Below are 540,337 nucleotides of genomic sequence, written 5' to 3'. Positions count from 1 at the left end.
GATCTCTAGTTCCTCTGCTTCTTCGAAACCCAGCTTGTACTTCCGGTAGTTCTCGGTTTGCATACTGCTGAAGCCTAGCTTGTAGGATTTTGAGGATAACCTTGCTGGCATGTGAAATGAGCACAATTGTGCGGTAGTTTGAACACTCTTTGGCGTTGCCCTTCTTTGGAATTGGAATGTAAACTGACCTTTTCCAGTCTTGCGGCCATTGTGGAGTGTTCCAAATTTGTTGGCATATTGAATGCAGCACTTTAACAGCATCATCTTTTAGGATTTTAAATAGCTCAGCTGGAATACTGTCATCTCCGCTAGCTTTGTTGTTAGTAATGCTTCCTAAGGCTCACTTGACTTCACTCTCTAGGATGTCCGGCTCAAGTTCAGTGACCGCACTATCATGGCTATCAGGGACATTCAGATCTTTCCTGTATAGTTCTTCTGTGTATTCTTGCCACCTCTTCTGAATCTCATCTGCATCTGTTAGGTCCCTGCCTTCTTTGTCCTTTATCATGCCTGTCTTTGCACAAAACGTTCCCTTGAGATCTCCGATTTTCTTGAAGAGATCTCTAGTCTTTCCCATTCTGTTGTTTTCCTCGATTTCTTTGCATTGTTCATTTAAGAAGGCCTTCTTGTCTCTCCTTGCTATTCTCTGGAACTCTGCATTCAGTTGGATATATCTTCCCCTTTCTCCCTTGCTTTTCGCTTCCCTTCTTTCCTCAGCTACTTGTAAAGCCTCATCAGACAGCCATTTGGCTTTCTTGCATTTCTTTTTCTTTGGGATGGATTTCGTTGCTGCCTCCTGAACAATGTTACGGACCTCCGTCCATAGTTCCTCAGGCACTCTGTCTATCAGGTCTAATCCCTGAAATCTATTCCTCACCTCCACTGTATATTCATAAGGGATATGATTTAGGTCATACCTGAATGGTTTAGTGGTTTTCCCTACGTTCTTCAATTTAAGCCGAAATTTTGCAACAAGAAGCTCATGATCTGAGCCACAGTCAGCTCCAGGTCTTGTTTTGACTGACTGTATAGAGTTTCTCCATCTTTGGCTGCAAAGGACATAATCAATCTGATTTCGATATTGACCATCTGGTGATGTCCATGTGTAGAGTTGTCTCTTGTGCTGTTGGAAAAGAGTGTTTGCTATGATCAGCGTGTTCTCTTGGCAAAACTCTATTAGCTTTTGTCCTGCTTCATTTTGTACACCAAGGCCATGCCTGCCTGTTATCCCGGTGATTTCTTGACTTCCTACTTTAGCATTCCAATCCCCTATGATGAAGAGGACATCTTTTTTTGGTGTTAGTTCTAGAAGGTGTTGTAGGTCTTCATAGAACCGATCAACCTCAGCTTCTTCAGCATCAGTGGTTGGGGCATAGACTTGAATTACTGTGATGTTGAATGGTTTGCCTCGGATTCGTACGGAGATCATTCTATCATTTTTAAGATTGTACCCCAGTACTGCTTTTCTCACCCTTTTGTTGACTATGAGTGCTACTCCATTTCTTCTAAGGGATTCTTGCCCACAATAGTAGATAAGATGGTCACCTGAATTAAATTCGCCCATGCCTGTCCATTTTAGTTCCCTGATTCCCAAGATGTCGATGTTCAATCTTGCCATCTCATGTTTGACCACCTCCAGCTTACCTTGATTCCTGCTAAAGAATTATTAGTAGTTACTAGCAGCACTTATAACTACCGAAGAAAGGGAGAGCATACGGTTTGATAAACCCTTTACTGCTGTAAACCATTACCTCTGTAAAGCTGCTATCCCATGCATACTTACTTGGGAGTAAACCTCAGTATATGCAGTGGGCTTTCTTCTGATTAAGCATGCACAGGATTGCAAGGTAAGAGATTAGACTGTGTGAGTAATATATATTAAAGACCACCAAATATTCCCAAATAAAAGGAAATTTCCAACTTAAAATATTAAAACACTGAAATGCAGACCTACGGGCATCTGTGAAATGGCTAACAGAGTGAACTGCGAAACGTTGTGCTGTAATGACTGATACTGAGGAGTTGATTGGTCCACAGCATGCTAATCTTTGAGACTCATAGGCAAGGGACTGCCCATGTGACATGGTTTCCAACTCTTGTACAGGGACCATTCAGAGCATTGTTTTGTGAATGATCACTGTAATGACCTTACATAATTTAAACTTTAATACAATTGTCACAGTGTCTTTTTTGCATTTCATTTTTCTCAGATCTTATTGCTTATAATTCCATCCCCACAATCATGTGTACATATTGCTGCCAATTTAGGATAACAGTTCATGCATCTGATGAAATAGACCCTAGTGCACAAAAGCTTATGCCATGCTAAATTTGCTGGTATGTATGTATGTATGTATGTATGTATTACATTTCTATATCGCCTAATAGCCAAAGCTCTCTGGGCGGTTTACAAGTATTAAAACACTTAAAAATACAATATACAGATTTTAAAAGCCAATTCCATAAAAACACACGAACAGAACAGTATACAAGAACATATATCTAAAACAACTTCAACAAGCAATATCAAAGCAGACAACCATAACCATACGCCGTTCCAGGATCAATTAAAACTTATCATATGCTGCCAAATGCTTGGGAGAAGAGAAAGGTCTTAACCTGGCTCTGAAAAGATAACAATATTGGCACTAGGCGGGCCTCATCGGGGAGATCATTCCATAATTTGGGGGCCACCACCGAGAAGGCCCTCTCCCTTGTTGCTGTCTTCTGAGCTTCCCTCGGAGTAGGCAGCCGGAGGAGGGCTGTAGACATTAAAGTGCCATTACACACAACTGCAGCAGCAAATAAAACACTATCAACAGCCAGTGTAATATTGGGGCTGGCCTGTTGGACTAGGACTGCTTCAAATCCCCACTAAGCCATGAAGCTCACTGAGTGACCTTGGGCCAGTAATCTCTCAGCCTAACCTACCTCACAAGGTTGTTGTATGCCATCTTTAATTCCTTGAGAGAAAGGGAGGGTATAAATGAATGAATACTGAATAAGAGAGAGTTGAAGGACTTACAAGGGCTTAAAAAGATGAAACAAAAGTGTGTGTGTGTGTGTGTGTGTATTCTGGGTGAGCTGGCATGCCACACAGCTCTTGCCTCCTCCTGTGCAATCTTGCTCTGCCTCCTCCTGAACTTCCAGACCAGCGCGGGAGGTGGAGCACAGCAGGATTACACACGCAGTTTCAAATAGAGGAATCAGTGGAGGAGGAAGAGACAGCGGACAGCAGCAGCTGTGGCTGTGGATGGGTGGTGGCAATGGGTGAGTAAGCAGACTGGCTTGTCCAAAGGTTTGGATTGCTATGCTGCCTTGAGGCCCAAAGATGTGGGCCCAGCCTGAAGTCTTTCGGCAAACACCAAAGAACTGGCAATGCTGTTGACAATTCCCTCCCGCTAGGCTGATTTGACAGCCTTTGACACATGACAGGGGAGTGGGGGTGGAGAAAGGGGACCACTTCAGTCCCCTAGCCAAGTTATCCTCACATTTTGTAGCTTTGAACTGACCCTTGGGGCTCCCGCCCTTCTAGTCCGCTCCTCCCCAAGCTGTCAGTTTTTAAGAGTGATCTTGAGCCCATCCCTTTTTTCACTCCCTTTCACAGTAATTGCAGCTATGTTTGACAGCTGTTAAAGCAGTTACTGCGAATGGGAGCGAAAAAGGGAATGGCCTCTAGATCACTCTTAAAAACACTTGCTGCTGACTCAGGGAGGGGTGGGTGGACTGGAAGGAGAACACTCCCAAGTGTAAGGCCAACACTTTAAACCCTGAGTATCTTGGCCCCTTTCCCCCACCTGTTAACTGCCAAAGAGAAACTCTTTTTTATAGCGATCTACACACCATCCCCTTTTCAGTCCCATTCGCAATAACCGTGGCAACCTTTGACAGCTCCTTTGGCAGCTGTCAAATGTAGCTGTGGTTAGTGTGAAAAGAAGTGAAAAAGGGGGTGGTGGCTTGTACATCTCTATGAAGCACACATGCTAGGGACCCAGGCAAGGTGGGATTTGAAGCAGGGCAGCCCAAGGGTTGGGCCAATACTTAAAACCTGCTAATGGGATGATCTGCACCCCTTTTTCCCACCTGTCAATTGTCAAATGTTGTCAAATCAGTCAATATGCAGTCTTGTCTTGTCAGTTACCTTGTATGTTTGACAGCTGAAATATAGAAGGTACTAGACAAGACAAGCCTATATATTTTGGATAGTTGGAGTTGCACACTTGCACAACTCTAAAAATCTGACCAAAGTTTAAAAAAAAAAACGGGGACATTTGCACACATTACTAGGAGCTAAAAATATTTCTTTAAGAATTGGACCCATTTTGCATAAATATCAGCCTGAAAAAAGACAAAAACAAACCAGGAGCCGCAACCTCGGAGAGGGGGACTTGGAGGCAGACAAGATAGGTTCAGCTGCCAAGTCCCCTGGGATACCTGGGAATGGCAGGAGGACCAAGGGAGGAGGAGGTTAAGAATAATCCACTGTGAGCCTGATCGTCTACAGGGCTCATCATGGGTTGTTCCAACGACAACCCAACAAATTATTTTGCAGGGTGGGTTGTTGTGTTGTGCGAACTCAACCACCATTTGTCAGCTGCTCTGAGCTCCTTGGAAGAAGAGCAAGTAATAGATCATTATAACAACAACCAGATAAATAATTATGCATTGGATTGCAGCATAATTATAGATGACAGTATCTGTTGTTTCCAGCCAGCATTAGAGACTTTACCACCATGACCTCCTGGGAAGTGCTCAGAAGCCTAGTTTCCACGTTCTGTAAAGATGGCACAGAAATGGCACTGCCTGTCTCTAAACATGGAGATCCTATTTAACTATCATGGCTAATAGCTGTTGGTAGAACTATCCTCCAGGAATTTGTCTAATGCCCCTTTAAAGCCACCTAGGCCACATCTTGCTTCTTTCTGGCCGCAAAATACTTGCCTGGGTAAGAAGGCCCTACTTGACTTCTAGCAGATGATCCAGGGTTGTTGTTTTTAATTGCATTGTAACCACAAAGAATGCCTTTTCCTGTACACACTGTTGTAACTTGTCACGCCATTAAAAAAAGGCTGTTCTTGGTTGATCAGAAGATTGCAACAGGGAAGAGGCAATCCTACTCCAAATACACTAGTGGTACTCCTTCTGACAATAGGGTGGCAAAGTAAGTTTTAGTAGTGTGGTCCCAGATAGCACTAGTCCAACAGCTCTGAGTAATCAGTAGAGACTGGGGTCCACCAGTCCTCTGAGGACTTGGAGTCCATGGTTATTATACCAGTTGTTATGAAGCACCCCCAAATTAAGAACATAAGAGGAGCCATGCAGGATCACAGCAAGGATCTGTCTAGTCCAGTATTCTGTTCACACAGTGGCCAACCAGCAGTCAACCGGGGACTCACAAGCAGGCCGCAAGTGCAACAGCACCCTCCCACCCATGTTCCCCAGCAGCTAGTGTACATAAGCTTACTGCCTCTGATACTGGAGGTAACAGAGCCATTAGGCCTAGTAGCCATTGATAGCCTTCTCCTCCAGGAATTTATCTAACCCCCTTTTAAAGCCATCCAAATTGGTGGCCATCTCTACATGTTGAGGTAGCAAATTCCATAGTTTATGCGCTGGGTGAAGAAGTACTTCCTTTTATCTGTCTTGAATCTCCCAATAATCAGCTTCATGGGATGACCCCAGGTTCTAGTATTTTGAAAGAGGGAGAAAAATGTCTCCATATCCACATTCTCCACACCATGCATAATTTTGTACACCTCTATCATGTCTCCCCTTACCCTTCTTTTTTCCAAGCTAAATAACAATTCTGCTGTTTTGGGAAGATAGGGCCTGTATCTGGAAGGGGACTAGGGTTTTTTTTTTTTTATCTTGGTGAAGAACAGAAAAGCAGGTTCCATAGGATACTGAGGCCTTGCACAACCCAAGTGGAGCTGCAGACTTCTTGCATACAACTTGCTGGCCAGCCATTGTGCTCTGATTTCCTTAAGTCCTTGGTATTAATACTTGCAAATTTCAGGTCTTGCCTCAGGACAACCGCAGAAGCTCCATGACATATTGTTTGCTGATTTCTAACTTTGTTTAAATAGAAAGAAAAATAAAGAATGCAATGTATTTTAAAGCTGTGAGATGCTGAAAACCCAATACTGTGTAAACAAGCGAGCCTACATGACTCTTCTGTCACCTGGGTTTAAGACAATCCTCCAAATCCCCCTATGTTGCTCACTTGGTACAGCCAGAGATATACACCCATCAACTCCCATCCTTTCCCCATTGTTTTCTTTCTTCCCTGAATGTCTGCAGCCTAAAAATCAATTTTCCAACATTCATGTGCAATCTTAGGAGAAAGACTTGTTTTGTTTTACTTTGATTACTAAATCCTGAGAGAAGAGGGATAAAAACAGCAACCCAAATTCATAGATCATACAGAGTGGGAGAGAAGGAAAGAGGACTCCTTCCATCCTTTCTGCTCAGAAGAGCACCCACCCCCCTTTTCCTCCTGTCTCCCCTTCTTTCCCAGAGAAGGAGTTCAACTGAGCTTCCCATCACTTCACAGGTCAAGAGATACATAGCATCTGTCTTCTATTTTCTTTCTCTCTTTTCCTCCCTGTTCCTAATATTCCATCCCATTCCAAACTACAAAACACCCTGGCTTTAGCTCTTTCTCCATCCTCTTTCTTCCCTAACCTCTGCATTTGCTCTAAACCCCTCCTCCAAATTCTCTCACAATCCCCCCCCAAATTCTGTTACTCCCTCATTCAAATTATCCCAAGCTGAAACTTCTTTCTCTCCCCCTGCTGCACTTTCTCCCCTTCCTCCATGATCAGCTACACACACACACACCTTACTAGAAATTAAAACTGTTCTATTTTGAACATACACACAATTTTCTGTGTATCCTAGTGCACCTAGCTTAACTATTGACTTTACATGCTTGGTTATCTTTAACCTTCTCAGTGTTATTGTATGATTCTAATTCCCCTGAGGTGTAATTTTAATTCCCTTTACATTCTTCTTTAATAAAACAAAGAACTGCTTTCAGAGACACTGTTGTGTGGTCTCTGAATCTCTCAGCTTTGTGGGGTATCAGGTTTTCCTAAGCTCCCAGAGTTCAACGCTAAAAGATCCCTCATGTATGTGTTTAGTTTACACGTATGTGTTTAGTTTACATGTATGTGATATGCATGTCCATCTGAATTAAAGCATACTTCGCAACACCTTCAAACAAAAGTTTCAAAAGAACAAGAGTCTCAAGTTTGACATTACAAAGCCAGAAAGAAGCAAGACTTTGACATGGCAACAATAGCCATTCCTGGCTGAAAAAATGGAGCAACTCCTTGCCAGAGTCATCTTGTGTATGAAGACAGGGCAACGGGCACTCAGCAAAGAGGTGCTGTGCTATTCAGGGGCTATTCAGGGGCTGAGTTCCTTTAAAGCACTGAAAACAATATCCGATGTTGTGGATATTAATTTGATTATGCATCGGGAAATCACTTAGGTCTGGCAAATATTTACATAATTATATTAACATACTGCTTAACTTATAACTACTGAATATTTACAAACCACTTAAGCTGGTATTGCTAGATTCAACCTTATCTATGTGACCAGCAAACCCATTAAGCAAGATTACCGCACTGCCACCTTTCCTGCCTTGGTTTCAGCAAGAATTTCTCACGAGGCCTACAGAGCTTGCCCAATGCCAAGCAACCTGCTAACTACTAAAGTCCACCTGATCTTATGTTGTTGCTCTCAAGTTATGTGGTTGTGCATATGGGACTCCAGTAACCTAATGCAGACAAGGCCTTCATTCCCACGGTGCAGGGACTGCACTGAGTTCTGCTGACAACCTGCATGGCTGGGGTCACAGCTCCCATAGAAACGGAAATTCTTTATCGTTATTGAATTTCTGTTCTCCTCAAGTGAAGGAGGCCATCTAGCTTGGGAAAGGCCCTGCCTTTGGGGCCGGGAAGGCAGTCTCCTTTTTAAACTCCCTGGAGGAGGCAGGGCCTCCCCCAGGATCCCCAGTTGATTCTTACAATGAATCCGCACCTCATCAGAAGCCCCCGAATTACCCTTTTTTGCCGACGACCCATTGAACTCTGTGTGTGACGCTCAGGCTGTGAAGCAAACTGGTGAACCCTGCCTAGCCTGACTATTGCCTAGAAGAAGGCTGGGCCAGGGGTGAGCCTGGGTGGCCTCCTTCACTCAAGAACAGAAGTCTACCAGTGAGTAAAGAACTGTCATTTCTTCTCAGGTGCAGGAGGCCAGCTAGCTTGGGGATGTGAAAAAGCAGTGCATCCCCAGGTAGGCCAACAGCCCCCGCAAGCTAGCCTCCTGCTGGGGCGGGAGGAATGTGCCTACCAAAAGCGCCTTCCGCAGAGCAGAGCAACAACCAGAATGCTGCCCCACAGATGTCCTCTAGTGGGGCCCTCCCATGGAAAGCTGCTGAAGTAGCCAGTCCCCTTATCGAGTGGGTTAGTAAGCCCTTCGGTACTGCCAAATTGCTTCTGGAATATGCCAGCGCAATATACTCATGGGACCAGCAGGCTAGGGAAGCTATGGACATCTTACTGCAGATAGAGGATGGCAATAGGAGACAAATAGGTTGCTATGCTGTCTGTGGGGCCTGGTTCTGTCTAGACAGAACTTGACCAGCCACCTGATGTCTAAGGTGTGCCATTCTCTTTCTTGAGGAGTAGATGGATGTGGACAGAAGGAAGGGGTTGTTAGTTCCTGTGTAAGGCTGTGTTAACCTTGGGAATGAAGGAGGGGTCTGGTAGAGGACCACTTTGTTCCTGTGGAAGATTCAAAAAGTCTTTTTCAGAGGATAGGACCACTAATTTGGGCATGCTCCTTGCGGAGGTGATGGCTACTAGGAAGCTGGTCTTCAGGGTCAGAACTTTAAGGGTGGCTGCCCCCAGCAACTCAAAAGGGACCTTAGTTAATGCCCTCAGAACCATGTTCAAGCTCCAGGTGGTAGTTTGATCAGGGAAGCTGCCCTGAAGAATCTCCTGATGTAGGGGTGAGTCCCTATGGGGTCCCTATCCGAGTCCCCTAGGATGGATCCCAGGGCCGAGACCTGCCTTCTCAGGGTGTTAGTCTTAAGGCCCGCTGATAGGCCATCGTGGAAGAATTCCAGTACATCTGTGAGGTTTATGGCCAGTGGGTCCCTCCCTGTGATAAACACCCACCAGGTACGTTCGTAGGTCCTGTTAGTAGAGGCCCGCCTAGAGATGAGGATTGTGGAGACCATCCTGGCTGAGTATCCTCACTTGTCTAGCAGGCCCCACTCAACCTCAGGCAGTACGCTTCAGGAAGCCTGGGTCTTGGTGTGTTACTGACTTAGGAAGTCCTGCTGCACCAGGAGGACCACCAGTCTGGCAGGTGAAAGGTTCACAAGGTTGGCATACCAGTGGTATGCCAACTCAGCACCTTTTGCTTCGTAGGAGGTGACAAATCTGGGAAGGTTGGTGTTCTAGAGTGAAATGAAGAGGCTGAGGCAGGGTAGGCCCAGTTGGGCCGTCAGCGCCCTGAAGGACTCTGGGTGGCATGACCATTCCCCTGGGTCCAGGAAGGTCCTGCTGAGCCAGTCGGCTTGGACGTTTAAAACGCCTTTTAGGTATTCTGCCCTGAAAGAGCAGATTTGTGCCTGTGCCCACCTGATGAACAACCTCAAGGGATCCTTCTGCAGAGCCCTGGATCTCATGCTGCCCTGCTTGCTGATGTACGCTTTAGCCATGATGCTGTCTGTTCTGACTGAGATGTCAGGATGTTCTGCCTCCAGGAGCAGAACAAAGTGGAGCAGGGCTAGTTGGATAGCCCTCAGTTCCAGTAGGTTGGTGCTGAACTGAGTCTCCTCCTTGGACCCGAGGTCTTGTGTGTGCTGGTCCCCACAGATGACCCCTACCCTGTAAGACAGGCATCGGTGGTTAGGGAGATGTGTGCTGGTGTCTGGATGGGGATGCCCCTTGCGAGATTGTCCGGGAGAGCCCACCATTTCAGGGACTGAATGACCTCTGCTGGGGGTTCCACTGGGTTGTGTTTGTTTGATATTGTGGTTTGAAAAGCCAACAGGTAAGTTTGCAGCAGCCTTGAGTGGAATCTTGCCCATTGCACAGAGTCTTGGTATGAGACCATCATTTCCATCAGTTTTGGTATCTCCTGGAGGCATATTTTCTTCCTGGAACAGACATGTGCCACCAGTCGACTGATTGGGGCTTGAGTGGATTCCTGCATTGAGCAGGGGGTTGGACTCGATGGCCTTGTAGGCCCCTTCCAACCCTACTATTCTATGATTCTATGTCCAGAGATAGTGTCATTGTGTCCCTATGTTCAAGGTCACTCCCAGGTGGAGGATGGACTGAGATGGTGAGAGGAGCTCTTCCTCTCATTGATCGGCAATCCCAAGAATCGCAAGACTGCCAAAGTCTCATCAATGACCTGGATGTTCTGCTCCTGAAAGGGGGAGCAGATTAGGATGTCACCCAAGTAAGGGTGGATTAGGAGTCCCTTCATTCATAAGTATGCCACTGGGGCCAATAGGATTTTTGTGAAGCCCCGGGAAGCTGTAGCCAGTCCAAAGGAAGGGCTCTGAACTTAGAACTCCTTCAACCCATAGCTGAAGCTCAGGAACTTGCAATGGGAGGGGTGGATGGGGATATGCAGGTATGCCACTGTAAAGTCCACAGAAGCTAGGAAGTCTCGTTTCCTGAGGCTCTCCCATATGGAACTGAGGGTTTCCATCCTGCTTCTTTAGGAAGCAGTTTAGTCTCCTGAGGTCTAGAATGGGCCGGGCCGTCACGTTCTTCTTCGGGACCATGAAGAATACGGAGAAGACACCCTGCCCCCTTTCCTTCTCTGGTACTTTCCCTATAGCCCATATCTGTAGCAGGTGTTGTATCGCTGCTAGAGTCCTCAGATGCTTGGAGGGATCCCTTAACTGCTGCATCCTGAAGAATCTGTCCCTTGGTGTCTTTTGGAATGCCAGGGAATAGCCCTCCCACACCATCTCCAAGATCCAGTGGTCAGAAAAGAGCTGCCTCCAAACATCTGAGAAGCTGCGCAGCTGCCCTCCCACTAGGAGTGACGGGTAGTCCTGCTGAGCCAGGCTTTTTCCCTTGCTGGGGCTGGCCTCTCTATGGGCCTGGGGCCCTGCTGCCATCTTGGTTTGTTCTCTCTGGGCATGTAGTTCGATGGAAAGAAAGGTCTGAAGAATGAAAAGGCTTGTTCTTTGCTGGGAAGTGTTTCGTCTCGTTCTTCTGCATATTTGGCATTCACTGCCTTTTTCTTGTCCTTGGTTTTGATCAGGACCTTGTCTAGGGGTTCGCCAAATAGATGTGTTCCCGTGGATGGGATATTTGCCAGGTTGGACTTGTGTCCACACCCCAGTCTTGCAGCCATATGTTCCTTCTTACTACTACGCTTGATGCTGTGGCTCTTGCTCCCAGCTGAAAGGAGTCCAGGTATGAGGACCCCAGTCTCTTGGGTTTCTGGTTCTTCCTCAATGCTCCTGTTCCTTGGTGGTGGTCCCCAGACACTTCCCTGCTGTGTCTATGTGGTGCCAGGAAGGAAGCCTGCAGGCAAGTCACCTCACCGCTGCGTGTGCTCGTGCAATGGTGGGTGGGAGGTCTGCGGCCTGGCCGCTCCCCGGTGTGCCTGTGTGGCGGCAACAGGCAGGAAGCTTCAGGTGGGGGGAATGCTCCTGGGCCCTGCGCCCCCTTACGTGAGCTGTCTGTCTGTATGCCCGGTGGACACTGGCCACCTCCTCCCTTCTATGCCCGGTGGAAACTGGCCACCTCCACCTCCTCCCTTCTACTCGTTCTCCCTTCTCCCTCTTCCTTTTTGATCTTTCTGCTCTCGCTGTGTGAGGCAGGAAGGCACACTGGGAGACCCCACCTCCTCTGGGAAGGTCAAAGTGGAGATTGCCTTCCTGGCCCCGGCGGCGGGGCCTTCCCCAAGGTAGCTGGCCTCCTGCACTTAAGGTGAGAAGTCTCTAGGCACCAGCTTCCCTCCGCATATGTCCATGCTCAGTGTGTGGATGTTGGACGAGGATGTGTGGATGTGGCCCCACTGCCATGCTAATTGTGTGTGGTGGTCGTGGGGCGGCTCCAAGGCACTCCTTGCCCAAGATACTATTTTTCCTAGGGCTAGACCTGTTTAGAACTGAGCTCTGGCACTGAAAATGGGTCCCGGGAATAACCTCTGGTGAGTGTTGGCTCAAATTAAGGCTTATATCTGTATTTAAAACAACAACTCCAGGAACACTGGAATTATCAATGGGATAGGCCAGATGCTGTTGTCTAGGAATTGCCTATTACAGGATGTCTAGAAAGTGAAATGGAGCCCAAGAATAGGCCATAAGCCAGTGTAGGCAATCTGTGTGCAGTAGTAGGTGTACCCACGTGGATGTGCTATATGAAGGGATAAAAAAATGCATAATGAATGCCTTACAATGCTCCATAGGCTGGGACACCTGTATGCTTGCTTCTGTACTCATTCTACTCGCAATAAAAATCACATTTAGCTTCAAATTAAGTTAAAAATAATTTTTGTCTTACTTATACAATGGCTGAGATGGGCAATATAATGCAATATTCTCAATTCATGGGCCAGAGGAAGAGAAATGGGGCAAATCCCCAGTGCCACACTCATGAAAATCAATGCATAAGTTGTTTAATCAATGTATTAACGTTAACAGGAATTTAAAATATAAAATTGACAGCATATGCTAGGAAATGTACCGAACAACATCAAAAGTGTGAACAAAAGTAAAATATTTTTTAAAATATTTAATATAATTGTAAACCATTCTTCTGGCAGTGCCAAAAGCGGCATCTATCAAATTTGGTCCATGCATTAAAAAACCTTCTCACAAAAATGTTGCTACAGTGTTTTTCAACATATAATTCATGGTATATTATTATTTAACTTTTGCACTGGCTAGAATTCTATGTACCCTTATTTGTGAGTAAGTTCCACTGAACTCAGCCTGGCTTACTTCTAAGTAAATGTGCACAAAATTAGTATTCACAAATCTAAAAGCTGCTTAGACGTTTAAATCTTCACACCCTTCATTTCCAGCGGGGGGGAGGGGGCGGGGGCTGGGTGCAGGACAGGAAGAAAATAAGAAATATACAGTATTCTGGATTAACAACTGAGGGTCCAAATGGAAGGATATCCTAGCACAAAGTGTGAAAATTAGTTTTTGGTTTGTGCAAGCCTGTGCACGTTTAGACAGGGAAAAGTCCTACAACTTTCAGCATTCCGCAGCAGCCGCCATTCTAAAAATAATCTGTTTCGTCGCCATATCCCCAGTGTATAAAGAGGGAGGTTGCGAAATGGTTCCGATTCCTCTCTATTTGCAAAACAGAGCAGACAATAAGCAACCTGGGCCCAGTCGTGGTCGCCCATTTTTACCGGGCGGGGCGGGGCAAGAGACGTCGCCGATGTCTCCCCCTCCCCCCTAATTGCGTTTCGGCACGTCCGTAAAAGTCGTTTTTGCGTATTGGAAACGGCGTTAATTTGACGGGCAACTCCAAAAGCAGATGATTGGCTGTGACCGGAGATGACGCCCTTAACAACAAAGGTGGAGCTGGAAAAAAATTGGATTAAAAAAAGGGAGCGCGCGGGGGGGGGGAGCAGGGAGCGCGCGCGCGCTCGGTTTGCGGCTGCGGAGTCTACCGGACTGTCATTTGCGCGCAGCGGGCTAGACTCCCACCCCGAGATGAGTGGCAGGGACGCCCTACGGGCGCGGGCCCCCTCCCCCCCGCTGTTTACAAGGCAAGCTGGGACCTTGCCGGCGCGCGCGCGCGCGCCCCGCTTGTTGCCAAAATATGTCTGCCCTCAGAAACAATCCGTCGGCTTTGCGGCAGCGCGCTCGGCTCTCGCCAACCCGAACTCCCCCGGCTTGGGAAGCCTCCTCTCCCCTCCCTGCCCCTCGATGAGATCGTTGCGAGGGGCGGGGGGAGGTCGGAAGAGGGCTGAAGACCGAGCGCGCGCGGCTGGTGATCGTTCCACAGGCGCCAGCGGAGAGGATCTGCGGCTCACGCGAGGCCCCCCTCGCCCCCTCCCCCCTCCCCCTCGTTCGGCTACAGTGTTGCAAAAGCAAAGAGCAATAAAAACACGCGCACATACACGCGCGCTCCACGCCCGAGCCAGGGAGGCCCACGGCCCGGGGGACCGAGGAGCGCCGGCGCCCGCCAACGCGCTCCCCTCCTCGCGAGCCGCCGAGGGCGCAGATGGATAAGCGGGGACTCGCGAAGAAGGGCTGCGGGGCTGCCTGAGGATCCGGGAGCCGAGGAGACCGGCTGATTGGAAGAAAAGAGCAGAGCGATGGAGGCGGGGGAAGTGCGAGCTCTCTGCGGGGACTGGAGCGAGTCCACGCCCGGGGCCAGCGCTGCAGAGCTGGCGTGCATTCAACCAGCGCTTCCCAGCTAAAGCAGCCCAGGAAAGGCGAGGGGGGAAAAGGGGGGAGCCTCTCTCCGAAGCCTCCCGAGCGGCAGGTAGGTTGCAGACGCAGAAGGGGGCTAAAAATCTCCCCTCGAATCAGCTCCAGCATGGAGCCCCCCGTTGCAAGGCAGGGTGGGTGGGTACGGACAGATCGGGGGAGGGGGGAGAAGGCACGATCCGAGGCGACGCTGCCTCCAGCCGGGGCTGGCTTTGCGGCAGCGCGAGCGCGTGTGGAGCTCGCCATTAACCCGACGCTGCGCTCCGCCATCTGGGGCTGGAGGGAGGCGCTTTTGTTACCTCCTCGGGCTCCGGCGGCGGAGGCAGGCAGGCAGGCAGGCGGGCGGGCGGGCGGCTGCAGCAGCGAGCGGCGCTGCTTTCTCTTTCTAACGTCTCCTGCTTCCTCGGTAAGGCTGAAATGTGTGGGCTGGATCTCGTTTTTCGGGACGCGTGCATTTAAAAAAACCGAAATAGCGTTTTAATTCTTTGGGGTCGAAATTCGTGTAATTTTAATATAATCGTATTTGGGAATGGTTGGCGGGGGGTTTTTGCAAACACCTTTCGGGGTTGCAACCCCCCCAACACATCCTAGCGGCGCATTTGTAGAGGAAATCGAATCGGGGCCCCTTCCCTGCCTTCCACGCGCTCACTAGTCGGCGAGGCCGCGGCGTTCGGCCATGGAAGGGCGAGAGAGAAGGAAGGCGGCGGCTTCTCCCCGCGCTGTTTGGCCGCGGCGGAGGAGATGGGAAGAATCGGGCGCTCCAGACCGTGGGTTGAGAGAGCCCGATCCTCTCCCCCCGGTCTGGGCGCCTTTTAGAACCGAGGGGAGCCCGCCGAGGCTAAAAAGAAAGGGGAGGCGGTGGAGACAGCCAAGCCGCCGCCTTAGCCGCCTTTCGCTAGGCGCCTGCGGAGGGAGAGAGGCCAACCTGCGGCGGGCAAATGCTGCGTTTCCCCTCCGTTTGCCTTCCACGGTAGTTCCGCCCTGGGCGGTATTCCGTATGCTACTCCTCCAAATTTTACGAAATCGGGGGAGAAAAGCCGCGGCTAGCTCGGCGTTAATTGTTCCCCGCTTTCCTCCCGCGCCGCGAAGCGCTGGCGAGGTCGGTCAACATGGCTCTTCCGACCGGTTGCGGCCAGCGCGCTCCGCCATCCGGGGGTGGATCCATTCAGGCGAGCTCTTCGGCGGCCCCCCTCTCCCCTACCCCCCGACGAAGAGCTCTTCCTGGGCTCCCCGCTGCGGCTGGGTGTGGAGAATCGGGCTAACGGGCTTTTCCTCGCCCGGCCCCGTGCGCCTCAGGCGCGCAGGGGGAGGCGCTCCCCGGGGGTCTGGGCGCTGGTGGAGCGAGAGGCGGCGGCGGCCGCCGCAGCCAGGACGTGCCGCCCTCCCTCGGCTCTGCCTGGACGCCCCCAGCCGGGCACTCATTCCTCCCGCCCGCCAGCCTGCCTTCCCCGCCCCCCTTCCCCCAGCGGCTCCGGCGGGGCTGCTGCTGCAGCGGCGGCGGCTCTCCGGCTCCTGCTCCTCCCCACTCGCCCTGCCGCCGCCACAGCGAGGCGGGCTCGTCTCAGCCTCGCCAAGCGCCTCGGCGAGGCGGCGCCGACGGAGAGGAGAGCGACGCGGGACTCGCCGGCGCATCCTCTTCCCCGCGCACGGCGGGCGTTGGCTCGCCCCCGTCCCGCAGCTGGCGGAGCGAGAGAGACCCGCTGCTCCGCGCTCCGGCGCGGGAGACCGCAGCTCCCCCCTGGCGCGCGGGGAGGCTGCTTCCGCCCTCCGCGCGATCGGCGGCTCGCGGGGCGCGCGCGAGCCGGGCGCCCGACCTCCTCTGCAGGTGGCCGGCTCCTGTGGGGACGGGGCAGGGCGCGGGGCCCGCGTGCCTGAGTGCGGGGAAGGGGCTTGGCCGCGGGAGGGAAGCGCCGGCTCGCCTCCGGGGAGGCTTGGGGGCCGAGGCGGCCTCCTCCCTGCAGGAGGCCGGCGAGGGATCCCGCGGCGAAGGCAGGAGGAGGAGGGCGCGAGCGCGCGGCGCGCCGGGTCTCGCAGAGCTGCCGCGGGAGTCGCGCGGAGCGGGCGGGGGCGGGGAGGAGGGGGAGAGGTCCTGGGATCCGGCGATCCGAAGAGCCCCTCCCGCCAGGTCGGCCTGAGCTGGCGAGCGCGAGGAAGGCTGGATCTGGCGGCAGCCGGCGAGGCTGTGGCGGGCGCCCCTCCGTGGCCCCCGGGGGCGCGGGCGGGCGCGGCCAGGCGGCTGGAGCCCGGCCGGGGCGCGGAGGGGGCTGGGCGCGGGCAGGCGCGGCGGCTGGCGGCTGGCTGTCCGCTTCGGTGGCGCCCGCAGGGCGTGTGGAGAGGGAGGAGGCGGGGGGAGGCGAAGCAGCTGCAGCAGGAGCCCGGCGGCTCGGCTCTGCTCGGCTCGGCTCTCCCGCCCGCCTGCAGACAGGCAGCGGGAGGGCGGCGGCGGCGGCGGCAGCTGCGCCTCTTCTGCTGCAGGGCGGCGGCGGCGGCGGAGATTGGCTGCTGGTGGCGCGGCCGCAAGAGCGGAGGGGAGGGAGAGGAGAGCGCAGGGATCCGCAGATCCCTCCCACTCGCCTGACCGGCCTCCCCCGCCCCGATCCCCCGCCCCCCTTCGCCTGCCGGGGATCTTCTTCTCTTTCCGAGATTCCTCTCTCTCCCCTCTTCTCATCCAAGAAAAGCGTTTTCCTTTAGCAGAGATCCCTCGGCTCTTCCAGCCAGGCCCCTCCCAGCCTTCTTCCCTTTCTCCTCCCCGGTTCGCTACCCTTGCAGAAGAGCCAGCAACTTCCCCCGCCCTCCCTCCCTCCCGACCAGCCTTCCACCTTGCTCAAACTGCCGGCTGATTCCCCACCCCCTTCTCACCTGGCAGATGCCTGGCCACGCCTCCCCCCTTCTTGGTTCTCTTCTCTCCCATCTAGTAAGTGGTATTACTCTCACTTCCCCCGGGAGCTCAAGGGGGCAGGCGTAGCTTACTCCATTTTATCCTCACAACAACCCAGTGAGGTAGGCTAGGGCAAGAGGTGGTGGCTGGCACAGGATCAGCCATTGAGCTTTGTGGCCGAGCAGATATTCCAAGCCAGGCCTCCCGCTTCCAAGGCCGGCACAGGACTGTGCTGTTCCTTTCTCCGGCCGCCTCCTCCCTTTTCTCTTGGTTGCTCTCCAGTGATCTGTCAGCCCCCCCCCCGAATATCTTGCTCTCCCCTCTGTCTGTCAAATGAATCTCACTCTAGGGAGTTTCCTGTTACACAGATCCCACTGGGCACAGCTTCAGAAGAGCAGCCCCCCACCCCCAATTCGTGGTACACACAGTACCATTCATGAGAGGGATCTATTCCTGAATCTGACCCTAGACGCTGATGATCTTGGCAGCCATCCTCTAGGCAAAGAGGAGATTCCAGGGGGTTGCTGTGACCTCCTTGGCCCGGTTGGAGCTCCCTTCACTCACTGTCCGCCAGAGAGATGATCCAGTCACAGTTCACATGATCAGTGATACCAGGGTGAAAGAGAAATGCGTTGAGACTTCCTGCCCTGTCTGTCAGGTCACTGCAGCCCTTGAATGTGTGAGCGAGTCACAGGTTCCAGCTTCAGGTATTCATTTGGAGAGTGTGTGATCCCAGGCTAGCGAGCTCTGCAGAGTGCATGAGCCAGTGTCACTTCATCGCGAGGAGGGGGATAGTGGTAAGCAGACGCCCTAATTCCAGTCTGTTCATTCTTTCAGAGTGAAAATTGATTGACGCCATCGTGAAGGGGGAAGAGAGGGAGCTGGAAGGGGGAGACCCAGGAGGTGTCACCCCAGGGTCTGAGAGGTGGAGGATGAACGGAGAAGCAGATAGTCCAACTGACTTAGAAATGACGGCCCCCAAAAACCAAGGTGAGAAGGGACATTCCTTGAAGGGTCAACTTGATTGTGCTAGAACATTCTGTACCACTGGATCCCCTGCAGCTCCCCCCACCAGTCTGTTTTTGTAAAGCTCCCCCAATCCGTCCCGTCCCCCCCCCCCGTTAGGCAACACTTACTACCATTTTAGCAGGTCAGAAATGTGGAGAAAATGTTCACACATCCGTATGATAAGCTTTGCTTTGTTAAATTTTCCAACTTATTATTTTCAAGGCATTTGCTATGATTTGCACAAGTGATGCAAATCACTTGTGCAAATTTTCACAAGTGAAAAATTTTAAACGCATTATTTTCAAGGCGTTTGCTATGATTTGCACATTGAGACACAACAGATTTCCGGTGTGATGCCAGTGCCCAGCTGCTCTCATGGCAAGATCCATGTTCTCCCCCATCCACTGCACACGCAGTTTCTTGAAGCAGACATGGCTAAGTACCCACAGCCAGTTTGTGAGAGAGTTTCCCAGGGCAGGGTTGAGCCACAGTGCACCCTCTTGTTGTTCGTGTTTATTTAAAGAAATTAGGCTGCAATCCCAGTTGGAGTACGGCCCATTAAATGCAGTGGGACTTTACGTCTGAATGGACACATAAAGGATTGCACTGTTAACCACTGAACAAAGTAATTCTTACGACTTCTTTTCCCGATGTAGGTCAAGTCCCTTCTGAAGAAATGCCGTATTTGCCATCTATGCAGCTGTTTCCTTAATTATATATATTTTTAGAATATCTTTGGGATTTTTCCTAGTTGCCAAACAGGATTTTTGTTAAGCGTGGAATTTCCTGAACCTTGGGAGTTCACACTGTACCCTTTGCTGCCTGCTATTCAGCTTTTCATGAGCAAAACAAAGACTTGCATCCTGGGACCTTTCGTCCTCAGGTGCTACTTTGCTCTAATAACTTGCTGTTCATAACCTTGTTGGCTAAGGCTTTGCTGTTTTATTTATGCTCCTAAAACCCAAATTAGGTATGTTAATGCATATGCCCCTTTTTGAAAATGTCCCTTTCAGAATTTTATGCCACCTTCCTGGATCCTACATTCCTGGAGCCTTCAGCTCATGCTTGGTTGATTGTGCTTAGATTTTGATTTTTACATTGCAATGAGGCCTGTGTATATCTCAGGGTTTCAAGCTTCTATCAGTTAATAGGTGCAGCTGGCTGGTTAAAGCTTTACACTGCAGTCCTATGCCTGTCTACTCAGAAGTAAGTCCCACTGAGCTCAACAGGGCTTACTCCAAGGTAAGTGGGTATAGGATTGCATCCTAAGAGACTCTAGGATTTGGGGTTCTTAAAAAGATCTTCACTCTAGGCAGCCCAGTTGCACTGATCCCCTGCTGTCTATACCAGATTGGTTGTTGTTTTCCCAATTTAAAAGGTTGGTGAAGGCACTATTGATACTGCCTTCAGTAGGAACCACGTGCTGTTGGGGCTCAGCTGAAATTGGGTACTGCTATGTCCTTTAAACCCAGATCTTCAACAGGTCTTGAAAGCTTATTTTTGAAGTTACTGTAATACGGTATATTCTATGTTCCAAAACAAGGAGAACAAAAATTAGATGTCCTTTTTCTGAACAGTAGTTCTGATGTATTAAACTCCTAAGTTATTTTGTATTTGAGAGAAATGATCTCTTCAGAATCATCCAAATGTGATGTCCTTTAGGCTGTTGTGATATGTACAATTTTATATTTCAGTAATTGATTTCATTAGCTGAAAGCAATCTACTTAGCCAGTTATGAACACTTAGGGCGCAATCAGATGCATGTTTAGACAGAAAAAAAGGCTGGCTGGGGCATGCTGGGAGTTGTAGGCCTTTTCTTCTGTCTAAACATGCATAGGAATGTGCCCTTAATTAGTCTTTAGCCCTAGTGCAGCCTTCCCCAACCCGGTGCCCTGTAGATGTGTTGATCCACAACTCCCATCATTGGATGGGAGTTGTAGTCCCAATACATTTGGAGGGCACCAGGAGGGAGAAGGCTGAGAAGAGTGTGCAAGTGCAAAATGCAATATATGGCACATGCATGCGCGCACACACACCTTTTCCCCTGTTTCCCCCAGACCGCTGGACCCAGGAAGACATGCTGACCCTCTTGGAGTGCATGAAAAACAATCTGCCCTCCAATGATGGCGGCAAGTTCAAAACCACTGAATCCCACCTGGACTGGGACAAGGTTTCCTTCAAGGACTTCTCTGGTGAGATGTGCAAGATGAAATGGATTGAGATCTCCAACGAGGTAACTGCTTGTTCGGCATGATGAGGTCTTGTGTCATGAAATGTCACTTGCGTATGCTGAGAAATGATGCTCTGGTGCACCGCTAACTTGATCTGTGTGCTGGATCCAGTCACTCTTCCAGTGTGATCGCAAGGCAGTAACACTGCTTCCTTCCCTGGTTCTTGCCTTATGTCTTGCCTGCAATGGCCTCCCCTCTCTACCAAATGGTCCTAATCTCTGCTCTCAAATTCCTCTACATCTGCAAGCCAAATTAACTGCATGCCTCATGCTGCCTGTTCGTATCCACCTCTTCCGTATCACTCCTTTTATCACATCCTCTCCACGTCATTCATCTTTGGGCTGGTTGGCTCCTTGTTACTCTCCACATCCACTTCCCATTTAGGCTGCAATCCAGTATTTGCTTACCTGGGAGGAAGCCTCACTGAACTCAGTGGGACTTGCTTTTGAGTAGACACACATAGGATTGTGTTGTTAAGCTCCTGACTGTACAAATGAGAACTACCACTACAAAGGCAGTCCTCTGGGGCACTGGCCTGGTTCACTAAAGCGTGATTTATCACTACACGGAGGAGCCTCGGCAAGCCTGAGTCCAGCTCCGGGCTTGTGCGCTCCCCCCTCCTTCGAGGCCAGAAGGGGGACTCCTGCCGGGCGTTGTTTTAAAGACTCTCCGTTAGCCTTGCATTCGAATCGGGAATTCTGGTTGAAAATGAGCCTTAGTCTGTTTCTAAACAAGCCGGTGTTAAACTGTGGGTTCAGAAGCAGGCTTTTTAAACCACCGTTTCTTTTCAAGCAGGATTCCTGGTGCAAACATAACACGAGGCTCAGATTCTTTGAAAATGAAACGAAACTCGACGGAAGCCCCCCTGTCCGTGTGGGAGGAGCAGGGAAGGGAGTGCCCGGGCTCAGGGCTTCGCTCAGGCTTGTGGAGAGTTGTTTGTGTAGCAGTAGCTGCACTTTAGCATCGCATGCAAACACAGCCATTCTATTTCTGGCGTTAACAGTCATGTCTTGGAAAAGAAAACGAGTCGGAGGGGGACACCAACATGCAGCTGCTGAATTTAACTTCTCACCGGTGGCCACTAGTTGGGAATGGTTGCACCCAGTCTGACTGGACCTTGCATGCATTTGTGTCCTGCACACTGCTTTTCCTGAGCTTTTGGCTGCACTGCGTAAAACTCTCTTTCGCACACCTTTCCCTCCTCCCTTCGATACTTCTTTTTTCTCTCCTTTTCTCCTCTCTTTGCTAAAGTATATTTACAATAAGAGATGACATGTTTTAGCTCTTGAAAGCTTATGCCATGATAAGTGTGGTAAGGTGCTCCCAGCACTCTTTCCTCTTTTTGCTGTAACAAACTGTCATGGCTGGCTCTCTAGAATATGCTGTTGTTTAATGTATGTTTAGTGGCAGCTGTGTGCTAGGTGCTGCACAGAACGTAGAAACAACATGGCATTTCCGTAGAGGAAGTGTCTATTCCACAATCGATGCCCCAGGCACATAGGCAATTATTAGGGCTATCCGCTGTTTAATCACCTGCATGAGAATTGTTCGGAGTACATTTACCTATTGCCACAGTCTCAATTTACATGCCTTTTCCTTGAGAATGAAAGGAAGTGGAAAGTCTTTTAATTTAATTAAGGCTGTCACACATGGTTAGAAGAAAGATCATCTTTGATATTCTTTATTCCTATTTAACCAGAATCAAAATAGATTTAGAAAATGAACAAATGTGCCCTTAACGCTCAGCCACACTCACCAATGGAATCATACAGTTTGAGTTGATTTAGGGCACAATCCGATGGGGATAGTTGGCCACCTCTGAACTCGGAGGTGACTGACTATCCAATGCAGGGCGGGCGGAGTGCAGAGGGGATCTTCATTAGCAGCTAGATGCCCGATTTTGGCTGCCTGGCCGGAGTGGGGAGAGGCTGGATGGCATATAGGAAGCGTCGTAACAATCCTTCTGCCATCCCCGCCCCGCCCCCAGGAATGCCCCCTTCCCCCCACTCCGCGCTGTTCTTACGAGCATGTGGGGACAAACTGCGCCTCTGACGCGGCGGGGGTGGGGAGGGGGTTTTCTGGGAACTGACCTCGGAGCGCTGGCTCCAAGGTCAGTTCCCATAAACCAAATAATCTTGTAGCCATCTAGCCGCTGTCTAGCGGCCATGGGATTGCACCCTTAATGTATCAGTTAAATTTAGTGGCCCTAGAAATTGTTGACAGTGCTGCTCTTGCATTTCCCATACAATCAGTGATTGTCCCTGCAGGTAAGGAAGTTCCGAACCCTGACAGAATTGATTATGGATGCTGAGGAGCATGTGAAAAACCCATACAAGGGCAAAAAGCTGAAGGTGAGTGTGGACTCAGTGGAGGGATGGGTCCAGGATGGAACTTGCCCTTCCGACTCAAGCTGGCTGTGCTGTTACGTGTTCCGCTCATGTGGTGTGGTGGTTTGACCAATGTTTCTTTCCGTTCTCAGAGCTGAGGCATGCTTTTCTCTTCCCTTTTGGTGTGTGAACCATTTTACAGTTTGGGGGTCATGATTGACCCTGGAAGGGCATTAATAAGTCCGGTAAAACATTCCCCCTAACCTGTGACATTTTGCACTCCGTGTATTCACCCACAACAAAGGAGACGATCGTTCTGTGGTGTTTAAGCCGCCCCTGCCCCGTCGTGTGTGCGTGTGTTTGTAATTTGTAAAGGTTTCACTAAAAGGGTGGCGGTGCACCTCGCTCCCTACCTGTGATAGGGTTACTTTTAGGGTGAGGAAGACAGGATGAGTTGTTCCCAAACGGTTTGCCTGGAAAGAAGTGTGAGGGTGCCAGCAAGAAGTGTATTAATGACTAAAACCTGCTGAGAGCCCAAAGCCCCCCCCCGGGGGGGGGCAGTGAGTTGTCCCCCTGTAGCCAACATTCGCTGCATCATGGAGAAAGCAAGAGAATTCCAGAAAAACGTCTATTTCTGCTTCATTGACTACGCTAAAGCCTTTGATTGTGTGGATCACGACAAACTGTGGCAAATTCTTAAAGTGATGGGAGTACCAGACCACCTTAGCTGTCTCCTGAGAAACCTGTACGAGGGTCAAGAAGCAACAGTAAGAACCAGACATGGAACAACCGAGTGGTTCAAAATTGGGAAAGGAGTACGACAAGGCTGCATATTGTCACCCTGCTTATTTAACTTATATGCAGAGTACATCATGAGAAATGCCGGGTTGGATGAATCAGAGGTCGGAATTAAGATTGCTGGGAGAATTATCAACAACCTCCGATATGCAGACGATACCACCCTCATGGCAGAAAGCGAAGAGGATCTCAAGAGCCTCTTGTTGAGGGTGAAAGAGGAGAGTGCAAAAGCTGGTTTGAAACTCAACATTAAAAAAAAACTAAGATTATGGCATCTGGCCCTATCACTTCCTGGCATATAGAAGGGGAAGAAATGGAAGCAGTGACAGATTTTACTTTCTTGGGCTCCAAGATCACGGCAGACGGTGACTGTAGCCATGAAATTAAAAGACGCTTGCTCCTTGGGAGGAAAGCTATGGCAAACCTAGACAGCATAGTAAGAAGCAGAGACATCACCTTGCCGACAAAGTTCCGTCTAATTAAAGCTATGGTTTTCCCAGTAGTAATGTATGGCTGTGAAAGCTGGATTATAAGGAAGGCTGAGCGCCGAAGAATTGATGCTTTCGAACTGTGGTGCTGGAGAAGACTCTTACGAGTCCCCTGGACTGCAAGGAGGTCAAATCAGTCAATCCTAAAGGAAATCAACCCTGAGTGCTCATTGGAAGGACAGATACTGAAGCTGAAGCTCAAATATTTTGGCCACCTAATGCGAAGAGAAAACTCTCTGGAAAAGACCCTGATGCTGGGAAAGACTGACGGCAAAAGGAGAAGGGGATGGCAGAGGATGAGATGGCTAGATAGCATCACCGATGCAATGAATATGAACTTGAGCACGCTCCGGGAGAGAGCGCAGGACAGGAAGGCCTGGCGTGCTATGGTCCATGGGGTCACGAAGAGTCGGACACGACTGAACAACAACAAGCCCTATTCAAGTATACAAATCGCACAAACAGCCATCCCATGGAACCGGGGAGCAGGGTTGGCCTGGATGTGCCCTTCCCCATGATCACCTCCCAGCTGGCGCTGCCCCCACTGCCCACAGGCTTCTGCGGGGAGCTCTGCTGCAAGGAAGCCCGCCCACCTGGGGTGGAGGGCTTGGACCAACAGGGATGTGAGGACGGAACCGGGAGCATGGCTCACGCTCCACATGCCTGAACAGGGCTTGTATCTCTGCATGCTGCATTGCTTCATCTTTCCCTCCTTCTGATCGGCATCTGATGAGGGGCAGGCATTTCTGCCATACCTCTGGCCTGGATGCAACTGAATCGTTGAACGCTCTCCCGGTGAATACATTCAGCGGAATTGGCTCTCCCCGTGCCCCGTGTTTCTGCTCATTCAGAAGGCACGCTCAGAAAATCGGCTCATGCAGAAAAGGGTGGGGTGGGTGGGCAGGTTAGTCTGAGCACTGGATTTGGTAAACCCCCTACCTTTGTTCAACTGTGCTGTTTCTCTGAGTTTCTGTTGCAAGTCAAGCCTTCCTAAAGTAATTTTTGAGAAAATGAAATCAGATAAATGTATATGAGAATCGGCTTTCATTCACTGAGAGAAGGCAGAAAACTTAGATAGAGAACAAGAGAATTAGAACATTGATCAGGCTGTTTTGAGTGAAGGTTGGTTGTTCATAGGGCTGCCAGTTGACAATGGGGGAAAAACAGGACAGGCCAGCTCTACGGCAGCTTGATTTTGGGTGGGAATTGGCAAGTGATGCTTTTCGCAGCATGAAGATTGAGCTTGACCCACCAGGTCTGCCACTCAGGCTGCTGTTAAAGGCATTGGAGCAGCAAGCTGTAGAAAAGCTAGCAGTCTTACACATTACTACACAGTTACTGCTCTGTGGGAATAAAATAAATGTTCGCTTACCTATAACGATTGTTCTTCAAGAGGGGTTACATACTCTGGAGACTGTCCCATGCCATTTGGAAGATGTCCTCCTCTTTGTGCCCTTTTCCTGAGTCATTCTCAGCTACAGCAGTCACAGTTGCTCTTGAACGGAGCAGGCAGACGGGTTTCCGAGCGGCTATGCTCTCCTTTTATGAGTCTTGGCTGCCTCCTTTCGGGCAGAAATCGGGAGCCTGTGGCCAGCCAGCATGACCACTGGTAAGGGGATTTGGAGTCCAGCAGCACCTGAAAGGCCACAGGTTCCCCACCCTGCTTTAGTGTGTTGCAAGAGTCCATGCAAATCTAATGGATCAGATCTCCTTTTTAAAGGTCTGCTTCTCAAGCAGAGACAATGATGGCACGAATCTGAGTTTGCATTTGAACCTTAGGCACACTTTGCAAGCCCAACTACTAGTTGTGGAAACCTAGTCCCAGCAGATCCCATATGTTTTGACATTCATGGACCTGTGACCAAACATAAAAGGAAGTATATAAAGCTAATGAAACAATATTAATTGAGAGAAATTATATCATGTAAGAGGGGTGGGACATCTTTTTTCTGCTGGTGATTGCATTCCCTTGGGGGTCATTTGTTGGCGGCTGCATGCCAGTGTTGGGTGTGGCCTACCCTTCTTTCCCCTCTGTTTCAGCCATCTTCTCTCTCTCTCTCTCTCTCTCTCTCTCTTTTTTTTTTCTCTGACCCTCTTCCCTCCTTCTAGCCCACATAGCAGGCTGCTATGGGAGGGACAGGTTGCTCTTGCCAGAGGGCTGAACGGATTGCCTGCAGAGGGCTTCTGAAATTCAGCCATGTACAGCCCTTGGGATGCAAGTTGCCCAGCCCTGTTCTATAATGTCTATTTAGCTTAAAATATTTATACTCCTCCCTTCCTTATAAATGTTTGAGGTGGCTCACAAATAAGAACCATAAAAATCCAGACCACAATAAATAGGAGCCATGTCTCCTTAGTAGAAGAGCCTCACGTGGCGCAGAGCGGTAGGCGGCAGTATTGCAACCAAAACGCTCCACACAACCCAAGTTCGATCCCAGTAAAGCCGGGTCTCAGGTAGCCGGCTCAGGTCGACTCAGCCCTCCATCCTTCCGAGGTCAGTAAAATGAGTACCCAGCTTGCTGGGGGAAAGGTAGTCACGACTGGGGAAGGCCATGGCAAATCACCCCGCTATAGTCTGCCATGAAAACGCCAGCGCAAGCAGCGTCCCTCTAGGGGTCAGCAATGACCCAGTGCTTGCACAGGAGGGACCTTTCCTCCTTAGTAGAAGAAGAAGAACGGGGGAGTTCCTGACCAGTTGTGCCGCTCCCTCCCTTGCATGCAGAGAGGTGGCCGCTCTGAGGGAGACTCGAGTAGGAGGTAAGCTTGCCATCTCAGGCAAGCTTTCCAGAAGGTTCCGCCAAACGTTGTGCTAGGCATTGATCTGCTGAATATGTTCATATGTGGGAATGTATGTGACTGTTTGGAAAAGAACAACAAATACATTTTCATTTCATGCAATTACCCTTTAGGAAGTTTATAGTAAATAGTATAAAGTATATAATATAAAGTAATGCTATTAGTTGTGGCATGTTAGTGGGGGACTGGCTCTCTCAGCTCCCTTTTCAGAGCCAAGCTAATTGATGACCAAGGGAGATGTTCAGGTGAAGAGGATGGTGTTAAAACGAGTTGTCCTCTAAATGGTGGCTGGCTTGCTCAAGCCTGAGTCTGTGTTGGAAATCTTTTGTATGATTTTAACAAACAATCAAACAAACATAGTTTGAGTTGAGTTTTTCCATCTTCTGGTTAAGCTGAGGATGATGAGGGCTGAAGCGGGGATTCCAATCTTACTTGGAGTTTGTAGGCTTGTATTTTAAACACTGGAAGCTGTCTGATACCAGGTCAGGCTCTTTGTCCATCTAGCCCAGTATTACATACTCTGACTGGCAGTAGCTCTCCAGGGCCTTGGGCAGAGAGGGGTCTTTCTGAACTAGATCATCGTTGGAGTGTTAGGGTTTTCAGGCTTTTTTTCTTCATTAGCTACTTAAAATATGTATTCCAACTCGTTACAAATGTTCAGCTCCACTAACTTTTATTTAAAGCAAGTTTTGCAAACAAAACTCACTAACATTCTGTTTTCTAAACAACACATTTTACAGTCTAGGCAGGCTCAAAATAATACTTCATCTTCTGTCCCCATTCAGAAGCACCCTGACTTCCCCAAGAAACCATTGACCCCATACTTCCGTTTCTTCATGGAAAAGCGAGCAAAGTATGCTAAGCTGCATCCGGAAATGAGCAACCTGGATCTTACCAAGATACTTTCCAAAAAGTATAAGGAGCTCCCTGAAAAGAAAAAGGTGAGCAGCACGTGTTCATTGCAGTGGAAAGTGCTATATGCACATCTACAGGGTTTCATAAACAGCTTGCCTTCCCCTAAATAGGAAGAACCCCTGTTTCAGCAAAAGCTGAGGGCGAGAGCAAGAGAGAGATCACCCCTCCATTTCTCCTTGGTGTAGTTCCCCTCCCTTTCCTCTGGCTCTTTGCAGACAGGATCTTTAAGGTCCTCCTTGTTCCTTCTGCAAAAACTCCAAAACTTCCCTTCCCTGAGTTTTCTGCACATGTCACAGTGCTAGTAAACCAAGCCAAAAGTTATGAACCCCTGATCATCTGGGATTTTAGGACACTTCCCTTCTGCTGCAGTTTGGTAGTGGCTTGAAATAATTAGGATCTTGAGCCTAAAATTTGCTTGCTTTCATTGAGAGAGCCTGCCTACATGCTCTGTTCTTCTGGGCTAACTACCTGCTGAACTCACGGGAGCCTCTGTGTTTCTACATACTTGAGGGGAGATTTCAGTTTGGCGTCTTGCCTGTCTTCTCTGAATCAGCAGTTGTGTAAACAGGAGCAGCAGGCTGGTTGTGTCTGGAGTTCAGGGATCACAAAGGCAATGTCAGGGTGGACACTGAGCCCATAGAATCCCAGAGTAGTTCTTATTCTGAGGAAGAGGAGTCGCTCCTGGGAGAGGAGCGCACTCCTCTTTCCCAGGGCCAACAGCTGATGGAGATTCCTCCCACCAGCATTCCTAGCTTAGATAGCAGTCCTGGGAGTGACAGAGTGCGGGAAGCAGACTTGATGGACGCGCGACGCAGAAAGCGGCGCCAAATGGAGGGTGCAGAAAGGAGGCGTAGTGCCCGGTTGGCGCGCAAACAACAGCTGCGCCCAGAGGATCCAAGGGAAAAGGGGAGGGACTCTCCCTAGTCCTTAAGTTCAGGGGTCTGCCAGTAATTCCCTTTCAAACGGGGACCAACTGTTCCAACTTAGGGCATAGGTACTCTGCTGCTCATATCTAGTTGCTAACGGTAGAGTTGTTAAGTTGTAAAAGAGGAATAAAGCTTCGAAAAGAATCCATTTGTCTGTGTCTGGACTTGGCTACTGGATTAGACTGAGAGAGGCCTCCAAGGAGCCCTTGACAGCTACACAGACAAATGGATTCTTTTCAAAGCTTTATTCCTCTTTTACAACTTAACAACTCTACTGTTAGCAACTAGATATGAGCAGCAGAGTACCTATGCCCTAAGTTGGAACAGTTGGTCCCCGTTTGAAAGGGAATTACTGGCAGACCCCTGAACTTGAGAACTAGGGAGAGTCCCTCCCCTTTTCCCTTGGATCCTCTGGGCGCAACCGTTGTTTGCGCACCAACCGGGCACTACGCCTCCTTTCTGCGCCCTCCATTTGGCACCGCTCTCTGCATTGACGTTGCACGTCCATCAAGTCTGCTTCCCGTGCTCTGTCACTCCCAGGACTGCTATTTAAGCTAGGAATGCTGGTGGGAGGAATCTCCATCAGCTCTTGGCCCTGGGCAAGAGGAGCGCGCTCCTCTCCCAGGAGCGACTCCTCTTCCTCAGAATCAGAACTACTCTGGGATTCTATGGGCTCAGTGTCCACCCTGACAGGCAGAAAGATCCAAAATGGCATTGCAGCGGAGGTGACCGGGAAACCCTTGTAAGAAAGGGTTGGTATTATCTTGGGTAACAACCCTGAGGTTTGAAAAACCCGTGTACTTGTGGAAATGAGCCCCAGTTACCTGGAGTTTATACTCCTAAAGTATGGGGGAAGTCACAGGAGTGGTGTGTGTGTGAGCTCACACGCATGTACGTTTGTACAGTCAGTTCTGAAAGGAGGCAAAAATTCCTGACCGATGGAGAATTTTAAGTTCGTATGCCTAAGACTCTGAGCCAAGGGAATGCCCAGGATGTTACGCCTGGAGGAGTGTTCAGCATGTTTTGTGGCCGTCCCGGGACAGAATTGGGAAAAGCCTGGATTCTATGTGCCAGCCTCTTTGCTGGCACTTGCCAATTTTCCAGCCTTGAATGATGTAGGGTGCCTTGTCCACTTTGGAGGCCAGGGAGGGAGTGTAGGGGGCGAGGGTAGGGGAATGGTCTGTGGAAGAACCCAGTTGGCTTGCCCCATCCCATCGGTAGGACAGCCACGAATGCAACTAGTTACTTGGGGCAAGGAGCAATTCCCCCCAGGCACGGAGCTGGAAGTTCATCCACCTGCGTTTCCCTAGTAGCCCTCTCAGGGCTCTGCTCTGCTTCCTCAGCTGCTGTGTGTGCACAATTCTCGTAGTGGGAGGAAGCTCTGGCCAAATGAAGAAGGGGTGGGTGCTTCCCCCCCCCCCCACCTGCCCCGGGCATATGGCATTTAAGTTGGTCTTGGGATTTGTCACAGTACTGCAGACCTCACCTAGCTTTCTCCACCAGTTGTTAGTATCTGTTTTCCCCTTTTGACTGTCTTCTAGATGAAGTATATCCAAGACTTTCAGAGAGAGAAGCAAGACTTTGAGAGAAATTTGGCAAGATTTAGGTAAGAGTCCATTAAGCAGCTGCTGTGTGTGTGTGTGTGTGTGTGTGTGTCGGGGGGGGGGCAGCTCTGGAGCTAGTCAGTCGCGGCTGCAGACTTCAGTTTCACACAGATCCCAAGCGTTATATGACCTTTACTGCAAAAAGCTGCTTGGTTTTGGTGATTGCTAGGAAGATTGCTATTTTATCCCCCATACTGTTTAACATCTACATGAAACCGCTGGGGGAGGTTATCCGGAGGTGTGGGCTGAGGTGCCATCAATATGCAGATGACACCCAGCTCTACCTCTCTTTCTCATCAAAACCAGCTGAGGCAGTGGCTGTTCTGAATCAGTGCCTGGGCACGGTAATGGACTGGATGAGGGCCAATAAACTGAAACTCAATCCAGACAAGACGGAGGTACTGTTAGTGGGTGGTTCGTCTGCCCGGCTAGGTGATATTCAACCTGTTCTGGAGGGGGTTGCACTCCCCCTAAAGGATCAGGTTCGTAGTTTGGGGGTGCTCTTGGATCCAGAACTGTCACTTGAGGCACAGGTGAACTCAGTGGCACGGAGCACTTTTTATCAGCTTAGGCTGGTATACCAACTACACCCGTATCTGGACAGAGATAGCCTAGCTACGGTTATCCATGCTCTGATAACTTCTCGTCTGGATTACTGCAATGCGTTATACGTGGGGCTGCCTTTGAAAACGGTCCGGAAACTTCAGCTGGTCCAAAATAGGGCAGCAAGATTGTTAACAGGGACTGGCCTGCGAGCTCATATTACGCCAGTACTTTTCCAGCTGCACTGGCTGCCAGTCCATTTCCGGGCCCGATTCAAAGTGCTGGTGTTAACATTCAAAGCCCTTAACGGCTTGGGGCCAGGTTACCTGAAGGATCGCCTCCTCCCATATGTGCCTGCCCAGACCTTAAGATCATCATCAGTGGCCCTTCTCCGTGAGCCCCTGCCAAAGGAAGTGAGGCGGGTGGCTACTAGGAGGAGGGCTTTTTCTGTTGTGGCACCCCGGCTCTGGAATGAGCTCCCTAGTGAGGTTCGCCTGGCGCCTACATTGTATTCCTTTCGGCGCCAGGTGAAGACCTTTTTATTTTCCCAGGCATTTTAGCATTTTAGCTTTCTAAATTTTTGTCTTTGTTGTTTTAAATCTGTATTTTAAACTCCTGCACTGCTGCTAGGTTTTATTGTGGTTGTATTGTTATATTGTGGTTTTAATGTTCTATATATTTTAAATTGTTTTATTGTGTTTTGTTTGGTTTTAATTTTTGTGAACCGCCCAGAGAGCTTCGGCTATTGGGTGGTATAGAAATGAAATGAAATGAAATGAAATGAATGAATAAATAAATAAATAAATAAGAAAGAGTGAGGAAGCCTGAGTGCAGCCAGCAGGCGCCTTGGCTAAAAAGTTGCATGTCCTACCACAGATTTCTCTCTTCACACCTGGAATGGGTCATGGAATGGCAATAAATATCTATTCAGTCAAGTAAATAATTTGCCTGTGGATGTTTGAAAGACCACCCTCATGTCAGGAGAGCCTGGACCAGGCCGGGGATCCATCCAGACCAGCCTTTCCCAGCCTTGGGTCCCATATGTTACGCTGCAATTCCCATCACCCCAGCCAGATTGCCCAGAAGTCTGGGATGGCGCGAATTGTAGGCTGACAGCATCTGGGGCCTAAGGTTGGGAAAGTCTGTTCTTGACCAGCATCCTGTTTCCAGAAGTGAGAGCCAGATGCTTCCGGGATGCACAGAAAGCAGGGCATGTGAGTGGTCGTTCAGTGCTTGCTGTTAGATTTTTGATGAACTGTTCAGCCCAAAGAATTGTACATCTCTAGCTCTTCCCATCTGGTCCGTTTCAGAAGGTGGCAGGCCGGGGTGTTCCCACTTGCCATTCTCCCCTCTCTTTCCCACCTCTCTTCTCCTGCCTCTGCCGTGTCAAGGGCTCCTGACCTTTTTTAAAGTGAGAGAGCACACACGTGCAGCCTCCAGAGCACATGTGTGCACAAACCCTTCTCTCTTTTCTAACATGTATATATTTTAATTCTTTTTTACATTTATATCCCATCTTTTCCTCCAAGGAGCCCAAGGCAGCGTATATGATCCTCCTCTCTATTTTATTCTCATAACAACCCTGTGAGGTAGATTAGGATGAGAGTCAGTGGCTGGCCAAAGTTACTCGGTAAGCTTCATGGCTGAGTGAGGACTTGAGCCTGGGTCTCCGCAGCTCCAGTCCAGCACTCTAACCACTACACCACGCTTGCTCTCGATTTACCATCCAGCAACTTTTTGATACCAGAAGGAGGTAGCGCGAGAGAGGGAGTTGCAGACGACCTCACAGGTTGCATGTTGGCAGTTATTTCTAGCATCAAATGTTCGTTGGTTCTTTAATGTGTGTACTTGAGAAAGAAAGCAGGGGAAAACGAAAAAACTTCAGCCTAGGACTTGGGTGGAAAGGAGGCAGAACTATAATAGATGGAGTCCGCTTCAGTTGTTTGAGTTCAAGAGGGGGAGGTGGTGTGTGGGAATTTAGAGGGGTCAATGTGAGAGTGTGTTTCTTTCCATTCGTACACCTCCAGTATCGCTGATGCCTTATGTCCCCCCCCCTTCTGTTGCCCCTGTTGTATAAAGGGAAGACCACCCTGACCTCATTCAGAATGCCAAGAAATCTGACATCCCAGAGAAACCCAAGACCCCCCAACAGCTCTGGTACACCCACGAGAAGAAGATCTACCTGAAAGTGCGCCCTGATGTAAGTAGATCCACCTGGGTTTCTACGTTAGAGGCCAGAGTGAGTGAAGGGGATACGGGAGCACAGCAAAAGAAGCAACAGTGGTGGAAACCTTGTGGGTAGAGGTAGGGATTGTGTTCTGAAAACAAGATCAGGGAAGGAATACCAGGAGGGCTGCGCCTTCTCTTTGGAATAAGTTGTTTTAAATTATTTTAATTTAAATAGAACTTATTTCCATTTTTGGTTTCCCTGCCATCTAAGGGGCAGTTTACAGTTTGAGCAGAACCAAATGGTAAAGACGTGTCATGGTGTCTACTGTTTGGGCTGTTGGTGGGAGGATCACACATTTGAATGTTTTTCCCCATCCAAAAAAACCCTTTTGCTACCTGCACAATTAGCATGTCATAAGGACATGTTCGCCTAACTTACTCTTTGCCATGTCATTTTCCTATGTGCAGGGGTTATTTATCATGGAGGAAGCATTCACATGTATCCAATCCCCCATCTGAAGTCTGAAGGTGGTACAACCCAGAAAAATCTTTGCTGGGAGAGCTATAGAAGGGATGACAAGAATTAAACTTAGCAGGAGAGTAGAGGAACACGTTCCTAATGAAAGGGCTTAAGAAACTGGGGCTTTATTGTCTTAAAGAGAACTGAGGGGAAATGATGAGAAGTTCAGGAACCTGAGAGTGTGAATCGAAGGAAGTGATTTACTTTTTCTCTCAAGCCAGTAAAGTTTAGGGTCACCCAGTGGAAATGATGAAGAGACGGTACAGGGCAGAGAATGGGGAAGTACGTTTTCATGCAGGGAAGATTTAACCCATGGAACTCACTGCCACAAGATGTTGCTAATGGACACGTACATATAAATGGCTTTATATAGAATTGAGGAGATTTGTAGAGAATGCTCTTAGCCCATGGCCGTGGAGTGGGACCAAAGACAAAACACCAATGTACAATGAGTTGGGACAAGTAACAGAAGGCACCGAACTGCATCTTGTGTTGCATATGAGCTTTGCTGGAGGCATCTCTGTGGACGGCCGAGAGCTAAGCGAGGTGGGCAGCTCGTCTGAATCCGAGGAAGGCTGATGGCTCTCAGTATTCATATGTGATGCTTGCACGCACCTTGTTTTAGTTTGGTATTCCCTGCTTCCATAACTTGGATTATCCAGATAGGCTGGTCTTTTTGGTCAGAAAGAGGTGAATAAAATGAGGGCAAAGATATGAGACCCTTACAAGCGTGACCATGAGGGTCAGGAATGTTCTTTCTATTTAAAAATAAGCAAAAGCTGATTTACTCAGGATGCCAGGTTCAGTGCAAGGTGATTCTCCACTTAACACAGCAAATCAGTGAACGTGTAGGCCAAGGGTGTCGCTTGCATGGGCATATAGGTTTCCTTTGTATTGAGGTACATTGTTCCCCCTAAAGGAACTAGAGAGAAACTTTTTTTTTTTTTGGAAGTAACCGTCCCCAAAGTTTAGCTCAGCTCACTGCCGTACCACCAGGGTGGGCAGTGTTCCCCCCCTTCCCCATATTTTTCCTTTTTACCTAATTTTTTATTTCCCCCTCCCCACCTGGGTTTTTCAGGCCACCACGAAGGAGGTGAAGGATGCGTTGGGCAAGCAATGGTCTCAGCTCTCGGACAAAAAAAGGCTGAAATGGATTCATAAGGCTCTGGAGCAGCGGAAGGAGTATGAGGTAGGGAACACTCAACAGTTCCCCTCCATCTTCTCCCCCCTGTGCTCAGCCCGGCCTTGTCGCGGCTGTTGAAACCCAGCCGCGCTCCGAGAGCCGACTTGCGGGTGCCGCTCCCTCCTCTTGAGCCTGACAGGAGTTGCAAAGCAACTCCTTCACTGCGTCTTCTGCCAAGTGTTAAAAACGATCAGGGCCATGCAAGCGTGTTCTCCCCTGCCTGCCCCACAACCCGAGAGCCTAGGGAGGGTGTCTCCCCACAGCTCCTCTCTGGCTGCCATGTTAACCACCCCGTGTGTTTGCTGTCTGCAGGAAATGATGCGGGATTATATGCAGAAGCACCCGGAGATGAACATTGAGGAAGGGGCTCCCCCCCGTTCCACCCTGACTAAAGCAGAGAGGCAGTTGAAAGACAAGTTTGATGGGCGACCCACCAAGCCCCCTCCGTAAGTTGCTGGGGCCCTTGTGATGATATGGGGGAGGGGATGTTTATTTTCCTTTGGGGCAGCTCATATTGGTTCGAAGTGCCTGCCTCTGTAAATATGTCCAGCTGGAAGGGTGGCGTCTGCTGCTGCCATCTGTCCAGTGTCTGCTTGCTGTGGCAAGATCGCTGGGCTGTTGAACTTAGATCAGGAGAGACCTGGGTTCAACACCCTGTTCAGGCATGATGCTCGCTGCGTGACTTTGTGGCCAGACACTACCAGTCCAACCTACCTCACAGGGTTGTTGTGAGGATAAAAAGGGAGGATGCGCTATATTTGCTGCCCTGAGTGCCTTTGCCGGTACAAATTATTTTAATTTATTTTAATTTATTCATTACATTTCTATACCACCCAGTAGCCCTGGGTGGTTGTCAGTCTGTCTCTGTGTCTCTGTCTGTCTGTCCTTCTCTCTCTCTCTCTCTCTCTCTCTCTCACACACACACACACACACACACTCACACACACACATTAAAAACAAGTCTTACTGGGGTAGGATGGCAGTTTCTCCTTGTGTCCATGATTGCCTCATGAGACGAAATGGGTCCTGCTTATTGGCACGTGCTGAAGGTTTGAGATGGATGTGGGGTGGGGGTGATGCACCTTGCCCCACCCCTTGATAGGACCTTTCTTTCATCCTGCCCAAATTAGTTGCCCAAGGCATCGGAAGGAGGTTGACAAGTACCCACACTCCTCCTCATCTGCAGGTCTGCGGTGAGAGCAGCTCAGGAGAGCATTTTGCTTTGGGGAAACGCGCATGCACACACACAAGCTTCCCAGGGATCTGTCCCCAACAGTAACTTGCGGTGCACATCCTTTTGTGGATGGGACAGAGCAGTGGTTCCCCTCTCCACTTACAACCACTTTTCACTCCCTTTGATTTAATTTTTACCTGGCTCTTCAGTAAAAAAAAAAAATCTCTTGGGGCAGCATGCAATCAAATAAGAAAACAAAAACAACGCCATGAAACCTCAGTTACAAAGTGAAAACGGCAGAAGAACAAAACGTTAGGAGCAAGATAAAAACTGGCCAAAGGCTTGGAAAGAATAAAAAGTGTCTCCAGTTGGCCCTGAAACGACTTCATAGCGGGCGCTGGGGAGCATTCCAAAGCCAGGGCATTATGGGAACGCGCAGCCTGATGCACGTCCACCTGCGTGCATCTAGCGCTGCCCTCCCTTTTTCTGTTTCCCCCAGCTGCTCCCAGCCCTAGTGGCCTCCTGCTGTGCAGCCCCATTCGCTGTCCCCCACCCCTCATCCATGACACCCAGGACCTCGCAAGTACTCGCTTGGCTATTACCTGTCCTTACTGGAGTACAATCCAAGGAAACGGGAGGTGTTCCTCCTACTTTTTCTTCATTTCTCCAGACTTTCCCACCTCCCTCCCATGCCCTCCTACGCACTCAGAGGTGGCTCTCTGTGCTTGCTAGAGAACCTGAGAGGAGGACAGCTTTTTCTTGCTCTTGCGCGGCTGCGTCAGGGAACTCCTGGTGTTGGTTCCTGTGACGTTCCTGCCTCGTCCCAGCGAGGAGTCCCCTTTTCTGAGGCCTTCCTCACCCCAGCAGGAAGCTCATTCTCTCACGCACTGGGTTTCACTGCCACCAGGACCTTAAGGCACAGGTCCAACCCACACTCAGTCCCCTGTCTGTGAGGACACACTTGTGTGCGTTATCACCTGTACTGCTTCCTTTATTACTTTCCCCTTATGTAGCCAAGAGCAGAAGGTTTAGGATTTGGTTAAACAAACAAAGTTTATTAATTACAGTAAATACTTTGCTGAACCATAAATACGCAACTCTTAATAGTACTGTTAATGTATGTTCTCTCATACACCAGATTACACTCTCCGACACTTCACAGATTACCACAGATCTCTCTCTCTCTCTCTCTCTCTCTCTCTCTCTCTCACACAGAGTTCTCAATCCTAAAATCGTATATCCCCATCAACTCATATCCCTTCCCCTATTCTAAACCCTGTCTCTGATCTTATCTCATTCTAGTCTCATCACAGATCTCTCTCTCTCTCGTCCCTATATGACTCGCACAGCACAGTGCAGAGCTTTTGTAGCACACATTCTCCCCCCCACTTGCTCAGCCAATCATTTCACATACGCCAATTTACCATAACCATAGACTCATAACAGGTACACATACATTACTATACTTAGAGAGAGAGAGAGAGAGAGAGTGAGTGTGTGTGTGTGTGTGTGTGTGTGTATATATATATACACACGCGCGCGCGTAATGTCACAGTTCCCTTCTGCAAAGTGCAATAAATACAAAGAAAGTCCATTGCAGGCTTCTGGGGGTGCTCCCTCCAACAAGCAGAATTGTGGGTGCCTGGTCATGCCTGAAAGTCCCCCTGCAAGACCCATTTCTTCTGTAGAAGTTTTAGCTGAACTCCCTGCTTTTACTTTGCCTGCAGCAGTCGATATTGTTGACGTTGCTGATGCACCAACTAGGATACATTTCTGCAAATTTGGCAGGTCTGGAACGTTCGTATTCATTTTAGTTTTAGCTGCCTCTTCATGGAATAGAAGGAGCAGCCCAAGTTCATATCATCCAACTCTTCACCCCTTTCTCCCTGTCTTACTGAGGGCAGGATTTGGTGTGCGTAAACCCACATCCCCACAACCATCCTGCAGGCTAATTCCATGCTCCTTGTTTGTTTTTCTCTCTAGCTTCCATTCATCCCTAGGAGTGAGTTTGCGTTTAACGTCCATTTAAACTCAGTAAAATCTGAGTGACAGCAATATGCCTCAGAAGAACTGCACCCTTGCAACCGAAAGTTAGGTGGAGAGAAGTCCTTAAAATAGGGTTGAAAATAGCCACTTGCCTGGCCAAGTTAGGAACACCCCCCCACACACTTTTCTTGCAGGATATCCATGTTTAAGAGGGCTGGTAATAATTTCTCTGGCTAGTGACATCTGTGGACTTATTTGTAAGACACTGTTTTTTGTGGATGGTCAGGATTGGCAAATAATCCAGCGGAGAGAGGGAGGACAAATCTCGGTGTGCTCCGGATGTCTGGACTTGGTGTGCCGGAGTTAAACTTAAGGGGGTGCTCTTCATTGGATCAATTGCCTTCCTTCTGCATTTTTGGCTCAAGTCAGTACAGGCTTCAAAGCTCAAAACTAGGGAGCATCTAAACAGGTTGGGAATGTGATGCACGTACCTATTACACACTTAAGCCCTACTCTTGCTTGTTACTGTGAATCCCCAGCCAAATGAGTATTTGTGGCTGGAGTTGGTGATCATGGGTAAGGGACCAGAGAGTGAGAAGTGCTTCAAGCACCAGCTCTGCCTGCTTTGGTTGCATATAGCATCCCAGGTACTAACTGAATGGGGTGGTGCCATATAAAGAAAATTATTATTTTAGGAATAGTTACTCGCTTTACTGTGCTGAGCTGATGGCAAACATGAAAGATGTCCCAAGCACAGAACGGATGGTACTCTGCAGTCAGCAGTGGAAGCTTCTTTCCCAGAAGGAAAAGGATGCCTACCACAAGAAGTGTGATCAGGTGAGCGCAGCCTTTGTGTGTGTGTGAGAGAGAGTGAGGGCTAAAAATGCTGTCAGGGGCATAGAGCGGGTATATTTCCCAATTCTAGAGACACAAAAAAGCAGGGTTCAACCTGCTGCTCATAAGGAATGCAGTTTGATGGTGCCGTCCACTGATCTGGTGGTCTCCTCCAGTTTGAAAATTAGCTCCAGTAGCCCCATGTGCTGCTGCACACAATCACAAAAGGGTCAAGAAAATAAGTCCACGTGCCGTTCTTAAATTAATCAGCAACTCTTTGGTCTGATAGCCCTGCTGAAATTGCTATGCTCTATTTTGACCGCTACTTACAAAACAAATAAATGGTTATGGTTTCTAGGACTTCGGAGGGGCAGGACGGAGAAGGATCCGACAACCTACCTCAAACCAGACCAGAGTGATGTCTGCGTTAGGGGCAGAAAAGGGACATTGACATGAATTCTGATAGCACAAGTGGGGAAAAGGCAAACAATTGAAAGTCCGAGAATAACATACCTCCGCTCCGGCTCTCCTGAGATGAGCCATTCCTCCGCCTTGGCCCACAAGCGGGTGCCTGTCTGTCATTGCAGTTTGGGCCCTTCCTGTGGGAGGTGGCCTCGCTCAGTTGCAGTCCTGCCTGCTCCATGGCAACAGGGTTTTTTCTAGAGCTCTGTGGCTCCCCACATTTCCTCCATACTCAGTTCTCTAGATTTTAGGTAGTTAGGGTGGGAATTAATTTGCCTTCAGCCTCACTTGGTTGCCTTTGAATTAATTGATAGCTATGCCTTGTTAAAGATTTCTGCAGCCAAAGCTGCATTGGTGACAGACAAAAAAGGTCTACCCAGCTGCAAAAAAAAAGAATTAAAATTAAAATCCCCCTCTAGGTTTGGAGCGAGGAAAAGGCCAAGGAATATAGTGGATCGGAGGGTGTTGGTGCAAGGAAAAGGGCAAGAGAAGTATGGGAAATTTTGTAGGGCTTTGGGCAGCGAAATGTTGGGGAGGCCTCCCTGCGCTTTGTCCGGCTTTACCAGGGGGTCCTCCAGGCCTGGAGACCCCCCCCCCTCCCTGAATCAACGTCGTACCGACAGTGGCAATGCTGATAGCCAGACTTCAGGGCTTGTGGCACCCATTCATTACTGCCTGAAGATCCAGCAGCCATTTTAGGCATCTCACAGCACTCCTTGGCAGAGACGACGGGAGTCGTACAATGGTGGCAGAGAACTACACTTTCTTCACCACCACCACTACAATACAACATCGTCGGATGCATGCTCTGGCCTGGGTTCAGTTGGACTCCTCATAAGTCTTCTGCTGCTTGCACTCTCACTGTCAATCCCACTGTCTCACTGAACGTAGCTCTTCAGCATACCAAGAAGCTTGAACAGTCTGGGCAGGGGTGTCTAGAAGGGGGTTGTAGCATCCAGTCACCTCCATTCTAGAGAAAGGCCAGAGCCTTAGCAGGACCTGTAGCCATATCAGTGGGAAAGTTTCCAAATAACCTTGGGAAACGATCACAACCCATAAACCTCTGAGGGCAGACCTTCTCACTAGGTCTTCCACTCCTGCAGAAGTCAGGAGCAGCCCGTAGCCCTAATCTTAACAAAGGCTCAAACTTGGCTGACTCTTGGATGGGGTGCCTAGGAAAAGATGAAATCCCAAAGGCCTGCAGCATCTCAGCCCAACTCGATTTCTGTAATGCATGTCAGGTTGTCATGCTCATCCAGGATCACATCCTGTACTGTTCGTGTTTTACCAGTAACCAACCTGACGTTTAGCAGCAGCCCCCTTGGGCCTGACGTGTTGCTGAGATGCCTACAAGTGTCATTAAGGCAAGGGTGGTGCAACAGGCAGTACTTGTCTGGCGTCCCTTGCCCTCACCTACCCTTTCCAGTCTCCCATCACTGTGCTGCCTCCTGCCCCAAATACCTTCGGGGGTGTCCCCAGGGTGCCCTTCTCTGAGTTGTCCATAAACACGTCCTTGAGGCACGCCTGCGAACCAGAAAAAAAGACAAGAGCAGATTAAAAAAGCACATATAAGGACAATATTTACAAACAGCAAGCTGCTCACAAAGGCTGGTATGTCCCTTCCCCAAAAAGCAAGGCCACTGCTTGGAAATGCGCACCAGCTCCCTGGTGACGTTCCCGATCAGCACCCTCTCACCAGGGCATCCATTTGTCCTCCCGTTTCAGGGGAGAGAAACCCTCTGTAGCGTCACCAGAGCGGGCCTGACAGAACGGGCCCCTGAAGGGGTGCTGGGCCAGGGGATCTGGAGGTGGCGGCAAGTGGCAGAGCCCTTGGAGCAGTGAGTTTGTGGCGGGGGGCCTCCTCCCCTGGCCCAGAGGTTTCTCTAGAGGCTCCCCTTGGGCAGTTGAGCAGTGAGTCTCTCTCAAGGCAGCAGCAATAGAGGAATACTAGGGTCTGGGTGTTAAAAGCCCTGCATGCTTATCCCTGCTCCCAGTTGTTCCAGGCACGGCGCAAACTCCCTCTGCTGTTCCACCTGTTTCCCCTTGGCCCTTTAATCCTAGTTAAAGAGTTTCAAATTGCAACACTGCCACTTCTCTCTCTCTCCCCCCCCCCCCGTCCCAACCCAACACACACACCTACTACCACAAACTTTCTGGAAGATGAGAGAGGTGGCAACAGTAGAGCCCCTGGTTAGCAACTTGCTTTTGTTGCTAACCAGACCAAGGGGTGTGCCTCCCCCCACCCTTCCCCCAGTGTCCCGTTGCTCCGGATACTACAGTTACCTTTGGTGTTGGGAGATTGGGTACCTCTTAGTAGGCTGTGCTTTACTTGGGGCTGCAAGTTGTGGACTCTTCTCAGAGTCATTCATTCAGGCATCTGAAAAGATGTTCCAATCCTGAATCCAAACACCTATTGGGAGGTCTAGAAACTTGCCCTTGGCAATCCGCCAGCAGTTGAATGGTTTTGGGAGACAAATCAGGAGTGGAGACGGAGCAGGAGAAGGCAAAAAGCTTGGCACACCCTAGTAACTGACTCCCTTTTGCTGCTTTGCCCCTACAGAAAAAGAAAGATTATGAAATTGAGCTCTTGCGTTTCCTGGAGGTGAGTGTGACCCAAAATGTTCTGCCAGCTGATGTGCGTGCTTAACTATCTCCTATTAAAATGAATTGATCTTAAAAGTACTTGACTTAGACTGGCCATGCCCACTGCATTGCACTGATTTTTAGGATCTTCTGGGTAGAATGTGATCTACAAATACTTGTTTTTTAAAGCTCTCAAAACTGCAAGAACAGACTTTTCAGTGATCCTTAGTGATGAGGCCCCAACCCCAACAGCCCTGCTCCATCCCACAACAGAACGTGCCTCTTGTACTGAGGGGGCTGTGAACTGGGCCTCCTTATCAGAAGCCCTTTGCTGGGGGAGAGACTGGCTCACGTGTGAAGAAGCAGGCTCAATTCAGACATCTCACCAGCCATAGTTTGTGCTAACCACACTTCAGAATCTAAAGCATGGCTTGAGCTTCCAAATCTATAGACAAGCCATAGCTGAGAGCTACTTGTTTGCCTGTATGTCAGTGCAGACGTCAGCCAAAAGCATAATTAAGCTCCCATTACCATAGTTATGGATGATAACTGAATTGACCCGCGACCTCAACTGTGCGTGACCCAGGTCATTGAGGGCTGATAGCTATTGGCAGCCTGCACAATTGCTTTAGAATAGTCGGCATGTCTCTCTTTTCCTCTCCCTTGCCACCACAACACCACATCCTGTGAGAACTGAAGTTTCCAGATGGTCTTCAGAAGCAGCTTACTTATTCCGGAGTGGGGGTGGGGTGGAAGGGAGAAGAAGCCCGTGTAGATGCTGGCCTGCTGATGTAATACTCCCCTGGGAGACTCCTCAAGAGGAAGTGGGCAGCCATGTTCCTCACCACCTGAAGCTTCCCACTGAAGGTGCTGCCAAATTACATATAGAATTTTCTAGATAGGTGCAAGAGAGAAAATAAAATACAGCGCAGTGTCCAGGAAACCATCACCCATTTCTGAGTTTTGTTTCGGCTTTTTGTTGTTTAGAGCCTACCTGAAGAAGAACAACAGAGGGTTCTGGGAGAGGAGAAGATGCTGGGAGTAAACAAGAAAGGTGCCACCAGCCCGGCCTCTAAGAAGTCCTCACCAGATGCCAGCAAGGTGAGTGACACATACCCCTCCAGGGGTGAGGGCAACAAGCAGGATGCATTGTGGGTATGTGTGCATTTTCGCATTTAAGCAGTGGGATGAATCTGACTTTTAAACCAGCCTCAAGACTTCACTTAAAATGGCTGCCGGCTTTGTTTTGGAAATGTGACCAAAAAATCCATCCACATTTAAGGTTTCTCATAGAGAGATAGATGGGTTGTCAGCAGGTTTGAAGAATGTTTGCTTGATTTGCCTTATAACTTAGTAACTGAATAATCAGTTAAAATACATTTGCATATGCCCCCAAATCCAATACAGTGCCTTGCTGAGATATTGTAGGAAGTGTGAGGTAATTGACTGTTAATAATAAGTTACCACTTCCATTGTTATATATAAATACCCATCTTTAGTTTTTTCTTTTTCATTTCCTTTTCATTACAATAATGCACCTGAACCAAAATAGCCTTAAAAGATAAATTTGTGTTTAATTTGCAGCCCCACCAATTAAAATTTGAACTTGCTGGTAAAAATGGCTTCCCTCACTGATTAATCAGCTAAAGTGTTAGTTAGTTGATCAACCTACTGGGCAAGTTTTTGCAGTCCTAAAAATAAGCCTCCCCATTTTTTCCTCCTCTTCTTACTTGCTTTTTTCCAACGCTTAAAAACAGAAAACAAAGATACAAACTCAAAAGTTCCACAACCACGAGTCCCTTTGTGCTCTTTAACAGGGAGGTTCTGAGAAACCCAAACGGCCCGTTTCTGCTATGTTTATCTTCTCGGAGGAGAAACGCAAGCAGCTGCAGGAGGAGCGACCCGAACTGTCGGAGAGCGAACTGACCCGGCTGCTGGCACGGATGTGGAATGATCTTTCAGAGAAAAAAAAGGTTGTTTAATCAATAATGCACATTCTCCTTTCCATATTTTTGGGGGGGAGGAGTGGGGGAACATGTATTCCTGGGTATCTCAAAGTCAGCTGGATTTTTTTTTCGGTTGACTTAGATGAAACCAGGATCTTGACCCTCTCCCTCACCCTTAAAAAAAGAAAAGATAAAACCTGCTAGAACCCTACAGAAGGTTCTGGAACATCCCAGAGCCATTGGTTCTCTGTAGAAGGCACCAAGCAGCTCCGTCACATTCTGGGCGCTCCTACCATTCCATCTTGCGTTACCTCTGCTCATTTTTCTCCAATTTGGGGGGTGGGGGGAGCCAGACCTCAACAATCCCTTCGCCTGTGCGAACGTGGGCAAAATGTGAGCCCCGTGCGCATTCTATACTAGCCACCTCCCAGCGCATCTGTGAATATTGCATGGAGCCAAAAGGGAGAGGTCTTGAGGCTTGGTTTAGAAGCCTGAGAAAGGAGGGTGTGTGGGGCCTTTTGGAAGTTGGCTAGACGCCGTGACCTGGTTGATCAGCAGGTAGGGGAAAGAGTCCATTTGAGTGGAGCTGGAGTTGGTGTGGGTTGGCTGTGCGTGTTGGAGGCTGACTTGGGGTGAAGACCGATAGCTATGTATCAAGCAGTACGTTACTGCGGTGGGCATGGCATCATGTGGGACAGCAGTGGCTTGCAGCATCCACCCAAGAGCCGAAGAGAATTTTACCACACGTTTGCAACCAGTCAGAAATCCAAGAAAGCAGTGGGAGCTTCTTCCTTCATGGGAGCATGTATTCCTTCTAGAGCATGTATTGGGTTTCTGTTTTTAACCTTTGTTAGCTCCCTTGAGTTTCACGTATTGACTGAAAATGCAGGATATAAATAAGCACAGCCAACTGGTCGGTCACATCCTGGGGTAAGTTACCACGTGGTAAATGGCTGCCCACCCTCTTCTATTGGCGGCGTTCGGGATATTTTAGGAGTGGAGACAAATGGGACCTGGGGCTGGATTGGGGTAATAAGGAGCCATGCTGAGGAAACCTCCCTGCATATGTGTGTGTGCATATGCGCCACCCATATACCTCATAGGTGTGACTTGTCTCTGTAACCATTGGGGCCTAGAAATGTGCTTTTATAAAGAGAGAGAGAGGGAGAGGAAGGCCCAGGGGGAGAGGGGGAGAAACCTGGAGAGAGAGGAAGGCACAGGGAGAGAGAGGCAGAAGGGTGCAGAGAGAGAGACATGCGCGCGCACACAGAGAGGGGCGGAGAGAGCGAGGGTGGCAGAGGGGCAGGTAGAGTGGCAGAGGGAGAGAGGCACAGAGCAGGTGGCAGAGGCACAGAGAGGGAGGCATGGAAGGAGGGGGTCAGAGGAGTAGGGAGAGGGTGGGGCAGGGAGAGTCAAGGAGGGAGGCATGGGGGGAGAGGGAGAGGTGGGGAGGGAGATGCAGGGGGAGAGGGAGAGGTGGGGAGAGGGAGGCACAGAGAGGGAGCGGCAAGGAGAGAGGGAGGCGCAGAGGGAGCTAGAGAGAGAGAGGCAGGGTGAGAGGGAGGCGCAGAGAAAGAGGCGCAGAGAGGAGTAGAGAGGGAGGCGCAGAGAGGAGTGGAGAGGGAGGCGCAGAGGGGATGGGGTGGAGAGAGAGAAGCAGAGAGAGACAGGTGGACAGAAAGAGAGGGAGGCCAAAAGAAAAGGAATTAAATGAAAACTGGGATGCCTAGCAAACAGGATTCAGATTAGTCTAGCCATATTTCAACTATTTGTACAACTGACAACAATCTTGCATTGAAGCTGCCAAGGATGCCTTGTTTTTGAACTGTTAATCTGTCAGCCTGCTCTGTCCTTTGTATGAGAGGTTTCAGTTTCAAACCATCAGAAGAGGTTGGTTGCCTTTATGAGAGATGCAGAAAAGTGTGTGCGCGTGTGTGTTTGCTTGGGGTCTTTTTTACTGTCCTGGGGTCATATTTGATGGGGTCAGACTTCACTTAAGCAGTTTTCTAATGCAAGAGAGGCAGTATCTAGAAGGGATAGAGCAGGGGTGCACAGTCTCTCGGCCACGTGTGGCCCTCCTGTGACCCTCCCCCCAAGCCAGCTGAAGGATGTCTCCACCCCACCACTGCTCCAGCTCCAGTTCCCTCAGCTTTGGACTCCCTCTCACAGCAGATAACACCCTTCCCCCCTTCCTCTGTGGCTGATCAGCTGTACCTGCTCCTTCCTCGGCCGCTTCCTCAAACAGTCTTTCCCGTTTCCAGGAGGACGTTCTGGGAGCCCTGTTTGGAAGGCAGGAGAGCAGCAAGAGCTCTGCGACTCCCACGCTGTGACTCTGGCACTGAGCGCTGTGGCTGCAGCCACTGCTGTTGGCCATGGGAGAGGAGCGCACTTTTCCAAGGAATCGCGATTAAGCAAGCGAAACGAAATGCATGTATACATGGAAATAGAGGAAACAAATTTAAGCACACCATTCAGGGAGTGGAGAGTTGGGAGTGAAAGGGAAACCAGAACTTGGAATAAACGCAACACATGAAAATTTATTTATTTATTTGTAGCTGAAGCTCTCTGGGCGGTTCACAAAAGCATTAAATGAATGAAATAAATTGCTTGGGAAAATAAAGGAAGGGCGCAATCCTATGGGATGCATACTCATAAGCCTCCGAACTTGGAGGCTTACAAGTATCCTATGCAGAGCGCTTTTTAGCTAGATGGGTGACTTCGCCCATCCAGCAGAGGCTTCGGGGAAGGCGTCTTGGGACAGCTGAGGTTGCCTCATATTCCCACGTCCCCAGTCTCCTCCCTCCCTGGCCCTGGGAATGCCCCCTTTCCCCTCCTACGAACTCGCTTTTTCGAGCTTGTAACAGCAGCTGGCGCAGTTCTCTCCTCACTGGCTGCGAGGGGGCAGGGGAGGGGCAGGGAGGGCGGTTTCCTGGCTCCTAGCTCAGAGTGCTGTCTCTGAGCTCAGAGCCACGAAACCGAAGAATTCTATGTTCTCCAGATGCTGTCGAGGGGGCGTAGGATTGCTCTGTAAATAAATTAAGCCAGGCATTCAGTGTGGGAAAATAAAGGAATTATATGGAGAGAAATGGGAACGTAAGGTAATGGAAAACAAATGGATGGGAGATTTTTCACTGCCTGATTGGCGTGCATGTGCATGCATGTAAACATGTGTATGTGCATGCACACATGTGCAGTCCTCAGCTGAAAACAGATGTGGCCCATATGGTTGAAAAGGGTGTGTACTGTTTCTGTAGAGAGAACAGAGTTTCAAACCTGAAGCTTTGATGATGTCTGTGGTTTAAGACAGTGTCTGTTCACAGGAGGAGGAGAAAGGTGCATGCCCACAAGATCACTTAAATGTAGCACTCATAAAAAGTTAGTTCCTGTGCTGCCTTACCATATTCCCAAGTTTTTTTTTTAAATAGAGAGAGAATTTAAAGGCAGAAAAATGTTCTTTCGACTGGAAGCAGTGAAGAGTGTTTGATTAAATTTTTCAAACCATTAAAAAGGAAGAAAAAGTTAAATATATTGCACAACAAAATCTTTATTAACCCTACAAACAAATACAATAATAGAAAATAAATCTGGATTTGTATTTTATCGAAACCTCAGATTCCCTCTGGCTCCTGTTTAAATTCAGGCCTTTTTTTTTTTAAGCAAATTAACTAAAGCAGCCAGAGTTTTTTATTGACATATTTTGAGATTTCTGTCCCTCCTTTCTGTGCCCGATCAGCTAACAACAACTTGAAACTAATTCACAAAGCAGTTAACGCATAAAAACACGAATAATAACTTCCTTAAGAGATATCCTTCAATGCATACTTAAAATATTTTACATATGTCCTCTTGAAAACGTGCATGATCCTGCTGGCGAAGGACTCCATACATTGTGGGCCTGCTCTCTGCAGCTAATCTCACTTCTTGCACAGCGAAGATTTTAAGCATGGCCTCTTTGGACTGTCTTAGCAGGCAGGCTCCTATGGGAAGAGGTGCTCCCTATGCTATGCAGGGTCAGGTTGCTTTTTTAAGCCAGCTTGATTTGCGTTCAGAAGCTAATAGGTTGTCAGAAGAAGAGCTCTTCTTCCTGTCTCCATAAGGAAGCGGGCTGGGACAGTTTTATACCAGATGACGTTTCCTTCCGGGGCATTCTTTTGCTCGAGTAGTGAGGATAAGGTGGAAGATCTGAAAAGAACTAGGAACCAGATCTTCATTTCACCGTAGGTTTTTTACAGTTGGGTTTAGAAATTTTGGTAAACATAAAAAGGTAATGTGGGCTTTTGTTTACAAATGGTACTGTTTTGGTATTTTAGTTCCATTGCTAGAAAAATGTGGAGGTGTGGAATTCTTAGGAAAAAAAGTGTAGTCTGGGCTGCACGTATATTGCAAAAAGGACAGGTTGCTTACCTGTAACTGGTTCTTTGAGTGGTCATCTGTACATTCACACATATGGGCTCTGCACCTGTGTGGAGCCTCAATTCAGGAAACTTGTAAAGCTGAGAAAGTTTTGGCGAGGGTCCTCCCCCACTGTCCCATTGCACATGTCCGGAGGGGTTCCTGCCTATTTCCTCAGTTCAATGAGGCCTCGCAACCAAAGGGAGTAGAATGAACAATCACCTTGGTACCAGACATCACATCATGAACACCGAAGTGGGGATGACAGATGACCATTCGAACAACCATAGTTACAGGTAAGCAACCTGTCCTCCTCCTTTGTGGTCTCTGTGCAGCACACATACGGGCGAGTAGCAAGCTCACTTACCAGAAGGGGAACAGTTCTAATGTAGTACAGACGAAAGAACAGCATGGCCAAAGGAACAGTCTGCTCAAGACCTGACATCTAGGTGATAATGCCGCACAAAGATTGATGGTGTTGACCACATTGCCGCACGGCATAACTCTGGAATAGAAACACCCCTGTTGAACGCTATGGACGTCGCCATGGCTTGTATAGAATCCGCTGTCACTTTACCCAGATCCAGGTTTGACAGCCGGTAAGCGAGGGTAATTGTCTGGACTATCAAAGAGGCCAGTCTCTGGTATGATATTGGTAGACCTTTCTTGTTGCCCCCACAACACACAAAAAAGTTTTGGGGACTTTCGAAAAACCTCAGTTTTGGATTTATAGAAAGCTAATGCTCTCCGAGCATCCAAAGCATGCAACTGAGATTCTAACTCCGACTTAGGGGATTGAAAACATGCAGGTAAGATAACATCCTGATTAACATGAAAGCTAGAAACGACTTTCGGTAAAAACTGTAGATCTGGATGAAGCACAACTTTATCTTTGTGGAAAACCATGTCCACTCTGAAGGCTGCTAACTCACTAGCCTGAAGGGCAGACATGACTGCCACTAAAACCACCTTCTAAGACAATAAATAAAAGTTGATTGTAGCGAGGGGTTAGAAAGGCTTAACGGCTCAAGCCTGGAGGACAACTGACAAGCCACCAGCTTGGTATTGGTGGTTTAACTGGAGGCCGGAGATTCTTGACTCAGCAAAGAAATTGTCTGGTAGGAGGGTGTGAAAAAACAGAAAAACCATCTACTGGAGCATGCGAAGCTGAAATCGCCACCAGATAAACTTTAATAGATGAGAATTTAAGTCCTTTTTCGAATAGGGACAACAAAAACTGCAGAACCTGTTGAAGTGAGCAGTTAACCAGGTCTACCTTATTCGTAAAGTGAGAGAACTTTGCCCATTTAAGGGCATAAGAACGTCCAGTGGCTGGCTTCCTAGCTGCCTCAAAGATTACATGAAGCAGTTCTGTGAACTGCAGCACACTTGTCGACTTCGAAGTCTCCATGCCGTTAAGCTCAGTGTTTGGCGATCAGATGTCAAATCAGTCTCACTGAGTCAGGAGGTCCGGCTTCAGTGGGAGCCAGCGATGCTGGTGTCGAGCCCTGCTGAGTAGTGGGGCAAACCACCCCTGCCACAGCCACCATGGGGTGATGAGTATGCAGTCTGTGTTGTCCTTGAGTATCTTCGGCAGCACCTGAGTCAACAGTGGAAATGGCGGGAAAAGGAAGTAGAAGCCCTCAGTCCATCGCAGGAGGAAGGCATCCCCCAAGGAGGCTAGATCTACACCCACTCTGCTGCAATAATTCCTGTACACCGTGTTTTCCTCAGTTGCGAACAGGTCAACCAGAGGCACTCCCCATTGTCTGAACAGGTTGTGGACAACTTCGGGATGGAGTTGCCATTCGTGTGACGCCCGAAAAGATCGAGTTAGCTGGTGTGCTACAACAGTATTGGCTCCAGCAACGTGAACTGCTATTAGGGAAATTTCCCTTGCAATGCACCATTGGAAAATGTCCAGAGTCAATCTCACCAACAGGGCCGATCTTGTTCCCCCTTTTTTGTTTAAATAATAAACAACAGTTGTGTTGTCTGACACCACTTGTACAATCCGGCCCTAGAGCTCCAATTCGAAAGCCCTCAGTGCTTTCTGTACTGCAAGCAACTCGAAGTTTTTATGTCTGCCCTTTTCCGATCCTGTCCAGAGGTTCTATACTCTAGAGAGATCCACAGTGAGCTCCCCATCCCCATAGAGATGCGTCCGCCATTATCACTTTCAAGGGGGATGGGTGGCGGAATGGCGCTCCTAGAAGTTGAGGTAGGGACATCCACCAACAGAGAGACCGTCTTATCCCTCCAGGGAGTGTCAGATGAGTGTGTTGCGTATCCCCTGCGAGGTCGAAGACTGTGATGAACCATAGTTGGAGGGTCCTCATTCGAAGGTGGGCAAATGGAACCACCGCAGTCGTAGCCTCCATCAACCCTAGAAGTCTCTGTACCGTAAAAGCAGTGATGGTATTGGAGAAAGGAACTTGGTTCACTGAGGCAACTAGCACGCCTGCGCAATCCCATGGGAGGAAAGCATGACCTTGATGAGAATCCAGAAGTGCGCCTATAAACTGCATGACTTGGGTCGGTTCCATGAAAGATTTTTGGATATTACGTAGAGCCCGGGGGCCTCCGGAAGATCGCAGGTAAGTGATACCGAGCAAAGGAGGTTCGTGATGGTGCCACTAGCAACCAGTCATCTATGTAAGGAAAGAGATTGACTCCCTGCAGTTGTAGATAAGCACACATCCCTGCCATGCATTTCATAAAAACTCCCTGGGCTGTCGAGAGGCCGAATGGAAGAACACGGAACTGGTACGCCTGCGCTCCAATGGCGAAACGAAGATAACGTTTACTTGACCATTTGATCACTGTATGAAAATATGCGTCTTCAAGATCAGTGGAGGTGAACCAGTTTCCCCTCTGCAGCAGTGGCAGGATGGTAGGCAACGTGGTCATATGGAGTTTCCTGGGTGCGATAAAGAAATTTACGTCGCGTAGATCCAAGATTGGGCGGAGCCCTCCATCCCTCTTTGGGTGACGAGGATTCTTTCGAAGGCTTTATTCCTTTATGACTCTTACAGATACTAATCCCTAGCAACTAAGCAAGGAACTGCACTGGGGATAGATAGCAGAGTAGCCTAAGCTCCAGGAAAAGGCAGTTGGTCCCCGTTTGAAGGAGAACCACGGGAAGACACTGAACTTACGGGCTATGGAGAGATCCTCCCTCTTTCTCTTGGGTCCTCGGGATGCGACCGTTGTTTGAGCGCCAAACGAGCGGAGCACCTCCTTTTGGCGCCCTCCATCTGTCGTCGCTCTCTGCGCCGAGTATCCAGCAAGCCCCTCTCCAGCACTCTCTCACTGCCAGGGTCTCTATCTATTCCAGGAATGCTGCCAGGAGGAATCTTTGCCAGCTGCTGTGCTTGTGAGAGATGAGAGAGCTCCTCCCACGGATTGCTGTTCTTAGAATCAGAACTGTTCTGGGGCTCTATGGGCCCAGTTTCCACCCTGACATCCTCAACACAGATTAATGCTGCTACTGTTGTTGCCTTTGGTGGTGTTCACCCTGCTGTCTTTGTTGGTGAAAGCCTGGATGTCTAAACTAACGGCAAGGTTGAACTGGGCCGGAGGTTGGGGAAGTCCCATTTTCTTAGCCATAGTTTTTGCCTTCTGGATAGAGTCCATGGTGTAATCTGTAGTCGCATTGAACAAACCCACATCATCAAAAGGGAGGTCCTAAATTCTGGACCTAGCTTCCTAAGACAATCCAGCCTACCTCAACCAGGCATGCCTCCTCAGCACGACTGCCCCAGTCATTGCTTTTGCCCCACAATTTGTATGATGATGGGCAGTGTTTATCTGTTGTCTTGCCACTCAGGTCGCTTCTGCCTGGAACACCCTGGCCAGTTCCCTCTGGTCTTCAGGTAGGTAGTCACAAAGCGACCCCACTTTTTCCCAGAGGAACATTTGATACCATGCCATTGTCGCTTGATAGTTAGCAACCCTAAGACTCAGTGTTGCAGATGAATAAACCCTGTGGCCCATGAGATGCAATCTCTGCCCTTCCTTATCTACTGGGGTGGAGTGAGTCTTGTGAGAACGGCTCTGCGTCGATTTGACAATTATAGAGTTTGGGCATGGGTGAGTAAACAGGAAGTCATCGTGTTTTTCCAACACTGTACAAGCTTTCCAGTCTCTTTGAAGTAGGAGTCATGGACACTGGTGCCTTCCACGACTGTTTGACAGTTTGTAGAAGCGTTGGCAAGAAAAGAATGGCCCCTGGCATCGATGTCTCTACAATGACCACGTCAAACACAGGGTCTTTCAGCCTTTCATCAGGCTGTTGGGTGTCCATGTCCAGAGACTGTGCCATTCTCAGGATATGCTCAGAGAACTGGTTCAAGTCCTCTGAGGATGACATTGGGTCCTGAGATCCTACTGCTCCATCAGCGACGAGATTGTCGGGGCCACTGAAGAGTAGGAGGCTGAATTGGATTGGTAGTTATTCCTAACGGAGTGCAGGGATGCCTATGGATGAGACGGGAGATCTTCCTCGCGCTCTCTAGGATGTTGAAGCCGCAACCTGAGGATCGGTGGCAAAGGTAGCAGCATCGAGGGAGCCCAATCCAGTTTGGGTTCTCCCCATCAATGAGATACACCCTCCACTGGGGGATGCAACAACATAGCCGTTGGAATGGGTCTCGAGCGACGCGAGTCCAAATCCATATAGTCATAAAAATGATCGCGCTGCCTGCAGTCATCCCAATAGTAGGTAGGACGAGGAGGCCACTCCAATCTCCCTTCCCAATCTGATACCAGTGAATGTGAACGATGTTGCGGACGAGGTACATAACGAGGATCCATCCTACAGTCTCAAGCATAGTAACTCGTGGGGGACTCTTGATGTTGAGGTAAGTATGCTGGTGGTTGATGAGGCTTCACCTGTTCCCTGTCAAGAGGGGGAGGAGTTGAATCCCTGATCTCTCCCTCAGATGTCGAAACAATCTGTACTGTGCCGATCCTCTGTATCAACAGCTGCAGCATCCTGGGTCTCAGTACCGAAGTCTCAGACCTCTTCGGTATTGGTGAATCTAGCAGAGGTGGCAGCAGTGGAAATTCTGCCTCCAATTTTTTTCTCAGTTTTCCTCTTTTTTTCTGGGTCAGAGGTCTTAGGCATCTGAGCCTTTTTGAAGAACTTTTGAGCTGTAGACAGAGTCAACAACCTCCCCAGAGTAAAAGGCTTCTCTGTCCTGCCTGTGGCACGGGAGGAGAGGAGGGGGTTTGGACTCTACCACATGGGCACGCCTCTACCACATGCACCTCTCCTAAGCAGAAGAGGCACAGGGAGTGCTTGTCTGAGGGTGGCAGTTTACTCCCACACTGGGAACACTTCCGAAAGGGCACCTTCAAGGCCATATGCCCTGAGGCGATCCACAGGAGATCAAAGATAGCTCTCTCTCAAAAAGAAAAAACAGTGTCTAAGAACAATAAAACAAGAAAAATAAGCTCAAAGAATGAAAGAACGATAGGGAGAAGAGACACAAATAGAATAAAAAGCTCAGCGGAATATTTTCCAAATGCAGTCCTAACAGATGACATTCCCAACGAGGCACCACAGCTGGCGGTCAAAGAAGAACTGAGGGAATAGGCGGGAACTCCTCCGGGCATGCACAATGGGGTGGTGGGGGAGGGTTCCCGCCAAAGCTTCCTCAGCTTTACCAGTTTCCCGAATTGAGGCTCCTCACAGGCACGGAGCCCATATGTGATGCATAGAGACCACGAAGAAGAACCTGCTGTTCCTTTACTTTGCATCTCCCTCCCTCAAAATCTGTGGCACTGGATCACTGGTTGGGAAGACATGTTTGTTGCCAGCACCACTGTCCACTCTGAAGAAGGAAATAGTTTTCTGCATCTAATAAAGCAAAAGTCTGAAACAGACTTCTCAGACTTTTCTAAACACTGAAAGTATTAAGTGAATCTTGCCCACATTTATTTGTCTGCTATGGAATCCTCTGTGTTGCAGACGATTCTGGGGCGTGTTGTAGGAACACACACACAGTTCACATGGGAAAACTAGCCAGGTCTGTTAGGCCCCATGGTCACCCTGTGTGAACGGAGTGCGTGCCCTAGAGCATGACCAATATTTGCCTGTGGCTGTGCATTGCAAGAAGGATCCATAGTGGTGTGTATGTGGTCATCAGTTGCCATTGCCAATTTTCGCTTTGAGGAACTCTGGTAAGCTTCTGTCAGAACCCCTGGGTTCTCTGAAACACAGTTTTAGGGCATAACTACATTGACTTTCAGTAAGCCAGTTTTTTCTTTCATTCTTACTGCTTAGTCCTGCTTACCTCAAAGGTTTTGACCACCTATGGTGTTTTCTTACCCAGGCCAAGTACAAAGCTCGTGAGGCTGCCATGAAAGCTCAGACAGAGAAAAAGCATGGTTCTGACAAGGAGGATCGTGGCAAACTTCCTGAGTCACCCAAGACTGCTGAGGAGATCTGGCAGCAAAGTGTCATTGGAGATTATCTTGCCCGCTTTAAGGTAAAGTGAGAGAGTGGAGAGGGCAGGAATGACCGAGGGAGTGAATATTGGTGTCCCTGTCAAAAATTGAACCTCTGTCTTTTCCTGAATCGAACAGTTTTTTTTTTCACATTATTTGAGAGAGCCCATGGATAAGTGATTACTGCCCTGGGGATGAGAGTTCACTCCAAGTTAGCTTGAATCTCAAGCATGTAAAACTAATACAGGGGAGTGTTTTTACACTCACTGGATTGGTCTTGGCTTTGGTCCTGTTTAAGAGCAGGAGGCAACAGGAAGAACTAAAGGCCTACTACTTTAGGGACACAATCGATGGTAACTAAATGGTCCAAATTGAAACTCATCTTACAACTTTCATATTGGATGTTCTAATTTGTTTAACTAGTTAAAATACACACGTGCACACACACATATTTTTTAGGCTCAAAGTGGCTTTCATTAAAATACAAATTCATTTAAACAATAGAATTTGAACAAAGCCATAAACAATAAAAACACTACAACACATTCAACACATTCAACAAACCAACACTACTGATTTAGAGTAGCCGCCAATCCAGTCAGCCTCCAGAAGTCACTCAAAAGTCACTGAACCAGCAGTCTTTTCAGAATGCCACAGGGAAGAGCTGGTCCTTGACCTCCACAAGGAAGTAACTCCAGGGTTTTCTCACAACTATTTTTATTTCATTCATGCTTCATACTACTAAAGGGATTGTGGCTTAGCTGTTTCAAGGTAGACCTACTAACTTGCCACATGCAACCAAACACACACACCCTTTGAAAATCAAAACTATACTGTGGATCCTGTTGTAAGTTTTCCCATGTTGAATCAGTTGCTGAGCTGACTTGACCTCGACCCAAAGTGGAACAGTTGTACCATTTGATGGTTTGACTCCCTGGATGCAGCAAGCTGTAACCAAAATGGCCATTTGTCTTAGGCATGGAATTCAGATGTGAGACTGCTTTGAAATGTGGTGGGGCTTGTGTATTGGCCACACACCCTATGTATGTACAGGACTACATTCCCTCCTGCTTTAAGAAAAACCCTTGAAGAGTATTATCATCTGCTGTGAAAATATTCCCCCAAAGTTAGGAAATCCAATAGCAACATTAAAATAAGTCATCCCTTGATTGTTGTTTTTTTAAACCTGGCCTTTGAGTGCCAGCCCAGCTTATAAGACTTTTGTGCATGGCTTCCATAAGATTGTGAGGCTGTGGTGATCCTCCATGGAAGAGAGTTCCAGAGAAACTTCTGCATATGCCTGTAATCATTATGTAAACCTGGAGCGTGGAAGATTATATTAAGAGGGCTGCTGTGGTCTGTTTTTCTTTGGGGAAGGGAATATAGGGCAGGGCAGAATGCAGTAGATTGCTGTTCTTCCTGCTTCCAGGGCAGGGTCGGGCAAACTTCCCACAGGACTTGAGCGTTGCTTTTGTAGCCATCCTCACGTGCCTTGAGGAGTGGGATGAGGACGTTCTCTCAGAAGCCACTGCACGAGGCATCCTTTATCAGGGAAGCCAGGCAGGTTGTGTGACTGCACAGATGACTACTCGAAGAACCTTGGGTCTGGAGGCAGGAGCTGGCAGCCTTCAGAAGAAGGCCCATGAGAATAAGGAGTGTAAGACAGTCCTACCAAAAGCCACATCAGCCTCTGCGGAGACATCCAGGGTATAGTGCTTCAGAAAAATGGATGACATGGACTGCATAGCTGCCTTGTGCAAATCAGGTGTGGGGATTCCCCAGTGGAAGGCAGAGGAAGTAACGATAGGTCTAGTGGAGTGAGCGGCCTCTTTGATAGCTACTGGGATACACTAGCAAGTGATTTCATAGCAAAAGCTAATAGGTCCTGTAGAGAGAACTAGCGGCCCTTCCTTAGCCCCATGTAGCAATGGGAAAGGTTGTTGCCTTTGAAAAAAGGTCCCATTCTCTGCTGATAAAGGGCAACACTCTCTGGACATCCAGTGTATGAAGGAACAGTCTTTACTATCCAAAGATTTGCGGGAGGGGAGCGTTGGTCTTCTGCAATGCAGAAGCCCATTACAGTCTTCAGGCGGAAGCTACATCTAGATAAAGGATCACCTTATCGTGATTGCAATCACAGAAAAAGATGGGTCATGTTGAAACACGTTCAGTGTTTGGAAGACAAAAGGCATAGATCTCATGTTCTTTGTAATGGTATACTAATGGGATACTTACAGGATGCTGTGCCGGTGCAGAGCATCGTTGAAACCTTCTAGAGCTTATGCGTCGACAATTTCGGTGGCATATTACGCCCTCTTAGCCCAGCATGTCTGGCAACGACTCTCCAGGGTTTCAGGTAGGAGTCTTGGTCCTGCCTGGTGATGCCAGTGATTGAACCCAGGACCTTCTCCATGCAAAGCACATGCTCTACCACTGAGCTACAGCCCAGTAGCCATACCATGAGGGCACATTGGGCTCAGGAATTTCACATCAGCTTTCTCAAACTTGATGCTGCTTTCTTCACACAGATTATTCCAGCCCATGCTGCATGGCACTGTTGTCATGTGGCCATAAAATATTAGATATTCAAACAAGGGAGCCTAGGCCTTTGGGATTGGTGCATCCTGCAAGGAATTGCTCACGCTGCTGTTCATTTTGCTGGAATCAACAATGTCTGGCTGACAAGTTAAGTAGGACCACCACCCCTTCTCACAAATGGTCATCTGGATGATGCTATCTGGCTCTGGTTCTCCACCAGTGGGACACTGTCATGGAACATGGGAGGCAGAAATAGATGCTAAGTGAACTCTCAGAGAAGAAATAGACAATCCTGGACATTAAAACTGCAAAAGGCAGAAGTGGCCTGGAACAGGGATTAAATTCCTAGTGCTGAGCAAAATTCGAAAAGTGAGTCTCGTTGCTGGGCATATGGTTTGCTGACGGAAGGTGTGGAGTTGAGTAAGACCGCCTGTAGCAGTTGGGAGGTCCCTAAGAACGCTAAATCCTCCAAGCAGTTCATTTCAATATGTAGACATCGTGGTGAAGGATTCACCCACTGTACTGGGAAGAGAGACCATGTGCTCTGAACAGCTTTGTGCAGGACTCTGGGAACAAGGGGAATGGGGTGGAAAGCATACATGGGCGGTCCCTTCCATCATCTCATAAAGGCCCACAGTGGCCACGGGTCCATGCCTCGTCTGCTGCAGAAACTAGGATTTGCATTTACTGGGGTTGTGAAGAGGTCAGTTGGAAGACATATCCAGAGTCAGAAGCTGGGAATCAAGGACTACATGTACATGGATTTCCTGGCCTTGCTTAACATCTCTGTTGTTGAAGCCCAGTAGATGAATTGATGTAAGGAGAATATTGTTGATGGGACCCAATCCCAGAAGCTCATAGCCAGGAGGCTGAGACCCCCCTCCCTTGCTTGCTGATGTAGAGTTGGGTGACCATGTTGTTGGTGGCTGTCCATACTTCCACTTTGTCCTAGAGGAAGGGAGGAAATTAAACCAAAGCTCTGGGAACAGCTAGCACCCCGAGGCAGTAGATGTATATTGGTCACTGCTTGAGTCCATGGTCTGTTGACTGTCTGCATACTGCAGCCTTCCCCAGCCTGGTGCGCTCCAGATGTTTGGACTTCCAACTGCCAGCAACCCCAACCAGCATGATCAACGGTCAGGAATGCTGGGAGTTACAGTCCAAAACATCTGAAGGGGACCAGATCAGGGAAGGCTGGTGTACAGCAATGGGCAGTGCATCCCCAGCAAGAAGCAAAGGTTATGATAGGGATGGAGTGAGGAGTCTCATGGATTGATGGTTCTGAAGGGAATTGAACATGCACAGAGGAGCCTCAGCTGCGACAGGCACACGTAAACATGGGCAAAGTGAATGACCAACGCAGGTGGTATCATAAGCCCAATTAGGCTTTGGATTTCAGCCATTTGGAGGGTTGCCAAAGGAAGCTGTGGACTAGAGGACATAAGGTTCAGTCCTATGGCAGGGAGGCACTGCCGGTATCTGAACTGAGAATTTTGCCAACTGAAATGGGTGTGGTGTGTTAGTATAAGATAGGGTCTTTCTCATTTGATATATTGACTAAGCAAAATGATCCAACTGATCTTGGAATCATAGAACAGTAGGGTTGGAAGGGGCCTACAAGACCATCGAGTCCAACCCTGCTCAGTGCAGGAATCCAACTCAAAGTGGCTGTCCAGCCTCGTCTTGAACGCCTCCAGTGTGGGAGAGCCCACCACCTCCCTAGGGAATTGGGTCCATTGTCGTATTGCTCTAACAGTCAGGAAGTTTTTCCTGATGTTCAGCCGGAATCTGGCTTCCTGTCACTTGAGCACTCTGGCATGATCGAGGAGAGATCCTGGGCTTCCTCTCTGTGACAACCTTTCAAGTCCTTGAACAGTGTCATCCTATCTCCCCTCAGACTTCTCAAGGCTAAACCTGCCCAGTTCTTTCAGTCTCTCCTCATAGGGCTTTGTTTCCAGTCCCCTGATCATCTTCGTTGCCCTCCCCTGAACCCTCCCCCAGTTTGTCTGCATCCTTCTTAAAGGGTGGTTCCCAGAACTGGACACAGTACTCCAGATGAGGCCTAACCAGTGCTGAGTAGAGGGGAACTAGTACTTCCCGGGATTTGGAAGCTATGTTTCTATTAAGGCAGCCCAAAATAGCATTTGCCTTTTTTGTAGCCACATCACATTGTTGGCTCATATTCAGCTTGTAATCGACAACAGTTCCAAGATCCTTCTCACTTGTAGTGTTGTTCAGCCACGTATCCCCCATCTTGTAACTCTGCATTTGGTTTCTTTTTTCTAGGTGCAGAACTTGGCATTTATCCCTATTAAAGTTCATTCTGTTTTCTGCCCAGCACTATAGCCTATCAAGGTCACTTTGAATTCTGTTTCTGTCTTCCAGGGTATTCGTTATCCCGCCCAATTTTGTGTCATCTGCAAATCTGATCAGCATTCCCTGCACTACCTCCTCCAAGTCATTAATAAAGATGTTGAAGAGCACTGGGCCCAGGACTGAGCCCTGCGGTACCCCGCTCATAACCTCTCCCCAGTTTGAGAAGATCCCACTGATAAGCACTCTCTGAGTCCGATTCTGTAGCCAACTGTGGATCCACCAGATAGTTGAGCTAGTTTGCTCATCGGGGCACTCTGTCGAAAGCTTTGCTGAAGTCGAGGTGTATTATGTCCACAGCATTCCCACAGTCCACAAGGGAGGTGACCTGATCAAAAAATGAGATCAGATTCGTCTGGCAGGATTTGTTCTTGACAAATCCATGTTGGCTTCGAGTAATCACTGCATTGTTTTCAAGGTGCTTACAGATGGAGTGCTATATGATCTGCTCCAGAATTTCCCCAGGGATTGATGTCAGACTGACTGGTCTGTAGTTCCCAGGTTCCTCCTTTTTACCCTTTTTGAAGATAGGGACAACATTAGCCCTATTCCAGTCATCTGGCACTTCACTTTAATGGGACTGGGGAAGTACATGGCATTGGTACTGGCCAATTTTGACACTAAGCTTAAGGAACCTCCTGTGTTGTGGACAGATGGAACTGTGAAAGTGTGTGGCCTGTCTGACTGCGGGGAAATATGCTTCAAAGTCTATGAAAGCAAATCGGCCACCAGCATGACACAAGATATTAGGGTTATCATACAGAATTCCCTGGGAGTGAAGAAAGCATTTTCTACCCCTTGTAAGTTCAGCATGATTCACGGGCCTCCATCTTTTGTGCGGTGCGTGTGTATTAGCTTTACCAGGTGTATTTCTATGGCTTTTTTGTGCAGGAGAGCACTGGCCTCTTGAAGCAGGAGAGGTGTTGGATTAGTGAAGCAAAAGATGTCTGAGGTGGCAAAAGCATCAGAGGAGGTGAAAGACAGAGAGGATCCATCCCATGGTTTGAACATTTCTCAAGGGTCTGAAGAACTTGCACCCACCAGTCTTTAGGCCAATTCCTACCTGGAGTCTGTCCATAGTATGGACGGCTTTGATGTCCAACCCATTTGAACCCCCTGCCCTCTCTGACCTTAGATTGCTCACCTTCAGGGCGTTCTTCTTTGTCGCCATCACATCCAGACATCAAGCAAGTGAACTAGCAGCTCTTAGGTCTGATCCCCTTCTGCTGTTCTCCATAAGGACAAAGTGGTGCTCAGACCAGAGCTGACCTTTCTACCCAAGGTTGTTTCATCTTTTCATTTGAATCAGGATATTATCCTTCCTGTCTTTTTTTCCTGAACTCCGCCTCATCTTTGTAGTCCTCTCTCCACACTTTCGATGTATGGGGGGGGTTCAGGCCTTCTGCCTTCATCAAACATCCTCATTTTGGAAGATTCAGAAACTCTTTGTCTGCTATAGGAGCAAAAATAAACGACTTGCCATCTCAATTTGGGCCACTTCAGTTTGGGTTTCGGAAACGGTTAATCTTTGCTATGCTCTGGCTCAACTCCCAGTACCACACTATTCCACCATGGGCGTCATTTCCTCAATTGCCTTTTCAAGGTCCATTGCTTTTCAGGAATTATGTAGGGTCACAGCCCACAATGTTCATCAAACTTTTCTCCCTCAGTGTTCATGCACAAAAAGACGAGCACTGCTGGCTTCTATATTGAACTGACCACCTGTTTCCACCCAAGTCAGCTGGCTAATCACCCTTGTGTGTGATGCACAGAGACCACAAATAGGTAGTTGCACAACTCACCTTCCTACCCTGCTTCAGGTGTTCCCATGTGGTTTCACCATTCCTCTCAATCTGGGACCATCACTGCGGCATCTTCAGAGAAACCGAGGGGAAAGGCGAGAGCTCTGCGCTAGGCATGCACAGGGGAGGGGGGTCTTCCTGCCTAAAAGTCTCAGCTCTAGAACGTTCTGATGCAGGCACAGAACCTATATGTGTGAATGTATGGATGACCAGTCGAAGAACGACCTGTCCTGTGGGAATCAGCTACTGTATCTCTATACGAAGAGTGTGACTTTCTCCACAAAGAGGCAGAGGGCCTCAGATTCCTGATTGCTCATGGCATGGTCTGCTGAGAAATGCTGTCTGAGGTCACAGATTCCAGCTTGGGATCTTCTTTGAGAGGTCCAAGGAGGAGATGAATGAGGGGCAGCTACCATCTGACAGGGAGGGGAAGAATGCCAAACAAATGGAGCGGTGGAAGGCACAGTAGCAGAAAGGGTGATAACTGGAACTGCAGCTCCCATAGTCCTCAGGACTGATACCGGTACTGTGGGTTGGCTCGGTAGCGGTAATTTGGATATTGACAGTGAGGGCCAAAGGCTGCAGAGATGGCTGCAAGTCTTTGAGTGGAAAGGGACTTAAATCCCAGTGCCTGGTTAGCACTGTAAGGCTGTTTTGCACAGCTGCAGAACCCATAGGCATAACTGCATAGGAGATCACCCCCCCACACACACACACAGTTTAGAGGTAAGCAGCCTGCCTTTTTGAAATAATGGTAGGCCTGAAAACATGATATACTTACAGTATGGCCAAAGTGGGGAAGTTGTGAGCTCTGCACTTTATGGAGTCTGCCAACTATGTAGTAACACCCTTTCTTCTGCTTTAGAATGACCGTGGGAAAGCCCTAAAAGCCATGGAAGCCACCTGGAATAACATGGAGAAAAAGGAGAAGTTGATGTGGATCAAGAAAGCAGCAGAAGATCAGAAACGATATGAGGTTGGTGGTGGTGTTCGTTCATTTCCTAAAAAGAGCCGTCTGTTTCGGAATGATGGCAGTGCAGCAAGGGTGGGCGTGTCGCGCAGTTCCCCAGGAATGCAGAGAAGTGGCTGCAGAATGCGGCATCTCGGCCTCATGGGGTCTCCGCTTGCATTTTAAAAGGGGAGTAAGGAACAGCAGCAAGTGTCTAGCTGCAGGGAAAGATGCTTCAGAGTATGCAGGCAGTCCCAACTGACATCTCGCATGCCAGTGAGGTGGCAGGATAAAATGCGGTGCCACTTGAACAGATTGCAGGATTCAGCTTTTTTCTTGGCACAGAATTTGGATTGCCTGAGCACTAAATTGTGATCTTTGTTTTTCGTACTGTGTTCACACAGCTCCTCTGCTGTATAGCTTAGGAATGGAATCTCTAGTACGTGCCGCAAATTTCTGTGTACAGAAAGTTTCCGTTTTAAATTCTAAAGCAGGGAACTAGTTTTCATGGTTGTTGAGGGAAGCTAATGGAGGCCAGCGTTTGCTGCTGAAGCCTCTGGCATCTGAGTGAGGTAGCAGAGGCAGGAGAGAGCCTTTTATAATTTCCTGATCTTCTCCCCTTGAGTTGGGCATGGCTTCTCCATTTCTTCATTCTGTTTCTTCCTCCTTTTCTTTTTTGCAGCGAGAGCTGAGTGAGATGAGGGCACCACCGTGCTCAACAAATGCCTCCAAGAAAATGAAATTCCAGGGTGAGCCGAAGAAACCCCCTATGTGAGTACTGGTGTCTGGGAGTGGGATGGTGGTGGGTGGTTGTATGTTTGTATTCAGGGGTTCATTTTTTGGCTTTAGTACATGCAGGTAAGTCAACTTGTGGGTGGGGAGTTGGCCAGTTATGTATGAGAGAGGCTTATTTTACTTCACTTTATTTCTGTAGCATGCCTTATAACCAATGTTCTCAAAGTGTTTTTGCAAAATAAACTTTTAAAAGAGCCTCAGAAGCCTAAACCACTTTAGAATGAACACACGCACCAGAGAGTGCAGAAAAGCTTCCAAAAAGGACTTACTGTAATTCTCCAAAAGCTTTGTGAAGCTAAGAGATTTCACCGGTTTCCTGCCTGGAAGAAAGAAGAGAAGGCCAGTAGGCCTTGCTGGGGAGGCCATTCAAGGTCTGGGCTCGTTGCACACACACGCCCCTTGCAGGATTCCTGCTGCTGAAGGCTAGGCTACTCCATGTCAGGGACAGGGGCAGGGCAGGGAGTGGGGCTGCTCGAGTGGGGACTAGCCCTGCTGCTGATGCCTTCCGGAGCCCAGCCGCTGATCGCCAGGTCAGCTGCTGTGTCTGTAGCCCCGCCTTTTCTTAACCGTGCCAAGGTGGGTGGAATGTGTGGTGCCTGCGGAGGCAGCCCTAGGCCCCACCATCATTCTCTCTCCCTGCAACTCACTCAGATGTCCTCCCTCCGTGCCTTGTGTGTTCCCACCAGGAACGGGTATCAGAAGTTTTCTCAGGAGCTGCTGTCGAACGGCGAACTCAACCACCTCCCTCTGAAGGAGCGGATGGTGGAGATCGGGAGCCGCTGGCAGCGCATATCCCAGAGCCAAAAGGAGCAGTACAAGAAGCTGGCCGAAGAGCAGCAGAAGCAGTACAAAGTGCACCTGGACGTGTGGCTCAAGGTGAGCTGTGGGCTGGCGGGAGGGAGCAGGGGTGGGACATCCCGCGGATGACGGGGAAAACTGCCTACGCTGAGCCATACGGCCCTTCGCCTGCTGCCCTGCAAGCAGAGGCCTCCCTTTCTGTTTGCGTCTGCGCTCAGCCCTGCACTCCCCCAGCTTTTCTCAGCAGTGCGCAGGCCTGAGCCCCATGTGAGCTTTTGAGCCCGATCTCCTGCCTATCTCCGACGTTCTCTGCTGCCCTGCCTCACGGATCACCTCGCGTCACAAAGCTCCTGCCTTGTTTGTATACCTTGTCTGAGGTCTTTGTTTTGTTATTTTTCCTCCGTCCAAAACAAACTTCCACTACCCTCGCAGCATTCGCACAGCTTTTCAGCATTCTCAGACCTCCATTCCCTATCTGTAAGATAGGAGGAATGGTTCATAAGGCAAAATTCAGTGAAGGACAGTAAACTCCTTGCGAGAAATGCAGGTTTGAAGTGCTGATGGGGAACGATTAGTAAGTGGAAATGCATTCTGGTTGCTCAGGATGGCTATTTTTGGAGCAGTCGTTGCCCACTCCCCATGTTTCAAACCATTCTGTCAGGCTTTAATCTTGTCCCCCCCCCCCTTTGTCTTCTCTGCAGAGTTTGTCACCGCAAGAGAGAGCTGCATACAAAGAACACACCTCCAGTGTTAGTGTCTTGCAAGTATTTGGGGATGAGGGTGTGCAGGGGTGGGACTAGCAGGGGTCTTTCTTGAGCCTTGCCCCTAACACGCAGCGCAGCTTGGAAGGGGCTGCAGCTCGGTGAAAGGAAGGCAGCATTTGCACCTCTGAGACCTTGAGCACTATGTTCCGCCCTTGTAGTTAGGATCTTGGTTTAAGGGGACGATTCATGTTTTCAGAGACGCTGGAGGCTATCAATGGGTACTAGTCATGATGGCTATATATTACCTCTAATATTGGAGGCAGTATGCCTCTGAATGCCAGTTGCTGGGGAACCTGAACGGGAGGGTGCTCTTATACTCTGTGGGCATCTCACAGGCATCTGGGTGGCCACTGTGTGAATAGAATGCTGGACTAGAGAGGCCTTTTGGTCCGATTCAGCAGGTCTGTTTTTGTGATCTTTGAGTTGGCCTAATAAGGGTATACACTAATACGAATTTTTGGCATTTTTCTTACAGCCAACATGGCTGCTTTTTCTTTTTCTAAAGTAGGGACCAGCTGTGCAGTCCTAATCTTGTTTACTCAGAGATAGTCCCTGGCAGCTCAGTGGGACTTGGTAGAGAGTAAGTGTGTTAGGATTGCAGCTCAGTGGCCTGTTTAGAGTATTTTTACTCTATTTTGTTTAACAGTCTTAAGAGCTACAAAGAAGGTGAAAATGGTCTGGGACTCTAGACCAAGAGTCTCTAACACGGCACCTGCCAACCTGTTTTCTCCCTCTGCAGATGACTGGAGCAATTCCTCCATTCACTTGTACAGGGTGGGGAGGAAAGACCTTGCGGAAAAATGGCTATGGGGGAGAGGTCCACGCCCCACCAAGGAATCTTGGGACAACAGAGTCCTTGACAGGGACCTCCCCCACACCCCCGGCCAGTTTTCAGCCCGGGAGCTTTTTCTCACCCCATGCAAATGAATGGAGAATTTGCTGCATTCACTTGCATGGAGATGGGGAGAGAGGGAGAGAGAAAGAAAGAGGGGAAGAGAGCTGGAGAGGTAGGAGGAAGGGAAGGGAAGCGAGAGGAAGAGAAAGAGAGAATCAGAAGCCAGGGTGAGCAGCACACACCTGCAGTATACATCCCTGCACACCCACGAACACCATTAAGGGGGATGCTCCCGATGTTTGTGATTGGCCCTCCACCCCCCTACAGGAACCAATTTCCGCTGGTGCCCAGGGCCCCTTTTCAAAATGCCAGACACGGGCCCGGAAGGTTGGAGAAGCCCTGCCTGAGAGGCTTTGGGTCTTTGGCTGCCTAATGCAAAACACCTGATCTCCCTCATCAGCTTTTCCCTACCACGGAGGGATTCTGAGAGGCAGAGCAAGAGCTGGAACTGGGTTGTCAGTCCCGACATCACGCTAAGCCATAGCTAAGGTTTCCTTGTTACATAATAGCAACACATTTGTGGAAGGCCTAGAGGGGAAATCCCTGGAGGGCGGACTGAATACGTTCAGCCTAGAGCCGTGAGTCTTTGAACTGTGGTCCATAGTGTGATTTCAGGAGATCTGGATGAAAATAGTAGGGGCAAGTCCTGAAGGCCTTTTCCAAGGCCAGCCGTAGTCGTATGCAGCCATTCAGCCAGCGGTCTGGGGGGCCTCTACTTATGCTCCAGGGAATGCCAGTAGAAGCCCCTTTCAGACCTTCCCCTCTACAGAGGAAAGCAGGGGACTGAGCCAGGGAGGATGGGAATGTTGGGGCAGGACTGGCACCCATGTCCCCTCCCTCCTGTGAGCAGGCCAGAGACTGGCATAGGGTTCGCGATGGAGATAGCAATAAAACACATCTCCCTTCTGGATTTCACTGCAACTGCACTGAACATGCAAGATGAAGGTGAAGACTGAAGTGTCGCTGGCAGGCAGGCAGGCATTGGTCAGCATCTTTATGCACGTTAAGCAGGTGTACTGGTTGTCTAGCAGCGATTCCCCTTTCCTTTCGCCCTGCGTCGTCAGTGCAGCTGCGTCCAAGTATAGGAAGAGCTGAAGGAGTTACAGGGAGGCCGTAACATGAGTCAACATGGCTCGCAGAGAAGACGCAAACCACGATGGGAGTTGAGTCTGCAGTACAACTGCTCTGAAATTTCTGGCTTAGCAAAGGGGATGTGTAGGCACTCTGAAGATGTGTAAAAGGATGTTGGGCGGAAGGGGCGAAGGAAACAATCACGCTAGGCTACTGGAGATACACCTGTTGGCCAAATGTTAGGGGGGAAATCCTGGCTGTTACTCTTGAGCAGTAAACGTGAATTGCTTTTTATATTCTGCTCCTGCTCAATTTTCAGAATCTGCAACCACAAGAACGTGATTGTTTGTGTAGGAATGTATTTGGGTGCACATGTTCTGCTCCACCAAGGTGAAAGATTTAGGGGGGAGTTGTGCCTCCTGCAGCTACTGGCTTGCAGAAACAATGTGCGTGTTTCCCACGTTGACTTTCCCTCTCTCGCCACCCCCCCCCCACTTGTATCTCAACAGAAGCGCAAGAACATGGGGAAGATGCGGGGCCCAAATCCCAAGATGAAACCCTCAATACAGTCCAAGTCGGTAAGCACCTTTGCACTGCTGCTTCCTCATGCAGCTGATGCCCAGAATGGAACATTCCAGACAGAGATGTTTCTTCCAATGTGATGCAGCCATTTTGAAGGTGTAACTGAACTTGGGTACTGGCTTTTCTTTCTGGAATGGTCTGGTGAAGAAGGCCAACTCTGTACACAATAATTTGTTTATTTCTAGAAAGGGAGGGAAGGGGAACCAGACTTTCTGCAGCAGATGGGTCTTTTAGTCAGTGGGTGAGGTCAAGTTGATCTTCCTTTGCAGGTCTTCCCCTGGGTAGGAGGGGATGCTGTCTCCCTCCCCACAACCCTCCTTTCTCTGGCCACTGATAGGGGAAACATCCCTTTTTACCTTTGCAAGCATAGGGCAAGTAATCCTACCCTCTGAACATTGATTTACGTGAGCCTTTGTAGGATGGATTTTAAAATGGTGAAGTTGGCGTATGAAAGTGTCTGCATGTGGTAAGGTCACATGCTGACACGTTCTGAAATACGTTGTTGTCTATTGTGTTTCAGTTGTTGATAACTGGAGTGCTTCTTCAGACCCCTTGCTTTTTTCTTTTTTTCTGTTTTGGAACACTCCAGTTTTCTTCAGTGGGCCCTAAATGTAAAAATCCTGGAGCACTTTCATGTTCATTTCAATAAAATTAAGCCAGAATTGCAATTAGTTTTTTATATTGCAAATGTAAACAACGTTTTTTCTACAGGCTTTGCAGCAGGGGTAGGTAACTCATGATCCTCCAAATGTTTTTTTTTTTATTCCATAAGCCCCATCCAGGATGGCCAATCATCAGGAATGACGGGAGTTGTGGTCCAACAACATCTGGAGGGTCACAGGTCCCCCACCCCTGCTTCACAGGCCTTGGGGGAATATATTTTGCCCAACTCAAAAGTTTTCTGCACGTTGATAAGTGTGTTCCATTTCTTTAATGCCCCAAACCATGTCTGTGCCTCCCTTGGTGGACACCTTAACATTTCGTCCACATGCAGTAAGGCACAGTTTAGAAATGGATATGACTGGCTACTTGGTTCTTCTTACTGTGATCTTGGATGTGCAAAGGTGAATTCCAACTGTTCTGTTGTAAGCCTGTTTGTGGTATTTTCATTAACTCCACATCTCCATTAAATCTTCTGTTTGGTCCATAGGAATCAGAGGATGAGGACGATGACGATGATGACGAGGAGGAGGAGGAAGAGGAAGATGAGGATGAGGAAGACAATGGTGATTCCTCTGAGGAGGGAGGAGATTCCTCAGATTCAAGCAGCGAAGAGGAAAGTGAAGATGGGGATGAGGTGAGGCTGTGGTGGGTGGGCGCCCTTTTCCGTGTACAGTACTGCTTGCATTACAACTTGGGGTCTGCCAAAGTACTACCTGGTGATCCTCCCACCCCCAAATGGGCTACTTATCCCTGCTCACCCATGCGACCATTTCCAGCAAAACATTTCAGAAATAGGCCGCTGTTCCATGCTCCCCAGTAATAGAGTTGCCATTTTCTGCTGGAACATTCTGGAAAGCCAGAGGTCCACCTGGTTGTATATGGTCCTGGCTAATCTTCTTGAGAGAACCTTTCCAAATAAATGTGCAGTAACAAGCACATGTCTCTTGTCTTAAGCCATTTCACAGCTATCCTGCAAAACCAGTTGTAAATTCTGTATGTTTTAATGACAGTGACCACTTACTCAGCTTAAAAAGTAGTCACAGAATGGTGTCAACGCGAATCTAATTTTGGTATTAAGGTTCTACTTCAGAACATGAGAGGTAGTAATAAAGAAGAGTGCCTCTGAGCGTGGATGAGCAGCCATAGCGCCTCCCCCCATCTGAAACAAGGTGGATAGCCAGGCTGTTATGCGCCTCAGCACCTCGCATATGAGTGGATAGATACCCTGGTCCAGGGAACCGCTGTAATTAGTGTTGTGCATACTCAGCAGTAAAAAAAAATACTGTGCCATTGCAGTCTGAATTCTGGACCAAGAACAGCGGGATTCAATAATCTGTAGGAACTATGCAAATTGAATACATTTTCTTTTCCCCCCATAATTTCATTCTCTGATGTTTTGCTTTTTTGCTAGTCCTATAAGGGGCCAGGTATGCAGGCACTAGAGCCCTGACCACTGGAAATCTTAGTCTTCGGCTTCTGAGTTTCATTAGGTGCTGTCAACACATTTTGGAGCATATTTTTAGAAACCGTAAGAGCTGGAAAGGGGGGGGGGGGAGGTATTGTAAACAAATGCTGAGATTCTTGGGAAGCAGAATTCTAAGTCCGCCAGCGCACTACCATGTTCTGCACTCCCTCAAAACAATACCCATCGCTCTTAGTATCATTATCCATCCACCACACACGCTACACTTGACTCGATACCTTGCTCTTTCTTTCTCAGAATGAAGAAGAGGATGACGAAGAAGAGGATGATGACGACGATGACGACAATGAATCAGAAGGCAGCAGCAGTTCCTCCTCCTCCTCAGGAGACTCTTCAGATTCGGACTCCAATTGAACCGTCCTCTTCCTCTTGCCGCCTTTCTTGCTGTACTCTTATTCGGTTTTGTTTTTCCGGATAATAGTAACATCTACAGCTGGAGAGCTAGGATGGGGAGGAAAGGGGAGGGGGAAAATCACTGTGGTGTAATTATCTTCCTCTCCTCATGGGCTGCACATTGTGTTTAACTGTGTGTGGTTGCGTGTGAGGGGAGCAGGGTAGAAAATAGCTGACGACCAGCAGAGGCTTTTTTTGTGGTGGTGGTGTGGGGAGAGAATTTTACTCTGTGCTCCTCTCTCTCTTCCCCTCCCCTTCCAAATCTCTTTGGAGTTTCTCCCCCTTTTTTGAGAGGTGGGCAAGGGTCATTCAAAATCCAGACCCCTTTAATTTTTCCCTTCACATCTCGTCCCCTCCCCTCCTCCCTAATTCTAGCCACCAGCTCGGGACTTTGTACAAATTCTTTTTTTAAAAAACAACATGGCAATGAGATATTTTTCCCCTCACATCTCATCCTCCCCCCCACCGGGGCAAACAGCCAAGGAGAGATGGGTTCCAGAAAGCATGAACCATGGAAGGTTCTGGACTTTGCCAGTGAGACCCACCTCTCCTCAAAGCGGACAATCTTGTACAGTCTTGAAATTACACACTTTGACAAAAGAGACAAAGAACAAAATGGCCACAGCTGCACTTAGCTATTTCCTGTGACGAACTGGATATCCAGCATTTCCTGCTGAGGGAAATGGGGGGTGGGTGGGTCTATTTCATGTGAGTGTGTGGCAAGGGTCAGGGGATAGAAGAGGAACTGAAGAACAGGATTTTTTTTTTGCAAAGGGAGAGTGACTGGCATGCTGTTGGGAGGAGAGGATTTCAAGAGCTCCAAGGTGACTGACTTTATTTTGCAGGAGGTGGACTTTCTCTGTCTTTTTTCTGACCAGCATTTGGGCAAAGACAGTAGTGGCCAGACCCCTTTGGGTTATTGTTGTTGTTAATATATATATTTTTTTTTACAATGAAGTGACCAATAATTGTACCAAAACGGGGCATTTTGTTGACTGTCTTTGGAAGGGGAGGTTGGTTGTGGGGGATCATCTGTGTCATTAGCGTTTTTTTTTTTTTAAACAATTTTATAAACCAAGTAAGACAACCATCTTTTTTTAAAAACTAAACTATCTTTCACATCAAGTACCTCATATGTCTTTTAACCCTCATGTAGAGTCTAGCAGTATAGAATCTCAGGGGTGGGCAGGTGGGATGTGCATATACGAGGCACACAGATAGTTTTTCCCCAGCATGCCTTCGTTTCACTTGGACTGTACTTGTTCATTCAGCTTTGGGCAGAAGTGTGTTGTCAAGAAGAGACAGACTCCAGAGAGCATGAGGTATAATTCTTAGCTGCTTCTGTAAAAAAGCAAACACAATAATAACTTTGGTGTTTGCCCTGTAAATGAGGCCAGAGTTCGATACTATGGCTGCCATCAAATGCAGCAGTCTCCGTATCTCCTCCTTTCTCCACTTGTAAAGTGCAGTCGTACAAAATGTCACCTTGCTGCAAATCTCCCCCCACCCTGTCCCAGAGGAGCAACTAGTGAAGCGGAGCAGGGAAGGGAAATTTGTGGTGTGGTGATGTCACGTCAAAGCATTTTTTATGACGACATTACCAAAAGAGGGGATGACCAGATATGGAGCTGCTGTTTCCAGTTGCAGAGATGGGTCTTCTGGCCTGAAAAATGAGCCTGAAACAATGGTCTTGTTCATATGTAATGCTAAATTATGTTTTGGAACAACCTTTCCCAACCTGTGTTGAACTATAACTCCCATCGTCCCTGGCATGGCTGGAGTTGATGGGCATTGTAGTACAACACATCTGGAGGGCACCAGGTTGGCAAAGGCAGGTTTAGCATCACATGAACAAGCCTCAGGCCGTGAGGAAGAGATTGGAAGCTTTTGTTTCTGTTTATAACCAACCACAGGTACTTGTTATGTCCAAACACAGGTGATTTTACTTAAATCATAGTTAAGATAAAACAGTTTGAGGTTCAGACATAATTATAAACTACTCTTAAGTGAAAATGGAAGTAAAAACTTCCAATTTCTTAACTGCACCAGTGGAAGGGAGGGGAGCACACAAGCCCAAGGTTCGTTAACAGAATGCTAAATCAGGTAATTATAGATGAAATTGGCTTTGGTGATTATCTCCAAAGATAGGGACAGGTATGCTGCATCCTACTATCTTTTTGAGCAGATAAACATATTGGTGGTATTTTTCTTCTGTTCACAGCTGCTTTTGCTGCTGTTCCCCATCCTTTTTTCCTTTTCCTCTTTCTCATTTAATAATTTACATGCAAAATGGTTAGTTAATTGTGTGTATGAGAGTGTATCCTTGGCTAGCTTTTAATTTTGCATTCTTTAGAAGATAAGCTGTTATGATTAGTGTTCGTACATTTGTAAGGCCATGGTTGGCAACCGGTGACTTGTCCAGATCTGGCCTCTGAAGAACCACAACCTGGCCTGCCCCACCTCTTTTGACTCTCTTCATCCCCTTGATGATTCCTCCCTCCTTTAGGAGAGAGGAAGGTGGGAATGGAGCACAGCTTGCACGGCACCTGTGGGTTAATCTGGAAACCTCATGAGGAAAGCGCGGCGTGGTTGCGTGGAAAACATGTTTTCTCTGCTTCTTCCTTCTCTGGATGCTGTTGCAGACTCAGGGGAAATGGTTTCATTTTTTATAAGACATGCCAGTGCATAAGCTTCCTTGAGAGCCATGCCCTTGTATTTGGCAGCCTTCATGCCGAATATCAGATGCGTGTAGTCTAGCTGTGGTTGCTGAATGACAAGAGCAAGGGGTTTTGCAGGTGGTAAAGGCCCCATGAATAGGCCTTAAGGCCTATGAGAAAGGTGGTGAGATGAGGAACTTTGGGATGTGTGGAAACGTACAAGCGGGGGGGGGGGGCGGCGGGAGATTACACCGGAAGACGTGTGCACATACACAAAACCAAGCGGTGCTTAACCCACACGGTTCTGGGGTGGCCCCTCCGATACCCCCTGAACTCTGGAAAGTTGCAAGCTGTGCGTTAAAAGCACCTTGTGTTTGCAACACAAAATGTAATACTGGTACTGGGGCACAGTGTGGCACCCTGAACATTGTTTAAAAATAAAATCTTGTGTTTCTGGCCCTCGAGGTTGTGAAGACAGACTTGAACACGAAATCCCCAAAGTTAGAGGAGTGGGAAATGGGAGCTGAGCAGGATCTCCAGTGGTTGGAGGCAGGGCTTCAACACCCTTGTGTGGCTGTTTGCCCTCCCCTCATGCCTAGCTGAAGCAGAATAAATTATGCAGACTTGGAGAGCTCTCTTTTTCTTAGGGCGGAATGTCATTCATTTAGCACAGGACGCAGCCCTGTCTTAGCACCTTCAGCTGGAGACATGGGCTGGAACTGTGAAGGAACAGCAAGTGACAGAGATGGAGAAATGCAACTTCAATAAAGCAAAAAAGCAACTTGGTTTTAAAAAGATTTCCTTCTGTAATCCAGTGCTTTTCCAGTTGTACAAGGCCTCAGTTTTTTGGAGGAAAGGTGGCTATACTTAAGGAATTGTTCCCTAACATAATAAAAAGTTGGGAACTTTTAAAAGGAAAATAATGCAAAGATACAGACCAGTAGTTGCAGACATCAACATAGTTCAGTCAGCAGCTGCATCTTCCAGTTTTATCCTGAAAATTCAGGCTACGGTCAGTAGATTAAAATTTTCATTTTTTTTAACTTCAGGCAAAAGAACCATTAATGCCATTTTGCCATACCCCTCCAAGAAAAATGTTCTTTTCTTGCAATAATTTGTCTAGGTGCAAAAATAATTAACTTTAATTTAACTTTGACTTCTTTAAAACAACACACCGATTTCTAGAGTTTGTAAGAACTTGATCACCACTCTTTCACTTGTCCTGTTCTAAATGGCAAGGAGAGAAGAAACGGCTATCAAGGTCAGGATACGAGCATAGGGCAGGTTCTGGGTGCAGGATGGAGAAGCAATGCGTTCAGGAAAGGACTTGGGGCCTCTGTATAAGCAAGGGCTTTGTGTGTTCTGTACTTACAAAAATTAAAAACCAAAGGGTGTATTAAAAGAATTGTGCAATCTACATAAATTATGCAAATATATATTTGCATAGTTTTGGAAATTCTAATTTTGCTTGTAATGGAGAGAGGCAGAGAGTTAAGGATGTTAAAGAACTAGAAATCCCTATTTCACCTATTATTGCCTGCTCACTGTTAAACCACTTTTCTATCTAAAGGATAAAAATATGCCTTCAAAAACATATTCACCATTTAGTCTGCTCTTCACTGCCAGTCCTGTTTGTCTCTTCCAGCTTCATGCTGTGCCAACATTTCTTCATTCCCTGTGAACGTCTTGGCCCCACAATTGCCCTTTAGAAGTGTGCTATACCTTCTGGAAAGAGGTAATGTACGTAAAGCTGCTAGAACTTCAAACCAGCAGCTTGAATAAATATGAAAGTTTCCTGTACTCACGAAATGCCTCAGAAGGAGCTCTTCTGCCCCTGCCCCGCCCCGGACTCGCGTTAAAAATAACTGCAGCGTTAAAGCTTTGGGGCTTTTTCCTAGCTTCAGCTGCATCTCAAGAAAAAAGATCATTGTACCAAACCAACTGGGTCTATATAAGGTTGATATAATCCTGATTTCAGGGAAACGTACAAAAATCCTGTAAGGATTCTGGAACCCATGAAATCCTGACTCTGTTGAAACCTGTGTAGCTTTTGGTGGCTTGGTAGAGTCGGGAATCGAAAGTATAAGATTCACCTTCATGCCAAACCACCTATCCCTGCCTGATGGCAACTTTGGCCTTTCTCAGCCCAGCCAAAAGTCTCCTGGTGATGCTAGAGCCCAAGCAGGCAAGTCCAGTTACTCAAGTGTAAGCCATAGATGTAAAGAAGCGCAAGCCTGTGGCATGGTTGACCCTCTTGTGCAAGGTTAAGTATACAGACAACATGAGAATCATGTCTGCTCTTCACTATTGGGCCCGTCCCTAAATGTTTTAACTAATGAACTAGAAATACTGTGTTCGCAGCAATGGGTGAACAGGTGGCCGTGGCAGTGGCTCTCTTGGGACCGATTCCATGTATTAATAGTGGGAGACATCTCTTGCTCTGTGGGAAAGGCTGCCTTGATTAATTTTGGTCTGATAACATGCATTGAGAAGGGCAGGTGAGGATTAATTTCCCACTGCATATTCATTAGGATGAACAACAGTTGTCATAGGCATTAGCACACTGAAAAATACATTGGTCTTGTACGAAGAGGACCCCACTGTCACGTGTGGGAGTATGTATTTGGATGCATAAGGATGTAATGGGAACAGTTCTGGACAATTCGGGAGTTATCTGTGTGTTCACATTTTGGTCTGGATTGCTTTGGGTTGCTCTGGAGGGTGTGTGGGTGTGTGTGTATGTACATACGTACCACCTTTGGGCAAGGCATCAAGCTCAATACCCTGGCTTTTTCAGCTCAATAATTTATAAAATGCCAATAATACATGTAAGCAGGAATTTATTAAATAACCTAGGACTTACTTTGAGCTTTGGAAAGCTTTTCATGGGAAAAGACATTTGGTTTAAGAACAAATGGAATTAATGTACAGTACATACACAAATAGATATTTATGTGCACTTGAATAATACTTCAAAGGTGGTTGGTTCTTGTGGACTTCATTAATACACAAGTGAAACTTCCAAATGAGAAAACTTGGGAAAACATTAAAATATATGTATAAAACTAAACCAGTAAATTAATAGGCATACCATTAAACAAGAATAATTAAATGTTTACAAGTAAACACGGGTGCTTTATACTTGATGAAAAATAATTTATGAATGAGCAAAATAATGCTGTTACTAGCAAACTCTGAAAATGTGTAAAATAGAGAGTAATTACTTAAATGAGAAGCTTTTTAAGTAGATATGATCACCATAGCTTCCTAAAGCCTAGAAGTTAGTGGGTTATTCCATAAACTCTTGCTTGCAACTATTTATTGAGTTTGGACTGATATTTACAAGATAAAACAAAAAGCACTTGCCTGTGTAGGAGTCTGCGTGGCCCAACTTCTCATTTAAAGAACGCTTCACCAATCTCCTGGCTACTTGCTGGACAGCATTGATACATCCATGAGTTACGTGCTGTTTAAACAAGACATTGGACTGAAGGGAGCCCTACACTCCTTTTTGATCTGTAGAGGTTGGGTATTCCCCTCTGGAGACAGCTCCTTTGGAAACAGTGGGTGTTTCCCCAAAGCTAGAAGTTCTTGCCATCCAGTTCAGAGGATCCTTTGGTAAGTATCTTTTAAAAGTTAATTCCTCCTCCATAGAGTTGTTCCCTAGCAGAATCCATGTGCCTGGTACAACGTGTCATCTGGCAGGGGCACATGCACGCGCGTGCACACCCCTCTTCAGATGAGGTGGATGTGAAATTTTACGCTGTTGGGATTCCTTTTTATATAATTTTGTAGTCGCTTCCAATAGTCTTCTCTGTGTTGGAGGAAAAAAAACTGTTATCTGTAAGATAACTGTCAGAACTTTGCCCATATGTGGGATGACACCATGACATGTGGGTTACTTCAAAATATTTCATGTACTCTCTTCACATCAAATAGTAGCCACGTTTCTAGATGCTGATTGTCAAACGTGGAATGATGGAGACTATCACTCTGGTCCAGTAAACGTGGCCTCATGCAGAAACAGATTGTGAAAAACAGTACAGGTACAAGGAGAGGAGAATGAACAGCAACCTGGTGTGTAAGCTCATGCCCTGAGCACTGTTTAGCCATAGGGCAAGGGGTACACTGCCTCCAGACAGGACTGGGCAACTTGTCCAGATGTTTTGGCCTACAATTCCCATTGGCTATGCCTGCTAGCGCTGATGGGAGTTGCAGGGCAAAACTTCCGGAGGGCCACAACTTACCCCTGCTCTAATGGATGCTACCTGTTTGAAATCTGATAAACATCTTCGCCATAACCACATCTAGCTGGATTTCCCCCCATTTCATTGCCATGTGTGAATTTTGATATCATGTGCCCATGTATACATCTAATTAACCCAACCTGTTTCTGGTCCCTCAATCAATCTTAGCCCTTCTCACCCCAAAATGAGACACCTGGTTTGATTTTGCTGAATGTACCAGCTGTTGTATTTTAGTAGGTGTGTTTTTTAAGTAAAAAGAAAAGAAAAAGAAAAATCTTGTTCTTTAAAATTCTTACAGTACTGATGTCTTTTTTAAAAGAAAGAGAAGTGTTAAGGGGGCAGGGGGAACAGTTTGTACTGTAAGAAGATGGAACTGAGTGCATTTTTGCACTGTTGACAAAATGTGATATTCCAGATAGAAGTTCTTGTGAAAAAGGAATCATTTTTTCTAATATTTAAAGTGTTTTTGTAGATTAAAAAAACTTTAAAATACCAAAAAAATTTTTAAACATGTACCCGATTTTCAGTTTCTATTGCTAAATGGGACTTGGAAAGCGAAGGATCCCTTCATTTCCTCAGAAGTCTGTTGCTATTTGCATCAACTCAGCTAGGGCTTCTGTCTCCAGTCTGAATAGACTTAAAACTGTGGATCTTCCCTTCACCTCCTTTTTTCTTTTGTATAATAAAGTGCAAAAACAAAGCTGTTCTCATGTCGTTACTTGAAATAATTAAAAGTTGCAGGAAAAATAGGATGTTTGGGCTGTTTTCTTATGTTGCTCTGAGTTTGTCCAAGTTAATTGTGTCTTCCATTTTGTGTGAATATAGTTACTAAAAATTGCCGCTTCTGACAGATGAGGTTTTGGACTCCATGTGGTCCAACAGAGCTGTGGAACTAGATCTCTCCTTCACCAAAAGTGACCTGCTGCACCTCTGGATAACCTCAAATTTTAACTCTGGCCCTATCCATCAAGGCTATTAAACACTTGTATTTGTGTTCTAAGGAGCCCAAGATGGCCTACATGCCTCCCTACACCCTTCTCAACAGCTCTGAAGTAGATTTTTTCCCCCATTTTTAATATATACATACATGGAATTGTATGAAATGCCTACCATGGGCTGCAACAAAAGTGGACCAAATACCCAAATAAGTATCCATTTGAAGGTGATGTCTATATGCCACTGTAGCAAAACCCTTTCTCCCAGCCTACGTACGGCCCCTCAAGAGGGGGTTCGCTGTTACTTCAGCCTGGGCAGGTTGTCCCCACCCACTGCAGGCCTCCGCCTCTAACAACCTTTAAGATAACTCTTACATTTCTTTAAGAGTAGTGGAGTGTGTGAGAGGTGCCCTTTTAGTTTTTACCTGGGTTATGTATGATTAGCGTGATTATGAATCAAGTACAGACTCTGTGTAAAATAGCCAAAACAATTTAATTAGTTTAAAATACAAAAGGTTTCTTTAATGTGAAGTTCTTGTTCTTGGTTACATTATGGTTCATCCTCCTAACCTGATCTAAGTCCACTACTGACCCCCTCCCCCAATTCCAAGGAGAATATGATGCTAATCAAGCCAAGCGCTATCAGAACCACCCGTATATTCAACTGTCTCCTTTAACCAACATGCCTTTGCTCCTGCACCCCCTCCAGTCCAACGTTCACCGACCAAGCACCCCACACCAGGCACTCAACCAGTCGTACGGTCCTATACATTCCCACTCGTGCTCCAAGCAACCTCAATTATATGGAGAAGCTGTTAAGCTATAAACGCAGAAATTACGTGTGTTGTCCCCCCGCCCGCCCTTATTTTCAACACAGAGCATGATACTTGGCTCAATGGTGCTGTGCAGAGTGTGTGTGCTGGTAGGAAAAGTTACAACTTTACAGAACAGTTCCTTAAAGCCCTTCCCTTTTATTCTTGCAAGCAACCTGGAAAAAACCACCACCAAAAACCTGTGGAGAAAAAACCCTCCACTGGCAACCAAAACTTGCAGGCCTGTTACCAGAAAAAAAATTCGCAACAAGAAAATACCTTCTGTTAGTCCACATGTCTTTTATGTGACTCCTGCCTCAAGGCTTTGCCTTTGATCAAGGTGGTGTTCTGTCTTCCTGCTCTCCTTGGTCCTCTCTGGCCTGTGCTTGGTTTGCAACCACTTTCCCACCTGAAGTTCTTTGCCTTCATGGCCCATCAGCAGTCAGGTTGTTTCGACCAGCCACATGTAGAAATTTGATCTGAAATTCTTGTAAGGCCCATGACCAATGCTGGAACAGTTGGTTTTGGTTTTCAATGGACTAGAGCCAAAGTAAAGCTTGGTGGTCAGTTTGAATTATACATTTCTATCCCCGTACACAAGTGTGTACGTTCCTAAGTGACCAGATTATCACATGACATGCTTTCTGAACAGAGGAATAGTTCTTGTTCATTTAATTTTAGGCTAAAATAGGCAACTGGGTGTTCTATGTTGTTGTGTTCCTGCAATAGGACTGGCCCTATTCCTAAACCAGTTGCATCTGTGGCTACTATAAACATTTTCAAAAAGTCAGGAGACACTAATATGGGTACGCTGCAGAGTTTTCAGCTCATCAAAGGCTCTCTGGTATGCCTCTGACCACACAACTTTGTCAGGTCTACGTTTGGGGGTGAGGTCATGTAACGGAGTGGCTACCTCCCCAAATTTGGCACTAACCTTCTGTAGTACCCATCTTAAGCCCTAATTTAAACTCTAATTTGCTTCTTGCTGCTAGGAATGGGTCATTCTTTTATAGTAGTCAATTTTTTTCTAAAGGTGTCTGCCGCTACTCACTCTATGTCCTGAGTATAATACTTCAGATGTACCAATCTGACATTTGGCAGCTTTGATTGTGAGACCTGCAGATTCCAGAGCTTTGAACACCTGCTCTAAATGATCTAGATGGTCATCTAGATTTGGGCTGAAAATCGTGGCATCATCTATATATGAGATGGAAAACTGGCATCTCCCTTAATACTTCGTTTATGAGTCTTTGGAATGAAGCTGGCCTATTGATGAGCCCGAAAGGGGGGATTGTAAACTCATATAATCTGTCTGGGGTAATGAATGCAGATTTGGCCTGTAATACTTCAAGATTCATCTGCCAAAAACCTTTGCAAAGATCAATATAACTTTGGTAGAGCTAAGTTGGTCTAATATGGCATCAACCCTCGGCACAGGATATGCATCAGGAACTTGAATCTTGCTAATTTTCCTGTAATCCACACAGAACCTTCAGGCTTGGGAACAAGAAAAATGATGAAGCCCATGGACTATTAAACTCTCTGATGACCCCAAGGTCCAACATCTCTTTTACTTCCTTTCTGATGTCACCTAAGCCCTTTCCATTGACTCTCTAAGCTGTGGGTCTAATGGGTTAATAGTGTGACTTATCATATTAGTCTAACCTGGCTTAGAACTAAACAAGTGAGCATATTTTTGAAGAAGTGGTATGATGGCAGAGCAAACTTCAGGTGTTTCAGCAGCCCATATGATTTATTCTATTCCCCCTGCTTCTTTGCTGGCATGCAAGAAATCTATGGCAGGATGGGTTTCATCCTCTAGGGCTACTGATAAATGATAAATCGAAGGCTCTCTAGGAACATACGGACTGAGCATGTTCACATGCACTACCTTAAATTTTCCTCCTCCAGTTTTGCTCACTATATATAGGTCAGTTGGTCTCTTTTGTCTTTTAGTACCCAAGAACCTTACCAAGCAGCTTCCAGTTTGTTGGTAGGTCTGGGTAGAAAAAAACATTACTTTGCCACCTATTTCAAAGTTTTGAGCCCTAGCTTTCTGATCATACCAGAGTTTGTTTGCACTGAGCTCTAGCTAGATTTTCTTGAGCCATATTCATGGTCTCTTTCAACTTTCCCTGTAAATCTAGCATATACTGGACTATGGAAGCTTGCTGTTCTTTAACAACCCTTCCCAGTTTTCTCACATAATGGCTAAAGGGCCCCTCACCTTTCTTCCAGAAGGAGAGAATCTGATGGATTCCTGTGGCACTTCTCTGTATGTGAATAATAAGGCAATCACTTGTCCCAGTCTAGTGGGTGTTTGCAAACATATGATTTTATCATTTTATCATTAAAATGTTCAACAAGACTTTTACTCTGTGGATGATAAGCTGTTGATGTGATATGTTTCACGCCACAGCACTTCCATAAACTTGTCATGACTTCAGAGAGGAAAACAGTTCTTCTGTCTGAAATTCACGTGGGAAACCTAGGCTCACGAAAATGTTTAATAAGGCTTCAGCCACTGATAATTAGGGCTGTGCACGGACCCCCCGCTTCGCTTCGGTTGCCACTTCAGACCCTCCTAATCAGCCCTGCTTTGACTCGGGCCGATTCGGACCCCCTCTGTTTTGACTCGGTTCTGGATCTGAAGTGAGATTCAGATATCCAGACTACTGGGTTTGGGTGTTTCCCCATTGACTTGCATGGGAAAACACAAATCACCATAACTTTTTCAGTTTTCATGAAAAATACATGAAACCTGGGGGCCTCTCAGGTAACATGGAGGGAATCCCACCTACCAAATTTCAGACAGTTTGGCCTAGCACATTTTGGGCTAGATGCAGCTGAAATTTGAGCTTTTCCACAAAAACTCTCAAAAGGAAAGAGCTTTACCTCGCTCATTGCCGCCTCCTTCCGCCTCCTATGGCTGTGTTTCCACGACAATGGAAGGAGAAGCTAATGGAGGAGAACTGGATTTTAATTTAAAAGGAATCAGCTTTGCTGCAATGTGGCCCATGCAGGGCTCCACAAGCAGGATCTCCACACAGTAAAAATAGCTTCACAGAACATACTTTCTGGTGGAGGTGGAATGTCATCTGACTGGCAGGGGCTGCTCAACCAATAACAGAGGCTTCCCCCTCCCCCCCTTTCTCCTTTCCCCTGGAAGTCCAGATGCACCTGAATTTCAGGAGCAAGCCTCATTGACCACAATGGGAGTTACTTCTGAGTAGACAGGGATATGCTTGTGCTGGGAAAGAGAGCAGTAAACACAAAGGTGACTGGGTAAAATGAGGATCCATAAAATCAAAAAGGGATCCTCATGATTTCATATGATTTTTAAAGGGGAGACCCACAAAACCACCATCCAGTCACAAAGCACATCTGCCTCTGTAGACTGAACCAGAAAAATCGCAGATCTGCCACTCATGGGTGCAGCCACAGCTCAAACACATGGATCCCTGGCAGGGATCCTCCTGATTTCATATGATTTTTGCAGAGCAAATGCCCCAAACCACCATCCAGTCACAGAGTACATCTGCCTCCACGGACTGAACCAGAAAAGTCATGGATCCGCCACTCAAGGGTGCAGCCATGGTAAAAAAAATTAGAATCGAGGCAGGGATCCTCATGATTTTTACAAGAAAGATCCCCCCCCCCCAACACCATCATATCACAGAGCACAGCTATGCCCACGGACTGAGTGACAAAAAACAGATTTTGGGCTTCATAGCTTGGGCATGTTATAAAGCCATGGACAAGATGCCCAATTCAATATGGATCCTCTGAATTTTTACATTGGGTCCCCCCTGCCCCCCCAATCAAAGCACAGAACTCATCTTTGTCCAAGTATGCACACTAAGAATCTCAGAACTGCTGCTTCCCAGCAGGTAGGTCTCAGATCTTCTACTTCACCTCAAATGGCGTGAAAAATCATATGAAATCAAGACGATCCCTGCCTCGGATCCGTCTTTGCACTGTGACTGCACCCTGAGTGGTGGATCCGTGCACTGAGTGGTGGATCCGTGATTTTTCTGGTTCAGTCCATGGAGGCAGATGTGTTCTGTGATTGGATGGTGGTTTTCGGAGTCTCCCCTTTAAAAATCATATGAAATCATGAGGATCCTTTTTTTATTTCATGGATCCTTGTTTTACTTGCTTCCAATACAAAGATGGAAACCAGCCCCCATTTTAACCCTCAGGATCTCTGTAACAAAGGGGTGCTGTGCCTTGTCAATTGAGGGGGTGAATCACTGGTGGAAACACCCCCAAGGACTGCTAGCCATCTCCTGCTCATGAGGAGGGGACAGCTAGCGAGCGGTGGGGACGTGTGCCATGCTGCTGGTCAGCAGACTAGGGAGGAGAGGAGGAGGTGCTCCCCACTGCTATCTCCTGCTCATGAAGAGGAGACAGCAAGCAGCAGGGACATGCACCTTACCTCCTTCTCCTGTCTGGGCGATTCACAGCACTTTTTGCATATAAGTCTATGTGCACACATAGACTCATACACAAAAAGTGCTGTGAATGCCCATATACTCAAGATTCATGGTAGGGATGTACGAAAGTCACTTACCTTTTCGCAGCTTGGCTTCGCGGTGGGGGGGAGGCACTTCGCTTCTCCCCCCGAAGTTCAGGCGAGGGGGGGGAGGCTTCCCGCCTCACCCGGCCGAAATTCAGGCTGGGGGGGAGGCGCCCCGCCTCGCCCGGCCGAAATTCAGGCTGGGGAGAAGCACCCCGTCTCCCCGGCCGCGAAACAAAAAGTAAAAAAAAAAAAGACCCCGTGATAGGCTACGTGACGATTTACGTAGCCTGTCACGACTAGATTTCCAAAATCAGCCGTGATAGGCTACGTAAATCGTCACGTAGCCTATCACGGGTGACTTTGGGAAAAAAAAAAAAGCGCGTACGTAAATGGCGGCGCCCATGGGGCGCCGCCATTTGCGTTCCTTGTTTTGGCATGTCTAGTCTACGTAAAGATTTACGTAGACTACGGAGAAAATAAGGCCAATGCAAATAGCATGCCCTTATTTTCGCCGTAGTCTACGTAAATCTTGACGTAGACTAGACGTGCCAAAATAAGGAACGCAAATGGCGGCGCCCCATGGGCGCTGCCATTTACATACACGCTTTTTTTTTTTCAAAGTCACCCGTGATAGGCTACGTGACGATTTACGTAGCCTGTCATGGCTGACTTTGGAAATCTAGCCGTGATAGGCTACATAAATCGTTATGTAGCCTATCACGGGTGTTTTGTTTTGTTTTTTACTTTAGGTTTTTTTTTTTTGCAATGGTGGTGGCGGCAGCCGGTCGGGAGACCGGCCGCTGCCCCCGCCCCTGCCCGCGCCGAACTGCCGCCGGGACCCGCCGCCGAGAGGGACATTCGCCGAAGGTAAGTCCTGTCCCAGAGGAGGGGCGGGGGGCCGGCAGAGAATTTCCCCACCAATTTCAGGGGGCCGAATGCGTCGGCGCTCAGCCTCCCGAAGATTCGGGGAGAAATTCTCCGCCATCCCTAATTCATGGTGTTTTTTGCATATAAGTCTACGTGCACATAGACTTCCAATCGCCATGTGTTAAAAACATGGCTATTGCAGTGAAGGTAGAGGGACCGGCGAGTGGAGCAGAGGCTGGGGAGTCACTTCTCACATCCCTAAGTAACACCACCAGAATGATCTCTGTCTCTGAAATGCAGCCGTTTTTCTCCAGTTATTCAATCTTCCCCCCTCCTCCACCACTGTCTCTGATAGGAGATTTCTGGATTCCGTTCAGCCCTGATTTGGCAACTAGAGTTTCCATTTGCCAAAGCTCCCTCCCTCCCCCATAGGAGATTTCTGGATTCCGTTCAGCCCTGATTTCGCAACTAGAGTTTCCATTTGCCAAAGCTCCCTCCCTCCCCCTCAACCTCTTGCTGAACTTTCTGAAGTTGATACTTTTGGCACCAGGCTGTCTGGGTTGCTCAGAATGAATCACCGAGTCAGACAAGGGGCTTTATATACAAGCTGCTTCGCTCTGGGGTGCTTTGTTGCTATTCTGCTCCACCTCATACCACATGGAGGCACCTCTGAAACAGCCTGCTTCGACTCATTATTTGGGCTTCGGACTGAAGCAGCGCACAGCCCTACTGATAATGCATCTACTTTCCTTAATGACTCTGCATCAAGAAAACGTGTAGCGAAATCAACAACTTTTAGGATATATATATTTTCCTGTCTGTGTTAGTCTTGCAAACGGTCCTACAATATCCATGGATAAGCAATAAAAGGGCTATCCTATCAGCGGTAAAGGTGGAAGAGCGCACGTGTGCTCCTCTCTCCTTTTCCAATCCTCCGACAAACTTCATATGACTTGCAGAAATCTGTGACTTGCCTTGAAATTTTAGGCCAAATTAAATTAGTAATGGCTTTCACATGTTGCCAATTCCCATATGACCTGCTAAAGCTGGTTCATGTGCCATATGTATTAATTCTTCTCTTAATTCCTGAGGCACAATCAACTGATTTTCTACCTCAATATGTTCTCCCTTCTTCAAAGGTTTCCACGATCTATATAGAAGGCCATTTTCCCAATCTTTTCATTTTGGGAATCACTATATGCCTCTTCAGTTTCATCTTTAAATAATTGTAAACTGGGGTCAGTCAGTATAGCCTGTCTAAACTTTTCTCTGAGAACTGGCAACTGGCTCCCAGTGTCCACTCAGTTGCCTTGCTGGGCTTGCTAGGCAACAGCTGAGCTGCCTCCCTGCTCTGCATTGTGTTTTCAGCCAGTTCTGAGTCTTTTTTCTTCCCCAGAAATATTTAATTCTGAAAATTCCTTCTTTTGGGCCTAGTAGTTACAAATACTTTCTTCTTCGGACATCCATCCCCATTAAGAAAGATTCTTCTTGATGTGGATTAACTCCCACCTTACAAAGCTTTTCAGAGTCACATCATGTTATATGAACGTGTGCCAGTCTTAAGTATACTTCCTCACCTATGCCTTTAATATGTACTTATGAGGTAAATAATTCTCCTCTGATACGAAATCAGGACGAATCAAAGAATTTCTGCTCCTGTAGCCAGAATGGCCAAGTATTCCTTTGCATTTATTGAGACACTTTGTTTTACCAACAACTCAAACTCAGGTAAATGTTCAAATTTAATCATGCTACATTGAGCAGGCTTAATGTTTTTTCCTTCTCTCGTACCTTCTAGCTGTATTGTCTTCACAGAAGAGGCTTTATCCTTTTTTGTGTCCAGTTCAAGACAAGCTGGTTTTATGTGTCCAGTTTTACCACAATTATAACATCTTTTCTCCAAAGCCCCAAACACTGAACTAAATTTGTGCTTCTTTTATCTTTTGAGTGAGCCTGTTATATTCTTATTTTTTTCATAGTCCCTTTTAAATCCTCTGTTATCGTGTACATTTTTATGTGAGATTTCTTTGCTGTGTCTCCCATATATGCCTATGCTCCTGTTGAGAGCTACATGATCAGCAATTTCTGATGCCTCTTTTACTGACTTTGGTGCCTTATCCCTAACCAATCATCTAATTTCACCTGGCAGTTGAAATAAATACTGATCGAGTATCATTAGATTTCTTAACTCTTCCTTTGAGTTCCACTGGCACTTTGTTCCACTGACTTCCACTGGCACTTTGAATCTATGAATGTATATCCAAATTCCAAATAAGATTTGGAAGATATAACTGACAGGGATCTAAATCTCTTTCAGAAAAATTCTCAGCCAAATTTAAATCATTGGTATACTGCAGCCTTATATTCATCAAAGCTGACAGTTCTTCTTCGTGGTCTCTGTTTATCACACATATGGGCTCTGTGCCTGCGTGCAGCCTTGTTCAGGAACATTCTCTAGCTGAGGAAAAACATTTTTGGCGGGAACCCTCCCCCACCATCCACTGTGCATATCCCAGTGGGTTCCCACCCATTCCCTCAGTTCTCTTTCAACCGCCTTGCTGAAAGGATGCCTTATTGGGACTTTCCAGTTTTTTCCGCTTTCACAGAGGATAGTTAGGAGTTTCCTTCTCCCCTTTCTCTTCTCTTTTTTTCTGCTTTTATCTTCATCTTCTTCTTCTAAAAAAAGAAGCAGTAGTTAGTAATTTTTGCTGTCTGTTTTTCGCGAATGCTGATCACTATTTGGTGACGCATGGCCTTTAGGGCCCCTTTTCGAAAGTGCACTCAGTGCAGCAGTGAACTACCCCCACTGACGGACACTCTCTTTGCCTGTTTTGCCTGGGGGAATCTCATGTGGTGGAGACCTGCCAACATTGTATGAATTTCACCAAACTAAACATCACCAGGTAGACTGCTTAAAGGCGATCCTTTGGAAGAAGGCTTTGGAGGCCATTGACTCAAAGTGCCAAATGACTTCTACTTCTCAGCCTCACGCAATGGCAGAGACAAGTCACTCTTCTTCTGTGCAACGGGCCAAGTCTTCAACCCTAACCACAGGTCGAACCGATCTGCTCACTCCAGGCAGATCCTTAACAATTTCTACAGCTAAGAAGCTTTCTAAAAAAGCTAAGGGGCCTAAAGCACCTAAATCAGTGAGTGAGGTTCCTAAAAAGAAGAAAAAGAAAGACCATCATACAGACCTTTCTCCTTCTCAGACTATGGCGCAATGCCAGATTACGATCCTGCCACCACTGCCACTTTTGGACTCTCCAATACTGAGAGGTCCGTCGGTTTCATTGTTGGTACTGAGGGCTCTTTCAGCATTGTTGACTGAGCAACCAAATACGGCATTGACCTTGGAAGGCAAAATCAGAGACGTGTCATCACCGATAGCATCCTGCATCTCGCCACCTCAAATTCAGCTGTCTCCTCCCCCAATACCGAGGAAGCGTTTATATACCCTGGCTTCATTTCATTCTGACATGTTACGTATGCCCTACCATGGCTGCTATGAAAGAGATGTGGGATACAGATCCCATTTGCTGATACATGACTGGGTCCGCTCCACCCAGGATGCATTACCAATATGAGGACTGGTGTTGTCATCCTGATGTTTGTCATGATTGTACTAGGCATTTAGGCGCAACTTCTCAGTACTGTTCAGCACCTTCAGCAACTTTTCAAGACAACCACAAGAGGATCCCTTCGTACTGCCTCCGCCGGTCCCACCATGATCGTCTTCATTAAAGGCATAATCTGCATCAAGAATGCTGGCGCCACAAGCTGCTCATGCTGTGGGATTGATTCAGTCTCGCCCACTCCCATCCCTCCCTAGCCTGACATCTAGGGAGAAGGAGAAAGATCGGGATCAATGTGCAGCTTCATCCTCACAATCCACTGAGGACTATCTTTTGGACTCAACGCTGGTATCATCGGCACAACCTTCTGTCTCCTCACCAGATGAGAATGTAGGAATGTATGAAGGAGTCTCGCCTTCCAAGGATCTTTACCACTTCACAGAACAAATACTGCGAATGGCACAATCACTAGGAACTGAGACCCAACAACTGGCACAGAAATTACAAGATCTAGTCTTTGACGTGATTTACACAAAGGCTTCAGCTCCAGTGTCAATTCCGTTCCTTTCTACGCTGCTACAGACCATGAAGGAGTCCTGGAATGCCCCTTCTTCAGTGGCCCCCACATCGAAACGTTCAGAATCCCTCCATAAGGTTGGAGAGAAGGACACTGGTTTTCTGTTTACACACCCGCAACCAAATTCGATTATACTGGAATCATCCCAGGGCAAATCGCAAAAGATTCATGCCTCACCAGCAGACAAGGAAAGTCACAGGCTAGACTTACTGGGCAGGAGGATTTATTCCTCATCTGCACTTGGCCTCCGTGTGGCTAATTATCAGGCAATAATGTCAAGATACCAGCTTTTCTTGTGGGAAAAGATGGGATCATTGTGTGATTATCTTCCGGAGGACCAGAGAGAACTTGCACATCTTTTTCAGACTGAGGAGTGAAGTTGTCATGACAACAAATTAACACCACTCATCAGCAAGCTGACCGTGATGCAAAGGCAATGGTAGGAGCAGTAGCCCTTTGCAGGCAGGCTTGGCCCCAGTCCGCCGGCTTGACACCAGAGGTGTGATCTTGGATAGAAGATCTTCCCTTTGATGGTGAAGGCCTCTTTAGGACTGACAAGGCAATGGATGCCATTCAAAAGGCAAGAAAGATGGGTATTTTGCAGCAATACCAACAGCACCCTTATAGTCAGAGGAGACGGGTTAGACAGTTAACAGTTCCATCAACCTCACCATTACCAGGACAGAACTGCCAAGTTTTATCAACAGCAGGCTCAAGGAAAGCAACTTCCTTCCAACCACTTTCAACAGCAATGCTCCAAGGGGGACAACTCCTCTAAATGACGGCTTTGACTTAGCCCTACATCCCATGCCTCTAGTCTCTCTTCATCCCATGTTTGGATCGCGCCTGTGTCGTTTTCTACTGAATTGGATGATTAAAACCTCAGACGAATGGATCCTCGACATCATCCAATTTGGATACCGAATAGAGTTCGACGTCCTCCCTCCTCCTGGTACTGTTCAAGTTACGTCACCCTCGGAGCCTCTCAGAATGGAGACATCCACACTGCTTGAGAAGGGAGCTATCAGAAGAATTATACCTTACCAAATGAGTGAAGGGTTTTTGCCTCGGAAGGGGCACAAAGTGACCCGAAGTGGCCCGCCTTGACTTGGGGTTCGGGCCTTGGGCCGAAGCGGTACACAGCCCTAATTAATATAATGCCTGTATAGCATTCATGTAGTTGTTAAAACAACATACGGCCAAAATAAAGCCTGGAGGAACACTATAGGCTGGGCACTGGGAGATCAATAATCCCCCTTGAGATACTCTCTTTGGAATGCTCAGCCAGAGAAGAACCAACAGGAACACACTCCCCCCATCTAGTTCCCAGGAGAGGACATCAACCGAGGCAGTTTCAATTTCAAAAGCCAGCCTGACTGCAGATTGGGAATCATCCCAATAATCAGCTTCACCCAAGAAAGCCCAGAGTTGAGGGGGCAACTCTGACCTGGCATGCATAATATCTCCCAGGTCTGAGCACTCAGGCAGTTGACAGATAGATCCCAGAGCCCTGTGGTTCAATAGTTATGTATGCATCCCAATGGGCTCCTGCCCTTCATCACTTGCCACACACGTGCTGGCCCCTTTGCCCAAGGTGCGTTGTGGTTTGAAAGGGGGCTGGCATTATGGTTGGGAAAATGATCTCCCAGCTTGTGTGTGTTCAGTTCAACCATAACTCATGAACCACTGTAAGTTTTGTCACTGATATCACAGGTTTTGTTAGGAAAGTTTTTAAGACATGTTCTTGGTGTCCCCCTCCTGCTTCACTCCTGCCTCCCCACAAGTATTGCAGCACAGATGTAAGAGCACAAAGGGGTGTGGAGACTCTGGTGTTTGTCAACACTGGAGTTGTAAGAGAAGATTTCCCCACATTTAGAGCATTTCTACATTTTACGTGTCATCTGGAGTGTACAGTGGCTATGAAAACCGGCAGGCTAAGAGTCTGGGGACAGGGAAGTTGGGCACAAGTGGTGATCAGAAGAAGTATGTGGTGGGCCAGAGGGGACCATGGCAGCTAGGTGTGAGGAGTTCACAGCTTACTCCCTTTCCAGTATCTGGCTACCAGTACGCCAGAAGTGGCAGGAGGACACATTTGCTGTGGCTCACCCTGGAATACCAGGCACCAGCCACAGTTCAGAAGGCCAGAGAAGCGATGAAGTCTGAGAGCTGGGAAGCTGGGCACAAGTGGTGGTCACTGGCAAACGAACACCTTTCAGAAGCCTTGTCTATGACTAGTATGTCCCCCAGTATCATCAAATGATCATACTCATTAAAACCTGCCTGGTTACTCTTCCTATCACCTCTTCATGCCAAGCACCATGCAACAGCAGTCCGTTCTTTCTCAGCCACAGACTGTGTGCATCTTTTAAATGTATTGGTAGTTGCTTGAGTACAGATAGGTGGTTGTCATTACACACTAGCAGCACCCCTCTGTTTGCTTGCACCAGGTGACATAGTGACCAGATGCGGCTGTTTGCCCAAGATGAAATTCTACTGCCAGTGTGGTAAACAGTGTGCCTGGGGTGGGAGTCTGGAGGTAGGGGCTCCAGGCTGGGGGCTCTGGTTTGGGGAGAAGCGCATGCCTGGGTCTGCTGGGTGGGGGGTTGTGCTAGGGGTGGGTGTCTGGGGTCAGGGCTCATGCAGGGGGTGGCTGTCAAGGGGTGGGGGCTTGTGCCATGGGTGGGGGGCCTGGGGGGAGCTGGGTTGGGGGGCAGCTGAAGGGGCGGTTTGGAGGGTTTCTACCTAGGTCACTGCAGTGGAGGTTTGTGGCCAATCTAACTGGTGGGGTGGAAAGGGGGGTCACTGGACGTGGACCCAAGGGCACCTCTTTTGCTACACACAACCCTTTTCCTACACCGTTCCGGAAATTTCTCCAGAAGAACAACACAGAAAGCAGTTAGTGGCAGAGCCCACTTATTGAAAGCAAAGGTAGGGGAGGGAAAAACCCATCTCTCACACACATACACATGCCTACATGGGAGTAAGTCCCATTGAATTCAGTAAGTGGTACTTCTGAGTAGACCTACATAGGATTGCTATATATATCCCATCACTTAAAAGCACTTGGCACACACATGCAAATAATGCCAAGGTGTATTCTACCATAATATTTATTATTATGATGATTAAGTGCCATCTTACGTTGCAGTGCCATAAATTAAAATGGATTTATATTAAGGACAGAGTCCACCTACACCAAGCACTATATACAAATACACACATACATACACACACACACACGTAAGAATTTATCAGACTGCAAATCCCCCCCCCACACACACACACACCAAGCCCAAATACATTGTTACACAACGGGCCAGCACAGATCTAAATGCACTTGACTTACTGAACAACAACATCAACAAAACCTCTGTTTATTCAGTCACAACCCCATGGAAACAAGAAATGTGAATCAGCCACCCCTCTGCAGGAGCAGGGCACAGCCCTGTCATTCCCTCCCTCCCTGATGGTCCTGGAGCAAACTGCTCTGCCATGGGGCTCCGGGGGGGGGGGGGGCTTTAAATCCCCCCCTGGCTGCATGCCAGAGCTTGGTGCAAGCGTTCTGAAGGCTCCAACTGACTTCCCTCAACACAAACACATGTTTTTGGGGGCGGACGGAAGCGCACACCTCCCCCGATCCTTGATCGATCTTGCAAGATTTCGACCTTGCTGCTGGTGGACCCACTCTCTCCCAGCCTGGCAAAGCTGGCAGCTTTCCATCCATATTTCGCAAGACAGGCAGTTGGCCATGCCTTTTCACTCTTTTTTCTCAAATTTTCACCTCAAAAAAAATTTCTGCCAAAGCCTGTGCACTAGAAGAACTCCCCACAGACCTATATCTCAAAGGGCAACACTAACTTCCATCCATTAGGCCCTACATAGGCGGCTAATCCCTTTTCCCTATAATATCCCATGATAAGTTTTGTTATGCACCAAACCTAGCTACCCACAAGTAAATTACCATAGCTATCTGTGTGCAAAATTTGGGGCAGATTGGACAAGGGGGAGCTGCCTCCCAAATGGACTTGTTGCTCCTATGGGCAAAATGGTGTTCCCAAGCGTAACTATGGGTGGCCCAACTGGCAACAGTAGTAATATTCTCACACCAAGAATGATTGTCTGGGCACATAGTCCCTTCTGCCATTCTGAAGGCTCTTACCCACCTCCTGTATGCATTTACTCTACAGTAACCTGTCCTGCACTGACTGCAGGTGTTTGGGGTTTTTTAAGCTAAAGATAAACAAGTAAGAAAACTAAAAAGGTAGCGTAGGAAAATTATGTTGTGAGAAAAAGCCACTTGGGTGGTGGGAATTGGCACCTGAGAAGCAGTCAGAGGATGAGCTCTCAATCTTTTCCCTGTCTGCAGTTTCCCCATACCAAAATCCCCCCTCCAACAGCTCTGCCCCCTGCATGGTTTTAATGCATTTGAAAAGCTGATAAGGGATGGAATCAGTGCCGTGCATGGAAACAGTGGAGACGCATCCTCCCCACTACCCACTCGCTACTTCACCATTCACTGATTGTCTCCATCAGAAGCAGCTTTCCTCATCTAAACAGGCTTTCAGGCTATCTATAAAAGAATTAGCTTGAAATATCTACTTTGGACAACAGTGTTCATCTGCATGCATGTACAGGCATGTTCTGTGCGCTAGAATCAAGCTATGTGTATAAACACACACATATACACACACGCACACAGGATCTGAAGAATGGCAGTTCTAACAACTCATACTATCAACATTTTAAAAAGGCATCCCCAAAAGTGTTTTTCCAGGGGCATGTACCAGAAAATTGGTTAATAGGGGCTTCTGAATAAATATATTGGACCACAAGGAGTAATTGCAATTAGAAAAGATGTTTCATATGTGTCAGAGTTGCAAATGTTGGAAGGGGAAGCACTGAGAGTCAGACTTACTCTCCGTGATTCTCCATTTCAAATGATGCTCTTAGAATAGAACTAAACTTAGGCTGCCTAGCAACTGTTGCCAGGCGGAACAACATTCTCCTTTTCAGAGCATCAGTGCCACCATATATCTATGAAAAGGGAGGCCCAAACTGGAAACAAACAGGTGTCTGCAGGGCAGAAGAAGTTGGAAAAGGTGGGTATTGAGGGAACTGTCAAGGAAAAATGGTGGTTGGCACTGGGTGCTGGATGAGTGGAGTGTTGGATGACACTGGGCAAATCACTGTGTATTAGCCCCTGTTCCTTCATCCATAAAACTGATACACTCAACATGTATTTCCTAGGGTTTCTGCAAGAATAACCAAACTCAGTCCTATACCTACCAACCTGAGAGTAAACCCAACTGAATTTGATGGGACTTAGTTCTGGGTAGACATACTGTATCTATAGGATTGTGATGTAAGTGGTCTTTCTTTCTTTCTTTCTTTCTTTCTTTCTTTCTTTCTTTCTTTCTTTCTGCGCTTGAATAATCTGAACAATTAACTGGCAACCAATGGTAATGTTTAAAATGAGTTGTAGGCTCCACTTCTGAAGGAGAGATTAGGGATATATTCCCACTCCATCCTCATGAACAACTTCAGAACCGCTCCCCATCTCCATCCCCAAGACGCCGTTTCTCTAGGGGTTGCTCGCCTTTCCACCAGTCCTATCGGATGTCTCCCGAATCTCATTATTCTCACTCACCCTTATACCACCACCACTCCTTATGAGACAGACATGGACACAGTTCATCGCACTCTCCCTCTTATTCCTGGGTACAAGATGATACCGACCCTTACACCAATTACCTCAACTATGCAAGCTGTCCCGAACATCTTGCCTCCTTTATCCTCAGTGCATCCGCTATCCCAACCCAAATTGCCACCAAAATGACATCTCACTCCCAGGATGTGTCACCACCATTATCTTTGGGTGGAGGCTCTCAAGACTCCGATTTCACCTCATCCTTGTGAGCCTTGGCCTCTTTGGCTTCCCCTGACCCACTCAGGGGAAGCCAAAGGGACCAAGGTCTGGCCTTACCACCCAAGGATGACTCCTCCTCCACTGACCAGGTCACTAGAATGGCAGCATGCCTCAGCCTGGAAATCAGGCAACATCAACCTCAGATTAACGACCCAGTCTACCAGCTCATTCAATCTGATACTTTGGCACCATTGGCTATTCCCATGCTGCCTGCCCTTCTACAAGCCGCTCAGGACTCATGGCAAAAGCCCTCTTCCATTTCATCCACGTCACAGTACCTGGAAAACCTATACTGGGAATAGGAGGAGGGATTCTCCCTTTTGTTTTGTCACCCAGAGGCCAATTCAGTCATCGCAGAAGCTGCCCAAGCAAAAGCTACCCCCAAACTACACAACGCTCGAATGAACCAGGATTGCTACAAGTTGTATTTTATGAACCATAAATTCTACTCAAATGCAGGCCTAGCAATGTGCATTACTAATGACTAGGCATGCATGTCCTGCTACCAACACTTCCTATGGGAGAAAACTGCCTCTTTCTTCAAGTGCCTTTTGAAGGACAAGAAGAACATCGCCTGCATTTCCCAAAATGAGGTGTGTAAATGTGTCCACCAACAAATTAGCATGGTGTGCCATGCCATCAACTGCAGCTCCAAAGCCATAGCAGGTGCAGTAGCTCTGAGATGCTATGCCTGGCTATGATCTTCTAGCCTAAGCAGGCCTGCCTGAGGATCAAGGACCAACCTTTTGATGGTGAAGGAATCATCAATGATGATTTTCTGGATAGAGTCCAGCACCTCTGTACCTCTGGGCATCAGTATGCCACTACCCCAAAAACCTGCCATGTCCACAGCAATGGTACTGTTCTTCCTTCAATAACCAGCCATCAAAGTCCTCCACTTTTCAGTGTCAGTCTTATTCCCAGCCTAAACACTCCTCTTTTTACCTAAGTGTCAGTCTAACACCTGCAAAAAAGCCCCTAACTCTTCTAAAAATCATCTTTGACTACCCTCCCTTCAGTAATCACCTCAGTCATTTCCTCCCAGTGTGGCAACCAGTCACGTCCAGCTCCTGGGTCCTTCAAATTGTGACCATGGGATATTCCAAAGAATTTGACACCTTGCCCCCTTTGGGAGCAATCTGCACTTTTATTTATTTATTTATTACATTTCTATACTGCCTAATAGCCTAAGCCCTCTGGGCAGTTCACTACTCCCCCATCCCAAACCCTCCTCTCATAAACTGATTCCCTCCTACCTAAGGGTGCCATTGAACCCATACTGGCTGGTACCAAGTCCCTTGGCGTCCACTCCTGACATTTCACCATTCCCAAATGTGATAGCAGAATCCATCCCACCCTAGACCTCTGGGATGTGAACTCCATTGTCTGTCCCAGGAACTTTCAGATGGTCACCTTCTTCCAAATACTTCCTCTGCTCTGCAAGGGTGATTGGTTTGCGGTCATTGACCTAAAAGATGCTTATTTCCGCATCGTCGTTCGTCCCTCACATCATCAATGCCTCCACTTTTGGGTCCTTGGCCAATCATACCAGTTCACAGTCCTTACCTTCAGCCACTTGATGGCACCGCATGTCAGGATTCCTTTAGCCCTCACTTTACTTATAAGCCCAAACATACACAGACAAGAGGCTTCAGTCTACAGCTTTTAATCCATTACTTCACAGGGTCATACAGATGCAACTTCTCAGTGACTCTCAGTCTACAAAGGAATGCCTTCAGGGGAATCAAAAGGAAGTTATGAGAGTTGCCCGCTGTTTGAAGAGGGAGGGGGGCTGACTAGCCTAACTTAAGGGGGGGAGGTCCCTCTCTTCTCGTGAGGCCTATAAGAGGAGCTTTTCACTCAAGGCCAATCGGGTAGATCATCTAAGTTCCGCCCCGGCCTTCTCTCTCTTTGCTCTGCGCCTGCATCTGGCATCTATTAGGTCATACTTCCCAGACCCCACCTCCTCCTGTTCACTGCCTCTCATGGGGGATGGGGGGTGAATCATCCTCAGCCAGCTGGATGTTTGTAACCTGGGAAGCCGGCCTACTCGTATCTGGACTAGCCTGGGAAAACACCTCCTCCAAGTCTGGCAGTTCTCCTTCAGAATCTGAACTGCTATCCCACTCCCTGCGCTCACCCCTGACACCTCAGGTATTCACAAAGTGCATAGCAGCCACAGCTGCTCCATAACCACTAGGGTTTTTTGTCTTTGGGGTTGTTTGCCAACTGACTTCTTCACCATGGCTGAGGATGCCCAGTGCACCCAGTATTGCAGCAGGGTGGGTGCTGGGATGAGTTCACTTGGAGATGTGATCCTCCTTTCATGGTGCACAACCTCCTCTATGCCTTCCCACTGATCCCTCTCATCAGAAAATTGCTGGTGAAAGCATGGCAAGACCATGACAATCTTATCCTCATACCCTTTGGTGGCCCAAGCAACCATGGTTCACAGCACTGCTTCACAGCTCTTATGGGGAATATCTTCACCTCCCACCCCTCCCAGACCGCATCACTCTCCATCATGGCACTGTCCGTCACCCAAACTTGCACACCCTCAAGACTGACAGACTAGAGAGGGTTCCACCCTTAAAGACAGTCTGGAAATAATTGTAAATAGATAGAAAGCCTGGAGAATCCAGCCAGTTCAGTCTTCTCTTCAGGGTGTTCACCACGTGTTGGATTTAGTGTGAAAGCAATCCTCTCAGCACTCCCACAGAGCCAAATGGACTCAGTTTATGGCTTTCTTGAGCTATCATAATGTTGATCCTATTCACTGCCTATTGCAACATGTTTTTGACTTCCTTCTTTCCCTCCAACCAAAGGGACTAGCATTTTCTTCCCTCCGGGTCTACCTTGCAGTGGTTTCTGCCTTTCATGGCTCAGTAGACGGTTTTATAGTGTTTTCATTCCCTTTGGCAGAAATGTTTATCAAAGGTCTGCAGAATCTCTTCCCTTCACACAAACCTCATATTTCTCCCAGGAGTCTCTCCATTGCCCTTGTCGGCCTCGTACAAAATCCCTTTGAGCTTCTAATGACTACAGATCTCCATCTACTCACCTTCTAAACACTTTTCCTCACTGCTATAACTTCGACTTGCAGAGCAGGCAAATTCTGTGCCCTTAGGTCAGATGCACCCTACCTCAGCTTCTTCAGGCTGTCCTCTGTCCAGAAATATACTTCCTTTCCAAGGCGGTCTCTGATTTCCACCTGCAATGAGACATCTCCTTGACCATGCTTTTATCAAGCTTTTATTTAGGATTAGACAATTGGAAGTCAGAACCCCCTGCTATCTACTGAAAATCATGTAGAGATCAAGCAGCAGATCCTGATTTACCTTCTGCCCACCCGTTGCCTAAGGAATATGCTGATAAATTAATGTGATACTACTGTATATATAGCTGAACAATTGCAACTGAGTGAAAAGTATGCAACTGCACAAAAACATTGTCAGTGACGGAAACTTTGAAAACTGTACTATTGTAACACCTTTCAGGCCTGTGTTAATATACAGGAAACAGAATGCTTCAGAAATAGTTCCACATAAAACTAGACATTTCCTTTCTGCTGTGCATTGCTGTATCACCATTTACATTACACATGGTTATGGAAGCTCAACTAGTGTGCAATCTTCAGAGATTAAGGGCTCAGTCTTATGCATATTTAGACAGAAAAAGACCTACAATTCCCAGTATTTCCCAGGCAGCCATGTTGGCTGGGGAATGCTGGGGGTTGTAGGACTTTTTTTTGGTCTAAATATGCATAGGATTGCACCCTAAGTGTGTGCAAGTTGCACATTGATGCTGCAACTTCCAGAGGGGTGGTGTTGGTCTGTTTTGCAGCAAAAACCAGAAGGAGTCTTCGAGCACCTAAATGACCAACACATGTATTATGGCATAGTCCTTTGTGTGCTAAAGTCCATAATAAATTTGTTAGTCTTTAGGATGCTACAAGAGACCTTGTTGTTCTTGCTGCTGCAGCATCAGTAGTACTGATCCTAGTACAATGCTAGGGGCATATCAACAATCTAACAGTGGATTTATCATTTTGAGTGGCCCAAAGCTTATTTGAGGGTGCACACCCCCGGCTCCTTATTTTGTATTACTTAGACTGGCAAAGATTGGCATGGGGCAGCATACTTGGTAGCGGGTTGGTTCCAGGTTGAGCAGAGTAGACCCACCTAAACCAATGGGATTTCAATGGGTCTATTCTCAGTATGATTGAACCAAAAAGCAACCCAGTGTCTTCTGCCAAAATGAAGTCTTGGGACAAACACAATAATATGTTGTTTCATCAGGGACAACCTACTGCTGGCATGGATGTGTCATTTGGGCCAAGCCAAAGCTTATTTTGGGAAGTATACTCAAAATGCAGGGGGGTAGAAAGGGGTGGACGGGTGGGAGAGGCATATAGTACCTTGACTTTGGTTTTTCTGTAAATTGACCCACCACCCTACCTGCCAACCAAACAATTGTATGGCTCTGCCCAGTACACAGTGTAAAATAAGTCCTGGCTTATTACATGCTGGCCCTAAGGATACTGTGGATTCATCACAGGCCTACTGTGATATGCTTGCATGGCATTTCCAAGATAAAATCTCTACCAGGACTTAGACTCCAGTGTTACAGCAGGTGAATCAGGTGAGGTATCTAGACTACAGCCTTGTCTAGTTTTCTTGGATGGATTTTAGTTAGTACAGCCCAAAGACATTGATAAGACGCTTGAACAGGTTCATGCAACCATTTCTGTACTGGACGTTGGCTCCTCTTGGCTTATAAAAACTGGCAACTGGGCCATGGAGGTGATCAAGGCCTCCTTGCAGGAGGGAGTGGTCCTGGCCCACTGAAAGAGGTGGAAGTGAGACCACTCCTGAATAAATCCTCCCTGGACCCAGAAGATCTCAGTAACTTTAGGCTAGTGGCAAATGTTCCTTTCCTGGGAAAGTACTTGAGTGGGTAGTTGCCAACCAGCTCCAGGCCCTCTTGGATGAGACAGATTATGGTGATCCAACTTGGTTTCCTCTATGACCTATGTCAGGAGGAAGATGGGGGAGTGTGACCCTGTTTGATTATCCTTGATCTCTTGGAGGCTTTCAGTATCACCAACCATAATATCCTTCTGGGGAGATTGTCTGAGTTGGGGGGGGGGGTGTTGTGTTACTGCATTGCAGTGGTTTCACTTCTACTTGGATGGTTGGCTTCATGAGGTGGTGCTTGGGGGATATTGCTCAGCCCCATGGATTCTCCAATATGGGGTTCTGCAGAGGTCAGTTTTGTCTCCTGTGCTGTTTAACATCTACATGAAACCATTCAGTAGAGTCATCGGGAGTTTTGGAGTGCATTACCATCAGTACGCTGATGACCTGCAGCTCTATTTCTCCTTGTCATCCTCATCAATTGAGGCTGTGGATGTGCTAAATCAGTGCCTGGCTATGACAATGGGCTGGATGAGAGCTAATAAACTGAAGCTCAATCCAGGTAAGACTGAGATGCTGTTGGCTGGTGGTTCTTCTGACCAGATGGAGGGAGTTCAGCCTGTTCTGGATGCGGTTGCACTCCCCCTGAAGGAGCAGGCTGTAGCTTGAGATTACCCTGGAGCATCATTGGCACTTGAGGCTCAGGTGGCCTCAGTGGCACAGAGCTTCAGCTGTGGGCCCCGCCATGGCCTTATCTGGACAGGGATAACTTGGCTTCTGTAGTCTATGCTCTGGTAACCTCCAAGTTAGAATGCTGCAATATGCTCTACGTGGGGCTCTCTTTGAAGATGGTTCAGGAGACTGATAATGGGGACCAGAAGTTCTGAACACATAACGCCAATTCTGGCCCACTTGCACAGGCTGCTTGCGCATTTCCGAACCCGATTCAAGATGCTGGTTTTGACCTATAAAGCCTTACATGGCTCAGGACCAAGGTACCTGATGGAGTGCCTCTCCCGGTATGAAGCTACCTGTACACTACAGTCAACATCTGAGGCTCAGAGGGTGGCAACAAAGGAGAGGTAGCCCTCTGACTGTAGAATTATCTCCCCACTGATGGTAGTCAGTGGACAAAAAGACATTGTCGTCTTTTTGGCTCCAGGTTAAGACTGTCCTCTACTTCCAGGCATATGATGGGATTTGAATGTCAGTTGTTTTATCAGGTCCTGATATCTGGTTATAACTCTTTTTAGCTGTTAAACATTTTTATACTATGTTTTGAAATTTTTGCAAACCACCCGGGGAGCTTTTGCTTTTGGGTGGTATAGAAATTAATAATAATAATAATTAAAGGAAAAACTTTCCTACTGCAAGACTGATGTTTCAAAATACGTTTAAGTTGTACATCGTTTCGGTAATGTTTCCAAGAAGCAACTCATTACAATTTTACTTTACGAATGAAATAATATTTTTAAAATGTCCTTTTGGATTTATTTATTTCATTTCTATACTGCCCAAAAGCCGAAGCTTTTGAACTCCATATAATTAAAACAAATTAACTGCTGCTGTGGTGACAAACCATGTGTGTGCATTTGAAGGAAAGTGGGCTGCTTGTCAGAACTAGCACACTGAACTCTTGACTTCTTTGTTTCCATAGTCACAAATTTTTCAAGATGGAAAAACCCATGTTCCATAGTACCTGATTTCTGACAAGTTACTATTACAGTGAATATTGCCCACCACCACACAGAAGTGAAACTTTTAAGAAAATTTGGACCTGCATTTTTCACACTTGAATCTGAATGTCAATAGCTGCATCCCTGAATTGGCCCACTCCGAATGCCTGTTGTTGGAGATGGAACTTGGGGAGGGCACAGGGCTGTGAAGGGGGGCAGGCAGGGCAGCACTGCTCAAAACGGGGAACACCACCCTTTAGTTTGAAAACCCTCACCTTCACCAACCTGGCGTCCTCCAGATGTGCTGGACTACCAATCCCATCATCCACAGCCTATTACCCTGTGGTTAGTTACCCAGGGGACCTATTTCCCATCTATTCTTACTTCATGGGTTCCAGAGTTGAACACTCAGGTACTGAAAACGGTGGCTGGGGCTGCGCCCTGCCGTTAGTTATTCCGTGGTGAGGGGAAAGCTCTCTGCACGTGCTCAGGGGCATTTCTACCCCGCGTTTCCCGGAGCTGGAAGTTCTTAGCCGGGGCTGAGTTCCTGGAGCGAGGCCAGGCCACAAAGGTTAGGAGGAGTGCGCGCGCTCCCCTCAGGGACACCGGCACGCGCGCGCGCTTCCTCCCCTTGCCCGGCGCCGAAGCCTCCTGGCGCGCTGCGCCAAGACCAACAATGTGACCCGCGGCGGCTCCTCGCGCACCCCCTTGAATGACAGCGAAAGTAGGCGGGGAGAGACGTCGCGGCGATTGGCCGCTTCCTTTCCCCCGAGCTCGCCCATTGGGCGCTCGACTCACCACCGCCCGCCTCTCCCTGTCGCCCCCCCCCCCGCGCCAGTGCCCGCCCCTTCGCCGGTGCCAGCACTTTCGGTTGAGCCCGGATTGCAAAGGGAGCCTCTCTCGCCCCTCCCCCCCTTTCCCGGTCGCCGCCGCCGATGCTGGTGCCGCCGCCGCCGCCGACGAGGACGCGCTAGGCCGGACGCCCCGCCCACCCACGCCCGGACCCCTCCCGCCTGCCGGGGCCTTGCGCGGAGCGGGGCCCGGCGGGGAGGGGGCATGGCTGCTTCGCCCGGCGCCCGGCAGGCCGCCCGGGGCCCGGCAGGCCCGGGCCGTCGAGGCGGGGGGCCCCGGCCGTGAGCGGCCTCCTCGCCGTCCTGCCTGCGCGTGCGGGTAGGTCGCGGGGGCCGGGGGCGTCGCGGGGGAGGCCGGAGCGGGCGAAGGAGCGCCCCGAGGAGGCTGCGGGGACGGGCGGCGCGCGTTCAGAGGGGCGCTTGGCGGAGCAGGCCTCGGCCGCGACTCTCCGCCGAGCCTCCACGCTCAGGGGCACTGCACCTCTCACGCAGGGATGCTGGGGCCGAGCAGCAGAGAGGGCTGTTGGAGCCGTGCCCCGCTCGCGGGCTTCCCGGGAGGGGCTGGTTGGCGGCTGCCGGATGCAGAAGGCCGGGCCAGTTAGACCTTTGGCCGGATCCAGCCGAGGCTGCCTTCCGCGTTCCCATAAAGGAGTGAGGGCGCGATCCTAGGCGTGTTTAGACAGAAGGGAGTCCTACAGCTCCCAGCATTCCCCAGCCAGCAGCAGCTGGCTGGGGAATGCTGGGAGCTGTAGGACTCCCTTCTGTCTAAACACGCCTAGGATCGCGCCCTGAGCGAGTTCGTGGTGTACAGGTCCTTTCAGAACAAGCACGGGGCTAGAATGTCAGGCTGGGGCCGGGGAGACCTGGTTTCACATCCCCCTGTGAGCGATGAAGCTGACTGGGTGACTTGGGGCCTGCAGCGCCCACTCAGCCTGACCTACCTCAGCGGGCTGTTGTGAAGGTTCCCTGGAGGAAGGCCGGGTATGAACGATGTTACTGAATTATCCACAATCCGTTGGTTGAACCTTCCAAGTTCAGAGGCGGCTGGGGGCACTCAGGAAGAGAGGGCCTCCGGCGCTGCTGCCAGGCTACTGCTGCAAACCAGGTGCTGGATTTGAGGGTACCCTGGATGGGATAAGGCTTTAAGCAGATGGGGCAGGGAAACAGAGTGGGGCTGGCCTTCCCTGGTGAAGTGGGGCAGGATGTGACTGGCAAGTAGATCTGTGGGGTGGAATGTATTTCGAAGCATGTGTGAGCGATAGCAAGGAAATTGGGGTGGTGCCAAGGGGAAGGCAGAAGCAGCCGAAGAGAAGAATTGGGAAGCAGATACAAGCCTGAAGGAAGGTGGAAAGTAATTAAGCGGGGGACGTCTGGGAGAGGAAAGGGGTGAGTAAGCAGCACTTAATGAAGGCATGGCGGACTGAACTTGAAGCTGCGAGACTGGCATCATGGCTGAAGCAAGGGGATGGGCAAAAGAGTCAGGTGCTTTGGCAGGGATTGGGTTTCAACCAGGGAGCCGAAGATAACAAAGTTAAGGGGGGCTGGCAGTGATGGGGGAGGGGAATCTGGAAAAAGGTATGGTGGGAGCAGGGTTGAGGGTGGGGATGGCAGGAGGAGTAGAGGAGAAGAAGAGGCATGGAGGGTGAGGTCGGTTTGGGTACATTGTATTATGCAGCCTTCCCCAGCCTAGTGTCCTCCGAGGGCACAACTCCCTTCATCCCCAGACAGCACGGCCTAGTGCTGCAACATGTCCGGGGGACACGAGTACAGTTCTTCCAGGTACTTGCTGTTGCCTGGCTGTGTCTTCAAAAGCACTAAGACGGGTTGAATGTCCACCCTGTACTTTTTAAAAGTGGGTGTTTCCTTTGGAAAGTGTCCTCCCATTCTCTCCGCTGCCACCTCAGCCCTTTTTGCTGGGTGTAGTTTGAACCAGGGCTCAACCCCAGAACCTGCTTCCTATGCTAGTGCCTCACTCTGGAATGTAGGAAGTACTCCTTAACACAAGGGTACCTTGGAGCAGGCCCAGAGTGCATTTCCCTTGCTGTTGAGTAATTGCAGTCCGCCCACCCCACATCATATGCCTGGAAGGAGAGGACAGTCTTAACCTGGTGCTTCAAATGCTCAAAAAGTTACTTGTTCAGACCTTCTGGTCTGTGAATGGCATGGTGAAAGTGACTTTTGTTTGGGGGAAGTGACTTTTGTTTGGGGGGGGGGTGCTCCAGGCCCTCTCTACTACTGTAAGGTTCTGGGGATGAGCCCTGGATCAAATTCTGTCCTGTGGAAGGGGTAGAGGGAGAAGGAAAGAAGGGCACTCTCCTGGTGAAACCTCCACTTAGTTTAAGCCCTGGTGGAAGACTGAGCTTCTGAGGATCAAGATTGATTCTGTGGCTTGAAACAAGGTGTTTAAAGCAGGTTAAGGGAGGCGTTAATCCTGTTTTCAGTGGTAGTGCATTCTAAATGGTGTGTGTGTATTTTGGTTGCTCTGGAGGTTGGTGGGGCAGGATCCATGAAGGAAAGAAGCACTTGGTTGAAGGAGCAGAGAAGCAAGATGGTGGGTGTTGGGAGAACAGCAACGTTTGGGGATGGGTTGGGGTTTGTGAGCCAGGGAAAGGCTTAAGGAGTGGCTTGAGGCTAGAGAGGTGGTTGAGAGGCATGGTGGAGAAGAGAGTACTGTGGTGTAATAGGAGATGGGGGGATATGAGGGGAAGCCATAGAAAAATAAACTAGTCAGCCTTGGAGCTAAGATTTGGAATGCGCTACAGTATGTTAAGATGTGTGCAAAATAGCCAGTTAAATGGAATACATCCTATTAATTTCTCCATTTGCAATCCCTGCGATGAGGGTTCTGAGTGGCCAAAATAGGCGATGGACCCTAAAAACCTTAGGGGTGAGCCAGTCATCTTGTTTCATGGGTTCCTAGGGGCAGATGGGAGGAGGATTCCTAATAAGGAGGCTGTTATGTTCCACTTCCAGTTGGGGCCAACTCCCCTTTTGGCACCCGGTCTAGACATGAGGATATCATTCTGATTCCAGATGGCTGGCTGCAGGGAGGCATTGAATGTTTGGGGGTCCCGTAGTGTCTGGGCTTTGTTTGCTCTTTGTTATGTTAATGAAGGCTCTGCCTGGCCTTAAAGGAGCCCTTCTCCCAACAATAGGGAGCCAGGCAGATCCCCAAATTATTAGCAGGCCTTACACGCTGGCCCATTCTTTGTAAGCCAGCTTTTCTCCCTGTGTTAAAAAGAAATGGACTGCCTTCCATAAGTGGATTTCCCTTCAGTGGTGGCTGCAGTATCTGTTCCCTGCTTCAAAAGGAAATCCATCCTTGAACATGGCATGTGTGGGGAAGACAATGGATATACTAATTTATTTTTTAAAACCCAGTCTGCTTGTCCCTTTTGATCCCTCAGTTGCAAATGGCAAATCCCTTAGCGTAGGGAAGGAGTTAGACTTGGTCCTAGAAAGGGAGTTCTGCATGTATGGGTTCTGCATGTGAACGCAGCAATGGCAACTTCTTTTTCCTGTTTCCCTTTTCACAGCACTTCAAAAAGTAGATTTTTAGAAGCCAGCACCCTTTAAATAATGGCAGCCTTACAAAAGTAAAATCTAGGGCTGTGGTGCAATTAGGGGGTATTACAACATTTGGTTTTCAAATTAAATAACTATAAATAGTACATATAAGAAAACATTAGTCTGAGTACAAGAAAAGGTACCTTTATTTGGACCAGATTGTCTTGAAAATACAGGAAGTGATCTTTTGAGCTGTACTAATTTTGTTCTTCAGGGCTATATATTTCATAGCACTTTCTTTTGTGTATATTCTGTATTGTGTGTGAGTCTCTCTCTCTCTCTCTCTCACACACACACACACACACACACACACATGCACACACACACATATATGCACATACCTACCTTAGCTAATTGGGGGTTGGGCAGCTGAGTCTCTGGCTGTTTAACTGGACTAATATGTCAGCACAGTTTTCTTCATGCCCTTCTACCTTTAAAAAGTGGACCAGGATTCATGTATATATAGATTCTTCTCTCTCCCTCCCCCGCCCCCAACATTGAAATGTAAATATGCCTGAAATGTAGATAGGCCTGGGATCTGCCTGGGAGCTTCCTTTTAGCCAAAGGCAGTACTGTGACAGGTGGGTCTTGCAAAGCATCCTTCTTTTCTCTGTTGCTGCTTCCTTGTATCCATTTGCTTGGGCACTGGGCTGCATCTTTCCTTGAAGGCCTGGACATTCTCAGCAAGACAGAGTGAGTCAGCAGAAACCTCTGGATCCAGGAAGTAACCAGGCTACAGTCTTCTTGGGTCCATTGCAAATTAAAAAGAGTTGCTGTGACTTCTGGATGGGTCGTCGCTCTCTGTGATGGGGACCACTCCCTATCTCCTCTGTAATGAACCCATTTGAGAGCTGATGCTTCTCCTTCGTGGCTCTGGTTTCTGTGAAAGGCCAGGCGGAGAAACTCTGGAATGGTGCTGTTGAAGACAGTGGCCCCCAAATGGGTTTTTGTTCTATGTTTAATGGTTTGGTTTTCTTCCTGCTTGGTTTTTTCTGTACTTGGCAGATTGCCTTGCCTTGATCTGTCAGTTCTTCTCTTAAGGGTGTTTGTATACATGCAAGATGAATGCAGGCAGTTCACTAACCCAGTGCCAGAATTTCTAGATAGAGAGGTGCCAGCACTGTTGCATGGTGTCAGCTGGTTTGTATTCTGCTGTGCAGGTTCTTGTAGGATCCAGTCCATTGGAGGGATTGGGAAATGTGCTTTCTTTTCCTCCTCATGTGTTATTCCTGTGTCCCCCTCCCCCCAATCTTTCATTGGGAGATCGGTAAATGGTGCAGCTGGGGATGGTTGGACACTGGAAGGCTGCTCCCCAATAAAGCTTCTGTAGATGAGATTTGATGGGTGGGTTTTCCTCCCACTTAAGCCAAATGTTTTTGCAGGAAGGAATTAGACTATCTAATGCCTTGGTCTCAAATTTGGCTGTCATAGAATCATAGGATAGTAGGGTTGGAAGGGGCCTACAAGACCATCGAGTCCAACCCCCTGCTCAATGCAGGAGTCCCAAGTCAGAGCATCCTTGACAGATGGCTGTCCAGCCTCATCTTGAACACCTCCAGTGTGGGAGAGCCCACTACCTCCTTAGGTCATTGGTTCCATTGTCTTATTGCTCTAACAGTCAGGAAGTTTTTCCTGATGTTCAGCCGGAATCTGGCTTCCTGTAGCTTGAGCCCATGATTCCATGTCCTGCATTTTGGGATGATCGAGAAGAATTCCTGGCCTTCCTCTCTATGACAACCTTTCAAGTACTTGAAGAGCTCCATCCTGTCTCCCCTCAGTCTTCTCTTCTCAAGGCTGAACATGCCCAGTTCTTTCAGTCTCTCTTCATAGGGCTTTGTTTCCAGTCCCCTGATCATCTTCGTTGCCCCCCTCTGAACCCTCTCCAGCTTGTCTGCATCCTTCTTAAAGTGCGGTGCCCAGAACCGGACACAGTAGTCCAGATGAGGCCTAACCAGTGCTGAGTAGAGGGGAACTAGTACTTCCCGGGATTTGGAAGCTATGCTTATATTAATGTAGCCCAAAATGGCATTGGCCTTTTTTGTAGCCACATCACATTGTTGGTTCATATTCAGCTTGTGATCGACAACAATTCCAAGATCCTTCTCACTTGTAGTGTTGTTCAGCCACGTATCCCCCATCTTGTAACTGCGCATTTGGTTTCTATTTCCTAGATGCAGAACTTGGCATTTTTCCCTGTTAAATGTCATTCTGTTGTTTTCTGCCCAGCGCTCCAGTCTGTCGAGATCACTATGAATTTTGTTTTTGTCTTCCAAAGTATTAGCTATCCCTAGGGATGGCGGAGAATTTCTCCACGAATCTCCGGGAGGCCGAATGCCAACGCAGTCGGTCCCCCGAAATTGGTGGTGAAATTCTCTGCGCCCCCCCCCCCGGGATGGGACTTACCTCTGTCGAATGTCCCTCTCGGTGGCGGGTTTCGGTGGTGGTGGGGGCGGCGGCCGGTCTTCCAACGGCTGCCGCCGCCACCATTTCCCCGTAAAGTAAAGTAAAAAAAAAAAAAAGTGATAGGCTACGTAACTATTTACGTAGCCTATCACGGCTATATTTTCAAAGTCAGCCGTGATAGGCTACATAAATCTTTATCACGGCTGACTTTGGGGGAAAAAAAAAAGTGTGTATGCAAATGGCGGCGCCCATGGGCGCCGCCATTTGCGTTCCTTATTTGGGCAGGGGTAGTCTACGTAAAGATTTACACTGCGTTGCCCTTATTTTCGCCGTAGTCTACATAAATCTTTACATAGACTACCCCTGCCCAAATAAGGAACGCAAATGGCGGCGCCCATGGGCGCCGCCATTTGCATACGCACTTTTTTTCCCCCCCCTCAAAGTCAGCCGTGATAGGCTACGTAAATCGTTACTTAGACTATCACTCCCCCCCCCCCAATTTACTTTTTTATTTTGCGGCCGGGGAGACGGGGCGCCCCCCCCGGCCTGAATTTCGGCCAGGAGGGGCGGGGCACCTTCCCCCCCGGCCTGAATTTCGGGGGGAGAAACGGAGCGCCTCCCCCCCCACCGAACACAGCTGTGGGACCAGGTAAGGGACTTTCGTCCATCCTTAGCTATCCCGCCCAATTTTGTGTCATCTGCAGATTTGATCAGCATTCCATGCACTTCCTCCTCCAAGTCATTAATAAAACATTTGAAGAGCACTGGGCCCAGGACTGAGCCCTGCGGTACCCTGCTCGTTACCTCTCCCCAGTTTGAGAAGATCCCATTGATAAGCACTCTTTGAGTCCGATTCTGTAGCCAACTTTGGATCCACCAGATCATTGTTTCATCTAGCTGACTTTGAGCTAGTTTGCTCATCAGGATATCATGGGGCATTTTGTCGAAAGCTTTGCTGAAGTCGAGGTATATTATGTCTACAGCATTCCCACAGTCCACAAGGGAGGTGACTTGATCAAAAAATGAGATGAGATTCGTCTGGCAGGATTTGTTCTTGACAAATCCATGTTGGCTTCAAGTAATCACTGCATTGTTTTCAAGGTGCTTACAGATGGATTGCTTTATCATCTGCTCCAGAATTTTCCCTGGGATTGATGTCAGACTGACTGGTCCCAGGTTCCCCCTTTTTACCCTTTTTGAAGATAGGGACAACATTAGCCCTCTTCCAGTCATCTGGCACTTCCCCCATCCTCCATGATTGCTCAAAGAGAATAGACAGTGGTTCTGAGAGTTCTTCTGCCAGTTCCTTTATTACTCTAGGATGCAGTTCATCTGGCCCTGGAGATTTGAACTCATTCCAAGTAATGAGGTTCCTATCATTTTGCCATCCTTATTTAACAGCTGAACCACCATTTCTTTCCTCTGTCTTTTACTATGCACGTAGCTGAAGAAAGCTTTTTTGTTGTCGCTAACCTCAGCTCGTTCTCAGCTTTAGCCTTCCTGACGCCATCCCTGCAATTCTGTGCTATCTGCCTGTACTCTTCCTTTGTTACTTGGCCTTCCTTCCACTTCCTATGTGTGTGTGCTTTTTTGTTTTCAGGTCATCTCTATGCTTTTTGTGAAGCCACATTGGCTTCTTCTGTTGTCTTCCACCTTTTTTTCTTGTTGGAATTGTTTGTACTTGTGCCTTGAGAATTTCCTTTTTTAAAAGCTCCCACCCATCTTGGACTCCTTTTCTCATTAGAGTCGCTTGCCATGGGACCTTACTTATCATTGTCCTGAGTTTATTAAAATCGGCTTTCCTAAAATCCAGGGTACGGGTGTGGCTGCACTCGGCTTTTGCTTTCTTTAGAACCAAGAACTCAAGTACAACATGGTCCCTTTCCCCCAGAGTTCCTGTAACTGCTACTTTATCCACTAAGTCATCTCTGTTGGTTAGGATCAAGTCAAGGATAGCCGATCCTCTAGTTCCTTCCTCTACTTTCTGTAGGAGGAAGTGATCCGCCACACAAGTCAGGAATTTCCTGGAGGGACCATGTTTTGCAGAATTTGTCTCCCAACAAATGTCAGGGAAATTGAAGTCCCCCATTACTACTACATCATGCTTCCTTGAAACATTGACTATATGCTTTTCAAAAGTTTCATCCTCGTCTTCTCCTTGATTGGGTGGCCGGTAGTAGACTCCGACCACCATGTTCCTTTTATTCTTTGCTGCATTTATTTTAATCCAGATGCTCTCGATGGGGCTACCAAGCTCCACCTCCTGTATTTCTGTGCAGAGATAATTATTTTTAACATATAGTGCAACCCCACCTCCCTTTCTGTTCCTCCTGTTCCTTTTGAACAAGTTATATCCTTTAGTTGCTGTATTCCGGTCATGGGAGTCATCCCACCAAGTCTCAGTTATACCTATCAAGTCATAATTTCCCTCCTGTATTAGGAGTTCAAGTTCGTTCTGTTTGTTTCCCATACTCTGGGCATTAGTATATAGACATCGAAGACCATGTGCTTCATGGTCTGGCTTTCTTCCTACGTGTTTCTGAAGACTATTATTGGACGCTATTAGAGCTGTTCTCTCTGTTGCGGTTAATGAGCTTTTGTCCATTGTTACCCCCAACTGTATGTCTCCCTTCCCTGTAGGATTCAGTTTAAAGCCCTCCTGATGAAGTTCTTCATGCTGTGGCCAAACACATTCTTCCCATCCTTTGTGAGGTGCAACCTGTCCCTTGCCAACAGTCCATCTTCCAGGAAGTATAGCCCGTGTCCCAGAATCCAAATCTCTCTCGTTGGCACCACCTTTGTAGCCAGTCATTCACCCGGAGTATTTTTCTTTTCCTTTCTATCCCTTTTCAAACTACTGGAAGGATGGATGAGAAAACTATCTGGGCCCCAAAGTTCTTGAGTTTCCTTCCCAAAGCTTCAAAGTCTGACACGATTTCTTCGTAGCTCCACTTGGCGGTATCATTTGTTCCCACATGGATGAGAAGAAATGAATACCTGTCAGTGGGCTTTATGAGTGCAGGCAACCCTTCAGTCACGTCTCTAATCTGTCCGCTTGGGAGACAGCATACCTGGTGAGTCCACGGGTCTTTGCGACATACTTGGGTTTTGATCCCACACAGCAAGGAGTCTCCCACTACTACTACTCTTCCCTTCTTGTAGCTGTAGGCCTTGGTTTCATCGCCTCTGCTTGACTGACCTTCAGCCTCTTGCTTGCTCTCATGCAGGTTCCCCTGTAATTCTTCCTCTGCAGGCTGTCCTCTAGTCTCATTCTCAAGTACCTGGAAACGGTTCCCTAGTTCCACTGCCTCCACTGGTGCCGAGTGTCTTCTAGTTCTTCTGCTCCTAACTGTCACCCTTTTCCAAGGAGTATCCTCTACTTCATTTTTCCTCACCTCAACAGTTTCCTCTTCTGCCTCAGCTTGCTCTTGCTCTTCTAGTTTCTGTTCTTTGCTTTGCTGCTGTAGTTCCACCATTCTGTCCAAGAACTCTTTGTGTTCTCTTATTCCCCGGAGGGTCGACAGTCGCCGCTCCAGTCCTCTTACCTTTTCTTCCAGCAGTGTGATGAACTTGCACTTGCTGCACGTGTAGGCCATGTTGTTCTCAGGCAAGAAAACAAACATGGCACACACCTTGCAGGTCACCACCACTGGAGAGTCTTATCCTTCCATAGTCTCTTTTCCCTTTTTGTGTCTAGCCTCCTGGTTGTTCTAGAGTAACCTGTCCCTGATCCTCTACTCACTGCAGGTTAAAAACAGAGTCCCACTGGTGTGGAAGTGTGTGTAACAAGACAAATAAATTTTAAAAAAATGTTAGGGGTCTCCCCCTTGACCTCCCCTGCTGAACTCCCCTGGCCAACTCCTTGTTTGCTCCCCCTGTTTGCTCGCTCTGATCGCTCGCTCTCTGGGAGCTTGCTTGCTTCTGTAGTCCCTAGACCAGCTGGAGCAGCTTCCTCTGCTCTGCTCAGCTTGGAGTTGGGGAACAGACTGTCATTTAGTAGTAACGCTGCTGTCTGCTTGTGACCTATTATGACAGGCTTATCTATCATGATTCATAAAAAGAGCCATGCTGGATCAGACCAAAGGCCTGCCTAGCCCAGCATTGCCACCGCAGCCAGTCAGATGCCCCAGGGGTGCCCACAGCAGGACATGAGTGCAACAGCAGCCTCCCACTGGTGTTCCCCAGCAACTGGTATTTGGAGGCATACTGCCTCCAATACTAGAGGTAATATGTAGCCAGCATGACTACTAGCCATTGATAGCCTTTGTCACAAGCTGGTATGAGTACTCTGTGCTAAAATATATTCTGCATCAAGAAAAGATGGATTCTGTAGCCTGTAGAAATTACGTACATTTCCATAGCTTACTGTTCTCTAATTCTTGCTGTTTTGCACAGTTTATTCTGGTTTTGCTATTCATGGATGCTGGAGCCCCGTCCCCAAGTGCTGGACCTTGTTCATAAAGCTCTCTGTCTTCTGAGATTTCAGTGGCCATTGCTACTTTCAGACACGTTTTCACAGCCACCAGGGCTATGAACTTGGGTTGATGGTTTTTTAAAAATGTGAAATTGAGATTCCCCAGAGGCTGAATCAAGCAACACCACAATCTGCCCCTTGTTGGTGCTGCCTCTGATTCATGGCATATATACAGCCTTATTCTGAACCTGTTTCAGCTCATTATTTGAATTGTTGCTTAGCTTCTGTGCATTTCCCGATTCTGTGATGGGACAAGCAAATGTGGAATTTGATGCTACCTGCAGAATTCAGCATCCTGAAAATCTCTGCTTGCCATATAATCTCAAAAGTTTCCAGCACTTTCGGCTGTAAAAATAGATTCGAAAATGTGTAGTCAGTGTCTGGTGAAATCTCAAGATGCCAGAGAGGAGACTGAACAGGACTTTCAGTTCCAGATGTGTGTGGTGTAGCAGCCATCTCGAGGTAGTTCATATGTTATGCCATAAACTGTTGGGGGGCAGAGCCCACCTTGTCAGATGCGTGCAGTGGTGGTATATATACACATGGGTTGGGGAACTGGGTTGTAAAAATGCCAGGGGATGGAACCTGGTTATTGAGAGCTGCTGTAGCAGAACAGCTAAGGCTGAACTGCAAATGAGGAGTTCCCTGGTTCAAATGTCACATCTTCTGTGACTAACCTACTAGGTGGCTTTAGGCAAGCCATTCCCCCCTCCCCTGCCCTGCGCTCTCTCAGCCCCAACTCCCATCTGCAGTGTGGGGATGCTAACGGTGATTTAACTTACAGGATGTTGTAAGGATTACAAGGTAATATCTGTGAAGAGAGCATTTGAAAGCACTATATAAATGCTTGTTGTTGTTGTTGTTGGCAAGGAGTAGGGCATGAAGCAAAGTGCCAGGGATTGGAAGCAGTCCAGCCATAACCGAGAAGGTGAGGTGAATGTGTCTGGCTATCCAGAAGAGAGGGAGAGAGATGCATGTGCGCGCTCCCTCCAAGCTGATCATGAGTTCCGTCCTACACCACGGTAGGAACATCTGCCTTATACCCAGTCAGATCATTGGTCTGTCTAGCCCAGTATTGTTGACACTGACTGGCAGCAGCAGCTCTCCAGGGTTTCAGGCAGGAATTTTTCCAGACCTACCGGTAGATGCTGGGGACCAGACCTGGGACCTTCTGCATACAAAGCAGGGGCTCTGCCACTGAGCCACAGCAGCACCCACCCTGTGTGCCTGGGCATTGGGTAGAGGAATGTGGGTGTGATAAACCCAGTGTTGTACCTGAAGCCATAGGAGTGGCTGGAATGGCCCTGCAAGAAAGGGAGGTTTGGAGGCTTTGGGGCCACCAGCCATCAGGCAGGCTCTGCAAAGAGGAAAATAAACTTTACAAAGTGGGGCCAAAAAAGTGGGGCCAAAAAGTTTATTACTTTTTAATATGTTTCGATTTGTAGCCCGCCTTTCCACACAAATGGTGCCCCAAGTGAGAGAGAGAAGTAGGGATGTTACACTGGTGTGCAGGCAACAAGTGAGCCAGGTAGAGTAGGTGTAAAGGCAATCCAGCAGTGAAGAGATAGCGCTGCATAGCTCGAGGCTGCTGTACTTCCAGGGAGCTAATCAGGGGGTTGGTGGCAGGGACCCACGATGCACCAGGGTTCCAAGCTCTCAGCATCATGCATCTCATTGGGCTGCCTACTGATATGGTGTGACTGTTGACTTCTGTGGCTGAGCTCTCAGCAGGGGGGAACAATTGCTTCACCAATGACACATTACTGGGAGCTACAGGATGGCCTTGATACTGCTGGCAGTGGCAGATAGACACAAGGGTATGACTGACAAGCCAGCAGTTCCTCCTTTTGTTCAACTCTAAGGGGTCTGGCTGCTGTTACAGTGCTTCATGCCCTGACTACATACAGGCGAGGTTTGATGCTTGCGAGTGGTAGCCAGAAAATGGTAAAGTCAGGCCCGTTTACAATCTGTTTTGTTAAGGAATTATTTACGCTTCATACCAGGGTTGTAACATTTCATTGCATGATCTAATGAATCAGTCAATTAAAAATCTTTCAGTCAGTTTCAAGGTGTCCTCAGTCCAGCAGTGGAACTTCAATATTTTGTAATTAATAGTGCTTGTAGAAACTGCAGGAAGCAGGTATTATCTTTTAAGAGGCATTTTCAATTCTCTTTTGCAGAGAGAATGGAATAAATACTTCTAGAATAGTGCCTGGTTTTAGCACCAGCTAAATAGCATTTTCTTCAGAGCTATTGTTAATGTGCAGACTTTATCAGTTTCATTCTATTATTAACACTTAAACCACTGTCTGGTTTCCTACCAATAGGCTCACCCTTCAGTTTGGAAGCAAGTTTCCTAGATGATTACTAAATCCTTCTGTCTGTCCTCATGCAGGGGGATACCTTCCCATTTCAGCCTGGCCTCTGCTATGTTATGTTCTCAGCATCTTCTCCGGTAGCTTTTGCAAATGAAAATGGAGGACATGACTTTGTCGGGCCTGGATAACAGCAAGCTGGAGGTAAGTCGCCTCTCTTGAGGTAAAGGCTCCTGGCAAAGATTTTGAGGCAGCAATTTCAATGAAACCAGGCTGAAACAGATGGGTTCTTGAAAAAACCTTGCTGGAGGACCTGTTTTCCTGGGGACAGAGCTTAGTGTTTGCCAGGGCTTAGCCCTAGGCTTGAGCCTTTCCATAGTGCTGTGGATCACCTGTGTGACATTGAAAATAAGAGCTTTTAAAAATGTATTGAGTGTAGCTTAAAAGTGTAACACATTCTGCCCTTTATATTTAAAAAAAACCTACAGTAGAATATTAGTTCATTTTACATGGCTGCAGTTTTGAAGACTAAGTTATGATCCAGAGGCTACTGGTGACCTCAACCATTTGCCTGTGCAATTGCCATCTGTTTTCCCCCCACTTTCCACTGTCCTCACCACGTCTTCTAAAATTGATCTTGTGCGTCTTTCCTGATGGGACATTGCACGATATTGGTTTAGAAGAAGGTGGAAAAGGGGAGGGGCAGGGAAGCGCAAACCTGCTGTGGTTCCTGTGCTGTTTCGCAGCACCCCCTCTGTACTGTCATGTCCAAAACAGCCCTTGGTCTGTATTGAAACATTCGGAATCGCTCTGGAGTGACAACAGAAAGGGATTGAAGACTTCCAAGCTGCCTCTGGATGCAGATGTTTTCTATATGCCTGAAAACCAGAGTTGTTGGGGGGGACATGGCTTGCGGAAATCTTTCTCTTAGGAGGATGCAGCCACCTAAATGAAGTAATATTCTACTCTGTATGTTCTGAGGCTAGGCCCTGAACAGAACTTGATTCTGAGGCTTGAACTATGGGACCGGTGTCCAGCTTATATGTTGTTGTTAAATGCTTGGTCTTCTTGCTTTTTAGGCTGTGGCTCATGATATTTATACAGACTTGATTGAGGATGCTTGCCTGGGCTTGTGCTTTGAGGTGCACCGTGCTGTCAAATGTGGCTACTTCTTTCTGGATGACACAGACCCTGATAGTATGAAGGACTTTGGTAAGTGTGTGTTTGCAGCCAGTGACGTCTCTGTGCTGGCTCCCCTTTACATTCAGCCTTTTACAAAGTGAGCACTTTAAAAAAGTCAGTCATACTGGTTGGCTGCGGAATTATTTATTTGGAAGGAACCGCTGGTTACATTTAGAGCAGATTAAGCATATGTGGTACATGTAAGGAGCAAATGCACTGCAGAACAAATGAGTCTGGACAATTCAGTTTGGATGAGTTATGTACTCTACTAAGTTATGTACTCTAAGGGGAGGCAGAAACTCCCCAGGATCTCTCAACTCAGTAAGGTGTGGAGAGGAAGGGAAATTCTCTTCCCAACCTTGGGTCTAGTGACTACTAGGAACTTGAGTGGCCCAGGTATGTCACGTCTTTGTTCCTTTCCCCACATGTTCGCTTTCATGTCTGACACCAGCTGTGCAGGAAGGAGAAGAGCAACTTGCATTTCCTCTGCATCCGAGTAACATACCTTGGTGATTGCTATGAAGAGAAAGCTGGAGAAGAGCAAGCCTAATAATGGGGCCTTAAGGGAGGAGGGGTGGCATACACCGCTGGGGAGACGAGGGCACTGGCCCTTGCTCATTTTGAGCATGGAAGGAACTGAGAGTGGGGAGGCCATGGGGGTGCAGAGAAACGGGCCAGTGTCACGCTTGTTGCTACAGAGATGGAATGAGAGGAGTTGAAAGCCAAAGCCTGAGGTGGCTGCATTCAGTGGGGAGGGGTGGGAGAGAATCCTGTAGAATCTGAATGTTTGCATCCTCGGAGGGTGCGACTAGGTGGCTTATGCTACTCTGTAATCTTTACTTTAATGGGAATTTGCAAGTCACACAAGTGGCATTTTCCCATTTACATTCCAGCCTTGTAAAACCACAAAAGTCAATTGTCCACAAACTTACAACTACATCTGTCCACTTGTTTCTTTGTTTGTTTGTTTATTTATTAATTAAATTTCTTAATCGCCCATCTGGCCAGTCACCCAGCCACTATAGGCGATGTACAATAATACAAACAGTTTAAAAACAATAAAATTACACATTAAAACATCATTTTCTAAAATTCCCTAGCCCACCCCAAACGCCTGCCTGAACAACCAAATTTTCAATGCATGGCGGAAGCTCATTAAAGAGCTTCTGCCACGCATGTAACTCACGATTATCGTGATATTCTGGGAGTGAGTATTTGGGTCACTAAGAAGGAAAGATCTGGGTGGAGATCAGTGATCATGTGCGGGATGGATAGAGCAGGAAGGAGAAGTGTGGCGTAATGAGCAACACACGTTTTTCCTTTTGTGTTCTACACCTTGTGGGCCAGAGCCATTCCATGTTCTGGTGGTGTCTGCTCCTCCCTTTGTAGTTAAGAGTTCTGTATGTAGGAGCTGGAGCTGGTCTGCTGGCATCAATGGTGATTGCACTGTAGATCTCTGGTTACCTATTGATCATCTTAAAAGAATGGTGAGCTGGAGTCTGTGCGCATCCAGCCAGTCCAAACTGTTATTCAGTACTGAGTCCCTTGAGCTGCTTGTGTTTGCAGATCTTTTTGTGCCTTCCTGCCTCCCACTCCTTCTCTTTTCCTGCCTATCACTCCTGCTGAAAGACCGCCTTTCTCTTCCCTCCCTGCTTACAGAAATTGTAGATCAACCAGGGCTGGATATCTTTGGCCAGGTCTATAACCAATGGAAGAACAAGGAATGCGTTTGCCCAAATTGCAGCCGAAGTATTGCCGCCTCCCGCTTCGCCCCACATTTGGAGAAGTGCCTCGGTATGGGCCGGAACAGTAGCCGCATTGCCAATCGGAGGTGAGGTCTTGAGAATGAGGGGGTGGGGGTGGAATCACACTGTAAAAATTAACGCTTTCAAAGTGAGTGAGGGTGAGGGGGTGGGGACTGGGATGAGATTTCAGTAAGACAGAATAAGTGCAAAAATAGATAGCATTTTGGTTCCCAAGATCCCAGTCCAAAGAAGTTTTTATATATTCTGTGCTTAAAGAATGTTTACATTTGTGCCACGCTAACCTAAATTCTGCACCACTAAAAAACTGAATTGAAAATAATTTATTTTTGCATCATGCATTTGCCTTCTGCTAGTCCTGGGGAAGGCTGGCCGCTAGGAAGGGCAATAGAGTCCTGCCCTCTGATCAAGAGAAGTCCCTGCTTACATGTGGTGCATCTTCTTCTACTCCGCCTTCACCCCGCAGCTGCTGAGAGCTGACCAGGGGTAGCCGACATGTTTTCAAGATCAGTCTTGCAGCTTTAAGATCTAAGGCCTTCTCAGTTATTAAAACAATAAAATTGAGATCAGCCAGATGCAAAATGTTGAACCTGAAATCAAATTCCATGGTTATCTGGCGTGACTGAGAGACACAGCCCAGATCAACGCATGCGGTCTTTTGAACTGATCTGGTGCACTCTGATGTCCTGACTAAGAGGCCAGTTTTCAAACCAGGAAGTCCCTAGTTCAAATCTTGCCTCTGCCATGACTTTGCCAAATCCAAATGGCCTCAGGCGAGCTACTGTTTGTCTTGGCCCCTGTTTTCCTCCACTCCCCCCCTCCCCCATGTGCACTATGGGGAATATTGTTCTGACCTACTTTATAGGGTTGTTGAAAGGATTGCTGAGAGGTTTCATGTCAGCTGCTTTGAATGCTCAAAAAGTGCTATAAATGCTAAGAAATATTAAGAGAATGCACCTGGCAATGCAAGAACATGCTTGATTCATATTTGACTCTACTTGTCCCATCACACTTAATCCTTATACAGGTGTTTCCCAGTTTACTACCTTCTAGGAGCCCTTTCTGTCTTTTCTGGGAAGGAACATCTTAGCATATTCAAGAGGATTCAGGGGCATGTTCTAGGGCAGGGTGGACAGAAGGTAGAACTCTGAGTGATTTGCAGTAGATCAGCAAGACTTACTGACTCCCAGTTGTTTAACAATAGTAGCAATAAAATTATTCCCCACCATAAATTATACTGCTGAAATGAAGGAAGCTCAGGGTGATCTGGATTATATTTTTGTGTGGAAGGACTGTGAGCTCTGTTCGCTTTTGGTACTGAAAATGGCTTCCTGGGCTCAGAACTGTTTTGAGTCTAAGTGTATGTCTTTTGCACCAGGCTCCATTTGGTGCATCTCAGGGTTCTAGTAAAAAACAGTACATCCTGCAAGGCTGAAGCCCAGCCACCCTTATTCTCGGCCACATACTCAGTTCACATAAGGTGTCTGGAAATCTTGTTTGAGCCTCATCACCACCTTGTGGGAACTCAGAATGTACCACAGAACACCTCCAACGCTTCCTTGCAGCTGCGCTTTGCACAGGAAGATGCCTTGGGGCAGAAAGCAGTCTTTCAGAGAAGATTGTCCACCTTTATGGGCCTGCAGTTTGAACATCACTGCTCTAATTACACTCCCCCACACCATGAAAAAAGCTATCCAACTTACTTTTCCTCTCTTCCTGTTCCCTTTGCTATAGGATAGCAAGTAGTAACAACATGAACAAATCCGAGAGCGACCAAGAGGACAATGATGACATAAATGATAATGACTGGTCCTATGGTTCTGAGAAGAAAGGTAAGCCACGGCCAGCTAAGGTTTCTGGACTGTGGAGCTGCAAGAATTGAGGTCTACGTGTGCATGCAGTCATTTGGAGGGTAGTAAGAATTATTTATATTTATTTATTATTTAATTTATTAATCGCCCATCTGGCTAGTCACCCAGCCACTCTGGGCGATGTACAACATACAATAAAACAATAAAATTCTACAATAAAAACATTTTCTAAAATACCCTAGCCCACCCCAAATGCCTGCCTGAACAGCCACGTTTTTAATGCACGACGGAAGCTCATTAAAGAGGGGGCATGACGGAGTTCCCTAGGGAGGGAGTTCCACAGAGTGGGGGCCACTACAGAAAAGGCCCTCTCCCTCGTCCCCACCAGTCTAGCTGTCCTGGCTGATGGGACAGAGAGAAGGCCATCCGAGGCTGATCTTGTTAAGCGGCCTGTCTGGTGCTACTGGAGGCGTTCCTTAAGATAGGCTGGGCCGGAACCATATAGGGTTTTAAAGGTCAAAACCGACACCTTGAATTTGGCCCGGAAAACAACTGGTAACCAGTGCAACTCCCTCAGCACTGGAGTGATGTGATCTCACTGGCGGCTGCCTTTAATCAGGCGAGCTGCCACGTTCTGTACCAGCTGCAGTTTCCGAACCGTCTTCAAGGGTAACCCCACGTAGAGCGCATTACAGTAGTCTAAACGAGAGGAGACCAGGGCATGTACTACCGATGGGAGCAGATGGTCGGGAAGGAAGGGGCGCAGCTGCCGTATCAGATGGAGTTGATACAGCGCTGACCGGCTCACAGCTGACACCTGAGCCTCCATGGACAGCTGGGAGTCCAAAATGACCCCCAGGCTGCGGACCTGGTCTTTCAAGGGTAGCCGTACCCCCATTCAACACCAGGTCAACATCCCCCAGCCTCCTCTTGTCTCCCACCAAAAGTACCTCGGTCTTGTCAGGGTTCAGCTTCAGCTTATTCCTCCCCATCCAGCCACTCACTGTCTCCAGACATTTGGACAGGGATTCTACGGCCAACCTTGGTGAAGATTTGAATGAGAGGTAGAGCTGCGTGTCATCCGCATATTGATGACACCGCACCCCAAACCTCCTGATGATAGCCCCCAGCGGCTTCACATAGATGTTAAATAGCATCGGGGAGAGGATGGAACCCTGTGGCACCCCACAAGTGAGTGGCCACGGGTCCGAAACCTCCTCTCCCAGTGCTACCCTCTGGTACCTGCCGGAGAGGAAGGACCGGAACCACCGCAATACGGTGTCTCCAGTGCCCAACCCCTCCAGGCGGTCCAGGAGGATACCGTGGTCAACGGTATCAAAAGCCGCTGAGAGGTCGAGGAGAACAAGGAAGGAGCATTCACCCCTATCCAGAGCCCTCCTCATATCATCCACCAAGGTGACCAAGGCCGTTTCTGTCCCATGCCCAAGCCTGAAGCCTGACTGAAATGGGTCTAGATAATCAGTTTCTTCCAAGTGTGCCTTCAACTGCACCGCCACCACCCGCTCAATCACCTTGCCCCAAAATGGCAGATTTGAGACTGGGCGAAAGTTGTTCAGAACTTGAGGATCCAAAGAGGGCTTCTTTAAGAGCGGTCTTATCACTGCCTCCTTGAGGGCTGATGGCATCACTCCCTCCTCAAGGGAGGCGTTCACCACCGCCCTGATCCCCTCACCCAGTCTCTCTCTGCAGCCCATAATGAGCCACGATGGGCAAGCATCAAGTAAGCAGGTGGTCAGCCTTACAGATGAAAGCACCTTGTCCACTTCATCAGAAGGAAAAAGCTGGAACCGATCCCACAAAACCGGTTTGCCACAGGCCGCCTCTTGCTCACTAACTGTATCCACAGCGTGCAGAGTAACACACCTAATCCGATCAATTTTATCTGCAAAGTGGCTTGCCAAGGCCTCACAGGAGGCCTTAGAATGCTCCAGTGGTTCTGGAGCTACAGGACCGACCAGGCTCCGGACCACTTGGAACAGCCTCCTGGGACAGCACTCTGCAGACGCAATGGAGGCAGCATAATGGCTGCCTCCATTGTAAGAATGGCTGTTAATAATAGGATTCTCTTACTATAATGAGAACCTGTGCTGAATTTGGGTTACCTAGTTTTAAAAAAACCTGGTACCTAGTTGGAACTTGGGCCAGAGGTCAGAGCAGGTCTTGTGGTGCAGCCTGGTGGGTTGGGGGGTACAATCGAGGTACGAACCCCAGTGCAAACAATGCTGATTCACTTAAGGGGTTCAGGTTAAAAAAAAAAGCATGCAGGAGTGGTAGAGAACCAGCCTTGACCTTTTTGCTGTCTGGCAGCTGGTCAGGCCATTTAAAAATAAATAAATTCTCATAAGTTGGCAGCGCCATGTTGCTGGTTTAGTATAATGTTGTGCTACATTCCACACAGAAGGACTTATAGAAAACATTTGTCAGAATAAGTCCTCGAGGTGGCAGAGGCTTTGGTTTGTTCTGGTGATGGTATGTTAAAATAGCCCCCTTTTCCTTCTCCTTAGCAAAGAAGAGAAAATCGGATAAGGTAAGATCATTATTATTAGTATGGGCAGGATTGGTCAAGGTGCGCATTTCTAACTTTTTTTTTTTGCAAAGAGCAATCAGCATCCCTGTACGTGTGAGCGAACCTGCTGGTTTCTCCCAGCTTCCATGATATTATCCTTCTTGTTGAACTTGGCTTCCAAAGTCCTTGGAGGTTTATGGGAGGCTGTTAATGGAAAGGGTGGGGCACTTTGGGATGGCCTGATGGGTGATGCTACTTACCCCTGGGGTCTGATCGATGGCCACCCCTGTCTATTTGCTTAGTGTTTCTGGAGCGTTGTGTGGCTTGCTCACTTGAGTGATCAGGGGCTGTTTGCTCTGCAGGCACTGCTAGGCAAAGGAGTACAGAAAAAGAAAAAGGGGAAGTAACCAAATGCAGGAAAAGAGGAAGCCTCCACAAGTGCACAGAAGTTTGTTTAAAGAGCCCAACATATTTTGGATATAAATTCTCCTGCAGGAGCATCCTGACATGAATCTTTTGTCTCCTGCTCTGTTGCAGAACGATTCTATAAAGATATTTCTGTGTACCTGGGGCTTCATCCTCCTTTGACTGTTAGGAAGTACACTTGGCTCTGGCATGTTGTGGTGAGGAGAAGAGATGTGAAGACCCAAGAAAAACCCAAACTCCAGGGCGTATTTTTTCCCAAAAAAACTGAACAATTTCAAAATATTAATTATTTTCTTTTAGAATGATGAGTACAATGTTTAAGACAAGGCTACCTGGCTTTACTCCCCAAAATGATTTCTATGTAATAGGAAGGCTTTAATGTAAAACTAGAGATGTAACATTTCTGGAAATTTTGAAGCTATGGGGGAAATGGCTTTTTAATCAATCCTCTCTGTAAGGTTTGCAGCATAGTTATTTCTTCCATTCCTTATTCAAATTAAAGTGCAATTCTATGCATATTTAGACAGGAAAAAGTCCTAAGACCTTTTCCTAGGATTGTGAACCTATTGCTGTATTGTATCTTTTTAGGAATGGTCCAAGACATGCTCAGTTTCCCAGTATGTGACTAGAGTCACCATATCATAATATGTGAGGGAAATGTGCATTCTTGGCAGTTTGTGTTTTGTTCTATAGAGTCCTGTGTTTCTGGGCTTGTTCTGGTTAGATGCTGTAGCCGTCAATGACTGTAGCTCTAAAGTGCCCACGTGAGAGAAACACTGTAGGTTATCCCACCTCTACCACCACATGCGATGGAACAGTGTGAAGGTCATCCCATCTATGTTCCTTTTAAAAAACAAACGTTGAGGCTTGTGTCTGTGGAACTCACTGCCACATTTCTTAGTAAAGTTCCCAATTAGACCTCACCATTCTGCCTCAGCTATAAAATCTTTGACCACTGCCACCAAAATAAACACTCTCTACCTAAAAGAAACTCAGTAGCCTGGTTCCTATGGTGTAGGCATGGGATTGCCACCTCTGCTAGAGACAGCCTTTCAAAATCAACAAAAACTAAGATGTTTATTAAGAGGAATTATTTCCAAAAGGGAATAAAATGTCATTCTTCAAATAATAGATTGAGATTGCGTAAAGGTTCTTAAATTAAATATGCTTGGCTTCCATTCCTGATAGGTAAGAGAGTCTTCCCCAGCTAAATAAGCTCTCAGTAGTTTTTCCTTCAGACCAGATCTCCCTAAACTCGACCCCAACCAATTCATCACACACAGGAACAGCTACTGTTGACCAGACTTCTTCTGCCTCCAGTTCTTCCTGCTTCTTCTGGCTTCTGTGGTGATGCTGATATTTCAAGGACTGCTTGCTGAAGTTCCCTCTTGTCAGACAGGAACTTAAAATGTATTATGTATAATTTGTTTTGCTAATAGAATTATCGTGTTTGGTATATTAAAAGTATAGTTTATTCAGACAATAACAACACATTTACTGAGTTTACTTGTAAACATTTTTAATTTTAATGATAAATTTATGAGCAAACCTAAGTTATACATAATGCATTTTATGTTCCTAAAGTAACAAAGTGACTTTAGATCTCTAAAGAGCGCTAAAAATACAAATACATTGAAATTTTTTCAGTTTTCTCCCAAAATGTATTTTTTTTCAACCCCCCCTGGAAAAAACTCCCAGTGTTTTCCCCCATGACTTCAAGGTTTTCAGAAATTGACATGTCTGTGAGGAGTGCTAGATAATAACCCTTTTTAAAGTTATCGGCAAGAGATGAGCATCTGGGAGTTACTTTTGGAAACTGACTTTTTGCTATTTCCTTCTTTGTTTCAGAATCCCAATTCACCCCGAAGATCCAAGTCCCTGAAACATAAAAATGGTGAGTGTGTTGTGGGGAATATTCCCTACCCTCCCTGAAGCCTCCAGATTGCACACTGTAGCAGTAGTTCCCAAGGAATGTCCCAAGCTCCCGTGGCACACGTACTTGTCTTAATCAAACTTCAGAAGCACTTGTCACTCTTGGGATGAGAAGATTTGCCTTTTTATGCTGTGTAAGAGTAAGAATTATCTGCCCTCAGAGGGAAGCTCCCCTCGCCATGTCTCTACAAAAGGTCACGTATGTAGACATGCCTGGTTATTGGACGAGACCAAGGCTGGAGCAGTGACCTGCACAGAGAAGCAGCACATTTGCAGGGGCTCTGCATTGGGAGTGATGGATGTGCTTGCACCTGTTGCAGAAATACCTGCCCTTTAAAGGAGGCAAAGCCAGGGCAACAAATCATGCAGGGAAGCAGCAGGGAACCTCTTCTGTGGTTAGTCTTCTGTGGTTCTGTGGTTCTTGGGTTAATTTTAATTTTTTAAAATTTTGTTTAATGCACTGTCAGTTTTCCCACTGCTCAGTGCCACGTGCCAGCGTTGTTTAAGAATTACTACCTTAAGAATGTGCAGAGCAGAACACAAAGATATAAACTCTGGGTTGTGAACGTAATTTATGCAGTGCATGGAATCGTGATATTTTTGTCAGTCAGCTAAGAATCTCAACTTGTTTACGGCGGATGTGGACAAACTGCCACCTGCGTGCTGCATGTGATCCGGGGCAGGGGGCGGAGGGGCGCCTGTCTGCAGCTGACTGGGGCCCTAGCCGCCCTTGCCCAGTTCCTCTCCTTGCCCCCCTCTTGCTGTACATCTGTAAACAGACTCCTTTGCTACTCTAGCCTGCTGTAATCTGTGGTTCTATCATGAATAACATTTCTGAGAGTAACTGTGGAATACAGAAAGCTAGAGTGGCAAACGGCCCTCTGGCCCTCTGCGTTCACTCCTGTAAGAATCCTATTCTTGAGAGAGGAACCATGGACTAAGGTGGGCTAGAGAACCTCTCCTCTGCAGGGAAGGGAGTCGTGGGGGAGGAGAGGTTTAATTCTTACCACCCCCAAGATCCTGATGAAGATCACCCCAGGGGGGTGGGGGAACTTAAGAGGGCAGGTCTGTGTGTGTGGGGGTCTGTGTTTAGGAGATGTGTGTATAAAGAAGGAAAGAGAAAGAGAGAGATGGGGGGGAGCGAGAGAGAGACAGTGGGGGGAAGGCTGTGTGTGTGTGTGTGTGTGTGTGTGTGTGCGTGCGCGTGCGTAGGAGGGGGAGTGGAGCCCAGCATCCACCCATCTCTGGCTTTGGCCATGCCCACTGCTGGCCTGAAGTCCCCTGACCACTGCCACATGTAGCCTTTGGAGAAAAATGTTGCCCATCTCTGGTTTAAGGCGGTCAAAGCATATCAAGTCTGTAGTCCTTAAGTGAAAAGTGTACACAGTGCATGCTATGTTCAGAAAATACAGTATTTTGTTAAGGCTTCCAAGTAGATTGGGGTTTTTATTTTTTTATTTATTACATTTCTATACCACCCAATAGCCAAAGCTCTCTGGGTGGTTCACAACAATTAAAGCCATAAAATACAAGATAATAAAATACAATCTAAACGTTTAAAACTACAGTATAAGAATAATAACCAGATAGAACCTAGCTGCAGTGCAGCGATTTAAAATACAATACCAAATTTAAAACAGAAACTGAAAAACTAAAATGCCTGCGGAAATAACAAGGTCTTCCCCTGGCTCTGAAAAGAGCACATTGTAGGCACCAGGTGAGCCTCTCTGGGAAGCTCATTCCACAACTGGGGTGCCACAACAGAGAAGCCCCTCTTCTTACTAGCAACTCACCTCACTTCCTTTGGTGGGGGCTCCTGGAGAAGGGCTGCTGAAGCTTATCTTAGGGTCCGGGCAGATGTATATGGGAGGAAACTATCTTTCAGGTAACCTGGCCCCATGCCACTTAGGGCTTTGAATGTTAATACCAGCATTTGGAATTGGGCTCAGAAATGGACTGACAGCCAGTGCCGATGCAAAAGTACTGGCATAATATGGTCACGTTGGCCAGTCCCTGTTAACAGTCTCGCTGCCCTATTTTGGACCAGCTCAAGTTTCCAGACCACTTTCATTCATTCAAGCATTTGATAAAGAGAATTTTGAATAGCAGCTGAACATTGTGTAATGTCATGGGCAAACAGTTGGCTTTCGGACACGTCAAGTGACCAATGTGCATCCTGCCCAAGCCCCCCTTACTGGTGCTGGTGGGCCATTTTCGTTGGGAACTGGTGTTACCGGTATCCTTTCCTACCCACCTTACTGGAGGGTTGAGGTCTCGTCATTACATTGAGTTGAGGAGCAATTCTTCTTCGTGTGTTGATCCCCATTTAGGTTAGTCCTCAAAGCTCACCTAACGGTTCAGAAGACTAGATACCTTTCATTATTGTGCTGTGGCACCAGCTGACGGGGAAGACATCTCCGGTCTCTGCACTCTGAGCGTTGGGCAAGTGTCTGCAACCACCCTTTAAAGGGGTCTCGTTGCCAGATGTGTATGAAAGTGGCATGGTCTCTGTGTATCATGTCTTTACCATTTAATGGCCTATATACAAGGGCAAGAAATGACAGGTTTCATGGATATGCTTACCATCATGGTACCTTTGTGTGACCTGCCTGCACCCACCTCTGAGTAGGTCAGTTGCTAATCTTTCATATGTGTGACTTCACAAAGAAGAAAGACAGGTTTCTTGCCTGCAACTAACATTCTTCTTTTGGTCATCTGTGCCATCACACAACCCACCCTCCTTCTCCATGATAGGCCTTTTATTTTAGGTTTGCTGTGGTTTACAAGGAACTGAGATTAGCATGGGAAGCATAGCATGTGCCTTCCCTGCCTTAGGGACCATGGGTTGGTCTGTCAGGGAGAAAGAGTGGTTGAAGTGCTGAATATTTGGATGGTTCAAATGGGGCCTAGTAGGCCACATATATGGCTTTTGGGGATGGTGGCTGTGTGAGCTTGTTTCCTAGAGTGGATGCAAGTGGGGTTGCTTAAGGCAGAGCAGTTCACCCATGGGACTGTTCCAACATGTCATTAGCTCAACCCATTCTACAGGATACGCTCTGGACCTCATATTTGGAACTGGATGTGAGATTGGTGGTCTGGAATTGGGAGATTCTCTGTAACCCCTTTGTCATGGTTGGACCGTTTCCTGGAGAAGATCGGCAGTGGTTCTTCCCCTCTGCGGGTGTGACAGATCTATTAAGATAGTCCGCCCCCTGAGATTTATGGAGTCCAAAGGATTCCTGAATGTTCTGAGGAAATTTTCTACTTGACATGGCTGGTGCCCCTGTTGGAGCCCTGGTCTCACTATGGAATGGTAAGATTGAAGGGGATGTTGACAGAATCACTCCCAAGCATCCTCTCCTGCAGTGTATGGCCTAGCCAGCTCTTTGGGTTCCAGAGAACTGGGGACAATGAGACAAACAGGGTGACAGCCATCTCATAGCAAGTGTGACCAGACACAAGTAAGAGCACACTACCATGCCTACATCTTTGGGTAGCCGGCCAACAGCTTTTTTGAGTGGTGAACGGTGCATTATATCTCCAGACTGGGGGAACGGGCATCCAAATGGCAAATGCAGTTCACTGTAAGCCAGTGTGAAGTGATGCACATTGGGGCAAAGAATCCCAACTTCAAGAATAGCCTGATGGGATCTGAGCTAGCGGGGACCAACCAGGAAAAAGATCTTGGGGTTGTGGTGGACAGCTCCATGAAGATGACGACCCAGTGTGCAGCCACTGTGAAAAAGGCAAACTCCATGTTAAGCATAATTAGAAAAGGGATTGAGAATAAAACTGCCAACATCATACTGCCCATATACAAATCTATGGCACAACCACACTTGGAATACTGTGTACAGTTCTGGTCACCACACCTAAAAAAAGATATTGTAGAGCTGGAAAAGGTGCAGAAAAGGGCAACTAAAATTATCAAGGGGCTGGAGCATCTCCCCTATGAGGGAAGCTTGCAACAGCTGGGATTGTTTAGCTTGGAAAAAAGGAGGGTAAGGGGAGATATGATAGAGGTCTACAAAATTATGCATGGTGTGGAGAATGTGGATAGGGAGATGTTTTTCTCCCTCTCTCAAAATATGGGTCATCCCATGAAGCTGATTAGTGGGAGATTCAGGACAGATAAAGGGAAGGACTTCTTCACACAGCACAGAGTTAAACTGTGGAATTCTTGCTACAAGATGTAGTGATGGCCACCAGTTTGGATGGCTTTAAAAGGGGGTTAGACAAATTCCTGGAGGAAAAGGCTATCAGTGGCTACTAGTCTTGATGGCTATGTGCTACCTCCAGTACCAGAGGCAGTGAGCCTATGTACACCAGTTACTGGGGAACATGGGTGGGAGGGTGCTGTTGCACTCATGCCCTGCTTGTGGGTTCCTGGTCGACAGCTGGTTGGCCACTGTGTGAACAGAATGCTGGACTAGATGGACCCTTGGTCTGATCCAGCGTGGCTCTTCTTATGTTCTTATATTCGCTCTGACCTAGATGCCTTCATTGCTACAGTTTCACAGGATGTGTCTAGAACACAGTCTGGTCTGGTTTTGTGGGATCAGTTTCAGTTGTTGTGGTCTGTGGATGTGGACAGAGTGCTTCAAGAGATCCGTCCAACCACTTGTACTCTTGCCCCTTGCCCATCTTGGGTTCTTACATCAAGCTGAAGAGAACTGACCAGGTGGGTCCAGGAGGTGGTTAATGGCTCATAGAGAGAGGGAGAGGTCCCGGCTGCCTTGAAGCATTAGGACTCTTCTTAGGAAAGCCTTGCTAGGCACAGAAGATTGTAAGAATGATCACCCAGTCGCAAATATCCCCTTCTGGGGCAAGGTGCTGGAGAGATTGGTGGTGGCCCTGCTCCATGCTCTTTTGGATGAAACAGATAACCTAGACCCATGTCAGTCCAGGTTTAGGGGTTTGGTACTGAAATAGCTTTGGTAACCCTGATGGATGCATTCAGCCGAGAGAAACAGGGGATGCGTTTCGTGTTGATTCTCCTTGCTCTCTTGGCAGCTTTTGATACTATCAGCTGTCGGGTCTTGCTGAACTGGTTCTGCAGGTTGGGGCTGCCACAGTGATGCAGTGGCTCTCCTCTTACCAGCAGGGGTGGTTTTTGGAGGTAGTACGGGGGACACCTGCTTGTCCCCATGGCATTTGAGCTGTGGGGTCCCTGGAGGTTCCGTCTTGCCCCCCATGCTCTTTAACATCTGTATGATGCTGTGGGGTGAGGTCAGCCAGGGATTTGGAGTGTGGCGAGGACACCCAGATCTATTTCCTGGTGTCATCTGAATCGGGGGAGGCTGTGGAGGGGCTGTACTGCTCTCTGGACTCTGTAATGGGATGAATAAGGGCCAAGAAACGGAATCCTGACAGGTCAAGAGGCACTGTTGGTTGGTGGCTCCTGGGTCCAGGAAGTGGAGTTCGATCTGTTCTGGATGGGGTTGGACTCCCCCTGAAGGAGCAGTTGCAAAACTTGGGGGTGCTTCTTGATCCAGCAATGTCACTAGAGACCCAGGTGGCCTCAGTGACTGACGGTACCCTTTACCAGCTGCAGTTGGATTGCCAACTTCCCTGGGTAGGAGTAACTTCACCCTGCTGATTCATGCTCTGGTAACATCCAGGTTGGATTACTGTAATATAGTATACCTGGGACTGCCCTTGAAAATGGTTCAGAAGGTTCAGTTTGTACAAAATTCAGCAGCCGGAATTCTGACTGGTTCATCTCGATGGAGCCTTATTACGCCAATTCTGAAGGGCTCACATAGGCTCCCTATTCACTTCCAAGCTCAATTCAAGGCGCTTGTTATCATGTTTCAAGCCCTCAGTGGCCTGGTCCCCAAATACCTGAAGGGCCATTTCCTCCCATACTGTTCTGCCCATCTGTTGAGATCTTCAGAGGAGGCTCCTGTCTGGATACCATCAGTGGGAGAAACATCCTATGTATTTATAAAGGGGGAGAGCCTTCTTTCTGGTGGTGCCCCAACTTTGGGATGCCCTCCCAACGCAGACACAGCTGGCGCCAACTTTCGTTTTTTTCAGTGCCAAATTAAAACATTCCTTTTGCCCGGGCATTTTAACATTTTTGAATTTTAACAGTTAAAAATAGTAAATTTAATTAAGTTTTAAAAACTTAATTGATGTGTATTTGTTTGGTTTGCTGGTTTAAAAGATGTTGTTTCCTCAGCCCGTTATGTGTCCCCACTTTCTTTCCTAATAAACCCTCAGTTGGAGTAAAGCATGCTTTTAGGCTGCATTGGTTGCAAATGCCTATGCTTTTTTGCTGCCAAATGCAAAATTTGGATTTCTCTAGTGCAGTCTTTTGGGATGGTCCTGTTTGCAGCTTAATATGGCTGTATGGAATATGGGTTTGCATTTAAGAACAACTGCAAGTTCTCTAGCATGTGCATTCGTGAGTTCGGTGTCAGACTGGAGGCCACATAGATCACTACTTACACACATCCTCTTTTTTCCCTTCCACAGGGGAGCTGAGTGGTAACCCAGACCCATTCAAGGTGAGTTTAGCTCTGCAGTCTGGCTCTCAACCTGTTGCGTCCCTCTTCAGAGGACTCCAGAAACCACAAGATCTTCTACAGCTGTTCTTTGTAGTTGCCCACTGGGGTCTGAGTAGACTTCCAAGGGGCAATGTATGTGAGCCACTGTGAATAGACTATCATGCTTGAAGATGTGGGCCCAAAAAGCGATTGCTCTCATTTATGTAACCTCTAAAATAAACCTCAGTGTATGTGTGTTCTATTCTGTAGTATAACAACTCTGCTGGAATCAGCTATGAAACGCTGGGCCCCGAGGAGCTCCGTACTTTGCTCACTACGGTGAGTACCTAACTGAGTTTCCCTCTGTCTACTGCTGTTGTGTACTATCACATACCAGAAGCAGCAAGGGTTGTCTGTTTATAGCCAATGGCCTTCCATCACAAACAATCTGCAACTGCTCACCAACTTGCACCAGTGAGAGTTTGACGACCACCTGACCATAAAAGTTGCTCATCAAACTTAGTATTCTAATTCTAAGGTTCCCCAAGTTTGCCTTGATATTCAGGCTTCAAAACCCATTTGTGACATCATAGCAGTTAAGCCAATAACTGCATGGCCCCTGAGGGGCCATGAGATCTCTTTGCCAAGCCCCACTGTGATTTTGGGGCGGATCAGCCACTGGTAGCCAGACGATATTTGGAGCCAACAGGCTGTGATCATTATTGGCTTAATATTTATTTTTATTTTTATTATTTATTTATTATTTTTATTAATATTTATTTAGCCTTAGCAGTACATAGAGCAAGTTTCCTGAGCCTAGGGCCCTCCTGATGTTTTCCGCTACAACTCCCAGCATTCCTGACCATTGGTCATACTGGCCGGGGCTGATGGAAGTTGGAGTCCACAACATCTGGAGGGCACCAGGTTGGGTAGATTGCTCTATAGTACAGGAAAGCAGAGGAGGCAGCATAGGCAAGGCTTTGTTGAATTAAGTTTCAAAGCAAACGGAAGAGTGAGGCAAATGCTTTGGCTGGCATAATGGAGATAGCAGTGGCTAATGATGCTGGAGGTGTGGAAGAAGAGTATATGCAGACAGGTGGATACATGCATAGACGTACATGGTGATGCACACTGCTGTGGTGGACTGACCTGCCGGCCTAATTAAAATGGCTGGCTGCCTAGACCTTACTGTGGGTCCTCTGGGGTTTTCTTGCAGTTCCTTGTTGCCCGGGAAAGGCAACAAACTGGCCAAGGATCAGTGCTCCTCTATTGTTCTGTCCCTTTCGCCCACCTCATCTCCCATTCTGAGCTCCATACCTTGTTCCTTTGAGAGCATTCCTCCCACTTTCCAAGTAGAGCCATGCATAGCTTTCTTGAGACCATAGGATCATAGAATAGCAGGGTTGGAAGGGGCCTGCAAGGCCATTGAGTCGAACCCCTGCTCAGTGCAGGAATCCAAGTCAGAGCATCCCTGACAGGTGGATGTCCAGCCTCGTCTTGAAGGCCTCCAGTGTGGGAGAGCCCCCCGCCTCCCGAGGGAATGGGTGCCATTACCAGGCACTGCCCCTTCTGGATCTCGCAAGAGCACCCACAAGGCTTCCATTCTCCCTGTTTCCAGGTAGGGATGGGAGAATGGGCGATGCTCAAGCGTTTCCACCTCGATGCTTGTCTCACCTGGCTCTTGCTCTCAGATGCAAACGTCTTTTTTTTTCTTTAACTGGAAAAGTGTGCATTTTGGAACAACCCCCCCCCCCCCAATTTTTGAACTTTTCCTCCATAGGCTAAAGTGTGAACATGCGGTTTTGTGGGGGAAATGCACATTTTTGGAAGGGTGTACTTGCAGAAGTTCACACCGTCAAGCAGGAACACAAGCTCGGAAAATTGTGAAAAATTCCCAAGAATTAAGCTACTGCTCTTGTTCGCATTCAGGGTTACGAATGCGACATATTCACATGCTTTGCAAACAGGAACGAAATCCCCATACATCCCTATTTCCAGCTAGACCTTATTAGGTCACTTGCCTCTATCTCCCTGATAACTTTTCTCCCTCCCTCCCTCCCACCCTCCCTCCACGTCCCCACCTGGCCATGGTTGGAGTCCCTGTGAGTTTGCCTCTTCCCCAGCGAGCCTCATTGCACCTCTGAGAATTTTACCACCTGTATTAAGAGCAGTGTTTCCCAATTTCTGATAGCTGAAGCACACTTTACACTTACACGCCAAAAGGTTTACTTTTAGAATGTGTAAGAATAAGCCCTCTCCTGAGGAGCTCCACCCGGCCGCCCTGTGCTTCTGCATGTGCCACTGTTTGGAGTGCAGCTCTTGATTGGGAGAAGGCAGGCCCAGAGTAATGACTTGTGCAGAGGGTGGGCACCTCATGCTCACAGGAAGTTCTGATGGCACTTTTGCCATTCTCTCGTGCCCTACAGTTTGAGCATGCGTGGTATAACGCTTGGCTGAAAGGGGTTAGCCCACTGCTGCCACACTTGAACCATTCATGGACTTCCCTTTTTAATTTGTTGATGCTGTATGTTCCTCTTTCTGTAGCAATGCGGGGTGATCTCTGAACACACCAAGAAGATGTGTACACGGTGAGAGCAGCCCTCCTTTCCACCTTCTTGAGCCCTGTAACCTCTTTCAGTTCCTCTGCCAGTGCAACAACTTCCAGGTCACAAGGAGGGTGGGAGGTATTCACAAGATCACCCTGCTTTGGGGTGACTGCGTGGGAATCCAGGTTGATTGTGATTGATCAGAAAGAACATTTCACTGCCATTGACTCAAAATAGAATTTACATTCAGTAAGTGCAGGTTGTAGGGGAGAAAAGTGTATTTCCGATAGGATGAACTCACAAAACGCCTGTCACCTGAGTGAGCCCCCGTCATTGTTAACAGGAGTAAAGTTGCAGAGGATGTTGAAGATGGAAGTGGCGGGAGGTGGGATTCTTCCCCCAATGCTTTAATCTAGCCTTGCAACTTTGCCTGTGACAATGTACCTTCTGTTAGTCAGTTATGACACATCAACATCTTGAAAGAGAATCAGCTGTCTATGAATTTTCAAAGTTTTCTCACCCATTCACTTGGAAGAGATTCTTAACTTTCCACAGGAGACCAAGCAAATGGCTGTTTATAAACCTGCTTTAACCACTCTTTTGTGGCAGATTCAGACAGTTTGGAGCTGTGTACAAGCAGTCTAAACACTTTCTGCATGATTCCTATAACCAGTGAACTGAGCCCTGTGTTACCACCGCTCTGTTCCCCCAGATTTCTGCATGACTGTGGAAAAGCTCTAGCACTGGGCTTCACTGCTGTGGTCAAAAACTGTGGAAAACCTCCTGTCTAGGCTGTGGGTGTCATGTGCATAGTGCTTAAGCACCTACCGGTTGGCTCTACCCTATCTGCTGTTTTGCTTTCATTTCATTATATTGCGTTCAGGGGTGGCCATTTAAGTGATGCTGAGGCTGTAGCCAAGTACATGTGCAATGCTTCTGGTGCCTTAGCCATGGCTAAGAGACCGGGAGTTGACCACAGGCTTGTTCGTCTGCCTCTCCTCGCCCTCCCTTCCTTGTCAGCCTTAGCCACAGTTACAGCATTACATCAGCACTAGTGCTAACCACAGTCAACACTAATTGGTGGGGAAGCCCTGTTTGATGTGGGCGTTGATGTAATGCTACACCATGGCTAAGGCTTTAAAGGGGAATCTGGGTGATGGGCGGAACACGTAAATCCACTGGTCCATGCATTGGACAGAGAGCAGTGGGGCTTTGTAGTCCACATGTGTGGCTTACTGCATTGGGGACAGACTCCCGAGGACTGTATATACCCTGTATTTAAAAAAACAAAAGTCCAATCAAATTCGTCACCGAGAAAAAGATAATTCCGCCGTTTGTATACATTATGCAAATTCCACTCAGTGCTCTATGTTTTGGATAACTTACTGTACTTCACGTAGTCGTGAGATGTCACTGAAGCCCTGTGCCCTGATGAGTGGGAAACCCCCTTAGCATCCTCACTCTGGCTTCCAAGACGTCACCTGAAATTGCTCCTCACATTTGCAAGCCTCCAGTTTGCAGCCATGAGAGCTAGCAATGTGCTTTTAATGAAAGAAAGCTAAGGCTCTGGAGAGGCTGAATTTTGTACCTGCTTCCAAGTTTTGCACTGTTGCAAAATCTACACAGCTCTGGATTTATTACAGGGGCAAGAGGCCTGTCTTTCCCTGGGATGCTCCTGGATATTTGTTCCAGCACTCAGCATCTGGATGTGTCCTTAGCTTTATTGGCATTTTTGAGTCTCCCTTTCTGGAATATTGATTGGTTTAGCATGGTGGGAGATGGGGGGGAGGGGCAGGAAACATGTATTTCACAGCCTTTGCCCAATCTCTGACCGTGTCCTTTGCCTGCAGGTCTCTGCGTTGCCCCCAGCACACGGATGAACAGCGGAGGTCAGTCAGGGTCTACCTCCTGGGACCCTCTGCGTAAGTGTGATGGGCTGGAGGCGGGACAGATGTGATGTGAAACGAACACACACACACACACACACACACACAGTCTTATGTAATTAACACTTAAGTTCAACTGGAAAGATTCTGGAGAAGGGCTGTATGTACTGTGTACTGAATTTTGCAACCTCATAAATTATGCAAATTGCGCAGCTTTCTATATATTGGTATTCTGCAAAATTCTGTATAATGCAGTTGTGGGGAGAAGCAAGGAACCATCACACATCCTCAACCCTGGGAAATCTTATTCCGCTACTCTTCTGGCTTCTGAGTCTTACGGAAACATTGGGTTAGATCCAGGATCTGCCTTCTGTGGACACAGAAGGTGCCCCAACCCTCTCTAGCATTTTCAGGGGACTGGAGGGGGTGCTGCAGAGTATTGGGGGCAGGAGGATGAGGGAAAGTCTCTTTTCCACCAGCCCAGTGCCTCAGTCTGTATCCACCCCATTGCCTACACGCTTTCAAGTTTCTCTCTCTCTCTCTTGTTAAACAAAAGCAGAATGTCTCAGGGAAACCAGGACTCAGTACCACATCCTGTGTTCCAGTGGAATTGCAGCATACCTTCAGGGAGTTGTTTTATGGATGGAGACCATTCTGAGATTGGATCCAGGATCTGCATTCTGCAAGAGGAAGGGACCCTTTGCAACACGGCGGGCCCCACTTACGGAAGATCCCTCTGTCAATTTTTTGGGGTGGCCCTCCCCCCGCAACACAACTCACCCTATTCAGAAGGGTCTCCTGACTGTGCAGCATTTTCAGGGGGCTGGAGGGGCTGCCACGGGAAGTCCTCTTCAGCCAGCGCAGTTGATACAGTTGTAAATCTGGATCCAGCCCCTGGTCTAGCAGCAGCTGTCACAAACATATTCTGTCTCCTTATCCATCATGTCCTCTGCCTCAAAACACATTCTGCGTTGAGAGAATTCAAATTCTGCATATATTATTCATATGACAAGCACTTACATACAGTTTTCGGGCATAATTTCACTTCTGCTTGCCATGGATGGAAGAACTAAGAGCAATGTAATGAAGCCTTACAATCCTGGCCTCAAGAAGTTATCCTCTTTAGCACCTGAGACTTCATTTGGCATTGCCTGCTCATCTTAAAACTTACCTTTCAGCCACAAAGGGTTACAAAACTATTGTTTAATCTTTAAAGAAAACAATACTGGCACCACTTACACAAGTGTACAAGGCCCTTGTACTTGGTGTCAATTAATTTGGAGTAAATAGAAACTGGAGTTCCTCCCATCATGAATGCAACTTAAAATCTCCATTTCCCATTCAAGCAAGGAGGCATCCACCTTGGGCTTTGCCTGTCCCACTGCCCAGGGCAAAGCGGGGACCACGTGACCAGGCTGGTGCCTGGTTCCTCTGTCCTGGCTCCTCGTCTCCTCAGTTCCCTGCCTTCGCCCAGGCCAGGCCTCATTTGTTCTCTCAACCTCTTAGACTTACCTCACATTTTTCATCTTCTCACCTCAGCTTTTCTTCCTTTTTGGACAGCCTTCCTCTGTAGTGTTTAAAAACAACAGTTTTTTCCTCTCAGCTTTCCCGTTTTCTTTTTCCCTCTGCTTCTGGGATTATGTGAACACGTAACTAAGGATATTAAGAAGACGACAGCCAGATGCATTTGGCCGAGGTAGAATATGGGGGCGGGCGGAACCAGGCCACAAGCCGGTCCAGATCTCTGGCAATGCAGCCAGGGCAATCTCTGGCTGTTCCACCGCCCTTCAAGACTCCCAGGATGAGCTTCTTGCTGCTGGCAACAGCCGCTGTGTTAGCTCTTCCACGTAGGCAGGTGTGGGTACCCCACATTCTACCCAAGAGCACTTGCCACTTACCCACCATTTGGGGGGCTGTCCTGTAGTGTTCTTCGAAGAAGACAGAGCCGACAATCTCCAGAGAGAGCGTGTGCATCATTCCTGGCAGGTCATGTAAGGAAAAACGGACCCCTGATATGCTCAATGTTGGGGAGACTGGGTGTAGTAATGGTGGCAGGCAGAATCTCGCCTTCCTGCTCTTCTCAGTAGAAGAGGGAGAATGCCCCTCTCCAGTGCAGCCACCACCTGTGCAGGCCTCCAGGGAGCCTCTACTGATAATACTTGGGAATCTGAGGCATCTCCGCCCAATCTTGGCCCGTTCTCCTCACAATTCTCTCAGGAGTCAGAAATATTTTTTACCAAAATATAAGAAGCTGTTTTGTCAGTGCTGTCCAGCCAGCCTGCTCAAATCATGCAGCAGTCACCAGCTGCTCACTCTCGTCCCCAAGTTCAGGTGAGACATCACTCATTGGATTCCTTCCCAACTCCCCCTCCTAAGAGAAATAAAAGCACACTACTAAGTCTTCAGAGCCCATTCCACAGTCTTCCTGAGAAGCTGGTGATGACTCCCCAAGCCTCAGGGCCACGTGTAGGGGGAAAGTGGGCAATCTGGAGAGCAAGGGCACCTCAGGCTAATTCGGACTCCCCCAGTTCTTCACAGCTATCCATATGGTCAGACAGGGAAGAGGAAGAGTGGTCGGATTCTGGGCCAGCAGAAGAGGTTTCTACTATGTGTCTCTTTAATTCTGATGACTTTTTCCCTCTGTTATTGAAAGCTATGACCCCCCCCGGACTTGCAGCCAACATCACGAGATCCTAGCAAGCCAGCTTCTAGAGGAGTATCTTTTTTTTCCAGAACAAAAAACTACCAACAAGGAGGTGCCATTGCCATCTTCCTTCCAAAAGTTACTTCAGGCAGAGTGGGTGGCCCCCCTACAAGGTAGGAAGTCCACAAGTGTGGCACATTTTATACTCTTCTACAGTGAATGATGGACACCTTAAAAGTACCTCTTATAGATGCACCAGGACCATTGTCAGGGACTGTGGCACCCAAAGACGGGGATTCCCCCTCTAGGGATTTGGGGGAAAGGCCTTCAGAAGCTGCTTTAAACAGGGCTCTTGAGGCAGCCGCTCTTGCGCTCAGGGCCTCGCCCACATCCTCCTCTTTGCAGGGGCCTCACTCACATGGCTGGGGGATCCCATGGATAACAAGGATTTGGAGAGGTCAGCTCGGCTTAGTCAAGTTGTACAAGACATGGACGTTTATAGCAGATGCAACCCAGGATGCTGTAATTTACACAGCTCAGTCCACTGCTCACTGTGGCTGTGTCATTGGAATATAGACACATACTCTAGAGGGAATTTGGCCATGGCTGCCTTTAAAGGGATGCACCTCTTTGGAAAGGAGGCCTTGTAGGACATACTGGTTGAAACACAAGAAAAGAAAAAGGTAACGGCCACTTCATCAAAGGAAGAAGACAGCCTTTTTCTTTCTTTTGCTCTGACAGGTTTCCCTCTCAGCCCTCTTCATGCTCTTGCAGTTTTAAACTTTCAGACCAGTTTGGTCTAGATCTTGATTCCAGCCTGGGGCCAGAATCCCTCTGGCAACAGCAATCACTTAGAGACACAAGCAACACTAGAAAAATTCTCCAGAGCATACTCAATGTTTTTTGTTTTCCCCCAAGAAGAGGGAGACTGGAAGTCATACTGGACCTGAAGTACATGAACAGGTTTGGCAAGTCTTTCAGAGAAGGCCTGCAGCAGGGGGACGTCCTGGCTTCAGTAGACCTCACTGAAGCTTACCTTCATGCCCCCATTGCCAGGGCTCCCTGAAAATGCCTGTGGTTTGCATATCTGGGACGTTTTCAATTGAAGGCCATGCATGCCCTTTGGGTTAGCCTTGGCTCCCAGAATTACTCCATAATAATGCTTTCAATGGTGACCCATTTAAGACCACATGCCATGCCAATGATCACTCAGATCAGGACAGGGCATGCCACATAAATTGGCTACAGCTGAGGGCAGTACACCTAGCAGTCAAACACTTTGCCCCACAACTCAAATCCAGCCACACTGCTCCACTAGGTGGCGAAACACCTGCTCTCCATTGTGACACAACCTATCCAGGGGTCATTAAACATATAGGTGGATTTCTTCAGCCAGATGAGGACTGATCCAGGAGAATGGAGCCTGTCACAGGAAGCCTTCCTCTTACTCCAGCAACACGTGGGGCATATGCAGGTGGACTTGTTTGCCTCCTGTCACCATCACAAGCTTCCCAGGAATTTCACAAGGTTTCTAATGCCAGGAGTGGAAGGCCAGGATGCTCTAACCTCCCCTGATCAAAGGAAAGACTATATGCTTTTCTTTCATCCTTCTCAAAGCAACAGTGTGACAAAGGGCTAGTCAGGAAAGAGCAGAGATTGTGCTAGCAGCACCATATTTTTCAGCAGTATTACAACTGGCATGCAGTGACTCATCGTTCCTTCCAGTCACTCCACGCCACCTGCACCAGGGACCAGTTTTGCACCCAGATCCAGCTAGGCTGCATCCAGCCACGTGGAGTCTGAAAGGCTCCAAACAAGGCTATTCTGCAGAAGTGATTGGTGCTGTGCTTTCTTCCAGGCATGTGTCCACAAACCACATTTATGAATTCACATGAAGGCTTTTCTTGCATTTGTACAGATGGAAAGGGGTGAACTGCAAGCAGATAGGACTTAAGGAACTCCTTTGTTTCTTGCAAGCAAGTTTGGAAATTGGCGAAGGGCTAACACCCTGCACAGGCAGACATCAGCCTTAAGTTCTGGCCTCTCACACCATGGTCAATCACCTCTGGAATCGCATGCATACTTTAAGCATTTCTTACATGGGACATCACTTCTGAGCCAGCCAGAAGCGATAACTTCCTTATATGGCACTTGCTCTCACCAGGCCTCCTTTTGAGCCCCTCAAGTTTATTTCACTTTGCCTACTTCGGGGGAAGTGCCAGATGACTGGAGGAGGGCTGATGTTGTCCCTATCTTCAAAAAGGGTAAAAAGGAACCTGGGAACTACAGACCAGTCTGACATCAATCCCTGGGGAAATTCTGGAGCAGATCATATAGCACTCCCATCTGTAAGCACCTTGAAAAAATGCAGTGATGACTCGAAGCCAACATGGATTTGTCAAGAACAAATCCTGCCAGACGAATCTGATCTCATTTTTTGATCAGGTCACTTCCCTTGTGGACTGTGGGAATGCTGTGGACATCATATACCTCAACTTCAGCAAAGCTTTTGACAGAGTGCCCCTGATGAGCAAACTAGCTCAAAGTGGGCTAGATGAAACAACGATCCGGTGGATCCACAGTTGGCTACAGAATCAGACTCAAAGGGTGCTTATCAATGGGACCTTCTCAAACTGGGGAGAGGTAACAAGTGGGGTACCGCAGGGCTCAGTCCTGGGCCCAGTGCTCTTCCACATCTTTATTAATGACTTGGAGGAGGAGGTGCAGGGAATGCTGATCAAATGTGCAGATGACGCCAAATTGGGCAGGATAGCTAATACTTTGGAAGACAGAAACAAAATTCAAAGTGATCTGGATAGACTGGAGCGCTGGGCAGAACACAACAGAATGACATTTAATAGGGATAAATGCCAAGTTCTGCACCTAGGAAAAAGAAACCAAATGCACAGTTACAAGATGGGGGATATGTGGCTCAACAACACTACCAGCGAGAAGGATCTTGGAATTGTTGTCGATCACAAGCTGAATATGAGCCAACAATGTGATGTGGCTGCAAAAAAGGCAAATGCTCTTTTGGGCTGCATTAATAGAAGCATAGCTTCCAAATCCCGGGAAGTACTAGTTCCCCTCTACTCAGCACTGGTTAGGCCTCATCTGGACTACTGTGTCCAGTTCTGGGCACCACACTTTAAGAAGGATGCAGACAAGCTGGAGAGGGTTCAGAGGAGGGCAACAAAGATGATCAGAGGACTGGAAACAAAGCCCTATGAGGAGAGACTGAAAGAACTGGGCATGTTTAGCCTTGAGAAGAGAAGACTGAGGGGAGATATGATATCACTCTTCAAGGACTTGAAAGGTTGTCACAGAGAAGAAGGCCAGGATCTCTTGATCATCCCAGAGTGCAGGACACGGAATAATGGGCTCAAGTGACAGGAAGCCAGTTTCTGGCTGAACATCAGGAAAAACAGTCCTGACTGTTAGAGCAGTAAGACAATGGAACCCATTCCCTGGGGAGGTGGTGGGCTCTCCCACACTGGAGGCGTTCAAGACGAGGCTGGACAGCCATCTGTCAGGGATGCTCTGACTTGGATTCCTGCATTGAGCAGGGGGTTGGACTCAATGGCCTTGTAGGCCCCTTCCAACCATACTATTCTATGATTCTATGATTCTATACTATCCCAAAATGTTGCCATCCTGGTAGCAATAACATCAGCCATAAGAATTTCAGAGTTATCAGCCCTTTCCCTAAGAGAGCACCTTTGTGTTTTTCACAAAGACGATATCTTACTCCAACCTAATACTTCCTTTGTTCTCAAAGTTAATAATACCACCTTTCACCATTCTCAAGAATTGTTTCTGCCTTCTGCCCTAAGCTTTCCCATCCTTCTGAGAAGGCTAGATGTGCATAGAGCTGTGAAAATGTATCTCCAGCAGTCAGCAAAATTCCAGAAAAAGTATTCCCCATTTATCTCCTTTCATCCAGCAACCATGGGTAAAGGTGTCTTACTCTTAACGCAATTCTGGCACGTTGTATAAAGATTTGCGTTTTTACTTCTTATGACTTGCAGCATGTTCCAGAGCCCAGTCATGTCACTGCACATTCCACCATGGCAGCGGCCACCTCTGTGGCTTTCAGCACAAATGCTACCTGGGCAGAAACTTGTAGAGTGGCTCCTTGGGCATTAGTAAAGCACTAGAAATTGTCTAGCCACGACTCAGCAGAGGCCGCCTTCAGGCGGAGAGTACTGCAGCAGGTGGTATCTGCATCGGAAGACTCGGCATTTTAGCCCTCTCATATACTGCTGATTGGCTTATGCACATCCCAAGGTGGGCGCCTCCTTGCCAAACCAGAACATTGGATACTCACCATGAAGGATCCTTCCTGTTCGAAGCAAAGGAGGCATCCACATTCCACTGTTACATTCCAGGCTGAATCACTTATACATTACAGCACATCTGGCCTGGCCTTCCACTCTCAGGCCACCCCCCCACCTGTCTAATTACTGGTTTTTATTTCTTCCAGATTTTACTCTTTTTATCACTGTATACACTATTTTTTCATGGCTCCTTCGGTTAGTTTGCCTGTAGCTTGGTCACGCATGGACTGGAGAAGAGGAGCCAGGATAGAGGGACTAGGCACAAGCCTGGTCACACATTCCCTGCCTTGCCCTGGGCGGTGGGAGGGGCATAACCCAAAGTGGATGCCTCCTTTGCTTCGAACAGGAAGGAACCTTCACGGTGAATATCCAGTGTTCTGTTTTATTTATGAAGGCTGGAAGGCGGGGATGGAAATCAATTGGGTAGGACATCAGGGTTAAAGAGTATTAAGGGACAGGAACATAAGAATAGCCAGTGTTTGTCTAGTTTATTTTGTTTCCAGAAGTGACCAGCCAGGTGCCAGGTATTTTGTCCCCAGAATATCTGGTATTCAGAAGCAATACTGCTCTTATACTTTGAAGTTCCATTTGGCTGCAATAGTTGATAGCCATTTATAAGACCATCAATTTGTCTAATACATTTTTAAAGCCATCTAAGGCAGTGTCCATTGCCGTATCTTTTTCTAGTCCTTTCCATAATTATCCATTATGTGGGGAAGTACTTTCTCCTGTCTGTAGCAAATAATTGGGTAATATTGGGAGTAACTAAACTGAGAAGTGAGCTTGAGTATGTGGCTTGAAATCCTGAATGTTGTGCTAAACTCCCTCTTTGGATAAAACAATCAGATTGGGTGGGGTGGAAAGGTGGAGAAGGGAAGCAATTTGCTTTGTGTCAATATCTTGTTTGCTTTTGCTTTAGACACAGTTTAAAACCTCAATCAGGAAGCTGCTGCACCAGTTAGGGTGGGTGATCTTGCTCCTTCTACTCTTCTCATACATCTGCCCCTTTTCCTAGCTCACTTCCTGAGACTGAAGGAAACATGGAGAATGATAGCTTTGATGTGGCAGAAAGTCAAGCCCTCATGAGTAGACTGCAATGGGATGGATCTTCAGATATCTCTCCCTCTGATTCAGCTTCATCGAAAGCAAGTAAGAATATGGGTGGGTGGGTCTGTCTTAATGACTGGGACAGTTGGTACTTTGTGTTTAGAGAAATCTGCCCCAAGAAAATCTTTAATTTTGTAACCTGTGTATGCTAAACAGCACACTTGCATATTTTCTTAGTTTGCATAATATATTATGCTAGCCAAAATCCAGGACACTGAAGTACTGAGCGCTGGAAATTCTGGCTTACCCTGTCAGCCATATCTACCCACAACCAGCTCTTCAGATTTTGCCAGAGCAAAATTTGGATTTTGTCCACCTCATACTCCAGCCTGTGTTTCTCATTCAGTCATTAATTTATTACATTTCTGTACTGCTCAATAGTCAGCTCTTAAAGGCTCAAAACAGAGTGGAATGGTCAGTTTTATTTGATTAAATTTGTGGGCTTCCACAAAATCAATTTTTGTGCTTTCACGGTGTGGCCATTGAATGCACATAGCCCTGCCCCTTCAAGGGGGACTAGGGGAAACTTCCAGGCTTCCCTGGATGTCTAAGAATGGTGGACAAGATGCCCGAGAGATTGTCCTTTGCTACTGACAATGTATAGCGTTGTTTGTGCAGAGTGATGGCTGGGTCCACCAGACTTGGCTGGCACCCCTTCTGTACAGAGACTTCAGCCCAGAATCCTCTGACATGTTCATGGATTCCATAGCAGACACACAGGGACTTCTTGGCAGATTAAATCAAGGTGGGAAGAGTCCCCTGTGTATAGGAAGCTAGAAATCAACTGTTCTAGGTATAGGCCACAGCATGGCAGAAAACAGAGATAAGCGTACACAAGAAGCAATAATGATATATGGAGCTTGATGTGGAGTGAGTACTTGGAAGATTGAGAAGTTGAAGGAGATCCAGACTGAATGGTCACATGATGTGCACATCATGTGAAATGGCCATCATCTATCAAACTCCCCAGACACAATAGTTCTACGTGGATATACAATTCATATGTTTGTCTGAGTCAGTTGAGTCATTGGGATGATTCTCACATGCATATTCATTTCTTGATGACTTCCGTATGTGAATAGGCTATCACAGATTTAACAGCAAAAGTTGAGCTCATTCCTTCAAACCTGGTGCTTGTCAGTTGAGGTGGTTCATGTGTTTGGCCTGAAAATAATCAGGCAATGAGATACTAAGTCGGGTACATTGCTGCTTGTGTATTGGCACACAGTTAATGGAGGACTGGAGAAAGGGAAGCAAGAGTGAGACTTTGATGTGGAATGAAGCTGGAGCCTGTACAGAGGCTTACGTGCATCTCTCTCCTCCCCACCCCAGGTACAAACAACTCAGAGTCCCGAAAAACCAAAAAGAAGAAACCACACATGAGCCTGGTAGGAGGTGCTCCAGGAATGAGCTCCAGTAAGAAGAAACTGAAGCCTAAACCGCTTGCACCGCCCACCCCCAGCCTCTATGATGACATCAACTGAATATTGGGATGAGAAAAGCAGGGAGGGGGGATGTGCCCCAGTACCCTTCAGACCCAGTTCATAGGAAAGCAACTGGACTGTGTCTTTTTGTGCTCTCTTACCTTTTTTATAAACTGGAGATGGCTGCATGTCTCCCCTTCTCTCTCCTCCCAAGCCTCCAACACACATTGCACAGCCCGTTGTGTCCACTGGATGTGGAACGGAAGAACTGGTTTTCGTGCAGTGGGCACCCACCTCTTCTGGGCAAAAGGGGTGATGGTGGTTTTGAGGCAGGGCCTTGAAGATGGACAGCGCCTCCATCAGTCCATTCTCCTTCCTCCCCCCGTTTCAACGTGTCTATTTATTGTGATGTTTGTGGATGTTCAATCATGACTATATATACGGTGGCATTGTATTGCTTAGCAACACTAGAGACTGACTGGACAGGGTTGGGAGGTGTATGTGTGTATCTGCCTGTGGCTTTTTGTCCTGGTTTGGAAGGGCCTGAGGGGGAGTGGAGAACAACGGTTGCCCTTCCCGTGCCTGCCCTCCCGTCTCAGAGCGTCTGCTCCAGTAGCCTCCTTTTTGTTGAGAAGCGGCTCAGTGCTGTGAATCAGCCTCTTTCTCTCTGAGCTCTTGCAGTGCTCAGTTGTTTAAAAGGCTGGTTGTGTAGCTGCTGGTCCACTAGCAGGAGTAATGCTCTTATTGTTATGGCAATCCTCAGGCCTCTGCACAACCTGAGTAAATTGGGATGGGGGCAGAGAGGTTTGACCTGATTTTGCTACTGTCACTATTGCTCCCTTTCCAGACTGTGTCTGCTCCCTCATCAGTAGCATTTCTAAGATTTTGTATAAAGAAACATTAAGAATGGTTGTGATAAAATGGGCTGTTTCTCCCAGTATATGCATGTCAGGAAGCTGGTGCAGTGATTGGCTTCCTAACTCGTGCATTGGGCACAAATCTACATTTGCCCAACCTTGATGAGCCAATACCCTAAGACTTGCATTGCTTTATACGCATCTTGTATGTCACTATGAATCTTCATACATCCCTGAAAACTGGCTGTAAATTGGAATATTTGTTGAACTTTAAATAGCTCTATTTAACATTCCATGGGAGAAGTTCATGGGGGCCAGGCAGAACAGCTGTGTTGTGGTCTGCTGCTCTGCTGCTGTCAGTCTTTAAGACTTCCCTACCATGTTATATGTGAGGGATAGATTTATCCAGTCTGAGTCAGTCATGAATCTAAACAAACCTTGCTGGAGTATTGGAGCCAAGCTGGCGGGCATAGGTGGTGGTAGGTTGGGAGGGAGGGAGGACATGTGCATTAGGTCTTTACAGTCTTACTGCTGTCTCCCTCTCTTTCTACATCTCCCTTCCACCTCATTCCTGGCCCCCGTTTTATTCCTTATAGAAACATCTGTAGTTTTAAATCTAGTTCCATAAATCATGGTCCTATATTGTGTGAATGGAGGCTTGAAATTGCAAAGCTACTTCTGGAGCTGGAACATACGAGGCATGTGCTGCGCAACAAGCTGTGCAGAAGCCACACAACCGGAGATTTCTTGCATATTCTTCTCTCCGCCTTGTTTATTCCAGATAATGCAATTTGCGTGTGAAAAAAGGTTTTCTTCCTACAGACCTGCTGTAGTGGCTGTACACAAGCCTACTTCAGGAGAGGCAACAGGCCACTTTCAATAATGTGGTAACGGATGTAACTGTCTTATGCACTAGGCACTGAGAGTCCAAGGGGAAAAATGATGTCTGCTGCTTGTGCTGGATCTCTGGACTGAGATAGGTGACTCTTAGCTGAGGTTCAATTCTTTTTTCCCCTCCTGTTCCTTTTTTCTTAAAGCTGAAAAAGCCCACTATTTGGTACTGGTGAAGGTCCACCTTTGCCACTTCTAAAATCCATGGGCTTAATTCCATAATAGGGAGCTCTCTAGGCAACTATCACCTACAGTGCTGAAATGGAACCATTCCACCACATGTCAAATTGTTTGTATATAGGGCCTTTAAGGTTTGGCTAAGTTCCAGTCTCCTCCCCTAGTGCCCCACACCTCTCTCTGGTGCTCTTAGAGACTGTGGGAGCCCAAATTTTGTCTGCTGTGTTTCCTTATTGCTACACCTGTAGCCACTGGACAGAACAGGCATGTGACTGATGATGGCCCAAGGTGTACCAGATCTGAAGGCTGGAACACCCTATCCAGCCAATTAACACTATTAAGATTTGGCTGCTTTTGCTCCTTTTCCTCCCCCTACACTTTGCTTGCCTGAGTAAAAGATATGTAGTATGCAGAGGGTGTATTCAGGGACCGAGGCAGGTTTTTGCCAGGTGGAGACAGAAAGCCTAGTCCTGAGGAGGGATGTCCTGCATTACTCATGCAAAGCAAACTAGTTTCCAAAAATTTGGTCCCGTTGCAAAATTTGCAATCAGCAAAACATTAGTCCTGCATTGTTTAGAAACCAAGATTTCATGTTGTGCTTTTAGCAGATATTTTTGACAATGTAGCTAGAAAGCCACGTAAACATGGGTCAGAAAGAAATCTACCCAGCATCTGCTTTTAACTGAACTATTTGATCTGAATCAAATGTTTTCAAGGGGAGAGGGGAAGAAGAGGTACACTTTGACTCTTAGCAAGGTAAGTTACCTTTCTCTGACAACCAGTAGCTACAGACTATAAATTATGTACCTATAAAACTGTTGGCCACCTTGACATAAGTGCTGCAGTAATGCAAAGGTGGAAAGAGTGAGGGAAAGAGTGAGAGACGAGATCCTTGCTCAGCCTCCATGGTTGCAACAGAATCTTTTGGGCCATGTTGCAGACAACTTTGGAAGTGTAGCATCTGGGGAATGCTGAACATTAATTTAGTAGGGGGGAGGATGACACAGGTCTTTTTATATATGGCTCTGTATCTGCACTTGCACCCTTTATTTTTTTTAAGGTAGGCCTGTTTCACTTGAAGAAAAAAACTCTGTATTCTATCATGAGTGGATTGATGAGAGGTTTTTAATTTGTTGATAATGTACAAACTGCACCTGTGATATTTTTGAACATGTGCAGAAATCATTGGAGTAAGTACTGTACTGTGATCTGATTTTTTAAATTTTTTGTTTGTTTTGTGTATGTAATCTCAGCCTGTACAGGTAGGTAGATTTAAAAAAAAACCCTGTCAGATCTGTAATTTTTTCTGCCCGTCCATGGATTGTGGAATGCCTCTGTAAATAAACTGCAACTCTGCTTGGTATCTCTTCATGTTTTTCTTGGCTCTGCTGGGTTGGGGTGGAAGGTAACTTAATGTTTCGTAAAGGGTTGCTTGGAATGCCTGCTTTATGCTCCTCTTAGAATACAGTGGGGAATTTGCTCTTCCAAAGAAACCGGAGGGTCCTGGACTTTTGCTTTAAGAAAAACAAAACCCTAATAGTTCTGATCTCACCTGAAATATTAAATAATGGTGGCATTGTCCTAAAGATATTCAGAAATTGTCAGGGTACTTTTTCTTTCCAAAAGTTTGTTAGTCAAGTCTCCTTCTTTAGATTCTATTTTCAATGCAAAGGCTTTACTTATAACTCTAAAGTACAATATGAATGTATCCACATGGATACCCTGAAGATTCTGTATCTTTTTGTACTGTGTACATGCAAAAATATATGCTGTGATTTTAAAAAGGAAAAAAACAGGCTTGAAGAGAGACAGTGCTTGCTGATATCTCAGAAGCCAGACAGCAGCAGCCTCATGTGGTTGGAGAACAAGGGACTGCAGTGGTCTGCAAAGCTCCTGAGCTAAGCCCAAAATTACAATTGCTCAGGTAAATTATGCAGCTTGCAGAACTTTAGCTTTTCTTGGTACAGAACTTGGATTTGAGTGGAACAAAGAGTGTTTCTGCAAGGAATTACTAAATGTTAGCAGTCCTCTAGAACATGTGCTTAAGGCTGTGTGTATTTGCCAGATTCAGTGGTATGAAAAGACCATGTGTATTCTATAATACTCTTAAAAGTAAATTTGACTGCTAAATACTGAAGCTCCCAGCCTGTACAACAGTCTTACAAAGAAGTCCACAATGTTACTATAACCAGAAACATTTTACTTGCCTACCTGGTAATAAGTTGAGGCACACAGTCGATAGAAAGGGACCCCCCCCCCCCCCGCTCTCTTCCAATTTACAAACACCTCTCTGTCAAGTCCCTTAGATGATTCAGATTTGCCACAGGTGACTAGGATAGTAGTTATTTACAGTCCTGCCTTTATTTCCCTTGTCCAAAAGCAAATTTGAGCTGACTCCATAAATGGAAAGACAACCACCTAAAATCTGCATGAATTTTTACAAGAATACATTTCAGATAACAGATGTCAAGCACAGGTTTACTTCAAGCCACCTTTCTAGCAACCTTTTTACAAATGTCTTGATTTTAAAGCTAAAGCAGTGGTAACAGCATTAGAGACTGGTTTTGAGCAGGACCAGGAAATTTACTTGGCAATGATAAACTTCAGACATTTCTGATGTAGTTGCTATTCAATTCAAGCATATCTCTGCAATCATGAGGTCTAGAAATGTAATAATACCTCTCCCCACTCCTTCAAAAATAGCCTGTGGGATTTTACATACTTTTAACAAGCTCAAACGGAGATTGCTCACAAACTTGTGGAGAGCAAGGATTTCGTTTACCTGGTTCTAGTCTTTGTGTCTTCAATGTCTAAAGTAGCATTTCTCTCAGGGAGGACAAGATGGAAAATCCAGCTCTCAAAAATGTTTGTCTTCTAGTAGAGTTTCTCTAAGACAGTTGCAGTGAATTCTAAGAAGATTCCTTTGGCTATAATACTTCCAGTAAGTCCTAAGTATGCTTAATACGAAGAGGAAATTAAGGTTGTAACTTCTTACCGTGAACAGTGTTCATCAGTGTAAATGACATCAGCCAGTGGGTGATATGCCAGTGTGCACCCATACAAAGTATGTACAACCTGGCTGAAAAAATGGACAGGAGGCCCCAAGCACAGCTGATAGTAAACCAAGACAGCCTGCATTGTTAGCAAAGGAAGACTAATTGCATCCCTGCATCACCAGCACCATCCCTGCAAGTATGCATATGCAAATGATTCTCTTTTGACAGGGCCTTTCTTTCCAATAAAAAAGGGGTGAGGCGGGTGGAGTCCACCCAGTGAAGGTGTGGGCAGGTGTCTTCAGAACATAGCTTACTAATACCTGGTTCCAAGATGCACTTGTATCTTGCATGGATGGCAGGCATTCCATTTCTTCAACTCCACCAGACAGTGAAAGGAGTTATAGATAGATGCAATGACATTTATGGACAGCACACTGGGTCATCACATAACTACGATGTAATTGATCACAGCTGAGTGGACAGAAGTATGTGCCAAGGTCATCCATGCTTCCTAAAGCAGCAGCAAACTAAACAAGCAAATAATTAAGCTAGAAGCCCTTTTCTTCTATTGTGGAGCTCAGAAGAAGTCTAAGAGCATAAAGGGCAGGAACTTGACTTTAGTCAGGTTCTCCAAGATCATCATTGCAAGTTCCAAATCCTCATAGTGGTGGCTGCACAGTCACTGTTTTTCTTCATGTTTTCCCTAAAGGCATAGAAGCCAGGGGGCACAAGGGCAATGCTTCTAATGGCTGACATCACTCAACCGCTTGGGTAGGTAGGAAAGCAGAGCAATCTGTGTTGCTTTGCTCTTCTATACTTATCCCATTTTCATCTACCGTTGGTTGTCAAAAATATCTAAATTTTGTGGCTAAAGGAAATGTAGAAAGAAGGGAAAAAGGGGGTTTGTGGGGCTTTTTGCCCCATCAGTGTAGAATTCTGGATAACAGCCTTCCTTGCTACTCAACAGTTATTGACAAGTGGAATTACAAAACAAAGAGCATTCCGTTTAAGGGACAACCAAGGCTGCTCCATCCTCCCCCACTGCTGCTCATCGTCCATACATTCCAAAAACAAGGAAACTAAAACATACTGTCACCCCAACCAAGGAAATGGTGGCAGGGGCGGTGAATAACTGCCGGTTGTTGATGCGGAAAAACCAGGTGACTGCCAGCATGAACATAAAAATGGGAAGCATCAAGTCGGCCACACTCAAAGCAATACCCCCATCTTCTGGTGGCGCAGCCACGGTGTCAGGCACGGCAGAGACAGTGCTCTGAGAGAGATGGCAGTGGATTACACAATTATCCAGGATGTTGAGGGAGCGGAGAGTCCGTGCTTGGTCCTGCAGAACCTGGCCCTGGTAGATAAACTTCATCTGACATTCCTGGCCTGGAAAGTATTTGCTTTAGAAAGAAAGAACACGAGGTAAGCAACACGTAAATCTGACAAAGAAAAGATGCTGATGTAATACTTTAAAATAAGCAATGAAACACTTCCCTACCCATAAGTAAAAAGGCTCTTTGGGACATCTGCAAGTAGCAATTGCCATATGGGATGTGGAAGTCAGTGTGCGGTACATAAAACACCAAAAAAATCCTGGAAAAACCAAGGCTGCAGCATGCAGCCCTGCCTCCTATCATCAGAGATGCTTATGTGTAACAAGTCTCATGCCACTCAAAGTGGTCAAGTATCAGCAACCTCTGCAAAGGTTCCCTCTAATCAGCAGTGATGTGTGGCAGATGCTTTTGTGGGGCAGACGCATTCGCAGGGCTAATGCTTTCTATTTCCTGCAGAAATGTTTCCAGTTCAGAAGTTCATTATTAACAATGAATGGATGCCAACTGCAAATACAAATCTAGGCAAGCTTCGCAGCTTCAAAGTTGTAGATGAGTGGTTGTCAGAGTATCATACAGAGTTCTTTGGGTTGCTCAAATGTATTAGTGTGTCAAGTTTTCAGTACATTTGTCTTTTTCTTAAATTTAAACAATGTAAAGACAATAGCATGTACTTCCACTGCATTTTTACAAGTATTCTCATAAATCTACATAATTTAACATTGAAGACACATTAAGTGTGCTTTAATTTTTTCTTCAAATTTTTCAGATCCAACAGTTATGGATTATTGGGACAAAAAATTGAACTTGGGGCATTTATTTAGCTGGTGCCCTCCACCTGTGCCGAACTTCAAATCCCATCAGCCCCAGCCAGCAGGGCCAATAGTCAGGAATGCTGGCAGTTGTAATCCAAGACATCTGGAGGGCACCAGGTTGGAGAAGACTGCTTGAAGGCACCAGAAAAATTTCTGATTCAAACTGAACTTTTTCCAATGCAGATTACCCTAATTTGTTTAGGAAAACCTTCTGGAAAATTTTCCAGAACATTTCCCAATTCAAAAATCTTCAGGACAACCCACATCTCTACCCACCATCCTGCTTGAACTCCCCTGGCCAATTACAGCTGCTCCCCTCCCACATTCCATCAGCAGCCAGCCATTCTCCAGCCAACAAAAGGAAAGAGAGTGAAGACCCTCTACTAGCCTGTGTTTGACTTACCCTTTTTTATATATAAAGAGGAAAGAGAAAGCAAACACTGGAACTGTGCTCTGCCAGTCAATTTTCAGTATTGAAGAAAACTTATGAAAATCAATGAAACAAAGACAGGTATATCATTTACCTAAGAATGAGCATTTATCTGCATATTCTTATTCTTCACCCTTTCCCATTTTGTCCCGGCTTTCAGACTACAAACACACTGGGAGGGATACAACCTTTACATTGGTAATATACTGAGACCCTCCCTCCTTTTCAGGTGAAATTGGTGAGAGACCCACCTGTTAAACATTAGCAGATGCAAGGATAACTTGCGCCTCTAATTACCTGTTGATTATGCAATGTCTGTGAAATCATCTGCCCTTTTCCCACGGCTACATCTGTGAATGCTCCAAGAGTTCGTTTCAAGGCACAAATGCAACTATGGGTGAGATTCATGACATTATTAGCCAGGATGTAGAGGAGTGACAGCTTACAGCTGTCATTCCTGTTAAAAATGATGTGTTCAAATCAGCCTGAGCAGGGCTAGACAAATATTTCAAACCTGATGCTGGTGCCTAGCATTTTTCAGCAGTCAAGACCATTTCTTTAATATGGAAACCCTACACCAGGCTGACCAGATATTTTGGACATCGGCACTACAGTTTTTTAGGCAATCAGTCACTGGGGACTTTTCAGCCTCAGTCCTAAGCCAGTTGCTTCAATAGAATGGACAAGATGAACCCTATATGGTTCCGGCCCAGCCTATCTTAAGGAGCGCCTCCAGCAACACCAGACAGGCCGCTTAACAAGATCAGCCTCGGATGGCCTTCTCTCTGTCCCATCAGCCAGGACAGCTAGACTGGTGGGGACCAGGGAGAGGGCCTTTTCTGTGGTGGCCCCCACTCTGTGGAACTCCCTCCCTATGGAACTCTGCCATGCCCCCTCTTTAATGAGCTTCCGTCGCGCATTAAAAACATAGTTGTTCAGGCAGGCATTTGGGGTGGGTTAGGGTATTTTAGAAAATGTTTTTATTGTAGAATTTTGTTTAAAAATGTTTTATGATATGCTGTACATCACCCAGAGTGGCTGGGTGACCAGCCAGATGGGTGATTAATAAATTAAATAAATAAATAAAGATGTACACGTGTGAGAAACAACAGCTGGTGAATCAGTGCAGTGGTTAAGAGGATGAACAGTGAGCCTGCAGATCTCTCCTTAGCTATGAACCTTCCTGGTGGCCAAGCTACTACTCTCCACTCTACATCGATGATATGGCCCGTCTTTCAGGGCCATTATAAAGACTGAGATTATGTACATCAAGTGCTTTGCACATTCTAAAGTGCTCTATAAATGTGAAATATCATTATTAAGACTGTATCCAACAATGCGAGAGCACTTGTTTTAACATTAGCAAGAAATACGCAACTGAAAAAGTGGCTTTATATGCTCTCACAGACGACGGTTTTTGCCCAAGGGTTTTTTTCTGCACATGTAGTGGATTGTTTTAATGATTAATGACTGCATACATTTTGACATCTTGTATCCCATTTATCAAATCATGTTTTTCTCATGGTTTGAACAAATCTATGTATGAGATACCTGTGCAAGTACTGCTCTTGGCTTTTATGTTTGTATTGATAGTTTAGAATTGTTGTTAAGGCTTATGGTCAAAACAAGTAAGTTACTTAGAGAACAATCCTATGCCCCTGAGGCAGCATCTGGGGGACATAGGATGCTTTGGTTTCCTGGATATGAGGTCAGAGAGAGGGCTCCGACCTTGACCTCGTAGTCAAAAAACTGCACTCCCCGCCCCTCCCCCTCCGGCATGGAGAGAGCCGCCCGGGGGGAGGGAGAAGAAGAGACCAAGACACCTTTTCCTATCACTGCCCCTGCCTTCTTCCCTCCCTCTCCCCAAAGCCTCCACTACACACAGTGCAGGAGGTGCAAGGCATAGGACACTTGTAAGCCTCCGAGTTCAGGGACTTAGGAGTACCAAGGGCGCAACCCATATGACTGCATCCTTACTTGCCTTAAATTCAAAAACAAGTGTGTGCAGTAGACATTGTTAATCTGAGGGTGCGGCACTTCACACTCAGATTTTTGCTGCTCCCATAATTTTCTATACTGGATTTGATGGCCGTTTACAAACCCAGCCACGCAGAACTGTTCTTCAGAAAAAGAAACACTAGGTGTGTGTGTTCATACACATCCAATGACACTTACCTCTTGAGGATGCCAATGGTGTCTTCCGGCTTCACAGTGGCCACCTCTTCTGTGTCATTGAGGAATTTGAGGCGCACTTTGATAAACCCCGAGTTTGGCTCACCCTCCTTCACGACAGGTGCCGTTTGTGAAATTCTATGGTTCTCCTGACAAACACCCTCAATGGAAAAGGTCGTTTGGGGCAGACCCTGAATGTCCAACAGATGATCTACGGTAGCATCCGAACCACTGCTGCTATCTCCTTGCTCAACGGTAGAGCCCGAGTCAGAAGCAGGACCTTCTTCTGCCTTTTCTTCGGCACTTTCTGCAGCACCCAGGGGCTCAGACTGTTCTGACACTGAATTCCCCACGTAGTGTTCAGTGGGACTCAGGTGGATCACTGATGAATCTACAGTGGCCACAACAGTTCCCAGAAGATGGTTACTGCCATCCGCAACATATGTGGAAAGCCAGGCCAGGATGAGGGCCATGATAAGGACCATAATGCCAGCCACTACAGTCACCTCATCCCCTACGCCTTCAATGATGGTCACTTCAGGGGGCTCCATCTCTTGGCTTCAGCTAGAAAGGAAAAGAAGGATGGAAACTCAGTTCTCTACCAGGTGGAGGGAAATACAAATGGCATCAGATTAGGATTTCAGTCCCATGCCTCACTACATTTAAATCATGAGGAAAGACGTGTGAGCCAGCTTTTTTGCCTATGACAGGGAGGACACCTGCCATATTCATGTTGCCCTTTCCCCCTTAAAGTTAAATAATAGGCATCAGAGTCAGAGGAGTCCAACAGGTAGTTCTTGACTTAGACCTGGGCGATTCAGCACTGAACTCAATGAGTGTTGGGCAAGTTGCAATCACAGCCTCAGTTATCTCCAGCCGTTAAACAGGAATGGCAGTGACCTTTCTCAAAGGGGTATTGCAGGTAGAAACAGGGTAATGTATGAAGTGCTTTAAAATCAGTCCACAGAATGATTAATCTATAATAAAAGGTGTGCCTGTCTTCCTGTGCCATAGCTCCAAGACAGTGAACAAGCTAGACATCTGAAACTTGGCATGCATGTTAAGGGGGCCTTGGATTATTTGGTTTTTAATACACATTAATTTAAATGTGACTATGTGTTTGAAGCCTGCAGTACCACCTTCAGTCACTAGGTGGAAGACTTCCCCAAGCACCGCCTAGCTTGCAGCCAGTACAGCTTGAAGCCAAGGGCAGCAGTCGGAGGAATAGTTATATAGCTGTACTGCCCCACAGCCCACCCTCAGGGGGCTATAGCAGTGCACCATAGCAGGGGTGATGCCTAGGGGCGCCAGCGGGCATGGCTTTACTCAAATGGGGTGGGCGCATCTGTCCAACTTGACAGCTGCATGGTTTTCAAGACTTCGCTGTATCAAACTAAGAGCTAAATAAATGGGTTCAAATGAACCCATGCAAAGCCATGCATTCACTAGTAACAAATAGTGAGAAATAGTGCTTTTGGTTTCCTTACCAACGGAGATTTAGATATAATATTTGGAGGAGATCTGGAGTCAAAGTTTTTGCAATGAAGCTCTTGTTTCACCACTGGACTTTTAATGGTTAAAGTTTAACCTAAGGCATATCACATCATCTTGCCATCTTGGCCTTCCTGTCCAAAAGAATTAAAAATAAATTCATCATCAAAGTGGATAATACAAGTGCCTGCAGAATAAAATAAGTTTCTTTGTGTAGAACCAGTTTGTGACAAACAGAATTCCTTCAGTTACATGTTACACTGCTGCTTTGGAATTTGCATGGCTTTTCTACAACCTTTCAGCCCAATTCAAGGTGCTATTTTTGATCTATAATATCCTAACTTGCTTGAGCTCAGTATTGTAGTGGGTAGAATGCTGCAGCTGGAAGACAGAGAGCGATGACTGAAATAGCCTTTCCTTCCAACGTGCCACCTTTGTTACTGATCTGCGCCTTTCATAGGAATCCAACATGCAGAAACTGAGCAGGTGTAGTTGCTCCCATCACTTATTTCTAGGCCAGGGAAAAAAACACAAAAATAATTTGTGTTTGTCAGGCTGATTTTAAAGGTGCAGGGGCTAGAAAAATAAGTAGCCCTACATACCTATATCCCATTGGGATTTCTAAGATTGACCCAGAGCAATCTCTTATGCATGGTTGGGAAAATCTGCAGGTACTTAAAGCAGGGGTGGGGAACCTGTAACCCTCCAAATGTTGTTGGACTCCCATCAGCTCCAGCCAGCATAGCCAGTGGTCAGGGATAATGGGAGCTGGAGTCCAACATCATTGGCGGGGGGGCACAGGTTCCCCACCCCTGGCTTAAACATTCCTGCGGCAGGCAAGGACCAGCATGCTGAGAGGTGGCCACAGTGAACAGAAAATCGGGGCACGTAGCTTCCCCACACCTGATAAGGGTAGGGAGGGGGCCACACCTTCGAATGATGGCAGCAGTGAGCCCGAGCACGTGGGCCTCACGTGCTCTGCCGGTTATCTGCCCTCCCTTGTTATCTTCCCAGCAGCTGTCAGAAGGAAGCAGGCATTGGAAGGCCAGCGAAGAGCTTGTAGCCAAGCCCCGTTTCCTGAGCCCGCCTCTTGGTCGGCGCTCGTTCCTCGTCGTCCGGGCCGTCCTGCGAACGCTTCGACAGCGCTGCCCACGAATCCTGCCCCGCAGGTTCGCTCACGTGCCCCGGCGCTCCCGCTCCCCCCGCCCAGCCCCAGCTCCTGTGAGGGTCCTCCGCGGCACTGCCCTCCACAGGCACGGCCCCCGCCCTTGTCGGCGCGCAGATGTCCCGCCACCCCTTGCTTAGGCCGGGCCGCCTAGGGCCACCGCCAGCTGCGTGCCGCGGCCTCTCGAGCGCCGCAGAGCGCGAGTGCGAGGCAGAGGCGGCGGCCGGAGGGCCGGGCCGGGCCGGGCCGGGCCGGGCCAGCAGAGGGCTGACGGGAAGCGGGCAGGAGCAATGGCCTGTGGCTGAAACCTGCGCGGGGAGGGTTGTCCGAATGCAGCCCGAGCGGGGTTCAGAGCTCTATATGGGGGGGACCGAATGAGGGAGGGCGATGGAGCAGGAGGGGGCGCTGAGGGAGCGCTATGAAGCGGGGAGTCCTGGGCCCTTACGACGGAGGAGAAGGGAGGGGCCGTTTTCGGGGCGCAACTGAGGGGCGCGCGAGCCCGCCGCTCACCTTCCTCTCCTCGAAGTCTCTCCCCCCACCGACGGGGAACGTCGCCAACGACCGCGGCCTTCGTCACTTCGAAGCGCGCGGGGCGGCCATGTTCGGAAGGCCGGTTGCCATGGTAGTGGCCACGGAACAGGTCGATGACGTGCCAGCTGCGCGCCGCAGTCCCCCGCTGGCGCGGCTGAGTGTCTTACGGGCCTTACGGTGGAGGCGCACTTTCCGCCGGGGGCGGGGGGGGGGCGCGTTTCGCTTCCCGCGGAAAGGGGCCGGCCGCCTCCTCCCCGCCCTGGGCCATGTCCGGCTCGCGCAGGCCGGCGGCCGGGCCCTCTGAGGCGGCCTTTTCCCTCGGCCGGAACAGCGCCGCGGGAGCGCGCGGAGGACGCCGGGCTTTCGCGCAAGGGGGCTGGGCAGCGCCGAAGGCAGACGCGCGCGCTTTCTCGAGGCCGCTCTTCTTTCGGCGCCATCTAATCTGTTCTGAGTTTTCTCAAAGCTTCATGCGTCTATATACAAGCCGGGATTGGGGGGGAGGGGGGTCCCTGTAGAACAGTTCTGACTGGAATTACGTGCGCTGCAAGCTGCGGCGTGTTCTGTATGTGGGTGTCTTTTCCTAGAAATCCATCTCGCCAGGTGAAATATTACGAATACAAATGGACTACGTGGCAGAGCTGCCTCAAGCCACTCTTTCCCAGGCACAGAGGGATAATGCAGTGCCTGTAATTTATTTATTGCATTTATATCCTGCCTTTTTTCCTCTTGCAAGGAACCCAAGGCAGCTTACATTATCCTCCTCCTCTCCATTTTATCCTCACAAGAACCACCCTGTGAGGTAGGTTGGGCTGAGGATCTGTGACTGGCCCAAAGTCACCCAGTGAGCTTCCATGGCCGAGTGGGGACCTCCTGGCTCCCAGTCTAACCCTCTTGGCACTACACCATGCTGGCTCTCTAATAGTATCCGCAGGTCAAATTTTAAAATGTTTTAAGAACTAATAACCATACTTTCCATACAAAATAATACCCGAGTTTGCTCTGCTGGCCATCAACTTATATCACAGAATCATAGAATAGTGGGGTTGGAAGGGGCCTACAAGACCGTCTAGTCCAACCCCCTGCTCAATGCAGGAATCCAAGCCAAAGCATCCCAGTCAGCCAGCCCACCACCTCCCTAGGTAATTGGTTCCATTGTTGTACTGCTCTAACAGTATGGAAGCCTCGCACCTTCCCAACGCCACAGGGCAGGTGAGCTCTCTGGAGAACCATGTTGGGAGGAAGCAGCAGACATGGCTGTTGAGAGAGCCAGTTGAAGTGCCTGCCTCTGAGGAAGACGTTTCAGCGTGGCTGGCTCTCTGAAGAGTCCGCCTGCTCTCTGGGTCGCGCTGAAATTCTCAGCCCAAGCCAGAGGGCAGGTGACTGAGAGCAGCCGCCCATCCTATTTCATTCTGACAGTCCTTTCTCTAGGCAGAAAATTGTGCCACCAAGGGCAGCCCAGAGCCAAGGCTTTCTTCAAAAGAACCTGCCTCCCAGCAGATGCAGGCAGGAGCATCCCAGTGTTCTGGACCACTCTCTGGAACACAAGTAGGAGAATTCACATAAGCAAAGTCTCCATTTTCTGTGACAGCACTGAACCAATATAATATTTTGCCTAAGAATGTGCAACTAGACCCATTCCTGCTTGCTTTCCAAGTGGGCAGCTAAAACGTACCTTTTCCAGCAGACAGTTTTGGGTGCTGTCTTTTGAAATAAGTTTTTGCTGCTGCTATTTTTATTCTATTTTTGAACTGTGTTCTGATTTGATACTTTTTGAAATATATCTGAGTTTTCAGTGATAGCTGCCTTTTGTACATTTTTATAAAGGCAGGTTAAAACACTGTACATTATTATTAATAATGTCTACTTGATACAGTATTGTGGGCAGAGGATGGGGTGGAACTGCAGTAAGGGAGTTTGATTAGCAGTACAATAAAACAAAAAAAGTCACCAACTAAAGAAATTCTAGTTTAATAGTAATTTAGTTCAGCTGGCAGCATATGTCATCATAAGAAGGGTCCATAATCAAACTGTATGGTGAGGACGCTTACGGGTACACTGTGGGGCCATCAAAAGTTAAAACCTAAATATAAATCTGATGTTTAAAGCCAATTTCAATTTTAATTCAAAGTGCCAGATGCTGGGGCTCATAGATTCTAGGGTAAACCCTGACCAAGGTAAGAGAAGTTATGGCAGATCAGTACAGTATTCCCCAACTAAATGTTCTTGTACTTTAAAGGTAAAGGTGTCCCCAACCAGTCGTGTCCAACTCTAGGGTGCGGTGCTCATCCCCGTTTCTAAGCTGAAGAGCCAGCACTGTCTGAAGACGCTTCCGTGGTCATGTGGCCGGCATGACTGAACACCGAGGTGCACGGAACGCAGTTACCTTTCCCGCTGAGGCGGTACCTATTTATCTCCTTGCAATTTCTTGCTTTCGAACTGCTAAGTTGGCAGAAGCTGGGACTGAAGACGGGAGCTCACTCCGTCACGCAGCACTCGGGTTTCGAACTGCTGTCCTGCCGACCTTCCAGTCTGCAGTTCAGCAGACTTCACCACAATCTTAATTGCAATAATGTTTCATGAGAGGCCTCTAATGGAGGAATGACAATAGAAATGGAGATATATTCTGAATTTTTGACTACTCTTTTCTTTAGACCTACACACACACACACACACACCACCCCACTCATCTCATTTCAGATAGCCTTCTAATGGGAGATACAGGTAGTCTTGTAGAGAAGATGGCAGTTTCAATTGGGCAATGCCCTGATGGCATCGCATCCCTAACTGCTTCCGGACAGCACAGCGGGCCAGATGTTGCAGCGGGCGCGGCTGATTCACCAGGCAAAGCGCTGAATCATAGAACACCTGGTGCTCCTGTCAAGATGGAAAGAAAAACCAAGTAAGCTTTGCATATGCTTGCACGCACGCATGCACACACCACCTGATGTGAGGAATCTATCAGCAGAAGTAATCAGACAGACTTACGGTCATTTTAGACCAGGGGTGGGGAACCTCCAGCCCTCCAAATATTGTTGGACTCCAAATCCAGTCAGCCCCAATCAGCATGGTCAAAGGTCAGAGATAATGGGAGTTGTAGTCCAACAACATCTGAAGGCCCAGAGGTTCCCCATCTGTGATGTAGATCTTCCTCTCTAAATTCCAAGGTCCGTAAGCATCCTTTGTAAAAGTAAACCCCCTCATTTATGGCCTAGTCCTCACAGAAGTTGTACCACTTCAGATTGCTAGTGATGGCTCTCATCATGGAATGTTCCTTCATCAAACATATGAAGGTTCTGTGTCTGCAATGCATAATTCAGAACATTCTAGAGCTGAGCGATTATGGCAGGAGTCCTCCCGCTCCCCCCTGTGCACGTATAAGGGTGTGGCCCCGCTGTACTCATTCAGCTTCTAGTCCGCCACAGCAGTAGGACCAAAGATCAGTGGGTCATCTAGAAGCAAGGAGGAGGGCAGGTTGTGTGAGTATGAAGATGACCACTTGAAGAACCACAGATACAGGTAAGCAACCTGTTCTTGGTGGTCTGTGATTCACACATATGGTTGATTACCAAAGCTAACTTCCCAGAGGTGAATGGATGTCATGCCAAGAGAGAGGAGAGACAGCCCTACCAAAAGCTTTGTCTACCCTTGTTCTTGTGTCAAGTCAGTAGTGCCAAATAAACCTAGAGTGTTGGGTCTACAGCACTGCCCAGCAGAGATTAGGGATAGAAATCCCCTGAAGGAAGGCAAGAGAGGACACCACTGCTCAGGTGAAATGGCTACACACTCTTGTGGAGAGTGGGAGACAGGGAAGCTGCTAACAGAGGAGTATGGTAGCCAACACTCACTTCATAAATCTCTCTGGTGAGGTTGGTTGCCCATGTAGTAGATGAAAGTTTTGTCGAACTGTGAAAGCCAGCAGTCCTACTAACATAAAATGCCAAAGTGCATTAAACATCTAATGAGTATAACTTACCTTCTAGCAACAAAGGATTCTGAAAATGTCCAATTGGAGAAAGAGACATGAATTCTATGGCATAACCCTGACATGCTATATTGAATACCCAGGTATCCATTGTGATGTTCTCACATGGTGATGAAAGAGAGGAGTCTGTTACCAAGTAATACAGTCCCTGGCAGGGAGTATATGCAGACAGATGACTGCAGAGTCAAAGGCACTGCTTTGAGGCATTAGACTGTTTGCACATCAAAGAGGACTAGTACTTTTGCTGTTTAGAAATGCTGCTTTGGCAATAGCTAAGCCTGAGAAGTCTCTCAGGAATTAGGGAATCCCACACTCTCCAGTAATAGGAGTTTGGATCAATACTTTAACCAATCTGCTAACAGCTGGTTTACAAAGAAAAACAGATAAAGGATTTTTACAAAATCTTAGTTGTGTTTAAAAACATGTTTACCTTGAGGGGCTGGTGTAACCCTCGCAACATTTATTTTCTGATTTGTACAAAATGCTTAATTTTGTCTTCCTTGCAGAGTTGTTGTAAAAGGATCCTTTTGCTTCAGATCTGAAATGTTGCAACTTTTGTTTTTCTGCTTTTTATACAATGCTTACTTTTTCCCAACGGGAAAATAAAAGTCTGCTACGCTTTAAATAATATAACCCTGATGATCTGCGGGGTGGCTTCTACATCTCAAAATGGGAATTAATGATACAAAGTCATTTTACAGGGGTGAGCATACTTTTTGGGGGGAGTCCTAGCTGCATTTTAAATGTGTCTAGAGTGCATGGCTAACATAAAATTCTCTAACAACAAAGGGGAACGTAGTGGTTGGATCCTGATATTCTGTGGACTCCTGATATCTGTGTCTGTCTTCTACATCTCAGTGTGGGGATTAACAATACAGGGGTGAGCATAGTTTTTGGGAAACCCTAGCAGCATTTTAAATGTGTCTAGGGTGAAGGACCAGATTGCAGGTAAGCTTATAATAGGTTTTAAATATAAAAAGTGCTCTGCAGAAAGAGAAAGGAAGAAAGGGTGGGGTGCTGCTAAGCAAGACTAACGCAAAACTCTCTAACGAAGGGGGGGGGGGTAGTAGTTGGATCCTGACAGTTCTGTGTGGTCCCTTGCTTGATCTGTGTCTTCTACATCTCAAAGTTACCTTACAGGGATGAGCGTACTTTTTTGGAAAAGCCTACCAAGGTTTTAAGTGTGGCTAGGGGTGAAGCTTATAGTAGGTTTTAAATATGAAAAACAAGTGCTCTGCAGAAAACAAACAAAAACAAGGTTTGCTGTTAGACAGCTTAATATAAAATGCTTTTTTGACTGGGAAACCTCTTTTTCTGTCTCCATAAGGCTTGACCCCTAGTAGCTCTGTGAAAACTGCAATTATAACTTTTGTGGCAGTACATCTATATAGATGTAAAGTTCCTTTCTTTCTTAAAGTTTTAGTGAACTGCTTATTGCGGATGGACTACATTGTTTTAACAGACTGCTTACAACCTCCTCAAATTTTCCAGGAATTCTGTAAAATTGTCTACAGGTATGTTCTCTGCCACAGCTGCATCTTTTCTTCCTACATTTGCAGGAGCTATAGCAGGCTCTCCCTTTCTAGTTCTTTTTAAAAGTATGTAGGCATTACTCGGCTTACAGCCTTTCTGGGGTTCAATATTCAAGGGTGCTTGGTGTCTCCATGTTCTCTATGCAGGAAACATGTCTGGACAAGCTAAATGGCTACATTGATCGAATCTGGCTGCACCTCTTCTGACTGGATAATGGGGTAGGATGTTTCTGGGCCTAAAATTGTTCCTATTGGCCTGTTGGGGGGTGGGGATGTGACTGCATACCGTTCCAGGGTCCCTGCACATGTCAGGGGGCTAAAACCTCTTCCAATTGGTTTGTTGTGATGGGGCGAGTTCTTAGAGGGGTCACATAACCCCTCTGGGTCAATCCAGGGAGGGTTTGGGGGCTCTAAAACCTCATCCTATCAGTCGAGGTTTGTAGAGGGGTCACATCACCCCATCAGGTGACCCTTATGGTCATATGACCAGCAGGGCTTCCGAAAGTGGGACTTTCGGCTAGGGCGGGACATCTGGTCTCCCTAAGGGGGCAGGGCAGCTGTAACTTTTGAAAAGGGGCGTGGTTTAGAGTTTGATGCGGGGTACCCACTTTCACTACTGATGAGATCTAGATAATGACTTGCAGAGGTGGATCTCAGCTGGAAGGATGAAGAAGACTGTGTGCCAATGGCCATCTTACAGGCTGCAGATTTCATTTCTGAACATGGTCCACAGCATCATCAATTGTAGATCTGAAGAGTCTGTCTCAATTAGAGGGCAGATCTTCAATCTGGGAGTTTGCCTCTTCAGTCAAGTCCACTGAATTTGAGTGGAGTCTACGCATGACGATGCAGGGCCACAGAATCCACCAAAGTTTTGGTTCCACAGTCTGCCATACAGCATACTGTATTAATCTGTTGGCCACTGAAACAGCGCACTTCCGATTGGAAAATCAGGGCCATATTCCACTTGTCCTCTGGTCAAAGGCTTTTCTGGTCAAATAAAAGGGCAGCTTTCTCCCAGAGGAACTATTAATCAGTAGCCATGCAGGCCTGATAATTGAAGACACACAAGGCCAGGGCAGCACCGGAATAGATCTTGCACACTATGGCATTGAGGTTTCCATCTTCACAATCTACCTAGTGTTACCTTGAGAGACCTCCAAGATAATCAAATCTGGAAGTGGGTGGTGAAACAAAAAGCCACCCCATCTACGCCCTGTACAGGTTCTCTATTTTGTGGGACTTAGGGGGCATAGTTGAGGATTTATTCCACTATCGTTTAACAATGTGGAGAAGTGCTGGTCACATCAGGATTGTTACAGGAGTGACTAGACTTGATTGAACTTGCTGGAAGCTCAGGTCAGTGACTGGGGCTAGCAGGGGCTTAGTGTCCAAATCCAAGGATGTGGCCATCCTAAGCAGTTGTTTGGCATAGAGATGGAATTGATTGGTGAAAACAAAGTTGGTTACAACATCTGAGGAAGAAGTAGATATGCCACTTTCCTAGGCTTATCCAAAGCCAAAGACCATCCTGGAGCTGAGAGTTCATCAGGCCAGGCCACCCCATGTTTTGGTACCCTGAATAGAGATGTGAAGGCCTGGAAAAAAAAACTGGAAAAGATTGTGAAAAAAAGTTTTTTTCTATTCCCCCCCGCCCCAGACCATTTTTGTTTTTTTCCTGAAATATTGAACAGCTTTGGATTATGAAATATTTTCTTTTAGAATTTAAGAAAGGTATTTTTATATTGTTACCCAGCCTTTACTCCCCCACAATTATTTCTAAAAACTATATAATAACACTTTTCTAGAAAGACTAGGGATGCAAAATCTCTGGAAATAATGAAGCTGTGGGGAAAATGTTTTTTTTAATGCTCTCTGTAAGACTCCCAGCATAGTTATTTCTTCCATTTCTTATTAAAATTATTGATCAGAAGTATATTTTACTGATAGACATTTATGCTCAGTTTCCCAGCATGTGAGTAGAGTCACCATTGTGCGTTCTTGACAGTATATGTGCATTTTTGACAGTTTGGGTTTTGTTCTACAGAGTCCAGTGTTTCTGGGGCTGTAGCAGTAGAGTGTAGTTCTAATCTATTCAGACATTACAAATTTACTGAGTTTATTTTTAAAAGTTTTAAAATACAATGATAATTTTATGAGTTAACTAAGTTATACATAAAATAAGCTTGGGGACAGAAAGGCTGTTCTGTGTTTCTAAAGCGGCCCTCCACAACCTGATGCCTTCAGGATGTTTTGGACTACAGTGCCCAGCATTCCAGATGATTGGCCATGTTGCCTGAGGCTGATGGGAGCTGAAGTCCAAAATATCTGGAGGGCACCAGGTTGGGGAAGGCTGTCATAAAGCAACAAAGTGACTTTAGTTCTATAAAAAGTGCTTAAAAAATAAGTATTGCTTATTTTTCAATTTCCCCTGAAATTTCCATTCTTTTCCAAAAACCCACAAAAAAGCCTTTTTCCCCCCATGGCCTCAACATTTCTGGAAATTTTATGTCTCTAACTCTGACACTAAAGTCCCAGATTTGAGCAAATGGACCACCTGAAAGGCAGACTTCCAAGTCAGATTCAGCCATTAACATGATGTTAATAAAGCCATTGAAGCCATTGGCTTCAAAAAGATCAAGGGAGAAGCAGTGTGAAAATATCCAGTCTGGGTTGCAGAAGCAGCAGCCATTGTGGCTTACTCCTACAGGGGGGCCCTTAGAGGAGACAATCTGTTTTTAAAGACTGCTTTGTAAAGGTTTGATAATGAAAGCAAAAGTCGACCAAATGGCCTTCCCTAGACAAAGCAAACACTGCGAGTGATAGCCTGTGGGGGAAATCCTCCCTCCACAACAGTACACTTCTTGAAAGGTGCCGTGGAGGCTATAAACTCCCCACTCACACCACAATGAAAACCTGTTGAGAAAAACAGAAAGTAAGATGTAACACAAAGGGCTTCTCCAAGCAGGGTTTTTATCCTGCTATTGAGATCGGTTACTTGTGGAAGTTTGCAGGTCCTTTAGATGACGTCGTCAACCTGCAGGGCATGTTGTTGTTGTTGTTGTTGTTCAGTCGTTCAGTCGTGTCTGACTCTTCGTGACCCCATGGACCATAGCACGCCAGGCCTTCCTGTCCTGCGCTCTCTCCCGGAGTGTGCTCAAGTCCATATTCATTGCATCCGTGATGCTCTCTAGCCATCTCATCCTCTGCCTTCTCCTTTTGCTTTCAATCTTTCCCAGCATCAGGGTCTTTTCCAGGGAGTTTTCTCTTCGCATTAGGTGGCCAAAATATTTGAGCTTCAGCTTCAGTATCTGTCCTTCCAATGAGCGCTCAGGGTTGATTTCCTTTAGGATTGACTGATTTGACCTTCTTGCAGTCCAGGGGACTCATAAGAGTCTTCTCCAGCACCACAGTTCGAAAGCATCGATTCTTCGGCACTCAGCCTTCCTTAGAGTCCCAGCTCTCACAGCCATATGTTGCTACTGGGAAAATCATAGCTTTGATTGTACGAACCTTTGTCGGCAAGGTGATGTCCCTGCTTCTTACTATGCTGTCTGGGTTTGCCATAGCTTTCCTCCCAAGGAGCAAGCGTCTTTTAATTTCATGGCTACAGTCACCGTCTGCGGTGATCTTGGAGCCCAAGAAAATAAAATCTGTCACTGCTTCCATTTCTTCCCCTTCCATATGCCAGGAAGTGATGGGGCCAGATGCTATGATCTTTTTTTTTTTTAATGTTGAGTTTCAAACCAGCTTTTGCACTCTCCTCTTTCACCCTCAACAAGAGGCTCTTTAGATCCTCTTCGCTTTCTGCCATTAGGGTGGTATCGTCTGCATCTCTGAGGTTGTTGATAATTCTCCCGGCAATCTTAATTCAGACCTGTGATTCATCCAACCTGGCGTTTCTCATGATGTATTCTGCATATAAATTAAATATGCAGGGTGACAATATACAGCCTTGTCGTACTCCTTTCCCAATTTTGAACCAATCGGTTGTTCCATGTCCGGTTCTTACTGTTGCTTCTTTAAGAATTTGCCAGTTTGTTGTGATCCACACAATCAAAGGCTTTAGCGTAGTCAATGAAGCAGAAATAGACTTTTTCTGGAATTCTCTTGCTTTCTCCATGATCCAGCGAATGTTGGTGATTTGATCACTAGTTCCTCTGCCTCTTCGAAACCCAGCTTGTACTTCCGGTAGTTCTCGGTTCGCATACTGCTGAAGCCTAGTTTGTAGGATTTTGAGCATAACCTTGCTGGCATGTGAAATGAGCGCAATTGTACGGTAGTCTGGACACTCTTTGGTGTTGCCCTTCTTTGGAATTGGAATGTAAACTGACCTTTTCCAGTCTTGTGGCCATTGCGGAGTGTTCCAAATTTGTTGGCATATTGAGTGCAGCACTTTAACAGCATCATCTTTTAGGATCTTAAATAGCTCAGCTGGAATACTGTCATCTCCACTAGCTTTGTTGTTACTAATGCTTCCTAAGGCCCACTTGATTTCACTCTCTAGGATGTCCAGCTCAAGGTCAGTGACCGCACTGTCATGGCTATCAGGGACATTAAGATCTTTCCTGTATAGTTCTTCTGTGTATTCTTGCCACCTCTTCTTAATCTCATCTGCTTCTGTTAGGTCCCTGCCTTCTTTGTCTTTTATCATGCCCGCCTTTGCACAAAATGTTCCCTTGAGATCTCCGATTTTCTTGAAGAGATCTCTAGTCTTTCCCATTCTATTGTTTTCCTCGATTTCTTTGCATTGTTCATTTAAGAAGGCCTTCGTGTCTCTCCTTGCTATTCTCTGGAGCTCTGCATTCAGTTGGATATATCTTCCCCTTTCTCCCTTGCTTTTTGCTTCCCTTCTTTCCTCAGCTACTTGTAAAGCCTCATCAGACAGCCACTTGGCTTTCTTGAATTTCTTTTTCATTGGGATGGATTTCGTTGCTGCCTCCTGAACAGTGTTACGGACCTCCGTCCATAGTTCCTCAGGCACTCTGTCTATCAGGTCTAATCCCTGAAATCTATTCCTCACCTCCACTGTATATTCATAAGGGATATGATTGAGGTCATACCTGAATGGTTTAGTGGTTTTCCCTACGTTCTTCAATTTAAGCCGAAATTTTGCAAGAAGAAGCTCATGATCTGAGCCACAGTCAGCTCCAGGTCTTGTTTTTACTGACTGTATAGAGCTTCTCCATCTTTGGCTGCAAAGTACATAGATTGGTTACTTGTGGAAGTTTGCGGGTCCTTTAGATGACGTCGTCAACCTGCAGGGCATCTTCTCTGCTAAATGACCTTTATCCCATTTTTTAAAAGATGAGATAATGAGCTGTCAAATGACAGCGCGTTGAGTTCCCTCATGAAAAGAGAAAATCTAGCAATAACAGGGGCTAGACCACACCGCCATCTAGTGGATGTATAATGAAACATATACAACATGCAGATAAGGTGGGGAGGGAAGCATGTGTAAAGGGAGCCTGTTGTGATCTTGCATCCAAAACAAGCAGAAAGTCCCAGTAAAGTTGCAGGATTTTAGGCTGGTGTAGAAATGCTCAAAGAGAGAAACAATGTTCAGCAAACCCCAAAGACCTGAGGTCATCCAAATAATGTTCCTAATGCTGCTGTGATGGATGAAAAGGAACCAAACAGGTACGTGAGGGCCACACCCTTGAGTGTACACAGTGGAAAGGGAAGGATTCTGGCTTCTGCCAAAATCACTCGGCTCTAGAGTGTTCTGAATGAAACTCTACTCAGGTGCAGAAACCCTATATGTGTCAGTCACAGAGATCCTAAAGAAGCATTTTCAAAATCTGCCCACACTAGGGAGAAGGATTCTAGTCTAGTCTTCTCCCCAACATGCCAGTTTTCAGTGTGTAAGAAACATCCCCACTGCCCCATGAACACACCATCATGAGCACCATCATGAGAACTAGGCCTATTAGGGCATGTCACATGCTTTCAAATGATACGATGGTCTTGGAGCTTTTCACCCTTCTGCTTAGAAGCAGCACTTGACTCAGGCCACCCCAATGAATTATTTTGCTATCTAAGATTTGAACTGTAGACTGCTAACCTCATAGCTCTAACCACCATGCCATACCAGCTTGATTCATATTGCACATTTTATGTTATTAGTTCATTTTATGTTATTAGTTCATTTTATTGATACAGAAAAGCGAAGTTCTGCAGTCTAGCCAAGATATCTATGTATGTTTAGTGGTCAAGCCAAAGATTACAGGAAGAGATCAGGGATCAATAGGTGAGCAGTCAGAGATAGTCAGGTGGAAATGCAGACATGATGAGGTTAGGTAAGGGGATTCAAAGGAAAACAGAAGAGCATTGGTTAATTGAGAGAAGGCAGCCACAACATAGCCAGCGCTGTAGCAGAAGGTAAAGAGAGAGGTGAAAGAACAAGGTCTAGTTCTTGCAAACAACTGATGAGCTGTATCACTTCAGACTGCAGGTGTGTGCATTACATGATAGTTTACCCCTCAAAAAAAAAGTCTCTGCATACAGAAAACTAGCTCTCTGGGAGAAGGATTCTAGCATAGCCTTCTCCCCAGCTTGCTCCCTACATTGTTGTACAAGTCCAGCTCCCACCTAGCAGGAGCAAATAGCAAGCCCATGATGGTAGGGGAGTGTGTGTGGTGGGTGGGAGGAATTGAATTGGAGGAACTTACTTGCCACACTTCAGGGGACACAGATCCCACCCAGGAATCACAGGACAGGATTCGGTCATAGGAATTCAGAATAACTTCCATAGCCCGAGGGGACAAGGCACAAAACTTTAGCATCTAAGGGCAAAAGGAAGGGGGAGCAAGAGAGAGCACATAGAGATAAACTGCAGGTGTGAACATTTTGGAAGGAACAAGGAGTTACATAATCCCATGCTGCCTCCCTTGAATGTCTTCTGTAAGAAACCCCATATTTTCACAGCGCCTAGAAATAAGTATAATCTGATAGAAAAAAAAGAAAACAATGGTTTTGGAAATGAGAGTTTTCAAGGAAGGAGACCAACAATGCTGGGATGCTGCTTTCATCTAAGGAGAAATGTTTCTAGCCCTTAAGGCAGCAACTATAGGCTTGAAAGTGTTAAATCCTATGCATGCACATAGGTGTGAGAGAGGATTTCCAGGCATGTCAAGGCAGTGTTACCATGGTCCAGGATTAGAACTAAGCATGAAGCAGAACAACCCTGGGTATCTGGTACACATTTTTAAAAGAAATATTTAGCCCTTGTGACTGTGAGAAACAGCTTAGAAACGTGCGGGCAGTGCCTGGTGGATTCTTGGAAGCACTAGTTGTCAAGTGCAACTTTAAAATAGCCAGGAGGCGAGTCTTTAGGGTCCTGCACAGCTCTTTCTCCCTCTCCTGCTCCCTGGGGCGCCTATTCCATCCCAACTTTTGGGATGATTTTGCTGGTTTTGCTGTTCATTTAAACATACTAAGCATGCATGTATCTATCCTTCCCAACACCAAATTCTCACCTCTAACACTGCACATGCTCAGCAACGTTCGCTGCAAAATTCTCTCCCCCTCTTCCTATCGGGGTATATATAGACATGATCATCCAACCAAGGCCAGCTGGCGGCTTTAAGAGAAGCCGGCCTGTGTGGGCAGGGGAGCACGAAAAAGGCTCCACCCTTCCTTACCTTGGGGTTGAGAGAAGCAGCGCCATGGTTGAGCAGAGTGGCGATGACCTTCTCAGGCTCCCCCTCCAGGTAGTCTTCCACGGCTTGCAGGGCACAGTCCACAGGGGTGTAGCCAGCGCAGTTACTCACATTGACCTTGGCCCCATGTTGCAGCAGTAGCTCCACAATGCGGAGGTGGCAGTTGCTGCAGGCATTGTGCAGGGGCGTGTGGTTCTTTCGGCCGGCTACCTGGACTTCGGCCCCGCCCTCCAGTAGCCGCTTCACTACCCGGTAGTAGCGACCAGCCTCCTCAGGCCTGTCTGTGCTGGCACAGGCCGTGTTGAGAGCTGTCTCCCCCTCACGGTTTCTGTGGGCAATGTTGGCTCCATAGCAAAGGTAGAGCTTCACATGGTCATCTAGGCCATGCTTAGCGGCCACGTGCAGCGGGGAAGCACGACGGTCTCTTGTGTTCTGGTTGATGAGAGCCCCATACTCCAGTAGCAGCTGGGCACATCTGGAAGGCACAGTGAGTTGTGCTGAGGAATTTGGCACCTGTCATACAATCCAACCACTGATACCTAATCGTAGCCTCCATTTAATTGTAACCAAGTTTCTAGCCCTCATGGTTGCAGAAATAGATCTGGGAACATGCGGCCATTGTTGGCAAAAAGTTCCAGTGTTACTCAAATGGCACACCTGTGCTCCTTAACTACGTATCCCCTCTCCCTGCTGTCTCCAGTAACTTTCCCCTACAAGGTCGCCTATTGACCATGGTTTCCCAGTACCTCCTGCTGTCATAGCAATCCATGCAAACAAGTCTACGCCCTGTGGTAGTTCTGTTCAGAATCAAGCAAGTAAACTAAAGACATTTATGCTAACAAAACAGTGAATTGCATGCTTCGTTCAGGATTGGTCTTTTGCGAGGCACTTCATTTCAAATTAAAGCAGAAGACTGCATCCGGAAATGAAGGAATAAGGGGGACCAGCCATGTCTTGCTCCAAAAGTTTTTAACACTGGAGAGAGGAACACTTACAACTGAATTAGAGAGGCCCTGAATCCACTGATAATGAGCCTTTATTGCTATTTCTCTGTACAGTTGTCATGTTACAGATTTAACCTTCCCTTCAAGCCCCAACACATTCCTCCTTCCCTTCCAGCTTCCCAGACGTACGGCAAAGTCTCCTGGGTAGTGCATAAGTGCAGTGGGGCCAGCCCCTCGTCTGAAAGAATGTTAGGGTTTGCACTGTAACTGAGGAGCAGACGGGTGCACTCTGCACGGTGGTTGGCGCAGCTATCATGAAGGGCAGCTTTCCCACCAACAACAGCGTCAACCTCTGCCCCTTGCAGGAGTAGATGCTTCACACAGTCCCGGTAGCCCCTGGCAACCGTGATGCGCAACGGAGAGGTATGCTTCTTCTGGGGGGTCAACACCCACAGCCCTGAGAACCAATAAGGAGGGAGAAGAGTTGACTGGGCAAGAGAATTATACATCTGGGCACTGCAATTTGTACTCTCATATAATACGGGAGCACCTGGTCACCAGTGAAGTTGGTTTCTTTCCACAATGCATGATAAACTCATGGAATTCAGTACCGCTGTCTGGTGATAGGCAATCAGCTTAGATTACGTTACAGAAAGTAGTTATTTATACACAACGCTAATATACATAGTGCTTCAGTGAGTAACATGGGCAAAGAGATAGGTCCCTGCCCAAAGGAGCTTACAATCAGTGGAAGACAAATTTAGGGAGAACAGAACTATCAGCCATGATAGCAAAATGGGACTTCCACATTCAGCAGTATTTATTTTTACCCCACAACACCCAGCCCTCACAGTGGGTTCAGCAGCTTACAGAAATTAATGCAAATAAAACCAATTAGCAGCCAGTTAAAATATCTTAAAAGAAGATACGTGTATAGATACTTAGAAACACACATTTGTTGGGGACAAACAGCAAAGCTTTCTCAGTCATGCTCCACTTGTGAGCTTCCCAGAAACTTTTACCCATCAAGGTGCTCAGCCCAGCTGGACTGGATGGGCCTGTGGTATGATCCAGACTGATCTTATGAGGAGTTTGTGAGAGAGCATTTTTCTTATAACTGGATTGCTTAAAATGTTACATCCTTTCAGACTTAAGCTTGATCACCAGGGTGGGATGGAGATAAATACAGAGCACAACCTGATATGGCTTGCCATATAGAACCCAATATAGAGTAAATGAAAAATAAAAACAGAACCAAAAACAGTAAGTGAAAATGAGTGCTTATTAGAACATGCTAATGCAAAAACTTGCATGCTGCACTAAGCACACTTCATAAGGCTGGATGTTTTAAGAAAATTTAAACAGGAAAAGTAATGGATGCGAGCATGGCTGGGACATCACACCCAACTTGTGGTATAGTTGTTAAGAGTGTTGGACTATGACAGGACAAGCAGGTTCAAATCCCCACTCAGCCATGAACCACAGTAGGTGACCATGGGCCAGTCACTATCTTTCAGCCTCGCATAACTCACAGGGTTGTTGCGAAGATCAAATTGGAGAGGGAGAACCATATATGACATCTTGAGCTTCATGGAGAAAAGGCAGGCTATAAATGCAAATAAATAAATAAACCTACCTCCCTTTATGGGAAGTTTTTCTCCAATATTCAAACAGAAGAGGAAAAAGCACTAGCAGGCCCCGTTAGATCAAGGCAGCCAGTGGCAGTGCTGGCTGGCAACGAAGGGAGTGGCAGGCCAGCCTGTCTGGAGGGCAACAGGGCAGGGAGGCTGCATTGAGGCCAGGCTATGTGCTAAGGCAGTGGTTTTAAAACCGTGCTGGGGTCCCCTGGTGTTCTCTATGAGAAGACTGCTAATGGCAGACTTCCCTGAAAGATAATATGTTTCCCTTCACTGATCTTTCTCTGCAATGTGCAACTGCAAGAAAGCACTGGGTCTGCCTGTTCCAGACAGGTGAGCCCCCATAGGACTAACCAGTGTCCCTCATGAACTGAATGTGCATCCTTAGAACATGTCCCAGCATCATCTACAACATGCTGAAGTTCGTTGACTTGTCAGTCAATGTGGAAAGGGTTCCTTGAAGGTACAAGTTTGAAAGCCACTGTGCAAGGGCAGAAAGTTCCCTTTGAAAGCAAATACCAGTCCCTTGCAAGGCAGAAAACAAAACAATAGAAGTAACAGTCCTTATATTATCAAAGCTAAAGATTTATTTGCGAAAGCATCATGTCTGCAGTAAGCTAAGATGTATCAAGCAGGTGACCTGTCAATTTGACGTAAGAAAAAAAATCCCCCTTTTCCCCCTAAGCTTGGCAAACTAGTCAGACCTTGAGCAGGTAAACCAATCCACTGAAGCTTCTAAAGCAATGTGGGGAGTGGGATGTTTATAACGGCACATTTTCAAAGGCAGATGGTCCATGTTTTCAGCATATTTGCTGGATGAGACAAAAGGCCCTTCTCATCTTACACGGTTTTGTGGGATCAGGTTCTGTTTTTGCAGCCTGAGGAGGTGGACAAGACGCTTGCCTCTGTAGAACCCACCACATGCTCTCTTGACTCTTGCCTGTCATGGCTCCCTTGAGCTAGCCACGGGGGTCTGACGGGATGGTGCAGGGGAGTGGTGCCTTGAAGGAGACGGTGGTGCTACCACTCCTTAAAAAACCCTCCCTGGACCCAGAGATCCATGTCCAATTATCATCTGGTCACAAATAACCCCTCCTAGGTAAGGTGCTCAACAGAGTGGTGGTGTCTCAGCTGCAAGTGCTCTGGAATGAAACTGATTATCTGGATCCATTGCAGTCTGGTTCAGGCCTAGTTTTTGGATGGAATCAGCCTTGGCCACTCTGATGGATGACCTTCTTTGGGAAAGGGGGACTGTGACCCTGGTACTTGTTTTCAGTCTCTTGGCAGCTTTTGATACCGTTGACCATGGCATCTTCCTGGACTTCCTCCATAAGTTGGGAGCTGGAGGCACTATTTTACAGTGTTCAGCTCTTACTTGCAGGGCTGGTCCAGAGAACAACATTGGGTGACTGTGCTTCAGCCCCCTGGCAGTTGAACTGGGCATGATTTTGTCCCCAAGTTATCGAGTATCTATATGAAGCTATTGGGAGTGGTCATTCTGAGATAGGGGGCAAGGTGTCACCAGTATGCTGATGACACCCAGCTCTACCCTGTGACATCTGAATTGGGAGAATTGCACATTCTGAACTGGATGCAGCTATGATTTAGATAAGGTCTAATAAAGTGCTGCTGCTCCTGGATCCATCCTTGTCACTGGAGGTCCAAATGACCTCAGTGGCCCAGAGCACCAATTACCAACTTCATTTGGTGTGCCCATTCCTAATTAGGGATAGCCTAATCATGGTGATCCATGCACTGGTCATCGTCGTGTCGTGTCCAGACCAAACTCCGCTCCGCCAAAATGTAGGCACCGCCGAGCTGCGGTTCGATCAGGTGGTAGAAGGATTAGCCAGCGCAATGCACCGCAACCAGGGTACGCCCGATTGTACAACAATCTTCAAGGAGGCTCCTTCCATGTACCCCCATGCACTGGTAACCTCACAATTAGCCTATTGAAATGATATAGTCTATGTAGGGCTGCCCTTGCACCTGTTTTGGAAGCTGCAGCTAGTGCAGAATGCAGCAGCTAGGACACTCAACAGAACACCTAGCTACACATGCTTTACACCTGTATTAAAAGATCTACACTGGCTGCCTATTAGCTACCAAGCCACGTTGCTGAGATTGAAAGTCCTAAACAATTCAGGGCCAGGATACCTAGCCAATCATCTTCCTCTATATATACCAGATTGACCCTTGAGATCCTCCAAGGAGGTCTATTGGTCTTCCCACACCAACAGCATGTCATCATTTAACAGCACGTAAGCAGGCCTTCTCAGTAGTGGTCCCCACCCTCTGGAACACTCTCCCACATGTGGTCTGAGAGTCAGAAACTTTGGCAAGCTCTTGAAGATGCACCTGTTTACTCAGGCTTTCCCTGACTTACAATCTCATTGCTCTGTTTTACTGTTTCTGTAAGGTTCTTAATGTATTTATTATTGTTTTTACATGGGTTTTTATATTGTATTTTATGTAAACTTGAGATCTTACGATATCAAGTGGCATATAAGCAGCTTAAAAAAAATAAATGAATAAATAAAATTATAGCACAAATCTCCCAAAATGGCCAGCCAGATGTTGTGGGAAGCTCACAAGTAGGGCATGGCAGAAGCTAAGACTCTCCTATACAGCCCACCCCCCATCAATCCAGTAATAAGAGGTATCTTACCTTTGAACATGGAAGTTCCATTTTTAGTTTTCATGGCTTATAGGCACTGAAAGCTCTCTTCCTGGTGCCTTCCAGATGTTTGGGGCTACAGATCCCATCATCTCCAGCTAACATAGCCAATGGCCAGGGATGAAGGGGGTTGTAGTCTGAAACATCTGGAGGGCGCCAGGTTGGGGAAGGCTATCCCCATTCATATGCTGATGTTCAGCACCTCTAATTGACAACAGATTGTTGCATGAAACAATATTTCAGTTTGCCTTGGATCTATGTACAATTAAATTGATAACTCCCAAGTTTGAGGGTTTTTGAATTATATTTTACTGAACAGTTCTAAAATTGAATTGTGACATTAAAGCAGAAAAAGTGAGAGAAAGGGGGAGAAGTAGGAGGAGGAGAGAAGAGAAGGTCGCAGAGTGCAGCACAACTGGTCTCAGGCCCTGGTCTTCAACTAGTGGGAGGGACCAAGGGCGCCACAACACTTGCTTATACAGAGAAAGCAAGGGGGGGTGCGCGGGGGGAGAGGTGCGCACAGGGGTTCAACTGTTGTTGCTCCTCTCAACCCAAGTCCTGGGTAGTGTAGTTTGGTGGCAGGCAACAGTGCTAAGGATGGCTAGAGATCCCTGGGGCCATTCCAGCACCCCACTCCAGAACCATTACTAGGATCTGCTAAGAAGAAACTACTGTTGGGACATATCTGCACTGCAGATATACTGGTTAGAGAATGACAAAGAGAGGGATATATATGTTGCAGTTGGATCAGGTGTTGCAGGTTGGAGATAAACATGGGCCTCAGGTCTGAAGCGGTTGAAGACTACTGCTATAAAGGCACATAGCTTTCAGCAGCGGCACACAGCAAACATATTCAGACTAAGTTGTTCCCAATTCAGTCTCAAAAGATCTAAGTTGCAATGAGAGCAAAGTGACTGAAGGCGCCCTGTTTATGAAGGATTTCACTTTACATAGGAAGATTCTGATTTCAGAAGTTTTACATGGTGTTCATATTTTTGTGTTTTGAGAGAAATAATTTCTACCTATCTAACTATATTTCTTGCTTATATTAAATACATTTCTAAGTAATGTACAGAGGACAAGATTACCTTCCTGTTAGAAAAGATATGTTTTTAGTAGGTGCTGAAAACCAAGAACTGTTGGTGCCTATAGAATTTGTAGTGGAAAGGAGTTCCAGGGAGTGGGTACTATGATACTATTTAACGCCCTATTCCAAGCTGTGATGGACTGCCACATTTATTCTTTGCCCTATTCTTAACTTTTAAAAATTAACTTTTTAATTTTATTGGTAGTTTTTAAAAGTTTGCAATACAGCGAGTCTAAACTGATCCTTAATTTTATAAGCCTCTATCATATTCCTTTCTTAGTTGTCGTTTCCTTCTCAGCTAAAAAAAATCCAAGCACAGCAGATTCTTTCCATGTAGGACTAAAGTTCCTATGCCCAAAGCCTTCCTTCCATAAACCAAACCCTTGAAAAATCTCTCTCACATATACACACACACCACAAGCCAAAATCTAAAGGCAGTAAATCTAAAAGCACAGTGGAAAGAAGACATACTGTCTTCTTTCCACTACAGACTTACCCAGCTCAGCCGACCACACCAGCTCCTCACTAAGGGTCTCCACAATCAAGTTGGCCATCGTTTCGTCGTTAAAGATGCTTTGGACTCTTGGCATGTCTCCTGTGTACAGGGCATTGTGAACAGCAGGATCCCGGCAGTACTGAGGGCGCCGGGTGGGCTTGGAAAGAGAAAGGCGGCTCCTGGGAGTTGGCTGGTACCTCCGACTGGCATACTGGCGAGAGGCAGCCCTTCTCCGGTCTTCCCAGTCCAGCATTTCTTGTTGCAGACGCAAGGACCGTAGAGTGGAAGAGGTGAATACAAAAGTTTCTTTCGACATTCTTCTAAGTGAGAAGGGAGCCCAGGTTTTCCCCACAGCGGCCTAATTCATCCACCCCAAATCGTTAACTGTTCCCAATTGCAATTTTTAAAAGGTACTGTTATGACAAGGTCTCACCAACAAGCACATCTGTTTATTGGGAGAACAACCCAGCCTTGCCTGGACTATAAATAGAAAGGAATAGTCATCACAGCAAAAACAGTCTCCCTCTCTGTGCAGTGTCATCTTCCTTTCTGGATCTCAGAGTAATTAACGTTGGCAGATCTGTCAAAGGAAGTTGAACAAAGTACAATAAAGCAACAAAATAAGGATGTTCAAACAGCTTTTCTCCCCCCAACTGCCCTCCATGGCAGCCCACAGTGTCTTGTAAGCAAAGTCTGCTGTTTGACAAACTGAGAAGCGGGCAACTGAAATTATATTTTTTGAAAAATTTGTAACACAGGTATCTGAAAGGGTTGCAACCTTTAGTTTTATGCCATTCTTCTCTAGAGGATCTTCCTGTGAAACTTAGCTTAACAGCAACCAATGATTAATTTCTAAAGAAAAAGGTCAATGCCCAAGTTTAGCTTCATTCTAGGAGTTCCACCATGAGGATTCTTATGCTGGATCCCAGACAAAAGTAAACAGGTTGGCCTGAGATACTTGGTGGCAAGGAAAAGGAATTCTGCATAGGCACAACAAAACTGCTTATTACTGCTACTTCAAGAAGTAGCAAGGAAGAGACTTGGCTTAAATGAAGCCTTGTGGATGGCTCACAAGGCAAGGCTTCCCCAGGTTTCTGAAGCCACAGTAGGAAGAGGGAAGAGATGGAGAAAGGAAGCTACATCTGCAGATTTAAGCTGGCCCTGGAGAAATTTAAAAGAATCTTATGTCAGATTTTTGGGGAGTTTGTCTAGCACCTTAAGACACAAAGAGACACAGAGGTCTTATGCTGGATCGTCGCATGAAGAACGAGGCAGTAAAATGGCAAGGGAGCAGAAAAGACTAAATCACTTTGGACTGGAGGTACAGGTAACATTTTTGAAAGGGAACTCTGAGCAAGTAAAAAGTTAGCAGAGTAGAGAGAGAACTTAAAATTTCATCCTGCTCTTTTCTTCCCCATGCAGGGAGCTTTTTATGTTCAAGCATTGAAAATCGTATCCCCACATGCAGTCTGAAGTGGTACTGTCTCCTCTACCACCTCCTTCTGCTGCAAGTGAATACCAGGCTTGAGAATGGTACTTCTAGTTCTCCAAACACACTGAGCCAAGAGCTTTTCAGGGTGGCACCACTGATACCCTGTTCCATTTGCTTGTGCTGCTCCTCACTTTCTCCAGTCCTCTGCTGCCATCGGAAAGATCAATTTCTGTCCAGGACTGGCAGCAGGGACAGAAATGTGCATACAGTTGGAGTGAGCTGCAGGGCAGCATTATAGGAGCTTTACATAAGAACCAATGAAGTTACCTTTTGCAGAGTCAGACCATTGGTCCATTGAGCTCAGTACCATTTAACTAACAATAGCTCTCCAGGGTCTCCAGACGGGATTTGCTCAATTGTCAATTGTTACCAGCAGTCCTTGTAACTGGAGATTTGAACCCAAGACCTTCTGCACACAAAGCAGGTGCTCTACCATTGACCAACACCCCCTTCCCCATCTGGCTCTCTTTCATTAACCCTCTCATCTTTAGCAACGGGCATTTTAAGACTTATTGAAAAGGCTGGAAGAGAGAGGACAAGAGCCACATATGGCCTCTATATTTCAAACAGTGTCTCTGCCCACCCCCCACCCCAAAGGCACAGGTGAGCCAACTCTCTAAGGATCAGATTTGTTTCCCATGTTTGCCTCCTGCTATATCACAGGAAAGGGCTGTTGCTAACTCCCTGGATTTCATCCTCCACTTGTGACGCTTGCTTCTTCCTTGTTAGTCACTGGATGCTGTATTCTCCCCTGCATCTCCTCTCCTGCAAGTGTTCTTGTTTCCACCTCACAGGATTATATAGTTCCATAAGCACATACAAGCATCTAACCCTGCAGGGAACGATAGCAACAATGGCAGACATCCTGTATTATCTGTGACTGTCTCAGAGAAGTACATGTGGACAATCAATTCCAGCACACACATAATATATGCAACCCTACAGAATTATTTCAACAGTTTAGCACTGCCAAAGGTTGCACAGGAGATGAATTTGAACTGTTTTTGAATGAGTGCTTGTAATTGGATCATATATGTTGACATGAATGGCTAAATTACTTCTCCCCATCTATACCACCACATTCACTGCAGAACTTTATAGGAAAAAAGAATTTTTCCTGTTCCTGCTCCTTTTGCTTCTTTAAAAAAAGGTAAAGGTAAAGGTGTCCCCAACCAGTCGTGTCCGACTCTAGGGTGTGGTGCTCATCTCCATTTCTAAGCCAAAGAGCCAGCGCTGTCCGAAGACGCTTCCGTGGTCATGTGGCCGGCGTGACTGAACACCGAGGTGCACGGAACGCTGTTACCTTTCCCGCCGAAGCGGTACCTATTTATCTACTTGCAATTTCTTGCTTTCGAACTGCTAGGTTGGCAGAAGCTGGGACTGAAGACGGGAGCTCACTCCGTCACGCAGCACTCAGGTCTCGAACTGCTGTCCTGCCAACCTTCCAGTCTGCTGTTCAGCGTCTTAACCACTAAGCCACCGCGGCCCCCTTGCTTTGCTTCTTTACCATCATACTATTATCTTTTTCCAAAAAGGCAAAATGAGAGAATTGGCTGTATCCAGTTTAATTGTTACAATCAATAAATCCAAGTTACCTATTCATGTCAAGGTTCCCATATGTACACGAGAATCTCCATACAGACAGGGCTCCTCCTCTCTCTTCAATATTTAGAAAAGTTCGAACATCCAATGGACATACAAAGCTAACACTGAAATGGAGAGGTATAGACCCAACTTAAAGGGAGCAGCAATACACACACACACACACGGAGAGTTCTCAAAGGAAAATAGTGTCGCCATCAAAAGAACGTCAACAGCAAAAGAAATAAAGATTAAATAAAAGATGAAACAGAATTAAGATCTTTCACAAAGATCATATTGATCATCAAAAGTCAGCTACACATAATTTATGGTTTGTTAAACCGTCTTGTGTCTCTGTAAGACTGTTTACAAGTCAGGCGATGTTGCATCCCAGGTGTTTTGTAATAGGGCAGGCATCAGGAAGAATTGTGTTTCAAATCAGAGAGGAATGACAGCAGTTCAACACATGAAATGGTCATTGTGGCTGGGCTCCAGCAATGATGCAAAGTGCAGTACAGGCAGAAGAAGGTCTGGAATATGGCCTGGCGCAAACCATCAATGTTGGGTGTGCGCTAGCACAGCATTCCTGGCATATATCTGGTTAGTTAAGGCTGTGTTTCTGAACAAAGGACAGGCTGCAGGAAGACTGTGCCAGAAGCAGGGGGAAACCAGTGCTGCTAATGCAGGGGTCCAGTTTCCTCACAATCACATGAAAGACATCAGATGTGTATCTGTTCTATGAAGGCACACTCCTTTTACTCTGCCGCAGCCAACATTCAAAAAGATGCTGAAAGCAACCCCCCTCCCCCACCAAGATGTATACATAAGGGGGGCACCCGCACCATGCAAAAGTCCTCACAGGACACAGGACTATGTCCTTGGTTCTACCCCAACAGGTCCTCTCATTGTAGCACCATGGCAGTGTCACAGACTGCTCTGTTCATCCATGTTTGAGAAAAAATAATCAGGTAGTTCTCCAAGAAGCTGGTCTAGATCATCTGCACAGACAATGAGAAGACAGTCAAGTCACTAAGAGGAAATAGGTCAACCCACTGCAATATACTGCCCCTGCCCCCACTCTGCTCCCAACACACCATCCAAAAGGTTAAAAAAAAAAGCCATAGCCAATCTGTTGCAAAGTGTTACTTATCAAATCTCTCTCTCTCTCTCTCTCGCACGCATGCACCCCTAACTAAGAGGGTTAGTAACTATCTTTCCAAGGAATGGCCAAGTTTTCCTAGTTCTATCCTTGCAAAAATGAATCCACTGTTGACATTCAGAGGCCATACAGAGGCATGTCATCTGCCAATGAGACACTTTAGTGTAAGATGGGGGTTGGAACATGTAGTCCTGCAGGCTGCATCTGGCTCAGCAGGACTTCTCTGTAGCCTGTGCTCCCCATTTTCCATGCTCTGGAGGCATGAAGGGTTGAGTGGTGACAGTGGGAGAGGAAAGACAGGGAAAGAAACATTCCTCCATCATTGCATGGTATCATATTTACCTAAGTCACCTCTTTCAGCCTTTGGGGATGGTACATTCACTCCACTGATCCCTGGGACTGGTGTCAATGGTGACCCTTTATCTGATGCCGACAAACGCTGGCAGCAGTTCTCATCCACGTGTCCTTCCCCACACCTGTAGTCTGTGGTAGCCATGGCAATGAGGGCATTTGTGGGAGGCTCCTGCTGGAATTCTGACACAGCCTGCACAAACAAGAGCCCAAGAGGGAGCTGAAAACAATGAAAATTCATTGTTCAAGTATCCTTCACAGTTTTGTCACTGGGCTGTGGCCCCAGACCATAACTAGCTCCCAATAGCAGTGGTAGGAAAGGATAAATGGTGCTGCCTCGTATCATGTCAGATCATTCACTCATCATGTACGGTTCTGTCTACACTGGTTGGCTGAAGCTCTCCAAGGTCCAAAGTAGAGACGACCTCACCTGAGCCCTGCTACCTGAGATGCTACAGACTGAGCCCAAGACGCTCTCAATATAGGAACATGTGCTCTACGACTGAGCTGTTACGACCCTTCCATCTGGTTGCTGCTCAGCCTAAACCTCTCCAAAATGTGGTGGCGAGGACCTTAGTGGGACCATATTACACCAATTCTGAAATGCCTGTCCATCTCTTTCAAGGTGTTGAGGATTACCCTTATAGTCCTAAATGGTCTGGGTTTAACTAAGATTACATGGAGAGGCTCTTCTCTGTGGCCAGTCTATTCTGAAAGCACAGCTGGTTGGGACAAGAGATGAGAGTTTCTCCGTTGTCACAGCACTATTACAGAATACTCTACCCCATGAAACTCAGGTGATCCGCTTCTCTGGTTGTCTTCCACCGGTTAGTGAGGATACTTTTATTCTGGCAGGCTTTTCCCCTAAAGATTGTGTTCTATCTGCTATGGCGGCCTTGCTGTGTTATGCTTGATATTACTTTTTTCTTGCAGTGCTGTGATTTTAATCATCATAAGCTGCCAAGTAAATGCATATGCATTAGAAAGGCAGGACAAAAAGCAAACAAATAAAATGCCATAAGACTCAATGCGATCCTATCTAGAACATCATTGGAGCTATGAAGCTCACAAGAGGGTGCTGGGAAAGTCATGCACCCTCTCAGCATACTTGGTGAAGTAGGTAAAATATATGTAGTAATAGTAACAACCGATATGAACAGAGACTCTTATCAGATTAAATGGGAGAAATTTTGAATATTTTAAATGGAGTCTGGTTTGGGCTGTAGATTAATGCTCCACAAACATAATGTGTTTCAAAGAAAGCTACTCTAAATTACAACAGCCTGGGTCGCACATAATGGCAAATAATGGGTTAATTAACCCACGAGTTGCCATGCATGAACAACAGCAAGCAAGTGGGCTGCCTCCCACACACTCATTTCTGCTTTTCATCAGCAACCTATGATCGGCTGGGTCGTAGATTGTGAGCATGATGTGTGAACCTGAAGTGCTGGGTTGTTTAGGGGCGAAACAACCCAGCAGTTAAGCCATGGTTTGTTGTTGGGTTAATCACCCTGCTACCTTCTGCCAAGATTTCACTAGGCATTCCCCACATTCTTTTTCCCCATAATAACATAACCTCCTTTTAGTAATTAAAACGTTGCATATGGTTGCCCATTATCATGAGCTGCATCATTCAAGCGACTCTTAACGAGAAAAGGAGTCCAAGATGGGGGGGAGCTTTTAAAAAAGGAAATTCTAAAGGCATAATCACAAACAATTCCAACAAGAAGAAAAGGTGGAAGACAACAGAAGAAGCCAATGTGGCTTCACAAAAAGCTTAGAGATGACCTGAAAACAAAAAAGGACACATATAGGAAGTGGAAAGAAGGCCAAGTAACAAAGGAAGAGTACAGGCAGGTAGCACAGAATTGCAGGGATCGCGTCAGGAAGGCTAAAGATGAGAACAAGCTGAGGTTAGCGAGGGAGGCTAAAAACAACAGAAAGGCTTTATTCAGCTACGTGCATAGTAAAAGGCAGAGGAAAGAAATGGTTGTTCAGCTATTAAATAAGGATGGCAAAATGATAAAAGATGACAAAGAAAAGGCAGAGGTGCTCAATTCCTACTTTGGCTCAGTCTTCTCCCAAAAGAGGGTCTATGACCCCCCTGGCAAAGGCGAAGTACAGGCTGAAGGGGCAGGATTGCAGCTTGAGATCGATAGGCATATGGTCAAGGAACACCTCAATACTTTGAATGAGTTCAAATCTCCAGGGCCAGATGAACTGCACCCTAGAGTCATAAAGGAACTAGCAGGAGAACTCTCAGAACCGCTGTCTATTCTCTTTGAGCAATCATGGAGGATGGGTGAAATGCCAGATGACTGGAGTCCCTATCTAATGTATTCCCTATCTTCAAAAAGGGTAAAAAGGAGGAACCTAGGAACTACAGACCAGTCAGTCTGACATAAATCCCAGGGAAAATTCTGGAGCAGATGATAAAGCAATCCATCTATAAGCACCTTAAAAACAATGCAGTGACTACTCGAAGCCAACATGGATTTGTCAAGAACAAGTCCTGCCAGACAAATCTGATCTCATTTTTTGATCAAGTCACCTCCCTTGTGGACTGTGGGAATGCTGTAGACATCATATACCTCGACTTCAGCAAAGCTTTCGACAAAGTACCCCATGATATCCTGATGAGCAAACTAGCTCAGAGTGGGCTAGATGAAATAACGATCTGGTGGATCCACAGTTGGCTACAGAATCGGACTCAAAAAGTGCTTATCAATGGGACCTTCTCAAACTGGGGAGAGGTAACGAGTGGGGTACTGCAGGGCTCAGTCCTGGGCCCAGCGCTCTTCAACATTTTTATTAATGACTTGGAGGAGGAGGTGCAGGGAATGCTGATCAAATCTGCAGATGACACAAAATTGGGCGGGATAGCTAATACTTTGGAAGACAAACAAAATTCAAAGTGATCTTGATAGACTGCAGCGCTGGGCAGAAAACAACAGAATTACATTTAATAGGGATAAATGCCAAGTTCTGCACTTAGGAAAAAGAAACCAAATGCACAGTTACAAGATGGGGGATACGTGGCTCAACAACACTACAAGCAAGAAGGATCTTGGAATTGTTGTCTATCACAAGCTGAAGATGAGCCAACAATGTGATGTGGCTGCAAAAAAGGCAAATGCTCTTTTGGGCTGCATTCACAGAAGCATAGCTTCCAAATCCCGGGAAGTACTAGTTCCTCTCTACTCAGCACTGGTTAGGCCTCATCTGGAGTACTGTGTTCAGTTCTGGGCACCACACTTTAAGAAGGATGCAGACAAACTGGAGAGGGTTCAGAGGAGGGCAACAAAGATGATCAGGGGACTGGAAACAAAGCCCTATGAGGAGAGACTGAAAGAACTGGGCATGTTTAGCCTTGAGAAGACTGAGGGGAGATATGATAGCACTCTTCAAGTATTTGAAAGGTTGTCACAGAGGGGAAGGCCAGGATCTCTTCTCGATCATCCCAGAGTGCAGGAGACGGAATAATGGGCTCAAGTGACAGGAAGCCCGATTCTGGCTGAACATCAGGAAAAACTTCCTGACTGTTAGAGCAATATGACAATGGAACCAATTCCCTAGGGAGGTGGTGGGCTCTCCCACACTGGAGGCGTTCAAGACGAGGCTGGACAGCCATCTGTCAGGGATGCTCTGACTTGGATTCCTGCATAGAGCAGGGGGTTGGACTCGATGGCCTTGTAGGCCCCTTCCAACGCTACTATTCTATGATTCTAAATATCACAAACAAGCCCCCCTTGTTTATTAAGGCACAGAGTCCACACAGCCTTCCTTCTATCCTTCCATCCATGCTGGAGTAGAGAATTGTGTCAAGGAAGCTCCTTACCTGTGGTGGCACCGTCTCCATTCTTTCCCTATTCTCTTGGTACATCTGAGGGGGCTGGCCACTACTGTGTCCTGGTGGATATATCTTCACTAAGTTACTGGGTGTCACATTGAGGTAGTGGTTGCGATGGGATGGGGAGAACACACCGACCTGTGAAACCAAGGTAGACATCAACTCTTTTCACCATGGTACCACTGGAAGTATCTTAAGCCACTGTGTACTCATCACCTAACCAGCAGGTAAAATTTGCTAAAACCTATTCTCTATTCAAAGTTTTGAGCTCCAAGAGACAGATGAGAATCCGTCCAGATGAATCCAGTTTCCTCAGTGTGTTATAGTCACCATAGCACCATATCTTGTCCCCACATTATAGGAGGAAGAAACTGACCCGGTTTGCATATAATGGTGGTAAATTGTGGATGAACCCACGATTTCCCTGGGTCACATGCCACAGCCATTTTTAATATGCAACCTCCAATCAGCCTGATGTATTCTTAGGTTAACCTTGGGTTGTTTAACCCATAGTGTCTGGGTTCACACATCACAGAGCAACCTCCAATTGGAGGCTGCATATTCAAAATAGCGGCAGCATACACCAAGCAGACGCTGTGGCAAACATTAACCCATAATTTGCCGCCATTACATGTGAATGAAATCATAGCCTTGCTATAAGGACAACAGCAGAAGACATCCTGATTCCAGTTCATTGCTCTGAAAAAACAAAAAAAAACCAGGAGAGACATATGCTCCAGCACTGGAGAGTGGGAGCTTACAACCACTGAAGAATAAACCACCCAGCTTGTAATACAGACAGGGCAGGGGGAGGAGGAAATAATATTAACTAGAGATCTGGCCCAGCCCATTCAACGGGCTGGGGGAAGGTAACAATGTGCTATTCTATCCCTTGTCATGAAAGACCAGATTAAATAAAATTGCCCTACCCTGTTTCCAGAAGATGTACAGGTCTGAGTGAATCTCCAAGGGTAGAGAATTCCATTCAAAAGCCGTTTTGAGGCAGGAGATAGGATAGTTCAGAAAGTATTCCAGGTTTATCTTAAAAGGTGTGGTGGAACACAGAGGTAGAAGAGGCAGTCTCTAGAGAACGCTGGGCCCAGGACATTTAAGGCTTTATGGATCATCCAGTTAACAAGTTCACAAAAAGTAGCACGGGTGTAAGTGGGGGAAGAGCTGAAATGTGCTATGCAGGTAACATTTAATAGTTGCCTGTGTCACTTCATATAATCAAGAATATGCTCCCTTCCCACCTCTCCTTGCTGAAATAGATTGTAAGGGACCGGTCTTTCATTTAGTTTTTTTGCTTATGCTACTCTAAAGTGATTCAAAATTTTCATCGTGCATGATAGCTGGATTGGCATGGGCACACACCAGGGGAAGTATCACTCAAAACTACACACCCCAGATTATTATTATTATTAAATTTATTAATCGCCCATCTGGCTGGTCACCCAGCCACTCTGGGTGATGTACAACATACAATAAAACAGTTTAAAACAATAAAATTTTACAGTAAAAACATTTTCTAAAATACCCTAACCCACCCCAAATGCCTGCCTGAACAACCACGTTTTTAATGCGCGACGGAAGCTCATTAAAGAGGGGGCATGGCGGAGTTCCCTAGGGAGGGAGTTCCACAGAGTGGGGGCCACCACAGAAAAGGCCCTCTCCCTCGTCCCCACCAGTCTAGCTGTCCTGGCTGATGGGACAGAGAGAAGGCCATCCGAGGCTGATCTTGTTAAGCGGCCTGTCTGGTGCTGCTGGAGGCGCTCCTTAAGATAGGCTGGGCTGGAACCATATAGGGTTTTAAATGTCAAAACCAACACCTTGAATTTGGCCCGGAAAACAACTGGTAACCAGTGCAACTCCTTCAGCACTGGAGTGATGTGATCTCGCCGGCGGCTGTCTTTAATCAGGCGAGCTGCCGCGTTCTGTACCAGCTGCAGCTTCCGAACCGTCTTCAAGGGTAACCCCACGTAGAGCGCATTACAGTAGTCTAAACGAGAGGAGACCAGGGCATGTACTACTGATGGGAGCAGATGGTCGGGAAGGAAGGGGCGCAGCCGCCGTATCAGATGGAGTTGATACAGCGCTGTCCGGCTCACAGCTGACACCTGAGCCTCCATGGACAGCTGGGAGTCCAAAATGACCCCCAGGCTGCAGACCTGGTCTTTCAAGGGTAGCCGTACCCCATTCAACACCAGGTCAATATCCCCCAGCCTCCTCTTGTCTCCCACCAAAAGTACCTCGGTCTTGTCAGGGTTCAGCTTCAGCTTATTCCTCCCCATCCAGCCACTCACTGTCTCCAGACATTTGGACAGGGATTCTACGGCCAACCTTGGTGAAGATTTGAATGAGAGGTAGAGCTGCGTGTCATCCGCATATTGATGACACCACACCCCAAACCTCCTGATGATAGCCCCCAGCGGCTTCACACAGATATTAAATAGCATGGGGGACAGGATGGAACCCTGTGGCACCCCACAAGTGAGTGGCCACGGGTCCGAAACCTCCTCTCCCAGTGCTACCCTCTGGTACCTGCTGGAGAGGAAGGACCGGAACCACCGCAATACAGTGTCTCCAATACCCAACCCCTCCAGGCGGTCCAGGAGGATACCGTGGTCAACGGTATCAAAAGCTACTGAGACGTCGAGGAGAACAAGGAAGGAGCATTCACCCCTATCCAGAGCCCTCCTCATATCATCTACCAAGGTGACCAAGGCCGTTTCCGTCCCATGCCCAAGCCTGAAGCCGGACTGAAATGGGTCTAGATAATCAGTTTCTTCCAAGTGTGCCTTCAACTGCATCACCACCACCCGCTCAATCACCTTGCCCAAAAATGGCAGATTTGAGACTGGGCGAAAGTTGTTCAAAACTTGAGGATCCAAGGAGGGCTTCTTTAAGAGCAGTCTTATCACTGCCTCCTTGAGGGCTCATGGCATCACTCCCTCCTCAAGGGAGGAGTTCACCACCGCCCTGATCCCCTCACCCAGTCTCTCTCTGCAGCCCATAATGAGCCACGATGGACAAAGATCAATTAGGTATCTTGCGGTAATATATCTAGATTCACTGTAACAGAAGGTCTGACAAACCAATTATTACTTTTTGGCATTTAAATGATCAGCGCTCACCCAGCCCTGGATTTCTTGCTTTCCAGTACCTGCTTTAGCAGAAGCACTGAACCAGACTTAAATTCACTCTCTTTCTCCTCCAGCAACAGACGGTGTATTGTGCCCTGCATTTCCCCTGCAGGAGAGAAGACCAGACAAGTGAGGGAAAGGAACACAGTGAAGCCAAAGCAGAAACATATTCACGTTAACCACTAGTAGCTCTCATTGCCCTTACGTAGAACATAGAAATGAAGGGAGAGAAGGGCTAGAAAGGAAACATCTCAAGCATTCATACATGTAATTTGCCATTTACTTGGGCAATCAATTGTTCCTCTGCGAGTACCCAACTTCGTAATGCATGAAACAGCCCACCTAGGCTACAGACATCAACTGACAACCTAAATGCTCCCAATTTATTGCCTATTATGGTCAAATGACTGAAGTTAAGAATTTGGTTGTGTAGATGGCGACTATGACAAACTTTTCTGGACTCTTGGACTGTGAACTCACCCACAACAGTAATTCTGGTCCAGTTAAAATGCAGCAAACCCCTCACCCATATATCTTTATTGCCTATCAGTGTTAGTAGAGTGTATTAAGATTTTAAACTATGCCCATACAAAAGAATTAAAGGCTGCTACTAAAAAGTAAGTGCAGACCTTGCATGTGCATTTGTGAAACTTGTTCACTTGAGAACGTGCCTTGTTCTATGCTGGGCTGCTTGCTCCATGCAGATTTGATATTATTATTAATAATTTCATTTCTATACCACCCAATAGCTGAAGCTCTTTGGGCGGTTTACAACAATTCATAAGACAATAAAATGCAGCATAAAGTACAGCATAAAATTTTAAATAAACAAAATTTAAAACAATTTAGACAGCTAAAAAGTTTCAATACAATACTAGACCTGATTAGACGACTGACATAAAAGCCCCATCATATTCCATTAAATGCCTGGGAGTAGGCACAGCCCCAGAACCTGTTATTTATTTATTTATTTAAAACACTTCTATACCACCCTTCATCTTCCTATTTGCCTAACTGTACTCTGCTGAGAGCCAAAGCTGAAAAATACAACAAAAAGGCCTGTGTCCTGACTACTGCAAATATCAATACTTAAGGGCGCAATCCTATGCATGTTTAGACAGAAAAAGGCCTACAGCAATGTTGGCTGGGGCATGCTGGGAGTTGTAGGCCTTTTTCTGTCTAAACATGCATAGGATTGCACCCTAAATAACTGAAGATGCCAGGGAGAAGTTTCATTTCTATTTTTATAGTGGTTTTGGACTCCACTTCTTTTGCATGGCCAGTGAAAATAAGTTTTACATATCTATGTCTAGTAACAAAGTGAAGACACTTAACCAATAAGTTGACAATGTCTAACTTGGTTTGCCCCCAAAATTATAATGTCTGGTATATTAAATGTAAAAATATAGTTTATTCAGACAATAATTAAAATTTACTAACTGAGTTTACTTTTAAAATGTTTTAATAGCAAACCAAATTATACATAATACTATTTTAGGAACATACATTGCAGTCCATTGTAGGAGGACTGCATTGCATTGTAGTTTTGGACTACAATGCCCAGCTTTCCTGACCACTGGCCATGTTGCCTGAGGCTGATGGGAGCTGAAGTCCAAAATATCTGGAGGATGCCAGGTTGGGGAAGGCTGTTCTAAAGCAACAAAGTAACTTTAGATCTGTAAAGAGCGCTAAAAAAATATTGCTTGTTTTTCATTTGTTCCCCAAAATTCTTTTTTTTTTTTTCATTTTTCCATGGCGTCAACATTTCTGGAAATTTCACATCTCTAGTGCAGACAGAGGAAGTCATTTCAAGTGACTCAGGCCAGACAGCCAAGCTGCACCTTACAGGAGGAGGCAATATGCAGTCCCAACCACTAGACTGAGCCTTTTCCACCTTTACCAGTGGGGTCTTTGAAGACGGCACCCACATCAACGTTGGTCCTCATCAGTGACTTAATCATCACTGCCATGTTGGGAACCTTGTTCTTTGGGATCTGCTTCAGAGCTGCCTGCAGGGAAGAGAACACAGTGTGGGGAGTCAGGCAGAAAAGCTGATGTAGGATTTGGCTGTGTTTTTTAGGTTTGAGAAAAGATGCCTGCTGACAGAGGCAGAAGGCGGGGGGAAGATATGGTGGAGACCTTTTAGGATATGGTCCTGTGATTTGTAGTACACAGACACATGGCAGAGTAACAGCTGGCTAAAAGAAACTCATCCTTGGCTTCCTAAAGCCTTGAAATCTGTTCCAAGAAAGACGGTGGAGGGGATATCGGGTGAGCAACAAGGGTGGTGGCCCAGCAGCCATCCACGTCATCTTTATTACTTTTGATGTGCAGCAGGCAGGGATGGTATATGAAAGTTATCTAGCAACCAGCCACACAGACTTCATACAAACACAGAGAAAGTGGTCCTGCCATAGAGGAGTAGACAGTAGTATGCTGCTGTTTGGGACATACAATGGCTTTCCATGGGCTGTACTTGGAGGGGAAAAGCAGCATCAACTCTTCCAAGATATTTTGGACTTGCTTGAAATAATACAACTGCACCTCCTGCTCCAGACCATTCACTGCTCCACCTCACTCTGTACTAATCTTTTTTAAAAGCCAGCTGTTTCTACAGCAGCTGAAGCAGAACTTTCCCACCTCAAAACCAAGCCCAGCCTTTACCTTACGAAGCACCATAACAACACTATACATCCTGAGGAAGCAGGATGGATCTCTGTCATCCAATCCCAGCTCAGTTTTCATAGCAACCCAAGGGCCTCTTTCAAACTCCTCTTCCATTGGCTGCTGGGAAGCACGCATTTCCTGGAGACACAGAACACAATCCCAGGTTAAGACGTACCTTATGTCTACCACTGGGCAACACAGCATCTCGGAAACACATTCACGGGAGTTGCTTTGCCCAGTTAGGTGCATGCAATATTTTTTATACTTCTCCTTCTGCTCACCCAAAACCACCCTTCTTCACACTTCACCCCCAACCCCACAATTAAATATATAAAATAGTTAGAAGAAAAATTTATATTGAGATACAACAATGAAGTGTTTCCCAATTTTAATTCAGGGAAAAAATATAGTTCAGCTATCAGAACTCTGAGAAACTGTTTTGGTCCCAGATGTGCATGAACTCAGTGGTGTGGAAGGGTACTAAATATGTGCCCAGAGTCACTCTCCTATGAAGGAGCCTTGGCATTAAAAACAAGGATTGCACCCTGGATTGGATTGCGCCCTGTCTCACTAGGCATGTTTATACACTATTCTTGAAAGTTCACTATCCTTGAAAGTTTAGCTTTTCTTGGTACAATAAGAATAACCAAATGACCTTGCAAAGTACTGGAGATAGCTCTCAAGACACTCTCCCTTCTAGAAAAAACAAGAACACACACAGAAGGACAAAAACTGCTCAAGATTTGCTCTGGAAGATACCTTCTTCACAGCTGCTTCAGGTGTGAAGACGGGATGTTAAACCATGTCAGGGTTTTATTTTGTTTGAATTACTTAATTGGGGGGAGGGGAGGATTTCACCAGGACTGTAATATGCAAGAAGGAGAGCGTTAACTCTTCCTTCCTCAATCACAAGATCTTGTCAAAAATCTTAGGGGGAGTTCCCCTAAGGCTACTAAACCCACACATGAGTGTGCGATTTTCATTGAGAATGGGGATGAAGGGTTCAGTCTCCACTCTTCACACACTGCAGTCCCAAGGACACCCCCCCACACACACACCCCTACTATTAAGGAGAAGAAACCCTGACGTAGTTCTAATGACATGTTTAGTGTCAAGTCTAGCTTGTCTCTCAAAGGCAAAGCAGAATTTTCAGGCCCCAGCTTTGGTATGAGTGTTTCTCCTGCTAGGAAGAGGAAAAGGGAAAATGGATAGAGGAATTACCTCAGTTCGTAGCTTTGCTAGAGCTCCATGAGTTGGTGTCTGTGGAGTTGCAATGAAAATCTCTTCCAAATTTTTCCCATCAGGCTTTTTGAGGAAAAGAAAGGGAGAAACGTTTATGAACACAGATTCTTGCCCAGTGTATCCTATATGGAAGTAAACAATAAAAGGATAAGGGGAGGGGGGTGTTAGATGAAAGTGGAGATTCTCAGGATGCTAGCTTTGGTATGCTGGCCCAAATTCTGTACTCCCAAGGCATCTAGATAACCCTGCCTAAATGCTTATAGAAGTCAATGGTATGGAGTTGTGCTAAAATAACGAGTTCCACTTCCTGGCTAACAGACAGTCTACTCCGCTCAAGTATCTAACTCCCGGAGAAAACACTGGAGCCCAAATCAGGAGAGGACATGCAGGGTTTTCCTTCTACACTTGACTGTTCCCCATCCCCAGTTTAGGTCAGTTTTTGGTAATTTTAGGTTGCTGATTTAAGAAAAAACATGTAACTGAATTCTGAATTCTTTTATTTATGTTTGAATGTTTTTGGAGGCCACTTGAAACATTTGATCAGCTAGGCAAGGCAAAAAAAAGTTACATCACCTGCAAACATTCCAAGAAGCATTAAGCAAATCCAGTCTGGGACACTGAACCTTTTTCAGCTAGAGAGCCAAATTCCAGTTCAACTTTTTAGAATGGGGGGAAAAACTGCACAAAAGCTGGGAAACCACCAAATGAAGGAAAGGGGCAGGGCCAGGTAAAGGGGCAGGGCTATCTGGAGAACCCTGAAGTGCCAGATCGAGACCCCAAGAGGGTCAAATTTGGCCCCCTGGACCTGAGAATCTGCACCTCTGGTATAGGCAGACATGAGCATCCCCATCACCAGGACAAGCACCAGCAGCCATTCCAAAGCAGAGGAAATGGCAGGCAGAGGACAGCTTTTATCCCCTTTTTGTGGATCTGAAGTGACTGTGGGCTCCTATCAGAAATGGGATGGAAGGATGGAAGGTAATTATATTCTGCCTCACCTACAGTTCAAAAGCTGTGAGAAATGTATTCCCATCCCCACATCACTGTACATAAGAACTATATATTATCTTACAGCTCAATGATCCTCTTACTTGGTGTGGCAGAACACCTGCCGGTCCTGGAAAGCGCCGAGTCTTGGCTGGCAAAGAAACACGGGCAACTGGCTGAGGTGTCTTGTTAGCTGCTGTGACCAAGCGGACAAGGTGGTTGGTGACCACAGGCATCTGGAGGTTTCCAGCAGCTGCAGTTGAACATGGGGCTTTAGGGGTGGCAGGTGAGTTCTCCACAGGCATCACTGAGGGACCATATGCAGTAAGAAGCTGAGAACCACTGGTGACCATTCTAGACCCAGAACAGCTCCGGTTAGATATGCATGGCTTTGTTAGTCTTGGAGGGGTACTTGTGGACAGGTAGGAGGAGCAAGGTCTAACCAGAGGCAAACATGGGCTGTTACTCTCAGCAGTGGGTTTACCTAGAGATGTTTGAAGAGACTTAAGGATCTGACAACTGGAGTTTGAAAGGGCACCTATATTGCTGCTCACTCCTACATTAGACTGGGAGAAGTAAAACCCCACAGCAGTGGGCCTCAAAGTCAACTTTGAAGGTGTCTCTACTGGCTGAAGATGGTTGATGACCTCTATGATGTTTGCTTCCTGAGTCCTTTTCAACTGCAAGGTCTCTGAACCAACAGGTTTGGTCAATTTCACTGAATTTGCCACTCGTGGTTTCTTGGCTGTTGCCACACTGTTGTCCCTTATCTGCTCCTGGGACCCACAGTCAGATCTGAAAGACCCTGGATATGAGCATGTATCTGATTCTTCATGATCTATGCATGCAGCCAATACAAGTTCATTGTCAATCTCCTCTTCACAGGGGGCAGCCCCAGTGGGGAGCACAGCTGGATGTCTGGTGACAACCTTGAATCTTGTGCCTGAAGTGCAGCTTGATTCACATTCAACTGGCAAGGTTGCCTGGTCCTTCTGAACCTTGTGGCTGTTCACCAGAAGAGACATCTGGTTGCTTTTGACTTCGCTGGGGCAATTGCCCTCCCCAAATCTTAGTCTGGAGTAGTTTTGTACCTGCGAGACAGGGGACATAGCCTCTGAAGGGCCAAGGGTGCCCGAGTCCTTAGTTGGTGTGAGGGTGCTGCTGGGGGCTCTCAGTCCAGCCGAGAGGGGTCTCAGACATCTTAAGTTGGCAGGGGTTGGATCCAAGACCTGCTTCTCCACATTCTTCACAGCCAACAGGAAATCCTGCCAAAAAGAAAGGGTCAAAATCCTTGACATGAGGTGCCATTCCTCAAATTTGTACGTGTTCTTTCCCTAAGTAAGTTCTTTCCCTAAGATCTCAAACTGTCACAAGGCTCAGATTTGGCCAACCAGGACCTACCTCGCTTGGACCTTCCAAACAGGTCCTCCTTCAGCAAGCAAATGGAAACCTTTGCCCCCCCCCCCCCCACTCGGATGCCTGCATCTCCCACTATACGGCTGTAATTCAAATATTTTCTTACCTCGTCTTCAAATTCTGCCTCTACAGAAAATAGCTGTTGTAGGCCGCAGGCCTGTGGGGAGAAATGTAATCATTGGCAAAGTACCACCACCACCCAGTACTTTTTAACACTCTTACCACATTTATTAGCAGTTATGAACAATATGGAGTTTTTCCTCCTTGTCTCATTATTCAACAAGTTGAAGCCAGCCAATGATGATTGGTAGTAATTTCAGGGTTTCCCAAAATAAGCCCTTCTTTACACAATATGTTGTTATCTCATGGATAAACTCAGTACCATGAGATGTGGCTATGGACAATTAACTTAGATGGCTTTGAAAATAAATATTATTCATCATATTTGCAGTGAACATATCTGTCAACAACTGCAATAGCTAATTGCTCCATGTTCAGAGGCACCATTTCTCCAAATAGTCAGGACCTGGGGACAAGCAAAGGAGGCCTTTTGCCATCAGCACCCTGCTTGTGTGCTTCTTGGAGGCTTCTGACTGGCTACTGTTCGAAACAGAATGCTGGACCTTTAGTTTAATCCAGCAGGGCAGTTATGTTATTTTTTTTAATTACATTGAAAACCAAAGAGCACAAAAAGGAGATTTTGGAACAGAGAGAGGCAAGATTCTTTGCCAAACATCATACTGTTTCCCCCCAGAGGAGCTCATACAAAGAGTCACTGAACGTAATTGTCCCCCACCCTCCCACTCCGCCTTTAGATGAATCCTAAACCTAATGGGCTTCTGTTCTAAGATACCAGCCATAAGGGCAGCCCCACATAAAGTGCACTGCAATAATCCAGTTTCAAGGCTACCAGTAGCTCAACCACTGTGGCCAAACTACCTGGGCCCCATCTAAACGAGCCTTTCATTCTGGGGCAGCTGTGAGTCAAGGTCCCTAGGGACATATGGCACAGTCGCCACTTCACAGCCATCTCTGGTTTTCTCCCAGAAACTGTGGATTTCCAAGGTGGCATTTCGCTGCGATTTTTTGGGTTTGCTGCGGGTTTCCCTGCGTTTGCAGGCCGTCTGTCTCTTCCCTGAACTGACTCCGCATTTTGCGGTGGGCGTGTTGTAGATGTGTGTAGTGCCTGCGTTGCTCTGTGACGCTCCTTTATTCTCCCTGTCCCTTCGCAGCGGCACAGAGAAGCGTTTTCAGTTATTTAATGACACTTTTGCAGATTCCGACTGAACATCAGGAAAAACTTCCTGAGTGTCAGAGCAATACGGCAATGGAACCAATTACCTGGGGAGGTGGTGGGCTCTCCCACACTGGAGGCCTTCAAGACGAGGCTGGACAGCCATTTGTCAGGGATACTCTGACTTGGATTCCTGCATTGAGCAGGGGGTTGGACTCGATGGCCTTGTAGGCCCCTTCCAACCCTACTATTCTATGATTCTATGATTCGTATCTTTGCAACGGTTGCTTTTGGACTCAGTGCCCAAGGGCTGGGGGGGGGGTTTGGGGGAGGCCTATCTTCGCTCCAGCCACCATTTCGGAGCGATGGGTAGGTATGTGCCGCTCATGCGTATGAGTGCGAACCATTGCTAGAGTCTCGTGCTGGGGAACTGACAAGCAGATGGCGTGGAAATGAAGGAGGACAGAACAACCAATTTTTAACTAACAAGAGAGGGAAAGACACAACAGAACCCCTAAGATGCAAAACAGCCACTGAAATGTTGCACCCCCGCGCTCATGGGGCGGCACAGCTGCGCATTTAACGGCCCCCAAAAGGGGCACTTTTGGCAAGCGGCAATAGAACACTACCTATTCAACCCGTACACAGAACACATCATGCGACGTGCTGGGTTTGATGAAGCCAAGGCTGGAGTTAAAATTGCTGGAAGAAACATTAACAATCTCCGATATGCAGATGATACCACTTTGATGGCTGGAAGTGAGGAGGTGCTGAGGAACCTTATGACAAAGGTGAAAGAAGAAAGTGCAAAAGCTGGGTTGCAGTTAAACCTCAAAAAACCCAAGATTATGGCAACCAGCTTGATTGATCACTGGCAAATAGAGGGAGAAAACATGGAGGCAGTGACAGACTTTGTCTTTCTAGGTGCAAAGATTACTGCAGTCGCTGACTGCAGCCAGGAAATCAGAAGACGGTTACTTCTTGGGAGGACAGCAATGACAAATCTTGATAAAATAGTGAAGAGCAGAGACATCACACTGACAACAAAGGTCCGCATAGTTAAAGCAATGGTATTCCCCGTAGTAACCTATGGCTGTGAGAGCTGGACCATAAGGGAGGCTGAGCGAAGGAAGAGAGATGCTTTTGAACTGTGGTGCTGGAGGAAAATTCTGAGAGTGCCTTGGACTGCAAGAAGATCAAACCAGTCCATACTCTAGGAAATAAAGCCAGACTGCTCACTTGAGGGAAGGATCTTAAAGGCAAAACTGAAGTACTTTGGCCACATCATGAGAAGACAGGACACCCTGGAGAAGATGCTGATGCTAGGGGAAGTGGAAGGCCAAAGGAAGAGGGGCCGACCAAGGGCAAGGTGGGTGGATGATATTCTGGAGGTGACGGACTCGACCTTGGGGGAGCTGGGGGTGGTGACGGCCGACAGGAAAGCTCTGGCGTGGGCTGGTCCATGAAGTCACGAAGAGTCGGAAGCGGCTGACCGAATAAACAACAACAACAAAAGGGACACAGCGAGTCTGTTCGGGAAACGCGCAGTAAATCGCGGGTGTACCGCGGAGGGTGCTAGGCCCAAGCTGCATTGCTGCGCAGATGCGCCGGGGTGGGGGCGAAAGCGGTGCCGTGCCGGCCCTGGCCGAAGCGTGGCTGCAGCTGGCCGCCAGGGGAAGCGCTCCGAGTCCCTGGGGCCGCTCCGCTGACAGAGCCAGGCCCGGAAGCCCGCGGCCTGCTCCGCCGGCCCTTCGGAGGAAGCGCAGCCCGGAGATCGCCGCCGCACTTCGCGCCGCGTGCGGGCCATCCCGAGGCTGGGCTGGGCGCCCCCGGCGGCATCCCCTGCCAGCCAAGGGCCTGGGCGCCTTTGGCCCTGAACGGCGGGGAAGCAAGATAGAAACATCCGGCGTGGCTACACAACTGGCTGGATTCTTCCTAGCGCGCCAGCGGGGCTGCCCAGTTCCCTTGCCCGAGCAGGACGGCCGTGCGTACGCACCGGGAACGTGGGAACACGAGGACACGTGTGGGAACACGAGGACACGTGTGGGAGCCCCCCCGCGCCAGTCCCGGCCCTCGGTTACCATGGCAGAGGCAGGGCCCAGCCCCCAGGGCGGAGGACGGGAGAGGCGGGCAAGGGGAGCCCGGCGACCCGGGCCGCCGCCAGACGTCTCCCTCCGAGCTCTGCGGCTGCCCGCGTCCGAAGCCGCCGCCTCAGCGACGGCGGGCGGACGGGAGCTCGACGGCGGCGGCGCCTCCTCGCTGCGCGTGCTCAGTGCCCTCCCTCCGCCCACAAAGCACGAGCGCCTCGTGGCTATACCGCGCAGGCGCGCCCCCCGCACGTCGCCTGCCCCGCCACGGCCCTCGTCCGCGCTCGGGACGTGCGGAGAGGCCCGCGGAGCCTTCGCCGGCCCGCGGGCGCCGCGGCTCGTGAGGCGCCGGGCTCCTGCCCTTGCCCCGGCCCCCGAGAGCCGCGGGGCGACGCCGCGGGGCAGACGCGCCTTTTGAAGCGCTGCTCCGCCTCCGCCCGTGCAGCGCGCCTTAGCGCGGGCCCGGGCGCCGAGGCTCGGTTCCGGAGCGGCCTTCGCGGGTGGCTCGCTCGCTCGCTCATTGCATCTATATCCCGCCCTTTTTCCCGCAGGTAACCTAAAGCGGCACCCGTAGGCCTCCTCCTCTCCATTTTGTCCTGACAGCAACAGCCCTGTGAGGTAGGTTGGGCCGAGAGCCTGAGGCTGGCCCAACGGCACCCGGTGAGCTTCACGGCCGAGCGAGCGGGGACGAGAACCGGCGTCTCCAGTGCTCGAACCGCGGCGCCACGCTGGCTCTCGGAGGAGTTGTACCTCTGGTCGCGTACGAAGTGCTTTCCTCCCTCCATCGAGTAATGCACTGGCCTTGTAAGAAGGTTCAGTGAAAGGCCCTCTGCTTGAGACTCGGGGTAGGCCCTGTTGGGGGAGGGCGTGTCTTGGGACTGGGCTGTACCGCTGGCAGATGGGAGCCCGCGTCCCTGGGCGAAAGTATTCCGTGGGTGTAAAACTAGCCCGGTTTGCATCCTCCTTCCTGACGCCTATCTTTATGTGCACCAGCTTATTTTTTGTACGGAGGACCCTTCAGACATGCGAGCCCCCACACACCGTTTGAGCGCTGCAATCCAACCACAGGGTTTATTTTTTACTACATCAGGGAGGACTGGTGCTTCGTCTCCCCAACTAACATTTATTCACTTGTTACATTTATATCTCGCCTTTTTTCCTCCTCAAGGAACCCACGGCAGCGTACATAATCCTCCTCCATTTTATCCTCACAACAACCCTGTGAGGTGGGTTGGGCTGAGAGTCTGTGACTGGCCCAAAGTCACCCCGTGAGCTTCCATGGCTGAGTGTGGACTAGAACCGAGATCTCCTGACTCCCAGGCCAACACTCTAGCCACGACACCACACTGGCTCTCATAGGCTGCTTTCAACTATAGGCTGCTTTCAGTGGATTCAGGCCTTGACCATTTTTCGTCCTCCCTCCCAGGGCGGGAAGTAAGAACAGCTCACTTGTTAAGTGAGGGGGGTTAATCTCTTTCAGCTCTGCCCTCCAGGGTTCTCTGTCCAACAGCAGGCCAGACGTGGGGGCTGGGGAGGTGGAGTGGCAGTGGTCTATCAGGATTTGATTCCCCTGACCAGGTTCCCTATCCCACAGTCTGCTGGGATCGTGTGTGTATTTGAAGGTGGGTACCTGGGACGGAATAGGGATTCTGTTGGTGTACCATCCACCCCATTGCTCAACAGTCCCCCTTCCTGAGCTAGTTGGAGTAGTCTCAGGGTTGGTGTTGGAGACCCCTCGGCTTGTTGAGTTGGGGGATTTCAACATCCATGCTGAGGCTGCCCTGCCGGGAGTGGCTCAGGACTTCATGCCCGCCATGACAACCATGGGTCTGTCCTAAAAGGTATCTCGCCCCACCCATGCTGCTGGGCACACACTGGACCTTGTTTTCTGTGCTGGATGGGGTGATAGTGGTCTGAGAGTGGAGGAACTCTCTATAGTTCTGTTGTCATGGACAGACCACTACCTGGTGGGGTTTAGTCTTGCTGGTACTTGGAACCTTTGGAGGGGTGGAGGGCCGATTAAGATGGTCTGCCCCAGGAGGCTGAGGTATCTGAATGGTTTCCTGACAGCTCTTGGAGATTTTCCTGTTGCCTTGGCAGGCAGTTCTGTTGAAGCCCTGGCCGATCTCTGGAATGAAGAAGTGACCAGGGCCATGGACACAATCACTCCTGAGCGTCCTCTCTCTCACAGTGGAGCCACACCAGCACCCTGGTTTTCTAGGGAGCTGGCAGCAATGAAACGAATGAGAAGATGACTAGAGTGACGTTGGGAGAAAACTTGGAGTGAATCTGATTGAACATGGGCTAGAGCCTATTTGAAGGCCTACTCTGTGGCAATATGGGCAGCATTTTTTTTCCTGCCACTATTGCGTCTGCAAAGCGCTGTCCAGAGGAACTGTTTTGAGTGGTCAGGGGTCTCTTATACACTTGCCGGCAATAGGATAATTTAAACCCCTCAACAGCCGGCTGTGAACAATTTGCTCAGCACTTTGCAGACAAAATCACTCGAATCCGCTCTGACTTGGACAGTATAGTTGATACAGAGCCAATGGATGTAACTTTGGCCCCTGCTTATCCAGTGTTTATTGGATAATTTTCAATTTGTACAGCCTGAGGATGTGGACAGGATCCTGGGAGAGGTGAGAGCCATCGCATGTGTTCTAGATCCTTGCCCTTCCTGGCTCATAAAAGCAGCCAGAGGTGGACTGGCCGAGTGGGTAAGTGGAGTGGTTAATGCCTCCCTTAGTGAAGGCAGAGTTCTGGCCTGCTGAAGGAGGTGGTGGTGAGGCCTTTGTTTAAAAAAACAAAAAAAACAAAAAGCCCTTCCTGAACCCCACCATATTGGATAATTAGCCAGTCTCCAGTATTCCAGTTCTGGGCAAGATATTGGAGCACGTGATGGCCTCCAAACTCCAGGGATTCCTGGATGAGACAGATTATCTAGATGCATTTCAGTCTGGCTTCAGACCCAGTTATGGGACAGAAACAGCTTTGGTCGCCTTGGTGGATGACCTATGCTGGGAACTAGACAGGGGGAGTATGTCCTTGTTGGTTCTGCTGGACCTCTCAGCAGCTTTCGATACCATCAGCCATGGTATCCTTCTGGGCTTCCTCGTTGGGTTGGGACTTGGAGGTGCTATTTTACAGTGGCTCCATTCCTTCTTGGAGGAGCGGACCCAGGTGGTGGTGCTGGGAGACTTCTGTTCAACCCCCTGGCCATTGGCCTGTGGAGTCCCTCAGGGTTCTGTTTTGTCCCCATGTTATTTAACATATGCATGAAACCATGGGGAGAGGTTGTCTGGAGTTTTGGGGTTCGGTGTCGCCAGTATGCTGATGACACCCAACTCTACTTTTCCTTTTCATCTAATTCCAAGGAAGCTGTTGTGGTGCTAAACTGGTGTCTGTCGGCAGTAATGGACTGGATGAGGGCAAACAAATTGAGGCTTAATCCAGACAAGACAGAGGTTCTCCTGGTCATTCGAAAGGTAGATCAGGGAATAGGGATTCAGCTTGTGTTGGATGGGGTTACACTCCCCCTGGAGACACAGGTTCGCAGCTTGGGTGTACTTCTGGATTCAGCCCTGAGCCTGGATGCCCAGGTTTCAGCGGTGGCCAGGAGTGCATTTGCACAGTTAAAGCTAGTGCACCAGCTGTGCCCATCACTTGAGATGTCTGACTTGGCCACAGTGACACATGCCTTAGTTATATCCCATTTAGATTACTGTAATGCGCTGTGCCATTACAGTTGTGCCATTTTGGCAATGCCAAAGAGTGTTCAAACTACCGCACAATTGCGCTCATTTCACATCCAAGCAAGATGATGCTTAAAATCCTACAAGCTAGGCTTCAGCAGTATGCGAACCGAGAACTACCGGAAGTATAAGCTGGGTTTCGAAGAGGCAGAGGAACTAGAGATCAAATCGCCAACATTCGCTGCATCATGGAGAAAGCAAGAGAATTCCAGAAAAACGTCTATTTCTGCTTCATTGATTACGCTAAAGCCTTTGATTGTGTGGATCACAACAAACTCTGGCAAATTCTTAAAGTGATGGGAGTACCAGACCACCTTACCTGTCTCCTGAGAAACCTGTACGAGGGTCAAGAAGCAACAGTAAGAACCAGACGTGGAACAACTGAGTGGTTCAAAATTGGGAAAGGAGTACGACAAGGCTGCATATTGTCACCCTGCTTATTTAACTTCTATGCAGAGTACATCATGAGAAATGCCGGGTTGGATGAATCAGAGGTCGGAATTAAGATTGCTGGGAGAATTATCAACAACCTCCGATATGCAGACGATACCACCCTAATGGCAGAAAGCGAAGAGGATCTCAAGAGCCTCTTGTTGAGGGTGAAAGAGGAGAGTGCAAAAGCTGGTTTGAAACTCAACATTAAGAAAACTAAGATCATGGCATCTGGCCCTATCACTTCCTGGCATATAGAAGGGGAAGAAATGGAAGCAGTGACAGATTTTACTTTCTTGGGCTCCAAGATCACCACAGACGGTGACTGTAGCCATGAAATTAAAAGACGCTTGCTCCTTGGGAGGAAAGCTATGGCAAACCTAGACAGCATAGTAAGAAGCAGAGACATCACCTTGCCGACAAAGGTCCGTCTAATCAAAGCTATGGTTTTCCCAGTAGTAATGTATGGCTGTGAGAGCTGGACTATAAGGAAGGCTGAGCCCCGAAGAATTGATGCTTTCGAACTGTGGTGCTGGAGAAGACCCTGGACTGCAAGGAGGTCAAATCAGTCCATCCTAAAGGAAATCAACCCTGACTGCTCATTGGAAGGACAGATGCTGAAGCTCAACTATTTTGGCCACCTAATGCGAAGAGAAAACTCTCTGGAAAAGACCCTGATGCTGGGAAAGACTGAAGGCAAAAGGAGAAGGGGATGGCAGAGGATGAGATGGCTAGATAGCATCACCGATGCAATGAGTATGAACTTGAGCACGCTCCGGGAGAGAGCGCAGGACAGGAAGGCCTGGCATGCTATGGTCCATGGGGTCATGGAGAGTCGGACACGACTGAATGACTGAACAACAATGCGCTGTATGTGGGGCTGCCTCTGACGAGTGCTCAGAACCTTCAGCTGCTTCAAAGAGCTGCTGCCAGACTGTTAACCGGGGCTGGCTACAGGGAGCATACAAGTCCCCTGCTAGAACAGCTTCACTGGCTCCCAGTCTGTTTTCGGGCACAATTCAAAGTGCTGGTCATGTCCTATAAAGCCCTATATGGCTTGGGTTCAGGTTATCTGAAAGATCGTGTTCTCCCCTATGAGCCTACTTGTGCCCTGAGATCTTCAGGGGAGACCCTTCTCCCAGTCCCACCACCATCACAGGCTCGTCTGGTGGGAATGCGGGAGAGGGCCTTCTCAGTGGCTGCCCCAAGGCTCTGGAACTCCCTTCCCAGGGAGGCGACAGTGGCACCCTCCTTGGTATGCTTTCGCAGGCAGGTAGAAACATTTTTGTTCCGGCAGGCCTTTGGGGATAGCTAGTCAGGACCTGTGAGAATATGATGGATGGATACTATGGTTTATATTTTTTTTTATATATTTTGATATTTTATACAATTTTAATATTATTGGAGATTTAATTATATTATTAACTTGTATATTTCTATTTATATGTTTTAACTGTACAAGTTTTTAATGTTGTAAAACATGAGTTGAGTAGTGTAGTCCTTGAGTTCCAGTAGTGGGGAAAAGGTGGGATATAAATAATAGAAATAATAATAACAACAACCCATAGGAAACAATGAGGAAATCTGTGGCTTCAGAGTAGCTGTGATTGAGCAACAACATATTCACCCACGGATCCACCCACAGATATAAAAGGTGGCAGCAAGTTCATGTTCTTTCTAATTCAGATCATCTTGTATGGGGAAAATATTTTTTAATTAAAACATTTTGAAGTGCAACATAGAATTATAGAATAGTAGGGCTGGAAGGCCATCGAGTCCAACCCCCTGCTCAATGCAGGAATCCAAGTCAGAGCATCCCTGACAGGTGGCTGCCCAGCCTCATCTTGAACGCCTCCAGTGTGGGGGAGCCCACCACCTCCCTAGGCAATTGGGTCCATTGTCGTATTGCTCTAACAGGAAGTTTTTCGTGATGTTCAGCCGGAACCTGGCTTCCTGTCACTTGAGCCCATTATTCCGTGTCCTGCACTCTGGGATGATCAAGAAGAGATCCTGGCCTTCTTCTCTGTGACAACCTTTCAAGTCCTTGAAGAGTGCTATCATATCTCCCCTCATTCTTTTCTCAAGGCTAAACATGCCCAGTTCTCTCAGTCTCTCCTCATAGGGTTTGGTTTCCAGTCCTCTGATCCTCTTCGTTGCCCTCCTCTGAACCCTCTCCAGTTTGTCTGCATCCTTCTTAAAGTGTGGTGCCCAGAACTGGACACAATACTCCAGATGAGGCCTAACCAGTGCTGAGTAGAGGGGAACTAGTACTTCCCGGGATTTGGAAGTTATGCTTCTATTAATGCAGCCCAAAAGAGCATTGGCCTTTTTTGCAGCCACATCATATTGTTGGCTCATCTTCAGCTTGTGATCGACAACAATTCCAGTATCCTTCTCGCTTGTAGCGTTGTTGAACCATGTATCCCCCATCTTGTAACTGTGCATTTGGTTTCTTTTTCCTAGAAGCAGAACTTTGCATTTATCCCTATTAAATGTCATTCTGTTGTTTTCTGCCCAGCGCTCCAGTCTATCCAGATCACTTTGAAGTTTGTTTCTGTCTTCCAAAGTATTAGCTATCCCGCCCAATTTTGTGTCATCTGCAAATCAGCATTCCCTGCACCACCTCCTCCAAGTAATTAATAAAAATGTTGAAGAGCACTGGGCCCAGGACTGAGCCCTGCGGTACCCCACTCGTTACCTCTCCCCAGTTTGAGAAGATCCCATTGATAAGCACTGTTTGAGTCCGATTCTGTAGCCAACTGGATCCACCGGATCGTTGTTTCATCTAGCCCACTTTGAGCTAGTTTGCTCATCAGAATATCATGGGGCACTTTGTCGAACACTTTGCTGAAGTCGAGGTATATTATGTCCACAGCATTTCATGATTTCTACATGCAATTTAGCTCTTGAGTTTGTGTCTGGAGTGGGTCAGGGGGCAATTTAAATAGCACATTGCAATTTAAATATTGCAGTTTAAATAGCATATTCCTGCAATCTCACAAATGTTTTGTATGGGAGATTTTTGTCTGATTTCCACTCTGTTCCATATGTAACCTGCAATATTAACAGTGACTTATATTGCAGAGATCTGTTGTAACCCCTCCCAAACAGTTACAGCGCGCATCCCCCCCAAATTTGCAATATGAGAATAGACTGCACTAAAAGAGCATTTTAAAATGTTCTTTTAATTAACACGTAATAAGACCTGAATGAGAGTGAATATAAACTCCAGCCTTTGCTGCTATCTTTTCTTTATAGGTGGCCCTGCTTCTGCCCAATCACAGCTACACACTCTCTCAGTGCAATTATATATATATATATATCTACCTACTCCGAGGTGAGGCCCATTGAGTTCAGTGGCTAAGTGTGTAGAGGACTGCAGCCTAAATTTCATAATCTCTCAGTTGTTTTTTGAGGGGAGGTGTTACCCCCACCTGGGAAGGAAAAAAATAGCGTCTCTAAAATTCCACTTACCATTTTTCTTTTTATATATTTATTTACAGTATTTGTATACCACTCTACCTTGAAAGACCTCTGAGTGGTGAACAGCAGACAGGATAAAGAATAAACACCATCTTCAAATAATGTAAAATTGTTTAAAAAGAGACAGAATTATGATAAAACCAAGTTTGATCAACCGTGGCCAGTCATATCTCTATGGTTTGTGTGTGTGACTGAAGGCTGTGCTATGATTTGGCTTGGACAGAAGGAGCTTCCAGACGGCTGGCTTTTAGCATACCCAGTTATTAAAAGAGTGGCAAGAGACATGTTTTATCGGGGCGGGGAGAGAAGTCTAGATTTAATACCAAGGTCAGCCCTCGACTACAGTTTCATGGGGTGGGATGCGGACATTCCCTTTCGCAAACACAAGAGCTCCTTTCATTTGTAGATTCTATGATTCCAGCAAAGGCTTCTGCTGGAGGAAGGTGGGGAGGTGGTTTTTGCCAGTTCAATTGTCTCTTCCCCGAGCAGCCGCCAATGTTGTTCCCAAGTGTCCCCAAATCTTCAGAACAACTTAAGGTAGGGGAGTTACAGGAGGAAAGAGGAATCGGCAAAAGTCGCTGCCTCCCCCTAGCAGAAATGTCCTGCTAGCAGAGTAACGGAAATTCTAGATGCAACCCATGGTGTTCTCGGTGCAGCATAGTTACAGCATTATTACTATACTAATAGATTTAAAAACATTAATAAATGCAAAAAAGTAGGAAAATTAATGAAGACCAAAGAAAAAGGAAATATGAGATACAACAGCTCTGGTTAAATTAATAGCATATTTAAGAAGTACACAGCTTTGAAAGTATGGTCTCTAATGATTAGCTATATAACCAACTCATCTTTAGTTAATACAAATTAGTATCTTTTGGTTTAATTTAATTTAATCTGTAACAATGCTTCTAACATTGTTTGAATGCTATATTTGCGTTGCATTTTGAATTGCTTTGTAGCTCTCTGTCTTAGCAATGCAGATGTGTAAATACAATTTTAATAAAGATTTTTAAAATATATAACTGAAGCTTGCAATGCTACATTTGAAATAGTGGTTGGTCCTAATATTTCAATGGCATTATCATAATCTCTTGTTATGCACTGCCACTTCCCCAAGCAGGGAGATATTCCAGGGGCTGTGCTCCCTAGGTTTGGCTTCCTTTTGGAGGAGATTACTGAAGACTTAGGTAGCATTTGTAGCATTTGATTGATTTACAGATTCATAAGTAGAGCGGAGGTGGAGGCAAACAGCATATGCACTCCTTGCAGACGGCAACAGCTCCCCAGAGAGAGGCACGTGCACTCACCTCTTCTCTCGCTCTCCTACCCTGTTCTCATTCTGTGATCTCCCTGTTCTTGTTCCCTAAAATGCAATTTCCCCGCACATAGACCTTTAAGATCCACCATTAGTAGTGGGGGGATGAGTCCCTTTCCTTAAGTGGCTCTCACATTCCATAGATTATCAAGAAACCATCCTCTGACACCGTGGTTGGCAGTCTTTTCTCTGTCGAGGGCTGCATCCCCTCATGGATAAACTGTTGGGGGGGCACATGTCATCCGTGGTTAGGGCTGAAGCCAGTGGTGGGGCCACTATTTCCCTACGAAGGACCTGGCTGGCCAGCATTTATAGCCATATATCTATCTGAAGTCAGAGCCAAGTTTGGATAATTGGTGGGGCAAAGTTTATGGTTCCTCCCAGTCAAAGTAAGTATCAAACGAATGCACAGGACACATAGATTTGCTCCTCCAAAGTAGTATCCCAATCCCATCAGGTAAACCCAACAAAAATAGGGAGAACCTGAAGTAAATGCAAGATTTACAGAGCCGGCCCAAGAAATGTTGCTGCTTCAGGTGAAGGACAAGAAGGGGATCCTGCCCCCACCTACTCCACATCCACAAGCCAACTGGACTGACAGCTGAGACTTACTTCAGCACGTGAGGGGCAGCTTAGGGGCCTGGAGGCCAGCCACGCAGCACACAAAACTTGGTCTTGCAACAGAGTGGAACATCTCGATGGGCTACTACCGTTGCCTCCATCCCATAACATCTGCTGCCTGAAGTGGCCATTTCATGCTGCTTAATGGTAGGCCTGGCACTGAGCAGTTTGAAACCTCTACAGCTGTGTGAACTTAAATAATAATTTAGCACTTTTTGAGTGTTCAAAGCACTTTATATATATGATCTCAGTGCTTACAAAAGACCTGTATGTTAGGTCATATTATTTAAAATATTAGATACAAGGCTCTGCATCTAACATGAGCTTTCATTATTTTATTTTTCATAAGTAACCCAGAACTGGGGAGGGGGAATGAGTACTCATGCACTGCGAGTTGGACATACTCTTATCTGATCAGATAGCTTTAACACGTAACACTGAAAAGGAGCATCTCTCAGCCTGTGCACATCTATAAATATTGTTCATGTGAGACAGAAATGTGTGTTCTAGTCCACATGGGATTATATTTTTTCTTATAGGGCAATTTAGGGGAAAACCAGCAATTCACAGCACACTTTCAAATTACAGATTTGAGAAATAAAATAACATCTATGCATCGCCATCTACAGAAATAAAAGCCCTGCTGGATCAGGCCAAAGATCGAACTAGTCCAGCATCCTATTTCCACCAACCACAGCCTCCCTTGCTTTTCAAACGAGGCCCTCCAATCAGATTCACTGCAGCAGCAGTTGGGCCTATCTATATAAGGAGGCACGCTTGCGAGGGAGCCAGCTCTCCGAGCACGAGGAGCCCCAGTGGCAACGCGTCAGCAAACGAGTTAAGCAACCGTGCGAGTTGAGGAACAGGGCGAGGAGGCCAGGGCAATCTACTCTTTCCTCCCTATTCTGTTTTCACAGTAAGTAACTGTAAATAAATAACTAAATAATTTCCCCACCTTCTCATAGTAAATTAAGTTTTCCAGGGGAAACACACCCAAATAAAAAAATAGTAATGAAGGTAGAAAGCCGGCAGTGTAGAGGGGGCTTTCCAGTGTACTGCACCGAGTGCCACATATATGACTATCTGCCTGCTGGACGGAAGTCGTGGGTGTGTGCTTGGTGTAATGAGCTCCTGGCTCTCGGGGAACAAGTGTATTCCCTTGAGGCCAAGGTTGCTGACCTGGAGAAGCTAAGAGAAGTTGGTGGATGAGACCTTCAGGGACCCATTAGCTGTGCCCCACTCCCAGGGTGACAGCTCCTCTGCTGTCATGGAGAATGTGGGTCTTGGGGAAGGAGGGCGCCATTCTGAGGAAGAGAGAAATGATCCCTTAGAAGGGACCCATTCCTCAGAAGACGAACAAATATCCTCTCGCACTGAAGATGTGTCTCTGGACGGAGGGGGCTTGTGGTAGTGAGAGATTCGATCATTAGACCGACAGCTGGGTTTGTGATGGATGTGTAGACCGCATGGTGAATTACCTGCCTTGTGTGAAGGTTGCAGATATCACGCGCCATCTAGATAGCTAGTAAATAGTGCTGGGGTGGAGTTAGCAGTTGTGGTCCATGTTGGTACCAGCGATATGGGAAAATGTCGTTGTGAGGTCCTGGAAGCCAAATTTAGGTTGCTAGGTAGGAGGTTGAAATCCAGGACCACCAAGGTGGCTTTCTCTGAAATGCTACCTATTCCACGCGCAGGGCTAGCTAGACAGGCGAAGCTGAGGACTCTCAATGCATGGATGAGACGGTGGTGCTGAGAGGAGTTCAGGTTTGTTAGGCGCCGAGGAACATTTTGGGACAAGCTGGGCCTGTACAAGAGGGATGGGCTACACTTGAACCAAAATGGAACCAGACTGCTGGCGCTAAGCATAAAAAGGGTGGCAGAGCAGCTTTTAAATTAAACCCTGGGAGAAAGCCAACAGGAGCTTGGAAGCCTCCGGTTAGGGTTAAATCAACCCCAAGGGATGAAGATGAAAATGTTTTTAATTGCCCAAATGTAGAAGGGGAGGAAATAGGCCAGGAGCACATGGTAGAACATAACAGCCAGTCAGAGGGGCCAACATCCCACAGCAAAAGATGCACACGCCAGAGGCATCTGGGGAGGGACACCATGTATAGGTGTTTCTATGCAAATGCTAGAAGCCTCCGAGCCAAAATGGGAGATTTGGAGTGCTTGGTTTTAAAGGAAAACCTGGATATAGTGGGCATTACAGAAACCTGGTGGAACGGAGAGAACCAGCGGGACATAAACTCTACAGGAAGGACAGGGTAGGATGTACTGGGGAGGTGTTGCCCTGTATGTCAAAGAGGGCATAGCGTTGAGCAGACTAGAACACGTAAAAGGGGTAGGCTCTTCCACAGAAGCGCTGTGGGTGACAATACCAGGCTCCAAAGCTAATGTAGTGCTAGGAACATGCTATCGTCCCCCAGACTAGAATGCTCAGAGTGACCTTGAGATGGAAAATAAAAGCAGGGAGGCCTCCAAACAAGGAAGTGTTGTGATAATTGGCAACTTGAAATACCCCCACACTGACTGGATAAATGCATGTTCCAGTCACGACAAAGAGGTTAAATTTCTCGATGCTCTAAGCGATCATGCCCTAGAACAGTTGGTCATGGAACCAACCAGAGGGGAGGCGACCTTGGATTTAATCCTAAGTGGTGTCGCCCAGAACTTAGTATGAGATGTAAATGTTGTTGAACCAATTTTAAACATTGATCACAGTGCTATCAGATTTAATATATAAGTGTAAAATTGCCCAGGAAGTCCAACACAGTCATATTTGACTTCAAAAGAGGAAACTTCTCTAAAATGAGGGAACTGGTGAAACGGAAGCTAAAAGGGGGAGTCAAGAGGATTCAGTCTCTTGAAAATGCTTGGAGATTACTCAAAACCACAATAATAGAATCCCAGCTCAAATGTATACCACAGGTTAGGAAAGGTAGCACCGAGTCCAAGAGGTTGCCGGCATGGTTAACGAGCAGCGAGAAAAGAGGGCTTCCTTCAGAAAATGGGAGTCTTGCCCAAGTGAGGAAAACAAAAGGGAGTGCAAGCTTGCACAACGGTGATACAAGCAGACAGTAAGAGATGCAAAAAAGCATTTTGAGGAGCATATTACTAACAACATCAAGGGAACAATAAATAATTCTTTAAAGGCGTAATCCTATGCAGGTTTAGACAGACAAAAGTCCTACAACTCCCAGCATTCCCCAACCAGCATAGTCTGTCTAAACCTGCATAGGATTGCACCTTAAATATATCAGAAGCAGAAAACCAGCTAGGGAGGCAGTTGGACCATTGGATGACAATGGAGTTAAAGGAGTACTGAAGGAGGGCAATAAGATTGCAGAGAAGCTGAATGAATTCTTTTCATCCGTCTTTACTGCAGAAGATATAGGCCAGATACCTGTGCCTGAGCTGATGTTTTCAGGAACGGAGTGTGAAGAACTGAGGCAAATAGTGGTGACAAAAGATGAAGTTCTCAACCTTATTGATAAATTGAAAACAAATCACTGGGCCCAAATGGTATCCATCCCAGAGTTCTCAAAGAACTAAAATATGAAATTGCTGATCTTCTAACCACAATATGCAACATGTCCCTAAGATCAGCCTCTATACTAGAGGACTGGAAGATGGCCAATGTAACACACATGTTCAAAAAGGGATCCAGGGGGATCCGGGAAGTTACAAGCCCGTCAGCTTAACATCTGTTCTGGGTAAATTGGTTGAAGGCATTATTAAAGATAAAATTAGTAAGCATATAGATGGACAAGCCCTGCTGAAAAAGAATTAGCATGGCTTCTGCAAAGGTAAGTTCTGTCTCACTAACCTTTTAGAATTATTTGAGAGTATCAATAAACATGTAGACAGGGTGATCTGGTAGACATTGTTTACTTGGACTTCCAAAAGGCTTTTGACAAAGGCCCTCACCAAAGACTGCTGAGCAAATCTAGCAGTCATGGAATAAGTGGACAGGTCCTTTATGGATCAGTAAATGGTTAAAGAACAGAAAGTAGAGAGTAGGAATAAATAGTAAATTCTCCCACTGGAGGAAAGTAAATAGTGGGGTCCCACAGGGATCTGTATTAGGACCAATGCTTTTTAACCTGATCATAAATGATAGGAGTGGCCAAGTTTGCAGATGACACCAAATTATTTGGGGTGGTTAAAACAAAAAGGGATTGTGAAGAGTTCCTAAAGGGTATCTGGGAGAATGAGCATCTAAATGGTGAGTGTGGTTCAATGTAAGCAAGTGTGAAGCGATGCATGTTGGGGCAAAAAATCCCAACTTCAAGTATAGCCTGATGGGATCTGAGCTAGGAGGGACCGATCAGGAAAGAGATCTTGGGGTTGTGGTGGACAGCTTGATGAAGATGTCAACCCAGTGTGTTGCCGCTGTAAACAAAGGCAGACTCCATGTTAGGTGTAATTAGAAAAGATTTGAGAATAAAACTGCCAATATCATACTGCCCCTACACAAATACAGTCAGAGCCAGAAATATTGGAACAAGGATAACTGTTTTGGCAGTTGGCCTCTGTACACCACCACAGTGAAGTTGAAAGGAAACACATCCAGATGGGAGCGAAGTCAGGACTTTCAGCTGTAATTCAAGGGGTGTGACAAAAGTGGGGCACAAACCATTCAGGAAGTACAGCCAGTGGCATACACCACCCCCATCGTTGGTGGCTCATAAGTAATGGAATGAATGGCTGACAAGCAGCTGCATGGCCAGGTGTGGCCTGTTTCCTGGGTGCCCCATGACCAATCAAGCAGAGAAAAGGCCTGGAGCTGGTTCTGAGTGTTACATTTGCATTTGGTAGCTGTTCACTGGAACTCCCAACATGAGGTCCACAGAGGTGTCAAGTGAAGGAGGCCATCATTAGGCTGAGGAAACAACATAAACCCATCAGAGAGATAGTAAAAACAGTGGGAGTGGCCAACACAACAGTTTGGAACATCCTGAAAAAGAAGGAATTAACTGGCAAGCTCAGCAACAGCAAAAGGCCTGGAAGACCACGGAAGACATCTAAAGGGGATGACCGCAGAATTCTGCTCAGGGTGAAGAGGAACCCTTTCACAACATCTAGCCAGGTCAAGAACACTCTTGAGGAGGCAGGCATGTTATTGTCAACATCTACAGTTAAGAGACAGCTTTATGAATGTAAATACAGAGGCTTCACAACAAGTGCAAACCACTGGTAATGCTCAAGAACAGACAGGCCAGATTAGCCTTTGCCAGCAAACACCTAAAAAAGCCTGCCCAGTTCTGGAATAAGATTCTTTGGACTGATGAAACCAAGATTAACTTGTACCAGAATGATGGGAAGAGAGAAGTATGGAGAAGGAAAGGAGCAGCTCATGATCCAAAGCATGCCACATCATCTGTCAAACATGGTAGAGGCAGTGTTATGGCTTGGGCATGTATGGCTGCCAATGGAACCGGGTCACTGGTGTTTATTGAAGACCTGACTGCTGATAAACGCAGCAGGATGGATTCTGAAGTGTATAGGGCTATACTTTCTGCTCAGATTCAGCCGAATGCTGCCAAACTGATAGGATGCCACTTCATGTTGCAGATGGATCATGACCCAAAACATACATCAAAAGCTACCCAAGAGTCTCTCAAGGCAAAGAAGTGGGATGTTCTTCAATGGCCAAGTCAGTCACCTGATCTCAACCCAATAGAGCATGCTTTTCACTTACTGAAGACAAGACTGAAGGCAGAAAGACCCACAAACAAGCAGCAGCTGAAGGCAGCTGCAGTAAAGGCCTGGCAAAGCATCTTGAGGGAGGACACTCAGCATTTGGTCATGTCCATGGGTTCCAGACTTCAGTCAATCATTGAGTGCAAAGGATTTTCATCCAGGTATTAAGGGCGATCCTTAAGTTTGAAAAGATGTTGGTTTGTTCCATTACTTATGAGCCACCAAGGACGGGTGTGTATGCCACTGGCTGTACTTCCTGAATGGTTTGTGCCCCACTTTTGTCACACCACTTGCATTACAGCTGAAAGTCCTGACTTCGCTCCCATCTGGGTGTGTTTCCTTTCAACTTCAATGTGGTGGTGTACAGAGGCCAACCGCCAAAACAGTTATCCATGTTCCAGTATTTCTGGCCCTGACTGTATATGGTGTGACCACTCTTGTAATACTGTGTACAGTTCTGTTCACACCATATATATATATATATATATATATTGTAGAGCTGGAAAAGGTGCAGAAAAGGGCAAGGGGCTGGAGCATCTCCCTTATGAGGGAAAGTTACAACAGCTGGGATTGTTTAGTTTGGAAAAAAAGGAGGGAAAGGGGAGACATGATAGAGGTGTACAAAATTATGCATTGGGGGGGAGACTGGACAGGGAGAGATTTTTCTCCCTCTCTCAAAATACTAGAACCCAAGCTCATCCCATGAAGCTGATGGGTGGGAGCTTCAGGACAGATTAAAGAAAGGACTTCTTCACACAGCACATAGTTAAACTATGGACTTTCCTACCACAAGATGTAGTGATGGTCCCCGATTTGGGTGGCTTTTAAAGGTTGGACAAGTTCTTGGAGAAGGCTATCGATGGCTACTAGTCCTGATAGCCATGTGCTCCCTCCAGGACCAGAGGCAGGGAGCCTACATACACCAGTTGCTGGGGCACGTGGGTGGGAGAGTGCTGCTGCGCTCATGCCCTGCTTGTGGGTTCCTGGTCCACAGCTGGCCAGCTGCTGTGAACAGAATGCTGGACTAGATGGACCCTGGGTCTGATCCAGCACGGCTCTTCTCCCATTCCTATGCCTTTGGGAGCCCCACACGTGGTTTGTACCAGCATGGGCTACTCAGAGCCTCCGAAGCATGTTCCACGTGGCTAATACCTACGGGCAGGCCTCTCCCCAAAGGCGCCCATCGCCCTTCCGTGCCATCAGCGTATTTCGAGGCGGCAGCCCCGCCAGTCGCGCGCACAGCGGCCCAGAGGCAGGGCCCTCCACGGGGCCGTGAAGCTCCGCTGGCGCCCGCCACGCCCTTGGGGGCCGACCACGTATGCCGGGCCCTGCCCGCCTCTCTGCGGGGAGCGCCAGCAGCGGCACCAGGGCCTCGAGCACGTCGTCTCGGGAACGGCTTTCCTCGCCGCCCCCACCCCCCCCCCCGGCCAGGGCTTCTGGCCGCCCGGCCACGCGCCAGAATAGTTCGCGGCGCCCTGGGTGCCAAGCGCGGCGGCGGCGGCGGCGGGGACGCGGGCCTCGAACCCGTGGCGAGCATCGCCAGCGCTTCCGCGCGGAGCTGAGCCCAGGCGCACGGCTGGGCCCCGTTCGCGGCCCCACCGCAGGCCGCCCCCTTACACGTCCGCAGAAGGGGCTGGGAGCCTGCGGGCCGCCCCCGCCCCGGCAGGCGCCGCCCCCGCCTTCGGCTGCCTCCGGCGCGCCGCGGCCGCGGCGGCTCCTGCTTCCCGGGCGAAGGGCACCATGCGCGCGCGCTGCTGCCTCCTCCTCGCCCTGAGCCTGTGCGGGGCGCGCGGCCTGGGGGACCCCGGCCCGCTGGAGGACGTCGTCATCGACCGCTACCACATCCCCAAGGTGTGCTTGCGCGAGGTGCAGATGGGCGACTTCGTGCGCTACCACTACAACGGGACCTTCCAGGACGGCACCAAGTTCGACTCCAGGTACCGTCCCGCGGAAGCCAGAAGGGCCGAGGGGAGGCGCCGGCTGCGCCTGGCGCCCGCCCGCGAGCCAGCCCGCCGCGTTTGGCTCGGGAGGACCCGGCGCGCCGCTGCGCTCCCGCGGAGGGCGGCCTCTCCCTCGGCGCAGGCGGAGGGGGGCCCGCGCGCCGGCGCCCCTCTTCGCCGGGCGCCTCCGGGGTCGCCCGGCGGAAAAGCCGCCCCGTTGGGGGAAACCCGGCGCCCACGGGCCGAGAACGCGGCGCCGCCAGGCGCTCCCGTAACGCGGGATGCGGGTGCGCGGCGATGGCGTTGCAAAGGCCGCCCTCGGGGGCGATGCGGCGCCGCCTCGCGAGGACCCGGGCCCGAAGGCGGCGGCGGCGGCGGCGAGCTGCCCTGGAGGGAGCGCGGGCGGGCTCGCCAGCCAGAAATGTGCGGCGGGGGGATGCCCGCCGTACACGGGGGCCGGGGGCCGAATGCCGAACGGGAACGAATGAAACGCGGCTGATGTAACACGCTTCGGCCGAAATTATCTAATCTGAACGACAACAAGCTACCGAGTGGCAAGCAGCTGTCAATCACACCTCGGTAATCTTCGGCCAGGTTTGTTTCTTATTAAGCAACCGAGCAGATTTCTCCTTTTGTCCCTGTAAATTAAACCGTTAGAGACTTCCATTGGGAGAAGAGGGGGAAAGGGGAGCCTTCAGGAAAGGGGCCTTTGATAGTCCGCTCCCTCCTGGCTACAGTGCTGACAGCGGGTAACTAATCCACCCCTCCTGCCCTAGCAGAGGTAAGTCAGGGTTACGCTGTTGCGTAGTGGGGATCCTAGCCATGATCCTAGCCAGGAATCCCACTGAGTTCAGTAGGATTTAGTCCCAGGAAAATATGCATAGGACTGCAGCCTTTTAAAAAGTGTTTTCATTTGACACCGTGGCAAGGGTAACAAAGTGCAGTAAATGCTTTGGGGAATGTGAAGAGTTTTTTGTTTGTTTTTTATAGAAATGGGATGTAATTCTATTTGCCATTATTTCTGGGCTGCAGTTGCTGTGGTTTGCAACTGTGGAAACCTAAACTAACACATTCTGCAATTATAATGATGTTAATAATTGGCCTTCATGAAAGATGACATACCTTTTGATCGTACCATTCATTATGCATCACCATCCCACAACAGCTCTTTAATAGTGCAATCCTACACACTCCTACTCAGAAGTAAGTCCTGTTGTGTTCAATGGGACTTACTCCCAGGTAAGACTATATAGCGGCCTTCCAGATGTTTTAGACCACAACTCCCATCATTTTTGATCATTGGTTATGCTGGCCAGGGCTGTTGGGAGTTAAAGTCCAAAACATCTGGGGGGCACCAAGTTGCGGAAGGCTGGGATATAGGGTTGCAGCCCAAGGCATCCACAATAAAGACTAACACATTTATTGAGACACGACTTTCGTGAACACTGCCCATTTCATCAGATGCATGAAGCCTTTTTTAAAGCCATCCTCGTAGGTAATGCTTTGCTGGATCAATCATCCAACATTCTACATAATCTAATGCAATCAGTTTAATAAGGACAAAATAGTTAAAATTAATTTTGAAAAGTTCAGAGAAAAGGGGAGCTGTACTTGGGGGAGGGGAGCCACATATACAACATAACATCTTCAGGTGAAAGTATTTGGATCTGATCTTCTGAAGAGGTGGGAAAGCTTTGTTTTTTAAAAAGAGGAAACCCTTATCAAATGCTGCATACGTGGTGCTCCGTTATGCACCCACATTCCAGGTAATCCCGCTGTCAAAATACAGTGTTGTTCACTGTGTTGAAAACTGGTGAGGTATGCGCTTCTCCAGTACTTGGGTACTATATTCAGTTTCAGTGAATCTGTGTGAAATTTAATGATTAGGTATCTTAAAATAATCCTTAACAAAATGGTGGGGTCATTCTGAAATTTGCATCAAGTGTCAGACTTTATTACCCTCTGAGCCAGGTTCAGCTTTCAGCCCAGATGGTGGTCCCAGGGAGTGCAGAAGGTAGGAGGCAGTGAGTTGCAAATTGGCCGTGGAAGGACTAGGAGATGGCGTCCATGACGGGATCTGCAGTTTGGGCTGTACACGTGTCATCCGCATGAGGCTGCAGCTGCTGATACATTAGAAAGGCCGAATGAAGATGATTTTGAAATGCTGGATTTTGCAAGTTGGAATGATAGCTTCTATCCCCATTCAAAATGTGCATTGTCGGCAGCAGTGCTATAAAATGCATACAAATTCAGTTTTGAAGAGATTTGGAAGAAAATTCAGTCCTGGTTTAAACCACAGTTAGCTTAAGGCAAGCCATACATCCCTTTCCTCTGGGTGTTTTCAGAATGCAAGATCCAACTATTCCTCTTCTCCATTTCCAACTAAAAGGAAGTTGGAGATCATGTTTCATCTGCTCTTTTCCATGCTAGCAGGAGGGGGGGGGGGGCAGGCAGAGTTTTTTTCAAGCAACAGTTTACAGAATTGCTCCCTTATTAAATCAAACTTACACCCACGGTCCTTGTTTCAGGATACAATTTTGTTAAACAGGGGGATTTTGCCTTTGTGGTACAATTGGGGCTAATAATTGCATCTTTCCTAAGCTATTCTTTGTAAATGTATCCAACTGCATCTTGCACTTAGCAAAGGGGTTTTTTGCTCTTACAATTGTTCCAGGAAGAGTTTAAAACATTTAACAGCACCATTCTGGTTTTCATTCAAAAGCCCTGGTTGTCAACTGGTTTTACGAGAGGGCCACTTTTAGGAGGGAACAGTTGTGCAAGCCCTCACCACACCAGTCCCCAAAGTGGAGACCCATCAAGACCCATTTCCCCCACTCCCCCATCTCACCACTTTTGCTTCTTCCTTGGCAAATTTGGGGCTGTCTGGTAGTACACAAAGGGCCAGATTTGACAGCTGGGCTTGCAGTTGCTGATCCCTAATCTAATGGTTTATTTAGTCACTTTTGTGTTTTTGTCTTGTGTTTTTAAGCAATGTGAATAACTTCCATCTCCCTTTGGCATTACATTAACTGTACAGACATCATGAGTGGAGGAGATTTTCGCTGCAGTTGGGAGCATGTATGTTTCAAAGGAAACAAACAAGAAAATAAGTATTTAAATGCTGAGGGGTTGCTGCAGATATCGCCTTGCAAATGGGAAAGCTCTCTCATTAAAAAAAATAATGGTCACAATCCAGCCAAAGTTAAATGCATTTAAGGTGCATTGATTGCAGTGGGAGAATTACAGCACAATTCTATGCATGTATAGTCAGAAACCTGTTGAGTTCAGTGGGACTTATTCCCTGAGAAATGAGTGTAGAATTGCAGCCTTAGGCATGTACCAATATACCTTGCGCCACTAGTCCACAGGTGTTTAAAGGTGCAATCCTGTGCATGTTTAGACAGAAAAAATCCTACAGCTCCCAGCATGCCCCAGCCAGCCATATAGGATTTGTAGGATTTTTTCTGTATAAACATGCACAGGATTGCTCCCTAAAGAGCTTAACTTTGGGTGAATTGTGCTATCTAATTTATATGCATAGAGCGAGGGGTGGGGGGGTGGGGCAGATATCTTTAAAACAATTCCAAAATGGCACAAGCCATTGGAGGTAGGAAAGAAGAATGGTGGCTCATCAGTGATGTTGCAGGCACTAGATGTCCATGATAATCACACAACATTTACACACCTCTGCCATAGGAGCCTTGCCTCACTGGTGATGGGGGCTTTAGATATTTAGCAAGTACCACCCGAAGCATCACCAAACCTTTCCAAACCAGTGCAACAGGATAGATACAACGTGTGCTGCATGCACACTCTGCCACCTGTTCAAGCTTTGAAAGGAAATCTCTGCTAGATCTGGTCGACCACCCTGCTTCCCCCAGTTCCCAAACAGTCCACAAGCAGGATATGAGGGCAATGGTCCTCTGCCAGCGTCGTTCCCCAGCAACTGGTCTACCCAGTCATGATGCCTTTGATACTGGAGGTGGCATATAGCCATCATGATTAACAGCCTCTGACAGCCTGATCCTCCAAGGATTTGTCTCCTCCTGCTTTAAAGCCATCTGAGCTAGTGGCCATCACAGCACCTTGGTTGTTAGTGCCCATTCATGCTTGTTCTTACTCCTCTTTGCTTTTTAATCTTCTTTAACCTAAATAGTTCTGACAGCCGTTTCTCCCCTCTCCAGCTATGATCGAGGGGCCACCGTGGCAGGTGTGGCAGGGGTGGGACGGCTCATCACCGGCATGGACAGAGGCCTGCAGGGCATGTGTGTGAATGAGAGAAGGCATCTTATTGTCCCACCCCATCTAGGCTACGGCAGCATTGGTGTTGGTGAGTGGCAAGCGTCCGGTGTTGACCCAGTAGGTGAGAAAAGAGAGCAGGACAGTGCCTACATTTCTAAACTGAGAAGTTGTTTCCCGCCCCTGAATGTACACACACTTGAGTGTCTCCCTAAACTTCCCAGCTCTCATAATTTGCAGAGGATTTTATATGGCTTTTCCCATTCATAATGCCTTTCTCCTCCCTTTTCTGCACCTCTCATACTTCGTAATGCATCATGTAGACAGATGGTGCTGCGATGATGACCATCAGTGGCAGTGATCGTGGTGCCTGTCACAGAATCGCTGAATTGCCCTCCTGGTCTCCATTATGGTTTCTCTCGTTTTCAACCCCATAGCTGGTCTGATTCCCCCAGACACCACCCTCTATTTTGATGTCATCATGCTGGATATTTGGAACAAGGAAGACAAGCTGCAGATCACCACCTTGAACAAACCTCAGCACTGTAACCGCACGGTGGAGATTTCAGACTTTGTGCGTTATCACTACAATGGTACGCTTCTGGATGGCACCCCCTTCGACTCCAGGTGAGAAGTGCTAAAGGATGTGCGTGGGGTTTGGCTGAGTTGTTTGGAACAGAGGGAAAATGGAGCTAAAGAAATAATTCCCAATAAGGCCATGTGTCTCCAGTCCTGAAATTCAGTATGTTCATGCTGCATGCTCCCATTCTGTATTTTCCTCCCATTTTCTCTGTTGTCCTTAAGTCCTCCCCATCAGTACCCTAGAGCTATTCTAAGCCTAGCCTGACGTGGTCATGTCTGCTCATCTGTTACAGGGTTCTACCACCTAATTCTGCCGCATGTGCAGACTGGGCACACATCACACAGAGCAAGGCTGAATTCTCACTGAAGTAGTAGAATTCTGGACTGTCCCACTTCAGACAGCAGGTGGGGGAGATGCTAACATTTTTGAGTAAAAAGCTCCCTGCATGTAGTAAACAAGCACATCAGAGGTAAAGATTTAAGTATAGCCCTCTCCCTGATACGCTACTCTACTATATGCAGAAGGCTTTTTATGAGGGGGGAGTATTTAAAAATATACCCCCCCCAACACACACACACACACACACACACACTGCAATCTGAAGCAGTCACAGTCCAAAATTCTACCACCTCAGCTACCACCTCAAGGTCAAACTATATGTTACAATAAAAGCATCTTTGAATCCCATCTTTGGGATTCTGCTTCTTGGTTTAAAAAGCCAGAAGCAGTCATAGGAGGGCCTGATCAGGACTGTGATGCTCTCCCCACTATCACCTAGTGAAAATCCTCCCCCCACCCCCAGCAATCTGCTATTTGCTGCTATTAGCAGCTTCTAGTAGAAAGTTTTCAGTGGGAAAATGGTGGTAATGGTGTTTTTTTAAAAAACCTCCCCTTCATCGCCGTCCCATTCTAGATTGCCTCCCCCCACACACACAGTTTTTGATCATTAAAAAAAGCAAGTAAAATCCCACGCATGGGATTCAAACATGCATTTCGTGTTATGTGGAACTTGACCCTCATCCTGTATAATGTGTAGAGCAGCTCTAGGGTCAAATTTCAGGGGACTGGAAAGAAAGCCCTATGAAGAGAGACTGAAAGAACTGGGCCTGTTTAGCCTTGAGAAGAGAAGAGTGAGGGGAGATAGGATAGCGCTCCTCAAGTACTTGAAAGGTGGTCACAGAGGGGAAGGCCAGGATCTCTTCTCGATCATCCCAGAATGCGGGACACGGAATCATGGGCTCAAGTGACAGGAAGCCAGATTCTGGCTGAACCTCGGGAAAAAACTCCTGACTGTTAGAGCAATATGACAATGGAACTAATTCCCTAGGGAGGTGGTGGGCTCCCGCACACTGGAGGCATTCAAGACGAGGCTGGGCAGCCACCTGTCAGGGATGCTCTGACTTGGATTCCTGCATTGAGCAGGGGTTGGACTCGATGGCCTTGTAGGCCCCTCCCAAGCTCCAACCCTACTATTCTATGATTCTATGGCCTCCTTTTAAAAGCCAAAAGCAGCAGTTTACCACTGAAATTTGGCAACATGGTGGCACTGGGGAAAGGGGGCTCTTAGTTTAAAATAGCCCCTTTTTGCTGCTGCTGCTGCCACCAAATTTCAGTGGCAAACCGCTGCTGTGGCTTTTAAAAGGAGTCCAATGTGCAACATGGACTCGATGGTCTTATAGGCCCCTTCCAGCCCTAATGTGCTGGGAGTCTGTGATTTTAGAACAGGCGCTAGATCTCCTGTGCTGGGTTGCCGTGGCTGTTGCTGAGCTCAAAGCTGCCACAAGGGGGCGCCTGAGTTGGGTTGGGGAGTTGCGGCGGCAGAGGGGGCGCATCAGCCTCCCCCCCCATGCCTTTCCTGGAGGGCCCCCTTGCTGCTGTCGGCCCCACAGGGGAAAATATTCAGGCATCTGCATGTTTTCCCCTATGGGGAAAATAGAAACTTTGGGGTATGGGTATGAATTGGGGAAATGGTGGGGAAGGGTTAAGCATTCCTTTCTGCAGCGTTGTTCCCCTAGTCCAGCTTGTGGGCCCCACTGCACTTACTTTGAAGTAAGAGAGAGAGAGGGAGGGAGGGAGGAGAAAAAAGCAAGAGTTCTGATCATGGGACTTGTAGCATCTCACCTGGTTTGTCTGTTAGTCCCAGGCTACTCACTGCCCCTTTTTTTGGTCCTGATTTGTATCAGCAACCCGTGTGTGGGTGAGGGGCAGCAAGGGGCACTCCCCCCCCCCCCCCGCACTCCCTGAGGTAATTTTTTCAAGGCTAGAAGTGACAAACTACAGTCCAGGTGCAGAGCCGTTTGGGGATGAGGGGCCAGATGGTGCCCCACCTCGGCCTGCACAGGCCCGATGGTGTCAGGGGCATGGCCCCACCCTCTGACGTCACCCTGTCCTTGTTTTTGTTCTGGAAGGAGGCACTCCACTGTGCCTCTTCCCACCGTGGAGAAGGAGGCCCAGGCCACGCAGGATCCCCACTGGTATCCCTGAGGTGGGAGGTAATGGCGGGGGTTCCGCTGGGGGCACACAGCAGCAGTGGGATCCCTGCTGATTTCTCCGATCCCAGGATCGCCTAAGCCCTGCCCCCAGAGGAGCCCAAGAGAGCGTGCAGGCCAGTTTGGGGCCCCCACAGGCTGGAGGATCTGCACCCCTGATCTGCAGGCATCCCCCCAAAGTATGGCGAAGTGGGGACCGAGCAGCTCTATAATGTCAACTGCAAAAGAAACGAAACGCCCCCGCTGTTATCAGTCAAGGAAAAAATGTAGATATTCAAAATGTTGTAATGCTTTTATTCCCAATGTGTTCAGTGAGGGTCATTCATTCATAACTGACATAAAAGTATAACGAGCCATAATCATATGAGAATATAAGCACGCTAGCATGAGGATATGTCCATCACCCAGGGCAGGGGTGGGCAGCCTTTTTTCTGCCGAGAGCCATGTTCCCTCGCAGGGGATCTGTTGGAGGCCACTTGGCAGCAGTGAGGGGGGCCAGAGCCAAGAGTGGCGGGGTCGGCCCTTTTCTCTTTCTGCCTCCCCTTTCCGTCCTTCCTTCCTTCCTTCCTTCCCTCCCAGCGGGCTGCCCAAGTGGGGACAGATTGCTCTTGCCAGAGGCCTGAAGTGATCGCGTGCAGAGGGCTTTTGAGATGAGGCCAAGGCTGCCCACCCCTTACCTAGGCTGTTGCCTCAGGCAACCAGAGGAGTGCGTGTTGACCACCGGCTGTGTTAGACCAGTGCTGTGCCACCAAGATCTCATTCTTTCCCTGAACATCTTCCCTGCCTGGTGTCTCCTTCCCTTTCTCCACCCTCGCCTGCTTCCCAGCTATGGGAAAGGCAGCACATACGACACCTACGTGGGTTCAGGCTGGCTGATCAAAGGCATGGATGAGGGCCTGCTGGGCATGTGTGCCAGAGAGAAGCGGAGAATAGTCATCCCCCCATTCCTGGCCTATGGCGAGAAAGGCTACGGTAAGTTGCCCCGGACACTCGTGGATCTGCACCGTGAAAAACACACACACCCCAGCCCTAGGTTTTTTGCCACAGAAATTCTGCATTTAAGAAAGAGAATTCACAACGGCTACTTTGGATTTCACAAGGAAATTATTTCATGGAAAAAGAAGGCAATCATGTGCAGGCTATTAATTTAGAAATAAATGCGTGGAGGAAGCCAAAGATACTTTGGCAGTATCTGCTCCCCAGCCCCTGACCTCCCCAGTGCTGCCTACATAGGAGCCCAGGCACACTCGGGCAGACACATGTGGCCTCCTGGGCGAGTGCTTGGAGGCGGCGAGCAAGGGTTGCAGACAGGCAGGCCCATTACATTTTACAGAAGAAGATCACATCTGCACAGGCCTGTGCACTCGTGATTAAGAGCTCAAAAATGACAACCTTCATGGGCTGAAATGTTCACATCTAGCAATTGTGCATTTATCATAAATGGCAGAATATAGTAAATCAACAAAGTGAATATAGTAAATATTTACTATAGTGAATATAGTAAATCAACAAACATAGCACATCTTGTTATATTTTGCCAGAGTATAATGCTCTCTCAGTATTTGCTCATAACACTCTCAAATAAAGAAATGATACTTGATACTTTGAAAGCAGATCAACTAACGCCTCCACCTAAAATCTGCCAATTTAAAGTGTTGTTCCCCGTCATCTGGCTCCATGCGGCTATAGCAGGGGTGGGCAACTTGTGGCCCTTCAGATGTTTTGGCCTACAACTCCCATCAGCCCTAGGCAGCTGATGGGATTGTGGGAGATGCAAGCCAAAACTTCTGGAGGGCCACTGGTTGCCCACCCCTAAGCTATAGGAACACAGGAAGCCCTGGGTCCATCTAGACCAGTACTGCCGACACTGACTGCAGCAGCAGCTCTCCAGGGTTTCAGGCAGAAATCTTTCCTAGCCCTACCTGGAGATGCTGGGGATTGGACTGGGAACCTTCTGCATGCCAAGCAGGGACTCTGCCATCGAGCTGTGGTGCTGCATGAGCTGAGTTAGTTCTTTTTCCTTCTCTCAGGTACTGTCATTCCCCCTCAAGCCTCCCTGGTTTTTGATGTTCGTCTGGTGGATCTGCACAATCCCAAAGATGGCATTTTCCTGGAGCACTTGGAAGTACCAGCATCATGCAAACGCAAGGCTGTGACCGGAGATTTCGTGCGCTACCATTATAATGGCACCTTAATGGATGGGACCCTCTTTGATTCCAGGTAACAAGGAGAGAAATGCAGATGAGCCCTGCGTCCAAATTTTGGGAAATGGACCTTCCCACAAGAAAGCAGCAAGAGCCATAAGCCATCCAGAGAGGTAGTGGGTCTTACTCAGGGAGGTTTCCACAAAGCAGTAGAGATTGCATCAGAATATTCAAAGTAGGCTCTACCATCAGCAGGAGTGGAGTATTTATCATGATAGAAATAGTGAAGGAAGCCAAGCTTGCTTGGGCAGGGCTGTAGCAAAATATAATAATTTTATGCAAATAAACCACTCCTAGCAGCCACTGACAAGAAGCTGCTATCCTCTTTCCTTCCCGTACCCACCAGGCTATTGCTCCTCATTTTTCTTCATGTATCCAGAAGTCAGTATTTATCCGGAAGGAGCCTATCCAGGGCAGGTGGATGGTAAAGAAAACCAAAAGACAGAGAAAGCAAGCGAGCAAAGCAACCTAGAAGCACAGGCTGAACAGTGAGGAGCAAACGACTTCTGGTTGCTTAGGCCATAAATGGCTGGACCTTACCCGGAAAGGTTTTGTAAGGGTTGGAAGCTGCTACGATCCCACCTCCCAGCCAGTCAGGAGAGACAGAAGCCAGATGCACGAGCCAAATGCCGTACTCCTCCTTTCCTTTCCTCAGCCAGTGCAGGTGCATCTGGAAGGGCTGAACTGCAGCTTGGGGGGAAAACACATCCGGTCCCTCCTTCCTGAGAGCAGCCCCCACATCCTGCCCATCCTTTCTCTTTCTCCCATTGCAGCTACTCACGGAATCACACTTATGACACTTATATCGGAAAAGGCTACATCATCCCAGGAATGGACCAAGGACTGCAAGGCATCTGCATTGGTGAAAGGAGAAGGATCATTATCCCTCCCCACTTGGCCTATGGAGAAAACGGGGCAGGTAGGAAAGAGCCGGCAGATTGTGGGGAGCCCTTCAGTGTTGCTCCCGTGGAACCCTTTGAAGCCTGCTCAGTCTGCTCGCATTGGCAAGGTGCAATTCTTGGCATAAGGATGAATCAGGCACTCTTGAGTTGAGCCCAAAGTTGGCCGTGAATCTCAGAATGTTGACTCTCCCTTGTGTCGAAGTGTGCAGCCCAAGGTTGGCAGGGTTCTCTGTAACATCAGAGCAGTTGTCCCACTTGTGACCGGAGGGCCTGCTTGGAGCCACTTGCAAGAAGAACAGGCATCAGCAGTGTACTATACTCGCTGCTTCCCTATGGCTGCTTCCCATGCCACTCTGGTAACCTTGGACAGAGGGAATCCAGTGGGGGAGGTGGATCACATGGGTCTTGCCCCTGCCAGCGGGACATTCCTCTCTTACCCACCAAAGGCCGGGCTGCACGGACACTGGCAGGGGTAATGCCCATGTTATCTTGGTGGCCCTGTGCAGTTTTCAGATTAATGTATCGCCAGAGCATTGTGAGATCCAGCCACGAGGAAACAGCGACCACACGCTACTGCCGACTGACGATCCATGTGATATCGCGAGGGCTCCTGCTTTGAGGCCTTCTGCATTTCCCGCTGCGGAGGCGGAGGCCCTTGAGTGGGCGGCTCCTCCCGCGCACTCCAGCGGGCAGATGTCTGCAAACCAGCCTTGCACGTGCCCTCCTGTGGGAAGAGAGCCGCCTCCCAGCTCAAGTCCCGTCCCGCTCCAAGGGGCAGGGCATCAGCAGAGCTCCACCGCACTGGTTTGTGCTTCAGTTTCAGTTCTCTTTTTCCTTGAACTACCCCGCAGGGTATAGTCAGGGTGGAAAGAGAGCCATTTAAAAAAAACAAAGCGAGTCTGACATTCTTATTTATTTATGAGCAAATGGCTTCACATGGGCGGGAGGAGCCCTGACATTCATACAGCGAAGGCCGCAGGCAAACTTGTGCAGCTGTTGGAGCTGGTCACGTTACACCCATCCTGAGTGAAGCCATGGCTGTTGGCAGCCCTCGGCACGACCCCTGCCAGGCGCACCCTGACAGCCCCCTGAGGGAGTGGTCTTCCCACTCCATTGCCTGGGGGGGGGTGCCCCACAGCAGGGCAGAGGGAGCAGGCGTGTAATTCTGTCCCTCAGCCTAATAAATAGCCCTTCATTTGATACAGCAATGCCTTCAAGTGAACCTACACAGCTACCAGAAGCACATTGTTCCTGCCCTGCCTCAGGGAAGCCAGGCCTGCTGGCACGCTAGGCACAGCCCCTGCCGGGTGCACCCCGTAGCCCCACAGCAGGGGGAGGGGGCACGTGCATAGTTGTGTCCCTTGGCTCCTGGCCTCAAACTGGACTGCAAAGCTATGATGTGCTGTTTAAGGACATCTGTCCCCAGTGGCTAAGATTTTACTGCAGGCTTCAACCACGTAGACACATATTAAATTAATTAAAATGAATTAATCCGCTTCAAAAACAAAATAACCTAGAGGTGCATACCCCTTGGGCCCACTTAGAATGCATGCCAGTTTCAGGTACTTAAGTTTCACTGTCTTGGAACTATGGTGGGGACAGGCAGATCGACAGATACACATCTGGTTTTATTAGTTTTTTTTATTTTTAAAGAAATATCTCACTTCTCTTTATAAATTCAATTCAGCTTACAAACAAACCAAGTATCTATTACATACAATAAAAAAGAATAAAAACACTGCAAACCCCCAAAACCCTTATGCCCCAGTGCAATAGCAGAAACAAGCAGGAGGAAAGTCGTGCTACCCAGGGACTCGGAAGGAAAGAAACGCGCAGAAATGCCTTCAGCTGATCCCCAGAGCCTCCTGAAGAGCCAGGTTTTCCACCAGGGCCGGAAGGCACACAGCACTGGGGCTGGGCAGCCCCTCCACAGCCGTGAGGCTACGAACCAGGGCCCTTTCCAAAGGTCGCTTGCGAGGGCGCCTGGAGCAAGAGCACGGATGTTGTCCAGAGTGTACGAGGGGGCATGGATGGGGGAGATCCTTCAAGCCCCTGGGTCCCAAGCTGTTTCCATCTTACCATAATGTTTCATTGTACAGCTGTATTGAAAAGTCTAACATATTACTTAAAAATAAGGGCTTTTGCAAGCCCTACGTGAGTTAAAAGTATGTCAGGGACAATGAAGGCAGAAGAAGCAGGTACTGCAGGAGGCTCATGGCAAGCCATGCTTGCAGGCCCTCATTTACTTTCATTTATCTTCACAACAACCTTGTAAGGTAGATTAGACTTGTGGTTTTCAAACTGTGCTCTGGGGGCTCCTTGGAAGCTTATCAAGGCTTTCCCAGTGAGAAGATCAGTAATGGCAGACAAGCTTCCCTGAGAGGCAGCTCGCCTGCAAGACGGTTGCTCTTCCCCTGCACCACACAGCCCCGAGGGATCGCTGGGCAGCTTTCCCTGCTGTGTGGTGCTGCCACGAGGGGGCAGCAAAATGTCTTTGTTCATCCAGGGCCCTCAGAGGACTTTTGTAATACGTGTCACCCTCTACACGCAACCCTTGCTCTTCTTGTTCTCCAGGAAACAAGATACCTGGCTCAGCCGTTCTCATCTTCGATGTCCATGTTATCGATTTCCACAATCCCACCGACTCTGTAGAGATTGAGACTGTCTACCGGCCTGTGGGCTGTAACGTCACCACCCAGGACAGGGATTTTGTCCGCTACCATTACAACTGCTCCCTCCTGGATGGCACCAAGCTGTTTTCCTCGTGAGTCCCTTGCTCGGAGTTCTGCTTGTCTGAAGTTCTACAGCACCTTATTTATTTATTTATTTATTTACAAACAAACAAACATTTTTACAGTCGGGGGGGCTGCATTCCGCCTGGAGTTGCTCTGAGGGTCTGCATGTCAGTGGTGGGCGGGCCCAAAGGCAAGAGTGGCAGGGCCCAGACACCCCAGAAGGCTGCCTTCTTTTAACTTCCAGCTCCTCCTGCTGGCCTTAGGAGAGGCATGTTGACCTTTTGGAATGGGGAAAAAGTGCCAGGGCTGTGCAGGACCCCCCGACCCACCTCAGAGGCTGCTTCGGGGCTTCCAAGGCAGCCCAATCAGCTTTGGGCCACTTCAGGTCCCACACAACCCACCTCGAGGTCAAAGCGGCATTCAGATGGCCAAAGCGGACTCACCCCCCCCTGCCCCACGCCATGTAAGCCCCCTGCTCCTTGCCTGGGCCCTTGGGACACGCGTCATCAGCCTCTTCAAGGGAATCACCATTTTGGCAACTTCCTCTATTTCCAGAAGTGGAATTCTGTGGAAATGGCGGCTGTAAGGCATGCAACATTACTGGCATTTACGCCTGTAATATTGCATATATGGCAGCCTTATGGCCAGCATTTGCACAGGATTCCATTTCCGGAAATAGAGGCAGCTGCAAGGGCAACTCCCTTGAAGAGGCTGATGGCTGTCAGCACATGTCCCAAGGGTCCGGGTGCAGAGCAGGGGGCTCACACGGCTTGGCGGCCGGGGGAGGGGTGGGTGCCTGGGCTTCCGGATTGCTCCGGAGCCTGCCAAAGTGCCTTGGAGTGCCCTGACCCTCTTCAGGTCGCTTTGGGCTGATCCTGGCCTGCTTTGGCAGCTCGCTTTGGCTCGGAATTCAGCTCCGGAGTGGAAGCAGCGCACACCCCTAAAAAATGCACAAAAGCCAGGAAACCATGAGAAGATTGGCGGGCAGAGGGAAGGGGTCAAGCCAGGGGAAGGGGTGTGGCTCTCTGGGGGACCCCAGAGGGCTGGAATGGGACCCCAGGGCTGAAATTCTGCACCCCTGGTTTAAACCCCTGCCCTTTAGCCAAAAGGACTGCCAGAGCAGCTTACCAAGACCAATCTCATGCCGGTCCCTGCCCCCAGGGTTCCAATCTGAACTGAAGATGTGGCACACCAGGGATAAGAGGCAAGGGAGGAGGAGGGGGAAAGCAAGTCAGAGTTAACAGTTCTTACAACGACCAGCTGGGATGGAAGCAGTTCCCGGAGGCTGCTGGCATGGCTGTCGAGGCAGGAGCCAAGGCAGCTGGTGCCTCAGCAGAGGCCGTGGAATAGTCCAGCTTCTCTCCTCTCCCTCTGCAGCCTGCTGGAGTGGCTGCTGCTAGGTGACGTAAAGTGCCCCAAATGGAAACTTCCACCAAACACATAATCAAATAAGTATAGTTAAAAGATATTCTTTATATAGCAAATATACAAGACTACTCTTAATATCACATTTCAGTATCAGAGGTTAACCCTAAAAAAAGGAAAGTATAAAAACTCATTTGAAAGCAAGCCTCTAGTCTCATAAAATGTCCATAAATGCCTTGTTTAAGAAAATCTGCTTCCTAAAACTAAGGTGGCCTGATTTCTTGTGGAATTCTATGCCTGCTTTGCCCCTCCCTTGTTCAAAGGTTTTGTTTGTCTGAATTTCAAAGCAAAGCAAATTACGCGAAGTGAACAGATGTACGGTAATTTGCATAATTTATACAGGCTGCAAAATTAGCCTTTCTTGGTGCAGCATTTTGGGGAAGAAGTCCAGCTTGGGCCAGAGGTTCTTGCCAAACATTCTGAGGTTCTTGCCAAACATTCTCAAGAGCACTACGCTGGTTTCCATTCCCCATTAACAGCCATGACTACGAACATCCTCAAGAAGCCACTCTGGGCGCCAACAAGATAATTGAAGGCCTCGACAACGGCCTGCTCAACATGTGCGTGGGAGAGAAACGGACCGTCATCGTTCCTCCACATTTGGGACATGGTGAAAGTGGTGGTAAGACTGGGAGGGGGTTTCCTGGGCACCTGTTTCCAGCTGACCAAGTCTAGATCACGTAGGGCCAGCAGAAGAAATGGATAATGGATGCAGGATTCCATATCCCGAGGGTGTCTTTTCCATTCTTTTTTTCTTTCTTAGCAACTTTCTAGCTCCTAAGGCCACACAAATATGGTGGAAAGTCCATTTGCAACGGCTGGTAAAATCTCAGAAACCAAGGTAGAGTGAGAGGCTGAGCGGGATTCCCACGGGGCAGGAAATGGAGGTTCAGTGCCTCTTTGCTCCTCCCCATGATAAGCAGAAGCAGAATAAATGCAACAGGCACAACTCAGCTTAATTTGCATAGCCTTTTGCGGAATTTAGATTTTTAAATTAATTATATTACTATTATTTCAGCACAGAACAGATACAGTCTTTTTATTCATTCGTCACCTTTCTCAGAAAGGAGGAGGAGCCTATATTTAGAGAGTCCAAATTCCTAGAAACAGTATACCCGGCGATGGGACATCTTGCTGAGGAGAGCGCCGCTCGGACGTCTCTTCCCATTGGGCTCAGGGCTCCCCCTGGCTTTGACACGGAGTCACTGCTCCCTAGCCAGTGTCTCCATGGTTGCCTGGTGGCTGCATCCTCCTGTGTTGCTGATACGTACACCTTGCATTTTCAGCCCGGGGTGTACCTGGCAGTGCTGTTCTCTACTTTGAGCTAGAGCTTTTACACCTAGAGGTGGGTGTCCCAGAAGGGTACCTGTTCATCTGGCACAGCGAGCCACCAGAAAACCTGTTTGAAGCCATGGATCTCAACAAGGACAATGAAGTCCCACCTGAGGAGGTATGATGACTGTGTTCTGCATTAGATAGTAGAGGAGGATTTGAACTTGGGGGGAATTGGATCCATCACTGGATCCATTTGTATGGCTTATTCCACTGGAGTAAGAACATCGAGTTCTATTGTTATTTGCTTCACTAATTTAATAGATCAATACATTGATACAATGGGCATATGGGCAAAAACTATAGCTGTGATAGTTTGCTAGCAAGAAGCGACTTCCTTTCTTTTTAGATGATGCACGTGTTGTAGCAGACATTCTCTCCTGTGAGAGAATAGCCATCAGTCAGAGGCCAAGAATCAGACCTTCCACCCTGGGACTGTGAAGCGGTATTTCAGATTGCTGTCCTTCCTTCCTCTAGCAATGTGTAGCTTACACTAAATGTCTTGGTCATAATTTGCGTTAAGATACAATTAAGATTGAGGGGCATCTCTACACCAGCCTAAAATTTAAAATGGGGCTTCCTGCTTCACAATGACTCCCTTTTTCACCCCCTTCCTTTCCCCCCACCTCCTTCCCCCTCCTCCCCGTATCTGAGTCTTCCATTACCTTTCATTGATCTCGCTCCTCTTCTTGCCACTTTTACTCTTTTCACAGAGGAAACTGAAGCGGAACACAAGGGGGTAATTTGATAGATCATTACCTGCAATCTATTTAAACACGGAACAAAGGGCATTTAGTTCAGGAGAAGCCCTAGAGGGTCATGGCATCATGTAAAGAGCTCGCAGACATCCATGAGGGAGCCATCTCAATCACGGGGTAAAAGTTCCACATGAAGAAAGCCTGAGTTCCACCCAAATTAATGCAACTTTAGTAATGGCTTTTAAAAAAATGTTAACCTCCAGATAATGTTTCCTATCATGCATCTTATTCAATGTGGAATAGGCAACAAAAAGTGAGACAGTGAGGCATGGGAAGCCAGAAATTGGGGCAGTATTTTGATATGCCATGTATGTCAGCAGTTGTGCCCCACCCCCACCGCCCTTTATGGAAACAACTTATCCTCTCCCCACCTCTCTTTTCTTTTTGCCCCTCTGCAGTTCTCAACATTCATCAAATCCCAGATTGTAGAAGGCAAAGGTCGGATGATGCCAGGCTCTGACCCGGAAAAGGTAGTTTCTGACATGTTCCAAAACCAGGACAGGAATAAGGATGGGAAGATCACAGCAGAGGAACTGAAGCTGAAATCAGATGAGGATCAAGTTAAACATGAGGAACTTTAAAAGGGAGAGAACGCTGGGACTGGGCTTATTTTTAAGCACTTCTGTTTGGTGCCTCTTTCCCTGCCTTTGGCAGCTGGCTGCTCCCTACCCCTTTCCTGAATTAGAGAGACTAAACCTAGGAGCCAGCACATTTTGTTCCCCATTCGGTGCCACTTCAACTTTGCTTTTTTTGAGAACTATTTAACTGAGATCCTGTTTGAACAAACCAAAACCAGGGAGTTCAACACCAGCGTGATTCCCCAAACCATTGGTTGTGAGTTTCCAGACACCATCCTCATCCCCCCCTCCCGCCAGCTGAATCCCCTGTATTTCCTCAAGCACACCCATCTACTGTACAGTAGATCTACAGTCTTGGGCAGAAGCCATGAAATTAACTTACATCTCTTGATTCACCAGATTCAGGCACTCTGTATACTTTTGTCCAAATCAAGAAATTGTGTATCAGGGAAACCCAAACTGAGCGCTGGGAACCAGATGAGCAAAATCAGAAAGCTTTGCATTGCTTAGTCTATTTCTAGGGTTGACTATATATGTATTTTAATTCATGTATTTCCAAATTGGGAATTTTATTATTTTTTTTGGCAAAACGAGGAGCAAAAATGTAGAGATAGAGTTATCAATCCATTCCGTTATTTCCCTGGCAGGGTTCCTGCACCTTAAAGACCTCTGTGACGAGGATTTAATGGGAGCAGCTTCTCCTCACTGCTGCATCCCGTGCCAGAAAAGTCAGCACCTGTTAAATTTCTGCAGCAGCTGTTAAAAAAAAGGGACAAGGCTCTTTAAGTATCTGCCTTAGGAATTGGTAAACCTTAAGGGAAAGTCTTGGCAATTTGAAGGGGGGTAATCAGGGCTCCCTGCAGTTAAGAGGCAGGGCAGAGCATCCTTTCCCTTTACCAGCCCTGCTTACATCCTCCTCATTTATTGGCCATCTAGTTTTAGTCAGCAAAATCCAAATTCTTAAATCTTGGAAGCAGCATAAAATATGCAAAGCAATTATTCTGAGCCCCAAATATACGGTGCTTTTTTCCTGGAGTACACATAACCCCAGTGTGCGGTTTTGTTCACACACAGAGATCTATGCAGTGTTTCTGTTCAGTGCTCCCTAGATTTCTCTCTCAGGGCTCAAGCCGTTACCTCAAGCTCCTGAAGGGTTTTTCCCCTGCCACTGTGGCTCCCCAAGCTTACAAATAATGCCCACCCTTGTATGTGGTTTACCTTATTGTGGCACAGCGGAGGATGTTCCAGTCCCCGCCTCAGAAGATTCGGCGTATCGAGAGAGAGACTTGGGACTAAGTGGAGTAGGGCTGGGGAGAGCAATGTGCAGTCACAGGGGTTCATGTCCATCTTGCAAGTCGAGGCATACAAGGGGTTGCCAAAACTTTACAGCCTGCTGCTGTAGCTGAACCTATAAACATCAGCTTGATCTGCAGACCTTAGCAGGTGTTAATGTTTCTTCCCAGGCTGTGAAAAACTTCATCTGCTGATTTCTAAAAACCAAGCCGCTGTTTAAAAAAAACAACCACCTCAAGAGTAGAAAAGGCAATTTATTTTCTGGTCTGTTGGTAGCCCTTGGCTCCAAAAGTGCTCCCCAAATCACACATACCTTTCTACAAACTCTCCCTCTCATTCTTCTTCCCCCACCCCACCCCACCCCAAATAATGCAAATGTGCCATCCACTTCAACCTGAACATTACATGCATGCCTATCCTTCTTGCCCACACCCCTTCTAAGCAATTCCCTTCCTCATTTTTGCCTGGCTGCCCTAGACATTGTAGAAAAAGAGGTGATAACATTCTAGCCTGTACTACTTCTTACTGCAAGTGAAGAACTGCATTTTCAATGCTCTCCCTCATTAAGACAAAAGAAAAACCTTGGTGCATGTAATTAGTAGCACATCACAAAGAGCTCCTTTAAAACTCCCCAATGTGCTTGTTTTCTACTTGCAGTGAATTTGTGGCGAAGCATTAAAAATGTGATCCTCCATCTGCAGGCTGAAGTGGTACAGTCTGGAATACCCCCACCTTGTTGAGAGTCATGTGTGAAATGGCTGCGCTTGGTGGAAATTGTGGAGTTCCAGAAAGATGAAAGGGAAGAGGTGTGCTCACTTGTGGGATCTGGGTTAGGGTCAATCCTGCCCATACTTAACACATTTCCTCTTTTTCTGTTGCCTCCCTTTTGGGTTTCCCAAAGTCTTTAGTCCCAAATCTTCTGGAAGGAATGGGATTACTCAGGTTTTGTAGAACCCTGTAGGTCGGAAATGTGGGACAAGGCCCTGCCAAGTCTGTGTTTCTCCAGAGAGTGGTGGTCACACTGCTAGGTGCAATGAGGTACATCCGTCATCATTACTTCTCACCAGAGCGATTAAGGACTTTGCCCATCCCACAGCCCAGTTGCCTTTCTGGATATGCTCCGTCCTAAAAAGCAGGAGCCATCACGGACATGTGATGGTGATCAATGCCTGGATCCATGGAGGCTGCAAGACCTCCATCTGTAAAACCAGAGTAGTGCCAATTTAATTTAAGAGGCAGCTTGTGAGATAAACACACACATACTCTGCCCCCGCAGTGAGAGGCGGCTGCTTCTGGCTTCTTCTGGTGATAAATTCACTGTAAGGTTTGGGTGTTAGTAGAAATAGGCAGGTGAGATCACTGGGTTCCTTTCAAGTTTTTATTCTTCACTCTTCCCCCACCCCTTCATTTTATAACAGAGGGCCAGCAGGACAAGGGGCACATGGGAGACCATGGCAACCATTTTTCCTGTGCTATAGTGTCGCTGCACAGTTGGCAGCTGGAGTAAAGATGGCAACAGGTGCCCTGCTGCTGTTCCGTAACATGTCTTTGCAAAGAAACATGAGAGCAGGTGTGTCAGGGTGAAGCAAGCAAGATCTAGATACTGCCAGAATTTCAGTTGCATTTTGCAACTTTGATAGAGCCTCACTTCGTCCCCAAGTACCCCAGATTATCACAAATGTAGGATGTTTTGCTACTACTATGATGAAGGTTTAAAGTCGGCAACCAGACCCTCTTTTAATCTGGAATATGATTACTCCTCTTGAAAAGCAGCAGCGGCAAGTAGTGGAGGTCAACTTTTTTCTTGAACAAGCTATAGGACAGTAAAAAACTTAGCGGGTAATCTTTTTGTCATCAGTGCCTCTCTGGCAAAGCTTGGCTTGCTGCAATTCTACTTTTCATGCATGTATGGAAGGCACAGAGGCCTTTCCAGGAAAAAGTGGGCAACCTTATGATAGGACAATTCACAGCTGCATACTTTTCCCATGTATATTCTGTGGCATGCTTAGTTAACAGCAGCTTAACAGTGATGGCTTTTGCAGGCCATTTTTAGAAAAGTCAATACACTTAGGGCACAACTCTAGGCATGCTGGCTGGGGAATGCTGGGAGTTGTGAGACTTTTTTCTGTCTAATATGCATAGGATTATGCCCTTAATTCACCAGCAGGACATATATTTATCATACTTGGGCTACAAACTTAAATGCTTTGTCATATTTTCTACACACCTTAAAGAAATCAAGTTGGATCCAGATTTAATCATCCTTAGAGGAGAGCCATTGAAATCACTAACTTAAGTTCCATTTATTTCAACGGGTCTGCTCCAAGTATGACTAAATCTGAATTCAACCCACTGTTCTATGAGAATGTAGGAACACTTAACACAATTGCCAGCACTCTCACAATCCTACAGTACTCAGAATTCTTGAGGGAAGGAGACATAACAAGTTTAAAATCTGCTTTAAGTTTGTTGTTTGATTTCTGAAGATGGAGATTATATGCCTTTGGATAGTTATTTTAATTCAGCATTCAGATGGCCTTGTTAAACATCCTAGCTTACAAAAGGTTCTGGAGTTGTTCAAACATATTTTCCTTGTATACTGTGGCAGTGTTTTTCTAAAAAGAAAACTAGATAAAAGCAGACAGACAATCAAGCAAAGAAAAATATGCATACCAAAATTTTCAAAATATGAAATTGTTTTATCATCTTTACACATGCCTTTTGAATAAAAAAAAACCAGAGTTTTAATTCTATTGGATTTTGTGGGGGAAGCTATGTCTATGGATCATTTATAGTTTAAATGTTTTGGAAAACTCTTTGTGTGTTTTATGAAACCAAAATATAGTACAGAGAAAATTCAATAAATGTTTTGGGGGGGGGGGACCTGTCAGACTCAAAAAAGTGTGCGTGCGCATGCGCACGTGTCCCACTCTGTCTTTTATACTTTGCACTGATAGAACATGCATTAAATTTTCCCTCTGTCCATTCAGTGATTATTTTCAAGCTAATTTTCAGACTCCCAAGAATCAAAAAGCCAAGAGGAGCTGCAGTTTCTAACAATCAAGGTTAAGATTATTTGCTGCACATTTGAATTGACATTTGAAGGGTAAACTTACCCAAGCAAAACATTTATTTCAGCCAAAGTGCACCGATTTTACTCATAAAGGAAACTTACTTTGTACCACCGCACAGCAGCTCCATCCAAACAATTAAAAAATTTCCCCAAACATGTAGGGATTCCAGCTGACAAAGAATAGCAACGCCCTTTTACCCAAAATTCCATGCCTCAATTTCTGTCACATAAGCAATACCTCCATATTTATCAGGTTGGTTTCACATTGTAGACTAACAGTCATATCCATTTAAATCATTGGGCTGCACCAATACCATTTTCTTTCTTTTAGAACTTTTAAGCATTGGCTTGACTTAGGAGTTGATTGCATTTTGGCCAGCAGAGATGTTGACTGCAGGATGAGTTCATACTCTTGCCTTGTACCGCTGGGATTTGGTTTTAAATCAGGGACACAGTGATTGAGAAACAGTGAGGGCTGGAATGTGTCTGCAACAGCAAGTAGGAAACTGAGGGACAACCCACCCACAGACCCAAAGAACACCTTCCCTTTTCAAAAGGCAGCTTGTTGTCAAGGATGATGGGGTTGGGTGGCTTAGGGTTGGGTCAGGATAAAGTGAAGGATGCCATTTGCCACATCCAGTGTTTCATCTTTCTCCAGTACGATATCATACGACTCTGTGTACTTCCCCCGCTGTTCCTCCACCTGCATGGAGGAAGAACAAGCAGTGCTTACAGGGCTGCCCCTAGAGAGCACATGAAACTGCGTTGGATAGCAACGGGTTCTTACAGTGGTTTGCAAGTGGTGTTCCAGAGAACTCTGGGGTTCCTTCGATGTTTCTCAGGGGTTCCTCAATTAGAAGATCAGTGACTGCAGACAAACATCCTTGAAAGGCAGTTTGCTTTCCATTCCGATCTTCCTCTATAACGTGCAGATGCATGGGAGTGCTGGGTATGTTTTAGTTCTCACCCTCTGTTCATATGCATTCACATCTACTTGAACATATTATTTTAACATGTATTTTGACTTTATTTTCAAGTTGCTGAGAGAGGCCTTTGGATCACTCAGCAGAGTATCAAATGTTAGTAATAAATACTAAATGAAATACATGTCAATGGGGCTCGAAAGCTCTGGGCAGTGTCATATGTGAACTTAGTGTGCACCCTAGAACGTGCCCCAGCATTCTCTGCAAAACTCAGGACTTCATGGCCAATGAGAGCTTCGGCTATTGGGCGGTATAGAAATGAAATGAATAAATAAATAAATGTTCATGCGTCCACCTAGCAAAGACCACAACTATGGTAGTTGCTGCCATGAAGCCCAGGAATCTCTGGACACAGACAGCCAACTGGTCAGGTTTGGCAATGAATTCCACAGCAAATTCCTGTCCCAAGGAAAGTGCGCCCAGCCAGGAACAGAATCTAGAACAGCACCAAGGAAATGAAGACAGCAGGTGGGGGGTCAGGAGTAACTTTTCTATGTTGAAATGTAGAAAAGCATTACATCAACAAACCTCAGGCTTCTGCACTCCTCCCTCACCCTTTTCCTCCAGGGCGGCTGCAAGACGAAGCCTTTGCTTCTATTTTAACTACCCACAGTTTAGTGTTAGGTCCAAATGCAGACAGATTTGGTTAGTCTTAACTACAGTCTTTACTGGAGCAACCTAACTTCAAAGGTGACTTGTTTCAATAAATCATAGTTGAGACTGACTACAGTTCAGGTTTCAGATGTAACAGAAAACTTAACATTTGTTGGGCTTAGGAAAACTCAACTAATGTTGACAAGAAGTTTTTTTTCCTTTTGATTAAAGACGCTATAACAACACATTAAAAGGGACAATTTGCAAGAAATGTTATCTGCAGGAACGTACATTTGTTTAGCTTAAGAAAGTTTTTACACCACAGGTTTGACAATGCTGTCAGGCTTTTTAGAAATAAATAATCTAATTCTAGTTGACCAAATACTTCTGAATCTGATGCCAAGGATCTGGTTCACTGTATTTTATATGGTACTTTTATCTAATGTCCCTAGAATTAGACTTCTAAGGATGCAATCCTGTGGTCTCTGTGAGGGTGTCCCAAGGGCCATAGGATCCATTGGATCTCCCCCTCTGAGGGCAGTCCTCAGAGGGGGGAATCCAACTCCAGTTTCTCCTGTGACTCTGTAGAAACATCCATTGTGGTTCTTCTCTAATGTGAGAATGCTGACATCACAATGGGGGCAAAGGAGGTGTGTTAGGGGCAGGCAAGGGGGAGTTTCAGGAGAGGCCCTTAGATATGCCCCACTCCTGACCCAGCTACTTATCTATGCCAGCCTTGGAGCTGGTGTTAATCAATTCCCTCCTACTGGTTTCAATGGGAGGGAATTTGCAAAGTAAAAAAAGGCCCGAGGGAGGGGGACACTGCTCTTCCCTCTCTTCCATCCTGCCAGCATGAGCCCGGCAGGGCTTTGGATAACTCAGAGGTTCTGGTGTCAGAGCTCTCCGAGATACAGTTTAGGGTTGCTCTGCAAAGAGATTTTAGATGGCTGGTTTGGAATGTGTGAAGATGCTCTTATTGCTGCAGGACTCTGATAAATATATTACTTGCAGAGTTTCTTTGTTTAGGCAGCTTCTAACTTTTGAAACAACTATGTACAGGCCATGACACTCTGTTGTTCTGGGGATCATTTAATCTAACTACTGTTTCCGTCTTCTACGAGAAAATTATTTTAAAACAAAACTAATCAGCATGCAAAGTTCTCTGCAGCATAGAAGTAAGTAGTACTGTCACCTGCTAATGTCCTCAGATCAAGCTGCTGTTAAAGACACAAGAGCAGGGACCAGTAAACATTTGGCAACCCCAGCAACACTCCAGAACTGGTTAAGAGCAGTTCCTTGGTATGAATCCCCCAGGGCAAATGCAACATGCAAAGTTAACTTTCTCTGACTGCCTATAGCCAAGCCAAGACATTTTGGCCCCCAGGGCAGAAAAACCAAATGCCTCCCCTCCTCCAATCATGCTAATTAACATGGGACACAACTTCGGTGGGAACCTGACTGAAATGAACAGCTTTGAGGTTATGTGTGAGAATTCCCCAGTGAAGTGTGGTTCAAGTGTGGCTTTTCATCCAGCCACTGTAGCTGCGCCTTACACATCAATTTGATCTGCAGGAATCAGCAAGTTAATAATATTGACCTCCATGCTTCACCTGCTAATTTCTGCAGACTAAGCTGTTATTAACAGCACAAGAGTGGCCCAGGCCTGATTTTTTAATGGCTAGCTGGCAACTTTTATGGCACCAGGGCCATGCAGAAGGTTTATGCAACCTGGGGGAGATGAGATGTTGGGGACCCTGCTGCTGCCCTCTGCAAGGACCAATGGGTGTGTGGTGCTCTGGTAAGCAACGTGGCAGGGGAGAGGCCAACAGGGCACATGGAAGCTGAGGCAGGGGAACCTTGCTTTGCACAGCTGAAGTAGAAGAACCTTGCATTGCCACAGTTCTCCCCTCCCCACCCCAGGCAGCCCTGCATGGCACCAAAACACCTGCCACCTGAAATGGTGAAAGCCCTGCCAGGAGGCAAGGTGAGGTAACCATCAGCTGAGCCCACCCAGATAACCTCAACTCACCCTGTCGTTCAGAAAGCCAACCCGGAGGATATTCTCCATGTCCGCAACCCCATCTGCCATACTGAGGTCGCCCATGGAGTCCCCAAGAAGTAAGATGTTTGTCCTTGTGCAGAGCTGCTGGAAATATTCTGTATTCTTCAGAACTGTGTTGTTCTTGTTGTAGGTATGGATGAGGGGCACTTTAAACCCTTGCAGGACTCCCTACACGGAAGACACAGAGGCAAACCTGGTGAATCTGGATCAGAGAGATAGCAGAACTTCTGCATTTTGATGTTATGTGTCCCTGCAACTTAGGCCACATTTATTTCCATTTTTTAGATGGAGAGCCTGAGGCGAAGAACATTTAGGACCATCCATGGCTAAGTGGGATTTGCATTTCATCCTTGGTCCTCGTTTTTTAACATTTACAAAATTGTTCATAATACAAACTTCAGTTGTACTACTGATATTATACACAGTACCCCATTCCACAATAGAAATGCCACTGTTCAAAACAAGAGTTCAGCATACTGAAGTCCACTGATATCAAAGAGGTTATGCACACTTAACTCGTCATAGATTGTGGATGAAAGTTTGTTAAGCTTTCTGTAGATACATGAGAAGTTACGGTGCTCTGGTTCTAATTCTATGCGGGCCCAGTTCACACTACCTATGTGTGCAACCCTTGGCACCTGGGTACTTTCAATCTACAGAATTTATACTTGACTTTGGCCTAGTTCCTCATGAAGTGGTAAAAACCTGTGTCTTGGCTGTCCCACTTCAGACCCTTGGTGAGACCTCATATGCCGGAATGCTCTTCCACACACAAAACATTTCCACGATATAGAAAACGATGTGTAAAGAAGAAGGAGTGTAGCCCAGTCTTTTCCATGACATTTAGTTTTCTGCATAGTTATTTTTATTTTTAATATGGAGGAAGCATTCAATCCTCAGCCCTTACCTGAAATCTACAGTGATACAACCGCAGCAGTATAGCCTAGCCCAGGTTTTTGCCACCTCAGTGAGACTGGCCTGAGAATACATACATTCAAAATTCCACCCATCCTAGGACGGCCCAGAGGTTTCTGGGTAACCCCAGGAGGCACACCGTTACATTCCATTTACCCTTCTTAACGCCACCCCTGATCCAAGAGAAGCTAGGAAATCATTTTTAATCACTCCATGCTAAACGGTGAAACTTGCGGTGTTTTTGTGCCTGAGAAGATGGGAGCAGGGCAAGAGAAGTGGACTCAACTCACGCTGTCATCAAAGTCCATATAGTTGGAGACCACATGGACATTAGGATGGAACACACCAGCCTGGTGGATTATCTCCTCCAGCACATCACCCACACCCGCTGAAAAGATGAACAGGGGAACACCCTTCTGGTGAAGCTGGTCAAAGAAAACGTTGAAGCCATCTCTGAGCACAAGAAGAAGAAACATCATGTTTGGCTGAAATGAGGAAACAAAAAATACAATCCTGGCTCCAAAGGCTGGTGAAATCCCAAGCGCAAAAGTGGACAAAGGGTCAGCCAGCCCAGTAAGGCCACCATTCCGACTTTTCATGAAGTGCCCGAGAAGGTCAAGAGCAGTGTGTGAGAATTCCCTCTTTGCATGTCCTTCCTCTTCCAGGTTAAGGAGGGCTACTGAAAGCAGCTTGCCAGGGGGCCCTCAAAATGCTGGAGCCAGAAAGCATAACAAGGGTGTGACTACTCAACTCCTTGCTAATATTTGTGGAAATGGAACACAAGGAGACTTTGTAGGCATTCTGCAAGTTGCAAATACTTGCAGCATCAGGTCTGGAGTCTGTAACAACAGGGGTGGATTTCAGGATGGGTCTGGACTACCTAGTTATTTTAAGGGGTGGCCCAGGCTGGCTCATCATCATCTCAGCCTTTAACCTTTTAATTGTCGACAGGTTAATTTGTTAATATGCTAATGGAAAACAACCAAAATAGTTAGGAAGTTCAACCTCACTATATATATACTGAAATATCTCTCACTGTGTGTGTGTGTGTGTGTGTGTGTGTGTGTGAGTTTGTGTGCGCGCACGCATAGATGACAAGCAGATTACAGCAGGCTCCAGAACACCTCCGATTTTTTGTTTGGCTCACTTCTTGGCCTGGCTGCTTAGTGCTGAACTGACTGCAAGGAGCCACCATCTGATGTCATGTGCTGGTTGAAATTTCTGAATTGGCCATCCATTCACGTTGATGAAGAGCAGGCAACTGAGTTGTTTAGCAGTGAGGAAAGAATACTGTATCGTATCATCTGTGGGGGACTACCTTCTTCTTGAGTTAGAATTGCACCCCTGTATAACAATGAGACCAGTGCCAATTAGTTCCATAATTGTAAAAACATGTTGAATTTGAGGCCTCTTTTATATGTACAAAGGTAAAAAGAATCCAAGGATATCACAAGAGGCTGCCTACTCTTCACCCAAGAGGAATCCAGTGATGCAGGCATCCAATGTTTCTTCCTACCTGCTGTTTGTTTTCAAGGCTGCGTATTCTTCTGGAGATGTGCATGCCTATGTATGTATGATGCCTCACTGTGAGCTATCAAGCATGATCTGTTCCTCTGCTCTCACCCAGAGCCTGGGACCTGGTACATAGTGGCTAACTCAATACTTTGGGAGCCAGGAAATCCTGGTTCAAATTACATCTCAGCTGTGAGTTCACTAAGTGGATAAAAATGTAAGATTACAATTTAAAATCCAATTTTAAAAACCAGATTGTTCTATTCTTTTTGAATTTTTAATATCACTGTAGTTTGCTTAAATTCACCTGTTTAAAGTTAAATAAAAGAATGTTAAATCTATATTCACCATCTCTGAAAAAGGAATCAATGCCCCTCTATCAATCACATTGTTAAAGGCTGCTTTTTATATAAATCTTTCAAAACGGTCAAAATTACTTTTTGAAGGCAAGCATTACAAATATGGCACAACAAGGCATACCCTATATTGTTATGATGAGGGCCAGGGACTGGCAAGTCATCACAGACACTGGGGTCCGGTGGTAGGCTCCTTGAGATGCCATCCTTTTAGATCACAAAGAGGACCATCAGGGTCTGCTTCAGGCCCTTCTGAGCCAAGTCCTCTTTGGCGTGGCCTATTTGGCACTGCCCTCTCCTCCTCTAACCACACCCGCTCCCTCTTTTACCTCCTCCCATTTCATCCCTCCCCTTCTTCTATCCGCATCCATTCCCTTTCTAGCCCTTCACCCTCTAAAACTTTGTCCAAACGGCAACCTCCTATTGCAAAGAAAAACAATGCAAACATTACTATTCTATGATTCTATGATTTGAACTTCACTGGCTGCCTTTCATAATGTTATATAAAAAAAATATATATAAATGTAGATAAACACACCACCAACAAAGAGGGGTTGGGCTGCAATGCCTCCTCCAAGAAGTAAGTAGGGCTGTAATCCCATACTTAAAAGTAACTAAGGCTCCGGGGACTCCCTACCTGGGTGTAAGCCCCACTGAACACAGCATGTATAGGATTGCACTGTAAGGCTGCAACTATATGCACACTTTCCTGGGAGTAATCCTATTGAACACTGTGGGATTTACTTCTGAGTAGACAAGCATAGGATTGCATTGCCAGGGCTAGTTTATATAGCACTGTCAAAGGGCAACCCTTTTCTTGAACTACACTACTGAAATGCTCCCCATGTAAAAATATCCCTGCATACAGAAAACTAGCATGGCAGGCAGAAGAGTTCAATCTAGCTTTCTTCCTGACATGCTATATTTCTAAGTGCAGGGAATGCAAGTGGGAATATCCACTTTGGCCACACCCAGATGGCATTTGCTGTTACTAGCAATGGACATCTTCAGTACAAACCTTCTAATATTGCTGCATTTTTTAAATAAACAATACTTTTTTATGTTCAAAGAGAACATGTGTCAAGCCCTCCAGTCTTAACCATGGATACCTGGCAGAGATTTCCCATTTACATGGGAATTATTTGTACATCATGATATCAATTCAATGTATACTTTCCTGGGAGTAAGCCCCACTAAACACAATACGACTTCCTTTTGAGTAGACATACATAGGATCATACCATAAGTAAGCAAAGTTAGTTAAAGGGGGTAGGGGCAGAGAAAGAAAACCATCCTGGTTGGTAGAAAAGACATTTCTAGTTTTATTTCAGCAGTGCCAGAGCAAGGAGCCTCACAATTCTGACTTTTACAATGTGTAATGAGAACTCCCCATCCGGTCCTTGGGAAGCAGGATTTTAAAAAGGCTCAGGAGGCTTCTTTTTTTTACACTCAGGCAAGGGGGAATTGGCTTGCTGCTGGCAGTGTCCCCAGATGGACCTCCAGCCTCCAAGTCCTCTCACTCTCCAGGAGGAGCTGAGCTGCCCAACACCTCCCACAGATCTCCAGCCTGAAGCCCTCTGGCTCCCCGAGAGCTTTGCTGCCATTAGGCAGACACAGCCATGGCGTTCCCACTGCTCTGCAGTCTTCCTTGCACACATGCTCGCTCCCACTACCCCCGCCGCTCTCAGGCCAAGCCCCACCCAACTCAGGGAGCTCCAGAGAGGAGTCTGAGCGCGCGCACACATGCAACTCCAAGAAGGGCAGCTGCGATGGCACAGCAGAAGGGCTGGCAGCCCAGGATCAATGAAGGAGAAGTGGGGAGGGCCTGCCAGACCCAGGGGTGGCCCCTTATGAAGCCCCAGGGCCCGGGGAAATACCTCACAGCGCCATTCCACCATGCCAGGCCTGCTCTGAGTGCTCTTGCTTCATGCTCTTGGCTTATTTACAGCATTTTTACCCTGCTCTTCAGCCAAAAGAGCTCTCAGAGCCGCTTACATAAGACCAACAACAAACAAGACATTCTCTGCCCACAGGCCTATGATCTAAAAGACATGACACAAGTGGGAAAAGGGATGGGGAAGAAAAAAGAAAACAAGCACATTCAGGCACCAGCTCTTAAAAGTGTCAAGGCTCCTATAATGAACAGAGACAGGCTGAGGGAGAGGAGAAGAGCTAAATTAAGCAGAGCTTCACAACAGAGCTGATGGAGTGGATCCTGCTTCTCATCTCTCCCTCTGCTGCTGCCAGAATCTACAGACAAAGACACTCCCTTTTTATCTTACCAGAATTAACTGCTCTGCCTAGTTATCAGTCCTTAGGTGTCTCTAAACAAATAAAAATACATATAAAGGTGCAGAGGCTGCAATGAAAAGAAGTGTGGGATTGTTCACTATCAATACGACAATGGAACCAATTGCCTAAGGAGGCGGTGGGCTCTCCCACACTATAGGCCTTCAAGACGAGGCTGGACAGCCACCTGTCATGGATGCTCTGACTTGGACTCCTGCACTGAGCAGGGGGTTGGACTCGATGGTCCTATAGGCCCCTTCCAACCCTACTATTCTGTGATTCTATGGCCTCCTTTTAAAAGCCAAAAGCAGCAGTTTACCACTAAAACTTGGCAACATGGTGGCACTGGGGAAAGTTCTATGATTCTGATTAAATGAACACTGTACCGTCTAATATTTTCTAAAATTAATAAAAATATCAAATGTATAATTGTACAAAGTACAACCTCTTAGATAGTGTGCATGCTCTATTCAGTTGTATCTTAATATGTTTGAGTGGTCAAATTAACCAATTAGTATGGACAATTGTTTAGGAAATATGTGAAATACTAGCAGGAAACGTAAATTAATTGACCTTTTGCTTCAAATCATGATTTGAAGTTGCCTTGACTTAACACACACACACATTCTACATGGCAGCAAAGTCATTTTCAACACTGAGTGAACCCTAACAGGAAGCCAGTACCAATCCCAGATCCCTGACAAGTGTACATGTGTGAGACATGTAAAGTGTGAATACAACAAACATCTTAACTGTGCACTTAGCCACAACAGCAACTAATGGAATGTGTGAAGAGGCCTTAGACAAGCCAGTGACCCAGTTCGCACACTCACGGTGGCTTAAGCAAGCCCTAGTGGTTTATTTAAGCTGTGGCGTGTGCTGGCCGCCGTTTGCCTAATTGCCCGCCCAGGTGCACAGCGCAGCATGTCATCTGAATGTGGGCGGCATGGCTTGCTGGAAGGGGAAACAACCCTCAAATAACCCGTGGCCTGTTATTGGGGTATTGTTGTTGGGTTATTTGAGGGTTGTTTCCCCTCCAGCAATCCATGCTGACCGGGTTCAGACCACACAATGAGCTGCGTGCCAGGGCAGGTAATTAGACAAATGGTGCCACAGCTTACACAAACCACTGTGGTTTGTGTAAGCTGTGGCACCATTTGTCTAATTACCTGCCCTGGCACGCAGCTCATTGTGTGGTCTGAACCCGGTCAGCATGGATTGCTGGAGGGGAAACAACCCTCAAACCACTGTGGTTTGTGTAAGGTGGAGTGATTGTGGGAACTGGGCCATTATCTCTCAGCCCTCAATCTGCTATACAAGGATAATAAAGTTTGCCTATCTTACAGGGCTACCACAGGCAGTGCTGAAATAAATGTACGTGGATTGTTCTGAACATGTCAAACATGTTGTACAAATGCTATTATGATAGTGACTGTTGTCCGTTTGCTTTTGTAAATGAATAAGACTTCGGGCTCTGGCTACTCATCCCTCCGTTATGGCTTCCAGTGAAGCTTCTCTCCTGCACCTCTCCACTTATAACATACTGCTCCTTGCCAACACTAGCCAAATTCTGCACTAACAAATATCTGCTTTCAGTTTAAAGCATGCAGACTATGTCTATCAGTGTGTGTATATATGTTCAGGTAGCCTTCATACTTTAGAGCAGGTTGTACACATAACTTCAAGTACAGAATTCGACCTTCTCTCAATAGAGAATTTGGGAAGGGTGGATGCAGAGAAGGAATAACCACAAAAATAAAGATGCACCCCCCAACCGGAACCCTATTCTTGTACCCAGCATCCGAATCTCGTACCTGAGCATAACATCTGACTCTTTCACTATCTGGGCGATGTCGCTTTTCAGAATCTTCTGCTGGGATAGGAGGTTGTGGGCTTTAGTCCACCTGGAAGACATCCCTGCCATGAGCTCTTATTGGCTGAACTGATTTCAGGGAATGGGGCAGGACTGACCCAGCTTCCAACCAGCAAGCCTAACAGGGCCCTAAGGTCCTGCAGCTCTGGCCGCATGGCTGTTTGGGAAAGGGAATTCTTCAGGAATTGTGCCAGTGGGGCTGTGACCCCCTGCTGCTAAAAGGGACAGGGAAGACGTGCATGGAAACGTAGCCTGGGCCAGAACAATGCCAAGAATCCTGGATTAGTCAGACGTGTCTGTCTGGCAGGCACACTTTGTGTTCATAGATACTGCAGTCCAGAAAGATAGGCCTTTTCTGTACCACAGTCCAGTTTTCCATGTCAGGCTTTGGACCTGGGACCAGCAAGGAAAACCTGTAGCAACAACAGGCCAGGGTGGGTCCTGTGACCTTGCTGGTCTGAGCAACAGGGGTGCTGCTATGTTGCCTTTGCCTCTGCCTCACTCCACCCCCCGCCCCACGGGACAGGAGCTGGGTCTGACAGAGGTTCCCCTTTCTCTTCTAGACTGCTAACTTTCCAAATTCCCTTTCTTCACTGCAGCCATCTGTGCCAACCTCTTTGTTACTGGATGGACTCCCCAGACACCATCTTAGGCCTGGTTCCCCCCGCAACGCTCCCAGCGGAGGCTATCTGGAAGGCGGCACAGCCAGAACAGAACCATGCAAAGATACAGTGGGCAGCCTCTTCTGTGGGTATTGGGGCTTATGGGAGTCTAGTTCAGGGGTGCAGAAATAATTTGGGGGGTCCAAACTGCCCCCACCAGGCCCTCGATGAGCCAGATGCCATCAGTGGCTGTGGCACACTTTCCCTGCCTCTCTCAGCACAGAGAAAAGGACTCGGCTGGTGCTGGGAGGAGCAAGTCTCAAGAGTCACGCAGCGCTTGTCATGCCAGTGGGCACAGCAAGCAGCGCACAAACAGGCTCAGCTGGCGCTCGGAGGAACAGCTCCCCCCAGCGCCTGCCGAGCTGGGTGCCTCTTCCCCGTGCTTCTTTCCACACCCCATTGGGCATGGGGTAAGAAAGGGAAAGGTAAGCGGAAGACGACGCAGCTGGTGCAGGGAAGAGCAGCTGCTACTCCCAGGGCCAAGTCACCCACCAGCAACATTACTGCTGTTATTTCCACTTGGGGATACCAGCGGGAATTCCTCCAGGGGGCGGGGCTTGGAGGCCTAGCCCTGCCCACTAGGCCTCCAGTGGGGAGGAGCTCAAGGAGGCTCCACAGGCCAGATTAGGAAGTCAGGCAGGGTGGGGGTTCTGCACCCCTGCTTTAGTTAATTTCTCCTGGCACATTAGTGCGCCCTGGACCACAGTTTGGGAACAGCTGGCCTATCAACTGTGCTTCTGGAAATCCTTAGTCTCTGACACCTAACTATTGTCTGCTTCTGACAAATGGCATGCTTGCTTGAGGGTCTCAGATTAGAGCAACATAGGTGAAGACTGCACCCCAATCCTGTTTAGGCTCCTCAAACCTAGGGGCAGGAGGATCCTGTAAGGAAGAACATAATACCCCTACTCCCCATTAAGCAGAATACTCTTGTCTGGTATAAATACTCACCATTCTACCATTAGAGGTAGTTTGTCCTCCACGGACTGGTAGGGGTCAATTTCAATAGGATAGTAGTAATGGAGCAGATCTTTTAGCTGGAACATTTTGTCAGAATCAACAAATGGAAGGGGAAAATTTAGCTTGTCAGAAGATAAAAACACAGACTTCAAGATTTAGGTTTTCAAAGATGGAGTTAGACCAGCTGAGTACTTAATTATCATGAGTTTCTGGCTAGAATTGGTCACCACCGGCCTGCCCTATTTCTGTCATTATTTGGGAATGGGATATTTGTTTATTAATTAACAGATTTTCAGCATCGGTGAGGGGCCACCACTTAAAAGACCCTGCTATCCAGTTGGGCTTTACTGGTGGACAAGAGAGCTGGGCCACCAAGGCAGACTCACATGGGTACAGGTGATTCTTGAAATAACCTGGTCCCAACAGTTTGTGGCTTAGTTTAAAAGGTTAAAACCAGCACTTTAAATTGGGCCCAGAAATGAATAGACAGCCAGTACAACTGGTACAGTATTGGTGTAATGTGCTCTGAACACCTGGCCTCCACAAGCAGCTGCATTGTGTATCAACTGAAATTTAAGAACTGTGTTTAAAGGCAGCCTCACATAGAAAAGGAAAGAGCGCGCTACAATAGTCTAGTCTGGATGTAACCAGAGCATGTTAACTGAGGCAAGGTCTGCTTTCTTCAGACAGAACAAATCAGACTAAGCTGTTAAAACACACTCCGACTCACTGATGCCACCTGTGGCTCCACAGACAGGGCCAAGTCCAGGAGCATCCCAGACGGCATACCTGGCTTTATGGGGGCGGGTGAAACCCCATTCGTAACTGGTTGCAAACCTCCACCTAGATCAGATTTCCCAACCCGCTGTACTTCTGCCTTATTGAGTTTCAGCTTGTTTGCCTTCATCCATCCCAAAACAGCCTCAGATATTCATTCAGACAGCCAGAGATGCCCACCACTCATTCAGCACTTGCAGAAAACAGCAATGACCACCTGGGGAAGCCTTATTTGGACTTGACCAGCAGCATCTCCACATACTGCCAAGGACAGGAGGAGTTAGGCCAAAGTTACAAATGCTCATGTCCTCATACGTTACCAGGCTGCAGGTCCCCCAGCCCCACATTGTAAAATTTACTAGCATGTACCATTTCATACTCTTTTTATAGTGGTTTGGCTTCCTTCAAGAACTCCAGAATCATGCTTTGGAGAGGTGTTAATGACACAGAAGCCCTGAATAGATGATACATTAATCATGTGAAAAGTCTGACCTGTGCTTGCTTGCTTGCTTGCTGACTGATTGATTTTAAAATGGCTCCTTAAAGGGCATATAACAGATTTGGGTGCGTCTGGGTGTCTGTGGATTTTCAGCAGGCTACTGTGGAGAGAAAGGGTCAACTGACACCCCCCACTATTTCTGAACAAAGAATAAGTATGGAAGCCACTATTATGCAATTAATGAATCATCTATTGAGGACCTGCGTCAGCCATCTAACATAGCTATGCTGCTACTGAAACTGCTTCGCTGTTATAGAAATCTAGGGCTTTTGCTCTCAAAACGGCAGAGTTAGAGTTGTGTCACTTCATGTGACAGAGAATATTATTCTTAAACTGACTTAAACAATGGGATAGCTCATGCAAGAAGAGAGTAGTTCCATGTCAGCTGATTAAGCAGCTATTTACAGGATTTCTAGCTGAACAGATACTGAACAGGTGTTGGCAATAGAATTCCTGTCAGAGATATCAGTGCCATCTACAGGATGACCATGAAATCATTAGACAAACACTCAGACATTAATCTCTATTGCAGGATATAAAGTGGGTCAAAGCTTACAAGACACAGCTGGCTCTTTTGAATCAGTCATGAAAGACCAACATTTGAACCAGATGAATTAAAATTCAAAGCTATGTAATGCTTAATTTGCAGTCTTCTCCATTAAAAGAAGGCTCCCAGGGAATCAGTCATCATGACCTGCCAACGGTGACTCTCCCAGGAGCCCAACGAGCCATCAACTGTCTCTGATTATTAAAGCCTGGCCAGATAAAATGTAAAATTATTTTTGAAATTTAATTTACCTGGGGATGCTGTTTAGAGTAAGAAAAGATATATGGTTAAACAACCATATAAATAAGGAAGAGGTTAACTGAAGGGTAAATTCAATATAGATAAACTGAGTCCCTAGGTGAATCAAAAATATTTATTTTTCTAATTTATTTTTATCCACAGTCACTACGTTTTTAAACGAGATACACAAAATATGAACTGATCTTTACATTCTTCAGAACTACTAGAAACACAGCATTAAAATTATCTCTAAATAATTAAATTAATTTAATGGGTTGGATCTAGCCCATTAGTTGAATTTAGGGCCCATTGAATTCAATGGGCCCTAGTTAGTTATGACTGAACTCCCATTGATTTCAACTAGTTACGTTCAACTAACTTTTAATGCAATCCATACATGTCTATTCATAAGTAAGTCTGATTGAATTCAGTGGGGCTTACCCCCACAACAGCAGGTACAGGATTGCTACCTTATGCTACAATCCTATACACATCCCAGTGAACCCAATGGGGCATACTTATGGGTAGACATGCAAAGGATTGCACTGTTAGTCTAGATATAGCTCTATGTTTTAAAGCCTGAAATGCTTAATTAATAATGAAATAAGCAAATACATGATTAAACAAATGAATTTTATGAATAGAACTTTAAAAGTATTAATCATCGTTTGTTTAATCATGTCTTTACTTAACAAAGCATATGGAGAGTTCTCTGTTTAAGGGGCCATACCCCCCACCCCAAACTGTAATTCTTAGGGGCTCCTGATTGTAGGAGGGAATAGAAATTGACAGTCAGTTTAGATTTTAATATAGGCACATGCCAAGATATGGAAGTTCATACCTTTTTCCTGCCTTCATTGCTGATGACCCGGCTGTTATCTATGATATCTGAAGAAATACAAATACAAACTTGTCATTTCTAGAAACTAACATTCAAACATTTCTACTCAACCCTTTCTTCGAAAGCCCTGTGTTTTGAAAGCTTACTCTGAATTTTTAAATGCAAACTATGGATCATGTCTTGATGTGTACACAGCTATGGGATTTGCTATTCCATGTAAGAATTCCATGTATTGGGCACAAAATTCAACATCCTGTCCATTTCTGCTGATTTATTTAAATTTAACAAGCAACTCTCTAGCCCTTAAAGTTGTGAAAATAAGCGTGGAAGTTACAGGCAATGCCTGGCTAAAGTTCAGACTCCATGATCGGCGGCATGTTGAACAAGATTTCTAGGGAATGGGACTTTATTGAGCCCTTCTCCATGAATAACAGAAACAGAATAAATTATGTATGTATGCAAAATTTGCCTAGCTACTTAGTTTATATAGACTGCAGACTTAGCTTTTTTTGCGCATAGCTTTGCATTTAAAAAAAATATAAACTACAGACATCCCCGGGTCCATTTATTTATGCCTACGGCAGCAGCATTTTTCAAACTTTGTGAATTCATGTCCTTTAGCCCACTATGTGGAACTTAAAAAAATGTTTTATTAATTTTCTTGTACAAATTCATAGTACAATTAATCGATAGTACACATAATCAGTAGGAATATGCTTTCCCATCCCAGCCAGATGGGCGATTAATAAATTTAATAAATAAAAATAAAAAAATTGTTTCCATTCTTGAATTGTTGATGTTTATCTATACTGAAGAATAGTGGATAATACAGAAATGGGATAAGTGGAGCCAATTTTTCTGCCATCATTTTCATATCTGCATTTTAAGTAGTAGAAATGAGTTCTGTATTTCCTCTACGCTTTTAGGTTTGGGTATCTAAAATGGGAGTCGGTGAATATGTAAATCTGTGTGTTTATATTCCATCTGTAACCATGGGCAATTAAGGCTGACATGTATGGTTATAGTGATATTTTTCAATTGGAATGCCTTATAGTCATTTAAGATTAGGGATTACTATACCTCCTTTTTATACTTCGTACATTATATTTTTACTAATCCTGGGTTTTTTCCCCAATTTGATTAAATGCCAAACATTAATAAATTCATTTATCCAATGTCTTCTGGGATCTTTATAGGCAGTACTTAAAATAAACAAGAGAATCTAGGTAATATAGTCGTTCTTATGGTTGTTATTCTGCCAAACCATAACAGTGATAACTCTGACTATGTTTTAAGATGGTTTGTTTTACTATGGGTCAGAAATTTAGCTTAGAGCACAATCTTATGCAAGTTTAGACAGAAAAAGGCCTACAATTCCCAGCATGCCCCAGCCAGCATGCTGGGAATTGTAGGACTTTTGTCCTATCTAAACATTCATAGGATTGCACCCTTAAATAGCTTACTCAAATGTTGTTAAACTTTTACCACTAAGTATTCTGAATACAATTTACAAAATGGGATCCCAGATATGTCTTCAATTTTTTTCTTTTTTTTTTTGTCTGAACCTATTCCCAATATTTTTATTTACTCTAATTCATTTGTAGGCAACTTCACCATATTTCCCAAATTCAGTCAGTACTGCTTTAATGGAATTTTCAGGATCAAGGAGTGTTAGTATAACAACATCAGCAAATAATCTAATTGTACGATTCTCCCCCTTTATTTTTATTCCTTCAATATTGGTGTTTTCTCAGATTAAACCACTAGCAATGGCAATCAAGAATGCAAATAGAGGGGAAGACAAGGAACAACACTACTTAGTGTCCCTCTTGATTTCTATTTGTTTAGAGTCAATTTGGTTAATTCTGATAATAGCATCATTATCGGAACATATTTGTGATATAGTATTTGTGATATGGTATTAACAAATTAATTTCCAAAATTAATTGTTTTAAGTAGGCCTATTATGAAGGGCCATTCTACCTTGACAAAGATTTTAGAGGTATCCAAGGATACCATTATAGCCTGGATTTTTAATGTTTTATTGCACTGTAATAAACTGAATAATTTTTAATTGGGTCTCTAGTATATCTATTTTTATGAATCCGGTTTGGTTCCAGTGGATGTATTTAGGTGTGATATTACCCTATCTTTCTGCCAGAAGAGCTGTAAAGATTTTATAGTCCTGCTTGGTAAGAGTTATAGATTTGTATGAATCCATTCTCTCTTTATCCTTTTCAGGTTTTGGTATCATTTTTTCCAGGATGGCTGGACAGAAGTTCTATAACCAATGGGGATCTAATCCAACACAGATCCTTTGTAGGAGAGGAAGGGAAGTGAGGACAAAGATATGAGAAGGTCTGCAAGAGAAGGGAAGGGAGACCACCAAGGAGTAGAGCAAGAGAAGACACCAAAACTGGGAACTGAGAAAGAAGCCAACTACAGAAATTGGACTCACTGTGTGAAGTGGGGCAGCGTTGTCCATTGAAACCAAACCTAGTTAGAGTCATGTCAAAATCAGAAATGACCTGGAGAGAACAGGGAGGAAGAACAAGAGTGAGATCATGGCCCCATCTACATGGCACCGCTTTCACCCCCCACACCGTCACAACTATGCAGCAATGCGGCTTCGAACTAGCATCCCCTCCGATACACTCGCGATTTATTGCATGCTTCCCTAACAGACTCGCCGTGCCTTTTCTTTTGCCATTATACTTAAATGTGCAGCTGTGCAGTCCCATGAGCGTGGGGGTGCAACACTTCACTGGCTGTTTTGTATTTTAGGGGTTCTGTTGTGTCTTTCCCTCCCTCATTAGTTAAAAATTGGTTGTTCTTTGTGCCTTCGTTTCCACGCCATCTGTCTGTCAGTTCCCCAGCCCGAGACTCTTGCGATGGTTCACACTCACAAGCGTGAATGGTACATGCCTACCCATTGCTCTGAAATGGTGGCCGGAGCACAGATGGTCCTTCCCCAAGATCCCCACCCTCCTGGCCCTTGGGCACTGAGTCCAAAAGCAACCGTTGCGAAGATACGAAGCTGCAAAAATGTGCAAAAGTGTGGTTAAATAACTGAAAACGCCTCTCTGTGCCTCTGTAACTGTGCAGCTGCTAAGGGACGGGGGGATAAAGGGGCATCACAGAGCGACACAAAGCATTATGCATGCCTACAACACGTCCACCGCAAAATGCGAAGTCGGTTCGGGGAAGGGCCAGACGGCCTGCAACCAACCCGCAGCAAGCCCCAAAATCGTAGCAAAACGCCACTTTGGAAATCCGCAGTTCCCAGGAGAAAACCACGGATGGCTGCAAAGTGGCGACTGCATCATTTATCCCAAGGAACCTCAACTCGCAGCCGCCCCAGAGTAAAGGGCTCCTGTAGATGGGGCCTAGGTAGCTTCCCAATTTTACAAGGAATTCAGGGCTTAGATACGTTGAGCAGGGGGTTGGACTCGATGGTCTTATAGGCCCCTTCCAACCCTACCATTCTATGATTCTATACCATTCAACAGCACCAGGGAACCAAATCACTTAAAAGAAATCAGGCTGCAGAGGTATTACTTAACGATCACCCCTAAATAACCTGCTTACCACCAAACAGGAGATCTGTGGCTCAGCAGAATCTAAGCCTGTTGGCATGCCAGATAAAGGCCTGGACACTGGGCCTTGACCAACAGCATTGATCCATGACAAACTGCCTCATCTAAAGCTGTTCAAAATACAGTGCTGGGGAAGTGGGCTCTAAACACCACGCATTGAGTCAAATTTGGCTTTATACAGTAATTTTGTACTAATTTCATTAGTTTTTAGCGTTCTGGTGTGCCAAGAAAAAATATTTCAGTGCCACAAGCCCTCTTAAATGCATAATATCTTGAGCCTGGTAAGCCTGGCTTGCCAAGACAGCTTCCTAGATTGCAATGCCTATGCTGCCCTCCTTCAGATGACTGAAAGATATGAGACAACCAAAAGTTGATCATATGGTGTGACCAATGGTGGCCTCTAACTACATGACCACAGGTAAGCAGTAAGCTTTTAAAGATGCTTTCTTGTGGTTCTTGGACATCCAAATTCAGCCTCTATGAAAACTGGCCCCAAGATCCTACTGGTAACGGCTGAGCGCTCAAGGGCTCCAGATCTGTTGGACCTTTCCACTCATTCTGCCCGGCCCTTCCTTGCATCCCTCTGTCCTTCCTCCTCTCCCATCCCCTTGCTGCTAACCCAAAGATAGTGCTTGGATAACAAGCTGCTAAGCCAGTATTTGCCATGTCCATCTCTCTCAGTCTAACCCATCTCATAGGGTTCTGTGGAGAAAGTGAGATAACCCCAGGTATGCTATCCTAAACAACTTGGAGGAAGTATGGCATAGCAAATATTTTTTAACTTATTAATTTAAATACCAATACACATGAAACAATAACATGGTAATGCAACGTATCATGGACGTCTCATCAACAAACAATTCACCTTCCCTAGCTTATAAATACTTTTCTGTGTGTTTCAGCTGCCTTTAATTGGAGATTAACCCATATGGAGCCAAGAGAAAGATTACAAATGAGGAGAAAAACTTGATAAATTTAAAAACCAAAACTGAGACAGAGAAGGAACAAAATAAACTGTAAACATATACTGGGTTGAGTCATTCAAAATTGTTGTGTGTAATGGAACATTTATTTGCAATGCCACAGGACTCCAAGTTTCAATGTTTGTGTCTTAGCACAGAGCCACCACATGTAAAAGAAGTCCATTCAATCTTTGCCATAATACCAGCTGCTACCATTAGCATTTTTACAGATCCTAGAGCTATGTGATAACCTATAATAAAGTTCCAGATGATCTGTCTGCCAACCTTTTCCTCCTGAACCTCTTCCCAGGTGCAGGCTCGAGAGACACTAGCAGAAAACGCAGTGGTACAGGAAGATAACAGTTTGGGAACTTGTGAGTTTTCACATGGAACAGAAGCCCTCAAATGCCACATCCTCTAAGAAACAACTCTAAGGAAAAGGCTCTCTCACTACAGAGTTAAAGCCCTCACCCTTATTTGCATATATGAATATTCTAAGCACTGAATGATAAGCTGGGTCATGCTGCAGACTTCAAACATACCAAGTATTCAGTGATCATTTCACTAGTAAATAAACAGTGAAAAAGACCAAACAGTGTGAAGTAAACATTTGCTCAAAGGCTCTCTGCCTGTAGGAAGGTATAATTACTGACTACTCTCTCCAGCTGCTGAAGTCTGCGCTTGCAAGCAGAGAGATACCCCTGAGAAGAAGGGGAATTAATTAAGGCTGGGGTAGGCAGACTTCAGGATTGCAGGATCTACTTTTACTTTTTTACCAGAACCCTGAGATCAATCAACAGGAGTCTGGTACAAAAGATATACACTTAGAATTAAAAGAATTCTGAGCCAGGAATTTGTTTTGAGGGCCAGAACGGAATGAAGCCAACACAAAAATCCACTCCAGGTCACTCTCCGCCCCCCCTCCCCCCAGGCAGCTTTCTTCATTTCAGCAATAAAATTTAGGGTGTGGGGCCATTTTGTTGCTGGTATTGTTAAACATATATATCCAACTGAATGAAGAGTTCCAGAGAATAGCAAGGAGAGACAAGAAGGCCTTCTTAAATGAACAATGCAAAGAAATCGAGGAAAACAACAGAATGGGAAAGACTAGAGATCTCTTCAAGAAAATTGGAGATCTCAAGGGAACGTTTTGTGCAAAGACGGGCATGATAAAGGACAAAGAAGGCAGGGACCTAACAGAAGCAGATGAGATTAAGAAGAGGTGGAAAGAATACACAGAAGAACTATACAGGAAAGAACTGAATGTCCCTGATAGCCACGATAGTGCGGTCACTGAACTTGAGCCGGACATCCTCGAGAGTGAAGTCAAGTGGGCCTTAAGAAGCATTAGTAACAACAAAGCTAGCGGAGATGACAGTATTCCAGCTGAGCTATTTAAAATCCTAAAAGATGATGCTGTTAAAGGGCTGCACGCAATATGCCAACACATTTGGAACACTCAACAGTGGCCACAAGACTGGAAAAGGTCAGTTTACATTCCAATTCCAAAAACGGGCAATGCCAAAGAGTGTTCGAACTACCGTACAATTGTGCTCATTTCACATGCCAGCAAGGTGATGCTCCAAATCCTACAAGCTAGGCTTCAGCATTATGTGAACCGAGAACTACCGGAAGTACAAGCTGGGTTTCGAAGAGGCAGAGGAACTAGAGATCAAATTGCCAACTTTCGCTGGATCATGGAGAAAGCAAGAGAATTCCAGAAAAGCGTCTATTTCTGCTTCATTGACTACGCTAAAGCCTTTGATTGTGTGGATCACAACAAACTCTGGCAAATTCTGAAAGAGATGGGAATACCAGACCACCTTACCTGTCTCCTGAGAAATCTGTACGAGGGTCAAGAAGCAACAGTAAGAACCAGACATGGAACAACCGAGTGGTTCAAAATTGGGAAAGGAGTACGACAAGGCTGCATATTGTCGCCCTGCTTATTTAACTTATATGCAGAGTACATCATGAGAAACGCCGGGCTGGATGAATCACAGGTTGGAATTAAGATTGCCAGGAGAATTATCAACAACCTCAGAGACGCAGACGATACCACCCTAATGGCAGAAAGCGAAGAGGATCTAAAGAGCCTCTTGTTGAGGGTGGAAGTGGAGAGTCCAAAAGCTGGTTTGAAACTCAACATTACAGAAACTAAGATCATGGCATCTGGCCCCATCACTCCTGGCATATAGAAGGGGAAGAAATGGAAGCAGTGACAGATTTTATTTTCTTGGGCTCCAAGATCACCGCAGACGGTGACTGTAGCCATGTAATTAAAAGACGCTTGCTCCTTGGGAGGAAGCTATGGCAAACCTAGACAGCATAGTAAGAAGCAGAGACATCACCTTGCCGACAGAGGTCCGCATAATCAAAGCTATGGTTTTCCCAGTAGTAACGTATGGCTGTGAGAGCTGGACTATAAGGAAGGCTGAGCGCTGAAGAATCGATGCTTTCGAACTGTGGTGCTGGAGAAGACTCTTACGAGTCCCCTGGACTGCAAGAAGGTCAAATCAGTTCATCCTAAAGGAAATCAACCCTGACTGCTCATTGGAAGGACAGATACTGAAGCTGAAGCTCAAATATTTTGGCCACCTAATGCGAAGAGAAAACTCCCTGGAAAAGACCCTGATGCTGGGAAGGATTGAAGGCAAAAGGAGAAGGGGACGGCAGAGGATGAGATGGCTAGATAGCATCACCGATGCAATGAATATGGACTTGAGCACACTCCGGGAGAGAGCAGAGGGCATGAAGGCCTGGCGTGCTATGGTCCATGGGGTCATGAAGAGTCGGACACGACTTAACGACTGAACAACAACATTGTTAAACAACTGGAAGGCAAAAATTCTTGCTGATGTATTTCAGTTTATCCAGAGTCCTATCAGTAGATCTACCTTCTGTCCACTCCCTGAATTAAGGACACAATAAACAAACACACCTGGAGTTTTCCCGCTCCACCTTTTCTGAGCACTGAAATTATATTTTTTACGTGTTCAGGATTCTTCATCCGGACAGTTGCTTTCTCCAGCTCAGGCACCTGGAGAGAGACACAATATATGCTATTCTCAATTGCATTTTTGGCATGTTCAATTTTATTTATTTATACCCCACTTTTCTGCAACAGGCATGCAAGGTGGCTAATAAAAATAAATTAATAATAACAGTAGTATATAAATATATAAATATAATATAAAAGCAAATATAAAAAACAAATGCAATCACATTTAAAAATAAATAAAAGCAAAACTAGATAAAAACAGCAGAGCAAATTAAAAACAGCCGCTGAAGAAAAGCCAAGAGAAGAAAAACAAATCACCTTAGCGGGCCAAAGGCCTAACAGGAAGGCGTTCACTGATGCAAGGTCAACAGAGAGAAGGCCAAACACACCTCCTGGGAAGACAGCCCCAAAGCCGAGGCACATCCGCTGAGAAGTCCATTTCTTACATCCCCAAACACAGGGTGATGTACATTTGCGACAGACCTTGCACCTGGCTTGGAAGTTGCAGCTAGTGCAGAATGCAGCAGCTAGGATGCTCGGTGGGGCACCCAGCCATATACACGTTTCACCTGTGTTAAAAGAACTGCATGGGCTGCCTATTAGCTACAAGCCATGTTCAAGGCTTTGTTGTTGACATAAAGTAAAGTAAAGGTGTCCCCAACCAGTCATGTCAGACTCTAGGGTGTGGTGCTCATCTCCATTTCTAAGCTGAAGAGCCAGCGCTGTCCGAAGACGCTTCCGTGGTCATGTGGCCGGCATGACTGAACACCGAGGTGCACGGAACGCTGTTACCTTTCCTGCCAAAGCGGTACCTATTTATCTACTTGCAATTTCTTGCTTTCGAACTGCTAGGTTGGCAGAAGCTGGGACTGAAGACGGGAGCTCACTCCGTCATGCAGCACTCGGGTCTCGAACTGCTGTCCTGCCAACCTTCCGGTCTGCAGTTCAGCGTCTTAACCACTAAGCCTGAGGACCAGGATACCAAGTAGATTGCCTCCCCCTATATACACTCAGTCGACACCTAAGATCTTCAGAGGAGGCTTTCTTAGCCATTCCACAGCCAACAAAATGTCACCACATAACATCTTAAAAGCGAGCCTTCTTAGTAGTGGCACCCACTCTGTGGAACATGCTCCCCCATATGGTTTAGGAGGCAGAAAAGGTGGTGTGTTTTAAATGCCTCCTGAAAATGTTTCTACAAGCTTGATAAACTTGTTTATGCAAGCTTTCCCTGGCTTATAATTATCATGATGATGCTCCATTTTACTATGTCTTCTATTGTTTCTCTTGATCTTACACTTGTTGAAAGTTGAAATGTATTATAGTTGTATTTTAACTGTGATTTTTAAATTTGGTATGCAAACCGCTTAGAGATTCTAGCATTACATAAGTGTTATATTAGTATGATATTACTATTACTACTAAATGCATAAATAACGAGAAATAAATAAATAAAGCAAGCGTGTGAATACCTTTCTATATACCCTGTTGCTCCTGTGGGGCAAATCTATGTTCTTAAATACGACAGAAAAGAGTCAAACCGCAAAGGGTCTGAGGGACATGATCAAGGTAACAGAGGGGGCCAGGGATAATGGAGCAAATTCTGTATTGCAGTCCAGAACTGCTAAGCACGTGTAATACCTTTGTCCCCACCTTTAGTTTTTATCCCAGTCACAGTCCTTCCCAAACCACAATCGCTCCCCACTAGTCTTCTTTTCAACCCTCAATCCTGCCCTCCACAGGCCTTCTCTTTACCCTACAAGAGGTCACGACTTCTGCTCTCTCATATACTTCTTTCACAAGTTCTTCCCCATTAGTCCTCCTTTCTCAAATACCAAAACAGCGAGAGAGACAGGAGCAGGCAAAGGGAGCATCAGGGCTGGCTCCAGTTGGGCAGCCCCCCCCCCCCTCCATAGGAGATGAGTGGGGAAGGGGGGCCATTCCACCAGCCCTGCTGACAGTCTACTTAATTTTTTCCTCTTCCCTCCCCATCGCCTTTTCCTTGTGTGTCTTTTTAGATTGGAAGCCTGAGGGCAGGGACTGTCTTTTTTGTTAACTGATTGTAAGCCACTCTGGGGCCTTTTTTGGATGAGGAGCGGAATAAAAATACTTCAAATAAGCAACTCCTTCACAAGTCTGTCGCCCCTTCAGGCAGTCAATTTGCTCCTTGCAAGTTTCCTACAATCCATCAGTCCTCCCTGCAAGGCCTGCAGTCCTCTGACCCCCTTCCCCACAATAACATCCCAGGGAAGAACGGGGAAGGCCTAATGTCCATAAAGCAGCTTCCCCCTCTTCATTCCCAACCACTAACTCCCATGATCCCACCTTACACAACTCTTTCCTCAAATCACATCACGTCCGGATCCCTTCCATGTCATCTCAAAGCAGATTTATTTCAAGTGAGAACTAACATAGTAGCTGCCCCACAGCAACGAGGCCGTGGACAATCTGAATTGGCCTTTGCCATAAACATACATAAGCCGTTCTTTCGGCTCTAGCCCCCTCTCATCACCTGCAGCATGGAGATAATGCTGGCCTATCTTATAGGGCTGTTGTGAGGACTGCACTATGGTACACTGTATGCGCGAAGCACTGTGAACACTGGAGAGCGCCTCACAACACACAGTGTTATTGTATTAGCATCAAAGCCCCCCTCTCCCCTCGAAGCACAGCTCCCCACAGCTCCCTTGCACACCTCACACCTCGTGCCCGGGCACACGTGCTCAGCTCCCTCTGGGGCTTTGGATCCACCTTATCGAATCATAGAACAGTCGGGGTGGAGGGGGCCTACAAGGCCATCGAGTCCAACCCCTGGCTCAATGCAGGAATCCAGGTCAGAGCATCCCCGACAGGTGGCTGCCCAGCCTCGTCTGGAACGTCTCCAGCGTGGGGAGCCCACCGCCTCCCGAGGGAGTTGGTTCCGTGGTCGCACTGCTCTGACAGTCAGGACGTTTTTCCCGACGTCCAGCCGGAATCCGGCTTCCTGTCGCTTGAGGCCATGACCAAGATTCCGCGTCCTGCACTCCGGCATGAGCGAGGGGAGGCCCTGGCCCTCCTCTCCGCGACAGCCTTTCGCGCCCTCGAAGGCGCCACCCTGTCCCCCTCAGTCTTCTCTTCCCCAGGCTAAGCAGGCCCCGACCTCCCAGCCTCTCCTCAGAGGGCTCCCCCGCGCTATTAGGAAGTCTCCGCCGGCCAGCTGCTTCGCCAGAGGGCTCCCCCCACCCGCCTTCCCAGGGCCCCGCCCGGCTTTGCGTAAAGATCCCCTCCTGCGCCACGATGTCCCCCTCCGAGCAGCTCGCCCCCGAGCGGGGGGCCCTCCGGTCGCCTCAGAGTCTGGGCCTAATGTCCGGGGGGGGGGGGGTGTTCTTTCGACGGCGAGGTGCCGCCCGGCCTCGCTTCACGGGGGGCGAGCGGGCTCTGCCGCGCCTGGGGCCGGCCGGCTGGTTCCGCGGCGCGGGGGGCCGCGCTGCCGGCCCCAGCGCCCTCGCCCCCCGGCCGTGCCGCCTTCAAGGGCCGCCTCCAGCTCCCAGCAGCCCCGGCCCCGAGAAGGCGGCTTCCCAGGACCGCCGCACCGCGGCTCTGCCGAACGCGCGGGCTCGCCGCCCGGGGCGGGCGGCGTGGGAGCACCACGCGGCTTGGCCGGCCGCCGGGAGCGTTTCGAGCTCCCGCGGGGTCGCCGCCCCGCGCGGCGTGCTGGGCCACCCCGGGCCGCGCCACGCGCTGCTCCGGCCCGGGCTCTGCACGCTCGCCCCCGGCGCCGGCCTGTGCGGCGCAAAGCCGCTCGCCCCGCTCACCATGACGCCGGCGCAGCGGCGAGCCCGCTCAGGAGGCGCCTCGGGCGACGGAGCCGGGGACGCGGGCAGGCAAGAGCGCGGCCTTCCCTGGGCCGGGCTTGGGAGGCGCCTCCCCCTTTCCCTCCGGCGCCGGCTTATCGCCGTGCCGAAGCCGTGTGGCGGCCTCGGCCTGAGCGGGTCGTGCGCTTCCCCGCCCGCCCCCGCATCTGGGGTCGCCCCCCCCGGGTGGAGCTGGGTGCCTGCGAGCGCTGATAACGGGCCCTCGCGGCCGGGCAGGCCTCGCTTTCCGAAAGACGAAGATGCCGGGGCGTTATCGCGTGTGTTCTTGTTCTCATTTTTCGATGCCCCGCCAGAATCAAAAGCGGACTAGATGTAAGTCAAGCGTATTTGCCTATGGCGCAAAGGCCGTTACGAACACAACAAAAGTACAGAATATGTACATGACAGCCTGGAACTAAAAACTCAAACAGGAAATTCGTATGAAAGAAATTCATACAAAAGGAAATCGCACGAAGGGACAGAATTGAAAGGGAAGGCTAAAAATTGACACTGGTTACACAGTATAGACTCCAGTGGCAATACTAGCAGGGCATTGTAGCAGGTGGTCCCCTCTGCAGTCCACACTTAGCTTCTTTAGAAAATTTCGGCAGATTTTTTGGGCTGCTACAGCAAAAGTTGCCACCTTGATCATAGTCGCTTTGTTATCATCCGCCAACAAATCACAGATAATAGCAGTAAGCCAAGCTGCTCTTGCTCTTAGAAGATCTCCCGAGAAATAATCCGTAATATCTTTATACCAGGAGCAACGTAACACCACATCTTCCATAGAATAGTAGGGTTGGGAGGGGCCCATAAGACCATCAAGTCCAACCCCCTGCTCAATGCAGGAATCCAATCAGAGCATCCCTGACAGATGGCTGTCCAGCCTCATCTTGGAGGCCTCCAGTGTGGGAGAGCCCACCAGCTCCCTAGGTCATTGGTTCCATTGTCGTATTGCTCTAATAAAATTGCAAATGTCTTTCAATGTAAGTAAGTGTCGCCCCTTCAGGTTGTCAATTTGCTCCTTGTAAGTTTCCACCAGTCCCCTGCACCACAGATACATGTCTGCTGTACCAAAGGGTCCCTTTATATTTCCCTTCCAGCTATACTGTTGGCATTGTTTGGAACAGGAGGGCAGTAAAGTCCTTTCTAAGACCAAAAAAGGTCAGCTCTTGAAAATACTGTGGTATGTACTGTTCTCTCCTAAGATACCTGAAGCACGGAGAAAAGGCTTGACACTGGCTGGCGAATATGTTTTCATAAAAATCTGCCTCAAAAATTCTATCTCTGATAAAAAGTTTATCTTTATGGACCAGAAAAGTCTGAGCATCCGCTAGGCAAGAGGATGACATGCTAACCAATTATGAGCCCATCCACCCTTTATGAGCTGTTTGTTAAAACATTGTTTTGCCAAGTTACTTTCCTCAAAATACATCATTCTTTTCCCATATAGTATAATTGCCTTATAAATTCTTCTCCCAATAGAAGGCAAGTTAGCCTCCAGTCTTAGCAATGGGAATGGTTCTCCAGAGGGGAGTACCAACAGTTCCTTCAAGAACTTATGTTGTACAATCTCAACTATTGGGATTAGTCCCTGCCCCCATATCTCCACCCCATATGAAGTTGGGGGAGTACTTTAGCTATATATAACTTCCAAATGGGGCCTACTAGGGAGCCACCTTTCTCTCTCCCATAATATAGGATTGCTTTTGCTGTTCTCCAAGCTGAAAGTTTTGCTGCCTCTGTGTTAAATTTCTAACATTCTCCTTGGGGGCTAGGATAGGGGTCAAGCACAGCACAGCCTCCACCAAACTATTCTCCTGCTCTTGCTGCAGTAATCGTCTGTGGCTCCTAATGCCTGCCCAACTCTTGCCTTCCCATCGATTCCAAACTGTGAACCTCAGAAGTTTGATCAAAAGACCCATGCAGCTGCATTTGAGGTCTACAGCACAACCAGGATCCCACAGGATTTAGGATTTCCAACCATCCAGGATTACCCTCAACAGTGCTAGAATGGCCTAATTGTTGTTTATACTTTAGGCTACCATTTGAGTTCTGTTCTGCTTGCTCCCTTATCTAGGATTTTTTATAACACTGAGAATGGATACAGTTCCCATCTTGGGGTTGCACAAGATGTCATTCTTGTGTCAAAAGGCAGTACTCCCTACAGAATCGGTGAGAGGAGGGGTGGGGCATAGCTCTGAGGTGGAGCACAGGCTTTGACTGCAGAAGGTCCGAGCTTCAATCTCTGGCATCTCAGCTAAAGGAGACTAGGTAGCAGGGATGGGGAAAATCTCCCATCTGAGACACTGGAGAGTTGCTGCTAGGCAGAGACAAGACTGGGCTTGGTGGCACAAGAGTCCAACTTTGCATTAGGCACCCTCTGAACTAGGCCAGGGAACGCAGTGAGCCACCCTGAAGTCATTTTGCAGACAGCAGGTAACTGGTGGCACACTCATGTGCGCCTAAAGGTGGAATGCATCTGTGGAACAAACATTTGGCTGCGTGTGGCACTTTCATTTGGGAGCTGGGCTGGCCACAGCTCCCCAGAGTGGATACAATGTTACCACAGATTTGCCTTTGTGTAATGTGTGGCATGCCCCTGAGTTTAGTGAAGGCAGAATTACAGATACCTTAGCTTCTCTATGATTTGAGACAATATCAACACGCCCTGCTCAAGCATCCCTTCAACTGTATGAAAACCTGTCTTTCTGCAACATGCCATGGGTATCCATGCTCACAATGGATCCTCTCTATAATGTTTTGGAGGGAGCAATCCTATCGGGATAGGTGGCTGCCTCCAAACTCAGAGGCAACCGCTTATCCAATGCAGGGCAGGAGAAGTGCAGAGGGGATCATCCCCACTGTGCTTCAGCTGCCCTGCATTTGCAGCTAGACAGCCGAATGGCAGGTGATTGGGGCAGCAGAAGCAAAATCCATTTTATTCCTATAGAAATGATGGTGCTGTGATTTGAGTTTAAAACACAGAATTGCACATGCTCAGATTATATTATATTATTATTAGTGATGGTATTAAAATCAGGGTTAGTGAACTGTGTAATTATTCTAACATCAGGAATTTAGAAGCATGGAATGGAAAGCATGGAATGGAGGAAGGGGTGGTGGCAAATAGAAATGTTAGTTGTGCACTTCTCAGCTGAAGTAATACAAACAGCCATCTAAAGCAGGGGTCATAAAACCATTGCATCTAGGGTCTAAACTTACAAAGCTTTACCACTGACAGGGAAGATACCCTGCTCAAGAAAGCTGCAGTTTCAAGGGAACCAGGGCACTCTGACTAGTCTCTCTCCCCACCCCACACACACACACTGGACCTGCCAATATCACTCCCAAGACGACGGAGTGCTGTGTCCAAGAGGAAGCCAAAACTGAAGGGCAGTGCCTGCCTGGCAGCATGTTTCTCATCTCTAAGCCCTACTCATGAGGAAGCCAGACTCCTCACATGCGTCACATCAGGGCTCTGAGGAGATGTCAAGAGGTGGGGCAGCAAAGCCAACTGTAAGGCAGCACAAGTGGGGTCTAACCAGTGCTGATGATACCTCCGTGCTTGGCAACACCTGAGCCTGCTGCGCTCACCCTGCTATCCAGGGCACAGCTCACCCTGCTATCCGGAACATCCTGACTCTAACCTTCTGGACAGCTCCTTGGCCTTTCCAGTAAGACAGAATTTTGAGCCACACCAATACAGGGGGACTGAAATGGGACAGAGGGTTGCCCCTTTGAGGCTCTCCACTCGGTAGCAAGGGAGCCTGGAGGCTTGGAAGACATGCCTGTCCCATTCCTGCCACTCCTGTGTGGCTCAAAATCCTGCCTTACCAGGAGCTGTCCAGTGAACCAAAGATGAGGAGATTCTGGTTGGCAGGGGAGCTGTCCAACAAGGGAGCACAGCAAGACAGGTGTTGCTTCAACTGTGCAGCTTCATAGATGGTGTTCCTGCCCCATTCATTCCTGCCCTGTCATCAGGGCCTTGATCCAGAGCCCTTGAGTGACAGGCCCTCCTCCCAAGTAGAGTTCAGGGAGGGATGACCATGCATTGCTGTCCGATAGGCACTGCACTTCAGCTCTGAGCTTCCAGTTGGTCACACCACCACCTCTTGACCTGGGGATGATTTTTAGTGTAGTCAAGGAGTATTGGCTTCAGGTGGGGCATCTTCAGGTGAGGATTATTGGTCCCCTGGAAACCTATCAGCACTAGGGCCAGCGGTAGGGCCCTTCTACTCCCCTGAGGACTTGTGAAGTTCAGGCCTAGACCCAGCAGGAAGGCGGTGCGTCATGAGACTGCCTCTCATCCACAGTCACCTACAAGCAAACTGGACAAGTTAGGCAGGCAGGGTAAGTTTGTATCAATTATAAGAACTGTCCTGGATCAGACCAAAGGCCTATCTAGTCCAGCATCCTGTTTCCCACAACGGCAAATCAGATACCTATGGGAAATCCACAAATGGGACTTAAGGGCAATAGCCCTCTCTATTGTTGCTCTGCAGTGACTGATACTCAGAGGCATGCTCTCTGACCATGGACATAGTACACAGACATGACCAACAGCCTTATCCTCTGTAGCCTTATCCTCCGTGAATTTGTCTAATCACTTTTTAAAGCCATCTGCGTTGGTGGTCATCAACATATCTTATAGAAGCGAGTTTTGTAGCAGGGGTGGGTGGGCTTCAGGCTTGCGGGATCTATTTTGTTTTTTACTAGAATGTGGAGGTCTACCAGAGCCAGACACAAGACTCTGTCTGTTCAGGGAGCAGTCAGTTATCTACTGCATCCTAGGAACCACACACTGAGGTGTATATACTGATGTGAAGGCCTGAAAAAAAAATGGAATTGTTTTTTCCTGTTTTTCTCCAAGAACTATTGTTGTTTTGTTTTTCTGAAAAATTGAACAGCTTTGGATTATGAAATATTTTCTTTTAGAATAACGAATATTTTAAGACAAGGTGTTTAAATATTGTTACCCAACCTTTAGTCCCCCAAAACAATTTCTAAAAACTATGTAATAAGAAAACTTTAATACAAAGAGTAGACATGTAAAACAGCTGAAAATAATGAAGCCCTGGGGAAAAATGATTTTTTAAATCCTCTCTGTAAGATTCCCAGCATAGTCGTTTCTTCCATTCCTTATTAGAATTATTGATCTCATGTATTACTGATAAACATTTAGGGATGCTCCAAGTTATGCTCAGTTAGATACTGTAGCAGTTAATTAATGTTGTTCTAATCTAAAATCCACACGTGAAAGAAACACTGTAGGTTTACTTTTTAAAGATTTTATTAGTTTTCCAAAACAAAATCAGCAAAAGAAACGATCAAAAGAAAATAAAAAGAAATATGGAATTTGAATCAAATTATTGACAGAGGTTAGTACATTTGACCTCCATTCATATTTTTTCGCTTTACTTCACAGACTGAGACATGTGGAGTCCATGGGCTGCTTAGAAGTTTACTTTACCATTCTTCTGTATATCAAGCTTATATTTTAGTCTCTTCTCCATAATCCGACCCCTTCATGGCTCACTGCCTTGTTGTGGCGAAGGGGCTTGCGTAACTCAGTGAAGCCATAAGCTATGCCGTGCAGGGCCACCCAAGACGGACAGGTCATGGCAGAGAGTTCTGACAAAATGTGGTCCACTGGAGAAGGAAATGGCAACCCACTCCAGTATTCTTGCCAAGAAAACCCCATGGAACGTATCACAAGGCTAAAAGAGATGACGCCGGAAGATGAGCCCCTCAGGTCGGAAGGTGTCCAATATGCTACTGGGGAAGAGCAGAGGGTATTTCCAAGTAGCGCCAGAAAGAGTGAAGCGTCTGGGCCAAAGCCGAAAGGGCACTCAGCTGTGGATGTGTCTGGTGGTGAAAAGAAAATCCGATGCTGTAAAGAACAATATTGTTTAGGAACCTGGAATGTAAGATCAATGAATCAAGGTAAGCTGGAGGTGGTCAAACATGAGATGGCAAGATTGAACATCGACATCTTGGGAATCAGCGAACTAAAATGGACAGGCATGGGCGAATTTAATTCAGGTGACCATCATATCTACTACTGTGGGCAAGAATCCCTTAGAAGAAATGGAGTAGCACTCATAGTCAACAAAAGGGTGGGAAAAGCAGTACTGGGGTACAATCTCAAAAATGATAGAATGATCTCAGTACGAATCCAAGGCAAACCATTCAACATCACAGTAATTCAAGTCTATGCCCCAACCACTGATACCGAAGAAGCTGAGGTTGATCGGTTCTATGAAGACCTACAACACCTTCTAGAACTAACAACAAAAAAAGATGTCCTCTTCATCATAGGGGATTGGAATGCTAAAGTAGGAAGTCAAGAAATCACCGGGATAACAGGCAGGCATGGCCTTGGTGTACAAAATGATGCAGACAAAGGCTAATAGAGTTTTGCCAAGAGAACACGCTGATCATAGCAAACACTCTTTTCCAACAGCACAAGAGGCGACTCTACACATGGACATCACCAGATGGTCAATATCGAAATCAGATTGATTATGTCCTTTGCAGGCAAAGATAGAGAAGCTCTATACAGTCAGTAAAAACAAGACCTGGAGCTGACTGTGGCTCAGATCATGAGCTTCTTGTTGCAAAATTTTGGCTTAAATTGAAGAATGTAGGGAAAACCACTAAACCATTCAGGTATGACCTAAATTATATCCCTTATGAATATACAGTGGAGGTGAGGAATAGATTTAAGGGATTAGACCTGATAGACAGAGTGCCTGAGGAACTATGGACGGAGGTCCGTCACATTGTTCAGGAGGCAGCAACGAAATCCATCCCAAAGAAAAAGAAGTGCAAGAAAGCCAAGTGGCTGTCTGATGAAGCTTTACAAGTAGCTGAGGAAAGAAGGGAAGCGAAAAGCAAGGGAGAAAGGGGAAGATATATCCAGCTGAATGCAGAGTTCCAGAGAATAGCAAGGAGAGACAAGAAGGCCTTCTTAAATTAACAATGCAAAGAAATCGAGGAAAACAACAGAATGGGAAAGACTAGAGATCTCTTCAAGAAAATTGGAGATCTCAAGGGAACGTTTTGTGCAAAGACGGGCATGATAAAGGACAAAGAAGGCAGGGACCTAACAGAAGCAGATGAGATTAAGAAGAGGTGGAAAGAATACACAGAAGAACTATACAGGAAAGATCTGAATGTCCCTGATAGCCATGACAGTGCGGTCACTGAACTTGAGCCGGACATCCTCGAGAGTGAAGTCAAGTGGGCCTTAAGAAGCATTAGTAACAACAAAGCTAGCGGAGATGACAGTATTCCAGCTGAGCTATTTAAAATCCTAAAAGATGATGCTGTTAAAGTGCTGCATTCAATATGCCAACAAATTTGGAACACTCAGCAATGGCCACAAGACTGGAAAAGGTCAGTTTACATTCCAATTCCAAAGAAGGGCAATGCCAAAGAGTGTTCAAACTACCGCACAATTGCGCTCATTTCACATGCCAGCAAGGTGATGCTCAAAATTCTACAAGCTAGGCTTCAGCAGTATGCGAACTGAGAACTACCGGAAGTACAAGCGGGGTTTCGAAGAGGCAGAGGAACTAGAGATCAAATCGCCAACTTTCGCTGGATCATGGAGAAAGCAAGAGAATTCCAGAAAAGCGTCTATTTCTGCTTCATTGACTATGCTAAAGCCTTTGATTGTGTGGATCACAACAAACTCTGGCAAATTCTTAAAGTGATGGGAGTACCAGACCACCTTACCTATTTCCTGAGAAACCTGTACGAGGGTCAAGAAGCAACAGTAAGAACCAGACATGGAACAACTGAGTGGTTCAAAATTGGGAAAGGAGTACGACAGGGCTGCATATTGTCGCCCTGCTTATTTAACTTCTATGCAGAGTACATCATGAGAAACGCCGGGTTGGATGAATCACAGGTCGGAATTAAGATTGCCGGGAGAATTATCAACAACCTCCGATATGCAGACAATACCACCCTAATGGCAGAAAGCGAAGAAGATCTAAAGAGCCTCTTGTTGAGGGTGAAAGAGGAGAATGCAAAAGCTGGTTTGAAACTCAACATTAAAAAAATGAAGATCATGGCATCTGGCCCCATCACTTCCTGGCATATAGAAGGGGAAGAAATGGAAGCAGTGACAGATTTTACTTTCTTGGGCTCCAAGATCACCGCAGACGGTGACTGTAGCCATGAAATTAAAAGACGCTTGCTCCTTGGGAGGAAAGCTATGGCAAACCTAGACAGCATAGTCAGAAGCAGAGACATCACCTTGCCGACAAAGGTCCGTCTAATCAAAGCTATGGTTTTCCCAGTAGTAATGTATGGCTGTGAGAGCTGGACTATAAGGAAGGCTGAGCGCCGAAGAATTGATGCTTTTGAACTGTGGTGCTGGAGAAGACCCTTACGAGTCCCCTGGACTGCAAGGAGGTCAAATCAGTCCATCCTAAAGGAAATCAACCCTGAGTGCTCATTGGAAGGACAGATACTGACGCTGAAGCTCAAATATTTTGGCCGCCTAATGCGAAGAGAAAACTCTCTGGAAAAGACCCTGATGCTGGGAAAGATTGAAGGCAAAAGGAGAAGGGGACGGCAGAGGATGAGATGGCTAGATTGTATCACCGATGCAATGAATATGAACTTGAGCACACTCTGGGAGAGAACGCAGGACAGGAAGGCCTGGCGTGCTATGGTCCATGGGGTCACGAAGAATCGGACATGACTGAACGACTGAGCAACAACCATAATCCAAGAAAAGTCTTTTACAAATACTGCTGTGTATGTCCCCATATAGAATAAAATCCTATCATGTTTTATAAAAGTCAGAAGTTTTGTCTTGGCCTTTAGCTAGTTTCAATTGGTATGTCAATTTTTCTGCCATGGCTATTTGCCATAATTCCATATAGTATAATTTCAATGTTAGAAGTTCTGCAGTTTCCCAACTTTTGGCTATGACTCTTTGGGCAGCAGCCATCAGCATGAACTCAATTAAGTGCGTAGATGTCACTTTTACATTTTGTTCTTCTGATATTGTTAATAAGGCCAACACTGGTGTCACATGTATGGTTGATGTAATATTTGCCATTTTGTGATACAATACATGTCCACCACATGGTTTCCCGCCTCCCAGCAGAGCAGAGCAGAGGAAGCTGCTCCAGCTGGTCAAGGAACTATAGAAGCAAGCAAGCTCTCAGAGAGTGAGTGATCAGAGCGAGCGAACAGGTGGAGCAAAAACGAGTTGGCCAGGGGAGGTCAAGGGGGAGGCCCCTAACAAACATTTTTTTCATATATGTGTGTGTGTGTGTGTGTGTGTGTCTTGTAACACACACTTCCATACCAGTGGGATTCTGTTTTTAACCTCCAGTGAGCAGAGGACCAGGCACAGGCTACTCTAGAACAATCAGAAAGCTAGACACAAAAAGGAAGAGACACTATGGAAGGACAAGACTCTCCAGTGGTGGTGACCTGCAAGGTGTGCGCAATGTTTGTTTTCTTGCCTGAGAACAACATGGCCTTCAAATCCCGGGAAGTACTAGTTCCCCTCTACTCAGCACTGGTTAGGCCTCACCTGGAGTACTGTGTCCAGTTCTGGGCACCGCATTTTCAAGAAGGATGCAGAGAAGCTGGAGGAGGTTCAGAGGAGGGCAACAAAGATGATCAGGAGACTGGAAACAAAGCCCCATGAAGAGAGACTGAAAGAACTGGGCATGTTTAGCCTCGAGAAGACTGAGGCGAGATAGGATAGTGCTCTTCAAGTACTTGGAAGGTGGTCAAAGAGGGGAAGGCCAGGATCTCTTCTTGATCATCCCAGAATGCAGGGCACGGAATAATGGGCTCAAGTGACAGGACGCCAGATTCCAGCTGAACATCAGGAAAAACTTCCTGTTAGAGCAATACAACAATGGAACCAATTACCTAGAGAGGTAGTGGGCTCCTCCACACTGGTGGCATTCAAGATGAAGCTGTGACATCCACCTCTCAGGGATGCTCTGACTTGGATTCCTGTATTGAGCGGGGGGCTGGATTCGATGGTCTTGTAGGCCCCTTCCAACCCTACTATTCTATGAGTCTGTAATTTTTTTCATGAATCCAAATATAAAACCCCATTTTAAATGATCAAATGCTTTCTGTGCATCAAGAAATAACATTGCTAATGGCTTTTCTTTCTTTTTACTTATATAAATGGCATTAAGTACTCTATGCATTGGGTCAACAATTTGTCTTTGAGGTATAAATCCCGTTTGATCTGGGGAGACATTATTTTATTATAGTGCTCAGTCGAGATGTGAGGATTGCAACGAACAATTTTGCATCTTGGTTTAATAATGCTATTAATTTAATAATGCTACTGTTATTGTTGTTCAGTCGTTAAGCCGTGTCCAACTCTTCGTGACCCCATGGACCAGAGCATGCCAGGCCTTCCTGTCCTCCGCTCTCTCCCAGAGCTATTAGCCTAGTTTTAAAATCACTGCAATGCTTGGTATATTAAATTTAGAAGTATAGTTTATTCAGACAATAACTACAAACTTATTGAGTTTACTTTTAAAAGCTATACATATAATTTATGTTCCTAAAGCAGCCTTCCCCAACCTGGTGCCCCCTAGAAGTTTTGGACTAAAACTCCCAGCACTCCTGACCATTGGCCATGCTGCCCAAAGCTGATAGGAGCTGAACCCAAACCATCTGGAGGGCACCAGGTTGGGGAAAGCAGTCTTAAAGCAACAGCGTGACTTCAGATCTGTACAGAGTGCTAAAAAAGAAAAGTATTGCTTATTCTACCATTTCTCCCCAATTTTTTTTCCTGAAAAAGCACAGGAAAAGGCCCTTTTCTCCCATGCCTTCAAAATTTCTGGACATTTTACATCTCTAGGTATATACCAATCTATATACGAGTTGCCATAGATCAGGGATTCTATGCATCACTCTAACAAAGACCTAGTCAAAAACAATAAATTAGTGCACCTATTTTACAAATGAGGAACACTGAGGCTGAGAGAGAAGCAGTTAGCCCAAGGCCAGCAATGGCAGGTGTTTTGTTTTTAAAAATCCCTTTGCTCTCATTCAAGTCAAAAACCCTTGGAGATCTAATGCAAACGAATCAGACATCTACCAGGAGATCTCGCTCTGTATAGTACTTTGTTCTGTCTGCCCTTAATCTCCCACCATTCAGCTTAATTGGCAACCCCATGTTCTACTACTGAGGGAGTAAACCTTCCCTTGATCTACTTTCCTCCAAATCATGCATTTTATATACCTTTCTCATGTCCCCTTTCTAAATGAAATACTGCCAGTTGTTACAACATTTCCTAATAGAAGAGTTGCTCCAGTGCCCTCATGATTTTGATTTTCTGCACATTTCCAGCACAATATCCTTTTTGAGATGCAGCAACCAGAATTGTATACAGTATTCAGAGTATGGCTGAACCACAGATTTGTATGAAGACATTACATTATTAGCAGAGTTTTAAAAATCCCTTTGCTAATGATCCTTTTAAGGAATCCACTTCCCCCCACAACTGCTGCACAATGGGTTGACATTTTCATTGAGTTATCCTTCATGATCCCTTTCTTGGTCACTCACTGTCAGTGAGTGACCAAGGAAGATCAGATGCCAGCATATGTGTGAAGTTAGGCTTTTTTTGCCTCAAGGTGTAACCACATGACTAACAGATACATAGTGAACATTCCTAGTTGCTGTTTTTACACTTGTTCCAGTTTTAATTCATCTGTCTTGTCCAAATGATCAAAACTGGGATAAAAAATAAGTTGCAGAAGCTTTCTTTTCATGTTCTAAAGAATACTCTGAATGCAAGTGAAATTGAAGGCTGGAGACATGGGGGAATCTAAATTCTGAGTTCTGTTGGGAACCACTGTGCTGGAACACATCTGAGAAACCCTAACAAATAACATGAACCAATCAAAACAGAAATAGAGAAATAAAATGTTTATTGAAATCATGTTTAGTGTTACAGAACCTTAGTACAGCATATATTGAATTGCAAGTTTTTAAAATAGATTTTAGGGACATACTTTTCAAGAGAATTTGACCCAAAAGGAGGGAAGTCTGCATTTCAGTCTATGAAGATGATGTTGCCCCATTTATTGAGCAGCAGACACAAGGCAAACTGGGGTTGAAGCAGGAAGAGAGCATGTGCTGTCTTAAAGGTTCACCGATCCATGTGGAAATCTTAGGACCACCAACTAACTTTTAGATTTATATCCATGTTACCTTATTGCAGTTTAGGGAAAGCAGAGAGCTGTTTTAGTAAAGCTTGTGTTTTAGCAAACAATTTATAACTAGGATGGCTTTGAAGGAAGTGTCCCAGTATTAGTGAGGAGGCAGAAAATACTGATGTGCAGACCACCATTTCAGCTTGGCCCACTCAGTGAAAAGCTCTAATAGTGGCATTCCACAATCTGTACTCCACACCAATTCACCCCCCACAGTGGAAGAAAAATCCACTCTTCCACGTCCTCTGTGATTGTTAGAAGGTACAAGGAAGAGGAACTTCTGACTTGCAAGACAGAAAAAGCAGGAGAAATGCTTGCTACTTCAGCCCATTCCAATTCTTTCTGCTAGTCAGAAAAGTTGTTGTGTCTTCCTCATGCCCCCTAGCAAACACTGAAGGCTTCAAGGAAACATGTGGTCTTGCAGAAAGCTCTGAAGGACAGAAATAGCAGGCATTTCTCCTACTATTCCTGTCCTTCTGCAAAATCTTTCTGCAAGACCTCACCTCTCCCTCAAGACCTCCATGTTCACTAGAGGGCTCTAATAAGCAGCAGTCTTTTTTGAGTTGCAGAAAGCTCTGCAGGACAGGAAAAGCAGTACTAGTGTCTATTTCTGTCCTGCAAACCTTTTCTTCTCTTCAGCTCTCTAGCAAGCCCTTTCCTTAAGCTTTCTGGCAAGCGCAGAGGGCTGGAGGAAGAGGAAGCGTCTTGCAGAAAATTTTGGAGGGCAGAAAGAGCAGGCATTCCACTGGCTGCTTTGTCCGTCTCCAAAACTCTGCCCTCTAGTAAAGCATGGAGAGCTGGAGGAAGAGGCAGGGCCTTCCTTCACTTCCTCAGGATCAGGACAAAAACAGCAGGCAAAATCCCTGCTGTTCCTGTTCTTATCTAAATGTCGGCTCTGCCACGAGTCTCATGCCAGGTGATAAGGGCCAAGTGCCCTTGGTGCGCTGGCAAGATGGCCTGTGGAAGATGGTAGGCGCTCATAATAGTGGCATTCTCTATGGAGCCTGCTGGAAATGGCCCATCAGTCACACTGCAAATAACGATATCTTAATTTTAAAAAATATAATTTGACCTTTGTAGCCAAAGTTACAGCAATAGCCAAGGACTCATTGGTGGCAATATTGCAGAGATTACCTAAATAAAATTGTACTGACATGTCTTGTTACCTTCAACTGTATAAAGGTGAGCCTCACTGAATCAAACACATAAACACAACAGGAGTTTGAATCTAATAATGAGAAGATTGTGTGCATATGTATATAACCCAGAGATAGTATTACTCCAGTAATAACGTCAGCTCAGGCATCAAACCCTACTCCACAAGAGGAAGGCGGTGTGCGTAACGTGCATTCTGTCATAGGAAGCTGTACTATTTCTCTGCTAAGTCTCTTGGCAGCTGGCACATTGCCTGTCCTGAAAACTTTTATGTTGCTCGGATCAACAGGACTATGATTAGCAGTCTAATCCTAACCATGTTTACTCAGACAGAAGTCCCATTATTTTCAGTGGAACTCTCTCTCAACTGTGCTGTCAACCTTCCCCAAGTTGAAGCACAATTTGGATGGTCTGCTGGAGGATTTCCCTTTGTCAGGTGACCGCTTGGTTTGTCAAGAAAGGGCATGACTAAGTAGAGACAAAAAACTGGCATGCAGCACAAGGGCTGTGCTGTCTAGGGGCGAAGAGGCACTCAGGGGAGCAGGTTAGTAGCCTATCATCCAGACTCTACATTACGAAATTATGACATATGACACTACGCATGGTACAATGGGACTGTTCTCTAGAGTGTTCTGAACTTTCCATGCAAACGGAAGTCTCCAAGCAAGGCATGTAGGCACCTGTATACCATACGTGACTGGCATTCACAAGCAACATCCAAGGTGACTTACAATTGAATTTAAAAAAGGAAAGCTTACCAGCCAGACTCAACCGTTGTACAGATACGCTAATTAGCACAGTCAATATATTAACTCATTTGTGGAGACCACCAACCATTTTGCACTGTGGGCCAAATATATCTGCCATGAAGCCTCAAAACATGCGTTGCATTTCAGTAACAGAGACACACAGAACCATATCTACACTATAAGGTGAAGGAGTCTTGCCACTGCTTTTCCCAAGGGAATCCTATTCATTCTAATGCTGTGAGAAATATAAGAGCAATTCAGACCTCAGCAAAATTACAATCCCCAGCTAAACCAGTTTAAATGTTCCACATAGATGTGTCCATAACTGAATTAAGGCAAAGTCTTACTATTTTGAGTAGAGCTGTTTAGGGCCCTGCGTATTTCGAATGTCAGCCTAATGTCAGGGGGCTTTCAAGAAGTTAACAGGAAGCTTTTGAAGCATCTAACCCTTTCCCATAAACAACTGGCTGGTACACACAATATATTATGAAAGCAGGCACGTGGACATTCCTCGATTTTTAAAAGTTTGTGGCTTTCTTTGTTTAACAAAGCTTCATTAGTCTGAACTTGACAGCAAGACAGTTATTTAATGCACACAAGTTTCTAACAAAAATATATTGGAAAAATATTAGGGGGACAAACGCAAGCCAAGAAAACCTGTGCACATCCATGCAGTTGACTTACCCCAATTCCTCAGACATGAATTAGGCTTCTTGCTAAATTGGAAAACAAGAACCGTCAGTCCTTAAAGTCACGTTTCTTTTAAAAAGCCAACTTCACCAGTACTTCCCAAAATTTAAGACACTGCTATTTACTATTCAGACACCACTGAAATTAGCTTTTGGAATAATCTTGGCCAATGCAGATTTCTCACATGCTGATTTCTCCTCCTCATCCCGTCTCAATGTTCCTGGGTGTAAAACTGGACCACTTAAAGGAGGGGAAAACCAATAAAAGAGGTAGAAAACACAATCCAGGTAAAATCAGATCCTTCGTAGAAAGCTGTTTTATAGATGAAATGGAAGCTGATTTTATTCCCAGTATTCCACTTCCAAAAGAGCCCAGTGATGCATTGGTCTTGATTCCACCTAAGGACTTCGAAATTACCCCACCTTTAGCTTCCGCACATTTTGGCACAAAATGTGTCAAAGGAGAGGAGTACCACTAGCCCCAGCAACTCTTACTAGATAAAGTAACTGGCTTATGTGGACAATGGTTCCTGGAGCAAGTTAGTACAGCCAGTAGTCAGGGCAGGATAAGCACTGCCAAACTGCATTTAGGGGTCGGGGGAGGTGACGGGTGAGAAAAGTGAAGAGGCCAAGGGAAATCCAATGAGAAATATTACTTGGTTTTCCAAGGCAGCTATCAGTAGAAGTGGTGCACGTTCATCCCCAAGGGACAGAATTCACAAAAGTAAAATGAAATATTTTTTTGGACCAACTTAGGTTAGTGTGAAGAATTTTGTGAGTCCTTTACCATGCAGTTTTCCTGCCTGAAGAATTTCTGGGAAGGTCCAAAGTTTAAACACTCCCCTAAGTTGGCTAATAAAAATACACAACCTTTTACCTTTTTTGCATCTTCTGTAAAACCACCAGCACTCTAGAGAAAGCAGGACATTGTTTTCTTAAGGGAAAAAGAGCAGCAGAACTTCTACCAGTATCAACAAACTTTGCTCTGGGACAATTAATGTTATTTGCTGCCAAAACACAATTAAGATATTGTCGAGACTACCTTGCTATCAAAAATTATAATGGAGGCAACTTTTCCACTCCAACCGAAGTCTCAAATATTCAACAGAGTCTGAACAAGGAATGGCATATCATGAAGGCAAAGAGATTTGATTGTCAAAGGCAGGTTGGGTGGTTTGTTTTTCTAATTAGACTTACTCTATTACTTGCTTGAACACACACACACACACACACACACACTTCATTCAGCTTTGTCCCTGCATCGATAAACCCCCAATTCCTTCCAATTATGAATTCGGATGTGTAATGTTGATCTTTTTGGTCTTTTCACTCATTCCTTTAAGGCCACAATCTTGAACCATTTATATAATATTCATTTTATTGAAATCAAAGGGACTACTCCAAAGTTGAAGGGAACATCACCAAAAATTACAGTGAGCCCCTCAAAGGAAAGACTCTGAAACGTTCAGTATAGGGCTGAGGATGATCCAACCATTAAAATCTATTGTTTTTGCTAATAACCCCTTAGTAAACTCAAATGCTTCTACATAAATACAACTATAAAATATTTCTAAGCATGGAACGTTTTGAAGTTCTTAGAAAGATTGTGCTTCACTCCTCATATGTAGGGCTTTGTTCTTTTTTACCTATTGCACTTGGCTCCTAGTTTGACAGAAGTAGATTCACAGCAGTTGCAGATTTTTTTTTAAAGTAACTTTGCAAAAGCAAATAAAAGTGATGTCTTAAAAAAGCGAACCTTGATATTGTGTTATATTTATCCATATTTTAAAATGAGTTGAAATGTAATATTTAACACAGCTTGTATAAATGCTTTAAGAGGGATGAGAGGCCCCAATACACAGGGAAACTCTCACACACACCTAACTGGAACAAATGGGCTGTATACAAAATCTCCTGGAAAAGAGAGGTGAGAGCTAAGCTGTGCTGAACCTTTGTACTTCCTGGACATACCTACAAACTGCCAGAACAATTCTTTTGTGGGATTCTACACTTGCATCTCATCTGGAAAACTAAAGGAAAACTAAAGGCTCTAGAGATGTTATAACTATGCCTACCTTCATATTATGGCTAAAGTATATCAAGTTTTCCTGTGGTGCTTGCAGTCCTGGGAAACTAACACCTAGAAGGCTAGATCTCCAATAATCACCAGTGCTTAAACAGAGCAGCTTAGATTACTTAAGTTGTTAGGAGATCATGCTGAGCATGGCAACACCGACAGGACTTTCTCAAACTCCATTTATTCATGTTAGCACTCTATCTGGGAGCGTGGCATCCTTCGCAAGCTTAAGGAATGACGATGTATCTCCTGCATCTGCCGAATCCGGTCCTTCTGCCACATTAGGTTTTGTGGCATTGGATATCGCTGCGTGCCATGCAAAGACCGGAAGGGGATTCTCACGTGACAGGCTGTAGCACGACAGCGAGGCTGGGGCATGGGAGGGAGCAGCAGCCAGCGTTTCCTCTCAGCACAGTAGCGGTAAGCCTCTTTCCTGTATTGTTTGTCTGTATCGTCGCTGTTCTTCCACCCACCTATGATGAAGACATCGTCCTTGTAATAGCAGACAGCTGCCCCTTCGATGCTTAGAACCTCTGGTGGTAAGCTTTCCAGAATGTCATCAGAGACTGGGCCGGAGATCTTCCTCTTGACCTCTTCATGGTCCAGAGGGTAGCTTCTGGGACAAAGTGAGGCTGTGTGGTAAAAGTTGGTATTGGCCACAGCCATCTGAAAGCAGCAATAGTTGTCAAGGAGTGGCAGAGACTCAGCATCCTGCCACTGTCTTGCATCTGCATCATATCGGATGATGACAGCTCTCAACCCTTCCTCATTATCCCCATCAACCGGTGTGCGGGCAGCCATGTAAACAAACCTGTCGTCGATAGTAATCACTTTAACATCCCGGAGTATTTTTGGTGCCGACTCCAGGTTGTGCCACTTGTCTTGATCAGGATGATAGACAGCTACATCTTTGAAGCCAGGGATAAAATTCCCATGTCCACCAATGCTGTACAAGCTCCCCTTTACCTCAGTGAGGCCAAAGGAATGCTTCCTGGTTATCAGATTGGAAACCTGCTCCCAGACATTTCGATTTGGGTTGTACCTTTCCACAGTCTTGGCAAAGCCAGGCTCCATGGAACCCGCTACATAAACATAGGATTCTGTCACAACGACAGCATGTCCATCAAGATGATTGTGTATGTGTGGTAAATTCACCCATCTATCTTCATCAATAAAATACCCCACACACTCACTCAAGTAGTCACCTCCCTCAGACACACCACCAATAACCATGATAACATCCATGTTTTGTCCAAAGCGAGGCAGTGATGTTACAGGAGAAGTAATTTGTTGGAGGGTACCTAACTGCAAATTCTCAGCCCTGAGAGCATGGCTTTCTACTGCTTCTGATACAAGTTTGAGGCAAGCTTCATCGCTGGATACAAGCCTTTCTGATTTGACATGTCGGGTCAAATACGTGGGTTTCATTTGCGACAGCCGGAGAAGTTTAAAGAGATCACTAAAGTACTTTCCTCTTTCATCAGGATTTCTTTGAACCCACTTTAAAACCATCTCAAACAGAACTTCTTCTGAGTCCACTGTGATTTCTAAGTCCGAAAGCCAGTCTCTGATGAGGTGAAATGGCAAAGTGTAGAACTCCTCATCTTGGATGACTTTGTAGAAGTTCCTCCTGATCATGTCAGCAGCTTTCAAAGCCAGTTGGTTCAAAGAGTACATGTGAGCTAAGCTATGGACGGCCACAGAGTTGGAGAGGTTCAGCTTCTTCTTGAGGAATTCCCCACAGAAGTCTTTTAAGCGTATCAATAAAAACCTACAGAACAAGAAGGCAGCTTAGAAATGGCCCACAGGAGTGAAAAAACATCCTACAGCATAGCTAGTAACTTGTATCTTGGTTTTCACTTTGCAAGTACCCACTTCCAACAGCTTATCCTTCCTGAGCTTCTCATATCTAAAGATGCTTTAACTGCCCAGCTCCACAAAATACCAACCCAGACAAATGGTTCAGGAGCTATACAGGTGGAATAGAAAGGTTTCCATGAGATCTGTAATACTCAGCTGCATGGCCATTTGCATTGCTCTGTCTTGCCTCTCCCCAGTTTTGTATATGCTTCCACTCAACCTCATAAGAGGATATGTATCTGCCTTATACCCAGTCAGACTAGCAGTCCATCTAGCACAAAACTATCTACTCTAGGGGTGGGCAACCTGGTGCCTTCCAGATGTTTGGGACTACAACTGCCATCAACCCAACCAGCATGGCCCATGTTCATGGATTATGAGAGATGCAGCCCAAAACATCCAGAGGGCACTAGATTACCTACCCTTGGTCTACTCAAACTAGCAATGTCCACCAAGGACTCAAGCAAGGGTCTTTTCCAGCCTGTTCTCCAAGATTCTTTGACTAGAGATGCCAGGGACTGAACCCAAGACCTTATAATTGTGTGCTCCACCACTGAGCTATGGACCCCATCCTAGTAGTAGCTTCAATGCTGTGGAAAGTCACTCTACTTGGAGCACATTAGTGTCTAAACAGGGAAGGTAACTTCTCCCCCATCCCAAACCCATCCTTGTTATAGATCTCATCACCCTATGCCACAACCTCCTTAAATGTTGTGATCCTTTAAAAAAAATTTCAACTACAGGAAGTTTATCCTTTTAAAAATACCCGGTCTAAGATGAAATCTTAACTTAATACAAACATATGCTCTCAAAAAACTAGACGTATGACCCTGCTGGTTTGTAAAGAAAGAAAAACCAGGAAAAGCGTGTTTATCAGTCATCGTCCAGATCAAAAGTTTGTCTTAGGACTTTATTCTGGGGGCGAGGGACCGGCAAATCACCATGGATATCATCTACTAATCAGAGTGACCTTGTACTCCAATTTTATGCCTAACAACTATCTGACCCCTACAACTGGATCAATGAGCATTCTAACTGTAAAAAAAAAAAATTATATATATATATATATATATATATATATGAATCTACCAACCAAAGAACATAGACATATTTTTGTGGAGTAGGGATGGCACAGGGCAGTTATGACAAGAATTTGTTTCATAAAAATACAATTCTTCTGTTGTATGTTTGATACTAGCATAAGTCTAGACATGATAATAAGTATTAAATTATTTAAAACTAAACAATATACTGAATATTATATTTCTTAGCGTAAACATTAAAATAGTTAATAAACTTAATATATACAAAAGTTATGGGAAGGTTCTATTCAGTTTTAAGTTTATGGGTTGGATCCAGACTTCGTCTACTGAAATCAATGTGACTTTGAGTAATAAATCCCACTTAACCCAATGGGTCAACTCTTAAGTATGACCAAGAGAGCAAATCTAGGCTCTCAGAAGGAGCACTCTGATGCTGGTTGTCAGGTCTCCATCTTCCTTTCTGTTGCTTTTCTCACTAGATGCAGTTTTGAGCAGTGGAGTCACGGGGCAGGAGCTGGGAGGCTTCAGGATGTTGCCCCTTTCCCCCTCATTTGTATCCTCACCCGAGGTCAGACCTCCAGCCTCAGGTGAGGAAACCATGATGGATTGTGGCAGCTGCAAGGGCGGGGGGGGGGGGGGCACACAACAATCCCAGCTTGGATTTCCCCTCCAGAGATCACAGCAGTGCCTACAGCCTTGGAAGGCGAGCTCCAAAATACTCTACGATCCATGGGACACTCTTTCAGGCCTGCTCTGGAAGAGGGCTGCTCCCTAAATCTGGATTCAACCGAATGTGTTCTTATGGTTACAACGACCAAGTAGCATGAAGTTTTATTTAAGAAATAGCTAAATAATGAATTTTTAAAAATTTATAAGTCATTGGTTTACAGCTGGCATTGTTTCCTGGAGATTTAAATCGTAACTTTACTTGCTGATTTACAATGATTTACTTCCTTTCACAGAGAGGAAGGCCAGGCTCTCTTCTCGATCATCCCAAAATGCAGGACACGGAATCATGGGCTCAAGTGACAGGAAGCCAGATTCCGGCTGAACACCAGGAGAAACTTCCTGACTGTAAGAGCAATACGACAATGGAACCAATTGCCTGGGGAGGTGGTGGGCTCCCCCACACTGGAGGCGTTCAAGACGAGGCTGGGCAGCCACCTGTCGGGGATGCTCTGACCTGGATTCCTGCACTGAGCAGGGGGTTGGACTCGATGGCCTTGCGGGCCCCTTCCAGCCCCACTATTCTATGATCCTATGATTGTAGGAATGCAACGCCACAGAGGTCTACTCAAAAGCAAGTCGCACCGAGATGAGCCGGGCTCACTCCCAGGTAAAAGGGTGCGGCTGTGACAAACCAGGCCTCCCCCACCCCCGCGTGACACGGGCTGGCTCCGGGGGGTTCGACGGGCTGGCCCCGGGGGGGAAGCGCGCGCCCGCGCTTCCCTCGCCAGCATCCCCCCGCGCGCAGCCCTCTTCGGCGGGAGGCGTCCGGCTCCCCGGGGGCGCCTGGCAACCCGCCCCCGCCTCGCGGCGCCCGCCCGCGGCCCTCCACGGGCCCAGGCGCGCCTCCCCGCCCGCCTCACCTGTCGGCCAGCTCGAGGACCTCGTGGACGTTGCCGGGGCTGACGCGGACGCGGCCCGTGTACATGAAGCTGACCACGGCCTCCACCGTCTCCGGGTCCGGCCCGGCCTCGGAGCTCCACTTGCGCAGCTCCACGCGGCCCGAGCGCGACTCCGCGAAGTCGCCCGAGAGCAGCGGCGCGAAGTACTCGGTGGCGGCGGCCAGCACCGAGCGGTGCGCGCGGAACTCCCGCGGGGGCGGCTCGGGCCGGGCCGCCGCGCCGCCCTCGCCGCCGCCGCAGAAGGCCAGCGTGACGTCGCAGAAGAGGCCGCGCCGCCGCTGCTCGTTCTGCCGGCAGGCCAGCTCCGCGCAGTGCGCCGCGCACGAGAACTCCTCGGCGTCCGGCCCCGCGTCCGGCCCGGCCTCGCCCTCGGCCTCGCCCTCCGGCGCCGGCAGGCCGCCCCCCGGCTCCGCGCCGCCGCCCGCCGCCGCCATCTTGGCTGCCCCCGGCCCGCTCGAGCGCGCCTCCGCCGCGCGGCCGCGCCCGGCGGCGTCGCTCACGCGCTCACAGAGGCGTGGCGGCCGCGCGCCGCCCTTCCGGGGCCGGAGGGGCCGCCGCGGACGGCCGGGCGAAGTTCCAGCGCTGACCCGCGCGGAGCGCTTGCCGTGCAGCCGAGGCGGGGCGGCTCCCCGGGGAAGCCTGCGGCCTCCTCGCGCGACGCCGCGGCCCGCCGGGCGCCGCCTGCGCTCAAGGCCCTTGGCCCCGTCTTCGGGTAGGTCGCGGGCAACGCGCCGGCGGCCGGAAGCGGAGCGAGATCCGAGGAGGGCAGCGGAGGGCTCGGCTATGGCGGGCAGGAAGCGGGTGAGAAGGGGAGCCGTCGGGGTCCCGCGTTTAAGCCCTGTCCGAAGCGCGGGATTTTTCGGCTGGCGTAGAGATGCCCACAGCGCTCGCAGGAAAAAAAGGAGAGATCCAGGACGCTTCCCGCAGCTGTGGCCGGGCGGTAGATTTGGCCCCTGCCCCAAAGGGAGAGGCAAAGGCAGGCCGCTTTTAAGTCGGCGCTGATTTCGTGCAGAAAACGTGACTTTTACTTTTCAAACATTTAAAAGCTACTGCAAATCCAAATACGGCGCTCTTTATTTATTTATTTATTTATTTATGAGCCATTGTATACCGCTCCTCATCTAAACAGATTCAGGAGCAGTGAACAAGAAGAGATCAAATGAACAAAAGATAAAATGAGTGAAACGTGATATTGAAATTGTTCTTTAAAAGACAGAGTGCCAACGAAACTGAGGCTGGATACCCACGGAAGGCTTCCTGGAAAAGAGCTGTTTTCAGGAAGTGCCAAAACCTACCCAGTGTTGGTGCCTGTTTGACTTCCAGAGGGGGGGAGTTCCATAGGAAGGGAGCCACCACGCTGAAGGCTCTTATCCATGTGGACTGCAGTCGGGCCGTACGTCCATGTGGCACCACCAGGAGCATGCCTTCTGATGACCTCAGTGATCAGGCAGGTTGGCAAGGGAGAAGGTGCTGTCAGGTCCCTGGGTCCCCAGTTGTTTAGGGCTTTGTACACCAGTACCAAAACCTTAAACCTGGCCTGGTACCAAATTGGCAGCCAGTGCAGTTCCCTCAGCAAAGGAGTTACATGCTGAAAAGGGGCAGCTCCCAATAACAGCCAAGCTGCTGTGTTCTGTGCTAGCTCCAGCTTCCGGAGCAGCCTTACGGGCAGCCGCATGTAGAGCGCACTGCAGTAATAGCCAACCTATCCCTGTCCAGGAGAGGCTGTAGCTGGCGAACCAGCTGAAGCTGGTAAAGGGCACTCCCAGCTGCCAGGGCCACTTGGGTCTCCAGCGAATGATGGACTAGGAGTACCCTCGGACTACAGACCTGATCTTTCAGAAGGAGGGCAACCCCATCCAGAGCAGGCAATGAGCCTTTCTCCTGGACCGGGGAACCACTTGCCCACAGGGCTTTCGTCTTGCCAGGATTTGGTTTCAGTTTATATTGGAAGGCGGGGGGGTGATGAAAACGTTCGAATGTAGGCCAATCTCATTACCTGGGCCCATATTGCAGGCTTATGGGGCGGTGTGCACTACCTGTCAGGATCTGCTCGACCTGGGGAGCTCTGCTACCCTATCTGGTGACCAGATACAAAAGGCAGCCTGGTCCACACTGCAGTACTTGCAGGATCAAGCACTGGGCCTGCAGGTGCTCGCAAGGCCTCGAATGCAGACCAGCTGGGAGCCTCTGGAAGCCCTGTAAAGGGCTTCCTCCTCCCTCCAAGCTTTGCCATAGCAACACGAGCCTTCCTGGTGGCAGCGCTGTGCTTTTGTCTCTTGTGTCCGGTCTTGCCAACGCCTTGCTGATACTCGACCCTTGCCTGTTCCTGGCGACACCTCTGCCTCTAGCCCTGCCTTCTGCGTACCCGCCTGCTGCCTGCTCTGGACCTCGTTTTCGCCTCTGGCCCACCCACGCCTTGCCAGTGTCCATCCCCCCTGGCCCCGGTGTTCTAGGCAAGGATACCTGCTGCTCACGGCCCAGACCTGACCGTTTGCTGTGGCCAGTCTACGCCCTGACCAGGGGCCAGAATGGAGGTAGAATTCCCACGCGTCCTGCTTACCTTGCAGGCTCAGGTCTCATCCTTACAAGCCCAGGTCCGTGCCCTGCGTACCGCTCCCCCAGCTCCAGCACCGCCACCCCACCAGCTCCCCTGCTTGAAGGCTTCAGTGGCCCGCAGAGGAATCTACAGGGTTTCGTTAAGCGATGCCGACTCTTGTTCCAGAGGTGCCAGAGGATTTACTACCACAAGATGTAGTGATGGGCATCAGTTTGGATAGCTTTAAAATTAGACAAATTTATGCAGGATATGGCTATGAATGTCTACTCATCCTGATGGCTATATGCTACCTCCAGTATCACAGGCAGTCTGCCTCTGTATACCAGTTGCTGGGGAACAAGAGCAGGATGGTTCTCCTCCTCATATGGAGGTTTTGTTTTCTTCATATAGCCCACATTTGTGTTTTAAGGGGCTATTCACAAAATCCAGCTAAGACAATTTATTATTGTACTTTTTATTTGAGACAGAGTATAATACAGAGACAAATAAAGCACTGAATATTGTTGTGGGTATATTAGAGGCACACAGATGTAATATCTTGTGTATATGGTTATAAACATAGATATGTCTACATTTTATATTTGCTCATTTTGTTTTTTGTGATAAGTGAAAATATTAGCTTGATAAATACAGAAACTGGAATACACGCAAATTTCACAGTCTTGAACAAGAGCTTATGTTACCAGTTTACAGTTTAAAATTGCTACACCATACTTGGAATGGCTTATTAAACTAGCAGTAGCTCCTGACCAGAAATACAATCTAACTATGAAGATGAACACACAGGAGCCAAGACGAATTATACGGTGTCTGAGGATAACATTCTTCAAGATTTTGGTGATGCAAGCTCAATGACTCTATGGTTCTTCAAGTCTAATGATCATGGATCAAAATAAAAACATTAAAAACTTGGGTCAGAAAACACTGCAGAAAAGCAAGGGTGGGGGCAGAGGGAGCAAACTAAAAACACACAAAAGAACAAGCAAAGACACAGTGCAACTGCTTTTATATACTGAATCCAGCAGGAAATAGCAACAGGTTTTGGTTTATCATTATTTATAGAATCCACTTCTAGGCCTATAAAAGGCTGCCTTGTATAGAATTTCAACCCAGTCAGTCCGTGGTTTCCTATACCGTGACAGCCAGGGCATATAGTAATGTCATGCCCATGCTGGCCTTCTCCAAAGGCAATTCATTTTACCCTCTTCAGCTGTCACATAGTCATATGCTCCGGTAAGACATAGGAGATGTCGTCCCAAGGGTGACGATATAGACCCTGCTTCAACCGCTTCTGGTCCAGGTAATGTCCTGAAATTAAAGAGATCTTACTGTATGCTTCTCTCTCAGATTTAACCTACAGACTGCTACTGCTTCTTTTTTTAAAGGTCCTACATGGGAAAAATTGAACTTCATTCGCTAATCCTACTCGTGCAATGACCCAGTCCCAAGAGCTGCTGTCCAAGTACAAGATAAGGGGCAATGACCCAAAACACAATGTTACTAGTGATACAGCAGCAGCTGCTGACAAACTTGCAGCCGTGGCTGCTTCTTGCCTCCCCCTTTATATGGGGGTTTCTGTCCTACAAGAGTTGCAGGGTGGCACAACGTTTGTGCCAGCAACATGTAGGAGATGTGGGGTGGGGTGGGCTAAGTCAGGCAGATACAGCTGATCTATAGCAGGGACCAGCTTAGGAATCCCTATAGTAGGGATTCTTAGGAGCTACTCAATTCTGGGTCCAGACTTTAGCCTGGGGAGGAGGAACAAGGCTAGAGCAATCAAGGCCTGTAATGAAGTTGGTTCAGCCCTGCGATAAAGGGCGTTCCAGCTGCAGACTGCATGAGCCAAGATGGTTTGATTGTGGGGGCGAAGAAACAGAAATGACTTAAAACATCTGCTCAAGCAGAAGGCTGGCTGGGCTCCTTCACCTTTCAAGAATATGCTCAGAGTTGGCAAAACAGCATTTCCATTAAAAAGCTCTTTATGAATACGTCGCTCAGACTTCGCTTTCCTTCTTTACTGTGAACCAAAATAACTTAATAAACTTACCACGCCTCCTACTGAGTAGAACCATAAAGCTGGAAAGGGCCATTTAGGCCACTGTGTCCGACCCTGCTCAGGGTAGGAATCTAGCACGAAGCATCCCTGGCAGATGGTGCTCCAGTCTGCTTGAAGACCTCCAGTGACAGAGAGCCCACCGCCTCCGAGGGCAGTTGGCTCCACTGTCTTGACTGCTCTGACTGTTAGGAGGTTTTCCCTGACATTCCACAGAAATCTGCCTTCCTGTAGCTTAAGCCTGTTATTTCATGTTCTACAGTCTTGAATGATCCAGAACAGGTTGCACCTCTCTTCTCTGTGACAACCCTCTAGGTACTTGAACAGTGCTCTCATATCCCACCTCAGCCTTCTCCTCTCAAGGCTCAACATGCCCAGTTCCTGCCATCTTTCCTCACAGGACTTAGTTTCTAGTCCCCTGGTCATCTCTGTTGCCCTTCTCTGAACACATTCCAATGTGTCTGAATCCTCCTTGAAGTGTGATGTCCAAAACCGCACACAGTATTTGAGGTGAGTACCAACCAGTGCAGAGTAGAGTGGGACTATGACTTCCTGTGATTTTTAAACTACTACTGTGACAACCTAAAATTGCATTTGCCTTTCTTGCAGCCACATCACACGTGTATTTGGCTTGTGATCAAATCCAAGTAGAGCCACTGGCAGTAGCTGGAGCTGCTTTCAGGGCCAGGTTTGTCCCGTAAGCCACCAGTTACCTGTCTTCCTCCTCTAGAGATTTGGGCCACAAGGCAAGGAGGGTGACATGTTCAGCAGCAATGCTCAGACTAGTGACATATCATGAGCTGGACCAGCCTCCTACCTTATGGACAAGGATCTTGCCCTTTGGCTGCATAACACGCAAGACTTACCAATGAATCCCATACTTCTGCCAAGCACAAAAATGCCGTTGAGGGCACCAATATCAATATATTCATCAGCTTCTTCCCTGAAATAGAAACCAAATGGTTCTTGCTTAAAACATTAATCCTGTAGTGGATTCTTGCTAGTAATGAAGAGCGTGAGCTGTGCATGTGCACACAGCCACAAGGATTTTTTTTTTTCCTTTTCAAAGGCAGGTTAAAAAAAGGAAGTCAGGGCAGCCACTCCGCTCCCACTTTGTGCAAATCACAGGCTGCTGGTTCATAAAATACAAGATGGAGGCATGAGTAGTTGCCAAAGATGGCATTCCCTTCTGACATTTGGGCTAGGGCAGGAGGGACCTAGCCCTTTCCCCCCACCCCTTCATCATAATAGGGGTGTGGCCTCAGTGACACCCAGGATGCTTGGGACAGTTGTCTCCTTTGGTAGGTAGATTCACTGCAGCCCAGCTTTAGAGCCATGACAAAGACCCAGCTAGATAACAGAAGGCTTACCGTGTAAAGGAGCCACAGTTCCGGAGCACATCAACAAAGGACACACCAATGAAGCCATCAACATTCAGGATGAGGTTAGGTTTCTGGAGTGGGGAGGGGAGAGAAGAAAAGATAGAGGGGTCAAGTTTGTTCCTCCGAGAGATTCCAGCAAAAACAGGGATGCAAATTCAATTGGAAGTATTCAGAGAAAAGCCACAACGCTTTTGTTGACAAACATGAATGGGACCCCTACACTTTGGGGCAGGATTTTTTTAAAAGCCCATATAAAGTTATTACAGGTTCCAAGACTCCTTGGAGCTGGAGGGGGCAGAGCCTTGAAAGTGATCCCTAGGACCCTTCCTCAAACCACAATTCCTGGAGTCACCTATGGGAAAACCAGCAGAGTTTTTCAGCTGTACAGACAACAGAGTCCGCAAAATATGTAAACCAGGGGAGAGACTGTACCTCCATGGGAGAACAAACGCGTTGTGAACGTCAGGTTCAGTGCCTGGCATCTATCTACAGCTGCGGCACCTGAGACCCTGGATGCCACTGCAGGACAAGAGAGACTTCTTTTGTTCATTTTATGTGCATAAATTAATTTTTGTGAACTGCCCAGAGAGCTTCGGCTGTTGGGCGGTATAGAAATTAAATAAATAAATAATAGATCTCCTATAAAATTGCCCTGTAGGGCCAGATGGACCATTTGCAGCCCTTCGTGTATAAATCTTCTTGGTGTTCAGACGTCTAGAGTGTAGCATAGGCTTATAAATAGCCATTTGATGGCCGCCTATAGCATGTACAAATTGCCTCCAGGTTACTAAGCAGGGAAATATTTTTGAATGAAAAGAGATGTGGTTCTTATTCACTCCCCCATCACACACAACCATTTTAGGCTATGTGCCACAAACAACTAAGCATAAGTATGGAGGGGCAGATGAGCTAGTAGTCGTCCCCCCCACACACACACACACACACATTTATGGCTGATGTAGCTCTCAGAGTAATAGAGAAGGCCAGAAAAGACCAAGTCATTAAATGTTAAAGGTGGCACCAAAAAAGAAGCAGTAAGACTGGTACCTTGGAAGTAGTAATTTTTTCAACTTCCAGCGCATAGTCTAGAAGAGGCGTTGCAGGGAAATGCTGCTTCACATAGTCCTTGAGGATCTGAACTCTCATATCTGGGTTATTGATCTGCAAATTAAAAAAAAAAAGTAAAAGAACCCACAACCTCTGGAAGAGTAAGGAGTCTGCATGAACAATCACCCCGAACTGTGGCCAGACCCCTTTAAAGCCTGGTGCCGGGCAGAGGTTGGGCTCTTTCAAGCGTCGCCCTACCAGGCCCTCTCCACAGGCAGGGCCACCTACCGATTTGACCCGGTGGCCAATGCCCATGATCAGCTTCCCTTCTTTCTTCATCTTGTTCACAAACTCCATCGGGATGATGCCGCTGTCAAAGGCTTTGCTGAACGTCTTTGCTGCTGCATCCAGAGCACCGCCAAACCGATCCCCCTGGAGAGCAGCAAGCAGAGAAGCTCGCATTCAAAAAATGGCTGTGGAATGCTGGAAATTGTAGGGCTTCTTTCTGTCTAAAACTTGCATAGGGTGGTGCCTTAATTTTGCAAATCTATGAACCTGTTCTATTCACACTGGAAGACATGGAAGGGGCTGTAGCTCAGTACTAGAGCACATGGTGTGCGTGCATGTGTACACGATGTGTGTGTGAATGAGAGAGAGGGAGAGGTCCCACGTCCAGTCCCTGGCCACAGCTGGGAAAGGCCTCTGCCCCAAATCTGAAAGAGCTGCCACTGCCAGGGGAAATCTGGCTCTGCTTGCCAGGTACTCAGAAGATGGCCATGGAGGCAAAGTGACCTAAAAGAGTGCCAGGTGACTTGGCACATGGTCAGCTGGCCTACAGGAACCTCACATATTATTATTATTATTTATTCAATGTATAACCTGCCTATATACAAAACAATCTAGGCAGCATAGAGTGTTAAAAACAAAATTACACACACACAAAACAAAAACCACAATACAGCCTAGAAATATTATATAACCATCAGCAAAAGGAACAAAAGTTCTAAAAGGGGAAGGCCTGCCAGAATAACAGTGTCTTTAATGCCTGCTTAAAAACCTTCAAAGAGGTCAGCAGCTGCATTTTGAGCAGCAGGTCGTTCCACAACTGAGGGGTGGCCAAGGAAAAGGTCCTCTGGCGTGTGGCTGCCAGTCTCACCTTAGGCAGCAGCAGCAGGGAGCCCTCGGAGGACCTTAGGTGGTGGGCTGGGAGGAGGCGCTCCCTGAGGCTCTTTGGACCTAGAGCATGTAAGGCCTTAAAGGTCAGAACCAGCACTTTATATTTTGCCTGGAAACAAACTGGCAGCCAGCGTAAAGATTTCAAAACCATTGTAACGTGGTCTCCATGAGACATCCCAGAGACCAACCTGGCTGACCTATTTTGTACCAGTTGAAGTTTCCAAACTAAAAATACAGGCAGCTCCAAGTACTGCGCATTGCGGAAATCAAGCTGAGAGGTGACCAGCGCGTGCACCAGCGTTACCAGGTCCACATGTTCCAGGAACGGGTGCTGCTGGTGTATCAGCCGAAGCTGATAACAGGCGCTTCATCACCTCCACCTGGGGTGCCGAGATCAGGGTCGTACATCCCAGTCAGCTGAACTACAAAAGCCTAGTTTTGGGATATGATCTGAAGACAGGACTGTACAAGAGATTTAAAGGGGTGGGTGGGGATATTTCTGTATGAAAATCATCCTGGCCCAGGGAGGAGTTCCAAGCTTGGCTGCTGAATGTACGCCTTCAGTCCAGCTAGGGGAGAGATGCCTGTACAGCAACTGGACTCCCATTCTGAAACCTTGGCAACACAGGAAGGAGGAACGGCTAGCAAGCAAGGTGTTCAAGCCCAGCTTCACCATTCACATGTTGTTCTTGTGGAATTTGAAGGATGTTCAGCAAAGAGACCTTGCTACATCCGAACAACTGCATGATTTCCTCCTTTTATCCAGCTACTGTTAAATGCTTACAATTGTGAGCAGACCAGAGGTGAGACTGGAGACGAGGTCCTTCCCAGCTCTTGCGCAGACAATAGTGTTATGGGCTCCTGACACCGCTGGGCCGTGATCTGCTGTCACCATCAAACACATCTCTATAAACTGGCAGGCGTATCTGGGTAACCTGGTGGGCCAAAGATACACGGCTGAGCTGCATCTGAAAGAGTGTGCCTCTCCCAACCCACTCCAACTTCACTCTGTATTGCTCATTAATTTGTGCCTTCATTGCATAGAATCATAGAATAGTAGGGTTGGAAGGGGCCTACAAGGCCATCGAGTTCAACCCCCTGCTCAATGCAGGAAACCAAGTCAGCCATTTGGCTGCCTTTCCTCTCCTCATCCCCTCCCGAGGTTCCTGCTCAGCAGAGCTACTGTTGCAGGAGCGGCTGCAAGCCAGCAACTCAACCCCCATCTGCTAAAAAACCTCTGCTAGCACATTCTGTTGTTGCCAATAACATTTCTCCACACCTTTTTCATCTCTAGGGTGGCAACTTAGGGGACCCAGACAGCAAGTCTCAGAGGGCTGGATCTGGACCACGGGGCCCAGCTGCTGATCATTGGTTTAAAAGCTCCAACTCTTTCAGCCTCTTTCCAAGGAAAATTTATGCCCACTGTTTTAGTCGCATCCTCACTCACCACAAAGCTTGTCAGAGGAGGGAGATTTCCATCTTACTTACAAGGCCACCAAGTGAACAAACCCGCCATCCAGAGAAACCATCCTCACCTTCTCTGAAACCACAAAAGGCCCAGGACACCCCCGATTCCCATCTCTTCCTTGAAGACCTCCGTGATGGGCATTCCGGCGTAGATCAGCTCCTGGCCCCGCTCATCACAGATACTAGTCATGAAGGAAGCTGGTTTCCGGATTAAACCAAGCTCCTAAAAGGTGGTGGCGAGGGGAGGGAAGTGATAAAAACAATAGTGAAACTCTGGCCTAGTTCATGCTGAGGAGGCCAATCTGAACCTGGGCTGTACCACTTCAGACCGCAGGCTCACAGTGGTGAATGCTCCTGTAGACAAATGATCCCCTCCATGCAGGGCCAGCTCAAAGCATTTTGCTGCCTGAGGTGGAGCAGGACATGCTCCCACCACAATCCATGCAAGATGCATAGTACTCAGTGAGCCCTGTCATTTAGGCACTTGAAGCAGTAAATCCCACAAGCATTTCTCTCCCTGGCAGTAAAAATACAATCATAATAAATTAAATAACTAACCATTTGCTGCCCTTTCAGCTGCCTGAGGTAGCTGCCTCACTCTTTCGAATGGCAGGGCTCTTTAAGGCCCCAGGCTTGTGAGCAAGCTAATAGCAGTTGAGAGAGGCTTAGAGATCCATGATGCTCTCTGCTTTGGTTCATTATTAAGTGCAATTTCCTTGCAAGTGGGTTCCTTGGCTTGTAAGATGAGTCAAAGGTCGATATGGCTGCCTCAGCACATTCCATGCTAACAAGCTCTGGTGCTGTGTATCTTATCAGAGTCTCGGATGTGCCTGGGAAGTGGAGCTCTATTTGTCTTAAAGCTGCAGGTATCTGTGCTGGGAACCAAGCACTGTTAGGCTATGCTGGGAAAGTTGCAGATGAACCCTAATTAACCCTTGCTGCTGCCATGCTGCCTCACTGCTATGCCTGGATAACATGTATGGTATAAAACCCATCTTGCACCACAGCTCTTGGTTCAGAGAAGCTGTCTGATTCAGCCACTGAGTACCCCTGTGTGCTGTAAGTACTCAATGAAGTCTCCTTGTAAGCAAACCTAGATCTGGCTTATCACTTTCTCGGCACCTCCAAACCTTAGCAGCCCAGGGCCGGGGCATACAGGCTCGCCCTGCCTCCATGTAGAAATCTAATGTGTCGTAGAGAAGGCAAGGCTAGAACCCTTCTGTACTAGCTTTCTAGGGAAAGTGTTTATAGGAGGAGCATTCGCTCACGTGAGCTCCTACCGGTAGTCTGGAATGATCCACCCCAGGCACAGACTGAGCACCTCAGTGAGAATGCGCCTCTAATCATGAAAAAAAAAAAAAATATCTGTACATTCCCCTCTGGGGCTAGCTAGCTATTAGCTCTTCCAGCGACCACTCAGAAAACAGCACGCCTACCCTTGCCCATGAATAGTCCATTGGCACGGTTGGTGGAGGCACTTCCTGGGCTGGCTCAATCACTCCCTTGGAAACTAGATCCTCATACACTGACCTAATGGAAAGGGAAGGAAAGGGTAAGCAGTCGCCTGTTACAGTTTTCCTTGGTGGTTATGTGCTGGGCTCATGTCTTGTGTTCAAGTCTCCTTATGAACACATATCTTTATTCTTGGCACTGTCGTTCACCATCAAGAGCACTCCCAATTTGGCTACATTCAAGCAAATCGTCATTCCCATCGCAAAGTCTGCTCTTCTTTCCAGGAAGTCCCATTCTATTGGGTTTTCCTGCAGCCGTGATCAAACAGTTCTAAGAGTGGCAGTCTCTAAAGGAATGGGGGAAAGGAGTCTTTACAACAGCTTTGCCTTCTAACCCAACTAAAGGGACTACAAACACGTGGAGATGCTGTGGAAACAAACAGACGTGGTGGTAGGGTTAAAGAACTAAACAGCAGGCTAGCAAACTTCGTCAGGGGGATTAAACAGATGAGGATGAAAAACAGGGCCCTTCCTGCACTGTATCACCAGTGAAGTTTGCCTAAATCCAGCCTCACAAGCTTTGAGTGCCCTAAGGTAGAAAAGTGAATTGGGAATTTAAACAGATATAGGGAACACATTGCAAAACTTAGTTGAGCACATATCTCATTTCTTAATAGACCTGTTAGACCACTACAATTTTTAGGGGAGGCTTTGTTGTCTGTGCTACATCCTGCAAAGACCCATCCAGCAGCAACACAGCAACGGGCCTTCTCCGTGGTGGCATCTCCCTCTGGAATGACTTCCTCTCTGAAATATGTCAGGCACTGGTGATCACGTGCTTTCAACAGTTATTAAAAACATACTTACCCTGGCTTTTCCCAACCACTAACTTGTCTAGATATTGTTGCGCATACTGTTATGTATATTGAAGATATATCATTTTAAAATTTGTTGTAAACCAGTTCAGGATTTTTAAAATAGGAAGGAATATATAAATATTCTAAAATAAACAAATAAATTACATTTTATATTGCCTATTATATAAGCCTCTATTAAAAGGGAAGGGTGCAACTCCCATCATCTCTGATCACTGGCCATGCTGGCTGAGGCTGATGGGAGATGGAATCCAACTTGAGGGTCACAGCTTCCACAGCTGTGCTATAGAGGGGCCTTCCTGAAAGAGGTTCCTCACATGCCTCTTTAAAAGCACAAGTGGGCTAACAAATGTGACAACATTTGTTTTCTTGGCCAGTTCAGATGAACAGCACTTATAAAAGGACAGTGACATTTATAGTTGCTGCTGGAAAAAAAATCAGATTACATATAATCAGTTATAATACTTTGCCACAGAGACTAATATAAAATAACAGAATGTTAATGTTGCAAATGTAAATCTCATTTCGAGTTTATCTCCCAGCTTGATCATAACGTAGAAATCTGTTCTATTGCTTCACAAATCTAAATTTCAATACCCTGTGCTCTGCAGAGAAGTTGTGTCATTTTTCTTCTATGGAGCATATTGTTTTTGCGATTATCTTTGGTTTTAGGAAAATAAATTAATGAAACAGAACATTGTAAAACACCTAGCATTTTAGGTGTTGGATTAATGAAAAAGAATAATCCTGTTAATTGCATTTTAACTTGGAATCATTGTACACCTGTTTTGGAATACTACTTTTTCAATTAACACTTTTAATGTTTTAATTGACATTCTTAAAGTCAATGGCTCTAGTCCCACAGGTATGCATGACAGCACCTCTTTGTGCAGAGGGGCATTCGAACTGCTCCTGCAGGAAGATGCAGGAAGCCCTTTCCAATGGTTAACCTCTCCCCACCAAATGTGCATAAATGGAGCTTGATGGGACTGGGATCAAATATCTGCAATTCCTTATAAAATGCCCTCCTGCCTCAGAGTTATTTTAGGTACCCCTCTTCTTGTCAGTGATCTTTGGGGCTGGGGGAGTACCAAGGGGTGGAAGCTAATTCAGAGCCAGAGAGGGCCTCAGAACTATATGCTGCGCTCACCCTGTGAGAGCAGCCCCATCACCAAGGGACAACTGCCTACGGAGTGTCCTCTTTTTGTTTCTTTCTCTCTTACACACACAATAAAAAGCTATACAGCACAGTCATTCCTAATGTTTACAAGACAGAAAACAGTATATAAAGATGTGTAACATGTCGAGATGTATAATTTGAGTGTGCTATAAATATCAAATCTCTGGAAAAAATTGGGTCTCTTGCATTTCTATAACGTATCTCAGTTAAGTGAACCGACTGTTGAGAATTCTGAAATATCCCAGACCAACAGGCACAGAAAGCTAGGAGGGACAGAAATTTGTTACACAGCGAAGGAAGAGCCATTGATTGCTTCTCTCTTTCTCTTAATTCCCCTTATCACTCCCCTTAGTAGCCAATTTTCCCTTTTTGTCCCCCTTCTAACTTCTAGGGAAAATCTCTCTTCTTTCATAGAATCATAGAACAGTATGGTTGGAAGGGGCCTACAAGAACACTGAGTCCATCCCCCTGCTCACTGCAGGAATCCAAGTCAAAGCATCCCCAACAGATGGCTGTCCAGCCTCGTCTTGAATGCCTCCAGTGTGGGAGAGCCCACCACCTCCCCAGGTAATTGGTTCCATTGCCATATTGCTCTAACAGTCAGGAAGCTTTTCCTGATGTTCAGCCGGAATCTGGCTTCCTGTCACTTGAGCCCATTCTTCCATGTCCTGCACTCTGGGATGATTGAGAAGAGATCCTGGCCTTCCTGTCTGTGCCAACCTTTCCAGTACCTGAAGAAAGGTACTGGAAGGTACTATCATATCTTTGCAGCTAATGTTTCCTAGGAGTTGGGAGGGAAAAGTGCAGGGCAAGTTAGCCTCCAAGAGATAACAAACAAGAGACAGAGAAAAGCTTCCAGCAGCTCCTAGTTCACTGTGTGAGAGATTACTAGCCCCCACATACCAGTTTTCTCTGCCCGCTGGTGGGGAAGCCTGCAGAATTCTCAATGGGCAGCGATCTCACATGGTGATTGTAACGTGCAGCTTGGCTCTCAGATCTCTTCTCTGCAGACTCCCCGCTCCCCAAACAAGAGAGAGGGGCTACTAAGAATTCTGCGAGCAACACAGAGTCTAACCAGTCAAAGGGCAACGTTGACCCTGCTCTTAAAAGCAAAAAGGTCCCAGTATCGCTTCTCAGTCTTCAAGCAGTTCTCCCAGGACAGTGACAGGCAGACACTGTAGTGCTATCATCACACTTACTGGATTACATCACCCAGCTCATCAAAACTTCGGGGTACACAGACACCCACTTCTTTCAGCGCTTGGTTCTTGGCCACAGCAGTTTCAGATGCCTGATTGGCACACGCTCCAGCATGGCCAAACTGTACCTGTTCACCAGGAGAAAAGGGCATTTAGGCAAGACTGGTGCCCTCTTCATGAAATGAAATCTATAGTAAACAAATCCTATTTCTGCTCCCAGAATAAAACTTGGTTTTGTTTTTACATAATAGTAATAAATTATGCAAATTATTTACTTCCCTCTTCTTCCAGTATTAAGGCTTTTAAAGAACTTAAGAACTCTGGATGGCAAAAGGCAAGAGGAAGACCAGTGCAAGCTGCAGACCGTGGCTTGGTGACCAACAGAATCAGGCAGGTGGTAATTAGAACTTTTAGAGGGACATGGAGCAGTGCTGGGCTTTGAAACTCACCCAAAGTAATGGCTGCAAGGTCAGCCATGCCCTGCAGTAACTTCTTAGCTAAGCTTTCTCCAGACAACATCCACACCATGACACAACTTTTCTCTCCAGCCATGGGGATGCCCTTCACTGGACTGGAAGGAGGGGGAATCTAGCAACTGAGCATCAAGCCAGCACCTTTCCCACCTGGCCCCTTTCAACCAGGATTTTTAAAGGAGCCAGGGCCTGACTTCAGGGTGGCAGGGCAGACCCCTATTATAGAACAAGGCCAGAACATTTGAACACAATCACACTTTTACCAACCTCATATATCACCTTATTTTAAGTTGTATTTCAGTCTGTTATTAGCCCTGGGAAGTCCCCAATTCTCAGCAGGTCTCTCCAGTATCTTACTGTAAATGTTTTAGCTTTTTAAATTGTTTTACATTTTGTATATTAGCAATTTTATATTATTTTTTTATTACCTTGCATTATGATGTGTACTTTTTGAAAACTGCCCAGAGAGCTTCAGTTATTGGGCAGAACAGAAATAATAATAATAATAATAATAATAATAATAATAATAATAATAATAATAATAATACTGCCTTGATTTTGCTCTCTTTCTCAATTGCTGGTGACAGCCAAGTTCTCTGTGTGGGGTAGGAGAATGGGGTGTCTGCTCAGCTGTTTTTTTCCACTCAGGTGCAGTGTGGGTGCAGAGCAGGGAGAAAACCCCCCAAACGCCATGTACTGTGGCTGCATTTGTTGGACACTGAAAGAGGCTCGTCACTTCAGCCTCATTTGCTCACTGTGCAGCCAGCAGTCTCCTTTTTCCAGTGCTAAAGTATCATCACAATTTCTTTCAGATCCAGGATCTTGCATCCCTGGCTGGCCTCCGTCCCCGATTTTAGAATCCATGATGTCTGGCAGCTGTTCATATGCGCTCACCCAGCCACTAACAGTGCTTTTCTCCACCACATCTGCCCCTCACCTCTGAAGAAAACATGGTAGCACAGGTCCCGATGCACCAGCAGACGACAGGCTTAGTGATCCGGCCTTCCTTGACGCCCCTGCAGATCTTGTACTCCTCTGTTCCTCCAATCTAAAGAAAAGGAGCCAAGTACAACCCATGTGTGCACAACACTCTTTTTAAGCAGGGGTCCCAGATTTTACCAGCTCAGTCCAAGTTTCAGGCAAGTTTGGATCAGAGTGCTACAGGACCATAAAAGAATAATCAGGGGATCAAGATCCACTGATTTTTATTTTTATGTTGAAGTTTTTAAACTGCTTTTCCAGAAGTAATATTAAAATATTAAAAAATATTAAAATATTAAAAGCAACAAAAAGAGGTATTTTTTAAACCTACCCCTAAAAATTCCCACAGCAGTCCTGCATTTACTGAGAAAAAGCAGCCACAGAGTGCTATTTTTTCAAAACCCACATGCCAAATGCCAGGAAAGATAAGAATGCCTTTACACGAGGCCTAAGAGAACGCAGTGATTCTGGCTGTCAGGCTTCTGGAGGGAGGGGATTCCACAATTTTGGTGCCAGAATTAAGACAAGAGTTTGGGTGCTCAGTAAACACACCTCCCTTGAGCAAGGAATCCTCCATACACCCTCCTGTGAGGACTCTGTAAACTTCTGGGACAAATGTTTTTGCTTCTGAAGTTCAGTCATGCCAGATCATATTGGCTACAGTACTCCATAAAAACTACAGGGGTTCTTGTTATCATCTATCTACCCCAGCTGTTTCAACTACGGTTGAAAATAAATCATTTCCAAGTGATGCTGGAAACAGAAAACAACTAAACGATACTCACTTCTCCTAGCACCACAATCATCTTTACCCCTGGAGTGTCCTGGTAGCGTAAAACATGTTCCATGAAGGTGGAACCAGGGTATCTGGGCAGAAGGGAACAAACACTTTGTTGATTATTTGTTTTAATAAGAGTTCTGGTGTTTAAGAATTACACAGCGCAAACAGTCCATGTTCCCTCTCTCTCAGTTCCAGAGATACGGAGCACTCCAGCTCAGACGTAGAGCAGACACTTTGCATGCAGAAGGTCCCGCTTCCATCCCTGGAATCGCTAAAGGATCTCAAAGAAAGGTCTCTGTCGTGGCCCTCAGAGAGCCCTTGCCAATCGGAGAATGCAATACCGGGCTACGAGGACCAATGGTCTAACTCAGCAGCTTTGCACACTCATGTGTGTTCTACTCTCTGACTTGCCTACATTATTCTCAAAACTCTGCAAAAGCACTCTGTTCAAAGTCATATCCTATTGATTCGCGCACATGTGTGAAATAGCCTTTTGTTATTCCCTTCATATAGGTGAAGAACAAAGGAAAAAACTGATTTGTCAAGAGATCCCAAACCAACACTCTAATCATGGCACTACACTGCCTTTCTTGTAGCACGCTGAACACTCTCGCTGCCTCTGCCCCTCATTTTGGAAGTTATCTCCTCTTCCAGAGACAGACAGAGAGCGGACATGATAGTTAACTTTCACTGACAATTAGTGTAAGCTTTCAAGGTACACAGGACTCTTCTTCAGGCACAAGGGAAGACCTTTGTGCAAAACAAAAAAGAGGTGTGCTGGAAATCCTGACATATCTACTTTGGCTCAGAATAATATCAAGGATTTCTGTTTAATTTAGATTATGAGAGGGGGGAATCCTAGCAGACTAAAAGTGGATGCATTAAAAAAAATAGTAGTGAGCTTTTACATTAAGATTCACTTACAGAAAACAGTCCACTTTAAGTATCACTTAACATAAGCAGGAAGTGTCAGTCTGTAGCCAATGGTTTTTATTGAAAGGCTCAGAAGCCACTCAACTGATGTGCTTCTTTATTTGAAAGCCCATAGCTTGTGAGCATACTTACAGTTAGATTTAAAACAAAAAGGTTGCTCATGTACCCTGGAATGTATTTCAACATCTATTTCAAACATTTGTATCCTGTCTTTCTATAAAAATACTCAGCTCGGCAAACTCAAACTCTAAAACATCTCCAAAGTCTTCCTTGGCACTCAGCAACCTATTCAGACATTGCGGACGCCACTTGTGACAGTACTGCACTGCGCACATGAAAGCCCGAAGGGCTGCCATACATGGGCTGGACCCACATCTGTGCATCCAAGCCCACTGTGATTTTTTTTTTTTTTTTTATTTATTCATTTCATTTCATTTCATTTCATTTCATTTCTATACCGCCCAATAGCCGAAGCTCTCTGGGCGGTTCACAAAAACTAAAACCAAACAACACACAATAAAACAATTTAAAATATATAGAACATTAAAACCACAATATAACAATACAACCACAATAAAACCTAGCAGCAGTACAGGAGTTTAAAATACAGATTTAAAACAGCAAAGATAAAAATTTAGAAAGCTAAAATGCCTGGGAAAATAAAAAGGTCTTCACCTGGCGCCGAAAGGAGTACAATGTAGGCGCCAGGCGAACCTCACTAGGGAGCTCATTCCAGAGCCGGGGTGCCACAACAGAAAAAGCCCTCCTCCTAGTAGCCACCCGCCTCACTTCCTTTGGCAGGGGATCGGAACAGATCAGCCAACAGCTGCTGGATAATATGCAAAACTATCGGCTGCAAAAATGCTAGTCAGCATGGCAAAGGGCTTTCTCCTCTTTAACTTGTTTGTGCTCAAAGCAGCCCTATGCAGGAGATCACCAGCACCCCTGTTCTACACAGAGAGGGAGCGGAGGTCGGCACACAGCAACGTGCCCAACCAAGCCAATTAATTCATCACTGAGCACAACAAGGATTTCAGCTCCAGTCTCCAGTTCAACAACTTTATCTGTTGCAGCATGCTGGTCCTCTGACCACAGCAAAGGTTGGATGAGAAGGATGGGTTCCATCCCACAACACACCGAGCTGCGCAAACATGGGGGTGAGTTCACCCCCCCCAAAAGCAACTCAGATTTCAGAATTGCCACTGTCCTCACCTATCTCCACCAATGGCGACCCCCTCAAAGACCCCATCTGTGGTCCTGGAGATGATGTTGTTGAGTTCATTGGACATCCCTCCTGAGCGGGAGACATAGGCGACGCTGCCAGGGCGGTACAGCTTGGAGGCCAGGATGTTATCCAGCATTCCGCCTGTGTTTCCAATCTTAAAGCAGCCTGGCTTGATTCCACCTACCTATAAACAAAACAAAGAGATGATATGTCAAGGTCTCTGTAATTCATGCCACAGCCTTGAAAAAATCTCTTTCCTAAAATGGGAACTTCAAATTCAGAATTATTTTACACAAGGCAGATTTGTGGATGTGCAAGGCAGGTCCATATTACAGAATCACAGAATCATAGAATAGTAGGGTTGGAAGGGGCCTACAAGGCCATCGAGTCCAACCCCTTGCTCAATGCAGGAATCCAAGTCAGAGCATCCCTGACAGATGGCTGTCCAGCCTCATCTTGAATGCCTCCAGCATGGGAGAGCCCACCACCTCCCAAGGGAATTGGGTCCATTGTCGTACTGCTCTAACAGTCAGGAGGTTTTTCCTGATGTTCAGCCGGAATCTGGCTTCCTGTAACTTGAGCCCATTATTCCGTGTCCTGCACTCTGGGATGATCGAGAAGAGATCCTGGCCTTCCTCTCTGTGACAACCTTTCAAGTCCTTGAAGAGTGCTATCATATCTCCCCTCAGTCTTCTCTTCTCAAGGCTAAACATGCCCAGTTCTTTCAGTCTCTCGTCATAGGGCTTTGTTTCCAGTCCCCTTGATCATCTTTGTTGCCCTCCTCTGAACCCTCTCCAGTTTGTCTGCATCCTTCTTAAAGTGTGGTGTCCAGAACTGGACACAGTACTCCAGATGAGGCCTAACCAGTGCTGAGTAGAGGGGAACTAGTACTTCCCGGGATTTGGAAGCTATGCTTCTATGAATGCAGCCCAAAAGAGCATTGGCCTTTTTTGCAGCCACATCACATTGTTGGCTCATATTCAGCTTGTGATCGACAACAATTCCAAGATCCTTCTCGCTTGTAGTGTTGTTGAGCCACGTATCCCCCATCTTGCAGCTGTGCCTTTGGTTTCTTTTTCTTAGGTGAAGAACCTGGCATTCATCCCTATTAAATGTCACTTTGAATTTTGTTTCTGTCTTCCAAAGCATTAGCTACCCCGCCCAATTTTGTGTCATCTGCAAATCTGATCGGCATTCTCTGCACCTCCTCCTCCAAGTCATTAATAAAAATGTTGAAGAGCACTAGGCCCAGGACTGAGCCCTGCGGTACCCCACTCGTTACCTCTCCCCAGTTTGAGTCACAAAGCACATCTGGACAGCTGCACCAAACTACCCTACCCCCAATTTTCCTCATTAACCCCACCCCACCCTGCCAGCCTTTCCTGTAACCAGAACATTTTTATAACCATGTTAAAAGTACAGCAACAAATCTATCTGCTATGAGTTAAAAGAAAAACCACAATGCACTTGAATATACTTTACCACTGAACGGTAACAGGCCCTTCTTGACCCATTAAAAAATGCTACAATTATATTTTAAAAAGCCAAAGAAAATCAAGCCAAAGAAATTGGTTCTCACCGTTGCAGGGCCAATAATTGTGACTCCTTTTTCATCTGCCATCTTGATCAACTTGCGGGTCAGTGCCTCTGGGATGCCTTCTGCAATGATCGCCACGGTGCGGATCTGTAGCCCAAGAGAGAACGACTTATGGGAGGCCCTCTCTCCAGAGAAAAGGAGAATCAGAAATGCTCAGGAAATCAGCAAAGTCTTTTGGGTTCCCATGGGGAAGACCAGTTGCAGTATAAAGCCTCCTCAAGCCCTGAAAGTATTCTGCGCGCAGTGTTTTGTACCCAGGCAAGCCAATGTCTGCACAAAGGAAAGGTGAATGTTGCAACCTGTTTATATTGTGCAAATTGACCAAGTTTACACAATTTCTCTTATTTTGCATAATTTCTGCCATTGTTGCTACTAAGGGGCTGGATGGCAGCAAGGTCAGTGAAACCCTGCCCCTAACCACTGACAATACCTCAGCCAGCCAAAATTGCTGCCAAACTAGGCCTTTTCAGACCTAATCTCACACATACTGAATGACTGGTGGTGTGTGAGTGTGTGTGTGTTGGGGGTGTTCAGACTTTCTAAATTCTAAAGAATGTGGGGAGCGGGCCAACAGCTCTGAATATTCAGTCTACATGCAATTAGGTAGAGGGGGAGCTGTTCTGGTTCTGACGTTACAGCAGCTCTGCATTAAACTGTGATGTGGCAATCCGGTTTCCCACAGGCTCGTGCACTCCTCTCCCTCTCCTGTCTCTTTGCTGCATACGCTTCTTCCTCCCAACTTCCATGGTTAGACTTAGTGTTACATCTGAGCCAGTGCAACCATAGCTAATGCTAATGCAAATCATAGTTTAGTTTCAGTCTTTCTAATTTAAAAGGATAAATATGGTTACGCTGGTTCAGATGCAGCATTAAACCATGGTAAGAATTAACCAGAGACACAAAGAAGCATTGGTGCTGATAGGGGTCAGGTGTATGCAAGCCTGCAGGGTGCTCCAGATCTCCAAACCATGGTTTGGCAATTGGCTTCTGTGATGTCTGAACTGGGGCATTTTCAAGTATACCTTCACAGACGTAAGGGCAAGAAACACATTTTTGCTTTTAAATGGAAGTGTCAGGGTGGACACTGAGCCCATAGAATCCCAAAGTAGTTCTGATTCGGAGGAAGAGCAGTCGCTCCTGGGAGAGGAGCGCACCCCTTTTTCCCAGGGCCTGCAGCTGACAGAGATTCCTCCCACCAACATTCCTAGATTAGAAAGCAGTCCAGGGAATGACCCAGCACCGATAGCAGACTGGTTGGATGCGCGGCACAGACGCAGAGAGCGGCGCCAAATGGAGAGCGCGGAAAGGAGGCGTAGCGCCCGGTTGGTGCTCAAAGAACAGTTGCACCCAGAGGATCCAAGGGAAAAGGGGAGGGATTCTCCCTAGTCCTTATATTCAGGGGTCTGCCAGTAACTGCCTTTCAAACGGGGACCAACTGTTCCAACTTAGGGCATAGGGATGCTGCTGCTCAGATCTAGTTGCTACCTGTAGAGTTGTAGGTTGTAAAAGAAGAATAAAGCTTTGAAAAGAATCCCTTTGTCTGCGTCTGGACTTGGCTACTGGATTAGACTGAGAGAGCCCTCCAAGGAGCCCTTGAAAGGAAGCAGAGAGTCTCTGGAAGCTGAATTCTGCTTCCATTACCACATTTGTTTCCATGGAATCACAGCAAACAATACAGCCCTACAGAAGACCCAGCAAGCAACCTGTATTGCTACTTCAGAAAGAAAAACTCAAAACTTCTGCGCCATATTCTTGATGCACCATCAATTGTGCTGAAAACAAACTTGATGTTTCTGGTTCAGGCATTCTCTCCTAGTTAAAAAGGGGAAATGAGTTCCTTTGAAAAAAGGAGATCGTTACCTTGTCGTGGTGCTGGAGCTTGAGTGACGTCATGAGCTAAACCATAAAGGGACACCCAAGATGGGAAGGTCATGGCAGAGAGGTCAGACTAAATACGATCCCTGGAGAAGGAAACGGCGACCCACCCCAGTATTCTTGCCATGAAAACTAAGTGGATCAGTACAACTAGAGATATGTCAGTATACCATCGGAAGATGGGACTCCCAGGTCGGAAGATGGTCAAAATGCTACTGGGGAGGAACACAGGATAAGTTCAACTAGCCCCAGATGTGATGAAGCAGCTAGCTCAAAGCCGAAAAGAAGGCTAGCAGCCGATGGTGCTGGTGGTGAACGACGAATCCGATGTTCTAAAGATCAACACACCATAGGAACCTGGAATGTAAGATCTATGAGCCAGGGCAAATTGGATGTGGTTATTGGGGAGATGTGAAGATTAAATATAGACATTTTGGGTGTCAGTGAACTGAAATGGACTGGAATGGGCCATTTCACATCAAATGACCACCAGATCTACTACTGTGGACAAGAGGACCACAGAAGAAATGGAGTAGCCGTCATAATTAATAATAAAGTGGCTCAAGCAGTGCTTGGCCCATCCCACCCCACCCCTCCCCTCCCTCCTCGCATACACTTTTCACACGCATGCGCACACTCGTCCCCCCAGACATAGCCACACACCCCGATATCCTTCTCCCCCCTCACACACAGCCACACGCACACACTACAGGGACTGTGGTCTTGGCTGGGTCAGGATCGTTGGGAGGAGGGAAGTTAAAGCAATCCCGATGGAGATTGCTAATAGCAGTGTGGGAACAGCCACTTTTTCCTGCTGATCAGCTGGGCAGCGGGGAAAATTAGGCAGGACTCCCTGGGGCTCAGCAGGCTGCACGAAGAATGGCGAAAGGCTTCGTGCGACCTGCAGGCTGCCCACCTGTGCCACAAGCCAATGGGAGAGAGCACGGTTGGGCACAGCAGGGATAAGCCAGGGCTCAGAACCAGCTGTGCTTCTACACTGAGAGGCAGGAACGCCGGCATTCATAGCGGTCTTGAGTCTCCGTAGCTGGAGGGGAGGGCTCCCAGGGCCGCGTCGAGGGCGCAACTTCCAGACGAGGCGTTTACTGCGCTGCCACCACTTTTCCTGCCTTTCTTCTTATCAGAAGAAAACTGTCACGGGAGGAAAGCGAGCATCAGAAGCCTTCCCGCTGGAGCCGCCAGGACCTCTGGGGCCGCGGAGCAGGAACGCGAACATGCAGTGGTGTGCGTTCAGCAATATCCACCTTCCCCTGCGATGCCTGGCAGCAGGGAAGTGCCAGGCCTCGTCCAGCTCCATGGGCAGCAGGGAAGTGCCAGGCCTTCGTGGGCTCTTGGGCCATGGAGCCACACCTTCCCCTCAGTGGCCCTTCTCACAAAAGAATGAAGGATTCATGGACAGCAACAGTAACGCTGCTCTACAGTAGAGCCGGGTGTAAAGCAGCCTTCCCCAACCTGGTGCCCTCCAGATTGTGGACTACAACTCCCAGCATTCCTAACCATTGGCCATGTTATCTGGGGCTGATGGGAGTTGAAGTCCAACACATCTGGAAGGCACCTGGCTGGGGAAGCCTGGTTTAAAGAAACAATATACGTATATGCTACACTAAATATAGACTTAAATATAGACATTTTGGGTGTCAGTGAACTGAAATGGACCGGAATGGGCCACTTCACATCAAATGACCACCAGATCTACTACTGTGGACAAGAGGACCACAGAAGAAATGGAGTAGCCTTCATAATTAATAATAAAGTGGCTAAAGCAGTGCTTCGATACAATCCAAAAAATGACAGAATTATCTCAATTCGAATTCAGGGTAAGCCATTTAACATCACAGTGATCCAAATATACGCCCAACCACAGATGCTGAAGAAGCAGAAGTAGATCAGTTCTATAAGGATCTGCAGCACCTACTAGATAGTATGCCAAACAAAGATGTTATTTTCATTACAGGAGACTGGAATGCTAAGGTGGGTAGTCAAACGACACCTGGAATTACAGGCAAGCATGGTCTGGGAGAACAAAATGAAGCAGGACATAGGCTGATAGAATTTTGCCAAGACAACTCACTGTGCATAACAAACACTCTCTTCCAACAACCTAAGAGAAGACTTTATACATGGACTTCACCAGACGGTCGACACCGAAATCAGATTGACTACATCCTTTGTAGCCAAAGGTGGCAGACATCTATGCAGTTGGTAAACACAAGACCTGGAGCTGATGGTAGTTCAGATCACGAACTTCACAAAGCACAATTGAGAATCAGACTAAAGAGAATAGGGAAGACCCACAGATCAGTTAGATATGAGCTCACGAATATTCCTAATGAATATGCAGTGGAGGTGAAGAATAGATTTAAGAGACTAGATTTAGTAGATAGGGTCCCGGAAGAGCTATGGACAGAAGTTCGCAACATTGTTCAGGAGGCGGCAACAAAAAACGTCCCAAAGAAAAAGAAAACCAAGAAGGCAAGATGGCTATCTGCTGAGACACTGGAAGCAGCCCAAGAAAGAAGGAAAGCAAAAGGCAGCCGTGATAGGGGGAGATATGCCCAATTAAATGCAAAATTCCAGAGGTTAGCCAGAAGAGATAAGGAATTATTTTTAAACAAGCAATGCGCGGAAACGGAAGAAGATAACAGAATAGGAAGGACAAGAGACCTCTTCCAGAAAATTAGGAACATCAGAGGTAAATTCCAGGCAAAAATGGGTATGATCAAAAACAAAGATGGCAAGGACCCAACAGAAGCAGAAGAGAGCAAGAAAAGGTGGCAAGAATATAAGGAAGATCTGCATAGGAAGGATAATAATATCGGGGATAGATTTGACGGTGTGGTCAGTGAGCTAGAGCCAGACATCCTGAAGAGTGAGGTTGAATGGGCCTTAAGAAGCATTGCTAATAACAAGGCAGCAGGAGATGATGGTATCCCAGCTGAACTGTTTAAAATCTTGCAAGATGATGCTGTCAAGGTGATGCATGCCATATGCCAGCAAATTTGGAAAACACAAGAATGGCCAACAGATTGGAAAAAATCAACCTATATCCCCATACCAAAACAGGGAAGCACCAAAGAATGTTCAAACTATCGAACAGTGGCACTTATTTCACATGCCAGTAAGGTAATGCTCAAGATCTTGCAAGGTAGACTCCAGCAATTCATGGAACGAGAATTGCCAGATGTACAAGCTGGGTTTAGAAAAGGCAGAGGAACTAGAGACCAAATTGCCAATATCCGCTGGACAATGGAGAAAGCCAGGGAGTTTCAGAAAAACATCTATTTCTGTTTTATTGACTATTCTAAAGCCTTTGACTGTGTGGATCAGAACAAATTGTGGCAAGTTCTTGGTGGGATGGGGATACCAAGTCATCTTGTCTGCCTCCTGAGGAATCTGTATAACGACCAAGTAGCAACACTAAGAACAGACCACGGAACAACGGACTGGTTTAAGATTGGGAAAGGAGTACAGCAGGGTTGTATACACTCACCCTACCTATTCAACCTGTACACAGAACACATCATGCAACATGCTGGGCTTGATGAAGCCCAGGCTGGAGTTAAAATCGCTGGAAGAAACATTAACAATCTCCGATATGCAGATGATACCACTTTGATGGCTGAAAGCAAGGAGGAGCTGAGGAACCTCATAACGAAGGTGAAAGAAGAAAGTGCAAAAGCTGGGTTGCAGTTAAACCTCAAAAAAACCAAGATTATGGCAACCAGCTTGATTGATCACTGGCAAACAGTGGGAGAAAACGTGGAGGCAGTGACAGACTTTGTCTTTCTAGGCGCAAAGATTACTGCAGACGCTGACTGCAGCCAGGAAATCAGAAGACGTTTCCTTCTTGGGAGGACAGCAATGACAAATCTTGATAAAATAGTGAAGAGCAGAGACATCACACTGACAACAAAGGTCCGCATAGTTAAAGCAATGGTATTCCCCGTAGTAACCTATGGCTGCGAGAACTGGACCATAAGGAAGGCTGAGCAAAGGAAGATAGATGCGTTTGAACTGTGGTGCTGGAGGAAAAATCTGAGAGTGCCTTGGACTACAAGAAGATCAAACCAGTCCATACTCCAGGAAATAAAGCCAGACTGCTCACATGAGGGAAGGATATTAAAGGCAAAACTGAAGTACTTTGGCCACATCATGAGAAGACAGGACACCCTGGAGAAGATGCTGATGCTAGGGAAAGTGGAAGGCAAAAGGAAGAGGGGCTGACCAAGGGCAAGATGGATGGATGATATTCTGGAGGTGACGGACTCGACCTTGGGGGAGCTGGGGGTGGCGACGGCTGACAGGAAGCTCTGGCATGGGCTGGTCCATGAAGTCACAAAGAGTCGGAAGCGACTGAACAAATAAACAACAACCTATTGTTTACATGGTTTTAGCAGCATCAGTGAGCAAGGTGCTGTAAAAACCTTACCATCACCACGTATAATAGGCCAATAAAATCCCCATATTTCACATTGAGACCATGAGGCCACTATGACCTGGTTTGTACGTAACAACAAAACATGGTTTAATTAACCATGGTTTGTTGAAGTGTGGGTTGTTGTTATTCGCAAACTCAAAACTATGGATAAACTATGGGCTGTTAACCATGAACAACACACGTAGAGAACCCATGGTTTGTTGCTGGATTGTGAACTGTGGGTTATTTAAACACGAGTTGTCATTACATGCAAACCCAGAATTGTGGGTTGTACATGGGTTGTTTCACCAGGCTTCAGAGGCAGCAGAGAAGAGCAATCAAAAGACTCAGCATCTTTACATACCAGTACTGCAGTGTCACAAAGGCATTTAGGATACAGGGAGGGAGCAGGCAAAGGAGGAGGGAAATAACCCAGGAACTTAGAAAACAAACCATGGTTTGTTCAATCATCTGCCAGACAAACCCTGGGCAGGGCAACAAACCATGGTTTAAATGAACCATGGGTTAGCATTATGTGCAAACCAGGCCATAGCGAATTCTTGGCTGAGCTGAGATTTGAACTAAAGAGTCCCAGCTCACAGCCTTAACCACTACATTACATCTAAACCAGACCAGCAAGACTCTCCACATTCCTTTTAAAATAAAGGATATTTCAAGCTTTCATGCTCACAGAGAACATGTTGAAAATGCAATGACAAAAATTCCAAGCGAAGATAACAAGGAAAGGAAGCAAAAGCTTCCAAAATGCTTTTCAGTTCCCAGGTTTTTTTGATGTGCATCCTGTGTTCTATCTTCTCTCCCCTCCACCCTGGGTTATCTCGACTTTCAGCTAAGCTAACGCAACTTCTCATACAGGAAGACGTCTTTGTTTCTGTGTTTCACAAACAGCTCCTCAGGACATCGCCACAGATCCTTGCCTGGTCTACACACCTGTGGGTAGTTCATGGTCTCCATGGTGCTGTCATAAGCTGAGCGGAGGGAGGCGAAATTGATCAGCACGTCTACTTCTGGGTGCTTCTTCATGGCATCTGCCATGTTCTTGAAGACAGGGATTAGTATCTCTTTGTGACCCCAGTAGAATTTCTGTTTGTGGTCACCACTGTAAGAAAAAATATACCATTAATTTATTTGCTACACAGAGAAATAAAGGATGTTTCCAGATGGAGGGCTCCTAGTACACCCGGTCCAAAGGCCTTGTGCACCTCTTCCATCTTTTTCTCCTTAGCAGATGTTTTCCTGGTCTGAAAAAAAGATGGAAGAAGCAGTGGGAAAACACAGGAGGGCTACAAATGGAAGACATCCTTATCTGAGCTGCCTGTAAAATGCTGTGAATGAGAAGCCTCGTCTGCAAGCCCCTGCAGACGCACATGCATAGGGAGGAGGAAGAGTGCTGTGTTTCCCAACATGGGTCTGGCCACATTATGGTGCATCTGCCTACGGCAACACCTGGAGAACTTCTGATGCAGCAACAGGCGGGAGGGAACTTCTTTTCCCAGCCCTATCTTAGGTCTAGTTCTCACTGAAGCAGTCAACTTGCAGTTGAAATCCCAGGCTACAGGTGCAGGCTCACATGTCTGAACGTGCCTCCAAAGAATAATAATTAAGGAAAAATCCTTCACACAGAAAACTAACATGTTCAGGGAGGAGGATTCCCAGCCTTCTTCATAACATGCTAGTTTTTTATGTATAGGACATTACAGAGAAGAGATGGAGGGAACTGTGGAACAGAGGAGGAAAAGAAAGACTGAGCTATTCAGTGGTAATGAGACACCAGCAGAATGCAGATGGCTGGCAAGACTGTGAGAAGAAGCGGTATAGCCTCAGTTATCCTTGCTCTGTTAACCTCTGGTTTAGACTCCTGCACTGCAGTATTTGTGAGGCTGCTGTTGAAGACTGTTCAGAAACCACAGTTAGTGCAGAACGCAGTGGCTATGTTACTAACTGGGATTTGGAGTTATGATCATATTATACCTGTGCTATGTCAACTACCCCCTTCATGGCTCACTGCCTTGTTGTGGCGAAGGGGCTTGCGTAACTCAGTGAAGCCATAAGCTATGCCGTGCAGGGCCACCCAAGACGGACAGGTCATGGCAGAGAGTTCTGACAAAATGTGGTCCACTGGAGAAGGAAATGGCAACCCACTCCAGTATTCTTGCCAAGAAAACCCCATGGAACGTATCACAAGGCTAAAAGAGATGACACCGGAAGATGAGCCCCTCAGGTCGGAAGGTGTCCAATATACTACTGGGGAAGAGCAGAGGGTATTTCCAAGTAGTGCCAGAAAGAGCGAAGCGGCTGGGCCAAAGCCGAAAGGACATTCAGCTGTGGATGTGTCTGGTGGTGAAAAGAAAATCCGATGCTGTAAAGAACAATATTGTTTAGGAACCTGGAATGTCAGATCAATGAATCAAGGTAAGCTGGAGGTGGTCAAACATGAGATGGCAAGATTGAACATCGACATCTTGGGAATCAGTGAACTAAAATGGACAGGAATGGGCGAATTTAATTCAGGTGACCATCATATCTACTACTGTGGGCAAGAATCCCTTAGAAGAAATGGAGTAGCACTCATAGTCAACAAAAGGGTGGGAAAAGCAGTACTGGGGTACAATCTTAAAAACAATAGAATGATCTCAGTACGAATCCAAGGCAAACCATTCAACATCACAGTAATTTAAGTCTATGCCTCAACCACTGAGGCCGAAGAAGCTGAGGTTGATCGGTTCTATGAAGACCTACAACACCTTCTAGAACTAACACCAAAAAAAGATGTCCTCTTCATCATAGGGGATTGGAATGCTAAAGTAGGAAGTCAAGAAATCACCGGGATAACAGGCAAGCATGGCCTTGGTGTACAAAATGAAGCAGGACAAAGGCTAATAGAGTTTTGCCAAGAGAACACGCTGATCATAGCAAACACTCTTTTCCAACAGCACAAGAGGCGACTCTACACATGGACATCACCAGATGGTCAATATCGAAATCAGATTGATTATGTCCTTTGCAACCAAAGATGGCTCCATACAGTCAGTAAAAACAAGACCTGGAGCTGACTGTGGCTCAGATCATGAGCTTCTTCTTGCAAAATTTCGGCTTAAATTGAAGAATGTAGGGAAAACCACTAAACCGTTCAGGTATGACCTAAATCATATCCCTTATGAATATACAGTGGAGGTGAGGAATAGATTTAAGGGATTAGACCTGATAGACAGAGTGCCTGAGGAACTATGGACGGAGGTCCGTCACATTGTTCAGGAGGCAGCAACGAAATCCATCCCAAAGAAAAAGAAATGCAAGAAAGCAAAGTGGCTGTCTGATGAGGCTTTACAAGTAGCTCACGAAAGAAGGGAAGCGAAAAGCAAGGGAGAAAGGGGAAGATATATCCAACTGAATGCAGAGTTCCAGAGAATAGCAAGGAGAGACCAGAAGGCCTTCTTAAATGAACAATGCAAAGAAATCGAGGAAAACAACAGAACGGGAAAGACTAGAGATCTCTTCAAGAAAATCGGAGATATCAAGGGAACGTTTTGTGCAAAGACGGGCATGATAAAGGACAAAGAAGGCAGGGACCTAACAGAAGCAGATGAGATTAAGAAGAGGTGGAAAGAATACACAGAAGAACTATACAGGAAAGATCTGAATGTCCCTGATAGCCATGATAGTGTGGTCACTGAACTTGAGCCGGACATCCTCGAGAATGAAGTCAAGTGGGCCTTAGGAAGCATTACTAACAACAAAGCTAGCAGAGATGACAGTATTCCAGCTGAGCTATTTAAGATCCTAAAAGACGATGCTGTTAAAGTGCTGCAATCAATATGCCAACAAATTTGGAGCACTCAACAGTGGCCACAAGACTGGAAAAGGTCAGTTTACATTCCAATTCCAAAGAAGGGCAACGCCAAAGAGTGTTCAAACTACCGTACAATTGCGCTCATTTCACATGCCAGCAAGGTGATGCTCAAAATCCTACAAGCTAGGCTTCAGCACTATGCAAACCGAGAACTACCGGAAGTACAAGCGGGGTTTTGAAGAGGAAGAGGAACTAGAGATCAAATCGCCAACTTTCGCTGGATCATGGAGAAAGCAAGAGAATTCCAGAAAAACGTCTATTTCTGCTTCATTGACTACGCTAAAGCCTTTGATTGTGTAGATCACAACAAACTGTGGCAAATTCTGAAAGAGATGGGGGTACCAGACCACCTGACCTGTCTCCTGAGAAACCTGTACGAGGGTCAAGAAGCAACAGTAAGAACCAGACATGGAACAACCGATTGGTTCAAAATTGGGAAAGGGGTACGACAAGGCTGCATATTGTCACCCTGCTTATTTAACTTCTATGCAGAGTACATCATGAGAAACGCCGGGCTGGATGAATCACAGGTCGGAATTAAGATTGCCGGGAGAATTATCAGCAACCTCAGATACACAGATGATACCACCCTAATGGCAGAAAGTGAAGAGGATCTAAAGAGCCTCTTGTTGAGGGTGAAAGAGGAGAGTGCAAAAGCTGGTTTGAAACTCAACATTACAAAAACTAAGATCATGGCATCTGGCCCCATCACTTCCTGGCATATAGAAGGGGAAGAAATGGAAGCAGTGACAGATTTTATTTTCTTGGGCTCCAACATCACCGCAGACGGTGACTGTAGCCACGACATTAAAAGACGCTTGCTCCTTGGGAGGAAAGCTATGGCAAACCTAGACAGCATAGTCAGAAGCAGAGACATCACCTTGCCGACAAAGGTCCGTCTAATCAAAGCTATGGTTTTCCCAGTAGTAATGTATGGCTGTGAGAGCTGGACTATAAGGAAAGCTGAGTGCCGAAGAATTGATGCTTTCGAGCTGTGGTGCTGGAGAAGACTCTTATGAGTCCCCTGGACTGCTAGGAGGTCAAATCAGTCAATCCTAAAGGAAATCAACCCTGAGTGCTCATTGGAAGGACAGATACTGAAGCTGAAGCTCAAATATTTTGGCCAACTAATGCGAAGAGAAAACTCTCTCGAAAAGACCCTGATGCTGGGAAAGACTGAGGGCAAAAGGAGAAGGGGACAGCAGAGGATGAGATGGCTAGATAGCATCACTGATGCAATGAATATGGACTTGAGCACGCTTTGGGAGAGAGTGCAGGACAGGAAGCCCTGGCGTGCTATGGTCCATGGGGTCACGAAGAGTCGGAGACGAGTGAACGACTGAACAACAACGTCAACTACTCTGGCTCCTAGTCCATTTCCAGGACCAATTCAAAGTGCTGGTTTTGACCTTTCATGCCTTAGGACCAGGGTGATTGAATATCTGCCTTTCTCCAATTGTACATCCCATACATTAAGATCTCCAACGGAGGGCCTGCTGTGCATAAACCCGCCACCTGAGTGGCTCCCAGAGAGAACGCCTTCTCAGCGGTGGCACCCTAGCTGTGGAATGCTCTCCCCAGAGAAGTTCACCTGGCACCCACGTTAGTATCCTTTCAGCACCAGGCAGACCTTCCTATTTTTTCCAGGCTTTTTAGATGCAATTTTAATCCTGCTGAGAGTTTTATGTCACTTTTATAATGTTGTGGCTTTTAGCTTATTTTATTTCTTGAATTTACATTTTAATTGTTTTATTATTTTTGTAAAGCACCCTGGGTATGACTGAAGGGTGGCATTAAAATACTTCTAATAAATAAGTAAGTAAAATAGATGCGTGCATGAAGGATTTTGCCAGAGCTAAACAAGCCACAGTGGTACGGAGTGGGAGTGACGTAGATCGTGCAGGAGGTACGGGGAGGATGTGCTGGTGATGGCGTGGGATTGAAATCCAAGGCAGGAGGGATAGGAAGGGGAATCAGACCTAAGGGGGGAAAGCACGGAGGACCCCCAAGTTTGTACCTCGGTAAAAACAGGGATGAAAATGTTGCCATCTCTATTAGGGCACTGCTCATTCCAGCCTGTGTTGTTCTACCCCTCAAAAATGGGCAGCAAGGAGTTAATACATAGGAAGATGTTACTAGCGATGCTGGAGAAATTCGAGGTGGACTAAAACGAGCTTGGATTTCTAAGACGCCTACCTGTGGAATCCACTACAGAGCGACCCCCTCAGGTCACATGGAGTCTGTGGACTTTCTGATTTTTCTAAACTTTCCTGAAATGTACGCAGATTTATTTGTAGGAAAACACGCAAGTTTCTGCTGAGGAAATGTTGAATGGAATGAGGGACAATACACTAAATGTTACGCATCAAGGTAAATTATGTAAATTCTTACGAAACCGCTTACATAATTATTTGCATATTTTTCCACATGAAAGGGGAAAAAATTGCATCCGTCTGTGAGTGGACAACAAAACAAAAGGTGCCTGGCAATCCACAAAACACAGACAGAGTGGAGTTTACACCATCCGCACATCCCTCGATGTAACCAGGGCACCACGAGGACGACGCTGTGAACATACGTGAATGGATAAACCATGGCAGCCACGGAGGGTTCGTCCCTGGAGCAGATATAGTCGAAGTCCAGCATGCCTTGCACAGCCCGAGTCTGCATGCCCCACACAATCGCCTTGGTGTGACGGCTGAACAAGGTTGTGGCTTTACCTGCACAAAGGGAAAGAAAAGATGACCCCACCACCAGGGCCAGAGGCTTAACACGCCAAGGACGCAAGGGGGCAACCCAGTTTGCCAGCCACACGGCCACAGAGTCATGCCTGATGAAGCGCCTCTCTCAGCGTTACAGGAGGGGATCAACACCCCCACCATTCCAACCAAGCAAAGCTCTGGAGACGAAGCAGCCACGGGAGTCAGCTTCTGACTGGGAAGGTTTCCCTCTATCATCCCTCAGGTGCCCTGCCCATTCTTCACACTACACACACAGCAAGAGCTGCCTACGGGGGCACAGTCAGTGTGTGTGTGTGTGTGTGTGTGTGTGTGTGAGAGAGAGAGAGAGAGAGAGAGAGAGAGAGAGAGACAGAGAGACAGAGAGAGAGAGAGACAGAGATCCATCCATCCTAGTCAACACCCTGATTGGCCCAGAGGGCAAGTGCCCACCTAATCAGTACAAAGAAAGATTGTACTGATTTATCTCACCCGTAAGGTCAGTGATCCCAAACTGTGCAATGGGGCACCCTAATTTTCCCACAAGAAAATTGCTGCCGAAAAGAACAGAAGATTCATAATGGAAAGTTTCCGTGAATCCAAAGCACCTGCTGAGACAGCGACCCACAAGGAGGCAAACAACTCTCTTGCATCTCTGTATTGGGTGAAACCCGCGCAGAGGCACAATGGCACTGCTCCCCTTCAGTGCATGCTTCCGACTGCGTCCTTACCTGAGTTGCTGCTCTGGGCCTGCCTGCCTCCGAATCAAGAGGCACACTCAAAGCAGTGACACATGCAGAAACAGTGGAGGTCCTCTGAGGGCAGTTCTTATTGCAACGTGCTCAAAAATGAATATTTTTAAGTATAAGAGTGGCATGCCTTCAGGTATTCTATTTTTTTTTTAGAATTATGATCATTATTTTTTTAAACTGGGAGGTTGTCATGTTGCAATGCAAAGTGCTGGCTCCCAGTGCCATCTTTTATTTCCAAGAATGCATCTAGAGCCCATTCTTAGAAAATAAAAATTGATGGTTGGCCATGACTGAGTGCTTCATTTCACGGCCAGCCACCCAGAAAAGAAAAATGTACGTTGGGGGGTGGAAGGGGCTAGAGGGGAGGTGGGGAGCAAGGGAAGGTGTTTTGCCCGTGCCGCGGGTGTTTTGCCTTTGTGTGCGTGTGTGTGTTAACTGGTTTGTTTGTTTGTTTTGGCATGGGGTGTGGGTGTTTTGCCCGTGTGTGCAATTCTTTGAGCATCACCAGCTTGCCTTCTGTGAAATGGGTGTCGGATCAGAAAATGGGGGATTCAAAAGAATAGTTTTCTGTCTTGGAGCTCAGCCCTCACCTCTGCCTTGTATTGAAGTTCCTGGGCAAGTTACTTTTGTTTTAGTCTCATCCGTTTTCTTCTGGGAAATGAGTGTTCTGTGGCTGGCCACACCCACCATGGCAGCCATTTTATGAATGGGCAAGCTCCCCCATGACAGCCATTTTGTGACAGCACCCACAACACACTCAAAATTCCAAATATGTTCACTAATCCTAAAAGGTTGGGAACCCCTGGTCTACATGAACAATTGTTTGCGCATATGGGGGTGGCATATTCATCGATTCTCCCACTTTTTCAGGACTTCAAGCCAAGCTCCAGGCACAGATTATGTCATAACTAACTTAAGTCCCATTGATTTCAATGGGTCTGCTTTAAGTATGACTAAGTCTGGATTTAAATCTGGTAGAGAAAGAAGGACACTGGAAGTGAACGGCTGGCTATGCAGACGGTGCCGCTGGGAAAGGTTTGGTTTCACGTGGACCCATGACACCAGTATGAAGGACTCCTTGCAGATGCCGGGGTGCGCCTCCCGGGGACTGGGAAGGGAGTTTTCGGCAGAAGCCCTGCAAACCTGATCAGAAGGGCTTTAAACTAACTCCGGGGCAGGGGGGGAGCCCAGGGCCAACTACTGAGCCAAGTATTACAGAAAAGAAGACAAAAGGAGAAAGGAGGAGATGTGAGAGTGGAGGTGGATCGCAGTAAGCTGCAGGTAAATACAGCAGGGAAACTGGGACGGTGCAACACCCATGGCCTCCGATGTCTATATACTAACACAAAGAGCATGGGAAACAAACAGGATGAACTTAAAAGTCCTAATATGAGATGGTAAATACAATCTGATAGGTATCACTGAAACTTGGTGGGATGACACTCATGGCTGGGATACAGCCACTGAAGGGCATACCTTGTTCAACAGGAAGGGGGGGGGAGTAGTATTATGTGTGCGGAATGTATACACCTGTGTGGAAATCCGTGATTCTGAGAATGGAAGCCCCACTGAAAGCATCTGGGTAAAGACAGAGGGAGGGAGAAACAAGAGTGATACTGTTGAGGCAGTTTGCTATAGACTGCCCAGCCAGCCAGAAGACACAGATGGGGCCTTCCTGGAACAGACGACAAAATCTTCATAGGGGCAAGCAATAGCAGTCATGGAGGATTTCAACTATCCTGACATCTGCTGGAAGTCGCACTCTGCAAAGAATGGAACATCCTTGTCTTGCTGACAACTTCTTCTCTCAGAAGATGGGAAAAGGTACAAGGGGATCTGCTATCCTGGACTTAATTCTGACCAGCAGGGAAAAAAATGGTAGATGAAGTGAAAGTCGCAGGAGCCTTAGGGGAAAGTGACCGTGTACACTTGGAATTGGCGATAGAGAGGGCCATGAAAATGGAGCTTGGTCGGACACATAACCTGGGCTTTAGGATATAGTACAGCAGGCTCCCTTGGACTTTAGGATATAGTGGAGCAGGCTTCCTTCTACTCATATTTCCTCCCAGTGTGTGAAGAGGGGCGGGGCGGCAACAGGGACAGCAAGGTTAGTGGGTGCATCCCTGCTGTCCCCCTCCCCCACATGACTTTTAACTTCTTAAATTTGAGAGGCGGTTGGACTAGATGGTCTTATAGGACCCTTCCAACCCTACTATTCTATGATTCTATGAACATCCAAAAAGGGCATTTGTCCTGCTACCGTTGCTGTACTTCTCAAGACAAGGGAGGCAGGGAGGAAGAAACCTGTGAGCAGGCCTTTGCACAATCACTGCTTGCTGTCCCACGCAACTGCGTGGGCTTGCTGCGTAGACGGGTGGATGCTTCTGTGCACTGGGCTGCAATTGCCCAGGACCACTCGAGGGGGTCAGCTTAGAACAGCAGCCACTCCGCCTCCAATGCAAACACTCCAGTGCAGTCCAGGGAGGTCCCACAGCCAAGCCCACCACTCACCCAGCCCCGCCAGCTCTATTCTGCTTAGCAGCATCACACAAAGACAAACGCCCTGCACCACCACAAAACTTCTAGAATGCCACAATCGACCCCAAATGCGGGGGGGGCTCTGTTTATCCATCACAGTCCAAGCCTGAGGGCCTGAAGCTGCCTCCCCAACCCGGTGGCCTGCATATGTGCTGGCCTACAGCTCCCCTCACCCCAGGTATGGCCAGGCCAGCTGGGGATGACGGGAGCTGTAGGCCAGCACATCTGGGGGGCACCAGCTGGTGGACTGGGGCGGGAAGCAGAAAATACAGAGACAGACAGAGAACAAGGGAGGAGGGGCAGCAGCGTGACTCTTTGTGCTCTGTCCAAAAAATAAAGTCTAAGATGTGATTCATTTCTTACATTTCTATGCTGCCCTTTCAGGACCAGGAGGTTATTCTATCTTCACAAACACTATTGGGCAAGTTCAACCAAGAGACACAGCGGCTTGTTTGGGGTCATCCGGTGAGCCTTATGACCCGAGAAGCCACTGAATCCAGGCTTGTCCCGGTGCAAGACTGATATGTACACTCACTCACTAGTTGCTGTAACCCAGATTCAATTTGGCTATACGACTTGCAGATTTTGGCTCAATTCACCCAATCAGGTGACAGCAAGGGAGTTCAGACATTTAGGGCGCAATCCTATGGGGATAAGCAGCTGCCTCCAAACTCAGAGGCCTATCCAATGCAGGGTAGGAGAAGCACAGAGGGGATCATCCCCTCCGCGCTTCTCCTGCCCTGCATTATGCAGCTAGACAGATGGCTGTCTAGCCGTGGGAAGGCAGAGCAAGGGAGGCGGCTGTTGGACGACATGTAGGATGTGTCATACAAGCACGTCTGCCTTCCCTGCCCCAGAACGCCCCCCAGAACACCCCGTTTTCGCTGCTCTGTGCTCCTCTTCCAAGCGTGGAGTGCGGGGCCATTCCAAGCTGCTTGTGAAGCAGCGCGGGGTGGGGTGGGGGAGCGGTTCTCCAGGAACTGACCTCAGAGCGCGGGTTCCGAGGTCAGTTCCCAAAAACCAACATATCCTATGGCCGTCTAGCCACTGACTAGCGGCCACATGATTGCTCCTTTCATGCCTATTCTCTCTTCTACCCCCCCACCCCCCGCCAGCCTCAGCAATTTGAGCTTTCTTGCAAACAGATCATTGAGCCTGGTGATGCTGCTGTTAAATGCCAGTCAGCCTATAATAAAAACCACCACCACCCACAACTCTTATCACAGACAAGGGTCCTAAACTGGCTTGTATCATCAAAACATGGGTGGATGTGTGAGGAGCTTAACAGAGGTGTTGTGGACCCCTAGATTTCTTGTCTTGGGTGGGGGGGCAGGGGAGGTCAATGAGACATTCTTGTTGGGAGAGGCTCAGGGCTTCCTAACCAACATGACAACTGTGGGGCTGTCCCAACATGTCATCAGCCTGACATGTATTGCTGGTCATGCTCTGGATTTGATATTCTTAACCGCACAGGGAGTTAAAGATCTGGTTATGGGGGATGTTCTTGATGCGGCCTTGTCATGGACAGTGAGACTCTGGCCGGCGGCAGGACTGCAGGCGCGGCGGCCCTGCCAGAAAGGTCTGCCTTCGGGGGCTGATGGGATGCAATGGACGCTCAAGAGCCCTCAGGGAGTTTCCGCCTGGCACGGCTGGCACTCCTACTGAAGCCCTCGGTTGCCCTGTGGCATACGTAACGCCCCATTGGTGGAATTCTCCCCTCAGGGAGGCTTGCCCAACATGACCTTCTCCATATTTTCTCAGGCGTCTAATTCTTAAGCTGTGATTATTTTTACTGCTGCTGGTTTTATTGCTGTGAGCTGCCCTGAAAATATTTAAACTGAAAGGCAGTACAGAAATGAATAAAATAAAAATAAGAAATTGAATTGCTTCTCCTGCACAAAGCACTGCATTTCTAGGAGCCTGTTAATTTCCTGTGTTGTAGATTTCCAACTGAAAATTCCCAATGAAGTACAGCTTGTTCTAAAAGTTTAAGATGGTGCTCATCATGGAGCAGGGAAAGAGACAGAAAAAGATGACACACATACAGTCTGAACTGCTAGAATTACATTAAAAGCTCCTGTTAGCAATTGTTGATGGACACAGATGGGATCTTGCTCTATTCCTGTGCCTCCGTGATGAAAGCACTATATGCCTAGTGTCTACATATACAGTGGCACTGGCAACAAACTCAGCTTAATAATGGAAGTGTCAATAATGACTGCATTGGAATTGTACCACTCTGGGAGCAGGGGGGAAGGTTTCAAAACACATGGTGGCACTGTCACATTTGCATTTCAACAGGAGGAGGAGGAGGAGGAGGACAGGGGTGCCTTCAAAAGCCACATGACCGGGGACAAGAGGAGACAGCAATCAACCAGGCAGCACTGCACATTTTTGCAAAGAGGATAAACAGAAGAAACAAACCAGCCAACAAACCCGCCCTCCCAACACAGACCACCCATTACGAAGAACTGTACAAGCAGCTGGTAGCAAGGCTGGACATGTTGAGCTAGGGGTGGGTCCTACCTTGAACAGGTCTTGAAGATGGGGATGCATCTGTTGAAGAGAGAATCACCATTGCAAGAAGTCCGACAAACCCGCCTTGGGTTTTGTCTCACATTGTGGTAGGGGAGGTGTGCGCAGCTGTGTTCTTGGCCTGATACTGTGGCTTTCAAGCTACATCTCTAGGAGCCCCAGGACTGGGGGGGGGGGGGGGGGGGCGGCGCTCCTTAATGAGGAGATACGTCACAGTGCAAAACTGGCCCAAAAGGGGCAGCCTCTTCCACCCTGACCGATCTCCTTTCTCAAAACTCGGCAGCCTGGCACTCTGGGACAGCCTGCACCCCGGGATGCGCAAATGTCTCGTGGCGGCAACGGGGCAGGCGTAACACTCCAGGAAGAAAGAGGATCCTGTGGCCGGCAGGTCCAGAGACACATTCCTTCCAACAGCACACGTTAGCCACTGCAGCCGCCAGATGGGCTAGCCTGGCCGGCGAAGCTGCAAATCCTGCTTCGAGCCACATATCCTTACACATGCAACAGGCTACGTGGATGCAGCGAGGTGCACAGAGTGCGCCTGCTCATGTACTGAAGGGAGGGCTTCCGGGGGATGGTGGGGCACAGAAGTGTGGAAGCCATTCCCCTTTTAAGGGGCTTTCCCTGTTGTCCAATGTAAACTTGCCTTCCCTGTGTTTTTAAAGCCACTCCTGTTTGTTCCACGCACAGCAGATAATGTGAACATCTATCTTTCCTTGAGACACCCTCTGAAAATTGTCACGACATCCATGTTTACCACTGTTGCCTAGGCTAAGCTCAGCTGAGCCCACCCAGCCTCTCTTTCCCATTCCACATCACATTATATCCCTTCCAGTTCACCCGAACAGATTGAAGAGTGGCACAGAGAAAGGTGGAAACTGGGGATAGAAATGCTCCTGCAGAATGGGGAAGTGGCAATCAGCACGAGCCCAGAGCTTACCAGGTGGCGCTGCCTGCTTGGCCTTCTTGGCTGGAGCCAAATCCTCCGGTCTGCACTCCGAAAAAGATGCCGTTCTGCTTGGTGCTGGGGTCTGAAGGGGAGCAGAGGAGCCAGGGCCGGGGTTAGAAGCTCACTGACAAGGCCTCTGAGTGCTATTTTGGGGTAGAAAGGCGGGGTGCACATCAAATAAATAAATGCATGCATGCTGCAGGATTGTGTCAATTTGTATCCCACAAAGCAGGCAAAAATTTTAGTGGCAAATTCAGATTGTTTAGGAGGAAGTGCCTTATTACACAGCCTTCTTATATTCATGAGAACACAGCAAGGATGGATTGTTTTACAAAGATATTGAAATTAAGATTTGCAACCACTATAAATTACGCACATCAACCAATTCCGTATATATTTGCTTATTCTGCTTGATCAACTTTGCTTCTGCAAGGTATGGGAATGCAGAGCACCAGAAGGCCAAAGGACCCCTACGTGGGTCCTCCCTCCTATCCTACAAACAAAGCCTTCGTTTTCACTGAGGTGCTCCCACTTTTTCTGGGCTGGATCACTTCAGATGGCAGGTGGGAGGATCATATGATTGAATGCTCCTCCATACAGAGAAATCCCCTCCACACAGAAAGCTAGCAGACTAGGGAGAAAGGTGGGCCAGGACTCTTTTCCCTGGCATCCTCTATGTGGAGAGCGACCCCTGCACTGAGCTGCAGCAGAGACTCACCGAACAGCTGCCACTGGCGTTTAGGAGGAAATTTGCCGTGTGGGCTGCAGTGGGCGGCTGGTTTGGGATGGGCCGGTGTCCCAGGGCCATGCCAACGATAGCAGTCATGTGGGTCTCCGTACCAAAGACATGAATGGGAATGCCAGTAGTTTTTCCTAAACACAAGGAGCACAGAAACAGATGAGGCTGTGGCCTACCTTTGAAGGCTCCACCTGGAGATTTAGTGGGGAAAAGGTGCCCCATCTTACATCAGCATTAAATGTTTCACCACCATAAGTGCAATGCAATATAAATTTACTGACACCTGGGTAGATGGCTGGATGTCCTTGAACAACGTAACTGAGTCCTAACATCACAAAATATTGGGGGTTATTAGCAAGACCCAGTCTGTAAACCATTCATTTTCTTGGCATCATCCCAAGATAGTTTTATGGGTACAGTGCCACACCCCTCTCTTTTGGGGGGAATTCTCTACCTAGAGTATTGCTAACAGACTCCCCACACCCCTTCTTGACAGACCTTGATCAGAGATGCTCACTTCTCTCCTTGTGACAATTTCCAGAGGGCAGCAGTGTTACTCATTTGCAGCAAAAACAAGGAGGAGTCTTGTGGCACCCTAAGGACTAACATGTGTATTTTGCCTAAGTTTTCATGACTACAGTCCATTTCATCAGATGCATGGAGTACTATGGAGAGTTTCAGGCTTCTCATACGGTACATATGGTGGGGCGAGAACTCTGAACAGTGAGGTCAGGAGGAAATTCAGCACAGAAAGTACTGATAGTGGCAGCCAATTATCTCCTCGCAGTTCAGCTTGTCAACACGGCAGAGAGCTCAGGTTTAAATCCAAGCTCATGCGAAACAGTCCACCACAGGGTAGATAATGGGGAGTCAACTAAGTCCTTAATGCCCTAATCAGTGACTGGCTTTTAAACAAAGACCACATTTTGAACCGAGCAAGCACTAGAGGACTCACTGACACAGCCATATGGTAGCCAACACAGAGATAAACGGTTCTTATCACTCTTTCCTGCCCAGTCTGAACCGAGGTTTTGGCTGAACCCCTCCACTGATGCACTCCAATTCTTCTCTTCGGTTTGCCTGACATTCATGAGGGAAATGCTCTGACAGAGCATCCCTTGCAATTCACACTGGGAAAGAAAGTGGGTGACCCTTTATATCAGCCATGCTGCGGGGGAGACGGGAAACCCTGGGGGCCAGATGGGGCCCTGTGTTGCCAGCTGTCACCTTCTTTAATGAGACCAAGCACTCAAGTTTATAAAAGATAAATAATGAAGACAAAGACTTCCATGGAGGGGAAAAATACGTTCAAATAATCAGCGGGAATCTTCTTACCTACTTCCCCCATGACACGCAAGCCTTCCTGGTAGTTTGGGCCTCCTCTCCTCACGAAGATCCTCACCTCATGCTCTTTCAGAGGACCCTGATAATCTTTAATAGCCCTAACAATACCCTGCCAAAAGGAATTTTAAAAAAGCACATGCACAAACATGACTCAAAACATCCAAACATGCTTCTTTCATCCCATTTCATTTCACCTTAGCCTCCTTCTAAAGAGCATATCTACAAGACAAACTTAAAATCAGTTTAGTCATCATTGTTCTCCCGCCCCTTACTCCCACCCATCAGTAACCTTGGGATTTGTAGTTTTGTGCTGATATGGATGCTTAGAATTCCCAGCACTTTCACAGAATAACAATTCTCAGGAAGCTGCTGCAGGAAGCTATAATAGTTACAGGGGCTTACTCTAAAGCATAAACATGCTGTTAAAAAGTTCTAAACCTCTGCAAAACAGGGACACAGCTGAAGACTTGGGGCTGAGAGATGACCAGAAGCCATGTGGTAAGCTTTTAAGCGGCTGTTGTCTGTATTCCTGTACAAAAACTGTTGCCTATATCCTCTGACCATGCAGTTAAACCAGCATTATTGCCCTTCCACTTCCTCAAGTTTCTGAGCAGTTGTAGAGGGGAGACAACGTTGGGCTTGGACAACTACCTTCCCACATTGTCGCATGTCTCTTGGCTGCCTGAATCAACACTCTGGCCTAAACTGCCAAGTAGTGGATGCATACGGGAGCCTCTCCAAACTTTTCGCTCTCCCTTTAACTAACACAAAATTGTGTGCTGTCCTGGGCACAGCACTGAATGCTACACTTCCGGGCCTTTCCTCTGTTCATGCAGTGTGTGCTGCACTCATTGCCCAGTACTGCTGTGCCTCATCTTTACTGAAATGTTGAACCAGGGAGACACTCAAAGATTTCCAAGCAGGAGCCTTACCCCAGCTTCAGTGCTGGTTTGGAAGGAACCCCAAAGTGGCAGGAATCTCTTTTCTAACACTTAGAATCATGGAATCACAGAACAGTAGGGTTGGAAGGGGCCTACAAGACCCTCGAGTCCAATCCCTGCTCAATGCAGGAATCCAAGTCAAAGCATCCCTGACAAGTGGCTGTCCAGCCTCGTCTTGAATGCCTCCAGTGTGGGAGAGCCCACCACCTCCCTAGGGAATTGGGTCCATTGTCGCATTGGTCTAACAGTCAGGAAACTTCTCCTGATGTTCAGCCGGAATCTGGCTTCCTGTCACTTGAGCCCATTATTCCGTGTCCTGCACTCTGGGATGATCAAGAAGAGATCCTGGCCTTCCTCTCTTTGACAACCTTGCAAGTACTTGAAGAGCCCTATCCTATCTCCCCTCAGTCTTCTCTTCTCAAGGCTAAACAGGCCCAGTTCTTTCAGTCTCTCTTCATAGGGCTTTGTTTCCAGTCCCCTAATCATCTTCGTTGCCCTCCTCTGAACATGTTCCAGTTTGTCTGCATCCTTCTTAAAGTGTGATGCCCAGGACTGGACACAGTACTCCAGATGAGGCCTAACCAGTGCTGAGTAGAGGGGAACTAGTACTTCCCGGGATTTGGAAGCTATGCTTCTATGAATGCGGCCCAAAAGAGCATTGGCCTTTTTTGCAGCCACATCACATGGTTCGCTCATATTCAGCTCGTGATCTACCACAATTCCAAGATCCTTCTCACTTGTAGTATTGTTGAGCCAAGTATCCCCCATCTTGTAACTATGCCTTTGGTTTCCTCTTCCTAGCTGCAGAACTTGGCATTTATCCCTATTAAATTTCATTCTGTTGTTTTCAGCCCAGCATTCCAACCTATCAAGATCACTTTGAATTTTGTTTCTGTCTTCCAGGGTATTAGCTATCCCGCCCAATTTTGTGTCATCTGCAAATTTAATCAGCATTCCCTGCACCTCCTCCTCCAAGTCATTAATAACAATGTAGAAGAGCACTGGGCCCAGGACTGAGCCCTGCGGTACCCTGCTCACTACCTCTCCCCAGTTTGAGAAACTTCATTGGCTAGCTGACGCAATGGGGATAGCATGTTGAATTCTAAAAGCTGTTCTGGGTCAGCTCACTTCTGTCATCAAAGCAACAGAGGATTTCCACATCACTGCTGCTCACACCACAGCCATTTTCTCGGCCTTGCCTTATCTTGTGCTGGCTCCATTTGCCTCACCTCTATCTTGTTTTGCCTCAAAACAGGGCTGGGAGGGCGGGGGAGGCACAAGGACAAACTAGTTTTGCCAGTGCATAGTAACCATGATCCCCTTCATGGATCACTGCCTTGTTGTGGCGAAAGGGCTTGCGTAACTCAGCGAAGCCATAAGCTATGCCGTGCAGGGCCACCCAAGACGGACAGGTCATGGCAGAGAGTTCTGACAAAATGTGGTCCACTGGAGAAGGAAAGGGCAACCCACTCCAGTATTCTTGCCAAGAAAACCCCATGGAACGTATCACAAGGCTAAAAGAGATGACGCCGGAAGATGAGCCCCTCAGGTCGGAAGGTGTCCTATATACTACTGGGGAAGAGCAGAGGGAATTTCCAAGTAGCACCAGAAAGAGTGAAGCGGCTGGGCCAAAGCCGAAAGGACACTCAGCTGTGGATGTGTCTGGTGGTGAAAAGAAAATCCGATGCTGTAAAGAACAATATTGTTTAGGAACCTGGAATGTAAGATCAATGAATCAAGGTAAGCTGGAGGTGGTCAAACATGAGATGGCAAGATTGAACATCGACATCTTGGGAATCAGCGAACTAAAATGGACAAGCATGGGCGAATTTAATTCAGGTGACCATCATATCTACTACTGTGGGCAAGAATCCCTTCGAAGAAATGGAGTAGCACTCATAATCAACAAAAGGGTGGGAAAAGCAGTACTGGGGTACAATCTTAAAAACGATAGAATGATCTTAGTACGAATCCAAGGCAAACCATTCAACATCACAGTAATTCAAGTCTCGGCCCCAACCACCGAGGCCGAAGAAGCTGAGGTTGATCGGTTCTATGAAGATGACAACACCTTCTAGAACTAACACCAAAAAAAGATGTCCTCTTCATCATAGGGGATTGGAATGCTAAAGTAGGAAGTCAAGAAATCACCGGGATAATAGGCAAGCATGGCCTTGGTGTACAAAATGAAGCAGGACAAAGGCTAATAGAGTTTTGCCAAGAGAACACGCTGATCATAGCAAACACTCTTTTCCAACAGCACAAGAGGTAACTCTACACATGGACATCACCAGATGGTCAATATCGAAACCAGATTGATTATGTCCTTTGCAGCCAAAGATGGAGAAGCTCTATACAGTCAGTAAAAACAAGACCTGGAGCTCATGAGCTGCTTCTTGCAAAATTTCGGCTTAAATTGAAGAACGTAGGGAAAACCACTAAACCATTCGGTTATGACCTAAATCATATCCCTTATGAATATACAGTGGAGGTGAGGAATAGATTTAAGGGATTAGACCTGATAGACAGAGTGCCTGAGGAACTATGGACGGAGGTCTGTCACATTGTTCAGGAAGCAGCAACGAAATCCATCCCAAAGAAAAAGAAATGCAAGAAAGCCAAGTGGCTGTCTGATGAGGCTTTACAAGTAGCTCACGAAAGAAGGGAAGCGAAAAGCAAGGGAGAAAGGGGAAGATATATCCAACTGAATGCAGAGTTCCAGAGAATAGCAAGGAGAATGAACAATGCAAAGAAATCAAACAAAACAACAGAATGGGAAAGACTAGAGATCAAATCGCCAACTTTCGCTGGATCATGGAGAAAGCAAGAGAACTCCAGAAAAACGTCTATTTCTGCTTCATTGACTATGCTAAAGCCTTTGATTGTGTGGGTCACAACAAACTGTGGCAAATTCTGAAAGAGATGGGAGTACCAGACCACCTGACCTGTCTCCTGAGAAACCTGTAAAAGGGGCAACAGTAAGAACCAGACATGGAACAACCGAGTGGTTCAAAATTGGGAAAGGGGTACGACAAGGCTGCATATTGTCGCCCTGCTTATTTAACTTCTATGCAGAGTACATCATGAGAAACGCCGGGCTGGATGAATCACAGGTCGGAATTAAGATTGCCAGGAGAATTATCAACAACCTCAGATACTCAGATGATACCACCCTAATGGAAGAAAGCGAAGAGGATCTAAAGAGCCTCTTGTTGAGGGTGAAAGAGGAGAGTGTAAAAGCTAGTTTGAAACTCAACATTAAAAAAACTAAGATCATGGCATCTGGCCCCATCACTTCCTGGCATATGGAAGGGGAAGAAATGGAAGCAGTGACAGATTTTATTTTCTTGGGCTCCAACATCACCGCAGACGGTGACTGTAGCCACGACATTAAAAGATGCTTGCTCCTTGGGAGGAAAGCTATGGCAAACCTAGGCAGAATAGTAAGAAGCAGAGACATCACCTTGCCGACAAAGGTCCGTCTAATCAAAGCTATGGTTTTCCCAGTAGTAATGTATGGCTGTGAGAGCTGGACTCTAAGGAAGGCTGAGCGCCGAAGAATCGATGCTTTCGAACTGTGGTGCTGGAGAAGACTCTTACGAGTCCCCTGGACTGCAAGGAGGTCAAATCAGTCCATCCTAAAGGAAATCAACCCTGAGTGCACATTGGAAGGACAGATACTGAAGCTGAAGCTCAAATATTTTGGCCACCAAATGCGAAGAGAAAACGCTCTGGAAAAGACCCTGATGCTGGGAAGGATAGAAGGCAAAAGGAGAAGGGGATGGCAGAGGATGAGATGGCTAGATAGCATCACCGATGCAATGAATATGGACTTGAGCACGCTCCAGGAGAGAGCGCAGGACAGGAAGGCCTGGAGTGCTCTGGTCCATGGGGTCACGAAGAGTCAGACATGACTGAACGACTGAACAACAACAAATAACTATGATGACAGAATAGGAGGCAGAACTCTGAACTAGCCTCCACAGATGTTTTGTTCCTTACTAAGTTTGGCTCCTCTTCACACCAGTGCAACTTGCCCTGGACCAATGCACGTTTCCGTGGCACTTGCACAGACATGGCTGATCAATGGCTGATTCAATCCACTTCACCTCCATGATGGCCCAGGTACAATGTTAGTGTTTCTTCCAGGACTAGCACAAGCGGCTGATCATGAGAATACACACAGGCACTGCCAGCCATCATTTCAGGATCATCTTTACCTTAAAGGTGGCAGCCACGTTGGTAAAATTAGCAATGCTCCCTCCGATGATCAGGATTTTGCCTTGTGGGGAAAAAAACAAGAACAAAGGAGCAGATGGTTAAGAAAATCAGAATGCAATCCCAGGCCTGGAGCAGCTGATAGGCTCTTCCGACACAACAGTGATTCAATGTAAACAACATAAACATACATATTGGTTGACTGAATCAACCCTGAATCCACCTAGATGTCTAGGAAAAGCTCCTGTGTGTGTTTTGGCATCAACCCAGTCACTCATCATCACCAAATTCAGCAGCATTGTCATAGGGGGAGGGTGGGGGATATCTTCCCAAAATAGACCAGCCACCACTCACGCGTCAGTGTTTCAGTGAAGCAGTGACAGGACACAGTCCTGCTGGCAGGGGTCAGCAGGGGTCAGGGTAGATGTCCTATGGGTTCTGGCTGAGGCTACGGCCAGAGCAGAAGGGGGCCAGAGCAGAGAGCACTGGCAGGCCCAGGCCCCAAGGCAGGCAGCTGGTTGTGGGGTGGGAGGGCAGACAGCTTCCCCCTTGGTTTCCTGGGTCCTCCTCTCCCCTTCCCACTTGCTCACGCCTCCTCCTCTCCACTTTCTTCACCCACCATTCATTCTCCCGCCTTTGCTCATCCCACTTCCAGTTTTCTCCCCATTCTCATCTGCTTCTCCCTTGCTTGCGTCCCGCCCTTTTCCCTGATCAGTCCAGCACAGGCCATCAGCCCATTCCTGGTCCTGCTGCATGGTGGCTGCAGCATCAACCTGCTCACAAGCACCCACAAGAGGGCAAGCAGAACCGCACCAACAAACTGCGTGCATTTTCCTCCATTGCCTAACCAGGCACCCTTACCTTCTGGGTGCTTTTCCCGCGTCATGAGGGACAGGATGGTCTTGGCATAGTCATAGGTTTGTTGCTCACTGGGAGCTCCAGAGTATTCCCCATAGTTGGCCAGCTCATTCACCCCGCCAAGGTCGCAGATGGTGTCGCTAGGTGGAAGGCACACAAGTGATGTTAGAAAGCTTAACCTGGACAGCCAGAGATGCTCGTAAGATCTCCTGCGAAGTGGAGCAAGAGTCAGGCTTCATTCTACCCTAGTCTAGGGTGAAGAACAGAGCAGAGGACAGAGCATTAGTTGAGGCTGAACAGTTCTTACGAGTCAGAAGATCCCGCTACAGAAGTCGAAACGCTCATACGTCCTGTGGCAACACAGCCGCTCAGCCAGCAGCTGAAAGTGGGGAAGCCGCAGCTTGCCAAGAGGCAGCACCCCATTTGGCTAGCAAGGACTCGAACTTGGCAGGATCAAAGCACGTGCACACAGATCTGCTTATTCTGCATAAAATGCATTTAGATTCCACAATTACAATTCCACCGTAATGTCAGCTGGGAGGAACTGTTGCAGAACCGCCCTGCCTCCCAAACATCAGGATACGGAGCCATGCAGGGCGCTGAAGCTTGCCCACAAAACTCTCCAACCAATGTGAAGGCCCGGAAAAAAACAGGGGAAAATCGAATAAACAGTTTTTTCCTGTTTCTTTCTGAGGACCATTTGTTTTTTTTACAAAAAAATTGAAAAATTGAACAGCTTTGGATTATGAAATATTTTTAAAATTTAAGACAAAGTGTTTATATACTGTTACCCAGCCTTTACTCCTCCCAGAATGATTTGTAATAAAAACACTTTTATAGAAAGACTAGAGCTGTAAAATGTCTGGAAATAATGACAGGGAAACTGTTTTTCTAATCCTCTCTATAAGGTTCCCAGTAAATCTCTGTAAAATTTACCAATAGACATTTATGCTCATTTCCCAACATGTGCGTAGAGTCACCACTGTGCTTTATTGTCAGTAAATATGCATTCTTGACAGCTTGAGTTTTGTTCTATAGAGTCCTGTGTTTCTGATGCTGTAGCAGTCATTTAATGTAGTTCTAATCTATTCCAATTTTATGAGCAAACTAAGTTATATATAAAATAACTTTAGGAACAGAAAGGCTGCTCTGTTCCTAAAAGCAGCCCTCCCCAACCTGGTGCCATCTGAATGTTTTGGACTACAGTGCCCAGCATTCCTGACCACTGGTCATGCTGCCTGAGGCTGATGGGAGCTGTAGTCCAAAATATCTGGAGGGCACCAGGTTGGAGAAGGCTGTCTTAAAGCAGCAAAGTGACTTCAGATCTGTAAAGAGTGCTAAAAAAATAAGTATTGTTTATTTTTGTTTTTCCAGAAATTTGTTTTGTCCCAGAAAAAAAACGGGGGGAAAAGGTTCTTTTCGATGGCCTCAAAATTTCCGGAAATTTTAAATCTCTATGCAACCCTAAACTTTTGAGAATTCTCTCTACACATTTTTGCTACAGTGAGAACTAGAAACAGGCTTTCAAAAGCAATGCAAAGAAAGCAGAGTTTCTTAGGATGCCAAATTATGCATCAGGTTATCAGAGTGTGTATTTGTGTGGTGTATGTTGGCAGATATGCAACTATAAACACAGCCCCGGCAGCACAAGGGCACCAGCAAAAACACAACTATCACATTTTCCAAGTGCACCCTCATGCTCTATTTCAGGGATGGCAAAATTTCCTAAGCATTTAAAGTAACATGCCACAGAGAGAGAGACAGACAGGCAGGCAGGCAGGCAGGCAGAGACAGACAGACAGAGCTGCATCCAATTTCCCCAAAGCCCTTATCTCAACATTCCTTTCTGACAAGGATTAATAGGAGTGGGATGATTGGTCATCAGTCATTATTTCTTGCCCAATCGAAACATGGATTGCTGGGAGTTCAGGATGAACGATGCAGGTGCTTTGACATGCAAAAGGGTAGCATGTTTCTCCCTGCTGCTGCTGCACTGAGCCACGCTCCTTCCCACACCACTCCCAAAGATCCTGAGCTTGGTACCTGTATACCACCGAGGCGCCACCTCCAGCCACCATGGTCCAAATTCTGCCCTTGGGATTCAAGATGGTCAGTTTTAAGCTGGCTCCGCTCTTGGCATCTAGGTCAGCAATATAGGCTTCCTGCAGGCAAGAGCCCCGACAATATTAGAATCATGGAATCAAAACTTATCAGGATTGAGTACTGAACTCTGTGTTTCTCTTGTAACACTAAGCCAGGGGTACTGGCAGGGGAGGACTGGAAGGGAGAGGTGTGTAACCCTTCCCCCACATACACCAATTTCTCCCTACAAATGCTCTCCTAGAGTCATCCCTACCCACCCCAATTGGGCCACAAAGCCAGATGTATGTCTGGCTGGAGGAAAAGCCCAAGTGGAGAAGGGCCTATAAACACTCACTCAATCTCTTACAGAGGTGGCATTTGCAGGAGGGAGGGAAATCAGTGGACGGGGGAGGAAATGTTACACCCAGTTCCCTTCCACTGATTCTACTGTGCAAATGTCCCCCCTCATGCACGTTATCAAACACGGGTTTGGGAACCTACATTTGCTAAGATATCATCTAGTCCCACACTCAGAGCTCAGAAGATGAGGCAACTGTCATGGCTCCTCTCCCACCCAAGACAGCCTGGGAACCATGGAAGGCTACGCACCTCTTCCAGAGAATCCTCAACTCCCTCACACCACTACAGTCCCCTGGATTCCTTGAGGAAAGCCATGACACAGATGCTGTGCTGAGCCAGCATCAGATCTGAGGGGGCCTTGAGCACCTCAAGCGACCCCGATATCCAGCAGCGTGCTGCCCCAGTGGCGTACAGCCCAGAGGCACAACGGATAATGAAGATGGCAGCGGATGCAGCCACCTGCACCTGGGACCTTTATTTACAGCGGTAGGCTGCTTAAAACATTTTTTTTCTTTAAAGTTGGCCCTTCTGGGGGCTGCAACATTTCCCCCACCATGCCGGGTGCTAACACTGGGGCTGCTGCCCTGCCCCAGTCACTTTATCCCAAAGGGCACTCTGGAAATCTAATTAATTGCAGTTAAAGATTTCAACCCAGCTGAAGATTCTGTTGTAGATATAACCTAAAAGAGGAAGGAAGCAGGACTACCTGGGCTCCAAAGAATGCTATAAGACACCAAAAGTCAGTGGCGGGGGGGGGGGGGGGGAGAAGTACTGTCTACCTCTGTCCCAGTGCTATGAAACCACCACGACCACTAATGGAGGGACTAACACGCCTAATCGAAAGGAAAATGGGCGGATGAAGTTATCAGGGAAGGGCACAGACCTCAGTTAATAAGAGCATGAGCCTTCCCTGGGGGGCCAACAACCGTGCTTTGGCTTTAGCTCTTCCAGAGGCCAGCCCCACAGTCATTAAAATTCTGAAGAAGTGCCGGGAGCCTTAAGAGCCCTTATTAGTGCTTGACAAAGAGGATGATTCAGTGAGGCCAAAATTAAAACTCATCCATTAGAACCCTCGCCAAATTGAGTTAAACATCAGCATTTGAGCAATAACACACAGGCAGGGGAGAGGGAAGAGAAGAAAATATTATCCAAATGGATTTCTTGGCTAGACTACCATTTAAAACACCCACGCCCATACATGCAAACACATACACTTGTTTGTGCATCATTACAATTATTACGTTTTTTTTAAATGCCAGGGCATGAGGTATCTGTTGGCGACATCCTGCCAAGCATCAGAGACACACAGATTTGGGGTGAATACCACCAAACTGTTCTGAAGGAAATTCAGACCTCCCCGCAGAGGCCAGGTTGTCTACTGCACTGCGTGTCCTCCAGTTGTGCCCCAGGCCAGGAAGACCCACGTGCCATGCAGTGTGGGCGGGCGGCCGCTGGAGTGTTTGCTGGTTTACCCGAAGAGCCTTGGATACACCTTTGAGAGGGCGTGGAGCCCTCCCTCTGTGATCTGTCTGCTCCCACTCGTCGGGTGGAAGCAAGCACTGCCAGCCAGCAGATGACTCTTTAATCTGGACTGTATTCATGTGAATAAAGGAGGTCAGCAACAGATATCCCAAATTTGTACTTCTGCAATTAAAAGTGGGAAGGGGGGGAAGGGGGGGGAAGTAGCTGGTAACGTCAACGCTTGGTCGGGAAATTTGGTGCCCTACATATTTCAAGTTGATGCTCTTCCTCAGTTTACTTTCCTTGGAGAACAGGTTGCTGTGTATCGTGAGCTGCTTTGGGCACAGACCACTGTAGAAAAGCAGCATGTAACACTTGCTTTAAATGAACCAGAATAAGGTGGTAGAAACTGGAGGTGGTACAGCAGACTCTGCACTGCTTCAAGCTGCGCAGGGGGCAGAATGGAGCTCTATTTTTGAATGATCCTCCACGTACCGGCCAAGGCCCCGGCTTTGCGTGCTGCGCGAAGGGACCTGGTCAGCACTGGAAGCGCCGGAGGGTTTGTTTTTCAGCCTGAAGAAAGTTTTTGTACGCAGAGGAGCATTCCAAAAACAGCACTCCTTTCCAGCGGTGTCCTGGTGAGTTTTGAAGTGTAGGTGCTCAGAGTCCCAAAATGCAGGCAGCTGCGTTGACCCATGTCAACAAACCTGTTCTAGCAGTTTTCATCTCCAGCGGAGCAGGTCTTTTGTGAAGCTAATAGGTCTTCATTGCCCATTCAAGCCAGGCCACCAAAAATACTTCGCATTACAACTGGGAACAATGCACCACCACCACACACACACCCCTACCCTGAGGATTGCAGCTCAGCTCAGAAGGAACAGGGAACTGGGGGGGGGGGGATGACATCAGCGTCCCTGCTAATGAAAAAGTGCTACACCGTTGCTCCTTACTCCCCCACCCCAAGCAGCTTGATACAGTTAGTCTGCTCTACTGCCTCATGACTCTACAGCCTCATCCTGCTGCATGCGTAGAGAATGTATTTCAAGTAAACTGAGGACTCAGCATGCGCTGAGTTCCTTTCTCCATGCCTCTCCCAACATGGAGAAAGACAAAATGGGTGGGCACAGGATGATGACATCAGTGGGCAAGGCCAGGCCCACTCCCGTCTTCCAGACCATGGAGCCCTGGCCTGTGGACTCACTACACAGGGAATGTCCTCTGTTTTATGCCTCCCCATGGCTGGCAGAAGCAACCCCCCGCCCAATAACCAGACATATGTGTTACAGTGGTGTAGGTCCTACCTGTGGGGTTGGTTTCAGACAGCAACCCTGGGTGACCATTCCTCGCCTCCATGGCCACAGAGCTGTGCGGTTTCACAGGGTGTCCCCAGTGTTGTTTAGCGTCTATATGACGCCACTGGAAGAGGTCATTAGGCAATTTGGAATGAAGTGCCATCAGTATGCTGATGGTGGGCAGCTCTGTCTCCCAGTGACATCTGAATCAGGTGAGGCCATGCAAACCTGGACTCAGTGATGGGCTGGATGAGGGCCAAAAAGCTGAGGCTGAATCCTGGCATGACAGAGGCCCCATGGGCAAGTGGCTCCTGAGTCCAGAAGATAAGCTCGTTGCCTGTTCCAGAGGGGTTGCACTCCCTCTGAAAGAACACGTCTCTAACATGGGGTGGGGTGCCCCTGGATTCCTCTTTGGTGCTGGAGCCCTGAGTGGCCACGGGCTCCAGCGGGCATGCCAACGGCAGCCTCTCCTGGACAGGGATAGCGCGGCCATGGTGGCACAGACATTCGGAACCTAAGGACTGGACGACTGCAACATGCTCTACGTGGGGCTGCACTTGAGACTGGTGCAGAAGCGGCAGCGGGTGGAGAAGACTGCAGGGCAGCTGTTGCCAGGGCTGTCCCATCTCCACGGCACTCCTTTGCCGAGGCTTCTGCACTGGCTGCTCTTTTGCTACCAGGCCTCCTTTAAGTTTTTCTTGTTGGTGTATAAAGCCCCCTACAACTTGGGACCAGGATACTTGAGAGAGCACCTTCCTAAACTGCCCAGTCACTGAGGTCACTGGATGAGGCACTCCTATGGTTCCACACAGGCCACGAATCTGTTTAGAGACCACTCAAGAGTAGAGCTTTTAGTGTATTGGCTCCCTCTCTGTGGGAGAGCCAATACACTAAACGTTCCTTCCCAACTGATGTTCAGCATGCACCAGTATTGCTCTGTTTGGGGCGTCTGTTAAAGAAAGTCTTATTTAAATAAGCTTTCCCTGATCGAAAGCCCAGCCACAGTTTTACTGATACAATTGCTGTATTTTAAATATTTGCATCTTCTGTAATTTGATATTATTGTTGTTGTTTGCTGCTTGGGAGTTTCTAGATGTAGAGTGGTCTATACACTATAAGGATGCAATTCTATGTATGTTTAGACAGAAAAATGTCCTAAAACCACCTGCATTCCCCCAGCCAGCATTTTCCTCTGCCCATGAGAAAGAGCACCAACTCTATTTAATTAATTGATTTATTTAATATATGTCTGGCCTTTCCTGCAAGGAGCTTAAGGGCCAAGTACATAGTCTTCCCCCACCCTATTTTATTTCTACAACAGCCCTGCAAGGTGGGTTTGGCTGAGAACTGGTGACTGGCCTAAGAAGGGAGCTTCTTGGCCAAGTGGGAATTTGAAGGCATGACTCCCAGTCCTAATCAAGCACTCTAACCGCTTCACACTCAAATGTTTTAGGGCAGGGGTGGGGCAACACGTGGCCCGCAGGCTGCATGGGCCCGCAGGCCCCCCAGCACAGCCTCCGCCTTCCCGAATTCATGGGTGCCCCCCAAAAGTAAAAAAAATATGTATTTTTAAAGAAAAAAATGGCATCTATAGCATAGAGCCAAAACAGTCAAATCTAGCTTGCAAATAAGCTAAACTTGACCACTTGGTGTTCTGTAGTGCTGCAGACACCTTTTCTCAAAAAAAAAAACCCTTTAAAAAGTTTGGGCCACCCCAGACTGCAGAGAGGACCTGCAGAGGAGCGTTTGGGAGTAAAAAATGGTCCCCAGACCTCCCAATGTTGCCCACCCCTGCTTTAGGGCATCTAATGCTTAAACACCATACCAAAAGAAGCCCTTTCACTTGCCTCTGGATAAGCCTCTCTTCCAAATGGAGGGGGGAATTCCACATCACCCCATTTCACTTTGCAGACATAGTCAGCTGTGGCATCAATCTTTGCAGCCAGGTCTAGAACGTAAACGCCATCTGGAGTTACAACTTCATTTGAAGGGAGAAGAAGAGAAAAAGAATCAGGTCAACGTCAATCTTTCCTGAGCAGCTGCTAAAAGCAGTGCAAAATTGCTTCATTTCAGGATGCTCTCCAGAAAACTGAACAGGACAGACTTATGAATGAACGCATGCAAAACTGACATGGACTGGACATAGACTGAACTGTCCGTCCCTAGGAAAGAGGCACAATCCTGCAGACGCAGTAGACAACATCCTCTTTGGTTGGCTACTTTGAGCTCACAGGATGCCACCAATACATCATGATGAACCTTCACAACGCCAAGAATTCAACCTTCTTTTACAAGCTTTTCTATGGACCTATTAAACATGCTCTAGTTACATCCAACATAGATGCCTGTCATGCACTTTATGTAGGGCTGAAGATGGTCTGGAAGCTTCAGCTGGTGCAAATGTGGCCACCCCGATTTTCCAGCGGGGGCCAGAAAATCTGAACACAGAACTCCAAACTTGCACCAGCTCCACTGTTACAAGTATGTGCAGGTGCTGGTCTTCACCTTGAAAGCCCTTAATAGCATGGAATCAGGTTATCTGAAGGACACTCTTCACCTATACAGTTCTACCTGCATGCAAAGATCTATCTTGGTCATCCTTCTTAAATACCCACCAGTAAGATCAGCGAGGCTGCAACGCACTAGAAACCAGGCCTTCTCAGCTTTGGCCTGAAATCTTTGGAGTCCCTTCCAACTGACCTATTCTTTACCCCTTCAATTCTGACTTTTAGGCAGGCCTTCAAGGCTGCCTTTGATTGATTCCATATGTCAGCAGAACAGCTCCGTAAGTAATTTCAGGTAATCTGATGTGATCATCTATAATGTATAGACTACTTCTCGTTTAGTCTCATATGTTGTTTTGGGAGGATGTAGCCCCAAAAAAAACCCTTTAAAATACTTAAGTAAATAAGGATGCAATCCTATGTTTGTTTAGATTGGAAAAAGTTGCAGGACTTTTTTCCTGTCTAAACATGTATAGGATTGAGCCCAGATGAATAATTTATTGATATACTAAATAAGTTAATATGCCAAAAAAACTCAGCCTGTTTTGATCACGAAGAGAAAAGCAGAAAGCCAAAGCTCAACGACAGAGCGCATGCTCTGCATATAAACGGTCCCAGGTTCAATCCCCAGCAGGTCCAGGTAAGGCTGGGAAGAAACCCTCTCTGAAACCGCGGAGCGCTGCTGTCAACCTAGGTGAACCAATCGTCTGACTCGGTATAAGGCAGCTTCCTGTGTTCTTGCTTTCACATGCCAAGATGCCCAGAGCATCCTCTGACAACAATTATATGTGGTGCAGGAGGTCAATTTTACCTGTCACACATCATGTGAGACACCATGAATGCATGCTATATACATGCCTCCAGATGTTGTAGCCTACATCTTCCCTAGTCAGAATGACCAATGGACATGGATAATGGGAGTTGTAGGCAACAACATCTATAGGAACCCCCGGTTCGGGAAGGCTGCTATAGACATTTATCTGCTGATTTTTGCAATGCATGAAGTGACCCCCAGACAGAGAGGAAGCTACAGATTCTGATCTAAGTGGATCTCTCCAGGCCACACTAGGTGTTATTTTAAACAACACTCTCTCTCTCCATTTTTACAAATAGCAGCGGCGGGAGTGGGAACATTACTGCTATTTGAAACACACATGCGAGAGAGACAGCCAGACAATGACATGTGTAATGGCACATCTGATTAGGTCTTCATTTGATTCACAATGACCAAAAGTTCAAAGATGGTTCTTTAGCACTGTTGTGAAGTCTCTGCTTTTAGCCGTTTGCTAGAACCTGATAATCAAAATTAATATCTGAAGAAGTTCATTTGCGTCAGCATCCTCACAGACTGATGGGCACTTTCTACATTCCTCATTTGTGAAGGAGGACTCATTTACATTACTCTGACAACAGCAAGGGCGCGTGGGAGCATATTGACAGTCTACAGTGGAGACCTTGTATTCATCTTCCTTTTCTATTCCATGTTGCAGAATACAGAATGAAATATACCCATTTTTTTCAAAAATAATGGATAGAGAAGTTACCTAGTGGATTGATCTCCAGATACGTAAAATATAAGTCTTCATAAAGGTTGAACAGGCCAGAGATGAAGCTCGCCAAGATGCTACAGAAAGAATGTACAAGACACTCAGTGGAAAAATCCACACGCACATTAATTCATTAAAACAAGTAGACATGTACCAAGACACTTGCCCTCCACGCTTGGCTTTGCATATGCTCTATCATCGGCTCCTTCGATCTGCCTGCCTTTGGTCCAGCCGATGACTCAGAGGCCCAGCATGGATGAGTCAGACTCAGAGGCGTCAGCTGCTGCCCCTGAAGCCCATGTATTACCTATCTGAAATGTCATTAGAAGGAAGAGGCCTTCTTTAAACCCACCACTGCCTCCACCCAAGATCAGAGGGCACAACCTAAAGAAACAGAGGAAGCGATCCGGTATCTTTCGCAAGTACTCAGGCTGCGGTACTTACAAAGTGAGGGCACAGGGAGCTTCAACCACATCACTGGCCAGGCCCCCCAGGGCAAGTGCGAGGAGCACCTAACCTTCCTCCCATGATGAAGCTGCAGAGGAGGGGGGGGGCATCCCTGCAGCTGCAGAGCAACCCCACCGTGTCCCCAGCTCCAAAGCTGAGAGGAAGGCTGGGGGCTGTTTGGCAGCTGCATGGCCAAGATGCCCAAAGACCCGCGCTGCACCGGACCAAACTAACAACCCCGGCTGTCTTCTCCTGGCAAGGGAAGATGGTTTCACACTGCTTGGGGAAGGAAGCAGCAGCACCCCACCGGCCCTGCTTCTTGCAAGCCCTTCCCTTGGGAAACGTAGGGGGCGTTGGGCGCTGCTGCGTGAGGGTGCCTGGTGTGCTCAATGCCTGCAGAGCATGCCCTTGGGAAAGGCGGCAGGGGGAAGACTTGCCCAGAAATACAGGACACCCAACAGGTTGGGAGCTGTGATTGCAAGTTTTTGCTTGGCCAGCAAAACCCACCTACACACAAGAACACAGACCGCTGGGGCTCCGGTCTACTTGGAGGCTGTGCCTCAGCCTTGGAAGCCCTGCCCTGCAGCTCAGACGTGAGCATCTGGTCACACGTGGATCTTAGGGGAAGAAAATGGCCTCTCCAAAGTCGGCTACCTAAAGCAATTCCTTCATGTCCCTTCACAGTAAGACCAGCCCAGGGCGCCTTTGTCCACCATACAAAAGGAAAGCAGAGGGGACACTTCAGAAACCTCAAATGGCTTCAGACAGGATTCTTATTGTAAACTAGGAAATACCCACCACCCTGGACTATCTGATACTGTTTGGTCATGCGAGCACAGCCGCCACCACGAAGCATCCCCCTGCCCATAACCCACAGTTAACGCAACACGAAGCCAATGTCTCAGAATTACTCTCTCTTGTCCGGCAGGGCATGCAGCAAGAGACGCCGCTTGACGTCAGACTCATCCAGCTTCTCATCCACGCGCACCAACAATTTCTGAGCCTTGGCATCAACGTCTCCCACATCCACACCACCCTGGTGGTGGAACAGCACGTAGTCCCCCTCGCGGGCTGCATAGATGCACACGTAGAACTCCTCCGCCTGTGGATTTGAGACACTGAATTGTTAAGATTTTACTAGGCTGACCATCAAGGCTCGTGTGCGTTCAGAACATGAAAAGGTTGATGATGGAAACCAGAGACATTCAAGAGCCCCAGTGTCCTCCTGCACCGGCATTTCTTGGAGGAAGGATAATCGAGCTCCTCTACCCGTGCAATCTGCCCTAGTGTCACAGAAGCTGGAAGGGGCCCCAGGCCATCGAGCCCCACCCCCGCTCAGCACAGCCTGAGCTCCTGGTGCCACAATCAGCATCACAGCCCAACTCCCTGTGACTATCTGAAAGCAGAGATGGGCTGGAAGGGGCAGCAGGAAGCCAGCCTAGTCCGTTCGGGGAATGCAACCGGCCCACAAATGCCCCAAGGCCAGCTAGCGGGGCCCGTTGGAATACCAGCACTGAGTAGCTCTAGGCAAGAGTCCAAGGAGTCACCGAGAGGGAGCTGCTCCGCTTTCCTTGACAAGCCAGAGCAGCTTCTCCATACCTGGCACCCTCCAGGTGTCCTGGACTTCAACCCCCATCATCCCTGGGCAGCCTGGCCAGGCTAAGCGAGAGCAACCTTCTGCCCCTCACTCGCAGCAGGGCTTCCTCAGCGACAAAGAGAGGTCTGTCGCTAGAACACAAGTTCCTAGGAACTGCAGCAAACAGGTGCACACGCCAGCTTGCTCCCATGATATTTTTACCTACACAGGTCTCTCTCCACTCGCATAGACAAAACTAACCTGTTTGTGTGGCACAAAAGGCTCTATCAAGAAGTTCTTTAGGATGCCCTTAGCTTTGGCAATCTGTGGAAAATAAGACACACACACATAAACACGCTCTGAACCTGCACCCCATGCAATTGTCTAAAGCAAGGCATCCCAATCTTTTTTGGCCCATGGGTGTGTCTGAAATTATGAGAAGGTGCACTGGGCAGCCCACCACGTTAATCCTCCCCGCACCGCCTCCTCGGACAGACAGAAAGCACACATACACGCTCTTTGCTTTCCCATGGGGTCTGGGTACAAGTCAGAGCAAGAGGGTCCTTTTCAATTCTACTGGAACTTCCACGATTTTTTTTAAGTTGGCCCTCCCAAACCACCATCAACTTAAAGTTAACATTGGTACCTATAGACTGCACAGTAAAAGTCACAGATCCAGTGCTTGCCGGTGCCGCCATAGCACAAAAACATGGATCCAAAGCATGGATCCTCATGCATCTTCATGATTTTTACATAGGGTGCCACCCAAACCACTATCAAAACACCAAACAAATTTGTGGACACAGAGCGACCTGTGATCTGATGGGGGTTGGGGTGGGGATCACGAGGATCCGGGCTTTTGTGCCATGGCAGCACTGGATCTGAGTTTTGTAGCTTCAGTCCATGGAAATAGACAGATGTGATCCAATTGGGGGGGGAATCCCATGCAGAAATTACGCAAATCCAAAAAGATATGTTACCGGATCCAACTTATTATCTCTCTGCATGTGCTTTCTCTCTGGGTGTGTCCCTCTCCCTCTCTAACACCCCATTTTATTGTATGGTGTTGTTCTTTGTTCCTTGGAGTTTATGTGAATTCTTAATGTTTTTCTTGTACACCACCACAAGTGCCTGCTAGGTGGAGGGTGCGATTTTAATAAATGTAATAAATAAATCATAAATATAAATACATTCTCTCCCTCTCTCTCTCTAGCACCCCATTCTTTCCCTTCTAAGGACAAAACATCTTTACACCTGTGTGTCCCCCATCCTCTGTACCCTCCCTCTCTCTTGACCCTGTGCTTTCACCCCCCACCACTCGGTTGCTGTTCTTCCCGTGGCCTCCAGGCTGCTCTGCTTCCTCCCCCTCCCCCCACCTCCTGGCCATTCCTTCTCCCCTCCCCTCCGTCACTCTGCTTTCCCCCTTTTCTGTCCTGACCCCCTTCCCTCCCATTCCTTCCCTAAGTGCTGGCACCAGCGCTTCTGTACGAGAGTCATTTGGCTCCCATCATCCTGAGGAGGTGGCCACTTTAGGACCCTCCTCGTGCACCGCCGACAGACGCACCACTGCCTCTTTGGGTTGAGGATGTCCAGGCGAGCAACGAGAGCTTCATCAGGGCATGGCTCTGCGGGTGCTGCGGCGCCCATGGGTGCTGCGCTGAGGATGTCTAGTCTAAAACAGGAGATATCCACTGCCATGCGTTATGAAACGTGTGCTCTCGCCAAGACTTTAGGGTCATAAATCTATCATGTTTATTTTTCTTTACTTCATTTATATCTTCTCTTTCCTCTAGAAGGGCTCAGACAGGCATTTTAGCCTCACAACAGACAGGTTAGATCGAGAAATAATGACAACGCTCACTGTGGTTTCTTGTCCAAGACGTGGTTTCAGCCAGGTCTTCACATGATCCAAATCGAGATTCACACCCACCAATCCAAGTTTGCCACGTCGTTTTATCAGCTGATCAGGCTTCACTACGAGACGCTAGAATGATACAAAGAAAATCCCAAAGGTAGAAAACTAGCCTTGGAGGTGAACAGACACAAGGTGTAAACAAATTGTCAGTTTCTCAGAAGATTCAGGCATTCAAGTGCTCTCCACGCAAAGAGGTTGCAGCCACACGGCAGAAGTAACGTAGAAGCTGGCACAGCTATGTTCATAGGTGCTACTTCCCAGCAGCAATCTGTGCAAGCACGGTGGCTCATGTCTGAGCCCCGCTGCTCCTCCAAAATCACGCCAGAAAGCCCTACCTGTAGGAGACATCGTAACCACGTTGACATCACTCGCTCCATGTGGTTGTGGCAATGGGGCCTAGAGAAGGGCTGGATGAGAGCATTCCAGCCATCGAGAGCAACCCTTCCCATTGCACAACTGTCAGAGACCTCCCATGACTCCTAGTCAACATGGCGCACCTTTTGCCAAAGCAGTCGGCATGCCCCGTATATTCCCACAGGCCCCAACTTTTTGTTTTAAAGTATTGCTTGTTTGCCTCCAGCCTTAGAAGCCAGTGGCGGGGGAGGAATTGGAATTCCCCCATTGGCCAGAAGTGCTGTACCCTGTATACATCGCCCTGACTCGCGAAAGTAGAATAAATTGGGGGCGGGGGGATCCAAATATATTTCAGTCTGCTCAATTGATTTAACTTATATAGGTTTGCTTGACATAACATGCATGCCTCTGTGTAGAATTTTCATTTTATTTACTGCAGCCTTAGATCAGTTTTGCAAGTAAGTCCCCAGTAGTTATTAGCTCACACGTGCCCTTCTTGCTAATCCCAAATGAAACTTTTGCACTGCTTCCCTGTCTGGCCACCTGCAGGTAGTTCTGCTCACCACAGTCAAATAGGCCCACCTAAGAGCAACTCTAAACATTCATGCCACCACTTTGGGATTTGAAAATATTTTTCCAGCTCCTGCTTGAAGGATCCTACTGTTAAATACAAAGGGCACCCAGAGCCCTTGCAGCCTTCTGGCAAGGCTCACGGAGTCCTATATTCTCCACGTTGAGACATGCCAACAACTGACTCACGTAGTTAAGTGCAGAGTATTTAATTAGCTACCAATACAGCTGCTTTCCCTCAGCAAGAAAAATGGGACTTTGTAGCAGCTAAATGTGATTAAACTGGATGGCAGCCAGGAGAACACGCCACAGAAAGGAACCAGGGACAGGATGTCTCCGGCTTGCAATTTAATTTGCACAGCTAAAGAGCCGGGGAGACAAGCAGGACCCCAAAACCTCTCAAGGGAAAAGCGACACCAACCAGAACAGTGCACACAAAGGGGCATCCTGGACATCCCTTTTTTATCCCAAGAGGATCATAGAATAGTAGTAGGGTTGGAAGGGACCTACAAGACCATAGAGTCCAACCCCCTGCTCAATGCAGGAATCCAAGTCAGAGCATCCCTGACAGGTGGCTGTCCAGCTTCATCTTGAATGCGTCCAGCGTGGGAGAGCCCACCACCTACCCAGGTAATTGGTTCCATTGTCGTATTGCTCTAACAGTCAGGAAGTTTTTCCTGATGTTCAGCCGGAATCTGGCTTCCTGTAACTTGAGCCCATTATTCCATGTCCTGCACTCTGGGATGATCAAGAAGAGATCCTGTCCTTCCCCTCTGGGACAACCTTTCAAGTACTTGAGGAGTGCTATCCTATCTCCCCTCAGTCTTCTCTTCTCAAGGATAAACATGCCCAGTTCTTTCAGTCTCTCTTCGTAGGACTTTGTTTCCAGTCTCCTGATCATCTTCGTTGCCCTCCTCTGAACCCTCTCATGTAGGATTCTATGTCAGTAAAAGGTATGATGCAGCACCCTGGCCTGTTGAGGGGTCAATACTGTCAACTAACCACTTGTCATTTGACCGTGGTCAGATATTCCATGAAAATGCCACTATGTAGGTGGTGGCTTGCCTAGCTTTTAGTTTTACTGTGGTTGCTTTTGTCAGCTAGGACAGTAGCGTCCTACACAATTGAGAACGTAAATTATGTTGCGCTAGGTACAGGGGCGACCTCTTTTGGTCCAGGGGTTGGATTGCCCCCTGGACCAAGCCCAGGGGCCCAGATAACAATAGGGTGGGGGCCCACCCTGAAGCCCCTCACTTCCTATGACATCATCAGTGGCACCCTGCCCACTTTTCCTCCCTCTCTCTGCACAGAAAGCAGCTCAACTGGCACTCGCGGAACCAGCTCCTTCCTGCGTCAAGTGCCTCTTCCTCCCTGCTCACATCCCAAGCCAGCTCCTGCAAGCGTCAGCCATATCAAACGGCTCCTTCCCACCCTGATTATACACAAGCACGGTGGAAAGGGATTGGCTGAGTGTGTGGGCACCCCTTGTTATCTCCGATCAGGGGTAACAAATGGCTTCCCCCTCTCTCTCTCGGATTGGAGATAACAAGGGGATTCCTCTCCCGAGACCAGGGGCAGGCCTGGGGAGGGTGGGGGCAGGGCCCGCAGATGGTGCCCAATCCTCCACTGGCCAGATCTGGCCCACAGGCTGGACGCTGCCCTCTCCTGAGCTAGCATAAATTACTCTAGCACAACAACAGTGGCATTAGCTGGTGCGCCAAGAGCACCCTATGTCCTAGAAGCATTTTGGGCCTGGAGTATTTCTTCCATTACTGGTGCTTTGCAGTGGAGAGCTGTAGCTTGTTCTGCTCACCTCAGTCAAGAGCCAGGGATGTTCTTGGATAAGACGGTCCCAGTCAGTGTCAGGTGTTACTCTGGCATATTTGAAGCGGTTCTGGATGGCCGAGGATGTGCAGATGTATTTATACAAGAACTCCTTCCCTGTCTGCTCAGAAATGGCTTTGGCAGACATGGCAACCTAATGCAAATTTAAAAAGCATATACTGCAGTCAGTAATAAAGTTTTCTAATCACTACTTTTAGGATTCACACTTTCATGCAGCCTTACTTGCTCCAAATATTTCTACTGGTGAAAAAGTCTTAGTTCTCCAATATTAGTAATGTTAACTTTTTTCCCTGAATGGATAGACATATTCTGAAAACCCACGTGATACACCGTTTCTGGTGAACTGTATCATTTAAAATGCAGGTGCGGGATAGCATGCATGAATGCATAAAAACAAACAAAAACCCTTCACCGAGAAAACTAGCCCATCAGGGAAAAGGTGAGGCTGGAACCCATGACAAGCAGCCATGGATAGTTCTATCCTCCATGAATTTGTCCAACCTCTTTTATAGCCATCTAAGCTAGGGGTAATCACCACGTTTGGTGGCAGTGAATTCCATAGGTTAACCATGCATTGTGCAAAAGACTTCCTGTTGTCTGCCCTGAATCTCCTACCTATTGATCGGTGATCAAAAATCACCATAAGTAATTCCATCTCTGAAGCTAAAACAGGTCCAGATCTGGGGGGATGCCTTTGAATCCCCTATGTATTAATCAGTGATGGGCGAGAGGGACATCTGAATCTCCTGGTGGATGACTTAGAGCCTTGCAATTGCTGGGCTGGAGCTTGATCTGACACAGCAAGGCACTTATGCATTTAATCCAATGTGTATCCTCAATATCGCTTTACACAGATTAGTTTGGTCTGAACTGTGACAAGATCTTGAGTACGCACTCTTGCTTTATAAATTTAACACACGCTGGTAGCCCAGAGGTAGGGAAATAGTTTATTTTAGCCACAAGACCAGCAAAGGTAGCTCAGAGAGATTCTAGTAAAATGTGTGAAGTCATCCTGCCCTTGATATACAGCACTCTAAATTCCTTGTCATGCTGAGGTAACGTAGAAACATAGGGCCGATTTGCAGAATCAAACAACCCATGGTTAACAAACTATGAGCCGTTTGTGAGCAAGAGCATGCTGGCTCCTAGCCCGCTTCCGTTTTATGAAACAACCTAGGAATGCCCTGTTGTCATCATGCCGTACAAACCAGGCACTCTAAGTTGTTTAGGGTTAAACAACCCAAAGTTTTAACCCATGGTTTGTTGTTGGGTTAAAAATCTGGGTTGTTTAAATCTAAACAATACAGAGTGCCAGGTTCACACATCACAACAGCAATCCAGTTCCTGAGTTATTTCGGAAAGCTGATTTCAAGAGGAAGTGGGGAGTGGGTGGGAGGCCACTCACACCCACGGAGCCACATCAATTCATGCACTGTTTAAATTTACAGGTTGTGCAAACCAGGTCATACAGCGGGGGGGGGGGGGTTGTAGAAGTTGACTGTGGCTTCTCAGATAGAAAAAGACTGGTTCTAATGTCCTTATCCAACTATCTGAATTTTAAATTCCAAATGAATTTTTCCCCCTGGGGTGGATTTCAGCTTTTGATGAGCCCATTTTGTATCAGGAATTAAACAGACACCAAAAAGAAAAAATCACTGGAAGTTAAATATCAGTTTATTTTGCTCTTAATCTAATAGCCCCCCAAAGTACAAGTGTTATGTTGAGTTACGCGCACGTGCATGTGTGTGTACATTGGGAGTGATGGTAAACTATGAGGTCAGAGGGAAATGAAATGTGGAAAGTACAGACAGTGATAATTACCCATTAACAGTGGCCATTTACAAAACAATCGCTGGCTGCTAACACAGACATCCTTGCACTGGTGTTAATCAGTTCATCAGTGCAAGGATGTCTGTGTTATCCCCCAGTAACTGTTTTGTAAATGGCCATTGTAAATAGGTAATTATCAGTGTCTGTACTTTCCACATTTCATTTCCCTCTGACCTCACTATTTACAAACCTCGTGTGTGTGTGTGTGTGTGTGTGTGAGAGAGAGAGAGAGAGAGAGAGAACACACAACACTGCATGCATTTGATGAAGTGGAGTGCAGTCCACAAAAACATATGCCATAACACATGTGTTCATCTTTAAGGTGCCACAAGACTCTTGGGGGGGTGTTGCTACAACAGACTACCCCCCTCCCCTCGGGAATGGATGGTGGATGTTGATCCTCTCTTGCTCTCCAACTCTTGCAGCTACAAAGAACGTTGGGAAAATATTTTGTTCAAGGTGGGAAAATTGTCTTTAAAAATTTGAATAGAGAAAAAACCCATCTGCGGAATGAATCCTAGGTTAAAACAATCTTCTTACTAAGCCCCCCAAAGCAAGTAGCCTGCAAAGTTGTTTACTCACCTGCTTTTTAATCATAAGAGGGACCCCTGTTATGAGTAAAAAAGACCAAGCTAATTAAAAAAAAACCTACAAGCCAGAAACGCAGCAGTCTGGCAAAGGAGAAACAGAGTGCTCTCTCCCTCCTTCACCAGTCTGTTTAGTTTTTGTACTGGCCATGGAGGAAGGGGCTTCTTTTATTTATTACATTCCTATATCACCCAATAGACAAAGCTCTCTGTGTGGGTCACAAAATAAAAAATAATCACTTCCTCCATAGCCAGCAAGGAAGCTTGGTGTCCTGCTGAAGGCGAAACAGAGAGCCTGTCCGCCCTTCACTCATCTGGAAGGAATTCCAGGCACTCACCTGGCCTGTGTGGAATTCCTGGTCACCAGGGTTGAACAGGCAATTCACTAAACACAAGACTGGGGTAAAAAAATTCATCAGACAACACTGGTGTTGAAAACTGCATATAATAATGTTGTGTTATTATGGTCAGACTGGACTGCATACCTGGCTAACAGAAACGAATGCTTGGCTACTGAACATCACCATAATTTATAGAACCCTGGTTTTTAATGTAATTTCAGTCCCTAATTCAGGCTGCATAGCAATGGAATGAAATGGACACTCCATTGCACCACAGAGGTTTTATAGTTAAGGCTGAAACAACCCTCTAATCCACTGTTTGATTCCTGTTTGGTAGGAAGGTGGTAGGGCATATAATTTGGAGAATGTTCCAGATTCAACTGTCAATAAAAGCAGAAAAAAAATGAACAGCTTTTGAAATAGTCAAATAGACAGTACTGGGTGAGACAAACCAAAGTATCATATGTCTCCATTATTTATTTTAGCAATTCTTATCGCATGTTATTTATTATTTATTATATTATATTTTTAATCCACCCAATAACAAGCCTTCTCTAGGAGGATTACAACCAGGTAACACACTTAAATGCAATACAAACAGTTAAAAATATAAAATACAATGCAAATATTTAAAAGAATAAAATACGATACAAACAGCAGCACAGGAATAACAGCCATAAAAATCTAAAACTTAGGATGATGTTCACCATCTCATCAAAGGTAACCCAAACTGGCTAGCTAATAATAATAATGATTAAAAAAAAAAGGTAAAGGTGTCCCCAACCAGTCGTGTCCAACTCTAGGGTGTGGTGCTCATCTCCATTTCTAAGCTTAAGAGCCAGTGCTGTCCGAAGACGCTTCCGTGGTCATGAGGCCGGCATGACTGAACACCGAGGTGCACGGAACACTGATACCTTTCCCGCTGAAGCGGTACCTATTTATCTACTTGCAATTTCTTGCTTTCGAACTGCTAGGTTGGCAGGAGGTGGGACTGAAGACGGGAGCTCACTCCGTCACGCGGCACTCGGGTCTCGAACTGCTGTCCTGCCGACCTTCCGGTCTGCAGTTCAGCATCTTAACCACTAAGCCACCACGGCCCTTAAATAATAATAATAATAAGCATTAAAACAAGCAGACATCAGCATTTGCTCCCAAAAGGGCCCTTCTGAGTCATTACTCCAATTTTACAAGTGGGGGAAACCCAAGGCTGTGAAGTGGTTGGAGATGCACCCATTGGGGAATTTCAGGTGTAGGATACCTCCTCTTCAGGTAGAGGCAGGAACATATGGAGGCCCTTCCAAAAATGTATGGATGAGATGGGAATTGAACCCAGGTCCAACACACTCTCCAGTAAGGTCCTTCTTCCTAGATTTGCAGCGCGAGGCAAGGTTCAGAAACAAGCAATTCCCAAACTGTGTGCCACGAGAGAACGTCGTGTTGTGAGAAATTAAATAACCCAAGGCTCCTGGAATCCCAAAGCCCCCTCCACAGAAGGAGCTGCCTGCTGTATCTCTGCCTGCTTCAGCACTCCGCCTGTCTCCTTCCCAATCAGCCTTTGCTGGGCGGTGGTCATCCTGCTACATCTCCGCAGCCGCTGTAACTGGAGAACGACCTGCTCTCAGAGGGAGGCTGTTCCACGTCTGCATGAGTCTCTTCTCGAATCACACAGCATGCTCGAAAAAGCAACTCACGTGGAGCCTAGTGAGTAGGCTCCCTCTCAAAGCAGGCCATTCTTAATCACTCGCACCATGAGAGTAAGCGTTTCAAGGTGTACGTGCGAACTACGCTTTAGCTATCAGAAGCTGGGAATCGCCTTGTGGGGCTGTCTTGGCACAGTCACATTCCTGAACGATACATGAAGAGGTCACACCTCTCCATGCAGATCTTGTTCTGGTACCAAGACGTCCAGACCAAGCCAACAAACTCCATCGTAAGGCTGTCAGTGGCCTATGCAGGCAACCAGTGATGGATGACCTTTCCTCCAGGCAGCACACGCACCAAACAAAAGCACAAACAGGAGGGTTCTGATCTCCCTCAGCAGCTCAGCGAAGACACCCAACAATTGTAAAGGGGAAGAAATAGAGAAATGACATAAAAATAAGAATACAAGAAAACAGGACGCTGCTCAACTCTCAATCACAAAAAGCAGACACAGACATGTTGACCGTAGGAAAAATCCCAAAATCCATATTATTGCAGTATCTTTATTGTGCCTAGCAAAAGACCACAAAAATGTGCAAGCTTTCAAGCTTTCTAGGTATTTTCTTTGGGAATAACAATACAAGGCCAGCCTTTATCTCAAAATGTTTGGTGAAGGATGGATTTGCTCCGTGTGTGTGCGTGTGTGCGTGCGCGCACACATGGGTGTTGTGGGGTTCCTTTTGTTAAAACTGTATCACATTTATTATAAGATTGGCTCTGAGCATGTTGTAGAAACAAGTGTTTGATGGATCTCCCTCAGGCTTTGGGAGCAATCATCAGATATTAGGCCTGCTTGGGTTAGGGAGAGAAAGAAAGGGAATTTAAGGAAGGGACGGATAACAGAAGCCTTCAGGGGTGTCTTGGCTTGTCAGATTTATTAGAGCAAGGCGGCCCGGATGCTGTGGAAATAACTTAGCAGAGGTATATTTGAGAGCAAAAGACAGAGATGTAGTTTAGAATGTCTTAAAAATCACTTCTGTTGTGCTCTCTCCTTTTTAACTGCATAGATTACTTTGATCTGGTTCATCATTGGCAGACCCTCAGTTGCTGATCTCAAGAGTGAGGGAGGAAAAGGCCTATATCAATAAAAAATATATAATCTGCTGCCCTATATCTATAAAAGTTGTGCCTTTCTCTGTCCCCAACGCCTCTGCCTCCTTTCTATGCTGAGCAGCGCAACAATAGCACATGGAGGGAGCAATCCTATGCCCCCCAGATAGCATCTGCAGGATATAGGATATTTCAGATTCCTGGATCTGAGGCCGGAGACAGTGCTCCAACCTGGAAGCCAAGAAACCAAGCCCCCTTCCCCCATCCGCTTCGCAGCTGGTGTGAAGAGAACAGCACAGGCTGCTTCTATGAGCCTGAGAACGCAAGCTCATAGAAGGGTGAAGGGGGCGTGCCAGTGGCCTGCCGGGTAGGAGACTGGGGACACGGGGATCCGAGCTATCCCCAGCCTCCCCCTCCCGAAGCCTCTGCTAGATGGGCAAAAAGGCCAGCCTAGCCAGAATGCAGAGTGGGAGACGCAACGCGCCTCCTGCTCTGCCTTGGGTAGCGAGAAGCCTCTGAGTTCGGAAGCCCAGGACAGATCCCATAGGACTGCACCCTAAATGTTATAAAAAGAAGCCCGTGTGCTTCACCCAGGATAGAAAACACCTCTGAGAACAGCCGATTTTATATTTTCATAAATGGAGGATCAACATTTCCCCCTTTATTTTGCTCCCAGCAGCCCTAGGGGCAACTCCAGGTCCAACCTGGTAACCATCACATGACCTAGTGAGCCTAATTTGAATGTCTGAAGACCCCTCCTCCTCCATCCCATCTTGGGACTCTGAACATGCAGAAACTACGACTTCTCCATCAAGTCAGATTTTTTCCCTTCCCTATTCCCTACACACACACACACACACACGCACGCACACCTTTTATAACATTGCTCCTGATTAAGAAATCTAGAGATCTCAAAAGCTTGCACAGTTTTCGTGATATTTCGGTTGGCCTAATAAAGGTATTGCACCAATTTTGGAATTTTACTTATGGTCAACAGAGCTACCTTTTCTTTTTGTGAGACTTAAGGAAACTCTGCTTTTTTCCAAAAACATTTACTTATTAGTTGGTCTAATAGACTGTTTCCTAAACATCCAACACCAGGGTACACTGAATTAAAGCTGACAGCACTCCTCACCGAAAAAGCCTTGTTCTTAGAACGCGCAAGATAAAGCACTACCTCAGAGAAGGTCACTTTCTGCATGAGTCCCTGTTTTGGCTGTGCCTCCTCTGAGGAAAGGCAACACTGTTGCTCTGCTGTATTGGGAGTGATTTAATGCTTTATTCACCCCTGATGTACAGATGTGGCAGAAGTGCCCAACGACAGTAGAGGCTGAATGAAAGCTCAGAGCAGTGAGCCATGCAGAGACACGTTGGGCAGCCTCCCCAGCTGTGGGTAGGTACTTTGGGCTCAGACATGTAGTGCAATCCATTCATATTTACTCAGAAGAATCTTCTGCCCAGCTTAGTGAGACTTACTTCGAGGTAAATGTGTAGGATTCCAACCTCAATTAGTTAATTTCTCTCAGGGCTGTTGCAGTTCTTTCAGTTTGGGGAATCATTGACCTAATACATCAGTACAGTCTCCTCAAGAGCTGTGACTGGAGCAACTGAAATTTGGGTCAACCCAGTGCAAGGCAGGTTTGTCTCAATGCCCCTACCCTATATATCACTGCCTTCCTTTCCAAACAATCAAAAGAGAGTAAAACAGCAAACGGAACCTTCTCAGTCTAGCTAACTTTTCAATGGTTATTTGAATCTGGCAGCAGGTTCTACTGTACCAACTCAATGCATACAGATAAAAATGAAAGTTTCTCTTCCCAGTAACCAGAGATAAAGAACCCTCTCCCATACCTGCAAAGGTGCAAATGTAGCTCTCTGACATATCAGGTACAACCTTAGGGAGAAGAGGTGAAGGTGCTACAAGTAACAATGGCATAATATTTCAGGACACCTTGCTCAGTTTCACATCCTGACAGGCACTGTGCCCATTTGACAGTCTCTACGTGGGCAGCTGCAAAATAAACCCAGACTGCTTGGCTGAGCAAGCTTCCCATCCCTTCTAGCCAATGAGTCGCTGCACAGGGAGGGTCCGTAGCTCAGAGCAGCACATGTGAGCTTTGCACGCAAAACGGTCCCGGGTCCAGTTGCCTGCACCTCCGTCTTCGGGAACAGGGCTGGGACCAAGAGCCACTGCCAATCAGAACAAGCAACGCTAGATCAGCATGGGCAGTAGGTCAAGACCTACCGGAAGATCTCCGCGTGAGTTGCAGCAGATCACCAAGGGTTTTGGACTCCCAATTATTTAACAGCAGTGGCGGCAAAGGGGCTTCTAAATTAGGCTGAAGTGGGAGAAAGCTTATGGGGCAGGGGAAGCAGGAGTGGCTGTTTGTGTGTTTCTGGTACTAAGAACAAATGCCGAGGCGCGGCCAGTGCTCAGAGGCACCCTTGCACCGTGATTCCAAGACTGTGCTCCCTGCCCCCTCCCCAACCCCTTGGCCACTCTTTTGCACCTGGCTCCAGTTGGTAGACCTCAGGGTTTAGTTAAAAAAAAGACACCAAAGTCCATCCCTGGACTAGGTGGACCAATGGTATGACTAAAAGAAAAAACTTTCAAAACAGCAAGAGCTGGTAGTTAGGCTGGACAGAGGCATTTTCATAAGATGAAAGATGGCATTAATGCCCATATTTGATTGGGAGTTAACGCAATGTGCGTGAATGTCGCTGAGCCATTGGTTAGAATGGACTGCAGTCAAATCATGGAGGAGCCCCCAAACATTTGATTCTGACAGGGCGGAAGGGACATAAGTCTCTGTTTCAAGAGCTACCATGAAAACGTGCAAGGTGCTCATTTTTCCCAGAACGGCACGAAACCTGTTTTTTAAAGGTCTTCTGTGAATGGAGGCAACATCAATCTTCCAGATGCTGTTGTCAAGCTGTGCTCCAAATTCGACCCAAGTGCCAGGGGGAGCGTGTCAAGAGAAAGAGGATCTAAACAGTTCCAAGAAGCCAGAGAGCTTGTCAAGTAGTTTGTACCAAAAAAATCTAAGCACTGGCTATTGCTCCCTCTATTCCTACAGTGCCATGAATAACTTCTTTGCATTGCATGGGGACGGCACATGTTACAGCTGAAACCTCTCATGAGTTAAAGGGCCAAGGTATCCTAACCAGAGACTGACCAGGAGGAGGCTCTTGTAAAAAAATACTAGTTTGGGACAGCAACTCTCATCTTGCCAGCAAAGGCAGCAAACTTAAAAGGTAAAATATAGGGCTGCCAACCAATTCAAGAAATATTCCTCTGCAATCCCAAACATATTTCCTCAGGGGTAAGCCCCACTGAGGCCAGTGAGACTCATGTCTCAATACATGTACTTAGGATTGCAACTGTGAACAACTGATTGTATACATAGATAAAATTAGTTAAGACCTGCATATGTTTTCATAGAAGTAAAAAATAGTAATTTTGAAGAGAGCACATTTTGTTTTTAAATTACACATGCACAACTCATAGCTGATGCCAACTTAGAACACGAAAGCCCCCTTCTCTCTCAAACAGGAGGGAACGCCTCTCCCAAGACGATGCCGGCTATCTTCAGACTTCAAGGGCGCAACCCTATGTGGATTGCCAGCAGCCTTCGAACGTGGAGGCTGTCACCTCTCCAATGCAGGGTGGGAGGACTGCGGAGGCCTTGGAGGGGGAGGGAAGGAGGCTGGGGCACACACAGGACACCTCGTACCATAGCCACCCCGGTCTCCTCCCCACCTGCCCCCAGGAATGCCCCCTTTTCCCCCGCCTCCATGCTCCATTTCCCGAGCATGGCAAGGTAGCCAGCGCGGTTCTCTCTACACCAGCTATGCAGGGGAGGGGAGCCTGGTTTCCTGGCCCTGACCTTGGAGTCAGGAAACCAAACTATCCTGTGCCGCCCAGCTGCTATCTGGGGGTCATAGAACTGCTCTCTAAAAGCACTTATATATTTTCTTTTTTTAAGTAGATTTGGTGCTGCCTTGAGTTCCATTTTTGGCAAAAAGGTGGGTTACTAAAGTAGTAAAATAATAGTGATCAGAGCCTTGGATAGAAGACTGCTAGAAGAGCAGAATAGAAGCATATTATGCACAGTGTACATATGTTCACAATATACATATATAATCAATGTACACACACACACATATATATATCTCACACACACAAAGTTGTTCACAGCCCTAGTAAAATGCCAACATGAATCATTTTTTCAATTTAGACATGGTTAAGAAAGCTTAATTACGGCCAGTGTCGTTTCTGAATTGACAAACCATTATTTGCCATCAGGTGGCAAACCAGCATCAGAAACCACAGCTTGAAATCAGTTTGCCAACTATTTGGTATAATCTCTGAACTGACAGAATGCAAATTAAACCTGCCACTCTGCCTCCACTGCACCATGGAAAAATAAACGCTGAGAAAATGAAAAAATAAAGCAAACATGCAAGCAGACTATAATTTAGAGATGCATGTTTGGAAACACAAGTTTGGGTTGTAAGCTCTAGGTACCAAGAAAAGCCAGATTCTATAACCTGTATTATTTGCATCCATTTGCTTATTTTGCATAATTGATTATGCTTCTGCTAGTCACGGGGAAGGACAAGGAGCTACATAAGACACTGAAGCCCAGGCCTGCGTGACTGACCCCCACAAGCACAGAGCACTAACCACGGCTGGTGGCTGTCAGGGCCTGAACAAATTCCTGATTTAGTTGTTTGCCTTGAACAGCAGAAATAGTGGGTCGTCAAGCCCCAGCCGCAGGCCACAATATATGGTAGTACGCAACGTTCAGCTTGGTGGATCACAAGTAGTGCAGGACTGCTGAAGCTGCACCTTTGGAGCCAAAACAGACATTTGAAGGAAGATCCACAAGTGCGGTTCCAATGCTGACTGGAGCAATGGCACTGGGAAAGGGGGTGGTTCACCCTTTCCCTCTACACCATTACCCCAATATTAATCCCCCCCCCCACCGCACGAAGCTGTCGGTAGCTCCTTACACCACTGGAAATCCTACTCCTCTGGCTTTTGAGATTTTCATTTTCCATCCTCTTCTAACTATCTGTTCTTGTGCATTTACTGGCATAGCATCTTTAAAAATGTGTATGAGGTGTTTTTATAAAAGTCTTCAAGCAAAATGGCTATTTCAGTTTCTGCTCGGCCGAGTAAACCAAGTATTCTAATATGCACCATCACTCCAGGGCAACCGCCTCATTAATGCTCATCCAAAAGGATGAAGGTTTGTTTTTTTGGTTTTAAAGGTAAACACAACATCTTGTAAGGGTTCCCACTGAATAAAGAAAATGCAAGCACGATTAGTGAAACATTTCGGTGAACTAAGTCACACAGAAGAACGATGGTCTGCTTAGATAATTGGAAGTTGGTTCGGGAATGACAGACATTTTGGATCTATATGATGATATCTATGCACCTTTATAGCTTAAATGGGAAATGGACCTGGGGAACCGCCATTGTCCTTTGCTGTAGTAAATTAATATGCATCAACCTTCCTGGGCAAATTCCCATTGCTGTTCATGAAAAAGGATGTTTAAAAATTTCAAAGCACATGCAGAAAATGCCACACACTCTATTAATATTCAAAGCCTTCCTCAAGAAGCTGTCAAATGAACAGGAAGAATAAGCTACACATCCTTGTTTCGCTTGCCTGATCTCAGGCAGAACAGTTGCCATTCACAACGGGGTTTTGAAACCACACAGAAGCGCAACAGCTGACAGGTAGCCTTGTGCAAACAAGAGGCCAGCACAGCCAAAGCCAGGCTACGTCAGCAGCTGAGCTCCCTCCGTCACATTCTCCCCCCTCTACAAATACTGGGACCAGGACTCTGGCTTGCAAAAAGGTTGGTATATTAAATATTACCCAATACAGATGCTGAATCAATCCTTTCCCTAGATGTTAAATCATGGGTTGTAACTTTTCCTCTAGTGAACAAGGTGAGCCTTTCAGGCACTACAGTAAAAACAATAAGCAGGTATAAGCCAGGCCTGTAAACAGCCATTTGCTGTAACTTGTGAAGAATTGACTCCAAGACAGCAGGTAGGGAAGTGTTGACGAAGTCGGGCCTCTGTCTTGTAGGCAAAATAGGACTAGAATAGGGAGATTTAGGCAGGCAGACTAGTAAAATGTGTTGCAGACATTTGCAAGACTGGCGTAAGCAGTGCTTTTGAAGATATTCTTTGGAAAAGTGGGTGGGATGTCTGCTCAAGTGGGTGCAGTCTTCCACTGCATGGGGAGTTTGTGGTGGGCAGATTTAATTTGCAGTATAGATAAACACTACAAATGGGGGGAGGGAAGGGGTGTGTGGCAATCTGGGAAACCCTGGAGGGCTGGACTGGGACCTGAGGTGGCCCATGGACCTAAGGTTCAACACCCCTGCTATACACACTTACCCGAGAGTAAGTCCCATTGAAATCAATGGGTTTGTGTGTATAGACCTGCACTGCGAGGAATGGCTAAGCTCCTGGGAACAGAGATTGAAAACCACTGTTCTAGATCAGTCCCCATTATTGCCAGATGAAGAGTTATATCACACAGATCGTGAGAGTAAGGCAAGGGGGAAGTGTGCAATCTTGCCGGGGGTCAAAGAAAGCATCGAGCCTGGAATAAAGAATGCTACATTCTGTTTTCATGGATATGGTATTAGAGATATGATATGTGCAGACACACAGTGCATGCTTTCAATACCATACCACCAAGGAACTATCTACTCTGGCTCCTAACAAAACATGCAAAAAAATAATTGTTGAATTTCTTCCTGTCCTCTGCTGCCTGCTCCCTTGACATTAATTTTTCCTCTTGACAATGGGGGAAATGCACTGACTGGAGGCCTAGAAAAGCATTATATGTATATCACAATTATTGCACCAACCTGCAGAAGCATCCAGTTACCTTTAAAAGGCAGGCAAATTGTAGACATGGCTGTACAGCCCTCTGCTTTCATAATGCAAGACATGCCTCATATCTATGGTTGCAATCAACCTTTGGTTGAAGCTGGATGGGGAGGGGGTGGAGGAAGCAACAACAAACTATGATTTTAACAGAACTGGCCTGCGCTCTGCATGTTTACTTAAACAAAGACAAAATGATAAAGCTCTCACTCAACTGTAGAATTTGCACAGTTACATTCTTCATATTTGCATCAAGACCATGAAATGATGAGCTACAATCTGGCCTGCTATAACTCAAGTTGGGAGAGAGAAGCAGGGGTTCTGCGGCATTTTGGATTTTTAGGCTATGGCTGCAACCAACCAACCAACATCAGTTAAAGAAAGCAGGGTTTTAGAGCACACTTTGGACTTTTAAAAAAAGTGGGGAAGGGAAGAAGCCATTAGCATCACACTGTGAGCTTTTAACAACAAAATAGTACAACATCTGTGGTCGAAGAACTAGAATCATTGAATCATCGAATAGTAGGGCTGGAAGGGGCCTACAAGGCCATCGAGTCCAACCCCCTGCTCAATGCAGGACAAGAACTAGAGTATTTAAACACACCAGGCCATCTAAAAAAAGCTGCCAACTCACAGTCTAAAACAAGGCCCAAACCACACACTTAAAAGAAAGACTGGGAAGTAATTTGTTGGGGGGTACAGTGAAGGGTCTGATGTGGGACTTGATGACCTCATGGTTCCTTCCAGGGCTGCTAGATATAGAGGGAGATTAAACAAAGGGAAAGATTAAAAGCCTCTCTTTTTCTACAGCCACAAAACTTGCTTATACACTCCAGAAAATTCATCAAGAACTCCAATATCATTCAATAAATACTCGAACCCTCTTACTGTACTGGAATAGTGACTGTTTTCTTAATAGAAATGGAAAAATAAACAAAAAAGCAGCCATGGTGACTGCAAGAAAAATTCCAAAACTCCTATTAGCACAATACCTTTATTAAGCCAACCAAAAAATCACAAAACTGCAAACTTTTGAGATCTTGAGAAGAGATCTGGAGATCTCGAAAGCTTCTGCATTTCTTGTTTGGCCTAATAAAGGTCAGTAATATGGATTAAGGGATAGGAGTTACTAATGAAGATCAAGAAGATCACCCAGTAATTAGAGCCAATCTTCCAAGAAGCCCAATATGACTGTCGGAGTTGTCAGCTTTCTTTCCTTTCAATTTTCCAGGTTTACATATCAATATATAATGGCAGAGTGACCAAAGGGCTGCGTTACAGTCTGAGAACTGATACAGATTTACATTCTGTTTAGATATCTGTATCTTTAGCACACACATACCGCTGAACAGGACACAGTGGCATTGTTTCAAGCTCTAATTCAGAGGCAAGACATTAATCACAGAGGTTCTAGAACGTCGCCTTATCGATGACCTTCTCTTTGAACAGTTTAGTTGTCAACTCCTCCAAACAAGGTAGGGGTCTAATGAAGTTGGGACCTTCCAACTTTCGGAGATTTCTGAAATAACTTTGCTGTTTTCTACATATCTATTACCAGATATAGAACAACTTTTACTGTACAAATATATAGTTCTTTTTTCTTGTTTCAGGGAGCAAGAAAAATCTGTAGGGTTCTCTGGAACAGGGCCACTACCCGGAAGAAGAGTGCATGCTTTGCATGTAGGAGGTCCCAACTTCAGTCCCCCAAATCTCCAAGTAAAATGATCATCCACTGCAGGGCTGGGAAAGGCTTCTTGACCTGAGATCTTGGACAGCCACTGCCAGCAAGGAGAAATAATGCTGAGCCATTGTTCTGACTTCATATAAGGGAACTCCACTTTCCAAGCAAAAATATGGGTTCACTGAGTGAGTGGGGAAGTCCATGTTTTACATTAAGGGGTCCTATGTCTTATGCTCATGTTGATGCTCATTTTCAACACTAAGCTGCTCCAACGGTGTTGTAGATGCTGCTGGAATGGGCAGAAGGTACATCAGGATCTAGCAGACCTTTGGGTGATTTGCAGAATATCACCAAGGATTTTTGACACCCCATGGCTGGCCCTACCATTATGCAGAATGAGATGGCCGTCTCAGGCAGCTGATTTGGGTATCATGATTTGGGCAGGAAACTGTTTGTTCTTTGATTTATTATTATTGCATTGTTACTGCCAAGGAATGGGGAGAGGTGCTTGTGGGATTTTCTTTTTGTCTCAGATGCCAAAATGTCTCGGCTGGCCTTGGGTACTATGCACCTTGACTTGGGGTGGGGGGCATCGTTTGCTGCTCCGCTTCAGGCAGCAACATGTCTTTGGCCAGCCCTGTTAACAACAGCAACAACTAAAATGCCTTCCTCCCTTAAGTTAGGTCGCTGAAAAAGAAAACAGCAGTGGATTTGAGCATGAAAAGACTTGTGGGCTTGGTCCTGGTCAAGAATTCCTGAGCTGCGCTTTTGTTCAGAGCCATCCTGTTTCTTAATTCTTAGCATATGTCCACCTGCCACTATTTTGCACCAGGATCCCCTTTGTAGGCTTCAGGCATCTAGTAAAAAACAAAGCCATTGCACAAGCCTTAAGTCTGCCCACCCTTCCTGCAGGGAACACCCAAATGCCACATGGCCTGCCCAGGGACAGATAAAGTCAACAGCAAAAGCAAACAAGTAGGAAAGCTGGGCTAAGAACTAATTCACTCTCTCATATCAGGCTCATTTCCCTGGCAGATTTTGAATGCTATGCTAAAATTCAGCACCTGCTTTCCTCTTTAAGAACCGCCTTTCTGTATAAGATGAAAAGATCTCCTTTCTCCCACAGTGGCCAGCCTGATGCGGGCAGGCGGGCAGAGACAATAAGGGCACAGTGAGCCCTCCCAGGTTGCCTATCCTGAGCATCTGATATTGAGAGATATTCTGCCTCAGAACTTGGACTCTATGTTGGTTAATAGCCAGTGAGTGATAAGTCCATCTCCAAGAATTTGCTAAGCCTCTTTAAAAGCCGCCTAAAGCTTGCAACCTCGTAGATGGAAGCTCCCCAAGTTTAAAGATGGCACGTGAAGGCTTTCTTCTGTCTGTCCTGAACCTATGTTGTCAGTTTCTCTGGAGGGCTCCCAAGGTCTGGCCTTCTCGAGAGGGGGGGATCTCTCCTCATCTGCTCGGTGCTCCCCCCGGGCACGCTGAAGCGGCGCTTTCCTCCCTCAGCGTACGCAAAGGGGGGGAGTTCAGCGACTGCAGCCGGGCCCCCGCCCGCTTCTCCCCCCACCTCGCCGCTCCCTCGTTTTAACGTCCCGCCGAGCGGCCCGGGCAAGCGAGAGGCCGCCGCCGTTCTCGGCAACATCTTGCTCAAATCACGCAGGCTGCGGCCCGTGCGGCTTGGGGAGGGCGGGGAGGGCTCCTCGGAACGGCGGCACGCAGGGCCTCGAAATACGGGCGCGCTTTCGGGGCCGGGCACATGCCACCAACAGGGCTTCGCCGTCCGCCAAGCGCCGTCGACACGCGTCGCGCTGTATGCGGCTCGAGGAAGGGAACAGCGGCCTCCCGCGCCAGCCCGGGATCGAAGGCCGGGGCGGGCAGCGGGCTTCCCCGTGGTGCCCCGGAGAGGCGGGGCGAGGGCAGCGCTCCCGCTCTTCCCGCGCGGCGGCTGCGAGCGCGCGTCTTCCGCGGCGGCAAGAGCGGCGCGGCAGCTTCTCCGCCGCGGCCGCGTGGGTGGCGCGGTCGACCCGAGGACCGACACGGCCGCGCGAGCGGAAGCAGCTGCCCGCTCCCTGCTTACCCTGCGGCGAAGCGCCCGCGCGGCTCCTCCGGGCCTCTCCTCGCGGCGGCGGCGGCTTCCGCCCAAGCCTTCGCTCCCCGTCTTCTGGCGCCGGCTCCGTCCCGCTCCTCCTCCTCGGCTCATATGGCCAGCGGGACTCCGGCCCTGCCATAGGGCTGCCCTTTCCCCACGTGCTGCTTGCCCGAGCGACGCCGGGCGGCGCCCATTGGCTCGCCGCCGTGGCCCGAACGCGGCGGGCGGGGCGGGCGAGCGTCGCAGGAGCCCGTGGGAGTCGTAGTTTTCCTCGCCCGCCAAGTCCCACTTTCATTTACCACGGGGGGGGGGGGCGGATGTGGCGCCAGAAGAACTGGAAAGAGGCCCATTTCAAGTTCATTGAATGTTATTTATTATTATCACATTTTTTATTTATTACATTTATATCCCACCTTTTTCTCCTCTTGCAAGGAACCCAAGGTGGCTTACATCGTCCTCCTCCTCTCTCCATTTTAGCCTAACAACAACAACCCTGCAAGGTAGGCTGGGCTGAGAGTCAGTGACTGGCCCAAAGTCACCCAGTGAGCTTCCATGGCCAAGTGAACATTGAATCAGATTACTTTATTTTGTGTTTTGTTTCTTTACAGCATAACGGTCAAGTGTTCGATAAATGGAAATTACAATATAGTTATATTTTAAAAACTCCCTGGAAAAGACCCTGATGCTGGGAAAGATTGAAGGCAATGGGAGAAGGGGATGGCAGAGGATGAGATGGCTGGATAGCATCACCGATGCAATGAAGATGAACTCGAGCACACACTGGGAGAGCGGAGGACAGGAAGGCCTGGCGTGCTATGGTCCACGGGGTCACGAAGAGTCGGACACAACTTAACGACTGAACAACAATAATCTTTTAAAAAGGAGTCATAGAATCATAGAATAGTAGGGTTGGAAGGGGCCTACAAGGCCATCAGGGCCAACCCCTGCTCAGTGCAGGAATCCAGGTCAGAGCATCCCTGACAAGTGGCTGTCCAGCCTCATCTTGAATGCCTCCAAGCGTGGGAGAGCCCACCACCTCCCTAGGTAATCGGTTCCATTGTCAAATTGCTCTAACATAGTCTCACTTACTTACTGAAGTTTAAAAAATGCCTCTGAACATCCCAACGCTCCTACAAATGTCACTGCCCTCCCTCAATTTATAATTTAGGCTGTAACTTTACAGTTGCAATATAATTTCTGGTTATTATGTATTTAATATGTAGAGAATCACCAGATTGTATTTCATAGACTCATAGAGTAGTAGGGTTGGAAGGGGCCTATAAGACCGTCAAGTCCAACCCCCTGCTCAATGCAGGAATCCAGGTCAGAGCATTCCTGACAGATGGCTGTCCAGCCTCATCTTGAATGCCTCCAGTGTGGGAGAGCCCACCACCTCCCTAGGGGATTGGTTCCATTGTCGTATTGCTCTAACAGGACGTTTTTCCTGATGTTCAGCCGGAATCTGGCTTCCTGTAACTTGAGCCCATTATTCTGTGTCCTGCACTCTGAGATGATGGAGAAGAGATCCTGGCCTTCCTCTTTGTGACAACCTTACTCTCCGGATTGTACTTACTCGCCAATGGATAAAACAGTCATCAACTGCAGCATGGCCAAACATAGTTTTCATGTAAAACTTCCAATTTGGAAAGCAGTTATTGGAAACAAATCTCAGAGGCTATACCAAGTCCACTAGGTGCAATCCTATGCACGTTTAGACAGAAAAGGGTCCTGCAATCCCCAGCATGCACCAGCCATTATAGCTGGCTGGAGGGATGCTGGGAGCTGTAGGACTTTGTTCTGTCTAAACATGCATAGGATTGCACCTTAATTGGCCTGTAAGTATTTGGTAATTGTCTATTACCCTTTTTGTACAGTGAGCATGTGCAAAATGCCTTTCATCCACCACCAACTGCAACCAAGTTCTACATATTAAAGATTATGAGGTATAATCCAGGGCAGAGGGAAAACACCCCTCTTCTAGTTTGGGGGTCAGCAATAGAAGGCCCCTGAACCAAGTCCTCCTGACATTTGCCTGGCCCTCGCTAATTCTAATGTTCCAGTTTTGTGGGGGAAAGACCATAGTGTTCATCCATGTAAATCATCTAGCTGGTATTAGTGCCCACCTGTCTAAATTTTCTCTATAGACTTCAGTTAGAATAAAGTCTTCCTTTAGGGCTTTATTATGTATGAGTTGTTTTATCAATAATATAACCTTTTCTGAAATTTATGTCAGCTGCCTGACATTATAAGAAATGTCAAATGAGGCATTACTTGACATTGTTTAGAATCATCATTGTATAAATTATAAAAATTAGCCTCCCTAGATTTCTTGGGAACATTAGCCTTAATGTTGAATTTTGCTTCTTTGTAGCCATCAGAAACCAAATACCAAAAGTGATTAGAAGCCCTCTTTTTAGTAGCAGCTCAGGTTCTGGAGATGGCCCTGCCATTGGGGGTGGGGGGCACAAGTCGTGGCCCTCTAGACGTTGCTGAACTACAAGTTGCCCAGCCCTGCAGGCAGCTGATTTGGGTCGTCATTAAAGGGCAGCAAATAGTTATTTAAGTTATTATCATTATCATTATTGTTCTTTTGTTTCACTTCCAGGGTGGATTAACACCATTCTCACCTGTTGAGATTTTCTGTCTCAGGTGCCAAAATACCTTGGCTAGCCTTGGTGTTTATGCATTTTGACTTGACCTCAGGCAGCAAATGTATTGGGGCTGCCCTCTCCAGCTGTCTCCATAGAGAATCATAAAATGTTAACCATTTCTTCCTTAGCAGTTTGTATAATTCCTCCTAGTTCATGTTATTAGTGGGGTATCAGCTACCTGACTACTCATCTGGCAGTAATTATACACTCTGTGGGGCAGAGCCTGAATTTTTTTTCATATAGTAGGTATTAATAACAACAACAAGCATATACAGTGCTTTAAGTTGTTCAAAACATTTCACATACATAATTTTGTAATCCTTAGAAAACCCTGTAAAGTAGGTCAGCATTATTATCCTCATTGGGGGTCCTGTGGCTGAGAGGAAAGTGGCTAGGGCCATAACCCCTCATTCTCCCCATATTGGGAAATTGTGAAATCTCCCATTCAAATGTTATCTCAGTCATCTGGTGAGCTTAGGCAAGCCGCTATTCTCATATCCTGAGCAAATACCTCCACCTCCCTCATTTACAATAGGAAGATAACACTTCTGATTATCTTACTGGGCAATTGTAAGACTCAAAAGGTATTGTGAAATAACTTATTATTGTAAAACTGGAAATTTGGACAGGAGAGGGTAATGGAGGCAGGAGGGCTGTTGCAACGTCCTTAACCATAGCAGTAGGTAGTGACGTTGACAGGTTCATCTTTTGGGAAGGAGATTAACTGGCTGAATTGTCTCAATAGCTGGATCTTCCTCAAGTCTTCTGAATGGGATAGAATAAGTACCCCCCACACACACCGCCCCTCAGCCTGCAGCCAAACCCAGAAAGATTGTAAAGAATGTATACATTTTAAATGGAACACACACACCTCTGAGCATGATATGAAACTGACACACAGGTCAGGCATGTAGTGCTGCACTAAAGTCTGTGATGTATAATTTGCTGTTTCATAGGGGGAAAGGGTTTGTAAAAAAACAGCATCAGAAAAGACCCCCACCTTCCAGTCATTTGCACATTTTTCCCCCGGCACCTCTTTGCAGTCGTTGATCCCCTGATATGCTGCTGCTTTGGCAGATTTTGGTTTTGTCTTTAAGAAAACAACCTCGAAAGTACTTCTTCACCCTGTAATCCTAGGTGATCAGGTATCATACAGTGATTTCACAATCCCACCTAGCAAATCAGATTTGGCTATCTGACTGACATTTGCTATCACTCTGAAGGGGGCGGGGGCAGACATGCACCCATTGCCAAGGCAACCCCGCCAATATGCTCCGTCTTGTGGTGCTGCACTAGCAGTTTTGTTAACCATCAGTATAGCGCACTGTTGCCTCGATTTACCTGTGATGGAACATAACGCATAACTTATTGCCACACAGAATGCAGGTAGGGATGTATATCCACATGTGGAAGTTGATACATTGCTTCACTTTCATACAAATCCATACTTTCATACAAATCCCACTCACTTTCTCCTGCAGCTAGTCAGGAACAAGTGAATTGGGGCAAGGGAGTGATGGCCTAATTGCTTTGACAACAAGGACACATTACCTTTGACACCCACCCCTTTCTAAACACCTTTGCACCCCCAAAATGGTTGAAAATGGGGGATGTGTTTCATGGGGGGAGGGACAAAACATTAACAAAATGCACGCCCCCATTTCAGCTCAGCACTGTCTGGTTAACTACACCTTTATCAGACTGCCTCTTCTTTTTTGGAACTTGGATCTGGCAATATTAAGCAAGAGATTGAGAGAGAGAGATTGCAAAAGAGAAAGAAGTGGGAGGGAGAGAAAGAATATGGGAGACTAAGTCTCTCCAGCTAGGCCCTGGGGAAAGGGAGTGTAACAGAAGTAGGGCGTTGGTATTACCAAGCTGCTCTAAAGTGAAATCACAACAGGGTGGCCTGATGGCAGCTTGACTCAGTGCAAACTGTTGCTCATACTTTGGGCAAGATCTGGAAGGGCGTGCAGACACACGTGTTGGATGCCTGAAGAGCGCATGTCCACGATGCTAGTGACCTCCCAAAAGAGGCCAAAGGAGGATTGGACAACACTGGGGGAGGGGAGGGAGGGTGTTTTTTGGCAGGAGAAGCGATATTGCCTTACCACCCCTTTCATTGATGATCTCGCTGTCCAAATCATTACATCAGCTATGCAAACACACACACACACACACAACTTAGGAATACCGGAAGCTGCCTTATACCGAGTCAGGGCATTGGTCCCTCTAGTCCAGTATTGTTGACACTGACTGGCAGCGGCTGTCCAGGGTTTCAGGCAAGATCTCCTAGCTCTACGAGGAGGTTCCAGGGATTGAACCTGGGGCCTTCATATCTCCTATGATATGATAAGTTAATACTACTTACAAAAATACACTGGAAGAGATGGGGAGATAAAAGCTTGGGGTCAGAAACAAAGGTTAAATATCCATTCAGATTGTTACAAATTTCAGTCAGATTTGCAAAAGTTCAGTCTAAATGGATGCAGGTTCTCCACTCCTTGGAGACATAGACAGACACCTGGGAAGACACTGTATTGCCCGGATGTGATCTTGCAACACATCGGCATGCAATTACCACCTACTCACCCACCTCTTCCATGCTTTCAATTTGCCACATCTTGCCCTGTCCACACCTTCCTAGGCAGAATTGCAAAGGCAGCACTAAAATCACAGAGTTGGAGGCCATTGCCTCCAATCCCCTGATCGACACAGGGATCCAAAGCTAGGGCACGCCCAACAAATAGCTGTCCAGCCTCTGCTTGAGCATCTCCAACAATGCAGAGCCCACCATCCCTCCTTGGTTCCATTGTCAAACTGCTCTTACCATCAAGTTTCTCCTGCTCTTCGCCAATGGAGAATAAGATGTTGCCCTCTATGTGACAGCCCTTCGGGTATTTGAAGAGTGCTCACGTCCCACTGTGTCTTCTCCTTCAAACATTCTTCATAGGACCTCTGGCCATCTTTGTTGCCCTCCTCTTGTTCCAATTTGTCTACATCCTTCTTAGAGTGTGATGCTCAGAACCTGACACAGTGCTCCAGATGGGGTTTAATTAGTGCAAAATAAAGTTGAGCTATTTCTTATTTATTTATTCATTTCATTTCTATACCGCCCAATAGCCGAAGCTCTCTGGGCGGTTCACAAAAATTAAAACCAAACAACACACAATAAAACAATTTAAAATATATAGAATATTAAAACCACAATATAACAGTACAACCACAATGAAACCTAGCAGCAGTGCAGGAGTTTAAAATACAGATTTAAAACAGCAAAGATAAAAATTTAGAATGCTAAAATGCCTGGGAAAATAAAAAGGTCTTCACCTGGCGCCAAAAGGAATACAATGTAGATGCCAGGCGAACCTCACTAGGGAGCTCATTCCAGAGCCGGGGTGCCACAGCAGAAAAAGCCCTCCTCCTAGTAACCACCCGCCTCACTTCCTTTGGCAGGGGCTCATGGAGAAGGGCCGCTGACGATGATCTTAAGGCCTGGGCAGGCACATATGGGAGGAGGTGATCCTTCAGGTAACCTGGCCCCAAGCCATTAAGGGCTTTGAATGTTAACACCAGCACTTTGAATCGGGCCCAGAAATGGACTGGCAGCCAGTGAAGCTGGAAAAGTACTGGCGTAATATGAGCTCGCAGGCCAGTCCCTGTTAACAATCTTGCTGCCCTATTTTGGACCAGCGGAAGTTTCCGGACCGTTTTCAAAGGCAGGTATAACACATTGCAGTAATCCAGACGAGAAGTTATCAGAGCATGGATAACTGTAGCTAGGCTATCTCTGCCCAGATAAGGGCATAGTTGGTATACCAGCCTAAGCTGATAAAAAGTGCTCCGTGTCACTGAGTTCACCTGTGCCTCAAGTGACAGTTCTGGATCCAAGAGCACCCCCAAACTACGAACCTGATCCTTTAGGGGGAGTGCAACCCCCTCCAGAACAGGTTGAATATCACCTAGCCGGGCAGACGAACCACCCACTAACAGTACCTCCATCTTGTCTGGATTGAGTTTCAGTTTATTGGCCCTCATCCAGTCCATTACCGTGCCCAGGCACTGATTCAGAACAGCCACTGCCTCACCTGGTTTTGATGAGAAAGAGAGGTAGAGCTGGGTGTCATCTGCATATTGATGGCACCTCAGCCCACACCTCCGGATAACCTCCCCCAGCGGTTTCATGTAGATGTTAAACAGCATGGGGGATAAAATGGAGCCCTGTGGAACCCCATGGCACAATTGCCATGGCACAGAGCAATAATCCCCCAGCATCACCTTCTGGAATCGGCCATCCAAGTAGGAGCGGAAACACTGTAGTGCAGTGCCTCCAACTCCTAACCCAGACAACCTATCCAGAAGGATACCATGGTCGATGGTATCGAAAGCCGCTGAGAGGTCCAGGAGAATGAACAGGGTCACACTTCCCCTGTCCCTCTCCCGGCAAAGGTCATCGCACAGGGCGACCAAGGCAGTTTCCGTTCCAAAACCAGGCCTGAAGCCCGATTGAAATGGATCTAGATAATCCGTTTCATTCAACAGTGCCTGGAGCTGTCCTACAACCACCCGCTCAAGCACCTTGCCCAGGAAGGGGATGTTGGCCACTGGCCTATAATTGTTAACATCCTCTGGGTCCAGGTTAGGCTTTTTCAGGAGTGGTTTAATTACCGCCTCTTTTAAAGTGGCAGGCACCACTCCCTCTCTCAAGGAGGAATTGACAACCTCCTGGACCCAGCCAGACATCCCCTCCTTGTTTGATTTAATAAGCCATGAAGGGCAAGGGTCAAGCACACAAGTGGTCGATCGGACTTGGCCAAGCACCTTGTTCGCATCCTCAGGCCTCAGTAACTGAAACTCATCCAATAAAACTGGACCAGACAGTGCTCTGAACACCTCTACCAATGGAACTGCATTAATGGTGGTGTCCAATTCATGACGAATCTGAGCGACTTTATCCTCAAAGTGCCGTGCAAACTTGTCACAGCGTGCTACCGAGGGTTCCACCATCTCTCTCCCTGGCCCAGAATGTAGCAGGCCGCGAACCACTCGGAAAAGCTCCGCTGGATGACACTGAGAAGATGCAATGCTGGTGGAAAAGAACTGTCTCTTTGCCACCCTCACCGCCACAGAGTAGGCTTGATAGTGGGCTCTTACCTGTGTTCAGTCAGACTCAGCACGAGTTTTCCTCCACCTGCGTTCTAGCCGTCTCCCCTCTTGCTTCACTGCCCTCAGCTCAGGTGTATACCAAGGAGCTGTCTGGGCTCTGCTCAGAGGGAGAGGGCGCTTGGGTGCGATCGTGTCAACCGCCCGAGTCATCTCTGACAGAGCAACCTGGGCTTCGACAGGAGCACCAGCCATACCAGCAGGAAAATCCCCCAGAGCCCTCTGGTATCCATCAGAATCCATTAATCTCCGGGGGTGGACCATTTTAATAGGTTGTCCACCCTTGCAGAGGGGGAAGGCTGCCAGGAGACTAAACCTCAGCAGGAAGTGATCTGACCATGACAAAGGGACAGATGTTAATTCCTCCACTTTCAGATCACCATGCTCCTGCCCAGTCGAGAAAACCAGATCAAGCGTGTGTCCTTTTATATGCGTTGGGCCGATGACATGTTGGGACAGCCCCATGGTTGTCATGGCGGCCATGAAGTCCTGAGCTGCCCCGAATACAATGGCCTCAGCATGGAAGTTGAGATCCCCCAGGACCATCATCCTAGGGGTCCTCAACACCAAGTCCAAGACTACCTCCGTCAGCTCAGGCAGGGAGTCTGATGGGCAGCGGGGTGGGCGGTACACCAACAGAATCCCTAATCTGTCCCGGGTACCCAACACAAGGTACAAACACTCAAGATCTGCACTCGAATGAGCAGATCCACTTCTTCCACTTACTTGAAAACTGTGGTTCTATTAATGCAGTGAAAAATCACCCTTCAATTCACCCTTTTTGAAGCTGCATTACACCACTGACTCACATTCAGCTTGCAGTCAACAACAACCCCAAGATCCTTTTCACATAAACCACTGTCATGCCAGGCATCTCCCATCCTAGATCTGTGCAGCTGATTTAGCAGTAGTAGTACTGAAATGCAGAACTTTGCTTTTGTCTCTGTTGAATTTAATTTTGTTAATTTTGACCCAATTTCCCACTCTATCAATTGCATTTTGGATGTTGTTCCTGACTTCTGAGGTATTAGCTATCCCTCACGGTTTTGTGCCAAATGCAAATTTGAGTCCCTCCACCCGTTATTTATTCATTTAAAATTCCTTCTAGATCGCCTTTATGGATGGAATGGAACCCTTAAAGTCATTAATTTAAGTCATTAATTAAAATGTTGTATAGTACTGGGCCCAGGACAAAGTCCTGCATCACCCCACTAAAAGACGACAACAACATCCAGTTTGATGAAGACCTGGAATACAACTTCCCTCAAATCTTCTGGTGCACCTTCTTTGCAAACAGAAGTACACAAATACTGGTTTCCCCAGCCCCTGGCCAACTCAGACCTTGCCTAAGCTAGCAAATGCCTCTTGGGAGCTCAGCAGTTTCTGTAGTAGCACTGAAATGCAGAACTTTGCTTTTGTCTGTGTTGAATTTAATTTTGACCCAATTTCCCACTCTATCAATGGCATTTTGGATGTTGTTCCTGACTTCTGAGGTACAACGGTTGGATCCACCATCAGGCTAAGGGCCACACTACACATGACATTAAATGTGTCACTTGGCTTGATTTCTGTAATGCGCTGTACTTTGGGCTGCCTGTAGATATGGTTCAGAAACTCCAACTGGTACAAAATATGGCAGCCAGGTTGGTCTCCGGGACATCCTGTGGAGAACATATTACACCGGTTTTGAAATCTTTACGCTGGCTGCCAGTTTGTTTCCAGGCAAAACATAAAGTGCTGGTTCTGACCTTTAAGGCCTTATATGCTCTAGGTCCAAGATGCCTCAGGGTGCGCCTCCTCCCCTACATCCCAGTCTGCCAGCTAAGGTCCTCGGAGGGCTCCCTGCTGCGGCTGCCTAAGGTGAGACTGGCAGCCACACGCCAGAGGACCTTTTCCTTGGCCGCCCCTCAGTTGTGGAACGACCTGCTGGTCAAAATGCAGCTGCTGACCTCTCTGAAGGCCTGTAAGCAGGGATTAAATACTCTGTTATTCCGGCAGGCCTTCCCCTTTTAGAACTCTTGTTCCTTTTGCTGACTCTTGCATACTGTTTTTAAACTGTGTTGTTTTAAGCTGTGTTGTTTTATTGTTGGGTTTTTTTTCATTGTTTTTAGTTCAAAGTTGTTTTTAGCTATATGTTGTTTGTATATATTTTCCATATGCTTTTATGTAAATGGCTTTTAAACTTTAAATATTGTATTTTAATGTTTTAACTTTGTAAACTGCCCAGAGAGCTTCAGCTATGGGACGGTATAGAGATGTAACGAATGAATGAATGAAAGTTGTGATTACATGAAACTTTAAAAAAGTGTAAACAGCAAGTGCTGGGGGTGGGGGCAATCAGGATAAGGAGCACAACACACAGGAAGGGGAACCACGTATCTGTTGGGGAAAAATATGGAAAACTGGGAGAGAGGGGAATGGAATATCCTGAGAAAGGGCATGGCTGGCTGGAACTCTGAACAGGAGCTCTCTGCACTACAATATTTTGCTGTAGGTCCCACTTCTATGTGATTCATCTTGATTTTAAGGTGTGAAATTACACATAATTGATAGCTTCACAGGCTTAAAAGCAATACTTTTATGAGGTGGTTGAAGGAGAAATGTTTACAGGTTGACAGAACCAGATTAATCTACTGTTCTGCTTCATGCCAGGATGTTGTAATTCAAGGGCTCAGCCAAAATAGATGTAGCAGATTAGTTTGTGGTGTATTAGATCTCATAGAATCATAGGGTTGTCTCAGATGCAATTAGTCTACAGTTCTAATTTTTCAATATAAATCTTAAATGGCTATTATACATTTTGGAAGAAATGTAAACCCTCTCTTACTATGGAATATCTGATGCTTTCCCCTTAAGTACAGACCTGTCAGAATTCCACCCTAAGCAAATTCATCTATCTACCTATCTATAAATATGCATAAAATATTAATTTTAAAAATTATTAAAATGTAACATCTGTGTCCCAATTAGCTGAGTATAAACTTTTAATCAATCAAAATGTTTTAATTAATTGATCTAACAGATTAGTTGCAGACCTAACATGAAGCTGTAATAAACATTCCTTCCTGACCTTCAACTGGCCTGTGGGAAAGAAGGACCAAGGTAGACAGGGGCAAGCAGACGGAACATCAGGGCCTGCTTTTATCTGAACTCCCCACGCCCCCACCCCCAGGACTAACTGACTTCAACCTTTCTGTGGGAAAGAAGGAAGACAGGAACATCAGGGCCTGCTCTATTTGGACTCCCCCCACCCCCCACCCCCCACCTTTCTGGAGATGAGAGACCCTGCTAAACATTTACTAAATTTTTTCCTTTCCCCTCCCTATTTCCTTTTCCTCGCGTGTCGTGTCTTTTTAGATTATTATGCTGATCGATTGTAAGCCTCCCCAGGAGCCTTTTTTTTTTTTTGGCTGAGTATACAAGTATAAAAATATTGTTCTTAATAAATACTATTTAGCAGTTAAGCTTCTCCCAATAGAATATGTATGGGCTGGAGGACCCTCCCCGAAGGCAGGAGCCTAGAAAAACCTGGTGGAGCGCGGTGTAAAGAGGTGCTATTACCTGAATAAAGGACCTGTGGTTTAGGATTGCTAAGCGAGTCTCTGTAGTCTCCATTGCTTCACTACTCCGTGGGAGGGCTTGAAATCCTTGGCAGCTTGCCTGTCAACTCAGTGTCAACTCTGACCCCAAGTCAGAAACCAAATCGGTGCCTGGGCCCAGTCCTGACATTAGCATGCATCCACCACTTAGGACATGCATTATGCCCTAAAAATAAGGTGAACGGAAAAAAGGAGCTTAGGAAACAGGTGGTAAACTTACCTGACTCCTGTTAAATAATTTTGTGCAACAATTACAATCAAAAACTGGTGCAAAAGACATCGCACTACCAACTGCGTGTTTCTTAATTCTGTTTTAAACTTGGTATAGCCCAGGTATTGGACAAAGTGCTGTGACCTAGTATGTCAGCAACACCTGCCTACACTAAAGTGTTCTGATTCTTTACAAGAGTCTAAGGGCTTTTCTACATGAAGCTTTTAACCCACTGAAGCTTCTGCTTCTGGATTCTTCGTGGAATCAAGAATGGATCCTCTCTCTATATTTTTTTCGGTGGGGGTGTGTGTCTTTCTCTGCCTTCCTATATGTTCCATTGCACAACCACTAGGTGGCACTGTGGTATAGTAGAATTGTCCAAATACAGTAGGTTTTCATTGTGCCATTTCCAGATAATACCAGACTTCCCTTGATTTAAAAAACCCGCAGAAATGGTTGCAAAGAATGGAAGAGACTCTGTAGGAGGATGACATCATGTAAAGCACCCACAAACTACCATGAGTGAGGAATCACAAGCACACAATAAATGCCGCATGTGGAAAAGCTCTATGTCAGGGCTGGGAGTATTCTGTGAGTGCACCATACAAACACAAGATTTGTTAGTGGCCACAAAATGCAGCCTCCTGAGAATCCTGGCTTTCATAGCAAATTTCTAGTCCTTATGACTGCAGAGTTAGATGTAAGGGCATAAAAAGAGCCATACTGGGTCAGACCAAAGGCCTGTCTAGTCCAGCTCTGTTTACACAGTGGCCAATCAAAAGCTCACAACAGGACATGGATGCAATAGCACCTTCCTGCTTGTATTCCCCAGCAATTGACATATGGAGGCATACTTCCTCTGATACTGGAGGTAATATATAGCCATAATGACTAGTAGCCATTGATAGCCTTATCCTCCATTAATTGTCTCATCCCCTTTTAAAGCCATCTGAGTTGGTGGCCATCATGTGAAAGTGCATGGGCAGGACCTAGCATTAGAAGCCAGATGGGAAAACAAGATTTTCAGTGCTCAGAAAGACCCAAAGGACTTGTGCTTTAGAAAGCTCTTTCTCCACTACCAAAACTAGCACAAATAAAATAAATTAGGCAAAAATATGTAAATGCATTAAATATTTGCAGAACAGCTTGTCTTGACACAACATTCAGGTTACAGTGGAGCAAAATATTATTATTTATTAAACCCAGAGTACCCACAGCTCCAGGTGTAGTCAGCCTTAATGAGCATTCAAGTGTATTCTGAGTGGGAGAAAGCCACAAGGATAGGTCTGCTTCTGCTACTGTGCAACATATATTAGAGAGTTGACAGCATGCTGCCTGCCCTGTCTGTCATCAGTAATACATTCCCCCCACCCCTTAAGCCATTTGAAGCTTGTTATCAGGAAAAAAATGAGATGAAAAGCATGTGGTGGAGGGTGGAGCCACAAAAGGGTGGAGCCACAAAAATGGCAACATTTTCCAAATGATGCTGTCCAAATACCACCACACCCTCCATTACCGAATCAGTTGTCTGGGAGGAAATGCACAGGGAGACATTAATCATTCCAGCACTCTCATCAATGCTCAGCATAAATTCAGGGACTGTGCAGGAATAATTCCCAAATGTGTACCGGGGAAACACTTGGGTGCCTCAAGATAAATGCCAGTGTTCTGTTGCATGATATATAAATGAAATAAACTAAAAGGCTCCTGTGAGCTCAAAGCATCCATCTACAAAAGAGGAAGCCAGCTGTGCACTGGCATTATTAACTGCTCTGGCCTTGTCTGCTTCCAATCAGCCTCCCACTGAGATGCATACCTCTTCCTTTTTTTGTTTTTTGTTTGTCACCCAGTGTGATTGGAGCATTTAATCATTGACATAGCAGAATTATCTGCCCTCCGGTGGCTGCCTGTTGTCTCTCTGTGCATGCAATTTTTACTCTAACATGTACTTAAAGCAAAGCAATTCAGGGTTAAGAGTGAGGTCTGCCCCCAATTTGAATAAAGAAGAAGTGTGTCATCACTTTCTGACATTTGGGAAACACTTGTGTGGAAAAAAATGGGACCAGCTCATTTAACTGTTGCTGACAAATCAATATTCCAAAATAACACCAGTCATGGCTTCCTTAAGCATGAACTTGTGGTAAACTATGCACGTAGCTGAAGAAAGCCTTTTTGTTGCTTTTAGCATCCCTCACTAACCTCAGCTCCTTCTCAGCTTTAGCCTTCCTGACGCCATCCCTGCAATTCTGTGCTACCTGCCTGTACTCTTCCTTTGTTGCTTGTCCTTCTTTCCACTTCCTAGATGTGTCCTTTTTTGTTTTCAGGTCATCTCTAAGGTTTCTGTGAAGGCACATTGGCTTCTTCTGTTGTCTTCCACCTTTTCTTCTTGTTGGAATTGTTTGTGATTGTGCCTTGAGAATTTCCTTTTTTAAAACCTCCCACCCATCTTGGACTCCCTTTCTCATTAGAGTCGCTTGCCATGGGACCTTACTGATCATTGTTCTGAGTTTATTAAAATCAGCTTTCCTAAAATCCAGGGTACACGTTTGACTACACTCGGCTTTTGCTTCCTTTAGAACCATAAACTCAAGTATAACATGGTTGCTTTCCCCCAGAGTTCCTATAACTGCTACTTTACCCACTAAGTCATCTCTGTTGGTTAGGATCAAGTCAAGGATAGCCGATCCTCTAGTTCCTTCCTCTACTTTCTGTAGGAGGAAGTGATCCGCCACACAAGTCAGGAATTTCCTGGAGGGGCCATGTTTTGCAGAATTTGTCTCCCAATAAATATTGGGGAAATTGAAGTCCCCCATTACTACTACATCATGCTTCCTTGAAACATTGGCTATTTGCTTTTCAAAAGTTTCATCCTCGTCTTCTCCTTGATTGGGTGGCCGGTAGTAGACTCTGACCACCAGGTTCCTTTTATTCTTTGCTCCATTTATTTTCCAGGTGCTCTCGACAGGGCTACCAAGCTCATTCCTCCTGTTCTTTTTGAACAAGTTATATCCTTCAATTGCTGTATTCCAGTCACGAGAGTCATCCCACCAAGTCTCAATTACACCTATCAAGTCATAATTTCCCTCTTGTATTAAGAGTTCAAATTGGTTCTCTTTGTTTCCCATACTCTGGGCATTAGTATATAGTATTATAGACATCGAAGACCATGTGCTTCATAGTCTGGCTTTCTTCCTACGTGTTTGTGAAGACTATTACTGGGCGCTATTAGAGCTGTTCTCTCCGTTGGGGTGCATGAACCTTCATCCATTGTTACCCCCAACTTTACATCTCCCTTCCCCGTAGGATTCAGTTTAAAGCCCTCCTGATGAAGTTCTTCATGCTGTGGCCAAACACATTCTTCCCAGCCTTTGTGAGGCACAACCCATCCCTTGCCAACAGTCCATCTTCCAGGAAGTATAGCCCGTGGTCCCAGAATCCAAATCTCTCTCGTCGGCACCACCTTCGTAGTCGGCACCACCTTCACCTGGAGTATTTTTCTTTCCCTTTCTATCCCTCTTCGAACTACTGGAAGGATGGATGAGAAAACTATCTGGGCCCCAAAGTTCTTGAGTTTCCTTCCCAAAGCTTCAAAGTCTGACGTGATTTCTTCATAGCTCCTCTTGGCAGTATCATTTGTTCCCACATGGATGAGAAGAAAGGGATACCTGTCAGTGGGCTTTATGAGTGCAGGCAACCTCTCAGTCATGTCTCTAATCCGTCCTCCCAGGAGACAACATACCTGGCGAGTCCACGGGTCTTTGCGACATACTTAGATTTCGATCCCACGCAGCAAGGAGTCTCCCACTACTACTACTACTCTTCTCTTCTTGTTGTAGGCCTGGGTTTCATCGCCTCTGCTTAACTGACCTTCAGCCTCTTGCTTGCTCTCCTGCGGGGTCCCCTGTACTTCTTCCTCTGCAGACTGTCCTCCAGTCTCATCCTCAAGTACCTGGAATCGGTTCCACAGCTCCACTGCTTCCACTGGTGCAGAATGGCATCCAGTTCTTCTTCTCCTTACTGTCACCCTTTTCCAAGGAGTATCCTCTACTGCATTTTTCCTCACCTCAGCATTTCCCACTTCTGCCACCTCTTGCTGTTGCTCTTCAAGCTTCTGGTCTTCACTTTGCTGCTGTAGTTCCACCATTCTGTCCAAGAACTCTTTGTGTTCTCTTATTCCCTGGAGGGTCGACAGTCGCCACTCTTACTTTTTCTTCCAGCAGCGTGATCAACTTGCACTTGCTGCAGGTGTGGCCATGTTGTTGTACAGCAGCAAATGCGTACCCTGGATTTTAGGAAAGCTGATTTTAATAAACTCAGAACAATGATCAGTAAGGTCCCATGGCAAGCAACGCTAATGAGAAAAGGAGTCCAAGATGGGTGGGAGCAATTAAAAAAAGAAATTCTCAAGGCACAATTACAAACAATTCCAACAAGAAGAAAAGGTGGAAGACAACAGAAGAAGCCAATGTGGCTTCACAAAAAGCTTAGAGGTGACCTGAAAACAAAAAAGGACACATATAGGAAGTGGAAGGAAGGCCAAGCAACAAAGGAAGAGTACAGGCAGGTAGCACAAAATTGCAGGGATGGCGTCAGGAAGGCTAAAGCTGAGAACGAGCTGAGGATAGCGAGGGATGCTAAAAGCAACAAAAAGGCTTCCTTCAGCTACGTGCATAGTAAAAGACAGAGGAAAGAAATGGTGGTTCAGCTAAACAAATTCAGTTCCTACACATTTACAGAATTCAAATATAAAGAAATCAAGTTATGTACATGCATGTGAACCAGCCAACAGACACCCACAACCTTCAGGTGTGACATGTTCACTCATATAGCCCCTATGTAGGTAAGATGTCATGTGCACAGCACCCTAAGACAGTCTGGCAACCCCTTCCACAGCTGGAAGTCCCTTCATTATCTCAGCGCGTCGGGGTTCATTCTGAGCCTCCTGGCTGATTAAGCAAGAGAACCAGTTGGCATCTGCTTCGGCAGGGCCTAGCAAAGCACGATGCTGTCAGAGCCTCCTGTCCCCCAACCGGTTATTCCAGGAGTTTTGAAACTTCTACGGCACAATGAGCTAAGCTGCACAAATGCACTTCTGGCTTTGTCTCAGTTCAAGTCAAATTTATGTTTGTTAACTATTTTTAGCATATTCTACTCCAGATTGCCAATTTAGGTTTAAAAACAAAACACGTCTATGATGACTGTACGCTTCTTCTATGAACTGCCCAGAGAGCTTTGGCTAATGGCCAGTTAGAAATGTGTACAAATGAGGCTGCAGACACGCTTGGATTGTCCGGGTTGGGCTTATGGTTCTAAGAGGAGTTCTGTAGGCTGGAGTTGGGCAAATGAGTGTGTTATAGCTGGGCCTTTTAAACACTATTTGGTTGGAAGCCCGGTCAACTAGTGGGAAGAACTGCAGCCAGGCCTCCTACATTGGCTGATGGTCATGTTGCTTCTTCAGCCCACTTGTGTTCAAGCCAATCTCTCTGGAGAAATTGTCTTAATACACAGTGTAAGCTGGAGTCTCAACAGATCCATTAATAATAACGATTTGGAAGAGGAGACAAGAAGGACTGCAAGATGTGGAAAATGAGAGTGAGTGTGATAAATAGCTATGGGTTATTCCCACTCTGATCTCTTATTTTGTCACAGGGATTGCACCCAGGATGCACAGCTTGATCTAGCCAAACCCCTGCATGGTCACTCTCTCCTCCCTGTTTGTGGAAGCTCTAAACCTTCCTCTTCCTCTTCCTCTTCCCAGTAGTGTTAGGACCTCAGTTTGCCTAATCCCAACCTCTGCAACTCCCCTTAGAACCATAACCCCACTCCAGCTCAACTCAGACTATCTGTGCATGTTACCCTTGGCCACTGAGAGAACCACCATCGGAATCCAGTGCATGGATTTGCATATCTTCCATTCCTTAATTGTTCTTAGTGGTTTGCTCTGCATGTTTCTGCTCATCACAGAATGAATGAGGGAGCAATCCTATGGTCCCTACACAACGTCTGGGCATGTCGCAAAGCAAAGCGGGGAAAGTTAGGGACAGGGCTCAGGCACTCCGCTATGATAGCCACTCTTGGAAGCTAACGTAGGAGAGAGCTACTCTACGGGAAGGGCATCACAGCAAAGCAAGTTTGGCCATGAGGTTCCCGGCAAACTGCCGGCAACTTCATTACCCTCCAGTTCATATTCCCTGATTGGAGATTGCAGATTAGTTGTTTAGGGCCTGGGGCAGTCTGAGAGATTCCTTGAATCTGCATTTGTACAAAGGCTAGTCTCTAGCAAAATAAAGTTGTATTAGTCTGAAGCATTGTGTCTTTGTGGTGTTGATTGTGAAGGGGGGGCAATTCAATTCCTGAGAACATTATGAATGGAGAGCAACTAATTTTCCCCTGTGTGCAGATTTCCCTGAAGAAACCAAAATCCCCAGTTCTCCTGTGCAGCATCTAAAGGGTCCAGAGAGCTCCCCTGCACCCCAGTTTTGCCACATCCCAGCAATCTGCTGCAGAGTTATTGCTCCCACCCCATTTTCCCCATGTGTGCACTTTTGTCTATTGCTTCCACACACACCCTTCCATCCCCTCTCTTTCTCCTTCTCCCTGCTCACAATGAGAAGCTCCCGTAAACCCAAAAGATCATTACTGCGACAAAGCAGAGAAGGGATTTCACATAACAGCAAAGAAACGACTTTACATCAGAGAAACTACAAAACATCAAAGAAGCACAGCATCGCAATAGCGATTTAAGAGCGCATCAGAGAAGCGAAAGAGCGCTTTAGGGTGAGGTACTGAAGTTAGCCTTTAACCCTTTCACTGCAACAGAGCAACATTTATTTCTTATTCTCAGTAAACATGCACAGAAGGGGGGATATGTTAAAGATTTAAAGCAGGCTACCTAAGGTGATTGAGCATCTCCACTACTGCAGTAATGTGAGGAGTTGCTGCTGCACTCTTGGGGATTTTCTCAATGCGAATGGGAAAAAACTACTTCCATTGGAGAAACAAGAGGGAATGTGGTGTCCCAATCCCTTGACCATGTCACTGTCACAGAGACATGCCCAGGATTTAATGCAGGGGGGACACTGTGGTAAAACCACCAGGGAGCTGCTTTTAGTAAAAAAAAGTTTCAGAAAATGCAGCTTTTCAAGAGGAAAGCAGCTGGCTGGCAGCGGGTTGGTGATGACGTCATCTGTTGTGAAGTAATTCAAACTGTTCTAACTTCGCACTAAATTACTCGTGAAGACAGCCCCCTGGAGTGCCATAAATTCCCCACCCTTGCCTTAACTATTAAGCCAAACTATTAAGAAAAACTGCTGTAAGCTATTCTGACTCTGAGCCCATGGGACAGAGTAGGATATAAACAAATACATTAAAGGAACATAGACATAAAACTATTTTGAGGACGTATAGGAGAGAGAACAATAATTCTGCCCTTCAGATCAGTTAGGAGGAGAGATTTGAGCTCTCTTTTTAACAAATAGGGCTGTGTATGGGTAAAGTCAGACCTACTAGGGTGACATCTTAGGAAAAAAACAACAATGCTTTTTGGTACAGTGTAAAAGCCAGAATGGAACAGCCCGAAACAGCCTCTTGATTAAAAAAAAACATGACAGAAACAATGGTGTGTGTTAGAGATACCTGAGAACAATATTTTAGGACTGAAATTTCTGCAAATTTTATTAACTCCATAATGCCCAGAACCCATCCAGAACAGAACGGAATGGCTCCAAACTCCATTTTTCAAGTGAGCCAACCAACCAAATTCACCAGTCACATGTAACTGGATGGGAGTGATGCAATAAACCACAAAACCTCCATATAAACCACATTCCAGTACCCATTCTGGACAATAAACAATATCTAGGGAAAATAGTCAGGAACATCAACTTGCAAGTGAGCCAACCAAACAAATTCACCAGTCACACATAACTGGATGGGAATGATGCAATCAGGCACTTAGTGTAGCACTTGGAGGTGACTGAGGTGGTGGAGACCCTTCTCCTTATACTTCACAGCATCACTAGGGAGGCAGAACTCTGCAGCTGCGTGTGGAAAAATCCAGTAGCTGTCTGACGTGGTCAGATCAAGAAAGCAATGTTCAACCCAGAAGTATAATATGGAAAATGTACCTGAACTCCAACAAAAATCAATAAGGGATTTTTTTCCTTCTATGGTGAATTTTCTAAGGAAGGAATGGATAAGGATGGTGTCTGGGTAGGAGATTTGGAAGATCCAGTCATAGACAGCAAGAACAACAATCCTAAGAGTCCTGAGAATAAGAATGCACAGGAAAAAGTGAGCCAGCCCTTGAACCTGTCTTTCTCCAAATCTCAGGTAAATAGGAGTTATTTATCTTTGTTTGGGTTTCTTTAATCAGATCTAGTCAAGGATATTGCTGGAGGTTTGACTAAACCTATTTATGATGAACTCAGGAGTGGTAAACAAAGTCCAAAGAATGGTTCTGAGCATATAGAGCCCCCTTTAGGAGTACAATGTTTTTTGACTGGTGCCTTAGCCAGAATTTTTTTCTGACAAGATAGACCAGTTAGAACAATTAACTACAGGTCTCCAGGCCACACTCACAGTTGTATGTTCTCTGATAAAACTTGGAATACTAACTTTTGCTCCTCCTGTTACAGTAAAGGACATGGACTCAAGTGACAACTCTAGAGACTTTCAGGTTAATGGATGTGTCCACCCTTAGTCCTCAATTTTTGAAGGATTTAAGTCTTTTATACTTTCCTATTAAACAACCCCTTAACCCTTTCCATTTCCAGGAAAAGAGGGAGGGGTACATGGTCCTGGGCACGTTAACTCTAAAGCAAACAGGAATTTGGAGGACATTCACTCCAGTCAGCGTTTGGGGGATTTCATGCTGACTTTAGATGAATGTAAAGAATGCTCTAAAACTGAACTTTGTCACTTACTATCAGGTGGAGCAAGGTGAAAAATCTGAAAGGGACGAACACAACACTACTTATCAGAGTATTAAATGAAACCAAGGAAACCCAGACCGCATCCCTAGCTGAGCTAACAGAGAACTCTTTTTTTTTGGTAAGGAAAATGCAGGTAGGAATAAGTACCCTAATCATTCATAGCTGATGTCTGAAAGTTCCACGTGGCTCCTTCGTAGGAAAATGAGCCCTACTTCAGGTATTACAGCATCTATCAGGAATTCCCCTGAGTTGAGAAGAAGTTGAGATTCATAATATTGTTACGTGCTTGGGGTCAGTCTAAATTACCTTCCAGTGGTTCCTTATAACTCAGTGCCTTTGACTACAAAGGGATTCAAGACTACCCCCAACTCTGTAGCTCTTGAATGGGTACCTTTTGTTCTACTAGGCCAAGAGAAGGGACTGAGTGAGGCTGTGTGGTAGCAGGAGGTTATGACAGCTAGGTGAGATGGAGATGAGAGCTGATTTTGGCTCTGTGCACTAAATCCCTAGACAGCTAAGGGGGAGCAGAGATCCGTTGGACTGGTAATGTTATGGACTCTCATCTTGAGCACAGGGAAATAAACATTTTCTGAAAGAAATGCTGAAGTCTGCAGTGTCCTCCTTCTCAGGAAACTGAAGTCTGAGTAAGAGCGGGAGCACCTGAAACTTCTCACCTCTCATAAGTGGGGGGTAGGAGTGTAACAATATTTACTTTACAAATGGACCAAAAGGGAGTGTGGAACTGGGCTTTAAATATGCCAGAACATGCAAGGAGGTTAGGAATATGTTACTTTCACTCGCTCATGATTTGCGGATACAAAGTGGACCATTATTGGCAAAAACCCTTATACCAGCTAGAAACCGCAGAAGACAGAAAAGGAGAGCATTTGCTTCAAAATCTAAGTTCTTTAACAACCTCACCCATTTCTCCAAATTATGTAATTACAAGTCTTCTGAGAGGAAAAATCTCAATTTATTTCCAGTGTCTTCTAATTTCAAATCATGGATGAAGGCAAAAAATACCAGCACTCAGTCTAATAGGCTTTTGCCTGGGCTAAAGTTAAATCCTTACCCTGAGTTCCAGACTACTGAAAGGGAAAATTATGTGCCAACATTGACTCCATCACACATAGCATTTTATAACAAACCATAGAGAGATGTTGTTGTTCAGTCGTTCAGCCGTGTCCGACTCTTCGTGACCCCATGGACCATAGCACGCCAGGCCTTCCTGTCCTGCGCTCTCTCCCGGAGCGTGCTCAAGTTCATATTCATTGCATCCGTGATGCTATCTAGCCATCTCATCCTCTGCCGTCCCCTTCTCCTTTTGCCTTCAGTCTTTCCCAGCATCAGGGTCTTTTCCAGGGAGTTTTCTCTTCGCATTAGGTGGCCAAAATATTGGAGCTTCAGCTTCATTATCTGTCCTTCCAATGAGCACTCAGGGTTGATTTCCTTTAGGATGGACTGATTTGACCTCCTTGCAGTCCAGGGGACTCGTAAGAGTCTTCTCCAGCACCACAGTTCGAAAGCATCAATTCTTCGGCGCTCAGCCTTCCTTATAGTCCAGCTCTCACAGCCATACATTACTACTGGGAAAACCATAGCTTTGATTAGACGGACCTTTGTCGGCAAGGTGATGTCTCTGCTTCTTACTATGCTGTCTAGGTTGGCCATAGCTTTCCTCCCAAGGAGCAAGCGTCTTTTAATTTCATGGCTACAGTCACCGTCTGCGGTGATCTTGGAGCCCATGAAAGTAAAATCTGTCACTGCTTCCATTTCTTCCCCTTCTATATGCCAGGAAGTGATGGGGCCAGATGCCATGATCTTAGTTTTTTTAATGTTGAGTTTCAAACCAGCTTTTGCACTCTCCTCTTTCACCCTCAACAAGAGGCTCTTTATATCCTCTTCGCTTTCTGCCATTAGGGTGGTATCGTCTGCATATCGGAGGTTGTTGATAATTCTCCCAGCAATCTTAATTCCGACCTCTGATTCATCCAACCCGGCATTTCTCATGATGTACTCTGCATATAAGTTAAATAAGCAGGGTGACAATATGAAGCCTTGTCGTACTCCTTTCCCAATTTTGAACCAATCGGTTGTTCCACGTCTGGTTCTGACTGTTGCTTCTTGACCCTCGTACAGGTTTCTCAGGAGACAGGTAAGGTGGTCTGGTACTCCCATCACTTTAAGAATTTGCCACAGTTTGTTGTGATCCGCACAATCAAAGGCTTTAGCGTAGTCAATGAAGCAGAAATAGACGTTTTTCTGGAATTCTCTTGCTTTCTCCATGATGCAGCGAATGTTGGCGATTTGATCTCTAGTTCCTCTGCCTCTTCTAAACCCAGCTTGTACTTCCGGTAGTTCTCGGTTCACATACTGCTGAAGCCTAGCTTGTAGGATTTTGAGCATCACCTTGCTGGCATGTGAAATGAGCGCAATTGTGCGGTAGTTTGAACACTCTTTGGCGTTGCCCTTCTTTGGAATTGGAATGTAAACTGACCTTTTCCAGTCTTGTGGCCACTGTTGAGTGTTCCAGATTTGTTGGCATATTGAATGCAGCACTTTAACAGCATCATCTTTTAGGATTTTAAATAGCTCGGCTGGAATACTGTCATCTCCGCTAGCTTTGTTGTTACTAATGCTTCCTAAGGCCCACTTGACTTCACTCTCTAGGATGTCCGGCTCAAGTTCAGTGACCGCACTATCATGGCTATCAGGGACATTCAGATCTTTCCTGTATAGTTCTTCTGTGTATTCTTGCCACCTCTTCTTAATCTCATCTGCTTCTGTTAGGTCCCTGCCTTCTTTGTCCTTTATCATGCCCGTCTTTGCACAAAACGTTCCCTTGAGATCTCCAATTTTCTTGAAGAGATCTCTAGTCTTTCCCATTCTGTTGTTTTCCTCGATTTCTTTGCATTGTTCATTTAAGAAGGCCTTCTTGTCTCTCCTTGCTATTCTCTGGAACTCTGCATTCAGTTGGGTATATCTTCCCCTTTCTCCCTTGCTTTTCGCTTCCCTTCTTTCGTGAGCTACTTGTAAAGCCTCATCAGACAGCCACTTGGCTTTCTTGCATTTCTTTTTCTTTGGGATGGATTTCGTTGCTGCCTCCTGAACAATGTTACGGACCTCCGTCCATAGTTCCTCAGGCACTCTGTCTATCAGGTCTAATCCCTGAAATCTATTCCTCACCTCCACTGTATATTCATCAGGGATATGATTTAGGTCATACCTGAACGGTTTAGTGGTTTTCCCGACGTTCTTCAATTTAAGCCGAAATTTTGCAAGAAGCAGCTCATGATCTGAGCCACAGTCAGCTCCAGGTCTTGTTTTTACTGACTGTATGGAGCTTCTCCATCTTTGGCTGCAAAGGACATAATCAATCTGATTTCGATATTGACCATCTGGTGACGTCCATGTGTAGAGTCGCCTCTTGTGCTGTTGGAAAAGAGTGTTTGCTATGATCAGCGTGTTCTCTTGGCAAAACTCTATTAGCTTTTGTCCTGCTTCATTTTGTACACCAAGGCCATGCCTGCCTGTTATCCCGGTGATTTCTTGACTTCCTACTTTAGCATTCCAATCCCCTATGATGAAGAGGACATCTTTTTTTGGTGTTAGTTCTAGAAGGTGTTGTAGGTCTTCATAGAACCGATCAACCTCAGCTTCTTCGGCCTCAGTGGTTGGGGCATAGACTTGAATTACTGTGATGTTGAATGGTTTGCCTTGGATTCGTACTGAGATCATTCTATTATTTTTAAGATTGTACCCCAATACTGCTTTTCCCACCCTTTTGTTGACTATGAGTGCTATTCCATTTCTTCTAAGGGATTCTTGCCCACAATAGTAGATATGATGGTCACCTGAATTAAATTCGCCCATGCCTGTCCATTTTAGTTCGCTGATTCCCAAGATGTCGATGTTCAATCTTGCCATCTCATGTTTGACCACCTCCAGCTTACCTTGATTCATTGATCTGACATTCCAGGTTCCTAAACAATATTGTTCTTTACAGCATCGGATTTTCTTTTCACCACCAGACACATCCACAGCTGAGTGTCCTTTCGGCTTTGGCCCAGCCGCTTCACTCTTTCTGGCGCTACTTGGAAATACCCTCTGCTCTTCCCCAGTAGCATATTGGACACCTTCCGACCTGAGGGGCTCATCTTCCGGCATCATCTCTTTTAGCCTTGTGATACGTTCCATGGGGTTTTCTTGGCAAGAATACTGGAGTGGGTTGCCATTTCCTTCTCCAGTGGACCACATTTTGTCAGAACTCTCTGCCATGACCTGTCCATCTTGGGTGGCCCTGCACGGCATAGCTTATGGCTTCACTGACTTACGCAAGCCCCTTCGCCACAACAAGGCAGTGATCCATGAAGGGGATAGAGAGATGAGGGCTCCCTAAACTGTCACAGGATCCATTGAGTATGTTCTGCTCAGGACCAACACTCACCAATGTCATGCTGTTTTGACACACAGAAGCCAAACTATTGACTAACTTTTCCCTCTCCAAAGCAGGTCAACCTTGCGGTTCTATCTTGGAATGTTGCAAGTTGGAAAGTTCATAAAGGAGATGAGCAGTTCCTTCAGACATTGCAGAAATGTGACATTTGCATACAAGAGACCTCGATAACTGAGAAGGATTTGGCTGAGTTGACAATTCCAGGTTACAATGTTGGGGCCCTAGAAGCTTTATGTTTGGTACATAAGGACAGGCCAGCAGGAAGTTTGGCCATTTTTGCCACTTTAAAATGGGATGCATGCTGTAAGTGTCTGGATGCCATGGGAGGGCTTCCAGCCCTTGTACTTAAAAATAACAACTCATAATAAACTAATTACAACTGTGTTAAATCTATACATCCTGCCATGAAATTCTAAATACCACGAGGTTTCCTATTGGGATTCCCTTTCTCTTGGCAAACATACAGGGGTGCAGAAGGGGCAAGCCCGTATCAAGTCCCCTTCCCTGTCAAGATCCCTCAAGCGGCCTTGTTTTTAAGAGCTGTCAAAACTGAGGCAGCAAGAGTGATCTTTAGGGTGCTTTTAAATTCCTGTAGGCTTCTATAGGAATCTAAAGGTGCCCCATGATGAAAATCAGGAATGGGTGTGGGAGCGAAATCCAGCCCCCACCAAGGGCACCATTGGAGGGGCTGTCACTGGCATGAGCAGCTTGGCCATGATCATGAATGGCAATCGCAGCCTTGGCTGGCAAGAGCAACAGGAGTTTCTGCTGCTCTCGCTGAGTGGCTTCCTGCCTGATGCCCTTTACCCACGATGGGTTGGCATGTCTGGGTGCGCATGGCATGCCAACCAATTGTGGGTAAAATAACCCCTACTGCAAATCATTGCTTAGCAGGGTGTTTTTCCCAAGCAACCCATCCTGATAAGAACGGTCTGAGTTTGCACAACATGCCAACCCATCATGGGCAGTCACCCATGATGGATTAGCGTGTCGTGTGAACCCAGTCATAATCTTAGCATAATCCAAGGACAAGTCTCCAGGAGAAGATGAAATTTGTGGAGAAGTGAGCTCCCGTCTTCAGTCCTAGCTTCTGCCAACCTAGCAGTTCGAAAGCAAGAAACTGCAAGTAGATAAATAGGTACCGCCTTGGCGGGAAAGGTAACAGCGTTCCGTGCAGCTCGGTGTTCAGTCATGCCGGCCACATGACCACGGAAGCGTCTTCGGACAGTGCTGGCTCTTCGGCTTAGAAACGAGGATGAGCACCGCACCCTAGAGTCGGACACGACTGGTTGGGGACACCTTTACCTTTACCTTATCTAAGGAGAACCTAAATTAGGGGGTGCCTTTATTAGGTCAGATTTTTTATTATGTTAACCTGACAGGAACTATCCCAGCAGGCTGAAATCGAAGCATAAGTATTCCCATATATTAAAAGAATGGTAGATCTTCACCAATGAATTATAGACTGATCAGCTTGATAGATATTGTTGCTAAGATATATGCTAGGTGCCTGTTAGCTAGACTTGAGAACTGGGCAACAGAAAATAACATTTTCATGGAAGATCAGGCAGGATTTAGGAGAGGATATTCCACTTTAAACAACTGTTTTGTTTTGAGCCATCTGGTACACAAATGTACTTGACTATGGGCATCTCTACACCAGCCTAAGCAGGAGGAGGAGGCTCATGAATACCCAGGGCAGATCAATAGGATTGCGCCATAAAACTATAAAGACATTCCCCTGATATAATCTACTTAAATATATTCCAGGACCAGAGATCTACTTATCTAAAACTGAAAAGTTCAGTCTGAGGAAGGAACTAATTATTTCCAGGTTTCAGCTAATGTCCTCTACAGTCCTTGATGGTAGACTAGCATAGACATCTTATCACTGGTGCTATTGTCATTGCAGTTCAATGAGGTTGAGGACCTTCCTCATTATTTGTTTAACTGTTCTCTGACGCAAGACATTAGGGAAAATTATCTTGCTGGCTTGCTAAAAATCAGAACAAACTGATCAGTTTGTCAGAAAATAGACATCCTGCTTTACAACGAGGACATAAAGATCTTGAGAAGAATGTACACTTTCCTAATAGCATTAGTTAAACTTCACACCAGACTTAATAAGGCAGATGAAATAGGTTGCATTGGAGAAAATTGATTGTTTAATACTTAATTTTTAGCCTTGTGTATTATATATTGGTTTGGTTAACAGACAATTTATAAAACTTGGAAATCAGCATTAGGGAATTTTTAACACAAATTTTTGTTTGTCAGCTCTGAATTATCAGTCATTTTCTTTTACCTATGTTTGTTTTTACTGCTGTAATATTCTGGATATATTATTTCTGTTATATTGTGATGACCTAGGGTTATAAACAATAAAACTGAACTGAAAAAAGGAAAGAAAAAAGAACTGCTTTGATATCTGTTCTGGGCAATAACCAGTATCTAGGGAAAATGGTTAGGGTTAGTGATATTAAAGGCAAACTTGAAGTACTTTGGCCACATAATGAGAAGACAGGACACCCTGGAGAAGATGCTGATGCTAGGGAAAGTGGAAGGTAAAAGGAAGAGGGGCCGACCAAGGGCAAGGTGGGTGGATGATATTCTGGTGGTGACGGACTCGACCTTGGGGGAGCTGGGGGTGGCGACGGCCGACAGGAAGCTCTGGCGTGGGCTGGTCCATGGGGTCACGAAGAGTTGGAAGTGGCTGAACGAATAAACAACAACAACAAAGGGAAAATGGCTTGGAAAACCAACTTCCGCGTGAGCCAACCCAACCTGAATTTGTCACACATAACTGGATGGCAGTGATGCATCAGCCACAAAACCTCAACAGAAACCATGTTCTGGTATCTATTTCAGCCAGTGAACGGTATGTAGGGAAAATCACCCTAGACGCAAACTTCTGATTGAAATTCACCAGTCATGCATAACTATGGGAGATAGGGGCATTGCTAGGCATTTAAAAGATTCAGGGCCCAGGGCCATGGGACATAAATCTACATACAATCTGCATATGCTAATTTATATCTACTTGCAAATGTAGAAAGAATTATAGGATTTATTTAAATTTCACAGGAGGCAAAATGAACCAATTTATTTTGCATCCAAATCATCTCAAATAAAATAACTTCTTCAATTAAGTTTCTCCCTGCCCTGATCATCCCAAAGCAATGGAAAAAGCTTTTTTCTAAGCTTAATTGCCTTACAGGGAAATATTTTTTTGGGTGAGAAGGGGAAAGTTAATAATTCCCTCACCAGCTGCAATCCCCCTTGAAAATTGCCTTCTGCATGGCAATTAGGCTGAGGGGGAAAAACTTCCATTGCCACCAATGGACACTCAGGGCTCTGTGGAATAGATCCTGGCCCCTGGAAAATAGATATGGGGCTAGGGACCCACAGGCCCAGGCCAAGCAAGGTCCCTGACGGGAAGGATGCCAGAAGCCATGAAACCTAAACATAAAACACATTCTGGTACCTGTTCCAGGCAATAAATGGTATACAATCGAAATTGCCCAGAATACCAACTGTCAAGTGAGCCAAATCAACCAAATTCTCCAGGCAAACATGACTGCATGAGAGTGATGCCACAGGCCACAAAATACATTGCACTAGACTGAAAATTATCTATGATTTTAAATAAAACTATTCTGGGCGATAAGCGGTTTAGGAGATCATAGCACCTGTTTCCTCTGCATCCTTGTCATGAAAACTGACAAAATTGTTGTTGAATCAAATGGGAATAAACAGCCTAAAACGTTCAAGCTTAAAGCCTCCCAAACAATTAAATTTAGCACAATCCCACTGACATAAACAGGGGAAGATTAGGGCTACATGCTGCAATTGTTTTCAGTGGTAAATTAGACAACCATAACTTTGGTTGGTTTAATAATAGGCAAATTTAATTTGATGACGTCAAAAGTTACTTGTTAGGGCTAAGAGTTAAAGGCATATTTCTGTAATTTTTCAAACTGTTTTGATTCTTTTATATTATTGCAATATACATTAAAGATAGCTTTTCATTTTAACAATGAGTGGTAGTGTTTGTTTATGGCTTATTGCATCGCTCCCATATAGTCATGTGTGACTGGTGGATTTGGTTGGTTTCCCTCACTCAGAAGTTGGTGTTCTGGTCATTTTCCAGAATATGGACTATTGCCCAGAATAGGTATTGAAATGTGGTTTCTGTAGAAGTTTTGTGGCATAGAGCCTCACGTGGTGCAGAGCGGTAGGCGGCAGTATTGCAACCGAAACGCTCCCCACAACCTGAGTTCGATCCCAGCGGAAGCTGGGTCCCAGGTAGCCGGCTCAGGTCGACTCAGCCCTCCATCCTTCCGAGGTCGGTAAAATGAGTACCCAGCTTGCTGGGGGAAAGGTAGTCACGACTGGGGAAGGCAATGGCAAACCACCCCGCTACAGTCTGCCAGGAAAACGCCAGTGCAAGCGGCGTCCCTCTAGGGGTCAGCAATGACCCGGTGCTTGCACAGGAGGGACCTTTCCTTTCCTTTCCTTTCCTTTCCTTTCCTTTGTGGCATACTGCATCACTCCCATCCAGTTATGGATGACTGGTGAATTTGGCTGGTTTAGATCACTTGGAAGGTGGTGTTCTGGGCCATTCCATTCTGTTTCGGATAGGTTCTGTTCATGATGGAGTTAAGAATAATCTAATATTGCAAGGGGTTCAGTCCCAAAATATTTTATCAGGTGTCTCTAACATTTGCCATTGTTTCCGGCATGTTTATTTTAAATCAAGGGGCTGTTCCAGCCAGGATGTTCTGTTCCAGCTTTTCCACTGCCCCCTGCTTTTCCACTCTAGCACTACCATGATTTTTATGTTGCGTTCCATAGACACGGATGTATAATGCTGAGGCAATCTGCACTCTACTACATATCTGCTCAGAAGTAAGCCCCATTGAGTTCAATGGGACTTACTCTCGGGTAAATGTTGAAAGGATTGCAGTCTAAGACACTGAGCTCTGAATCACAAAGTCCCTCTTTAGAATTTTGTCTCTGCCATGTATTCAATAGGTGGCTTTAGGGAGTTGCTCTCTCTCAGCCTCAGCCTCTTATATGTAATATAGACCTACTTTTGTGGTGGCTGCACCAGAAAAAATTAAACGGTGGGGGCACAGAAGGGGCAAAGTATATTTCTTGGTGGGCAAGCTGTGTCCCATGTGTTAAGATATCTGAAAAAAGAAGAAGGTATTTTTCATACTAAAAGTGCCATTCTAAACATATTATTTTCTGAAATAAATGGGAAAAGCGTTACTTTGTGCCCATACCACAGAAGGGGAAATTAATTTCAATTCTGAAAAATATTAATTTATCATTAGACTCTTTTTCTTTTATTTTCTTTTTTTACTATGAGTCAACTTGTACATAAATAATAAATTAAGTTCAGGCAGGCAAGCAGGCAGTAAGCAACATTAAAGGTAAAAGGTAAAGGTGTCCCCAACCAGTCATGTCCGACTCTAGGGTGTGGTGTTCATCTCCATTTCTAAGCCGAAGAACCAGCGCTGTCCGAAGACGCTTCCGTGGTCATGTGGCCGGCATGACTGAACACCGAGGTGCACGGAACGCTGTTACCTTTCCCGCCGAAGTGGTACCTATTTATCTACTTGCAATTTCTTGCTTTCGAACTGCTAGGTTGGCAGAAGCTGGGACTGAAGACGGGAGCTCACTCCGTCATGCAGCACTTGGGTCTCGAACTGCTGTCCTGCCAACCTTCCGGTCTGCAGTTCAGCATCTTAACCACTAAGCCACCACATTAGCAAGCAGCAATTGGATTACCTTTTGGTGACACAGTTTCCTTAAACAGATTAGTTTTAATTATTCACACTCATTCTTTTCAATGAAAAGTTAAGTTGCAAAGGGAGAAGGCACAGACAGCCAAGAGGTCAGCAAAGTTGGATCACAGAGCATGTAATGCATATATATAGAACCAAGCACATTTGATCACAGTTCGGGCATTCATAATTGAAAACGTGCTTTCTAGTCCATAAGGTAGTAGAGAAAAAGATTTCCCCTAAAACCTAAAAACCAGATATGGCCTGGGTGTGTACTCCGGTGAGTCACTAAGAACAGCTTTCAGTCAAAGTGCATTGACCCCCACCTCTTTTGTTAGAGGCCTAATTATACAATTTCAAACCAGTGGCACCCCTGGGTCATTCTGGAGACGCACACCTCTATAACCGTCTTTTACACTCCCAAGAGAGGGCCATGAGCCCTTTACAGCACCACCACCACCACCACCACCACCTCAATAAATCCCCCCCCCACAGCAGAGAAATCCCTTCATGATGCTTACAGTGGGTTACTGATGAGGTAGAAACAGTTTGCACGTTCTCAGAGACACTTCTTTTGTTCCCTACATCCCACTTTAGAGACCAAGTTCCAAACTGCAGCCCAGATTGAGCCTTCCACAACTGTAATCCCAGCACACACAGCTACACTCAACACACACATTAAACCCTACCTCAAAACACGTCAACGAGAAAAATTAAGGACTCCCTTCAGGATATGGCTATTCTGTGCTAAGACAGCGTCACGAAGTATGCTTTAATTTACATGGATGTACATATCACATACATGTAAACCAAACACGTACACGAGGGATTTTTTTGACGTTGAACTCCTGGTGCTTAGGAACGCATTTTCCTGGCTTGCTTTGAAAGCATTTGTTGTTGTTGTTTTATTAAAGACAAATTTAAAATGAATTAAAATCAGTAATCAGGGGAATCAGAATCCTAGTTTAACACTGAGAAGGTTAAAAATATTCAAGCATTTACAGTCAATAGTGAAGCTAAGTACACTGGGATTTATAGAAAATCTTGTGTGTTCAAGTGAGAAGTTTTCATTTCTAGTAAGGGGTGTGTGTGTTCAAAATAGGTTTGAATAAAAGTGCAGCACCTCAAAGAGAAGTTTTAACTCCTAGCAAGGTGTGTGTAGCTGATCGTGGAGAAAGGGGTAGAAAGAAGTTTCAGCTTGGGATAACTTGAACGGGGGAGAAACAGACCCTTTGGGGGGAGGGGTTAGAGCAAATGCAGGGGTTTGGGAAGAAAGTGGATGGAGAGGAGTAAAAGAGCAACAGGCAAAGGGCTGCCCTCCCAAAGGCAAGGGCTTTTGGGGTTTGGAATGGGATGGAATATTAGCAAACAGCGAGAAAAACAGAATACTGCAAAGTATGGACTACTTAGAAGGAAAACAGAAGATAATGCAAAGATTTACTGTATCTGCTGACTTATGAACAAAGGGAAGCTTGGTTGAGCTACTTCCTTTTTCCTTCTCTCCCTCTCTGTGTGCTATGAATTTGGGTTGCTGTTTTTTATCCCTCTTCTCTTAGGATTTAGTAATCAAAGCAAACAAGAGTTTCTTCCAATATTGCTCATGGATGTTGGAAAATGGATTTTTAGGTGGCAGACATTAAGGGAAGATTCTGGCTTTTGAAGGTCCAGGTGAGCAAGATAGCCAGGGGGATTTGGGCGATTGTCTTAAATGTAGGTGACCAAAGAGTCATGTAGGCCTGCCTGCTTACACAGCATTTGGTTTTCAGGGTCTCACAACTTTAAAAGACACTGAATTCCACACTCCTTCTGTACGGGGCTGGCCTTGTGATGTAGTGGAAAATTTTCAACCACAGGAGGAGCTCTTTATGTTGTTGTTGTTCAGTCGTTCAGTCGTGTCCAACTCTTCGTGACCCCATGGACCATAGCACTCCAGGCCTTCCTGTCCTGCGCTCTCTCCCGGAGTGTGCTCAAGTCCATATGCATTGCACCGGTGATGCTATCTAGCCATCTCATCCTCTGTCGTCCCCTTCTCCTTTTGCCTTCAGTCTTTCCCAGCATCAGGGTCTTTTCCAGGGAGTTTTCTCTTCGCATTAGGTGGCCAAAATATTTCAGCTTCAGCTTCAGTATCTGTCCTTCCAATGAGCACTCAGGGTTGATTTCCTTTAGGATGGACTGGTTTGACCTCCTTGCAGTCCAGGGGACTCGTAAGAGTCTTCTCCAGCACCACAGTTCGAAAGCATCAGTTCTTCGGCGCTCAGCCTTCCTTATAGTCCAGCTCTCACAGCCATACATTACTACTGGGAAAACCATAGCTTTGATTAGACGGACCTTTGTTGGCAAGGTGATGTCTCTGCTTCTTACTATGCTGTCTAGGTTGGCCATAGCTTTCCTCCCAAGGAGCAAGCGTCTTTTAATTTCATGGCTACAGTCACCGTCTGCGGTGATCTTGGAGCCCAAGAAAGTAAAATCTGTCACTGCTTCCATTTCTTCCCCTTCCATATGCCAGGAAGTGATGGGGCCAGATGCCATGATCTTCTTTTTTTAATGTTGAGTTTCAAACCAGCTTTTGCACTCTCCTCTTTCACCCTCAACAAGAGGCTCTTGAGATCCTCTTCGCTTTCTGCCATTAGGGTGGTATCGTCTGCATATCGGAGGTTGTTGATAATTCTCCCGGCAATCTTAATTCCGACCTGTGATTCATCCAACCCGGCGTTTCTCATGATGTACTCTGCATATAAGTTAAATAAGCAGGGCGACAATATGCAGCCTTGTCGTACTCCTTTCCCAATTTGGAACCACTCGGTTGTTCCATGTCTGGTTCTTACTGTTGCTTCTTGACCCTCGTACAGGTTTCTCAGGAGACAGGTAAGGTGGTCTGGTACCCCCATCTCTTTCAGAATTTGCCACAGTTTGTTGTGATCCACACAATCAAAGGCTTTAGCGTAGTCACTGAAGCAGAAATATACGTTTTTCTGGAATTCTCTTGCTTTCTCCATGATGCAGCAAATGTTGGCGATTTGATCTCTAGTTCCTCTGCCTCTTCGAAACCCCGCTTGTACTTCCGGTAGTTCTCGGTTCGCATACTGCTGAAGCCTAGCTTGTAGGATTTTGAGGATAACCTTGCTGGCATGTGAAATGAGCACAATTGTGCGGTAGTTTGAACACTCTTTGGCGTTGCCCTTCTTTGGAGGAGCTCTTTATGCCCCCTCCCATACTCACATTCACATCTCCCAAGCCAAGCTCTGCTAAGACAAATACAACCAAAAATCAGCTTTGTTTCTTGCTTATATATATGATTAGGCTGTGTCTCCCTCCAGATAACGTTCAGCATAACTCCAAGGCTGCAATTCCATGCACACTTTCCTAATTCTGAGTAATAGGAGGATTACAATGTAAAGGCAACAGAGATTGAGAAATTGGGATTAAAGGAATTATCCCAGTCTCAGGTGATTGGAGGTGGGGTTGTGACTGTATAACAAAGAAATTCCCAGTCTGACTGACCGGGGGGGGGGGGGACAAGCAAAAACAACTGGGGCTTTAGCCCGCCCCCTGCTGCCCCAGCAATGTCAGATGTTCCCCCTTTCCCCTCAGTGGATTGCCACTGGTCTGTTGGCATCTTGCAGAGTATGGCTGCCTTTACACTAAAGACGCCCTCCCCCTCCCAAGTCCTCCGGTTCTGGAGGCTTTCCGCATTATCCGGGGCTCCCAGACAGCACCCATCTGGTTGCTGAGGAAGCTTTTAATTTTCAAGGTTCCATAGAACACAATGAAATGGCGCCATCTAGTGGCTGTTTCAATCGCATTACATTCCAACTTTAAAAAATGGTTCATGAGTTCGGGATCTTTTTGAGACGAAATAAGCAGGAAATACCTCTGGATGTGCCCTGAATGTTAACGATGACATCAGGAAAAGGCCCAGCTAACTTCTGTGAGTGAGCAATCTCAATAGCAGGATAAAAGCTCAGTGTGAGTAGCTGCAAAATGCATAGCCTTTGTTGGCTCAAGAGCTATATCTGAACTGTAGAAGAGCTTTTGTTGTTGTTGTTCAGTCGTTCAGTCGTGTCCGACTCTTCGTGACCCATCATATATGAGTGCATTTGTATATGTGAAACCTGCCTTCAAATAATGACAGAGTCCAGCACGGGGGGGTGGGGGGGGAGCAAGTGGAGGGGCAAACAGCTTGTTTGGGGGGGCACTTGCCCCCATGCCCACTTCTAGCACTGCCCCTTGTTTTAGTATTATTAAGGATATTTCTATACCGCTCCATCGCCAAAGCTCTCTGGGCGGTTGTTGTTGTTTATTCGGTCAGCTGCTTCCGGCTCTTCGTGACTTTATGGACCAGCCCACGCCGGCGCTTCCTGTCGCCGTCGCCACCCCCAGCTCCCCCAAGGTCGAGTCCGTCACCTCCAGAATATCATCCATCCATCTTGCCCTTGGTCGGCCCCTCTTCCTCTTGCCTTCCACTTTCCCTAGCATCAGCATCTTCTCCAGGGTATCCTGTCTTCTCATGATGTGGGCAGAGTACTTCAGTTTTGCCTTTAATGTCCTTCCCTCAAGGGAGCGGTCTGGCTTTATTTCCTGGAGTATGGACTGGTTGGATCTTCTTGCAGGCCAAGGCACTCTCAGAATCTTCCTCCAGCACCACAGTTCAAACGCATCTATCTTCCTCCGCTCAGCCTTCCTCATGGTCCAGCCCTCGCAGCCATAGGTTACTACGGGGAAGACCATTGCTTTCACTACGCAGTTGTAAGGACTACAAACCCAACGTGACGCGCTTTGAGCACTAAAAGCGCTATATAAATGCCAAGTAGTGCGGACTTGACAGTAGATTTGCCGCCCCCGCACCCCACCCCACCCCACGAGGGCCCGCGTCGGCCAGCTCGGAAATCCTTGGTCGCCCCTCTGCGGCGCTCAGTTGCGGAAGCGGACGCGCGGAGACAGCGAAGGGTTAACATTTGGCTGCGCCGGGCGCGGGGGAGGCGGCGGCGCCAAGCCCACCAATCGGCAGGCAGCGCGCTGGAGCACCGCCCCCCAGCGTCCGGCTGGGCGAACTCTCCGCCTTCCCGCGAGGGCCCCGGAAGTGCTGCGGTCGCCTGGCAACGGCGTTGCGTCCTCTCCGGCCCGGCGCGGCGATGGGGGACTCGGAGGGCGAGGCCTTGCGGGGCACCTTCCCCAGCCTCATGGCGGAGGGGACGATGCTCAGCCGGCGCGGGGAGCTGGCCAAAGCGCTGTCCTGCTACACCTACGTGAGGCTGCGCCCTGCGTGCGGCGGGGCGCGGGCGGGGGCTGGAGCGAGGCAGGCTGCGAAGCGGGCGCCCTGTGGAAGGAGAGGAGGGGCAGGCGCGGGGCGCGGGTGCCGCGCTGGGGGGCGCGGGGGTGGGGGCTCGAGGCGAGGCCCTGCGCGAGGAGAAGGCGCTCTTCCCGGCCCGGAAGGGCTCTGGCGGTGGGTCGCGGTGGGGCAGTGATGGGCCCACGCAGAGGCCGCTAGTTCCACGGGCAGGAGGAGGCTTCAGAATCATAGAACAGTAGGGTTGGAAGGGGCCTACAAGACCATCGAGCCCAGCCCCCTGCCCGATGCAGGAATCCAGGTCAGGAAGCCCTGGTAGTCTTCATCCCATTGGAATCGGACACCGTGTTTTTGTGCGTTAGGCCTTGCAGCTCCAGCCAGGCGACAGGAACTGCCTCGTTGCCCGGTCAAAATGTTACCTGAGACTTGGAGATACAGAAAATGCCCTGAAGGATGCGGAAGCCTCCCTGGTATCTGATAAGGAGTTTACCAAGGTGAGCAATCAGAAAGAGGGGCTGCTCCCAACCCAAGTGCGAACTCCCTAAATTTATTGCAGGGTATCTGGGTTGATGGTGCAGAGGAATTACGGATTTTTCTCTCCTCCTTTCTCAACCCAGAAGGAGAGAAAGGCAGCTGGTGGCCAGGTTAGAAAATCCTGTTGCAAGCAAACCAGATTAAAGCTGTCAAAGGGACAGCTGGATTGGAGGTGTAAAGGTGGGGATGGAGAGGGAAAAGGACACTTGAAGCATCCACCATCTTCCCCAGCACTCAGACTCTTCTTCGAGTTGACCACATCTGGTAAATTATCAGAAACTGGAGCAAGCAAGCTCCTCTGTGAAAGTCTTGGGGTTGGCACGTGCTGCTTACTGACACACACAAGATGGCAGTATATAGATCTTACAATTGTTTTCTGCCTGCCCCTTATTTTTCCTCTTTGTTACAGGGACTGTACCAAAAAGCAGAAGCCTTGTACACCATGGGGGACTTTGAATTTGCCTTGGTCTTTTACCATCGAGGTTACAAACTCCGCCCAGAGTTGCAGAAATTCCGACTGGGCATTCAGAAATCTCAGGAGGCGATCGAAAATTCTGTTGGAAGTAAGACATGTGGTTTTTATTAGGGAGTACAGTCTAATTTTATCTGGGCTTGAAGTTGACCAAAAATGAATGAATAAAAGAGAGAGTATCAGCAAAAGGAATGCATCCTTAACTAGGCAGGCAGCATGTAGTGCAGAGTGAGGACTTTACAGAAGAGATGGAGGTCTGGTCTTTGCTTTTGCAAAAGCAACAAATAAAAATGAGGATTCCTTTGTGTATCTTTTAAACTTTATTTGGATTGAATTTTACCAGTGAAGCAGATAGTAAAATAAACTCTGAATTAAACATATGAGCAATCCAGCAGAAAGTCCTTTGTGTCTTGGAAGCGGTGGCTTTACTTTTCACCGTATTTTGTTATCTGTTGACAGCATTACAGAAGGTGAGGAACAGGGCCTTTTCAGTGATAACCCTGTGTCAGGGCCTAGCTTCAGTACTGCTGTGGGTCTTGTAGCTTATAGCCAGGATTTGATTAGAAGTAGCCTGGAAGGGCTTGGGCCTATTCGGTTTCTGGAATGTCAGAGTCTGTGTGAGCTTATCTCTGTCAGTGTTCTCAGAGCAGAGCCAGGGGGAGTCACCCAACTCCCTGTCCACCTGCTGGTCTGGCCTTGGCAGGCAGGGAGGCTGGAAGCTGTCTGTGAGAGCCTGACGGAGTTGGGGTGGGGTTTGCAGAAGGGTTGCCCAGGTTGAAGTGTCACTGCTGGAGGGCTGAGCAATGATGCCTTGTTTAGACAGGGGCCTTGCTGAAAGGCTAAACTTGACCCCTTGTCTGTCAAGGGATCTGGAGGGGGTGTCCTGCAGTCATGCCTTCCCTTTTAAGTTGATGCAAAGGTGAAGAGCCTTTGCTAGGAACATCTTGTCTTCATTGCCCGACATCTTCTCTGTTTGGATCCATCATCGTCTGGGCTTTTGGAGACACTCTGCACATAGACTGGAACTTTGGATTGTTAAGGACTTGCCATGAAAAGTACTGTGAGGCTTTTCATAGACTTAAACTCTCGTTGCTGTGGATTGTGTGTCTGTGTTTGTAGTCAGCTCAGTGTATGGCAGGCTGGGTTTGATCTACAACTTCTGGACTTCCCTCTGCCAGAACTCATGCAGCATGGAGTTGCCAATGCGAAAGTGGCGGCCTGGAACTCTTAATGTGTGTGGGTATGCCCTTCCCTTGATCTTGATGGGCCTTGACCATGTAGCCTGGAGTTATCAACAAAAGATTCAAAGTTGGACTCTCTATGGGTGTGGTTTGTTTAGGCCTTTCAGGAAGTTATCCTTTGATTGCCTGATGAGTTCATTCCAGGCATCATTCCCTTTCCATGTCCAGGGTTGGAACCCCATGAAAGGATTGTCTACCCAGGAATCCAGGGTCCCTTCCCTTGTGTTCAGAACCATGGAGATGGCAACGGAGAAACCACATTGATGAGGATCTCAGTCATGGTAGTAGTGTTTAGCTTTGGTCTGTTCTGGAATTACATAGCTACTGACCATTAGCTATATGATTTCTGAAGAGTGTAACCATTAAGCTTTTGCCGTAGGATTCCCTGCAATAAAGAAATCTCACTGATTTGGGTGTCCAGTGTCAGATTGCCTGAGCGTGTGTGCTGGGGGGATCAGGAAACCTGACACCCTGGTCATGTCAAACTCCTTTCTAAAAGAGGCTCAGACTCTGTCTTCTATTTAAAAAGGTGAACATGCTACAGGAGTGTAAAAGGCAAATTCACTGTTAGTCATTATTAGGAAGAAGTTGAAAATAAAGCTGTAGTTAGTCTACACTTGGAATACTTTGTGGAGTTCGGGTCCATGCCATTTCAAGAAAATTATCAAATCTGGAGAGGTACAGAAAGGGGGCAAATAAAATGATTGGGGGTTGGAATCCCTTCCCTTATGAAGCTGACATGCTTTCTTCAAAAGGACTGCCTGCTGCTGTTTGCAGCCTGCTGCTGTTTGCAGAAGGTGCTTTGTAGGGCCTTCCTGATCTCTTGTCCAGTACCTTTGAAATGGAAAATTGCCAAGGAAGTCCAACACAGTCACAGTTGATTTCAAAAGAGAAAACTTAACTAAAATGAGGGAATTGGTAAAAAGGAAGTTGAAAGGGGCAATCAAGAGGGTTAAATCCCTTCAAAATGCTTGGAGGTTTTAGAAACCACAGTGATAGAAGCTCAGCTAGAGTGTATACCACAGGTTAGGAAAGGTAGCACTAAGACCAAGAGGTCACCAGCATGGTTAATGAGCAGGGTCAAGGAAGCTATTGGAGAAAAGAAGGCTTCCTTCAGAAAATGGAAGTCTTGCCCAAATGGGATAAACAAAAGGGAGCACAAGCTTTCACAGAGGAAATGATAGCACACAATAAGAGCTGCAAAAAAGCATTTTGAGGAGCATATTGCTAACAACATCAAGGCCAACAATAAAGAATTCTTTAAATATATCAGAAGCAGGAAAGCAGCTAAGCAGGTAGTTAGAACACTGGATGACAATGAAGTTAAAGGAGTATTAAAGGAGAATAAGGAGATTGTAGAGGAGCTCCTGAACTGATATTTTCAGAAATTTTGGACTCCCAGCTGTCCATGGAGGCTCAGGTGTCAGCTGTGAGCCGGACAGCGCTGTATCAACTCCATCTGATACGGCGGCTGCGCCCCTTCCTTCCCGACCATCTGCTCCCATCGGTAGTACATGCCCTGGTCTCCTCTCATTTAGACTACTGTAATGTGCTCTATGTGGGGTTACTCTTGAAGACGGTTTGGAAGCTGCAGCTGGTATAGAACGCGGCGGTTCGCCTGATTAAAGGCAGCCGCCAGCATGATCACATCACTCCGGTGCTGAAGGAGTTGCACTGGTTACCAGTTGTTTTCCAGGCCAAATTCAAGGTGTTGGTTTTGACCTTTAAAACCCTATATGGTTCCAGCCCAGCCTATCTTAAGGAGCGCCTCCAGCAACACCAGACAGGCCGCTTAACAAGATCAACCTTGGATGGCCTTCTCTCTGTCCCATCAGCCAGGACAGCTAGACTGGTGGGGACGAGGGAGAGGGCCTTTTCTGTGGTGGCCCCCACTCTGTGGAACTCCCTCCCTAGGGAACTCTGCCATGCCCCCTCTTTAATGAGCTTCCGCCATGCATTAAAAACATGGTTGTTCAGGCAGGCATTTGTGGTGGGTTAGGGTATTTTAGAAAACGTTTTTATTGTAGAATTTTATTGTTTTAAACTGTTTTATTATATATTGTACATCGCCCAGAGTGGCTGAGTGACCAGCCAGATGGGCGATTCATAAATTTAATAATAATAATAATAATAATATGAGGAACTGAGGCAAATAGTGATGACAAAAAATGAAGTTCTCAACTGTATTGACAAAGTGAAAGGTCATAAATCATTGGGCCCAGATGGTATCCATCCTAGAGTTTTAAAAGAACTCAAGTATGAAATTACTGATCTTCTAACAAAAATATGTGACATGTCCCTAGAATCAGCCTCTGTACTAGAGGACTGGAGAATGGCCAATGTAACTAACACCAATGAAAAAGGATCCAGGGGGGATTGGGGACATTACAGGCGAGTTAGCTTAACATCTGTTCCAGGTAAATTGGTTGAAAACATTATTAAAGATAAAATGAGTAAGCATATAGAAGGACAAGCCCTGCTGAAAAAGAATCAACATGGCTTCCGCAAAAGTAAGTCCTTTATTGGTTGGTCATCACTTTGGATGGCTTTAAAGGGGGATTGGACAAATGCATGAAGGATAAAGCTATCAATGGCTACTAGTCTTGATGGCTATATGCTACCTCCAGTATCAGAGGGAGTGAGCCTATGTACACCAGTTGGTGGGGAACATGGGTGGGAGGGTGCTGTTTTACTCATGTCCTGCTTATGGGTTCCTGGTTCACAACTGGTTGGCCACTGTGTGAACAGAATGCTGGACTAGATGGACCCTTGGTCTGATCCAGAAGGGCTGTTCTTATGTTCTTACCTTCTCTGTTTGTAGGCCCTTCTTCTGTGAAATTGGAGAATAGAGGGGACCTCTGCTTTCTGAGTCGCCAGGCAGAGGTATGGTCTCACCAGCTTTTTCCAAAGTGGGTATCCAACCTTCCTTAAAGGGAATAGAAACTATGGTAAGGGATCCAAGCAATCCAAGGAATGGAAAAAAGTTGGGGGGTGAGGATGGCAGGGCTTGCAGTTCTTTGGTCTTTCTCTTGCACCGCAGTGTGGGGAGCAGGCAGAGACAACTAATAGAAAAGCATCTCTCTCCGCATAGTCAATATCCTTGCTCCCCCAAAGTTTGTATCTAGGCCTTAACTGCTTCCACCCCATTCCATTTGTAGACAGTGTGTGTGTGGGTGGGGGGTAGGAAATGAAAAGCATAATTAAAATAAAGAGGGGATGGCTCTTATATTTGAGTTTGTTCAGTTTGGGATGCAGATTTCAGCTTTGGAGAGTGTGAGTGCATCAAAGCTCAAATTGTGGTAATAAAATTGGTGTTGGGGCCAGATCCCCTCCCCAGACACAAAGGGCTGGATCCAGGACTTTCTGTGAGTGGAGCCCTTCCATCCATAGAAGACCACAGAATGTGGGGGTGTTCGGAAATTACGTAGGTAAAAGAAGCCATCGTGGCTTCTCCCCCCCACACGTGCCAGTCGTGTGGCCACTATTTGCATAATTCCCCACGATGCAGTGTGGGTTGATGTGTCAACTGAACCTGGCGCATGGTGGGGGTGGCTTCATATCCACCGTAGAGCCCCTACTGTAAGCTGTGGGTTGTAGGATGGGTACGAAGTCACCACTGCTGTGCCAACGCAGTGGGTTCAGACAACACGCCAACCTGCATTGCATCTCAGGGAATTACGCAAATGGCGATCACGCGTGAGGGCAGGGAGAGAAGCCACAATGGCTTCTTCTCCCTATTTGATCATCCAAACCCAGTCAGAGTCTCTTGCCCAGTTTTTGGGAATCCCCCCTCCCTCTCACACCACACCTCACCCCATTCAGCAGGATCCTTTGACCCTCTGTGAAGCATTTTCAGGGGGCTGGAGGGATTGCTATGGGGAGAAGGTGGCAGGAAATTCCACTTCCACCAGCCCAGTTGCATGTGCCTGAATCTGGATCCAACCCAAAGGTTTTGAAACTCAAAATACAAATGTGCCTACTTTTAGAGGCCAAACGTTACCACTTAAAGAACATATGGACACTTCCTTCCTGTTGTCAGAGAGAGCTCTCTTAATGTTTTTCAGTTGCTCTTGCTGTAATTAATTCTAGGGGTGAAGTTCTGAAGTTTCAGATAGGCATGAATTTGAAATTGAGTAAACTTTCATTGCAACTTTATTTTTCCCACTGTTGAAACTATTTTTTCTACACAGTGAGAACTGGAAATATTTTTTCCCCTTTCTGTCATTCTGAAATTTTCAGGATTCTAAATGTTCTGCTGTAATCAACTGTGCTGTTTTTATTCTGTGGTCATATATCAGCAGAGCCTTGCCTGTAGTCTGATTTGCAGCTTTTCTACCTGCCAGGCTAGTTTTTGTCCCTCAAAGCAGAAAGCAGAAATCAAAAGTCTTTGTCCTTGTTAAAAATATATATATATATATTTTTTCCTTTGGTGACAGAGTAAAAGAGCAAAACAGAAGCTTCAGGTCAAGTTTCCCAAAACGAATGCGAAGTACCTAAGTAAACAACAGGAGCCTGTGAGGAATGAGAAGACAGAACGCCAGCTGCTAGGGGAGCTCTATGTGGACAAGGCTTTTCTGGAGAAATTGCTCAAGGATGAAGGTTGGCCAATGCTGGGTCTGAGATCCTCAAATCGGCCGATCTCATCAGATTGTCAACCAATTGCAACCCCGTGTGAAGCTGACTGTGGGTTTGCAGGAATGCAAGATTTCTGAGGGATTTCCTAAGATGGTGACTTTCAAACTGTGTTCTTGTGATTCCTTAATGAGATCAATAATGGCAAGCAAACTTCCTTGAAAGATAGGTTGCTTGCTGTATCGCTCTTCTCCTGCAATGTGCACCGCAGGAATGTGTCACGGGCTGTGCACACACTCCGTTCATGAGGGATGATGGAAAAGCTCAAAAGGCCTAACCAGTGCCCCACGGGAAGCTGCATGTGTATGCTACCCTAACATGCCCCTCTCCCAGTATTCTGCATTGCATAGAGTTTGCTTAGGAAAAGGGTTTTGAAGGGGATTTAAAGATAAAGAATGTGAAAACGGCCGCTCGTAGGGCTGTGAGCACCATATGGATTCTGTGGGGTTTCCTGCAGTAGAGCATTGTGATGCTGGGAGGCGTACATGAGGATGCTCTGTTGTAATACCAGTGGGCAGCAAGGAGCCTTGAGCTTGCATGCACTGTCCTCCACTCACATTCCCTAGGCAAACATGTTCTCCACATGATCCTGTCTGATCTCAGAAGCTAAGCAAGGTCAGCCCTGGTTAGAACTTGGATGGGAGACTGCCTGGGGATCAGGCTTCCTGCATTGAGCAGTGGTTGGATTCGCTGGTCTTGTAGGCCCCTTCCAACCCTATGATTCTATTATCTATGACCTTGATTCTGTTATACTGATCCTGGTTTGAGTCAAACTGTAGTTTGCCATTTCATCTGAGCTGGAGCTGTGGTTTGCTGTTCCCCAGCAAATGAAGGTTTGATCCTGGTTTTGCTTGCTCGGGCAAATGACAAATGTATGATTCATCTCAAACCAGGATTCGAGGGAGGGAGTTGTGGCACACAAGCAGAGGAGGGATGGACCCAAAGTTCATTCATGTAATAGCAACCATGGCTTCACATTACATTTCTCTCCATAGCCAGTATCTTTTCTACCCCAAAGCTTGTTTCTGAGCTTTAACTACTTCTATTCCATTCTAATTGTAGACTGTGTACCAAAGCTCAAATTATGGTAAATTGTGATAGAATTGCTGTTGGGGTCATGTCAGGAGCGCCCTAGTGGCCTCTTTCAGTACATTCCAGTAGCCAACTCAAGGCACAGACGAAAGGATTTTTTTCAAGGCTTTAATCCTTTTACAACTTAATGACTCTTTCAGATGCTAATCACCACTAAGCAATGAACAGCAGAGTAGCCTATGCTCCGGGTTAGGCAGTTGGTCCCCATTTGAAGGAGAATCAGTTGCAGACCCTGAACTTATGGGCTAGGGAGAGTTCCCCCCTCTTTCCCTTGGGTCCATGGGACGCGACCGTTGCTTGCGCGCCAAATGGGTGCTACGCCTCCTTTCTGCACCCTCCATCACTCGTCGCTCCCTGCGTCTGCATCGAGCATCTAGCAAGGCCCCCTCCCGCACTCTCTCACTGCCAGAGTCACTATCTATCTCAGGAATGCTGGCAGGAGGAATCTTTGCCAGCTGCTGTGCCTGTGAGGGATGAGCGGGCTCCTCTCCCACGGATTGCTGTTCCTCTTCAGAATCAGAACTGCTCTGTGGTTCTATGGGCTCAGTTTCCACCCCGACAGGTCAGATCTCTATTCCAGTGGTTTTTCCCCACTATTTTAAGGCCATGTGTCAGTTATGATGGAACCATAGTTCAGTGTTAGAGTACATGCTTTGCACACAGAAGATCCCAAGTTCAATCCCTGCCACTTCCAGTTAAAAAAGATCCTAGCAGGTCTAGGAAAGACCTCTGCCTGAGACTGTTGGAGAATTAGTGCCTGTCAGAGTAAATGGTACCAGGTTAGATAGACAAATGGTTTGATTCAACATAAGGCAGCTTCCTATGCACATGCGACTGGAAACTGAGTTTACCAAGCTTTCACACAAAGTAGGTAAGATGAATCTTCTACTGACCAGCTTGTGTTGCTGTGTGGAGGTGTCAGGGCCTTCCACTTGTACAGAACCATTGTTATCTTCTGCCTGATTAAATGTTCTAGGTAATCTGAAAGCCTGTAGATTTTTACAGATTCGAAGGGTTGTGATCAGCATGTGGCTCAGTGAGGTTTCCCTGAGATGGAGCATCGTGGTGCTGGGAGGAAGCCTATGAAATGTTATCACCTTGCCTATTTTGCCTTTATTAAACTCCGTGACAGATGCAATATCAGTTGGGCATCCCAAGCTAGATTTAATTTATTTAGGGCACAATCCTATCGGGATAGTTGGCCACCTCCGAACTCAGAGGCGGTCGATTATCCCATGCAGGGCGGGTGGAGCACAGAGGGGATCCTCTCCTCTGTGCTCTGGCCACCCTACAATTTTGGCTGTGTAGCTGGGGATGTTGAAGAAGAGGAGGCCCGATGGCGCATAGGAAGCCTCATAATGATGCTTCTGTGGTCTTCTCCCTTCCCCGCCCCCAGGGACACCCCCTTTTGCCTGCTCTACACTGAGGTTATGAGTGTGGAGACGGGGAAGAACCGTGCCGCCCACGAGGCAGTGGGGGAGAGGTGGGGAGCTTGCTTCCCAGAAACCTAAAAATCCTATGGCCGTCTAGACACTGTCTAGTGGCCATAGGATTGCTCTCTGAACTTATTATTTTTAAAATTATACCCTGCCCTTAGTATGAAAGCAATCAGTGCAGCTAACAATAAAAACAAACCACATTGAAGTAATAGATAATAAATACGGCAAGTTTAAAAACAGAGCGACAGATGAAATCAATTTTGGCTAGCATTACAAAAATGGCCTGAGAAAATAAAAAGGTATTTGCTAGTCACCGAAAAAGCATAAGAGTCAGTGCCAGGAAAACTTCTTTGGAGAGAGCATTACATAAACAAGGCAGCACAGCACAGCCAAAAAGGCCTTTTCCCTTGATTGCTGCTACCTGCCTAACTTCTGATGGTAGCATCTGGAAAAGGCCCTCTGATTGTGACCTGTAGTTAAGGTTTTCAATGCACAGGCAGATCCATGCAGGAGGAAGTCCCTGAGATACCCAGGTCCCAAGCAAAAGGGAAAGCACCAGTGTTTACAATTATGCCTGGAAGTAGAAGGGCAACCAGTGCAGGTGTTCATTGGTAAGATACGTTCCTTAAAGCCATCCCAGTTAGTCATCTAGCAGCATTGGAGTCCCTTCTCTGTGTGACCCCGCCTCCAGAGGTTAGGCAGGTAGCAGCCAGAGACAGGACATTTTGGCTGTGGTGTTCCATATCTGGAATTCCTTTCACAGAGAGACTTGCCTGGCAGCAAGCTTCATGTCTTTTTGGCATACAGCAAAGACCTTTTTATTTGCCCAGGTCTTTCAGCATATCAATTAGCTAATTTTCATTGTTTGTTTTCCCTGCTGCCACTGGTTTTACATATTATTCATTGTTTCTGCTGTTCAGCTGTTTTGTGTTTGATTGTTTTATGCCCAACTTTAATAGTATTGTAATATTGTTTGCTGCTCTGGGAGCTTTGTAGCTGAAGATTGGCGTATAAATTCTGAAACAAAAGTAGCACTGTTAGCTAGCACGCAGTGACAAATCACAAGCATTGCAACTCTGAAAATGGGATGTCCACCTAAAGTGGGGAAGAAAGGCCGTATCTCTGTGTTCCAATAAAGAGAGGATACATAATTAACGAGATATATACCATAAACTAACCATATATATGTGAACGATGTGGGCTCACACTTGCTTTTTCTCTCTCCCTGTGAATTTCTGCCTCTGGCCTCCCTTCAGACTTGATCAAAAGCACTACAAAGCAAGGAGTAACTGTTGGAGACCTGATCCAGGAAGGACTTTCCTATCTGGACACCCGCACAGATTTCTGGCAGCAGCAGAAACCTATTTATGCCCGGATCAGAGATCGCAAGCTCATGCTGAAGAGATGGACCCGAGATCAAAAGCGGAAGCCCTCTGAGGTGGCCAGATACATCCTGAAGAGCATGGAAGACATTGATATGTGTAGGTGACTCAGGTGAAAAGTCTGCTCATGGGAAGGGACAACTAGCGCTTTAGTAGAGGGTGATTTATTTGCTCCATCAAAGATAGAACTGCTGCATTATAGGCAGAATAGGGAATGTTCTGAGCAAGACAGTGCACCCTCCAAAGCCCTTATATTGTGCAGTGATATATAGGCTTAAGGGCTTGAGCTGGCATGTGTACTCTGGGCTTGATCCTTGGACATGTAAAGAGGGACATTTTCACATATGCATAGGTCTTCCTTGCTAAAAAGGACAAGTCCCCAGTATGTGCTAGCAGATTCTCTGGATGGTGTTTCTCTTACTCCACAGGGAGCTACTCAAATACAGAACACCATCACAACCTCATGTTGGTTCTATGCCCTGCTCCCCAGGCAGGAGCACACTGTATTCTCTTGTGAGGCCCATGCAGTCAGATCACTTTCATCACTTGAAAGGAGAGCCGGCTTTGGTACTTCAGTTCCTCTCTATACTTGCAGGCTGGTGTGAGAGAACCTTGCTTTGGAACACACATGCAGCAGGCCCCGAAGTCCAAAAGTGTGACTTGTTTGAGCCTTGGCACCTCAAATGCTACTTGATGTCTTGGGCGTGGGGGCGAGAGGGAAGGCAGTAGTGGTATAGACCTCCCTATATATGGAAGATAAAAAATGTTTTATGGAGAGCTGCAAGGGCTTTGTAAGACAACCGTTGCTTTTGGGAGAAGTCTGTAGAAGCTGATCTGTTTGTTTCAAGAGTTTTATGGAGCTAGAGACAGCAAATTTATTAGACATAACTGTTCTGAAACAAGGTACATTTCCCAACAAGCATACAGCTATGAAGTTCACAGGGTGGCAAGAGGTATAGTGGCTAGAGTCTATAAGACTTAGACAGGGGAGACCAGGATTCAAATCCCCACTCAGCCATGAAGCTAACTGGGTGGCCTGAGGCAGGTACTCTCAGCCTAAACCATGTCACAGGGTTGTTGCAAGCCTACAATGAGGGGAGAATCCATGTATGATGCCCTGCATTTTTTGGAGAAAGGGTGGGATAAAGATGAGAATAAAAACAATAATACACTTCCTAGAAAGGCTCAGATTACAAAGCCTTAAGGTGCTTGGTGGAATAGGAAAGGATCCTTTTGAAGGATCCTGTCATGTATTATTGAGACCTGGGTGAGTGAACTTGGTGGGGTAGATTTCATTCAGATTTGCCCACCCAAGTACTCAGTGCAGCACCAGCCCAGAGTGGAGGACCTGCAGTGGGGGTGTTGCTGTAGTCCATAAAACCTCCAGCTTTCTTTCCAGGAAACCTCTTTGCCCTACAGCAGGCTTTGAGAGCCTGCATCTGGCCATGGAGACAAGGTGGGGGTGCCCATCCTGCTGCCCAGCAGCTTCCCTGACTGAGCTGACAGAGGTGGGCTTGGGCGTGGTGTTAGAGAACCCAGGACTATTCTTCTGGGGGATTTCAACCTCCCTGCTGAGGCTGTCTCTGGCAGGCTGGCTCAGGACTTCATGGCCTCCAGGACGACCATGGCGCCGTGTCAGTTTGTCACCAGCCCAACACACAGAGTGGGACACACCTGTGATTTGGTTTTCGCTCCAGTGTGAGGGATGGTCTGGAAACAGGGAGGAGGGTTGTGATTGCCCCATTGTCATGGTCAGATCAGTTCCTGGTAAGGTTTGGTCTTGTGGCACCAGTTCCCCCCTGCAGGGTGGGGGACCTATTGAGATGATGTCCCTCCCCCCACTTGCTGGAGAGGGGATCTGAGGGAATCCTGAATGCCTTGGGGAATTGAACTTTGGGCAATAAAGCAGGCTGGGTGATAGCTAGAGTGCAAATGGTAGAAAACCCGATGCAAAGGTGACCAAACATACACTAGAGAACATAACCACGCCTATTACGTGGTGGCGAGGCCGCGAAGCAGGCTTACTGTGCTACTTCTGTCGCATCCTCAAGTAGCCCTCCAGCACAGTTTTTTGGGATGGCTTGTGGTTTATTAACATCTAGCCCAGAGAATGGGATATTGGAGCACTCAGAGGCCTGCTGCAACAAGTTTGCCAGGTGCGTTGAGTCGCCTGCCTCTGTGACAGCTTGAATGCTGTTCTTATGGCTAGCCTGAAGGAAGTGTCTGATGCGCAGCCTGATCCAGTCTTGTGGGTCAGTTTTGGCTCTCATGGCCAGAGGATGTGGATGTGGTGCTTGCAGCTGTCCAACCAGCCTCATGTAATCTTCGCCCTTGCCCAGCACAGCTTACTTGAGCTAGCCACGGCTGGGGGCAGGAAGGGCTGGCTGGGTGGGTCCAGGGCAAATGCGTCATCGTGGGGAGGTCGCTGCCCGGCACTGTGAAGGAGGCGTTGGTGTGTCCGCTCCTGAAGAAACCCACCCTGGACCCTGGGAATGTGAGCAGCTCTCAGCTAGTTATGAATATTCCCTTTTTTGGCCAAGTTGCTCGAGAGGATGGTTGTGGTTGAGCAGCAGACACTCCTAGGACAAACGGATTATCTGGACCCATACCAGTCTGTGTTCAGATTTGTTTATGGGACTGAATCAGCCTTGGTTGCTGATGACTTTCACCAAGAAAGAGGGATGGCGGGAGTGCAAACCTATTACTCTTACTGGTTTTTTCGGCAGCCTTTGATACTATCAACCAGGGTATCCTCTTGAGCGGTCTCTGTGGATTGGGGATTGGAGGCACTATATTATGGTGGTTCCATTCTTACCTAGGGGGCTGGATTCAGAGAATTGCATTGGATGATTGTGATTCAGCCCTCTGGCAATTCTGCTGTGGGGTACTGCAAGGTACCATCTTATCACCAATGCAATTTAACATCTATATGAAGCCGCTGGGAATGGTCACTAGGAGAACTGAAGTGGGGTGCCATCAATAATGCTGATGACACCCAGCTGTGTTTCGCTGTTACACCTGAATCAGGTGAACCTGATCCAACAGTGGTGGGCTAGATCAGGGCCAATAAGCTGAATCCTGGTATGATGGAGATACCCTGTGGGTGAGCAGTTCTAGGGCCCGGAAGCTGGGTAGTTTGCCTGTTTTGATGGGGTTGCACTCCCCTTAAAGGACAGGTTGGTAGTTTGTGGGGTGCTCCTTGATCTATCTTTGTCGCTGTAGGCTCAAGTAGCCCTGGTGGCCAGGAGTGCCTTTGACCAGGTTTGGCTGGAGCTGGGCTAGCTGTGTCTGTTCCTGGATGGGAGACAGCTTGACCACAGTGACTCACATATTAGTAACTTCTAGACTGGAGTATTGTAATGTGCCCTACATGGGACTGTGCTTGGGGTCATTTTGGAAGCTGCAGCTAGTGGCTAGGAGGTTTAGTGGAACATTCTACCATGCAAGATTACACCAGCATGGAAAGAGCTGTTTACTACTGAGCCACATTTTAAGGTATTGTTGCTGACATATAAAGCCTTGAACAACTTTGGGCCAGGCTGAGCGAGCACCTACTTCTGTATAGACCAGCCCATTCATTAAGGTTATTGTTGGAGCCCCCCACGCCCCCGTCACACTGTGTTTAGCAGAGATCCATCTTATGGCAGCTCAAAGGCCTTCTCTGTGGTGGCCCCCATCTTGTGGAATGGCCTCCCCTTAGAGATTCGGTGAGCACCTACAGTACAGGTGTTCCACCGGTTAGTAAAAATGTATCTATTTATTTCTGGACAATGATGTTTAGTCACCAGCCAGCCTATTGAATTATTGCATTTTGAATATTTGCTGTATGTTTTATTGTGGTTTTATTGTATCAGTTTTATTTCGTAAAGCATTTTGCTACCTTTTTTGATAAAAGGTGGTCTATAAATAATTTTAATAAATACATTTCCAGCTAAGTGGCACGTAGCTGTCAAGGATGGAAAGACCGCTACTTGAAACACTGTCAGTAAGAGTGGACAGTACCAGGCTTGATGGACCAATGATCTGACTGCTTATAACTGAATTGCCGACAAATCAAAAGACAAACATGAGAACTGCCTTGCTGCATCTTTCTAAAAGTTAATCTTTTAGGGACTGCCTTGTACTCATCGATTGTAAGCTGCTCTGGGAGCCTTTTTTGGCTGAGGAGTGGGATAAAAATACTTTAAATAATAAATAAATAATCTCGTCTGACAGTCTGCTTTATTAGTGGCCGGGCAGATTGCGGGGCTTGCAGTAATGCTAGCAGTAATAATAATAGCCAAGTGCTGTTGTTTGGCTGCAGCAAGCAACTGGAATAGTGAAAACGGGCAATGGGGGGTGTATCCTAGGGAGGGAAATTGTCGAGGTGTGGGATGTCCCACTTGACTGGGGTTACTTAACATGCCTCATATCAGTCCATACGCTTTCTCCTTTCCCCCCCTCCCCACGAAGTGCTGACCAGTGGCTGTCCTGAAAGAAGCTGCCAGAAAGCTCAGCAGGTGCTGAAAAAGATCCAAGGCTGGTCCGATGACGAGATCCCTAACAGGAGTGAGCTGGTTGGAAACCTCTGCAGTTGCATTGGCAATGCTCAGATCGAGATGGGGAACATGGGGGCGGCCTTGCAGAGCCACCGGGTGGATCTGGATATTGCCAGAGAAAAGTAAGGAAGGAGCAACACCCTGTTTGCGTCTGTGCAGGAGGCCAGGCCATACTGGTATCATATGGCCATGGTCGCGATTTTATCACATTAGTCCAGATATTTTTGGATCCTGGGATCCCCAACTTTCATTAATTAAAAAAAAGCGGGGAGGGGATTCACAAAGCACAAGTTTCTAGCCCTTAAGACTGAAGAAAAGTTTGGAAATATGCAAGCAGTGTTGGTGGTATTTCCCAAACTGGAGATGGCAGATATGTGCCTATCTGTAGGTAGAAGGGGCTTCACTATTTGGTCCAGCTTCTCTCCACCCTGTGACTGCTCTTCCTCAGACCATACACCCTATCAATCCCACAAGCTCTATCCACTTTCCTCCTTTTCTTCAGTTCTTGCCAAAGTGTCTTTGAAACCTGGAGCACAACCATCAAAGAACAGTGATCAAAAACTGGTACTTTTTTTTACTCAGCATGGTATAATTTGAACATAGAATTTGGATTTTTTGGTGCAATGTTAAAAAATAAAAGGGAACTACTGGAAGACAGTGATACTGCTTAAATCATGACTAAATGAGTGCATCTGATTTTGGCCATCACGTTTTAAACTAACATATCACCAGCTGGCACTATTCAGAAGGAGGGCAAAATAACTTCTTTTCAACACTTGAGAGGATGAAGAACTGCTTATGTTTAACTTAGTTGAAACAGAACGCATGAGGTGAGGAGCTGCTGTAGAGGAGTTCAGTTGTGAGTTTTCAATCCTGCTCTTCGAGCTTCTCATTCCCTTCCACTGGAGACTGTACATCTTCCAGAAATGGTGTAAGATTTTTTTAAAACATTCAAATAGTTTTTTGGTGCAGGGATAGGATAGAATAATTAGCATGGGATTGGAGAAGTTGATAAGATCAATCAGTCAATAAAAATTACACAGAACTTCCGCAGGTATACTGTTAAAAACCTCCCCACCCCCCAGATCCCTCAAAAGACATTAATGGCAGGTGATGTTAGCCTGTTCATGCGCAACTTAGGTCACACATCCCACATTTTGAACCTTAGCTTAGTGCTGCAAAGGTATTTGTCCTCCTCTGGACTTACAGCAGAAGGTCATACTCAAGAAGAAGCAAAGGTAGATTTTATGGGGTTCATTGCAAGGTCAGCTGGCGTTTCCTACTATCCATCAGTTCAGATGCTGAGGGCTTGGAATAAGGAGCAGAAAAGAGAAAGGGAAAGCAAAACTAGCCACAGAAACCAAGATATTTTCTAGCTCACCCACTCATTGCCTGAGGTCTGGGCCTGGTCAGTACTTCAGGGGGAGACCTCTTGGGAACCCCAAGTGTGTTATCTTGAGCTTCATCAAGGAAAGTCAGGATATTGGTGTAAGAAACATCTATACTAGCAGCTGAGACACCATTTCAATTGCGCTCCAAGTTCGACTGAGCTGTTGTGTACTGGGGCAGTCAGAGAGGTTTATTTGGCTCCACTCCAGGCTGATTTATCTATTTAATCATGCCTTTCTGCCCAAAATGGAGAGCCTTGTGTGGCGCAGAGTGGTAGGCGGCAGTATTGCAACTGAAACTCTCTCCACTACCTGAGTTCGATCCCAGCGGAAGCTGGTTTTCAGGTAGCCAGCTCAGGTCGACTCAGCCCTCCATCCTTCCGAGGTCGATAAAATGAGTACCCAGCTTGCTAGGGGGAAAGGTAGTCATGACTGGGGAAGGCAATGGCAAACCACCCCGCTATAGTCTGCCAGGAAAACGCCGAGGAAAAACGGCGTCCCTCTAGGGGTCAGTAATGACTCGGTGCTTGCACAAGAGGAACCTTCTGCCAAAAATGGCATGCAAGGCGACTTACTTAATATATACTTAAAGGGGCAGATTCCTTATTTAAAATGGTTCACTTCTGCACCATATAGCTTCCCTGTGGTATCTCTGGCATTTTGAGCTCAAGCTGACTGGCAGAGGAAGGGGATGGAACAGGATGAGAAACCTACATGTATTTTGGAGGATTTGATTTTGCTCTCTGACACTAGGAGTTTCTCTGATGCTCTTTCTCTCTACTGCCAAGGTCCCTTGACTTGCCTTCTTTTGACACAAGGGTATTGGTTCCTCAGGAACTGCGAGATTTAGGAGTCCAGTTTTATGATGGTTATCATTGGCTGAGCCATGTTATTCATAAAATGATTGTGCTCACCAGTGCCTGAAAAGTTCAGGACTAGCCTAGCCATTAAAAGAAGTTCAAATCACTGTTGGTTGAACAGTGCTGGCCCAGAATATGAGTGAGAAGAGGATCAAACTCTTATAAGCATCCTTTTCAACAACAGCCAGCTTCTTCATCCCTTCCTTATGTATTTACTTCGCCTCCTTCTCAGCTGGTTTCTTTCAGTTCTACAATGACACTAGAATGCACCCAATATCTGCTCTGCCATAATGCCCCACCATTTCATCTTACGTTCATTTATTGTTGACATCTGTAAACTGCTGTATGGCCAGAATATCTTCATCAGAAAGCTGCATAGTATTTTAAAGCTGGGCCTGCAACACAGTTTCTATATAAATTGCCCTGTGCCAAATTTTAGACTATAAGCATCTTGGGGCAGAGACCTGTTGTCTTGTTTGTGCCTCTGAAATGCACCACATTAATGGTGCACTGTAGATTAATGCAGCGGAGGCAAGGTACAGGGGTGGGGGAAGGAGGATAAGTCAGAGGTCTCCTAGCATGTTTTGAGGTAGCAACCCAGCTTTTCCATCTCTTGCTTTTGCCTTTATTGCAGCTACCTGACTGATGCCATCTCCAGAGCCCTTGACAATATTGGCCGAGTGTATGCCCGCATGGGCAACTTCCAGGAAGCCATTGAAACGTATGTGGAAGCCCAAGACTAATGAAGCCTTCTTGTCTTCTTCAGGGAGGATGGTCTCAAGCCAACCCATTTGCCTCACCTTAGTTCTGTAATACTGTAAACTGAAACTGGTTTAATTATCATGGCGTCCGGTTGGAGGACTAGTGATCTCTAAGAGTGAATTCTCAACACTCAAATTTACAAGTTATAACTCCCTGAGAGAAGCAGTGACATAGTAACAGAAGCTGATTTCCACCAGTATGCTGTTAAATAGGGATGAGGGGATGGGAGTATAATGCAGCAGTTGGGAACTGGTGGCCCTGCAGATATTGTTGGATTCCAACTTCAGCTTGGCCAATGGTAAGGGATGATGGGAGTTGTAGTCCAATAACATCTGGAGGATTACCAGTTTCCCAGCCCTGATCTAATGCATGCCACTGATTAGGAAAGGAATTTCCCAAAGGGTGAGGGGTACAGAAAGCTTTCTGTGATGGGCAGGGAGGTACAAAGTACAGAAATATTCACTGATCAAAAAACCCTGCCCATTTAAGACCAGAGTTAAGTCTATCTCATGTTGGCTCAAGCTCCACAAAGCCAGGAAATTGGAAGCTAAGGCTAATGCCTTAACGGACGTGCCCCGTGATCAGTGATAATCTACAATGCCACAAACTATATTTGCTTACAACTTACCCTCCCTGCACCCACATTTTTCCTTTGGATGTGACCCAAATCCACATGGGGAGGATGGGCTGCCTGGGACCAGCAAAGATGGCCCATGTTGTCCTGGTCCTGTATTGCCTCATGAAGCAGCTGAGCCTTACTGGTTGCTAGAGGAATCCCTCTGTGAGTTGACCCGTGCCAGTTGTTGCTTACTTGAGTAGCTGGCAGGATGGGCTAGACCGTCAGAGGGAGGGAGCCCTCTTCTGGCAATAAGGCTAGATGCTTCTTAAGGCAAGGCAGGACCAGGGGAATGTGGGGCGCCTTTGCTGAACAAGGAAAAGTGTGGGTGCCTGGAAGGTATGTTGTAAACAAGCACAATGTGTGACATTGCACAACATCATAACTGATCATGGGGCACGTCAGTTAAGGCATCAGCCTTAGCTTCCAATTTCCTGACTTTGTGGGGCTTGACTGAACATGAGATAGCCTTACCTCTGGCCTTAACCCGGCAGGTTTTTTATCATGGAATTTCCCTGGGTTTTGAAAAGGAAAAGTGTAATTATCGTATTGACAATTCTACCTTCTTCCCAATGTATTTGAATTTGCTTTCTTGCAAATTTACCTATATGATAAATGGGATTATAAATACTTAGCTAATGGTAATCAAGATTTCAGGAATCAGGATTCTAAAATCTCAGGGAGAACTTCCAAAGACAGAGGAGGATGCAGACAGTTGCCCTCTGCATGTAGGAAGTGATGAGAGCAGTGAGACGAGGGTGGAGCTAGCAAGCTCATTCCCGCTTCCCTTCCGCACATGGAGAGCTTACACATAATGAGAATGACTGAATAGGGCTACATTCTCACAACCATCTTAATCAACATACATAGAGTGTGAACATACGGTCAGGGTAACATGTGAATATACCCCTAGTATAAGACACGATCCTCGCATGTTCTTTCCCCACTACACAAAGTAAGAGTAAGGATTGGGACCCCTGTGCTGCATTTCTGCTTTCAGAAAGTGATGTGAGGCCCTGATCCTTCTGTTCCCACCACCTGTGCATTCCATCCCCACCCCTCCCAAATTTTCTGAGGGTCAAACTTCATGTTACTTTAAACATGTAGCTAGGTGTATGTTTTTTCTTTTTTACTCAAAAGCAAGCTCATGGGACCTCATATGGGTTAGGACCCAAGAGTGGTGGGTGGGGGAATTCATCCTTTGTTCTATGCCTGCAATTTACATTAGAAGTGGATGCCTTTGGGGCAATGTAAATTGGAGGCATAGGGTGCCTGATCCAGATTGGAAACGTGGGGTGGGAGAGGGCAAAGAATTAAAGCCTCCTTACCCACCCACCCCATGCTAGGGTCCCAATCCATGTAGTCTCACCTTGTGTGGCCAAATTCCATAACTAAAGGAATGGGCCTGACATGGAGAAGCCCTCTGCAATATTTTGTTTCTAAAAACCTTGGTGTACTGGCAGCATTTTAACTTCAAATTGAAATTAAACATGCCCAACATAACTATGCTGGCAGTTTCTGCCATAGCTCTTTCATGTGGAGAAGAATTTTGAACCACTACTCTGAATTGTACCAAACCAATTAAAGGCACACCTCCTCAATAAGCGAGAATAACGTACATCAGTAGTTTTCACCAACATTTGAAAGTAGAGTACAATTGTGTCAATTTTCAGCAATTATTAACTTGCTGTACTTTTAGCAATTTTTATCAGATTGGTTTGAACTTTTGCAGACCTCATCATGTAGATCATGGATCCCAGGTTTCAAGTTATTAGTCCAACAACTGACAGTTTTATAAGCAGTAGAATTGTGAGGCTTGTAATGACGGAACTTTTTTTTTTGGTGTCTCACCTTAACTAAAGAGGCACTTCCATGCCCCTTTAATGTTACTAGAACTTTCCGCTACTAGCTTTCTCTCAAACTTGGCTCAATGTATATGGATAGTAGCAACAAGTAGCAATAGGGTTGGCAGGTCTCAGGGTTTTAGGGTCTCCAGAGGAAGGACACTCAGGGTGAGGAAATGGAACAAGGGGCCAAGTTACTTTCTGCCAAGTTGAGAGCTTTTGCTATTAGCTTTATCCATAATGCCACAGCCCAGCTAACCAGGCACTCCTAGGCTTTGCCTCTTGATCCACCAGCTGCTATCTCCCACCCCCAACAAATGCCACTAATCTCCACCCCTGGCCTGTGAGGCACCACCCATTAGGTCCTAGGCTGCACCCTCTGAATCTCAGGATCTGAGCCTCAGGAGACCTAGCAACCCTAAATAGCAACTGTATGGAAATGGATGGTAGGGGACAAGAGTTGATCCTGAGGATGGCTGTGTGCAACTGTTGGCGTAGTGATGGGCTTAATGGGGGCTTGACTAAAGGCCTCTGGGGGGCTCTAGTGTTGGAACAGTCTAGAAAGCTGCTTTCCAGGAACTGGTTGCAAATTTCTGTTTTTATTTTGCAAAGCTGGGAAGAGAAGATTCCACTTGTGAAGAGCAATCTGGAGAAGACTTGGCTGTTCCATGAAATTGGCAGATGCTACCTGGAGCTCGAAAAGGCAGCCGAGGCTCGGGACTATGGTGAGAAGTCCTTGCAGTGTGCAGAGGAGGAGGGAGACGTTGAGTGGCAGCTCAATGGCAGCGTGTTGGTGGCACAAGCACAAGGTGAACCATTTTGCACAAACTTTGCACCTAAACACTAGAACTAAACACTAAAAACTTTCTTCACTAGCAGGGCTGGGTCTGTTCTGAAATTCTGTAGGGCTGGCACTTCTTTCCTGACAGAAGTTCATTTACCATTAACCACCCTGGGATTGTCACTGCCATGGGACTGTTTTACGATGAAAGGCAGGATATGAAAAACTTAATTAGTAACTAATGATGGAGAAATTCAACAAGAGCAGCATTGCCTGTCATGGAGCTGCTGTGATATGGAAAGTTGTCTCTGCTACGCTTTGCAGTACATCACAGGAGCTTCTGTTAGCAAAGCAGCTGGCAATCTCAGGGTGCACATTTGCTTTGAGGCTGCAGACAAGGCCAACTCACCACAAGGGCAAACTAAGCACCTGTCTGGGGAGCTGACGTTCCAGGGACGCCTGCTTCCATGTCTCGGAAAGTGAGTCACGACCTCTGGAGACAGCAGCTTGTGAGCTGTTTTTTTTCCATCATCCTCTGCTTTCCAGGGAACATGGTGCTCTCCTAATCTCTGTTGTATACCTAGAGCATAGACATTGTTGTTAAGGGTAGAAGTAGGAAGAAGTAGAAAGGTGAGATATTAAAAAGGTCCTGGTCAATCCCTGCACTTTTATTACAGTGTAAAATGAATGAAAGCAGGGGGAATATCCTATTTTTCTGAACATCATCACAGGAGAGTTTTAATAATCATCTGGAAATGTGTCAACAGACGGAGATTAGTTGTACAGGTTTCCCTGAAGTCCATAACTTGTTGATTTTTACTTTGCCTTTAAAAAAAATAACCAAAAACATTATTAATAAATAGTGAAACTAGAGGATTTCCAGACAGCAGTCACATACTTTGAAAAGGCTCTGGAAAAGGCGAAACGGATCCATAATGATGCAGCTCAGCAAGCAATCATCATTGTAAGTGTTTGGCTATAACCAAGAAGAGGGGGGTGGCAAAAAGCAGGGGAACTGTGAGAGATAGGGGTGGGTGGGATGGAACCAATAATTTTGTATTCTTGGTAAAAGTCAAGGCCTGGGCTTCGCAAAGTGTGGGTTGTGACCCCACTGGGCTTGCTGAAAGGGAGATGTAGGGCCAAGGCGTCCTTGTCAGCTGTTGGATCGGAACCAATAGGCTGAAGGTAAACTAGCACAGGATGTAATAGCCAAGGTGTCACATGTTTATAGTAAATATACATGTGACATAATATATAAACATATTATGAAGTATAATACATGAAATGAATGTATATGAATGGTGTGCGTGTACATATTTACGAACTGGGCGAGCAGGGTCGAAGTGCTGCAGAAATGACGCATAAGATTGGGCAGGGGCATGAAGGGTGAGCACAGAAGAGGCGTCACAGGCAACATGGGCACTGTAGTGGTATTCTCAGTAAAGTTTCCTGGTTGTGCGTGGCAGGAAGATTGTAAGTGCAGAAGGGGGCAAGGGTCACAATTTCTTAAAAGTTTAGGAAAGCCTGCAATAAAGAGGAAAATAATGCCTTCATGCCATAACACTTTCTATACTGAAGATGCAGTCTTGGTATTAAAGGGGAAATAGATACATTTATGGGAGAACAATGATTAGCTGTGATAGCTAAACAGACTCTCCCTGTTCAAAGGCAATTCTGAACAATAGGTGCTGGGAGAAACAGCAAGGGAGGATTGCTTGTGGGCTTTCCAGAAGCATCTGGCTGGCCACTGCTGGAAAGAGGATGCAGGACTCGATGGATCCTTGGTCTGAGTCAGCAGGGTTCTTCTCATCTTCTGAGAGGGGTATATGCACTGGTCCCTGTGCCTACTAAGAGTCTACACAGTCCTCTCCTCTCTCTTATTGTATCCTAGTGCTGTGATCAAACACTTTAACCGATTCATTGATGCACTCCTCCTCTGCAGTCTACCTGGCGGCTCATATACATGGAACTTGCAGATCACCTGACCTAATGGTTTCCCCATTAGGTCAGGTTAACTTGCTCATTAACTGGCCAGCTTGCCACCACTGCCTCTGCTACCCTTCCACCAATGGATAGGACTCAGGCATCTGAATTTGCTCCATCAGATGTATCCCTCCCCTGTGCCGCCCTCTTTAAGAAAGAATGAAGCAGGGTTCTAATTCCCCACTGTGAGGATGCATACTCATGGTAACAAGTATGTGCAGATTGCACTTTAAAGGAGCCAGAAGTAGTGCGGGGAGGAGAGTTTCTCACGAGGCCTACCTCAGGCTGCCCATTTAGTTATCCTGCCTACTCTTGCAGGCCCTGGATGAAGCCAACAAAGGGTTCATCAAAGAGCTGAAAGAAGAACAGAGACGTGAGAGGATGCGCGAATTGAGAGGTCGGTTCACACACCAAGCTGTATGCCAGGCGTGGGGAACCTTTCTGGGCCCAGGGCTCGGATTCCCACTTCTCTAGGCCCAGCCTGGCAGGCCGGATGGCAATGGGGCGGGGGCCCTCCCATGACATTCTCAAGTTCTCTGTGGCCACTTTCCCACTCCCCTCCTAGAGGGTGGCTCAAAGCTCCTTTCTGCATGGAGAAAGGGACCTGGCAAGCAGCTGGAAGAGCAGTTCCTTCAGCTGCCAGCTGAGCTGTGCACCCGGGGAACCCCACTGTTAGCTCTGATCGCTGACTGGGGAGACCAGTAGGGATTCCTCTCCCCGTGCGAGGGAAAAGGAGCAACCGTTCTTTCACGCTGGGAAGCCCGGCCGTATCTCCAACCAGCGATTAGGCTGGGTTCCTTCCCCAGTGCTAGTGCTGGGAGAGAGCAGGGCCTGTGAGAAGGGGCAGGAGTCTGAGGGAGCCTCTGTGGGCCAGATGGAGAGTCTGCATCCTGCTCCACGCACAAGATTCTAGGGCGTCCTATGGGCTATCTTTATGTGCATGGTGTAAAGAAGTAGGCTTGCTAACTGGCTGTGGAGTCAGCTTGGGTGTTGTGGAGTAGGGTCCCCTCAACTGCTGTGCCTGAAATTCTGTTGATTTAATTTATTTATCTCTGGGCAGTGTACAAGCAAATTAAAAACATAAAACACAAACCATAAATTTTTCACTCCCAGGGCCTGCTTGAGAGAGCTGAGAATGATTGAGTCACAAAACGTGTCAGATGGAGGCAAAGTCTGGCATAATTAGCTGGAAACTGCTGATAATATCAGATTGATATCTGATTCTCCTTTGACAATTGCTAAATTCTTTGCCATGCTTACTTCCTTATAACGGGGAGTCCCATAATTCAGCTTTCCTCAAGTTAAGCAGAGACATTGGCTCCAGAGGTATCACCACCCAGTCTTCCCATTTTGGGAAGAATCTACTATTCACAGGCTCCAAGTCTGGGTTTCTAACATGGTGCCCATGGGCACCGGTGTGCCCACAGATACCTCTCTTGGTGCCCACTGGGCTCCCTGCCTCTCCTGCCTTTAATTTTATTTTTTAAGGTTATTTTAAATTATTTTGAACTCTGAAATTGCCATGCTACAAAGCGAAGTCCTGCCTTTTATTTGGGTTCAAAATCTTTTATTTGGGTTCAAAAGAGTAGTTTTGTATTTTGGAGCTCAGACCCCGACCTCGGCCTTGTACTTAGGTTCTTGGGCAAGTTACATTTCTTTTAGTCCCACCAGTTTGCCTTCTGGAAAATAAGTGTTTTGTGACCAGCTACCGTGGCAGCTATTTTCTGAATGAGCAAGCCCCTCCATGGCAGCCATTTTGTGAGAGTGCCCACAACACTCTCAATTTCAAATGTGCCCTCTGACCCAAAAAGGTTCGGGATCCCTGCTTTAAGTAGGGAAAATGTTTATATTATCCCCCCACATACACACAAACACAGGCCTCTCAAAGTCTTCTTACTCATCTCCTGTCATTTCTTCTCCCTTTCTTCTTTCATACTTAATTTCTATCCAGTTAAGTTGCCAATTTCTTTCATCTCTCCCCCCTGCTGCTTTTACATTCACTTCCTCCTGTCCTTCCTTTTTATTCCCATTTTTCTAAAATTACCATTATCATAATCATTATTGTCATTCTTAAAAATATCAGCCTTGCTCTCCAACCAGTTCCCACTGTCATGCCTGCCTAGGTGGTATGCATGGTGCAACCATGGCACAGGGTGGTCAAGCGAATTGGCACTGGGCAGTCTGTAGTGCTGAGACTTGTCCGAAAGTTGGCTGAATAGAATCATAGAATCATAGAACAGTAGGGTTGGAAGGGGCCTACAAGGCCATCGAGTCCAACCCCCTGCTCAATGCAGGAATCCAAGTCAGAGCATCCCTGACAAATGGCTGTCCAGCCTCGTCTTGAAGGCCTCCAGTGTGGGAGAGCCCACCACCTCCCCAGGTAATTGGTTCCATTGTCGTATTGCTCTTACAGTCAGGACGTTTTTCCTGATGTTCAGCCGGAATCTGGCTTCCTGTCACTTGAGCCCATTATTCCGTGTCCTGCACTCTGGGATGATCAAGAAGAGATCCTGGCCTTCTTCTCTGTGACAACCTTTCAAGTACTTGAAGAGTGCTATCATATCTCCCCTCAGTCTTCTCTTCTCAAGGCTAAACATGCCCAGTTCTTTCAGTCTCTCTTCATAGGGCTTTGTTTCCAGTCCCCTGATCATCTTTGTTGCCCTCCTCTGAACCCTCTCTAGTTTGTCTGCATCCTTCTTAAAGTGTGGTGCCCAGAACTGGACACAGTACTCCAGATGAGGCCTAACCAGTGCTGAGTAGAGGGGAACTAGTACTTCCCGGGATTTGGAAGCGATGCTTCTATGAATACAGCCCAAAATAGCATTTGCCTTTTTTGCAGCCACATCACATTGTTGGCTCATATTCAGCTTGTGATGGACAACAATTCCAAGATCCTTCTCGCTTGTAGTGTGGTTGAGCCACGTATCCCCCATCTTGTAACTGTGCATTTGGTTTCTTTTTCCTAGGTGCAGAACTTGGCATTTATCCCTATTAAATGTCATTCTGTTGTGTTCTGCCCAGCGCTCCAGTCTATCCAGATCACTTTGAATTTTGTTTCTATCTTCCAAAGTATTAGCTATCCCTCCCAATTTTGTGTCATCTGCAAATTTGATCAGCATTCCCTGCACCTCCTCCTCCAAGTCATTCATAAAAATGTTGAAGAGCGCTGGGCCCAGGACTGAGCCCTGCGGTACCCCACTCGAGACCAGCTGGTAGGTCCCGACACAGAAACACTGCAATAAACAGTGATAAAACAGCAAATAATAAAACCAGCAGCAAAACTTAAAAACAATGCATATTCAACTAGAATAAAAACGGCAAAAAAATAAAACCTGGTGCCAAAAAGAACATAGTGTAGGTGCTAGGTGAGCCTTTCTGAGGAGGGCATCCCACAGATGGGACACCACCATGGAAAAGGCTGTCTCTTTTGTCACTGCCCACTCACCACATTTGGTGGGGGCACCTGGAGGAGGGCCTCAGACGATGACCTTGGGGTCCGGGTAGGTAAATATCAGAGAAGACGCTCCTTCAGGTAACCTGATCCCAAGCCCTTTGAGGCTTTAAAGGTCAAAACCAGCACTCTGAATTGGGCCAGGAAACAAACTGGCAGCCGGTACTGGCATAACTTGATTGAATCACCCAGTCCCAGGTAACAGTAGCTGGCCTATATTGGATAAATAAAGTGTCTGGACCATTTTCAAAGGCATCCTCACTGCAATCATCCAAACAGGAGGTTACCAGAGCATGAATAACGGTTGCAATGCTATCTCTGTCCAGGTAGGGTCATAGTTGGTATATCAGCATAACCTGATAAAAGGCTGCCCTGAGCCTAGTGACAATGAGGTCTAAGAGGACTTTCTGAGTCCTGACATAGGTATGCTTTTGAGAAAACCTACCGATGGAATGAAAAGGTGTTTCGTTCCAGAGTTAAAACTAGAAAGCATCAAAGCCCAGACCACATCAAGAATCTCCCTGGCACACTATGAAAGATGCTCAGAGTCTCCTAAGAATATAGGAGAGCAATAACACCATGGCATGAGTAGCCATCACATGCAGCCGATGGAGACGACAGGTGATGGCCAACCAGTAGCACCAGAGTATAGAGCAACCATGCCATTCTTCCAGGTATATAACTATTTTGCTGTAAAGTAAAAGGGGGAAAAATAGAAAGAAACCAGTAAATAAAGTCCTCCTCCCCCAAGAATCAGAAGCTGACTAATACAGGGACAATTCATCATTAATCCCCTCCCTCTCCCTGCTGAACAAGCAATTAAGTAGGCAAAACCTGCAAATAGGAAGCTTTTAATTAAAGGCACAAAAACCCTGAAAAGCCTCAATAGTCCACACTGGACAGACAGGCACCGCAACAGCATTTTAAAATTTAAAATAATCACACATCAGGACTCGAAACGACTATGGGAAGACAACTCAGTAAACACTAGAATGCAACATTGATACAGATATCTTGTACTGCTATATCAAGGCTGACCTATAGGTGGTAGCATCTCTCCAGTTTCCTTCTCTTTTGGGTAGGCTGGTCAATAGATAAACTCCCTCTCTTTGCTCTTGGCTACTATGTTGTTTAAGTTATTTGATCTTTAGGCTTACATTTCATTTATTAGTGATGTACCCTGATTTTAGTGGCTTGAATTTGTTGTCCTGCATCTCTCTCTCTCTCTCTCTCTCTCTCTCTCTCTCTCTGAATCAAAGACTTAGGGATTATCCAGTCTGCTTCCTCCCCTTCCTTCCCACTCCACAAGGCAGGAATCTCAGTGCCCACTTTCAGAGAGAAGTCACATTATAGTAAGACATTGCAAGAGAAGGTGCAAAGGAAAAAAGACGACTCCCTTCCAAGCTCTGAATGGGAAGCAAAACTCACCCACTGAGTCTCCCCATAGCCTGAGCTTCAGAATTGCTGTGGTTTTAGCCTTGGGCCAAGTGCTCTTCTTCACAACCTCATCATCACAGTCCGTGAAACAGGAACAGGCACGAATGGCCTTACGCCAGAGGTGGGCAACTTGTGGTCCTCCAAATGTTTGGCGTACAACTCCCATGATCCCTTACCATTGACTATGCTAGCTAGGACTGATGGGGATTCTAGGCCAAAACACATGGAGGGTGACAAGTCGTCATCCCCCCCCGCCCTTAAACTATGAGAGTAGGGCTGCATTCTACAATCCTAGAGAGGATCGATTCTGATATTTTATTTCCTTCCTAGAGTTCGAAGAAGAGGAGGAAGAAGAAGAGGAGGAGGACGAAGAGAAAGAAAGCAAAGGGGGTGCAGATGATGCAAAAATAGCAGAGGAGGCCACAGGAAAGGAAAAGGAAGAGTCTGAGAAAATGGAATATGAAGGAGAGAAACAGGTATTGGGCAGAGAGGGAGGCGAGACACCTACTTCTAAGGATGGGGAAATCCAAGAGATAGAGGGAGGACAGACACAAGGAGAAACCGATGAGGAAGGAGTGACACAAGGAGAAACCGATGAGGAAGGAGTAACACAAGGAGAAACCGATGAGGAAGGAGTGACACAAGGAGAAACCGGGGGAGAAACTCAGAGAACAGAAGAAGAGGATGACACAGAAAAGCAGAGCGAGGATATTCCAGGATGAGGCCTGTGAGCGTTTTTAAGCCTGGAATTGTCTTTGTCTTGGTCATCCATTTCGCTCCACAATATTTTCTCCCCAAGTCACTCCTGGTGCCTTGCAGAGCATTCAAAAAGAACCGTGTTGCTTCTGAATATTTTTGAGGGGGTTCCAAAAATACAGGAAATGTTATAATTTCATGCAAGGACTCCAAAAGTCCACTCCAGAAGTCCATTATTTGCCTAGGTAATTCAGATAAAAGGAACTGCTCTGACAATTAAAGATCCTTCAAATGCCACCTGTAGTTATATATTGTAATGTTTGCTTTTCACTGCCCAGCTTTATTTATTTAAAGTATTTTTAGGCCACCTTTCAGGACAGGAACCCTCCTGAGGCAGCTTACAATAAAATCTGTATTAAAAGTAATAAAATGGCAAACTTTCATAAAAACAAACACCAGCATAAGACAGAACCTACAGCATAAATTACAGCTACAAAGCAAAACAGTCTAGTAAAACGTAGTTAGGGGAAAGCCAGAGTAAACAAGTCAGTCTTCAAATCCTTCCTAAAAGCCTGCAGTGATGGAGCCTAATGGACTTCCACTAGCAACGCATTCCAGAGGTGTGGGGCCACTGTGGAAAAGGCTGTCTCTTGTGTACTTGTCCACCTAACTGCTCTCAAAGGTGAGCAGCTGAGAAGGGCCTCTGTTGCTGATCTTAAAATGCAGGCAGGCTGATATGGGTGAAGGGAGTCCTTCAAGTAACTTCATCCCAAATCATTGAAGGCTTTAAAGGTCAAAACCAGCATTTTGAATTGGGCTTGGAAATGCACTGGTAACCACTGCAGCTGGCACAGTATAGGCATTATATGATCTGATCACCTTGCCCCCACCAACACTCAGGTGGCTGCATTCTGCACCAACTGACGTTTACAGACTGTCTTCAAAGGCAGCCCCCCATACAGCCCATTACAGTAGTCCAGCTTGGACTACATTACAGTAGTCCAGTTTCCATCCCATAACCGCAGCAAGGCATTTTCACTATTTTATTCACGTGCTGCATTGACTGTTAAACTGGCAAAGGATAACTGAGACAAAGTCTGTCCTCTTCAGAACAGGGACACAGCTTGTGTATGAGCCGGAGGACACAATCCTATGGGGATAGTCGGTCGACTATCCAATGCAGGGCGAGCGGAGCATGGGGGGATCCTCTCCTCCATGCTCCAGCTGCCCTTCATTCACGGCTAGACAGCCGACTTTGGCTGTTCAGTCGGGGCGCGTTGGGAGCAGGGGGGAGGGCGGACAGTGCATAGGAAGTGTAACAGCACTTCTCTGGTTCTCTCCCCACCGCCAGGAATGCCCCCTTTTCGCCCGCTCCGTGCTGCTCTTCTGAGTACAGAGCCGGGGACGAAGTGCGCAGCCTATGAGGCAGCGGGGAGGGGGTGTGGAGTCAGGTTTCTGGGAACCATCTCGGAGCCCTGGCTCAGAGCTTGGTTCCCAGAAACCGAAAAATCCTAAGGCTGTCTAGACACTGTCTAGCGGCCCTAGGATTGTGTCCTAAGCTGGTAAAATGCACTTTTGGACATCGCAGCCATCTGGGCTTCTGCAATTAGTGCAGAGTCCAGGAGGACTCTGGACTATGTGCTTGGTCCTTTAGGGGAGTGCAGCCCCATCTAAGAGCAGTTGTATACCTTCATCCAGAGTAGTTGGTTTTCCAATCCACAGTATTTCCATCTTGTCCGGATTAAGCTAGTTCACTCTCATCTACCCCCAAACAAGACTTCCACGGCCTCCCTTGGATGTGTAGATAGAAATGAGAGACAGAGCCAAGTATCATCCACCTACTGATTACATTTCAGCTCAAACCTCCAGATGACTTTCCCCAATGGTTTCATGTAGATGTTAAAAAGTGGACCACTATTCTAGGAAGGATTGGACTCACTTCAACACCATGCCTCCAAACCCAACCCAGATAAACTGCTCAGAAGGATGCCACAGTGGACTGTATCAAAAGCTGCTAAGAGTTCCAGAAGAATCAAGAGGGTTACACTCCCTCCACACATTCCCCAGACTAAGCCATCAAGCAGGGTGACCAAGGCTGTTTCCATCCCATAACCAGGTCTGAAACCTGATTGGAATGGATCTCAATAATCAGTATCATCCAACACTGCTTGGTGCTGTGATGCTAACACACATTGCAGCACCTTGCCCAAGAATGGCAAATTTGACACTGGGTAGTAGTTATTTGAAATAACTACTTACAGGAAGCCAGATTATGGCTGAACATCAGGAAAAACTTCCTGACTGTTAGAGCAATACGACAGTGGAACCAATTACCTGGGGAGGTGGTGGGCTCTCCCACACTGGAGGCGTTCAAGACGAGGCTGGACAGCCACCTGTCAGGGATGCTCTGACTTGAATTCCTGCATTGAGCAGGGGGTTGGACTCGATGGCCTTGTAGGCCCCTTCCAACCCTACTATTCTATGATTCTATAAAATGATAGGATCTGCATTTAATCTCTTCAACAAGAGTCTCACCACTGGTTCCTTCAAAGCTGCAAGGATCTCATCATCTCTCAAGGAGGCATCAACCTGGCCCAGCTCTGGCAGATTTCACAAGCCAGGATGGGCAAGGATGTAAAGAGCAAGTTGTAGGGTTTAGTCCTCCAAGCAGTTTGTCCACATCCTGAGCTTCCTCAAGCTGAAAAGTATAACATGGCTAGATGGTGCACTAGCCCTGTCCATCTCAGACTCTGACCTGGTTCACACGTCACACTAAGCCACCATGGGTTGTCACCATGGGTAACTGCAGAGTGGTGCATGATGCTCAAACCCGACGTGGCTTTTCCATCATGGGTTGTTGTTTTGCAAACAACCCACCCAGAGAACCCATGACTTGTAGTAGGGTTGTTTAGGGTGGCTTGTTGTGATGTCCAAATCCAACAGAGTCAGTTCAGCGTGGGTTGTTTGAAACAGTGAGAGAGCCGCCTGGCAAGAGCAGCAAAAAACCCTGCCGGTTGCTCCTCACAGTCTTGCTTGTGCCACTGCCATCCACCCTCCTCCACTGCTGTCAGTGTCCACACTTTTACTGATACTGCATTGACACTTGGCAATGTCCCTATCGCATTGGTAGCCCTTAAAAAATTTTTTTTTGTCTTTAAAAATTGCACAAATGGGTTCAGGTTTTATTCTGGTTTTTTCCTTCAGTCCTGCGCAAGAGGACTGCAGCAAGGCATTTTCACTATTTTATTCACGTGCTTCATTGACTGTTAAACTGGCAAAGAAAAAATAAGCTCCACATACTCCTGTAGTAATCACAGCTGCAGCACAGCTCCCATCTTGGTCGCCACCCCTTTCGGAGTGTGCTGTCTAGGCAAACACTGAAGTGGATGAGGAAGTTGACAGCTGGCATTTCAACAGGTTATGAGAGGGAGAATTTGACAAGTGGTATTTCAAGACTTGCAGAGGGCACACTGATGCGCTTGGGTACTGTACTAGCTGCTGGCATATTGGCACAACTTAAGAATGAAAACTGCGGTCCTGTGAATGTGTGCACTTGCAAAGGACTGAAGATTTTTTTTAAAAAAATGATCCTGTTTGCGCAAATTTGAAGGACTGAACTTTTTTAAAAAATACCAATCCCATTTGTGCAAATTTGAAGGACAGAGAAATTAAAAAAAACCCTGATCCCATTTGTGCAAATTTGAAGAGAGGACTGGGAAAAAAAAGAGTTGCCAGCATTAAAATTGCTCAGAAAAGGGGTAGTGATTGGAGGGCAGGAGGGAAACTTTACCTCTGTAGGGAATATGAGGCTCTGAGATTTTGTGCTTTGCAACTTGACAGCTGTGCAGCCATCTGGTGGGTGGGGAGCTCTTGACCATCGAGAATCTGAGGATCTGAGAGGGATTGTGCCAGAAGGGCAACTGGGATACATTCCAGGAGTGGGCAGGAGGACTGAGTGGGAAAGAAGCCACGCCACTGTTTGCCTGATCATCTGTCGGGGGTAACGTGGGTTGTTCAGCGAACAACCAACCCACGGTGGCTTATCCTCAGGGTGGCTTAGCGTGATGTGTGAACTCACCCACTGTTGAAACAATGGCATCCAAGTCAGCATGGATATGGGTGACTTTATCTGCAAAATGTTTAGCAAATTGCTCACAGCAGGCCTTTAGAGCTGTTGTATTCTACAGCCTACACCCAAGAGGCTGTTAACCACCTGAAAGAGCTCTGCTGGATGACACTGAGCAGAAGCAATGGTGGCAGAGAAATAAAATTTATTTGTTGCCATCGCCACCACAGAATAGGATTGCAAATGGATTCTTACCTGTGTTCGGTCATATCTGTTACAAGACTTCTGCCATTCCCACTCTAATCGCCGACACAGTCATTTCCTTGCCTTCAGCTCCTTGGAATACCAAGGAACTGACATGGTTCTATGACTGGGTTGAGGACATTTGGCAGCAATCAGTTAAGATTGATCTTGACTGCAAGCCAGCTAGCTGATTGAAGTTCATGCCATAATTTAAGTTCACTGTTGTAGATAAAGGAACAATAAGCAATTTTTTAGTTGTGGGCAAGACAACAGAACTGTTTATTGGGGCCCAACGTTCACCAGTAGCTGCATCCACAAGATTGTACCTTTTAACACTTAATGCAGGCAAAAAGCTAATATTTAAAGTTAAGTTGAACAAGCGACTCACATTGTTGTATGAGCAAATCAAATGCCATTTCTACAGGGGCTGGAGGCGATGTGGTTCACCAGTGATATTTTAAAATCAAAACGTGAGTTTCTCTCCAGCAAGGAGCAGAACCATACATGCAGCAATTGTGATTCAGAAAGATCTAGACAGGCTGGAACACTGGGCTGAATCTAACAAGATGAGATTAAAAAGGGAAATATAAAATAGTGGATTTAGGTGCATAAAAAAATCAAAGACTCATATGATGGAGGGGACCTTGCTTGGCAGCAGTATGTGCGAAAAGGACCTAGGGGTCCTAGTGGATCACAAGCTGAATATGAACCAGCAGTGTCATGTGGCAGCTAAGGAAGCTAATTCTTGGGCTGCATACAGAAGCATGGCGTCCAGATCATGGGAAGCATGCTGGGAAAGATTGAAGGCAAAAGGAGAAGGGGACGGCAGAGGCTGAGATGGCTAGATAGCATCACCTATGCAGTGAATATGAACTTGAGCACGCTCCGGGAGAGAGCGCAGGACAGGAAGGCCTGGCGTGCTGTGGTCCATGGGGTCACGAAGAGTCGGACACGACTGAACGACTGAACAACAACAACAAAAATTCTGCATTAGGCCACATTTGGAGTCCAGTTCAGGGTATTCCATTTTAAGAAAGACATTGACAATTTGGAGTGTGCCCAGAAAAGAGCAACCAGGATGGCAGGGTGTCTGGAAGCCAAGTCCTATGAGGAATGGTTGAAAGAGCTGGGTATGTTTAGCCTGGAGAAGATTAAGGGGAGAGCGGATAGCAGTCTTCAAATATCTGAAAGGCTGTCCTGCAGAAGGTAGAGCAGACTTGTTCCCTGTTGCTCCAGAGGGCAGAACTAGAACCAACAGGTGGAAATTGCAGGGAAGCAGATTTCGGCTAAACTTTTGGAGAAACGTCCGAACAGTGAGAGCTTTTCAGCAGTGCAACGGACTGCCTTGGGAGGTGATGGGTTCTCCTTCGCTGAAAGTATTTAAGCAGAGGCTGGATGGTCATCTGTCAGAGATGCTGTAGCTGCCCCCTGCAGTGCAGAGCCCGCACTGAGCAGGGGATTGGACTAGATGATCTTGGAGGTCCCTTCCAATTCTATGATCCTATGCTTGCCCACATGGAAGAAAGAGCATATCAATGAGATGTATACATATACATGAATGTGTGGGAAAGGGACTATTAAGATCTTGGCAGTGGTTAACAAATACTTCTTGTTAATATGCTACTTCCTTGGTTTAAACAGGGCAATGGCAATTTTGTGGCAATTCATACATAGGAAATACAGGGGACAGCGTGTGTGTATCAGCTAACCAAAAGTAGCAGTATCCTACTTAAGGTGTCATGCATTTGTGTAGCTTTTTACACTTCCTGTCTTGCTCTCAAAATACTTGTTTTCAGACTGTGGTACATAGTCTGTACACACTGGTAGAAAATAAATACTCAGTTAACTAGCCTGGTACAGGAAAAGGAGCGTGTAGAAAATCAGAACAGGGTGGAATGAGCAGGACCATCCAGTGCAGGTGTCCCCAACTTTTTTGGGCCAGTGGGCACATTTGGAATTTTGAGGGAGCGCTGCAGGTGTTCTCACAAAATGGCTGTCAGGAGGGAGGGCTTGCCCAGTCACAAAACGCTCATTTCTCAGAAGGCAAACTGGTGAGACTAAAAAGGAAACTTGCCCAAGAACCTAAGTAATAAGGCTGAGGTGGGGTCTGATCTCCAAAATGCAAAGCCACTATTTTGAACCCAAATAAATATGGTGCTGGAGGGCAGCACCATGCTTTGCAGAATGCCAGCCTCCCAGTTAATTTTTGTTTCATTACCAAAAAATCATAAGAAATAGAATAAAAAGCAGGAGGGGCAGGGAGCCTGCCAGATGCAAAGAGAGGTGTCTGTGGGCACATTAGTGCCCACGGACACCACGTTGGAGATCCCAGAACTAATGTAAGGACCTGCCCATAGGCAGAGCCATCTGATGGGACCCTCTGCCACCATCCTCACAAATCAGCTCATGCAGTTCAGACCACGGTGTGTACCCGACAGACAAAAAAGCAACTAGAGTGAATGTCATTAAGTTACTTGTGGGGCTGATAGCACTAAATTCTACAAACAAGTCAAGCCATATCAACATGAAACTAAATGATCCCCCTTCACCACTCAGCTGACCCTGGCATGGGAAAATGGTAACTGGCACAGGTGTTGTTAGGGGAAGGTCCAGCTGGGTACAGGATCTGGATCATTTTCAGCTGTGCCCCAGATCTTTTGAGCTGTCCTAATTGCCTTTTTTTTTTTTTTTTTGCATTTTCCCATTGACTTGCATTGGAAAACAGAAATGGACATAACTTTTTTAGTTTGTATGATAAATAGAAAGAAGGAAAGCAAAAGGCAACAGTGAAAGGGGGAGATATGCCCAATTAAATGCAAAATTCCAGAGGTTAGCCAGAAGAGATAAGGAATTCCCACAAGCAATGCACAGAAGTGGAAGAAGATAATAGAATAGGAAGGACAAGAGACCTCTTCCAGAAAATTAGAAATTTCAGAGGCAAATCCCAGGCAAAAATGGGTATGATCAAAAACAAAGATGGCAAGGACCCAACAGAAGCAGAAGAGAGCAAGAAAAGGTGGCAAGAATTTATGGAAGATCTGTACAGGAAGGATAATAATATCGGGGATAGATTTGATGGTGTGGCCAGTGAGCTAGAGCCAGATATCCTGAAGAGTGAGGTTGAATGGGCCTTAAGAAGCATTGCTAATAACAAGGCAGCAGGAGACGACGGTATCCCAGCTGAACTGTTTAAAATCTTGCAAGATGATGCAGTCAAGGTGACGCATGCCACATGCCAGCAAATTTGGAAAACACAAGAATGGCCGTCAGACTGGAAAAAATCAACTTATATCCCCATACAAATAAAGGGAAATGCTAAAGAATGTTCAAACTATTGAACAGTGGCGCTTATTTCACATGCCAGTAAGGTAATGCTCAAGATCTTGCAAGGTAGACTCCAGCAATTCATGGAATGAGAATTGCCAGATGTACAAGCTGGGTTTAGAAAAGGCAGAGGAACTAGAGACCAAATTGCCAATATCCGTTGGATAATGGAAAAAGCCAAGGAGTTTCAGAAAAACATCTATTTCTGTTTTATTGACTATTCTAAAGCCTTTGATTGTGCAGATCATAACAAATTGTGGCAAGTTCTTGGTGATATGGGGATACCAAGTCATCTTGTCTGCCTCCTGAGGAATCTGTATAATGACCAATTTGCAACGGTAAGAACAGACCACAGAACAATGGACTGGTTTAAGATTGGGAAAGGAGTACGGCAGGGTTGTATACTCTTACCCTACCTATTCAACCTGTACGCAGAACACATCATGCGACGTGCTGGGCTTGATGCATCCAAGGCTGGAGTTAAAATCACTGGAAGAAACATTAACAATCTCAGATATGCAGATGATACCACTTTGATGGCTGAAAGCGAGGAGGCGCTGAGGAACCTTCTGACAAAGGTGAAAGAAGAAAGTGCAAAAGCTGGGTTGCAGTTAAACCTCAAAAAAACCAAGATTATGGCAACCAGCTTGATTGATAACTGGCAAATAGAGGGAGAAAACGTGGAGGCAGTGACAGACTGTATCTCTAGGCGCAAAGATTACTGCAGATGCTGACTGCAGCCAGGAAATCAGAAGACATTTACTTCTTGGGAGGAGAGCAATGACAAATCTTGATAAACTAGTGAAGAGCAGAGACATCACACTGACAACAAAGGTCTGCATAGTTAAAGCAATGGTATTCCCCATAGTAACCTATGGCTGCGAGAACTGGACCATAAGGAAGGCTGAGTGAAGGAAGATAGATGCTTTTGAACTGTGGTGCTGGAGGAAAATTCTGAGAGTGCCTTGGACTGCAAGAAGATTAAACCAGTCCATACTCCAGGAAATAAAGCCAGACCGCTCCCTTGAGGGAATGGTATTAAGGCCAAACTGAAGTACTTTGGCCACATCATGAGAAGACAGGACACCCTGGAGAAGATGCTGATGCTAGGGAAAGTGGAAGGCAAAAGGAGGAGGGGCCGACCAAGGGCAAGGTGGATGGATGATATTCTGGAGGTGACGGACTTGACCTTGGGGGAGCTGGGGGCGGCGACGGCCAACAGGAAGCTGTGGTGTGGGCTGGTCCATGAAGTCACGAAGAGTCGGAAGCAGCTGAATGAATAAACAACAAAATGATAAATACATGAAATTTGGAGAACTGGTAGCCCCCATGGTGTTGATTGAACCTGCCCAATTTCAGGCAGTTAGGTCCAGTGGCTTTTGTGCTAGTCACAGGTAAAATTTGCTGTTTTCAAGAAAAACTGTTAAAGCAAAAACCTATAATTTTTTTTTGTGCTTCCACATAAGTGTGGAGTTTGGAGACCTGGCAGCCCCTATGGAGCTGACTGAACCTGCCAGATTTCAGACAGTTAAGTCCAGTGGCTTTTGTGCTAGGCATGCGTAAAGTTTGCTTTTCTCAAAGACTAAAACAAAAAGTAAAAACTATCAAGCTGCACAGGGGATTAGAGATCCTAATCAGTAGGTGTTTTAAGGTGAACATTAGGAGGTCACTTATCCCTAATCTCTGGTGCAGGGTTTTTTTTGAGGTGCAACCCCCCCACTTTTCTGCTCTTACATGCCCACTTTTCTGCTCCTACATGCCCATGGAGCTTGCTTGCAAGGACATTTCGAAGAGGGAGAAGGAAGGGAAGAAAGAGCTCCATGTGAAATAATGGTATTTCACAGAGCATCTGATTTTACTGCCCCAAACTGGAACCTTTTGCTTCTACAGAAGTTTAGTAGCTTCGGTACAGCAAAGGATCCAATCAGCTTCCACAAACTTCTTTCTCTCCCTTCACTTTAATTTCTCCTAAATAGCTGTAAGACTCAAATTATTCCAAAGGAGGGTTAGGACTATGTGGCATCATGACCGAGGAACTGCTGAGGCTTTTAAATAGGTTGTACAGTTTTAAAAAAGCTAGAAAAAGCCCTCTGCCACCTCACCTCATAAAGTTAATTTAAGTACGTGCAGTCCTTACAAACCCTCCACAGCCTCCTAAATTCCTCTGAAGCATTACCTCTCTGAAAGGAGCCATTTGGCTTAGGGAATTCTCTCTAACCCCCCCCCCCCCCGCTGCATTTCCAATCACCATTCTTCTTCTTCCTTCCCCTATTCTGTTCTTTCATTCTTTATTCCACCCAGAGCATATCTTGGGGAATTCTAAAAGAGAATTCTCTTAAGTGGGCAAAAGAAGTTCTGAACTGTATTTGACTTTATACAAACTGACAAGAGGGCTGGTTTTTCTCCTCCTCCTCACTCAAGTCTTTGAGAAAAGTGGGTTTGCGTGGTTGCAGAGAAACAAATCTGGGGCTGTTTTGTTTGTCACTTGCCATTATCCAGCAAGAGGAAGGGCTGTAGCTCCGTGGCAGAGCGCCTGCTTGGCATGCAGAAGGGCCCAGGTTCAATCCCAGCATCTCCAGGGAGGGCTAGGAAAGAATCCTGCCTGAAGTCTTGGAGAGCTGCTGCCGCAAGTCAGTGTCAACAATACTGCGCTACATGGACCCAGGGTCTGACTCAGTATAAGGCAGCTTCCTATGTTCCTATGAACAGAAAGCTTTAATAAAAATTGGAGTTTTTGGTTTGTTTTTTAAGTGGAGGGGAGATAAATATTGCTAAATTATGCAATCCTACGTATGCCTACTCAGAAGTGCCATTATGTTTAATGAGGCTTACCCTCAGGAAAGTGTGCATAGAATCCAGCAGAAGTTACTTTTGCAGGGAGGTTTGCACATTGATATTCTGCATGTTTACTCAGAAATAAGTCCTGAGTTGTGAGCATGGTGCTGCAGGCTTAATACAGCACCTACCCAATTCCATCTAATGAATTGATTACCCTTTCAGCTCAGTCCTATGCATGTTTTGTCATTTGTGCTTTTTAAAATTCTTTCATGAACTCTAGCTTCAGTGGTGAGGGAAAGGCACTTGGTACATGCTCAGAGTTTCTCCATAACTTAGCCCTAGTTTTGAAAATAGACTCATTGGCTGAATCCTGGTGAAGTCTTGGCACAAATGAAATTATGGGGAGGAAGATACAATGACAGCTTGTGCATAACAAGGAAGAGGTAGAGGAGAGTTGCCCAAAACAAGAAATCTATTTTTATGAAGAGTTGCTGGAGGATGGTAGGATGAGGAAGGATGGTTGCATGGAGGGGAATAGAATTGGTAGGGGGAGAATATAAGTGCTCAGTGGTGAAAGAAAAGCATTCTGCATATGCTCAGAGGCACTCTCTATTTAAGAATATAAGAAGAGCCCTGCTGCATCAGACCAAGGTCCATCTAGTCCAGCATTCTGTTCACACAGTGGCCAACCAGATGCCCACGGGAAACCCACAAGCAGGACATGAGTGCTTGTCCCCCGGTTACTGGTATTACAAGTAGGCTCTGCAACAAAATGTTGCAGTGCAGCCTCCTTCCCGAGGAATGCTGCTGTCCAGGGCGCTGGCCAGCGGTTCCCTCCGAAGCAGGCCGTTTCCACTCCCGTTCCCTTTCTCCCGTGTAACCCTCCTCGGCTTCCGGGCGCGCTCCGCCCTCCGGGCTAGACGAGTAAAACGCCGGGACCAGCCGGGGCGCGCGCGCGCGCTGTCGCTCACGGCCTCCGGGGGCAGCGTCTGCTCGCGCCAGCGCGGCGAGCCTGCGCCGCGCGGTGCCAGGCGGGGACTGAGAGGGCGTGGCTCCGCCCTCCGGCGTAAGAAAAGCGGCCGCGAGGCGGCTCCGTCCCGCCAAGCGCACACGAGCCGCCGCGGTCCTGCCCGTGCCCCAGGCGCCGATCCCGCCGCGTCCGCCCGCTCCGCTCCGCTCCGCTCGGTGGCGCTGCCATGGTGAGTGCGGGCGCCCTGGGCCCGGGGGTCGCGCGCGGGCGCGGCTGCCCCTGCGCCGCGGCGCCACAGACGCGCGTGCGGCCGGGGAAGGGCACGGGGGCCGCTGCCGGGAAGACGGCGCGCCGGGCAGCCCCGCGTGAGCCTGGGCCGCCAGCCCCGCCCGTCGCCGGCCCCTGCCCCGGGGCGGGGGAGCCGCGTTCGCGGGGAGCCTGAAGGCGGCCCGAGCGGCCCGGCGGAGATGCCTGTGGGAGGAGGCGAGCGCGCGCCGGCCCGGCCGCTGCGCTCCCCGTGCAGCACCGCGCAGCAGCTTCGGGCGCAGCCCAGCCGGGCTCGGGGCGGACGGGGAAGCCGCCGCTCAGCCCGCCGCGCCTTCCTGGCGCCTGGGCGGGGGGCTTCCGCGGAGCGGCGCGCGCTGCGCATGGCCCGGGTCCCGGGGGCAGGGGCGCGTGGGGGGAGGCCGTGCGCGGGACGCGTCCCCGGGCGAGGGGAGAAGCTGGAGCGCCGCGGTGGGCGCGCGGCGGCGGGCCTCGCCCGACCTGGGCTGCCGTCCGGCTCGCGTCGCGCGCGGGTTGGGTGGGGTCTCGGCCGTGCCTGATGGCGGGGCGCCCCTTCTTCGAAGAGGAGCCTTGGCAGGGTGGAGCCTTTGTCAGCTTCCCGAAGGATCCGAGCGTTGCAGCGCTGCGTGCAGAATGGCCCGTGGCCGTGGCAGAAGGCCGGTAAGAGCGGCAGTTAAATTGACCTCTTCTGCTGGAGGAACTTGAACTCACGTGCGGGCCTGTAAACATGACAGTTTCACGGAACTTGCCATCGAGCGTGGGGAAGGGCGCCCTGAAAGGCGGAGCTTGCGTACCCCGGCACGACTTGGGGGGAGTCCAGTAAAAGAGATCCGCATGGTTTGACCCTCCTTCGCTTAATTAGGGCCATATACTGTTGCTGCGCGGTGGGGGAATGTTTGCGGTGGGGGTGGGGTTGAGAGGGCAGTTCACCCAATTTTGAGAAGTAAAAAAACAAACAAAATTGGGAAATCACATTGAATAGTCCGGGGAAAACCATGAGAATGTCGCTGAAAATGCACCCGGATATTTTCCAAAGCATCCATGGCAAGAGGGAGTGGGGAATCCTCAATAGTTAAGGACTTGTTTATTTTTTTTGGCATTACCAGGGATAGGTTGTGATGAAGGTGCTTTTCGTGATAGTGAAGGCTGTCACTAGCGATTGAGAAATACCTGCTTCAGGTACTGGATGGGGCGCCTGTGCCAACTTTCCCCACCTTCTCCCTCCTCAACAGAGTCGGAGCGTGCAATTCTGTATGAGGAATGCTAACTTTTTGTGGCCATGTCAAGTGCTGTGCATTTCCTTTGCTATACTTGCCATGCAAAGAGGCAGAAGAGTTCTGCGATCTCTCCTCCCTCCATCTGTGAAACCAGGCGGAACAATCAGTCTTTTGAAGTGCTTATAGAGAGACTGTCTTGCCCAACTGATTATTGTCTTGACAGAAGTGATGCAGGGAAATGAAACTTGGGTGCTTGCCTGTGCAAAAGAACAACTCTATAAACACACTTCTGAAGCAGGTTTTTGCTGTACAGCTGGAAACCACTCTCACACTTACTCCTATTGTGTTGAGAGGCTTCAAAGCCATTTGATCTGTATTTAGGTTTGTTTTTCCTGTTCTGTATAAACCACACAAGCAGCTGGGCAAGAGGGCAGGTGGAATTGGATGTGAATGTCTCTCTAAAGGCATCTTCAAACCCTTATTCCAAAAGGTTTTATAAATATGAGGGCGGGGGCCCCTGAAAAGTCTTGGTGGTGTTTGGTATCCTTCACTTTTAGAAGCTCTTGGCTTCCTTTAAAAACTTCTGTTGCTTTCTTTTTAAAAATGCCTGAATCCATTTCATAGAAGAATGATTGTAAAGCCTCTCCCATAACACCAGCTCTGCTTTCAGTGACTTGTAAATCACTGACTGTAATCATACACAATCATACAGTCAAAGACAAGATCAACAAGGCTCTGCAACCTTACTGGTGTCGTGTCGGAAGGAGAAACAGCCTCCTATGTGGTTCTAGTGTTCAAATTTCCTCCTTTTTACCCATCTCTAGTTCCTTCTGCCAAAAAAAAAGAAAGCCAATCTGATAAGAGAGAGGTGTACTTTTTACACTCTAAAAGATTCACAGAGTGTAAAAAAATTATCTGTCCTCAAAAGAGCCAGTACCCTTTCTTTCTGTGTAATTGTTCTGAGCATGACTCTTGTTTGGAAGGAGCCTTGGGAAGCCCAGAACTGTGACTCATGTAAAGATGCAACAGGCAGCCTCATCTGAGAGTGGATGATTCTAGTTCAGCTCTGTATTGAAAGTCACCGAGTGCTCTGACCATATATTGCAGAGACGGGGCTGAATTATCTCTACCCTTGTGGAGGCTGCTTGGAAGGATGCAAACCTGGAGCTTTCTACCTGCCTGTAACTGACTTTTCCATCTTGTTTCTATCATTCCTTCATCTGATGGAAGAGGGTTTGGTCCACGGAAGCTCAAGCCTTAGTAATAAACACTGTTAGTCTTTAAGGTGCCACAGACTACTGTTTTCATACCACAGACTAAGATGGCTGCCCGTTTTAAACCTAGAGTAGATACTCATATAGAGGTAGAACAGGCAGCTTCCTCTCAGGGCAGACAGTTCTACAGTATTGGGAGTGATTGATCCAATCGCTCTTGATGTAGAAGCAAGGCCAGAACAGCCAGTCACACCAACACATGCCAGCATGTTCTGTTGCTGCATTAGTCTGATGCAGCAAAAACATCAGAGACTATTGCAGCACCTTGAAAACAAACAGATGTATGATGGCCTACATTTGAAGTGGACTAGAGTCCACGTCATCAGATGTGTGGAGTGTTATCTTAAATTGACAGGTATACATACGGGCAGGGGGGATCTAAGCAGCCAGGTTAGAGGGAAATGAAATGCAAAAAGTACAGATAGTAACAGTTATGTTATTAATGGTGATGATTAACAGAACATTGGTGATAATATCCTGTCATTGGTAAGCTAATTAACACATGTAGTGTGGTAAAAACCCATTATCCCAATTTCGGCCACTGGTGGGAGATGTGAACTTCTTGATAAATTGCAATTCAGCAGTACCTATTATTTATTATTTATTTATTACATTTATATCCCACCTTTTTTCCTCCAAGGAACTCAAGGTGGCGTACATAATCCTCCTCCTCCTCCATTTTATCCTCACAACAACAACCCTGTGAGGTAGGCTGGGCTGAGAGTATGTGACTGGCCCAAAGTCACCCAGTGAGCTTCCATGGCCGAGTGGGGACTAGAACCCGGATCTCCCAGCTCCCAGTCCAGCACTCCTGCCACTACACCATGCTGGCTCTCAATTACATTCTTTTGTAAGAATTAAACTGTGTATGATGACCCAGTTTCCTCCAGTCTTTCAAATAGATCAACAGAAACTACTAGCCAGTCTGCCTGTGCAGACCTATAACTTATGGTATGTTTTCTACTTAAAAGGAAGAAAAGGACCAACTCTTTGGCTACTTCAAGAGCTCTTGCAGGACTTGTTGCTTAGAACATTTATTCCCCAGCCTACATTTCCTGCCGGATTGCTGGAGGTCAAGTCTCAGGTGCCACAGGTGTGCACTACTTAAGTTTTTAAGTAGGTGTGGCTACTTAAAAACTTAGGGCACTCAAAAATGGATGGGGGAATTTGTGGTGTTAAGGTAGATGATAGTTCCTTAATATTTTGCTTAACATTCAAATCCCCTCACTTAAAAAATAATGTATAAAAGACATGATTGCTACAAATGATCAATATCAAGTGCCGTAATATATTTTGAAGAATAAAGCACCAGGATAGACCATGAATGGGTCTTCAGTTGGTCAGAAATTCCAGTGAGAGTTAAGCTTGGCTAACTTCCTCTAGCTTAGGGATAATAATATAACAGCACAGGACACTTGCAAGCAATATCAGTACTAGACGTACAATCTATTCTAACCTAGCAAAATGCCTGTCATTATGATTGGAGGAGGATGGGCAAGGGGAGATGCTTATTGTACCCAAATATGCACACTTGTATGCTAATATGGCCCCTTTCAGTTTTATCTATAAACTTGTTTTGACTGGTGTTTTAGTTAGGAGAATTCAGTATCTCAGCACGTAGACTCCCCCCCCCCCAAAAGTTCAGTTCTCACACTGAATGTTTAATTGTTAAATTCAGTCTCTGTCCATAATTGATGAAAGTAAAGCATAATCAATGCATAACTAATACCCTGATGCCCACAGGAATAGTGTGAGTGGGGTAAATAAAGGGAGCAATTCTGTGGCTCTAGATGGAGTCTGGGGGGCCATAGGATATTTCAGATTTCTGGATCCGAGGTCAGAGAAAGCCCTCCGACCTGGGACCCAGGAATCTGAGATTCCCTTCCCCTTGTAGCTGGTGCAGAGAGAACCATGCTGGATGCCTTTCCGAGGTTGCAAATTGACCTCGGAGAGGAGGTAAAGGGGGCATTTCTGTGGGCAGGGAAGGGTGGGGACTGGGGTGGCCAGCGTATGTCGTATCCTGAGGCCTCCCCAGCCGCCTTCCCTCCTCCTCTGAGATGCCTCAGCTAGACCGGCAAAAAAGCCCATCTAGCTAAATGCAATCGGGAGGTGCAGCAGCAGAAGGATCGCCTCTTCCACGCCTCCCACTCTGCACTGGAGACGCACAAGCCTCCGCGTTCAGAGGCTTATGAGTATCGCAAGCAGGTCCCATAAAATTGCACCCTAAATTGTTCACAATATCGCAGATGTGGTCAAATTAACTGATGCCGATCTTTGTAAATCAAGAGATATTTCTGCCAAACATGGCAACAGTGTTCTCACGCATGCTAGTAAAATGCTGTGGGCTAGTCACTTTTGTGGGCTTATTTCCAAGGCTGAAACAATCTTTGTCATAACATCTCAAACTTAGAATGCTATGAAACTGTGTAGAGGAAAACTTCCCTGTTAAGGAAAGCATGCAGCTATTGGGGAAACCAAGGTGGTTGGTTACTGTTCGCAAAAAGGCTCCAGATAGATCACATGTGATGTGAACATCAGTCAACACCCGCCAGAGTGGAAAACAACCTTGTAACAACTTGTAAGAACACATTTACATCCAACTTCCTGTTCAAAGGAACCATCTGTATTTTCATACTTTGATTTGATCTATAGCAAAGAACCCAAAGCATGGGGAGGGGGGGCATGGCAGATGTTGTCTCTCTCAAAAGTAGTAAGAGGTACTTCAGTTTCTGGTGCACTTTTCTCTCTTCTGCTGTGCCATTGTGATCCAGGTACCGCAAAGTCATTTTACAGCTCTTTGAATACGGCTGTTAATGACTGTTCGTTAGTTTGTATTGCAGACCCTTCAGTGGAGCAGTGGAAAACTTTTAATCGCCTAGGGCATACTGTATGCATACTAGGGCATACATTATCGGACATGCCACCGATAATGGGACACGTGTTGAATTTGTACCTGAATACCCCACAAGATCAGAGAGTTGGGTCCTGAGGAAAGATGCTGTGGCCCACCAGTTTGCTTGATGCACCAAAATTCAGGCTTTGTGGCCTTGATTTACATAGCCAGTTCTCCAGTGACAAAATGGATTAGCATTCAGTGCCTTGAATTATTCTCTCTGTTCCTCACCTTTGCGCTTTAGGCTGACTTCCACACACGCGTCAGACTGGAATGAAATAAGGGATTCTCTTGGAACGACTGATGGTGTTAAACAGGTCCGGGGTGGGCAGTGGATAGAAACAAGGGAGCAGAAAATAAGGAGCAGGTCTGGCGTTTGCTTGTTTATGCGCCAGTTGTTATGCGGAGAGCTAATAGGATCAGGCTGTCATGCACTTGGATGACTGCTTAATGTGTGTGTGTGTTCAGTGTAATGTATATTATTACATGCTTGTATATCACACTGGTAAACAAGCCTCCAAAAGTTCCTAGCCTAATAATTGTTAATCATTATTTTTTATGAGCCTGCTGGGGGCTGGGAAGGGAGGGACCGAGAAATGCAACTTCCCTTCTCTAACAGCCCACCTAGGTTCTGTGCTGGGTGCAGAGGAGGGATGGAACAAGCCAGCCCACTCAGTTGCCTGCATTGAATTCCATGCCATTTGTGGCTGCCTATGGCTACCAGGCTAGTGTTTAAATCTGAGGTTGGGTTTAACTGCAAAAAGCTGCTTAGAAACTTTAAATTAAAAATGATTATGGATGCTTTTAAATGCAAGTGATTTGTAATATGGAGACTTAGTTGAGGTCAATGATAAGGGAGGTTTAAATTCTGTGGCTTGGTGAAGAATTTATTGGGCATCAGAACACAATCCTGTGTTTGTTTTTTTAAACAGCAAGTTTCCAGTCCTCATAAATTATGGTGATATCTGCAGTCTCTCTAATGTTTACTAGGGGGAGTAAGAGCGAAGTTGCTGTGCCCGGCTTGCTAACTGCCCCTCCCTTGTTGCTTGTTTGTGGGGGGAAGGGGAGGAGGGGACCTGTCTTGTGCAGAATGGGACGAACTGTTCCACTGGAAAACCATCCAAGTTCTCCTCTTAAGACAGGCTTGTGTGGTACCATTGTCTGTGTCTCCTCCCACCCATTTTAACACAAGCGTTTATTATTTCAGTTTCATTGCAAAACAATTGATGCCCACAGTGTTTTCCCCCATTATTCTTGTTTTGTTTTGTCTTTTTTTAAGCCATTGTTAGCTGCTGTTCCCCAGGCAGCTGTTTTTGACAAAATCGTGAAATAGCACTCAGATTCTCTTGTCTTGAGCAAGCACAAGCAGCATCTTGCCCTTGGCTTGTAATTGGACATCGACAGTACCAGGGGTGAATTCTCTTTTTTCAAGTTGCCCAGAGCTCACCGGCAGGGTAAACAGGTGCGCTTTGTTCCATGCCGACAGGAGTAAGGAGCAGCTGCGTCCTTTGGCATCTTCTGGAGCAGCAGGGCTTGTACCATAATAAATCTGTTGGTTGTTAAAGTAAGAGGAGCCTCAGACTTCCCCAACATGGTGCCCTCCAGATGTGTTGGACTACGACTCCCATTACCCCCAGGCAACATGGCTAGTGGCTGGGCATGGTGGGAGTTGTGGTCTAACAGATCTGGAGAGCAACAGGTTGGGGAAGGGTGCTGTACAGTAATATGCAGTTCTTAATATTTAAGACACTGATCAGGTTCACATGTAACGAGACGCCACCATGGGTGAATTTCCCTGTGGGGCTTCTTTTCACAGTGGCCGTTCTGAATATTCGGGGTGTGGCGGGGGCATGCTGAACCCGGCAAGCTGGGTTGTTGACAAGTCACCCAGAACCCATAGGTTGTTTTAGGGTTACGACCACTGCGACGAGAAGCCCCATGGGGAAATTCACCCACGGTGGTTTCTTGTTACATGTGAACTGGGCCACTGGGTTGGATCTGGATTGACGCTGGAACAACTCGACTGCACTGGCAGGAGTGGATTTCCTGGCCTGTCTTTTCCCATGGAAAAGTCTCTTCCAGCTCCCCTGCTAAATGGGGTGAACTGTGGTGCGGAGCGGGGAGGAAATCCCCAGCATTCTGGCAGAAGGACCTTCCGCGAGTGGAGCCTTTGTTCTTGTGGAAGACAGACCCTGGATGCAACCTTCTTTTATCTCTCCTTGTCTGGCATCCTCTCTTACGCGCTCCACCTGGCCAGAAGGATCGAGGTTGATCTCCAAGGGCTCAGCTCATCTGGCAGAACCAGTTTCTCTCACTTAAGCCAATTGGTGCCGTTCTTCCTAGAGATCTTCCCTGAAATACCCTCTTGAGCCACAGCGCTTCCCTGCCTCGCCTTTTCTGACTTGCTTGCTCCTTTTGCCATTCTGTCCTCTCTTTGTGACTTTGCCTGCACGACTGTTTTAACTGAAACGAAGCAGTTCTCTACTGCTGGTTGTGGGAAGGGGCGACGGGCTGTGTGGCTCAAGGAAGCATCAGTCTCTGCTAGGGCGGCCAGTTGCCAGAGTGGACGGGGCTCCTGCCCCTTGTTAATAGTTGTGTGGAAGACTGAATTTGAGCTGCTTCCTGCCGCAATGAGCAGTTGAGAAAGGACATCCAGCTTGTCAACTTAGGCTTGGGACCTCGGTATTTGAGGGAGTGCCTCTCCCTATATATGCCTGCCCAAGGACAGATCTTTTGGAGGTGCCCTCCTCTGCGTCCCACCAGTGCGAGACATACACTACAGTCGGACGAGGGAGAGGGCCTTCTCTGCTGTGGCACCCCGGCTGTGGAATGCCCTCCCCTTGGAAGCCTGATTGGCGCAGACATTGGTTTCATTTTGGCGCCAAGTAAAAACGATGTTTTACCAAAGCCTTTGTGGGCTAAATGCATTCCCTAAAGCAGCCCACTGTTTTAACTGTTTTAGATTTTAATTGGTATTAGCTTGTTCAATGGTTTAACATGCTTTTAGATGTTTAAATTATTTATTGTTTTATACTGTTTAAATTGATTTTATCTGTATGCCACCCTGAGATCTTAATGATATAGGATGGGATGCAAATGTTTTAAATAAATAAAATAAAATAAAGCGCCATCCACCTGGGAGCAGAATGGGTGGACGGTGTTCAGCGTCTGACATCTGTGCAGGGTCAGCAGCTGATCTTCCTCCCGCTCATTGGGTGAAAAAAGCCTTGTCTAGGCTGAGTTAGGTAAGCAACAGCCTCCCTCAACCTTGTGCCCTCCAGATGTGAACTGCAACTCCCATCATCCTGCCAGAGACGATGCAGATTGCAGAGCAACACATGGGGGAAGGGTGATGTGGACAAAATCAGTTTTTCTCTGTCCTGGTTTCTAGACTTTTTTTTTGTCCTTTTGGGGCTAGGGGGATGTAACCTTGAGTAACCCTCCCCTTAAGTGTGTGCACAGTCCAGCAATTGTACAGAACAGATAAATATTCAAGTAATTACCTTCAAATTATTACTGAAACCTGAATTAACTAGTAACAACAGCAGTGACTGGTCAAGTAACACTGGACAGAATGAACAGTAAGGATGACGGCAGGGGCTTTATGAGAGCCAGGAATGAAATAGGAGAACTGAAGGTGCAAACAGGAGGGCCCATCTGGAGGTCACCAGGTTTTATGAATATATTATTAGTCATTAAGTTTTCAGTTATATATTGTAGTTAACTTAATTTTCCTTTTCATTACCCCTACTGGGTTATTCACAGATGTATGTTTTTTGTTTTTCCTTCCCAAGAAAATCCAAAAAAGATAAGGGGTTGCAAACGAGGGGAAAGACTGATCTTGCATACCTTCTGAAGTTTACATGGCAGGGAGAGGTCACATTTTACATTTCTTTTAGGTTTATCCTCCCCTCCCCCCCCTCCCCCAAATAGGGTGAACAGAGCAGGTTACCCAAATGTTTCTAACTTTGTATTTAATGCAAGAAACGCAACAAAAGTAGTCAGCATCTCTCATTGATGAAGGAAGGGGACATCAGACTGAAAATGTAAATAATAAAATGTCAAGGAAGAAGCTCTGGTCCCTCCTTTCCACAGGCACAAGCTTATATGGGTCAGCACCCCCTCCCCCGCAGAACTGCTGTTGCTCTCTGACTGGGCAAATTACTCAGCCATTAGATATGATCGGGTAGGTTAGGTGCTGTTGAGTGGGTACCGGGGCTGTCTGGATTCAAATCACCATGTGCACTGAATACATGAACACCATGTATTCAGTGTACATCAAGCCACTTGCCTGGTCACCGGTGGCAAGGAAGAATCTTCTCTAGGCAAGGGGAGTTTTGAAAACTGGAAGAGAGCTGGACCTCTTTTCTGTCAAACCATCAGTGTGGCGCAAACAGACAGCACAGGTGTAGACAGGCTAACAAAATGCTATGGACTAGTAACTTTTGTGGATTTATTTGCAGTATTGTTGAATGGGATGCTTTACAGAGTAATAGAAGACAAAAAGGATAGGTCTGCGCCCCAGGGAGCTTATGCTGACTTGTCCAAAGTCACCCTCTTTCTCCCCCGACACACAAATAAATCCCCAACAGCCACTTAGGCCCTGAGATAGCATGGTTCTGATCAGTGCTTAGATAAGAGACCAGTTTGAAACCCTGTGTAAGCTGCTCTGTAAAGGAAGCGGAGTATAGCAGAGAAAGTACATAGGCTTATCTGTGGCATGAGATTCTGTAGGCCCCAGTAAATGTTAGGAGTTTTGCTACAACAGACTAACACGGTGACCGCTTCTAGAATGCATCAAGCTTTTATCTGATATAATAGTGTCATTTTAAAGTGATCACTGGGCCATTTGTGCTCCTCTGAATAGTCAGCAGCAGCAGCAGCAACAAAAAATCCCCTCTTCAGTTTGGACTGAAAACAGTGGTCTATTATTAATGGCCAAAAGACGGTATCTCTCTCTGGAATGTTCCAGTGCAACTGCACAACTACTCTGTTTTGTCTTCTTCTTGATTTCAGAACAAAGGCTTCGCCCGGAAGAGCCACACATTCCTGCCAAAGATATTTAGGAAGATGTCTTCCCAGCCCAAAGAACGCCCTGAGGGTTTGCAGTTCCCCTTTTTGGATGATGAGGAAACTGTCACCACCATCCGGGAATCGAAAACGTTCTTTGTCCTCCGGGGTCTGCCAGGCAGCGGGAAGTCCACCTTGGCTCAAGCCATCCAAGACAAGTACAAGGACGCTTGCAGAGTCATCTCTGCTGACCACTACAAAATCCAGCCCGCCGTCCGGAGCGCCCTTCCTGACGATTATAGCAAGCTCGATGAGGACCTGGGGAACTACTGCAAGCGCAACACCAGCGTGGTGGTGGTGGATGACACCCACCATGAGCGGGAGCGGCTGGAGCAGCTCTTTGACATTGCTGACAAATACCGCTACAAAGTCATCATTGTGGAGCCCAAAACAGCATGGAAGATGGATTGCTTGCAGCTGAAGGATAAGAATCAGTGGAAACTCTCAGTGGATGAGCTAAAGAAGCTGAAGCCCAGCTTAGAAAAGGACTTCCTTCCCCTGTATTACGGGTGGTTTTTGAGCAAACGGAGCTCGGAGAACTTGCGGAAGACCGGGCAGGCGTTTCTGGATGAGCTTGCCGGTATTAAAGTCTTCAAGAAGGAGTCCAGCAAGCACTGTGGGTCCCCCAAAAGCTTTTACTTTATTGTATATAAAATCTGCCTTCCACTAATCTGTGAGATTAGCTAGTCAGCACAGGAAGAGATACATCTGGCTGGCTCCCAGGATGCTTTATCCTGGCTTCTTTGCTGATATCCCCAGGGTGCCACCATGCTCTGTCCTGGTTGCGCAACCCCTGCCCCCCTGGCTTTTAAAAATCAAGTGTCTCAGGGTTACTGGAGAGCTTAGGAATGCCTCCATATTTTCCTTTCTGTCACGGACTGTCGTATCGAAAATATTCTCAAATGATCAGAGAACCTCAATGGTGAAAGCAGTATGAATTACATAAAACAAAGATTTTAAATTTGCATACATCTGAGTGCAGATTGTTTTCAGGTAAACTCACAAGTGTTCATCCTCCCAGGATGTTCTGTTTGCCCTTAGGCAGCCTGGTGGCCTGCAAATGTTTTGGACTACAGCTCCCATAATCCCTTACCATTGGCCATGCTGGCTGGGACTGATGGGAGTTGTAGTCCAAAACATCTGATGGTATGGTATGGACCGGTGGTATTTCTCTCCTTAGCCAGACAGGCTAAGGTTGCAGATTCTCTGATGCCTGAGTGCCTAATATGTGGGGGTGGGGGGTGGGGGGGGAGCTGCCTTCTCCTGCACAGTTTCCTGGCTCCAAGTCCCCTCCCCCATCCTGCAGCCACACCGCCTTCCAATGCCTGCAGGGATCTCCCAAGCCCATCAGTTTGTGGGCTCCACAGTCCTGCCTTTAGTTGCTGTCCACAAATCATTTTTGGACTTGGATCCACTCAACAATGGCAGAAATTTCTCTTCCCTTCTCCCCATCACTTCCACAAATCCACTTGCAGGAGTTGCTGTTACGGTTATCTCCTGCTTGCTTTCTGAAGCCCGAGCAGATGATCTCAAACTCATCCTTTGAATCTCAATGTGCACAGGCAGTGGGTACTTACTCTTGAGGGTTGACACGCATTATGAAATAACAGGCATTGCCATTCCTTTTTATAGCATTGCATAGAATCATAGAATAGTAGGGTTGGAAAGGGCCTACAAGGCCATCGAGTCCAACCCCCTGCTCAATGCAGGAATCCAAGTCAGAGCATCCCTGACAGATGGCTGTCCAGCCTCGTCTTGGATGCCTCCAGTGTGGGAGAGCCCACCACCTCCCTAGGGAATTGGGTCCATTGTCGTATTGCTCTAACAGTCAGGACGTTTTTCCTGATGTTCAGCCGGAATCTGGCTTCCTGTAACTTGAGCCCATTATTCCGTGTCCGAATGATCAAGAAGAGATCCTGGCCTTCCTCTCTGTGACCACCTTTCAAGTACTTGAGGAGCGCTACCATATCTCCCCTCAGTCTTCTCGTCTCAAGGATAAACATGCCCAGTTCTTTCAGTCTCTCTTCATAGGGCTTTGTTTCCAGTCCCCTGAGCATCTTTGTTGCCCTCCTCTGAACCCCCTCCAGTTTGTCTGTGTCCTTCTTAAAGTGTGGTCCCCAGAACTGGACACAGGACTCCAGATGAGGCCTGACCAGTGCTGAGTAGAGGGGAATTAGTACTTCCCGGGATTTGGAAGCTATGCTTCTGTGAATGCAGCCCAAAAGAGCATTGGCCATTTTTGCAGCCACATCACGTTGTTGGCTCATCTTCAGCTTGTGATCGACAACAATTCCAAGATCCTTCTCGCATGTAGTGTTGTTGAGCCACGTATCCCCCATCTTGTAACTGTGCATTTGGTTTCTTTTTCCTAGGTGCAGAACTGGGCATTTATCCCTATTAAATGTCATTCTGTTGTGTTCTGCCCAGCGCTCCAGTCTATCCAGATCACTTTGAATTTTGTTTCTGTCTTCCAAAGTATTAGCTATCCTGCCCAATTTTGTGTCACCTGCAAATTCATTCAGCATTCCCTGCACCTCCTCCTCCAAGTCACTAATAAAAGTATTGAAGAGCACTGGGCCCAGGACTGAGCCCTGCGGTACCCCACTCGTTACCTCTCCCCAGTTTGAGAAGATCCCACTGATAAGCACTCTTTGAGTCCAATTCTGTAGCCAGCTGTGGATCCACCGGATTGTTGTTTCATCTAGCCCACTTTGAGCTAGTTTGCTCTTCAGGAGATCATGGGGCACTTTGTTGAAAGCTTTGCTGAAGTCGAGGTATGTTATGTCTACAGCATTCTCATGGTCCACAAGGGAGGTCACTTGATCAAAAAATGAGATCAGATTCGTCTGGCAGGATTTGTTCTTGCCAAATCCATGTTGGCTTCGAGTAATCACCACATTGTTTTCAAGGTGCTTCCAGATGGATTGCTTTATCATCTGCTCCAGAATTTTCCCAGGGATTGATCTCAGACTGACTGGTCTGTAGTTCCCAGGTTCCTCCTTTTGGCCCTTTTTGAAGATAGGGACAACATTAGCCCTCCTCCAGTCATCTGGCACTTCCCCCGTCCTCCATGATTGCTCAAAGAGAATAGGCAGTGGTTCTGAGAGTTCTTCTGCCAGTTCCTTTATTACTCTAGGATGCAGTTCATCTGGCCCTGGAGATTTGAACTCATTCCAAGTAATTCGGTGTTCCTTGACCATATGCCTATCGATCTGAAGCTGCAATCCTGCCCCTTCAGCCTGTACTTCGCCTTTGCCAGGTGGCTTGTAGACCCTCTTTTGGGAGAAGACTGAGCCGAAGTAGGAATTGAGCACCTCTGCCTTTTCTTTGTCATCTGTTATCATTTTGCCATTCTTATTTAATAGCTGAACCACCATTTCTTTCCTCTGTCTTTTACTATGCACGTAGCTGAAGAAAGCCTTTTTGTTGCATTTAGCCTCCCTCGCTAAGTCAGCCTCCCTTGGAAAGGCACCACCTCTGTCCTCACTCTCCTGGCAAAACCACCACCTGTGCCCATGCTGTTCTAGAAGGAGGCGCCCATTAACTCTCCAGTAGAAGAACTGCCACTTTGCCTTTACCTCCTTCTGTTCCATAGGAGTAGCAATACATGCAACAGGTGATCCCAAGGACAGCCCTTCCTGGTGCGGGCTGTAGCTGCCAGAATGCCATCCTAGGCAGCCAAAGGGCATTAAGGTCAACCCTGTAGGCTGAGACCTATCCCCAGGCTGTTTGAAGCCCTGTGATATCACAATGGCATTCTTACTCACTGAACGCTTGCTAGGACCATTCAGCTAATCCTAACCCAGGCAGTAAACCACCCCACCCTCCACTGAAGCATTGCTGCCTTCCCTGGGCAAGAGTCATGCCCAGCCTCCAGCGCTGACCGTTGTTCCATGTCCATCAGATGGAAAGGCCAGGCCAACCTAGTCGCACTACAGAATCAAGAGGGACCTCCTGGATCAGAGGAGCTTCACTTTCTAACCTGCTCCCAGAAGCTGGAATCCTGCCAGAGCTGCACCTGTGTGTTCTCTCCACTAATGACCCCCCTAAATTTGTGAATGGTGCATCTTGCATATATTATGAAAATTGAGCAGCTTTGCCATCTGTGTATAATTGGGCTCCTGCTAGTCACAACGAGGGCAAAGCATGTGGACTTATCAGTGGGACCTTCTCAAACAGGAGAGGTAACGAGTGGGGTACCGCAGGGCTCAGTCCTGGGCCCAGTGCTCTTCAACATTTTTATGAATGACTTGGAGGAGGAGGTGCAGGGAATGCTGATCAGATGTGCAGATGACACAAAATTGGGCGGGATAGCTAATACTTTGGAAGACAGAAACAAAATTCAAAGTGATCTGGATAGACTGGAGCGCTGGGCAGAAAACAACAGAATGACATTTAATAGGGATAAATGCCCAGTTCTGCACCTAGGAAAAAGAAACCAAATGCACAGTTACAAGATGGGGGATACATGGCTCAACAACACTACAAGCGAGAAAGATCTTGGAATTGTTGTCGATCACAAGCTGAATGTGAGCCAACAATGTGATGTGGCTGCAAAAATGGCCAATGCTCTTTTGGGCTGCATTAATAGAAGCATAGCTTCCAAATCCCGGGAAGGACCCGTTCCCCTCTTCTCAGCACTGGTTAGCCCTCATCTGGAGTCCTGTGTCCAGTTCTGGGCACCACACTTTAAGAAGGATGCAGACAAGCTGGAGAGGGTTCAGAAGGCAACAAAGATGATCAGAGGACTGGAAACAAAGCCCTATGAGGAGAGGCAGAAAGAACTGGGCATGTTTAGCCTTGGAAGACTGAGGGGAGATAGGATGGCGCTCTTCAAGTACTTGAAAGGTTGTCACAGAGAGGAAGGCCAGGATTTCTTCTCGATCATCCCAGAGTGCAGGACACGGAATCATGGGCTCAAGTTACAGGAAGCCGGATTCCAGCTGAACATCAGGAAAAACTCCTGACTGTTAGGGCAGTACGACAATGGACCCAATTCCCTAGGGAGGTGGTGGGCCCTCCCACACTGGAGGCATTCAAGACGAGGCTGGACAGCCATCTGTCAGGGATGCTGTGACTCGGATTCCTGCATTGAGCAGGGGGTTGGACTCGATGGCCTTGTAGGCCCTTTCCAACCCTACCCTTTCTGTGATTCTGTGAAAAATGCATTGGTGGCCCTTGCAGATCTTTTGTGAGCTCTATACACACCAGCCATGCGCATTCAAACTGCACAGCCTCCATAGGGAGGAGGGGAGAAGGCAGAGGTTCCTTCCAACCATCGAACCAGATAGCATGGTGGGGTTGGCCTAGCTGACAGCTCAGTGGTCCTACTTGTTTTTAATTTTTTTTTTAAATGAAAGCTGAAATTCCCTGGATGCTAAATGCCAAGGACTGTTCACCCTGCAACTCCAAGAATGGATCTGTGACTGGCAATGACCTTAAAGAGGGTTTCCAGCTATTCCTACCCCTGGCCTAGAATTACCACTAAAGTAAAGACGACAGCGTGTACTGGGAAGGACAGCAGGTGTTCAAGCTGCACAAATGCCACGGCTGGCACTCCTAGACTTGGGGCTACAACGCGATACAACAGGGAGCTGTGGGGCTGCCACCAAAACCATCTTTTCTGCGTCTCCCCCACGGTATTGCCTAGTACTACAAACTGTGATGTGACTTTGCCATGCTGTGGGTTTCGCCGCTCCTGTACGGGGCCAGTGACAAGAGGCATTTTGTTCTCAATGTCATGAGGAGATGGGGAGACGATGCAGACCTGCTGCTTTTGGAGGCAGCCACATGGCTCCTGTTAATGTCTGGTGCTGCCCTAAAATGCTCCTCAGTGTTGGGCTGGCTGATGTGCAGCACCACCCATTTTATTCCCAATTTGTGGCGCCCAGAGGCAACCACCAGGCTTAAGCTCCAAGGCAGCTGGCTTCCAAGCGGTGATTCAAGGCCGTTTGTGAGAAAAAGAATGGTTGAGCGGGTGCTCCAACTAGCATGGCAGCCTCACTGGGCTGAAAGCGCGTTACCATGAATGATAAATTATGTAAAGACATAAGCCCCATTCTGGCATTGGGTAAAGCGTGTTGTTTGGGCATGCAAGGAGGGGGAGCCCCCCGCCCCTTCTCCGTCGCCGTCATTGTCGTGCTGAATGTGTGGGGGGCGACTGTCTGAGGCGGAGTGCCGCCTCCGTCCGTGGGGGCTCTCCACGCAATCCGGGATGCTGGATAGTCAGCCTTCCCGATCGTGTGGAGAGCCCCCTGCTGCATACTTAACCAACGCTCCTCATTGAATGCCTGAGTAGGGCTAATAGCACATCATAGTGTTTAGTAACAATAGTGACAACAGATTATAGTGCTTTGCAAATCCTAAGCCAAATGCCAGCATTTACAGTAGAACTTAGCTTATGAATTATCGTTACCTCAGGCTGGTCTGTGAAACCTTCTAAAAGCTTGGCCTGTGTTTGATGTCTGCTCCTTTCCGAGTTTAAACGAACCCTATATAAAAAGGACAAAAATAGGTGTGGGGAGGGCATGCAGGAAGGAACTGCCAAATTGGTTTGCCGAGACTGATTCTGTTCCCTTTGGCCCGTAGTTGGACAACCCAGTGAAGACCCCAAAATGAAATTTGACTTGACCAGCTACTTTGTGAAAAGGCCTCCAGGGGTCTTGCACTGTACAACAAAATTCACCGACTATGGGAAAGCCCCAGGATCAGAGGATTATGCGCAGCAGGAGGTGAGAGCTTTTCTGTCTTCCATTCTGGGGAGGAAAATGATGGTGCTTGGAGGAGTTCCCAAGATGGTGCAAAGTTGGAAAGTCCAGCTTCTCCGTCCTCACTCGCGTTTAAAATGGGAATGGACCATTGTTTGTTGCCCGGGAATACATTTATTGAAGGGCAGCATACAGGTTTGTGACATTTAAAAACGTTTTGAAGTCAAGACGTAAATGGTTGTTTGCCTGAGTTGGGTAAGCTGCCTCTAGGCAATCGGGCAGAAAAGCCTGCGTATGTCAGATAAGGCTTCAGCTCCCCATTTTATTTATTTAAAGCATTTTTATCACATTCTTTAGCCAAAAAGGCTCCCAGAGCCATTGGTACACACCACAGTACTACCATAGTGGGAAGTGGGTGTGCAGCCTGTTCTAGGTGGGGCTACCCTCCCCCGAAGGATCAGGGACAGTGTGGGGGGCTCCTTGGTCCAGCATTGTAATTGAGGTCCAGTCGGCCTCAATGCCTCAGAATACCATTCACCAGCTTTGATTAGTTTGCCAGCTACAGCCCTTCCCGGACAGGCCACAGTGACCCATGCTCTGGTAGGCTCCTCATTGAATTACTGTGGAGTAATTCAAATAAGTGCCCAGAAGCTTCAACTAGTGCAGAGTGAGGCTGCCAGAAATTTAACTGGAATAGCAAGATGGAATCCCACTACACAGATTCTGAAGGAATTGCCCATGTTGCATATTCACTTCTGAGCCCAACTCGGGGTGCTGCTGCTTACCTTTAAAGCCCCAATGACGTGGGACCCAGTTACATGAAGGAGCACCCCTCCCCGTACAAACCTGCTTACGCCTTAAGATCTTCAGAGGAGGCTTTTCTCTATATACCCCTGGGCATTTTAATGTAGATATGCCTGTTAGTCTATTCTAGCTTTAGGCAGCAATCCTAACGATATCGACAGAGGGCTCTGGGATCGGAGCTCTCCGTCTATCCAAAGGACTTCCGGCAAGAGTCAGGGCAGGAGGACAGCAGAGGCTTGTACAGCCTCCTGTTCCTCCAGTTGTGATATTTACACCTAGACAGGCCTCTGAACCATCTGGCTTCCTGATCGTCAAAGGCAGGGCTGGGAGCAGCTGACGGATCCAGTGGATCCACGCCTCCCCCCACCCCTGCCCACTGAAAGCCCCCTCCCCCCTTCCGAGGTTGCTGCTGTGGCCTCAGTAGAGAAGCGGCTGCAGTGCTTTCTGTGGCAGCTGCGAGGGCTGGGTGGGGAAAGCGCGTTCTGACTCAGGCTCCCGAGACCACAGCTGAGTCTGCAGCCTCGGGGCGGGAATCTGCGCCACCCTGCGGCTCTTGGGCGCGCCGTTCGCAGGGTTGCTCTGCTGGCTGCTCCTCCGTTGTGTTGTCATGAAGACGTCATCGGTGGTTTTCATGTCACAGTCCGTGGCACATGTCACGCTGGTTTGCTTTTATTTCATTTGGCTTATTGGTCAAACTGTTTGTATACCACCCTGGTATGAAGGATGAAGGGCGGATGAAGGATGAAGGGCGGTCTGGAAATATTTCAGTAACTATGCGTGTGATGACTGGTGACTATTTTTTTTTAAGTTATAGGCTAGTAACATTTGTGGACTTTTACTGTAAGCCTGTTACTGTAACTTTTTTAAAAGCCACACTTCCTTTCATTTAACCAGCAGTTTAAATGCAACCAGTAATTGATAAGACATGCTAATCTAAGACTAATTTCTTCAGTATATTGAGAGCCTTAACAGGAATAATTTCTCCCACAGGCTGTGAAGTCATCTTACGGAAAAGCCTTTTTCCTGACCATCTCCGCCCTCTTCATCACCCCAAGAACTGTTGGTGCCCGTGTGGAACTGAGTGAGCAGCAAATGCTTCTCTGGCCCGGCGACGTGGACGTGCTTCAGCCGGCAGTCAGCCTCCCGAAAGGCAGCCGGGCCCACGTCACCCTGGGCTGCGCCAGCGGGATAGAAGCCGTCCAAACTGGCATCGACCTCCTTGAATTTGTCAAACTGGAAAAGGCAGGGAACAAAGGCGAGGAAGTGGGGGAGATCGGTGGTGGGAAACTTTTGTCCTACGGGAATGGCATGTGGATGCTTCCGCTTTCAAAAAAGATTGAGGTGAGGGCCATCTTTTGTGGGTACTATGGAAAGGGAAAGCTGGTGCCTACTCAAGGTGGTAGTAAAAGGGGATCACCCTTTAACTCCTGCAGCATCATCTAAGGGCTGTTATTGCCACTGCAACCTTTCCTTTTACAGGAAGGTAACGTGTAATCTTTTATAAGACAACCCCCCCCACACACACACACACAGTATTGTCCACCCGTTTTTGTTAAATTCTAGCACAGCCAGGCTTTTCACAGGAATGCCTTTTTTCTTATCCTTCAAGAAATAAGCCAGAGGCCTGGGCAGCTCTCATGGAAACATTAGCACTTTTTATATGTATAAATTGGGATTAATGCAACTGAATACTTGGGTATTTAAATACTTTGAGGCATTTTAGTGCAGAGAAACAGCAGTCCCCCCCTCCGGAGTTATCATGACTACTTGGGCTCAGCTCTTGTAAATCCACCTGCTCTTACACATCAGCGCCGCTGCAGGTTTTGGAGGGTACCGTGGGCAAGACACCCTCTGGGGCCCCCGCCCTCAGCAAGCCTCCCTTCTCGCCACCTCCGTGTTGCCCCTCAGCCTCTCGCTCAGCAATGCTCCCGCTTGCTTGCTTGACAGGCAGAGCGCCAGGGAGCAAGGAGGCCGTGGCGTCTCCTGCTCCTCCTCCTCACCCCCACCCCCACCGTCCTCTGGGCCAAAGCAAGAGGCAGGCAGACAAGCAGGCTGTGATGGAGAAGAGCAGGAGCAACTCCAGGCGGCTCTTGTCAGCGGGGCCCTGCTGGGATGTGGACCCTTGGCAGGTGCCCAACTATGCTTACTCGTGACTCCAGCTCTGTCGCAAGTGTAGCGCTACTGCAGAACGTGGTAGAACGGATTGCAGCCTCAGACGGTGGGGAGGGAGGCGAGACATTTTTTCAATGGTAATGAGTTTTCACATGAAAACTCCCTGCAAGTACAAAGCTAGCACAGCAGGTAAAAGGCAAGGATGCAAGTTCCCCCCCTGCTATGCTAGACTCCTATTTTCAGGGGGGTAAAAATACATGCAGGAGTATTCTAAAGTGGCATGCCCCACCTGTAGTCTGAAGTGGCACAATCTATTCTCTTGTGTCATGACTGTGCCACCTCGTTTTGCTGCGTGGGCGGACCCAGACTGGCCAGGGTCAGAGCTGCAGGCCTCTGCCCCAAGTCTTGTGAAACGCATGGCAGGAGGCGCCAGTTTCCAGCAACTGGCCTCAATATGCCCCAAGCTCAGATGCTCCCGCCACAGACTTACTGGGTGGTTTCAGGGCATCACGTCCTCAGTTCCTTCGTCTTTGGAAAGGTTTACACGACAAGACCTGCCTCTGCTCAGGTAATCCTACTACAGTGACCGAACGCTGCTAGCTTGGTGTGAAGAGGAAGGATAGGTTCTCCTTTTCAGTCTTACAAATAAGACTATAAATCCTAAAATAAATGGCAGTTAAATAGTCAAGGATATATATATAGGGAAATTTGTTAAGAGTGCTTGAAAAATTGAAAGAATTTCTCCTGTTTCCACTGGACAAACGCAGCAGTGAGATCCTGCATCTTGTTAACGTTTCTTCCGCTCAGTCAAGTGATAGTAGTATTTAGACTCCCATAGCATTCCGACTAATGGGGAGCAGCCTGTGCGTCCCTTCTCTCTCCCCTCCTGTATTTCTTCTCGGCCTTTAAAACAGATGGTAGCCACCCACCAGGGACTGGTAATATTGATGTTCCCAGGGTACTATTCTGTAGACAGTGTCAATCTTTTGAAACTATAAGCACATAAAAATCAGACCATTGCTAATTTTTCACAGTGACATCATCATAAAGTTTGGAGGTTACCAAAAGTAGGCAGAACTCCGCCCAACCTGCAGCTGCCACTCCCAACCTGAATGGTAGACATCGCTCTTCGCTGGCACACTTTTTCCCATGAGCGGCCCTGTCCAAAACCACAAGGGCTGCATAATCCTGCTTTGCTGCAGTCACAGTCCTCAACTCATAGGTCATACCAAAGGGTATTTAGAGCTTGGGAGGACAAGTCAAGGCATCTGAATCAAGCAGCTCGGTTTGTCTGTCCGTCTCGTCCAGGATTGTCAACCATGCCTAGCAGTGGGTCTCCAGCAGAGTCCTTTCCTGCCACCTCCTACCTGAATGTTTTTAGGTGAAGATGCCAGGGAATAGAACTGCAAACTTAATGCATGCAAAGCATGCGCTCTGCCCTGACCTAGGAGCCCTAGGATTACTTGGAAACAAACGGATGCTCAGCTAGAGATGTTTTTCTTCATAAGGTTTGAACTGGTGACTACCCAGCAGCAAAATTATCACGTTGACTGGGCTCCAGCAATCTTCTGCAAGTGGGTCGCTTACAAGCTTATCCGAGCTGCCTCAGGGACTATTTAGCTGAGATAAAGTGCCTCCCCATCTTTGCCCACAGTAACCAGAGACCCATGCGTCACTACATTATGGGTGAGAATTCTGCTGTATTTCTTAAACGATGGATTCTACCTTCTATCATGAATAGGAGGTTCACTGGGGCTTTGGGACTTTTGAAAAGGTTTAGGGATCCATAAAATGTTTTGCCTGTAAAGAACAAGCAGTAGTAGGTGGCATTGTCCTTTAAACACTCACAGTGCTTTGATAGCTGTACATAGAGGACTTTGTTCGCCTTACAACAGGGATGTGGTCCCCCACATGTTGACAAACTATGACTCCCATCACCCTCTCACCACAGGCCAAGCTGGTGGAGCTGATGGGAATTGGAGTCCAATAATAGCTGGAGGGCCACAGTTTCCCCTGCTCTAACGAAGGTGTTTTGGGGACTGCAGAGAGAACTTATGTGGAACACACGGAAAGCTCTGTGCTGTACACAATATTTATTGTGCATTCCTGTGCATGTCTACTCAGAAGTTCCATTGTGTTCAGTGAGGTTTACTCTCAAGTAAGTGTGCACAAGATTGCAGTTTTAGTAGTGTTTAAAACTGACAGTCTTTCCCTTGATGTGTGTTCCAAATGTGGACCAGTTCTGAGTACTAACAAAAATTTCACTTCTCTTAAATTCATGAAAAACGCAGTGAAAATGAAGACTCTCCCGTTGATTCTTTAGACATTGATTAAACAAGAGAAATGAGAGTTTGTATATGCCTTTTCTTTTTATAACAGCATACTGGTACATAGTATATTTTCAGTTAAACATACTCTAAAAGTAAAAGGCCAGACAAGCATTTTTAAATTGAACCTGGATCATGCCCACAGTCTGGTAGTCGTATAACATTTTGGATGTACAGCTGAATAGATTAAACTCCCAGCCCCCTTCGCTGCAAGAACACGTTTGCTCCTGCCCAATACAACTAGGTTTAGCAGTATTGGTCACCTAGTGCAGATTTATACAGGATTTCCGTGTTCCCCTCCCCTTGCCTTGCCAGCATCTGTAAGTTAGCCATGTCTAGTTGTTTACCTACTTGTATTCCAGCCATAGCAGCACTTGTGCATGACACTTGGGCAGACACACTGTTGACCAAATTGCAGTCAAAACTTGGAGTGTGCTTTTCCTGTACTCCCTGTTGTAAAGTTGTGCAAGATACACAGCATCTAGTGATCTCAACCAAGTTGGTTCATTCCTGATAACGTTAAGGAATAGAGTCCTCCCACCAGCCCCCTGTGATATCATTGTATAACCCTCAGTGTTGAACAACATCTCCTAGACAAACCGTGGAGCTGCACGGAAGGGAGGCACGCCCTCCTCAGCAAGCCCTCCAGCCTGATCTGCTGCTTTGTTCGTGAGAACGTCTTCAACAAGATTAGCATGGGAACTTGGATGATTAGATTTGAAATGGAAAGTACGAACTCCACCTAAATACAACTTCACATGAAACCTAAAATGACACCAATCCAATATTTAAAGCAAAATACATGAGGGGTTTTTTTTGTTCTCTTGAATGTTTAGTTACACAAGGGGAAGTCAGTTATGCTAACAATGTCGCTCAGGAAACATCTCCATCACAACATAACTTTATGTGCATAATACTTTTGCCCGATTTTATGACGTCTTACACTGGTTGTCTAATGGTTGAATTTCTGTTAATATGTTTGTCTTGAATACTGTCAAGGCCAGTTTTTACTTACAAAGAAGTAGCATATCGCAGTGGCATTAACTTTAAAAAAAAATACTTTTAACTTTGATTCAGGGCTAAATAGCAATTTAAACACAGCAACTGTAAAGTGTATTGAAATAAATGTTATTAATACATAGAAAATGTGTTGGTATTTCAATGAGGCTGCTTGATACTGAATTCTTTGCGCAAGCTATCACTAGGTGAACTTTCAGATTACACACACAGAAAAAGGTAGCCATTTTTTTAAAAAATCAGTCTACAGCAGAAACAGAGGGAACTGGAACAAGGCACGGGAGTTGGAGATTGCTTGCCAATTTCGTCTTGGGAAGGAACGGCACGTGTCACCAGCTCCCCAGTGGACACAGCTTGCCATTTCTGGGCCCCTTGGGGAGCTCCTTGAATGTGCCCAAGTCAAAATGCTAAGAATTGGTGCTTGGCATGATGTGGGTTTTGTTTCAGCAATAGTTATGTTTGGTACCTTTCCACAGGAAAGTAGGCCCAAAGCAGCCCTGTGCGTATCCACCTGCATGATCTGAAGTCCTTGTCAAGGGTTAGCAGTTGAGGTGTGAGAAGACATCCAGCGATGGGCTTCCCCCAGTTCTTTTCCCTGCCTTTGCCCAGAACAGTGCTGCTCTCTTCTCGGGTTTTGACAACTTGTTTCCTTTCGCCCCACTTCCCTAGGGGAAAGGGCTTCTAGCTCTACTGTAGCCAGATGGCTTAAAGCATGTATTGCCATAGCATATGAGGCCCTGCACTTGCCTAAAGTTTTCATGACAGCTCCCTTACCAGGGCAGCAGCCACATCTGTGGCTCTCTACACTCACACACCCCTTGCAGAAGTCTGTAGGGCTGCCACACAGACCTTCACTAAACTCTACATTTTGGACACTCTTGCTTCTGTGCAAGCAGCCTTTGGGAGAGGAACGCTTCAGCGTGTTCCTCCGTCATAGTTTCAGTCACTGTCACCCTCCCTAGACATTAGGGTTGCTTGTACACATCCCATGGTTGAATGCCTCCTCACATCAATCAAAGAACAGAATTCTGGACACTTACTGTGAAGGCTCCTTCTGGTTTGGTCTGATGCAGGCGTCCAAACGTACCCTGATCAGTCAGTGGCTGACATGCATATTGCATAGCCAAGACCCATAGATGGTAATCTCCCCTCCACACTTCACCTTGCATTAGGCCCAGTTTGGGAGGGGATTTCTTTTTTTCTTTATCTTATGGGCTCCACAGGTTGCACTCTGTCTCAAGTTCAGCCATGGGACAGAACTGGATGGAGTCCAGCAGCACCAGGCCCAGAGACAAAATCTGGTTCACGTGATCCCTGCCTTCTGGAACAACAGGAGTTTCACCCATTATCAGATGCCTCAGTCACACCAAGTCAGAAGGCATCGTCACATTGCCCGCCTACCCCATGCCATCAAAGGTAAAAGTAGACCCACCCCATGTAACCTAAAATTAACCACCACAGGTTTCTTGGGGTGGGGGTCTATTTTTACTCATTCAGTCTGGCTCCGTGCCACCATACTCTCGCCCAACCTCAGCAGTGTCCACTCTATTCAAGAAGGCACGTCACCAGTGAGATCTGGAGCGTTTATTTTTGTACATCATATACATTTTATAATAAAATTAATATCAATTGCATATGGTTTTTGCTTCAGTCTGGTTTGAAATTCTGCATATAAACACATTATGAATCCTGCCTAACAAATAGTCACCAGTATTTGTTCTCCTTTAATAACCTTAGAAATGTGAAAGGGTTTGAGTGGAACATTGTATTTATTGATGTGCGAAGCCATCCCCAGAAGAGAGGAAGGGAGAGGTGGGGCGCTGCTCTAAAACAGATCATGCAACAACTTCTTAACAGGAAGGCCAAATCCTCACACTGAGGTTAAAACAGTATGTAAAATGTTTCTAGCTAAACACTCTCCAACTGGCTTCAACATTGGCTTTTCTGTCCTCTGCTCTGGTAAATGTATCTGTACAGCAAAGAGCACACAATGCATGCAAGGAAAGATGATCAGGCAGTGTACAAATAAAACGGGGCAGGAGTCAAAACAGTTGAGGCAAAATGGCAACATTCCCTAAATACTTTTCTGCTAGACCAGCAGCTCAAGACTAAGGTGGAAGCTGCCCGCATGTCTCAGCTTGGGAAATCCTCTTGTGTTTCCCTCTCTCACCCCATCTCCTAGCTGAGACCTGGTCCACACATGCAGCAGAACGAAGTGGTAGAGTCAGCGATACTATTTCAGATTGCAGGTGAGCAACGCCATTTTTGAATGCCTCCCTCTGTTAAAAAAAAACCCATGAAACAAAACGAGCACAGTGGGGAGAAAAGTTCAAACCCAACACTGTGCCTGTTCTCTAACTTCAGGGCATTCCTCCCATAAGGCAGCACTGAACAGTGCGATCCGCCTGCCGTCGGAAGTGGTGCGGTCTTCTGCAGGGGAACCACACCATGCCTCAGACCGATAGATGGGGAACCAATGGGACTATCAGCAAAAGACCTTTGGTAGCTCTTAAATGCAACTTCACTCATTAAAAAATGAAGTCCAGTGGCTAAGAATATAGTGCAAGGTTCTAAAATGCCACATCAGAAGATTTTTTGAAGTGGATTCTATAAGCTCTGCTATCTACTTTAATGCAAAGGAAGTTGAAAACTATGAGGCTCTGTGCTTTGAGTACAGAGGCTGACTTTCTGACCAGAACCCCATAATAAAAAGGCAATGCATTGCAGAAGAGTTTGCTTCTAAATTGGCACTCACCAGCTTCCAGGTTTACAATCCATATCAAGTTCCAGAAACCTCTTATCATTAGCAATTAGATCACAAAGAATGTTAAATGCTTGAAACATGGAAAAAGCAACTTGGAGAACATTGAATTTTTGAACTGTTGAGGGAGAAACCACCCAGAGTTTTAACCCATGGTTTGTTGTGAAGTTAAAACTCTGGGTGGTTTCTTCCTCAACAACCCACGGTTTGTTAACCTTGGGTTGTTTAATGGTGCAAACCGGGTCCTAAAGACAAAGCAATTTCACCTGCCAAGACGGGAAATTAGCAGGATGCTCTAGTCTTGCTTTTCCATGTGTCTTGATAGTACCAGGCCTGTGAGAATAATGGTCTGCTAATCTAATTTCCATCAGCGTAAGGCAATTATAAAAACAGGTTTTGTTGCTTCATATTCTTTTCCGCCAGTTTTTCAAAAACTATAATATTTCTGATCATTAGTGGAGAACGTACACAACCCAAGATCACTGGATTCACTTCCCTGGATGTGTCTGCAGCCCATGAAATAAATTCCATCAGTGGAATTTGATTGCACGATGAGGGCCTAAATCAGAGGTAGGTGACATTTCCTGGGCGAGGATGTAAAGATCTTCATGTGGCTGAGATGCCAAGCTCCTGGCTACTCCCTGTAATATGAACTTATCTCCTTGCTCTCTCCACACTTCAGGCTAGCTAGCAATACCTGGGTGCCCCCCTATAGACTGTATTGCTGCCACTGCTCCTCTCAAGTTCCTCAGTTCGAGGCTACGAAGGGGAATGCAGGGGACAAGGGTAACGCTACTGGCAATGCTTCCTTCACTTGCCAGGAGCCACAGCTGAATGACTCGAAAAGTACCAGCAACTCCCAGGCCATAATGATGCCTTAATGTTGGATCAGTAATTAAAATTCTACTGAACGGTATTGCACAAGAACCAGTCCCTAAAAATGCCACAGATGGTTGTGAAAGCTCAAGCTTCGTTGTCTATCAAACTACCCGGGATAACCAGAAACATTTTTTATGGTTTCTGACTCAAGTCATTAAGCCAGGGGTGGGCAGCTTGTGGCCCTCCAGATGTTTTGGCCTACCATCAGCCCAAGCCAGCTTAGTGAATGAAGGGAATTCTAGGCCAAAACATCTGAAGGGCCACAAACTGCCCACCTTTACATTAAGCAGTGAGTTCTTGGCAGAATGTTGCCCAAAATTGTTCAGATCAACCTACAATAACACTTTTTTCTTCAGCTGATTTGAACTAAGCACCATTGTGTTGATTAACTAGGCCCTAACAGCAGAGGACGTTACCAATGCACAGTATGGTGAAAACTGCAATCCAATAGCTCAACACATTGCGGGCAGGGGGAGAGACAAACGTCTGTGAATGAGGCCTTGCTCATGTGGAGGAGTAAGCTAACTGAGTAGGAAACAAGGAAGTATCATGGAAGCAGTTATTTGTATGGTCAATATACACATTAATGTCAGCCTTGGACAAAAGTAAAAATAGCAATAATGACAGCCAGTGATACCAGTGTGGCTTGTTGCTACTATTTTAAGTGCAAACTGTCATCTTGCAAAACAAACCAACAGGTAAGTTCAGGACAAGCAGCTCAATTTTGGCCACCTTCATAATATATTATAAGAAAGGATTGCACAGCAGTCACAGGAGCCCTCTCCCTTCAAATAATGCTGATTTTCTTCTTCTTTTAAAGGTAGAACACATTTTTGGTCAATTCTGAAAAATCCTTCCCCAACCAAAAATGCATTTTGGCATTCCAATCAGTTTGTAAAGAACAGGTTCCGACACATTTAGTGGATTTGCACGTGCACGTATGAACTGTGACAGAGACGTCAAGTGATGGTTTGCATGTGCGAAATGGCCACGGCAGATCCGATGTTGCACACGTGCACGCACACACAGCTTCCATAACACCTGACAACCACCTCAGACACCATGCAATTTTCAGTGGAGCCAGTTTTACATGCGGAGCTGGGTTTCACCATAAAAATGACGAATATCGATGTGTGTGAAATCAGCCCTTGCCATTTCCCTGAAGTATTCAAGAAACTGGAAATAGAAAGAAACTGTCCCCCAAATGAAATGGATTCTTTGGAGGTATTACAATATGCTGAGAAGGTTTTTCTCCTTATTCCAGAAGTGAATCTCTCAGAGAGTAATGCCGTAAACCTCACTCTGCCTGGGTTGCTCAAGTGTTTCAATGCCTTTTGTGTACAGGGGTCACAGGTTCAGTGCAGCTACAGCCAGGTTGATGAAACCACAGTGAGAAAACCGAATTAGGTTTTCCCTTACCTCCATAAATATGAAGGCATGCCGTGTCCAGCTGCACTTGAGAAACGTTTTAGGCCCATCTTGGAAGGTGAGGATTCCCCCTGTTAAATCCCAGCAGCTTGGGAGTCTGAAATTACTTATCATACAGAAATCAAAAGATTTTATTTCTCTCTCTTTTTTTTAATAAAGTTAACAATAAAACAAACAACAAAAAAGTATATTCCTTCACTGCCCCTCCCCCTTCTCTCCAAGCGCTGGTTTTCTCATCACACTCTAAAGCTCACACAAAAAAAACGGAGGTCTCCAACGGAGAAAACGCCACAGCCCTAAGAAACGGCGCGGTGAGATGAAGGGAGAACGTAACTCGAAGTTAAAAGAAGCAGGTCAGATAAAGTGTGGGTTTCAGTAGACAAGGTGGATCTTTTCTGCAATTTAGCCAAACTGGAAAAAGAAATTCCCCGGTCCAGAAGCTGAAAGACACACAGGCACAGTTTAGAATTTGCATGCCCTGGGGCGAAATCACACACACCCCCCTGCCATGGTGTGCAGAAGAAGGTGAATGCCAGCGTGGCTGCCGGTATTCAGAGCTTGACGAGAACGCGCACTAAGGGCGCAATCCTGTGGCTGCTAGACAGTGGCTACGGCCGTAGATTGGTTGAGGAAAGGGGGCGTTCCTGGGGGCAGGGAGTGTGCAAGTGCCAGCGCAACGAGCCCTGTGCCTCCCCGGCCTCCCCGCCCCACGCTCCGGGCTGCGGCTAGACAGCTGGAGTCTGCCGCCTGCCACAACGGCAGGGCGGCTGGAGTGCGGAGATGATCCCCCCTGTGTGCCTCCTGCCTGCAGTGCGCAGGGAGTCACCTCCGAGTCTGCAGGCGGCTGCCCCTCCACATGGGGCTGGGCCCTCCGTCCACTGACTGCAGACACAAGCTGCGGGCGGAAAAGGCTGGTTCCGCCTTAGAGCACTGGGGAGGACACAGAACCACCAGTTCTACAGTTTATGGTTTCAATTGTCTGAGCCGCCCAGAGAGCTTTCGCTATTGGGCACTATAGAAATGTAATAAATAAAGAAATATTAACTACACAGCTACATTTCTGGTTGACTGGGCAACGACAGGAGACTAAAAGCCTCGTAACAGGTCAAGGCGACATGATGAATACTGAGCAAAATGAAAGGGAAGGAATCATATCTGAAACTCCAGGGCACGTGCCTTGGATATATGAGGGCCGGGAGTTTCATGCCCAGCATTCCTGAATGGGACCCAGGACCTAGACGGTGAGGTGGTTTAAGGCCTCCTGCTGCCACAGGATTCCATTATGTCCAGAGTGGCTCCTAAATTCAATCACACAATCTGAACTTGATGGGTTTCTGATCTGCCCAGGGACCTGGAAGTGGTGGCTCAAGAGACACTGCCAGGGCTGAAAGCAACAGATGCTCTCGCTGCATGAACTCATGACCCCCTTTCTTTAATGCAGGGCTGGGGAGCGTCTCCGTTGTGCCCCCACCCCACACATCTGGCCCATGGCCTCCCCCTGCCCCAGCAAGTAGGTTTTTAAGAAGCCTCCGCTGGTGCCAATGGAGGCTTTAAAAAAACTTGTCATGTGGGGCATGGGGGCGTCACTGCTGGGGAGGAGGGCTAATCTTTCCCTCCATGTGTCCCCCCAAAATCACACCCACCCACAGCAATTAAGGTTTTAAAAAACCTCCAGTGGCAATAGAGACTTCTAAAAAGCTTAACTGCTGTGGGGAAGATTTTTTGAGGGGGCGGCACCACATGGGGAGGGGGATTATCGCTGCCCTCCACAGCAGTGGCTCCCCCGAAACTGACACCTTCCAGATTTGTGAGGACAGGGGTGTGTGAGCGGGGGGCGCCCGGGATGGCTCCAGCCCTGCCCACCGCTGGACTGCCGTCTCGGACGTGGCCCTTAGCTTCAGAGGGCTCCCCACCCCTCCTCTCACGGACGACAGCAAGAACATCCCACCTACCTTCGAAACTGAAGCCTCCTGGTCCTCCAAAGAAAGCCTTGAAGATGTTATTCGCATCAAAATCTATTTCAGGGCGTGTGATGGGGGCGGGGGGGAGAAAAACAGATGAAGAGTTCCTGACTCGCTTCTTTTTCAGGCCCATCACACTCGCGCATGCGTGCAGACACACACACACACACACACACACTGACCCAGTTCGCACAGTCGCTGTGGGTCAAGCAAGCCACGGGGCGTGCCGGGCGCCATTTGTCTCCTCCTCCTCCTCCTGGTGCAGCTTGTTGTGTCGTCCGGACCCAGGTGGCGGGCTTGTTGGAGGGGAAACATCCCTGAAATAACCCACGGCCTGTCGCTGGATTATTTGAGGGTCGCTTCCCTCTCCCACAAGCCACGCTGCCTGGGTCCGGACGACAGGACGAGCCGCACCCAGGCAGGTGAGTGGGCAAGCGGCGCCTGACGTGCATCATGGCTTGTTTAACCGGTGATCGTGCAAACCGGCCCACTGAAGGAAAGTTCCCGAAGGGCTGGGGAAACTCCACCGTGCCGATCACTCCCTTGGGCTCATGGTTCCTGAGAACACTGCTCCGCCCCCCCCCCCCGCTTTCTCCCCTGCCCTTTACTACAGTTGCAAGATGCCAGCCTGAGCCAGCGTTGCTATACCAAGACTCAAAATTCTATATGCTTCCAGCGAAACACACACAAACACACACTAGTGTAAGGATTTTGAGAATACTCCCCTGTCCCCCACCACATATATGTACTGGTGGAAAACGGAGCCACCAAGGGGAAACCCCTCTTTGGCACTCACCTCCCATATTCATGCCATCTTCCTCAAGATCCTGTCCACTGTCATAGCGGGCCTTCTTCTTTGGATCAGAAAGGATGGTGAAGGCTTCACCAACTTCTTTGAATTTCTTCTCTTCCTCTTTCTGGATTTCAGCACTTGCACCACTGTGCCGGTCTGTTAGGAGTTGTTGTTTGGTGGGGGGGAGAAAAGAAAAATCCTGATTGTGATAAGAATGAGGCATTCTGGAAGCCTACAGACAAGGCAGAGCGTGTTCTGTACTAAAAAAAAAGAAGTAGTTCTGTCGAGGAAATCCAAATTCTGTACAAGGAATGTCTTGACCTTTTGTAAATTAAACGAATTTGCACCATTATTCCATGATTTTTAGATTTATTCTGCCACTTCGCTATGTGGCAAAATGTATTCTGGTTCCACCTGCTGTGGAGAGAGGCGAAGAGGTACACAGCATGCTGAAGGCCTTATACCTTCCTCCGCCATTCCCCTGGGTTCCAAGGCAGCCATGGGGAACCTGTAGCCCTCTGGATGCTGAACCCCAACTCGAACCCGCACGGCCAATTGTCAGGGATGATGAGTGATGTAATCTAACATTATCTGGAGGGTAACAGGTTCTCCACCCTGCCCTAAGAACTAAAAACTTGATCTTCCTTAAAGAAGGTGAAAGCCGAGTTTCTCACAGATTAATTCTGTACCCAGTAGCTTATTTTAAGTTTTTTTCTGTGCTCCTGTGGCACCTACACAGTCCTGCCTGTAGGATCCTACACAACATCTCAGCTGTGTGGGACTCAAGACAAAAGTGCTGGTTCAATTACAGATTAAAGCAAAATCTCATGAAAGGTAAGGGCACAATTGCAAATTCCACTCTTGAAACAATGAGACAAAGGAGACCTGCTCAGCCATAAAGTTCTCTGGAGTGACCTTGTGCTGTCCAACCATTTCGCAGGGTTATTCCCAGGATGAAAACCAAAAGAACCACATCTGGCACCTTTGAGCTCCTTGGAAGAAGGGCAGGATAAAAATGTAAGACGTTTATTTATTTATTTATTTTATTGCATTTATATCCCGCCTTTTTTCCTCTTGCAAGGAACCCAGGGCAGCTTAGAATCATAGAACAGTAGGGTTGGAAGGGGCCTATAAGACCAACCCCCTGCTCAATGCAGGAATCTAAGTCAAAGCATCCCTGACAGGCGGCTTACATTATCCTCCTCCTCTCCATTTTATCTTCACAACAACAACCCTGTGAGGTAGGCTGGGCTAAGAGTCTGTGACTGGCCTAAAGTCACCCAGTGAGCTTCCATGGCCGAGTGGGGACTAGAACCCGGATCTCCCGGCTCCCAGTCCGACACTCAAACCATTACCCCACGCTGGCTCTCCAGAGTAATTAAATCCAGGTAGAAGAACGCTCTAGTAGGTGCACCTGTTCACGTGGAGATCGCAGACAAGGGTGGTCCATTCAGTAGTGGGTTAGTAGTGGGCTTCGGGAAAGAGGTGGGAAAAACCCATACAGGCTTTTGCGAAAGGAGGAACACAACAGCGACAGCTGGGGACAGACGGAAGGGTGGAGGGCTGTATCTCTTGTGACTAGGTGAAGATTTGGGGGAATGATACCCCACGTTAGACAGGTCTGCTGATGAGAGAAAATGCAGCCATATGGCTGGCCCTACAGTGATGGCTTGAACAGTATCTCCAGACAAGATCCCCACCGATGGTCTTGCAAGTCCAGAGCTCAGGCATGATGAGGCCAGCCACACACACACAAAAATGAGACAACACTGGGGGGAGAGGAGAGAGCAAAAAAGTGGGTGGGGGCAGATCCCAACGACTGGCAGAGAGGAGTAGCTGACAAGGAAGAAACCCTCCACCATCCCTGGATAATAGGAAAAAGAGAGGAGCTGTGGATTTTGAGAAGCGAGCGAGTGAGTATCTCCTTCTCTTCCCATTTCTGAGGCCCTGAGGAAGGCCCAGATGGAGATGTGGCAAGGACAGGAAAATCCTAAAACCACAGGGCATTACTGAAGCTTTTCCACTCTGTTCACTTTCGAAACCTGAGGTGCGGCTGGGATTTCAAGTTAGAACAAAATTGCCATGTTTTCTAGTCAGAAACACTAGGGCATGTTGAATGACTGGTAAGTCCCCTCTCTGGGATGACAGGAGGTTGCAACACAGCAATTAATTCCTCTCAAGGGAGGGTGCTTTGTCCCCCCAAACTAGTCTGGGACAAGCCAGGAGAAACTCTGAATTTGTTAACTCCAAGTTTCCTCTGTGTTTCTACTGGAAGATGACAACAAGCAAAACCTAGAGTGACTGGTTGCTACAGGAAAGAACCAACAGGGAATGTGTGTGCGAGTGCGAGAGAGAGAGAGAGAGAGACTACCAACACAGTAATTTCAAAATATATTTAGAGCTAAACGCTTCAGCTTCAGTAGCTGTGATGTTAAATGGATACCAAGAGTGGCAGTTTGGAATGTTGGGAGTTCGAAATTCCTAAGGAGAAAAAAACCCAGACACATGACTGGTATAAAGCTTACGAATTTTCCTCCAGATTAAGGCCATATGGACCAAGAGTTCTGCGTCTGCAGTCCCAGACGTTTTCCTTTCTGTCAAGCATGTCAGTGTCCTTGTTTGTTCAACTGGAAGCAACCGTAAATCCGAGAGGCTATGTGCAGGTGAGTTAAAATGTTTTGCAACAGGCTGGTCTAGTTTTTTGGCAAGAATCGCAGATTTGTGGTTACGGAATCTTGTTCTTAGGTCCGTTGTAGTTCTTCCTACATACTGCATACAACAGCCATCTTTTTAAATTCAATTAAATAAATCACATTAGTAGAAGTGCCTGTTACTGTTTGCCTAAAGGAATAGGTTTTGTTAGTAACCAGGCTCCTAAAAGAAGTGGTTTCTTGGAGGTAAGTGCAGAGGTGATGCAACACGCTGATTTACTCTGGTGTGATCCTGGGCTGCAAATATCTTGTCTTAAAGCGCTGCTGCTTTAAATAACAAGTTATGCCAACTGGACATTTTTCTGACTGCAAAGCATCGTGGAGAATTAATGGCTTCCATTAAACAAGCACAGTAGGATATAATAGGGTAACTTTCATTATCAAGTGGTAATTAGGGGAAGCAGGATGGAAGCCTGCAACAAATGGAATGTGATTTTCTCTCAAAGAGTTAGCTTTTGCTTCATAAAGGAGGGTATCCCTGAATATTACTGATGCTCAATTGATATTGCAGTCAATAATGTGACTAGGGTGTCTGCGATGTTGGAGATGTTCTTTAAGTTCGTTCCATCTTCCTGAGAAGTTTGCCTCATTATTGCAAATATTTTTTATCCTAAGATTCAAACTATTTATAACGTTCTTCTTTAGATGGTTCAGATGACATGACTTGTTGTTAAGGTACAGGTGGGAATCTGTAGGGTTACAATATAAGCCTTGACAATTTGATGATTTTCAATGGTTAAGAGGACATCCAGGAAGGGTAATGTCGGTTTTTCAGTTATGATGTTACTGGTAAACTTTATTGTTGGGTGGATAGTGTTGATAAACTATACATATAGTTTATTTATGGTATCTCTTACTCTACCCGTTGGTCCTTAAGGACTCCCAAGGCAGCTTACAATCCCAATACAGAAAAAAGAAATAATAAGCAGTGACATAGCATGAATTTAAGACTTGTCCCAAAGGCCTTCATAAAGCACCATGTTTTTATCAGTCACTGAAAGAAAGACCAGTAGTGACTGAGACAGATGGATTTCCATTCAGAGGGCAACCCAAAGTCATGGTGCCACAATGAAAAGGGCCATCTCTTGCATCACAAAAAGAGGAGGCCGCACAGGCCTTCTGAAACAAATTATATTTAGGAAGCTCTTACCAGAACTCAGACACTGAAGACAGCTAGACCCCCAAAATGCCCTAGTTCCAGAAGTATTTGGGCAAGCGTAGGCCATGTGGTTGTGCTCTTGAACAGGACAAACTCCAAGGACAAAATCTGTTCCTTTGTGAGGCTCAGTAGGACATCCTAAATGACTGGACCTCATAAAAACAGTTGTCCCACAGCGGGGAGAGCACATGCGTCGTGAGAGGTTGGTTAGCAACAGCTTGCAGAGCCTTTCTGACGAAGGCTGCATGTGCAAAGGCCCAGGCACCCCCGTTGCGATGCCTCAGGAAGGCATGGACAGCCAACATCGCTGCTGTCCTAGAGACACCCAAAAGAATGCTACTCCAGAAAGCCACGGAGGCGGCAGCTCCCTGGACCAAGAAGCTCTTATGCATTCTGAAGCTTTGTAATTCTTCAGTAAGGGCCACAATGAGTCACTTTGCCAAAGTGCAGTTGGACACACGCTTCCTTAAGACGTTCTGGCAGAAGGAGACAGACAGTACCATGGAGCTCCAATATAAAAGTTTAAATAAATCCTGAGTTAATGTTATGTGCAAACCAGGCCACTGGAAATGTTTCTTGGTGGTGGGTGGAGGGTATCCAGGACAGGTTATCTCCACTCACTTGCTCTCTAGGCAGGGCTTAGGCTAATTATGCAAAACTGAGGCGTCTGGTAGGAGAAGGCCTCTCCCACTTCTGGGATAAAGCAAAGCTGAGACACCTAAAATGGGAATAATAACTGGTATAAAATGTAAATATAAACTATAATATATAAATTATAAACTAAAATATAAACTAAAATAAATAACTATATAAAATGTAATCCAAAAAAACCAGAGGAAGGACAGAGGGGCATCCCTAGAACTCAAGCAGCGCCTGTCTGAAGCCCTGGGATCTCCCCTCCTAACCAGGGAGCAGCTAGATGCTATATGTCCCAAGCGCGTGGACAAACCTGGATGGAGCCAGATACCTTCTGTCTACCAACAAGAGGAAACATTCATGGCAAGTCCAATGTTCCTCACTCTGTTGAAGAAGGGTACCCAGAATGGGCACACCCAGAGCGTATACCAGCAGTGCTACAGTCCTGGTCTCACTGTTCCATCCAAGAGTAGCACTTTCTGAAACACCCTTCTTCTGAAAGCCACCACCTGTGCAGAGGCAAACGAGTCTCACTTATAACACCCACTCTCTCTCTCTTCTAATGGGGCTTTTGTGCTGCATGCAGACTATTTGGCGCTCTCGTCGAAGAGTGAGCCATGATACTGGGGGAACTGGCAAAAGCTGCACTTCACATACCAAGGAGCTGCTTTCCACCTTGTCAGTGTAGACCGAGACTTTTGTCCTTGTGACAGATGAGTGAAAAGATACAAAAACCTGTCTGAAAGTAGTTGCAAATCCGAAGTAAATGCTCAGTGCTCTGTGCACAAAAAAGCAAAAGCGGTCTTGTCTTGGAGCTGCAAGCCCCAGGCAATTTAGCATGTTGCATAGAAGGTAATTAGGAATCCAGGGAATTAAATAAATAATAAGGTAACTGATACCCATATGGAAGATACATTGAGTTCACAATGAACTTTAGATGAACGTTATCAAAATGCAACAGGAAAACCAGTTTGGATAATATCCAAAGAGAAAATGCTGAATCACTAAAGATGAAAAGTGTTATGTGAGAGGTAAGACATCAAGTTGTACTATTCAGGGTCAAAGTAAACTTAAAGTTTTCGCTTATCAATTAATGAGCAAAAAGTAGTGTGTAAGATACAAACATTAAAAAGCTTAATATACAGATGTCTAGAAAAATTATGCACTTAAGATATAATTAGTAGACTCTGAATAAGAAATTGCTTTGTCAAAGGCATATATAAAAATTGTTTCTAACTTCAAAGGTATGTCTTTAAGCTTTTGTATGTGTGTTTTGATCATAAAGGAGACTTTTAGAAGTCAAGATCATGAGCCTAGATCTATAAAAGAGCAGTTAGTATCGACATATTGTCAATGAGGTAACATTTTAGAAACGGTATAAATATGGCCTGATTTGGGGGTCACAGAGCCTCTTTGATATTGGAGCTCCTTGCTTGTGATACTGCCAGTGAACTCTATAGGGTCTTGGTAAGCAAAATGGACTCAGCAATGCTCTCTTTTGTAATAAGAAGAAATGCTCAAGAAATAAAACTTTAGTTGCTTTTAAATACTTTACTACTTGTACTTTAATTAGAAATGTATATCTGTATCAATGAAAGAAAGAAATGAATTCCAAGATTCCCGTACTGTAATTACTTTAGTATAAGACCTGGATTCCAGCCCACCAGCAGTCCTAAGTGTACCCTTGGTTTAGAAGTGTTTTTATCTGCTATAAGGAGTTAACAGGCAGCCAAAGGCTCCCAAAGTAGTGAACTATAAAAAAGTAAAACCATAACACCACCCCCGTTCTTCAGAGCGCAACAAGGCTGAGAGGAACATTTCCTCCTATATGTACCTGCAGGCAAGAGGTCTTGTCAGTTGTGACACTTCATTTATGGAATGCCCTCCCCAATTCCATATATGTTATCCATTATCTTTTTGGCACCAGTCAAAACCTTCCTTTTCTCCAGGGCATCTTAGATTTTATGGCTGTATTAATATATTTTGCATTGTTTTTCCTGTGCTGTTTGTTATTTTTTTGCATTGTATTTTATTATTTTAGCTTTAGGTAATCTGCCTAGAGAACATTTGTTATTGGGCTGATCAAAAATAATACGTAACATAAGGAACAGAAATACTCTGTTCCTTAGGTAAGGCTCTCAGGACTTTGCAGAAGCCCCAAGAGAGAAACCTGGGCAATGCTGATGGATTAAAGCAAAGTGGCTCCTCAAAAACAACAACAAGACTGACCTGCGGGCGGGTAACCAGTGGCAAGTGGCCCTTTTTGCTCAGGATCAAAAGAGGTGCTGTTGCCGGACTTCGAAAGGTGTTCAGAGACAGCCCCCAAGTGAAGAGACAGAGCCTGGCTGGATCTGTGTAGATGGGAAGGCAAGATGCCACCTGGACTTAGTCTGATGACTATGGCCTCCTTGACCAGTATGAAGAAGTCTGCTGCCTCTAGATATGCCTCCCGGAGGACCGTGGCTAAAAGGGGATGCGGGGGGGGGATGTTTGTCAGAAAAGCACTCAGCAGGCTGGGTGGCCACTCTGATAATAGGGCACCAATCCCTTCTGCATCCTATGTTGGAAACCTTGCAATTCACCAGGAATGCGAAGGTCTACCTCTGAAGTGCCAATTTGCTCCTGATTCTCTGTATATACTGAGGAATTCATACACTACTCTGAGAGGCCCACATCTTGTCAACTTAGGTGACTGGCCTTGGTGTTAAAGACTCAGCTAGCATGGTGCACCGTTACCAACTGAAGATGCGTTTCCATCTACTGCAGCAAGACCACTAACTCAGGGAAGAGGGACCAGTGCCTGGGACACCCTTGGCTGTGGTATTGTCCAGCCTCACTAGGATGTTCTTTCCCTGAAGGAGAAGCCTGAACATGATCACAATTAAAAAAATAGGTGCTTCAGGTGATGCAAGAAATCTGAATCACAGAAGTGTGCATACCTCACAAGTTTGTTTTGTTCCCAAATTTCCCATCTCCCAAAAAACATGCTGCAGTCACTCAAGAGAAATATCTATTAGACACCAGTGCCATACAAGTTGTTCCAGATTCTCAGAGATTATTCAATTTTCTGTGTTGTACTCAAGGAAAATGGTGACTGAGGGGCAGTTCTGGATCTTAAGTACGTAAACAAAGGTTTCAATGCTGCAGATTCCACACAGAGACATTTACACTTCTCTATGGAAGTCATACAATTATTCAACCACCTCTTTGCAATAGATCTGATGGAAATCTACATGTATCCATTAATCCCAGGCACTGCAGACTTCTCCTGTTTCCCAATGGGGCATTCCAGTGCAAGCTTTGGGCTCGTGTATTTGGGCTGCCCTGCACCCCAACCATTTTCACAAAGCTTATGTTTCTCTAGTGGTGCTCTTGTCTCCAGCACATCCATGTATAGTCCTACCTAGATGACCTCCTGCCTTGTTCTCCTTCCTGGGAGCAAAGAGTACAGGATGACCAGAGGATGGTGGACTGCCTGACCAATCATGCCTCCTTAATAAGCATCAAAAAGTCACATTTGCCTGTCTCAACACCTTCAATATCTGGGGGTCATATTGGACACTAGGCTGGGGCTTGTGATTCTCCACCTGGAGGGTGTGGACGAGCTGCATGCTGTAATTACTCCATTTCTGAGAGCATACACCATTTCAGCATACATCATGACTATACATCATGACTAATGCCAAGGGCATGATCTCATGCATAGACATTGTTCCCTGGGTGAGATTCCAGGTACGAGATCTCCAGTGGCTGCTTCTTCCCTCCCAGGACAAAACTGCAAGCCATTGCAACATATGCCTTTTGGAGAACATGGTGTCCACTCTTTCTGACATGGTGGACGCAAACATCAAGCCTCGGCAAAATAATTCATCTCAAAACCCTACTAGTGGGTGCTAGTGACAGACGTCAGGTTTATCAGTTGGGGAGCTCACCATCTGGACAGGATGGTACAAGGCAAAGAGCAAAGGCATATGTAGCATAAATAGGATGGAGCTCTAGGTGGTTAAATTAGCCGTGATTATATTCAGGCCTCTCTTTCAGAGGGAGAACATCTCGGTAACGCCAGACAATGCCACAGTCAGGGTCATGTCAACTGCCAAGGAGGTACTATGGGGGCTGGATCAAGTGTACCTAAATCTCCAAATAACATTGTCTCCCAGGTCAGTAAGCTGCTATTAGAACTCGGCCTATTCCTTCTGTATGCGCTGAAGAATCCTTGCAATAAGGAGCAGTGGGGTGAAACACAGAGAACCCTTCCGGTCAAGGAACCATGAGAACATCCACTCTTTTTGCCAGTGGGCAAGGGCTGTAGGACAGAAACTTTAGGAACAGAGGAATTTGCCTTATATTGAATCAGATCACTTGTCCATCTAGCCCAGTATCGTCAACGATGACTGGCAGCAGCTCTCCAGCATTTTAGACAGGACTTTTCCAGATCTCCCTGGAGATGCTGGGGCCTTCTCTAGGCAAACCATGCACTCTACCACTGAGCTACAGCCCTTCCCAGACCTTGGGTTCTGATTATTTCCATCACCCAGCAAGCCAAACCCTGGGGACTTCCCTGCTTGAAGACCTTGGGGCTGAACCCCCGATCTTTTGAGTCTTCTGCTTAGCCAGTCCACTGCAACATTTGTGAGGATGCCTTGATGGACAGCGTTGTCCTCCACCAAGGAAAGCAAGATCATGATGTCTTGTGAGGTGAGGGGGACCTAGCTCCCACACCCCCTGCCTGTTTTTATATGCCCCGTGGTTGTGTTGCCCATGTGGAGTCAACATGGCAATGCTTTACCTTACTCAAGCCTCCACTGATGCTCTTTGGAGACTTGCCTTTGCTCCAATGTGCATCGCTTTACGCTTACTTGCATTGAACATCATTTGCCACATGGCTGTCCACTCAACTACTTAGAATCATAGAATAGTGGGGCTGGAAGGGGCCTACAAGACCATCGAGTCCAACCCCCTGCTCAATGCAGGAAGGGACCTGCATTTGGGGGGACCCTTTTAGCATTCTTTATGCTCCGTTTTACATGTCCCCATCCTGGATCATTTGGCATCATCCGCAAGCTGGGCATCTCACTGACTGTCCTGAACCCATGTCATTTGTAAGTGTCAAACACAGACCCCACAGCTTACCTCCTTTCTCCGTCAAAACTGTACTACAATCTTTTTGCTTCTAGTCCTTTAACCAGATAAGTGATGCACAAGAGGCCCTGTTCCCTTATTCAGTGACTGCTAGCTTACTAGGGAGCCTTTGGTAAAGGATCCTGCCAAACGCTTTTCACAAGTTCAAGTACATGAAGGTGACCAAAACGCTCCATACTTGTTGTCAGACTTCTCAAAGGTTGATGAGGCAGCACTCCAGAAACCATGCTGATTCATCCTAAACGAGGCTTTTTCTTCTGTGTGTTTTAACAATTCTAGCTTTAACAACACTATCAGTTTATATGGGACAGATTAGTTTCACAGGTCCTTAATTTACTGAATCATATATCTTTTTTAATGGTATTACATTGGCTACCTTCCGATCCTCTGGTAAGGAGATTACAGTTTAATGATAAGTTGCATATTTTATGAAAAGATGGGGAATTTAACATTGGGTTCTTTCAAGGATTCTTGAATGAATGTATTGAACACCAATGTTCTTCCGCATCTTTGGATGTTCTCTTGTTTTTATTGAAGAGACCTTCAACCAAGAGAAGCCAGAAACATCGTGGCTTGGGGAAGAAGTTGCTGCTGCATTCCTGCCTCATGTCATCTAAGACAGGGGATTCCCTGGTCATTTAAGATGTCCTCCTAACCCTTACTGAAAATGTAGAGGTAAGGCGCTGAATGGGACAAGTAAGGTAAATGGTAGCAGAACATCTCTTTGTATATTAAAAGTGAGGTATGAACTGACAGTATTTCCCAAGTCAGCTCCCAGCGCAATGGCCAGGCATCCTCCTTGCAAAGGCACAAATGCCCAGCTAATATTGCCTCCTGGCCTCCCACCCTCAGTCAGACGTTAGAGGTAGGACTCTGCTTTCTGGGCAGTGGTGATGCTTTTGGTATTCCCCAACACCTGTCAGCTGAAGCACAGGCTGCAGCAGAGTTCAAATGCATCATTACTCCCTCCCTCAGGATTATGTCATTGCCCAGATATTGAAATACACACACTGAGGGTCTCTACACAAAAATCACAAGCACAACCACAAGACTCAACTGATAAACAAGTGGGACTTGTATTGCACTCACAACCACATAATTGAAAAACATGTGTAAACATGTATAATGAAACACCAATATAAGTCCATTTAATCTAACAAAAAGACAAAAACAATTCTTCCAAGGAAGTACAATCAATTTTCAAATGAACTTGAAAAAGACCTAGAATTGAAATGGGCTTGTACTGATGTTCCATTGTATGTGTTTGTATATGTTTAACATTGATGTGGTTCTGAGTGCAAAATAAGTACCATTTGTATATCAACTGGGTCTAGTATTTGTGCTTATGATTACTGGCCAAATATTGGCAGGGGGGAAATAACATTGCACAGCCCCCCCCCCCCCCCCCGCTCTAATGAACATTGAGTGATGAAAGCATCCAATGTGGAAGCTCAATTTTACCTTTCATGGCATGCTAGTCCCCACCATTTGGAAATCACTGAGTTACAATGGTGGGAGCCGAAGGAACATTTCTGTACCTGGGTGATGCATTAGGGCCCGCTTCCGATACGCCTTTTTGATCTCATCTTCAGAGGCATTCTTGTCCACTCCCAGGATCTTGTAATAGTCTTTCCTCTTGCTTTTCTTCAGTTCCACCTGGGCATTCTTGAGGAGCTGCTTGTGTTCTAGAATGTAGCAATGGAGTATTAAAATGCAGCTTCAATTGCAACAGAACAACACATAACGAAAGCAACTCCTCCCAAAAACCCAAATGCACACCAACAAACCCAGAAGATTTTAAAATGGAGTTTGCATGCAGACAACGCTGCTCTCTTGATAGAGTTTCCTTTACAAATCACAAGACATACAGTTGAAGAAGTCATAGGAGAGTTAGGTCAGAAGTAATTCAGGAATACTGGGGCTGAAATTGTGTATGCAGGCATATCAGGGAGCACATATTGGGGCGTCACACATGCTTACTAGTGTAAGAAGGAAGAATGAAAGTTAAATGAAATATCAAATACCCTTGACTGACTAGAAGACCCTCTAAGACCCATTTAAACAAAATGGTCTATAACTTTACAGGATTTCTGTAACACTTCAGGAGGACCAGAAGTTTGTGCTTCTAGCTCAAAGGAAACGCTGGTCTGAGGAAACACCATCGCTCCGCTTTACAGGAGAGGGGCTGCCTTTTGAACCCTAAGGTCAAGCAAGAGATGCACAATGAAAGATGCCAGATTTCAAGATCCCCTTAAAGGAACAGCGAAGACCAGCGTTTTCCAACCTGGGGACTTGGCTACACCTGCCATGATGGGAGGTGTGCCCAAGCACATCTGGAGGACACCAAGTTGAGACCAAGACAGTGTACAGGTGCTCCATTTTTACCTTTTGTTTTCTCTGTCTGGTAAACCTTTTCATAATCCCTCACAGCATCTTCGTATTGTTCTGTGTCCATGTAACTAATCAAAGGAAGCACATTTATCACCTTACAGACATTAAAACAAATTTGCAATGACTCAAACAAGCCACACAAGCTTAAGGGGGAGACAAATGAGGCACTAACTAATCTAAGTGAGGGGAGGGAAAAACTATTCCTGCCCAGCCTCGAGTGTGAGCAAAACCCGCCTGCCAAGTCATGCTGGGGGAAGTGCAGCAAAGAGGCCTACTGTCCCCAGTAAATAAAACTTTACATGATTAGGAACATGGACTAACAGAGCCAACATAGCATAATGGATAAGGGTGCTTGATAAGGACCAAGGAGGCCTCAGGTTCATATCTACGCTCAGCCACAAAGCTCTCTGGGTGCCCTCTGATCTGTTATGTTTCAGCCTAACCTACCTCACAGCGTAACAATGATAATAACATTGGGAGGGCACAGGGACATGCATACTGCCCCAGGCTCCTGGACAGAAAGGCAAGACAAAAATAAGCAAACATGTGGAAGTTCGATGGGAGACAGCGAGTGCCTGTAGACATCAGGCAACAGGAGAAGAAATGCGGCTTGTCTGTGGACACTTTCCCTAAGGCAACTGGCGGCCTTGGCTAGCTTGTGGTAACAAGGCACTCTGAACCAGAAGTGCACTGCTTCCCCACTCCCTCCTGTGAATCTGCCTTATGCCGTTGCTCCACCTTTCCCAGCTGCATCTGCCCAGACTTGCCATGGTTCACCAGGGCTTCAGACACAGGTTCTTCCTAGCCTCGCAATCCTCTTAACTGGAGAGGCCAAAGTTGGAAAGGGAGGCCTTCTGTCTATGTGTGAAGCAGGTACTCTGTCATCACCCCCCCAAAACACTTAATATGCACACGCTCACCACTGGGCTCTCCTCAGGTAGGCTTTGATGTATGTGTCGTCCAGTTTGATGGCACTTGTGCAGTCTTCTATCGCTTCCTCTAACTTCCTAAGCTGGAAGGCAAGCGGCAAGGTTAGGAAAAGAACCCCTCTACGTAATAGTTACTTTCAATTTTAAGAGTGGAAGGCTCAGAAGACTTTCTCAATCTGGATCTGTTATTTTCTTTTTTCAGGCTAATAAACAGGTTATTAGCCTGAAAATACTGCCCCAGTATTTATAAAATATTTATAAAATACTGTATTTAAAATAATACAGTATTTATAAAATACTGTATTTGAAATAATGTATTTAAAATATTTATAAAATACTGTATATAAAATACTGTATTAAGATAAAGTATTTATAAAATACTGGCTTTTATTGCCCACCCTATTCCTTAAAGGATGCTTTCCTTCAGGTTCTTTCTGTGCAGTAAGGGTGAAGTGTCAATGCCAGTCATTCCTCAAAAGGCAAGAACAAGAAATTACAGGCCCCTGGTAAGAAAGAAAAGAACACATCCAAACCCTGAGTGCTCTTACCTTTGAGTTAACTGTCCCACGGTTGCAGTAGAGTTTGGCATTCGTTTTCCTGTTATTTGGGTCGATTGCAAGGGCCTCTGTATAAAGTTCGAAGGCTAGCTTATAATTGCCTTCCTTGAAGGCCTTGTTGCCATCATCCTTCTTTGCTTTCAGTGCTTTGGCATTCTGCAAGAGAAGGTGGCCAGCAAGACAGTCTAAGGATTCAAGCAGTAAAAAAGCCCTAAGCCTGACTCCTAGTTAAAGAAAACAGTGCTGATTACCTTGCATAAATGTGCCTGTGAGAACTAGGCTCGGGCTCTTTTCGCCCCATTTCAGGGCTTGCCTCCAGTGATGTCTGATGGTGGGGGCACATTTGGGGCAAACCCCAACACAGAGCTAAAGGACCACAAGGTGGACAATGTGTAGGTGATACATATAATTTTAGGGGGAGGGTAGGAAGTTATCATGGTGGCGACAGGACGCCCTCTCTCCCACTCTCTCTTTCTAGGGGTGAAGCAGCAGTTACAAGTGTCAGCTCCTGCCACCATCCTTCTTTCCCAGAGTGCCACTGGGAATGACATTGGTATGTCCACAGTCATTTTCAGGGGCACTCTGGGAAGGAAGGATGGTGGCAGTGGTGGCTGAAGCTTCACTCCTGCATCTCTGAAGTCACTGGCAGCTTTTAAATGGTAAAAAAACAAAAGAGGAAGCCCCTTCACCAACGCTGAAAGCCCCCTCTCCCCCCAACAAAATGGCCACCCCCTATTTGTCACCCACAAATGGGGTGGTGAATTGGGAAAGTTATTTCCGTTCTGGACTAATGAGAACACAGTAGTTCTAAAGAAGAAAAGCACGGATGCGCACATCACAGGAGGCATTGTCGTAGGAAAAAACACTTCCCCTTCTCTCACTTAGGAAGGAGGGATTACCTCTTTTAAAATGGTGCTTGCCATTTATAGTTTTTATAAGAATGCCGACTAAGAATAATATGTTTAACTGTTTAGTTTTGCAAGCTTTCCTATTTTTTAAAACAGTACAAATATAATGAACATCCAAACAGGACATTTTGCTATTTTAGAGGTCACTATTTCTCCATACAACATAGATGGAGGGATCAAGTGAACCTGACACCCCCTCCCAATTCTTCTCTCATTTATTTTTCTGTTTCCCCCTCTTCCCCCCCCCCTTTTTTTTATAAAAGAGATTTCAACTGTTCAGGTTCTGCTACAAACATTCACTACCCATTTCCCCAGAAACAAACCAGGATAATTAGGATTTATGCTTCCCCTAATTGGCAAGTGTGTCTAGCATTAGAGTCTTTCAGACTTTATTAAACCAAGCCTGTATGAATGGGGCCTAAGCCAGCATCCATTTGGCTGTGATCTGAAGTTTAGCTGCAAGTAATAGAGCTGGAATAAAGTCTTTTTTATTTGTGGGATAATTCAACAGTCAAACTCCCCAATGCCACAACAGCTCCCACTGGCACAACAGCTAGTAGCATAATAAAAGTTTTTAAATCTGCTGCCTGATTAATTTGGGGTGCTTTTAATAAAGATGTTTTTAAATAGATTAATCTAACCCCTTAATTAGCCATAAAAAGATTACGCTAACCCACTGGGTTTCCAACGACGGACTGGAGGCAGCGCTTCGGTGTCCTTGCCCTACCAACTCCTCTGACTTGCAAACACAGAATAAACTATGCAAAATAAAGTAAATTATGCAAATTTATTCAGTCTGCATAATTTAGACAGGCTGCACAATTCCATTTTTCTTGGGGCAGAATTTAAATTACCTAGCTGCAGAATTTTACTTTTGGGGGCAAAACACACCCAGCTTTGAATAGGGCTATCTTAAGCCCCTCTCAGGATGCCTCAGAAAGGAGACTACATCCTCTCTAGAAAGGAAGTGGAAAAACCATACTTATACTTACCCTTGCATGTGACTCTTGCTCCTGAATACTTTCCTATTTAATACTGTTTGCCCCTGTTCATTTAAGAGTGGTTCGAGGCTACCCCCCATACTGCCCGCAGGCCTGTCAGAGATCCCACATGCATGACCCTCTCATGCTTACACGGCAGGCAAGACAGGCCTTGTCATGATCAGGAGCCATTTTGAGCGCCTGGACGAAGAATTGCACAGCCTTCTCAATGCAGTCCTCATAGTAAAGGCAAAGCCCTCGGACGTAGAGGGCATCCGCATTCGTGGAGTCTATTCGCAAGATGTCGCTACACACAGAGTGAAGATACAAGACAGAATCACCGAACTGCAAGGACCGAAGGAGAGCTGGTCACACCCCAAAGCAGAGGGGGCAACATCCATACAGCATTCCTGAGAGACAAGAGTCCTGTAGCCAAAGACCCAGCTGGCTGTCTCAAACCAATATGTGATTCCTCACCTCTGCAACTCCTGAGCATGGACACCACTCCTTTCGAGCCATTCTCGTTTTCCCTCTCCCAGGCTCCTGCCACTGTCCTTTCCCTCCCACTAATCCTCTGGGCCTCTCCTTCTCCCAAGTCCCAACTGCCATTTCCTGAGCATGCCCTGCCCCGGCCTCTCAAGGCTCCTGCTGCTCTTCATCTCGCCCTGCTGTAGTGCCTGAGAAGCTCAGCCAGTGGCAGCTAGGCTCTTCCGCTGGCCCCACCCTGCCCCTCCCTGACGCTAAGGCAACTCTCTCAGTCAGTGCCAGAGGCAGCAGCACCAAAAATCCCTCAGCAAGTTACAGAGACTGGGGAACTTTTACTATTAGTCAAAAAGAAAGGAGAACACCACAACCCTCGAAGCGAAACTTGGCAAGTTCCCTAGAGCAGACCCACTTTTGCAAGCAACGGAAATATTATTGGAGGAAAAGCATCACATCCAATTAAGTCGCAAACCCTGTTGACCTCCAAGCCTGCTTCCTAGCTAAATGGGCCCATTTGAGGTTGACACTTCATGCATCTGATGAAGTGGCCAGTGGCCAGGAGAGCTTATGCCAGAATAAATAAATGTGTTAGTCTTTAAGGTGCCACAAGACTATTTGTTGTTTTCTAGCTGTCACAGTTCCTACCTGGCAACAGACTGCGCTTCAGGATAGCGACCTAGCAACGCTAAACATTCTGCTTTGAGAATTTTGAACCGGTGGCAGGCAGGGGCAAATTCCAGAGCACGATCCATGCAAAAGACAACCTGGTGGGGAAAAAACAGCCAGTGAGAATGGGGAAGTTCAGATGCTGAGCATGACAGCTCGCTCCATGCTTGCTGGAAGATCCAGGGACTGGAAGGGCAGCCCATGAGCCAGAGTGCTAGCTGCTGTACCAGAAGAAGGCTCGGGACAGGCAAAAGGAAGTGCCTCTTCACATAGTCCATGGAATAAATTCACGGATGACAGAACCATCAACAGCTATTAACCATGCCAGCTAAAGAGGGCCTCTGCGTTCAGGGGCAGTACTTCCTCACACAGCTAAACTATGGAATTCGCTACCACAAGATGTAGTGAAGGCCACCCATTGGGGTGGCTTTCAAAGGGGATTGGACAAATTCACGGAGAGTGAGGCTATTGGTCCTGATGGCTATATGCTACTTCCAGTATCAGAGACAGTATGCCTATGTATACCACTTGCTGGGGAACATGGGTGGGAGGGTGCTGCTCCACTCATGCCCTGCTTATGGGTTTCCCGTGGGCAGCTGGTTGGCCACTGTGTGAACACAATACTGGACTAGATGGACCTTTGGTCTGATCCAGCAGGGCTCTTCTTATGCTCTTTGGAATCTAAAGGTAGAGCAGAGATTCACCACCCATCAGTTTGAAGTTTTATCTTGTCCAGCACATTCTAAAATAAAGATGCTCCGAGATTTACCTCTTTCCTGCCCTTAAGATGAAAGCCACCGGTAGCTTATACAAGACTTATATCTCTGGCCACACTTATAGCCAAGAATGAAGTTTGAAATGGTAAAGCTGTGAACAAAGCTAAAGTGTCAGACCTGAGACCTCTGCCCCAAATGGCTTGATAACTCTGCACTGCTAGGGCAAGCAGCCTAAAGACATGTCACTGCAGCTGGATTGCGCTGCCCCCTGCGTAGATTCTCACCCAGCCCAACTAAATAGCTGCTAATCAATGTTTGGGTGATTACAGAGGCATCTGGCTGGCAACCCTCTCTACATGGAAGAGAAGCACCCCCCCGCAAAATAGCATGCAAGGTGGACACTCTCTGCAGCAGTCTGATTTGGGCAACCCTTCTGTGGAAAGACTGCGTGAATCAAGCCCCATATGGCGCACCAGCCTCACATGCACCTTAGATGCCTGATGGATCAGCTTCTTCCCCTGACAAAGAAGGCAGTTGGTGAAGGATGTGCATGAACCGCCTCTTGGAAGGACTTTGGCAGCTGTCTGTTAATACACACATTTGTTCACTGACAGTGCAGACCCAGGGGTAAACCTTGCTCTTATGTCACAGCGGTCAGGGTAAAAATAAAAGTCTTTAGGCCAAACTAGATAGGGTAGTAGCAGATGGTGCATTTAAACCCAGATCGGCCATAACCACATAGCAAGAGAGGGGTATAGGTTCTATTCTAAGTGCAAAAACTACTGCCCACAACTTACTTCCCAACAATCTGAAGTTATTTTCTCCCAGCATAGGAACCCAGCTGGAGAAAAATGGAGGGCGTGGGCAAAGCGGGGTGTGTGGGGAGCTGTGTGTGGGCATATGTTCCACACTCCTCAGCAGCGCCACTTTTGCTCTTTAAACTGGACCCTTCCCCAATACCCCCCTTTTTATGTGACCGGGACAGATTTGGTTTTAAACATGCCGGCCTGCCATCGTGTCTAGTATGACCCTGTGTCTGCTCTGCATACTCTTCGGTTACGAATTGACAGGAGCTTTCCTGAAACAGGAGGAGCTACCCCTCCCCTCCCCCACCCAGGTTTTCCCACTGGGATCACCAGGGGAAGCGTGAAGCACTCGGAACTCAACAGGCCACGAACTCAGAGGCCACCACGACAAATGGCTGCTAACTCAAGCTCCAGGCCTCCCTGAGTGACTTCACGGGCTCGTTTGCTGCTCTAGGCAAGAGACAGCTGCACAAGAAAGGGGCCATTGTCTGGATTACGGCTCAGCTGGGCTCTCAGCTCCCTCTTCCCCCGCCCCTGCCCATGGGTGACATCACCGCTGGGTGCTACGGGAAGCGCCGAGACACTCCAGATGATGGAGGCCACAGGAAGGAGGGGCTTCTTCTCTGCAAACAAAGGGCACGTTTGACACTGCCTAAGGGACAGAGACGACTGGGGAGAGCCGGCTCGAGTTTCAGACAAGGCAGGGTTCTTCCTTAAGACAAACTTCAGATTGTCCCTGGCCAGCCAGCTGCTCTCAGCAATTAGGAGGCAGCGCAGCAGGAGCTCACCGGGCTGGACGGAGGTCATGGGGTGGAGGGGCAACGTTGCTCTGCCCCCAGATGTACTCAGAACATGCATGGGGGCATATGGGGATAACCCAAGAGCCAGCAAGGCGGCCCTGTTACTCCAGGAAGCTAAAATCCAGAGGCAGGCCCAGGGCTTTCAGTCCCACGGGGAAGAGAAACCAATCTCCAACTGATTGCTAGGGAAGACACCCTGGAGAAGGCATCGGGCTTTCACTCTGAGTGAACCAGCTCTGCATTCCTGCTAAGCCACGGACTTACTGGGGGTCCCGGAGAAGTCATTCTCTTTGTCTTCCTCACCCCACCATCCCGCAAAACAGGAATACTTAGTCCAAGGCTGTCTAACTGGAGAATGGCTTTCTACCATCTGGCTCAGTCACAGACAGATTTAAATTTAGTGGTAAGTGTTATGCCTTTGCGAGCTGGGAACTACATAGAGCTAGAAGAGACAAATTGAAGCAGTCCCTTGGCAAAAATTGCCTTAAAAACAACTATTATTCATAGGAGAAAAGGTTAACGTTTTTCAAAAAGCCAAAAGATTATCAGTTGCATCTTTGCTGCCTACGATAATTTAAACTCAGTGATTTTCAAACTGGGGTTCCTCCAGAGCGTTAGGGATTCCTCAATGAGAAGTGAAGTAATGGCAGACAAGTTTCTTATTAGAGAGTTTCCCCGCCCCATTGATCTTCCTCAAGAATGACACTGGAGAGGGTTGAGTGTGTTCACTCTCAATTTATAATGGGCTACAGTGAGGCTCACAGGCCTCACTGGTGCCCTGTGTCAACTGACAGCGTGCCTAAGGTTGCCTCTCAGAATTGTTTGCAACGAACAAGGGATTTGTTGAGAATGGGCAAGGGTTCTTTGTCAAATATGGAAAGGATCCCCTCAAGCTAGAAAGTTTGAAAACCACTGATTTAGCCCTAGTTCTTTGAAACTGACATGCTGGGTCCACACAACTCCGATATAAGCTGCCATAGAGGCTCAAAGGTTTTACAGATATTAGCGATGGGGCTGTGCCAGAGAGGAATGAACTGGCCAAACCTTGTGTTCAGTGAGTGGGCTAATAAAACTCTACTGCGTTCCTCCTGCTTTTGCTACGTGCTCCCAATCTGCAGAAATCTTCATCAGGTGTTAGTTATGGTTGGGGGAAGGTTCCAAAATTGGGGAAAAGGGGGTTGCTATGAGAATGACGGAGAACCCCCCAATTTACAGGCTTTCAATGGGGGCGTGAAACTGGCCCACCAACACCTGATTCCCCCTTGATGCAGCCCCGCCAAAACAGATGCCAACAGGCTGAAGCAGGACTCGCTCCTTTGGGGCTCCTTCACACTCTGCAAGGAGAGGAGCACTTCCAGCGCTCTGCTAACTGACCCCATTTATATAGCCTTACCTGCACTCAGAAAGGCAACAACAGCCACACGCTCATATTTAGATGTACATACGTGGCTGTTGTTGCCTTTCACTTTTGTGGGCAGGGCCACAGCTTCCGTTAGAGCACATGCTCTGCATGCCAAAGAAATCCCAGATTCAATATCAACCACCTCCATTTAAAAGTTCTCAGATAGCAAAGGTGAGCAGGACCTCGGCCTAAGACCTTGGAGAGCTGCTGCCAGATTAGAAAATACTAGACTAGATGAACTAATGGTATGACTCAGGGCGAGGCATCTTCATCCACACCTTTCGGAAATCCCGTTTCTCGAAGTCAACTTCAGCAATTTTCTCATACTCTAGGACAGTTCTGGCGTTGTTCAGCTGGAAGAGAAGGCATTCTTATCAGTTTCCACCATTATCAGTTTAATGTGCATTAGCACTAGTCTTTTCTAGGTTCTTAGCAAACACTCTAAGGCATGTGTATATATTATATTATATTTTGTAAGATGTCTATAAAACAGATTATCTAGGCGCCATACAATTTTAAAATAGAATAAAATACAACACTCTAAAAAACACTATACAACATAAAGCCAACACAATAAAACTATATAAGCACATACAAAGCCAGCATGATTAAAAATACAGTATAAAACCAACCTGATAATATTGATTGATTGATTTAGAACATTTTTATCCCACCCTATATCATTAAGATCTCAGGGCGGCATACAGATAAAATCAAATCAGCACTCTGAATTAGGCTCAGAAACTAACAGGGAGCCAGTGCAAGCGAGGCAGGACAGATGTAGCATGTTCAAACCACGTAGTTAAAAGTCTTGCTGCTGTATTTTACACCAGCTGTAGTTTCTGGACTGTCTTCAAAGGCAGCCCCACATACCAGACGTTACACAGTTCAAATGGGAGGTTACCAGAGCTGACGTTATCCATCTTTGGAGAGGGCCATAGCTGGGATACCAGCCTAACAGCGCAATCCTACACTTCTTTAGACAGAAAAAAGGCCTACAAGTCCCAGCTATGCTGGCTAGGGAATACTGGGAGTTGTAGGATGTTTTTTCTGTCTAAACATGCATAGGATTGCATCCTAAGATGGTAAAAGGCCCTCTGAGCAGAGGACCCTTGGGCCTTTAATTTATTTTTATTTAACACATTTAAACCTGTCCTTCCAAAAGACAGAATAAGAATATTCAAGGCTGGTTTTCTGCACATCTTGAATTCCATACACAAATACCTGATGCACAGAGACTTATACCTGGTATGAACACTTGAGATTCTCTGGTACTCTAGCTTCTAGCGTTTCTAGCATTCATACTTTTGTTGATGTCGCTGAATACACACAAACAGTTTTCAGTGCTCTGGATGCAGAGCCTATGGCATGTATTCCAATTCATGGGGAACTGTAATTAGGACTTTCTCTTTCCCTGGTGAGGCAGCTTCAACTCGGATTATTTATTTAAGGATTTATATCTTGCCTTTAAAGAAACCAGTCTTTCGAAGGCAGCACACAAAAGAACCCCAAGGCAACCATCAGATACAAGAAAAAATGAATACTATAAAATCAATACTAAAATGGCAGATATCAAAACACATCAGGATGGAAGACTGCAGTCCAGGGCAGAACAGATAGCGGTAGCAGGGGTTAGTCAGACCGTTTGTGGTTCAGAGACTCCAGGTTCAGAGATCTGGGAACAGATCTGGGAGCTGCAGTGGGGGGTGGATTCCCTGGTGGAGAGTCCCTCCTGCCCCTTGGCTCCCTTGGACCTCTTGAGCAAGGCTGTCCTCAGTGGTTTCAGTAAGGCCCCAAGCCCCCTGGGAGGCCACTGCCACCTACGTGCCCAGTGGGTGAGTTACTTGCTGGATCCAATGGGCTTGGTGCGGAGGCCATGCTGAGCCAAAGTGGGGGTTGGTTTGGTCGCCGCGCAGCTGTGTCCTGGCTGCTGCCTGTGGGAGGGAGTCTGGCGGGGTGACTCCATTGGGCCACTGACACGGCCACTCCCTTCAGTGCCTGGAAAATGGGAGGCCCTCTGCCCAGACCGCGTGGGCCTGCTGCCACTGCCAAGAACCCTTTCTGCTGCTCTCCTGGCAAATGGTCTTCTGCCTTGTCTCTCCAATGGCAGGAAGAAAAGACGTTGGGTGGAGCCTGAGTCCTCTACTGCCCACGGCATCTGCCCATGTGCTGGACGAATGAAGCACTAGAGGCCATCATGCTCTACTTCTCTCCATTTGCTGGAGTCTTTACCATTCCTTCTTTCTTTAAAAAATGGCTCCCTGTGAGAGTCGCCGATAGTCTTCCTCCCACCAAGAGGCAGGAAGTTAAAACTGGAGCTCCCAGGGGAGGCCCCACCTCCTCCAGGAACTGAAAATGGAGACTGCTTACTGGTCTCAGAGGCAGGGCCTACCCCAAGCTAGCTGGCCTCCTTCATGTGAGGGAAGAACAGTGCATACCAAGTTTTTCTAATCTTCTAATGATGGTTAAAGGATGGGTTTTGCCCATTTCCTCCCACAGCCCCTCCTCTCCTTGAGAAAATTCCAACACCAACCTTAACCATGGTTAAGGCTTATGTTGGCATTGATCTTATTAACAGTTCATACCAAACCAGGGTTTATATAAACCAGGAGTTCAAAACCAGGTTCAAGCCATGGTTTCCAAACTGTGGTTAGTTATGGTTAAGGTTGATACTTACACATTATTATTAAGGTGGATGGGGGAAGAATTCACACCAGAGAGGGAAGGGGCAAAGGAGAAGAAACACACATTTCTGGAGCCTCTGCCCCATCTTTAATAAATATTACATATGCACTGCCCCGAGTCATGTCTTGTCTGGTTCAGAAATCCATTCTTTTGAGAAGTGGTCCAAGCAGATTCAAGGGTAAGACATTGCTTCTTCATTTTTTAGGAAACACAGTGGGGTTCTTAAACAGACACAAGAAGTTCCATCTATACGTTCTTGTAAAGGCAAAGTGGAGGCATCTTCAGCAGGCAAACATTTGCTGTGTCTTGAGTTGATCACCCACACTCACCTTAGAAGGGCCAAAGGAAAAAGCTTGTTATGCATTACTCTTCTGTGTGCAAACTGGGTCTCTGGAAATTATAAACTTCTGGATTCCAACTGGAATCTAAAACTGAACTTCCCATTTAGTCAAGGGCAACCCTAGCCTTGAGAATCTTACCTCTTGCTGAGCCTGTGCATTTTTATGATCCAGTTCTAGAACTCGTTGAAAGCAGCGGCTGGCAGCCATGGCATTCCCCAGAGATAGGTGGCACTTTCCCTCCCGCAGGTGTCCCTGAGAAGGCAGAGGAGAAAGGAAAACCTTGATGGCAAGTGCTGCAAATGTGGGTTAGCACCAGGGGAGCTGCACACATAGAATCACGTACCCTCACAAAGCTATCGTCCATCCTGACAGACTGCTGGGCATCCCCCAGTGCTTCCCGGAATTTGCCTAGCATCATGAGAGTGGCAGCTCGGTTCCCATAGTAACTGGCATTGCTGGGACATGTATCTAGAGGACATGATATAACAGGATAGTAGTTAATACAGAGACAGAGCAGGAGTCCCCACCTTAGGGCTCTTCCAGACGGGGCTTTTAAGATGCTGTCGGCTCGCCTTCTTTGCAGGACTATTCGGGCTGAGCACATGACGCTGTCAGTCTCCTGCAGTCATCCTGTTTCCCCCCCCTGCTCCTCCCGTATTTTCTCATACATGATACACAAAAAACCAGCAGTGTGGCCGCCTACTTTCAGGAGCTTGCGTTGTTTTGTGGGGGTGTAGCTGTAATGTGATGTTGCTGGGGGCCGTGTTCTCATGGCTTCAGGCCAGCCAGAAGCTGCGCTTCTCCCTCGCTCAAAGTCGATCGTACCTTCTCCTCACTCTCCGCTGCTGCTGCTTCTCCAGCGAACAGTTCTTTGCTTTGTCACACCCCCCCCCCCCGCAACACACACACACACACGGCTATGAGGTGTAGAGAAAAATATTTGTGGAGAGTCTTTTTTTGTGGGGGGAAGCACATGCTTACACAGGAGTAAAACAGAGGCCTCCACCACATGAGTTTTAACGAGAAATCAGGGTGAAGGAAGTTGTAGCAGTGGACCTTTGTTCTTCCAGAATTGCACAATTCCAGGGAACCAAACCAACGCTCCTCCCCCAAACCTCCACACAAAATGGTGGGAGGAAGCAGTGAAGAGAGGGGAGAGCTTTGGCTACATCATATCATTCTCCACCCACTGCTGTGGACAGAACGTAGCAGCAATTTTCCTCGACAGTGCGAAAAGTTCCACAGCAATTCCATTTGTAGTTTACAGTGGAAAAGCAATGTTTCGGGGCACTGGAGTCTTCCACCTGGAAAAGCCATTACTCTGCCCCAAATCCTCAATATTTTTATTGCTTCCAATAAGACAGAAGCAAAAAGCAAAAGGCCAAAAGATTCTCAACCTTTCTAAAAACGTCAAAATCAGAGAATTTGAGTTTTGTTGCATATTATTATTCTTTGCCAATTAAGGTTCACCAGAAAATTCAAATGATACTTTACTCCCCCACAAAGTAGATTTGTTTTTTCATTTAATAAATCTACACAGCGACCTCCAGTTTTTTTCTATCGCTCTCAAAAAAAAATCGGGCAGCTTCTGTGAAGCTGCAAAAAAGCACTTAGTAGAGATCACTTATTTCAGCGTGTGTGCCTTCACCACAGGCAGACAAACAACAAGGAACAAGTAGAGAAATGGGGCAGCAAAGAGGACTAAGGCTAGAAGCAACAGGAAGAGCAAATATGAATAGGTAAGGTCACCACACAGCTCACGAAAGAGCCACTGGTTCTTCAGTCAATACTGCTTGCCTGTTTTTCAAGTGGTTCTGTGCAATGATGCAGGCTAGCAAATTGATTTTTATATTGTATAAAACAGAGTCTCCGTACTCGGAAATTTCACACTTCTGCACATGACACTGCCAGGAATTTGACAGGCTGCTCGCACCCATAATTATCTTAATGCCCATTAGTTCCAATATAATGGCTCGAATCCTGAGAACCACAGTGTAGTATGAGGCACAAATGATGCCTTGATACTACATACATATTATACAGCTCCCTGTATGCTGGATCGGACTGTGGAAACCCGCTGCTACATATGGACTGCCTGCCCTGAATTGGGGCAAATGTGCTGCAGACCAGAGTGGAAGTAGGAGAAATCAAGGCCTTTAGGATCACCACCAGGGTATCCCCACAGGCAATTGCACCAGTTCTCAGATTAGCAGACCAAGCAGGCCAGAAAAACTAACCTCTCCCGCCACCCCTTTCCATGTCATCCTTACCTATGGCTTTTGTATAGTAGTTGTATGCTTCATTGTAATCCTTCTTGGCGTAAAAGGCATTTCCCTGCTCCTTGAAGGACTCTGCTTCTCTGAAAAGAAACAAGGTATCACACAGAGGAGGCAGCAGCATCCAGCACAGACAAGACAAGAGGAGAGAGATCACCAAACTACAGAGATGATAGGAGGGACCCCTACCAGAGGTAGGAATCCTACCCACACCTGTTACTTGAAGGAATGTGTTATCTGTACCTCTTAATGACAATACATCCACCACAGATATACAGCTGGGAATGACTTCAACTGCATGTTCCCAACCCACCCACTCCCTCTGAATATGAATTCCATGAAGGCTACCACAGTGAACCAATAAATCAGCTCTACTAAGTAACTAAGTGCTAATCGTGGTTTGAAATGAGTTTCAGATCCTGGATTCAGGGGGAGATGTGCTTAACACTAACTGTCATTGTGTACTGCTGTAACGTGCTAACCACAATAAGTCTTGGGGGTGAGGATTCACAGTGTAAGAGAGTATGCACGTTTGCACGTGCTTAACAAACTGGGAACATTCCATCTGCGCTGGGCTGCACCTTTGATCACACCATGTAAACCTGAACAAAATGGCCTGTCAGTAGCTATTAGTGAGGATTGCTATAAGGAACCTCCAAGTTCACAAGAAATATGCCACTGAACACTAGTTGGAAAGGATGACAGTGAGAGGAGGGCTATTCACTTCACGCCCCATTTGTGGGTTTCCCAGAGACTACAGAAAACAGAATGTTTGGCTAAATGGACCTTTGACCTGATCCAGCAGGGAAAAAGCGGGCTCAGACATGAAGGGAGGGAGCAAAAGGTTATCTTCTAAAAAGTAACTTCCAAACAGTAGCCACTGACAGGCCATTTTGTTCAGGTTTACATGGTGTGATCAAAGGTGGCAATGAAAAAGTCTGCTTCTGTTGCGATATGACCCATTTGTGCACATATGTTGCTTGAAAAATCTGCCTACTGAAAAATACAAGAAAAATCCACCAAGGACTCTCCTACAAGTCAGGAATGTTGAGACAGACAAATATTTGCTTCCAATTTTAAAGTGCAGAAGGGTGTTTTAGCTGCTGCAGAGTGAAAACTTTCAAGAGTTGTATGTACTTTGTTCTTTAAACTTCTCTAGTATTACTCATTTTTTTTGGTTCGAGCAAAAGAAATGGTTAATGTATAGGAAACAGAGAAGTGCTCTGTTGTGTAAACATACATTTGGCAAGTTGAGTTCCTTCCTCTGTGAGAACTGAAATGTTGCTAGTGCTATTCTGGGTCTACACAGCTGTCCCCAGATAAAATATATTCATAGCTTTCCTGGGTTTTTAAAAAATGAAATTCTGTAATAAAAAGATGCAAAGTGCTGTGATCACATAAAAGGCACTAGAGAACAGGGTGGAGTAATAAACTAAAATGATTTAGATCACCAGGAAGAAAGGCCAATTTTAAACAACTGATTTAAATGACATTCTGGGTTTTCCAATGCATATATTGCCTTGAACAAACATGCATGCTAACTGGTCGCATGACATAATTTATATCTGCTTACAGATGAGCTCAGGACTCTGTCATGTTATTCACTAAATATCATTGTTTGAAGCTAAGCAGGGTCAGCCCTTGTTAGTACTTGGATGGGAGATGGCCTGGGAATCAGGCATCCTGCATTGAACACGGGGTTGGACTCGATGGTCTTGTAGGCCCCTTCCAACCCTATGATTCTATGTCTATGTCTATAGCGAGAATTGCAATATTAAGGATTTCTTAATATTGGCTTTCTCTGTATCTGTGCAAGGATGCTAAGCAAGAGACTACCTGAAGGTTAACAGCATGGTCCTATATACGGCTACTCAAACTTAAGCCCCATTGAGTTCAGTAAGGGTTACACCCAGGAAATGGGAAGCGAATTGCAGCCTACATGCCCAGATGTTCCCAGAAGCAAGGACTGTAGTGCCTTGGCAGAATATAAGATGGGAAGGATAAATATCCATGCCCTTTTGATTGACTAGTCTAAAATATTCATAGTTTGCACAATAGTATGTACACTATACATGAACTAGTGTGCCATTTACGAATATTGTAAATAAAAATGTAAGGATTGACCTAAAAAAAATCAGATATTTTGCCTCAGTTCATTCTTCTGTGTAGATAATCAGGTTTAAACCTTTAATAGGTGGACCTGAATCCGTTTAAGATATTATGAATGTGTACATTTCAGCATGTTTTTATTATACTCAGATTTCATTTTAAAGCAGCTTTAAAAAAAATAAAGGATATTTAATATTCATAATATTTTTTAAAAAATAAATTGGTTTTTTGCTTTTGCTTTTTACTATAGGGAGCATGAGGAACACGGATCCCACCCCCGACGAGAGCTTTGAAGCTTGCCACCTATTTATATGCATGCAGCGCTATCAATGGTGTTTGCACTCAGCTGAATTATTGAAGATGGCACTTTATTTGCATCCTAGTGGCTAGGGAAGACAACCGAATTAACAGAGGGCTCTATCATACTTCTTCAAGCTGGGAAGGCAGCAATTCCATTTTGGCAGATAGAGGTTAACTGAACTCTGACCCAAAATATGGCATGCTCTTCTGCACAAGGCTGCTTTGGGCAAACTGGGAATCCAGCGCTCAACGTCTAGTCACTGAATCAAAATGGCCAGAAGGAGAGAGAGAACAGAGTCGGCCCTGAATCCCCAAGCTGAGAGCTCTAGGCAGGCTTCTTCAGCAGAGCCCTGCCTCCTCACTACTGCAGCAAGGGCCAAGCAAACGGCATGCTCGAGTGGACAATGCAAGCTATGTTTGGGGGAAAAACCCGAGAGAGAAAAAACAGAACAATGGTGGTTGTGCTGGGGTGTGCTAACATAGCTGCAAGCTCATTCTGGCCCCAACACTGGCCTCCCCCTCTGGCCTCCCTCCCCAAGGCAGCTCTCACTGGAATGGTGCAGTTCATCAGCTTGCAAACACAACAGAGCCCAAGAATATTTCATCCCCAAAGGGGCTCACGGAGGTCATGGCCAAGACACGTGCAGCTCACATTTACTGCAGCCAATCAAGTTTGGTGCAAGAAGCTAACAGTAGCCCCAATTCGTCCCTTGCCCACACATAATTTAATAGGTTAAGAGGGGAGTGGCACATGCAATCCAATTGGCGTGGGGCAGTCCAAAAGAGCAAGTTATGCAACCTCAATAGGACCAAAATCCCTCCCCTTTCCAGTCCTTTTCACTTAGTTTTATAATTTTATACTTAATTGTGGGTACATAGTGAGAAAACAGAAGTCCACAGCAACCCATTTCAGACCTACTGGGAAACCATGGTTTCCCACTATGCAAACGAGATGCAGTGAACCTTGGGCTTCGCACCAGGAGGAATCACAGAATCATAGAACAGTAGCGTTGGAAGGGGCCTACAAGGCCATCAAGTCCAACCCCCTGCTCAATGCAGGAATCCAAGTCAGAGCATCCCTGACAGATGGCTGTCCAGCCTCGTCTTGAACGCCTCCAGTGTGGGAGAGCCCACCACCTCCCTAGGGAATTGGTTGCATCCGCTTCCAGTTTAAAAAATACATGGGAAATGGTTGTGTGCTGGAACTGTGGTTCCAGAACAAGCCATGATACAAAACCACAGCTTGATACTGGTTTGTTCTCACTGACCATAGTTTAAACCAGGGGCTGGAAACTCATGGGCATAGGAAGGAAGTGGCAAAAGGGTGCAGCTGCCCCTCCCCCCAGATGAGCCATAATCTCCAGATTATCAGTTTTCATAGATAGATAGATAGATAGATAGATAGATAGATAGATAGATAGATAGAGAGAGAGAGACAGACAGACAGACAGACAGACAGACAGACAGACAGATACCCTTGTAGAACCTGAGATATGAGGCACAATGTGCAGCCGCTATTCTACCTTCCAGCGTTTTTAGCCAATGAATGAAGTCATGCCACTGGTTAACACACCCACTGTCTGGGTACGTTAAGCCTTTGGGGAGTCTTCCCTGTCAGGAAGTAATTGCAGCCTCATAAAAACAATTTAGAAATCCAGGAGTTTAGTGTAGAGTTTGGGCAGTAGTGTATCCACCCCACCCCACCCACACCCACACCCAAGAAAAGGTAGCAGCAAAGACAGTTCATGAACTTTCTAATTCTGGTCTTATTTTTTTCTGAGTTTATAAACTTGTAAAAAATTGCCCTAACAAAGTGTGAAGATAAAATTCATCATTATTATGCCCATATTGCAGGAGGCTGTGCCATGGCTGAGAAAATGTGGCTTACCCCAGTCCTGCAAGTAGCCCAGTGTTGTTATTCCCATTTTGCTGGGGGGAGGGGTCAGAATAGTGTAAGACAGCTCTGCAGTGTAGTCCAGTGTTGTTATCCAGTCTCCTAGTATGTTGATGTTTTAAGGAAATGCTGATGGGGCTGGGAAGATGACTGTAGCAGCAAGACAATTATTTGCACGTTTATAGCTTTAACAGATCCTGCCATTTTAGCTCTTGCAAGAGACCCAAGTGGAGCCTCTCCCCATCTCTCTCTAAGTGCAGGCTTTGGAGCTGAGACAGCAGCTCCACAAAAGTTAGTGTTTTCTCATGTGTTGTAGTGATAAATAAACCTGTTGCAAAGGTAGCTGAACCTATTGCATGCTGCCTACAGAGCAGAGCCTAGGAGTGGACTGCAAACTGAGCAGGTCCTCCCGCCCAATATTAACCAGCCTCTTCGTCCCTGCAATGGCCATTGGCTCAAGGGCCATTACAGCGGTGAAAGGAATCAGGGAAAGAATTGAGGATTTCAGCTGTGGGTGGAGAGACACTGATCTGACACCAGTTCTACCCACTGAGAAACAACAGAAGAGTAGATCTGGTATACAAACTTCTCAGAGACCAGGTCTACTTATCTTGGTAGACATGGTGCCCAAGCCTTCTCACTCCTCGGTCACCAGATCTTCCAGAAATGGTGGACCTGGTCTCTGATGCTATCAGGGCTTTTTAAAAATGTGCAACCATACACAGAATGTGCAATTCAAGGAAAAATATGCAATTCCAAAAGAACATTGCTGCAGTCCAAAATTCAAGCCACGCAAACGTTGCATTGTTAGCTGGTGTAAAAATTGGTTGATAATGTGAAAAGTAAAGTGGCTCTTCTTGAACCCTAAGCCCTGGTCAAGCATACCCATTTCCCGGCCACTGCTAAAGACACTCCCTGCAGAATTCTGCTACCCTTACAGCTGCCTTCCAGATGTTTTAGACCTCAACTCCTGTCAGCCCCAGCCAGCATGGCCAATGGTTAGGAACGCTGGGAGTTGTAGTCTAAAACATCTGGAGACCACCAGGTTGGGGAAGACTGCTCTAGAGGGTGTTCACTAATGCTTCCAAGATGAAGGAAATCATTCCAGGCAAGTCACGTGAAGTTGTCAATGTGATAAGGGCAGTGATGCCGCAAAATATCTGATATACAATCTCCTTAAGCCGACCATCTGTGTTTGTGCATTTGGGTTTTTTCTCTTGGTTCCTAGGTGGAGGGTTTTTTTTTAATCCCTCACTCCAATTAAAGTTTTGTTGGCATTCACGATGCTTCTTGAATATAGCACTCTTCTGCATTACAGCTGTTCAGTTCCCAGGATCTTCTACTGCTCTGTGTAGGCTTCTAAATGTCATGAAATGTGACACTGTGCAACACAGCGCACACAGAAGGAAAGCAAACAGGTGTGGTACAGCAGCACACGCTGTGGGCATGAAATACAACCACAAACCGCTATGTGCGCTGCAGTTTTGACCACTCCCTTCGCCCCCAAAATTCCTGTGGATGCCCATGTGGGAACTGTATTTGGGTTGGAGGGCGGATGCCCCAACCCCAGCCCTTTGCAGGCTGGAAGATATCAGGGTGCAGGGCCACACGCAGATGTCATCTGATCCCCAAGTGAGGTGCTAGCTGGAAGAACGTGCCTTGGTCTGAGTGGCTTTGCCTGCCCCGCACTTCGCCCACTGAAAAGGACTCAATGCACTAAGGGGAATCTCTGCTGTTATCTCCAATCGGTGATATTGGGAGGGCAAGTGCTGAGAGCTAAGGGGAATCCCTGCTGTTATCTCCAATCCCTGTTTGGAGATAACAGCAGGGATTCCTCTCCCCACTAGCCTTGGGGGGGGCCTTGGGGGAGAGGCCTCACTTGAGGCCCCATGGGCCAGATTGGCTGGCCTGGCAGGCCAAATTTGACTTACAGGCCAGAGGTTCTCCATTCTTGGTTTAAACAAACCACAGCTCCCCGACTTTGGATATCATAAGGAACTGTAGCTTAATTGGAAATGAGAGCTTCCGACGTCAACAAGGGCATGAAAGAGGAGAGGATAGGAAGACACATGTGAGCCCAAGGCTCAGTGTTTATTTAAAACAAGGCAACAACTCCTCAGTGTGGTTTACAAGATAACATTATAAGACAATAAAATACAGAACACAACCAACTATAAGAGCAACACAAAAATGTTTCTTAAAACAACAGCAATAATAAAACAAAGATCAGCATGCATACATTTAAAAGCAGACTGGAACATCCAGGTCTTCAAGGCTAATTTAAAAACCGTCAGGGAGGCAGCCAAGTGCACTTCCGGTAGTAGGATATTCCATAAGGACGGCGCCACCAAAGAAAAAGTCCTATCTCTTGTGCCCACCAACTTAATAGACCTTCCCAGTCACCACATGAGCACTGTGACCAATTATAGGGCTCAGGCAGGTTCATACAGGTGCAGGGAGTCCTTCAAATAACCTGATCCCAAGCTTTTTAGAGCTTTAACGGTGGTCACCAGCACCTCAAATTGAGCCTGGAATGCAGTGGCAACCAGTACGACTGGTACAGAATCAGCATAACAGGGTCTGATTACCTAGCTCACCAGCAGCCAGGCAGTGGAAGCTTCCAATCCAGCTTTAAGGCAGCCCCACATAGAGCGTGTTGCAGTAGTCTAGTCTGGATGTAACCAGGACATAAATGACTGTTGCAAGGGGCACTGTCTCCAGAAAGACACGCCATGAGCAAATCAGCTGAAGCTGATAAAGCACTCCTGGCAACCAATCCCACTTGAACGTTCATATATAGCGCCAAGCCAAGGAGAATCCCTACGCTGTGTGCACTTGGTCCCTCAAGAGGAGTGCAGCGCCATCCAACGCTGGCCCCATACCTCCATCCAGATCAGCAGGTTCCCTCCACCACCAAACCACTATCTTAGCTGGATTAAGCTTCAGCTTGTTTCAGGGTTGATAGAAATCAATGTTGGTTTTTAAAAAAACAGATTTAAAAAAAATTAAATCGGATTTTTAAAATATAAATCAGATTTTGAAAATTTCTTAAAACAATTAGTAAAAAAAGAGCCAGAGGCAAAGATATCATCATGAATACTAATTATACAGCTTCGAATTATATTCTCTGAATATGTTAACAGCAGTTTATGGAGATGGGAGATAACCTGAGCAGCCCTATTCTGCACTGCAGGTGGTGTACAGAAGGGCAGGCGCTCTCTCGCTCGCTCACGGCCCTGCCTCTAAGTGCAAAGGCAGAGAAGGTGAAGGAATAGAGAATCTGGGGAGATGGAGCAGATCTGAATGAGGAGGAGGAGACTGGATATAAATTCAAGGGGTAGCGGAGGGGAACTGAAAGTGAAGCCCAAAGTGAACAGAACATATTCGTGCAGTCCTGACTCCTGAGGGAAATTCTGCTGCATGTATTCTCCACTGTGTACCTGCCTTCTAATGAAACCTGCATCTCTGAAATGTATTAAGGCTATATTAAATAATAATGTACTTCCACTAAAAATGATTATATAGAATCTTCCTCATGAGTGATTTAAACTGTGATTTAAATCACTAAAATTGAGTCCTTCAGAGAAGCGATTTAAATCATGATTTAAATCAATTTGATTTAAATCAAATCAACCCTGGCTTGTTTGCCCTAATTCATCCCAAAACTGCCTCCGGACACCATAGTTTCCTGTTATGCCTGAACCAGACCATAGAGTTGAAAGGAAGGAAAAAAGAATGTGAAAACTAACGGGATTTAGGGATAGTCCTCACAAACAGCGGATGAAGCGGCAACCCTGTGTCTGAACTTACCATTGCAGACCGCACACAGACACTCATGAAGGCAAGAGAAAGGAACAAATGCCACAACACAGGAAGTCCAATGCACAGCTCCTGCTCCCTTTCCCCCCTTAGCTTCTCCTCCTTGTTTGTTTAAAACAGATATTGCTACCATCTTTTAAAAACTCTCTCCATATGAACAAGAACTAGAGCTTCTCTTTAAAAATCTAAAGTTCTCAGTGATATCTTAGAAATCTGGCTATGCAAACCAGGTGACTGTCAAAGGAGTGCAACAGCCAGGGATTAACCTGTTTCTGGGGTGTTTCTTTTAATCCTCTTATGCATTTGGGCTCACAACATACACCACCTCACAGACCCAGTGGTTCTCCCACAATAAAAGTGGATTGTTCCATGGTATCTTTCATGCAGGCTCCACATCAATTTGTTTAACTTTCAGTTATATCTGAAACAGGCACCTGTGGCTTAATATCCGTTTACTAACCAGGATTTAGGGGCATGTTCTGGATGCACGATCCATTCACGCAGGGCACTAGCCAAGCGTATTGGGCCTCATGTGAATGGAGCATCCGCTCTGGAAAGCATCTAAAACTCCACTGTAGCTGCAGATTGTGCAAGTGAAGATTGGTGGTGGTCAAGCTGACTTTCAGGGAGACTTATCTACCATTACTGATTAACTCAATCATAAATCTCGTTGCTGGGAGAAGAAGGAAATATAGCACTTTACACTAAGGAAGTCTCGTAAAAAAACCACCACCCAACTTCACTGGGCTTTTCTGAAGGATTTGCACAAGAGGGACCCACAGGTCAAACCCCCAAACTGCAGCCGCTGATGTCTACTGTGTTTCGTCAATGTGGCGAACACACACAGAAGAGATGCTTTTAAAAAAATGAACCCTGCACTTGTTTACTAAGGACTCTGACTACCACAACAAAGGGGAAAATTCTGATCTCCTGATATCATGAATTATTGTTTCTGCTCCAAACAGATGCCAAAGCCTGAATGAGGTCATTCTACGAGGCCCGCACTGATGTAGGCTGCATTCCCCACTTGCTACTTTTGAAACTAGAGAAAGAATCTGGCTTGGCTAAAAATACAATCCAGCTCTCTGAATGAGTCTCTTTGTTGGGCAAGGAGTTGGCGTCCCACTCTCTGGTGAACCTTGGGTGGGGTGGGGGGCATAACAAGGAACTAAAAAAGGGTCCTCCCACTACTACCAAGCTCCTGCACACTGTACAGCTGTGCTGGGAAGGACACAGAGTGTCACATACCACTAAGATACCATGGCACTGAAGTGGTAAGCAGAAGCAGAACCTCTGCCATAGGAACAGAAAACACAACTGCGAAAATCCAACAGGTCATTTCAGAGATGAAGAGCCGATACGCAAGTGAATTCAATGGTTAGAGCATCTGATTCCCAACACAGCTGTGTGGCCCTGCAGGCTCTTAGTAAAACCCCGGGATATCGTACTTTGATTTAAAGCAGCATGTTCCCAGCCCTCATGGTTGCAGTGAAATTTGAAAATGCAATGGCAAATGTGTACAGCCTTGGGGGGGAAAAAAGGATGTACACAGCAGACCATTTCCACTCCATTTTTCAACTGTCACAGCTTCTAGGTTAATAACTCAAGTCTCCTAAAAAGGATGTACACAGCAGACCATTTCCACTCCATTTTTCAACTGTCACAGCTTCCAGGTTAATAACTCAAGTCTCCTAGTTAGTGGGCATTTTGATAAGCCACTTAACACACAAGAAAGAACACACATTCTTCCTTATGGGTATGTGCTTATCCTGGTGAACTCTCAAGTCCAGGATGCTGAGTTGAGTAGAATTACAGTGCCCAGGGCCTTGAAGTTCTTTGCCCTTTGCCACGACTAGCAGAACAGATCGTGCCGAATATGTAAAATATATTCCATTATTTGGTGCCTATTTTGCACAATTTATATAAGTTGCAGAATTTTGACATTCAAATTGCAAAGTACACTAAAGTCTAGTGTTTAGGTGTGCTAGATCTGTGGTTTATCAACTGTGTTCCAGAGTACCCTGGAATTCTGCAGATACCAATGGGAAAATCCGTGATGGTGGATGAAGTTCTGAGAATGACAGCTTGCCCACAACTGATCTTCCCCTACAACGTGCAGCTACAGGAGACTTTTGGGTATGTTCTAGGTCATACTTTCAGTTCAAACAGGACAACAGGCCCGGCTAGTGCTGTGCATGAACCAAGTGCGAGATCTAGACTTTGCCCCAGCATCTTCTGCAGTGCACTGGGATTCTGTAGCAGACGTGCAGGAGAAGTTCCACCGCAGAAAGTCAATGTGGAAAGGGTTCCTGGAAAGCAGAAAGACTGAAGATTACTGTGCTAGATGGTCTGGCCAGCTTTTCACACACTAGGGGCCTGTTCAGACGCAACACTAAGCCACTGTGGATGGGGTAAACATTCTACCCACAGTGGGTTAGTGTTGCGTCTGGAGGGTGTTTTCCCAGGTCAGGAGGGGTTAGTTAACCACACTCGCTACCCACTTTCTGCAACAGGGTAAAGGGGCCCCAGTGTGGCTTACCATGTCGTGTAATGGGCTCCATGGATGAAAAAATAGGCCTTGGAGAACTCCCAGGCCAGAGCCATAGAGTCCGTGGGCTAGAGCAGCCGCCCCGGGAGGCGACGCTCTAGCGGCCATGGACATTAGATATGGGTGCATGCACGTTTTCTCCTATGGAGCAGTCACCAGGATGCAGGGAAACAATGCTGCAAAACCCAGCAGATAACTGCAAGGGGGGTGGTTGGTGGAGCCGCACGCTTCTGCGATTGCGTGACGGGACTGTTTGCAGTGGTTCTGCAAACCCCCCAGCCCCTCCAGTTTTGTGCAAACCCTCCTTCCCCACAAACAGGCCCTAAAAGTTGCCTCAAGATCAGCTCTGAAACAACAATTCAAAGTGTCTGTGAATCGACTTTATTTCATGCCTCGGGCCTAAGACTACCTATTGATGTTGATTCCCCCCCACCCACCCACCCACTCTTTGTGCCCTGGTTTACAAAACTATTTTCTCTTCTTATGTCTTGCGACCACCGCGGGTACGGGGGAGTTCCTGCTCCCCGCCTGTGGTACTCCATGAGCCAGGCAACACAAGTTGATGTGTCAGGGGCTGAATTGTTGCAAGGTGAGGGAGTTAAGCATGTGGGGCCGGGCTTGTAGGAAGGGGCTGTCCAGAGATTATCTCGGTGCCTCCTACAGCTCCGCCTGGTATGATGCAGGCCAAATGACACAAAGCAGGTCGCTGTGGCATGTGTGGGAATTTTCATCTGTGCACTGGTGCCCCCTAGTGTTTAACATGGAGAACTGGGACCAAGCGGTCCAGCAAGGTCTTGAAAAAGCAGACACTACCTTGCTCATTTCCCGAGGGGCTGCATTTATTCTGCAGATTCCTTTCATATACACAGTATAGGAGAGCACCTGCTAAAAGTTGCTTCTGAAGAAATGGAGCCTTAAGCCTACACCTTTGGCGTTTTCTTTGCTCGTAAGGTCACACTGGGACCAGCTCAAATCCTTCTCCTTGCCTGCAGCATCCACTGCATTGCTTCCTTAAGAATTCGGCAGGCTTTGGTTTCCTTTTCCTGGAAACCAGTTAGCTGCCAAATCGCCGGAGCTATTAGAAAGCCAAGGAGTCAAGTCCTTCTCTAAATAAGTCTGGCAGGAGAAACCCTTCGATAAGACACTCCAAGTAAAGGTAATAGTAGCTTTCCTCTGTCAAGAACACCTCAGCGCTGTTTGCAAAGCAGCAGCTGCCAAGCTAACACATGCATTTTGTAAAAGAACAACCCTTTATTCCTCCCTATTCTATATAATCACTGATTGTCTTAAGAAAAGGGGCATTAAGACATCACAGCTTTAGCATGTTGGAACCCAAGCAACTACTTAATATTATTATTTTAATACATAAAGGTTATGCCACCAGTAAGTCTCAATAGCTATTCCGCCTTTCTTTAGAGCTCCAAAACTTGCTGCGGCTGAAGATGGAATAATCGGTAGTGCTGCCTTATAACAGGAGAGGGCCGCTTCACTTGGGATCCTCAGCTAATCATGACTCCTAGGCAGTGCTCACCATGTGCTTTCATTCATACACTTCCCCTCTACACCTTATGGCAGCTGCCATGAGGACAGGAAGGGGACAAACATGCATTTCCTGTAACATGGGAAAAGACCCACATTGCAGGAAACATGAGCAAAGTTCAAATGAGTGCCCGGATGAAATTTTCTTATAAGCACAAATGATTAGCAACCCTGGAGTCTTCCTCTGTAGGACACAGTTAGGATCACTCACCTGAGTCTGCTCTCAAGGCACTGTGAACATGACATAACTTGATCATTCCTGTGCTCTGGGTTACATTTTTTGATTTCTGTGCTTGAATATATAGGGGACAGTTTAATGGCACAAGGACCCAGCTTTAGGGAAAAGAGAGCCATCATCTGGTCATTTTGTGCCCCTAGTTTGATTCTTGAGGTTTCCTGCTTGCTTTTTTTTTTGCTTTCCAAATGGAATCTGGACAAAGGCAACAACATATGCTCCATTAAAGTATCTGCCAGTCCCCAGTGGAGGAGTTAGTGGGGTAGTACAAATAATGTGCAAGCTGCTCTGGAACCCTTTTCAGTTGAAGAACAGGGTAAAAATGCTTATAAATTACTTATTAAGTGAATGCTATCAACACTTGTAGTTACCCCATAGCAACAATACTAATATATGAGTAATGGTGTGCAAGCAGATTACCTCTGGATACAGGCAAAATGAAGTATACGGACAGTTTAAAGAATCTGCAATCTGTCCTGTGTTATACAGGTAGTAGACTACAGTTACCTGTGGACAGGTTCTTATTTACATGTATTTCCCTGTATTAGCCTTAGATTACTGTTTGTGTAATATGAATTTCAGAAGGATGGTGTCAATTCTTACATGTATGTTGACAGATACCCAAGTCTAACCTTGCAAACGTTGCAAAATACATAAGTATTTCTCCATTTTAGTAGTCAACGCTTTTTAGATACACTTACATTAAGGGAACTGTCAATAATCACTATCTCCGCATTTGAAGAGTCACAAGTTATGCCTTGAAATTCCCACATGAATGGCAAGAGTCATATATCTTTGGGGGGTTTCATCCCTGGGGAGTTGCCCCCAACTGGTGTACTTATAAAGATGGCATTTGCTCCAGAGGAGAGTCTCATTCTAATTCTTTCCTGGAGCCACCACCACAGGGTATAATGCAATGAGTAGGGAAGTTCTAAGCTGTTGGTGTTTCATGTGTCCCAGTGCAGAGATGAGTTTCCTTTGCAGGGTGACCTGGGTTGACAGTCAACACTTGCCAATTCTTTGGATCCCATGTAGTTTACAACTTTGACATTCGCTGTTTATTGCCCAAACCAAATGGCATGCAAATAAGTAGTCAGCTTCCCTCTGACACTCTGCTCCATCCTTCACACTCCCTCACTAAGATATCATTTAAGCTTCCCACCACATGGCCTCCTCTTTCCCATGGTCCTCAGAGTATAAAGCTAAACTCTTCAACACAGAGGATCATGTGGATATGAATCACAGCAGGGACCAGTAAGCTTACCAACAGTGGCCTAGCTAGGGTTTTCAGTCAGATCCAGATGTTTAGAACAGAACAGGGTGCCAGAGAGTTCACTGCTCCCAGCCTTGGTCTGTTTAACCATGACTATTAGGAATAGTCCAGACATTAGGTCAGATGGCTTGAGCATCCTACCAAATTATGGAAAAAATGCCCAACTCCTGAAAATATGTCTTGTCCTTTTTTGAACTTCTTTTTGCTATTCACAGAATTGCAGGGGTACTTAGAACTTAATATCACTCTCAGGCACCAATAATACCATCACACGAACAGAAGATGGGGAGTAACTGTATCAAACTGCGTTCCAAATCAAGCAGCTCATTATTATACAAAATGATCTCTCTATCCCACGCGTAACAAGAGAGGCTCCTTATGCCGCGCAAAACCACACAGCACTTCCATTCATGAAACTCCTGAAGACACTGACAGTTAAGATCAGAAAGCCATTTTATGATGCCACATTGTGACTGTAGAAACCACGGGTAAAATCCAACGTAAGTCCTACTTAGAGAAGACGCACTGAAATTACTAACTTAGGTCTTGATCCTTTCAGTAGGTCTGCTCTAAGTAGGACTTTCGTTGGATTCTACCCCATGGGCTAAAATTCATGCACCTCCTCCATCGCCTCTTTACCCCATCCTAGATGACTGTGTGATCCAAACAAATATTCACAGCATCAGGACTGAAATGAGAAGGGGCTCGTCGGATAAGAGATGTATAGGTAGGGGGAAAACCAATCCCCAAATAAACCCTGGCTCTTTCTCTCCAAGAGGGGCATATAACTTGGCAATAAAACAACGAAGTGTGCTTTTTCTCAAAAGCTCTAGTTAACAAGAGAGAAATCCTGACATCCCTCATGCTGTTTGAACACTTATGCATTGACTAAAATAGTCCAGCATCTTTTCCCTACTTGTCTCGGGTTTTCTGAGCCCATCCTCCCTCCAGGTGCTAGAGGGAGGATGGGCTCAGGAGCACACTGCTTCGTATGTGGCTTTTATGTCCTGTAGTTGAAGAATACTGGGAAGCTTTACCTAAGTAATGAAACAACCCATTAAACATTGCTGGGCTAATTGTATTGTCAATCTGTAAAAATTAGAATTAACACCTGATGCATAAAGACGTGATACGAATGCTGCTTGGGGCTGTGCAACTGGAATTTGCCCCTCCATGGAAAACTGCTGAGGGTCTTTCTAAACGTCGCTGGATGGATGGAGTATGGACAGTTGCACTTTCAGAAAAATTGATGCACAAATGGAGAGTCCTGCCAAGAGTGGAGGCATATGATGCTTTTGCAACTACCTGATTTCCCTTTATTTTATATGCTAATAGAGACACAGAGTAGACTCACTGAAGTGAATGGGCCTAGTTTACATAGGGCTACCATTGGATACTACCCTCTATGTCCCATGGTCTACCAACTCACATTTTGGAGGAAAAACTTCTAAAATACAGGGACAAATGACAGCTTTGGTGACTATTGGCTAACTGTTTTATTCGGTCATACTGAGCCACTTATGACTCTACTTCTATATGGGATGCTTCTGTAATACTTCTGAACACAAGTGTCTGCATATCATATATGTGACCTCTTATTCTGTGTACATGATTGTCTTGTATTTGAAAAGGAAACCCTAAAACAACTTTTATAATAGTGATGATGATGATGCCACCATTACCAATGTGTACAGGATCCTTTTGGGCTGTGAGCAGGAGCACCCAAGCTATGACAACTGTACTGCAGGTCCAAGGAACCCTTTCCACGCTCAGTTGTCACCTGAGGAACTCGTGAAGGTTACAGAGGATTCTGGAACATGTTCTGGGAGGCACAATTAATTCATGCCAGACACTGGCAAGACTTATTTGGCCTCACCTTTGCTCTGTGGGAACACGGAGTTTGCCCCAAAACACACTCCTGGGTCTGTACATTACAGGAAATGACCAGCAGTGGCGGGCAAGCAGCCATCCAGGGAAGCTGGTCTGCCATTCTTTTTCTTCCCACTGAAGAACCCCTGATAGGCTTCGAAGCAACCACATAGTTCTCTGGAACATAGTTTAAAACCCACTGCTGTACTCTTTACAAACTCAAACATTACCCACTGAAGTTTGTTGTGGGGTTTTTTTTGTGGGGAGGGATGCCTCTGTTCCCTCTTAGAGAGAATTCTCCCTCATACCCTGGGGTTAGATACAATGGGGGCCTTGCATGCGCTGCACGATGGTAGCACTTCTGGGGGCCTGAAACTGTTAGTTTCTGGCAGCGGCGCAACCAGCCCCTTTCAGAAACGAGTGCTTGCGCTTGTTTTGGGGCTTGCCCCTGGAAGCACTACGTCATGGCCACACGCAGACCAGGGTCACTGAGGCTGGGTGCACGCGGACTGCGGCCAGTGGGGCTGTGCGCACGTGCAAGGCCCCAATTGGATCCAACCCCTGGTCTCCCAAAGTGAACTGCTAGCAAATTCCATTGCCAGAGCTATTGCTCCCACATATCGCTTTTCCATCTGCACTGGTAACTGGATACCAGTGGTATCCTTGGGTACTCCTTGGTACTCCTTGGGGGTGCTGGGAGAGGGGAGAAGAGGCAGATATGCTCCCAGTGCTTCTGGTTGCTGATCCCTGGGAGAATCAACCCTGGCTTTGCATACAGGAGACTTGCACCCTACCCAAGCCATGAAGCTCTCCCAAGGCATATCACTCTCTCTCAGTCTAACCTAATTCCCAGGGTTCCCTTGAGAACAGACTACATTGTGATTAGCCGCTTGCCAAGGGTATACAAGGGCTGGCAGCCACCCAATGACACAGAAGCGCATGTGGAGCAGGCTGACTAAATTTGTCATCGCTCATATCTTCTAAGTGCAAGGAGCACACGCTGCAACACAGGAGAGGGCAGACTGCAGGTTTGCAGGATGTACTTTGTTTTCTTTTTTTTTTACTAGAACCCCAAGATCCCCCAAATGGAGCCAGATGCAAACTGGTGGCTCAGGAGGCCAGGCCAGGCCAATTACCTAGTGAACCCCCATGAGCCACACACTGGGATGACCTGCATACACTAATACAAATCTACATCTGAGTCAGAATCCCTGATACGTAGATTTAGACAAAACATTGTTATTGTTAAACCATTGGGAATGGAGACCCTTGCCAATCACTGCAAATCACCCAGAGAGCTACCAGGAGATCCTGATCTACCTGCAGCCCACCCCTGCTGTACCACACTCCAAGATCATAGGGCAGAAGAGAAAAGAAATTCTAAGTAAGATGTACTATTTTAAGCAACTGGAATTCTTAAACAAATCTCATTGGTTAATGACGGACAGCCAGAAACCTAATTTCTCCTGCCACCTCCTCCTGCTTGTTCAGCCATTCCTCCAGTTCTAAAAGTTATAAGGACACAGGAAGCTGCTTTATACTGAGTCACATCACTGTCTATCTAGCTTAATACGGTCTACAGTGTAGACTCTACACGCTAACTAGTAGAGGCATTCTAGTATTTCAGACAGGAACATGGGACTTTTTTTGTATGCAGAGCAAGTGCTCTACCACTGAGCTATGGCCATTTCCCTAGAGAGAACAAATCACAAACTGTTGAGCTGTTATCAGAAGCCTTACTCAAAGAACTACCCAAGGGTAATCAGTTTTTGCCAACCTCCAAATAAGTAACTGATTAGTCTCTGATTTTGCCATGGTTTCCTCTAAATCTATCATTTTCTCCATTAAAAAAAACTAAGATCATGGCATCTGGCCCCATCACTTCCTGGCATATAGAAGGGGAAAAAATGGAAGCAGTGACAGATTTTATTTTCTTGGGCTCCAAGATCACCGCAGACGGTGACTGTAGCCATGAAATTAAAAGACACTTGCTCCTTGGGAGGAAAGCTATGGCAAACCTAGACAGCATCGTAAGAAGAGACATCACCTTGTTGACAAAGGTCCGTCTAATCAAAGCTATGGTTTTCCCAGTAGCAACGTATGGCTGTGAGAGCTGGACTCTAAGGAAGGCTGAGCGCCGAAGAATCAATGCTTTCGAACTGTGGTGCTGGAGAAGACTCTTACGAGTCCCCTGGACTGCAAGGAGGTCAAATCAGTCCATCCTAAAGGAAATCAACCTTGAGTGCTCATTGGAAGGACAGATACTGAAGCTGAAGCTCAAATATTTTGGCCACCTAATGCGAAGAGAAAAGTCACTGGAAAAGACCCTGATGCTGGGAAAGACTGAAGGCAAAAGGAGAAGGGGACAGCAGAGGATGAGATGGCTAGATAGCATCACCGATGCAATGAACATGAACTTGAGCACACCCCGGGAGAGAGCGCAGGACAGGAAGGCCTGGCGTGCTACGGTCCATGGGGTCACGAAGAGTCGGACACAACTGAACAACAATAACAAGAGAGAAGTGACCTGGCTATGAACTAGCCAGTCCTGATTTCTAACAAAATTAGAAGATTTCCTGTTACTTTTGAAATGCAGACTGCTTCCAATTAATGCCATACTTCCTTTTTTTTTTAATCAACAAGATGGGAAAACTCAGTGACCCAATATGCCATAATGGAATCCCAATTTTTCCCCCAACATGAAACTGAATGCAAACCTATCAGAAAGACCACATGCCCCCCTGTCCACCCCCACGACATTTACCTCTATCTACTTAATGCAAGGGTGGGTATCTTGTGCCCCTCCAGATGTTTTGGCATTCAACTCCCATCATCCCTCACCACTGGCTCTGCTGGCTAGGGCTGATGAGAATCATGGGCCACAACATCTGGAGGGCCACAAGTCGCCCGCCCTGACTTAATGTCTTTGGAGAAAAAAATGCTTCCATCCCGACCCAAGAAAGACCACCACTTGGTGGAATGTTTCTGAAACTTCACGGGATCCCACACGAACACAAAAGCCTGTTCTCCATTTGCCAAGCAGCTGGTAGCAGGACACTTAGGGGCTAAAATCTCAGCTCTGCTACAATATATCGATGGGCGGCCGGAGGCAAACTCTCTGTAAAACAGCCACAATACCATTAAGCTCTGCAGCATTCTTGAAAGGGACCCTGGTAGCTGAAGGTAACTGTGAAAAAGGCAAGGCTGCAACCCTGGCCACGCTGGGAACTGCAGCGAGAGGGGAGACGCTCCCTCGGGCCCCGCAGCAGGCGCACTCGCGGGCCTGGGGGAAGCAGAAGGGCTCCTCTCCCGCGCAAGCCCCGGCACCTTCGGGCGTGCAGGCGCTGCTGCTAGCCCTCCCCGCGAGCGAAGCAAACGCCGCCCCGCCAGGGCGCCGCTTGCCCAGCACCCTTCCCCCGGCAGGGTCCGGCCAGGGGCTTCAAGGAAGCCCACAAGCAAGAGGCGGAGGCGAGCGCCCTACTGCGGGTCCCGCACCTTCTGGGCTCTCGGAGGCTCGCTGCTCCTGCACATGGGGGCTCCACGTCGCGACCCTCCTGCCCTCGCCAATGGGCTTCGCCTCGGATTCGTGAGCGCCCGGCACGGGGCGAAGGGATGGCCGCGCCGCCCGCCCCGCCGGCCCGGCGTCCGCCCCGCCCCCGCCGCGAGGCGGGCCCTCCCGCTGCGCGGCCGAGGCCTCGCCGGGGGCGGGGGCCTCACCTGCGCGTCCCCGCGTCCTCGTCCCCGTCGCCCAGCATCGCCGGCGCCTCCGCGCGCGAAGCCGCGGGCGCCATGATCACGTCGCAGTCTCCGCCCGCCCCCGCCATCTTGCCTCCTCGCTGCTGCGATCAACGGCCGGCGAGCCGCGGGCGCGGGGGAAGGGGCGGCGCTCGCCGTCCGCATCCGGGGACCGAGCGGGCGGGCGGAGAGGCCGCTTCCGGCCGGCTGGCGACGAGGGCGCGGGCGGGTCCGCCAAGAGGGGCCCTCGCGCCGCGCCCTGGCGGGGCGGCGGCGGGAGCCGGCCTCCTGCTGGAGGAAGGCCGGGGCCGCCCGCGCCTCCTGGGAGCGCGCCCCGCTCCCCTCAGCCGGGCCGCACGTCGCGCGGTAGAAGCCCTTGGCACAAGCCACCCTTGTATCACCGGCGCTTCAGATAATCACACCAGATAGTTCCACACGTTTTCCCTTTAAAAGGCAGAACCAGAATAAAAGCCGTCAAACATCACATTTCTGGTGAATCGAGCCGGGCGAGAGCGCCAGGCATACCTGCTTCCCGATGCTGCTTTTCATTCCAAAATAATTCTTCCCTTCAGAGAGGGACCCGCTTCACACGATCACCGCGGCCCGGTGGGTGGTGGCACCCGGCGGTGCCAGGCTGGCTGCCGCGGCTTACGACGTGCGAACCGAGCGGAGGTGATCGCTGGGCTGCTCGGCAAGCCGCCCAGAACCCACGGGCTGCCCTGGGGTCGTGGGCGGCTTCTCAGCCACCCCAAGGCCGCACCCCCTCCGGGGTTGCACATGACGAGAAGTTACGGGGCGCCCCTGCTGAGCCCCCAATATTCAGAGTGGCGGCTGCTACTGTAACAAGAGGCCCTGTGGAGACATTCACCCAGGGCGGCTTCTTACGTGCGAACCGGGTCATAGCATCTGCTTGAGCTACCCAGGCCGGAGCAGTTGCAGTTATTTTAGCCATAGTCTAAGCATGCGGCACCTTTCTGCATCAAATTTCAGTCGGACGGGTGCTTTTTTAACGATTTTTCCCATTCTCTTCACCAACATTCTCACACCTGCCGAGTAGGATGTATTTTTTTGTAAACGTGCAGATTTCACCTAAAGGAAATAATGGAAGAAAATCTGCCACTGCCATAGTAAATTTGGAGTTTGGGTGGAATGTGTGTTGTTTTTCAAAGGATTTTCACCAAAAATCCATATTGCTGGAGTGGGAGTGTTCAACTTCAGTTAATGAATTTGGAAAATGATTTTGGACCTTCCAAAAAATTGGGAGGTCCAAAATCATTCAAAAAATTGGAGGCACTTCCCATTCAAAGCCAATTTTTTTTTAAAGCCACATTTTACTCTGAGGCGATAAACAAGGTTAGCCACATGTACAACTTACATCAGAATGTCAGAAGAAAAGCCTGGCTGCATCAGAGAAGGGTTAACTGAGCTCAGTGTTTTGTTTCCAGCACAGGCCCAGGCATAGCTGATGCCTCTGAGAAGCTCTGATGGTGATAAGCATCCTTTGTCCCCAGCATCTGGCACTTAATAACACGAGGTTTTATTTCAGGGGTGTATAGAAGGGAGAGCTGAATCTACTGGTAGATCTCTGGATAATTTCCAGTAGATTCTCAAGGATTTCTGACTCCCAGTTGTTTAACTATAGCACCAACAATCGCCCTGCATTCTACTGCTGGAATGAAGAAAGCTCAGGGTAAACAAATAAGGAGTTTGGGGTGAAAGGACTGTGGCTTGCATTCAGTTCTGGTACTCAAAACAAATTCCTGGGATCCAAATTCTTTCATTCTAAGTGTATGTCTTTTGCATCAAGCTCCAGTTGATGGATCTCAGGATCCTAGTAAAAAACAAAGTAGATCCTGTGAGCCTGGAGACTGCAGACCCCCCGGTCTAGAATTAACAGAGATGGCTTTAACGTGGAATCACGTGAGATGGTTAGCTCAGGAGGTGAATTTAAGGTGGCATTAAGGGTGCCAAAATGGAAGATAGATGGATCAGACTTATTGGGCACAATCATCCAAATGAACAGGAGCTGCACAAAAAACTTCCTGGTGGATTGAGCCCCATGTTAAGTTGTGGGTTTTTTTTTTTAAGCTGCTTGTTTTTACAAATTTTCAGCAAAATTTAACAATTGAGAATGTAATAAATATTATAGCAAAAGAATAAAGTCAAGAAAGGTAAATAAAAAATCCAGCAAAACCATGTCAAGGATGGTTGGGGAAGGCACCTTATACTTTATACGCATAGATGCAAGATTAAAACAGAAATATCAATAGACAAAAACAGTTTTGTATTTTATAGGCTGAGAAGTATTCCGAAACGAGTGTTTCGCAAAGTAAAGAAAGGAAGCCCTGCTATGTGACCTGTTTCTAAAAGTGTTCTTATGTGGAGTACCAGATGACTCCTGGGCAAGAGTGGAGCAAAGCACCATTGCAAATGGAACCCTAGATGGAGCTGTGGGCTGTGGGTCCTCCTCTTTCCGACTCTCCTCCCGGGCACGCTGTCTTGTCGACCCATAGTTCCTCTCCTGACTGAAGCCCAAGGCCAGCTGAAAGCAAAGAAACAAGGAGACAAGTGTCTTTGGAAGGTAAGGTCCCATCACGGCCTATGCGGGTCTTGAGATCGCCGTGCTTTCTCAGGTCGATCTCTCTGTTTCACAGTTTCAGAACAGCAGCAGGGTTAGTTTGGGTTTGCATGCTCACATTATACCGAAGGTTCTTTTCATACATTACATAACAGCAGACATGGGTTTGCCGCTGAGCGTACATTCGGCAGAACAGCAGCCAATCTTGGGTGTTCAATTCGTGCACCTGTACGATGCACAAGAAATGTCTTGTGGTGCCTTAGAGATTAATGGATGTATTGGGGCATAAGCGTTTGTGAATTTGTGCCACGTCGTCAGATGCATCAGTTGACAGATGTAGAGAGAGACACACAGGTACAGCGCAAGCGCACCCACACACCATAAATAGTGGGGCAAAGGTAATGTGAAATGTAACTGGCAGCACTTAAGTGTGACATTTTTATGAAGAGTCAAAATGTATACAAGATTAAGACAGTGAACTGCTCACAACAGCAGTAATTGGTAATAATACAGTCTTATTTGTTGCGCTGTGCTTGTTGTGGGCAAGAAACCCCTGGTCCTGATTAAACCAGAGTTGAAGACAATGCTCATAAATTCCAGGATTTGAATGATACATGCAGCTCCAAATGTCTGTGTGTGTAATGCAGGGCAAGTTACGATCACACATTACAGGGGACATGGGAGTGCTGCCAAAACTGCCCCCCCTCTGTTGAGTTTTCCACCTTTCCCCCTGTAACGTGTAGGAACACTTATCATGTGCGTTTTGGCATCCACTTTTCACAGCCTTGAGTAGCAGGGGCAGAGAAACGCACAATGTGATGGCATCATGACACAGGATGTATGCTCCTACACATTTTTGGGAAAAACATGGCAGAGTGTTGCCATATTAGGTGGCCGCTCCATGTCACCCATAACATGCAGCTCCACCTCAAAGGCAGCCCAAAGTCTTCCTTTGTTCTTAGCCTTGTTATTCCCTTATAGACATACAAGCTGACTATTCTGGAAACATGTTTGCATAGAGGTTGCATAACAATACCATGGAAAAGGAGCCCCTTTTGTGTGTCTGGCTGTATACATGTTACAGCACGATCCTATGCATGTTTAGACAGAAAATAAGTCCTATAACTCCCAGCATTCCCCAGCTAGCATGGCTGGCTGGAGGGATGCTGGGAGTTGTAGGACTTTTTTTCTGTCTAAGCACACATAGGATTGCACCCTTAGAGAATTACACTGGACACACACACACAACTGATTTTGGACAAAACTAAGAAACACAAGGAGTAGGAAGTACACACCAGTTGTGATTCTGGTTCCCCCATGACAAATCATCTCTTAATTACATAACAAGTTTGATATCTGCTAAAGTCTCAGATTACAATGAGACATGCCAGAGCAAAACAGCAAAGGAAGAACTCCCTTTGAAAATATAAAACCTCACAGCCTCAAGGCGTATCTAACTGTATCATTTATTGGAACTCGCACATTTCTTGTAATGCAGAGTACAGGAATAAAATGTAGGAATCAAATTAGCAAAGCTGGAGATAGGTGCTAGACCACATGCTAAGTACAAAGAACGGAAAAGGCTGCTGGACCCTTAAGTGTTTCCGTCTCCCAGACCAGGATTGGGCAGATTTCGGGCTTGTGGGATCTCTTTTGTTTTTTTGTTTTTTACTAGAACCCTGCAGTCCAGTAATCAGAATCAGGTGCTAAAATAGTGGGGGGAGGGCAGGGCAGTCAATTACTACTGCACCCCCTGAGCCATCTTGCTGTACATTTAAATTGAGTTACTAGTAGAATCTAGTAGAATCAGGGATTCTAATGCAAAGAATCAAAGGGGCCAGTCCAGCTGCAGAAAGGTCAAGGGCAACCAATTAATGCTTATATTTTACAGGTGAAGAGCACTGAGGCTAAGAGATAACTGGTTAGCACAAGTGCAGCCCTGGCAACCATTCAGTCTTACTTGCTGCTGTTAATTATTGGGACTCAGAAACGCTTTCCAATCTGCTACAAATCACCCAGAGATCTACCAGTAGCCCCTGATCTACCTTATGCCTGTTCCTGCCCCAGATAGCTGCCCAATGCAGAGCCCAAGCTCTCCTGCCCGTGTCCTCTCCTCCAACTTACTGGCACGCCCCTGAGCTTCAGGCAGTCCGGTTACTGTCCCTGAAAAGCCAAAAGATGGCCTTAGGGTCACAGCTTTGCATACCTTTGTGTCTTCATGCACACATATGTTTTCACTGCTCGCCTTCCATTCATAGCTTCCTGCCTTCCTCCTCTTTGTCCAACTTGCCAGAAGATGGGGAAGAGTTGCAAAGTGGTAGTGTGTGGACAAGCATCAGTTGGGAAGACTTCTATCCTGGAGCAGCTTCTCTATGGGAATCATGTGGTTGGTGAGTGTTGACCTCAGCAGTGCAAATCTCACTTCTCTGCTCAACAGCGAAGCCCTTCAGCTCTAAACTGTTCTTTCTTGGGCTAATTTACTGCAGAGAACCATTGTGAGGATAAACCCAGTCTGTTGCCTACCCGAGCATCCCCTGTCACCCCACTGCTATTGCCTGCCCTGTTGTGGTTCAAAGTGGCCAGGGAGAAATTATCGTAGCCTCGCTCCCACATATCTCAGGGAGTGCCTCTTCTTTTCTTGGCCCTTGTGTGTCATGTGCAGGTTTTCCAAAGGCAAGTAGTATCACATCTGGGGGGTGCTGATCATTAGTCTTGGCCTCCAAGCCCCACCTGTGGGAGGAATTCCCCCAGAGCGCATCGCTGCTGTTATCTCTGGTGTGAAATTGGATATAACAGCAGGGATTCCCCCAGCACACTGATCTGAAATCTCAGTTGCAGAAAGGTGGGGACCCGGGCTCCTCCCAGGGAGCTGGTGAAGTCTCTTTCTGTGTGCTGGGAGAAGGCAGGGAACTCTGAGAAAAAAAGACAAAACCCTTGGGGGGGTGGGCTGATGACATCAGTGGGTGTGGCCGGGCACCTGGTGTGATGTTGGTGGGTGAGCCCATATGCCCTGATGCCATCTGGCTTGTGGTGGGCCGGGGGCGGGGGGATCTCGTCCCCTACCTCAAAGCAGTTCTGCATTCCTGTCATGGAAAGTTCAAAGTGCTTCATGTAATCCTTATTGTAATCCTTATAACAGCCCTGTAAGGTTGGTCAGTATTATTACCTCCGTATTGTGGAAGGGGCAAGATGGCAGAGGTCAAGCCTAAGGCCATTTAGTGAGTTGGTGGCAGAGGCGAGACTCAAACTGGGGACTTGCTGAGTCATAGATTCATCTCTTAGCTTCTGCGCTACACCAGAGGAAAAAAAGGCAGAAGGTCTGGTTCTCATTTTTAGAGTCCTAAGCCCCACACCAACATAGTATAGGGAGCAGCTGTGCCCATAGAAGCCCACAGGCCCCTTGAAATCAGCTCTTCCCCAGAACCCCAAACCAAATGAGGCCTAGGAGAAGGGCTTGTGCCCCAGCGTGCCAGAGCAACTGTCCTAGTGAAGCCTGACCCTGCTGAGTTTTAGGGCTACTTTATACTTCACAATATTGTGTGAATGCAAAAAGTTAGTTTTTCTTTTCTTTTTCAGGCATGGTTATTCTTCAGGGAGGCAGGATTAGCTTCGATTCCCTTTCAGTGGGAAACTGAGCCTTGCATTTAACGCCTCCTCTGCAAAGCAAACTGCTCTTTTTATTTGAGATTCTACATTGATTAAGTTAATGGAGTGTTAACAAAGGTTATGGGTATTATGTCTTTGTGTCAATATATTACTGAAGTGTAGACTCTTTCAAGATTTTAAGCTGCTTTGTATTTAAGGAAGAAATACAAATGCATATACTTAATCATTTATAGCCAAAGAGCCTATGCAGGTAGAGAGAAATAATATTGTTCTAAATGCCCTTTAGAGCAACTCATCCTTACCTCAAGGGGCCCTAAGTGAGGTGTCTGAATTTATGCATCTATTTTTCATCTGTAGCCGGCAAACAATATGCCACACAGAAGTGCATGTAACAGAACCCTGACATTTTGTTTTTACTGAAAGACTTGGAAGGCTGCAGATCTGAGCAATAGGGTAACAGGTAGGGGCGCCTACTGGAAACGCCTGAATTCCCTTCTGCTCAGAGTTGTCCAGCCCAGTTGCTCATCCCTCCAGGCAGTTCCAGATGTGTGTTTACAAAAATATCTGGAGTGCTGTGTGGGGAAAGTAGCGGGGGGGGTGCAATTTTGAGCAGAAGAATAATTGGCAGGGAAAGAGTTAAGTATAAACCTGTCACCATTCTGCTCAAAATCCAAAGGATGGATCCAGATTCAGTCATATCTAGAGCAGATCCATTGAAAACAATGGGGTTAAGTTAGTCATGACTAGCAAGTCCCATTGATTTCATTGGGCCTGCTGTAGATATGACTAAACCTGGATCCAACCCACAGTCCCCTGAGGCAGGGTGGAAAACACCCGTTGGGGCTTAATTACATGCATTTGTGTGCTGTGCGTGTCGTTTGCCCCTCAGTAATATTTGATGGTTAGCTATGTTTTTGCTCTGGCTAAAAGCTGTCGAATGAGGGTTTTATACAACAGCCCAAAGGCTTGTTGAAAAAGTATGTTTGGAGCAGAAAATGCCTCCTCAAAGGAAAGCAAAAAGGGTGGGGGGGGACCAGACTCGCCCACACCTTGACATCAATGTGCTTCTGCCCTCAGAATGCCCTCAGTAGCCATTTTTACCAGAGAACACTGAGGAAGAGCGCCTTTCGGCGGGTGAGGTTAGCAAAAGATACTCCGGATACTGTGTGGAGAGAGAGAGGGAATCCTTCTAACCAAAGACAATGGTGCCTGTGCCGTACGCTGTTGCCCTCTATCCTGTTGGTTCTCTGCAGGTTCGGAGATGATGGAAACCCAGGAGGATATTTATGTGGGCTCCATCGAGACTGACCGGGGGGTGCGGGAGCAGGTGCGTTTCTACGACACCCGAGGCTTGAGGGATGGGCTGGAGCTGCCCAAGCACTGCTTCTCCTGCACTGACGGATACGTGCTGGTTTACAGTATTGACAGCAAGGAGTCCTTCAAGAGGGTGGAGATACTCAAGAAGGAGATAGACAAGAGCAAGGATAAGAAGGAGGTAGGTGAGCCACCTGGTTCTTCTTCGGCTTCCTTTCCTCAAGTGCTTTCCAGACTAGTTTGCCCATAGAGCGTCACATGCAGAGGGTTCCAGGATGCATTCTTAGGCACATTTGGGGGACGGGCTAGTGCCCCGAGGGGAACGGTTAGGTCGGGGCTTGCATAACAAGGTGGCCTTTTTGGGCAGCTGCCGGGGGCTGAATCTGAGGGCCACAAGCTACCACTGTGTGTGAGAAAAACAAGAAACACCACATACGTACATACAACATACTGTACATATGTATATATAGAAGCCTGCATTAAACCCTCTTGTGCGTGCGGATAACAAGCAGAGCCCATATTGACAGCTTCCAAGCAATAGCCAGAAGGGCTAGACACACCAGTTCTTTTTCTCCCCTAATGACAAGATGGTCTTTGCCTCCTTCTTGTTAGTTCAGCTTCTGCATGGCCACACTTGCCATCGAACTTCATAAGTGAGCACCAGGCCTGCAGAGGAATTCACTGGGAACAATCTGCCCTTTATTTTGGCCTCTGTCTACTGATGCGCCATTTAAATGTTTCAGTTCAAAATAACACTGTTCATTTATTTATTTTGAAGATTTATGCCCAACCTTTCAGCTGAATTATTCTAAAGGGGGCTTATAAGTAGCAGGCTGTAATATGCCCCCCACACACACACAAAGGGCCTGTTCTGACAAAACATGACAGCCCACGGGTTAGCCACTGGGTTGTTGAACCCCTAAGCACCCCGCCGGTCTGGGTTCGGACAACACGCTGAACAACCTAGGATGGAGTTGCTCGTGTGCTGCTGAGCAAAAGCGGAAGTGGTGGGGTGTTCAGCAGGCAGCACGTCCGCACCCTCCGACTTGTGCATGCCAGCCCACGGGTTGTTCGACTGTCATGTTGTGCGGACGGGGTCATGCACACAAGCCAGCAGCCCTCTGCACGGGACCAGAGCTTGCTTGCCTTCCGTTCTGCAGTCCCAGGGCAACTGGCCGTTGGAACGGAGCGTCCTTCTGGCAGGGAGAGGGGAGTCGAACTCCCTGCCGCTGCGCCTTCCCTGGCCGGTGGATGGGGCCACGCTGCTCTTCGCTGGGGCTGTGCTCTTAGAATCATAGAATAGTAGTAGTAGTGTTGGAAGGGGCCTACAAGGCCATCGAGTCCAACCCCCTGCTCAGTGCAGGAATCCAAGTCAGAGCATCCCTGACAGATGGCTGTCCAGCCTCGTCTTGAACGCCTCCAGTGTGGGAGAGCCCACCACTTCCCCAGGCAATTGGTTCCATTGTCGTATTGCTCTAAAAGTCAGGAGGTTTTTCCTGATGTTCAGCCGGAATCTGGCTTCCTGTCACTTGAGCCCATTATTCCGTGTCCTGCACTCTGGGATGATCGAGAAGAGATCCTGGCCTTCCTCTCTGTGGCAGCCTTTCAAGTACTTGAAGAGCGCTATCATATCTCCCCTCAGTCTTCTCGAGGCTAAACAGGCCCAGTTCTTTCAGTCTCTCTTCATAGGGCTGTGTTTCCAGTCCCCTGATCATCTCTGTTGCCCCCCTCTGAACCCTCTCCAGCTTGTCTGCATTCTTCTTAAAGTGCGGTGCCCAGAACTGGACACAGGACTCCAGATGAGGCCTAACCAGTGCTGAGTAGAGGGGAACTAGTACTTCCCGGGATTTGGAAGCTATGCTTCTATTAATGCAGCCCAAAATAGCATTTGCTTTTTTTGCAGCCACATCACATGGTTGGCTCATATTCAGTTTGTGATTGACAACAATTCCAAGATCCTTCTCACTTGTAGTGTTGTTGAGCCCCGTATCCCCCATGTCTTCCTAGAAGGCAGCTGCCCAGTCTGACCCTTGGCCTCCTGGCCCATGACAGAAGCTGGAGTGTGCTTCCCTTCAGCTCCTCCATTCTGTGATATGCTGCTCAGTCCCATGTATGTTCTCCTGGTTGTAAATCTCACTGAGTTCAATGGGGCTTACTCCCAAGTAAGTGCCAACATGTTTACAGCCTCGCAACATTCTTCTGATGCTTCGCTAACTGAAGTGTTCACACAGACAGTCTCATGCGTTGAAGGCGCTCATGAGGGGGTTGCCCTGGCTTTGCCCACTCCTGGTGGGCTGCGGGTTCCTCAGCCACAGGCTCCTCGCGCCCCCTCACGCAGAAGAGCCCTCTCCTCTGTATGTGCGTAGGTCCACCCTACACCCACCGAACACAAGGGCATCACTGGCCGTGAGGGACTAGCCGGTGTGCCCCAAGCTTTCCCTGTGCTGTAAATAAGCGAATCATGCCGCGCCATCTTGCTGCTCCTTGAATTGTTTTTGCTGTAGTTGTTTCAATTTGGGGCGTTTAATACTGTGTTTTTAATATTGTATTTAAATGTATTTTACTATCTACTGTGAACCACTGAGGGATTTTATTATGTCACAAATAAATAAATAACCCTGCATCCCCCTCACGCATGCTTTCCATATGTGAACTTGCTTTGATAGTGGGCACAAGGAGGTGCACTTAAATCTGCTGGCATCAAAGGGACCAAAACATATAGCAGTTTATATTTATCATTATGGGCTGTTATGGGGGCACTTGGCTGTCCTAAAGAAAGTTTAAAAAACCTATTTAGTGTTCTTGTTGCTTATTCGCTCAGTCGCTTCCAACTCTTCGTGACTTCATGGACCAGCCCACACCAGAGCTTCCTGTCGGCCGTCGCCACCCCCAGCTCCCCCAAGGTCGAGTCCGTCACCTCCAGAATGTCATCCACCCACCTTGCCCTTGGTCGGCCCCTCTTCCTCTTGCCTTCCACTTCCCCTAGCATCAGCATCTTCTCCAGGGTGTCCTGTCTTCTCATGATGTGGCCAAAGTACTTCAGTTTTGCCTCTAATATCATCCCCTCAAGTGAGCAGTCTGGCTTTATTTCCTGGAGTATGGACTGGTTTGATCTTCTTGTGGTCCAAGGCACTCTCAGAATTTTCCTCCAGCACCACAGTTCAAACGCATCTATCTTCCTTTGCTCAGCCTTCCTTATGGTCCAGTTCTCGCAGCCATAGGTTACTACGGGGAATACCATTGCTTTAACTATGCGGACCTTTGTTGTCAGTGTGATGTCTCTGCTCTTCACTATTTTATCAAGATTTGTCATTGCTGTCCTCCCAAGAAGGAAACGTCTTCTGATTTCCTGGCTGCAGTCAGCGTCTGCAGTAATCTTTGCGCCTAGAAAGACAAAGTCTGTCACTGCCTCCACGTTTTCTCCCACTGTTTGCCAGTTATCAATCAAGCTGGTTGCCATAATCTTGGTTTTTTTGAGGTTTAACTGCAACCCAGCTTTTGCACTTTCTTCTTTCACCTTCGTCATGAGGTTCCTCAGCTCCTCCTTGCTTTCAGCCATCAAAGTGGTATCATCTGCATATCGGAGATTGTTAATGTTTCTTCCAGCGATTTTAACTCCAGCCTTGGCTTCATCAAGCCCAGCATGTCACATGATGTGTTCTGCGTGCAGGTTGAATAGGTAGGGTGAGAGTATACAGCCCTGCCGTACTCCTTTCCCAATCTTAAACCAGTCCGTTGTTCCGTGGTCTGTTCTTACCGTTGCTACTTGGTCGTTATACAGATTCCTCAGGAGGCAGACAAGATGACTTGGTATCCCCATCCCACCAAGAACTTGCCACAATTTGTTCTGATCCACACAGTCAAAGGCTTTAGAATAGTCAATAAAACAGAAATAGATGTTTTTCTGAAACTCCCTGGCTTTCTCCATTGTCCAGCGGATATTGGCAATTTGGTCTCTAGTTCCTCTGCCTTTTCTAAACCCAGCTTGTACATCTGGCAATTCTCGTTCCATGAATTGCTGGAGTCTACCTTGCAAGATCTTGAGCATTACCTTAATGGCATGTGAAATAAGTGCCATTGTTCGATAGTTTGAACATACTTTGGTGCTTCCCTGTTTTGGTATGGGGATATAGGTTGATTTTTTCCAATCTGTTGGCCATTCTTGTGTTTTCCAAATTTGCTGGCATATGGCATGCATCACCTTGACAGCATCATCTTGCAAGATTTTAAACAGTTCAGCTGGGATACCATCATCTCCTGCTGCCTTGTTATTAGCAATGCTTCTTAAGGCCCATTCAACCTCACTCTTCAGGATGTCTGGCTCTAGCTCACTGACCACACCATCAAATCTATCCCCGATATTATTATCCTTCCTATGCAGATCTTCTGTATATTCTTGCCACCTTTTCTTGCTCTCTTCTGCTTCTGTTGGGTCCTTGCCATCTTTGTTTTTGATCATACCCATTTTTGCCTTGAATTTACCTCTGATGTTCCTAATTTTCTGGAAGAGGTCTCTTGTCCTTCCTATTCTGTTATCTTCTTCCGTTTCCGCGCATTGCTTGTTTAAAAATAATTCCTTATCTCTTCTGGCTAACCTCTGGAATTTTGCATTTAATTGGGCATATCTCCCCCTATCACGGCTGCCTTTTGCTTTCCTTCTTTCTTGGGCTGCTTCCAGTGTCTCAGCAGATAGCCATCTTGCCTTCTTGGTTTTCTTTTTCTTTGGGACGTTTTTTGTTGCCGCCTCCTGAACAATGTTGCGAACTTCTGTCCATAGCTCTTCCGGGACCCTATCTACTAAATCTAGTCTCTTAAATCTATTCTTCACCTCCACTGCATATTCATTAGGAATATTCGTGAGCTCATATCTAACTGATCTGTGGGTCTTCCCTATTCTCTTTAGTCTGATTCTCAATTGTGCTTTGTGAAGTTCGTGATCTGAACTACCATCAGCTCCAGGTCTTGTGTTTACCAACTGCATAGATGTCTGCCACCTTTGGCTACAAAGGATGTAGTCAATCTGATTTCGGTGTCGACCGTCTGGTGAAGTCCATGTATAAAGTCTTCTCTTAGGTTGTTGGAAGAGAGTGTTTGTTATGCACAGTGAGTTGTCTTGGCAAAATTCTATCAGCCTATGTCCTGCTTCATTTTGTTCTCCCAGACCATGCTTGCCTGTAATTCCAGGTGTCGTTTGACTACCCACCTTAGCATTCCAGTCTCCTGTAATGAAAATAACATCTTTGTTTGGCATACTATCTAGTAGGTGCTGCAGATCCTTATAGAACTGATCTACTTCTGCTTCTTCAGCATCTGTGGTTGGGCGTATATTTGGATCACTGTGATGTTAAATGGCTTACCCTGAATTCGAATTGAGATAATTCTGTCATTTTTTGGATTGTATCGAAGCACTGCTTTAGCCACTTTATTATTAATTATGAAGGCTACTCCATTTCTTCTGTGGTCCTCTTGTCCACAGTAGTAGATCTGGTGGTCATTTGATGTGAAGTGGCCCATTCCGGTCCATTTCAGTTCACTGACACCCAAAATGTCTATATTTAAGTCTATATTTAGTGTAGCATATACGTATATTGTTTCTTTAAACCAGGCTTCCCCAGCCAGGTGCCTTCCAGATGTGTTGGACTTCAACTCCCATCAGCCCCAGATAACATGGCCAATGGTTAGGAATGCTGGGAGTTGTAGTCCACAATCTGGAGGGCACCAGGTTGGGGAAGGCTGCTTTATACCCGGCTCTACTGTAGAGCAGCGTTACTGTTGCTGTCCATGAATCCTTCATTCTTTTGTGAGAAGGGCCACTGAGGGGAAGGTGTGGCTCCATGGCCCAAGAGCCCACGAAGGCCTGGCACTTCCCTGCCGCCCATGGAGCTGGACGAGGCCTGGCACTTCCCTGCTGCCAGGCATCGCAGGGGAAGGTGGATATTGCTGAACTCACACCACTGCATGTTCGCGTTCCTGCTCCGCGGCCCCAGAGGTCCTGGCGGCTCCAGCGGGAAGGCTTCTGATGCTCGCTTTCCTCCCGTGACAGTTTTCTTCTGATAAGAAGAAAGGCAGGAAAAGTGGTGGCAGCGCAGTAAACGCCTCGTCTGGAAGTCGCGCCCTCGACGCGGCCCTGGGAGCCCTCCCCTCCAGCTACGGAGACTCAAGACCGCTATGAATGCCGGCGTTCCTGCCTCTCGGTGTAGAAGCACAGCTGGTTCTGAGCCCTGGCTTATCCCTGCTGTGCCCAACCGTGCTCTCTCCCATTGGCTTGTGGCACAGGTGGGCAGCCTGCAGGTCGCACGAAGCCTTTCGCCATTCTTCGTGCAGCCTGCTGAGCCCCAGGGAGTCCTGCCTAATTTTCCCCGCTGCCCAGCTGATCAGCAGGAAAAAGTGGCTGTTCCCACACTGCTATTAGCAATCTCCATCGGGATTGCTTTAACTTCCCTCCTCCCAACGATCCTGACCCAGCCAAGACCACAGTCCCTGTAGTGTGTGCGTGTGGCTGTGTGTGAGGGGGGAGAAGGATATCGGGGTGTGTGGCTATGTCTGGGGGGACGAGTGTGCGCATGCGTGTGAAAAGTGTATGCGAGGAGGGAGGGGAGGGGAGGGGTGGGGTGGGGTGGGGTGGGGTGGGGTGTGCTCCCCGCCCACATGTGCTCCCCGCCCACATGTGCTCCCCGAAGGATTCCCGAGGCACCGGTGTGGCCCTGTGCCTGAAAAAGGTTGCCCACCTCTGCCGTGTTCCAGCGGGGCAGCGCCTCAGGTGGCCAGTGCAGTGGGGCAGGAAGGCGTGAAGTGTTGGAACGAAAGCGCCGTCTGCCACGCGGCCTGACCCGTGCCCCCATAGCCTGCCCATAGCCTGCCGCCCTCGGGTGTGCGGAGGACACCGGCCCAATGCCAGTGCTGAAGAAAGACCCCACTGTCAGGTGGGTTGGCTGCGGTAGTGGAAAGGGCACCCGCCTCAGGCAGCGGGGGTCCCGGCCAGCCTGGTTCCACCACGGGCGACGCGTGCATTCGCCATGTGCGCTAACTGGCGTGTTTGTTTTCTCTGAATCCCAACAGGTCACCATCGTGGTTTTAGGCAACAAGTGTGACTTGCAGGAGCAGCGGCGTGTGGATCAGGATGTGGCGCAGCGCTGGGCCAAGGCAGAGAAAGTGAAGCTGTGGGAAACCTCGGTGGCCGACCGCCGGACCCTCATCGAGCCCTTGGTTTACCTAGCCAGCAAGATGACGCAGCCTCAGAGCAAGTCCGCCTTCCCACTCAGCCGCAAGAACAAAAGCAGCGGCTCCGTGGATGGGTGAGCCCGCCAGCACCATGCCCGCCGTCTCCCCCAAAGAGCCTGCCTGCGGGGCGGGCCTGGCTGCGGAGCAGAAACTCTTGCAGGAGATTGCAGATGAGGCACTGCCCTTTCCCTTTGTCCGGTCTCTCTCCGTGTCACTTTTTTTCGAAGAAGGAAGTTCCCAGTCTAGAGCAGTGGAAAGTCATTCTCAGCATTTCACTTTAAAACAAACCAGAAAACTGTCTGAAGCAGACATTACATGCATGAGTACCAGCAGATGCATTTTGTGATAAAAATGAGCCCCCCATTATATCAGTGGTTGAGTTTTTCACCTTTTGGGGGCCACCTTTAATTCTAATGTTCAAGGAGCACGCATTTTGAGTTTGGAAGCCTGTGTCGGGGAGACCAGGTTTTGCCCTTGATTGGGATCAGCACGGCGGAGAGGGGAATCTTCCCTGAATGACCCGTTTTGATGGTGGTCCTGCTTTAATTGCCTTCCCTCCCTCCTGCTGCGGGAGAGGGAAGGATGCTCTGGAGTGTAGCTGCAGCACCGTGGGGAAAGAGGGCAATGGAGCACGACACTCAACATGTGGGCAGCACACCGGCCAAGCCAGTCCTTGACAGTCCCCTAGAGATGAACACCTGGACACCCTAGCCCACGTTCCAAGGTTCTGAGCTAGCAGGAACCATTTGTGGAGTGGTGTTAACTCCAATGAGTTGTCAATGGGAGAGAAACAAATAGTGAAAATTAAGAGACGAAGTATAGGGAGAAGTGTTATCCCAGGAATGGGGATTACAGTGCAGGGCAGATCGAGGTAAATGATCATAGGTTGGATCCATACCTAGTCACGTATGACTGCAGGGGTGTCTGCATTAATGGAAAATCCAGCAGCCCTGCCAGAGCATTTTGCTTGGGTTCCTGTGCTGCCATCAAGATGGGCTCCTTTAGACAGCAAACCTGACCTGGAACTGGACGCGCCCTTGAGCAGCAGCCTTGCTGGGCCTTTCTGTATTTTCAAGGGAACACCGCCATCTAGTGGCAGAATTATGGCGGCACGCCATCAGTATGCGGAAATGGCGGGGGCATTAATATTCCAGCTTACCTCCAATCTTTTTTAAGGCAGGATATCCAGGAAAAACTGCGGGAGATGTCCTGGAGTTTGACGACACCATGTAAAGGACCCACAAACTTCTGTGAGTGGCCAATCACGAGCGCACGATAAATGCCTCATGTAGAAATGGCCTACGTCTAGAGCCAACCCTATATGTTTAAAATTATCCCTCTTCATTGGAGGGGTTTGATATATACTGTCCTATGAATGGCTTTTCCAAACACTGTGATCGTTTTTCTCATCTGGATAATACTTTTATTTATTTATTTAATTTCTATAGTGCCCAATAGCCGAAGCTCTCTGTTAACTACATGTTAACAAACTGTGCTAAGCAACGTCTTGATCGAATGAATTCAGCCTAAGGGTGTCTCTGCACGAGCGATTTATTGCACACTCCTGATTGACCACTGACAGAAGTTTGCAGATCCTTTAAATGACGATGCCAACCTCCAGGATGTCTCCCGCACTTTTTCCCATTTATCCTGCTTTCAAAAATATTGGAGATAAGTTGGAATATTTTTAAAAAGCACGGTATCGGCAGTGTGAAATGTGGCCGGCATAGCGGTATGAACTTGCTGAGGAAGGACTTTCCTTGACTCAAACCACGTGTCTGCCACGTAAATGCTTGAGCATATTTCTCGATCGGAGGACAAAGAGGGTAAAATGCCTCCCTGCAATGAAGGGAGACAGATCTGATCCCCCACCCCACCAAGCTCAGACTCAACATCCTCTTTTGATTCAGAGCACCCCATTAAGGACAATGAGGCTTGCTCCCAAGGAGGTGTGCCTAGGGTTGCAGACTTACAGCACAATCTTATGTCTACTCAGAAGTAAGTTGTAGCTTTCCTGGGGACTGTGAGGAAACAGTGCAGCACAAGTTAAGTGACAAAAACTAGACTCCCTACCCCCACTCCTTTGCACACATGCCAAGGAGGGAGGGAGACGCTCCCTCGCTTCAAACCTCGTGTCTGCCGTGTAAAGAAGCCCACCCTAATTCCACAAAGAAAATGAAAGCAGAAAGCCCTGGTAAAGATGTGCGGGTTTTGCGAATGTGGAGACATCCTAGGCTGCAATGTGCTTACCTGGGAGTAAACTTTACTGAGCACTGTGGGACTGACTTCCAAGTAAACATCCACAGGCTTGTACTTAGTAGTATATAAAACCTTATTGCTAGTAACATTAACCATTTAAGTGCTGATTAAAAATGGATTTTAAACATTGTTCTGCACTCTTCATTTCGTATCAAGGCTGTATTGAGTTCAGGGCAGAGCACAGCTAGGAGGTTGATCTCTATAAACACATGAAACTGTATTTTAATTTCCCTAACATCATTGTGGAAATAATTATTCTCTTGGGATTTTTTCCTCTCTGCTTTTCTTTTCAAATTGAGCACTTGAGGAGGAGGGCTGGGGAGGGAGTTTAAACTGAAAGGAGAACAGGTCACAACATCAGCAGCTACAACCTGCATTGTCAAAGTTACCATCACTTTTAAAATTTCAAAAACAAATCATATTCCCCAAAGAGAATAACTTTTATGTTTATTTTAGGACAATTAAAAAGTTAAACAGTTTTAATTCCATTCTTCTAAAATGCCCCATTCACAAGAGCATTTCAATTTCTGCATCTTTGTAGTAGGAGGTACAACAGGAGAAAGTCCCTCAAACGCACCACGTTGTGCTTCGTTTCTGAACAGAGGGGCATCAGCCACGTTCAGGCCTGCGTGGAGGACAGCCTTCTGGTGCCACAGAAGTCCTTATTCCAGATCTGGGGGAACTTAACCAATTAACTGCGGAGAATGGCTACTAGTGGCAACAGGTGTTGCTGGGAAGCACCGGTGGGAGAGGGCTGTTGTCCTGCTTCTGGCCTTCCCAGACGCCTCTGGTTGGCCAGTGTGGGGAGCAAGAGCCTGGACTAGACTGGCCCTTGGTCTGATCCTGCACAGCTTTTTTGATGTTCTTATATCTGTGGTGAAGGAACGGCAGTCTGCACATCCTCAGAGGTTCTCTCTTCTTAATTATTACTTCATCTTAGGGCTGCAAGCTTCGATGCATTTTATTAGCTGAGCATAAGAACAAGATGTCCATGGGAAGCCCCCACACAAGACCTGTGTGCGACAGCACCCTCCCGCTCACGTTCCCCAGAAGCATATAAAGAAGCATCCTGGGTGGCTCAGGATTTCATGGCTCCCGTGGCAACCATGGGGCTGTCCCAACATATTAATGGCCCAACCCACGTAGGAGGACACACACTCGATTTCTCAAATGGACAGGAAGGTGGTGATCTGAAAGTGGGGGAATTAACAGCTATCCCCTGGTCAGAATTGGGTTACTTCCTACTGAGGTTTAGGCTCTCAGTGGCCTTTCACCTCTGCAAGGAGACCTATTAAAATAGTCTGCCCATGGAGGCTAATGGATTCTGACTGATTCCAGAGGGCTCTGGGGTGTTTTCCAGCAGGCATGGCTGGTGCTCTGGTCAAAGCCCTGGTCACTCTAGAGGTGACTAGGGCAGTTGACGCAACCGTGTGCAAGCACACTCTCCCTCTGCATAGGGCCCAGGCAGTTCCTTGGTAAACACCCGAGTTTAGGACAATAACGCGAGAACACAGGCAGAGGAAGACTCATGGCAAGCCTGACGGAGTGCAGGGTGGTGCTCAGTACCCAGGAGAGGTATCGTTGCAGTTCTATCCTACTTTCAGGAGGCTCTTGTACAAACTGTAGCCTCTTACTCTGCACTCTCTTTTCTATGAGGGGGTGTGTCCGACTCTGGATGATCTTTGGTCGGAGTTTCCACTGGCCATCTGATGGGAAGGGCTACAGCTGGGCCCCCGATTTTTCCCTTGTTTGCCCATCATGATCAAGCCTGGTTCTTCGAAGAGACTGGTTTGATGCATGCTGGCTAGCAGTTCTTTTATCAAAAGGCGAAAACAAGGTTGGCGTAGTGTACAGAGCACTGGAAATCAGAGTGTGTGTGTATTTCAGTCTAGGCAATCTCTTCCCCAGCCCCTTTTGTTACTGTGCCTATGCATCCGGAGCAGCCGACCACATGTTAAGACAAAGCCCCTCAAAATCTTTCTCTCCTCCCAGCTCTTACGGGCTCACCCCTAACCTTTCTCTTTTCTTGGCAATGGCCTGGATGAGCGCCAATAAACTGAGACTCGGTTCAGACAAAATGGAGGTACTGTTAACAGTGTTCAACCTGTTCGGGGTGTGTGTGTGTGCATTACCTCTGAGGGGTCAAGCTCATGGTTTGGGAGTACACTTGGATCCAGCACTGTTACAGATGGCTTCGATGGCACCTTTTATCAGCTTAGACAAATATACCAACTATGACCTTGGGCTTCTTCACATCGAGTTTTATCTGCTATTGAGATTGGTTACTCATAGAAGTCTGCGGGTCCTTTAGATGATGTTGTCAACCTCCAGGGCGTCTCCCACACTAAATGGCCATTAGCCCATTTTTTTAAAGCTCGGAGATAATGAGCTATCACATAACTGCGCTTGAGTTCACTCGTAAACAAGGAAAGCCCGCAATAAGAGGAGCTAGACCACAGCGCCATCTAGTGGCTGTGAAATTAAACATATCAAAGGCTCAGATAAGGGGGGAAAGGGCGGGAAGTAAGTATGTGTAAAGGGAGTCCGTCCTGATCCTGCATTTAAAACAAAAGCAGAAAGCCCTGTTTTAAATGTGGGATTTTAGGCTGGTGTAGAGATGCTCCTTATCTGGACAGAGATAGCCTAGCTACAGTTATCCATGCTCTGGTAACTTCTTGTTTGGATTATACGTGGGGTTGGATTTGAAAATGGTCTGGAAACTTCCGCTGATCTAAAATAGAGCAACGACAGGGATTGGCTGATATCATCATATTATGTTAGCACTTTATGATCTACACTGGGCCCCAGTCCTTCTTGTCTCAGTTCAAAGGGCTGGTGTTAACCTTGGAAGCCCTAAACAGCTTGTGGCCAAGTTACCTGAAGGATTGTCACCTCCCATATGTACCAGCCCTACAGGCATATTCAGAGGGGCTTCTCTGGGTTCCCCTTCCAAATGAGGTAAATTGGGAGGCTACTTTTCAGTGATGGTACCCTGGTTGTGGAATGCCCTCCCCAGAAAAGCTTGCCTGGTGCCTATGTTTTTGGCGCCAGGTGAGGACCTTTTTATTTTCCCAGGCTTTTTAGTCCTTCAGTTGTTGTTTTTTTTAAAAAAACAACCTCTGTTTTCATACTGTTGCTGGCTTTTACTTTGTTGTTTTAAACATTTAGGTTTTGATATTATGGGTTGGATCCAGGATCTGCCTTCCATGAGAGGAAGCACTCAGCCTGTGGAAGGCCCCTCCGCCTGACTTGGCAGGATCCCCCTCCCCTCCCCTCCCCTCCCCAGCATAGCACACCCCATCCAGCAATGTCTCCTCACACTCTGTGTAGCACCCGCAGGGAGCTGGAGGGGCTGCCGTGGGAAGCAGCGGGTGGGACATCCTCTCCCACCAGTTGATCCAGCATAAATCTGGATCCAACACTACATGCTTGGTCTGAAGTTTCGTTTCGTCAACAGCCCAGAGAGCAGCGTAGAAAAGTAATAATAAATAAAATAAAATAGAAATCATAGACATGCTGGCCAGGGATGATGGGAATTGTTGTCCAACCCCCCTCAGAAGTACCAGGTCAGTTCTGTCCCATAATTAAACCAGTTGAGCCAAGAGCTGTTCCTCATCCCTGTTCCATTTATTGACCAAGTAACACAGTAGAGCAATTAAATTTGATTATCAAAATATTTTTTACTTAAATGTCAACATTTTTATATATAGAATATATATATATAGATATAGATATATAGTACATCAAAAATATACATTGAACCATCAGAGGGTGGAGCGGGGACAATATACTGGCCATGTCCCTATGGTCATTTGAGTTTCCTTTCTCTCTTCTTTTTAAAGGATTCAACATTGTTGCACATCACTCTTTTAAAAATAATTACAGGGGGAGGTAGTGGGGCACACACACTATTGAGAGCTATGGCCTAGGTGCCCTACCAACTACCTGGAGTACATCGTATGCTATGTTCAAAGGCATTAATGCTTTGGATACAAAGGAAAAGGGCTACAGAAGAAAGTATCCACACTGTGTTCCTAAAGCAGCCTCTTGCTATATTATTATTATTATTATTATTAGCAGAAGGAATGGCTTCAAGGAATAAAGCGCCGAGTGTATCAGAACACCAGCACCAAAGCGACAGCAGAGAGCAGCTGCCTCCACGCCAAGAGTCTGTTGGCAGCTCTTCTGGCTTCGCATGCAATGGTAGGCTAACAATGCAGCTACAGGCAGCACCACTGGAGATCAAAGTGTGCCCAACACTCTGTATGTACCTTCCTACATTTCCCAAACCTACCATTGTGAGCAGAACCACAAAGGGTTGAGGCATGAGGAACTAAGTGATGGGAAGGGGCCATAATTGAAGGATTTCCAACTGGGCGGGAAGGAAGCACAGTCAGAAGAACAATTTGTTGGCAAACCTGGAACTATACAGAGAGGCACGATGACGAGCTGTTCTAGGACAACTCAGAACCAGGAGTAAGGGAACCACGACAGTGGGAAGTGAGCCTAGAACTATACAGAAAGGAAAGCATAAGTGATGGGTTATTGCAAAAGAACCTCGGACACTCATCTTCAGGGGGAATGGTAGAAATTAAGACCAGAGAGCGCTGACTCTACAACTATACCTTCAGTGACCTATTTTACAAATGCTTAATGCTTTGTAAGATTATGCTTTCAGATGTGTACATTTCTCCAGCCATTTTTGGAACCTAGCTTTACAGATAGCCCACTATGGGCAATACAGATTTCTCTAGCTTGTAAAGAAGCGTATTATCAGGGATGCAAACATTTCACTTATTTGTAACCCTGCATGCACTCTCTCTCTCACCTATGTACACACACACACCTATATAAATACTTGATGATCTCTCTCTATATCTGCCTGATGAGCAATTATTTGAAACTCAAAACCTTTGCGTACTCCTATACCAACCTGAGAACATCTGCACGTGTTACGT

General features: G+C 46.9%; 13 protein-coding genes across 50 annotated transcripts; 6 read left to right on the top strand and 7 right to left on the bottom strand.

The window, feature by feature from the left end:
* Positions 1 to 13,508: 13,508 nt before the first annotated feature.
* UBTF (upstream binding transcription factor) lies at positions 13,509 to 77,415 on the top strand. Of its 16 annotated transcripts, none has more exons than XM_084804416.1 (21): positions 13,509 to 13,585; positions 18,162 to 18,314; positions 20,391 to 20,566; positions 22,832 to 22,915; positions 27,759 to 27,914; positions 30,356 to 30,420; positions 33,041 to 33,161; positions 34,729 to 34,839; positions 35,146 to 35,279; positions 38,689 to 38,830; positions 41,850 to 41,891; positions 42,860 to 42,973; positions 43,690 to 43,845; positions 54,549 to 54,704; positions 62,242 to 62,352; positions 63,008 to 63,096; positions 63,807 to 63,996; positions 64,620 to 64,667; positions 67,158 to 67,226; positions 68,381 to 68,527; positions 69,614 to 77,415. In XM_084804416.1, the coding sequence occupies exons 2-21, from the start codon at positions 18,257 to 18,259 to the stop codon at positions 69,728 to 69,730; spliced, it is 2,286 nt and encodes a 761-aa protein (XP_084660542.1). In that variant the 5' UTR covers positions 13,509 to 13,585; positions 18,162 to 18,256; the 3' UTR covers positions 69,731 to 77,415. The 16 variants fall into 16 exon arrangements, with proteins under 16 accessions (XP_084660542.1, XP_084660548.1, XP_084660555.1 ...); XM_084804413.1 differs by lacking the exon at positions 13,509 to 13,585 and adding an exon at positions 14,145 to 14,501; XM_084804417.1 differs by lacking the exon at positions 13,509 to 13,585 and adding an exon at positions 14,398 to 14,580.
* A 23,917-nt stretch (positions 77,416 to 101,332) lies between these two features.
* Positions 101,333 to 150,225, top strand: ATXN7L3 (ataxin 7 like 3). 11 transcript variants are annotated; one of them, XM_084804455.1, is made up of 14 exons: positions 101,333 to 101,649; positions 114,170 to 114,293; positions 115,169 to 115,301; positions 116,931 to 117,102; positions 118,769 to 118,866; positions 121,371 to 121,393; positions 123,647 to 123,692; positions 130,211 to 130,242; positions 130,492 to 130,560; positions 132,766 to 132,809; positions 134,618 to 134,656; positions 137,387 to 137,470; positions 142,650 to 142,783; positions 144,074 to 150,225. In XM_084804455.1, exons 2-14 carry the CDS (start codon positions 114,243 to 114,245, stop codon positions 144,223 to 144,225), a joined length of 1,077 nt encoding a protein of 358 aa, XP_084660581.1. In that variant the 5' UTR covers positions 101,333 to 101,649; positions 114,170 to 114,242; the 3' UTR covers positions 144,226 to 150,225. The 11 variants fall into 11 exon arrangements, with proteins under 11 accessions (XP_084660581.1, XP_084660579.1, XP_084660584.1 ...); XM_084804453.1 differs by having other exon boundaries at positions 134,618 to 134,689; XM_084804454.1 differs by lacking the exon at positions 101,333 to 101,649 and adding an exon at positions 102,073 to 102,311 and having other exon boundaries at positions 134,618 to 134,689.
* TMUB2 (transmembrane and ubiquitin like domain containing 2) lies at positions 146,546 to 157,124 on the bottom strand. 4 transcript variants are annotated; one of them, XM_084804462.1, is made up of 5 exons: positions 157,004 to 157,124; positions 155,325 to 155,462; positions 153,841 to 154,401; positions 151,963 to 152,056; positions 146,546 to 150,489 (listed from the first exon to the last, which is right to left on the bottom strand). In XM_084804462.1, exons 3-5 carry the CDS (start codon positions 154,386 to 154,388, stop codon positions 150,388 to 150,390), a joined length of 744 nt encoding a protein of 247 aa, XP_084660588.1. In that variant the 5' UTR covers positions 154,389 to 154,401; positions 155,325 to 155,462; positions 157,004 to 157,124; the 3' UTR covers positions 146,546 to 150,387. The 4 variants fall into 4 exon arrangements, with proteins under 4 accessions (XP_084660588.1, XP_084660586.1, XP_084660589.1 ...); XM_084804460.1 differs by lacking the exon at positions 151,963 to 152,056; XM_084804463.1 differs by lacking the exon at positions 155,325 to 155,462 and having other exon boundaries at positions 157,004 to 157,036.
* A 94-nt stretch (positions 157,125 to 157,218) lies between these two features.
* ASB16 (ankyrin repeat and SOCS box containing 16) lies at positions 157,219 to 179,015 on the bottom strand. Its single transcript, XM_084804447.1, has 5 exons — positions 177,041 to 179,015; positions 171,333 to 171,600; positions 170,182 to 170,674; positions 169,210 to 169,323; positions 157,219 to 159,898 (listed from the first exon to the last, which is right to left on the bottom strand). Exons 1-5 carry the CDS (start codon positions 177,354 to 177,356, stop codon positions 159,713 to 159,715), a joined length of 1,377 nt encoding a protein of 458 aa, XP_084660573.1. The 5' UTR covers positions 177,357 to 179,015; the 3' UTR covers positions 157,219 to 159,712.
* A 137-nt stretch (positions 179,016 to 179,152) lies between these two features.
* On the bottom strand, positions 179,153 to 215,300 carry HROB (homologous recombination factor with OB-fold). The gene is made up of 13 exons (XM_084807275.1): positions 215,176 to 215,300; positions 214,662 to 214,898; positions 198,910 to 199,104; positions 198,247 to 198,778; positions 195,038 to 195,088; positions 193,620 to 194,780; positions 192,508 to 192,591; positions 191,284 to 191,424; positions 190,520 to 190,628; positions 188,640 to 188,725; positions 185,465 to 185,614; positions 181,615 to 181,816; positions 179,153 to 181,111 (listed from the first exon to the last, which is right to left on the bottom strand). Exons 1-13 carry the CDS (start codon positions 215,298 to 215,300, stop codon positions 181,038 to 181,040), a joined length of 3,147 nt encoding a protein of 1,048 aa, XP_084663401.1. The 3' UTR covers positions 179,153 to 181,037.
* On the top strand, positions 208,645 to 235,153 carry FKBP10 (FKBP prolyl isomerase 10). 2 transcript variants are annotated; one of them, XM_084804412.1, is made up of 10 exons: positions 208,645 to 208,771; positions 219,683 to 219,828; positions 220,175 to 220,364; positions 223,636 to 223,781; positions 224,840 to 225,029; positions 225,787 to 225,932; positions 228,490 to 228,679; positions 230,555 to 230,697; positions 231,362 to 231,525; positions 232,564 to 235,153. In XM_084804412.1, exons 2-10 carry the CDS (start codon positions 219,741 to 219,743, stop codon positions 232,744 to 232,746), a joined length of 1,440 nt encoding a protein of 479 aa, XP_084660538.1. In that variant the 5' UTR covers positions 208,645 to 208,771; positions 219,683 to 219,740; the 3' UTR covers positions 232,747 to 235,153. The 2 variants fall into 2 exon arrangements, with proteins under 2 accessions (XP_084660538.1, XP_084660537.1); XM_084804411.1 differs by lacking the exon at positions 208,645 to 208,771 and adding an exon at positions 214,893 to 215,495.
* On the bottom strand, positions 234,275 to 267,411 carry NT5C3B (5'-nucleotidase, cytosolic IIIB). The gene is made up of 11 exons (XM_084807274.1): positions 267,262 to 267,411; positions 267,075 to 267,128; positions 263,573 to 263,854; positions 259,719 to 259,817; positions 254,678 to 254,747; positions 252,220 to 252,266; positions 249,307 to 249,392; positions 247,635 to 247,724; positions 241,954 to 242,116; positions 240,716 to 240,916; positions 234,275 to 237,812 (listed from the first exon to the last, which is right to left on the bottom strand). The coding sequence occupies exons 1-11, from the start codon at positions 267,409 to 267,411 to the stop codon at positions 237,702 to 237,704; spliced, it is 1,353 nt and encodes a 450-aa protein (XP_084663400.1). The 3' UTR covers positions 234,275 to 237,701.
* A 1,491-nt stretch (positions 267,412 to 268,902) lies between these two features.
* On the bottom strand, positions 268,903 to 286,093 carry KLHL11 (kelch like family member 11). 4 transcript variants are annotated; one of them, XM_084804410.1, is made up of 4 exons: positions 285,002 to 286,093; positions 280,983 to 282,280; positions 278,428 to 278,459; positions 269,417 to 269,479 (listed from the first exon to the last, which is right to left on the bottom strand). In XM_084804410.1, exons 1-3 carry the CDS (start codon positions 285,472 to 285,474, stop codon positions 278,437 to 278,439), a joined length of 1,794 nt encoding a protein of 597 aa, XP_084660536.1. In that variant the 5' UTR covers positions 285,475 to 286,093; the 3' UTR covers positions 269,417 to 269,479; positions 278,428 to 278,436. The 4 variants fall into 4 exon arrangements, with proteins under 4 accessions (XP_084660533.1, XP_084660536.1, XP_084660535.1 ...); XM_084804407.1 differs by lacking the exon at positions 278,428 to 278,459 and having other exon boundaries at positions 268,903 to 269,479; XM_084804409.1 differs by lacking the exon at positions 269,417 to 269,479 and having other exon boundaries at positions 278,350 to 278,459.
* Positions 286,094 to 288,022: 1,929 nt separating this feature from the next.
* Positions 288,023 to 365,459, bottom strand: ACLY (ATP citrate lyase). Of its 2 annotated transcripts, XM_084804404.1 has the most exons (29): positions 365,335 to 365,459; positions 349,111 to 349,275; positions 346,320 to 346,442; positions 344,720 to 344,782; positions 343,794 to 343,984; positions 342,433 to 342,512; positions 340,232 to 340,362; positions 335,233 to 335,351; positions 333,193 to 333,329; positions 332,334 to 332,395; positions 327,164 to 327,281; positions 325,808 to 325,962; positions 325,081 to 325,171; positions 324,132 to 324,161; positions 318,177 to 318,318; positions 312,679 to 312,847; positions 305,400 to 305,504; positions 303,808 to 304,004; positions 301,667 to 301,748; positions 300,838 to 300,948; positions 299,428 to 299,555; positions 296,159 to 296,252; positions 294,791 to 294,945; positions 294,040 to 294,190; positions 292,368 to 292,511; positions 292,080 to 292,193; positions 291,021 to 291,103; positions 290,517 to 290,593; positions 288,023 to 288,905 (listed from the first exon to the last, which is right to left on the bottom strand). In XM_084804404.1, exons 1-29 carry the CDS (start codon positions 365,455 to 365,457, stop codon positions 288,811 to 288,813), a joined length of 3,435 nt encoding a protein of 1,144 aa, XP_084660530.1. In that variant the 5' UTR covers positions 365,458 to 365,459; the 3' UTR covers positions 288,023 to 288,810. The 2 variants fall into 2 exon arrangements, with proteins under 2 accessions (XP_084660530.1, XP_084660531.1); XM_084804405.1 differs by lacking the exon at positions 324,132 to 324,161.
* Positions 365,460 to 401,198: 35,739 nt separating this feature from the next.
* Positions 401,199 to 431,027, top strand: ODAD4 (outer dynein arm docking complex subunit 4). Of its 2 annotated transcripts, XM_084804399.1 has the most exons (12): positions 401,199 to 401,394; positions 401,798 to 401,929; positions 402,379 to 402,532; positions 406,504 to 406,565; positions 408,119 to 408,281; positions 412,102 to 412,326; positions 416,680 to 416,887; positions 419,648 to 419,734; positions 422,848 to 423,044; positions 423,880 to 423,980; positions 425,318 to 425,396; positions 430,218 to 431,027. In XM_084804399.1, the coding sequence occupies exons 1-12, from the start codon at positions 401,281 to 401,283 to the stop codon at positions 430,607 to 430,609; spliced, it is 1,914 nt and encodes a 637-aa protein (XP_084660525.1). In that variant the 5' UTR covers positions 401,199 to 401,280; the 3' UTR covers positions 430,610 to 431,027. The 2 variants fall into 2 exon arrangements, with proteins under 2 accessions (XP_084660525.1, XP_084660526.1); XM_084804400.1 differs by lacking the exons at positions 401,199 to 401,394; positions 401,798 to 401,929 and adding an exon at positions 402,164 to 402,233.
* Positions 431,028 to 441,947: 10,920 nt separating this feature from the next.
* On the top strand, positions 441,948 to 465,795 carry CNP (2',3'-cyclic nucleotide 3' phosphodiesterase). Of its 2 annotated transcripts, none has more exons than XM_084804402.1 (4): positions 441,948 to 442,193; positions 452,650 to 453,319; positions 459,292 to 459,434; positions 461,205 to 465,795. In XM_084804402.1, the coding sequence occupies exons 1-4, from the start codon at positions 442,191 to 442,193 to the stop codon at positions 461,655 to 461,657; spliced, it is 1,269 nt and encodes a 422-aa protein (XP_084660528.1). In that variant the 5' UTR covers positions 441,948 to 442,190; the 3' UTR covers positions 461,658 to 465,795. The 2 variants fall into 2 exon arrangements, with proteins under 2 accessions (XP_084660528.1, XP_084660529.1); XM_084804403.1 differs by lacking the exon at positions 441,948 to 442,193 and adding an exon at positions 442,336 to 442,909.
* A 1,444-nt stretch (positions 465,796 to 467,239) lies between these two features.
* On the bottom strand, positions 467,240 to 518,513 carry DNAJC7 (DnaJ heat shock protein family (Hsp40) member C7). 2 transcript variants are annotated; one of them, XR_014783795.1, is made up of 15 exons: positions 518,384 to 518,513; positions 499,075 to 499,163; positions 497,148 to 497,272; positions 496,943 to 497,056; positions 494,057 to 494,131; positions 490,034 to 490,152; positions 489,059 to 489,212; positions 487,009 to 487,173; positions 486,452 to 486,543; positions 485,526 to 485,599; positions 484,679 to 484,825; positions 480,228 to 480,349; positions 473,496 to 473,648; positions 472,691 to 472,753; positions 470,127 to 471,178 (listed from the first exon to the last, which is right to left on the bottom strand). XR_014783795.1 is itself a non-coding variant. In XM_084804401.1 (14 exons), the coding sequence occupies exons 1-14, from the start codon at positions 518,488 to 518,490 to the stop codon at positions 471,141 to 471,143; spliced, it is 1,515 nt and encodes a 504-aa protein (XP_084660527.1). In that variant the 5' UTR covers positions 518,491 to 518,513; the 3' UTR covers positions 467,240 to 471,140. The 2 variants fall into 2 exon arrangements, 1 of the variants encoding a protein (XP_084660527.1); XM_084804401.1 differs by lacking the exon at positions 480,228 to 480,349 and having other exon boundaries at positions 467,240 to 471,178.
* Positions 518,514 to 520,928: 2,415 nt separating this feature from the next.
* Positions 520,929 to 535,507, top strand: NKIRAS2 (NFKB inhibitor interacting Ras like 2). Of its 2 annotated transcripts, XR_014783794.1 has the most exons (5): positions 520,929 to 520,982; positions 523,238 to 523,369; positions 525,839 to 526,080; positions 531,943 to 532,175; positions 532,959 to 533,045. XR_014783794.1 is itself a non-coding variant. In XM_084804398.1 (4 exons), the coding sequence occupies exons 2-4, from the start codon at positions 523,276 to 523,278 to the stop codon at positions 533,196 to 533,198; spliced, it is 576 nt and encodes a 191-aa protein (XP_084660524.1). In that variant the 5' UTR covers positions 520,929 to 520,982; positions 523,238 to 523,275; the 3' UTR covers positions 533,199 to 535,507. The 2 variants fall into 2 exon arrangements, 1 of the variants encoding a protein (XP_084660524.1); XM_084804398.1 differs by lacking the exon at positions 531,943 to 532,175 and having other exon boundaries at positions 532,959 to 535,507.
* Positions 535,508 to 540,337: the final 4,830 nt, after the last annotated feature.

This window comes from Heloderma suspectum, chromosome 6 (genome assembly GCF_057233095.1).
Source record: "Heloderma suspectum isolate Gila_16-S chromosome 6, 16-S_ref, whole genome shotgun sequence".
Lineage (NCBI taxonomy): Eukaryota > Metazoa > Chordata > Lepidosauria > Squamata > Helodermatidae > Heloderma > Heloderma suspectum.
Note: the sequence above shows the minus strand (reverse complement) of the source record. Positions and strands in the feature narration are given on the sequence as shown.

Excerpts from the sequence above, each read along its gene's own strand:
- KLHL11 (XM_084804407.1), bottom strand. The coding sequence starts at position 285,474 with ATGGCGGCGGCGGGCGGCGGCGCGGAGCCGGGGGGCGGCCTGCCGGCG. Across the intron at positions 282,281-285,001 it reads GTCCTCGAGCTGGCCGACAG|GTTTTTATTGATACGCTTAA; the intron begins GTGAGGCGGGCG and ends CTTGTTCTGTAG. Across the intron at positions 269,480-280,982 it reads GGACGATGTCTTCATCATAG|ACACATCCACAGCTGAGTGC; the intron begins GTGGGTGGAAGA and ends TTTCACCACCAG.
- CNP (XM_084804403.1), top strand. The coding sequence starts at position 442,883 with ATGGCCCGTGGCCGTGGCAGAAGGCCG. Across the intron at positions 453,320-459,291 it reads GAAGGAGTCCAGCAAGCACT|TTGGACAACCCAGTGAAGAC; the intron begins GTGGGTCCCCCA and ends TTTGGCCCGTAG. Across the intron at positions 459,435-461,204 it reads AGGATTATGCGCAGCAGGAG|GCTGTGAAGTCATCTTACGG; the intron begins GTGAGAGCTTTT and ends TTTCTCCCACAG.
- DNAJC7 (XM_084804401.1), bottom strand. The coding sequence starts at position 518,490 with ATGGCGGGGGCGGGCGGAGACTGCGACGTGATCATGGCGCCCGCGGCT. Across the intron at positions 494,132-496,942 it reads ATGCACAGGCTCAGCAAGAG|CTGAACAACGCCAGAACTGT; the intron begins GTAAGATTCTCA and ends CTTCTCTTCCAG. Across the intron at positions 484,826-485,525 it reads CCAGACAGAGAAAACAAAAG|AACACAAGCAGCTCCTCAAG; the intron begins GTAAAAATGGAG and ends GCTACATTCTAG.
- NKIRAS2 (XM_084804398.1), top strand. The coding sequence starts at position 523,276 with ATGGGGAAGAGTTGCAAAGTGGTAGTGTGTGGACAAGCATCAGTTGGG. Across the intron at positions 523,370-525,838 it reads CTATGGGAATCATGTGGTTG|GTTCGGAGATGATGGAAACC; the intron begins GTGAGTGTTGAC and ends GGTTCTCTGCAG. Across the intron at positions 526,081-532,958 it reads AGAGCAAGGATAAGAAGGAG|GTCACCATCGTGGTTTTAGG; the intron begins GTAGGTGAGCCA and ends GAATCCCAACAG.
- ODAD4 (XM_084804399.1), top strand. The coding sequence starts at position 401,281 with ATGGGGGACTCGGAGGGCGAGGCCTTGCGGGGCACCTTCCCCAGCCTC. Across the intron at positions 401,930-402,378 it reads CTGATAAGGAGTTTACCAAG|GGACTGTACCAAAAAGCAGA; the intron begins GTGAGCAATCAG and ends TCTTTGTTACAG. Across the intron at positions 419,735-422,847 it reads TTCCAGGAAGCCATTGAAAC|CTGGGAAGAGAAGATTCCAC; the intron begins GTATGTGGAAGC and ends TATTTTGCAAAG.
- UBTF (XM_084804416.1), top strand. The coding sequence starts at position 18,257 with ATGAACGGAGAAGCAGATAGTCCAACTGACTTAGAAATGACGGCCCCC. Across the intron at positions 30,421-33,040 it reads AGAAATTTGGCAAGATTTAG|GGAAGACCACCCTGACCTCA; the intron begins GTAAGAGTCCAT and ends TGTTGTATAAAG. Across the intron at positions 33,162-34,728 it reads ACCTGAAAGTGCGCCCTGAT|GCCACCACGAAGGAGGTGAA; the intron begins GTAAGTAGATCC and ends TGGGTTTTTCAG.
- NT5C3B (XM_084807274.1), bottom strand. The coding sequence starts at position 267,411 with ATGGGACAGGCATGTCTTCCAAGCCTCCAGGCTCCCTTGCTACCGAGT. Across the intron at positions 267,129-267,261 it reads GCCAAGGAGCTGTCCAGAAG|TTGGCTTTGCTGCCCCACCT; the intron begins GTTAGAGTCAGG and ends GCTGCCTTACAG. Across the intron at positions 247,725-249,306 it reads CTACCTCTAATGGTAGAATG|GTGGACTAAAGCCCACAACC; the intron begins GTGAGTATTTAT and ends GATGTCTTCCAG.
- ATXN7L3 (XM_084804448.1), top strand. The coding sequence starts at position 114,243 with ATGAAAATGGAGGACATGACTTTGTCGGGCCTGGATAACAGCAAGCTG. Across the intron at positions 123,693-130,210 it reads GTCCCTGAAACATAAAAATG|GGGAGCTGAGTGGTAACCCA; the intron begins GTGAGTGTGTTG and ends TCCCTTCCACAG. Across the intron at positions 130,561-132,765 it reads TCCGTACTTTGCTCACTACG|CAATGCGGGGTGATCTCTGA; the intron begins GTGAGTACCTAA and ends CTCTTTCTGTAG.
- FKBP10 (XM_084804411.1), top strand. The coding sequence starts at position 215,299 with ATGCGCGCGCGCTGCTGCCTCCTCCTCGCCCTGAGCCTGTGCGGGGCG. Across the intron at positions 220,365-223,635 it reads GGCACCCCCTTCGACTCCAG|CTATGGGAAAGGCAGCACAT; the intron begins GTGAGAAGTGCT and ends CCTGCTTCCCAG. Across the intron at positions 231,526-232,563 it reads ATGAAGTCCCACCTGAGGAG|TTCTCAACATTCATCAAATC; the intron begins GTATGATGACTG and ends GCCCCTCTGCAG.
- ASB16 (XM_084804447.1), bottom strand. The coding sequence starts at position 177,356 with ATGTCGAAAGAAACTTTTGTATTCACCTCTTCCACTCTACGGTCCTTG. Across the intron at positions 171,601-177,040 it reads GGTGTGGTCGGCTGAGCTGG|GGCTGTGGGTGTTGACCCCC; the intron begins GTAAGTCTGTAG and ends ATTGGTTCTCAG. Across the intron at positions 159,899-169,209 it reads TGTCCCCTGAAGTGTGGCAA|GAGCACCAGGTGTTCTATGA; the intron begins GTAAGTTCCTCC and ends CCATCTTGACAG.
- HROB (XM_084807275.1), bottom strand. The coding sequence starts at position 215,300 with ATGGTGCCCTTCGCCCGGGAAGCAGGAGCCGCCGCGGCCGCGGCGCGC. Across the intron at positions 192,592-193,619 it reads CAGGTGTTCTGCCACACCAA|CCTGATGGGAAAAATTTGGA; the intron begins GTAAGAGGATCA and ends TTCCTCAAAAAG. Across the intron at positions 191,425-192,507 it reads TAGCAAAGCTACGAACTGAG|GAAATGCGTGCTTCCCAGCA; the intron begins GTAATTCCTCTA and ends CTGTGTCTCCAG.
- TMUB2 (XM_084804460.1), bottom strand. The coding sequence starts at position 154,388 with ATGGAGCCCCCTGAAGTGACCATCATTGAAGGCGTAGGGGATGAGGTG. Across the intron at positions 150,490-153,840 it reads ACCATTGGCATCCTCAAGAG|CAAATACTTTCCAGGCCAGG; the intron begins GTAAGTGTCATT and ends TTCTTTCTAAAG.
- ACLY (XM_084804404.1), bottom strand. The coding sequence starts at position 365,457 with ATGAGCCGAGGAGGAGGAGCGGGACGGAGCCGGCGCCAGAAGACGGGG. Across the intron at positions 327,282-332,333 it reads ACGTGGCTGCCACCTTTAAG|GGTATTGTTAGGGCTATTAA; the intron begins GTAAAGATGATC and ends TCCTTTTGGCAG. Across the intron at positions 292,512-294,039 it reads CCTCTGGTCTGCTCACAATT|GGGGATCGGTTTGGCGGTGC; the intron begins GTAAGCATTTAA and ends GCTGCTCTCCAG.